General features: G+C 48.5%; 17 protein-coding genes and 2 long non-coding RNA genes across 49 annotated transcripts; 12 read left to right on the forward strand and 7 right to left on the reverse strand.

Moving 5' to 3' along the window:
* Positions 1 to 81036: 81036 nt before the first annotated feature.
* On the reverse strand, positions 81037 to 83863 carry LOC137449802 (uncharacterized). Its single transcript, XR_010989496.1, has 3 exons — positions 83522 to 83863; positions 81987 to 82403; positions 81037 to 81126 (listed from the first exon to the last, which is right to left on the reverse strand). It is a non-coding gene; the product is annotated as an uncharacterized lncRNA (long non-coding RNA).
* Positions 81122 to 252720, forward strand: COL27A1 (collagen type XXVII alpha 1 chain). 3 transcript variants are annotated; one of them, XM_068155646.1, is made up of 63 exons: positions 81122 to 81415; positions 82656 to 82954; positions 92378 to 92448; positions 98474 to 99915; positions 110602 to 110655; positions 118967 to 119020; positions 124921 to 124974; positions 126923 to 126976; positions 132104 to 132148; positions 133042 to 133095; positions 136249 to 136293; positions 138635 to 138688; positions 139923 to 139967; positions 152969 to 153022; positions 157381 to 157425; positions 160688 to 160741; positions 161137 to 161181; positions 168337 to 168390; positions 169090 to 169143; positions 169291 to 169344; positions 171654 to 171707; positions 172016 to 172069; positions 173972 to 174016; positions 174968 to 175021; positions 176331 to 176375; positions 184646 to 184699; positions 187475 to 187528; positions 188302 to 188355; positions 192200 to 192253; positions 201598 to 201651; positions 202560 to 202604; positions 202775 to 202819; positions 203405 to 203458; positions 204263 to 204316; positions 206743 to 206796; positions 208731 to 208784; positions 209726 to 209779; positions 211477 to 211584; positions 226467 to 226520; positions 226642 to 226749; positions 228173 to 228226; positions 228688 to 228741; positions 233407 to 233463; positions 233586 to 233639; positions 234550 to 234603; positions 236059 to 236112; positions 237668 to 237721; positions 237798 to 237905; positions 238299 to 238406; positions 239846 to 239953; positions 242482 to 242535; positions 243664 to 243726; positions 244190 to 244243; positions 245265 to 245300; positions 246142 to 246159; positions 246567 to 246602; positions 246942 to 246968; positions 247575 to 247640; positions 248042 to 248210; positions 248381 to 248490; positions 249240 to 249458; positions 250328 to 250450; positions 250538 to 252720. In XM_068155646.1, the coding sequence occupies exons 2-63, from the start codon at positions 82899 to 82901 to the stop codon at positions 250661 to 250663; spliced, it is 5346 nt and encodes a 1781-aa protein (XP_068011747.1). In that variant the 5' UTR covers positions 81122 to 81415; positions 82656 to 82898; the 3' UTR covers positions 250664 to 252720. The 3 variants fall into 3 exon arrangements, with proteins under 3 accessions (XP_068011747.1, XP_068011746.1, XP_068011748.1); XM_068155645.1 differs by lacking the exon at positions 81122 to 81415 and having other exon boundaries at positions 82327 to 82954; XM_068155647.1 differs by lacking the exon at positions 81122 to 81415 and having other exon boundaries at positions 82327 to 82954; positions 250328 to 250627.
* A 2128-nt stretch (positions 252721 to 254848) lies between these two features.
* On the forward strand, positions 254849 to 257280 carry LOC137449805 (alpha-1-acid glycoprotein-like). The gene is made up of 6 exons (XM_068155649.1): positions 254849 to 254982; positions 255614 to 255756; positions 255986 to 256056; positions 256390 to 256491; positions 256719 to 256819; positions 257032 to 257280. The coding sequence occupies exons 1-6, from the start codon at positions 254872 to 254874 to the stop codon at positions 257092 to 257094; spliced, it is 591 nt and encodes a 196-aa protein (XP_068011750.1). The 5' UTR covers positions 254849 to 254871; the 3' UTR covers positions 257095 to 257280.
* Positions 257281 to 258383: 1103 nt separating this feature from the next.
* Positions 258384 to 263640, forward strand: LOC137449803 (alpha-1-acid glycoprotein-like). The gene is made up of 6 exons (XM_068155648.1): positions 258384 to 258626; positions 259153 to 259295; positions 259944 to 260017; positions 260811 to 260921; positions 261999 to 262096; positions 263487 to 263640. The coding sequence occupies exons 1-6, from the start codon at positions 258477 to 258479 to the stop codon at positions 263586 to 263588; spliced, it is 678 nt and encodes a 225-aa protein (XP_068011749.1). The 5' UTR covers positions 258384 to 258476; the 3' UTR covers positions 263589 to 263640.
* A 1845-nt stretch (positions 263641 to 265485) lies between these two features.
* SLC25A25 (solute carrier family 25 member 25) lies at positions 265486 to 292937 on the reverse strand. 7 transcript variants are annotated; one of them, XM_068155656.1, is made up of 12 exons: positions 292826 to 292930; positions 292571 to 292666; positions 272393 to 272519; positions 272215 to 272302; positions 271796 to 271831; positions 271386 to 271497; positions 270542 to 270700; positions 269621 to 269773; positions 269401 to 269508; positions 268984 to 269151; positions 268425 to 268575; positions 265486 to 267992 (listed from the first exon to the last, which is right to left on the reverse strand). In XM_068155656.1, exons 1-12 carry the CDS (start codon positions 292859 to 292861, stop codon positions 267808 to 267810), a joined length of 1419 nt encoding a protein of 472 aa, XP_068011757.1. In that variant the 5' UTR covers positions 292862 to 292930; the 3' UTR covers positions 265486 to 267807. The 7 variants fall into 7 exon arrangements, with proteins under 7 accessions (XP_068011757.1, XP_068011751.1, XP_068011753.1 ...); XM_068155650.1 differs by having other exon boundaries at positions 292571 to 292937; XM_068155652.1 differs by lacking the exons at positions 292571 to 292666; positions 292826 to 292930 and adding an exon at positions 280799 to 281469.
* A 200-nt stretch (positions 292938 to 293137) lies between these two features.
* On the forward strand, positions 293138 to 297311 carry NAIF1 (nuclear apoptosis inducing factor 1). Its single transcript, XM_068155658.1, has 2 exons — positions 293138 to 294327; positions 295014 to 297311. The coding sequence occupies exons 1-2, from the start codon at positions 293817 to 293819 to the stop codon at positions 295475 to 295477; spliced, it is 975 nt and encodes a 324-aa protein (XP_068011759.1). The 5' UTR covers positions 293138 to 293816; the 3' UTR covers positions 295478 to 297311.
* Positions 297312 to 297399: 88 nt separating this feature from the next.
* LOC137449808 (uncharacterized) lies at positions 297400 to 302981 on the reverse strand. 2 transcript variants are annotated; one of them, XR_010989497.1, is made up of 3 exons: positions 302938 to 302981; positions 301748 to 301863; positions 297400 to 298456 (listed from the first exon to the last, which is right to left on the reverse strand). It is a non-coding gene; the product is annotated as an uncharacterized lncRNA (long non-coding RNA). The 2 variants fall into 2 exon arrangements; XR_010989498.1 differs by lacking the exon at positions 302938 to 302981 and adding an exon at positions 302390 to 302471.
* Positions 302982 to 303186: 205 nt separating this feature from the next.
* On the forward strand, positions 303187 to 343167 carry EEIG1 (estrogen-induced osteoclastogenesis regulator 1). The gene is made up of 12 exons (XM_068155659.1): positions 303187 to 303382; positions 304561 to 305197; positions 325892 to 326012; positions 326332 to 326361; positions 330411 to 330527; positions 331021 to 331067; positions 333703 to 333860; positions 335024 to 335128; positions 335393 to 335582; positions 335762 to 335883; positions 336972 to 337041; positions 337868 to 343167. The coding sequence occupies exons 2-12, from the start codon at positions 305052 to 305054 to the stop codon at positions 337911 to 337913; spliced, it is 1152 nt and encodes a 383-aa protein (XP_068011760.1). The 5' UTR covers positions 303187 to 303382; positions 304561 to 305051; the 3' UTR covers positions 337914 to 343167.
* Positions 343168 to 344344: 1177 nt separating this feature from the next.
* On the forward strand, positions 344345 to 347449 carry DPM2 (dolichyl-phosphate mannosyltransferase subunit 2, regulatory). Its single transcript, XM_068155660.1, has 4 exons — positions 344345 to 344393; positions 344903 to 344992; positions 346074 to 346176; positions 346469 to 347449. The coding sequence occupies exons 1-4, from the start codon at positions 344391 to 344393 to the stop codon at positions 346525 to 346527; spliced, it is 255 nt and encodes an 84-aa protein (XP_068011761.1). The 5' UTR covers positions 344345 to 344390; the 3' UTR covers positions 346528 to 347449.
* A 1401-nt stretch (positions 347450 to 348850) lies between these two features.
* ST6GALNAC4 (ST6 N-acetylgalactosaminide alpha-2,6-sialyltransferase 4) lies at positions 348851 to 351212 on the forward strand. 2 transcript variants are annotated; one of them, XM_068155661.1, is made up of 6 exons: positions 348851 to 348974; positions 349276 to 349352; positions 349781 to 349951; positions 350108 to 350520; positions 350656 to 350763; positions 350848 to 351212. In XM_068155661.1, exons 2-6 carry the CDS (start codon positions 349341 to 349343, stop codon positions 351035 to 351037), a joined length of 894 nt encoding a protein of 297 aa, XP_068011762.1. In that variant the 5' UTR covers positions 348851 to 348974; positions 349276 to 349340; the 3' UTR covers positions 351038 to 351212. The 2 variants fall into 2 exon arrangements, with proteins under 2 accessions (XP_068011762.1, XP_068011763.1); XM_068155662.1 differs by lacking the exon at positions 348851 to 348974 and adding an exon at positions 349085 to 349172.
* Positions 351213 to 352464: 1252 nt separating this feature from the next.
* On the forward strand, positions 352465 to 355890 carry ST6GALNAC6 (ST6 N-acetylgalactosaminide alpha-2,6-sialyltransferase 6). 6 transcript variants are annotated; one of them, XM_068155663.1, is made up of 7 exons: positions 352465 to 352758; positions 353148 to 353288; positions 354246 to 354310; positions 354454 to 354633; positions 354829 to 355226; positions 355431 to 355538; positions 355619 to 355890. In XM_068155663.1, exons 3-7 carry the CDS (start codon positions 354296 to 354298, stop codon positions 355806 to 355808), a joined length of 891 nt encoding a protein of 296 aa, XP_068011764.1. In that variant the 5' UTR covers positions 352465 to 352758; positions 353148 to 353288; positions 354246 to 354295; the 3' UTR covers positions 355809 to 355890. The 6 variants fall into 6 exon arrangements, with proteins under 6 accessions (XP_068011764.1, XP_068011767.1, XP_068011765.1 ...); XM_068155666.1 differs by having other exon boundaries at positions 353153 to 353288; XM_068155664.1 differs by having other exon boundaries at positions 352465 to 352751.
* A 1744-nt stretch (positions 355891 to 357634) lies between these two features.
* Positions 357635 to 362640, forward strand: AK1 (adenylate kinase 1). 3 transcript variants are annotated; one of them, XM_068155671.1, is made up of 7 exons: positions 357635 to 357717; positions 359345 to 359387; positions 360402 to 360437; positions 360970 to 361133; positions 361342 to 361458; positions 361925 to 362116; positions 362423 to 362640. In XM_068155671.1, exons 2-7 carry the CDS (start codon positions 359378 to 359380, stop codon positions 362486 to 362488), a joined length of 585 nt encoding a protein of 194 aa, XP_068011772.1. In that variant the 5' UTR covers positions 357635 to 357717; positions 359345 to 359377; the 3' UTR covers positions 362489 to 362640. The 3 variants fall into 3 exon arrangements, with proteins under 3 accessions (XP_068011772.1, XP_068011773.1, XP_068011771.1); XM_068155672.1 differs by lacking the exon at positions 357635 to 357717 and adding an exon at positions 358794 to 358817; XM_068155670.1 differs by lacking the exon at positions 357635 to 357717 and adding an exon at positions 358938 to 359144.
* Positions 362641 to 365436: 2796 nt separating this feature from the next.
* On the forward strand, positions 365437 to 376605 carry ENG (endoglin). Its single transcript, XM_068155678.1, has 15 exons — positions 365437 to 365538; positions 369636 to 369793; positions 371698 to 371832; positions 372433 to 372595; positions 372782 to 372938; positions 373099 to 373231; positions 373466 to 373640; positions 373730 to 373869; positions 373995 to 374132; positions 374471 to 374515; positions 374625 to 374735; positions 374827 to 375072; positions 375284 to 375347; positions 375443 to 375544; positions 375957 to 376605. The coding sequence occupies exons 1-15, from the start codon at positions 365481 to 365483 to the stop codon at positions 376073 to 376075; spliced, it is 1944 nt and encodes a 647-aa protein (XP_068011779.1). The 5' UTR covers positions 365437 to 365480; the 3' UTR covers positions 376076 to 376605.
* Positions 376456 to 382960, reverse strand: FPGS (folylpolyglutamate synthase). 2 transcript variants are annotated; one of them, XM_068155677.1, is made up of 15 exons: positions 382293 to 382960; positions 380183 to 380311; positions 380021 to 380074; positions 379851 to 379915; positions 379653 to 379767; positions 379473 to 379550; positions 379124 to 379185; positions 378922 to 379024; positions 378762 to 378839; positions 378538 to 378685; positions 378358 to 378456; positions 378033 to 378183; positions 377855 to 377930; positions 377466 to 377532; positions 376456 to 377385 (listed from the first exon to the last, which is right to left on the reverse strand). In XM_068155677.1, the coding sequence occupies exons 1-15, from the start codon at positions 382311 to 382313 to the stop codon at positions 376958 to 376960; spliced, it is 1674 nt and encodes a 557-aa protein (XP_068011778.1). In that variant the 5' UTR covers positions 382314 to 382960; the 3' UTR covers positions 376456 to 376957. The 2 variants fall into 2 exon arrangements, with proteins under 2 accessions (XP_068011778.1, XP_068011777.1); XM_068155676.1 differs by lacking the exon at positions 382293 to 382960 and adding an exon at positions 381457 to 381592.
* Positions 382961 to 388290: 5330 nt separating this feature from the next.
* GARNL3 (GTPase activating Rap/RanGAP domain like 3) lies at positions 388291 to 434469 on the forward strand. Of its 3 annotated transcripts, none has more exons than XM_068155674.1 (29): positions 388291 to 388628; positions 400038 to 400107; positions 401255 to 401329; positions 402307 to 402406; positions 403731 to 403849; positions 404269 to 404333; positions 406598 to 406661; positions 406934 to 406960; positions 407587 to 407662; positions 408389 to 408487; positions 409045 to 409148; positions 409844 to 409952; positions 411207 to 411252; positions 412725 to 412831; positions 413661 to 413782; positions 414627 to 414731; positions 417171 to 417245; positions 418198 to 418309; positions 419000 to 419098; positions 420018 to 420134; positions 420858 to 421030; positions 421740 to 421898; positions 422363 to 422429; positions 423102 to 423209; positions 423630 to 423748; positions 424184 to 424319; positions 425563 to 425772; positions 426800 to 426911; positions 427860 to 434469. In XM_068155674.1, exons 1-29 carry the CDS (start codon positions 388624 to 388626, stop codon positions 428014 to 428016), a joined length of 2937 nt encoding a protein of 978 aa, XP_068011775.1. In that variant the 5' UTR covers positions 388291 to 388623; the 3' UTR covers positions 428017 to 434469. The 3 variants fall into 3 exon arrangements, with proteins under 3 accessions (XP_068011775.1, XP_068011774.1, XP_068011776.1); XM_068155673.1 differs by lacking the exon at positions 388291 to 388628 and adding an exon at positions 395388 to 395462; XM_068155675.1 differs by lacking the exons at positions 388291 to 388628; positions 400038 to 400107; positions 401255 to 401329; ... (1 more) ...; positions 403731 to 403849; positions 404269 to 404333 and adding an exon at positions 405051 to 405287.
* A 73-nt stretch (positions 434470 to 434542) lies between these two features.
* Positions 434543 to 441400, reverse strand: SLC2A8 (solute carrier family 2 member 8). Of its 5 annotated transcripts, none has more exons than XM_068155681.1 (11): positions 441217 to 441262; positions 440842 to 440903; positions 440066 to 440191; positions 439708 to 439914; positions 438973 to 439072; positions 438633 to 438844; positions 437767 to 437910; positions 437129 to 437237; positions 436169 to 436342; positions 435341 to 435486; positions 434543 to 435176 (listed from the first exon to the last, which is right to left on the reverse strand). In XM_068155681.1, exons 3-11 carry the CDS (start codon positions 440066 to 440068, stop codon positions 435039 to 435041), a joined length of 1233 nt encoding a protein of 410 aa, XP_068011782.1. In that variant the 5' UTR covers positions 440069 to 440191; positions 440842 to 440903; positions 441217 to 441262; the 3' UTR covers positions 434543 to 435038. The 5 variants fall into 5 exon arrangements, with proteins under 5 accessions (XP_068011782.1, XP_068011781.1, XP_068011785.1 ...); XM_068155680.1 differs by having other exon boundaries at positions 440066 to 440209; XM_068155684.1 differs by lacking the exon at positions 440066 to 440191 and having other exon boundaries at positions 440842 to 441001; positions 441217 to 441400.
* A 74-nt stretch (positions 441401 to 441474) lies between these two features.
* On the forward strand, positions 441475 to 450408 carry FBXW2 (F-box and WD repeat domain containing 2). 3 transcript variants are annotated; one of them, XM_068155685.1, is made up of 7 exons: positions 441475 to 441790; positions 443328 to 443837; positions 444241 to 444435; positions 445241 to 445374; positions 446362 to 446448; positions 446955 to 447124; positions 448924 to 450408. In XM_068155685.1, exons 2-7 carry the CDS (start codon positions 443348 to 443350, stop codon positions 449210 to 449212), a joined length of 1365 nt encoding a protein of 454 aa, XP_068011786.1. In that variant the 5' UTR covers positions 441475 to 441790; positions 443328 to 443347; the 3' UTR covers positions 449213 to 450408. The 3 variants fall into 3 exon arrangements, with proteins under 3 accessions (XP_068011786.1, XP_068011788.1, XP_068011787.1); XM_068155687.1 differs by having other exon boundaries at positions 443420 to 443837; XM_068155686.1 differs by lacking the exon at positions 441475 to 441790 and adding an exon at positions 441802 to 441883.
* On the reverse strand, positions 450200 to 459654 carry LOC137449823 (uncharacterized). 4 transcript variants are annotated; one of them, XM_068155690.1, is made up of 2 exons: positions 459334 to 459654; positions 450200 to 453067 (listed from the first exon to the last, which is right to left on the reverse strand). In XM_068155690.1, exon 2 carries the CDS (start codon positions 453005 to 453007, stop codon positions 451712 to 451714), a length of 1296 nt encoding a protein of 431 aa, XP_068011791.1. In that variant the 5' UTR covers positions 453008 to 453067; positions 459334 to 459654; the 3' UTR covers positions 450200 to 451711. The 4 variants fall into 4 exon arrangements, with proteins under 4 accessions (XP_068011791.1, XP_068011792.1, XP_068011793.1 ...); XM_068155691.1 differs by lacking the exon at positions 459334 to 459654 and adding an exon at positions 459033 to 459271; XM_068155692.1 differs by lacking the exon at positions 459334 to 459654 and adding an exon at positions 456022 to 456422.
* A 282-nt stretch (positions 459655 to 459936) lies between these two features.
* LOC137449821 (beta-1,4-galactosyltransferase galt-1-like) lies at positions 459937 to 466004 on the reverse strand. 2 transcript variants are annotated; one of them, XM_068155688.1, is made up of 3 exons: positions 465896 to 466004; positions 463788 to 463933; positions 459937 to 462125 (listed from the first exon to the last, which is right to left on the reverse strand). In XM_068155688.1, exon 3 carries the CDS (start codon positions 462072 to 462074, stop codon positions 460716 to 460718), a length of 1359 nt encoding a protein of 452 aa, XP_068011789.1. In that variant the 5' UTR covers positions 462075 to 462125; positions 463788 to 463933; positions 465896 to 466004; the 3' UTR covers positions 459937 to 460715. The 2 variants fall into 2 exon arrangements, with proteins under 2 accessions (XP_068011789.1, XP_068011790.1); XM_068155689.1 differs by lacking the exon at positions 463788 to 463933.
* Between the last annotated feature and the right edge of the window lie 8779 nt (positions 466005 to 474783).

Genomic DNA, 474783 nt, shown 5'->3' on the forward strand with positions numbered 1-474783 from the left:
GCCCCCCGAAGCCCCCCAGCAAGGAGAGGCTGCCTCCTTTATGTCTCTCTAGATGTGCTGTATTTTTGGTGCACATTGTTCATTTAAAAAATGTTTTATTATTTGGAATATTTTTATTATTTTCATGTTTTTATTATTTTTCCTTTCAAAATGAAATTCCCCCCTCCTCAATTTTACAAAACAATGAGGAGGGAGCCGGGATGCGCAGCTGGACACAAAGCAGGCTGTCAGTGGGGTCCATCCCTGCCGGAGCGTGCTCCCCCCCACCCACCGGTGCAGGGCTCCGGAGGGGTCCAGCGGGTTCTGGGGTGTCACCGCCCCCGCAGCACGGCACAACCCCCGCCCTCCGCAGTCACCTCTGTCCATCTCCCCCTTCCCACCTTCCTCATCTCCACAGCCCGTCCCCACGCCACCATTAATCCCGTTCCCCTTTGTGCTACTCATCTCCAGGGCTGTTTCCCACGGACCATTTGTAAGGACAATGAAAGCTAGGGCAGCACACAGGCTGCCACCATCCACGGTCCCGGGAATGTGGACACCAGGAGTGACCTTGGCCAAATCCCCCTCCTTTAGAGGAGGGATGGGCAGCGCAGCGAGGAGGAAGCACAGTGACACACATATCAATAATTTATGGTCCCCAACTGGGTGATCACTGGTTCTCACACGTAGAAGCAAGACGCGGGCGTGTGCCACCAGCCCAGGGCGGTGGGGACAACGCTGCTGGGATCAACACAAAGGCACGTGGCGGCTCGCCGGGGTGTGCCCGAGCAGCTGGGTGGGCCGTATGGAGCCGTATGGGTAGCAGCTGTCCCTACGCATCCCGCTGCGGGATGGTGCGCAGCACTGGGGGCATGGGGGCTCTCGGCTGCCTGTCTCTGGCCATAGGTCAGTGGCAGTGCTAGGAGAGCGTTTGCATCCTCTCTTGTTCCTGCGGGAACCAGTGGATGCTGTCAAGTGTCTCTTTGAGATTAGACAGCCCCACCTTTACCCACCGCACAATCTCGGCTGCGGGTCCTTCTCTAGTGCAGTATTTTGGGGTTGTCTACAGGGGAAATGCTGCCCAGCACAGCTGCCGTGGGCTGATTACTCTGCACTAACTCACTACCCTTCCCCTGTATCCATCCCCTTCTCAGAAATAAATGGGACTTTATTCCTGCATAATAATGTAATTATTATTCCCCAGCAGCTCTGCTGCACCGTTTTCCTCATGGAGACAAACCCTTCTGAGATCTGCTTTTTGTAATCATCATCGACCTGTCACTCCCCACAGGGACTGAGGAATCTCTTGGATCAGGGGGAATACAACCAGCAGAGAGGGAATGGTTTGCTACTCAGGTCTTTCCTCCAGCAATCCACATGAGGTTATTGTCTGTGGAATGGGAAGGAAGGAGCCGAGCAGAGGAATGATTGTTAAAAAAGGAGATGTCTGGAACAAAGAAATTCCATAGTTTTAAATAAAGGCTGCACAGCCTCAGCAGCCAAAGAACGGAACCTGTGCCCATCTCCTGGCTCAGGGCTGCTCCTCCTGAGAGCCCACACAGAACAGGCTGCCAGAGCTGCTCATCTGGTTTCCAAAATACTATATTCTGCTTTTCTGCTTGGGAGGAGCAGTTAAGCCTGCTACAACCTTTCATCTCTTTATCCTCAGGTGTCCCCATGATGTCACGCTGACACAGGAGGGAGGAAGGAACATGCTGGCTGGGTCAGACATCCTTGGGGCATCCCTATCCCAGCAGCACCCATGAAAGACAGGATCAGGTTCAAAGCCAGAGACTCCTGCTGCCCAGCTGATTTGTTTCAGTGCTGACATATCATGAGAAATAAACAGCAACCAGCAAACAGCAACCTGACTGCCTCTGACACCTTGGTGGGACGCACAACCCAGAGCTTTTGTAGTAGTGCCATGTCTTGATGGCAGCACGGGTAGAAACCATGAGGGGTGGATTCCCATGTGGTGGAAATCACCAGCAGGTACCACAGTTGCCAGTCTGCCTTGCAAGGGCTGGGCAAAGCCTATGCCAAAGGCTGCAGAGAGGCTGTGGAAGGTACTGGGTGAAGGGAGTGGAGGAATTTTACTTATGCTGAGGGTGGTGAGACACTGGCCCAAGTTGCACAGAGAGGTGGTAGAAGCCCCATCCCTGGTAACATTCCAGGTCAGGGGAGCTGTGGCTCTGAGCAGCCTGCTCTAGTTGCAGATGTCCCTGCTTATGGCAGGGGCGTTGGACTGGATGACCTTTAAAGATCCCTTCAACCCAAAACATACTGTGAATGTGTGACTCTGGTGCGGTGGCGTGTCCCAGGCCCTGCTCGGGGACCGCTTCAGCAGGACTCACCGCTCCCCCTGTTGATGTCAAATATAGTTGCAAGTGCTCCAGAGCCCTGAGCGCCGGACCCAAACCAATCCCAGCCGGACCCCCAAAAACCAAGTGCCCGAAAAGCCGCTGGTTGCTCGCAAGAGCATCCAGCTGGGATGCCAAGGGCACGGAACAGACTTGCACTGCCACCACGCCACTGACATTTTCATGCTTCCCCTCTTTTTACGGTTTCATTTTGCAGTGAGAAGGTGAGAACTGCACGTCTGAGCAGGGTGGATCCTCAGGGGAGCGAGCAGGACAGACACAGAACCCAGGTTGTGAGCAGGCAGCTGCTTTTTCTTAAGTTTTAAGGATATCAACATCCTCCCCAGAACTGTTCTTATTCCATCAAATCAGCAAGATTTCCTTCCCCAGTGGAAAGTTTCTATCAGATATTTAGCAACCAGCTCTTTCTCTGACCTATTTGCAAGCCCCAAGCCACTCTCTCCACCACCCACTGCTTGAAAGCTTTGATAATTCAATGAGATGTTAATTCTGAGACACACGACACAAAACCCTTTCTTTTTTTTTCCCTTTTTAATTATCATTAATTGCAATGCAGGAGTAACGAAGCCTCACCGCAGATCCCCTTTTCAAACCGCCCAGCAGCATTTTGCTGCACAACTCCCACTAAGTCAATGTGTATTAAGTGGGTTTTGACAGTCCCCTGTGCTCTGGGGCTCTGCAGAGCCCAGAAATTACGGGGCTGCACAAATCTGCCGTGGGGATCAAGGAGCAAAGCTAAATCACAGCCTGGCCAGCGTGTGTAGGTGGTAGCATGTGGCTGCTTCAAAAGCACGCTGCAAAAGGGCACTGTCACTTTTAAGCACGTCAGGATTGTCTTTTAGGGTAAAATGCTGCTCTAAATTCAAAGCATTGTTACTGAGACCCCCAGGTGCTTTATCAGAGCACTCAGCGTGGGAGTCTGAGCTGCACTCCATGCTGGAAACTTTTCCACCTTCATTAAAAAGCCCAGCCCAGAAGGTCTTTGCAGGACTTGCAAAGGAGGATGTGCTGCCTTCTTTTTGCAGAGCCCTGTCAGGCACTGCCCTGGTTTGAGGGAGATCCATATGCCTCCTGGCTGTGCCTCCTCAGTGAATATTTGCATTATTCCACATGCACATTTATAGCTTGTTTAAACCATCAGAGTGGTTGGGAGGCAAAATCCCCAGAAGCACTTCTGCAAACCTGTGCACGAGACACAGGAACTGACTTAAAACACAAGCAGAAGTCATGGCTTTCTTTTCACTGCTGGAGGCAAGTAAACAGCCTGTGTGTTGGGAAGCAAGGAACTTTTAAAATCCTTCTGTTTTCATGACCAGGCCAACATCAGCAACTAGAAGATGTCAGTTAGCATGCAGAGCTCTGTCTCTTCATCTCTTTCTCCATGTATTTTAAGAATACCTCCCCCCTCCCTCCTATGTGGTTGTTCTGAAGCAGCAACCTTGCCTTAGCTAAGTGCCTACATTTTCCTCTGATTTGAATATAAATGAAAGTGAGTGAATTAAAAATGGAGCCTGGAGAGTTGTCTCTGCAGGCGTGTGCCTGCTGGTGGTGGGGCTTGGTGAGCGGAGACCAGGAACCCCACTTTGCTACAAGAGAAAAGCATCTGCAGCATGTCTGGGCCTCCATGAGGTGACAAATTCCTCCTTCTTTGGGGTCTAGTTGCCTCATACACTGAGCTTTTGGAGAACTTACCCTTGTATGTGTCTCCATAAAGACTTTGCTTTACAAGTGCCTTTGTCTGCCTGCTCCTGGCATGAGCCTGGGACAGTCCCATGACCACAGCGCTGAGCATCCCTCCCTCTGGCTCTCTGCAGCCCTCCCCAGGAGGAGCCTCAGACCCAGCTCCTGGGCACAGCTGGGAAAGGACATCCTTTTGCCCTGGCCATGAGCCACCCTGCAGCCTCTGCAGGCCTCACACATCTTTTTTTATTGCATAAAGCAGCTTCAGTGATGAAAGAGCAAGTGTCTGGTGTCTTGCTTGCAACTTCCCAGAGAGCAGCAAAAGTCACATCCCCAGCCAAGAGGGCTGCGAAATGCCACGTGCCACAGCAGCCACTGCTCCTACTGTGAGCATAAACAAACCCAGCCTTAGCTCAGGTCTGTCGTCATCCCAAATAAATGCAGTCTGCAGCCAAACCTCCCTCTCTTGCAGGGTGAACATTGGCAGCAGGGAGCAGGGCACGGTGGTAATATGTGCACCACTAATAGGTCCCACTTCTGCACATACATAAATAGCAGCTTAGCTTTAAGCACATCAAGGTCATACAAATGTAAAGCTAAGCTCCTTTTCCCATCAAATATGTCCTACAAATGCAAAAGACTGAATAAATTGCCAGTGCATATGTTTATAGCTGCTCTCTGAGAGGTTGGATCAAAAGGGCTGACCAGGGAGGGACAGGCCTTAAACTGCTGACCCTGATCACTCAGAAGCTTGTGCCAGGGGAGGTTTAGGCTGGGTATTAGGAAACAATTCTTCACCAAAATGGTTGTCTAGCCCTGGACCAGGCTGCCCAGGGAAGTAGTGGAATCTCCATCCCTGGAGAGATTTAAAAGACATGTAGCTGTGGTGCTGAGGGGCATGGTTTAGCAGTGGACTTGGCAGTGCTGGGTTAACAGTGGGACTCAATGATGTTAAAGGTCTCTTCCAACCTTAATAATTCTGTGATTCTATGGTTGTATTCCACGGGCAATTTTGGCACTTTCAAATGTGTTTTCATCTCCAAATCCTATTGTCCATCCCAGATTTCCTGGAGGAGGCTTTCAGAAGCGTTGACCGAGAAGAATTGCATTGAAGCTGCGCAGACAAGGAGGGTGCCTCAGGTGCAGCTGGAGCACAGCGTTGCAGGCAGCCTCAGGATGTAGCCCAGGAGCTGGCACTTTGTGCATGTGGAATACTGAAATGAAATCAGTCTGAGTGGGAACATGAAAAGTAAATGGAGCAATTTGTTGTAATGAAATGCTTTGGAAAAAAAATTATCCTCTGAAGGTCAAAACGAATGGTTCAGATATTTTTTCTCCATCAATAATTCCCTACGTGATCCCACAAAATGGTCTGATTTCAGCAAAACCATGCTCTCCAGTAACAAGCACTTCCACTGAAACCCTTTCTAGCCTTTCCCACTGCCAAAAGAGCTTTGCCTGCAGCTGAGCCCCCCATGGAGCTGCAAGGAGGGGCAAGCCCCCTGGCGCTGATCCAAGTCTGGGGATGCCAGCCCCAATGCATCTCTCAGAGACCCTGGGAAGCTGGGTAAAGCTGCAGCCATACCCATGGGCACCCACGGGCAGCTACTCCAGGCTCCCACCTGCAGATTTTCCTTCTCACTCCCTTTTTGCACACAACATCTCATGTCTGTGCACACACAGAGAGTCCCTGCTGCACACACCCTCCAATCCTCTTTCCACCCCATGCACACCTTGTTTCACACCCAGAAGTTTTTGCTTGCCTCCATAACAGTCTGAAACAAGCCTCTGGACATTTCCTCTCCAATGCATTCCCCAGCATCCTCTCTCTAGATCTCTCTCTCTCCATTCCCTGGCTCCATGGCTGCTGTGCTTTGAGGCACCTCACTCTGTGGCAGGTGCTTTCTGTTCCCCTTTTTATTTCTGTTTCTGTGAATGCTGGGAATGAAACAGGAACAATCCTGATGCTCAGTAGGAGCTGAGGAGCATCCCTTCAAACAAGATTTAGAAAAGCAGTGTGGGAAGGGCTTCCATACTACACATCCACAAAAGACAGCAGCAAATCCTCTCATCGTTTGGTGGCAGATCGAGGAGGCAAGTCCTTGAGCATGAGACACTGAGCTACTAGGGATTATACAATTCCTTTGAAAAAGGGTTTTTCTTCTAGATCCTTTTAGCAAATCTCTTGCTAGTCCCCACCCTAAAGCACTGGGAACACTTGCAATCTCTCCTGCTTTCTGCCACTGACACACATTTTGCCTTTCACTCCAGGGCTCAGCTTTTTTGTCTTTTTTTTTTTCGTTGTTGAATGTTGCGAGCATGTCAAAGCCTGGGATGTGGGATGGGAGGAAATAAGGGATCAAATTAAACAGATCTTCCCCCCCTTCCCTAATGAGGGGACTGGCCACACAGAGCCAGGTGCTCTCCCCAGAGCCCAAGCTCCCTCCTAAAATGCTCAAGGCTAATTTTGGTGTATTGAGTTTTACCAGGTGTTTGTTTTAAGGGATCCCTAGGAGGCTCTGGCAAGGCTGTGGCTCATCCCAGCTAGCACTGGGGACCAGTGCTGCAGGACCACATGAGGAATGGAGCTGGGGGATGCAGCTGGATCGGACTGGAATGAAGCTCAACTAAGCGCAGCATTTGGGATGAGACGCCATCAGCATTAGGCCGTTTCAGCTGCCAGAGCTTACATTCCCTGCATGATTTAGGAAGGTCTTGGTGTGAACACAGAACAGAAGGTCCTTGATATTCACAAAGGTGCTGGTGAGACATTTAGTGGCCATTTCAGCTCTGACCTTCGATAATCCTTCAGCCAACAAAGCAAGACTTCTCATTGCATTGGGTAGAATGGGAGAAAATGGCCTGAAATCGTGCCAGGGAGATTTAGATTGGACATTAGGGGAAAAATTCTTTATTGAAAGAGAGGCCAGGCATTGGAGCAGGATGCCCAAGGAGGTGGTAGAGTCACTACTCCTGGAGGTGTTCAAGAAACACATGGACATGGCACTTCAGGACATGATTTAATGGTCATGGTGGCCTTAGGTTGAGAGTTGGACTTGATGACCTTAGAGGTCTTCTCCAACCAACACAATTCTACGATTCTGTGGTTTCTGCTTCTCCAACAAGGGCTTGTGGTGAAGCTTTATTGCTACAAGGAGAAGCCACAACCAGGCACCACCACATCCCAAAATCCAACCGTGTCCAGCTGCTCCCAGCTGCCAGGATGCAGGCGAGCGGCTGGATGGAGGGAGCCTGGGAGCAGGCAGCAGGATCGGCTGAGCCGGTGGGAACAGGGCCAGGCACGGCAGCGAGGGCGGGAGCGCAGAGGAAGAGGCCTTCCTATTGTCCAGAACAAAAGACCAGATGTGCGCCCAGGGTAGGGAAAATCCCACCCTCCGAAAGCCAGTTCTGGCGTTTGCACTCGGCAGGGCCTCCAGGCTCTCATTACCAGTACGTTCTGCACCAGCGCAGCTAAAGCCCTGCTGCAACTGATTGCGTTAATTCGGGACAGCTACTCATCCACCCACTTGCAGCAGGTTCTTCTGACCAGTTGTACCCTGGCCAGGCGTGCAGAACCTTGTGCCAAAGGGGCACTTTTGCTTTGCCTCTGACTTTTGTCCTTTCCCCCCCTCTTAAAAGCCACTAAGTAAAATAAAGCCTCATGATGGATGTTTATTATTATTTCTTCCCTTGCTCCTTGCTCCTGAGCTAATGTTCTCCACCAGCTCTGCTTAGAAGCCCAAGCATAAGTGCTAAATCATCCTTTGGGATGTCACTGCAACACTGTGTGTCCATACAGTCATTTTACACTGAGTGCATCCATACAGACCTCTAAACCCAGTGATCTCCAGGTTGACCCCTAGACGTCAAGTGTTGGTTTGTGCCTCAGCTAACACAACTTTCTCAGGAAAGACCTCAGCCTTCACTTCAAGACACCAAGAATGCAACCCCCACCATTTTCCTTTGGGTTTGTTCCATTGGTTGCTTTTTTAAACAATGAAGGTGATTAATTTCCAGTTTGACTTCACCTGGCTCTTGCTTCCAGCCAGCCATTTGTGTTTCCCCCCTCTGCTAGACTACAGAACCTGCAATGCTCACTCTTTCCTCCCCGTGAAGGTATTTCTCCACTGTCATCAAGTCACCTCTCAACCTCTTTTTCTAATAATGCAAACAGATGGAGGTCTTTAAGTTCTCCTCCCCCTAAGGTTTTTTTCCCCAGCCCTTCAATCATTTTTATAGCTATTTTCAACACTCTCCAACACCCTCTCTTAAATGCAGGCACCTGAACGGGATGCAAAATTCCCAAGTCAGTCTCCCCAGTCCCACAAAAAGGTAAAATCTTCTCTCAGCTTCTACTCACCATTTCCCCTTTCACCACCCAAGACTCTCATTCAGCCTTTTGGCTAAGCCATCACACTTTGCCAGGAAGCTTCTATTGAGCTGATACTCCACTACAACCACCCCCCAAGTCCTTACACACAGCCAAACCAGCCCAGAGATCTCCCTTTGCTAAGGCTGGAAGTCCTTCTTCCTTCCTAGGTGTTCCTCACTGAGGTGCTCCAACTCCATACACATTCAGGCCATAATGGCATCATTTGGTCTTTGATAAATGGTGGATACTGGCCTGCAGACTGGGACAAGGAGATTCAGATGTTACTATTTCCCTGTTGTTCTTTGTCTCCCATTCATTGTCATCACTACTCCCAGGTTTTGGCTCTCAAGGGTGGCAGACATCCATCCATGGCTGGGCTCAAGTTTGAAGACCCTTGCAGAGCAGAGGGTTGAGCCAGCTGGCCACACTTGGGTCATATCCAGGTACACACTTGAGTCCTATCCAGGTACCATATGTGCTGACATTATCTTGACTGCATACTGGGCAGCACAGTGACAATTCTGGGGAGCACTGGCACTCAGGGTAGCCCCAGTCTCGTGCCATTTCCCTGGCCAGGTTTGAAAAGAGATCAATACTGGTAAAAGGGAAAGATTTTCATCATGGGCACATGATGAGGGCACTCTTCTGGGCAACATCCAGTATCACACCCAGAGTTTCTGGAAGCTGAAACATCTAAAACTCTTCTCCTCACCCTTCTATTCCTCTCTCAGTTCAGCACTGCAGAGTATACACACACTTTTCCATCTGGGAATGACTGTCCATCAGCATCCTCTGAGCTGCAAGCAGCCTGGTCCCTTGCAAGCACTATTAGGGGATGGTTTAAAGAATTCTAAAGAACATGCAGGAAAAAAATGCTTCTTGCTGGAGAGCTGCTGACAATTCTCTCCTCTTTACCCAGCAGGTGATTTTTCTGTGGCAAACACTTTCCCAAGGCAAAAAGGATGCCTTTTCCACTGGGAAAGTGCTATTTCTCAGCAAGTGAGGTGAGGCTTGGCCTGTGTCCATGCCCCTGATGTGGCTGTGCTGTGGGTGGGCAGAGGAGGCAGGAGGAGATGGCAGCAGCCCACCACTGCATGTCAGTGTTGCTCCACGCAGCACACCCAGCTGTGCAACATCTGCCTCCTGTACTGAAGCAAACCCATTCACAACAAAAACCTTACTGGGGGAATGAGGCTCTGAGGGTGATGGGGCAGCACTTCCTGGACAAAAGGACAGTCCTCTCTGTGTGCCATGACTGGATAGTCCTGCCAGGCTCCTACTGAGGGCTCAAAGGGTAGGATCCTTGACCAGGGTGCATACCAGCAAATGGGTACCCAGGGGACTGTGACCCTGGGCTGCAGGGACACATCTCACCCCTCTCCTGAGCCCCATGCAAAAGGCAGCACCCCCCTAAATCCCACCATAGGGTCTAAGCTGCAAGGTTAAAGTGTCACCTAACATTCCCACCCCCCAGGGGCCAGATTCAGGAGTCAAAGACAGAGTAAGGCAGGACCTGTGAGTCCACTGCTGGGCTCCCCAGTTTACCAGCCTTCCTGCACAGTTCAGCCAATGCCCAAGTCAGAATCAGAGAATCATAGACTGGTTTGAATTGGACCTTAAAGATCATCTTGTTCCAACCACCCTGCCATGGGCAGTGACACCTTCCACTAGACCAGGTTGGGATCACACAGAGCACCCCACTGGGGCTGTGCATGGCTGCCCATGAAAACCCTTCAGCAAGACAGAAGAGAGACAAAATCCCTACATGATGAATAATTACTGCCAGAGTTAATCATGGGGGGCTATTTAAACCTCCACACCAGGCTCATGCAGCCCTTGCTGAATTCAATAGTTACTCAGACTTTTGACTCCCTCCCCTCAAGGTCTTGCTGGAGAAGAAATCTGCAATTTGAAGCCTGGATTTTCAATTGCCTTAGTAACATATTTCCTTGTTGTGTCCAGCAGCTCTAAGAAATACTTATTAAAGGTGTGAGGGAAAAGGTGAGAGGTGGCATGGCTGCCAGATGAAGTATTGTCCTGGGAACCCAACATGATTCCCACATGCAGACTCAGGTCTATGACTAACCCCACGGGTGGCCAGGGAGGACCTGTGGTTCCATGAAAAGGGAAACAAAAGACAACCATTCTGCTCTGATTTAGTGGAATAACAGCACTGGTGGTGCCTCACACCAGGGTAGAAGGGGGGCTGGATTTATATAGTGGAAATTCATCTGTCCAGAAATGAACAAAGCTCTTGTTGACTCTGGAGCCAGAGGGGGGTGTTGAATTCAAAGGCTGCAGATTTGTTGGCTGCATGCCTGAGTCTTACAAACAGCCAGGAGGGCTTGTCCAGGTGTTTCACCAGGCATGAAGTGAGCCAGCTCAATTCAGGAGATGTCCTCACCTTCTGTTCAGCAAATCCAGTGTTGGGCTCTGTAGGGGAAGCCATCCTCTAGGTCAGCAATGTTCTGTGCTTTGGTTTCTGATCTCCAACAAAAAAGAGGAGGAGGCAGGCAAATTTCCAGCCCTTTGAGAAGGTTCTGAGGATTTATTTGAGAAGGTTCTGAAGGATTTATTTGTCAAGACTTTCAGTGGTAGTATTTCCCTAATACCTGTCTCCATGAGATCTCCAGTGCCTGCAGGTGAGATCATCCTCACTGCATCCCTGGAGTGAGCTCCCAGGGGCAGCCTGGGCAGTGCAAGACAGCAGCCACCACACCATGGACATTGTTAAGGGGAAGTGGACATGGATTCAGGGGAATGACCAGAAGCTGTCAGCTATTTAGCTTTGGGCTTTTTCATGTGTAATTTCGTTTTTGCAGTAGAGCTTGCTACATGACATCAATTGTCGCAGAGAAAGCCCAGCAGCTGGCATAGACACTGCTCGAGAGAGAAAATGCCATGGTACCCCATCACAACCTCAGCCACACAGGCTGTCCTAGAAGAGAGTTAATCAGCCATTTTTTTTCCCCTTTGAAACCCAATTGCTACAGCAGTATCCACAAAACACTGCTGTGCCCCAGGGAGATGACAGGCCAAATCCTGGCTCACTTCAGGACTGACCGCAGCAGGGAGCAATCAAGCTGGAGCCGTGAAGGCAGCAGTAAGTCATGACCCTCTTCTGGTGAGCCCAAGAGGCTCTGTGACCTGCTGGGAAGGCGTGGGGGCAGATTACTCACACCGCAAGTATGAGCAAGCAGGGAAGGATGGCCGTGTAGGGCTGTATTGCTGAGCTAGAGTTGAAGGCAGAGATGTGGAGAGCCTGTGGAGATGTTGGGAGAGCCTCTCCAGCCGTTGCAGGGTCCTGTGCGTCACCCAGCACTGGCAGCCAGCCCTGGAGCCTCAGGAGCAGTTGCGTGATGGACAAGACTGCAAACAGTTAAGCCCTGCACAGTCCTGCAAGCCTTCCTCACTGTTGATGAGCTTGACCTGCACAAATCCTGCAAGTACCAGCCTTGCAGTTATGAATGAACTTGCAGACTGCCTTATGGGTGCTAGAGAGCAATCAGAAGCCCCCAGCCTGACAGCTACTGGAGTACTGGAGTGGTTTTGAGGATCAGACCCATGTTTTGGCTGCAGTTTGGCTCACTGTGCTCTTTAAGCTGACGCTGAGCTTTGTACTACATGGATGTTTCTGTGCCGCCAAGAGATTTGCTTGGTGGCTCTAACATCAGCTCAGGAAATAATCCCTCAGCCAGGAAGTTATATAAAGCTCCTTCCCTACGATGCATGACTGCTCTGCTGGCACCATGGAGCCTGTGCAAGGAATAACCATGGTGATGGTGCCCACGGCGTCTCACCCACAAAGAGCAGAAGTGCAGCTCTGATTTAAAGAGGTGCAGGTGCTTGGGAAAAGCACTTAAACAGGCTCATTATTCTCTTGGACAAGGCAAGCATGTCAAAATCAAAACATCAAAAGCTCATGGCCATTCCACAGAAGCAGCAGTTCAGGGACAGAAGGAGAAACACATTGCTCCTATCAAGCCACAACATCCTCCTTCCAAACTTTTGGAATGATTTATCTTGAGGTTTTCCATTTTGAAACAATTTTATATATATCTAATTTTAGAGCACAAAATAAATCAACATGAAACCAAAAATGTTTTCAATTATTAAAATCTGTTTGACCAAGCACAAAATATTATTTTTTTTTCCAGCCTAACTCTCACAGAGAATTTTGGATCTTTCCAAAGTCTCTCCTGGCTGGAAGAAAAGTCCTTGTCAGATCTCAGATACCCAACCAGTCTGTCCACAGAAGACACAGAGGTGTGGGAACACAGCCAACACAGCACTGCGCTGGGATCTTCTGGCCCTGCTACCAAGACTTCACCCTAAGAGGACTGAGATATGATGAAATTCATCCTTGTTATGAGAATCAGCACAGGCCACGTGGCTTATGTTATCCTTCAGAGCTCATGAAGCACTAAGGTCTTGGATGGGTGATGGCACAAGGGTCATCATCAGCTGTTTTCCTGAAAAGGAGGCCCTGGCTCAGGAGTGACTTCCATTGTCATAAAGCATCTTCAGCACTTTGTGCTTGAAGCTAAACCTCCTAAAGTGTGTATTCTCCCTGATGTTTTCACAAATTTCTTCTGTGACTTCAGAAAGTTGTTTGATCTGGACACCCAAGCACATGAAGAGCCAGGCTGGAGGGTAGAGAAGGAGCTGCTGTTTCCTAAGAGCAAGTGGGTGCTGCAAACGTGCTAGGGGGGGTTGGATTAGCCCTCCTTTCCCATTGAAAATTCCCATCAAGAGCAGTCTGCAATGCCAAGAACCTTGGCTTCCCAGCCAGGTGACAAAACTGGATATGTCTAGGCAGTAGAAAGTGCATGGATGATATTCCCAGGATTTGCTCACTATTATTATTTAGTTTGTGCATTCACATAATTCGAGTTTGCAAGGGAAATGTGAGAAAGGATCCCAGCCCAGCAAGGCACACAAAGTACACCAGGAGTACACACAGGTATATGGTTTCAAACCAGCTTAGCTGCCAGCCCAGCAGAGCATATGCACAGCTGAGCCACCAACGAAGGCAGAGAGGCAGCTCATATGTCTGGTGACCCACTTTGGCCATGAGAGCTATGAAAACAAGACAGTATCTGGTAATCTGCTGCTGCTGGATTTGTGCCACACTGAGCAGTGCACAACACCTTCTCCTGCCCCAGCCTTTCTGTGTCTTTTGCCTGTGTCTAAGGCAAGAACTGCAGGGGACTTAGAACACCCTGAATACAAGACTTGTTATGAGTGATTTGATTGCTATTGTGCAAGTGGTTGAGCGACTCAAGCCATCGAGTTGCTGGTGGTTGAGCCATCCCAGAGGGAAGATGGAAAGTGGTGCTTTCTGCTTCACTTTGGCTTTCTGCTTAACACAAGCACAGGGCTCTGCCATTCCCCTGGATCTGAGGGTGCCCAGTGGCCCAGGGGCTCAGAAGTTCGCTGCCCAAAGAACACAGTGTCCTCATCAAACACACAGAGAAGTTCTCCCTTTCTGCAGTAACAGGCTCCTTGCAGCCCCTTGCAGTGCACACGCTCATTAATTCACCCAGACCCATATCTAGCCACGTGTTTCTGAGCAAATCCAACCTCCTCTGTTAGCAGTCAGCACTTCCAGCTCTCCCTTATACATTTTCCTTTGCTACAGGCAGGCTCACATGTTGTTTCCCAGCTCTTCTGGAGCAATCTCCCCATGGTTACCTTCTCCTCCTCCGCTTTCCCCAGCTGCTTCCACCCTGCTGTTCCCATCCCCATCCCCTGCAAAGAGCCTGGCAGGAGACAGGCACAGGGCAAGCAACTCCACAATTCTTTCCTCAGCCTCAGAAGCAGAAACTTTTGTTGTTAAATCTCTTGAAAAAAGTAACTGTATCTTTACAAACACCATAGGAGGAAAAGCAAGATCTAAGCAAAGTCAGGACAAACAGCACAGCAGCAGAGAGGAGCAGAGGGGTCCTGCGCCTAAAGGGCAAGTGAAGGGGCAAAGGCAGGGGAGTACAAAGGGAAATGCTTTGTTAACTCCTCTTGAGGTTATCTGCTCGATTTAAAAGCTAATGCCTGCTCCAGAACGGTACAATGCAGCAGCTTGTAGCCCAGTTCATTACGGAGCTATTCTGTGGAACCAGGGAGACTTCTACTGGGGGCCTCTCTTAGGGCTGCCTTTGACCAGAGCCACCTGCCACCACCAAGCCAAGCTAATGATCTGCCTCTCTGCTACTCCTTTCATGTTTTCTGAAATCACCTGGCTTTATGATCCTGTTCTCTGTTATCTAAGAATAGATCTGGAATTAAGTGGCTGCAGTTTAGGGGAGGAGATTTTTCTCCCTGTGCTTTCCCAAGTCCCTGAGGTTTTTCAGCTAGACTGAGCTGCTCAGCTGAGCATGGCAATAAGTCTCAGCATAGCAACACTGGAGGGAGTGGGGGTTATGGGAACTGAGGTTCTCCAGGGAATAAAAAACCCTAGATGGAGTCTCCTGGAGATGCCCATGGCCTCCTTCTTTGCCAAGGACATGGCTTCACAGCATGTCTCCCACTTAGCTGCACCCAGTGGGCACCCAATATCCTGGGACAAGCTTGAGATGGCATCAGGCAGCTTATTCCTGTAGGGTCCTGTCTCAGATCTCCTTTCTTCCTTCTCTCTCAGACAGCTGTTTACATTTTTGTTTGTGTGAATAATCTCAAATATGAAGGCTTTGCTATGCTTTCATCCCATTAGATAATATTAATTACTGCAGGGAGCCAAGTAGCTTGGAAAAAAAGGAGGGGAAAAAATACTCTGGAAAAGTTGCAGGCCTTGCAAGTATTTAAAGGGCCATCTGCATCTCCTCCAAAACTGTAAAGACAAACGAGAGCAGCAGTAGCACAAATTTATTCAGTAGACATCATGGCAACGTTCTGCTCCTGTCTCAGCCAAGAACAAGTACAAAAATGTAAGGCTTGCTATTCTTCAAACCCTCCTCTCTGTAGGGAATGTAGCAGAGAAGATTTTTAGTTGCATGGCAGGGCTGGACCTGTGTAAGGAATCACTTGGGTTTGGGGGTCAAATACTAACTCTGCTCTCTGCCTCCTCCCTCCACATGTGTCTCACCTTGTGGCTTCCCCTTTGGAGCTGCTGCACATCTTTTCCTAATAGGTTTTCCAAGAGCATTATGGGTTGGCTAGCCATCAGTTTGTAGCCTGACTCTTGCCAACCACAGCTGGTTGCATCTGATGACTGTGGTGCCACCGTGCTTTCTCCATCCGAAAGGTTGTCAAAGCCTGGCCCAGGCTGCCTAACACTGAGGTAAAGTCCCCACCCCTGGAGCAGTTTCAAAGCCATGGAGATGTGGTGCTGAGGGACACGGTTTAGTGGTGATCTGGCAGTGCTGGGTCTGTGGTGGGACTCGATGATCTTAAAGGACTTTTCCAACCTAAACCATTCTGTGATTTTGTGTGACTCAAGCAGAGGAGCAGTATCTGCTGATGGGCAGGGATACAAACAGAAATGCAGGTATCTGGTCCTTACCCACTGACCCACATGTATGGATTCCTCTCTGCACACCCCTCACTGGAGATTCAGGTCCTGGCCCCGAGAGAAACACCTCCTCACTTCACATCTGGAGACAGATATTTGTTAAACATAATAAGGAAAGTCTGAAATCCATTTTAACATGTGCACTGAGACAGGCCGGTTAAGAACAATAATAAATAACAACAGGTTTATTAACAGTCCATCTGTTTTGACCAAACATCTTCTCCAGACAGTCATTCCAGCCTCCTGCCTCTCTGATGTTAGGCAGGGCTACTTATCCCTGGCTCTGGCTTTCTGTTTGGACAGCAGCCAGCAAAGCTTCCAGGTGGATGACGCTGATTTACAGCCCATCTATGCTTCCTGCTGTATTTACACTGGGTTTGGGGGCTTTTGTGTGTGTCTGTGTGTGAATTACTTGCCAGGGAAGTCATCAGCTTTGAAATACAGGAAGGAAACAGCAGCAATTGAAGGAAATGGGAAGTGAAACTCAGTCACAAATCTTGTATATTAATTCCTGTTTCATCCCTCTGCTTCCCCAGCACTTGCCTTGGGAAGCCCTGCCTATTCCTGGCTTTTCAGATATTATATTGCTGTAAATGTCAGACATTTGAAGAACAATGCCATCTATTAGCATGTAAAAGAGTATTATTGTCTGCAAGTTACTAGGTTCAAAGGCGGCACTGTGCCTGGCAAATTACTGTCTGCAGCTCCCAGCAAACATGTCTCCAAGAGATGATAGCACACAGGATGGAGACAGAGGTTCTCACCCAAGCCAAAAGTGCTCAGCAAAAGGAGAAAATTAGGTAGGAAAACTGTACAGATATCTTCAATACACTTTTGCTACCCTTTTAACATGACTATTAAGTTTTCTCTTTGAAAGTAAACTTGATTCCTAGGTCTTTCCTATACTAAAATGAGAAAGTCCTCCAAAACATACCCAAATCATCTGTTGCAAAGAGCATGCTCTGCTTGGTCCCCGGGAAGCAGTCAATTTGAACCATCTGGCCATTGTTTTGAGTGGAATGGTGCTCTCACACCCCAGATGTGCTCTGTCTGGCAGGTGGTAGATCTTTTCCAGCTGCTCCTCCAGCAGGGATGTGTAGCCACTTTCCATACCCAGCCCGTTGCAGGAGTCGAAGCTGGGGTAAGGTGGAGTTTAGGATGGGGTAACACAGAGCTCAGGATGGGGTAACACATAGCTGAGGGTGTTGCTGTAAGCTGCAGAGCACATACAAAGGGGCTTCACCTTTGAACTTGTGTTGAAATGGCATCTTGGCACTCTCTGGTGTGCCACAAATAGTGCTCAACTCCTCCAGTCCTGCTGTCACCCATTCAGCTCAAAGCATTTATTAAAGAAGTGTGAGTCATGCTTTGTCTTGCAGACAGGAGTCTCCATTTCCCTGATTTCCATAGGATTTCAGCTCCATGAGCATCTCAGATCTTGGGCCACCTGACTCTCCCCGTCCCTTCCTGCAGCCCCATTCCTCCCCAGCTCCCATCTGCTTCTTCCCACTCAACTCATTTGACAAAGGCAGTTGTGTTTGTGGGTTTTGTGCCCACACTTTAGACTTGCAATTTGCCTGTAAGATGCATGAATTGAAGGTAAAATCCTTGCTGTGCAAAGCATGATGGTCAGCTCCCAGCATCCTGTGTTGGCAGCTGGATACCTTGGGTGGGAGCAGATGGCCCAGGAGAAATCAGAGGGTTTGCTGCCAACTCTGGCCAAGCAAATAATTGTGGGGAAGGTTACAGGGCCAAGTTCAAAACTATAGGCAATGCTTCTATGCAGTGATATACCCCCAAAAAGTCAGTGGGGCACAGACACTCCCCAGAGCTGAGCTGGCTCCTCACAGCAAAGCAGGTGGACTTGGGAAGAGCACGGTCTCAATCTGGGTGGCAAAGACCATGCCCATGAGCACCTGGATTTGAAAAGAGCAACAGCCTTGGCAGCACCAGCCTCTGATGCCAAGGAACTGAACTGGCTTGGAGACAGGGACTTGGGGGAAGCTAGCACGGAGCAGGTGGTTAGAAGCTACGTTAGCAACGCGGTTAACAAGCGCTGCAGATTAGACCAAACAACAGCTCATCAGCATTCAGTCCAAAGGCCACAGCCTGCCAAGGGGAGAGAATAGAGCAACAACAAGAAGGAGGGGAGGTGAAAAAAAAAAAAGCAGGGATGGGAGTTGGGTTTAATAATATTGTTTCCTAATTATAGCATGGCACAGGGAGCAGATGCAGCCTGCTCTGACGTTTACAATTCAGCAAAGGACTTGCTGAAAACACGGGGAGCATGAGGGATGCAGCAGCAGCTCCTGTGGTGGCAGTGGTGCTGTAGTGCAGGGGGAGCAGGCGCCTGACCTGGGGCTGCTGTCACCCCATGTCAGCTATCACTGCTGCCCAGCACCCTGTAGAGGCTACAAAATGTGACTTGAGGGCTTCATCTCACCTTGACTGGGAGGTCTGCTGGTGAGTTTCCCTGAGCAACTCATATGTAGGGTGGGGGACATTGTAGAGAGACACCTTTGCCCAACAGCTCTGTGTGCTGGGAATGGGAATATCCCTTCACCCACTGCAGATCCACCCTCCCAGCACAACGGGAGCTTGTTGCTTTACTCACTTAATCCTGAAACATCTATGAAGGGAATTAAGTGTCATTATCCCAGGACAAGAAACCCAAATGCCTTACTCCACACACGAGCAGTGTATCAGGGACTGCCAAGCAGATCCTCAAGCCTGCCCCTCACACTGTCCCACGGCAAACTGGGCAAGGATGGGCACGCATGGGGCCAGTCTGGATCTTCGCCAGCACGCAGCGTTGCTTGGAGCCCATTTCTCCGAGCAGGGTGTGCATAGGAAGAAGACTTCAAACTCCTGCAGGAACAAACTTCCCTTCAGCTTGTCTGTAAGCCCCCTGTGCTCACTCCTGCTGCACAGAGAAATCCACAGGATGGGGAACACTAATGCATGTTTTGGAACCCGTCCAAAATAAACGCTGGCTATAATAACCCTCACGGGAAAGCCAAACAGAGGACCCCTTTGTTAGGGACAACTCATCACGTCACGCTTCATTTGGGCCAACAGCACTTCCAGCACGAGGCTTGGGGCACCGTCTGCTTGATGTGGGCAAGGTGGGCTGAGGCCAGAAACCAGAGGAAAAGGGGAATCTCGGGACAGGGAGCTTCGGATGATGCCTCTTGTGTCAATCTGGCTCATAAAGACTCAAAAAAAGCTTGGAAGAAGAGGGACTGGCAGGTATGTTGGGCCCATTGTGGTCTCTGCTGGAGGTAATGGTTCCTAAAGGGGCAGGGAGCGGCGGTGATGCCTTCTGTCCCACTCTCCTTTTGTGCACGTGTATGCAGAAGTTCTGCTTCAGCATCCACCATCTCTGGCTAATTCCTGGTTTGTTCCCTTCAAAAACAGTAGCACAGGAACAACACCATTGGATGAAGCCCCATGGCTCTCTGCTAAGCCTAGCACCAGCTCTGGTCAGTTGTGGAAGTTTCTTTATTGGTATAAATGAGAGGAAATGAGGCAAGCCTGCAAGCCTAGGGGATATGATAGCATATCTTCTTTGGTGGCATCACTGAGCACGGGCTAAGGAGGAGACAACCACCAGCATGTAACAACAGGATGGACCAGAGTCTTTTATCAGTACCTGGTGGGCTAAGGCTGAGATGACCTAAGGTGATCCAGGCACCTGCCTGGGTTAGCTGTATTTCATTGCCTGAAACCTAGGAAATTACCCAGGGGGATTAACCTCTGTGAGAAGTCAGAAATGGCCTTTCTGGAGTAGGTTCACAACAGTTCCTGCTTATGGACTTCTGGGGAATAGTCTCTGAGTTTTGCCCACCATAAGTGCCTACAAGAGGCAATGGTCCTGGAGGCCAGCTGGCCCAGGAGCAAACACCCATACCAGGCATCCCACACATCATTGTGTAGTTGTCTGTTGTGTGTTGGACTTAGATCTGCTGGGGAAGGCCTTGTTGACTTCATATGAAATAGAAGAAGGGGGCATGGAGCACAGAGGGAAAGACTGTGATGGACCTGCAGCTCCAGCTCCTGCAAAGTTCATGGTGCTCCTCACTCAGCAGTCTGAGTGAGGCTTTGGGTGTTATCACAGTGAAAACTCAGAAACATCTCAATCCTGTGGGGAAAAGCAGTGAGAGATTTCTTTTTCTGACAGCTCACTTATGATGTCCAGTCATCTGGCAAAACAAGATTTGATCTGTCTTTCCTCTTATTTATGAGGGCCAAGGGAATGCAAAGCTGCAGAGTTATGTAGCCAGGATCCCATCATTGTTGCTGCTGAGGAGGTTGTGGGGGTCCTGCTTTTTTTTCTTCTGCAGCCTTGGGAGCCAAGAGAGGTTTCTGAGGGAGTTCAGAGCCTTCACATGCTGCTGTCTTCACTAGTGTGCATGAAAATTGTGTTGGCTTCTTGCTGGTGCTTAGATCACTAAATCCTGGTGTTCAGGGCTGAAGCTGTGGCTCAGTGCAATGCTTCCCTTGGTTTAGAGGGAAAAGAAAAGGACTGGGGGGGGGGAGGGATGTTGTTTGCTGCTGATTTCTAGTAGATGTGGCTGCAGAGGTGGCTCTGTCAGGTGGAGCTGACACGTACCAGCCCAGCTGTGGGGAGCTGTAAGACATGCCCACAACTCAGGGATGTGGATGGTGCACATGAGGACTGGGGCTCAGGCCCCAAAACTGCAGCTTCCCAGCAACTGTGAGCAGCAGAGCAGTGCTCAGTGTGCTGCACTCCTCTGAGGAACGAGGAGGTTTGGCTCCTCTGTGCTTGGAAAATGCTCTGCTAGCCTGGAAAGGAAGCAGCAGAGATGTGCCAATAATTAATTACTAATTAGTGGGTAGGTTGTTCACAGATTCCTGCCAGAGGCTAGGCATTGCCTGTAGAGACCATGGAGAGTGCTGCACACTGTGTGGGGTCTGTGTGGTGGGTGCTGCAGAGTCACTGCATCCAAAGCAGCACAAGGTGCAGCAATAGGAAATACCTGGGAGTTAAAAAACAACAGAGAAAAAAGAGAGGTGTTCTGGGAGCTGGAAGGGAGGAGAGATGGTGCTGGGAATGGAGGGAGGGCAGTCTCTTTTGGGAGGGTGAGAGCAGTTGGAAATGGGATCAAAGCCTCTGACATGGGCATCCTGAATCCTCTGGTGAGAATTCGGTTTCCCAAGGGGAGAACTGAACAGCCCCCCAATGGCTGCTGCAACACTGGGAGCAGTGGGGCTCTTCAGGGAGTATTGGCACTGTGTGTGATGTCTAGAGGTGAATTGCTACCAGCTGACCTGAGCTGGTGGCAGCTGCTGGTGGCAGCTGATGTGGTGTTCAGCACCTTCTTTTGAGTAGTAACAGAGTTCCTCTGGCAGCCCTGCCCCAGCCATCACCTCCCTGCCGTGTGGGTGTCTGTGAGATTGCCTGGGGTAAACATGGGGGTACTGAAACTGCTGTGGGGGTGTCCTGACTGGGGTGAAGCTGGGGTGATGTGCACTGGTGCCAATATGGGCCCTCCTTCCAAAAATAAGGGGATAATAAATTGCTCAGGCTAACAGGTCCCAGGTGGGGAAAGGGGAAGTGGTGCAGGCCAGTGGTCAGAGCATCTTCCTGCCTTGGCTGAGGGGTGTGCTATGGGGTAGTAGGGACCTGGCTTTCTCTGTTTCATACTCAAAATGGGTCAGTGGTTTCTGGTGCCACTAAGGGTAGTGATGGCTTCTCTGTCACCATCACCAGTGGTGTCACCTGCACTTCTGCTCTACTAACATGAAAACTTTCCCTCATTTGCCTTATTTGTAAAAACCTTTGCTGTTGAATGAGCTGACAAACATCAGGTGAAATCAAAGCCACACTGAAGGGGAAGAATCAAACTGGAGGCATTCCCAAGCTTCTTTCCCCCCTGCCCCACACGTGCCCCACTGGCCCCTGAGCCACGCTGGCACTCATGGCTGTGAGACTGCTCCATGGTGGAGGCTGAGCAAAGCTTTCCCGTCAGTTATTTTAAACCCCCATGGCTCCTGGCTTGGCTGTTGGTGGAGGAGGACAGAGGGGATGGCAGCAGCTGACATATCTTCTGCTTGACAGAAATCACCTCCCATATGGGCTTTTGACTCTGGTTCAACTTCATCAGCCCTGAAAACATATACCAGTGAAACATGCCCAGCTCCTCCTCTTTCAAGCTGCTTGGTTGTCCTTTGAGTGTAGTGGTTGCTTGGGTCTTGAGGGGTGTCCTCAGTGTCTGAAACATCAACAAGAAGTGTTTCCTCAATGCAGAAAGGGTTAATGCTCTTGGGCTGAGGTAAAGCTGAGCCTGAGGCTGCTCACCTCAACCTAAACCAGGAGATCTTCCTGCTGGGAGCAGAGCAACAAAGTTTTTTCAGTGTCAACCATGAAATTTTTTCAGTGTCAACGTGGGAAAGCGATAAGGGGAGGCCCTCTTCCCATCCAGCCCAGCTAATGATCTGCAGTAATGAGAACTTGGCCTCCATCCGCTCCTGGGGCTGAGAGCGAGGGCAGGAATTAAAGCGGCCGGGCGCAGGGCAGCTCCTGCGGCTGGGTGGTCCTGTCCCAGCAGGGAGTGTGTGCTGGTGGCACTGAGCCTCCTCCCTGCTCCAGCACAAACCTGTGTGAACAGGGAGTGGGGATTTCAGAATGCAGTAGAGGGTCCCAATGGGTGAGCTGAGCTGGAGAGCAGTCCATAGCAGGGTCTGGCAGCAGTGTCACATGCAGCTGGTAAGTTGCTCATGCCACCACTCCCTGATGGTCCCCAGCAGCCATACCTGCTTCATGGGCTTGGTTTTATTCTGTTTGGCACTGTAGAACTTCACTTTGCTGCTTTTCCAGTGAGGCTCTTCAGCTGTGGTGGGTGTAGATCTCAGGAAGCTCCCTGGTACCAGGATAAACCTGTCCCTACAACTTCCTTCCCATAGTGCAACATCAGCTGAGCATTGGGGTGGTGGCTCCTGAAATCGGCCATGCCCCTGGCAGGGCATTACAAGGAACCAATTAAACCTGGGGGGGTTAATTCGTTCCCAGTTCTGGCTGACATCTCAGTGGATAATAACCAAGGGTGTAAAGAGGTCCTGCCCCTTGCCTCCTGCCTGTGTGGGGGAAAGAGCACTGAGCTTGTGTGGTGCCTGGGGCACATCAAAGCCCCATTTATGTGCTCAGTGAGGTCTGGAGAATGAGGCTCCAGTATAACATGTGTGTGATCGAATGTGATGCCTTGTTTGGTTGATTCATGGCTGCAGCTCAGAAAAGAGCCACCTGTGTCCCCCCCTGCTGGGATCTCAGAGCTGTGTACACATGAGAGGAGCTGCTGGGTGGATCCCTGTGTATCTCTTCACAGGCAGCTGCCTGTGTTGTGGTACATCACATGCACCTCTTCAGGCCTTCTGCATGATCAGAGAAGACAGTGCCCAAATCTAGGGACCCAGAAATGCCCCAAGGGGGTCAGACTGGAGTCCCCAGCAGTAACAGCAGGAGGTGCAGCTTAGGGAGATCATTTAAAGGAAATCTCATGTGTACCCATTTTCTCCCTTGGAAAACTGCTGGTGGGTTTCCTAACTTGCAAAGTGTATGTGACATGCATCAGCAGATGAGGCACAGGCAGGTTTGCTCCGTGTGCTGTGCTGTTACCCTGTGCACTGGAGATGGCAGCAGAGCACTCCTGGCTCCCATGCATCTCAGGTGTTTAAATGTGTTGCTTCTCCCGTTGTGTCTGAGGCTACTGATGGCTTTTTAGAGTGTTTGGTGCGCTTGTGATGTGCTGGTTAAAGTGTGGTTAAAATCTGGATTGCCTCTTATGTCTTATCCATTCATCAAATTGTGTTTCCATTGATTTTCCTGGGATTATTGTCCTCCAGGTCTGGCAGAAGATCTCAGTGCTGGGTGCAGCTATTAAATCATCTGTTCTTACCTATCCTACCACACAGGCCATGCAGCTCTGTCCTTTGGGCTCTGTACAGAGCAGGTGTTTGATTAAAGCATGTCCCTCTTTGCCCAGAGGCTCTGATGTTTTGGGGAATGGAAAGCTACCTGGTGACTGCCCTTGTAAGATTTCCTTGGTTAAGTGTCTCAGGCTGAATTGTGACTGTAGCTGAAATGTGCAGCCTTTGTTGGTTTCAATCCTGTGTTAGTTGGTTTGGTTGGTGAGAGCTCACAGCAGATGCTTGAGTAAAAATCTTCTGACTTCCAAGGGTACCTGTGAAGGGTGGTAAGGAAGGAGTCAGGTGTGGCATGTTCTCAGGGGCATACAAGACTTCCCTGAAGGCTGTCCAGCTCAGCGGTGTGACTTCAAGTCTAAACATGTCTGGCATGGTACTGGGAAAAGAGGCCCTGGAAGCCCCTGTAAATCTGAGATGACATATGTGATACAGTGCACGGGTTGCAGTGGGATATAGAATCATATCATAGAATCATAGAATCAATAAGGTTGGAAATGACCTCAAAGATCATCAGTCCAACCTGCCACCTCATGACTACTAAACCATGGCACCAAGCCCAAGACTCAGTGGATGCAGTGTCTATCATTTCACACAGAATCACAGAATCACCAAGGTTGGAAGAGACCTCAAAGATCATCAAGTCCAACCTGTCACCACAGACCTCATGGCTAAACCATGGCACCAAGTGCCACGTCCAATCCCCTCTTCAACACCACCTCCCTGGGCAGCCCATTCCAATGGCTAACAACTCTCTCAATGAAGAACTTTCTCCTCACCTTGAGCCTAAACTTCCCCTGGTGCAGCTTGAGACTGTGTCCTCTTGTCCTGTTGGTGGTTGCCTGGGAGAAGAGACCAACCCCCTTCTGGTTACAGCCTCCCTTCAGGTAGTTGTAGAGAGCAATGAGGTCTCCCCTGTGGAGATATATTTGACTCACTTCTAGGTGCTGCTGTGAATTAAACTGTCTGCCTGTGGAAATTCGCTATCTGTTCAAGAAACACATGGAGATGGCACTGTGTGACATCATTTAATGGCCATAGTGGTTAGACTCGATGTTCTTAGAGGTCTTTTTCACCCAAACTGATTCTATGATTCTAAAAGCCACCTCTGGAGGAGTCTAACCACCCCTGGCAGTATCAATCTCATGCTTTGGTACACTGAGTGAAGAGAGCAACATTTCTACTTGAAAAACAAAGGGAATTTAAAGCAAAAAAAAAAAAAAAGCTCTCTGCCCCTGGCTTGGACAGCAGCACTCTGAGCTGGGTTAGGAACTGGCTGGATGGCCGAACCCAGAGAGTGGTGGTGAATGGTGTCACATCCAGCTGGCGGCCAGTCAGTAGTGGAGTCCCTCAGGGATCAGTGCTGGGCCCCATCCTCTTTAACATCTTTATTGATGATCTGGATGAGGGCATTGAGTCTATCATCAGTAAATTTGCTGACGACACCAAGCTGGGGGCAAGAGTTGATCTGCTAGAGGGTAGAGAGGCTCTGCAGAGAGACCTCGACAGGCTGGGCAGATGGGCAGAGTCCAACGGCATGAGATTGAACACATCCAAGTGCCGGGTTCTGCACATTGGCCACAACAACCCCATGCAGTGCTACAGGCTGGGGTCAGAGTGGCTGGAGAGCAGCCAGGCAGAGAGGGACCTGGGGGTACTGGTTGATGGTAGGATGAACATGAGCCTGCAGTGTGCCCAGGCGGCCAGGAGGGCCAATGGCATCCTGGCCTGCATCAGGAACAGTGTGGCCAGCAGGAGCAGGGAGGTCATTCTGCCCCTGTACACTGCACTGGTTAGGCCACACCTCGAGTACTGTGTCCAGTTCTGGGCCCCTCAGTTTAGGAAGGAGGTTGACTTGCTGGAACGAGTCCAGAGAAGGGCAACGAAGTTGGTGAGGGGCTTGGAACACAAGCCCTATGAGGAGAGACTGAGGGAGCTGGGGCTGCTTAGCCTGGAGAGGAGGAGACTCAGGGGTGACCTTCTTGCTCTCTACAACTACCTGAAGGGGGGTTGTAAACAGGCAGAGGTTGGTCTCTTCTCCCAGGCAGCCAGTACCAGAACAAGAGGACACAGTCTCAGGCTGCGCCAGGGGAAGTTCAGGCTGGAAGTCAGGAGGAAGTTTTACACAGAGAGAGTGATTGCCCATTGGAATGGACTGCCCAGGGAGGTGGTGGAGTCACCATCACTGGAGGTGTTCAGGAGGAGACTTGACAGGGTGCTTGGTGCCATGGGTTAGTTGATTAGGTGCTGTTGGATGATAGGTTGGACACGATGATCTTGAAGGTCTCTTCCAACCTGGTTTATTCTATTCTATTCTAAAAGGCAGTCCAGGAAGGGATGAAACATCTTTGGAACTTGAACTGATAAAAGTGGAAACAAGTGATCTTTTTTGTGGTACAGTTTTTGGTCGGGGTTTGAAAGGATCTAGTGTTTCAGAAGGTTTGCTTGTGGAGGGACAAGAATAACTTACGTTGTTTGGTTCTTGGCTGCAGCAGGGTTTGCTTTGATTTGTGTCATTTTAAAAAAGCAAACTTTTTAATAGTTTTTGGCCTGAGTCTTTATAGGAAATCCAATCCTCTTACACACAGATATTTTGTTAACTGTTTCTATGAAAGCCAGCCCCGAGTGGAAGAAAGTTGTTGTGAGCTGCACAACACCTACGGAGCAGCCCAGCCAGCTTCAGCCAGCCGCCCATGCATCGCTTCGAAGCGCTCCAGGAATCAGAGAATCATGGCATCAGTAAGGTTGGAAAAGACCTCAAAGATCATCAAGTCCAACCTGTCACCCAACACCTCATGACTAAACCATGGTGCCAAGTGCCACGTCCAATCCCCTCTTGAACACCTCCAGGGATGGTGACTCCACTGCCTCCATGGGCAGCACATTCCAATGGCTAACAGCTCTCTCTATGAAGAACTTTCTCCTCACCTCCAGCCTAAATGTCCCCTGGTGCAGCTTGAGACTGTGTCCTCTTGTTCTGGTGCTGGTTGCCTGGGAAAAGAGACCAACCCCCTCCTGGCTACAGCCTCCCTTCAGGTAGTTGTAGACAGCAAGAAGGTCTCCCCTGAGCCTCCTCTTCTCCAGGCTAAACAACCTCAGCTCCCTCAGACTCTTCTCATAAGGTTTGTGCTCGAGGCCTCTCCCCAGCCTCGTTGCCCTTCTCTGGACACATTCAAGAGTCTCAATGTCCTTAAACTGAGGAGCCCAGAACTGGACACAGGACTCAAGGTGTGGTCTAACCAGTGCTGAGTACAGGGGCAGAATGAGTTCCCTGCTCCTGCTGGCCACACTATTCCTGCATCCTGTGGACTTCTTGACCACCTGGGCACACTGCTGACTCATGTTCAGCTGGCTGTCAGTCAGCACCCCCAGGTCCCTTTCTGTTTAGCTGCTCTCCAGCCACTCCGACCCCAGAGTGTAGCACTGCCTGGGGTTGTTGTGGCCAAAGTGCAGCACCTGGCACTTGGACTTGTTGAATGCCATCCTGTTTGACCCTGCCCATCTGTCCATCCGGTCAAGGTCCCTCTGCAGAGCCCATCTACCTTCTAACAGATCAACACCTGCTCCCAACTTGGTGTCATCTGCAAATTTACTGGTGACTGACTCAATCCCCTCATCCAGATCATCAATAAAGAAGAAGGCAACCAAGGAAAATTAGTTGATGTCCCTAGGTCTGGGTGCATGCTGTGGAGCTTTGTGCTTCCAGAGTGGGGAAAAGCATTGAAAACTGCTGCAACGTTTTTGAGCTGCGCCACAAGAGGGCAAGCCTAGGCCACGGATCCTCTGCTCACGCCTGGGAGAAGTTGGTAGGAGCACCAGGAAAGGATGACATGATGGAGAATGTGGCCACCACCTCCCTGGTGCAAGGCAGGACCTGCCAGAGAGAGGGTGCCTGTGGCACTGGGTTTTGTGGGTGTCCACAGGAGTGCAGGCAACAGTGCTAATTGCAGGTGGTTTTCTCAATAGGGAGCAATTTGTTGGCGTTTGTTAAACGCCTGCTGGATGCAGCTCAGTCTTGTGGACCAAGCCAGAGGTGGCTGTCAGTCCTGGAGCTGCTGCGAGTGCTACAGGACTCTGTGCTGTCAATTAATATCTGCCAACGTCCAAAACACAATAGTGGCTGAAATTAAAGGTGTGAAATACATTTCCTAGTAGAACTTACTCAGGTGCTGTTACTTCAGGTCTTAGAGGATGCTTAAGGCTTCTGTGCAGTGGAGGTGTTTTACCCCAGCCCCTTGAAGCTCCAGTCCATATTCAGGAGGCTGTGATATGGGTCTCCAGGCCAGCCTACAGCCCACCTTGCCCAAATAGCACTGCAGCATGGAAAATTAAATTAGATATTTGCAAAAAGCCCTCCCTGAGGGCTGAAGTGAGGTCTGGCAACATGATGGAGCATCCCAGGCTGTTTGCTGTGCAGAGCCAGATGCCAGACAGTGGCATCTGCTGCTTCATGGCACCCTTCTCCTCCTGCACTTTCAGGTCAAGGGGATGCAATATGAATGCAGCAGAATATTGAGCTGAAATGGAGAGTAAAGGAATAATTCCCAGCTTACCAGGTAGCAATGTGAGTGGAAAGGACCCTGTGGAACCAGACAATGGTTTCAAAGTCTTCTGGCATCACTCTGGAAATGGGTGGAGTGGGCTGAAAATGCCTTAAAATTGGTTTTAAATGATCAAGTTTTCAGAAGAGGGGGTTGGTGGAGGGGGAAGGAAAGTGAGTCCACTTGTGGTTGGATGAGCAATCTCTGTCCAACAGCCAAGCTCTTGCTGGGAATGGGATTCCCTACCGGGAGGTGATTGCTGCCCGGCAGCCTCCCGTCACACCGGGCTGAGCCATGCCAGGGCTGCTGCATTCAGGACCTGACTCAGAACCAGGGCTGGTTTAAACAGTAGCAGGAGCTCAGTTAAAACAGAGACACTCTCCATTTAAAAGTACGTAATGGCAGGAAAAACAACCCGTGATGAGTTCAAGGACTGACTCAGGCCAGCAAAGGCCAGTCCTGAAATAGATCTCGAATGGGGCTTGTTGAAAATGCTTCCATCAGAACAGTTTCCTGATGGAGAATTTGGCATTTCTACTCAAAGAAATCTTTCAAGAAAAGCATCTGCTTCTGTGGAAAATTTCATCCTTTTTGGTTGGAAAAATGGAGCATGTGAAAAGTGAAATCTTTCAGTCCAGCAATGCGTTGTGCCAGTTTCAGGCAGGCTCCACCTCTGTGTCGAGCTTCACTTCTCATTCCTGTGGTCCCCTACTTGTCCTTATGGGAGAGAAACTCACCCTAGTTATTAGATCTACCCCTCCCCATCTCCCACTCTTCTTGGTAACTCTCATGCCCACTGCTTAAGCCTCCCCTTCAGTGGGGAGGACTGTAAGGTCAGCTTTTGGAGCAGTATGTGCAGCAGCTCCTCTGAGACACCAAATGTTCTCCACTGTCTCTGTGCCCTGTCCCTTCTGACAGGGGCTTCTGGGAAATCCATCTCCATCCCATGCTGATGTTTCTGACATCCTGGGAGGTGACTGACTGGACAGCCAGGAAAGACAACTCATTCTGCTGGGCTTATTTGTGATTTCATTGAATTATTTTGCAGTTAATGTGGTGGGGTTTTTTTCCCAGGTGTTTCTGTATCCCCTCCCTGCCTCCTTCTTCCTTTCTGCTCTTATCCCTGAGCGCCCAATTCCTGATGCACACCTAACCTAGCAGTTGAAGAAGTTGCCTACCCAGGTCAGTGCAAAAGAGACAGACTTAGCCCTAGAAGCTGTGTTGGTTGAGTCAGGATGTGTTGCCCTGTAAAGCAAGCACTGTTGAACTTTATTGTGCCTTCCTTCAGTAGCAGTGAGAACTTCAGAAAAATACTCAAGAATGCAGGAAACTCTGGGAGGGAGCAGCATTATTGTGTAAGAGACCAGGATGAGACTCAAAATCAGGTGTTAAGGAGGGCTCATAAGAGGCCTCTGCCTTATGAGTAATAACCCTTCCAGTTATAATGCCTGGGATAAACATGGTGGAAGGGAAGGAGAACAATTTGGCATTTCCTTTGTTTCCCAAGCCATCTTCTCCTGGTGTATTGGGCTGGAAAAAAACATAAGGCATTCAGTGTTTTGTTTTCAGTGGTAGTTCTGTTTCTGCATTAAGCTAGGCCCAAGAAGAGGGAGCATGCTTGAAGATGTTAGAGACCCAGAAGACCATCTGGGTATCAAACTGTAAGGTAGTGTAAGACTGTGATGCTGTAAGGTTTGAGCAGGGTAGGGTTGGTTCTCTCTTCTGCTCTGATTCTCCCAGTCTGCACAAAAGACCAAACTCTGTAAAAGAGAGGTACACCTACCTCTGGAGAAGACCTGCAGAAGAGGTGCTGGTGGCTTTGAGCTCTCATTCTGATTTTCATTATCACTTCTGCCTGGTTTTGCCCTCCCAGTCATCCATGTGAGTAGATGATATTAGGGGAGGAGAGGAGAGGAGAGGAGAGGAGAGGAGAGGAGAGGAGAGGAGAGGAGAGGAGAGGAGAGGAGAGGAGAGGAGAGGGGAGGGGAGGGGAGAGGAGAGGAGAGGAGAGGAGAGGAGAGGAGAGAGGAGAGGAGAGGAGAGGAGAGGAGAGGAGAGGAGAGGAGAGGAGAGGAGAGGAGAGGAGAGGAGAGGAGAGGAGAGGAGAGGAGAGGAGAGGAGAGGAGAGGAGAGGAGAGGAGAGGAGAGGAGAGGAGAGGAGAGGAGAGGAGAGGAGAGGAGAGGAGAGGAGAGGAGAGGAGAGGAGAGGAGAGGAGAGGAGAGGAGAGGAGAGGAGAGGAGAGGAGAGGAGAGGAGAGGAGAGGAGAGGAGAGGAGAGGAGAGGAGAGGAGAGGAGAGGAGAGGAGAGGAGAGGAGAGGAGAGGAGAGGAGAGGAGAGGAGAGGAGAGGAGAGGAGAGGAGAGGAGAGGAGAGGAGAGGAGAGGAGAGGAGAGGAGAGGAGAGGAGAGGAGAGGAGAGGAGAGGAGAGGAGAGGAGAGGAGAGGAGAGGAGAGGAGAGGAGAGGAGAGGAGAGGAGAGGAGAGGAGAGGAGAGGAGAGGAGAGGAGAGGAGAGGAGAGGAGAGGAGAGGAGAGTTAACCAAGTTGGAAGAGACCTTTGATACCATCGAGTCCAACCTATCATCCAACACCATCTAACCAACTAAACCATGGCACCAAGCATCCCATGGTGCTAGGATGGTGCCTAATATTACATAATTCTCTGAGTTCCTTGGGCAGAAGGACTTACAGAAATGTTGAAAAGAAAAAATCAGATAGAGGACAGTTGTGTTAAACATGGAATGTCCCAGGTCTGAAACATTCACTGGTTACAGAAATGCTTCTACCAATTTTTTTAACCATTGCCCTCATCACTTTTCCAAGGCTGGCAAAACTACAGGGCACTTGCACAAACAGATCCTTAGAGTCACACTTAAGTGCCCAGACTTGAAAATAGTGGGGGGAAATGTCCCAAATGCTACGTTTTCCTGAGACCACAACAGCAGCAAGATGGTGGAGGCTCTCTGCAGCCAGCCAAGGGAGTGCCTCATGTTTGTGTCCCATCACCCAGAGACCTGTGGTCAGCGCATTGCTGTCATGCCACAGCAACCCCATGCATGCAAAAAAGCTTCACAGAAAGGTGGGTTTGGGCATGTATGTGGTTCTTCAAGGCCTAGACATTGTCCTGAGATGGGCTCACTGCTGATGTGAGTGAGAGCCTGAGCTGAAAACCTGCTTGGACCCTGGGATGAATGTGTTTTCCCCACGTGAACTTTATGAAAGGACTTCTCAGTCCATTTAAGAAAACAAAAAAGTGTTAAGAGCAGAGGCTTGCCCAAAGCTTGGGGTCCTGGTGTGCAGACTGCAGGGAACAGAAAAGCCTCAGTGGAGAGCATTTTCTGAAAAAACAACCCAGGTACAGGCCAGGCTTGTGCCTCTCTGTTTACCAACCCTCCTCTCCCTGTAGGGAAGCAGAGAAGCATATTAAAGAGAAGAAGGGAAAGAGCCCTCTGTCCCAAGAGCTGGCGTGTCCTGTTCTCTGGTATCCTGGGCTATGAAGGCACAAGCAGAGGGCTGCAGGCTGGCAGATGCATTGTTCAACATCAAGGCTCATGTGACAGCTGCTGTGGGAGCCCCAAGGGTAGGGGGAAAGTGATGGAGAGCACTGTGTGCAGCTCCCCTCTGTTCCTATGGGATGCTCCATGGCCGTCTGCAGGAGACAAGGTCTCATGCAAGCCCTGAGGGGCTACCCTTTCCTGCCCACAGTGAGAGCCTGGGTCTATATCACGACAAAGCCATTCAATCAACTCTATTTGTGTGCCAAATTTCCCTGTAGCTCTTGGGAATAGTGTGTTATTAGCAAAAGCAGTTTCTTCAAGTGGCCAAAGCATCCTCTGACACTGAGGAGCAAGAGCCTTCCTCCATTGCCAAGAGTTCTGAGACATAAAACCAAGACAGAAAGCACTGGCTCAACAAACTGGTAATATCTGCACCAGTTCCCCCACCCCATGCTCCAAGCAAGGCAATCCTGAGGTCAGGCTCTGTCATGCTGGGGGCCGCGCTCCCCTTGATAGTCTGCAGCACACAAAGAGCTGAAGAGAAAGGGATTCAGTCCAGTGTATTGGCATTGGTGTGTGGTGCTTGTGTTAAAAGTACTTGCTGTCAGCCCAGCCATCACTTATAATTGCCTTTTATTTTTCCATGTGCCTCCTGGCAACAGCAGCTCTTCCCAGGCTGCTGGTGGGGTGCTGGGTCTGCAAAGACTTCTCTGGGCATGAGAGGTATGTGGAAACAGTGAGAACTGGCTCCGGAAGGGTGAAGTGGCCCCCTCCTGCCTGTCTCTAGGTTTGCCTGAGCGTCCTACCAGAAGCATTTCCCTCTGTAGACTCGCTGTCAAGCACTGGCAAAGGTCATCTCTGTTGTGGCTGGGTGACTTTTGACGTGCTGGGCAAGCCTGCAACCACTTGGTTACGGTGCAATAACCAAGTTAATCTGTAACCACTTGGTGGTTCTGGGGAAGGTGGCCTTATGCATCGCAGCTACACAAAAAGCAGCAAAAGGCATGGAGAATAGCAGCATACAGCATGATGCTGTACAACTTAAGGGATGGAAGAGCCTCTGCAGCTGCAATCTCAATGTTAGAAGTGAGGATCCCTCTGTCTCAGGGTCAGTGAGCAGCACGCGGGGGTGAATTTGCCATCCCGAGGTGGTTTGGCAAGACGGATGCCACTGATTTGCACAGTAGGAGTTGCACCTCCTGGGTCAGCTACATGTTTGCTGTTTTGAGGAGCTCTGCTAACTTTTGGAATACCCTAAGATACAAATCTACAAGTTCTGACCTGCTGTGAAAAAAAACCCCAACCTTTTCCCTTTCTAAAACACTCTATCACCTCTGCTGCTGGAGAACCTAAGCTTGCAAACCCTGGGAAGTCAAACCAAGATTTCCTTGAACTGATCCCCACCAGCATTTGAGATGTCACTGGTGTCTAGCCCATGTACCCTAGACATGACCAGTTCCATCTGATGTTTGCAAACAGAACAATCTAACGACCTAATTTCTGCAGGAGGCCTGTTCTTTATTAACCGTGATGTAAATTCCACCAGCATCCGACTAAGGAACACTGAGCTTTTGAGTTTCTGCTATTTTTAAAGATCCAAATCTCTAGGGCAATTAATCATATGTTTTAAACTCCTGACATACTGAATTCAGTCATGTGTTAGAGCAACAAAACTTCATGTGGGCAGCTTATGATGCAATATTAACTTGTCAGCGAGGAGGACAATTCATGGCTGTCGGCGAGCGGCAGGCATTTGGACAACTGTCCTATAGCTTTGCAAGCATCAGCATATTTTGTTGGCAGAGCCTACAGAGGCAGAGCATAATATACACTTTTGCTCCTATGTATTAACCAAAAAAAAAAACCCCCAAAAAAACCCACAACAAAAAAAAAAAAGCATAATCTTCTGCCAGGAGTTTCCACTTCTTTTCCATAACGAGAGCTGGAGGGTCTGTAAAAGCTGGCCTTGTAAAAAAAAGAGAGAGAGAAATTGCATTGAATGAATTTTTCCTTCACAAAGAAGATGGAAGAAATTTGAGGTGGTTTGGATGCACAAGTCTTCTTGCTGGTGGACAAAAAGCTCAACATGAGCTCTCAATGTGCACTTGCAGCCCACAAAGCCAATCAGATCCTGGGCTGCAGCAGGAGAAGTGTGGCTAGCAGGTCGAGGGAGGTGATCCTCCCCCTCTACTCAGCCCTGGTGAGACCCCACCTGGAGTACTGTGTCCAGTTCTGGAGCCCCTATTACAAGAGGGATGTGGAGGTGCTGGAACGTGTCCAGAGAAGGGCCAGAAGGATGATCAGAGGGCTGGAGCACCTCTCCTATGAGGGCAGACTGAAGGAGCTGGGGCTGTTCAGTCTGCAGAAGAGAAGGCTCCGAGGTGACCTAATTGTGGCCTTCCAGTATCTGAAGGGGGCCTACAGGAAGGCTGGGGAAGGACTTCTCAGGATCTCAGGTAGTGATAGGACTAGGGGGAATGGAATGAAGCTGGAGGTGGGGAGGAGGTTCTTCACCATGAGAGTGGTGAAACCATGGAATGGGTTGTCCAGGGAGGTGATTGAGGCCCCATCCCTGGGGGTGTTTAAGCCCAGGCTGGATGAGGCTCTGGCCAGGCTGATCTAGTGTGGGGTGTCCCTGCCCATGGCAGGGGGGTTGGAACTAGATGATCCTTGTGTTCCTTTCCAACCCTGAATGAAACTATGAAACTATGAAACTATGAATCCACAGTTTATCAGCCTCCAGTAAGGAGGGCTCTGGCTGGCTGGGACTGCGAACAAAGCCATGGTGCCCAGAGTCAAAGTGTACAAGGATGAGGGCATGGGATGGGAGCACTGAGAGCAATGGAGCCCAGAATCAAGGCATACAAAGATGAAGGCATAGGATGAGCCTGGCAACACCACGAGCAATGGAGCCCACAGTCAAGGCATACAAGGATGAGGGCATGAAATGGGAATGGGAGCACTGAGAGCAATGGAGCCCACAGTCAAAGCATAGAAGGATGAGGGCATGGAATGAGCATGGGAGCACTGAAGGCAATGGAGCCCACAGTCAAGGCATACAAGGATGAGGGCATGGGATGGGCATGGGAGCACTGAGAGCAATGGAGCCCAGAATCAAGGCATACAAGGATGAGGGCATGGGATGAGCATGGGAGCACTGAGAGCAATGGAGTCCACAGTCAAGGCATACAAGGATGAGGGCATGGGATGGGCATGGGAGCACTGAGAGCAATGGAGATCACAGTCAAGGCATACAAGGATGAGGGCATGGGATGAGCATGGGAGCACTGAGAGCAATGGAGCCCACAGTCAAGGCATACAAGGATGAGGGCATGGGATGAGCATGGGAGCACTGAGAGCAATGGAGCAAACTGATTTTTCAGAAGCAGCCATGGCCATGGCTATTTGAGATACTGGAGGAAAGAGCTGCAAAAGCTTTGAGGGAGGAGAGGGGTATGCTGCTGCTGCTGCTGCTGCTTGTTGGGGCTCTGGAGGGTCCTTGGGAGTGAAGAGAAGTGGCTTTGCTTTGGTGCAGGAAAATCAAAGGATAAATGCAAAAGGAGGAATTACAGGGGGGAAGGGTAAACAGTAAAAGTAATCTTGATGGTGTTGTTCCAGGCAGATAGACACTGAGGCAAAGCTGCCTGCCAAGGCTGGAGGAAAGGCGACTGCGGTAATCTATGAGCTAATGCATGGACCTGGACAGGGATTTTGGCAGGGTGGAGATGGGGATTTCGGCAGGGTGGGGGAACACGAGAGGCCATGTTCTTGGAGTGGTAAACCCCATGCAGCTATTGTGCTTGGTTCTAGGCCAGAAGCAGGGAGTGAGAGGAAGCAATGGCCGGGTTGTTGGTAGGAGGCTTGGGAAGGTGGTGGTTCACAGCAATCCGAGACATGGTGGGGAGGCTTTCTGGGGCTAGTGGAGAGAAAGATGAAGAATTTTACCTGCAGTAAGGCTGAGTTGAGAACTGTGTGTGTACTAGAGGACCTAGGTGGGAAATCAGTGGCAAGAGAAAGCCTAAAATTGCTTGCTGTTCCACAAGGCAAGAAGATAACAAGGATTAAGTGCTGATGGAGGTGATTATGAACTGTTCTTTCATTCATAAGCAGGTTTTATCTCAGCCTTAATATAGGAGTGAGATGATGAGCTAAGGGAAGTGTGGGGGCAGTGCTGGCCTTTACCCAGAAACATAGACCAGGCTGAAAACACCCATCTTCATGGAGTGCTCTCCTCGTCCATCAGTGGGGGATTTGGTGCACAGGAAGGATCAATGCTGCAGAAGCCCTCTGCCAATGGGTAGTTAGGTTTTCAAAAGAGAGCTGGAAAAGACATCGTAACTGTAGGGATGGGAGGCTGCATGATGCAGATGCACACAGTGCCATGTGCACAGCATGGCTCCACAGCATTTCTCCAGTGTTCCAAAGTACCTTTGTGGCCCAGGAGGAGCCTGTACTCTGCAGGACAGCTTCTGCGTGAGCGGATGAGGTCTGAATGGGACACGTGGGCTGTGTCTATGGCACGTCCTGGCTGCTCCTCCCTGACCACAGATCACACCCTTTTTCCAGCTGAGGGATGCTGGCCTCTTTCTTCCAGTTGGGAGCAGAAAGACTTAAACTACTTAGGTTTAGTCTGGATAAAAGAGGCTTCTATAGCAGCAACTTGTGATGGAAAGCATAAGTTGCATACTATTTGGGGATGGGAACATATGGCCTCCAGTATCTTCCCATCCCTCCCAGAAGACAGTCAAGTTTTGTCTTGTTTGTCTCAGATCAGCAGATTGCTGTAATGTGTTGAAGACAGGCTTATGAAGGACACAAACACAAATTACCCTGATCAAAGCAAACAGAGAGTCTAACAAGAGATCAGCTCAGCTGAGTTGGGAACTGCTCAGTGCCCTCATACTCCAAAAGGAAAAACAAAAGAAAACAGAAAATAGAAATTAGATCAAACAAATAGGCATGCCTCCAAAAAAACAGCAGAAGGGAGAATCATTGTGAATGAGACCAAACAGGCAGCTGTCCTCTGCCTACTGCAGAGGGAAGCTAATGTTTAAGATGCCAGACTGTTTCAGGACATCAGCATGTCTGTCCAAACCTGCATGATTGCAGTTCCAGCCAATGCTCTGCAGGTATTGATGATGGTGTGGGCTCACACTGGAGTTACTTAGATAACTGGCTGGGATAAAAATCACCTTGAAGTACCCAGAACGGTGCCAAAGATGTTTTTGAGCAGCAGTTGGCTCCATTTGAGGACTCCTGGAGAAGAGTGAGTTTACACATCACTGAAAGGACAAACCTAGTACTAGGCTTTAAAAAGTGTATGGGAAGAATCTATGAACTACAGAGCAGAGTAGTTCACCTCTGACCTCTGGAATAAGGCAAGGGCTTGTGGCTGGCTAAGGGCTAACAAGGCTTTGTCCAAAATGAAACCTGTTCAATTAAACAAGTTTGATGCAGTGTTTAGCCTGGAGAAGAGGAGGCTCAGGGGTGATCTCATTGCCCTCTACAACTACCTGAAAGGTGGTTGTAGCCAGGAAGGGGTTGGCCTCTTCTCCCAGGCAACCAGCACCAGAACAAGGGGACACAGTCTCAGGCTGTGCCAGGGGAGGTTTAGACTCGAGGTGAGGAGGAAGTTCTTCACCGAGCGAGTCATTCGTCATTGGAACGGGTTGCCCAGGGAGGTGGTTGAGTCATCGACCCTGGAGGCGTTCAAGGGGAGATTGGACGTGGCACTTGGTGCCATGGTCTAGTCATGGGGTCTGTGGTGTCAGGTTGGACTCGATGATCCTCGAGGTCCTTTCCAACCTAAGCGATACTGTGATACTGTGATATGGAAGGAGGACTTGTGGGTGGGGAGGGACAGAGTAGATGATGTAGGTAAGTTTTGTTTATGGTTTAGTACTTGTTGCTCTTGTAAACAAGCCAGAAAAACATGCTCTAGACTGTGGCAATGGCCATAGCAAGGGTTCATTTTCCCAAATTACCAATCACCCTTGGAGAGTGTCACCAAACTGGAGGGATAAAGAAGCACCCAGACCCCCAAAGGTCAAGAACAGTGCAGTGGTGCCTTGTCTGGGTTTTAGGACCACTTTATATAGGTATTTATGGACTGCATGAGAGTCCCCTGGAAGTTACAGGCAACAGCAGAGTGCAAAGGCTTCAACCATGCTGGAAGATGGGATTCAGCTTGATCTTGAAACAATCTCTTCTAGAGGAGAAGGAAAGCCTGAATGTTTCTCTAAAGAAGAGTGGGTATATGTGGGAACAGTTCACTCCATGACTGCAGGAGGGAAGAACTTGCCACTGCAATCCAGGGAAAAAACAAGAACTTCAGGGAATTACAAACAGTTTACAGCAGTACAGTAAAAAAAGGAGAGGGAATAGGCTAAGCACCGTACTGGGAGGCATACAGCAGAGCACTCTTTCTGTGAAGCCTCCTCCCACTCTACATTCTTGAGCAAGGCCTCCATAAACCAACCCAGCTTTGAACTTGTGCTGAAGGGCAGCAGGGCAAATGAAATCAGTCCTGAGGCAAACAAGGGAAACAACCAGAGGTGCTGGCTTTGCCCTAAGGGCCCCTAAACAACCCAGTGATGGAAGGAGGGGTAAAGAGTAAGCACCACAATCAAAATGGGGAGGAGTTTATTGGAGAACCCTAAATGAATAGGATTTTTCAGCTCTCATGCTGTTGTTGGGTGGGAGGTTTAGGACAGGAGAAAACACCCAGAGTTCACTCTGCTTCTGCTTGCCCTTGTGCTTGACCAGAGAGATGACAGTAGTGTCTTCACCTGTGTTTGTTCTGGTGGACAGCTGGTGATGCTTAGGACTTAACTCCCTACACCTGTTTCTTGGGAGTTTCTCCAGATCCTTCCAGGCTGTGATGAAGTTGCTCTGCCCTGCTCTCCCCAAGAGACAGAGGAACTTGTGGGAGACGTACACCCACCGAGAAACAAGTAAGTCTGGGGGATGTTGGTGGTTGTCATGCAGTATTGACAGTACAGAAACAGATTCCAGTGTGAATGGAATTGAGGGAAGATTATTTCAGTCTTAGCTTCTTTCAGATGTAAACCTAGGTACTGCTTTTACTTTCTGGGAAGGTGAATTTCAGTGCAAAATTTATCAGTTTGAGCTCACTTTGGCCACAACTCCATGCAGTGCTACAGGCTGGGGACAGAGTAGCTGGAGAGCAGCCAGGCAGAGAGGGACCTGGGGGTACTGACAGCAGCTCAACATGAGCCAGCAGTGTGCCTAGGTGGCCAAGAAGGCCAATGGCATCCTGGCCTGCATCAGAAATAGTGTGGCCAGCAAGAGCAGGGAAGTCATTGTGCCCTGTACTCAGCACTGGTTGGGCCACACCTTGAGTACTGTGTCCAGTTTAAGAAGGACATTGAGATACTTGAATGTGTCCAGAGAAGGGCAACAAGGCTGGGGAGAGGCCTGGAGCACAGCCCTATGAGGAGAGGCTGAGGGAGCTGAGATTGTTTTGCCTGGAGAAGAGGAGGCTCAGGGGAGACCTTATCGCTCTCTACAACTACCTGAAAGGAGGTTGTAGACAGGTTGGGATTGGTCTCTTCTCCCAGGCAACCAGCACCAGAACAAGAGGACACAGTCTCAAGCTGTGCCAGGGGAAGCTTAGGCTCAAGGTGAGGAGAAAGTTCTTCACTGAGAGAGCTATAAGCCACTGGAATGCGCTGCCCAGGGAGGTGGTGGAGTCCCTGTCCCTGTAGGTGTTCAAAACAGGATTGGATGTGGCACTGCCATGGTTCATTTGTCATGAGGTGTTAGGTATTAGGTTGGATTTGATGATCTCTGAGGTTTTCTCCAACCTGGTTGATTCTATGATTCACCTTTGCTCAAATCCAGCAAATGGCTATAGGTTGAAATGTCTGTTCTGAAAGGAAAGACATTAGAACCACCTGAAGCTAGGTGGTTCTAAGGCAAGCATCACAGGCAAAAATTCCCTGTTTTGCTTGCGCCTGTGAGGCTTCTCAAATCTACCCTTCTAGACACAGGCACAAGCAAGGGTGAATGTCAAGTGCTGGATTTTCAGAGCAGTAATCCTTCTTTCTCTTGATGTTTTCTTTGTGCACTAGCAGTTTGTTGTCCTGGGAAAGCTGAAATGGATCAGATTGCATTCCTTCTTTCCTCTTTTGTTTTCTGAGGTTTTTCCTAAGCAGGGCTGGATTCAAGTCAGCCCAAGCTATACTCTCAGGCATAATAAGTCAAATAAACCACTTCCCTCATGCACAGGTTAGTCTCCTGTGTCTGCTGTTGCCGCTTAGTGAGGTCTGTTCAGAGCATTTCTAGGGCAGAGTGAGACAAACCTTTGCCCCCAGAAAGCTCTCCTTTTGAGACAGCTCCATGGGTTTTCCAGGGGAATGCTGCTTTTCAATTCTGTCAGCAAGAAAAAGCAGTCTTCCACTAAAAGACAAATCAGTTTATGGTCTCCTCTAGAGCTAACTGTTCTAGAAGAGCCCAGGGTAGGGCACACTGATGCTGTGCAAATCTCCTCACAGGAGAAAATACTACTCTGAATAGAACAGAATAGAATAGACTAGGTTGGAAGAGACCTTCGAGATCATCAAGTCCAACCCATCATCCAACACCATCTAATCAACTAACCCATGGCACCAAGCACCCCATCAAGTCTCCTCCTAAACACCTCCAGGGATGGTGACTCCACCACCTCCCTGGGCAGCACATTCCAATGGGCAATCTCTCTTTCTGTGAAGAATTTCTTCCTAACCTCCAGCCTAAACCTCCCCTGGTGCAGCTTGAGACTGTGTCCTCTTGTTCTGGTGCTGGTTGCCTGGGAGCAGAGACCAACCTCAACCTGCCAAGAACCTCTCTTCAGGCAGTTGTAGACAGCAAGAAGGTCTCCCCTGAGCCTCCTCTTTTCCAGGCTAAGCAACCCCAGCTCCTTCAGCCTCTCCTCACAGGGCTGTGCTCCAAACCCCTCCCCAGCTTTGTTGCCAATCTCTGGACACATTCCAGCAACTCAACTTGCCTAAACTGAGTGGCCCAGAACTGGACACAGGACTCAAGGTGTGGCCTAAACAGGGCTGGGTAGAGGGGGAGAATGAGCTCACTGCTCCTGCTGGCCACACTGTTCCTGATACAGGCCAGGATGCCATTGGCCTTCTTGGCTGCCTGGGCACACTGCTGGCTCATGTTCAGCCTACTGTCAGCCAGTACCCCCAGGTCCCTTTCTGCCTTCATTTTCCTGTCTGTTTAACAACGTGACTAGAGATGCCATCCTGGCACTGTAGAGCATCCTCAGAGCTCTGCTTACAGCCAGCTTTGCAGTGATGTAGGCTCTCATGATGCTCCTGCAAGTTTTCAGTGACGCTGGAGCACCTGGAGCCCTGTGCCTTTATCTGAGACAGAAATGTTAGCCTGTCTGGGTGCAGACTGGCTGCAAAACACAAATGCTGTGCTTCAGGTGGTAAAACACTTTGTGCAAAGGGCAGTGCCACATGTAGCTGCCGAGATGTCTTTTGCACAGTTAGCACATGCTAAGAAAATCTCCCAAAGCCCCCATGAAGCCTGGTTCTACAGAGCCAGGGCTAAGTAAGTGTAGGGGGTTTATATATTTTAACACTGATGAACTATTCCAACCTTTGGCATCTCTTCAAGCAGATGCCAGCTACTTGGGAACAGAGGAGCTTGCTTATTGCTGCTTTCCTCTCTTGTCCTGTGCCTCAAATCCTAGTGCATTGGTGGCACAGGCAGACGTGCCCTGGCTGGTTGCTTAGCAAAGACAGCAATACCTTTTTCAATGTATTTAGCACTACCTACACATCTATTCCCAGCTCCTCCACTGCCCATCCCAAAGTGCACAGACGGAGATCCTGTCACCCTTGCAGTCTGGAGCCTTATTTTTCATCATCAGGTTCACACTGAAGGGAGTGAGTTTGCACCAAGATGCCTGCCTGACTTGTTGCTCCTGGTTTGTAGCCAGAGGGCCTCAAAAAAGCCATCTTGCTGCATGCCAGAGAGCAGACAGAAAACCTCCTGTCAGCCTACTTGTCCCCACAGGAAGGGTTTATCCAGCAAATTCCATACAGCTGCCTGTAAAAAGGCAACTGAAGAAGGTGCCCAGAAGCGTGTGGATTTCTCATGGTTTACACTCTACCTTGCACCAGTTGATGCTGGCTGCACAGCAGACCTTGCTGGTTTGGTCTGAAAGTTTCCCCCCACCTCCTGTCGCTGCCTTAGCAGATGACTGCTCCTTGTGACCATTCAGCTGGCTACCTTAGGTGGGATTATGTGAGCTCCAGTCTGTCCTGATTTTCCCCCTGCTTGTCAGTCTTTTGATGGAAGCCTTCTAGGCTTGAGTAGAAGGAACTCCATCCTGGGGAGATGCCCTTTGTTTATTAAAGCTCAGCTCTGCCAGGATGGCCTTTTGCTTTTCCATGGCTGGCTAATGGTGAGCAGCAGTGTTGTAGCCATGGCAGAAGAGAAGGTGTTTAAAAGTGACAACTGCTGTAAGTTCAAAGCACTCCTTTGCACAGCAGTTCTTTCCTGCTAGATGTCTTTCCCTGGACCTGCCTTTTGAATTTTTGGTCTCTGGTGGATGGTGCTGGAGAATTTCTTGGCTGTAGCATGTGAATCCCACGAAATCCCTTGATCCCCCCTGTCTAGTTTCAGACTTGTTTATGGAACAGAGTCTCTGTAGGTATTAGTGGCTGAATTAGCAATGGAAGAGCAGAAATGTATCAGTGTCAAAGTGGATTTTCAGCAAAACTTGGCACAGGTCAAAAAAATCATGTCCTCATGATTGCTCAGAGGACATTCCAGCCTGGATCACTCTGGAGGCAGAGTGGGACTGAGCTGAGTAGCCCTTAAAAGTGAAAGGTAATGTTTTTAGCAATGGTATATTGGCCAGTTGTCCACATTGACACGGCTGTGAGACCTAGTGGCACAGGCATTCCTTCTGTACCTTGGCTTCTGCCACCCAAGGCAATGGTGGAAGTTTCCTCTAGTCCTGAGCCCTTCCCCTCTTGCGTAGGAGAGGCCAGCATGGAAACACAACCTTGCCTGCCACGTTGATGGCTACCAGAGCTGTTCTCCTTTTATGTAAGCCAGACTTTTCAGCCTCCCTCTGTCTAAGGGAGCAGCATGTGACCATGCAGAGCTAGTGCCTCCTAAGAGAGATGACATGCTTGGGAACAAGTGAGTTTCTGCATCATCTGCCATGGGCAGTTGATTCAGTATTGCTAATTTATCTTGCTGATGGATCCCATGCTTTTCTATCCGGACTGTGGGACAGCTCTGCTTTCAGACCTGCCAATAAAATTACTGGGAGACAAGCTAGTGCAGGGGGAGGGGAAACCTCTTGTGATCTGGTGACAACAAAACCAGAAGTTGTCCTGCTGTTTGAGCATGCCATGAAACAGTGGTGGTCTACAAAATGTCAGTGTATGGCCTGCTGCAGGTGTTGTGATGACTTAGGAGCACTTTTTAGCTGCTTTGGCTGAACCCCTGCTACAGCAGAGAGGTCTGAATTGCTCTCCTGCCAGCACACATGTCAATCTATTCATGTTCTGATGGGACTTAACTAGAGCTCCCTGCTGTTGTGGTTCTGCTCTACCCTGAATCTTGCTGCCACATGTTAATTCCTGAGTCTGCACCACTCCAGAGAGGAGCCCAACAATCCCCTATAGGTTCTTACTTCATTCATCTAACCTCAGCCTGTAACAGAGCATCTTCCACTATAAGCAGCACCAAGACAAAGACAGAATTCCTTGTGGATGCCAGCAAGCCTAGGCCAAGAGTCCATAGCCACCTTCATGCTGAGCAAGTCTCAAGTCAGAGGTGGTCACCTCCCTTCAAACCCTTTCCTCCTCCTCCTTTTCCTCCATTTAAAAGAATGTTGTGACTGCTTTGGATAGAGAGAAGATCCTGCACACCTCACTTCTCCTGGGTGTGAGGTTTTATTCATGCACTTCATTTCAGCCTGATGTATTTGGGGTCTCGAGGTCAGAAGCAGCAGGGCATCACCTCTGAAGGCCCTGTTAGCTTTGTTGGCTATAGTAGGAGGATGCTTTAGGTGGCTCTACCTCTCCCACCCCAGCCTCCTTCTGCACAAAACCTCTTTTCTTCCCAAACTGAAAGAGCTGCCTGATGAGAGCTGTGGGGATTACCTGGTTGTGGGCATGAGCTGGGTGATATTTGGAGCAGGGGCATGTGAGGGCGGTGCTGGGGTGCAGGCTGTTTGCCTGGGAGATGTATTGGGCCTGTGTAACTTTGCAAGGACCTTGCCATGTTACACAGCAGCCTTGTGGCCGAGCAAAAATAAATGAGTGACTTATCCCACTGCCAAGGACCATCAGTGGGAGGTCAGTGTTTGATATTTCCACACCCAAAAAAGCAGCCCCAAGCTAGAATTACAGCACAAAATACCCATTCAGACCTCTCCAGCCTTCTGTTTTCATTGACTTCCATCCCCTGCTTGTACACACAGAGTCCCTTCCTCTCCAAAAGAAAACAGTGCTGCTGATAAGGGACACTTATCTCGGCAAGTCATTAGAGAACAAGCAGGCTTTTGTGTTTGCATCTGATTCCTGTCACAATGTTAACAAACTCCTAGTATGGAAGCTTTATTTCCACTCTAAAGATGGCCCTTAGGCTACTATGTGAGGTGCATTATATGTCTCATAAATACTTCCCACAGATGTTTCTTCCTTCCTTAAAGAGGGGGGAAAAAAAACTTCTTAAGATTTCAGCCTTTCATTTGTGCTGCAAAGGACTTTTAAACAATGATCCTTGGCTATGCTGCTCATGGATATTTACCCTTCCAGTGCTCTCTGCTGGGATGTTGCTGGCCTTTGTTCCTTTCAAAGACTTAACCAGTGCTGGAGTTTTCTCTCCCATCACAGCGGGTTCCCATTAAAAGCTGAATGCTGATCCACAGTTGCAGCAGTTCAAATGTACTCTGTCATTTCCAACTGCAAATGTTGGGGCACAGCACAGCACGTGCCACAGGGAGGTATTGTGGCTCTCCTTGTGATGGGATCTCTGCCCCAGGAAGGCTTCCTCGTTTAACCGGGGTGCTCACACTCAGCTGAACACACTCTCGTGAGCACAAGTCCTCTGAGGAGCAGCTGAGGGAACTGGAGTTGCTCTGCCTGGAGAAGAGGAAGCTGAGTGAGACCTTCACAGCTATCTGAAAGGAGGCTGTAGCTAGGTGGGGGTCAGCCTCTTCTCCCGGGTAACAAGCGATAGGATGAGAGGAAATGCAGAGTTACAGGCTGGGGTCAGAGTGGCTGGAGAGCTGCCAAACAGAAAGAGACCTGGGGTGCTGATTGACAGCAGCTGAACATGAGCCAACAGTGTGCATAAGTGGCCAAGAAGGCCAATGGCATCCTGGCATGCATCAAGAATAGTGTGGCCAGCAGGAGCAGGGAAGTCATTGTGCCCCTGTACTCAGCACTGGTTAGGCCACACCTTGAGTCCTGTGTCCAGTTCTGGGCTCCTCAGCTTAAGAAGGACATTGAGACTCTTGAAGGTGTCCAGAGAAGGGCAATGAGGCTGGGGAGAAGTCTTGGGCACAGCCCTGTGAGGAGAGGCTGAGGGAGCTGGGGCTGCTTAGCCTGGAGAAGAGGAGGCTCAGGGGAAACCTTCTTGCTGTCTACAACTACCTGAAGGGAGGTTGTAGCCAGGAGGGGGCTGGTCTCTTCTCCTAGGCAATCAGCACCAGAACAAGAGGACACAGCCTCAAGCTGTGCCAGGGGAAGTTTAGGCTGGAGGTGAGGAGAAAGTTCTTCACTGAGAAAGCTGTTAGCCATTAGAATGTGCTGCCCATGGAGGTGGTGGAGTCACCGTCCTTGGAGGTGTTCAAGAGGGGATTGGATGCGGCACTTGGTGCCATGGTTTAGTCATGAGGTCTGTGGTGACAGGTTGGAGTTGATGATCTTCCAACCTTGGTGATTCTGTGTGATTCACAACTATCTGAAAGGAGGTTGTGTCTAGGTAGGGGCCAGCCTCTTCTCCCAGGTAACAAGCGATAGGATGAGAGGAAATGGCCTCAAGTTGCACCAGAGGAGGTTTAGATTAGATATTAGGAAAAATGTCTTCACCAAAAGGGTCATCAGGCACTGGAACAGGCTGTCCAGTGAAGTGGTGAAGTCATCATCCCTGGAGGTGTTTGAAAGACATTTGGATGAGGTTCTTAGGGACATGGTCTAACAGTTGTGTTACAGGGAGATATTAGGTTGGGCTCGATGATCTTAAGGTCTTTTCCAAACAGATGGTACTATGTTTCTCCCTAACGCAGAGGAAAGAGTGTTTCCAAGGAAATCCCTCAGCTCCAGCAGCCTTCTGTCAGCCTGTGGGCTTGCTAGAGAGGAAGGTCAGACTGCTCTCCAAGTGCCAAGGAAATAACTTCCTCACTCACCTGGGGAAGTGCATCATGTAAGTGTCACTAAGAACCAAGAAGTCTCAGGAGTGGATGTGGCTTTCTTAGGGACTTGGGTGAGATGACAAACCATGCTCAGAGGCTGCAGCACCTGCCCTTGTGACTTGCAGCAGAGCAGTCTTGCAGGTCTCCCTGGTTACTCTTCCCTAGCCACAGGGTGCAAAAGCAAAGCATGTTCAAGCTGAACAGCAAGTTGGTCGTGAAGCACTGGAGGAGGGAGGGAGACAGCTCTCCCAGCACCCTGTTGAAACAGTTATTCTGTGTCTCCCTCCTGCAGCCAAAATCTGATGCAATCCTGATTTTGATTATTTACACCAAACAAACTGGAGTGGGCTGTGACTTGACAAGAAATGAACTGCTTGGGAAATGTTCTCCTTCTGAGGGGAATCTTTTCAAACCCAGAATATCCCAATTCTTCTGTGCCCCTTTGTGCTCTTGCAGGACCTTCAGGAGATCTGCCTGGTTGCACTGAGTGTTCCCTGATGTGCTCCTGTCTTGGTTCCTTTGTCATGGGAGCTCCAAGGAGTAGAGTTGTGTGGGATGCTTTGTGCCTGGGAATGCTGCCTGCTGAGGAGGAGCAAGGGGATTTTTGAGTACATGAGTACAACTTCCCATGATATTTCATCTTCTGGGTTTTGTTCAGAGATTTTTGATGTTCCTTTGGAAGTAAAGGTCACACAACTCTTCCTCAGTGGAAAACTGGATTTCTGATTAAGTTCAAATGGATCATTCCTTCCCCCCACCTCCTTTGTTTGCCACCTTTTAGTTAAAGCAGCCCAGTTTAAAACAAACTACTCTTAAAAGAAGCCCTGTTGACATATCCAAAACATCTCCCATTTTGCAGCCTTTAAAGAAAGATTTAGTCTGTGGCCCTCTCCAGACACCTGCCCCAATACATGAACCTTGCAGTACCCTCAAGAGTTCAATCATTTGGACAATTTGGGTCACAAGAGAATTCCTAAAGCCATCAGTAAAGTGTCCCTGGTCAAAGGGAATGAAAGGACCAAGTCATTTAGAAGCATAGGCAGCTTGGTAGCTACTTGAGGATCTCCTCCTTGAATTGTGTTTGCTCTAGCAATCTACAAAGGGAGGATCTTGAAGTGCTGAGAGTCCTAGGAGTGTGCACACCTGGCCGCTTAGCTCTGTAAACTGCTGCACATGGAGCGTGGCTGTAAAGGTCTGACAGACTCAGCTGGCTCCCTTTTGGACCAATCGTTTTCCTTGAGATGTGTTTCAAAGCATGAATAACTTTAAACATTTAAGTAGTCTTCAGAGAGATTACTTGCATGTCATGGCATGTAGGCTGTAGCTTGCAGAGCTCTTCATGAGCAGTTACGTCTCTTTTGGCTTTGCACTGGAAAAGGGAAATTGAAAGGGTGGTAAATGACAGAGCTGGGATTATGTCCGGGATGACTCTGTTCTGCTTGCTGCCTGTCCATCTGTCTCTTATCCATCCTGGTGCCTGCACGTTGCCCTTTTCTGTAGCAGCTAATTGGTGCTGCTATTCAGTCCTCAGTGGAATAGTGAATCTGCAAGAAGCCAACTTTTAAAACAGGAATACTATGAAATCTGGATCTCTGTTGTCCTCTGGCAGACTCTTCCTCTGTGTCCCGGTTGTGCTCCAACCCTTTCCTCAGCAAGGGGAGCTCACCCTCCAGCTTCAGGGGGAGACGGGCTTGCTCCGTGGGCCCAGATTCTTGAGGTGCCCTTTGGATCTCAGTGGATGGTGTGCTGAGGGCCAGGGGTGTGCATTTGCAGCTTGCAGAATTCAGCAGAATAGCTTAGTTTGTTTTCCAAACAACCAACCCAAAGTTCTGAGATGCTTTTGAAACTACCTGAAGGGTGGTTGTAGCCAGGAAGGGGTTGGTCTCTTCTCTCTAGCAACCACCACCAGAGGACACAGTCTCGAGCTGCACCAGGGGAAGTTTAGGCTCGAGATGAGGAGAAAGTTCTTCACTGAGAGAGTCGTTTGCCATTGGAAGGTGCTGCCCAGGGAGGTGGTGGAGTCACCATCCCTGGAGGTGTTGAAGAGGGGATTGGATGTGGCACTTGGTGGCATGGTTTAGTCATGAGGTCTGTGGACAGGTTGGACTCGAAGATCTATGAGGTCTCTTCCAACCTTGGTGATTCTGTGATACTGTGAAACAACTCCTTTAACAATTTTGACTCTTCTGGCAGAAGCAGCTTTAACACCCTTGCACAGACTGCTCTGCCTTAGCTGTAAAGGACTCTGTACTATCACAGAAGTGCCAGAATGGACCAAATTCTGCCAACAGCCCAAAGCCAAAGCACAAAACTCCAGAGCCCTAATCTCCCCAGCTTTATATTCACACCCCACCCCCCACTTCTTTGCATCTACTTTTTAAATCTTCAATGAATAGAAGGCTTCATCTTCTTAAAGTCCATCAGGACAACACACATGTGGACTGACTCTACCACAAACTCCTCAGTAACACTCTCCCTGTTTAGGGGAAGTAAATATGCGAATTTCAAAAGTCTTTCTGTGTGGAGAATCTGTTTGGATTTGCACAGGAAGTGGGGAGCAGGCATATAGGTAGCAATATTAATGAAGTTTTTTATAAAGACTTCATTCAAGGCTTTCAAAGAAAATATAACTCTTATGGGACCCACAGTTTATCTGCCAAGTCCAAGAATCTGGTTGGAATTTAAAATATATATTTAAAGGGCTCTGGGAAGTAGAAGGCAGAGCAGCCTAGGAAGGGCACATGGGAAGTTACTGCTGGAAAAGGAGACTGGTCCTTGGGGGGCTGAGTTCTGCAGGAGGGTGCATGAGCCATCAGAGAATCAACCCTTCTCTTGGCTGTAGGAAGGGGAAGGGGGTGACTGGTACAAATCCATTCACCACCTTGAACTCTTGTGCCATGCTAAAGTGGTGAAGTACCTACAGAAGTCCTCCTCTAGCTGATGGGCACATGTGTTCTTGCCAGGTGTTGAGTTCAGTCCCCTTCCTTCCATCTCCCATTTAGGAGCCTGTGTTGGCTCATTTGCTGCCTTAAAACTGCTGTTAAATAGTTTTGGTTCCTAGCCTTCATTTCCTTGAGGGTCCCAAGGTTGCTTGTTGTGGGACTGTGAAAAGAGTGCCTGCACCAGTCGTGCTTTGAAAGGATGTCCAGGCAGGAGGCAACTAGAGGCAGCAGCCTGGCATTTGCAATGCAACTTCACCATCCTTGCAGTTCCTGATGTGTCTAAATCCTTATTCTAGAGAGAAGCGAATCAATGTGAGAAGCCTTTTGCTTATTGTTTGGGTAAAACGGGTCTCCTGCTAGGAGCACAGAGGTGTCCAATCAATCACTTTGCCCAGGATTAAGTGGCATGTTTTAACGATCTGGAAGGATTACAGCTCAAGAGGGTTTGTTCCCTCCCAGCCTTGTTTGGTGGTTGTTGTTTTCCTGGGGAGCATAATCTGTTTTCTGATCTGCACTGGACCATGACTAGAGACCAAGACCTGCTTGCCCATCCTTTGAGGTCAGCCAGAGCCTTTGCTCTGTTCCTTTGCTCAGTTGCCATACAGACATAATACACATGTGCTGCTCGTGTCACCTTTGCAATGTGGAGCCGTGGCTTTCTGGAAGTCTCCCTAGAACTCCTGTTCTGGGCTGTGGGGTTTGACTGACTGGTTTCACTCTAGCAAAGGCAATGCATTTGTTCACTGTTTTGGGCACAGAGCTTGTTAGCTTGGACAAGAAGCAAACAAATGCAGGCCTGTCAAAGACCACTTTTAAACTTGTCTGTTTAACTTGTGCTGCAGCCGGACGTCCGGCAATGCATGGGAGATGTCAGACGCGCCTGTGCCAGCAGGGTGCTCTGCCCAGAAAGCTGTAACAGATGATGTGCAAATGCACTGTTAATGGTGATCCTGCTCCTACCTGGCAATGATCCCCTCTGTGTATTGCCCTTGTGCTTTGGATTCCAAGTGCAGGCAAAGTAGTTTCAAAGTCAAATGGCAAGAGCACAAAGCTGCACATTGACCTTAATCTTGTTTAGGAAAATCAGCAATGCTAATGTGGAGTGAAGGGAGGCTCTGTCTCTGGGTCAAAGACCCTGAGAATGTAGGAGGACTCATAGTGGAGATCTGTCCAACCTTGTGCTGCTGTCCCTAGCCATAACAGCTAGGGAGGAGGATAATGACCAGTACATAGTGATAATTTTTCCCCCCATGTATGTTTTTCCAGTGACTTCAGTCTAGGGGTTGTCTCAGCTGGTGATGGTGCCTTTTGAATTTAACACTCATTGACACATTTTTCCAATTGCTTTCCATGATGTCCTGTACCAGTGGGTTTCACAGCTTGATTTTTGTGCTGTGTTTTACTGTGGGGCTGCTTCCTTCACTGTCAGAATGCCAGAGTTTTGCAGACCTGCATCGATGTCATAGTGCTCTTAGTTTGTATGCTGGGTGCAACATTTTAGGTACAGCCCTATGAGGAGAGGCTGAGGGAGCTGGGGATGCTTAGCCTGGAGAAGAGGAGGATCAGGGGAGACCTTCTTGCTCTCTACAACTACCTGAAGGGAGGTTGTAGCCAGGTGGGGGTTGGTCTCTTCTCCCAGGCAACCAGCACCAGAACAAGAGGACACAGTCTCAAGCTGTGCCAGGGGAAGTTTAAGCTGGATATTAGGAAGAAATTCCTCACAGAAAGAGTTGTTGGCCATTGGAATGTGCTGCCCAGGGAGGTGGTGGAGTCACCATTACTGGAGGTGTTTAAGAGGAGAGTGGATGAGGCACTTGGTGCCATGGTTTAGTTGTTCAGATGGTGCTGGGTGATAGGTTGGACTTGATGATCTCAAAGGTCTTTTCCAACCTGGTTAATTCTATTCTATTCTATTTTGGGGTGTGCTCAATGCAGCCAACATTCAGAGGGTCCTTCCTAGCACACTAAAATAAACCCATCCATGTGGATTTTGGAAGTCTCCAGGGAAGGAGACTCCACAACCCCTCTGAGCAGCCAGAACCCAGGGCTCTGTTACCCTCTCTTTAAAGAAGTTTCTCCTCATGCTGAGGTGAAATCTTCTGTATCCAAGTTTCTATCCATTGTTCCTTGTGTTATTACTGTGCACCACCAAAAAGAGCTTGGCCCCCTCCCCTTGACACCCACCCCTCAGATATTGATCAGATTCCCTCTCAGTCTCTTTTCCTAGACCCTTACACTTTAAGTCAATGCAAGCCCAAATATCATTGTTCACAGAACAAAAATAACCCAAGAAGTTTTTGCTTCAACATCAGAAAGTATTTCCAAAAATGCATAACTTAGAGTAAAATTAGTGATGAGGCTGCTCTCAGGAGCAAGTCTGCAGGGAGCAGTCAGGATTATGTTCTGTTCTAAAGGCTTAAATAAACTTTAAAACTGCCCATCCTGGTGAAGAAGGGGTTGGGGTTTTGCTGGTGACTCTGGTGGCTGGAACACCCCAAAGCGGGTGGATGTCTTGGCATGTGGGACAAACGGAGGCTAACAGTAGCAGCAAACTTGTGACTCGCTCTGTGTAGAAACTGAAAGGTGATTCATCCAGGTTTTTTATTTTAATAGCAAGGCCACCAAGCCAGCTAAAATACAGCTGAGGTGAATGCCATGGAATAAAAGGATCAGCTCAGGACAGCAAAGCTGTGACCGGATGCCAACACCCCGTGGTAGGTACCAAGACTAGAGGCTTGTCCTACCAGCGGTGAGTTTGCCAAGCTCAAAGGAAAGAATGGGCAACTCCTGCTGCTTTGGCAGGGAGGGAACAAAAACAAACCCTAAACACTCCAGCCCTTTGGACTTCCATTGCTTTTGTGTATGTTTTGTTTAAGTTTCCATAGGTCTAAAAACTCACATCCCCCCCACATCCCCAAACCCAACTACTCTTATTATTTGGCTGCAGAGAAAGGAAGCTATTTCAGTAGGAAACAGTTATTTTAAGACCATCTAGAAAAGGCAATGGCTTCTAGCCAAATTAATAACATAATGCAAGTAAAATGTTGCTTTTTGTGTAATGCTTCCAGTGCTAGCACAATAACAAAGCCCAGTGACTTTCTGGAGCTGCTGGTCATTAGTCTGAGTGTAACTGTACTCCCTGCTCAGCTGCTTCACCTCCCTCTTCCTCTCCAGCTCAGGATGTCAGGCTGGAGCAGAGTTATCTTTTCTCTACTGGGTTTAATTCTAGCCAACAGAAAGGCAAGTGGATGCATATTTGAAGGGGTAACTTGAGGCTTTGGACCTGCTGAAGATCAGCAGCTTTCCTCTGGCAAACTGAGAATTACTGAGAGCTTTGCACAGAGAAAGTAATCTCTGATTTCTTAAAACTAAAAAAAAATAATTACTCCCTTCAGTGGGCACATCTGTGCCTCTAACTGCTGATAGTATCTAGGGCGTGTGGCATAAGGGAGCAGCACTCTTACCAAGGACTCTGTGGCTGGCACACGGAGGAGCTCCGACAGCCACACCGGTCCAAAGCTCAACTCGTTTTGGAGGGCTCTCACTTTCATACTGCTCTGCAAGGCAAAAACATATGAGAATTTGAGGCAAGATTTCTCTTGAAGTCCAGAGATTGAACCTGGATCTGCCCAGCTGTTCTGCCTGGGCACAGGCTGGTTTTTTTTGCATCTATCTAAATGAGTTTTGAGCATCAGTTTCCTGGCTCTTTCCTGTGGTTGTCTTCTTAAATATATATAAATGAAGAAGTTGTTTATTGCTGAAGGAAATGCAGTGGGAAGAGCACAATTTTTATTGTTTTTGCTGTCTGGTCTCCACAACAGGGAGAGACTGTGGAAAATACAAACCAATCTTTCTTTCTGGACTAATTGCTCAAAGCCAGGAGCTTGCAGCAAGCTGAGAATCATTTGATGCAAAATGCAGTTTTGTCACCTTCTATTCACACTCACTGCTCCATACACCTCTGTTCCCTTTCCTGTTAGTTCTTCCAGGCTATTGAAACCTGTTAACTCATCCAAAAACTACTGAAAAACACAAAGCTTTCTTTTGACTTAATGAACTTTAGGTATGCAAAGCCTAAACTAACACAGTCTTGCTCCCAACCCATCTGTGGAAACAAACAGAAACAAATTCAAATGCTGGCTTGGAAGCACTTTTGCCTGTTTGTAGAATACTCTGAAATCCTCACAATTTTGTCTTCATCCATACTGCTCCAGAAAAGTGCTCAGTTACAGAGAAAGGTGGTGGTCGATTTGGTTTGTTTTGTTTGGGGAATCTACCTTTTGCCTGGGTTTTCACAGGCTGGCCTTGCAGATGGTGCAGCTGATGCCCTGCTCCCGCTGTGTGAGAGGCCATCGAGATGGATGCCAACCCCCCACCCCACCCCCAGCACCCCTGCTGCTTCATTTAACTAGTTGTACTGGGGGGAATGAAAAAAAAAATGGTTTTCCTCCCTGTCAAAACACTGTCTGATGTATTTGGCCTATATATTCTGCCTTGCTCCAGCGTGTCAAGCCAGCCCTGCTGTCTCTCACCAAATAGGACAGTCACGAGCACAGACTTTGACAGCTTTTGGAAACACTTCTGTAGGCTGAGCTCTCCCATAAGAGAGATGGTGAATGCCCCTGCTTAACCTAGTGGGAGCAGCCATTTAATAATCAGTTTTCTTCTAAATCTATCTGTTAGAGAGTTATTTGTCTCTGTGTCTCTGTGTGTGTGTGTGTGTGTTAAGGTTTTCGGCATTGGTTTTGTAACGGAGGCAGAGAGCTGCATGTAATGGCACATATGGAACAAGGGTGAGGGAGATGGGGATTTTCCAGACAGCCCCTCTAAGTCTTCATCTCAGGTTCATGGCACAGAAGCCACTGAAGGAGGGAAATCTGAATATATAACTCTGTTATGGAACAGAGTTAGTCATTTAGGCACCAGAAGAGATGACAGACAACAGAAATAACTCCCTGTGATTCTGTTCCCTTGCCTCTTCCTGCTGCCTCCTCCCAGCCCGTGTACTAAATCATCTCCAACGAGCACACTGCAAGAACCAAACAGGAGTTTGGGTTTAAAATCTAGGTTTTGTTTGTTTGTTTTTCTCCTCTTCCTAAAGCCTGATCTTCAGCCAGATATTGTGGATCTCACTGGCTTCCAAGATTGGAGGCTGGGAATGGCTTTATGTTTCAGAGTCGGTCTCTAAATGACGCTTCAAGAGACTTTTTTGCTTCTGCTCTATTAGTTTAATGCATTAATTTGGCACAGAGGAGGTGGAGCTCATAATATCCTGTTCTGAGGAAGGAGTGCTGGGTAACACTGTGAGCCACTGTTCCAAGCATGGGCTTATTTACATTAATTAGAAAGTGCACTTGTTAAGTCCTCAATTAATTAGGTAGAGCAGCACCTATTGAAAGCAGATGAAAGAGCTACTGTGTGAGAGGGAGAAGGGAGGGGGAGATGTGAAGGATGAAAAGAGAAAGATAATACCAGTGCTGGAAAGTAAGTGGTGTTAGAGAAGCCAGAAAGATCACAGGTACAGCTCTGTTGGGTTCTAAATTGCAGTCACTGTGCACAAATTGGCTTCAGGTATGGTTGCTGGTGAAGATTTTGTGGGATTATTTGGAGCCAATCTGCAGTTTTAAAGCAAGTCATTGACTAGGACTTAGAGATAGGTTTACTCTGAGGTCCTGTTCTATGCACAGCTTACCACAGTCTAGAGGTCAGTCAGGAATATCTTGACTGACCCATAGCTTCTGTAGTGCACAAAGCACAGCAGAGTAAGTGCAGTGGGTTGTTTCAGAGAGGAAATAGTTGGTTCTGGTTTAAAAGACATTTGAATGTCCACTGCTGTTTCATTTCCCTTTTAATCCTTTTGCTTTTTTTCTTTTCTTTGCATTAATATATGGAGAATTTCAAAGCAGACAAGTGAAAGTCACAGTTTTGAAAGAAAATGTCCATGTTATGAGTTCAGAAAGACATTATTAATGCCAGATGTTTCCAAAGTCATAAATCCATTTCCCAAAACTAAGGGGACTTAAATGATACGTCATGTATGGGGCTGTGGAGAGCTCATGTCTCAGGTTTGCAGAGCACTTACATGGAACAGAGGTTTTGGGGGTTTTTAAGGAGAAGTTGGATTCCTGACACAAGGTTCCAAGAGCTGGGGTTTTAAGCAATGTGCCGAGCACCATGAGACTTCCTGATAAAAGCAGGCAGGGTTGCCAACCTTAAACTTAAACCCATCTCCTCGTCTAGAGGTTCACTTGAACTCCAGCCCAGAACCAGTGGAAGGATTTTGTGAAGCTGGGTTGAGCCTTGGAGCTGACCCTTTTGCCTGGCAGCCCAATGTTTGGTGTGAAAGTTTGTGGTGGTTTCGAACAACGTAGCTAATCACACACACACCAAAAAAAAGCCATTCAGTGGGTGGCTGCAATACCCTCCAAGAAGTTCTGTGCTGACAGATCAATACCTTGGTGCTGTAGATGGAGAATAGTTTTTCTGTGAACCTCTGTGTAATGAGGCTCCTTAAACCTCGCCTGTAACATATAGGCAGGAATGTTTCAGAGGCTTCTGATGAAATGTTATGCTCTAGTGATGACTGTGTAGCAATTTCCAGGGAATTGTAATAACATAATAAGCCAGTCTTTGCAGAGGTTGGAGGGATCTTTCCTCAGCATTTCTGAGGTTCACTGTAATTCCCTGTCTTTTCCATGTAGGAGTGCAAGTGTGGTTCCACTATGGGTAAAGGCAGCGTTCGTGGTGGGCAGCAGGAACACTGTGAGCTGTTGTAAGCCTTTTCCCCAAACCCTGGAATATTCCTAACAAATAAATTTGTGTAATGGCACAGGATTAGGTAATGGCATTCTTTGGAGCCTGACTCTGCTTCATTTTGCTCATGTTCTGCTCTGCACTGTTTCTGAAAGCTTGGTGCAAAGTAGAAGGTTTTGGCAACTGAGCCAGAGAAATGATTACTATGAAAATATGATCATCTGGGGGAGAGGAGTGGGGGTTGTGTGTTAAAAGACAAGGTTAATAGAAATCTTTGAAGCTGTGCTTTCAGTCCCTGAGTGTAAGAGCAACTTGCTGCACTATTCCTGCTGCTGTTCTTTCATTTCCTTCTCAGCTTTGTGAATGTTAAAAGAAAATCTGAACAGTCAGCCCAGAGGAGTCCCTGCTGTCTGTCTGCTTCCGTGCTTGGTCCAGCTGCTTTCACTCTCTTTGCTTTTTATGCTCATGTGCTATTGATGCTTCAGCCCCTACAATACTCTGCTCCCTTTTACTGGCTTTGCTCCATCAGTCTGTCCCTGACGCCTCTTCTTTCTCTTTTCTTTTTCATTCTTCCCCCCCCCCCCCCCCAATACTCAATTTAACCTTAAATAATAATTGTGTCTTTGAATATAATAACTAACTGATGTACAACTCTGTAAATCATCCTGGGAGGTTTTGTATGACAGAGACAGCTTCTGAGCCATAATGACTGAGGTTTGTGAGGCAGCATAGGCATTCAAATACAAACCTTTCATTAATTTTAATGAGGACCAGAAATCTGTGTGTACATCTCCAAAATTGCTTCAAAATAGTTAACTGTTAATGTGTGAACAGTCCTGCTACCCTTTTGGTATCACGGTCTCCTCTGCTCTCCTCTTCTGGAGAGCAATAGCAAATGCCATAATAAGGCTTACTTCCTTTGTGGACCTATCCTATGCTGTGGTCTTTTGCTGGGTTTTGGTGTCCCCACCAAACAGAACAGAGATGCACACAGACACGACTTCTGGCCCAACAGCATTGCTTAGGCTCCAGGCATCAACTTTGCCTCAGGAACTGACCTGAACCTGAAACCCATGCAGCAGGGAAATGATCTTGCCACCAATACAGGTCTGGAGCCTGGTGTGTAAGCAGTAAATACCCCACCTCAGACACTTCTTCCTTGCTGCAGGCCCATCTGCAAAGGTGGAAAAGAAGAAGTGGGCAAAGAGTTCCACAGCAGTCATTTACACACTAAAATCTATTCACTTTAGGTCAGCTGAAGGTATTTGTGAAGCTTTCCTAGCTCTAAATACTTTCTGCTGGAGAAGGAAAAGTTGAAGCAAACCCAGGAAGTGTTCTCCAGCATTTGCACATTGATTTGTTACCTCTCTACATTTCAGAATGTTTCAGAAGCAAACCATGAGGAGTGATTAGAAATGTCGGGGCCATAATTAAGTGTTTGGGGCTTTATGGTACCCGGAGTATTGCCTGTTCTCAGCACCAGGGATGGTTCCAAGAAGAGCTTGACTGTGTTATGGACCTGTTGCTAACCCCTAGAAGTCTTTTCCACTGGCAAACCCACAATTCTGAAGGAGCTTTTCACCTTTGTGTTAATTTGATGTGACTAAGGCTGTCTTCCTTGCACAAATGCTTTTGGAAAGCAGACATCCTTGCAAACCCTGGTGCTGAGTGATAGGATCTCAAAACTGGTTTCCCCAAACTTCTCATTGCACCTTTGGCACCAAAGCAGTGAAGCTTGGAGAGGCTCTGCCAAGTCCTATAGCAACTCAAACCACATACACATGCAATAAGTTTTGTCATGAGAGACAGAGAACTAACTACATTTGAAACCCAGCTTTCAATGGAGATAATCTTTCTAAGTTACCCTTAAAGCAACTCTATTTTTTCTAGCACTGGCTTCATAGAATCATTAAGGTTGGAAAAGACCTCTAAGATCACCAAGTCCAACTGCCAAGCTTGAAGGGAAGCCTGTTTGGTTAACACTGAAGAAATCATAAAAGCAATTAACAAAAACAGATTATAAAAGCAGTTTCTAAATCCCTAATGCTGTTTCTCTGACTTGTCTCTGTTGAGAGATTCAAACAGCAGGCAAATGGCTTGGGGGTTTTAGAGTGGCTGTGTATATTTGGGACCAGCCTGAAGACTTGCCCCTAATGAAGTATCAAAACCAGCCCCCCCAGTTGTATAATTGGTCACAATTACATTCAGCTTGGGCTTCAATTCTCCAATGTCAGATCTGCACGCTGTGCAGGATTTTCAGAGAGGAGATAGCCATTCATTTTCAAAGCTGAAGGGACTGCCATGCCTCCCCCAAATGGTGATAAGCTGATTGAGAGATGGGCTAGGGAGCCATTTCACATCCAGCTTTGCTCAGCTCTCATGTACCAGGCTGGTTGTGTAGATTTGGCTATGGAGTTAGAGAGTGAAGGCTCACAAAGGTCATCTTGTTCTTTCTGCTTATTTTCAGAGGCCAGCGGCAATGTCTGAGGATGTGCTGCTCGAAAGACATTTTGATCAAAAGCTAGAAAATTAGGCCCATTAAAGCACTGATTGAGGCTCAGACTGAAGTGACTGTTGTTGGATGTAGAGGCACAGCATGGCTCTGCCCCTTTCTGCCGTGATAGTCAAAGCAGAGCAAATTAGTTCTCACACTGGCCCTTCTGCAGCAGAAATATCAGAACTGAGACAAATAGCCCCAGGCAATGAGCTGCCAAGTAGTGGAAACAGAAAAATCCATCTTTAGTTGTGCCAAAATGCTGGAGACCTTGAACGATGCTGTTGCAAGAAAGGCAGACATTCAGCACAGCCTTTGTGTAGTCCCATGGCAGGCTGAGGATTGATGTGGCTCATCCTCAACCTGACTTGTCACACAAGTGGTGGTACAGCTGCCTGCTCGACCTTCCTTTGACTTTAGGAAGGGAAGATGAAATTTGGGAAACATCCCTGCAGGGGGGGCTTTGGACAGGCTGTTGTCTCAGTTGGGGTCATGTCTCACGGTGTCACATCCCTTCTGTGGAGTGGAGATTTGCACCTAGGAACGTGTGGGCTGCTTCTCAGAGACATGTCTGTGGGGGGTGAAACAGGAGGACCAGCTAACCAGCTGGCAGGCATGACTGTGGCTTTGGGAAGGAAGGGCAAGTGGAAGGTAAGGAAATGCAGTGGTGCAGCTATGGGAGATGAATGCTCCATGACAGGAGGCTGCTGGCTGGTGCCATGTCCGCTAGTAGCCTTCCACAGTGCAAGGTCTCAGCCCTGTGTCTCCTAGTAGTGCTTTGAACATGAGTGATCTTCAGAAAACCAAAGGAGGGTGTAGTGAGGGGAGGTTGGTCTCTTCTCCCAAGTAACAAGCAATAGGACAAGAGGAAGCAGCCTCCTCAAGTCGCACCAGGGGAGGATTAGGTTGGACATGAGGAACAGTTCCTACCTCGAGAGGGTTGTCAGACCCTGGAACAGGCTGCCCAGAACAGTGATGGTGTCCCCATCCCCGAAGGGATTGAAAAGCAGTGTAGTGGTGCTGAGGGATGTGGTTTAGTGGTGACCTGGCAGTGCTGGGTTAGCAGTTGGACTCGGTGGTCTTACAGGTCTTTTCCCACCAAAACGATTATCGGATTCTTTATTTGCCTCTGCCGGTTGTGGTCAATTACTCACCAAGTCACAAGGGGGCACCCATGGCTAAAGCTTTGCTTGTCCATCAAGACCTGAGCCTGTGCATCCTTCAGGGTCTCCTCTCACTCCCCAGCAGCTGTGTCTGGTTCTTTGGGTGAGGGGGTTGCAGCTGGGAGGAAAGGCAGCTGGGAGTCAGAAACTGAATCTTGCCAAGGTGAGAACATTCCTAGTTCCTTCTCTCAGGGACGAGAGGAGGAATCCTAAGATGCTTGCCTTTGTCTGCTGGGTTAACTAAAGTCTGCTAAAATAAAGAACTGTTAAGGTAGGACCATTAAAATGATCCTTTTAGGCATTTTGCTTTAGATTTGATTTGGTTTTTTTCTCCAGACAATGTTTGAATCCTTTTTAGTTCGTGAGAAGTTCAGCACCATTACCCTAACAAGAGACAGTCCTTTATAATTAAAGACAGGTTCAGATTATTGCAGTTTAAGGATGGAATTAGATTTCTGGGATAAGAGTGAAGCTTTCTAGTGATTTTCTTCTTATGATGTTTATGTAGCAGCCCAGAATTTTATAGGAGTTTTACAGTCATATAAGGACTTTGAAATACCCATAAGTGAGCTGCTGCTTCCTAGTGGGCTGAATCATTGCCTTAATGTTTCTGTTTACTTTCAGAACTGCTGATTAACTCTCAAAACTGCCAAACACCTTTCTCCCCCTGTGTCCCGCAGTACAAACTATGAGGTTCTGCATTTCTAACATGGAAACTTGACTGGTGGTGCTGGGTGGCTTTCCCCACCTTGTGCCCCTTCTCCTCTCTGGACTGTGCTGCTTCCACACCTGCGCTGGCAGGTCCTCCCAGCGGTCTTACACACCCCTGTGTGTCCCCACAACTGCAGCTTTAGGATCTCTGCACACAAAAGATGAATTGTGTTGGTGAGCAATGCCAACAGCACTCATAGCTCTTTCCTCCCCTGCTCCAAGAATGGAAAGAGCTTTTCCCTCTTTGATCAGGAAAAGCCTGAGCAAACAGAGAGGCTCTGCAGCATGCCCCAGGGGTCAGGGAGCAGGAGCACAGAGAGGAGACTTGCAGTGGGGGTTTGGAGTCTCCCCCTTCTCTATCACCCAGGCATAGACAGCTATAGACTGCTGCTCTGCTGCTGGGTGTCTGCACCACAAGGTAAAAGAGACCAGAGCAAGCATTATGTGGGGAAGAAATCCTGGCTCTTGCCAGTGAGAACTTGGCTAGCTGCAGAAGGTGGATGTCTGGAGACTCCCATAACCCCACAACCCTACCTCTCTGCTTTCTTCCTATTGTTCTCACCTGGCACACGAGAAGCCCAGCAAAAGCAGAGATTCCTAATTGCCCTTTTTTGAAAGCAGACCAGTCTAATTTCTGCTGAGTGAGCAGAAGCTCTCATTAATTTGGAACAGGGAGGGAGGAATGTGTAATGGGCAAGGGAGCAGAGATGAACTCCACACTTGTCTCCGCAGTAAATGAACCTGCGGTGGAGCCAAAAGCTCCATCACAATCTCCACAGCAAGGTGCAGTTAATACCTGCAGCTTTATGATGTGCTTGCTGTCCACAGCTCCAGAGCTTCTCCCTCACCTCTCCAGGGCAGCTTTAATTTTGGTGGTGGTGGAATGAATCCTAGGGTTAGGTTTTAGTGCCCTTTTTTGTCGCTGTTGTTTCGGGTGGCAGCGTTCTTTACATATTCTGGCCACTGTGAATAAGATTTTTCTCTGGGCGAACGGGTCAAGGCTAGAACTATCAGCTTCTCTCAGACACTTTCCAAAAGTAAATTGGCAAATTTATGGCAACTCATTATCTTCAGCACATGGCTGAAGCCAGACTTGCATGCATGCAGCCTAATGATGTTTAAACAGGGAATAGTCACTCTGCTATGATACTCTTGAGTGGCCTGAGAAAGTTGCAATGCCTGGGTGCTTCAGCTCAGTGCATTGAAAGGAAAATGTGCTGGGCAGGGCTTGCTCAGCTGCTTCAGTCTTTAGTTATTTCTAAGCTGGCTTCATCCATAAGTATGGAAAGTGAGATAGGATGTGAAATTTGTCTTCCATGACCTGGGGTTAGTGTCCTCTCTGGGCTCTTTCCACCTTTACTTAGAAATTTCAACTGTGGAGTCTTCTGTGCTAGGATCATTCTCTTTGCATTTGTCCAGAATGAGAGCCCCACTTGGGTGCCTGGAGTTCCTACAACATGTCAAATGATAGGAGGGTGCACATGACCAGGTTTCTTTTGGAGCAGTATAGAGGGGATATACCTTGTTGTACGCACACCCATGTCCTAAGGAAAAGAATCTCTTCTGGGCCCCTCAGTTTAAGAAGGACATTGAGACACTTGGACATGTCCGGAGAAGGGCAAGAAGGCTGGGGAGAGGCCTTGAGCATAAGCACTACGAGGAGAGGCTGAGGGAGCTGGGGTTGCTTAGCCTGGAGAAGAGGAGGCACAGAGCAGACCTTATTGCTGTCTACAACTACCTGAAGGGAGGTTGTAGCCAGGAGGGGGTTGGTCTCTTCTCCCAGGCAACCAGCACCAGAACAAGAGGACACAGTCTCAAGCTGCACCAGGGGAAGTTTAGGCTCGAGGTGAGGAGAAAGTTCTTCACAGAGAGAGTTGTTAGCCATTGGAACTGGCTGCCCAGGGAGTCACCATTCCTGAAGGTGTTCAAGAGGGGATTGGACATGGAACTTGGTGCCATGGTTTAGTCATGAGGTCTGTGGTGACAGGTTGGACTTGATGATCTTTGAGGTCTCTTCTAACCTTGGTGATTCTTTGATTCTGATGATGTGTATGATACAAAGAATATTAAATCTGTTGCAGTTCAAAGATGTGAGGGAAAGATGTGTAAACTAAAAAGGAGTCAGCACAAGCATGCAGAGGTGAGGAAGAGGTGTGTGATAAAGCAACCATAATTACTGCAAGACCAGGAAGAATTGTAAGTTCTATTTTGAGCCTCCCGAATCCATGGTGAATGTCTCTCGCTGTCCTGTGTGATCTCCGCACTCCAGTCAAACCTTGCCAGAGCTCATTCTGGGATGCTCTAAGCAGGAAGAAACTTACAAATCCTCAACTGCCAAAGCCTTGTGCTGAGTAAACATCTGTGTGGTGTCAAGCTGAAATGCAGAAAGCTGGTTTGTGCTGCTGGATAGCCACTTCAGAGTGTGCTCTGATGTCCCAGGCCAGTCCCAGAACCAAACAGTGTGAAATGCTGTTAGTTTTACCTTCATGCTGGGTTTGGTGAGGGGGAAGATCAGACAGCCTGAGAGGAGCAGTGTGTCCAGCATGTGAGGCCCCATGGTAGCTCCACAGGCTGGCAACTGAAGGTGCAGAGAATGTGGAAAATTGAGTTTGATTTGCTGCTTTGTGTGAATGTCTCTTTCTCGTTCCAGAGCCTGTGTTTGTCTGGTGGCTAAAGGGAGGGCAGAAGGCCAGGAGGGAGCAGGAATCTTCCAAACTCAGCCAGGGCATTTATTAGGGCAGTTGTCACACCACACCAGTCAAACCAGGGGGAGCACACAGTTATTTTGGGGGTAATTTGTAAGAGGGGAACAGAACATAGCAGCAAGTTGACAACAGTCTTGGAAATGACAATCATCTTCGCTTGTGCCTAAGCACTAAGCTTCTCTGTCTGTTGCATGGAGGACAAAAATGAAGACTCTGAATTCATAAGATTCTTAAAATGTGTTTATCAATCAGGCTTACAACCATAAGGCATAAACAGGTGATGAATAGAAAAGATGGAGAAAGCATTGGGACATCAAATGAATGTTTGGAACGTGTCCAGAGAAGGGCAACAAAGCTGGTGAAGGGTTTGGAGCACTGTCCTATGAGGAGAGGCTGAGGGAGCTGGGGCTGCTTAGCCTGGGAGAAGAGGAGGCTCAGGGGAGACCTTATTGCTGTCTACAACTGCCTGAAGGGAGGTTGTAGCCAGATGGGGGTTGGTCTCTTCTCCCGGGCGGCCAGCACCAGAACAAGAGGACACAGTCTCAGCTGTGCCAGGGGAGGTTCAGGCTGGATGGTAGGAAGAAGCTCTTCACAGAAAGAGAGATTGGCCACTGGAGTGTGCTGCCCAGGGAGGTGGTGGAGTCACCATCACTGGGGGTGTTTAGGAAGAGACTGGATGGGGTGCTTGGTGCAGTGGTGGGTGATAGGTTGGACTCGATGGTCTCAAAGGTCTTTTCCAACCTAGTTAATTCTATTCTATTCTATTCTATTCCTATTCTATTCTTATTCTATTCCTATTTCTATTCCTATTCTATTTCTATTCTAGTCTAGTCTATTCTATTCTATACTATTCTATTCTATACTATACTATTCTATACTATACTGTGCTATGCTATTCTGGGGTGCAGGAAAGCCTTTGCTATATAAAGGAGACTTTCTGGGTGCCAATGGGGAGCGCTTTTGGGAAAAGAAATGTTGAAACAATGGGATTTGCTCTGGGATCACAAGTAGGGTTACAAAAGTGGAAGCACCTTGAAGCAGTCATGTTTCAAAATCGTTGGCATTAGCATGTTAGCCTCCATCTGTGTTTACAAACTGAGATTAAGAGCTTTATTTCCGGTATATTAACGAAAGCTCTCTTTTAAGAGCCTTATAAATAAGACCCAAAAGCCCTTTGTCAAACACAGGTCTGTGTCCAACATGACTTTAGAGTGGGCTGATGCTCTCCTTTCCTCTCCTGGCCTTTTTCCCAGAGTAAAATGGTGGTTTGGTTGTCCAAAGCCCTAGAAGAAATATTTCTTTCTTGTTTTCATTGATATTTAAAAGCAATTTGGGCAGGCATTAATGTCTTCCACCCCCTTAGTTTATTTAAAGCCCATCTAGCTCACATTTCAGTGAAACTGAACAGAAACTCTCCCCTTTGGAACAGGCTCATGACATGTTAACCTCAGGGGTTTCAGATGAGATTTGCTTGTTTGACTTCTCCCCAGATTCTGTGACCTAGTTCTTCTGTGCTCCCTCCCTGATGGAGGAGAGTGAAGGACACTCGAAAGAGAAACCTTTGAAACTTGCCTGATTTTTCAAAGGGTCCTTCCCAGGCTGTTTGCATTGGCTTCTTGTTTCTTACCTTCCCTGGGTCCACACTGGGAGGGGGGGTGGGGAAGAGGGGGGAAGGAAAAACAACACCAAAAAAACCTGCATAAACAGGAAATAATGATATAAGAAAAGAGTTGGTTTCTCATAGTTGAGCTGGCAGGATTTATAGCAAATTCTTGTGGAGAGGGCACTGTAACATCTCTGGTTACTGAGCAACAAGCCCTGAGCTGGTTAGGCACCCTTTTGCTGGTCTCTCCTGGACGCTGCTCACCCAAATCCATCCTCCACTTCGTGCCAGAGGGCAGCCTATTGTGCTCCAGAAACAGAAAAGCATTCAGGAACCTGACTTCAGGAACGATTCCCAAACTTCCCAAGCTTTGTAACTTGAAGCGTTTAAAGCCTTACTGTAAAGCCTCCTTTGAGAAAGGTGCTCAAGCCAGTGGGCACAGGGAGGGTTGGGAAAGTGTACTGAAACTCAGTCTCTGAATCAAAGGCCAGTGTTCAGGGTTGCCTTTATTCTTCAGGATGGGAGCAGGTGGTGTGCTACTGGCTGAGGAGTGGCTCCATGAGCTGCCGCCAGCAGCAAGGCACGAGTGAGGGATGGGCAGGACATGCTCCACTGGCCTGTCCTGGAGGCTCCATGCTGGTACCAGTGATGCTGCCCTGAGCCTCCCAACTGCTCTTTCTGCTGAGAGACAGGAACAGTCATGTTGGTGTCTCTTGGGGAGATACTTAATGCCAGTTTCCAGGTGGCCTAAGGTCATGCTCACAATGTCATGATAAAGATAATAGATTTGGGGCTGGTTCTGTTTGTCTTCTGCTTTGCAGCTTTGTTTTAGCAGTTGTCTTTTCAAATAGTTTTCATTTTTCCTTCTAGAAATGCTAATTTTTACCAACACACTTTGTTTTCTTTGAGTCAGAAAAGGATACTTACAGTCCCAGGGCCCTGGGAAACCTCTACAGTTGCATGCTCCTAAGAGTTAGTAGCAGAGCACTCTTGATCTTAACACCTGCCCTGCAACCACTGCTCCCTGTTTGAGAAGATGCAAGGATGAAGCCAAACCGCTGACCCTTTGCATCAGCATGACCCACTAGCTACCTCCCACAGCACTGCATGCAGCTGCTCTGCTGGCTTGGGCACTTCAGAACACAAAACACTGTCAAGATTCATCTTTCTCTTTTGGGTGGCTGCTCAAACAGAACTCTGGAACAGGCTGCCCAGGGCGGTTGTGGAGTCCCTGGAGACATTCAAAACCCACCTGGATGTGTTCCTTTGGTCTGATATAGGTGATTGTGCTCTGGCAGAGGGTTGGACTGGATGATCTTTTGAGGTCCCTTCCAACCCTTAACATTCTGTGATTCAAAGTGTGTCCAATTCTACCTTGCAGCTGTGAGACAGACTTGCAGCATCCTTGCAGATATGTGGAGATAGCTCTGCCTGTTTCTCACCAGGTTACTTAATCTCTGGTTATCTTGTTTTGCCAGAGTCTCTCTAGCAAACTGGGCAAGACCTCAGCTCTTGGCTTCTTTGGCACATCTGTGTTCAACCAGGTGTTTTACCCCTGACTAGAAATCACAGCAGTTTGGATCTGCCCACCCGAACTCCCTCTTCTTTGCTTTGCTCCTCTGCTTGGTGCCTGAAAATCCTGCTGCCTCGCTCAGACTGTGCAGGGGAAATCTTAGATGCTGGCCAATGCAGGCAGCAAAGACAACCAAAGCTGGCTAAACTGGTTGGTTGTGGTTTGAGTAGTCCATATTCCAGTCCCTCCTGCCAGCAGCACGCTCTCCCTGCACAGCATGCCATATTATTTACATTTCTGCTCAGTGTGCTCTTCTCTGGCACAAAGAACAAAAGCATGCTGGTATGGATGGGTTAGAACACATAGCTTTGGTATTAAAATTGAGACTTTTTTTCCTGCTTGGACTTTTGCATGGGAAATAGCATCCAGTGATTAATCTGCTCCTGGCTTTCTTCTTTTGAAAACGGAGGGATTGGCTCTTAGAGGGCTTCCTGCTTTTTTGGAGGGGCTTTGCAAGGTTGATTCATCTGTGGTGACAGTGGCTGAAGTCACCAGAGTTTCTGTAGTGACCAGATGGAGATAAGAAAGTACTGTGCTAGTGGTAGTTGCTGAAGATGCTGGATGCCAAAATTGCAAACTGTTTTAAAACAGATCAGCCGAGCAAAAGAGTTCTGTGGCTCCACAGTCAGCTTGGACCTGAACGTCCTCTTTGTTTGGCTGAACAAAAACCAGATAAACAAAACATTGAAGGCAATTAGCTTTGTTTGCTTGCCTTTGTCCCCTCTTCTCCCAAATCATTGTAAAATTAGGAATAATGCCAGTGAATTCTCTGGCTATTCAGTGCACTAAAGCTGGTGCACAGGAGATGAGAAATAAGTAAGTATAATACTGCTGGTTTCAATAACTAGCCCATTCAGTCGTAGCTTTTAGCCCATTTAGTTTCTCTGTTCCAGATTTAAGGAGATTTCTTTATTGCTCTTGTAAATGAGAGTTCCAAGCATTGCTGTAGCTGCATATTTAGGTGTTGGTAGCACACTTCTCCTGGGAAGGTCTCTGCTTTGCTCAACACCAGCCAGCTCCTTTCTTTGGAAGTGTTCCTGCGGCCCCTTGGTGGTGTCACCTGTGACCAGCAGGTCGTGGAGGAGATCTGCTGAGCACTGGGACAAAGTTCCTGGCCATACACACCATGAAGTTCACTACAGAAAAGGGTTAATTCTGACCTCCCTATCCCTACAAAAGCTTTTTGTCTGCCCTGTGCACTGGCTGGGGAACAGTTTCCATCAAAGCCTGTCACATGAACACCATAAACCAGGGAGGGTGTGCAAACCCACAGGCTGTTGGGAGGGGACTGGTGCTGCAGTGGTGTAGGTAACATCTGTGACACGAGGCAACGTCCCTAGATGGAAGAGAAATGCAAGCTGATGTGGAGCCTGCCTGAACCTGCTTCCCCTGTAGCCACGACCCTCAAGCACCACCCAGCCCAAGCCTGCAGTGAGTTCATCCAACCTTTGGTCTCTCTTTATGTGGTCTTTAACAGCCCCATGGGAGGGGCGCAAGATGCTGGGTGTGAGAGTGAAAAATGTGCTCCTGTGGTCAGCTATTTACTCCTACGTGTCCCCAAAGCTTCCTTGTGGGTTTTTTGCATGAATACACTTGCTCCATTCTAAATGAGGGCTTTGTGGTGCAGCCTGTTGTTATTTGTGAAGAGTTCTGGGAACCTCTGCACCTCTGTGGTTTGTGACTGCAGTGGAAGGTGACAGGTGAAGCACCTTGGGGCAAATGCAGCCCAGGTTGAACAGCCTTCCCTATCCCCTCAGAAAACATTTTGTCATTTGTGGGGACAAAGCTGGGGACTTCCTGTGCTGATGAAATAGAAATGAAAGGGAACATACGGCTGGGTTATTTCTGACCAGGTCCTTCCTGCTGCCTTTACCTTGTCTCCTTGGTTAATCAGGCTCCTCCTTGCCTTTCCAAGGCTGTCACAAGGTCATGTTCAGAGTCTGAGGGGCTCTGCATGAGCAGTGCAGCAGGACAGGCCATAAATCACTGAGTGCTGTGGGGCTGCTGGGCCCCACTCACATCCTGCTCAGCCAGCGCCACGTGGCAATGCTCTCGGTCCGGGATCCTTCCGGTGGGACTGATGCTCAGCAGCTTCCCTGGGCTCCCTGGGAACACCCCAGCCAACGTTCCACCTTCTCTAACCCTTTTAGCATCCCTTTAGACATACAGTCTTTGATGTGACTGCAGCTGTTGGCGGAGTGGAGTCTGCCTGGAGGGCAACAAGCTGCCCACAAGCACCATTCCTTCAGGATCTGCCAGCACAGCCCCAGAGCAAACAGGGTTGGGCTTGGGCAGACCAAATCCAGGCATTTATTCACTTCCAGGAGCATTGCACCTTTATCTGCAGAGCTTTCCTGCACCTGAATGTTCCTTCCCTTTAACACCTCTCTCAGGGTACTGGGAGAGGATGGGGTGCACATACACAGTCTGGGATGTGCAGTCCATTAATGGTGCAGAACATGGGTATGGATTCTCATAGTAGACAAAGGAGATCTTTCAGGCCTGTTCTGGAAGAAAGACATCTGGAAGGGGGAACTCATGGAACACTATTCTATGAGGGATATAAACCAAACACCCAAACCAGGTCAATACTGCTGGTGGGCTGACAGAAACAACTGCCCCCAGCAGTATGTCCTCCAGGCTGTGACAGGAGGTGAGCACGGTGTGTCTTCATGACCCTATGCATTGAAAGCTGTCCCTAGTTGAGGTGGTTTGATGCCAGTTTCCTATCTTCACTTCATGTGGTTATTTCTGGCCGAGGGAAGGTTAAGCAGCCTTCAGTGGGTGTTTGGTCTGTCAATAACTATAATTAAGCTTTGGTGGTTGTCTTTGAAACTCTGGAATCTATAATTTTCAGCACAGTCCCCTCCTAGTATTGCTGGAGGGAGGGGGTGGTCTTTGGACTGAGAGAAAATAAATATTTAAAACTCCAAGCTATAAACCAAGATGCAGATCTCTGCCGTTTACAAACAGTTTAATGCTGTGTTCTTTGCCTTTTGACAGAGGAGGGAAATGGAAAGCTTGGCATTTCTTCTTATCTATCAGATACTCTGGGGAAAGTTTTACCCAGAAACTAGTTTATTCCTGTTGTTTAATAATGAGATGTCAGGGGGAGGAGGGTGGGAAAAGAAAAGACAAAACCAGCTCAGGATGAAGGAGTGGAGAGTACAGAGAATAGAATAGAATAGAATAGAATAGAATAGAATAGAATAGAATAGAATAGAATAGAATAGAATAGAATAGAATAGAATAGAATAGAATAGACCAGACCAGACCAGACCAGACCAGACCAGACCAGGTTGGAAGAGACCTTCAAGATCATCGCGTCCAACCTATCATCCAACACCACCTAATCAACTAACCCATGGCACCAAGCACCCTGTCAAGTCTCCTCCTGAACATCTCCAGTGATGGCGACTCCACCACCTCCCCGGGCAGCCCATTCCAATGGGCAATCACTCTCTCTCTGTAAAACTTCCTCCTGACCTCCAGCCTGAACTTCCCCTGGCACAGCCTGAGACTGTGTCCTCTTGTTCTGGTGCTGGCTGCCTGGGAGAAGAGACCAACCTCTGCCTGTTTACAACCCCCCTTCAGGTAGTTGTAGAGAGGGGGTTGTAAACAGAGAAACTTTATTTCCTCACAAGGTCCCTTTGACCATGAAGGTAGGACAGGCTTGTTTTGCAATACTTACCAAGTGTTGTCAGGGGAGGCTCTGTGGGTTTGTGGGGACAGATTTGTGAGTTCTCCTTATTTTGCAGCTCACTGTGATCCAAATAGGATAAGTGAGTGATGCTTTGATTGATTTTTATTCTGCCCCCCCCCACCCCAAGTAGGGGCTATAAGTGCAGAGATCACAGGGAATGTGAGCATGCAGCCATCGCTTTCAGAATTACATCTTTATGTATCTGAGGCTTTCTGTGTGTCCAGGCAAAACCCACATGGGTAGATGGGTGGGTGATGAACTAGGGATCACTTTAATAACTGCCAAGTGCTTTTAGGATGCTGTGATGAAAGGCACATTAGAAGCATCAAAGTGGGTTTGGTACTGATGAGTTGTTCATCATGTGTTTGATGGGGATGGCTGATTTGGGTGTTTTCTCTGTGTTATTTGGAGGAAAGCAAAGGTGAGAGCCACATTACCCACATCAATATATAGCTGAAGCAGCCTTAGCCATTTGCCAGTCAGGCTGTCAGGTGCACTAACAGCAGCAGCACAGAGAAAACAGTGTACGTGCTCCGAGCCTGGGGCATAGCCACCGACAAGAATATTAACAAAGTAGTGTTGCTTATTCAGGACTTTGAAGATGTAAAATATTAAAGAGTCTCATTTGTTCCATTCTGCTGATTAGTGCAAGTCTTGCAGTGAGTTTTGGTCTGACTGGTGTGCCAAGTATGGGGTTTGGTGGGAAAAGAGCCACAGTCAGAGCTGTTTGGAGAAGAGCATCTCAAGATACTCTGAGCAATGGAATGAGATTCAAAGTTGTTATTTTTAATCTAAACAAGAAATAGCTTAATGTGAGCCCATACAAAAGAAATGCCAGAGAAAAACAATGTGAGAGAGGAAAAGTGTTCATGCCGGCTGTGTAGGGAGATGACACTGACATAAATTTCATTTACATACGAAGCAAATGTTGAAGCATGGTGAGTCTGCCAGTGGAAAAGTTTGCTGTTGACACACAAATGAGATGTTCCATATGAAGAGGGCTTTGACTGTTTTCTGAGAAATGGGATAGTAAACAGAGGTTCTTCCTCGGGTTTTGGAGCATAGAACTGACCCTGGACTAACCCTCATCAATGACAAAGCTCTCCTTTGATCCCACACACTTTGGGGAAAAGGGAAATGGGAAGCAGGCTTAAAACTATCTTGATTTGGTCTGTAAAATGGCTCCTCTGTAGTGATACCACTGGATGCTGCACGTGAAGATTTACATCCTCAGCCACACTTATGAAATGTTTAAGGGCCAAATTCTCTGTGCTGCTCCACAAACACCAATTTCTGCTGAACTCACAGATCACAGAATCACCAAGGTTGGAAGAGATCTCAAAGATCACCAAGTCCAACCTGTCCACAGACCTCATGACTAAACCATGGCACCAAGTGCCACATCCAGTCCCCTCTTCAACACCTCCAGGGATGGTGACTCCACCACCTCCCTAGGCAGCACATTGTAGTAGCCAATCTCTCTTTCTGTGAAGAACTTTATCCTCACCTCCAGCCTAAACTTCCCCTGGCACAGCTTGAGACTGTGTCCTCTTGTTCTGGTGCTGGTTGCCTGGGAGAAGAGACCAATCCCCTCCTGGCTACAACCTCCCTTCAGGTAGTTGTAGACAGCAAGAAGGTCTGCCCTGAGCCTCCTCTTCTCCAGGCTACACAACCCCAGCTCCCTCAGCCTCTCCTCATAGGGCTTTGTGCTTGAGACCTCTCCCCAGCCTCAGTGCAATTCTGTTGCTGTAAGTGTAAGCAGTGGAAATGCAGCATTTTCACTATATTCACTAACATTTCTTCTTTAGATTTGTGTCTGGTTGGGTTGTTTGGGGTTTTTTTCTGAAAGCATGGAGAGGGTGCTGTTGAGTGTTGGCAGCATTCAAGTGTTTACAAATCTGCTCCCAGGTCTCTAGGTGGTAAACAGGGGATGCCCATCTGCAGTTTGAGGCACTACCAGTTGCTATCCAGAACATGACTGGCAGGCTAAGTCCTCCCACACCATGTTAGGAAGGCTGATATGCTGCCTGCTCTGAAGTAGTTAGTCCAGGAAAGACTTTTTCTGGCAGCTTAGTGACTCTCTCTTCTGTAAAAAGCTGAGGTGTCTTGTATAAAAGGATTTGGAGTTCTTGATTTGAAACAATAACAATAGGACTAAATATTTCATTATGTTGGATTGAACAATGGATACTTTGGGTAGCAAAATCCTAACTAAAATAAAGGCTTTCCTGATGAACGGTGTGGAGAGGCCGATGGCACTGCACACAGAATGCTCTGGTTGGCTGCCGTGGGGCAGCTCTCACGGGAAATTCAAACATTGCAGAGCTGAGTGGGATTCAGTCCAGGTGTGTAGTTCAGGGGATTTGCCTTTGGCAGGGGGAAACTACCTTCAACAGGCATGGTGATGGGATCAGAGTCCCTGGTGCGCTGATTATTGCTTTTGTAAAGGGGTTTATGAATCACACGGAACAGACAAGCCCAAGGGCCTTAATGTGGGTGGAAGGAGAAGGCCAGCAAAGCGGTTTGTGACAGAGGTGAACAGCAAATCTGTTACTGGTAGCTCTTTCCTTTCCAAAGGAGCTGTGCACCAGAAGTGCTGGAGTTAGCTGTGGGTCTATAAGAGCCAAGAGGCTTGGTGAAACCATGTTCTGGAAGCCTGAGAAGTGAGTGTGAGTCTTTCTGTTGGGCCTGACCGACTTTGGCCAGGATCTCCATGCTGGGAAGGCTAGAACAATGCTGATCAAATTGTTTATACTGTATCTAACTTGGTGGAATATTAACTGCTTCCTGCTCAGCAAGTTTGGCCCCAGCTGGGCTGAGCCAAGAGCATCCCAAGAGGGTGTTTAGTAGGAATGGAGATGATCCAGCCCTGACAAAGCTGAGTCTTGTGTCCATCAGATCCAGTCATGAGTCTAGCAGCGTGCAAGAGCTCCTGAGCTTTTGGTCCTTAATGAGAGGTCCCACTGTGAAGTTGCTTTGATGCACTCTGCACAGTACAGCTTGTGCCAAACAGAACAGAAAGGGACCTGGGGGTGCTGATTGTCAACTGAATAAACATGAGCCAGCAGTGTGCCCAGGTGGCCAAGAAGGCCATTGGCATCCTGGCCTGCATCAAGAATAGTGTGGCCAGCAGGAGCAGGGAAGTCATTGTGCCCCTGGACTCTGCACTGGTTAGGCCACATCTTGAGTACTGTGTCCAGTTCTGGGCCCTTCAGTTTGAGAAGGACATTGAGAAGGGCAACAAGGCTGGGGAGAGGCCTCGAGCACAAGCCCTACGAGGAGAGGCTGAAGGAGCTGGGATTGTTTAGCCGGGAGAAGAGGAGACTCAGGGCAGACCTTATTGCTGTCTACAACTACCTGAAGGGAGGTTGTAGCCAGGAGGGGGTTGGTCTCTTCTCCCAGGCAACCAGCACCAGAACAAGAGGACACAGTCTCAAGCTGTGCCAGGGGAAGTTTAGGCTCGAGGTGAGGAGAAAGTTCTTCCCAGAGAGAGTTGTTAGCCATTGGAATGTGCTGCCCAGGGAGGTGGTGGAGTCACCATCCCTGGAGGTGTTGAAGAGGGGATTGGACGTGGCACTTGGTGCCATGGTTTAGCCATGAGGTCTGCGGTAACAGGTTGGACTTGATGATCTTTGAGGTCTCTTCCACCCTTGGTGATTCTGATTTAAATTACAATAGATTATTAAAAAAAAAAATAAAATTAAAAGAATCCAAACAAACAAAACATTAAAAACCCAAACAAACAAGCACCAAAACAAACCCAAATATTTCCCAAGCTCTGAAAACAAACAAGCCAACAACTTCCCCTTCCATGAAACTCTGTTTCAATCACTTCATTTTATTTCCCTCTTCTTTGGGGAGGAGGGGATTTATTTCACCAGGAGGTGTATAAAGATTGACTTGATTTATTTGGGGGGCTTTTATTTTAATTAGAAGAACAGAACTTGGTTTCTTGTTAGTTCTTACCCAAACATGAGCAAATACAGTCTTTCTGCTGTGGCTCCAGCTTGGAGAGCTTTACCAAATACTATTTCTGTTGAAGTGGGGAGAGAGTGCAAGTGTGCAGATATGACGAGGTGTGTTTACTGGAAGGGGGGGAAAAAAAAGGCTAATAGCTTTGAAGCAGACCTGGATACTCTTGGTTAGCACACACTGAGTCTGTCAGAAGAGACATTCTCTGCTGTGTTTCTGCTTTATGTGTTAACAATTCAGGCAAAGTATGAAGAAATCGAGCATTGTTCTGCACTGAGTGGCACAGATTCTGTTTCAGACGGTGCAGATAAAGCCCCAGGAATTGTCTGCAGCACTCCAGAAGATGCATTTGAACTGCATGTTTAATCAGCAGGGTTGGTTTTTCTTCACACAGGGCTTTACAGCCAGATAAAATGGAATGATCTCTAATGAACTGTGCATCTGGATGATGGCAGGTTGTGGTGAATAGAAAAGCTGGTTGGGAAATAGATTTACACTCTCTCCTGCAGCAGAGGCTGCTGCCAGCTGCATAGTAAAGTAATAACAGTTCACTGGCAGCACTCAGTGTCTGGAGGTCTTAAACCTCTTTACACATAAGATGATCTATATCACAAGCTTCTCTCTAGAGATGAGAAAATAATGGCACAAAAGCAATGGTTTAAGTTGCTTCAGGTCACCCTAAAGGTCACTGGAGTAGTGAAAACCAAACCCAAGCTCTGCTGAGATCTGGGTTAGCGTGCGAGCCTTTGCACAGCACCGCCTCCAGGCAGGGAAGAGCAGCTGGTTCAGTCTGAGGCATCCAGGACCAAACAGCTGTAAGAAATGAGGTGATATCTCTCTCCATCTAACCAGCCACAGCACTTGTCTTCAGAACAGCGATGAACGTTTCTGGTTGCAGAAACAGCTGACCACAATTGCTGAAAGAAATGGTGTCAAGAGCAGCAGATCGGAGCTCAGATGAAAATAAGCAGCTCCCTGATATGGCTGGTTTGTATCCCAGAGTTACTCTTGCACTACACAAATCAAATTGCAAGGTTCTTTTTGTGCTGACACATCAGAATTTAGTGGAGTAAAATCTTTTGCTTCACATACACGTGCACACACAAGAGGTGTCTCATCTTTGAAGAAGCTGGTTTAGTGTCATTAGTGAGTCCAGTGCAGGGTGGAGCCCAAGAGATGCTCATCTCAGCTCTCTCCAGTCTCATCCTTCCTACATTTCCACTTCAGTGTCCTCCTGACACAAGGCAGATATGGTTTCCCTTTGACCAGAACACTGCTCCTACAGGTCTGCTCAGCACCAGTACAGTTATCTTTCCCACAGCAGATGGAGCTGACAATGTGCCAAAAGCTCTCAGTTCCAAAACAAAAAAATCCATCTTGTTTTACTTGTTAAAAACTTGTTCTTTTTGTTTTAAACACTGGCCATAAAGAAAAGCTGTTTTGATGTTTTCTGAGCTTTTCTTCCTTTTCCCTCCCCATTGAAACTACTTAGGCTCTGACCCAGGCTTAATTTCTGTCTGCCTTGCACAAAATCTTTGTACTAGGCATTTGCATTGTAACATGCTGTCTCTTGGAGGTGAAAATCTTGCACTTTTTTCTGCCTCCCTTTTGAACTCAGCCTTGAGGCTTGCTGGCTGTGAGCTCCAGCTGCCATAAGCATCACATCCATGCATTTAGTCACATGCAGCTACAGAGCAAGCAGCATTTCTGAGACTTGGTGGTCAATACCTTCAAATGTTTTTTGCTTGCAGCTACTTAACCATTGTCCAACCTGCTCAGAGCAGGTCCAGCTCATTGCTCCTACCTACATCAATTCTGTGTTCATGTGCAGGGTCTAACCCACTGGTGCAGGCACCAGTGCTACTAGGATATCCAGAAAGCCGACAGACCACACTGGAAACAGGCAGTGCTGCCTCAGAACTCAGACTTAAATTTTACACACAGGTTTATGCTTCCTGCTGTAGTAATGTGTTGTTGTAGGAGCAACCACGGGGGCAGTTGTCCCTTAGTATGTAGGAAATGTTTTAGATCACCAGGCAGTTTTGCATAGAGGTGCAATGTCTGTCTTTGCCATGGGAAAAGAGGCTCTCAGGGTGGTTCTGTTTCATGAAGAAAAGATGTGCTATTTCTTTAGAGAAAGATCATGTTACTTGCTCTCACCCAGGATAGCACACCTCCATCTCCTCTAGCTGAACAGGGTCCTTTGGCACACCAGTGGGAAAAGCACTTGTGCTCGCTGATGCGTTACTGCATTTAACTAGCAAACCTCCGGGCTGGAAGAACTGCTGCTCTGTATGCAGCAGCCCACTGGGGATCTTGATGGTGGATTGTTTTTTTAGCTTCCATGATAAAAGGGACAACTGCCCTTGATTTTCTGCTGGGCAGTTGAAAATGTAGCACAAGATCACCATGCTATGCCAAGGACACCAGAACAGCCTGGTTTGCTTCGAGCTTGGAGGTCACACTCAAATCTGCTCAGTATTGACTTTCTTGTGTTTTCCAGTAGCACCAATGACTGAATGGGTCCTAAACCAGGAATTCAATGACTGCAGCTCAGGAGCAGATGGACAGAGAAAATAAATATATCAGCCTTTGTCTGATATCTTAAAGACAATCAAGGTTTAGGAGCCATAAACCTGTCAAAGCATGCTGATGGGTGACGCCATCATGTCTTACCTGTCAGCTCAATACTGCTTGTTTCTAACACCAGCTGAACACTTTACAGCCATCCTGTAAGACTGCAGCTCTCAAAATATCTAAATAGAAGTGTGTGACAGAGTTGTAATCAGCAGACAGCATTTCCTTGGGAAGGGTGGGCCTGGGCTTGTGTCACTGCATTGTGTTTCCTTTCATTCCGACGGCCAAAGGCTCCGTTTAATGATTAACAGCCATTCCTGCCTCTCGGCTGGCTGGGCAGCCCGGTGTGATAGGGTGTAGCTGGAAAGCACAGAAAGATCAGTCCCTGCCAGCCATGGCATCCCCACAGCACTGGTCAAGAGACAAAAGCCTTTAGTGTTCCCAAAAGGAATTTAAAACATTTTACATCAAACGGCTGCAGAAGTTCAAACACGTCACCGCTGGCCTGTGGCACGGGGCAGGAGGCAGTTTGTCAGAAAGGTTGAAGAGAAGGGGAAATAGCACTTTTGGCCACTAGCTTTGGTTACTTACCTGATTTTGGGCTTTCTGTACGTCTCCTGTAAAATTAATACTCTCCATAGCACACTGGGAACAAGAATCATAGAACTGCCTGGCTGGAAAGGACCTTAATGTCGTTGAGTCCAACCATAACCAAACATCTCCCTGAGCACAACTGTTAGGCCATGTCCCCAGGCTCCTTATCCAAATCTCTTTTAAACACCTCCATGAATGGTGTCTTCACCACTTCCCTGGACAGCCTGTTCCAGTGCCCAGTGACCCTTTCAGTGAATAAATTTTTCATAATAACTAATCTAAACCTCCTCTTATCCTGTCACTTGTCACATGGGAGAAGAGGCTGTTTTCCACCTGGCTCTGACCTCCTTTCAGGAAGTTGCAGAGTGAGAGCAGGTCTTCCTTCAGCCTCTCCTTCTCTAGGCTGAACAACCCCAGCTCCACATAGCTGTGTCCTCCCATGATGGCAGGGACTGTCACACCTTCATGGCAGTGGCACTTCCCATAGGGTAGGTTCCATTTCCATATGGATCTAGCAACTCTGTCTTCATTAAGTCTATTGCTCTATCACTCAATGACACCCCCATTCCTGCAAGGAGAATCAGGGAAAAAGGAAAGGCTGCCTGGGGGCTGAAATGAAACCAGATTTACTAAAATAACAACTAAACCTAATATTAATAGAAAGAACACAAAGTTACACTCAGCCCAGGTGGTGGTCATGAGCTGCATGCTCTCAGCAGTGAATGGTGGATGTCAGGTACTGTGGGCCCCACAGCTCCAGTGAAAACATGATGGTCACAGTACAGAGGAGAGCAGAATGATGGGTGAGACCCTCCAGGGATGGTCACCATCAGAAGACACTGTCCCCAGAAAACTTCTTAATTAACAGCGAGCATGATGTTAATGGCATGGAACACTTCTGACGTCCAGTTTGTGAGCTGCCCTGGCTTTCACTTCTCCTGGCTTTAGCACCTGACTGACTCAAAACTGCTACAAAAGACCTTGACCACTATGGAGACCACAAACAAAGCCCAAATGTCTTCTCAGCTTTGTTTTTGCTGCACTGGGTGCTGCAGTCTTCTCAAGCACGCCGCTTTCCTGAAGAGAAAATCAATTCCATGATTCTGTCCCAGCAAAGCCAGGACAAACTCATAGCCAGGTACCAAGTTTAGATACTCCCAATGCAGGCTGGGTGCAGCTCCACAGCCCAGAGGGGAGTGAAAGGCTCTTTATCCCACCTCTGCTTCACATGTTTGTTTGATCCCTCCCACGAGTTTTTCCGGTGCCTTGGGTTTCGGGCTGCCTGTGCCTTCTGCCTGGTCAAGCCACGGTTTAAACCTGAATGGGGCATTTAGCTAAATATATCCACACCTATCCCTGTAATTCCTTGTGAGTTCTGGAGGCAGTGAGGGAGCTGGGATGCTTTTCTGACTTGTGCAAAAGGTAAAAATTATTGAACTGTAATTCAGTGTCCTCCTCCAGGCTGAGCCAAACCGGGAGGGCAAGCTCAGGTTAGTGTCTGGGATCCCTCGGGGCCGTGAAGCTGGGCACTGAGTCATGTAGCCCAGCTGTGAGGTGTGCTTGCCATGGCTCCTAGATGCCTTCATGCTTGGTTTTCCAGGAGGAGCAAAGAGACGCATTCATATTAATAAGAGCCTTGATGCTTAACTGTGCTATGGATCCTGAGGAGAGGTGGGTCCTGATTCTTCTGGAAACTGGCTAAATCTGGACGAATATTTCAACTGCTGTATTTATCCAGGCTGTAATGACATGCTGCTTTTTTGGAGAGGTGCATTTTGTCAAAAGCAACTGTTCTGGCCCCTGCTCCCAACGTTGTGTGGTGTGTGGTGGCATTTCCTTCTCCCCTGTACTTTTCTTATTTTGGCTAATTAAACTAGAACAGTCAATTCCAATTCCTTTTTTTCACCTCCCCCCCTCCTCACCCCCCCTCATTTCACCGCTGTGCTGATTTGCTTCAGTTTATTTAGTGTTTTTAAATGGCTTTTATTGAAATCTGGAAGGGAGGAAAAATAAATCTGCTAAATATATTTCTATTCAGATCATATGTTGTGGCTTTTCTCTTTTTGAAGAATGAGGTCTAATTTTTGAACCTGAATTCACTTGGCACTAGTCTTGGCTTCGGCAGCGTTGGGTTTCCTTTTGTTTAAGCTAATTCCCTTTTTACCCTGCTGCTGAGCTGCATTTATGTCTCCATGCTTAGCAAAGCTTCTATGCATGTGCTTGGTTTGAAAGCGTTCATCTGAGCACACTTAAGTATGTGCAGAGTGTTTGAGGATGGGGCTCTAAGTGTGCTCTTTGGTGGTCCTTGGCACAGTGCTGGGGACCCAAAACATTGCCGGTCCTCGCCAGCTAGTTACCCATACGCATCCCATTTGCTTATGTCTTTGCAAAAGGATGCAGCACATCTTTTTTTCTTTCCATTCTGTCCTTCCCCCTGAGAAGCCAGAGCCTTGTTCTTCCCTGGTAGGGTGGGATTTTTGAGGAGGAGGAAGGTTATTAGATGTTTGGTGTGTTAGGAAGAGAGAAAAGGCAGAGAGGAGCAGAATGCGAGGTGTATTCAACAGCACAGGAATTCCCGCACTCTTCTTTGCAAAGCTGCTTTTTATTGTTATTTGTGAGATTCAAGCTTTATCTTAAACACTTAGGCTTGGCTTGAATACGTTTCTCAGTGAGGAATGTGTGACAAGAAACACAAAAACAACAGCTGGGGAAAAACAGCGAAGAAAAACAGAGATTGTGTGTGATTTCTGACAAACTCTTGTGCCTGCCTTTTGTCCCTGAAGTCCCAGTTCTCAGAGCTGGTCTGGATAGGTCATCTGAGCTCCAGGGCCTTGAGATGGTTTTGTCTGTGCAGACCAGGCTCTTAAAAGCGTCTGGATGTGTAACTTATTTGTATTCCCCTGAAGCTTTTTCTGAGGACAGCAGTCCATTAGTTATCTACCCCAGCCATAACACCGCTTGTTTCTCATTCTTTCGTTGCTGTTCCTTAAAGCTTCGTCTGCTGCAGCAAGCAAGGAAACACAATTCTGATTCTCAACAGCAAAGGTATGAACAAAATCTTATGCCTATAGAAAATGGGAGATGCAAAACCACAGTCCTGGCAAGCAACCACACCTCAAGTATACATACAGAGAAAAGTCCTCAGCATGCATGCTGATAGAGGTCATGTGGCTGGGAGATCAGATTTATGGTGGAAACCTTAATTTTTGGCCGCATTCTGAGGTCAGTTTTCTGCATTGCTGAGTCAGGTCAGAGGATCCTTGAACTTTTTGCTTTCTGCTCCAAGCGTAGCATCATTCCCCTCTAGCTTCAAGGTTAGGTACTTGGTGGTCGATACTAATCCTACTCATGCTTCTGCTTTTGTAAGCTTAATGCTTATATCCACATTCAAGGTGCTCTAGTTCTGCTTGCTTCACCCTGCCTTGGGGAGTGATCATTGAAGCATAGAATCATTTAGGTTGGAAAAGACCCTTAAGATCACATGGCAAGATACAAAATACCTTTATCTTTGTGGAGCAAGATCCTGGGGTGGCTCAGCTTTGATACCCAGACCCAGGTTGGTGCCTCAGCCTTGTGCTGGGTGCTCAGCACTTCTCAGGAGCTGTCCTTTCCCCTGTAGAACTTGCTACAGGGAGCTGCAACCTGCCCTCCACCCTGGAGCAGCAAAGACCAAATGGGTCTTTACCCTCAGGTCTCACCCCCCTCCTCCAGCCTCAATCCCTGCCCCATCCCTCGCCGGTAGGGTGCCCGGGGTGCCCCCCTGTCTGCAGAGCAGCCCTGAACCTGCCCCTCGGAGGCTGGATCTCTGCTCATTAGCTGCTGTTTGCTGAAACCGGATACCTGGAGCACCCCAGCCCGCCGGCAGAGTCCCCTGGCTGCAGCTATTTAAAAGGACAAGGGCAGCCTCACAACTCCCACCTCTTTCACATCCATGTCCCTCCCAGCGCCCGGTCCCAACCTCTCTTCTCTCCTGGATCCTTGCAGCATCCATGACCCACGAGGGGAGCGACGGCCAGAGGGGAACCTGTTCGAGCCAGCCCTGGGGAAGGATTATCTGTTGAACTTTGGGGAACCTCAGGCTTGCCAGGAGAAGAAAGCCTGGGCTCGCTGGTCCCCGGCACAGGAGACACCTTGAGACTGAAGGGGAAGGAGGGAGGAAGGGGCTTGGGGTTTATTGTTTAGGGGTATTGTGGGGTTTGGTGTTTGGTTTTTTTTTTCCTCCTTTTGCTTTTTTATTATTAGTATTTGATAAGTAGAGATTACTATAAGCTGCTGGGACAAATGAACGCAGGGCTGCCAGGAGAAGGTGCCTCTCGTCTGCCTGCAAAGTAAGTGCCCGAGGCAGAGATTCTGTGCCAAGGGTGAGGGAGCAGGGCCAAGGGGTACCCAGGGGTGCAGGGACAAGGTGGGAGGTCTCGCTGTGGTGGGCTGCCCTCACTACCTGAGGGGATCTCATAGAGCTCAGGGGTTTGCTCCGTCTTGCTGTGGTTGAAAGGGATCTGCTGGCCACCGCGGGGTGTGCACAGTGGCTGCGTCCCAGCGCGGTGGGACTGCAAGAGCTGGGAGAGGACAGGGCACAGAGGCACAGGGTTTATCCACATGGCTAAATGGATTTGGGATCTGATTTGCTCTGATGGACCTTGCATAAGAAAAGTCTTGCCCCTTTCCCTGCCCTCCGGGATGCAGCTTCTTCTACCACTTGGTGCCAGGAAGGGGGGCGGGGGGGTGTGGGGGGGGGGGTGTGGAGACGCCCCACATCCAGTCCTCTGTGGAAGCAGGGCAGGGCAAGAAGAGGAGCAGGGACACCGGGAGGCTTTTCTGCGAGCCTGAACCCCCTCCACAGGCCCCCAGCTGCCCCCCACCAAACGCTGAGCCCAAGGGAAAAGCTGTGTCAAGTACCTCATAACGTGGGTCCTTCGCCAGGCTGTGGTGAGGTGGGTCCAAGCCAGTCTGGGCAGAGGGCCCATGGCTCCTGGCAGGTGAGAGCAGAGCAGGAAAGTCCTCCATCAGCAGCCTCCCTCAGACCAGGGGCCTGTGCCTGTCCTCCATGCAAGCTGGAAGGGATCTTCGGTTGCTTCTCAGCAGCTCTTCTGGCCGAAGTAGTTTCTTTTCTTTTTCCCTTTTTTCCCCCCCGTTTAATTATTTATTTACTTTGTATTATTTTTTGTAAGTGCTTCGGTATTACAGAGGAGGGCAGCAGAGAGAGGCAGCAGGGACATCCTTAAATAATTTTCATTTCTCGAAATCTGCCTTTTCCTCTTCTCTCTAAGTCTAGAGGAGAGATCCTTGGGGGGGGTGGTGGGAGGCACATCTGCACTGCAAATAAAAATAATGATTACAACCAACCAACAACCACAAAGTAACAGCTAAGAGGGGGAAAAAAAAGAAATTAAAAAACAACCACACTTTCAATCGAGGATTTTGGAAATCAGAGATCACAGAAATTGTGCTATTAATAAGGAGGAGGGAAGGAAAGGGGGAAAAAAAAGGAGAGGCAAGAAATCCAGCGACCATGGGCCAGCCTGGCTTCCTAGCGTGTACTTTCTGTTCTCTCTCCTTTTTCCCAAGGTAATTGCAGTCTGCCGAGAGGGAGTTAAATGGGATTAAAAGATCTCTGTAAGCAAAAGGACCCAGAAGAGAAGGAGGAAGGAGTGAGCCGTCCGGGCCAGGGGGTGTCTTTGACACGGCTGAGCCCCTTAGAGAGGCAGAGAGCTGAGCTCCTGGGAAGGATGTACCCACAAACCAGCCTGTTCCTCTTTTTCTGATGGATTGCCGCAAAAATTGCCCGAAAGAGACAATGCACTAAACGTGATGGAGCCGGAATCAGAGCCGGTCTCCAGACTCAGAGCTACAGCGGCAGGCAGGGGGTGAGTACAAAGTGCGATTTCTCCCGGCGCTGGGGAAGGGCATCCCGGGCGGGGATGGGGGGTGCCCGGGGAGCCGGGGGATCCCGGGAGGACTGCGGGAGGAGAGAGCCGGCCCGAGAGGGGAGCTCCGCTCGCGGGTGGCTGGCGATGGGGTGGGGGGAAGACATTCCTTCTGCTAGGGGATGATGTGAAAACTCCTGGGCTAACAGAGGAGAATGGGCTGGGAGAGAAGGGAGGCCACGCTGCAGCAGGAGGGTGGGAATGGTGCTGGGTCGTGCAGAAAGGGGATGAGAGCTGGGGTCTCCGAGCCGGGAAGAGCGGGAGGAGCCCCCCGCCCCCTCATTCCCATGCACCCGGGGAAGAAGCTCCCAGCCCGGGAACTGCTCTGGGGGGTGGGCGCCGGTGCTGCACCCACGCGAGATGCGGGAACGAGCGATTCCAGTCCCCCCCACCCCGCACACCTGCACCCTTCCCGTGCAGGGGGGCAGAGTCCCAAATCCCTCCTGGGAGCAGGGGAGAAATGCCACTCCCTGCTCTTGTCCCGCAGGATCGTGGGCACACGAGTACCTGGAGCTGGCCACCGCGGTCCTCAGGCAGTGGAGAGCCATGGGGAGGGCTGGGCTGGGGCAGCGGCTGGCGGGTGCCCGGTGGCATGTTCCTCATGTGCTCAGCGTCCGCACCCGCGCACAAATACCTCTTGCTATCTATCTGTGTTTAGAGACAAAAAATCAGACACCCTGCCCGTCCTCTCTCACACACAGCTGGGATCAGCTTGTACTATTTTCGTTGTTAAATGTGTTGTCGTTGCTGCTGTTATTATTTTCCCGGGGGCTAGCAAAGGGTTAATCCCTCTGGTTGCGTTGTCGGATGTAATGATGATTTACCGACACTCCCTTGGAAAGACTGGGATTCTTCTGCCTGGCAGTTTGAAAAAGTTGTGTACAGGATCCCTCTGCTCCTGCCAGCCTCGGCTGGGCTGTGAGATGGGGTGAAAGGGCGGAAAGCGAGTGACGGGATCTGGGGGCAGGCCCCCTGCACCCTGAGGGTCACGCCGCTCTGGCAGCTGCCCCTTGCGCTCAGAGCCTGGCCGGGGATGAACGTGCAGCTCCTTTGTGGGCTCAGCACACGCTCTGCTCTGTGTCAGCCTGTGAAGCTCTGCACAGAGACCAGAACCGCTCCCGAGGGCTCCAGCCAGCTCCCCTTGAGGAGTTTTGTCTGTGCTTCCATACTCTGAATTCAGTGCTTTAAGGGTTCTGTTATTTTTTTTGCACAGATGTGGCTGTAGCGTGTCTGGAGATGCTGGTAACTGGAGTGCCTCCCAGTTGCACTGTTTTAATGTTGGGTATGGTCTGGAGTGAGCTGCCTGCTTGGGATCGTGTGAGGGTGACTGTCACAAATGGAGAAGCCCAAAAGGGAGCAGGCAGATAAAGACTCCTTTCAAAGATGGAGAGCAGTGAGGTGCCAGGAGGGGCCCGATGCTGGGGAGATACTTGGCATGAGGCACAGCTGTTACACAGAGCATCTACTCGATGCATTCCCATGATGGAGAAGTTGGCCACAATCACGCTGCAAATGAGGACAGGGAGATCCTGCTCGAATCCCAGGGCAAACGGGATGCTGCTTGAAGACAGGGTTAGGAAATGGGGACCCAGGAGAAGGCAGTGTGGCTGCCGGCTCACAGAGGTCTGTGTCTGGTTTGCGTCTCGGTGTCTCAGGCTAGCGCTGTGCAGGGCTGCGCAGGGTTTGAGTGCGGCTGTGCCACGGGAAGTCTGTGGTTGGTCTTTTCTGGTGACTCGGAATATGTGTGCCTTTTGTTCCCAGGATCTGCTCTGGCTTAGCTACCTCGCCAGCGTGCTGCTGCTCCGTCCCCTCCTCAGCAGAGGTCGCTTGCTCCCCTTCACATTATCTCCCGACGGGCTTTCTGCTGCTGGGTTTTAATGTGCTTGGCAGAGCTGAGCGCTGTGCATCTCACCATTCCCACAGCTGGATGTTCCTCTTGAGGCTGTTAGTTTTGGAGAGGGTCCTCTGAGCCCAGGTCTGGCTTGTGCCTGGGCTCACTAGGCCACCCTTGTGCCGCCGTCTTCCTCGGGGTGGGTGTGGGTTGTGCTTCCTGAAGGTACTGGTGCACTACCACGTGGCACTGGAGGTCCTGCTTGTCCCAGCACTCCTGCAGCATCCTCCAGAGGAGGAGCTGCCAGACATGCAGGAGAGACCCGTAGATGGGAGTGGGAGGGCTGGCTCACTAGGGAAGGAGAAGCAGTTGCAGAATGTGTTGAAGCTTTGTCCTGGCTCGAGCAGCCACAGCTTGTAAAACCAGAAGAACACAAAGTTTTACAGGCTCTGCAAGCCTAAAATGCCCCTCTTGATCATTTCCATTGACGCATTTTTAGTGAGCACAGGCTTGCTAAACCACAGAAGAAGGTTTTACATTCAGCTGTGAACTGAGCATGTGTCAAGATCTTAGTGCTTGTGCTGTTCGGTTGTGGTTTGCCACCTTGGCCCCTTCCACCCCCAGTGCACCATGCTGGCCATGAAGGCAGCTTGGTTGATGTTCTGGAGCCTCCTGATGGGTACCTGGTTATTGTTGTAGCTCTGGGTTGTTAGTGCAGTGCTACTCAGGGGCTGCCTGGCCCGTGTGCTGGATGACAAAGTAACACGCAGGTGGTACAGCACCCACCTGGCACCACCAAGGTGGGTCAGCCCCTGAGATGGGCTAAAGAAAGGCATGGCTCCTGTTTCAAGAGGAAAAGACCATTGGATGGAAGGTAGGAAGGTGAACTGAGGAGAAATTTTGGCACAGCTGGACAAATTCAGTAGGCAGGCAAATGATGTGTGAGTGCTGGGTGCATAGCATAAAAAGGAGGCAATTACACAGCCTCTTGGACGTGTGTCCCAGAAGGGGAAAGACAGTGCCACAGCCACAATACAAGTTGAAGTCCACTGTCCAGGTGTCCCATCTACTGCTACCTCGATGTGTCTCTGAGCATGTTCTTTTAATAAAGCTCTGGCTCCATCCCCATCCTGCAGTGGGTTGAGGGGATAAAACCTGCACTGCTTGAAAACAACTTTTATGGAGGTTATGTTATTGACCAAGGGGTGCCCAGGGCTTGAGGTGAAGGGGTTGTAGGAAACCTCTGAAGAGAGACGGGCACAGGGGTTGGTTTTTTTGTCTTTGCCAATTTGTTGGGGGCATAAGTAGAAATGATGGACTCTCACTGAAGTGCCAGTGGAAACAAGGGGGAATTCTGTAAGGGTTCTGCCAAACCTCATTCACAAAATGAAGGGATGCAAAGGCATTTGTTGGAAAGACAAAACAAAAACATGAAGAAGATGACAGATCATGCTTAGCACTTGTGTTTGTTGAGGGTTGAGAGCACAAAGGTAAAGGCCAGTTAGTGAGTGTTGTCACTTCAAACAGCAGCAAAGTCAATACTCCAGACCAAAGAGGAGACCAGGTGATGGGTAGTCAGGAAAGATTCCCTATTGTAGGAGGTTTCTGGGAGGGTATTACAGCAATGTCAGTCAGTCTTGCATCCAGCAGGTGAGGAAGTGGGTTTTCACCAGCAGCAGCTCAGAGGAGCTGGTGAACTGAGAGCCAGCTTTGTGCAATGAAAGCATGAGTTCTAGCTCCCAATTAGGAGGACAAGGACCAGCTATTTGCAGCCCATAAGCCATTTGTCTGCAGATGACAGAACCTTGAATGAACAAGGTGTAAGGTGTCTGCAGGAGAGAGGATTTGCCACAGTGACACTTCATCTGTGGACTGCAGATCGGCATTCTCTCCAGGAGAAATCCTGAGAGGAGCTGTAGTTTCTGAGGGAGCAAACACCAGACCTTTCACATCTAGACCTTGGCTGATATGTAGTCTTTTAAGAGTGGAAAGCTTCTTTACAGTCCTTGAGACCAGCTCCTGTAGCACTGCCAGGAGCTGAGGTCCACCCCCTTTGTGAACAGAGTTCTTCCCATTCATCAGGCCCTAGTGGATTGTTCCTCTCTGCCAAGGGCCTCCTTCAAAGGAAGCAGCAGCTACTTCTGGACCACAGTTGCCAAAGGTCTGAGATAGACCTCTACAGGCACAGCACTGAGGGCATTTTCATCCTGAATGAAGATGAGATTTTGGCAGAAATGGTGCCACAGAAACCATGGGAATTTCTGGGTATGCACACACACTCCAAACTCTGGGGCAAGATGTAGAGGGTTCAGACATTCCTGTACAGGATCACCCCAAGGAGGGTTGAAGTCTGGTCTAGAAAGCTTCTTATCCAAGGGAGTTTCCCCATTTGCGCTGCTGGAGCCTCCAGTAGTAATGATGGAGCCCTTTGCTTTGTACTCTGCTCAGAGTGCTGGGAAAGCTCAGGCAGCCAGCCAGATCCCACTTCATCTTGGCCATTACAGCTGCATGTGCACCGAATTTCTGGTTATCATCTGAAAATCTGTTTTGATCAGCCTGTGCCTAGGAGCAGTGGGTTGGATTCCAGATGGGTTTTGTACTTGATACTGGATGGTATTTAAAGTTAATATTATTTCAGTCATCTCAGAGGTTCTCCCCTTAGCACGCTGGGGTGTGCAGCAGTGCTTGCACACATCAGACAAAGTCACAGAATCTCACAGAATCACCAAGGTTGGAAGAGACCTCAAAGATCATCAAGTCCAACCTGTCCACAGACCTCATGACTAAACCATGGCACCAAGTGCCACGACCAATCCCTTCTTCAACACCTCCAGGGACGGTGACTCCACCACCTCCCTGGGCAGCACATTCCAATGGCGAACAACTCTCTCTGTGAAGAACTTTCTCCTCACCTCGAGCCTAAACTTCCCCTGGTGCAGCTTGAGACTGTGTCCTCTTGTTCTGGTGCTGGTTACCTGGGAGAAGATACCAACCCCCTCCTGGCTACAACCTCCCTTCAGGAAGTTGTAGACAGCAAGAAGGTTTCCCCTGAGCCTTCTCTTCTCCAGGCTAAACAATCCCATCTCCCTCAGCCTCTCCTCATAGGGCTTGTGCTCCAGGCCTCTCCCCAGCCTTGTTGCCCTTCTCTGGACACATTCAAGTGTCTCAATGTCCTTCTTAAACTGAGGGGCTGGAGGTGTGAATCGATAGCTGCTTTATACTGCAGAAAACATCCAGCAAAGGATCATGCAGGGTTGATGCAGGGGTATCTACATAACTGTTATGTTCCCATTCATCTCTCCAGACACCAAGGGTGAGAGAGAAAAAATATCACAGTTTCCATAAGCCATGCAAAGAGACCAGATGTCTGGATGATACTAGCACAAAATAAGATTTCTACCCCAAAAAGCTGGGAGTGGAATCGATGTCACGGTGCAATTTAAAGCCTCAGGATGTAGGTTGTGGGTTTTGGTTCCCGTTGACTATCAAAACTGCTTGGGAGCCTTATAAAATATCACCTCCAGTCATGTGCAAAGGGATCTTAAGCAGCAGAAACATTTTCTGCTTTTAAGATCTGCTGCCTGACCCACAGCTAGAAATGTAAATTTGCCTTTCTTGAAAAGCAATTTTCGGCACCCAGCTGGGTTTATGGTCTTTCAGATAGAGGAAAAAAATGCACCTGAATGGAAGGGGGGGGAGGGGGGAATCGTTTTTCCACACTGCAAAAATGTTTGCAGTTTCAAAAACGTTTCCCCACTGTAAATGAAGGAGAAAACAATGACAAAGTTAGAAAGGAAAATGCTGCTTTGAGCCCTTGTACCATTTTCTTCAGCTTTAATCCATCAAATAAGATGATCTGAAAGGCCTCTTCCAGCCAAAGCAATTCTGTGATTCTAAGATGTCAAAATCATTTGGCCTCTTTTTTATGTTTTTTCCTTTTTTTCTTTTTTTAAGGGCAGGGGCAAACCTTTTAATCTAAAAAAAACCCAACAAACAAACAAACTGAAATTCTTCCAACCACTTCCAGAAGTTGTGGAGAGGTAGCTGATCACAACTGTTTGACAGAGTGCTTCAGCTTTGTTAAGCTTGTGCTTTATTGAGGACAATAGCCTCCCGACTAGAGGCTATTGTCTCACTGTTATCCTTAGTTCAGGGCAGTGCTTTGTTCCACTGCTTGTCAGGTAAGAACCAATATGGTCACCAGAAATTTTCCTCTCCTTTTGCTCTTGAACATGACACCTTGAACATGGCACCTTGAACATGACACCTTGAACGTGACGTTTCTGGGGCTATCACAGCAAGATACTGCACAAGCCACGAGATGAGAACTCTTCAGCCTCCAACTCACAACTTGCCACTCTCAGCACTCTGATCTTTCAGTGCTCAGTAAGAAGACAGCAAGTGAGTCTGGAAGCTGAAAACCCAAGACACCGTTTTGTAATTGTAAGCTAATTGGAAGTTGTGACTTCATCAGGTGTCTGAATTGCTGCCCACCGCCATGTGTAGGGACCTGCTGCCTGTCCTGAAGCCCCAGCAGAAACAGGGCCTAGACCTTCTGGTTGCTTTTTGTAGGAACTCCTCAGGATGCTTATTCTTGGTTGCTACCTGTGTGCATATGGTCCTCACTGAGAAGATGCTAAAATCCCTATAAAGGCTGAGTAGTGCTAATAATCAGTCACTGTGCTCCTCTGTCCCTCTCTGCTGTCCTTTGCCTTACACTTTTGGCACTGGTTAGTCCCCACAGACCAATCACAGGAGTTCACAAAAAGTAGGAAAGCAAAATTAAGTGGTAGCCAGTAGCTTCTCTTTGCTGTAAAGGGGGTTTGTAAGAACTAGAAAAGTTTTAGGGTTCCCATGAATTCACATCATCTGTGGTTAGGGGCACTGCTTCACCCAGTGACTACAGTAGTGGGTGTGCAATAGTGGCGTCCACTTCAATAGAGTCTCTGTGGAAACTGCTGGTTGTGGAAAGGAGCTGAGATAAAGGCAAGGTGGGTTTGATAGCTCTATATAAGGAGAAGAATCTTCCTTTACTATTGCTGCTCGAGCTGCTTATGCAATCCTGTCGCCGTGGAGTTGTAATGGAAAAAGAGCCTGCACTATAAAACCCCACAATAATTACCAGCCCCATCAGTCACAGGTCTGCCATTTGGAAGCCACTTTTGCTTTTTCCATTAAGTTGGTGAATTTTGCCAAAGTGTTTTTCTTCAGTCTTTTGGCACTGGGCCCCCCTCTCAGCTCTTACGGTGTTGGCTGTGCGAGGGGTCCAGGAGCTTGGCTGAGGCCAGCTGGATCCCACGCTGCACATTTGTCTCCTTTATAGCCCCGTCAGTGTCACTGGAATGAAATTACGTGCTGCATTTTCCCCTAAGGCTTCTTCCCCTCACTGTGTTGATCAATGGGGATTTTGGAAGCAAATTTGGCCTGTGAAGTTACCCTCCAGAAAAAAAGATGGACTTCAGATAGGTGTGTTACTTGTGCACACCACAGCGTTTGTGCATTGTGGTACAAACCCGATCCTCACCAGGGAAAAGGTGCCCCTGGTGCTCATGCTCATCTTGCTGTGCTCTCATCAGGCAGGTAAACCCAGCTGATGATACCCAGCAAGGTCTTTGTTCCATGCATGCAAGGAATTGTGTCTGCTTCTTTAAACTCCAGTGTTCTCTGGTGGTGAGTGCAGAGATGCAGGCATTTCCATGAAGTGGATTTTAGCCTCTTTAAAGTCATAAAGAGACTTGTGGCCACAAGGAATCATAATGTTCTCCTTCCCTTTCTACATCCCTTGAATGAAATGGGCCTTGGACTCAGCAGCATCTTCAGCCCAGCACTGTGTTCTGTGGGATGAAATGGGGAGAAAACAACCAAGTGTCCCCAGCTGGAGATCTCTTGAACACAGTGAATGAATCTTGCTTGATTAGCATGTGGCCAGCTACAGGACACGCTGAGAGAATACCCCAATTCCAAGCTATTCCAAACTGTTCTTTCCTCATACATAAACTAAAGCAGCCCCAGAGCTCCTGAAATGTGCAGCCCAGTGTCAGAGTAATGGAAACAGCACAGAGTGATGTGGTTCATCTCACTTGTGTCCTGACCAATGCAGGGCTGCTCCAGTATTTTATCCCTTCAGGTTTAAAATAATAGTGGCTGGATTGCTGCATGGGGTTTTACGTTGAAGGCCAGGTTTTCCCCACTGATGTGTAAATCACTGTGGCTTCATTTTAGCTGTGGGAAAGGGTCTCCTGCACTGGGTGAGGATCTGGCCCAGGATTCTCTCAGAGGATGCTTTCTTGTGCTAAATCTGTGGCTCGATGGCAGGAGAAGAGTGGTCTCTAATCCTATTTGATAAATGATTTCTCTTTGCCAGATCCAAAGAGAGGAGCAAGCTGCACTTTGGCATTGCTTTGCATATCCCAGTGTTTGCACTGGCTTGGCTGAAGTGAAGAACAACCTGTGTGTGGATGTCCCACACTGCATTCTTCTGGCTAAGGGCTTTCTGTAGCTTACTTTTTGTCTCGGTTTCTCCAGCAGCCCTTGCTGATCAAAGCTGCTGAACACCACCTCTAGAAAATGAGGGATTTCAGCCTTCAAACTTTCCACTGTCAGTTTTAAATGAGCTTACCCAAGGACTTTCCTATGTTCGTTGTTTGGCTACAAATCAAGGAAGCTGGTGGGTTAAGGGGGGTGTTCAGCTACCTTCCTGGTAAAAATTTTCCTCTCAGCTGCTGTTTTCAGTGGCGCTTCAAGGCTTGAAGCTGAGCCGACTGAAAGGTTTGTCCGTTTCCCTCTCCATCATGCAAGGGTCTGGAGAGCACTGCACTTGGGAGTCTGCAGCTCTCACACCTTCTAAAATTTCCTGCTCTACCAAGCTAATGAAAAAGTCATTAGTGGCAACAGCATGGGGTGCTGAGTGGTCAGAAGCTGCCCCCATCTTTGCACCTGGGTGTAAAAAGAGGAATAGAGCCACGTAGGGTTTTGTATCTTTAGAATATCTTTATGTAGTAAAGCATCAGGACTCTGAATTTGTTTGCTGAGATCCTGGTGACATGTCACTGCATGTCAGACCTTTTCCTACCCCTATCCTCACAGACATGTTCTCCTGGCATGCCTTTTGACCTTCCAATTTTGAATTATTTCTCCATCCTCTTGTATTTCTGATGTTCTGTCCTAGACAGGGCCAGTGCCAAAGAGTAGAGGTAGTAAAGGAACTGGTACTGATGACCCTGCATCTCAAAACACTCAGCCTGGTCCTTGTTCAAGGCTTGATCAACACCTCCTAAAACCAGTGGGAAAACCTTCCACTGGATTCAGTGGCTTTGGGATGACTTTAAAGCGGCAAAGTGAGATCTCAGTCAGAAGCAAGCGCTGCTCTGCTGAGTGTCCCTTCTTCATTTCCCAGAGACATACAAACACTGCCACTGGCTTTTCTGGACTTGTAATAAAGGAGAAGACCCTTAACAGTGAGGGGGGCAAGGTATTGTTAATGGTGTCATAGAAACTCATCATTTGTCCCTTTTCTTTTCTTCCAACTGTAGGGGATTCTGCTTTCTCTGGACTGTATTATGTTGTACCTGGTTCCTGGGATTCACACAGGGAAATTCTGAAGGTAAATGACACCTTTTTTTTTTTTTTTTTAACTCTCCTGTTTCAAGAAAAGCAGAAGCCAAGTGCTTGAATGTCAGTTTAGGACCATAATTTAGCAATATCTGAGCCTGGTGCACAGAATTAAATGCGTTTATTGCTGATCGCTGCAGAACCGATGGTATAGGTGACGCAGTTAACAGCTGGCAAAAGGACCATTTCTTTACAGGTGATTATGTGCCTCACAGGATTTCCAGAAGTGCTTGTCTGTCTGGTGCAGCTGCTGGGAATGAAGCCCTTTGATGTGTCTAAAATGTCACTGGCATCTACCTGCACTTGCCAGGACTTAACTGCTTTTGGAAAGTGCCCCTCGAGGCTGGGGCATTAAGGAATTAAGCGGCTCTGGCAGACTGGCTTTTCCTTGACTTGAATGCAACCCAGGCGTGCCTCTGCAGGCACATAGGATGTGGTGCACACAGAAATGATATGAGTTCTAAAAGTAAAAGCAAATTTAAGGAAGAAAAATTCTACAGGGGTGGATAGCCAGCTAAATATGAGCCAGCAGTGTGCCCAGGTGGCCAAGAAAGCAAGCAGTATTCTGGCCTGCATCAACAATAGAGTGGCCAGCAGGACCATGTTTAGATTAGATGATGTTGGGTGATAGGTTGGACTTGATGATCTTGAAGGTCTTTTCCAACCTGGTTAATTCTATTCCATTCCATTCCAATACCAGAGCAGGGATCATCCCCTAGTACTGGGCACTGGTGAGGTATCACCTCAAATACTGGATTCAGTTTTGGGCCTCTCACTGCATGGACATTGAGGTGCTGGAGTGTGTCCAAAGAAGAGCACCAAAGCTGGTGAAGCTTCTAGAGCACAAGTCTGGTGAGGAGCAGCTGAGGGAACTGGGATTGTTTAGCTTGGAGAAAAGGAGGCTCAGGAGAGACCACATTGCTCACTCTAACTTCCTGAAAGGAGGTTGTAGTGATGTGTGGATTGGTCTCTTCCCTCAAATAACACACAATAGGCCAAAAGGCAATGGTCTAAGTTGTGCTAAGGGAGATTTAGGTTGGACATGAGGTAAAATTTCTTCCCTAAAAGGGTTGTCAAGCCCTGGAATCAGCTGCCCAGGGTAGTGGTGGAGTCTCCATCCCTGGGGAGATTGAAAAGCCATGTGTGGTGCTGAGTGATACGGTTTAGTGTTGACTTGGCAGTGCTGGGTTAAGAGTTGGATCTGATGATCTTAAAGGCCTCTTCCAACCTAAATGATTCTGTGATATTAGAATGGCTACATCTGGCTCAGTCCCTGTGCAACAGGGAAAGTATTCTGTAGTGATTATGCACCCTCAACCTTTCTTTACACCCCCTTCTCTTGGCATCCTGGGAACAGGACTAGAGACCGGGGGATAATAATGACTGACCTCACAAGAGGAGATAGAAATCTTCAGTCAACAAAATTAAAAGTAAATTCATATTTTATGGTTAGTAGTGGGAGCCAAGCATCTCTGCAACATCTGTTTGTAAAGGAGCCATCTAGTCTTAAAATAGCAACACCTCTTCCACATGGCAGCTTTACAGGGGTATATGTTGGAACTGAAGAGCTTCCTCTGCAATCAGCAGACAACAATAAGTGGACTAGCAGGCTCCAGGGCTCCCCTTTCGGTCTCCAAAACATGAAGGAAAGCTAGAGAGTTGGTCAATGCTCAGCTGTCAGGCAGCCCATGGAGTACTTTTTACAGGAGGGGGGAGAGAAAAGAAAGAAAACACATCCCTGCCATCAGCAATTTTGAAAAATGTCATATTTTCCAAATCCTGCTTTAGTGCAGAAGAGGTGAACATCTGGCTGAATTTCTTAGTCAAGCAGTTTTCAGAGCAAGTTTTATGTCAGCTCATAAAGAGGCAGAACAAATACTGTGTGCTGGCGTCTCCTTTTCTGTTGTTGTTGTTTTTTAGAGGAGATTTTAATATGCTGTTCAGATTCATGTCTATCCATCATTCGACTCCTGTGGCAATTATGGGATGATGACTTGTCTTTTTTTTGTTGGTTGTTACCATCAATCTGAAGGGAAAAAAATCTTTCACTTTGCTCTTTTTGCAGTACCTTAGTGTAGTGGATAACTCCCCTCTGAGATACCTTCTCCATGATAAAGGAGTATGTTTAATCCTGCTTGGTTTCCCCAGGCAGAGACAGGCTGCTCATCTGCAGCAAAACTTTCCAAGGAAGTGAAGGTTGTGAGGAAGCATTGGTGACCCCACCTGGAGTACTGCGTCCAGTTCTGGAGCCCCTATTACAAGAGAGATATGGACATGCTGGAAGGTGTCCAGAGAAGGGCCACAAGGATGAGCAGAGGGCTGGAGCACCTCTCCTGTGAGGAGAGACTGAAAGAGTTGGGGCTGTTCAGTCTGGAGAAGAGAAGGCTTCGAGGTGACCTAATTGTGGCCTTCCAGTATCTGAAGGGGGCCTACAGGAAGGCTGGGGAGGGACTTCTTAGGATCTCAGGTAGTGATAGGACTAGGGGGAATGGAATGAAGCTGGAGGTGGGGAGATTCAGACTGGACATGAGGAAGAAGTTCTTCACCGTGAGAGTGGTGAAACCCTGGAATGGGTTGTCCAGGGAGGTGGTTGAGGCCCTGTCCCTGGAGGTGTTTAAGCCCAGGCTGGATGAGGCTCTGTCCAGCCTGACCTAGTGTGAGGTGTCCCTGCCCATGGCAGGGGGGCTGGAACTGGATGATCCTTGTGGTCCCTTCCAACCCTGACTGATTCTGTGAGTCTATGACTTCAGACTGTGTTATTACTTGGGATTTTCAAAAATGAGATTTACAAAAGCAGTAAGAGTTTGTTCACAGATCTGTGCGAGGGTGAAGTTAAACCAAGGCTGTGGGGTTTTGCAAACACTGCAGTTATTGCTGTAAGGCTTAAAGAGTCTTCCTGCATGCTGGAAAATCAGGGAATGCACAGGATGATTTTTCTGTAAGTGTTACAAGTCTAAAGTATGAAGTTAGTGAGTTTATGATGTGCACTGAGTAAGGGTCTGGAGAGTAACCTTGGGGAATGTAGCTTTCATTCAACTCAGCTTTAGCTGTGGGCATCACATCTCAGGAAGCTGCAAGTTATTTCTCTCTTGCCTCTTGGCTGCTTCTTATAAAACCTTTTGTGTGGGGAGGGAAAGAAAGAGATGGGAAAGGAAGCAATAAAACATTTTATCCCCTCTTTCAGAGATGATCATGTGGTTGTTCAGGAATCTCTGTGCATCTCACTTTATGCACAGAGTCTGCTAGGAAAGATTTTCCCAGTTGCTCGAACGCTGCAAGTAGCTCCAAGGCACCCGGGACCAGGCAGCTCTAAGTGCATGGGGTTTTTTAAATGCTGTGTTTTGATGGAAAAAATCTACAGAGGAAAAACTCTGAAGGGGAAAAAATGCTTTGCTAAACTTGGAGCTACTTAAGGAAGTCAAAATTACCTTGCATTTTATGTTAGTTGATGACATCCCGTCATCCTCGGGGGACGTGCTCCACCAGCCCAGGACAGTCGCCTGGGATGGAGAGGCAGACGGGCTGGGTGCACAGGAGTCCTGTGTGCCTGGACCTGGGGCTGGAAAATCCACGTACATGTCCTGCATGAGGGCTCTTTTAATCAGGTTTTTGCGTAGGCATCTAGAATTTGGCTCTACCTTAGTGGGTTCCGAGGGAAAGGAGTGGCTGGGTTGTGCTTTTTTTTCCTTAAGCACTGTTGGATGCAGTTGCTAATGAGGCAGTTGGATTGGTATTAGAAACAGCAGCAGCATCCTCTGAGCAGAGAAACATCCTTATGTCTTTGCAGAGCAGCCACCAAATGAATAGCTCCTGGAGTGTACAGCGCCTCTGCCTAGTAGAGACACAACACAGTCTGTCTCTGGGAGAAGACTTAAAAATATGTGTAGAAATTGGAAGCTGCAGTCTAGCTCCTAGTTTGTGTGGCAAATTTATTTCCTTAGGGCTATATTGTGATACCTTTGAAGTCTGTGGCAAGGGTCCCACTCTACTTTGCTAAAGCCAGTCCTTGCCCTTTGCTATTCCATGGGCTCTGGAGTTTATCCTTTATGAAGATACTGCTGTGATTCCCTCAGTCAGTGCAGAGAAGGGAAGGCTCCACCTTAGCTACGATGACAGACAGCCCTGTTGGGCAATATGGCAGAAAAACACTGGGATTTCATAGTATGAAACAAGTACCATCATCAAGACTGGCACATGCTGTGCAGTACATTGTCCCCTCTGTGTAGCGTGGGAGCATTTCCATCCCCTTCTACATCTGATGCATCTTCGCCAGGGTAGTCTCTGCTGCCTTAAAGAAAGGGAGATGGGAATAAAGCTGAGCTCAGACAAAGCAAATATTGATTGACTTGTTCTTACATACAAAAATGGCCAGGGTTTTCGCCAAAGTCAAGGAACAGAGGTTTTCTCCTTATTCTCCTCCCTTTCCTGGCCAGCCACATTACAGGCTTCAGACTGGCTTGAGCCTACAACCCTTCTGGCCAACACTGAGGATCTCTTTCAAGTACCAGTACTCCAAATATTGGGTATTGTGCTGAATATTTCAGAGCTGAGGGTGAAAGAGGCAAAATTCCAAGGCCCCTTAGAGAAGGAGCTTGTTTTCCCTTTGGACAGCCTTTGATTTACTTTTCCTTTTAATGTAAGAAAGCTGCAGCCCCATGGTGTTAGGTGGTGAGCAGCCACACTTGGTGCTGCCACATCTCTGGTTGTCAAATTCTTACCTTGCAAGGTCAGAGTCTGGATTGTCCATCCTGGGCTAGCTGCCCCAGGGAGCACTTCAGAGTTTGCTGGTCATTGAGTAGCTGGGGTGCATTTGGGCAGGCAAACAGGAGGGAAATGCAGGTTCCCTGGCTCATTTCAGCAGTGGTAGTGTCATGGTAATTGTTTACAGCCTTGTCTTTATCTGTTTACACCATATAGGTAACATCCTCTAAGAGGCCAAATGTTCAAGCTGGAGTAAGAGAACAAGGGTTTGGGTGCATGCACGCTTTTCTAGGGCTGGACACATTTAGCTTAGCAGCTTTTCTCACGTAGACCTCAGCATCTTCCCCAGTTAAGCTGTTCAGCAGAGATTCTGGCCAGTTGGCTCCAGGTTGTGTTGCTGTTGCCTGCTAATCTGCCTTGGACTCTGGGATGTGTGTGACTCCTGTTAGACCTTGGGGCCAGAAACCAGAGCATTCTGATTGTCCATTGCAGACTTCTGCAGCTGAAGAGAGGTGCTTCTGAACATCAGTCTCACCCATTCAGTCTTGAACAAGGCACCTGGCTCCTAGGTGACAAATGCTGGTGGCAAGTCCTTCCTCTACTGCCCAGTAGCTCTCCACAAACCAAGTCTGGTTCTTTCAACCTATTAAATTAATTGAAGGCTGTCAGATGATCCACTGGGGGAAAAAATTAAGTTAAAAATAAAGAAGAGTTACTTTTGAGAACCTGAAGTGGTTCAGTGAAACCTAGCTGCAAATTTTTTTCACTCTGGGAGACACCTTTGCTTCCCTAAACTCTCTGGAGTCTCAAAGATCAAAAGCTGCTTCTCTACTAATTTGGAAAGAGGCAGATACAAGGGCTTTGCTCCCTTTGAAAGTTCTGTTACTTGCCTTCTGGGGATGTAAAATTTTGCAATCCCAGCTCAGTCTGGTGTTCAAATTCCTTTCCAACTGTGTGGTCAGTACTCAGAATTAAACCCCAGAGAAGTGGGCTCTTGGTGCTCAGTGGGAAATTTCCTTGCATTGAGGTCAGCTCCCTTTGGAACATCTGGAATGGTTTCCTGGTGAGACAGGATAGCTATCCAGATGAACCATGGAGCTGATACATTTTGGCAATTGCTGGTGACCAAGCTGAACATGCATTTGCTCCTCAAGAATGTGCAGAACAGCTATGTGCTCTCCATTCTGATTACTGGAGTGTGTATTTGCATGAGGATAGTTGAGGTTTCCTGCATCCTGTTGCCTTTTTGTACGAACTGGTTTAACCCAGCCCTTGGGTTCCCAGCACCTTGCAATTTCTTTGTGCTTCCCTTTCAGACGTGGACGTTCTTCAAAGACTCAGCCTGTCAGGGAAAAAGCCATCGAGTGGATGGTCCTCATCACGTGCAGTTCCTCAAGGAGTCATTCCTTTCAAATCAGGGGTCATCGTCACTCAGCGAGCACGGATCGAAGCACCGCTCAGCGCCATCCTCCCCGCAGGCTCCCGCACCGACCTGCTCCTGGTGCTGAGCCTCTGCTCCCACCGCATCAACAATGCTTTCCTCTTTGCTGTCAAGAGCAAAAAGAAAAAACTGCAGCTGGGGGTCCAGTTTGTGCCCGGGAAGATCATCGTGTATGTGGGCCACAAGCGCTCTGTATATTTTGATTACAATGTCCACGATGGCCAGTGGCACAATATGGCCATCGATATCCGTGGCCAGACAGTCACTTTATTTACTTCTTGTGGGAAGCGCAGAGTACATGCGGATTTGCATCTTAAAAAGGACGAGGCACTGGATCCACAGGGGTCTTTCCTCTTTGGGAAGATAAACCAGCACTCCGTGCAGTTTGAAGGAGCCATCTGCCAGTTCGATATTTATCCTTCTGCCAAGGCAGCTCATCATTACTGTAAATACCTGAAAAAGCAGTGCAGGCAAGCAGATACCTACCGGCCTAAACTGCCTCCCCTCCTTCCCCTCCTGCCCAGGGATCCCAGTGCCTCCCCGAGTACCCCGCATCATACGGAGCTCCCGCTGAAGGGCCTGAAAAACCTGACCACTGCTGCTCCATCCTTGGAGTTTGGCAGGGTCACTGCACCCCTCAAGACTCGGGGTTCAGGCACAACAGCCATCACATTGGTACCATCCCCGACATCACTGCCAAGACTGACGACTAAAGCCACAAAGGTCACAGTGGCCCCACCTCCCGTTCCATCCAGTGCTAAAACACAGCCACCCGCCCGCTCGCTCCCTCAGGCGACAGTGACGACCCCCAGGGTGTCTCGACCCACTCCCAGCACACGCAGGGAGAAAAGTCCCCTTCCTACTGCCGTAAAGGCCTCACCAACAAGCCACATCCCCACCATGGCCAGCAGGAAGGAATCCAAGCAAGACACCAAAAAGAAGAACAGCCAAAAACCCACCATTGAGCCCTCTGAAGCACTCAGTACTGTAAAGCCAACGAGGAGGATGACTGATAACACAACCAGCAATGTCCACGTTGTCACCCTGAAGCAAACCCCACAGACCCCAAGCAAGGGGCCTGTTCCAAAGAAGCATGTGCCGTCCCCTACCAGGAAAGTGGATCCTAGCAATGTCCTTCTGGTGTACACTAAACCGCCCCTGGGATCTGCCCGTCCTGCCTCAAGGGCCAGGGCACCGGCCTTCAACCTCACAACCCCAGCTGCCACTGATGGCTATCAGATCTTTGACCCACTTGGACCCACTCCATTTCCATTTTTACTGGGATATCCAGGAGTGAAAGGAGAAAGAGGACCTCAGGTAAGTTCAGGCTCTTAATGCTAACTCCTCCTGACCACACAGCTCAGCCAAGTGGTTGGCAAACCATAACCTAGAAGGTTTTTACAAAGACTAGCAGTAGCAGCCAAACACTGTTACAAATCACAGAATCCCAGCATGGGGCTGGAAAGCACCTGTGGAGATCATGTAGTCCAACCCCCCCTGCTCAAACAGGGTCACCCAGAGCAGGTCACCCAGGACCACAACATCCAGGCAGGTTTGGAATCTCTCCAGAGGAGACTCCACAACCTCTGTGGGTGGCATGCTCCAGGACTCCATCACCCTCACAGGAAAGAATTTCTTCCTCCTGTTCAGATGGAACCTCCTGGCTTCCATCTTGTGCTTATTGCCCCTTGTCCTGTCGCTGGCCAGCACTGAGGAGAAACTGATGGTAACAGTTTTAGCATCTATCTCAGTGCAAACCTGAGTGGATGTGATGGTGGATGCCCCTTTAAAGTTTGTGATCAAAGTCGCTGCTTAATGTTAGATTTAAGAGAAGAAAGTATAAAACCAAATCTCACCTTCCTTCCTACAAGGTGCTGGTTAAAATGTTGAGAGCTGGCTTGAGGCTCTGGTTTTTCTCAGGCCCAAGAGGGCAGAACTTGCTGGCCACCTTCCAGTGAAAACCCAGGTGCCTCAAAAACCTGCCACAAATTAACTCTTTCTTAAAACTGGCTCTTCATTTGTCCTGTCCCTGAAATCCACATTTCCAGCAAAGTGCCCTGTTTCAGCAAAAGCAAGCAGAGAGATTTCTCTCCTCTGTTTTTCATGGTATTAAGTTAATTTATTTTTCTTCTTCCTCATAGCGTGCTCCTAAAACGTGCAAAGAGTTTCCTTTATAAATTTAACTACTGCATTCCACACACAATAACCACTCTCAGGGTGTATATCTTGGCCATCCTAAAAGTATACACACATTTGGTAATGCTAAAAGCAGTCAGGCCACAGTCAACATCTGTAGCTTGGGTTTGGGTTTGGGGTTGGGGTGTTTTTTTTTTCTTTCCCTTTTTGAAATGCAAGAATGCAAGCAGGATCCTTAAGCTGGCCAACTCTTAGGAGGATTTGGTGTTCCAACCCTAGCTTTTCGATGTATTGTGTATAGGAGAGAGGGGTTGTACATGTAAAATAAGTTGCTCCCAGACACAGTCTTTGGTTGCCAAGTTCCAGCCTCCAGCAGATTTTTACAGCTGACTTCTTTAAATAGTGGAAGAAGGGTTTACAATGGAAATATTGAGACTGGCTTAGGGAGCACGATCAACAGCCCTTGTGTCTGCAGATGTGTTGCTCATTGCTGCAAGTAACACCTAAAGTGCAATGGTTGTGTTTTGCTAAGTCCTCAATGGGTGCTTACCTTCAAGGTCTGCATTTACTGGCTGTCTCATTTCAAAGCAGTGTGGCAGATGTCTCTCCTTGTAATTTGTGTGGGGAATCACTGAGGAGTGTGTTTTGTTCAAAGGGTCCTATAAGGAAAAACTCCTCTCTTGTGAGGGTGTCAGAGCGTTGGAACAGGCTGCCCAGAGAGGTTGTGGAGTCTCCTTCTCTGGAGGGATTCCAAAGCCATCTAAACATAATTCTGGGTAACCTGCTCTAGGTGACCCTGCTTTAGCAGGAGGTTGGAGTAAATGATCTGCAGAGGTCCCTTCCAACCCCCAGCACACTGGGACTCTGTGACCTCTACGACAAGGGAAGGTGCTGCCCCTGTCAGTGGAATGCAGCACAGGAAACCCTGTGCTCCTGCCTGACTTTCCAGGCACACATCCCTGATGTAGTCTTTCTACTTGGAGACATTTTGCTAAATCTCTGAGTAGACAGAATGAACTTGAGTGATTTTTATCTTTGGGCAATCTTCTGTGTTTCATAGAGAGTCATTTCAGGCATATTTCCAGGAGGAGAAATCCACCAGTTGTGAACTTCACTTAAAACAGCACTCAGCTGTGAGGGGTAAATCTGTGTAGCCTTCTCTGAGCTCAGTGAAATCCTGACCTTTTCCACCTTCTTGCCCTGCTCAAGTGTCATGAGGGTGACCAGGCTCCAACCCTCTCACTTCCCTATGCAATGTAAAGGGCTTATTATTGAACTGGAGTGGAAAATCCTTCTCAGCTTGTGAATCATAGCAAAGAAACAGATTCAGGCTGCGGAGGCCTGAGGGAAGAGATGGCAGGATTTTTCCATCCTGTCTGAGAACAAATGGAGTCCTGAATTGGGGGAATGGAGAACATTTTGAGGCTCTGTCTGGCTTATCCTCTCTGACTGCTGGAAACAGTTGGCACTTTGGGAGGGAAAGGTTATGGCTTGGCTGGAGCTGGCTGCTGTGCGGTGCTCGATAGCTCCTGTGACTCACTCGGAGATCTCTCTACCATACTTTGTTGGATGTCTCTGACGTGGGAAGAGAAAGAGGAGAAAAGACCAGAATGGGGATGACATATTGAGAAATTAATGTAGCACTTCTATGGCCAGGCCAGCATGTTTCAGAGTGAGTGCTGATAAATGCTGTGTGCCTGAGTAATTACCTGGCGCCGTCCTCGCATTGCTGGGCAGACGTTTCTGATGAGGTCAGTACAGCCCTTCCTGCTGGGCTGCGTGATATGGCAGCACGGTGCTTTCCCTGGACAGGGCAGGTTGTGGGCTGGGAACGTCATTCCCAGTCTGGCACATGGATGGAAGGATGAAGTGATTGATTAGTTTTCCCAGTTGCTGTGATCCACAGGCTCTTTGAGAAGACGTTAGACAGAGAAGGTGTATAGGAAACTGCCAGCTCCCTTTTCAGAGAGGACTGGGGACACCTTGGCAGTGGTTTATGGACAGCATCCTGCCTGTCTGGCTTCCACTCTGAGAGAAAAGACCTTCTCTCATCCTGATCATCTCCAAATCAGGATGTGAATGACAGCTATGGTATGAGGCAGTGATGACTCAGGCGCTGTGGTCTCTGGTTCTGGCTTTGTAAATGCTACCAAACTAACCATGGTATAATTTGGTTGTACAGAATGGCCCCCTCCCCACAGCCAAGGGAGGTGTCTACAGGGCTAGAGGAGTGAAAGCAAGGGGCTAAAAAGGTCTGTTCACTTAGCAATAAAAGGCAGTACCCTCTGTGGACTGATCTGTCCAGAAAGACCACCACAGTGCTGCACAACAGGAAATGGAGATGTAGAGTCCCACATGCAACTGATGACAGAGCAGTAATTTTTCAGGAATGTTGGGTTTGCTGGGAGGCTGGAGGAGGGAGGATAATAGGTTCTTAAAAAAGAAACAATTTCTTGGGAACCATTAATAACCACAAGAATTTGAGATCTCTGCTCTAAATTTCTTTTGTGGGGGGAAGAGCAGAAAGAACACCCAAACATCATGATGCTAAGTCAGTAACACAGCCCTGACTCAGCAGCTGGCCAAGGTCCCTCTGAATCATCCCCAAGGCTGCCTGCAGCACCTCTGCTGAGTTTTCATAAAGATGTCCTGTCCCTGTGATGGCTGAGCAGCCTTCACTCAGCTTGCAGTGTGTCCTCAGCACGTGCCAGTGAGTAGCTTGGTCACCCACAGAAAAAATATGTGTATTGAAAACCAGTATTTTGTTGCCAGCTTGTCAAACCTTCTAACCCTTGTAAGGCTGTGATGTGGTAGGTGTTTGAATCCTTCAGTACATGGGGTAACATCTGCTTCTCTATACCAGCAGCAGGTTTGATGGGAGATCTAGGGAGCTGTAGCCCACTCCCATGCCCATCAGCATGGGGATGCCTGCTGGGATGTGCATGTTCTGTGTAATGAGGTAAAGCTGCTCAGACCTGGCAGAGATGGGGTGACCATGGTGTACCTCAAACTGGGCCTTTCTCCTCCTCCCATCTAATAAGGCTTGAATTCTCTAGCTTTTCAGCCCCTACAAAACAGCAACAACAAAAAAACATATTGACCTATTTGACAAAGTGTCTGAGGGCTATTTCTAGAGCAAGAAAACCTGAGTTCATGGAGAGGCTGTGGAAGCATTGAGTAACAAGAGCAGTGAGGAAGGAGGGAGCATGTTTCCAATAGCTCCCCAGCTTCCCAAGTCAGAAGAGTCCCTGGATGGACACACCAGCAGCCTCAGTTCCCATCCATCCAGTGCAGTGCATGCCCAGGAGCCCCAGGTTCAAACCCTGGTGGCAGCAAGCCCAGCCAAAGGTTTGGTGTCACCCTGGCAGGCAGCCTCCTTTCAAAGGCAGATGTGTTTCTGAGTCTAGACTGCTCCAGCTGCCATCTTCCGCACGAGCGGTTTGTCTTGGAGCCCAGCTCCTTCCATAAAGAGCCAGTCCCTGCCAATTCAATCAGTGGGTAGGAGAGAGAGGTGATTGGGAACGCTGATAAAATATGAAGTGCTTTTTTCCAGTCTTCCTTGTACCAGAAAAGGCTACTCCAGCTGACAGCCTATGATAAATTAAGGAACACACAACATGCTTGAGTGTCTCTTAATGAATGAGTCATATTAATACAATAAAAGAAAAGGAAAAGATCACACACTTTGTATAGCACATGGGAAAAGTTTTAAGCTCCCTCACAGAGTTGGATCATGGTTTTTTTTTGTTTTGTTTGGTGTAGTTTTTGCTAATTTAACCAGAGCTATCCCCAAAAGGAAGGCTTTTTTTGCAGGCAAATGACTAAGCACCAGAGAGCTCTATTTGCATGAAACAAAAGTTCGTTTTGAAGAGCAGCAGTTCAAAGTGTGACTGAGATAAATGCGCTGCACAGGATGCAGGGATGTATTGTGTAAATGCATACAGGAACTGTAATAAATATTTCTGGGGGTTAAGTGAGTGACAGAGTATGGGATTCCTCTATTTCTTCACACTCCTTCAGACTTCCTTCCCAGGCCTGAGGTTGCTCAAGAGTCTGAAGTGCCTCATGCAGAGACTATTCCTGAAATGTCTCTATAGAAAAGCTGCTTTCATCAGGCTGGAATACTAATATTTTGTTATGTATTGTGTTGCCACTCCATTAGGAACCCAGTTGTAGACAAGGACTTTTCTGTGATAGGTGTTGCACAAACCCAGAATAAACATCTGCGTCTATTGCGGAAATCGTATTACAAGACTGGCTTTCCACCAGCTTCTCGGCTCCTGCCAGAATTATGAGGGCTTTTTCAACTGGTTGAAACCCAGATGTGTTCCAATTTAATAAGATAAGTCTGCCTTGGAAAAGAAAGTAACCAAAGGACTGGATTTCTTACTTTTCATTTTACCCCCAGATTGCAGATTTGTTTTAGGCAGTGCTTCAAGCCAGGTCCTATTTCCCTCTGCACAGTGCCTGGCAAGGACGGTGAGGTGAAGCAGGGTTGGCATGTCTTTTGGGGCTGAGGTCTTCTGCTCCTGTTCTGTTCTCCTGAGCAGGGGATTTTTAATCCTAGTGCTGTCCCTGCAGTGGCTCAGCCCCTCGGTGCTGGTGCTTTCCAGGTGTACAAGGCCAAGTGGTGGATTTGTGTCAGTGGCCTTGCACGTGAAATATGCCTTGTCTTCTGGGAAGAAAACAAAACCAGGTGCTTCATCTGCAGGAGTAATGTCACTGCTCAGAACCTGATGTCAAATTGAGGAGAAGCTTTTGATGCATTTTCTGAGCTCCCTTTTAAGCTGGCTTTTACCACATGCATTCACATCTGAGAAAGAAGAATGCTCTCTCCTCTCTCTTCAGACCTTGCAGTGTTTTGCACCAGTGCAGGATGCCCACCTCTGGAGGGCAGTCCTTTTTGGGGAGAGAACTCTGCCACTAATGCTGTGCAGGGGTACAGAGCAGGGGAGGCAGAAGTTGTGAGGAGCCTAAATTACAGACCTGCCAGTCTATCAGTGTGGAATCTGAGCTGAACTGTGTCCTGGGTAATCATCATGCTATTTGCTGCCAGGATGCATGCTTGCCTCTGGAGAAACCATTGCAGGAAAGGTTTCCTCTCTGAGCTAGCTGATTTGGGAGTCACTCAAAAGGAAGTCCGTCATTTCCCAAATCACAGCAGCAATTCCTCTGCTGATTACACTTTCCTTCAAGCCCTCTCAGAGCAGGTTCAGCCTTGCTCAGGTTCTGAGATCTGAAGGCACCTAGCTGCCAGCGGCACCGCTGTGGGCAGGGGAGGCAGCGTGAGGAGGGTCACGATGTGGGAGAGGCAGAGGTATAAACTGGCTGATCTTGACAGCAAGAGGAAATGGTGAGATTTCTCTTCTCCTCAGGGTCAGATGTATTTCCCTTTCAGACAACTTAGCTTAATTTTCCATTTGCAATTTGAAGCTCAAAAAGCTAAGAAAAAAAAGGCCCTTTTGCTCCAGAAAGCTTCCCAGCAGCAGCTTAGAATAAATCCCATAATCATTTGGTGGGATCAGTCATTGCTGCTAATGCTACCGTGGGAAACTGAGAAGGGTTAAATTTTTAGGTGGCTGCCATTAGCTGCTTCACAGAGCTCTACAGGCTGGTTAACAATTCATCTGTTTGGCTTGAGAAGAGAGAGAGAGCCTGCTTCTGCCACATTTCTCCTTGATCTCTGATTTTGCTTTGTGTGATAAGAGGGGGTGTGCTCTGCCATAGGTTTGCAGAAGGGAGCAGGCAAGAAGCCAAGGAGACAAGAACCAAAGTGCTTGGAGCAATATCTGACTGCAGGAGGCCATCAGCTTTGCTGATCTCATGGGGCTTCTGTGCAATGAGAGGGCAGGAGCAGAGAAATGATATCTTCCTCCAGCTGCCAGGAGAAGGAAACTTTCCCGTCTCCTTACGGAATTCTCCAGGGATGCTCCAAAGGGGACAATGTAGAGGTCCACACAGGCTCTGTGAGATCAGTTTAACTCTTCCCTGGACCTCTACATTAGAGGTGAAGGTGTCTCTGGTGAGCATAGGGACAGCAAGGACATTGCCTCCTGGCAGATTCACAGCTTGCTGCATGGTGACTTGTTGATAGATGTCTCTTACTCTCCATGTCTCAGAGCCTTACATTGTAAGTGGGACTGCATCCATCATCTGTGAGCAGCTGGGCCCTCATCCAGTCTCATTCTTTTTTGGCTGTCTCTGCGGATGTGCATTTTTCTTTGTGTGTATTTCAGTACTGCTCTCCCCAGGCAAAGCCAGTTGTCTGACATGGGCCTCTCGTTTGGGAGCTTGAGCTGGATGATGCAGAGGCACAGGTACAGGGCAGAGCAGAAATGAGTTAGGAGGAAGCCACAGGAGACTTCCCATCCAGTCAGAACTGTGTGAGAAGCTACGATGTGGGCTTGCAGCGTGCTGTGTTTCACAACCACCTGTGTTCATCCAGCTGCCCCAGTCCTCTGCCCCCCTGGCTGGCTGCTAAGTTATGTATGGTCACACTTTTGGCTCATGCAGTTACCATAGTGGCTGATACCTTTCAGCCACTCATCCCACAGTCTCCTTACTCCTCTTACTCTTCAGAAGTCGGGGGGGGGGGAAGGGTGAGGGAAAAAACAAATTCGACAAGCTGGAAAGGTAGGCCCAGGTGAACCTCATGAGGTTTAACAAGACCAAGTACAGGGTCCTGCACCTGGGCTGGAGCAAGCCTGATTATCAATATAGGCTGATAGAAGTCACCTGATAGAAAGCAGCCCTGCAGAAAAGGACTTGGGAGCTCTGGTGGATGAGAAGTTGGATGTGAGCAGACAGTGTGCACATCAAAAGGAGCCAGCAGATTGAGAGAGGGGATTTTGCTACTTTGCTCTGGTAAGACCTCACCTGGAGTACTGCATCCAGCTCTTTGTGTGTCCTCTCCTGCTAGGACAGGCTGAAGTTGTTCAGCCTGGAGAATAGGAGGGTCTGGGGAGACCTAATAGTGGCCTTCCATAACCCAAAGGGGGCTACCACAAGGCTGGAGAGGGACTGTTTACAAAGGTCTGTAGTGAGAGGAGGGGCAATGGTTTGAAATTAGATTCAGGTTGGATGTAAGGAGGAAGTTCTTTACCATGAGGGTAGTGGAATGCTGGAACAGGTTGCCTGGGGAGGTAGTTGAGGCCCCATCCTTGGAGATATTCAAGGCCAGGCTTGATAGGACTCTGGGCAACCTGACTGATGTAGTGGAAGATTTTCTTGCTCTCTCCTGTGGGGGTTGGACTAGATGAAGTTTGGAGGTCCCTTCCAATCAAAACTATTCTATGATTGGAACTCCTGAACTGTGTACTGCTGGTTTTCTGCTGTTCCAGCTAAATGCCTTTCTTTTAACTCCATAGTCCCACCCCAGTTCAGGTATTAACTCTATTCCCACTCCAGTTCAGGTATTAACTCTCTGTTATGTTAGTTTCAGTTTCTTCTGAGCAGCCCAGATTTTTGGAGAAGGTTTCTGTTCAAGTGGCCAAGTACAATTGCAGCTGCTGTTAGCAGGAAGGTGGAAAAGGTCACCTCAGTTGTGGAAGACAGGGAACACAGTTCTCAGACAGTTGCATCTTCTCTTTTACTACGTGTAGGAGGGTAAATGGGGGTGAGATTTGATGGAGAAGAGTTTAAGAACTCATCTTTGTTAAACTCTAACTGTTGCTGCATCAGTTGCACTGGATCCATGTTGTGGTAGTTATCCTCCCAACTAGGAGGGAAGGGGATTTATTTAAAATAGAAGCTTGGATTCTAGAGCACAATCATACAGGAGACTTAAAAACCCCTCCAATCATGTGTCTATTTGCACAGCTGTATGATTGCATTATGCATGGGGCCCTGAGCTGGCACAATGGCAGGTTAAAATGCTTGTGTAGGTTGCTACAACAAGGGTCAGCTGTATCAATGTAGGTTGTTAATACAAGGAGCAGTAATGCTGTGTTAGCCAGCAATAAGTCACTTGCAAAGGGTCAGATGAAGGCTCTAGAGACTGGAAATTTCCAGGACAGGTAGCAGCAATGAGGGATAAGGTGGTTGAAGTCCACCCCTGTGTGCCTTTGCATGGGAAACTTACTTTTCTGTGCTGTATAAGCTCTTACACTTTCACAACAATCCTTTTCTTGACATCTTTACTACAGATGGAGTTAACTACAGGGGAAAAACCAAAATGTTATGATTAATGTGATGTCCTGAGAAGTCAGTACCACAGAGAGACTTACCCTGAGTTTTGCTGACTCCTTCTCTGATTTATTATTTATTTGAATCAATGTCTTTTATACCTTGAGTACACAGGAACTTGCTGTTTATGTGTAGGAGGGTTGGTAATTTTAGGGGAGTGTTTGTTCGCCAATTATCTGTTTGGTTCAAGCAAGTTTTCTCTGTTCAAAGTCTTACTCTGGGCTTGAGATCTTGAGTACAGATCTCCAGAGACTGGTTTTTGTGACTAAATCACACACTTGATGACTCCTGAAAACTGCCTTGCAGATCATGAACTTTTCACTACTCCTCAGGGTCAGTAACACTCTGAAGAGCCTGAGCAGCTCTGGCTGGCAATCCTTCAGCAGCAGCAGGGTCAGCCTTGCAGCAGGCTCTGCTCAGGGCCATTGTGCATGTGAGGTCCTATAGATACAACCCAGTGAGAGGGAGCAAGGCCATGCTGGGGCCAGAGGGTGGCCATGGGGCTTTGTGCTGCACCCACTCCGTGCATCTTCCCCACACAGCATGGCTCCTGGGACCTGCTCTCCTGCCCACCATGTGGCTAGAGAGCTCAACTTGTCTTCCAATATCCTTCACTCTACTTCTCTGGATCTCTCTCTTCCCCCCTGGATGTGATGAAAACTCTTGCAACAAGCTACTAGAATATAAACCCTCTGGGAAACACTTTAATTAACAGTTATTCTTGTTAGATATGTTTGGCTTGGGGGAGAATAGAAGTTTTGAGGAATTATGAGGAGTTGCAAATGGCTCTCCAGAAATCTGAATTCTCCAGGACATTGTGGGGGGGGGGGGAAATAATAAAAACAAAAAAGAAATTCAAAGGAGTTCAAACCTCATTGCTTAAGTGTATTTTTCTAACCTGTTTCAGATCAGTGCACAGCTGGGTGCCTGATATCTCCACTTTGTTCTCACCCTCTTCCAAGCCCCCCCTGCCACTGCTTTGACATGTATGAGTTGCCCTCTCCTACATTAAAGAGCTGTATTTAGGAACTTCCAATATTGACACCAATTTTATTATGCTTTATAACATGTCACTTTAACATATGAAGTGCTGGGATGGGGTTAGGTTGTAACTCGTGAAGGAACCTGCAGCACCAAGGGCTATACGTCCTCAGCCGATCCATATTACCACACACAGTGTTCCTTCCTCACCGAGGAAAACACCACCCAGCCTCAACACTTCACTTCTGTTATGTGCTGGCATGTAGCAGGAAACTCCAAAGCTGAGAGACAGTTGTGTTACCCCTGTGTTACAGAACAGGTCCAGGAAATGGAAGTGTGAGACAGCTGCGATCATGGGAATGCGATCCACAGCAGAAAGATGTGAATGCTGTGTGTCTGCTCTATGGAAAGACAAGCTTCTGCAGATGTTACTGTGCATGCTGTTTTATTCCTTTATAGCAGTAGTGTAAGCTGAAGGGACATTCTGGCTGTGGTGTTGAGGAGACTTGACAGGGTGCTTGGTTGCATGGTTTAGTTGGTTGGGTGGCGTTGGATGATGGGTTGGACGCGATGATCTTGAAGGTCTCTTCCAACCTGGTTTATTCTATTTCCAAAAGGCTGTATTATGGGTCTCTCTGAAACACTGCCAGGAGCAGCAAACTGTTGCAGAACTGTCACTCATGTTTCTTTTTCTCTTTCTAGGGTCCACCAGGTCTACCAGGCTTACCAGGACCACCTGGCAAGAGAGGTTCTCGAGTAAGCAGTTTCAAAATGTCTATCCATTTGTGCTTGCATCTGCCTGTCCTCCTGTTCCAAGGGCTGTTGTATGGGCCTGTGGCTGACACTAACTGCTTCAGGCCACACTGTTGAAGTCTGGCTTTCCTCCTTTCTCTTATTCCCTGTTAAAGGTTTTCAAGAGGCCACACTTGGTGATTTGTAGCCTCCCTGCACTAACCTTTGGCACCAGCAAAGGCTGGGGGTGAATGTTTCCAAATGGCTGTCAGAAGTGAGCTCTGTCTGTCCCATTTTGTTTCCAGTATCCGTTCCTTCCTACAAACCCAGTGCTGAACGTTAGTTTTGGCTGCTTTTTGTTCAGTCCTTCACTCTCCCCAACTTCCCAAACTGCTTCCTTTGACATCCTTCACTGTCACAATGGCTTCACTGGTGGGGTCCTGGTCTAGGACCAAGGACTCAGCACACAGGGGTGAACTTTCATTTTTCCTCCCAGATTCAGTCTTGTTCTCTGCCTCCATGTCAAGACCTAAATCAGAATGTTTTATCTGTTCTACAAGATCCATTGCAAATTCCTAAATTTCTTCCATCTCACAGTGAATTCTGATGTGGATCTTTGAACACTGAGTGCTATACTGGGGAAACATCTGGTGCCAAGTGGTGCAGCTCAGTGTGAGAAAAGTTTTCTGCTTTGGCCAAGCTACAGGAGCAGACTTCCAAAGCTGGGCAACATGCCTGACCTGGATACAGTTACCTGTTGGCACTGTATTTGTGGTAGCATGGTGCTGTCTCACAAGGTACTGCTGTGAAGGGCATTTCCTGTCCACTGAATCAATGTAGTTTGGGAATCAAAAGATGCAAGTGTCTGAGGAAGGAAGAAGGGCATATTTGGATCTGTGATCCAGGCAGCATCCTGGCCTGGCAGCAGCGGGAGATTTCCTCACACACACTTGGCTAAAACTCAACTCAACGTAATGTCTTTAAAGAACAACTGAAAGGCTAAGAGCTAGAAGGCTGTGCATTCCCTGAGGACACTTGTTACAGTGCTGTGAGATCTTACAGTAACCAGCAAGGATAAACACACCTCCTTTCTACAACAGGAAAAGCCAAAAGGTCTGCAGGACCTCCCATGGTTTCAGCATGGCTATCAACAGACCTGAGCACTGATGTGAACCATGAGGTTAAGGCATTAGATAGCACCAGGCTCATACTTTTTATAGACAGGACAAAGTGTTCCACATGAGATATGTTGTCTAGTGAAACATGAGCAGGACTGGTGTGACAGTCCCGATGTCTCCTGCTTACAAATACCTGAGCTCCAACCACAGCAGCAAACTGCACAGAGTTTGCAGTTCTTACTAAGTCCCAATCAAGGCTGAAAGTTTGTTCTTAGCCCAGTTCACTGCTCACCAGAAGTGTTTGGTGTTACTTCTTGCAATCTTCTTGTGCACAAACTTGACTCTGTGGCTGGAGACTCCAGTTGCATCCCCTCCCTGCTGTGGGAATGGCCCAATCTCAGCTCTTCATCAGAACCCCACTACCCACCCAAAGCTGAGCTTTCCTGAAGAGAAAAGGATTGTGGGAGCTGTGTTAGAACTTTCTGTGTTAGTCCCCAGCTGTAGCATCTCCATCTTACATTTAAGATGAACCTCTGAAAGACAATAAGCAACAGAGGATTGCTGAGTTCAGTCCCTGCTAGAGGTGCTGAGAATCAGCCCAGGAAAGAGTTCCCAGTTAGGAAGTGCTCAGCACAGCTGAGCCTGGCTTGGCTCAGGCCTCTGCAAAGAGGCTGTGCTAATTTTGGGAGGGGGCAAAAAGGTCATTCTCTAAATGTCTGGCCTGGAGCACTGGAAACAGAGCTACTCTGTGTGTAAGTTGTTTTGATTTGCAACGTGTTTCTCCCAGTATTTTTTTCTTGAAGCTCTTTGGGGTTTAAGGATTTCATCGCAAAGAAGAGGAGCTGCCAGGAACTGAGACAGGCTTAGGGGAATTCTTACAACTTTGGCTTTTGTTGTGCAAAGTAAAATAAACGTGCAGCACTGCAGGGGTTATGTGCTACCTCTGCCCAACCTGATCCTCAAACAAAGCAGCTGCAGAGTTCTCGCTCCTGCCCAGCCCATGGAGAACCCATAAGGTGTTCCATGAAGCTCCTGCCCAAGGCTTGAGGTTCTGAGGGAAGGTGGATATTGGATGTAAGTTTGCAGTGCTGGATGCCAGAGGAAAGGAAGGATATTTTCTTGTCACCAATGCAGTTTATGGTCTGAAGCATGAGACACATTTGCTCTCATCATACCTTGCATAATTTCTACATTCTCAATGCTTATACAATTACTTGGCTCAGTGGAAAATCTAGTAGCAGCATTTGACTCACAAACTTCTGTAGCTGAGAAATCCATAACGTTGCTCTCTTGCTGATGCAGTGCAGTATTTCCACTCCTTTGAATTTCATATAATCTCTGGTTTTATTTCCCTTTCTCCCCAAGTATTGATCAGGGTAAAGTAGAAGCTCTGATTAGCTTTAACTTTGCAGGTGAGGTTGCAATCAGTGACAGCCAGTAGGAGAACATGACTGATCACATGATTCCTCCTCCTTGTTTCCAGCAGATAAGACACAGACTTGCCTGTGCAGTCTGAATCTTGCTCCTCCAGGGAGACAATGCCACCTGGTTTGTAATAACAAAGGTTTAGCAAAAGCATGGAAGAGGCTGTGCTCAGGACACATCTCAGCATTCAAGTGCAAGCCGAGGTAGGGTAGCAGAGTGGATAGTGGCAGCCTTCTTGAAAAAGCCAAATTCTTCATTTTAACAAGCATGGAATTAATTTTAAACCCACTGGAGGAGATTCAGGCTCTACTCTGTGACTAGGAAAACAGAGATCTATAACAAATGAAAGCTGCTGTTTCTTCTTTTTCTCATTACATGAGGGATTCCAAAGGGAAGGAGGGAAAGTGTTGCAATTCTGATGACTGGAAATAACCCTGGCTCACAACACTTTCTCAGAAGCCCTGCAAACCTGTATGGATAGTGCTGCATTGGTCATGTGTGCTTCACAGGAGGGTTTTCTCTCTGTACCCACACAGGATTGTTGTAGCTTTACCATTATGTCTGCGATAAAGAATTTGAGGCATAAGCAAGAGCTCTGTCCAGACTGTTCCTCTGGCAATAAATGTGCCATGTGCCTTGGGAAGTGTTTGTGTAAGGTCTGAAGTGCCTCTTGAAGGAGATGGCAGTTTTAGCAACGAAGGATTTCCCCAGCTTTATGTGATGTGAAAGCATACAGTGGGACAGCTTTTCCATGGTTGGGTATGTGAGTGGTGACACGTGGGTACGTGCAGAGCAACCCAAGCAGAGCAGTTCTGTGGGAGTAATGTGTGTTGCACATCATTTCTGCAGATGACCTTTGTGTTTCTTCAAACATCAAGGTTTAGTGGGGAGGCAGCAATGGGGGCTGGGGTTTGCTAGCAGAGCTGTGCTAACAAGCTCTACAAGTAACTGTCAGCAAAGGGATCCCAGTGGAGCAATAACTTTTGAACCATTGTAGCTTATTCCTGCCTCACCCAGGCTCGATTAGCTTCACTCCCATGCTCTCTGCAGGAGAAGCTTTTGCCAACACATCTATGTCGATACCAAATTGTGACTCATTCCACTCCTCACTGGTATAGTCAGACCAGCCAACTACCCACAGTTTAATCAGATCTGCAGAAATGTGCTGTGAACCATGACACTTGGTCCTAAATGCTGCCTTCCAGCCCAGCACTGTGTTAAACCTCAGTTATCTGCTCCCCTCCGATGTGAAGGAGGCAGCAAGCTGACACACGACAGGCAGGAGTTTGTTGTTGGCTTTGCTCCCAGGACAGCAAGACAAGAGCTGTGGTCAAACTTTCCAAAATAGGTAATTTAGAAAGCCACATCTCACTGGAAGTCAATCTCCCTTTCTAACAGGTGGACATACTCGGGTACAAGGGGAGTGTTTTATCCATGCCTATATAACAAGCCAGAGGCAGAACTGGGAATAAAAAGCCTGGCCTGCTGTGACTGCTCCTGTTTTATTTAACCTCTCTGATGCAATACAGGAGAAATCCAAATAGATGGGTCAGGGGAATGTATGTGCACTCCCTGATGCTTTGGGATGCTCTTGGCATCCTCCTGTGAACCTTAGCAGCTTGAAAGTTTGCAAGGTCCCGGTGTAGCACATCCCTGTTACATTTGGTCTGTGGTTGCAAAAAATCTCCCTTTCCTTTAAAATGCAGGGCTTCCCTCCTCAAACAAGCAAGAACTTACTCAGCCATAGAGGTTCCCTGGTATCCTCATTTCATTAGGAAGACTTTCCAATTCCTGAAAAGAAGTGTTTAAAGAAACAGTTTGTTTGGCCTCACTTCAAATATTTAGCTCATTTTTCGGCAAGCCAGAGGTCAGAGTGGGATCTGTAGGTCAGGAGCAGAAAAAGTTGCTCTTACACAGTGAAACCCCAAGACATAATGAGTTTTGAATCAGTTGTCATTCCTCTGACTGAGGCTTTCCAGCATTTTGCAGGAGTTCAGAGGATTCCTCCCCCCCTCCTTGTGAATACTGGAGGGAGCTGTGCACAGTTACACTTTTGTTAATTTCTGAGGGCTGTGAACCATTAGGCATAAAAGCGCTTCTGTGAGCAGAGTCCCATCTCCAGGCACGTCACTGAGATGAACTGGATGGCACCGCACAGCTCTCAAGTAGCATCATTCAAGTAAAGGACATTCCAGGGAGATGACAAACCCTGTCACCTTTGGGAAACCCTGCCTCACTTGGAGAACACATTCAGGGATTGTTCTGCTCTCCGTGCCGCTGAACCTTGGGCTACTGATGTCCCATGGTAACATTTTCCTTGGAATTTCTGGTGCAAGGCTCTGGAAGATTTCAGATGCAAGTTTGCTTGCTGCTGGATTGGAGTGTTTCAGCACTTCCAAGGGAAGCTAGGTGGGGGTTGGTGTCTTCTCGAAGGCAATGAGCACCAGAACAAGAGGACACAGTCTCAAACTGCACCGGGGGAGGTTTAGGCTCAAGGTGAGGAGAAAGTTCTTCCCATAAAGAGTTGTTGGCCATTGGAATGTGCTGCCCAGGGAGGTGGTGGAGTCACCATCCCTGGAGGTTTTCAAAAAGGGATTGGATGTGGCACTTGGTGCCATGGTTTAGTTAGTCATGAGGTGTTGGGTGATAGGTTGGACTTGATGATCTTCGAGGTCTTTTCCAACCTTATTGATTCTATGGTTCTATGGTTCTGTGAAAAACAGGGGGTGAACAGACACAAGTGCAAACTGTAACGTGTGTGTAACGTTCTTCTGTTCAGTGTTTTCATCACAGTCCCATCCTGTGCATATAAAGGAGGAGCAAAATTAATGTATTGACCATAAACACATTTAGGGGAATCCAAATTTCTATATATCAATGGGAAACTGAATTAAATCCAGGATAGCATGAGTAAAATATAGCAATTCACTGTAGAACTACAGAGCAATTAACTCTTGAATTGCTTCTCCTTGGAAAGAGAGCTATTTCTGGGAGTACTGCTTAGGAATGGGTAATTCTGCTGGGCACAGTAGGAGAAAAGGAATGAATGTTGGGCTGAGTTTGATAAAACAAGGGTGGGTAGCTTGGGGCATGATGAGTGCTACTGAGGCTTGGAGCTTGGTGTGTGGAGTCATGTGTGAGGCCTGCCAGCTCAGATTTTGTACTGCTAACAGCTCCTGAGGCAGCTGCTGTCCTGTACCTGTTGCTACTCAGCCAATCTAACTGTACCACACCACATCTTCCTGCTCTGCCAAGAATGTGGGTGTAATCACAGCTTCAGGACTAACCTTGTTGGAACACATCAGGATCAGTTATTTTATACCACTTTTAGGACTCCTGCCAGACTACGCCCTTTGCTCCACATTTATGAGAGCAGTTTGAAACAGCTGGCACAAGCCCTGCCCTTGGTTGCAGCAGTTTCTTGTGTGCCAGACTGGACTTCCCCCTGTCAATTCATTAGCAGAATGTGGCCACTTCTCACTAGGATAAGGCCACGCTGGTCTGTAGGAACTTGATGGGTCTCTGACCTTCCTTTGCCTGGGTTCCATGCTATGAGTACCACTGAATTTGGTGGTAAAGGCTCCAGCTTATGTCAAGAGCCTGTGTTTTTCATAATCAGATACTGGGACTAGATTCTTTCTCCCTTCTTCCCATTTGGTTAAGGCTTTTTATGATTTTATTGCTGTGCTTTGGTTTAGCTCTGGAAGAGCCTGCACCAAATTATGTCAGAGGTGCGATTAGTCTCTTATCTAGGAGTGCTTGATCAGCAGCTGTGCTTCAGTGTTCCAGGTTTGCTCCTGGAAACTATCATCTCTAGTTAGGAGTCACACCAAATCACGCTGTTCTCTCCAGTCTGACACTGGTTTAAGCCTGCCCCAGGCTGTGGTGGAGCATGGATTTCAACTAACTGCATTGAAATGGGCTTTGAGCCAAGCTGGCTGACTCCATCGTTGAGTAACAGCTGAATTTCCTCCGCAAATCTAGCAGTGTCTGGATTTGTGAACCCTGTTCAGCACTACCTAGATTATTGCTTACGTGTGAGAGCTTTTTAAGAACTCATCTTTTATAGAGACTTTACTGTTCTGCTTTCTGTCACTTAATATTAATTTTCATACATATTGGAGACTTGGAAGACCTGAGTTGAAGTTCTTTTGCTACCACAGACTTGCTGGATTACTTTAAGAAGCACATGAAGTCTCTGTCTTGGTGTCCCACTCAATGAGGTGAACAGATGATGCCACAGTTTGCTGGGAAAGATTCATTTATTTAACTCAGTGCTCAGTTACTGTGCTCACAGCAGCTCAAGGAGGGGTTCAGAGGACAATTTGATACTCAAAACAACTTAATTTTCATTAAAGTTGTTTCAGCTTCATTGGAAATTCACAGTCAGGGTAAACTATTGGAGAATTTCAGGCTGAAAATTTGACAGGGGGTTAAAAATGGGACATATGGGTTAAAAATGCCATTTGCAAAGTTCATTCTCAGCCTTTTAATTGAAGAGCCTCTTGCAGTGGAGCGGAGCATGTTGTGAAATAGCAGCACTGAGGAGTAAACAACTGTCTGTGCCACAGGATGCAAGAGCTAAATAAATAAATAAAGGCATTTTTTGCTATTACAGGGCAGTAAAAATAGAACTGCACAGACATCAGTGCCCTGATGTTCTCTCCAAAGAGAGCAAGGACACTGAACTTGGATGGCAGTCACATGTTTAACTGCAGTAATTTTCCTTGGAAATCAGACCCTGAAGACTTTGGCCCCACATGTGCTAAAATGCTCATTGAAAATACTACAGCTTACAGAGAAAGTGTCTGAGTGGCTTTTTATCCCCTTGTCTGCACTCCTCCTAACTGGAGGGTACATTAAAGTGCTCCTCATGGCAGTGTAAAGCTCACACACAGTCTTGGCAGAACAGGAGTCCTTGGAATTGAATCTTCAGGTTGTTTCATCTCCCAGGAACGTGTTCAAGAGGACTTAGAATTGTTATTACTTCTGCTGGAGAGGTTAATAGATCTTCTGTACTGTATACACTCCTGGCATAAACTGTTCTTAGCTGCTTACTCTAGATAATTCCTTAAATAGTGTCCTGGAAATAGTCACTGGAAAATATGCAGGATGCTTTTAAAATGTAATGTAAAAGGAGATTGTGCTCTGTGTGACCTGAGGTGGATGTAAAAGGAGATACTGCTGTATGTGACCTGAGGGTAGACACTCTGTCAGTATCATTGAGTTGGGAGACAGATTCAAATGGCTTAGACACGGACTCACTTCTGCTCCTTCTGTTTTACTTTCCAGCCATCTATTCTCTTTCTGACCTCTGAAGTCAAAAACCTGGTTGCCTTGTAGAGGAAATGAGCTCATCCCAAAGAGCTGAACAAGTTCCCTTTAGTAATTACCTCTGTTCTCTTTCATTTTGGCCAAAGAAATTAACACCCCCGCTCTTCCCCGCCTGCCTCCATCTGCCAGGGCTTCTTGCAGAGCTGTGACTCCCCTAATCCCAAGGTATTTTCTGTCCCTGATTGTGGAATATTTGGTGTGCCCAAATAGATGCATTACCATGACATATTTTGTGGTGACAGACACACGCTCCCTCCCATGAAGGCAGGTGGGATCCAGCAGCCAAGTTTCACAGCTCTGAAGGCACTACCGGGGGTTCACATGGAGCTGTCTCTGCCTCTGCAGGCTGTGGTTGCTCTGCTCTTGGGTCTCGCCACAGCCTGTAGCTTTCTGCAGCTCCCAGGACTAACTCAGATGCCTCCTGACTCCTTTTAATTTCTGTTTGTTGTGTTTTTTAGGGTCCTCCAGGTCCCCATGGAAATCCTGGCTCACCCGGCCCCCCAGGTCTGAAAGTAAGTATTGACTGGCGTGAGGAGCTCTGCTGTCTTGTTTGAGGGGATGCCTTAGAGGGGGAAGTGCAGCTTTTCATCATGCAATATGACAAGTAACAGAAGCCATTTCACCCTTCTGCTTACACACAGACCCTCCAGCAGCACAACCAAAACCTTTTCCTGTGCTTGAGAGAGGCCCCGCTGTGTGCCTCAGCTCTGGGTTGTGTCTCAGTTCTGGGTTCTCCCTAATTTCACAGTCTGCCTAAATAGGATCCTGCTTAAGCTGTGCCTATGCCAGGAAACAAACTGCTAGCTGAGAGAGGGGCAGTGCAATCTGCCCACTCCAGAGCTTCAGCAGGTCTGGATTTCTCTGCTTTCTCGTTCCCCCTCCCTGGGTTTTGCAGCCTGTTAACTCCACCTTAGGGTCCAGACAGTGGCAGCGTGGTCTGGCAGAACCTGGCTTCTTCCTCTGTCTTCCTCCTTCTGAAACTCCCTTGTCTCTCCTTCCCTCCCCAGAGTTTCTGGCAACACTGATCTCCATTAGTCCTCCCAAAATGAACCCACTACTTCCTTCCAGATGTCTTCATCTGCCCCATGAGGTGTCTCAGACCTCCTCCTATGTTTTGTGCTTTTCTCCTGTGCATGCATTCCCCCTGGGGTGCTGCTGCTGAGTGGGAGTCACCCCACCCAGCCAAACCTTCTCCCTTCATGTGGGACTTTAACACAGAGGTGGCTCCAGAGGGGAGCTGACCCAGTGTGCTGCAAAACCCTTCAGAAAGCTCTTTTAATTCCCAGCTTGTTCCTGTGTATAAGGCTTTGTGTTACCCTAAAGATTGTGAAGTTCCTAGGAAATTGGTTTGGATAGTTTTGGTGTGATTGCTTGCAGAAAGAGATTGATATTTTATATCACCTAGCTGGGACTAGGGGGACACAAGAAAATAATCAGATATAATTAGAGGACTGGCACTCTTCTCCTGTGGGGACAGGCTAAGAGACCTGAGGTTGTTCAGCCTGGAGAAGAGAAGGTTCCAGAACATCCAGTACATAAAGTAGCCTATAAGAAAGATAGGGACAGGCTTTTTTTAGAAGGACCTGTTGTGACAGGACAAGGAATGATGTGTTCAAACTAAAAGGCAGGACATTTACACTAGAGACAAGGAAGACGTTATTTACAGTGACATTCATGAGACACTGACCCAGGCTGCCCAGAGAGAAGGTAGATGCCCCATCCCTGGAACCATTCCAGCTCAGCTTGGAGTGGGCTCTGAGCAGTTTGATCTAGTTGGAGATGTCCCTGCTCATGGTAGGGGGGTTGGACTGGATGACCTTGAAAGCTTCCCTCCAACCCAAACCATTCTATGAATAGTGGAGTTTTGAAAGGCAGTACTTAATACTCTTCACTACCCAGGAAGCTGTAGAATGTCTCAGCCAAACATAAAGGTACAAGCAAGAGTTCTTCCTTGTCATGATCTCATCAGTAGGCAGAGATGTTATGAACACTATTGATGCTCTGGGAAAAAGATTCTGGAAACTTGGCAGATGGCCTCTCTGTGATTAAAAATTAAGCACTGGAGACATGCTGGTGAGCAGCAGCTGTTTTAAATTCTGAACTGTAGTTATATGGCTTGAAAAGTGAAGCTGTAAAAGTTCTACATCTCAGTGTTCTGCATTTATTCTCCATCAATGACTTCCAGATCACACTTGTTGAGTTTTATAAGTCAAATCAAAGTTCTTTTATCTAACTTCCAGTCCTGCAAATTCAGCCTGGTCCAATCTGCAGAGTCAAAACAGTGTTTCTGTGCTTTAGGAATTTCTTTTAAATGCTTTTAGCCCAATGCCTTGTCAGAAGTCATCATTTAGCTGTACAGCTGTATTCAGTTGGTGTTTAATAGGTATAAAAACCTCCTGTAAGCATTCTTCCTCCATCTTAATGCATGATCTGGCAGCAGGAAGCCCTCAGTGGACAGACAGCTGTAGCAGTTTGCAGCAGAAATCTGGCATCCTTGGTCTGTGCCAGCATTTCATAGAATCAATAAGGTTGGAAGAGACCTCAAAGATCATCAGGTCCAACCTGTCACCCAACACCTCATGACTAATAAACCATGGCACCAAGTGCCACATCCAAGCCCCTCTTCAGCACCTCCAGGGATGATGACTCCACCACCTCCCTGGGCAGCACATTCCAAAGGCTAACAACTCTCTCTGGGAAGAACTTTCTCCTCACCTCAAGCCTAAACTTCCCCTGGCACAGCTTGAGACTGTGTCCTCTTGTTCTGGTGCTGATTGCCTGGGAGAAGAGACCAACCCCTTCCTGACTACAACCTCCCTTCAGGTAGTTGTAGAAAGCAATAAGGTCTCCCCTGAGCCTCCTCTTCTCCACGCTAAGCAACCCCAGCTCCCTCAGCCTCTCCTTGTAGGGCTTGTGCTCGAGACCTCTCCCCAGCCTCATTGCCCTTCTCTGGACACGTTCAAGAGTCTCAATGTCCTTCTTAAATTGAGGTGCCCAGAACTGTCCTCTGGGATGCTTCAGTGAAAGAAGTTTGCAATGGGATGTGAGAGCTGTAGCTCTGCCCAGACCTGGACATAACTTCACCTCTAGCAGGGAGAGCTGCTAAGCCATGATTACAAGGTCTTGTATCAGAAGCACCTTTTGGAAGGTATCTGTCAGATCTCAGAGTTTTGGCTTCCTTCCTTTCATTTTCCTGGTGTTATACCAGCCTCAGAATATGGACTTCATACACACACACAAAAAGTGGTATTTCACCCCCTTATATTTTTGATGCCATACTCTTCACCAGGCTTCACAAGCCTGCAGCTGCAATCTGCTGTCTCTTGTAGCGCGCACAGCCCATGGCCAAAGTTATGAACTTGTGAATGCTCAGCCTGGGCAACAAGGCCAAGCAGCCCCAACTAGAACCTCTTGCTGAGAGTGCTCAAGTAGCTGCTATGTCTTACCAAGACAGCTGTTAATTCCAGGGGGAAAACAAGCCATCCAAGCAAGGAAACAGCAGTTTCCTAGATAGATACAGCTTGGAAACAACGACTAACACCAAGTGATTGTCACTCAGGAAGGAACCCAGGAGCACAATTTTTATCAGCTGCATTAACAGAGTACTCCTAAGGTCAGGGAATCATATGAGGATGTGACCTAGCTTTGCAGCTGCAGAGATAGGTGTGTTCTGATTGTCTCTTCTGAGCTGTGTTGCATTGGTGAGCACCAGTCTTGTGTTGGACTCCTGCATCTCTGTCCTGCACAGAGTCCACTTGTCCCTGGAGCTGAGAACTTGTAACTCCTGGTGCTTAGGAAGCTGATCTTTTGCACAGAGCTGTGTGTAGCTGGTGAGCCAAATTCCTGCTGATCTGCTTGGGCCTGGTTCCACTGCCTTCAGTGGCATTACACTCACTCGTGCTGCCTGAGAATTGAGCCCATGGTGTTTTTCTCAACCATCTATAATGTGCAGCTGCTTAAAGGGGGCTTCTTGCCACTCTTTGCATTCTGTTTATTGTCCTTGGCAGCTGTAAAATTGCCATTGCATCTAGTTAGCAAAAGCTGATTATAAAAGATAACCTCTTTAATGGTTGCAGACAGATGCTGGGCTGGGTTTGGGTCTGGCTGCGTTGACCTGTAGGCTGCTGGAGGGGCAGGAGGGGATTTTTTGCTAATGACCAGATGTAGCTCCAAGGATGCTGTAATGGAATTTGGGCTTGGGAGGAGGGTTCACTGTCAGATAAGGTGTTTTTCAAAAGTCATTACAAGAGTTGGGTTTGCACTTCTCTTGTGGAGGCTTTTGGCATCAGGGGCTAGTATGGTTTGCATAGATACCTGCTCTGGAAAAATCTATCTTGTTATCATGCTAGGAAAAAGTGAATTTTCCCTTTTCTGAATGATTTCACTCTGAGATAGCTCAGCAGTTTGGCTCACTGATGTTTAAAATACTATTAGTAGGACTGCAAAGCTGAGGTGTTTAAGTGGCACTCCAGACTTCTAGATTCTAGACTCTGGACTTCTAGGTAGGGAAAAAAAACAGAGGAAAAATGTCTTCCTTTACAAGAGGAAGTAGTGTACTCAGGTAGAGAGAAGCTTGTGGGCAAGGTGCAGTGTCTTAGTGATGGACAAGGCTCAGGCTAATTCTCATGTTGTGTGAGAAGACTTGGACAATTAATCCACAATTACAGCCTTCTCATCCAAGCCTCCATTCTCCCTGGCCCTGGTGCCATCTTGCTGATTAATCTTAGGGATGTGTGGTCCTGCTTGTGGCTGAGTACTCCATCTGAGTGCTGAACACTGTGCATCCACATCTGCAGTGTTGAGCACAGAACCATACTGCAAAGCAGCCTGCTAATGTGATCTGGAGCTTCCCAGGGAAAGAAATGTTAGAGGCTTGTATTTCTTTACATGGCTCAAATTCATCACTGAGCACATGGCAAGGTTTAGGCAGAGTTTTGGGTGTCTACCTGCTTCAGTCCATTCATTTTGCAGAGCAGAAATTAATACCCTGTGATCCTGAGGCCTGCTCTAATCTGTTCCAAGCAGTTGTAGCACCCACTCACTGCTCTGAAGCTCACAGAAGTGGGAGAATTGCCCTGATAACAGCTGCATGCAAAGCAAGATTATCTGCATGACTTCATAGGCTGTTTGGAAACCAGACAGCCTTCATTCACAATTTGTACAGATGCATCTGCCTTGAATCAGCAGTGCTCCCTACAGTCCATAGCCAAATAGTCTCACACTCTGAATCTTGCTGCTTGTGGTGGATGGTGGAGAAGAAGTAAGGCAGAAAGTAAGGCAGAAGGTATGTGTTGAATGCAGTTGTAGTAAGGCTGCATGGAAAAGCTGCCCAGCTCACTAAAACAAGACCTTTGTGCTGCTAATGAGAAACACCAGTTTAGAAATACTCTTAGTCCTTTGTAGGGTCTCACCTTCCCTCCAAGCACTTCACCTGAGAGCCATTAATTAACCCTTACAACTACCCTGTGCTTGGCTCCTGGTTTTGAGTCCTGTGTTGCTGATGTGGCAACATAGAAGTTGTGACTGATTCATCATCCCAGGGGTGTTTAACAGCCAGGGCCTGATACTGGGATACCTGTGTCTTAGCTGTGCCAGAAGAGATTTTATACAGACCTGCCCTGCTTTGTGTGCTACTCTCCACCTCTCCCCTATCAAAAGAATCTGGTATGCTTCAGATCTCTCCTAGCTTTTCCTGCCTCTATTTCCCACCCTGTTAGCTGTACACATTACCTTTCTACCTTCTAAATATACAAAGTGGGATTTTCCAAGGACTCTGTTGGAATGAGCTGTTCAAATGCTGCTGAAATTCAGCCTGTGTGATCACAGTCTTAAATTGTGGTTTCTCCCATTACAGATGTTCAAAAGGAAAGCAGAGAATTCTGTCACTTTAAGATAAAGTTGTCTCCTTCCCCTGCCAGCCCAAAAGCCTCACAATTGCTCTGGGTGTTGGTAGCATCTAATTAATGTAACTTTCTCTGCAGTTTCATCTGTTGCCCACAGTTTAAAAAAAGCAACAGCATCCAGCAAGTTGTATAAGAATGGTTTAGTCACAGCAATAAGCCTGCTAATTATTTTGGTAATGGTAGCTGAAGACAAGAAAGAAATCACAGCTGTCTAGTCTAATAAGTTTCCAAAGTCCTGACATTGCCTACTTCCAGTTATCCTGTCTTTAGTCAATTTAATACTGTCAAATACTATTTAAAACTCAATGCTTTAGCAGCAGCAGCAGCAATCACTCACCAAAACCACCCCCAGCCAAACAACCACACTCAGACTCGAGCACATTTGGGGTGCTGGGGCAGGGCAGAGAGAAAACACAGTGTTTTCCTGAGCTGGAGGCTTGGTGGAAGCAGAACACAATCTGTGGGCTGGGTCCTTGGATTATGTCATTAACTGAAGTTTTTCATTTCAGGGTCAGAAAGGTGATCCTGGGCTGTCTCCTGGCAAAGCTCGCAGTGGACAGAAGGTAAGGAGCTGCACAGGGAGCACAAACAGTGCTTTAAGCCCCGTGCATGCACATGGAGGGAGTCCATCCTGCAGCCCCCAGCTTCACAAATACCTGTGCAGGCTTAGGACTGAAAATCAAGACTTAGACCAAGGCTTCAAGAGTAAAGAGAGCTAGCTAAGGTATTGACCACAGTGCACAGAAGAGCCTGCTGCCACAGCTTTTTGTTATCTGAGTGTTCCTCCATTTTATGCACAATCCACAGCCCAAACTTAGCTTCTGCTGCTGCTGGCTCATGGCTACTTAAACCAAGCATTTGATCTAGTGTGCAAGAGAAACAGCCACACCTTGCCAGCTCTGGGCATGCAGCTGTAGAAACAGGCAGTCCCAGTGCAAGCACTGAAAAGCCTGCAGGCAAAGGGAAGGATGTACTTGTTGAGGAGCTGAGCAGCAGTGGCTTGCCTCACGTCACACACGCAGCCCACAGCAGATCACTGCCGTGAGAGCAGCCTTGATGCGCTGCTGGTGGAGAAAGGGAGGCTGCTCAGACCATAGCTCTGCTGCATGATAACCAGAGGCCTTTCCACCAGGGTCTGCTCAGATCAACACCAAGCACACAAGTGGGAAGCATTGCTGGTTTTTTGATTTAGCAATTATTAAGGATCAGAGTTCTGATAATTCTTTGCCGTTTCACAGCTGAGCAATTTTTACTGAGGCAACAAGTCCTCACAGAAGTCTAGATGTGAACAGTAGAGCTATTTAGGCTCCACAACTTCTACCTCAATTAGTTCTTTCAGTGTTGCCTGCACAATACTTCATAACTCATGTCCAGGGCAAGAAGCCTGGTTCTTTTCCTTTCATGATAAGCCTTGCTATAAATGCACAGCTAATAGAAAGCATCAGCCATGAAGAACTTAGGCCCTTCATTTGAAACCAGATGCCTGCATGAAGCACAGCAAGCCACAGAAATGCAAGATGGAGAGCAATTCTAGACAACACTGAGAAGGCTAAGTCTGAATTGCTGCTTTTAACTTAACAGCACATGATGCCTTTTGAAATCTCTGGTGCACTAGACAGGGAATGGCATTGGATGGAAACCATTCACCCGCAGAGTCTGGAACCATTTTCTTGCAAGCATGCTCAGTGTAAGAAAGGGAGAGATCCACATCACTGTTAGCTCATGTTAACAAGTCTTTATTCCTGTTAGCAGTAATAGAAACAAGGGGTTTCCAGCAGGAGTTTGGAGTGGTGCCTAATTTTCAATCTAGATACTCCAAATGCATTTTCAGGAAGCAGGCACAGCACAGCATTAGAGACCTTAAAGGTGGTTTTGATCCTAATCAGACAAGGCCAAAGTATGCTTATATGAAGGGATTGGATGCTAGGGAGGTTACACAGGAAAACACTTCTCTGTTCCTATGATGATTTGGGGTATGCCAGCTGGGATGTGATGCAGTCCCTCTTCAAAAGCACAGGCCACTGGAAAAAAACCCTCCCACACCGGCAGCCTGCAAAAGTTCAACCCATGTGCTGTAGGCAGGTTAAATAATTATCCCATCAATACCATCAGCACTGGAGCCATGGGCTGAACCAGTGTGGTTTGGGTCTGGCAGGAGGTGCCTATTGTTCTTACTGCATCTAAAAGCTAAAATCTCCTTGCCCTGGCTATTTAAATGCCTATCGAAAGGCAAGTGAAGCACGTGACTGAATGAGATCACTGCAGCACACAAAAGCATCCATTCTGCTGGCAAAAAGCAACAGCTGCCCTTAATTAACTGGGTTTATTGTTTATATGAGCCAGTTAATAGAGATGTTGTTTAAATCTACACTTCTCACCCACGCAGTTTTTTGGAGAGTTGCAATTGGAATGAGAAATATTAATAGCTGGGTCCTGCTGTCAGCAAAATCATTGCAGCAACAGTGCACTGGGCACAGGGAAAACTAAGCCAACTTTGCTTGCTTCCTGCAGGGAGATGTGGGCTTACCTGGTTTGACTGGGTTCCCTGGACCACCTGGTAGGAAGGTAAGAATATTCTTTTCTAACAAATTAGATCTGTTCTGAAAGTTTCTTCTCTCAGTCAGGCTAAAAGTCCTAGAACCCAGCACAAAAAAATATATAAAGTGTGGAAGTCTGGTGCCTGATTTGCAGGTGTAGAAAGGTTGTACCAGCAAGACTATGTCAGAGTATGAAATGAAATTCTGGGCCCAGATTTCTGCTCCTTCTTTGTGTTCCATGTCCCACTGCACCCTGACACCGAGTCTTCGTCAGGAAGCTGAAATTAGATCTGATTCAGCCAATGTGTTAACTAAATGGATCTACAGCTGGCATCAGTACTCAAAGGTCAGATTCTGAGCAGGCTTAGCAATTCTGAGGAAACCTTGATTGTCTCTCCTGGTACAGCACATTTCAAACAAAGTATCTCTGTGTGCCCTCTCTGTTTCTCCTGGAGACTGACAACACTAGCCAGGTTTTACTTTGTTTCCTATACTGTTGATGTTTCAACAGTATTAACATCACCAACAGCACAGTTATGCCTAGAGAAAGGTTTGTAGTGATGGAGCACAAGATCCATCCTTGCCTTCACGTAGCAGCAGCATTTGTGTGCTCATAGCCTTGCATTCAAGTCTGCACAGCAGTACCTCAGCAATCCATACAGTGAGCTCATAACCTCCATATATCAAGGCCACTTCAGCTGACCTTCCAATTCCAGCTTATGTTAGTAGGCTGGGTTGGTTTTTTGAAAGCTGGTCCTGTTACAGGGAGCTGTTTGATAGTTGGGCTCAGTGGACATGACTCCTCAGCAGGCCAGTATTGACCTAACTATGCTGAACAGTTACATTTAGCATCTTGTTTCAATCACTTCATCAGTCAATGAGTGGTTGAAGTTATACTGTTCCTCAGACCAATTAGCTCCACACAAACACCTACTCAGGTATGCTTTAAGACTCTGGGGAGAGAAAGAAGGTGTGGAGGAGGCTGAAACAAGCTCTCCTTCTCCATGACTGCTGGTTGTATGCTTTATATTGGAATAAAATTGCCATGCGTAGGGGGCTGGATTTGTCCCAAGACTGGTCATGCTTGGGGTGCTGTGTGGAGCTAGGAGCAATCAAGTGATTAATTACCAACCTTTTGCTGCCACAAACATTTTCTAACAAATAGGGTGCAAAGAATCCCATTTTCCTGGTATAACAGCCCATAAAACAAAACCCTGTGGTTATGATCAGCAAAATACAATGTCAGGAGTGCAAGGGCTTGTAGTGGAAAAAGCAGAGAAGGAATAGGAGATTGAACAAACATTCCTGAGTCCAGCACATGGCCTTCACATCTGATCTCAGCTCCCCTAGGACAGGGCAACAGCAGGGGTATGCTTCTGTTTCTTCAAGTAATGAGCAAGCTGGATGCTGGAATTTTTCCTTTGGTGCAGCTTAAAAACCCCACCTCCCAGTAGCACCGATCCGGCAGTGGGTTTGGCGTAACCTGGCTTTTATTAGCATCCTGCATTAAGAAGAAAAAAAACATGTAGCTGTTGGAGAAATGCTTGGAAAAAAATGTTTTCATTTTTTTATCTGGATTCCCTCCTGGCATTCTCCCAGTGAAAATATGCTGGTGTTTGGCTGAAGGTGAGCAACACATCTTGGCTACCAGAACGCAGCGACGCCTTGGAAAAGGACATCCCTCCCGCTCACTCCATGGAGGGACTGTGAAAGGAGCTCTGAGGGCTTTGATCTGAAAACACCATGTAGAAACTTTCAAATAGGCAAAATATTTCACCAGAGGAAACAAAATGCTTTCCTCACTAAATGAAACAACTGGCTCAGCAGCATGAGCTGGAGCCACAACCAAGCAGCATCTGTTTCTGGATACTGTGGCTCACACCACAGCCCCTGCCTTGTGAATGCAGAGCTTTTGCTCTTTGTAGGCTTGGAGACTGATCCCAGCAACCCAAAGTCATTTTGCCTGCACCAATCTATGAGTATATGAAACTGCCTTTCAAGCAGTAGGTCTCATTCCTGTCCTCTCCATGCAGCAAATGTTGCTTTTGCTACCAGCAGTCCTTGGAGATAGTGGCAGGACTTGACTGTCCCCTCTGCCCTTTATTTTGCTGCCTATGAGGACTTTGGCTTTTGGCAGCAGGCTGCAGACTACAGCTGCCTTGCAGATACATCTCAGCAGAGCACATCATTGCTCCCAGCATCAAGTGCTGCAGAGGAGAAAATGGTTGTAGCAAAATACACAATTGCAGAGGACAGCAACAATGAGAGAGAAACAGCTTTGTTGAAGTCACTCAGAGAGTAAAGACAGAGCTGAGCATTGGTCAGTGCTTCAAAACACAGCCTGCCACAGAGATCTCCTTCCCTGGCTCTTTACTCTTCACATTTCCTATCAAAGTGCAGGATGATCCAGTTTTAGCTAGTGAGCAGGGATTATAAATATCACAGATGAGTAAATCCTTCACTGGAGTGCAATTTCCTTTCTAAATCACAGCCCTTTGTGCTGAGCACCCTGTAATCATCAGGAAGTGTCTGGATAAAAGAGCAAATGGAGTTGTTTTCATACCCTCTGCCCTGTCATTTCAGTGCTATTTGAAGAGGGTTTTAGCAGGTAAATACTTTCACATTGCAGCCAGCTCAAGCACACACAGGCTTTTCTGGTCTCTCCTCACTATAATTAACCTGAGACAGAAACATTGCAGCATACTATGAAGAAACACATATTAAAAGCTTCCTAGAGCTTGTTATATGTGAGGAGGATATTTAATAGGATGCAATAGTAGTGGATTGCCTACATGTTTCACTGAAGTGCCATTCACTTGCTGTTAGAGACAGCAATGCAGCGTTTGGCACAAGCTTCAGCTCACCACATGATTTGAGTGCCTCAAGGGGCTACCATCTAACCACCTGTTCTAGGTGGACATTGCAGGCTTGAATACCTGTCCTGCAGGAACCCAATCAGACCAGAATGACTTGGAGCAGTCAAGTTAGGCAGCTGCTTCTTACCAGTGGAGGGAAAGAGACATCTGTAAATGTTTGTATCCGTGCAAGTAGGTGCTCCACTTGTCTGGAGACAAAGGTAGTTCCTGGTCAAGGCTGGGGCCAGAATAGCTGGGCAGAGGTCCCACTGGCTCCATTCTAAATCCCAGGCCACATCTAGAGATACTGAACCCAGGGCTGTTTTGTTGGCATCTCTCTCTAGAAGACACGGGGGGGTTGGCCAGAACACTCAGGTGGGCTTAGACCTTCACAACATGCCTTCATCTTCAGGCCAGACACACAGCCAGCACAGAGCATCCTCTCTCCTGATGAGCTCCTGTCAAGGAACCAGGGAGAGAGGATAAGCAAGAGAAGATCTCATGGGGCATATTCCTAGAGAGGGGCAGGGAATCCTGTCTGCTGATCGTGCTCCAAGAGCTGCTGAGACCTTTCCAGTTAGGAGCTGCTGGCTGAAAGGCACTAGCAGCATTTGGAGAAAGAACCTTTGAAGTGCTTCAGATAAGGGCCAGGCAGTAGCCAAGTGGTCTTTCAGGTCACCTTCTGAGGAGGTGCAGCTCAGTCTAAAGTGTGGCCATGATACATCAGCAAGGATGGGCAGGAGAGAATTGTTGAAAAGGGAATCAACGTCTTTCCAGGCCAAAATGTCTGAACTAACAATCAAGGAGGAATGCAGAGGGGAGTGGGCAGTAGTCAGGATGGCTGAGAGCATCGCTTACTTCTGCCAGCAAAGGCTTAGGCTGCAGCTCTACAGCAGCCCGTGGGAAGAATAAAAAGGCTGTTATGAGGAGGTGTGGACCTGGGAGGAGAAACAGGCCTGGGTTCATCTGGTGAGTGAAGCAAAAGGCCAAGTTCTTGGCCAGGGCTTGGTTATGACTTCTAGAGCAGGGGATGCTCCTCTGTGGGTTTCACAGCCAGGTGATGTGTGCCAGGAGTCCTGGCTGGGGACAGGGTGAGTAGCAGAGGCTGAGTTACAACAAGCAGTTGTAACCCACCCTGAAAGCATCTTGTGATCTCTGTGGTATTTGTGCAAGGGTTGTTTCTTGGTTTTTTTCCTCTTCCCACTTGTTTCAAGTTACATTTTCTGTCTTTTAAAAAAGTCTTGCTGGTAACCCAGCTAAACAATCATTTCTGTATCTCCTAACCTGCTCTGACTCCACTTGATGGAAGTGAGTTTATTTTAATCACCTGAAGCAAGATAATAAAGAATAGGCTAAATTATCTGAAGTTCCTGCCATTTGCAGAATTTGCTGTGTCTGAAGAGAGCCCAAGCCATGTCCTAGAGAAAGCAAGCTCTGGTACAATACATGCTGCAGTGGAACAGGCTACCTTTGTCCTGTTCCAGCACCTGCTTCTCAAAAATAATCCAAAAATCCAAAGTGAAAAACTGAGGCAGGCTTATGAAAGACCTTTAAGAATGATTTGAAGCCTGCAAAACCTGCCAGCCAACAAACTGGATTAAGATACTCCTCCTAATTCATTCAGCAGAGAGAGAGTAGGTTAAGAGACAGCTTGCTCACCGTTTTAGGTAGCTTCACAATGGAGGACTCTGCATCTTGTCTTTCTTAGGACATGGTTTAATGGCCATGGTGGTGTTAGGTTGAAGGTTGGACTTGATGATCTTAGGGGTCTCTTCAAACCACAATTCTATGATTGTATACCTTGTAATAATTAGATTAAAAAAGAGGGAAGCTGGACAAGTTCAAACTAGAAAAAACCCTGAGGTTTCCCATGACAGTCAATAGCTATTTTGGTGTTTCTTATGGCATTCCAAGCTCTAAAGCAACAGTGAGTGCTCTGAAATGTGACCCATGGAGTTCTCCAACTCGCCCAAAGCCAACATTTCACCATGCAAGCCTGTGGTTTCCTAAGGATTAAGAGTAGCTTTGCTAAATGTGTAGATTACAGAGAGCTCTGAGTGTGGATGTAACTGTTACATTTAGTCATGAACCAAAATCCTTCTTGAGTAACCACTAGGCCAGACCCCAACAGGGTTTGGGTGATGCAGACACAAAGCAGCATGATAAAAGTCCCTGTGATTCTGCAGTGATATCCCATATCTAATAGCCTACTTCAGTCCCACCTGTAAATTCAAACCAGATTATTTCATTAGTGAGGGTTTTTTTCCTTATTATTTGTCTCTTCCATTCTATTTCAACAGGGATATAAAGGCTACCCTGGACCACCAGGTCACCCTGGAGACCAGGTGAGTCTTCCCACTTTCCAGCACTGAACCTTTAAAGGGGGGAGGATTTGCTGACTGTGATGCTGGTTTGGATTCTGTGCAGCCTGCCTGGCGTGGACAGCCAGCTCCTGTCCTGCCAGGGGAGGCTTGGCACACACAGGGATGGGCAGAGAGCTCTCCTGCTGCCGGCAGCCATGCACATACACCAACCAAGCATCAGCAGGTTGGTGGGAGGAGACTGCCCTCCTAATTTTTATTGCTCAGGGATGTTAAGTTTATGTGGTGGAAGAAATACCAGCTTGCCCTACTCCCCCTTTATTTTTCCTTTCACATTAATTTCACCTGGAGTTTACTAACCACATCATACTAAGTACTAACATGCACCTCCCCTCCCAAAGCCCATTCCCCCTCTCCCTTTCTCTCCCTCCCCCTTTTTTATTTGGTTAAGTCTGATGTTTGCAGTTGGGGGATGGGGGGAAGGCAATGAATAGCAGGCCCTGTTAGCAATGATGTTAAAGGATATTATACATAAATCCATTTAGTTCTGAAGAATTTTGGCAGTGGTTCTCCACCAGTAAAACGGTTCCATATGCCAGATATACATGCAGCCTTACACCTTCTCTTAGCCTCCTTGTTTCAAACTATCTGCTGCTTTCACTGCAGATGGGGGGAGAAAGAGAAATTGCACCACTTGCTTAATGCATAGGTCCTGTTGACTTGGCTTCTGTGTGTTTCCCCCTCTCATTAATTTATTCCACTCTCTACCCTTAATGTTGTCTTCTTCTCTACAAATTGCTCCTGGTTAATCCTTTCCATCTCCTTTCCCTCCAGCTCAAAGAATGAAGCAGCTAAAAAGTTTCCCTAAGTGTGACATTCACCTTACCTGCTGTGCTTTTCCTTTTCTCTTTCCAAAGGGCCAACGAGGACCAGATGGAAGCCCAGGTGCCAAAGGTTATCCTGGCAGGCAGGTGCAGTAAATCTCATCGTGCTGTGAACAGACTAGGGATTTGGGTGTGCAGGTAGCTAAATATATGCCCCACTAAATACATGTCCCACTAGAGACAGTGCAGGCCTCTAGAACGTGTCTGAATATTTTCCTTCTTCCCTGTCCAAGGTGTTGTATCAGTGTTACAGGCTTTCAATTCTGGGGGACACTAAGGTTATTGGCAAATATTTCATGCCTGTGATAGATAAAACTTTCATTTCTGCAGCAAAAGCTGATCAATTTTTGCTTCAATATAATGAAAGGAGGAAATTAGGAGAAAAGATTATTAATCAAAAGCATTGCAGAGAAACATAGCTGCAAGCTCTTAGGGACAAACTGCACCTGAAGTTGAGCAGGGACACTAAAAAAAGTGTATTGATGAAAGAAAATACTTACATGAGCTCTCACCAGTACATTTCACCAGCATAATTGTGCATACATATATATAACATTATGCATGGGCCATAAATATGCATAAAAACCATATCTGCAGCTGCCAAAAAAAAAAATAGATGAGGCAAGAAAATCAGGCCTTTGTTTTCATTCTGAAAGAAAATGCACAGAGATAACTTTAGGAATGGAGGAGTGTGCAAATTAAAAAGGATCAAGACTGGACTCTTTGTTGTCTTACTGATGTAAGATGCTGAGTAGTAGGAAGAAAATGAAGAGGGGGAATTTGTAAGACCCTAAATGGAATCTGTTGAGGGGCAGAAGACCTGGCCTCTGTGAAACTTTGAAGTGAAATGAGTTTATCCTGGTTATCTAACCTGGACACATCAATGTTGTATTTCACCATCTTTCCCTTTAAGGGAAAGTATCTCCCTTTCCCTTAAAGGGAGCTAGAGGGAGGTCCAAGACCCCAAGCAGTCTCAGACTTGTTGTGAGTTCATATGCAAGTTCTTACCCAGAAGTGTGGGTTATTGGCCTGAATATGAGCTAGATGTGCAGAACATGCCTTCATCTCCCTCTTTCAGACTACCAAGAATGTGGGATCCACTTTGAATTGAAAATTAAGTGGACACTTTGCTTAGCACACTGGAGAGTGCAGATGGTAGAACTGGATGAGAACTTTGTGACTAAATGTTCCATTCATACTCTGAAGAGCTCTTAGAGATCTGCATGTCAAAGAATCTTCTAGGTGTGAATGTGTGTTGGGTGACTAACACGGAGAGGTCCAGGCTACATTGGACATACAAGGGTAGTGAAAGCTGTTCAGCAATTCTCAACAGAGTCCTGCCCATCAGATAAGCAGAGGGAAATCTTTGCACTCCACATACCAAGAACAAAAGTGCTTTCTGACAATGTGATCTGGGTCAGGAAAGTGACTTCTTTTTCTTTTTATTCTTTCTTTTTTTTTTCTGAAGGCAGCTTTCCCCAGCAGGTCAGGATGCTGTGTGTATCCAGCATCACAGCCTCAGAGCTGTTTACTTCGCTGAGATTCTACTACTTGTTACTCCTGTCAGCTGTGCTGGCTCCACAGCACGATGGGAGAGAGGGCTTGGCTCTGCTTTGATTCGTACATCACAGGCAGCATTCTTAACTTCACCCCAATGGCTGAAACCTTTGGCAACAATGCATGAGTCAGGAAAGAGCACAACCTGCCTTTCAGATCCCAGGCTGAGTGTGCAGTGTTGCCAGCTACAGAAAATACCGACTTAGCCTTTCCTTTATTGTAATCTTCCCTTCCAAAAAAGCTCAACAGCATTTGGAACTAGACAAAATTGACTTGGGAACTTGCTAGGAGACAATGAACATATAAAATTCATTATGCATTTTTGCAGGGTTCTTTTTCACAATACCACAATGCATCAATAAGCACAGAATTAAAAATGGGGAATGTACTTTCAAGTCTTTCCATAGCTGTTGATGCTGGAAAGAGAATAGAGTAGAGTAGAGTAGAATAGAATAGAATAGAATTAACCAGGTTGGAAAAGACCTTTGAGATCATCGAATCCAATCTATCATCCAACACCATCTCATCAACTAAGCCATGGCACCAAGCACCCCATCCAGACTCTTCCTAAACACTTCCAGGGATGGTGACTCCACCATCTCCCTGGGTAGCACATTCCAATGGCCAATCTCTCTTTCTATGAAGAACAACTTCTTAACATCCAGCTTAAACCTCCCCTGGTGCAGCTTGAGACTGTGTCCTCTTGTTCTGGTGCTGGTTGCCTGGGAGAAGAGACCAACCCCCTCCTGGCTACAACCTCCCTTCAGGTAGTTGTAGAGAGCACTAAGGTCTCCCCTGAGTCTCCTCTTCTCCAGGCTAAGCAACCCTCAGCCTCTCCTCACAGGGCTGTGCTCCAAACCCCTCCCCAGCTTTGTTGCCCTTCTCTGGACATGTTCCAGCAACTCAACATCTTTCCTAAACTGAGGAGCCCAGAACTGGACACAGGACTCAAGGTGTGCCCTAACCAGTGCTGAGTACAGGGGCACAATGACCTCCCTGCTCCTGCTGGCCACACTGTTCCTGATACAGGCCAGGATGCCATTGGCCTTCATGGCCACCTGGACACACTGCTGGCTCATGTTCAGCCCACTATCAAGCAGTACCCCCAGGTCTCTTTCTGCCTGGCTACTCTCCAGCCACTCTGACCCCAGCCTGTAGCACTGCATGGGGTTGTTGTGGCCAATATGTAGTATCTGCACTGCCAAGTGGCACTGCAGGCTGTAGAAATTAGACTTTCTCACTGCATAAGGGTCCACTTGTGCTCCCTAAACAAGTATGGAAATACATTTATCATCTGCAATGGTTGCGTTCAGCTAGGCAGGAAAAAGAACTGAGAGCTCTTGGGTACAGAGCATCACTGTCCATCGCATCTGAAGTGTAACACAACCTCCCTGCACCCTGCTGCATTAGCCTTTTTGGCCTTTATGATCAGAAATCTCTACTTCAGCCCCGGGGAAGGCTCACTGTGTGCAGCAGTCTCAGGTTCTGCAGAGACGCAGCTCCCCAACAATGGGAGATTTGTTATTTGTATCATTTTGTCCTTTTTTTTCCCCCTCCTTTGTTGATATGCCTTGGACTCGGCACTGAAACCACACAGGGACAGTGCTGGGGATTTGGCACTGCTTGTTAGCTTGAGTGAAAGCCCTGTCCACATTTGTCTTTGTTTTTTTTCCTCTGCTCTAGGGTTTACCTGGCCCCATAGGGGAAGCTGGTCCAAAAGGCAGTCGGGTAAGTAGCCTTTTATTTGGCTTTTCTCTACTTGTTTTTATCAAAGCCTTCTCTGGGAAATTCATGCCTAATTTTGCAGTGGCTTTAATTTGTTGGATTGAGGGGAGGTGAGCTGTGCACCCTTTGCTTGCTGAAGCACTACCAGACTTTTAAAATTCAATGTGGAATGCACCCAGATCAAAGTTCAGCGACAGCGCTGCTGAGACAAAGTCAGCCCCTTCGGAGCTCACATTGCAGGAGAGGAAAGAACAGCACACAAATTCCTACCAATGACCAAAATCTGAGCTTTCTGCAAGCCCCATCTCCCAAAGGCCTCTTTAGCTCCACATGAGTGTGGTTCAGCAGTCTTCAGCCACGCTGAATATGGGCTCATTTGGGTACAGCCCTGGCTTTGGGAGTGATTTATATTATGCAGAACAGCAAGCCAGCATCTTGAAGCCACGTGCAAATACAAACATTAATATCTCTGTCCTGCCTGGGTTTTCTCACCAAAGTGAATTGCTGGAGGCTCATTCTCACTGCAAAGGATTGTTGTTTTTTACCAGTTAAGGGCTCTTGTTAATCACAGTTTGTTCTTTTCCTGCAATTATAAATTCACAATAGGATTCAGAGCCAATAAAATCCCCCATTTCTCTAACATGTGATACTTTCTCTGTAAACCCAACCAGCTGGCTTTCATCACTAGGAAAACTGCAAGGAACAAACAAATGCTGACCCCGTAGCTAGCTGTATTCCTGAGCTGGGAAGGGAGATGGCACGTCCAGTGTCCCGCAGGAGAGGGAGGAAGATCAGACACAGCACAGGCTTGCTCACCTCGCTTCTGCAAGCGGTGAAGTTTTCCCTGGGGCAACTGTTTGACTGGCCTAACCAGGACCTCTTGGAATTGTCATGTGGTGTATGTGCAGAACATAAGAACTGAAAATGATTTCCCACTTTTTGCACTCCTGAGCACTGAGGACTGAAATATTTATAGCTACCCAAGAAAGCCTTTTCTCAATTCAAAATGCAGCCATTCAGAATTAGGTACCAAGGTGAGATATCTGCACTTTGTGGATTGAGGGAGTCAGGTCTGGACTGTTCTTCACACCCCAGCTCTGTATTTTTCTTCTACAGGAAGTAGTTCAGAAGTTACATGGTTTGTCTTGGGGTTCAGGAGGCAAAAGCAGACAGCATGGTTTTAATGTAGTCACATTTCCAGGCTAGGAATTATCCCTAAAGGAAGGGATGGACTAGTAAAAAAATTCAGTGAGCTTGACAGTAAGAGATTAGTGATGATGGAGAAAGAAAGATGAGAGAAAATCAGTGTTAACACTTGGCTCTTGTAACAGTGAGGTGCCACCGAGGGGGCTCCCTGCTGAAATTCACTTCCTCTTGATTCTGCCTGCTTGGCACGATTTAGCCCTTTGCAGAGGACCAGCACACAAGGTAACTTTGTACTAACCACTGAGCAAAGAGGATTAAACACAAGGCTCCAATTGTTGCAAGGAAAGGAAAATAGAGGATTTTTATGCAGCTTGTCTTATCGGAGTAGGATCTCAAGGATGTAGAGAGATACTGCACACTTGAAAATGTGCTGCCTGATGAGGAGTTTGTGAAACATTGGTGTAAAGGAGGCTTCTTTACAGCTGGGTGTCAGAGGGTCTGTATGTACACATTGAGCCTTGTACACTGGATTCAAAGAGCCTGAAGTGGCACATTTAGCCTCTCCCTGTCTCAGCAAGGTCCTTGATGCTCAGGTTGATAAAAGTTTTGCAAAAGGTTTTGGTGGTGCAACAGAATCTGCAGGTAAAGGCTTCAGGCAGAACCGTTGTGGACTTGCTCCTCCCCCAGTAGCAGGGTGCTGGGCAGCATTGCATGCCAGGAAGAGGTGTTTGCATGAGAAAGGGCTGGCTGTGTGACCACCATGTGATGTTAGAACAAGCAGAAAGGGCTTGATGCAACAGGACATTTTCACACCACAGTGGAGAATGAGTGCCAAAGGCAGGGAAAGAGCCCTTGGAGACATTGAAAGGAGGTATAGGAATCTGGATTGCGTTTGCTAACCTTGAACCAAGCTCCATTTCCCTCAGGTGCACTTAGAGCCAGCCCAGGTAAGGTTTATTCCTGCTGGCCTCTTCCTGCCTGGAGTCCTCATGATCCCTGGTGTGAGGGTATGTGCCCTTGGACTACATCGTGGAAGCCAGCACCATGCAGTCCATGGGCATATACACTTGCCTCAAGGTTTATTTCATCACGACTGCCATGGACCAACGCTGGAGGATGCTCTGCTCTTCAGGAAAGACAGACTGACTGGCTGCTAAAGGAGAAATGTGTTTGACTACTTCTTTCCTCTTTTCTTTAGGGGTATATTGGTCTCCCAGGATTGTTTGGTCTCCCAGGGGCTGATGGAGAACGAGTGAGTATTCCATGAAGAAAACCTTGGTGTATTGTTTGAATACAGTTCTACAGAGCCTGTTGTAACCTTCTGTATTCCTTGTTCCTGAAAAGAGAAAAGGATGCCTAATGTTTAACCATGCCTTCTTTAGCCTGTTTCTACTCTTGCATGAAGACCTGTGTCCCTCTATGATGTTCACATTCAGCTCAGGAAAACCTAAGCTTCAGATGGGATCCTCAGACCTCCCTGTTGAGTAGAGAGGAGTTTTTCTATATCTTCCTTCACTTAAAAACTTGCCTTCCTCCTCCCCCTTACTAGTTCTTCTTAGTGAGACACAGTGGGGTGCAGGATGTGCATGGAAATTCCCTGCTCCCACAGGAATGACATGCCAGCCACAGTGGCCTAGTATTTTGGTTGTCCACACCAGAGATGTCTGGAAAGAGCTTGGCTCTTGGAAGGACCAATGCCTGGGGCTTTCTGACAACGGCTTTCCTTTCATTTGCTTCCAGTTGGGCAGTCAAGACTGGGGTTTGTGGATGGACTGCTGTGACTGCTGTTCCCATGTGTCCTCCCTTCCCCCCATTCCTTTTATTGGGCCTTCTCCAAAGCCACGTGTTCAGAGCTTTGCAGGACCTCCCTTCCTTTTGTTTGCTCTTCTCCTCCATGTTCCCCCACCTGCCTTATCTTTACCCATGCAGGGATCCCTTCTTCCCACCACAAGGAAGGTCACTGTGAGATGAAGACTGTTTGACTCCAGTTTTTTCTCCCTCAAATGCAAGGTCCAGAAACAAGAGAGGCCCCAGGAGCATGTGGGAGTGAGTGTGTGTGTGTGCCTGCCTGGAAGGGGACTACCCTGCACTCCAGAGTCGCTGATTTAATGCTTGTATAACTAAATAAGAAACATAAACACGAGTTCTCCAGCGACTGCCTTGGCGGTGGCCTTCTTTTGGTTCCAGACCAGTAGCTTAATGACTGCTCCTGCTAAGCACAGCTTCAGCCTGTTGCCCTGGGTGTGGATGCTGCCTGCGTGTGTCCTCCTCGGGGAGGGCCATAGTTAGTGGGTGAAGGTTAATTGTCTTCTGCTCTCGCAGCTGACTGCAAGTAGCTGACATTTTGATTCCCGAACAATGCCGTAGTCATTAGCCTGTTTTGCATTCCCCTTTCTCCTCTAGTTTTGTTTTGTATTGTTGGTTGGCTGTTTGCTTTCTCAATCAGACCTATTATGTTTCTTTCTCTCTGTGTGTTTTCCTTGCAGGGGATCCCTGGAGTTCCTGGGAAGAGGGGCAAGATGGGTAGGCCGGTAAAGTTTTTCCTCGTCTATTATGCAGACCTTGTTGAGCGAAACTGGAAACAAAACGTCTGGCTTTTGGCTGGGTCCCTTCATATCCTCTAATGGGAACTAAATGGGGAGGTCAAACAAGCCTTTCCATGTCTCTTTTCTCAAATGGGAAGAATACTGAAGATACAGATATTGTTTTTTTTCCTTTCCTCCACACCCTGTCCATTTCTCAGGCATTTTTGTTCTTTTTCTCACTGTCTCCACACTCCCTTGGCTCCTACTCTTCTCAGATTCTCTCCTCCAATGCCTTCCAATCTATCCTCCAGCTCTTCTCTGAAAGCATGTTTTAATTCTCCACCATGATTGCAGCATTCCAGGTGTCTGTGCCTGCACTGTTCCATCTACTGCTCTGTGCTCCCCTCAGTCCCACCATGTTTCCCACTCTGCTGTGATTCTCTCCAACCCTTGTACCATCCTGATTTGAATAACACAAGTGCACTTTTGTATAGAAACCTTCTTACCCTTGGTGGTGGTACAGAGTTAATGCAGTCACAGGTCAGATGAAGACATGTTTGAGAAATAAGGAGACCAAGTAAATTTGAGAGCTTGGCCAGGAGGAAGAGGTAGGGCTGAAAACAAGGTGGGAACTGTGAGAGTTGCATATAAGAAGAAAGGGGGTTGTGCTGGCCATAGCAAAAAGCAAAATAACAGCAGGTGGGAATAGTTGTGGAAGGAGTTGAGGAAAGAGGTAGAAGGACAGAAAGAGAAACTTTTCCCATATCAGCCTTCTTCCAAGTGATTCTGCCTGCCACCTTCAGCAAAAAGTACCAAGTTTTTGGCTCCAGGAGTCAGAGGAGAGATCAGGTTGAGCACATTTGTGCCCTGGTGTGTCTCATTGCTTTGCACCTTGTCCTTCGTGTCAGCCTGGGTCCCTCTCCTGACATCACTGCACTCACATGCTTCTTGCAACATGTCCACTCACCCACACACGGAAAAATCCAGCGCTCTCCTTGTCACCCTTGCATGCGAATGTCTCCTTTCCAGGAGTCCCACGCCTACTGCTTGCTGCTGTTCTCACAGCCATAGCCATGCAAACATCCCAACAGTGCCACATTCATCCCAGCTGGCTGGTCTTCTCTCCCTGGAATGGAGAGGAGAGAGAGAATGGAGAGGGCAGCAATGGCAATCTGTACCAGACCTCATGGGTTTGTGTGGCACTGCTTGCACCAATACCTTATGTGATGAATAATTGCAGAGACCCAGTGGCTGTAAGGATGACTCATTGACCAGAGTCAAACAAACAAAGCAACAGTCGTTAGGTGCCGGGTTTCTGCTCTCTGCCTTGTTTCTGCTCAGAGCAGGCTGGAGGCTCCAAGCATTCCAGCTGTACTTTGGCTGCAGTTTGTAATCCTCCAGGCAAGAGTTTTGGCCTGGCGGTCACTGTTACAAGCAAGGGGCTCCCCTGAGATCAGCAGGGAATCTCTCATCCGTGGAGGCTTTTCGGCTGGGATCTAGAGAAGGGATTAAGTGGCTGTGCATCAGCACCTTTGTTGTGCTCAGCTCTTTCAGAGGGTTTTGGCTCCGTCCCCGTTTCATGATATCAGGTTTAATAAGAAATCTTGAATGGGCCGATGCTGATGATTTGTACTTCCCAGCGTGAACAAAAAGATTAAGGGACATCCAGAGTGATTCAGGAAGTCGCTGGGAGAATGGAAAGCAGGAACCAGCTGACTTGGTCCTTTCCCAACACTTATCTCCTGGCCTGTGCTGTGTCCCATCTGGTTTCCAGTATGAGTGAGCCTGCTGTGATTTTTCTGGTCTCTCGTATCGCCGGGTTTGCTGGCGTGGCTACCGTCGCTGTTCTGTTTCAGTGTCGTCATTGCAAAGGAGAGCCCTTTGAAGCCATTATTAGCTGCCATCCAAAGCTGGAAAACTCTATGGAGCGCAGAGCAGTTGGTATCAAATATATTTCTTTACTTAGTTTTGTTTGGGATGAGAGTAGGCAACAGATTAAGTGCTCAGCAGAAGGGGAGCAGGGGGAGTTTGCATGTGACTCTGTGGGCCCCCGAGAATGATGTAAGAGGGAATGACTAAAATAGAAGAACTGGACATGAGTCAGATCTTGAAAGCTTTCCAGGGAAGTTAGGTTTTACAGAGCTGTGAGGGACATGGTGAGTCTGCCATGCAAGGACCTGACTCCACCTCCCACTCTGCTCTCCCTGCAGTGCACCAGCAATGCAGGAGGCAAGGGCATTCCTAACATGTGGATCCTGGAGAACTCTTGAGCAAGGAGAGGGTTGGGGGTGGGCTGAGGGAGAGTTATGATTAAAGCACTGTGCACTGTGCTTTAGGGAGACTGAAATAACACCAGGCTGTGTGTCCCCAGATCTGCTGCCTGGTTTAGAGGTAGGCTGGAGGCCTGGAACTGAAGTGGCTGTTTGCTTAAACCTAAAGTCTTGCCAATGCAGTGACTGAAAAGAATGGCTTCTTACGGTGGTTTTATGGATTTTTAGTGTTCAGTTGAGCATCTCTCCAAAAAATATGATAAAACAGTGAATTAAAGAAGGCCCTGTTGCTGTGAGGGCAGCAGGGCTGTGGTCTGTGCTGTGCTGAGGGTAAGGACTGACAGGAGCTGTTGTTATCCTCCATCTTGCCATGCATAGGGAATGTACTGGTCCTAGTTCATCTTTAGAAAGGAGATGTACTGTCACTTGGGGAGATAACCTGCAGGCAGAGAAGATACAGTTAGCCATCATTCAAGAAGCACAAAGCTAGAAGTGATGTGGTCTCCTTATGCTGTGCGAGACGGGTAGCTGAAGTCAGAAATGGCTGCACTGCAGCCCGTATTAAGCTTCAAACAGTGCAATGTTTTCAGCAGTCAAGTCCTGTTAGAGAAAGCTACTTAAAGGCAAACCTTTAGGAAGTATATCCAAAGAGGTTTGGGTGGTTTTGTTGCATTTTCTGTTCATTTTCATTACTGGTGTGTGCTTGTAGCTCTTTCATGTGGAGTATCAATACTGCACCAACTCCACCATCTTACGCCTGATTTTTGCATGCAATATCTATTATTAGTAGTAACGTTTTAAAAGAAATAGAAAGGAAGGAGCAAAGTTTAGTTCCAAGACATACTTGGTGATTCTTGGGTTTGTCTGAGGTCTGTTCACAGTTTAGCCAAACATAACTGAGGTTTCCTTGTATTTTTCTGCAAAGCTGTTGGTGCTGCTGGTTCCATGCCTGGGGCTTAGCAACACTCAAGCTCTCACCGTGTCAGGTACCTCATGAAAGAAAAGCCCTGGCCCAAAGGGTCCATCACTTTGGATTACAAATCAGCACTGGATCAGATCATCCCCAGGGCTCAAAGCTGTAGGCATACAATAGTGTAAGTGAATCATTGATACCACAAGCAGACGTCTGGGCTTCCCAGCCTGTCTGGCTGCGCTCATCGGTACTGCTCTCCCTCTTTGGGCTTCCCGTTGCTGTGAGTGTACCACCAGCTGTTTGGTGCCATGGTGGGGTTCCTACCCATCTGCCAACCTCAAGCCAGGGAGGCAAACACCTCCTGCCAGTGCAGGCTTTGTCATCAGGTTCTGCATAGCATTTGGCAAGCACCAACATGCTGCTGATGTGCTGCTCTGAGGTGACAGCTTGATAGGTGGAGCAGACCACATAAGTAGCAGGCACAGAGGGATGGTGTGCACACGGGATGCAGGGCCAGGAAGGCTGACGCCTCTGCCTGTGAGAACAATTGGAGTCTGCCAAGGCAAGGTGGGGAGATGCTGCATTGCTTGGTGAATGAATAAGAGGAGGAAGAGGATAAGGGACCTGATTTCTCCCTGTGGCATGCAACTTCAGACAAGCCACTCAGCCATTCTTGAGTGTGTGTGAAACACGGATAACACTCAGCTCGCCCTTCAGCTCAGCAGCTGAAACTTAGCCTGCAAATGCTCAGGATTACAGTGCAGATGTCAAGGAGAAGGGGCTGCAAAGTGGTGTGTGGGGGTTAAGTATTAGAGAGCACTGCCTAGGTGAGTTCAGAAGCCTTCCTTCCCTCTGCCTGTCAACCGCAGCATGGAGGTTGTGAGAGCCAGCAGTGATCACTCTAACGTAGGCTCAGTACTTGCTGTGAGCATCAGCGCGGTGGCAAGCTGCCGAAGCTGACATTGCTTCCCACAAGCTGACCACAGACAGGGGCCCCTGTGCCAGCTCTCAGTATGTAACACAGCAGGGCCTTCTTGCCAGGCAGTTTTTCATGTCTGCTGTCTTCTTCTGTGTTGACTTATGAAGTTATGTATCAGCTGCTGCCTCCGGTGATGACCAAGGCTCAATACATTCTTTTTCCTTCCTCTGATAAGTTGTCAGAAGTGCCTGTGATACCCTTGTACTCTCCAGCAGTGTGGGTAGGCTGTGGCATCATGTGAAAAGACATGTGGGAGACACCAGTGACCAAACCCAAGGCTGCCCTTGGGTTGGGAAGGTTTCATTTCACAGCTTCCCCCAGCCTTTTGATATATGGCTAAGATAACTTAGTGGTGAACATAGTAAGCACGTGGGGCTTTGCCAAGTTGCTCAGTCTCAGCTGTTGTCCATGTAAACAATGGGGGACATGTTTTGCCATGTGTCTGGCAAGGCTGGCATAACCACAAATTACTGAGAAAATAAATTTTGCTCTTCTCCCCAGGGACTAAGATGATAAACAGCTGCTCTCTTCTTGCTCCAATCTTTTCTCTGCTTTGGATGCAGCTGAGGTCCCTCCTTGCATTTGGAGTGAAGCAAGCAAGAGTCTCCTGCACCACACAAGTTGAGATTCGAGAGACTGATAACTGCATTTCAAAGCACCTCTTCTTTAACAAGCGATTGCCAAACCCCAGCTGACTCCTCTGAGCTCACTGGGGCTGCAAAGTGGCAGCCCATCTGGCTTTTCTCATCAGTATCATAGCACAGACATACACTCCAAGAGCTCTCACCTACAGAACTGAGGATCATGGCTCAACAAGGGACCATTAAGGGTCTGTCTATGTCTCTCTTGTCACTGAGACCCTGTTACCTGGGGCAAAAAAGAAAAAAGGGGGGGAAAAAAGCAGAAAGAATGGAGCTCTGCTTCTCTGAGAAACATTTTAAAGGAGTATTGTAACTATCTGAAGGGGGCCTACAGGAAGGCTGGGGAAGGACTTCTCAGGATGTCAGGTAGTGATAGGACTAGGGGGAATGGAATGAAGCTGGAGGTGGGGAGATTCAGGCTAGATGTGAGGAGGAGGTTCTTCACCATGAGAGTGGTGAAACCCTGGAATGGGTTGTCCAGGGAGGTGGTCGAGGCCCCGTCCCTGGAGGTGTTTAAGAGCAGGCTGGATGAGGCTCTGTCCAGCCTGATCTAGTGTGGGGTGTCCCTGCCCATGGCAGGGGGGTTGGAACTAGCTGATCCTTGTGGTCCCTTCCAACCCTGAATGATACTATGATAGGTGACAGTGCAGTGTGTGGGTGCACAAGCCATGCTTTTAAACAGTCTGCTTGCACAAAGAGGCAAGCGGAGATCTTGAGAATTAGTAATCAACCAAACTCTCTCACTGAGAGAGTTTTAGCCTGTGAATTGATTTTTCCTCTTAGCCATCTAAGTCAATTCTTTGCTGTAATTTTTTTATTAAGTTAAACTTTTAAAATAGATTTGTTTTGAGCAGGCAGTGATTTATTTGAGTTGGGTTTGGTTGGGTTTTTTTTAATGCTTAAGTTGGAGACTGAAACTGGGCAGCTGGTCTCTCTTCCCCTCTGGGTCTGGTTCACCACTCTGAAATGCAGGCACAAGCCCAGAGCAAATGTTGCCATCTCTTTTTTTGGCCCAAGATGTGTTCCACATGTCTGGAGTTTCCCAAATCTCTGTGGTGAGGTTCTTGCTTGGTTACTTATCACTCTGGTATCAGAGCGTGTTCCTACGTTCCTGATTACATCATCCAAATAACCTGGCAAGGTGGACAACATTGGCACATAGTTCATATTTTACAGAATGAGGAAACCAAAGAGCTTGAAAACACAGAGAAAAGAGTTTGAAAGGTGCCAATGGCCACAATTTCAACTGAAAGAAAAGAGACAGACTCAGGGATGGTTTGTTTCCAAGAACGTCCCTAAGTGATTTGTCTGTCCATTGTCATTCAAAAATACTCATGAAGAACTGAACCAAGTTCTTCTAAACAGGAGATCATCTTTCCTGCTTCAGGAAAATGTTCATTCATAAATCAGATCAAAGCCTCAGAATTATTTTCATTAGAAATATGAGGGAAAACTTCTACCATTTTTGAGTCTGAAAAGATTTTGTGTCACCAAAGCCGCTCGACTTTCTTAAATAGGAGGCTGCTTGCTTTGGAAATCTTGGCCATAAATAATGAGGAGTGGTGGCAGATCCAGTGCTCTTCAGCATTAGGTAACTGGGTCTGTGCAACCTGCACTCTGTTAGGGTCCCACAGACTCGGGAAGAGTCATACACAGGCATTAAAGGGCAAGAGGGTCAAGGGGCTGTCAGATAATTTCAGTGATGTTCAGCTGAAAGGGCTTCAGGGGGTTTTTGCTTGTGTTTGGATGAATGGGCTGCCCAGGAGGGCTGTGCTCCCACAGCTGCAGGGATAGGTGTGTTTAGAAATTCCATGAAATCTTTAGCCAAAGAGGATGTGACAGGGAACTGGGAAGTCTCCTGGGGAAAGAGAGCAAACCTCCCTTTTGGGTGGTAAAGGAGTAGAACTGCAGCAGGACCAACAGTCCTGAGATCATTCTTCCTCACAGGGATGAAAGATGTCACAGTCCCAGGTCTAGACTGAGCAGAATGCAAATGCTGCCACATTGCTGTGTGCATTGAAGCCAGTGCATGTGGGGTTTGCCAGCCTCCCTTTATGGTGGCTCTCAATGCTCTAGGAACCAGCATGGGGTCTGAGCAGCCTGCTTGCCTTCATGCCCACCTGCCAAGGGGCTCATGTCTGCTCTCTCCACCAAGAATGCTCTCAGAGGTGTAAGCTGCCAACATAAGCTACACTTGTTTATTTTATTCTCCTCTTTTTTTTCCAGTGAATGCCTTCTCTCACCTTCAGCCCTGCTTCTCCAACACCACCTTCTTTTAATATTATTTAAATTGTTTGACTTGAAAGCTCCATCCCTGGGGAGACTCTTGGGCAGTGATTCACCTGGCCAGAGCCAACTGGCAAATAGAGTCTTTCGCAGACAAGACAGGAGGGCTGGTTGGTCTGAGCAGCTTCACCTTCAGCCAACAGGAAAATAAAGTCCTATTTTTGGAGAAGGATTCTGTTGGCGTGAAGACCTGCCAGGATTCCTTGGAGCAGCAGCTGCCAGACTGCCTCCCTTACTCCATCAGAGAGAAAGCTTTAAAATGAATCAGATGTTGTGTACATACAACACACCCACCCACATGCACACACCTGAAAAGGCCTCGGGGACGCAAGGGACATGGTACATCCCAGTGGTCTCCACTTCCCTGAGGACAGCTGCTTCAAGGGACAAGCAGTGGTGACATCTGCTTAGACAGAGTAGCCCTTTGCCTGACAACACCAAGACAGGGCCTGCTGCTCTGTTTGTTCTAAGCAGAGGAAGAAAAGAAGGGGAGGGGAGGCGGATGTAATCCCCTGGTGCAGGAGGAGCTGGTTCCAGTGTCTGTCTAGGTCTGGTTGTTCTCAGCAGGAGGCTCCCGGTGTATGAAAGGATGTCCTTTGCAGGGAGTGTGGATGAAAAGGAATTAAGGCACTATTGTAGGATCACAAAGATAGAGATTTAGTTACTGGTTGAGCTCTGAACTTCTTATTCCTGGGATAAATCCATTTGCATCTCTCTGTGTCTCAGTTCCCCCTCTAACAGTGGTTCCTCAGCTCCACTGAATGCAGTGAGGACAAACTGCAACAAGCACTGTGAAGCTCAGCTTGGGGACAGGAGAGCACAGAATCACCCAGCTCTTACTTAGAGCAAAGCATCTGCTTGCATGGTTTTTCTCCAACTCTTCTTCAAGCTTCATCTTGCTTCTTTCATTAAACTTCTTCAGATAACATGGAATCCATTCAGCTGGATTACTATTCCCCACCTCCTCTCTGCATTTCCCAGTTTTGAGATAGAGCCAACAGTTTTGTCATACCTGACCTCAGCCACTGCAAAGGAGCACCCCACCAGCTCTTGGCCAACAGAACTTATTAGTCAAGCATTCTCCTCCTAGCTCTGCTGCTGTTTGCCGTTCCTTCCTGGTCCTGGTCTTTCTCTGCATGTCCATTCCCTCCTGCAGGGTAGGCAGGACACTCAATGGATATTTTTCATAAGGTTCCTTTTTATGTCATCCCAGTTCTTGAGCATAGTTTCCAGGGACCAGTCTTCCTGGATAAAGAGCTGCACCCTGACAAACCACAGATTTGCTGCACCAAAATCCCTTCTGCACCCACTTTGGGAAGGTCAGGAGACTCTGAATGTGCTGTGGCCTTTAATCTCTTTCACAAATCTCCTGTAATGGGCTGCCAGTTGTGACCTGCCTGTGGGCCAGCACCATAAATGAGCTCCCTGCCCCTTGTGTTCTCTCTCTTTTTGGGTTCCTAAGGCTGCTGGAGCAGTGCACAAGAGAGGAGCAGAGGTGCTGGTGCTTACAGGAATGAAATGGATGGGATAACTAAGTCCACTTGTGATTCTTAGGCTGCTTGCTTTGGTTGAATACTGTTAGTTTTGATCCTGAGGAACATCTCTGTCCTTTAGGCTCAGGCAGGAGGAGAGAGGCAGTGAAAAAACAGCTTTTACAAACATGTGAGAGCCAATAAATTAGGACACTGTGGTCACTGGAACTCTTGCTGTGGTTTAAACTGCTATTGCTTACCCCATGGAAAGAAAGTGCTTTCTTTTTATTAGGGGCTTACAAGATTGATTGTTTCCTGCTGTGCACAGGACTGTGTTGGGACGAGTTTCACAACCTGGTTTGGGTCTTTGGAGACTGTGTGGATGTAGAAATATCCTCCTTCAGCCACCAGCCTTGGTCTCACTTAATGTGCTAAAGACTCTTAATACTTGTGTTGCCAAACTCCAGTACTGGTCTAGGATGCTGGGCTTAGTTGAATTGAAGCTGCTCTTTTCATTTGTCTCCTCTTCTGAGTATGTTTTACAGCTCAGGTCAAAAAGTACCAGGGGACCACCCAGCACCCCAGAGATCTGTGAGCCTGGGCTGGGAGGGGTGTTCATGCCAGCAGAGCAGATGGTGTGTTAAGGGCAATCAGGTGTTGTCAAGGACAGGGCTTTGTGCTGAGTGTTGTCTTGGGCCTGGCTATAGGATCAATGATGCCAGCCCATACTAGTCTGGGTTTGCTTCTCTATTTCCTCCCACTTTGACTCTTTTCCATCACCTCTTGAGGACAGGCAGAAACCCTGGCACTGTGGGAAGTGTTACAGTGTGCTGTGAATGGATTTTATTGTTGAATCTCTTGCCTACTGGGTAGCATTGGCCAAATGACCTCAGGTGCTCAGCTCTCTGCCTTCAGGAATAATCAATAATCTGGTTTGGGTTGAGTTTATTTGTTGGTTGGTTTTTGTGGGTCTTTTTCATGTTGGAAGAGACTTAAACCCAATTTAGAAGATGTTTTTAGTCTGGAGCAAGTGGTCCTCTAGCTGATACTATGATTGTACTTTTCAGAGTAGTAAAACCTTCCCATGCTGGCAAGTCCTTAGCTTGACAGAAGACACCTCAGCATCTCTGGGACCAGGCTGTTCCATGGCACCCAGAGGTCACTCCATGCCCAGCTCTGCCCTGTGAGAAAGGAAAGATGCAGCTGGGCAAGTGCTGGAGACTGTGACTGAAGTCCACAGCAGCATAAGTACAGTATCAGTCTGTGTGCACTCCTATTTTCCTTGGCAAGTTGCATGACTGTAAACTGCAAAATATTCCAAGGCAGTCAAATTTTTTTTGCTTGCCTGAGCAATGACTTTTCCCTACACATCTCTATTCTAATCTTATTTATTCAGCATGTAGCAGGGCTATTTTTTTCCCCTTTTTTTTCATTAAAAGAAAATTGTAGGGGGCACACACACACACACCTTCTTGCTATATTTGGTGTCTTTGTCTCTAGATGGCAGAAGGCTGTTTCCAGTGGTTGCTTACCATAGCTCCTTGGCATGTGCTCAGGCTTGAGGGATGTAATACCCAGACAGGAAAAGGCAGACAGCTTTCCCATTCGTGGTGCCCATAAAACAGAAGTACTGAATCCAAGCAAGAAAGCAATAGCTTGTGTCCATTCAGGAGTGCCTACCGAATGCTGTAGGGAATTGGTACAGAAGAGGTGACAAGCTGGCTCCAAAGTCAGTGGCAAAATTTTGCTTCTCTTAAACAAGCCTTCCATTTCTCCCCTTAGATCTGATCAAGTATCTTTCCACCTAGTTTTGTTGACTCAACTTGGTAAACTCTCAGATGTTGAAGGGAGGGGACAGGTGGCTCAGTTGGTAGTGCACAAGACCCTTAATGGGAAGGTTGTCAGTTCAAGCCTGCAGTGGGCAGTGGTGTCCTCCCTACTCTAGTCAGGAGGTCTGTGGTGACAGGTTGGACTCGATGATCTTTGAGGTCCCTTCCAACCTTAGGAGTACTGAATACCCTGGACTGAGACTGATAAGATGACATCTTTCACTGCAGAGCTTTCCAGTGTAGTTTCCTGTTCTGACCACTGCAATCATTTCCATTTTCAGTGTTGCTGGTGGGTTTCCAGATAACGTGCTGCTGTTGCCTCAGGTTTGCTTTTCCAAGGTAACCAGAATTTGTAGTACACAGAGGAGCAGATAGAAACAGAGAGCATCCTTCTGGCTCAGCAAGGACCATCTTCTCCCTGTCCTCTCCATCCCTGTCTCTTAAGCCCTTAATTAGCCCACAACATGGTTGTGTTGTCCTTTGTATCTCACGGTCTGGTGGAGCCACAGAAGGGCTTAAGGCAATTTTACTCCCAGTTGGAGTCAGAAGTGCTGCACTCACTAGGAGTTGAAACTTGTTGGTGTGTCTGGAGCACATCTTCTGGTGTATCCTCATGAGCAATACTGCTACTCTCCAATACTGCTCCACCATAAAAAGAAATGGTAGCAGAGGTGATCTGAGCTTTGCTTTACAAGTTCCCATTCTGAACTGAAGCACAGAGGTAGATGCTCTGGCTAGGAAGCCTTTTATATGTTCTATGTTTCTATATATGTTCTATATTCCTTAGTTTTCTATCCTGATGTCCACAGTCAGAAGTGTGTGAGAATAAAGCAGGATTTTAGCTCTGGCTGAATTAGCCAAGTCCAGGAGTCAGAGCCTGGGGCTTAGGCTCTGCATATGTTCTGTCCATGGGGAGCTCCTCTAGCAGACAAGGATTTCCCCACTGGCTGAGAGTCACAGGGGGTGGATGGTGTGTGGTGTATTTTACTCCACCCCATCTTAAGAGCAATGCAAGAAAACGAAGCGGAGAGTTACAGCACTCTCTTAATGCAACATCACAACCTCCCCAAAGCACCTTCCACTGCAGCCAAAGTTCAGAGTAGCCCTGGAGCTGCTATTTGAGCTTGTCCCTGATAGTTCTTTATAGCCCACCAGTCTATTACTGAATGAAGTTCAAGCTCAGGGAAGCATTGAGTCCAATCCATCTTAAGCTCAACTGCTTCCTCCTTGAAAATATTGGTGTAGTGACTAAGAGGCTTTACTAACCACAGTAGTGGTGTTACCCCTCTGCTGAGCTGCTTCTGAGGGAGATGGAGCATGTCAAGACAGAGAATAGCAAGCTGCTGTATGATTTGTTTGCAATGAGGAACTGAGGGGGCTTAGGGGAGCACGGGGTCTGTCCAGCAGGGCAAGCGAGAGCGTGCCACACCGCCACGTTCTGGCTCAGTACTTCTGCTCCCTTCTCTGTAATTGTTTGAAGTCTTCCAAATTTGTATCAGATATAATGAGATGATGAAGAAGTCTTTTGTGGTGACTTTTTCATGTAGTAAACATGGTCTTTCACAGCTCTGGGGTGTGGACCATAATGAGCTTGGAATCATTTGTTCCTCTGGCAAGCTGAAAGGTCGTGAATGCATTGGAGTGAATTCACTAGGCATCTTTGATCAGCTCCATTAAGCATCTGCATGGGCTCCAACAGACATGACACTGTTCAGCTATCCTATGAGAAGGGGGTACTGTTAAACTGATTGTGTTAGCAGGCAGGATGAAATAATTCAGATTGACAATCCATTTCTGAGGATAGTCATTGCAGTGAGGTTTATGTATTCTTCCAGGACATGAGAGATTTGGGGTTGACTTTTAAGGAAGCATCCCTCACTGGGCTATTACTTCCTGAAAGAGGATAGAAAGCACTGTGTCTTTAAATACAGACTTTGATTTTCCTAATGTGAGAGTATCATTTCACATATAAACTACACAGCACAATCTTCAGGGCTGCATATTCCTTGTTGGACTTACTGCAGTACTTAGGTAAGACAAAAGAAGACTGAAGCACTGATTTCCACCCTTACTCTCTGCTATTCACACTCACATTGTCTTCCTACAGGGCACTGGAAAAGCCTTGTCTGTCATGTGAAGCCCAGGGCTGTCAATCAGTGCTAGGAAAAGGCACAGCTGACTGAGGGCTGGACATAGCCTGCAAGACAAGGTGTGAACCAGCCACATCCAGCAGCCTCAGTGTTGGGTGCTTTTCATGGCATGACCAAGGAAAAAGCCTTCCTGTCTCCTCACTGATTCTTCCTCTCAAGGCTCCCATTAGTAAATGTGCAACTCATGGCTGAGCCTTGTAAACAGTACTTCTGGTTACCCTTCATTGGCCCCAGGAGAGAGTAGTGAATCAGAGCTTTTGGCCTTGTAGAGCTTCTTGCTGAGCAGATGTGCTGGTGGAGCAAGAATGGTTTGGATGAGAACAAGTAGGCTCTTGGACCACACTTCCTTGTGACCTGCTGCCTACCAAAGTGCTGCACCGAGTGCAGGGGGAGCAGTTTTTAAGCTGACTGTCTTTACACCAGAGTCCATCAAGAATTAATATTTGTGTGTTGCCTCCTCTCCTCAGGGTTTTCCTGGTGATTTTGGGGAACGAGGACCTCCAGGCATCGATGGGAACCCAGTAAGTTGATAGCTTTATTCCTTCTTTCTCTGTTGCAGTAGACAGCACACTGTACTGCATCATCAGCAGGCACACTCTCCTGCTTCAGCTAGTTAGAGCTGAAAGAAGCATTTAATTTTGGTGGCAGCTGCTAGCATTTTGGGTTTGTTCCTCCTGGAAAACAAACATATATCCCTGCACTGATCAAGCATGCTGCAAACTCCTGTGTTCGAATAAACATTCTAGGTCATCCTGTTGCTATTTGCTTCCCATCTCCATCTGTCTTGCACTTTAGTCTTGATAGATGTTTCTTCATTCTGAAGATTTGAGCTGAAGAAAAATCAGGAGAGAAGAGGTAGGGATGTTAGCAGGCAGTTGTTGGAGCATGTCATCCATACTACAGGGCATAATGCAAAGTCATTGAGAGCGGCAGGAAACACCTTATTGATTAGTGTGCTCTGAATGAAGCTTCATATGAACCTAGAGGGAGACATGGGCCCACAGACAGAGGGGTGTATTGTCATAAGGCACCACTTGAGTGCACATGAACCTTCAGAGGAGCAGGCCATGTACTCGACTGTGTAGAGGACTGAGGTACAGAGAGAAAGAGACATGTTCCTTCCCTTTCACCACACCTCATTTTGTAATGCAGGTTAGCAAGCTGGTACCTCTTGGTTTGCATCTCACCAGCATGTAGAAATAAGCTTTTAAAGTACTTCAAGCCCAATACCTTTCCTTATCTGAAGTGACTATTAAGTGCAAGAAGTGCCAGATTCCCAACTCCAGTGTCTGGGAGCACTGGGACAGACTCCATAGCCCAGGCTTCTGCTACTCTGCCCCTTGCCTCAGCCTGCCCTGGGACTGCAGTGGGAGAAGTCTCCAGGCTCCTGAGTTCTTGGCCTCTGTCCGGTCTTCATCTGACCCCTGCTGGCTTTCTAAGAATGGGATGTGTCTCCTGGGAATTGGGTCAGGATGGTCACAGAGACCATTTAAGCAGCTGCATGCTGATAAGGTTTATTTTGCTCTGCTCTTGTAGCACTTAATACCAAACAATTGACGATGAGCTGTCTTTTCCACTGCTCACAAAACATGTCCTTGTGGATTGCAAAAGTCCTCAGATGTATTAATTACTCTAAATTACTTTCTGAATTACTTTGGTTCTCCCTCAATTAGCATGTGAGCAGTGCTGATTCATCTTTGAAATTCCTGCTGTCTGGGTTATTCACACATAAACACAGTGCTGCTCTTGGGGTTTGATGGAATGATTTCTGTGAGGTAACCCACTCCACATGTGTCTTCAAGTTCCTATTCATCATATATAGAGCATAAAAGTTATTTTCACAAAGGACTGTAATCAGCAAGCCAAGCTCAGCCACAGCCCAGCCTTTGTGGGAATTCAGCATATGAGTGACAAATGCAGCAAACTGCAAGAATTAGATTCCCAAGGAATACTTCTGCAGGACTTTTCCCATCCTTCAGTCAACTTAAGCCATGGGTCAGAGTGGAATCAGTAGTCCCAAAGTAGAAGACTCTAGATTGTATCGCTGTTTCCAGCCAGCCCACGGGGAAGACCAGGAGTCCTGGAGGTCAGAAAGATATTTTTTTTCTCAACTAACCTGTTTTGCTTTCTTTTAAATTGGCAAGTTGTCTAAGCCCCATTCAGAAGATGTGCTCAGTGTTAGCTGAATGGCAGCTCCCAGAGCGTCGGAAAGGAGCGAGTGGCCCTTCCGTGAATTCAGCCCCAAGGATTGCTCTTCTTTCATCTTATCAAGGGCTTTTCAATATTAATGTGCCTTGGAGATCGTAGAATGAAAACAGACTGTTTCAGCTGACTTAAAGGGAGGTTCACAGGGTCACAAGCGGAGTCACAGACGCAGAAAAATGCCAGAAAGTCTGTTTGTGGAGCACACAAATATGCCGAGTTCGCTAGGTGGAGAATGCAGCTGAATTGTAGGCAGGCTGCCACGGGGCCCGAGCTGCCCCAGCTTCTGTTTGATCCATGGAGCACTTAGGCTGCTGCTGCCCCCTCCATCTCTTGGGGATGGCAGAAGCCGACAGTCTCTGATCTTCTTTCCGCCCCCTCCAGACAGAGCAAAGGCTCTTCCAGCCACAGCAGCGTTTTCCCCTTCTTCCCTCCTACCAGCTTGCTGAGAACTGTTGAGCCATCACATTCCAGATCCCCGCTCCCGGAGCGCTTTAGCCACTCCAATTAGTCTCTTAATCACAGGAATTAGACATGGGAAAGGCCTCTTGATTCATCTCCTTGTCTCTTGTCCCAGTGCCCAGTCCATGCACTGAAGAAAGGAGAATAGAGCCCAGTTTCCCTCACAGGTCAGGGAACAGCCTTTCATTACCGAGAGCCACAAAAGAGCACCTGTAAATCCTCCATTTCCCAAGCCATCCAATGACTCAAATTAACAACTAGTCCTGTCCACATCTCCCAGGGGAGTCTGCCCCCTCCTCTTCCAAGAGGAAATCCTCTTGCCTTAGATGTGAGGCCATGCATTTCCACACTTACTTTGGGAATGCCCACATGACATAACTCGGAACTCTAGACGGTCGCTTCCTGCAGCTGGTGGGACCAAGAGCCAACCATCCCAATCACCCTCAGAGCCTGCAGAGCTTACTGGGAACCCCAGGCCACTGTGCAGCTCCTGTGCTCAGCGTTCCTGAGGGTATTCCCTCCTCTTGCTGAGCCTAGTAACGCCAGGCCTCAACTCACATACAGCTTGAAGCCGACCTTACTACAGTAGCTCTGAGGACACAGAAATCCCACCCATGGGGAACAATTGCTCCACAGATGTCCCAAGTATGCAGGAAAGGATCCGGCCATAAAAAAGCAATTTTAGGCTGGTTGAGATTATGAAACGCTTTTTTGTGTGTGCTTGCCCAACAGTCCTCCACTCCACTTCCCATAAAATAAACACACATAACCCCTTACCCAAGGAGGCTGAGCACGTTTAGTCACGTCGTGTCCCCTTCTCTTTCACTAGGCAAAGCTTCCCATAAAAGGGGAGCTTTATTGCACTGAAGGGGACTACACCAGATGTGCACCATAAACTCAACTGCTCTGTCAAAGGAAGTAGCCAGCATGAGCCAGAGCAGGGGTGGGGTTGGCAGAGCCAAGGGGAAGTTTAGTATTTCCAGTGCACTTGTTTAGAGAGGCCCTGGTGAAGAAGGAGGCATGTAAGAGCAGGTCCTTGCCCTGACGAGCAATCCACTGTCAGTGCAGTAAAGGAGCAGGTGATCCACCAAGGGAGACACAGGGACAGGCTGAGCATCACATGGTTGCCCAAGTAGCTAGGGCCCTAGATGGGTGATTTGTGTGGGTCTGACACAGCTTCTCTGCTGCACTTCTCCTGAAAATGCTACCAGGCACCTGCAGGCACTCCTAGCATGTGCTTGTCTTTGGAAAGCTGGCATGGGGTGGAGTTTGTGGTGGAGCTGGGAATTCAAGCCAGCCCCCCATATAGTGACTCCCTTGAATACTGAGCCTTGACATGCTCTTGAAAAGCCTCTAAGAGGAGCTGGTGCTTTCCAAAATGCCCTGCTTGGGGACAGCCTGTAAGAGATGGCAAATGAGCATGGAGCCCAAGACAAAATCTCTGTCTCTGCAGTCCAGCTCTCTACAACGTGATCAAAAGTGACTCGACCCCTAAGCAAGTGCAGAAAGCTCCCTGCTTCAGAGACAAGGTGCTGAGCCACCTCCAGCAGACAAGCTGCAGCCCCAAGGCTAGAGGCTTTTCCAGGAAATTAAAGAAATGGCTGGATGATGCAGAGTGCAGAGGATGCTGCTGGCTCCCCACCTTAAACCCTCTCTTAGATACTGGAGGAGCAGTCTCGGAGCACCCTGTACCAGGGGTACTACTCCCAGGACCCATGAAACAGCTGCAGAAGCTGGCATACCCTCTCCCTAAATTAACCACTTCAATTTTCATCCAGGTCTTTCTTTTCTCACGAGTTTTGTTGTTCTTCAACCACTTCCCAAAATCTCAAAATCCCAACACTAAGCAGCACCTTTGTGCTGTCCCTGGTCCCTCTCCCTGCCCGTGCCTGCATCTCACCGGGGGCAGGCTCCCACCCGCTCCCCTCCCTGCACAGTGAATTGCTCCTTTTCTCCAGCCTGCTCCCAGGAGGGGAAATAACCCTGCAAGCAAATGCTGAGCAACAAGCAGCCCTGTGTCTGGAGGCTGTACTCTTAAGCACTTCCTGAGATGGAAGCTCTGGATTGTGTTGGCTGGGGAAGGGGCTGTGGGGGGAATGGTTGGGGGAGGGACAGTCTTTACCCTTCCCTCAAGCTCTTGAAACACTGAGAGGCCTTTCAGGCTCTGTTTGTCTACAAAGTGCCCGTAACCATGTCGGTTTGTCTTTCCTTTTAGGGAGAATTGGGAGCCCCAGGTCCTCCTGGAGTCCTTGGACTCATTGTAAGTACAAAAACAAATGGAGATCTGGTTTCTCAGGGTTTAACCCTTTCAGGCTGCGTAACTAGGCACAGATTTTCTTCTTCCTGTGGTAGGGTAGTGACCAGGATGACTTTTTGCATGGGGGAGGTGTGATGTCTTGAGAGAGAGGAGGCTGGCTGGTGGACTAGGAGGTGGAGGAGAGCAACCCCTTTCTAAGCAAGAGGGAACAGATTAAAGGTTTGCTGTTAGTGCCTCTATTCCTAGATAACACACCCTTTTGATAACACTTACCAGGGTGGTTGTCTTCAAAGACACAATATTCATTCCACACCAGGATCAGAAAGTAAGCCCCTGTAAGCAGTGACCCAAGGACACACAGCTCTTGCTCACTGGAGAGACAGTGGGCAGGAACTGTGCCTCTGGGCACACAGGAATTTTACGTGCACTCTCCCCATCCCATCACTAACCCAGGTAATTATGCACACAGTCACATTCCATGTTTCATTACACCCTTCCCCAGCAGGAGATAAATGTCTGTAAGGATGGGTGGTAACTCATCCTCTGGCAGCTGTGCTGGGGGTTAGTGAATACCCAGCTGAATCTGTTATGATTTATTTTAGCATCAGTACTTGTTTCAAGAGATTTCCGTCTGTGCACATAAAGTGGTCACTCCTGTTAGCACAAAGCCTGTGTGATGGGTCTAGAGCACAAGTCCTGTGAGAAGCAGCTGAGGGAACTGGGGTTGTTTAACCTGGAGAAAAGGAGGCTCAGGGGAGACCCCCTCACTCTGTACAGTTCCCTGAAAGGAGGCTCTAGCAAGGTATCAAGCACTGGGACAGGCTTCCCAGGGAAGTGGTGGAGTCCCCATCTCTGGAGGGATTTAAAAGCCTTGCAGACGTGGTGGTGAGGAACATGGTTTAGTGGTGGACTTGACAATATTAGAGTAATGGTTGGACTCAATGATCTTGAAGGTCTTTTCCAAGCTTTATGATTCTTTATGCTTGGGGTAGATGGCCAGAGCCAGGAAGCACAGGTTTTGTCTGGAGCTGATCTGAACTGAGGACAGGCAGCCTGTGGTTGCTAACCTGCCTTTGTGATCATAATGTTTTTGTCCCACACTAGCCACAGCTACCCAAATGGCACCAAATTCTATGTGAGATACAACTAATCTGGTTTGGGGGGGTGGGGTGGGGGGGTGGTTTATCCCTGACTGCTCCCAAGATCTAGCATTGCGTGTCCTGGATCACCATTCAACCTCCTCACCAGATATCTCAAGTCTGTCACCTTCTCTGTCTTGATCCATTATGTTGGTTTCTACTTACTTCCCAAGTACTCATGTTCTACTACCCAAGTTCTCCTTTTGCTGCTAAGCCTGATCTGTAGTCTCCCTTCCCTTCTTTCTGCTGAAGAAATGATCATTCCTGTTGTGAGTTGCTTTCTAGATCTACTTTCAAGGCAGAAAGTTGCTCCTTTGCAATGATGGTTTTTCAGGAATCACTTGCTGCAGCAGCAGCAGTTGGCTGCTGTCTTTCCAAATTAGTCTGGTGATACCTGTCTGGGTAAATAAAAGTTTCAACATGAGGTTCAGGTCCAACTGAGTCAGATCTTGTGTCCCAGGGTAATATACAACTCCTGAATTCAGGATGCTGAAGCATCCCTGGTGGGATTGAGCTGATACTGACCTCCTCCATCCTATTCTAAACATTCCTCCTGCCTTGTCATCTTTGTAGGACATCACCAGCCTCCTGCCCTGGGGTCTGCAGCATGAGGCTCACACTGCAGGGCCTGGAGAAGGTGGCTGGGTGTTTGCTCTGAGCTGGCCTCCTTTCAGTTGCTTGCTTCCTTCCCAGCTACAGCCACCCTGGGGACCAGCCAGGTTCCCAACTGCCTCCACACACCCCACAGGTGTCTGGGCTCCCTGTTTAAGAGAAGCTGAAGAGCAGAATTAAAAGTAGCTGAAGCCTCTTGCTCTCCTAATTAACTGTGTGGGCAAAGCTTTAAGTAAATGCATTTCTACAAGAAGCCTTTATGTGGGGAGGTATGAAAAGCTCATCTGTTCAGGCGGCTGCAGCCCAGTGCTCCCAGTGTGGCTGTGGGCCCAAGACTGCTGACCAGAGAAGTCCTCCTTCAGCAGAGCCTGCCCTGTTTATTTACACATGGCAGGCAAGGCTGGTGCACCCAATCACTGACTCTGTTCATGGGCAGAGAGCAGTCAAAGCCTCTTTAAATGCTGCTTACTGAAGGCTTCTTTTGTGCCTGCACACGAAGCTACTCACAGCAACCCTGAGCTCCAACATCCTCCTGTGCTGCAGCTTCTCCTACAAGTCCCAATACACAATGCCATGCTGACTTCTTGCTGCAGCAGGATGGCCAGGTTGATGGGACACCTCTGTTCTCCTCTCTTCTCCCCATATCACTTCCAGATATCAGAGCTCAGAAGTGACCCAAACTTCTTCACTGTTGCCTTTTCACATTTGAGTCTGTGTCCTTTGGAACACACTCGCAGATTCGCTCTGCAGAACTCAGGAGTACTGTGGTAGGTTCTTTCTGGAACCATGAGTAACTTCACTGAAAAGAAATATACTCCAGGGTTGTCTTGAAGCAGCTCCATATTTTAATTTTTCAAAGAGGGGAAGAGGCAAATTTATCCATAGAAAAGTTAGGAAGAACATACCCAGAATCATTTCTCAGCTCCTACCTTGGCTGTCAACTTCAAGATGGTTCCTGAATTAATTTTCCTCTTCCATTTGCTTTTAATTTTTTTCCCAATTGATTAACTAACAAGAATTCCTTATCAGATTTGTATATATATATATATTTAGTGGATCCAGGCTCCTGTTTGTGAGTCTGAACACACTCCCAGGCACCTTAATGCGTGGTGCAGGAGCAGAATGATCACACTTTCTCCAAGCACCCAGCACACTCTGCCCTGCTGCCATAGCCATGCACAAGAGCTGCAGCACGGTGAGGCTGGGTGACAGCTCACATCTCCAGTGATTAGTGTCAAGGCACTCTAGAGCCTCTGCTTTGTGGCAAGGGAAGCATGCAGATAGGAGCTGCTCTTCTTTCCTCATATGCCTGCAAGGCAAAGCCCCTCTCCTTCTCCTCCTTAGAGACTATCTACATGTTAAAAGTCTTGTGCCTCCTTGCCAGGATGCTGCTTCTGCTGAAGTCAGTGATGCAGTTCCTCAGAAATACTGAGAGACCAGACAAGAGAAGAATTTCTCACCACATCTGTTGGCTTTTCACCTAATGGCTTTGGTACTTCTCTTTCTCTCACTAGGGTGACATGGGCCCTATTGGACCGATGGGCTATCGAGGACCAAAAGGCTTAAAGGTGAGAGAAGAACTGAGCTGTGTGAGCTCGTGTCCCACCTTGGCAGGACTGAAGATTCTTCTGTTCCTCCCTTGGACAGTGTTCACTGTCCTGAGAGAACGGATGGGCAGCAGTAGTGACCCAGGACTGTTAATACAATATCCCACTGGTGGTTGGCAGCAGGTGAAGGTCAATGCAGAACCCCAGGAGCATTCCCCTGCATGCTTCCAGCCAATGAAGGGTGTTCAAAGAGCATGGGATGGAGCTTTGGGATCAGCCTGGCATTTGTCCTTGGGCCTGTGCCAGGTCCATGTTGTTGATCCAAGCCACCAGACCCATCAGCAACATCGATGTCCTAGATCTGAGCAAGACTTCACAGTTGATTCAGTCTCACTCTGAACTTTCTTTTCTTTCAGGGACTGATAGGAAACCCTGGAGAACATGGACTGAAAGGTGATAAGGTGATCTGAATACTCCCTTATTGCACTGTGTTTTAATTTTGCATGTGAAATCCCCTTTCTAGATTCTTTTTCTCATTTAGCACCATGGTACTGCTTCCACTCTGGTTGCTCTTTGCCCCCAGCCTCCCACCCTTCCTCCTTCCTTGACACTCTAGGTTTGATTTTTCATTCTTTTATGATGTCTGCCCCATGCCCTTTTCCATGGAGTATAGACCAGTTGTGCTCACATCCTCTCTGCACCTTCTCTCTCCCACTGATGGTGACAGTGACTGAAAGATTTTCTGATGTTTCACTGGGGCTTTATGCTTTTATATTGGTTACATGTTGGGATGGAGAGGAGGAGGAGGAAGACCTAACAATACTGACAGTGAGTTTGAATTAGTGTGTTTGAGGGAAACATAACAACAAAGGACCACAGCTCACTGGATCAAGCCAACCAGCTGGATTCCCAGGAAAAGCTCTCCTCTGTTAGATACCTCTGCACGTGTTAGGAGAAACTCACCTCAGTTCAGCCTCCTGCTGAGAGGAAATTGCCCTATACCAAACTGTTATAAATCACTTCAGGGAAAGAAAAAAGGAGAAGGGCATTGATTGCAGTTATTTAGTGCTGCTGGCACAAAACCACGCAGCTTGAGCTAAATCAGCATGAAACTGTGTAAATGTCTCAGTGTCATGAGAACCATCCTCCTACAGATACTCAACTGCAGGGTTTATTTAGTCTGAAAGAGTGGGAGTTGCAATCATTTATTGTTGGCTCTGATTGCTCAGGAGGGCAATGGAAAATGACCATTAGCTGGATTTTCCTCCTTCTGTCTGCTGCCTTGTTCTCATTAGGTGTTTGCTTTTAGAGAATGATTTAGCAGCCCAAAGCTGCACAAGGGGGAAGTCATGTCAAGCCAGCTGATTCCACTTTCCTTGTGATACAGCAGCTCTTTGCCAGGGCTGCTGTGTCTGCAGTTTCCTTTGCTCCCCAGTACCACCTTTTCACTTTTGTAAGGAAGGAGGGACAAGGCAGGAGGAGGACATTTTCTTTAGGACAAGTTGGTTTCTTGACTCAACATTAGTTCCTACAGCCCACACATTCTTCTGTTTACTGCTTGGAGTCAATGTTTGAGTATCTTAATTCACAGAATCACGAGGGTTGGAAGAGATCTCAAAGATCATCAAGTCCAACCTGTCACCACAGACACCAAGTGCTATGTACAATCCCCTCCTGAACACCTCCAGGGATGGTGACTCCACCACCTCCCTGGGCAGCACATTCCAACAGCTAACAACTTTCTCAGTGAAGAACTTTCTCCTCACTTTGAGCCTAAACTTCCCCTGGTGCAGCTTGAGACTGTGTCCAATGTACCAATGTTTAAATTATTGTTTAGCAAACTCAACTTTCCTGGACATTAGTCTCCATCACGTTACAGAGACTTCTCTGTTTAGCCCCAGCATTTCTTCAGCCACCACCCTCACAGTAACCAAATAGTTTGAAGCTCTCCCTAGAGTTCTCCTTACAATACTCCCAAATGCAGAATTATCCATCCTCCCCCAGTAATCCTGTGCTTGGTTTTGCAGCTTCTCTCCTGAGGTGCGGGAAATCACAGTTTTACCTCCTCCTCTACCTCTCCCGCTGCATTTTCTTTGGATGGGGCAGACTACCTTCTTGTCTTTCATAGTTTCATAGTTTCATTCAGGGTTGGATGGGACCACAAGGATCATCTAGTTCCAACCCCCCTGCCATGGGCAGGGACACCCCACACTAGATCAGGCTGGACAGAGCCTCATCCAGCCTGCTCTTAAACACCCCCAGGGACGGGGCCTCGACCATCTCCCTGGACAATCCATTCCAGGGTTTCACCACTCTCATGGTGAAGAACCTCCTCCTCACATCCAGCCTGAATCTCCCCACCTCCAGCTTCATTCCATTCCCCCTAGTCCTATCACTACCTGATATCCTGAGAAGTCCAATTTCATTACAGCCCTTCCCTGATCCAAGACTGACAAGCCATCCTTCCTCCTCAAACCTTCTCCATCCCTAGTGAGTTGACTTTAGCTCAAATATCCTGAGTGCAATCAAACATTCAGGTCAGATTAGTGATGAGTCCAGAGTCAGAGAGAACTTCCAAACAGCTTGTCTCTGTCCTTCCCATCAGTTCAACAGCCAAAGGGCTGGGAAATACAAAGTAAAGGCAAACCAGACCTACCTAGCCATTGATGTCCCCAAGTCTCATCTGCTCAGGTGTAGGCACACAGATCTGACATCACTGGGTTTAACCAAAGCATCTGAGTCCAATGTACTTTTTTGCATGAGCATAGTTCATCAACAAAGCTCATCAGCTCTCCTTACATTTGGGGAGGATTTGGCCTGAAATAGCTTTGTGGGTTTTTTCCAGTGATTTAGTTTGCTGATTTGTTGCTCTTACTGTTCATCTGGTTGGCCCAGGTTATAATCCACCCCTTCTCCAACAGATCAAAAGGCTGTTGCATTCGCTTGCTCCCATGTTTCTTCTGTGAATGGCACCTTTAAACCTTGATATTTTCTCTCACTTTGATTTGGACATCATGAGCAAAACCACTCATCCCTTCTTAGAGCTCATTTACATTTGTGTTTTAATTGTTTATTTTCTGGTGCCACTAGGAAATTTAAACAATATCTGGTCTTGCTGCTTGGGCTTGGTTTGGAGCAAGGGTAAAACCCTGACTTCAAAGGACTTGTGGCCTAAATGAAGGAAGGCACATTTAAGTCCTTTATGTTAGGTGAGGACTTCTGAATCACAGGACTGGCTGAGGAGGAGTTTGCTGGAGCTGGGAAATACACTCTGGCCTCTTGGACCCTTTCCTCACCAGTATCATCTTTCCTCTTGTCACCTGCCTTGTTTCAATGAACATGTTTTCTATCTCAGCCTTTATTAACAAGCTCCCCCATAAATCTTTCTTTGTCCCTCTTGGTCCTGCCACATGCTTTTTAATTGAAGCTGATCTTAGAAATATCTGACTTAAGGAAATCCCACATATGGGAAGATAGAGGCAGAATCTCTGTGTTCACTTTGTGCCCAGTTAGGCTTGGGTCACAGGAAGGACCCTGCCTGGAGCAGAGGGATTGATTTGTGTTGGAGGCTCCCTTCTGTAATCCACTTGTGTCACTTCAGTTTCTGCTGATACTGCCATTTTTAGGCTGTGAGGTCATATTTAAGGCTTTCTTTGGTTGCCTACTATTTTTTTTCTGTTGATTAGATTGTGACTTCTTTATAACCCTGCATCATCTGCTTCATACTGCTATGACCAGCAACATGAGCAGCCTGCCTGAATCTTGTATGTATTCCCTGTCTCTGTGGATCAGACAGTTTGCCTCTTGCCATTCTTGAAGCATTTCCAGACCACGGTTGTATACAATCTGCCTCTGCAGAGATCCTTTTTCATTGCGTGGTCACTTCCCAAGTGACAGCGTTTTCCTCTCTGCTGGATTTTGAAGATGCAACTAGAAGGGTGAATTTAGCTAACTAGTGGGGCATGACAGTCCAGCCACTGTGCAGCAAGCTGTCCCACTCACATCAGTGTGGCTCAAGCACACCCATGCCAGTGTTCACCTCTATGATCACATGAGGTCTCCAAGCTCTCTTTGAAGAGCAGATTATTTCAGCCTTCTGAGCCGGTGCTGTTTTCCTGCAGTGCATTCTCCAGGAGCGCTGCAGGCAAAGGGAGGCCTGGCACCATACTGTGCAGAGCTGAGACAGCCCATACAGCAGAAAGCCTTGCTCAGTGCTCTACAAGGTGCTGCTCATTAATCCCAATGCATCACATGGTGGAGGCCAGGCATGAACTCAAATATAGGGCAACCTCCCACTCCTCCTGCAGAAATCACAGCTTTTTGTCTAGCAGCTAGACAGGCAAGTACAGAGCACATCAACGCTCACCAACCTCATCAGCATCCCCCACAAAAGCCTGGTTCCACAGAACTGAAGGATGTTTTTTACAGCTTTGGTTTTCCCACAAAATGTGTCATCCTTCCGTTTCTAATTAAATGTGTTTATGGAGGCAAGGAGAAGGGGCAGAGAGGGTTCTGTCTGCTCTTACAGGGAGAAGCAGAGTTAACTGGGTGCTGGAGCCCTAGAGCAGGCTGCACAGCGAGGTTGTGGAGTCTCCTTTCCTGGAGAGATTGAAAACCCACCTGGACGTGATCCTGGGCAACTTGCTCCGGGTGAACCTGCTTTAGCAGGGTGGGTTGGACCAGACAATCTCCAGAGGTCCCTTCCAACCCCCACCCTGCTGTGATACTGCATAGCCCTGAAATAAAGAGTGGTCTTGAGAAGACCACGTGATGTGATGAACGCAGAGGAAAGGTGGAGGAAGTGGAGGAAATCCTAGCTGCTTGTTCACATGAGGAGGTTTTATGAATTGGGACATCTGTAACTTGTGAAGGATGGAGCTCAGTAAAATACCTCAAGTAGTTTTTCGGTGTTAGCTCCCTTTGTAGTGCTGAGCAGGAAGTCTTGGGAACAAGAGATGTCCAGTCAAGAGCAACATGAGGTTTTTGCACAGTGACCTCATCTGCACACTACAGACAGCAAACACACCTCACACTTGCAAATCTGTCACTTCCCTCACAGCCCCTGCTCTGTGCATGGCGTTAAGAAGCGCCTCAGGGTCTCCAAAGCTGCAGCTCTTTTTATAGGTGAAACATGAAACAGGCAACATCCCCTGGGCAGAGCCTGTTTGCAATTTCAGATCATGCATTCCTCCTCCTCCCCATGAGGAAAGTCCTTGCAGCCCCTTTTTTAAATTATAAACATTCCTGACCTCTTTCCTCTGTATTTTTTTCCCTCACCTTAAGGACACGCACCCTGAATCACAGGTTCAGATTCACGATGCTCAAGGCAGGTGAAAGGAGATGCCCTAGGCCTCACTTTTGGTTTAAGATACTTTGCAGATGGATCCTTCCTGCTGTACTATTGCAATAGCATGTGACCATCTTGAGTGGAGCTCACATGAAGATAAAGATGTTTTGTCTTTCCTGCTTCCTTCTTACCTCTCTAGTGCCTGTTTCTCAGAGTTGTTTGAAAACTGTTTGTCATCTGGTCACTGTCCCACTTTGCTTAAAGGTCAGGAGTAAAGGCTTGTTCCTGCCTTTTGCTATGCTCAAGAAACTCTTTTCTTCTAGCAGCCATTTCTTCCAAAATAGTATTTCAGTGCTCACTTACTCTGTCCAGGTAGAAAACTACTTAATGACAAAGTACCTTTTATTCTGACCCTTCAACAAGGAGTTTTCAGAGCAAACCTCTGAAGACAAGCTGTTTTCCTGCTGTCATCTGGTAAGAGCCAGATTGAGAGTGGGTCTCAGTGGTTTAAGCCTTGGACTACATAAAATGAGTAGGAAATTCAGAAAAGATGAGGGAAATGTGGCAATGCTGGAAATGAACTGGGTCATCCAGAAGGGTTTTTGCCATCTCCATTGTATCTCATACTTGAGGTTCATTTGAACTGAAGCTGCGCAAAGAGCTGATTGCTTCCATTTGCTGACATTGCCAAAAGACAAAAAAAAATGGGGGGGGGGGGGAGAAGGATAGATGGAAAATAGCTTAAATGAAACAAAATATTGGTTGTTTAACTCAAATTAAAATATTCTGGGTTAAAAAAAAAACCCAAATGAATTTAGCTTTGTGTTTTTTAAGAGCAACATTTCAGTTTTGCTCCGTGAAAGATTTGTTGAGAAGATTCTGGTCGAGTGAAATGCTCTGGGAACATTCACCCAAAATACTCAAGCAAATTTAGCATGAATCCATGAAATGTTTCCATCACTGACTCTGCACAGTTCTTAATTATTTTTTCTTCTTATGAAAAAAAAGTTGTCTCCAAAGAGTCTTTCCCAACACAAGCCTTAACCGTCCACAATTTCAATATGGCTTGCATGTTACTGAAGTAGTCAGGATTATTTCAGCTCTCTGATAACAAATGGGTGGGTTCTGCTTGAACAGAAGTAGAATTCCTCTGTCATCTCTTTGTAGGCTTTGGCTCTGGTGCAGCAATCCATATGTCTTCCATGTGGACTATGTTTAAACATATAGCTCTCTGCTCTGGTATGGTTTGTTCCCTTACTAGGAAGCCAAGTTCAGAGTCATGTGCTGCTCATGGGACAGAGTTCCTCTAACAGTTATTTCTGTTGGGTCTTGTCATTGTACCAAGTTTTTATAGTCATTCCTTCTTTGACTTCCCAAGCAGAATTTTCCTTTCTCTGCCCCATCATTGACTTATCCTTTGTTTAAGTAAGTTATTAAATAGATGAGGTTGGAAAGTACGCCAGGAGGTCATCTTGTCTACCAGCCTGCTCACAGCAGGGCTGAGAGGCCATGTAAGAAAGCACACTGTTCCTGATGATCTTGGAGGTCTTTTCCAACCTGGTTCGTTCCATTCCATTCCATTCCATTCCATTCCATTCCATTCCATTCCATTCCATTCCATTCCATTCCATTCCATTCCATTCCATTCCATTCCATTCCATTCCATTCCATTCCATTCTCTACCAAGGGAATCAGAATCTGTTGCAACGGTTGAAAGAGGGGTAAGAAAGATAGCTTAGAAAGTATTGTCAGTGATGTTGTGCTTAAAGATGGGATCCCCATCCCAATGAACATCAGCCTACCTCTCCTAGGAAATCTCAGCCTAAATATTGGCAGTAAGAGGGTACTCAAACATTACTGGCAGTCACTCTTGTTTTCTTATGGAAGAAGACCAATCTTTTGTGCCAGCACTAGGATATGCTCACAGAAACCATGAGTATTGTTTTCTTTTCCTTAGAGCCTCATTGGAGAAGAGGTCCATTCACTGAAAACTAAACTAGCTCTTCTGTTCAGCTGAATTTTAACACTTCACCACCCTCACAGTTGTTGTTATCCAAAAGAATATTGTCTCTCCTCTTGTAGCTCCTGTAGAAACACAATGCTTGGGAGTTCCTATTTTTCTCTCTCCTGCAGTTCCATTTCTCCCTTTAGAATCAATGTTAGGAGGTTCAGGATTGTTTTTACAGTTAATATCTACGTTCTGCCAGCAGTTCAGGTTTGAATGTGAATAGTGCTGGGACTTTTGCTGTACAATACACCATCTTGCATCTACCTGGGCGTTTTGGCCATTGCTGTTGCCTATCTTAACTCTCTGGTGATGTGTACCCAGGGTGATCAGGGAGGAGCAGGTGTTCCAGGAGATATCGGCTTCCAAGGAGACAAGGTAAGTAGTTTTCTTCACTCCATCATCTTTATCCCTTACACAGCATTCTGTGTGGCCACCAGCTTTCTCAGCTCGTCTTAAGCCACAAGGAGTTGGAACTAGGTGTATCCTGTTGTCAGGTCCCCCTGCTTGGGTAGCTCTCACTTTGGGTCCCCTGAGCCTTTCTGAAAGTCATGCCAGTTGATAATCAAAGCATTTCTGCTGGGGGCTCTCCAGAAAGGGAGCCATGTCTTCAGGCAGAAATGGGAAGGGATGGGATTGATGGGGGTGGGGGTGAATGTGTGTGGTCCAGCGGCTGCAGACTTGGAAGTATTGTCTGTTCAGTGCAGCAACTTAAACCCTGACCCAGTGAAGCACTTAACACCGTGTAGAACTTCTAAGCAAATGACTTCTCCCCTGTGACTACAACATGATACTGACTTCAGCTGACTAACACTGTGCTTAGCACTGCTCTGGGGCCGACATGGCTCTGAGCCACAATGAACTGCAACAGCTCATGTGTTCTTCAGGGCTAAATTCAGCCCTGGCTTTAGAAGAAACATCTCACTGACATTAGTACAACTGTCCCAGCTCCTTGTAGGGCTCACTACAGCCTTTAGAATGTGCTCCTCTCTGCTGCAGAGTAGCTGGAGCCTGGGGAATTGGGAAGCATTTTGATGATTTGTTGTGTTTTCTGAAATAAATGTGTCTTTCTCTCAGGGCAGCCAGGGTCTGCCTGGGGTCCCTGGGCCACGAGGGAAACCAGGCCCCTTGGTAAGTGATCACGCATCTTCTGCTTCCTGATCTCCCCTTCCAAAGGTTCAGTGCCCAGCTGGAAAGACAGCCTGGCAGGGATGTGCTGTTCCAAGAGGCAAGCCAGGAGCCAGCTCATTTGCCTCCATGCTTTTTTCATTTCTGCAGGGAAAAGTCGGCGATAAAGGTCCAGTCGGGTTTCCAGGACCACCTGGCCCTGAGGTATGTCCCACCACCTCCTCCTCATATATTTCCTTTCTGCTGTAACTTCTGCAGCATCCTTTCTCCAGCACACCCACATGGCAACTTCTCTCTCCCACCTTGTTTTGCCCCTGCAGCAGCAGATATTCGATGTCTGCAACTTGCCACCCTCTGAGAAGCAGCTCTCTGATAAACACTCATGTGGCACTTGAGGGACTGTTAGAGATGCTTATCTCCTTTCTCTGCGGGAGGTTTTCAGCTTTCTAGCCACGCACAGACAGGCCCACACAGGGTTTTGATTAGGAGGCATATGCATGGAGCTGTTGCTAATTCATACAGAAAGCAAGAGCCAAGCATTGCCTCCCACGTGGGCACCCAGCCTGACAGAGGGAGAGGATGGCTGCCACTGCTACTGCTCACCATGACACCTGATACATTTACCTACCTCAAAGTGGTATGTCCTGGGGTCAGAGCCTCTGCTAACAACAGGCAGATGGGTTTCTTTAGGACAGTGGCACAACAGGGCTGCAGAAATGCCGAGGCAGGAGAGCTTTGCTGTGTTGTAGCATTTACTGTTACATAATGAACTGAGGTACACTTTTGTTCGAACTGGGAGACTAAACAAACTATATCTTGTAATCTCTGCCCACCCTGCATTCAGATTTCCTGGTGTCCAGCCACCATTCCAAGCCTTTGTCTTCCCACTATTCCTGTGAAAATCCTATGTGTAACAGCTTCTTCTGTTCATGTTGAGGAAGGCCGATTCCCAGAGGTTGCCTCTAACCTGGCAAACAGCTTATCACAACCAGCAACTTCTCCCCATAGAATCATAGAATCAATAAGGTTGGAAAAGGCCTCAAAGATCAGCAAGTCCAACCTGTCACCCAACACCTCATGACTACTAAACCATGGCACCAAGTGCCACATCCAATCCCCTCTTGAACACCTCCAGGGATGGTGACTCCATCACCTCCCTGGGCAGCACATTCCAATGGCTAACAACTCTCTCTGGGAAGAACTTTCTCCTCACCTCGAGCCTAAACCTCCCCTGGTGCAGTTTGAGACTGTGTTCTCTTGTTCTGGTGCTGATTGCCTGGGAGAAGAGGCCAACCCCCTCCTGGCTACAACCTCCCTTCAGGCAGTTGTAGACAGCAATAAGCATCCTATCATTTTGCAGACAGAAGATCTCAAACCTCTATAAAAATTAAAGAGAGCTTCCAAAAGATGTGACAAAACCAGTGGAATAGAGCCCTAGACTGTCTCCAAGTCACAGGTCAGGCTCCATGGCCACTGGACTTTGTTCTCACCATATTACTCCCTGACTGTTCTTCACCTGCTTTTGCAGAGCAGAACATTCATTACATGAATCTTGCACCTTAATTCCCACCTCCCCTCCTCTTTTCAGCCTAGGGCTTCACTTCTCTGCTACAATATGATGGTACACGAGGGGTGATGAGATAGGAAGGATTAATCAAGATGGGTTCATGACTCTGCATCTCATTATTTTCTGTTATTGTCTTCCACTTTTTGTCCTGGATGTTGTGGAGGGGCTTTTTTTTTTCCCCTTCCCAGTTTTCCCCCAGAAAATCCTGTTTCATGTAGAAAAATTCTCTTACTGCCCTTACCAAAGAAACTGTCACAGTGGGAGGATCAGCTTCCTTCAACACATCATTACTTTTCTCCTTCATAAGCAACCAGACAACATTTGTAAGATGCTAGAGAACCACTTCCAGCACAATTGCTGATCTGTTTTCCCCTCATCAGTGTTCTGGTATTTAGCTGGGTCTGGAAGAGCTCTGGGTTGAGTGCTGCCACTTAGCAATCGTTCCTCTTTGTTGCTGTTGGAAGTAACCACAGATTCCTTTGTTTCCTCAGCGCAGGGCTGGTGGGAGGAAAGGAGTCTCTGCCTGGCTGAAGGCAGCAGCTAATGAGCATGTCAGCACCTTTGCTAATTCCTTGCCTGCTTCCCCTGTCACTGGGGCGTGCGGCTCCTTTTGCTGAGCACCGCGATGATGTGCTGACTCACAAAGATTAATTAAAACCCAAACTGCCATTTTTAGCCGTGTGATGACAGGGAGGCCCTCATGGCAATAAATCTTCTAAGAAGATGGACCTAAAGGGAGCTGCTGGGAAAGGCTGCTCTTGACTCAAACTGATAGCACTGCTCCCATTGTCCTGTTCCTTTCCCTCTAGGAGCCGCACACAGACACTGCCAGCACGTACAAACGTCTGGGCTCTTGGCCTTTAATTCAAATCCTCACTGAGGCTGTCCTCTGAGACTGGCTGCAAAAGTCCAGCTCTGCACCCTAACTAATTCTTGTTTTCTTCAGGGCTTCCCAGGTGACATTGGCCCACCAGGAGAAAATGGTCCTGAAGGCCTGAAGGTAAGTGGAGCAGAGATCAAAGCTCTGTGTGGGGTGGGAAGCAGCCAGGGAAAACAAAGTAGTGGGATGGAGGGAAAGAAAAAGCCCTGGAGATTCCTAAAGATTGTCCTGGCAAACCTTTCAGCTTGGTCTGTTTGGCTTGAGGTCCCTCCAAGTGCAGGGATTTCTTTTTTTCAGTTATTTTTTTCTGTAACAAAATTGACATTGGATGATGTCCCGTGGCTGTGAAAGAGGCTTTCTCATTTTAATTGCCTTTCTGAGCTTAGCTTTCTATTTTCTGAGTGTCTTTTCCTTTGGCTCTTTCTCAGGGAAAACCAGGAGCACGAGGTTTACCTGGGCCGAGAGGACTGCCTGGGCAAGAGGTGAGTGTCCTCAGACCAAAAGCAGGTTGGATTTAAAGAAATTATGCTGAATTTTGAAGATTAATGCATGCTGAAATGGTGCCTGTGACTCAAAGTCCTCCAGTCCCTCTGAATCTGGAAGCAGATGCTCATATTCAGCAATCAGAGACCAGCAGAAGAGCAGCTTCCCCTAAAGCTGCAACTCTGTGATCTTTGCTTCTAATCACTTCTGGCATCTGCTGACCCTGAACTCTGCATTGGCTTTTCTTTTAAAGTCTGCTCCTCCCCACCCACATGCACCAAGGATAGGTGTCAATGCCCTTTTCCATGTACAGGAATGTCCTGACCCAGCTTTTGCTTTCTGCCCCTTTAAAGTCTCTTTATACAAAGCCCAGAAACTGAGACTGCTGTCCTGCAAGGATCCAGGTGCCTCAGCACCTGGGAGCTCCCAGCTTTCACTGGCCACTTCACATGAAAACTTGAAGCTCCATTCCACTTGCAGTCACTAAGAAGGGACAATTCCATTTGATTTCATTTGTCCTGGAGTACCTGCAAGTATTTCCTAGCAGCAGAGAAGATATGAGTGCCCTCTGCTTGTCCTGCTGTAACTCCAGTGACTTGTGTGGTTTCTTCTCACTTAGACCAGCGTGAGCTGCTTGCCCAGAGCCACGAGACGTTGTGCAGTGAGTGCTTACTGCACACATGGGCAAGAGCTCATTCTGATAGCACTAATAATTCTTAACTTTTCCTGGGAACACTGTTGCTTGTTCTCTAAATGGGATTAGTGCAAATTAGCTCATTTATTTGCACTGAAATTGGGGAAAACAGTAAATTATTCCAGACTATTTACAAAGGAAATCGAAGCCCTGCATTCCAGGTTCAGGCAAGCATGACCAAGCTGCCTTCAATTTACTCTAGTTAGTGAGTGTAAAAAGTCAGACTGAAGACATGGACATGGAGTTCAACAAGGGCTGTGCTGAAGGACTTTGAGCGTGCACCAGACCACATCGCTGTGCCTTTACCGCTGCGGTTACCCAAGGCCAAGGCTGTGGATTATGTCTCCTTTAGAAATGTGGCATGTTGTGGGTGGTTTGTCTGAGCTCATTGAGCTGGGTTCCTGACTTCCAGTCCCATCTTCAGCCCGCCAGCTCGTGCCACTTCATTACCACGGCTGACCACCTCAGCGAGAGCAGCCAGAACTGTGGCTGCCAAGGGCGCTTTTAATTTCTCTCTTGGCAGTTGGTTTTAGACACTTGAGATAATTTTTGTGAAGCTTAATTGAAGGTCTCCTGGAAACCGTAGATCTGATCCTATCATATTAGAAACTGGTGTAGAGCCAAGGGGAAGGACCGAGTCCAATTGCTGTGTGAGATTTTGCGATAGCTCCATCCTGCGGCATGCGTAGTCCCATTTGAAAGCAAAAGGGAAACCTTCATACAGTTGCCAAACGGTTCTGTGGGAAATTTTGCAACACCCTTTTTGTGGGGAAAAAATAAAAAAGAAAGAGAGAAAGAAAGAGAAAAAGAGCAGAGAGCTCAAGCAGTAATATCATAGCCAAATCAAATGAAGCAGAGTCACGTGAGCATGTCGAGGGAACCCTCTGGGCCAAATCCAGCCCGTGGTAGCCCCAATCAACTGTCACTGACTTTGGTCAAATTTTGAATAGATTTTGCTGCAAGATTTAATGATAGATATATTTTTTAAATGATTTTTTTTTCCTGAGATGAGGAAGGGAGATGAGGAACCTGTGAGATGCTGAGCTGCCTGCTCTAAGATTGAGAAGGGCTATGCCGTTAACGTGACAGCTGAGCACACAGCCTTTGTTTAACTGCTGCTCATACTGCAGACCTTTCGTTCTTGATACAAGGTGACTCTGAGTTTTGTCACTACTTCACCTTTTAATTTCATTTCTTTTCACCTCAGGGAGATGAAGGACCCTTAGGACCACCAGGAGTCCCTGGCCCAGAGGTAGGTTTCAGTCCTTTACTCAGTTACTACCAGCTCTGTTGACCTTGCAATGGATTTGTAGTGGAACTGCAGGATCACAGGATGTTAGGTGTTGGAAGGGACCTTCAGAGATCATCGAGTTCAGCCCCCCTGCCAGAGCAGGACCATAGAATCTAGCACAGGTCAGACAGGAATGCATCCAGATGGTCTTGGAAGTCTCCAGAGAAGGAGACTCCACAACCTCTCTGGGGAGACTGTTCCAGTGCTCAGTGACCCTCACAGTAAAGAAGCTCCTCCTCATGCTGAGGTGGAACCCTCTATGTTGTAGTTTATATCCATTACCCCTTGTCCTATCACAGGGTGCAATAGAGAAGAGCCTGGTCCCTCTCTCTTGACACCCAGCCCTCAGATATTTATAAACATTTATTAAACAGACATTAAGCTTCAGACCTCCTAGTTTAGGAAATGATCTGCCTTTCTAAGGAAGTGTCTTGTCCAAGATGTTGAGTGGGACTCTAATTTTATTACTTGCTTAGAGTCCCAGGCCTTGAACTCTCATCTGACATTTAAGTAGTAAAGCACTTTGACTGGAAACCAAACTGGTTTAGTGGCAGATTTGGCAGTGCTGTGTTAACGGTTGGACTCCATGAACTGAAAGGTCTTTTCCAACCTAAACCATTCTGTGATCATGTTCCTGATGTGAGGCTTAAGTAATGGAATCAAGCTGAAGTGTCAGAAATGGGCTGAACCCCGGATACCTGTCTAGGCAAGTTCCCCATGGGAATCTAAACCTGGGGACACTCCAGCACATTCCTTCTGTGTTGCCTTGTCCTCAGTAAGGGCTATCCCACCTCTATTGCCCTGAATTCATGGGGAACACTGTAAGCTGCATCAGATAGGTTCACAAACACACTGCTGTGACCAAGGACAGCTGCAAGCTCTTCATCTTGGTTGTTTTTCCATGTATTTCAGGGTCGATCTGGCCGGAAGGGATTTCCGGGAAGACCTGGTCCAGATGGTCCAAAGGTGAGGAAACAGTTTGTTCATGATCAGGGAAGTTGTGGGTAGAGGAGATGAAAGGAAGAGGAAAATATATTTGCTCAACTCCACAACACTTCAAGCCTAGGGTATTCAGAGAGGACAAGGAGAACTGAGGATTTCTCTTTCTCTCTGAATTTTGGGGTTTCAGCTTCTGCTTGGTTTCTTCAGCACAAAGAATGATGGTGCATTTTTTAGGCCATGTGCTTTATTATAAACAAGTGTGTTCATCCTTTGATACTAACCAACTCATCCCTCCATCAGCTCATCTTATTTTCCATTGCTTCTCCATGTTTTTGTTCTAAAACAATGCACATCATTCCTATCTTCGCTGCCTAATGAGCAGCAGGAGCCAGGGCAGCGTGCTCCACAAACCCACACTCAAAAGGAAAGAGAAAACCCAACAAAAACAACCTCTTCAAACACTGAATAGCAAAAATGTGGCCGGGCAGCACATCTGGAGTCTCTGCCTACTGAGAAAATGCAGCTGCCATCACCCAGAGACAGTACTGGTTAGCAATGAGTGTGGCCTCTGGATGGCCTGTCCAGGGCCACTCCACCAGCCTTCATGTGCTGCCACAGCTGTCCTTATCCCATGTGGGTTTGAAATTCTCCCCCTTCTCTCGCTTTTCTCTTCACCTCATATTTTTCTCATGCTCTGAATTTCTCTCATCCTGCACTGTGATTCCTCTCATGCATGTCCTTTCTCTGGCTTTCATGGATCCCTTCTCCTCTTGTCATTCAGGAGCTACACCTCCCTATGGTGTCCATCCTCTTGCTTTCCCTAGATGCTCCTCAAGTCCCTTGGTTAATCAGAGTCCTCTCCTCCTCTCTTCCTGATGCTGGTATGTTTCTGTCTTCCTCTGTCTGATTTACTTGGCCTTTCAAATTGAAATGTTATGGGTCAGAAACAACTGAACTTCAGGCACATCCCTGATGAGAACTCCTGTCTTCTTAGACACAGGGGTAAAGCAACCAGGATGTGCCACAAGAAAGTGGACAGCTTACATTTGAATATCTGAACTCAGTTTTGTGTAGGCTTTTTTACCACAGCAGGACCAGCTGCTTCTGGGGCATTTTGCTCCAGAGCAGCAAGTGTTTGCTTCATGCTTGCGTCAGCTGTGTTTCTTGCTTCTTTCAAGTCACAGTTGGGTTTGTAAAATGTTGGGTTTTGCTGATTTTCCATGATTCACACACAGCAGCCCAAATCATGGGTGAACAAAGGATCAATCATGTCCTGAGAGTCTGGGTGGGAGCACCAAGTAACCTGTGTGATTTGTCTCTCCTTTTCTTTCAGGGTGAACCAGGAAACAGTGGCCGACCAGGGAAAGTTGGTGAGCAGGTAAACTCTTTGCTTTCCTTGTCTTTTTGATAACCTCACACCTTGAATACTGTGTCCAGTTCTGGGCCTCTCAATTTAAGTAGGACATTGAGACTCTTGAATGTGCCCAGAGAAGGGCAACGAAGCTGGGGAGAAGCCTCAAGCACAAGCCCTACGAGGAGAGGCTGAGGGAGCTGGAATTGTTTTGCCTGGAGAAGAGGAGGCTCAGGGGAGACCTTCTTGCTCTCTACAGGGTAGTTTTAGCCAGGAGGGGGTTGGTCTCTTCTCCCAGGCAATCAGCACCAGAACAAGAGGACACAGACTCAAGCTGTGCCAGGGGAAGCTTAGGCTTGAGGTGAGGAGAAAGTTCTTCCCAGAGAGAGTTGTTAGCCATTGGAATGTGCTGCCCAGGAGGTGGTGGAGTCACCATCCCTGGAGATGGTCAAGAAGGGATTGGATATGTCACTTGGTGCCACGGTTTAGTAGTCAAGAGGTCTTGGGTGGCAGGTTGGACTTGATGATCATTGAGGCCTTTTCCAACCTGATTGATTCTATGACTCTAAGTACATGATCTCCGTGATGATCAGAGTGCAGGCAGAGGGCAGCGGCCAGGGGCTTCTGGCCATCTCAAACCTGGTGGTCCATCTGGGGTGCTTATAGTCTGGCTGAAACTCTTGGTGAACAGCACTGAGAGTGACCATGGTGTCTGTTCTAAACTGAAGGCTTCTCCATAGTCACCATGCTGTGATAAAGTCACAGTGCAGGTGGATGTGCTCCCAGTCCTGGCAGAAGGACAGCACACAGAGCTGGCTGTGCTTCTCAAGGAGGCAAATCTGCCATCAGGAAATGGGCTGAATTGCTGTGTATTGCTCTTATCCCTAAAAGAGCAATTTCCAGGCTTTGCCTATGTAGGTTTTAAGTTGCATCCTCTGCTTTGGGTGCTGTGCTGCTTTGATTCCCACTGAATCTCTTTTGGAGAGCAGAGGAGATAGCAGCTGAAGAAATGAGACCCTGGAGAGGAGAGGCATGGAGCTTCATTTCATTGTGCTGCTGGGGTAGCAGGGGAGGCGCATCATCCCTGTAGGCTTAAGGGAATCACAAGCATCAAGGGAAAAGAAACAATTGTTCCCATGACTCTGTGACTGAAACAAACCAACTTGTCCACCACCAGCCCTGAAATTGCAGCCACAGAACCTCCAACATGTTCTCTGTGTTCCTACATGACCACACCAAGCTGGCTGCAGCATCTGGCCCTGGCAGAGGGTGCAGCTTCATGACACAGCTGCTTTTGCCTGTACTTTCCCTGACCAATGGTCAACAAGTTTGGTTAGATTTTGTTTAGCTTGTCAGCCTCTCTGGCTCTTCTTTCCCCTCTATGCAGCAGGCTGGGGATTGCTTCCTCCATGGGTTTCTGACCAAGCACATCCAAAAACCCAAGGTGGGTACTTTTCAGTACCAACAACCTGATAGGTTTCAGGATATATCAAGAACAGCAATTTCTATTTGGAAATTAGAGCTGTTTCTGTAATGTAGTTAATAATTTACTGCATAAGGAGCAAACAACTGAAGAAGCAAAGCTCTTCCACACCTCTGAGTTCTAGTTGCAGCTTTATTAGATTCTGTGTGATCTATCTCGGGCAACACCTTGCAGTGCTCTGAGCCTGAGGTTCCCCCTCTGTGGAAGGCATGAGACAGCTCTGAGCAGTGCTTAGCACCATGTCTGTTCTCAGATAGCGCCTGTGGATACTGTTACAGTTAAAATGAGTATTTTAGAAGTGCTTTGAGATCCTTTGCAAAACATCATCCTTGAAGGAGAAAGCATCATTAGGTTTATTATTCTTTAACGCCCCTCAGGACTGACCTCGGGTGAAAACTGTAGGCACTGCTCACCAAAAAGAAAACACAGCTGGCCTCTGCTGACACCAAAACCAGCACAGTGGTGTGAAAGCTGCTTGTGTTGTTCTGAGTCAATTAGTCTCTCTCTAGAAATATCACCCCAAAAGAATTTCCATTTCTGTACCAGTAAAGTCATAAGAACAAAAGAAGGTCGCACCAGATTAGTGAGGAACAACCTCCTCTCCCATCACACCTTGGCTGAGCAGCACTGGAGTGCTGGGTTCTCATTCCTCCCTTCACCTGAGCTTCAGCATTTGGTGTTGGAGCTGGGTTGAGTTTTTGCAGATGTCTGGGAGGTTGAGCTACTCAGGTTACTTGGCACTAAAACACACCTTCACCTCATCCCTGTTTTCTCTTGAGGAGCCCTCAATGTTTCCTATTCCATGGGAATAAATAAGAGTGGTCAGACTTTTCAAACTTCCTGTTCTGCCCTCTGAGAGGAAACCCTCAGCATGAGAAAAGATCAGCCATCCATCTCATTTAAGCTCTCTCCCCTTTCTTAAGGATATCTGTTTAGGCAAACCTGGGAGTTTCTGTAAGGTTGCCAGTGGCACTTGAGCTCTCACTGGAAAAAAAGAGACAGGGCAGTCCCTGAAGTGTGGTTTTTCCATTGCAAGGACACTGTCTCAGGAAGTTCATTCATAAGATGCTTCTTGCCTTCATATGCTGGAAGGACTCCAGCTGTTGGGCTCCCCTGTACCCTGGAAATGTGTGGTTTAACCCTTCCTTGCCAGTAGATGGAGGCAGAAGAATATGAAGAAGAATATGGAGCTCTTCCGGAGCTAGGAAGGTAGAGCAAGAGGGTATCTCCAAAAAGTCCATGTTGAAGGTCAGAGAGCCCTGCAGGAGAAGCAACACCCCACAGCAGACAGGACAGCAACCTGGGGAAGCATGCCACAAGGCCATGAACCTCCCTGCTCTGCACCAGAGACTGAAAATATCAGTGAAGAGTTGTGCCAGCTGAGAGAGGCTGCAGCTGGCCTACGTCCATATGGCAGTGAGGTGGTCCTGTCATAGACCTGTTCACCCATGGTGATCTTTGGATCAGCCACACAGCCATTGCACCATGCTGGGAAGGACAGTGGCTCTATGGCTCTTTTGGGGGAATCTCTTCTTCCAGGGAGGGGCATCTGGTCACACTATCAGATATTATTCTGCAATCATTTGTCAAAGGAAACCAGGGCCATCAGTTAGGTCCTTCAAGTATTCTCCTTGCAGTGCTCTTACAAAGGAGGGATGTGCTGTAGTGCCAGTTGGGCAAGTGGGGACTGACATGTGAGGGAGCTGGGATTGTTTAGCCTGGAGAAGAGGAGGCTCAGGGCAGACCTTATTGCTGTCTACAACTACCTGAAGGGAGGTTGTAGCCAGGAAGGGGTTGGCATCTTCTCCCAGGCAATCAGCGCCAGAACAAGAGGACACAGTCTCAAGCTGCACCAGGGGAAATTTAGGCTCAAGGTGAGGAGAAAGTTCTTCCCAGAGAGAGTTGTTAGCCATTGGAATGTGCTGCCCAGGGAGGTGGTTGAGTCACCATCCCTGGAGGTGTTCAAGAGGGGATTGGACGTGGCACTTGGTGCCATGGTTTAGTAGTCATGAGGTGTTGGGTGACAGGTTGGACTTGATGATCTTTGAGATGTTTTCCAACCTTATTGATTCTATGGATTGATTTGACCAAGGTCAAATGAGTCACCAAGAACCAAGCAGGGAATTGCCCCAGGATTTCCCACATCTCAGAGCAGTAACTTTCCCAATGCATTTCCCCATAGCTGCAGACCTCTCCTTCAGGGATTTATTGTCACTGCGGTGCACACAGCCTTTTGATCTGTGTTTTGTCAGCGTGTCTCCGCCTTTCCTTCCTGAGAGGGCAGTGGGACCCCCTCAGAGCCCCAGGGCACAGCTGAGCCTGGTGCACAGAGGGTTAAACCACAAGGCTTTGCTTTGCGGGTCAGAGCGTCCTCCCTTAAACTGCGATATTTACTGTTTTACTTTCCCTTTCTTTCATCTGAATGGGAGGATTGTACATTTACTCCCTCCCGTCCTTTGTCCCTGGTTTGTTTTGTTTTGAGTTCTAGCGAACCAGTAAAACAGAAAGGCCATGATCGGTTCCTGCTGGGAGCGACTGGCGGTGCCGTCCCTGGGAGACCCTGCTCACGCTGGGCTCGCCTTTCGCTTCCTCCTCTCAAATGGGCTATGATTTATGCAAGGCTTCATTGCTGACTTGCTCCCTGTTGATGCAGCCAAGTGGGGGGGGGGGAGGGGGTAATTATGACAGAGCCGGACAATAAATGGGGTAAGCCAGACTAGAGTTAGGAATTACAACCTTCCAGTCCCCCCCTTTCCTTCCCTTCCTTTCCCTCCAAGCCCCCAGCAACTTTTTAACAATCTCCATCCCTTTTCCGCCGTGCCCTCGGCCGGGGACTGCAGCAGAGTGAATCATGAGCGACATGCTGAACTCCCCCTCTAATATAAATGTTTGACATTCTTTGCTGTATACTGAGGGCCTTTATCTGGGCAGGCACCACCGCTGGGACTTCACGTGCATCATTACACACACTGCCTGGAGTCGTGTTCCACGCAGGGCTGCTTCTCAGCCCTGGGAACCTGGGGAAAAATATGCTCTGCCGCAGCCATTTTAGTGTAATGGCCACAATTCACATCTGCTGTGATTTAGTATTTGCCACCAGTGACTTTTTCTGCTTCTTAAAACCTAAATCTTTTGCTGGTTGTGTTCCCTTCAGTGTCTGTCCCGTTCTGGCCGCTGCAGATTATCATTACCCAATCTCTCCTGCTTGTTTCATGCGCTCCCAATAATTTATGGAGATTTTTTTTGCCTAGACATATCTATCTCGATTTGTGTCTGCTTGCAGACACAGCAATCTTAGTTAATGGAGCCCACAGCAGACAGTATTGGCTGCAAACACCGCAGAGCTACTGTGCTGGAATCCTGGCCACATCACAGGGTCCCTGCTCTGCTGTCTCGCTTCAATCCCAACTCCACCATAGTCATACCGTGGGATGCTCCTCTTGCAGGGTATGTGGGGACCAGTGACACCGTCCCTTGAGCAGAAACTTGATGTTCCAGCACAGACAGAATCTTCCCCAGGTTTGGGGTGAAAATCAGGCCAGAAATTTTGGCTGTGCTCCTCCACCACCCTGCTTATACCCTTCACTGTTTGCCTCTACCCAACTCGCATTGCCTGTGATAACAAACTGCTCACCCATGACAGCAAGAGGGTTCTCAGGAGGGCAGGGAGTTTGAGGGCTGCTTTAGGGGCAGTCGGTGCTCTGAGAACTATCTCTAGAACACCACTGAGCTTTCTGGGAAGCAGGATCAGTGTATCTTGCTTCATGACCCAGATTCCTTAGAGACTTTGTAGGGTGGGAGCTGATGCTGCCACGGACAGTGCACCAGAAGGATAGCTTCAAGCCAGGTTTGGATATGCAATGCCTTTCAGTGGCGTTTCTGAAACAGTCTTGTTCTGCACGGTGTCAACATTTGCTGCAAGAGCAAATCTCTGTTCTTCTGCAGGGACTGACCCAAGTAACCCAGAAATATCTTAGAGAGCATTCAAAGGGAAGGAGAATGAGCTTGGCAGTTCTGAGACTGGAAACAAAGGAATAGAATTATTCTTTCTTGCTTTAGTACCTTTTTATTTTTTGCCTAGCAATGCATTTCCTTCTTCCATCTCATTGCATTGCCATTCTCTCCTCTGCCTTGACATTTGCCTTCTTTATGGCCTTCAGCTACTGGAAAACTGCAGTAACTGGACACAGTTTTCAGTTCTGTATCTGCACTTAAAATCATAGAATTGTTTCAGTTGGAGAAGACCTCGAAGATCATCAAGTCCAACCATCAACCTAAGACCACCACAGCCATCAAACCATGTCCCAAAGTGCCATGTCCACATGGTTTCTTTGAACACCTCCAGGGACAGTGACTCCACCACTTCCCTGGGCAGCCTCTTCCAATGCCTGAACACGCTCTCAGTAAAGAAATTTTTGCTAATATCCAATCTAAACCTCCCTTGTGTCCAAAGAAAGGATAATTGATTCAGCAGCCTTCATCAATGCCACCCAGTGGCAACCTTGATAAGCAGATGTTGCAGATTTACCTCCACTCCCTTTGGCTCCTGCCCTGCATGATCTGCTGCTGAGCCCAGTGCTGCTTTGCCTCCCACACAAGTGCTGTCCATGCAGCCTGGCCACAACAGCAAGCCTAAGCACAGGCACTGCTTCACCTTCAGACACAGCAAAGGTCATTTCAGTGCTGATGTCAGAAGGGTTGGTGACATTAAGCCCTTGATGGGATGGCAGAGCTTTCCTGGCAGCGGCTGCCTTCCCACAGCTAATCAGTATTTCCACTATGCACATCTCCTGGGACATGATCTCTGGATGAATTTCTAATGGAAGCCTCTAAATTCAGCTCCAATGTAGCCACTGAGCTCTTTGCCTTCTCTCATAAGATTTTTCCCAACAATTTTCACCTGGATGGCACTCCCATGCCAGGATGTGCAAACCACTGCTCAGAGCAGAATGTGTGTGGCTGCTTCCTGCAAGAGGCAAAGCCAGCTGAGCATCCCCATGAGAGATGCTTTTGTTGAGCCCATCAGCATGCCTCATTGAGGAGCTCCTCTCTCCAGTAGCGTTCAAAGGATGCCATTTAATTGCACCATGTGAGGAATGTTAATGCATGAAGTCTCTTGGTGTTTGGAGTCATCATCAGAAGCTGTTCCCTTCAAAAGTCACAGGGCAGTGACCCACATCGTGTTTTGTGCCTCTAAATGGATCTGCTGAGCCTCGCGTGTATGGGAGTAGCAATGGCACTGGTTATACTGTGCTACAGCTTCATGTTGTGAGTGTGACTTCATGAAGAGAGAGAGGTTTTTGGTGGCAGGAGAAGGTGCACAACCTGTGATGCTTGGATGCTCCCCTGTAGCTGAGTGATATCACTTTACACTGTCCATGCACAGAGGTGAACAGAACCACAGTCATGCACAGACTGCAAACAGCTCTTCCACAAACTTCGGATGTGTCAGGCCAAGTGGGAATGGAAAAGGCAATGGAGCAAGAGTAGAGAGGGGACCTTTGCTTCTTTGCTTGCTGTTCCCCCAGAAAGGAGATAGCAGGATGAAAAGCTCTCCCTTTTGTGAGACCACACTCCAGCAGTTGCCTTGCTAGTGTAGCTTTTTTCCTGTCATGTTTGTCAATGCTGAATGTTTTCTTGAGTGTGTCAGTTAAAAACCTCTTTGATGTTGAAATGAGAAGCTGAGATGCATTAGCATCAAGGAACTTTGCAATTTACTCTGAAGATTTCAAATTATTCTAAAAAAAGAGGAAGAGTAGGGTGATCTCACTGGAGAACCCATCTCCTCTCTTGGATGTGGTCAGTACACCTCCTGGTACCAATCTGCCTAAAATCAAACAAGCTGGGGCCAGGCTTCATTTGTCATCCCCATGCTAGCTGCAGGCAGGTTATGAAGGCTTTCAACAGGAGATGAATCCCTTTAGTTACAGACTCATTGGAGGAGCTAAATATAGATACCTATCTCCCAGGAAACCTTGCTGGCACTAGAGACAAGAGTGTGAGAATCTTGCAGTGAAAGAGAGCACCTACCACGACAGGGAGGATGGTCCCTAGCATCTCTAGAGCCAGCAACCCACTGCCATTGGTAGGGAGGCTGCGGCATTTGATTTCACAGGAATCTTGTCTTGAGATTGCATCTGTTCCCATCTTCCCAATTAAAAGCAGTTCTCTTTGTTTCTTCATTTTCCCAAATGTTGTTAAATGCTGAGGATTCCTGAGCTTAGACTGGGTTGTGTTTTTTCCCAAGATAGTTTCTGAGCAGTGTGATGGATCTGCTGCCCTGCTGACCCCACTGGCTGTGTCCTCTGACCTGTGTTTCCTTCTGGCATCCCAACAGCATGAGCCTTTTCGGGTCAAACTGAGTTTGCACAAGAGTTTGAGGCAGGCCAGGTTAACCCAGAGGAAGTCTGCCCAGCAGAGCAGTGAAGAGATGATGGCAGCTCTCAGATTTAGTGCGACCCGGGAGCTCCTACTATCGATGCTCTTGGGAAGCTGTGCTGATGTTTTGGGAGAAGCCAGGCTGTGGCCTCACAGCCTTGCTCTGAAACGTGCTTCCCTCATCCCTGATCCCTCGTGCTGTGGCTCTTGCAGATCCCGGCACTGCCGTTCCAGCTGGCGCCTAAAGCAGAACCAGCTGCGGAGTGACATTCCCATGGCCAGGAGCAACTCTGTCCATGCTGGTAGCCAGTAGGAATTACTGAGCACTAGAGAAGGGATGCTGTGCTTTTTCAAGCAGCAAGGTGGACCAAAGAAACTGTTTACTTTCTCAGCAAAAACAAAGCTGAAAATTAATTGTGCTTTTCTCTTTTCTCAGGGTCTCATGGGGTTCATTGGACCTTTAGGGGAGCTTGGGATAGTGGGAGAAAAGGTAAGGTTGCTTGCATGAGTTGGTTGCTGTAACTTCTGCAGGGTGGGAGGAATATTGTGAAGATTTAATTTCCCATGTCAGTGCAACACCCAGCTGGGAATGCAATACATCCAAGGTGGCTGAGTTCGTCTTGGCCCAGGCAAAAATCATTCACTTCACTTTTAGGAATTAACGCACACTTGCCTTCCAAGGAGATGCTGTCAAATATTCGCTGGAAATTTAATCTTTATTCATTCATAATCTGCCAGAAAGCTTGTACTGAACAGTCCTGGTTTTTCTGGGAATGAGGGAGCTATCAGCCCTGTGCTCCTGGTCAAGGAAGGAGTCCAAGCTTTTCAGGTTACAGACAGACTTGCGCAGAGATGTGCTCACAAAGCCCAGGCTGAGTTGTCAATGGGGTCACACGAGACTAGGACATAGCCTGCCCTGAACAGGAGATCTCAGCAATTTCCCAGGTACAGAGAAAGGCACAAGAGAGCAGCCACCTGCCTATCTGAGCTGGTCTGAAAATTTCCCTTTTTGTTTGATGAAGACCATCCCATCTGGCTGCCCGGATGGTTGCTCTGGGCATGCTGCTAAGGGCTGGTGCCCTCTTGTGTCCAGTACAGATGTGTGCTGCCTTCAGGAAGAAAAATGGCTTTATTTTCCATAAAAATGTAAATGGACATTAATTTGCTCCCTATTAGAGTGTAAAATTTTATTCAGGGACAGCTTCCAAAGGCAAATCATCTATGTCATTCATTGTGTCTCAGCTGCAGACTGCTGGTTTTCATTGTTGGTTTAATTATGCACAGTCCAGCCATAAAGATAGTAAAGAGCATAAAAAGATGCATTCTACACATCAGTTCTCTCTTGTGTTTTTATTACTTCAAGCCCTGTCCTCTGGGTGATGATGTCAGGACTCTGTGACAGTTATACTGTGCTCACTGCAAATGCATTTTACTGCCTGTCTGCGGCAGCCTTTGGAAATCCCTTTGCACTGGATGGCCTCCGGTGGAGCAGGAGCAGGCACACAAGCACTAAAAGCACTGACATGATGTGGGCTGCGTTTTACAGAAGGAAAACAGAGGAGTAAGGAGTCTGTGATGTGTCCAAATCGGTTGCACAGAAAATTGGTGCCTGTGTGAGCTGTCTCAATGGCAGCTGCAGCCCTGAATTGAATGAGGAATAAGGAGTTTACCATGCAGGAGACGTGGGAAGATCTTTTTCCCCACTCCAGCAAATTCACATCTGGCCCTGTGACTTCCATGCCAATGACCTGAGCACATGAGCTATCCTCATCTTGCAGATGGACTCTGTAACACCATGATGTTACAGTGGTGTTGAGGCAAACCCAGCCTGCCCTTTGAAAATCTGCCCTAGGAGATCCTCTGCACAGCTGTGATTTGTATCAGACAACTTCTCTACCAGGACAAACTTGTGGATGACAGAAATAACTATCATCAAATCAAAACCTCAACCAGGCTTCCAGTTGGCATAGCATCCTGCAGCTTACTATGAGATAAATGAAGTGGGAAATATGCTTTCATTAGGCAGAGCTGAGTCAGCATTCTCTGTCCTGAGAGCTGCAAAACTTAAGGCTGAAGCCAGTAGAATCCAAAGATTATCAAAGAGCACAATGCATTTAATACAGACTTAATAAAATCCATGCATTCAGGAGGGGAGAAACCTTTCCATTGGTTTGGAAGGGTCCAACTGGTGACAACACAAACTCTGGAGTTTGTTTTCACTAAGCTGCTTAGAGCCCAGAAAATATTTCCCTTACGTTTTGGCTGTTGGAAGGTAGGTCAGATTTTGGGCGTCAACTACTTGGCAGCATTTGCTAACTCCTCCTTCCTCATCCCCCCAAGCACACAACTTAACACACCTAACTCCTAGTGCTGCAAGGGAGACTACACAAAGGCATGGTGGGAACTGCCACTGTCTCCAAGAAGGAGTAGTTGATGTCCCATAGCCAGAGCTATGCCTTCAACTTGTCCTTTCATCAGCAGGTTACGATGGTGCTCACCTTGTCTCCTCTTCTTGGATGAGTTATAGGACCTAGGATGTGCTGGGGGAAATGAGACATACTGCTCATGAGTATAAATGAGGCCTTTGGAATAAATAAGTGATTTTGGGGTACATTAAGGTTTTTTAATGCTAAAAGGTGGCTTGCCTTAGAAGCTCTGTAAACACAGGCCACCAGATAGTGGCTGTTTATGCTACAGTCTCAGTATGAGCTGCAGGGTAGGGAGTCCTCCCAGAACACCTACAGCCTTCTGAAAGCACCAGCCAGCTATGCCAGGCAACATGTCTGGGGGCTTCCAACTTGATTCCCTGAGCTCAGCAGGACCTCAGGATCAGACCTTTTAAATTCATGCCCCCAGAAATGCCAGAATGCATGGGGATCACCACACTGCAGAACAGAGAGGGATGTCCTGGGAGATCCAGAGGGGATCTCCTGGCATCCAGTCCTAGCACTGTAAGGAATTGAAGGTGTTCTTGAGTGCATTGTTTGTTTCTTGTTCCTCAGTGGTCTGATGGCAACAGTAAAGTCTCCTCTTTGGGGATATAGAGGTCCTTTAGCTACTCTGATGAGATGGGTACTTGAAAGAAGGTGATGGGTGATGAAAGAGGGTTATTCTGTACTGCAAGCCATTCTGGTAGAAATCTTCTGGCATAAGCTGCAGGGTTTGGATCTTCTAGTTGTCTCATTGCTCTAGATCCCTGTTGCTCCAGCTCAGAGTGCTTGTTAGCAGATGTCCTCACTCTTCCCCATACCTGTATCTCTCCTAGGGTGACCGTGGCTCGGTGGGACCCCCAGGCCCTCCAGGAGTCAAGGGGTCGATGGTAAGGAGTAAGTCTGCATTCTCTTGCTCTTGCTGCTGCCTCTCTCTCTGTCCTAGCAATGGGTGCATCTCCTCCTGGTCTTTTGGGTTACATGACAACAGCTGCAGAATTTATCCTGTCTCTGGGGGAGTGGGAATGGCCATTTGACTGACTGAATATTGAGGTATAACCTCTCCCCAGCACTCATGTTCAGCAATCTGCCCTCAGGAAACACTGGGTTGTGACACATGTTCTGCAGCTCCATCAGCTGAGGACCTGTTGTACGAAGTAGAGATAACTAGGAAATGCAAGCTGTGGCACTGGAAGGATTGCCTGTTTCCAGGCATCCTGGCTACTGAACAGGGAACAGGAACAGGGATCTGTTGGTCACATTCCACCACGTTGCCAGGGGGTAGCTGGAGATGCGAGGTTTCTTGGCCAGCACAGTTGTGGTGTTCTGCTGTGCTATGTGCACTGCAATTTGAGGATGCCCAGCAAGTCTTGTCTTGCTCTGACACTTAACTCCTGTCTACCATAGTGCAAGCTCCAAAGACAAAGTTTTATAGGCCCATTCTTTTCTGGACTGTTCAGGAAAGCTAGATGCTTACGCTCCCAAGCATAGTTGGAGCTGGGATTTTAGCAGTCTGGCCTTCTCCATCTGCCCTAAGCAATTATTACCCTGACAAATAACAGACCTGCCTGACCCTGCAAGCAACCATCACTGCCTTCTTTCATGTCTTCCTGCTTGGATCCTGGGAAGTCACACCAGGCATTTTTGATTCCTTCTCTTTTAGGGGCACCCTGGGACACCGGGAGGAGTGGGTTTTCCTGGGATCCCCGGACCAACAGTAAGTAAAATCTATCACTACCTTGTAATGCCACACACCAAAAATCAGCTTCTCACATCCTGGGCACTCGTAGGCTGAGTCAGGCAACTGAGTCAAGCAACAGTGTCCCAGCTGGTCTGAGTCTGATATGTGCAAGAGATACTGTGGAAAGGAATGGGGCATGGGTGGGGACAACATGGACAGGGATGAAAGGGGGAGGAAGAGAAAAGAAGTGCTGTTATTTTGAACATTTGTAGCCTGTTTCCCTCATGGAGGATCCAACACTCACAATCCAGCCTCAATCTTCCAGCTGAGCACAAGCTCACCAGCACAGGCTCACCAGCACAAGCTGTTATTGCAGGGTCATCTCTTTCTGCTGGGAGTGATCACATCACACCACACAGCGACTCGATGTGTGTGACTACGGCAGGCTCTTCCAGAGCCCCTCACTGGAGTGAGAGGAGCAGCAGAGCAGCTGCCCCCAGATGCATCCTCCATCTGGATGGGCTCATCTGGTACATGTGCAGCTGTGGCTGGAGCGTGCAATTGATGTGGAGTAGATTCTCGTGTGGCCCCAGTTTCCCACAGCCTTTGTTTAGACGGAGCTCCAGCTCTCCCAGCAGCACAAACACCACTACGTGTCCTTTGCTGGAACCAACAGAAAGGCAGCTCCAGGAGGGTACAGGGAATGGATTTTGCTCAGTGTGTGAATTCCCACAGCTTTGTTAATTGGGAGGAAGATCACAGCAGTGAAATTTCTGGGCAGTGCCAAGGGTTTGGCCTCCAGGTTAGCAGCAGCTCTGCCCACTGCAGGGAGCTCAGGGGATGCTCTGGGTCCATCGGCTGCAGCCAGCTGCTGCCTGGAGAGAGATATCACAGTTGCAAGTCAATGGAGGTAAGGGCAAGAAAAGGTCTGAGGTCAGGCAGCACCTCAAGGTGCCCTATCCCTATCTGAAGAGCATCAGTGGCACTGGGCCAGGCCCTTACTACTCTCCTTGAGGAGAATGATGCTGCCCACAGCCCTTAGCCGCTCTGTAGCCCCTCGTGGCAGTACTTGCTGTTGACAGAAGTCTAGGAGGCAGGTGAAGATCTCTGGATGTCTCTTGCTTAGCAGCTTTCTTAGCACACTAGCTGCTGCATGACTTGGGGTAGCTGGAGCATTAGAGAAGAGCCCTGTTTTCTCCATGTCTGTGAGCATGGGGAGGACAGGAGTGTGTCCTGAGTGTCCTGAACAGAGGTGGGCTCTTCACTCACCATGTGCCAAAGGGCTCCCAATCCTGAAGCTTTATCTGGTGCACCACTAACCAGTAGCTTCAGTTAAGGCTGGGGTTTTTCTTACTTCACTGAGGCATGACAACGGCAGCATGAGTTGACACATCAGCTCTCTGCAGAGCTCTTGGAGTTGAGACCATCCCCAGGTCTGAGACTTCCCTCAGTTCCCTGTTCTCCTGCAGGCAAACAGCAAGCCCATCCAAGCAAAATGTTTCCTCCAAGACTGCATTTTAAAAAGTTTTAATTCAATAAGTCAAACTTCCCCACAAAGCCAGTAAATCAAATAATCTCCTAATATCAAATCCCCACTCATTAACTCCAGCTGTTTCTCCACCAAACACTCATTATTTGCCTTTCAAGCCAGGCCTGAGGCATGCCGTTGTTGTTTGTCCTGAACTGTTAAAGTCTTTGAGCTTCAGCAGCTCTTGATGGCTGATTAATTCAACAGAGGGTGACTGGGAGTGGGAAGCAGAAGTAGAGTCAATGGTAGGAAACTCTGCCCTTGATTTCAGTTTACTGAGGCTTGTGAACTCTTTGTCCCTCCTCTTGCTGACCATCCTGGCACATCTTGTGTTAATACACAGCGCACACACAGTGATATTAAAGGTCACTCATCTCCTCCTAAACAGTTCCTTGAAATTCCCAGCATGATATCTAGTACTTTCCTCAACATTTTGCCATCCTGTGCTTGTGTTTTAATAAGCCACTTGGGATAGGCTGAGCCTTCCAGGGGGATATTCCAAATGCCAACAAAGAATTTCATTTCAGCATGAGTTTATCATAAAAATCTCTATAAAACAGGCATCTGACACATCCACTGCTTGCCTGTGCCAGTCGCTACTGACTCACTGGCAAACCCAAGATTTACTGGGATTGCAAATATAGTTACAGGCAACTAACTTTTCCATCTCGAGTGAGAACAGCTAAGCATTTGTATGCTGAACCTGCCAAAAGATACCTCCATTCCAAAAGCAAAATCTTTAGTAGTGGCTGTGGTGCAAGCAGTAGGAAGATCACAGTCCAGTTTAGAATAGAATAGAATAGAATAGAATAGAATAGAATAGAATAGAATAGAATAGAATAGAATAGAATAGAATAGAATAGAATAGAATAGAATAGAAATAGAAAAGAAATAGAATTAGAATAGAATTAACCAGGTTGGAAGAGACCTTTGAGATCACTGAGTCCAACCCATCACCCAACACCATCTAATCAACTAATCCATAGCACCAAGCATCCCATCCAGTCTCTCCTAAACACCTCCAGTGATGGTGACTCCACCACCTCCCTGGGCAGCACATTCCAATGGCCAATCTCTCTTCCTATGAAGAACTTCTTCCTAATACCCAGCTTAAACTTCCCCTGGCACAGCTTGATACTGTGTCCTCTTGTTCTGGTGCTGGCTGCCTGGGAGAAGGTACCAACCCCTACCTGGCTACAACCTACTTTCAGGCAGTTGTAGAGAGAAAGAAGGTCTGCCCTGAGCCTCCTCTTGTCCAGGCTAAGCAACCCCAGCTCCCTCAGCCTCTCCTCACAGGGCTGTGCTCCAGACCCCTCCCCAGCTTTGTTGTCCTTCTCTGGACACTTTCCAGCATCTCAACATCTTTCCTAAACTGAGAGGCCCAGAACTGCACACAGGACTCAAGGAGTGGCCTCACCAGTGCTGAGTACAGGGGCAGAATGACTTCCCTGCTCCTGCTGGCCACACTGTTCTGATCCTTAGCAGAGTTTGCAGGGCTGACACTTGGTAAAAATGATAAATGCATAAATAGCAAAGCTTGAGGTGGAATGTTTGAGAGAGTAAGAATGGAACTTGTCAATCTGAAGTTTTATTTTCTGACAGCAGAATGAACCTAACTTTAACTACAAGTTTTAAAAGCCATAACACAGAAATGAGTCCTGGTAATTAAATATATCCTTTAATTTTTGAATCTGAGAAACATGCAAACAGGGGGAAAAAAAAAGAGCAGGTTTCTTTTCTTCTGCATCTTCTGTATGTACATTAATGCCTCAAGTGTGCACAAACCCATGTAAAAGTAAACCTGAAACCTTTCAGTAAGTGTAAGAGCAGGATCACCCACAGCACCAAGACTCCAAAAGAAATCAGCATCTCTGCCAGCACTAACAGGGCAACAGTTACTTGAAGATAAAAATCAGTATTTGACTGAAAAGGTCACACTTGGATACCTAAGCTGAGGTGTCTGATTTTGTGTCTGGACAACTGAAAAGCAGATCCTGCTTATTGTTATTTTTGTGCAGATACTGAGCAACAGCTGCTTTTAATAGCTTTGCAGGGAATTCTGGATGTTCAGTTCCTCTTCAGCTCACACCACTCAGACAACAAGCTGCAGATATTTAAGCACACAAACCACAGCCAGGATCCTTGGCCTAAATGTTCATAATCCAAAGGCATTCAGCAGGTTTAAAAAAAAAATAGAGCATCTGCAGAGAAGGTCATGTCTTTGGCAGGAGTTGTTTGAACCAACCTGCTGGTCAAGAGCCTGTGTCTGAGGCCCCTGTGGGATCCTCTCGGCATCTGCTGCTTTCTTCTTCCTTCTCCATCTTCAATTTTTTTCCCTTTTTCCCCTTCCAGGGTCCAACAGGAGTCCGTGGTGCACCAGGGATTAGAGGGGTGAAAGGCCGCAGGGTAAGTGCTTTCCACAAGCTTTTATCTCTCTCCTGTCTCGGCCATTGGAAGCCATCTGGTGGGTTGCTTTGGGGGTGTGAAGATGAGCAGCAGTTGGGCAGCACCTCCACAGCCGTGTGTCTGCTGTGTATAAAGGCTGTGGTCACCAGAGCAAGTCTTCCAAGGGCTGCAAATGCAAGTCTCAAGCTGCGCCAGGGGAGGTTTAGACTCGAGGTGAGGAGGAAGTTCTTCACCGAGCGAGTCATTCGGCATTGGAACGGGCTGCCCGGGGAGGTGGTGGAGTCACCGTCCCTGGAGGTGTTCAAGAGGGGATTGGACGTGGGGCTTGGTGCCATGGTCTAGTCATGGGGTCTGTGTTGATAGGTTGGACTCCATGATCCTTGAGGTCATTTCCAACCTTAGTGATACTGTGATACCGTAACAAGTGATGTGTATGGGCAGAAGGGGGTCTCAGCATAGAGTTTATCCTGGAAGTGGTCCAGCACATCTTTCCCAGCTACCTGCAACGTCAAAGCAGTGGTTGTGGACACTTCTGGTGAGGATGGTGAGGGTTTAATCATCTGAAGATGTATCTGGGCTGGGAAAAAGGGTGCAGGTAGAAGACCAATAGAAGTGTCTTTGCTGCCAAGGGGTGGAGAGCAGCTGGGATGTGAAGTGTTGTGATTTAACCAGAGGCAGATAAAGCAGGAAATGTTACACCATGAAGAAGAATCGAGATGAAGAAGGCAGAAATAAAGCTGGCAAGGAGCCAGACAGCCTCCTCATGTCTTCCCTTTCAGTCTCACAGGATTAACATCTTCTGGTAGAGAAAGGTGTGGTTTGCACTGTCAGTAGATAAAATTCTAAGCATGTCCTCTGTCTCCCCATGGGTTTTTCCAGCCCATAACACAAGGTCTTGATTTTAGCTCTACATTTCTAAACAGTACCACACTGTGAAGCATGTGTGAACCCTCACTCTGCCAGAACAGAGCAGACCCCCAGCCTGGTACTGGTTAATGGCACTAACCAGCATCACTGACCGTGCTCCAAGCACATGGTACACTGGATACATGTTTCACTAGCACTCTGTGTCACTTCATGTGTGGTTCTTCCTGCTCCATTGGGGTGACAGCCCACAGCAGAGTGACCTCTAGACCTGCCAAAGCTGCTTGTTTTCCTGCCTGTGACATGCAACCCATGTCCCACTGAGCTCCTCAACCTTTCTTCTTCATTCATTGCAGGAGCATCCCTGCTTTGGGTTGTTTTCCCTTGTCCAGCTTCTTTACAAAGATTTAATAGTGAGTGCACATGGCTTCTGCTGCAGGCCCCAACAACAACATGTTTTGCATTTCTCCCTCCAAGGATCTTATGAGATCTGTTTCCATGCCTGATTTTCAAAGACACAGGCTGAAGTAAACTATACATTTTACCCAGCCCCAGACTCTGCTTCTATTGCAACTCCTGCCTGGGGAATTCAGGACAGCCAAGGATCACATTTGTTTCTCTATAGCAGAGCTAATACTCTCTTCAGGTAGCTGAGACCAGCAAAGGGAAATGGAATAACCAACTAGAAAGCTTTATAACCACAGAGTTATGTACCCTGGGCCTGCTTTAAGCATAAAAGCACAGCTACAACGACACTAGTAACATTCAAGAACAGCAGATGCGTATCAGGGCTCAGCTTTTAACTTGTGGCTGGGGAAAAAACAGCTTCCTTGGCTCTCTTCTCCTCGGCGGGAAGGCCCTTGGATCTTGTTCTCCAGCTCCACTCTCAGAGGGTCCCTTAGGGAGCAAGGTTTCTCTGTGCTACATAGCAGCAATTAACTGAGCTGCCTGGGACATCCATGACCATGACAGATGAGAAGCTGGAGGCATCCTTTCATGGGAGGCTGTGAATGTACAGTGGAAAAACATCTCAAGGTAAAACTACAGCACAGAGCTGAACAGGAAACACCTTGTGAAAGAATGCAGGCTGCCAACTGGAGAGGTGGGTGCTCTCAGGGGATCAGACATTTCTACTACTGCCTTTAATGTGTGCAGTGATGGAGAAGGAGCCCCAGCACTACCTATTCCCAGATGCCAGCCAGGGATGCCAGCCACATCCCCTGGCACCAAGCCTCTCCTTGCAGCAGGCAGCCGTGTGCAGCTGCAGTGTTTGGCTCTCAGCTTGGATGAGATTCACTTGCAGAAATGTTCTTCAGCTTCTTACATCTGCATTGGCCTAAAGTCCTCAATGCACAAGGAAAGTACATCTGACCAGGCTGTTTTCAACTCCACTTGTACTGTCAGGAATCACAGAATCCCAGCATGGTTGGGGTTGGAAGTGGCCTCTGGAGATTGTCTAGTCCCTGCTAATGCAAGTTCACTTAGATCAGGTTGTACAGGGATGCATCCAGCTGGAATTTCTATTATTACACAAGGAAAACCAAGGGCAAAGTTGGATTCAGCTCCTAAGGATGTTGTTGGCTAGCACAGCAGGGAACCTTCCTTTGGGTGTAGCTAGATCCAGAGAGTGGATGCCAAACCCTCAAGAGAACTCCTGCAGGACACCAACTGCTGCCAGCACTGTCCATCCTCAGAACTATGTACTGCATGGCAGAGACATTCAGCTTCATGGCCTTGGGTTGCATTTCCTCTTCAGATGTCGAGTCCAGCAGACTCTGTGCCCCTGGACATTCCTCTGCTGAGGAAACCCAGACATCAAAGGGCATCCCAGCCCTAGAAAACAGAAATGCAGCAGTAGCACTATCCCAGCTGGCTGCAAAGCCCTTCTAAATGTCACCCAGGAGGTGCAGAATGTGGAGGTAGAACAGGAGGCAGCACCCAGAGAATAGGGTGCACCTAAGGTCTTGATCCTGCCCTAAGGACACTGGTATCAGAGAGGGGTAAGCCTCTGTCAGTGGATGCTAAGCATCTGATCTGCTGCTGGTTGCCTTGCACTGATCCTGCCCTCAACACTGACTGCTGGACCATGGAATGGTGGAGATCTGGTGCATTTGAGCTCCACAGTGATACAATCCATACAGAATTTGCCAGCCAGACAGACAGACATTCTTTCTAAGATGCCCAGCAGAGAGGAGGAACTTGGATGCTGCTCTGATATCCTACAGATTTCAGTGAATACAATGTGGGAAAGTTGGTATTGTAAGGACCAGCAGCTCTCCTGCCTGTAGGATTTCTGGTTTGTATATCCCTCTCTCACGTTTTCCTTCCCTTCATGCTCTCAGAAGATATTCCAGGCACAGAGTGTTCTTTGTTTGCCTAGTCTGTCCTGCTATTCCGGCTCTTGGTTTTCTCAGGATAGGGAAATGATCCCCCAATTGTAATTTCAGACATTACCCTCTGTCTGTCCTAGCTTACAAAAGGGATGTAATTCAATTCAGAGTGGAAACATGAAGGCAGCCTCCACCAGATGTTTGTGGATTCCATGAGCTGTGTTTGTGGAGACTTCATTAAAGTAATTCTGCTTTTGAAGGAAACGTAAATGGCAAATGTGGTTTCGATTGTGAAGAACAATGGAGACGTTTTGGGGTCTGCATTTATGTTGTGATAGCTTTTGTAGTGTCAGGGTATAAGTACAACTGTTAGAAAGAAAGGTCTTTTAAAATGGTAACCTTCTTTTTAGTCATTTCAAGGCCACTGTTCCTTCCCAGGTCTTTGTTTAGCCCATCAAACTGATACTGAGTCTTCCACAAAAGTCATTTCCCTTCTCCTCTTTCCCTAAGGACAAGAAACTTGGACCTGTGAGCTCAGGCTGATTTCCCTTCATCTGTGCTTGGTGTAGCTCTTAGACATGTCCTTAATATTCATCTAGTGACAGCTATGCACATGTTTCAGCCTAATTACTTAACCAAATTAAGGTTTGAATTTGGAGTTGGCTGATTCAGCAAGTCCCTCACCCTATCTCACTTAAATATAAAAGCACATTTCTGTAATCAGCTCCTCACAGCAGGAGAATGTGTGGCCTCCAGCATCCTTTGTTGAGGGTAGTGATACCAAAAAGCCCAGATATTGGCTGAGAATCTCCACAAAAGGTTAAACATCAAAGGGAGCCATGCCTTTGGAACTCAGAACACAAATCCTGCTGGGAAGTGACTGAGCTTGCCCCGTTCTCCCAGCCAAGGTGTTTGTCAATGTTCTGTCCTGTCACTGGGTACTGGCTCAGGTGATTCAGAGGAGTTTCTCAACCCCCAAAGCATATTTCTCTTTTCCACCATGCCATTGCTTCAGCAGGCTCTTTCACTAACTCTGGCCCAGGTGAAGCCTGCCAAGAGGAGATAAGAAGTAGAATCATAGCATAGAATCAGTCAGGGTTGGAAGGGACCACAAGGATCATCTAGTTCCAACCCCCCTGCCATGGGCAGGGACACCTCACACTAGATCAGGCTGGCCAGAGCCTCCTCCAGCTTGGTCTTAAACTGTCCCAGCACCCTGCTGCTTTGGGCAGGAGAGGACCACTGTGTCTGCCACCCGGACCCTAGGTACCACAGCACCGCTGGCTGCAGGGATTTGTAAATGTCTGGGGCTTATAAAGTGGAATTATCTAAGCAAACCTGAAAACTGTTGCTACTTCCAGGCCCAGCCAAGAAGTTGTTCATGGAGAAAAAGGAGAGGTCTCTTGTTTTGCTCCCAGGGATCTTCCTAGTCAGCTGGAGATGCTTTAGAATTGTTTAAGGAAATGTTAGCTACAGATCTACAGCCAGCTTCAGACAAGGCATCTGCTTGCTTTTCATTTGGCCAGGCTGTGATAGTGGAATATCAATATTTGGATAAAGGAATAAGGAAGAAGCTTTGGATCTCTGAAAAGGAGCTACTGTCCACTTGTTTGTGCTGCTGCTTCTGCCTTTCAGAAGCTGGTTAGTGCCTCTTCAGCTATGAATATCTGTTTAACCAGGGGGAAATAGAGCACTGTTTTGGGGAAACACCTTGTTGAGTATTCAGTTCTGTTCTGCAGGGAGGTTCTCTGCTCTAGCATCAGGGTGTATCTCTGTCACCTCACATGGTCTAGCAGCAAACCTGCTCTGCAAAGCCTGGAGCTGAATTGCCCTGCACTACTGAGCTGGTGTGCTTCACATCTAGCCAACATCATTGCACTTTGTTTGCTCTGGGATGGCTGATACTGCTGCTCAGTATTCCATGTCTCTGAGGGAAACAAGCTCTTGACCTTGTGTGGCACTGGGACCTGTTTGCTGCCACTGCTGGAGCCTACATTGAAAATAACTCATGGTTACGGGGGGCAGAACATGACTGCAGGTGAGACTTGCAAGGACTTAACACTTCCTTTCTCCTAGATAGCTCTGTGGGGAGCCACAAAGGGGTGACCATGAGAAATATGCCTAGAAAAGATATTGATATCAGAACTTAAAAACAGCTGGGCTCTGCCAGCCACAAGTATCTTGCTGCTGCTGAGATCCAGGAGCTCAGCACAAGCATGGCTTACTGCAGCTGGAGCACTGGAGCCCTTATTTCCTTTGCAGTACCCATATGGCTCCTCTTGCCTGACTACACAGCAGAAGAGGAATATCTTCATCTAGGTAGCAGTGAGTGATGACACTTGGTCTTGTAGCTCATGTGCTGCAGTGGGACTGCCTAGGCATGTCCCTGTGCTGTGACTCCCTGCACAACCTTGGGTGAACTGCTTTGAGATGGACAGGGCAATGCATTTGAGCTGCATATTCCTATCCACCTGGCTTTTGGTGAAACAGGGGAGAAGATTCTCCAGTGTTCCACCAGCCATGAACCTGTATCACTCTGTGCCTTGGCTGCCTCTGTGTGAAGGAGTTGAGAGGTCTCCGTTTAAACTTCCTTTTTTTCCTGTTTACATTGTAAAGCTGCTTGGAGCTTGCACTGTTTGCACAGCCCTGGCCCAGGGGGACCTTTCCTGAGCTGTGTGCTGCCGTGTAAATACTGACACAGAGCAAAGAAAAGCTTCCTTCTCTGTGTCAAGGTCTCCTAGAAATGCTGACACTAGTGGTAAAGCCATGCCTTTCACTGCAGCCTTTAGGATGGGTCCATGCTGCATATGTCCTTAGGAGGACACTCCCCAAGATGCCTTTCTAGAGATCAAGTCTTGTGAGGAGCTGCTGAGGCATCTGAGGTTGTTAGGTCTCCCTTGAGCCTTCTCTTCTCCAGACTTTCTCTCCAAAACTCCCTGAAAAGAGGTTGGAGCAAGGTAGGGATTGGTCTCTTCTCCCAATAAATAAGTGAGAGGACAAGAGGAAACAGCCTCACGTTGCATCAGTGAAGGCTCAAGTTGGACTTCAGGAACAATTACTTTCCTAAAAGCATTGTCAAGCTCTGGAACAGGCTGCCCAGGGAAGTGGTGGAGGGGTTTAAAGGCCACATAGATGTGGTGCTGAGGGACACGGTTCAGCGGTGACACGGCAGTGCTGGGTTAACAATTGGACTCAATGAACCTTTAGGTCCTTTCCAGCCAAGACGATTCTATGCTTCCATGGTTCTATGCTCACCCTGGTCCCTCTGCCTTGCTCTCAGGGTAGCATGCCTGGCTGTTCACTGAACTTTGAAGTGCTGAGGGTCCAAGGGGAGCCCGGGGAGCTGTGCTGAGCCCTGCCTGCAAGGCCAGGATACCAGGTCTGCAGGGGAAAGGCACCATGCTGTGCCTTGCAGCATTTGGCAAGGGATGCACCCTGGAGAGCTGCCAGGCCCTTGCTCACTCGTCTCTAACCAGCGTTGTCAGTAAAAGAGAGTTTTAAAGATTCAACTAATTGACTAAAAGTAGCCTTTCCTGTCAGAGCATATTAGGGGAAGCCTTTATCCTGGGTTTCAGCCCAGGAGGCTGGTGATGATGAAGCTTGCTGCATGCATTTGCAACTACAGGGTCACTTTCTCTTCCTTTAGGTCAGATGCCGATGGGATGTGTCGTGATGGGATTAGGCAGGTGGCTGCTGTGAAGTGAGATTGGCCTGGCAGATTCTGCCATGCTGGTGACAGGGCTCTGCTGGAGGAAACCAGGATACCATAAACAAGTCCTCAGCCAGCTCTGCCAGCTTGGACCAGAGAACCACAGCCTTCACTGCTCTAGCTGCAGGGCTGAGTGAGGGCTGCGGGCATCCAACAGCCTCCACCCAGTTCAGAGCAGCCTGGCACTGGCACAGGGGATGAGCAGGGCAGAACAGGCTACAGAAGATGAGTGTGGAGGAGCTAGACACATTCCACTTTCCTTTCCTGCCACATCTGTTCTGGAAAGCTCTAACCTGGATCATCACTATTGTTTCCATGTCCTACTTGTCTCTGATACCTGCTGTCTGACGTGCTAGGGCTGAGCTACTGAATCCTTCCCCTCTGCACACACATCCTCTTCACAAGCAGTTGACTCCCTCAGCTTGAATAGCAAAGATGTAATCGGTCAAAGTATCTGAGTGGCTGCTCAAAGAGGAGGGTGAGCAGCTGGGTGGCAAGGTGTTTTGCCAGTGTGCCTGTGCCATACACATACTGCCATCTCCCTTCTCCTTGGGCAGTCCAGTACCTATCCCAGAGCAGGTCTGTGTATTTTGCTGGATCGCTGGGTGTCCCAGTCACCCCAGACAGCTCCTTGGATGCCTCCAAGCTTCCAGCTCTGTCTGACTTGGGCTGCCAGTAGTCCTGCTTTTAAATGACCTTCTGGTTTATGTCATTGTGCTTTGAGGTTTACAGGGACATGGACTAATAAAATTTTTTATCCTTGCTGCTCTCTGATCTCAGGGCCCACATCAGCAGGGCGCTTGGCGTCCCAGGGCTGGCGAGAGCTGCCCTCACATCAGTGCAGCAGAGCACCAACCTGCGAAACACCCCATTTGGTTGTGGTGTGCCCATCTGCTGCACAGCCCTTCCCTGTCCATCTGTCCTGGAGAGCAGGCTGAGCACTCTTCAGAGCTGTGTCTTACTGCCCCACAGTGCAGGCGCTTGGCTGCTGGGTCTCTGGCAGGCTCAGCGGCGCAGGGCTTTGCCAAGCACAGTAGAAGCTTTTGCATTATTTTACATTGACAATGTTTGCCTGCTGTAACAATTTGGCTGAGTCTCCCACACATCTTCTGCTGTTACACTGCTGCTCTTTGTGAGTCTCTCTCTCTCTCTCTCTCTGCCTGTCACACTGGAGTTGCTTTTCTAACGCATTGGCTCCCCAGCCCTGTTATTACTTTTGGCACTGGGTTTGCATCCCGACGAAGCGCGCTGGCTCCTGTTTTCTCTCTTTCCGCACTGGCCAGCTCTCAGGATTCCTCTCACCACTACATTCTAGCACTGCTCTGTGTTTTTATTTGTTATTTATATTGCAGTAGCGCCTGAGAGTCCCAACTGTGCTCATAGCCTGATCAGGAACACGACACGTGTTAATAGAGTCTCTCGATAAAGCTTTTTCGGTTCACTCTCTTCTTTTCCCTGCCCGTGGCTCTGTTTACTCTCTGTCGGTGTCTCCCACTGGTTTTGGGGGTTCAAACAGCACAGAGGGCTGTGCTCAGCTCTTCTGAAGTTAGCCTGGGAGCTAGATCCCAGCAATCCTTGCTTCCCAGGGTTCTCCTCACTTAGAGCCCTCTGGAATCACAAGGAGAACTGTTCCATTTGAGCAGGGTGGCTCCTCACCTGAACTCATGAACGTGCCATGAGCATTTGCCATGTCCCATGCACCTCCTGAGCTGCTGGTTCCTGCTGCACGCACACCCAGGAGCAGATGCTGGGCATGGGACCAGACATGCCAAAGCAGGCAGTCAGGGCTGCTCTTCTCCCAGAGTACATCTTGCATATGCATGAGCACCTGCCTGGTCCTTAGCAGCAGCCAGCTCTTTGAATAGCAGGTAACTGGAGCTGGAGGCTTGCGGCTCAGCTGCCAGCAAACAAGCCCTGCTCTTGGGGAGCAGCTTGGGGCCCAAAACAGTTGTGAAGGTACCCTGGAGGAGGTGGGGCTTGGTGTGCCTTTCTGTATTTTGTAGCTTTATTGCCCTAATAGTGGCCATAAGACAGCAGTGTGCTGAGAGTGAAGGGCAGGGGCAGCTGGCAAAGCAGGGCTTCTAGGAAGGAAGAGTTTTGCTAACAGTAGGGCTGGAGCTGCAAGTCTGTGTGTTGCAACACTGTTGTGTAACTGTTACCTGGTTTCTGCTCCTCTCCTCTGGTTTGTGGCTGGCAGTTGGTTTAACAGGAATAAAAGGTATTTTGGTTCTGCATGCTGGTGATGGTGAGAAATGAAGCAACAAAATGCAGAAAGGCTCTTTTGAGTCCTGGGCTCCAAGCTGCTGTGCTCAACCCAACCAGGTATGGGTTGGCTCAGCCAGGACTGATCTCATGAGCTTTGCTGATGGCCAAAGCCAGGGTGGCTGCTGTATTTTCCAGTGAGACATACAACCTGTGTTCTTATGTTTGCCTTCTTCCAGGGTGCCAGAGGGCCTGATGGACCAGTAGGTGAGCCAGGGCCACGAGGTGTCAAGGTGAGTGCCAGGGGATGGCCAGCTTGGTCAAGGCTGCTCTTAGCTGTGTTGTGAAATGCTCTGAGCAGGATCAAGGTCATGTTCTTCTCTAGGATCAGGGGATGTTCAATTGCTCCATGAGGATCAGCCAGCAGGGATGAGTCTTTTGTGCAAGCACAGTAAAATCTGTCCAGTGTGGGCATCAGGGCTGGGTTCTGAGTCCCTGAATACAGAGACAGCCCACAAATATAAAAGGACCTCTGTTAAAATAAGAGAGTCCCTTGCAGGAAAAGGGAGTAGCTTAACTGACAGTGAGTGTGCTTGACTGAGAGGGCTGAATGTAACATGAAAATCAGAGCAATTTAACATGACTGGTGAAATATTTTGCCTGGGGAAAGAGGTAACTGTTCTGATGTACTTCATGTTAATTATATCAGGATAGGGTAAAAATGCAGGGCAACAGAAGCCTGGTACAAAGAGAGCCAGAGGCAAATACCCTACCCAAGCAGACCCTCACCCAGGGTGAGCCTGCTCTGAGATGAGTCCATGGGAGAGTGTCTCTCTTTGGCAGCAGCCTGATGTAAGAATAGTGTGGCAGAGCTGAACCAGTTTCCTACCATTGAACATCACAGACTCCATCCCCTGCATGGTACACATGGCCCTGTGAATGGAATTTGGGTGGAGAATCTCCCTGATTTCATGCCCTGACAGCCTTTGCTCCAAAAGCTTTGGGTCATGCAGCCCATTGCCCATGCTCTCTGCTGGTTGGCGTTTTCCTCAGGGCAGGATGCTGGGCATTTGGCATCTCAAACACTGCAGGGAACTGGAGGGGATATTTGATGCACAAAAATGCAAGAGCAGATGTGCTGAGGCAGAAGAACATCAAGTTTTTGCTCATGCCACCATGTCTTTGTTTTCTTCCTTTGCAGGGTCGACCAGGGGAGCCAGGCAAGCAGGGGCCAAACGGGCTGCAGGTATGTCCTCTGTGAGAGCCGGTGCATGCCACACCTGGCATGGTGTCAGTCCCCCATGGGGGTACCCACAGGGACACAGTGCCCAGGGAACTGCAGCTTCTGCTGGCTCAGGCCTTGCAGGTGTGTCAGCACATTCCCTGCTGCTGATTGCTGTAACTGTGTGTTCACAGGGGAAGATGGGCGAGACTGGGGAGACAGGAGCACGTGGCTTCCCGGTGAGTACATCCCTTGTGCTTCTTCTCATAACCCCACTCAAGTCTGTAAGTTTTGAGTCCTGCTCCAGGAGGAATGAATAGAATAGAATAGAATAGAATAGAATAGAATAGAATAGAATAGAATAGAATAGAATAGAATAGAATAGAATAGAATAGAATAGAATAGAATAGAATAGAATAGAATAGAATAGAATAGAATAGAATAGAATAGAATAGAATAGAATTAACCAGGTTGGAAAATACCTTTGAGATTATCAAGTCCAACCTATCACCCAACACCATCTAATCAACTAAACCATGGCACCAAGTACCTCATCCAGTCTCTTCTTAAACACCTCCAGTGATGGAGACTCCACCACCTCCCTGGGCAGCACATCCCCATGGCCAATCTCTGTTTTTGTGAAGAACTTCTTCTTAACATCCAGCCTAAACCTCCCCTGGCACAGCTTGAGACTGGTGTCTCACTTACAGGGCCCCCTCTCCACTCCTTTTACTGGAGCATTTCATGAGATGCATGTTACTGCTGAGAGGCAGGAAGGATTTCTAGGGAGGTGGAGCTGAACTTGGTATTTTTAATCTTTTCAGGGTATCCAAGGACCTTCTGGACCTCCAGGAGCAAAAGGGCCTCCAGGCGACCCGGCAAGTGTCTTATCACTCTCCCTTCATCTATGCTCCTTACACAGATACTTCATTTCATTGTCTGTCTCTTCCCCACCACTTATTCCCATCCCAGCTTCTCTGTCCTTGCCAGCTCCAGTGTGGTCAGAGATGTGAAAGACTTGGCTAGACTCCTAGGAGGCATGAGGGAAGACAAGGTCAGACCCATGGAAAGCAAAAGAGAGCTGTGGATCAGCCAGGGAGCGTGTAGGATACAGCCTGGGCTGGATTTCAGAAGGGAAGGGAAGGGAGGGAGAAGAAAAGAAGATCAAGGCTGGGTCTGGGAGAGAGTCAGATGTAACAGAAGGGGTTAGACTGGGCTGGTAGGTATAGCAGAAGGGGTACTGGATGGGAGGCTGATAGTGTCAGAACCAAACCCTCAGCTTTGGGGGGAGGCACTGGGAGGTGGCAAGTGAAGACACAGACCTCAAGTAGGACCAACAGCACCACCAAAGCAGAAAGAGAGGTCATCTTCTGCTGTCTGTGTCTTGGGGAATGAGCTGGACTTTGAAGGCAGAGGGTATAACAGGCATTGTCAGGTTGCCAGCTGCAGTTGTTTTAGACAGGAGCCAGAAAGATGAAGACCCTTCAGAGCTGTTTGCCTGGTGAGGTGCCTCAGCACACCCACTGCTGGCCTCTCCATCTCACCAACCTTCTCTTGCACACTGCATAACTCTACTGTGACATGGGAGGAACTGGTGTTTTATCTTACAGACCATGAAAGTGATGGCCCCTCACAAATGAAAACATCTGTAATGAAAAGAGCCTTGTGTCTCTGTTTTTCAGGGTCCACAAGGACCACAGGGGCCACCTGGGCCTTTGGGAGAAATTGGGCATAAGGTAGGTCTGATCTTTGTTCCTATTTGTTTTCCGCTTGCATCACCAGTGGCAGGACTGAGGGAGGAGTACAGGAGCCAGAGGCACATCCTTCCACACCTGGGGACATGAGCACAAAGCATTCCCCTCAAGCCCGAAAATTAACTGCCAAAGAAAACTGGAAATCAGAAATCTGAGCATCATTTCCATCACACACCAAAGACACCCAGCTGGTAGCTGTGCAGACTCATCTTCACAGCAAGAGAAACATCTCAAAGCTGATCACACTGAGAAGCATGTCCCAGGCATGGCTCTAGGACCACAGCAGGGACACCTTACTGCTCCAGGGTGTTGAAACAGACCGACAACCAATTCGGACTGAAAACTGGTCCCTCCCCCACCCTGATGCCATTGTTGATGAGACCCTCTTATGTCAGCCCTCCTGGATTGCCAGGACAGGCCCATCATAAGCCACTCCAGCCAACAGAGAAAACTCAGAGAAACACCTTTGCTGCTGACTGTGCTTTCGGGCTGCCGTTGCCATGAAGCAGTGGCACAAACACACCACAACCAAAGGAGCAGCAGCTGCCAAACTGTGCCCTGATGGAGTGCAGGAGATGCCTCTGTGGTTTCCTCCTGACTCATCTGCAGGCTTGGCTTGATGTCCTTCCCCTTGAAGTGTTGTAGCTTTGGCTGTTTATCCCAGGTGTAACAGTTCTCCTTGGGTAGCTTCTTTCCATGGGTCCTGAGCTGTAATGTGGAAGTGATGTTTCACTGGGCTGTGAAAGCAGCAGCAAAGGTGGCTTTGAATGCAGTCTTCTGCAAAGGGCACAGTGAGTCAGGAAAGTTTCCATTCTCATGGCTGCTAGATGGGATGGAGCGAGCTCTCAGCGTGGTAAACCACACTGGGGAGCTGGAAAACTGCTACCAACCCACTCTGCATGCTGCCAACCAAGAAAGTACAGAGCTTTATTCAACTCTGTGACTCTTCCAGGAGCCTCTCCTTGCATTGGCACCTCTGGGGAAACCAAAGCAGGATTTTTGCTTTCATTGGAGCTTCCATTTTCTCATTGCGTGATTTGACCATTTGTTCATAAACCCAACTCACATCCTGCTCCCCCTCCTCTCCCTGAATCCATTTCAGCAAGCCAGGAGCTGGCTTTATTCCCTGGGCAGCAGAGTGCTCCCTTGACTATGTGCTCTATTTTTCCCTTTATTCCCAGCTGTAAAGAGAAGGGAGATTGTTGTCCGGAAAGCAAATACCATAAGTAAATAAACCACTCAAATCCTTTAAAGACAAGCTTTGCTGTCCCATCTTTGGCCTTGTGGTACAAACTCTCATTCCTTATGCAGAGGTAGCAGAAAATGTACACAGATTAAAGCTCCCAACAGATCTTGGTACTAAAGATAGCAAATGAACCTGACCCCTTCAGCTCAAGGCTGCACATGGCAGCTGGACACTGAGTGAGAACAGTTTGCAAGGTCATTCTCTCATTCTTCTGTCGTTCTATCTTACCTCCCATAGTTTTCCAGCTCATTTTTTTGCTCTTTTTAAGGATGCCAAACCCCTCCACTGGGGTCTGTGCTTGGACAGATAAGCCACATCATCTCATCTGCCAGACAGGGTTTTTCAGCCTGGTGACAGCCCTGTGCTGTGCATTTTTGGTCCGAGCCCAGTTGTTGGCATTAAGATGTTTGTTGGCCCATCACAGCCAGAGAAAGTGAGTGATGGATGTCAGGGTTAATGCAACCAAAGTTTGTGCTGCAGTCTTTGGTGTAACCTTGCTGTTCTTGGCTCCCTTCAGCTGTCCTGGAGCAGGCAGCACCGTTGTGCCCCTCGCTTTCTGGAAGCATGGGGTCAGCAGCTCAGCTCCAAGCTGGGTCATCTGGGTCATCTGCTTCTGCAAAGGCAGGACAGTTCCATGCACCTGCAGACCCTGGGGCTGTGTAATGCTTTACCCTAAGCTAAATGAGACCAGTAGCATGGGCAATGCTCTCACAGCAGTGGCAGCAGTCATGGGGAGCAGGGAGCAAGAGCACAGCTGAGAATTTTTGTTATCCACTGTGCCAGCCAACCTGCTGGAGCCTTTCAAGTCTAGTTCTGGACTTTTTCCCCTCTTCTCCAAATAGTCCTAGTGCTGCTCCTTGGCATGGTTACCAACCTTAGAGAGCAGAGGGTTTGGAAGGAGTTGGAGCAAGGCGCTTGGCAGAGGAGGCTGGGGTCTGCTGGGGGGCTGGGAAGAGGGGAGGTGTGAGCAGAGTCCCCCCAGGAACCAGGCACAGCTGGGCCTCTGATGCTGTGTACCCTGAGCTAGCTCCAGGGAGGTAATTACATTGCAACCAGGGCTCTGCTGTCCCAGGAGAGCTCTGCTAAAGGAATTATGTCTTTGATCTTGCTTTCTACTTGCTTACAATGGGCTTTTTCATTATCATGCTGTACTTTTTCCCAGGGACCGCCTGGCTCAATAGGACAACCTGGCCTTGCAGGTGAACCTGGCATGAAGGTAAGAAAATCCCTTAGTGCAATTTCTCAGTCAGACCAGGGAGATAAGAGCAACTTCTGCTCCTGCTGGACTAGGTAATGTTGCAGGTTCACCCTCCAGCAGCAGAAGCAGACAGCACATTCCACAAAAGATAAACTCTGAGAAACAAACTCAGGTTAACTCCAAGCCCTTGGTTACAAATTCCTGAGCCCCATCTCGAGGGGGAGGCTGTCAGTGCTGGGGAGAAGCATTGTCCCAAGGATCTTGTGCCTCAAGATCTGTGAAGGACCTTGGGAATGAAGCTCTACTGCTTTGCAGATGCAAAATCTGAATGGAGAGTCCTCAAGACCCAGGCAGCTTCTAATTTGAAACAAGAAGAGTCTTAGAAAGGTCCCAAGCTTAAAAATACCCTCAGAGAAGGTCCCACCACAGCTTCCAAGCCTTAGCTCTTTGGGGACTGAACTCCTCTCATGGTTATGAGGGAAAGATGCCCTGCTCCAGGGCCATGAATGCACCTTCTTGTCCACATGGAAAGGCCTATAAAAACCATCTCTTTGTTTGAATAAGGTCCCTGTGCTGAGCAGTTCAGAGGGGGGGGTTATTTTATCCTAACCCCCTTTCCACTTGGTTTGAAGGTTTGCTCCTGCATGCAGAGCTTTTGAGCAGACTCTGTGTGGGAATTAAATGCAATTTCCTCTTCGCTGTCCTTCACTCCCCACCCGCAGCCCCATCCTTTGCCATGTTTTCCTTGGCAAATCTTCTGAAGCTTCGCTGGAGCTACCGTGTCTCTGGCACCCTGATACTGCACAAGTGTTCCAGCTCCTGTGCTCCTGGCTGCCCTCCTCAGCCACAGGATTCAGTGGCTTGCACAAACACCCCCTTAGCAGCTGCCAGTGGCACACGTCCTTGCTGAGGAGTCAGGGAGCAAGACTCCCATGCTGCTCCTTCTCCTGAGCTGGGAGGTGCTGGGACAGGCTGGAGTTGCTCTGGGCAGCCATCACTTGCAGACCTGTTTGCTGCAGGATGAGATGTATGGATGGCTCAAAGCTTTTTCCTCTTATGCCTCTGCATTTCCTGTGTTCTCTTTCTTGCAAAGGTGTTGGCTTGGACCTGTGGGAGGTAGTTGTCCTATGGCCATTGTATTCTCCATGCTAAATTGCAAACTGATAGCCTGTCACCAAGATCCTTCTGTTTGCCAGCTCCAGCACTTTCTGTTCACTCTCATTTTGGTGCCACCAAAGGTTCAGGTTTTTCTCCACCCTGCTCAGTCATGCTGAGGCTCAAAGAACTGCTGGCTCTGGTTGTGCCCCATGCAGCACTGCACTGCACCCAGCATTGCTGCTCTTCTGCCAAAGGGCCATGCCAAGGGAACATCCTCTGTCTCTGCAGCTGCAAGTAGCACAAACCTCTCCTCAACAGCTGTCCTTTGTCAAGTATCATTTAAATAGTGTTCCAATCTTTAAAGGGTGGCTACAAAGAAGATGGAGATTCCCTTCCTACAAGGAGTTAGGTGGGAAACACAAAGAGCAAGATGCAAGTTACTCCTGGGGAGTTTCCAGTTAGACTCAGGAGGAAAAAAAGATCACAGGGACAACCAGCCATTGGAATAAATCTCCCCAGGGAAATGGTGGAGTACTCAGCATTGAACACTTCCAAGATTCAGCTGGACAGGGTGCTGGGCCACCTTAACTAGACCATGCTTTTGCCAAGAAAGTTTGAACCAGATGATCCTTCAGGTCCCTTTCAACCTGGTTGATCATTGCAACAGAGCCTGTAAGGTGTGTGATGACTCTGTGTGAGCAGAGGCATTGGTGATGCCAACCTGGACTATAAGACCCCCTTGCAAACTGAAGTGAAGGTGTTTGTGTGGGAGAAGATGGATGCAGTGGGAAGTGTTCCATGCTCACTTTCTGTTGGTAAACAGCTCATCTCCATGTCTGGTTCCTTCTTCTTAGGGTGACCCTGGCCAGTTGGGAGTCCCTGGAGAGCAAGGCCTCATTGGCCAAAGAGTAAGTACAATCATCTGGCAGATGTTCTGCCCCTAATCAGTTCCCCAAAGGCTCTTTTCCCTGACAGACCCTGATCTGGGCATGCTGTAACCCTTGTGGCCTGAGTGGTGGCAAGACCTTCCTGGCAGAGTCTGTCTTGTGGAGCTGACCAGCCCACATGAGCCTCTCCAAAGCTACAGAGCTGCTGTGACAACCTCATGTATGAGACAGGGAGTGTGGGAACAGACTGGTCCTGTTCACCAGGAGGTTGCAGCCTGCACAGCATTAAGCAGGGAAACACTGGTTGCACTGTGCACCCATGGGAGGGAGCCAGGGACAGGATGAATGCAGGGATTGAAGCTGCCTGTGCCTCTTGTCCCTTCTTGGGACTAAGGTCAGTTGTTGGAGCAGGATGGGAAGTCCCAGGTTAAGTGAACAGAGACTGAGCTCCCTTTGCAGCACAGGGAAGGAGTTCTTCCTGCCAGCTAGCAACAGGATCCATGGAGGAGAAACCATGGCTCAGAATAAAGCAAGAGGCTGAATTCCCACTGCTGCTCCAGGAAAAGCTTGTTCAGCATTAGGATATAAGATAGGACACGTGTCAAAGTGCAGTGTGAGACTCCTGTCCCTGCAGCCACAACTTGCTGTCCTTGACAGGACAAGAGGAAACAATCTCAAATTGCTCCAGGGGAGGGATAGGTTAGACATGAGGAAAAATTTCTTCACCCAAAGAGTTGACAAGCCCTGGAGCAGGCTGCCCAGAGAAGTGGAATCCCCATCCCTGGAGGGATTTAAGAGCCTTGTAGATGGGGTGCCGAGAGACATGGTTTAGTGCTGGCTTAACTGTTGGCCTTGATGATCTGAAAGAGCTCTTCCAGTATACAGTTGTCATTCAGCTGCAGAAAGCATGAGAAGAAAGCAGGTTTAGGCACAGCTTTATGGTGCTTGTTTCTATCTTGCAGGGAGAATCAGGGCTGGAAGGGGACAGTGGACCACCTGGGCCAGATGGTGTCAAGGTAAACCTCACTCATGTGGCACATTTCGGCTCTCATGCACATCCCCATGCACTCAGGCCCCCATGGTTCCCAGGGCAAGGTTGAAGTCAAGGGGTTTATTGAGTCCCCTGTGCAATAAGCCTCTGCCCTGCTCCCTCTAAGGAATTTTTTTCTGCAAGCACACAGAATGCACTACTCCTGTTTCACTCCTCTACCCACGGTTTTGGCATCCAATCAGATCTCCAGAAAGGTCAAGTTCCTCAAAACCCAACAGTTTGTCTGTTTTATTGGAGTTTTACAGATTAAATTTCCAACTAATCAGGAATTCCTGGGCCCTGGCAGGGGGAATCAAGAATTGTCCATCACTCTGCCCTGCACATGGCTGACCAGAACACAATTAGCAAGTGAAGAAATCAGATCCCCTTCTTCTTGGCAAAGCCCCAGGTGCTCACCCAGGGCTTGCACTGCGCTGTGTATCTCACTGCTGTGAGTTTGCTACCTTGCCTTTGGCTCAGGACTCTCATTTCTGTCCCTGCACAGCAGGCCTTTCCAAACAGGCCAGCAGTTCTGTTCCATGGAAAGAAAAGGCAGCCTGTCCCACAACAATGCACTTTATTGCTTCGTTCTAGTTAAGCTATTTGCCATGTGTCTCTGCTCCTGCTTATCTCGGGATGTTAGACCAAAAGACTCTTCCTTAGAGGCTTCTGTATTTTCTGGCCACAGCTAACTGTGCCTAAGAGCTCTCAAACCAAACCAGATCTAGGAATTTTCATGTAAATATGAGGGGAAATATTTTTTACTGTGAGGGTGACAGAGCCCTGGAACCGTCACAGGGTTCCAGCCCAGGGAGGTTGTGGAGTCTCCCTCTCTGGAGATATTCAAAACTCACCTGGATGTTTTCCTGTGTAATTTGGGGTAGGTGATCCTGCTCTGGCAGGGGGATTGGACTTAGGTGACCTTTCAAGGTCCCCTCCAGCCCCTGAGAATTCTGTGACTCTGTGATCTTCTCAACCTGACTGTGTTTCTGGCCAGTAGAAGAGCAGCTGCTCGCTGTGGGAGCATTTCTGTAACCAGATCAGACGTTGCCTCTCCCTAACGCAGAGGCAAGTGGAAAAATGTCTCTGTCAAGGCTGGTTGGGTGCAAAGTTTGCTGTCAGTACAGAATTGGCCTTCTTGATTGGCTCAACAAGATTTTGTGCCATCAGTTATAAGAATGGTGATTTGATATGGTGCCCACTGCCTGGGCTCCAAATCCTTCGCAGGGGCAAGATGAGATGTTTCACAGAGGGTTTATTCAAGCCCTGGGCTGATTCCCATTTGGCAGCAAGACCCGTGCAGCCATTCCAGACAAACCCATCCCATTAAAAATCTTTCAGCATCCCAAGCTCAGGGCTTCTGGGTGACTTTAATATCTTGTCCACCTGTCTCATTCATTTAGGAGGTTCAGACCTTATTACAGGAGAAGCAAAGGGGTTCGGATTACCCTGTGTGATGAGGGACATCCTTGTCCTCTAGCCAGAAGGCTCATTTTTTGCTCACTTTGTTAAATGTCAAGTGTATTATGACTCAACCTCATTCATCCTTTTGCTTGCAGGCTGCTTTCCTCCCAGCCTCCTGAAACATTAATTATGTGGTGGGTTTTTTCCTTGCAAGAGCCAGGTACACTGACCCCTGTGTTGTGTGGGTATGTAAAGCTCCTACCTTCCTCTCTTCCACAGGGAGACAAAGGAGAGCCAGGCCTGGAAGGAGAGAAAGGAGAAAAAGGCAACGAAGGACTGAAGGGAAAAGAAGGGCCCCCAGGATATCCTGGCATCACAGGTGTCCGAGTGAGTCTGCAAACCCAGCTGCTTGCCCCTGTAGCTGCTCTGTGGGTTTCCCAAGGGAATTAGTGCTCCTCTCCCAGGCTGCCCAGGCAGTGGTGTGTGCATCTCAGGTCACTGTTTGCCAGCACAGCTCCTCCACAGGGACACCTGCACTCTGGTTTCCAAACCAGCAGTCACATCTAGCCCCAAAAGGCTCAGCAGGCTGCTGCATGTGCTGTCCAGCTCCCTGCGTTCAGGATGACTGGAACCTTCCCAAGGGCTGCAGCATGGGCCTGGAGGTGCAGTCCCTGCTGCCCAGCTCTGGCACAGGGCACAGAGGGCATGTACTGAGCTCTGGCTGCAGGAGGCAAACCAGCTCCTCTGGAGAGGGGAGCCTTCTGCAGCAGGTGGGCAAAAGAAAGTTTACAGTCTTGTCTGGGAGGCTGGATTGTGTTTACACCCAAGTAAGAAATAAATAGGCTCTTTTTCCTTGGTTTTTTCTTTGGGTTGGTGTTTTTTGGTTTGCTTTTATTGGTTGCTTGCTTGGTTGGTTTTTCCCCCTTTGTTTTTTTTTATATATTTTTTCCTGTGTTTTCCCTCCCCTTTACCCCCCCCCCCTTTTTTCCCCCCTTTTTTCCCCCCCTTTTTTCCCCCCTTTTCCCCCCCTTTTCCCCCCTTTTTTCCCTCCTTTCCCCCCTTTCCCCCCCTTCCCTCCCTTTTCCCCCTCTTTTTTCTCCCCTTTTTCACCTTCCCTCCCCTCCCCCCCCTTTCCCTTCCTTTTTCCCCCCCTTTCCCTTCCTTTTCCCCCCCCTTTCCCTTCCTTTTTCCCCCCCTTTCCCTTCCTTTTCCCCCCCTTTCCCTTCCTTTTTCCCCCCCTTTCCCTTCCTTTTTCCCCCCTTTTCCCTCTTTTTCCCCTTTTTTTCCCTTTTTCTCCTTCTCCCCCCTTTTTTCCTTTTTTTTTCCTTTTTCCCCCTTTTTTTTCCTCCTTTTTTTCCCCTTTTTTTCCATTTTGACAAGGGTAGGAACCACTGCAGACATGAACCCTACTGTAACAGGGCATGCCGTGCTGCAGCACAGCACCTGTGGGCAGACTGAAAGGCAGATGCAGGCAGTGAACTGTGATGGTGGTTAGGGTAGGAATATACCTGAGCTGTGCCCCCTGTGACTGTCATCATAAAGTGTGTTGGGTTTTGTGAAATACTGCAACCAGGAGATGATTTACTCTTGGATACACACTTGAGGTGTGGATCCCTTCTCTGGTCTGCCATAGGCTTTGGGAGACTGTGCCTCTCTGTACTGCATCTGTCGAGTGGGCCACCTCTCAGGGTCTGAGAGGAGGATGTACAGAGGAGCTGAGTTTCCATTGCCACAGTTTGGAAACAGCCAGATTTTCCTTTCTGCTGGTTGATGATTACTTGCTTACCTCTGGTTTCCCCTTCTGAAGTTTTCTCCTTAAAAATAGAAAACAAACAGAAGAAATGAGCAGAAAATTGTTGCTGACTATTCAGTGACTATCACAGGCGTGTCTGCTTCACTTGGAAGTTTGAGCAGCACAGCACCACAGAGAAAAAAAATGTGATTCTGGCTCTGAGGTGAGAGCTGTAAGGCCAGAGGAGTTGGGCAAGGTCTCTTTTGTGGTGCCAGATGGAGGACAGCCCCAGTGGGCTGCCCTGCAAGCCAAGTCAGACCCTTCTGCTTGCAATGTGTTTTATCAGCTTGATGACATGATTTGTCCTTGAGATAGGACAAGAGGAAACTGCCTGAAGTTCACCAGTGAAGGTTTAGGTTGGACATGAGGAACAGTTTCTTCCTGCAAAAAGCTGTCAAGCCCTGGCACAGGCTGCCCAAAGAAGTGGTGGAGTTCCCATCCCTGGAGGGATTAAACAGCCATCTAGCTGTGGTGTTGAGGGACGTGGCTTAGTGGTGACGTGGCAGTGCTGGGTTAACACTTGGACTTGGTGATCTTAAAGGTCTCTTCCAACCAAAACACTTTTGTTGTAATTATTGTTGTGGATCAAAGTTATAGAAAGCATGAACTGACTTTCTGGGAAGCCACAGCCTGGTTAAGTTGGCTGCAGAAAGCATGGGCTTGCAAGGCTCTTTCTGTGAAGCCACACCTGGTTAAGTTGGATGCAGCCAGTGCAGCCAGACTGGCCACACACCCATACCATGAGTCTTGCTGCTCATGCAGCCAAAGAACACTCTGGCTTCCACACCACACCTCTCCAGGTGGCATGTGAGTGGCCCCAGCACATCAGAAGGAATGAGTAGCCCAAGTCTCACTAAGTTTGATGGCAGCTCTGAAATCTCTGCCTGGGATGGGTGGGAGGCAGCAAGGCAAGCAGGTACCTCTGAGAGCTGGGTGGATGCTCTTTGCTGGAGTGTGTTATTTTTCCCTTTGGTGATGTTATGACTGGCTAAAAGGAGGGCAGAGAGAAGGGTGTGAGGGGATGGAAGCAGCAAAGGGGATGGATTTATGTTATTTTTGGGCTGAGGTTGGGATTTGAGTGCTGACTTGACTAGAAGGTGGAAACATTGGCTTAATACTGCAGTGCAGCTCCATAAATGTGCAGAATAGGTCTGTAGACCTGCTCCAAATAAGGCCATCTTCAATCACAGGCCCCTGAACCCACAAGAAGCTCTTTGCAGGACTGGAACTACACCATGGGCAAGGGGAGGTCCCCAGTATCCCAGTTCCCTCCTAGCTGCAGGCTGGCACAGCTGGACAGCTGCCTTCAGGGCTCAGCCCTCCCCAGGCTGCGCTTCTGGCTGGCTCCTGTGTTTACACTGTGTGTGTAAAGAACCAATAAAAATACTAAAGTCATGCAAAAGCCATATAAAGTTCTAGCATATGAAATATAGATTCTCTCAGAATCTGCCCCTGCTCTTTGCCAGCATGGCCCTGGGAACATGATGCCATTTTCTGGTTTATTTTAAAAGGAGCCAGCAGAGCCAAGATTCCTGCCCATAATCACTCCTATTCAGCTTTCTGGGGGTTACTGCCTACTGCTGTATTTCCATCTACTATTTTGGTGTGCTGCTTTGTATATCCTCGTGTCCAAACTCAAGCAGACTCAGGGACCATGCAGGTTCCAGCTAGCTCTGCCTCCCCTGCCAAAAGCCCAGCCCTTACCTAATCAGCTGCTGTTCCTGTACTCACTGAGGTAATTCAAGGATGGAAATCCTCTGGCAGAAGACAAATTGTTTTTCTCTTCTCATTTTTTCACTTGAGATTTGTTTTTTATCCTACTTTTCCATGGAGAAAATGTACAAATATTGGTGGCATCTTCCTTAGATTTTGGTCAAGATACAGTTTACAGCTCAGAGATGCAAACCACAAGAGAGAACTGCAGCCCTTTTCAGCTAAGGATTGGAAACTGGAACATGAAATCAACCCAGCCGCTGCAAGAGGTGGCTCAAAAGCTACCTCAGGCACAGCCCACCACAAACATATGGGATGGACAGTGGGGCTTTAATGCTGCTGGACAAAGATAACCAAAACTCCAGAGGTATTCACCCAAAACAAATGCCAAAGCTGCATGGTGATGAACTCCTGCCCAGGATTTGTAGGGTGGCATGGAACTGCCTGGAGAAGATGTGGAGGCACCTGCATGGTGGGAAGAGACATGCTGGCTGTGGACACGCACATTCCACACTGCTTGCGGTTTCAGTGCATCTGATGTGAGAATGTTGTGCTGTCCAGTGCTCAGTTTAGATGGTTTTCATGAAGATCTCATCTTTAGCTTTGCATCTTCATTTGGTCTCTGCTGGCAGGACACTCAGTAGTCCTTAAATCCACGCTTCACTTCATTCCTGCCTGGATCCACTGATTTCCCAGAGGTGTTTGCTTCTGCTCAAACACATTCAGATATCCAGCTCATCTACAAAGGAACAGTGGAGATGTTGATTCTTCTGTGCTGTCAGTGGGGGAGACACACAACAACCTGGCAAGTTGCCTGTGCCAACAAACTGACCTCTGGGAGTGTAGCTCATCATCTGCTTCTGGAACAGATTCGTATTAGCTCAGGGAAGCTGATGCCCTTCTGCGGTCGTGGACATAGAGACAAGCTTCTCCTATGCTTTGGCCTGGCTTTGTGTTGCACTCTGCATTGGCTCTAGAGGGGACCCACAGGAACAGGTCCTCCACAACCAGCAATGACCTCTGGAAAGTGTTTTTCATCACAAGTCCCTGCAGCTACACCACCTCTTGAAGACTTTTTCCTTAGCACCAAGGGCATGTTTAGTCTTAATCTTCATTTTGCTTATGTCTAAGGGAACATGACACTTCACTACCAGGGAAATGAGGTGTCTGATTGCTCTGAAATTATCTGGTTTTACTACATTTCCAGTCCAGTGCACATAATGGCCTGGGGCAAAGGCCTGGTGCTGGCAGTGTCCCATGTAGCTGCAGAGCAGGTAGACGTTGGGAAGCTTGGCAGGGCACGTACAAGCTCGCACACCACATGGCAATGGGCCAGCACAAAGGATGGAAAGAGATTAACAGTTCTTCAGTCTGTGCAGTCATAGAGCTCCCTGCATGATGGCAAATCATAGAATCAGAGAATGGTTTGGGTGGGAAGGGACCAGGACAGCTGTTGACTCCAGCTCCCCTTCAGTGAGCAGGAACATCTTCAACTAGATCAGGTTGCTCAGAGCCTTGTTCAACCTGATCTTGAATATTTTCAGGGTTGGGTTTTCTGTCACCTCTCTGGGCAGCCTGTTCAACCTGACAGGATGTATTGGAGCATCTTCACAGGTGCTAAAGCTAGAGGAAGCACAAAGGGTCTGTGCTGCCCTTCAGGGTCATGCAGAAGGGAGACATTCATCCAGCAATCGAGCCCTAGAGCAGGGACATATCTGACTTTATTGAGCAAGGTTATGATGCAACATTACCAGCTGAGCACAACCAAACTTCTCTTGGTGCTCAAAGAACATTTTTCAAAGAGCTTTAGCTTGGCTCAGCCATCTCCAGTATTAACATATCTGCAAACTGGTTTTCACTGTGGTTTTAAATCTCAAACCAAAGCAGCAGGGAGGCCCCAGCCAAGTCTCCAGGGGTAGTTTGTACATATTTCAATGCCAGTGGATTTCAGCAAACAAACCTGGCCACTGAGATGGGCCATGAGTCTCACAGCTGTGGCTGGCAGGACTCAAGGCAGCTGGAGCTGAGATACACAAGTATCCTCTATCTTCTGCTCACTTTGTCCAAGTTCACACTGCTCTCTGTTCAATTCCAGTTCCTGCTTAGCAAAGGGATGGGCCAGTTGTCCCTCTGGTCATAAAACAAGAAATCAACGCTCCTGAAACACTAACTCACAGCTAAGTGCAAGATGCATTTGAGCTTTCAAAATTCACATCAGGGATGGGCATCTTTCCTGAGCTGAGCTCTGCCTCGCAGGTCTCCTCTCAGTGGTTTCCATCTTCTAATACAAACTCGTTGCCTTCGCTCGATCTTGACTTTCTTCTGATCTTGGCCATTTGACCTGTGGTTGGCTCGTCTGAGCAGCAAAGAGCTGAAGATCTCTTGCCCTGGAAGAGCACAAAGGACTTCTTGGACATCTCCACTCAGAGAGGCCGGATGGAAATCCTTGTATGAACAGGCGGAGGAGTTAGCCACTTGAAATCCAGTCTTCCTGTATGGGCAAAGCAGGACAAGGATCTGTCTCTGCAGTTTCTGAGGAGGCTGGAAGATACAACAGCCTGTTGAACCCTGGCAAGGCATCCATCAGCAGTGCAAGTGTCATGGTGTAGTCTGCCAAAATAAAAAGGTAATTCATCTGCTGACCTGTAACTGTATGTGGGAGTAATGCCACAGGGCCTCCAATACCCAAAGAAAGTTGTTGGAGAGCAATGTGCACTTGCAAGGGGTCTGGCTGCTAGTCAGTCCTGCTCTTCCCAACAGAGGATGGTATGAGCCAAAGGCTGAAGTCACCAGAGAGCATCCAGCAACCTGGACACAGGCAAGTGGTCCTTTAGAGCAGCCCCCACAAAACTGCTCTTCTCCACTGCTTCTCTGCTCCACCTACAGAAAATACAGCATTGTGGCCCTTCCCTTGGAGGTCAAGCAGTCCTGCAGTCCTGTTTGAGGAGAAGGTCCAAGGCAGTTGGCAGGAAGGAGGTGGTGGGTTTCCAGATGTGCTCTGTAGCTGTGCACTGTGGTTTCTGTAATGTGCTGGTTGTGGTGCAGGGCAGACATCTGAGAGTGAGGTATTCACAGTGCCAGGAAAGCAACTGCAGAGCCTGTAGGTAACGAAGTCCAACATGCTCTGAAAGGAGAAAACCCCTCCTTGTGCAGCAGGACTGGGAGCTGAGCTCTTTTTTTTTCCCTTTCCTTTCCACTTCATTTCTAACCTGAAATCCAATCTGCAGTGTCATTCAGCCACGTCAGGACTCGGGAAGCTCTGAGCCAGAGGCTCCAATGGTACGAATCACCATAAACAATTACATCAGAGAAGGTCTGGCTGCGTGTGCCGGCCCCACTGCGTGATGCAGATGTGCACCAGCAGAGCAACAGAGCTCAAAGGGCTGCTAAATCCTTCTGCTCTGATGCAACAAGGTCCAAAGTCCTTTCATTTGCTCTCCAAGAGGGTAGATTGATGGAGCTGGACTGGGGTGGAGATATGAGAAGGTTTTTTTGAAGGAACTCACAGTGCTGTGAGAAGGACAAAGCCACTACCCAGGCCAGTACAGAGTGCTGGGTGAACTCGTGGCTCTTGGCTCCAGCTGTGGTCTCAGCCACATTGCTCCCCAGAGCGGCAGCGACTCCCTGTGCAGTGTTGGATGGTGCCCTGAGGAGAGCATCCTTCCCATCATGTTCTTGTTTCTCCACCATCTACAGCCTACAGTCCTGAAGAGGAAGGGAGTGCTTTCTGATCAGGATGGACCTTCTGCTCCCAGCTAACAGAGTTGCTTCAGAAACAGCATGCGGTGGTGACAGCTGAGAGGGGGCTGGTTTCTGGGCACTGTAGAGCCAGAGTAGAGCAGGAGTTCATTCTCATCTGACACGCTGCTCTATTACAAAGTTGTCCAAACACCACTCAGAGCAGAATTTGTCCCAGAGTGGCTTTTTGTTCTTTGTTCTTTTCTGTTTCCTGCCACTGAAAACACGATTCAAAGATTTTCTGCAACAAAGCCGCTCGCTCTGCCGCCGCTGAATCCAGCCATTCAGCCCCTGCACATGAGCTCAGCCACAGCTGGCAATGCCACATCACTGACATGGCATTCAGCTCCCTGAAAAACTCCCTGAGCCTGCCCAAGGACAGTCCTGGAGTCACTTCTGGTTTTAATCTCTGCTCTCCATGCAGGAATCTTTGCTTTTTCTGATAGTGTGCTGAGCTGTTGTTTCCTGGAAAAGCTGCTTTTTGTGCCCTGGTCTGTGGGCTGTCTGTGGAGCTCTTGCTTGAAAGAAATGTCTTAAACTCCCTCAGCTGGAGGGCATGGGGTTATCCTCTGACTGAGCTATGGAAGGACTGGAGAGCACTGGGCTCGGTGTGCAGGGGAGGGCTGTGACAGCCCCAGCAGCATGTCAGTGGTAACAAGGAGCTCCTCACACCCTTTGTCTGGGAAATGTGGTGTTAATCCTCATCTTGCCCTCGAATATTAGCAGAAGATGCACAAAGCAGTAAAGTGACTTGCTCAGGGTCATGCAGGAGGTTCAGTCAGTGGCACTCCCTTTGCTGCAGAGACAAATATCTCCTGGGCTTGTGAAGAACCACATCCCAAGCCACAGCTACCCCTCTGTCATTGTGTAACATCCTTGGAGCATCATCACTCATGAGGACAAATACCCAGCAAAGCCACAAGCAGGTAGTTGCCTTGCATCAAAACCCAAAGGCAAACAAGAGTTGCTCAGGAATGTAGCTGAATGTGCTTTGAGTAGGGCAGGAGCGAGGGTCAGGGCAGTGCCTCTCACAGCTGTAGTCCACAGGTCTCTGCTTCCCCTTCTAGAAGCAGGTTGTCATCCCTGGGCTGCTCTGCCTTTAAATGTATTTAGCTTCTCCTTCTTTTGCTTTAATACTCAGTGCATCACTGATGGCTTCAGGTTCAGCCTCATCTGTGGAAGTGCAAATATCCCCTTTTATGGAGAGATTCATGCTAAACTTTGTTACTTGGGAGATTTTATTGCAGGGATTCCCCCCACCCCCTCCTTGTCTGTTATTCTGGTATCTTTGACTCAGCCCACCACATCCATTGAAAGCTTTAGAGTGGACTGGGCTTGCCTGTGGGCCCTGGGAATCCTGATGGGAATCACAGGGCTCTCCCAGTCCTCAGGGAACCACTGCTTGCAGTGATGGAGGTTGCCCCCCTTCAGCCAAGGGGCCGTTGGCCCTCACAGTGCATCAGCCAGCTCTGCCTGCTCTCAGGGCTGCTGGGGAAGGCCGATCCCAGCTGGTCTTCGTTTAGAGTTAATAGGAGTCAAAATGAGCCAGAATTTGAAATAAATCCCATTGACTTGGCACAGTTTCTTTCCTGACTCAGACGAAGGAGATGCACTTTTTGAGCAGTTACTTCAAGATTCTCCTCCTTATTGCAAGAGAGGATTTCATTCCCCTCCTCTTCCACAACCCCAGGGCATCTGTGTCCTTCAAAAGGAAGATATTAACCCTTAGTGTTTGAAGGAGGTTATAAAGAGAACAAGCAGCACTGGGTGTAAGTGGGAGTCACAGTGCCCAAGTGCTCTGTCCATTCCTTTCTTCCAGTTGTCAGCCTCCAGCACTGGATAATAATTCTTTGGAGCATTTTGGTGTCATCATGTATGAGAGCTTCACAGCCTAGTAGGAATGAGGGCTTGTACTTTTCCTTCACTTTCCACCCACCCATCAAGCCTCTTGGTGGCACTTTTGCCTCCTGTGCTTCCATAGAGATGCAGAAATAGAGGCAAAGAGGTTCCCAGAAACAACAAATGAGTGGCAGCTCAGGGCTGTCAGAGCCAACCAGAGCAGCTCAGAGCACACAGCCCTGCTCTGTACATGGTTCTCTTTACTGCCTTGCACTGTGACTGCTTAGGAAAACCAAGTTAAACAGACCTCCTTATCCAAAACCCCAGAAGTGGCCTGTTTTGGAGCAACATCTGCGTGCAGATAAGGATTTTCACTAAAGCAAAGAGTTTGAGATGCAAGATTTGGGGTTGGAGTCCCCATTTTAAGCTGAGGAGCTCGGCTGAAAGGAAAGCCATAGTGACACTGGCTGCAGTCTCTCCAAGGTCTTTGTATAGAATTTCCCCACCTCACAATTTCTCTGCATTCAGCCAGCCAGCTCTACCTGCACTCACCACTTGGGTTTCCACAAGCATGCCAGGAGCCCATTACTTCCCAGTGAAGCCCTCTGAACCCCAGTACAATCAGGCCTTTCTTTTGGAGAACACTTGGGTCTTTCTTTTCCCCATACTCATTCAGGAGCTGCTGCCCTGCCTCCTCCCCTTCCAAACTACTGCGAGGCAGAGTGATTATGAAATGTGTTTCTTATAAATCTGAAGCATTTATGTCTTCAAATGCCCAGCCCAAATAATCCCACTAATTTCCTGAGTGCTTGTGAACTGTCCTGCATGGGGGGAGGCTTTTCTCGATCAAAGCTTATTAAGCAGAAGTTCTCATATGGAGACGTTGCTGAGCAGTAGGAAATGATATGGGGCTTTTTCATTTCCCTTTAAAGGAGCTCGTTGGCTAGGCCCTGAACAACATGGCCATGGTCATCCTATGTTTTGTGCTTCCTACCTTTAGTGTGGCTGTAGCTTTTCTGCCCTTCCTACATCCACTGCCTCAAAGCAGCACCTGGGTTTTTCTCCCCATCACCACTGGCACTTTCTGGTTTTCACTCAGTAGCTGAATTCGAGGTGAGGAGAAAGTTCTTCCTAGAGAGAGTTGTTAGCCATTGGAATGTGCTGCCCAGGGAGGTGGTGGAGTCACCATTCCTGGAGGTGTTCAAGAGAGGACTGGACGTGGCACTTGGTGCCATGGTTTAGTAGTCATGAGGTGTCAGGTGACAGGTTGGACTTGATGATCTTTGAGGTCTTTTCCAACATTATTGATTCTATGATTCCTGCCTTGTTTGTTGGTAGGGAGGAGTGACCTCAGATCTTCACCCACTGACACCCAAAACAAACTTGAGAATATAGGTTGGATATTGGAATTGGACAACCATGTTTTGGTATCTGAAGGAGACCTCCAGGAAGGCTGGGGAAGGACTGTTGCAAAGGGCATGTAGTGATAGGACAAGGGGCAATGGTCTGAAACTGGAGCAGGGGAGATTTAGGTTGGACATCAGGAGGAATTTCTTCACAGTGAGGGTGGAGCAATTTGCCCAGAGATGTGGTTGAGGTCCTGTCCCTGGAGAGGTTCAGCCTCAGATACGATGTGTCCCTGGGCAGCCTGATCTAGTTGGAGGGATCCCTGCTGAGTGCAAGGGGGGTTGGACAAGATGACCTTTGAGGGTCCCTTCCAACCCAATGCAATCTGTGATTATGATGCTGCTCCACAGCAGTCCTGAACAATCCTGAGCCTGCTTGAGACAGGCTTGGGGAAGCTCTCTTCTCAGTGCTGTGCTCTCAGAGAGCTTCCCTCCTGTCAGTCTGCAAGCGAAGCAGGAACATGTCTGTCCTCTGAAGTGCCAAGAGCCACAGTTGCCCTTGAGTCAAACCAGGACAGTGAGTCATGTCTCCCTAACCACTTCCCCAGATCCAGTGCAGAGCATTGCTGGATGTGGGGGAAGTTTGGGTCTGGATTTTAATGCTCTTTGTTGTTTGGCTTCATTTGGGGCATATCTCTCTGCAGTTCATTCAACTTCCTTATTTTGTTTGTCTGGATGATGTTGTTGTTGTAACATAGATTGCAACTGTTGACATCTTGAGAATTTAAAGCTGGGCTGCTCATTTAGCTGCTCCCAAGAAACATTACTGCAAGAGACCTGCCTTTGCTGCCAAGGCCAGAAGCAGCTGAAAGCCTCTTTTTTTCCCCCTGAAAATTAATGAATTTGCATTGGAAAACAACCCATTCAGCTTGTCCCTTAGGGGAATATCCAAGGCCATACTAAACTGAACTAAAAGACTGGGTCCTCACTGAAGCTGGCACTGACATTTTAAACATGCTAGACTTGAGATGATTTGGGCTCTGCTTTCCTTGGATCTTATGGCATGTGACTTTGTAAACCCACCGCTTTCCACTGTCCCTGGTCACAAACATCAACATCTTCTGGGGGTACTGATCCACTTCTCCAGTGAAGAGTGCACTATATAAAGAGAAATCACCATATCAAAATAATCCCACTCACAGAAGGAGCTTGGAAAGAAGATTTGTTTTCCCAGCAAACCAGCAACCCAAAGCACACAACAAAATGTGTACAAACCCAAGAATAAAAGCATCAAGTGTTCAGTGCCTTGGCACACGGAGCCAACTGATTTGATTCCAGCAAAAAGAACTTGGAATTCATTATTCTTATGTATAGGCTTTTGTAGGTTTTCTGCTCCTCATTGCTGTCTCTGCTAAAGAGAGCAGGAACCCTAGGAAGTTCACATTGCAGTGGAAGAGGTGCCAAAAGATTCTAACTTCCTGATGTGCTTGGAGACCCTGGATGAAGTTACAATCTCACTGACTTTTATTTTTATCCTTTATGATGCTTTTTTTCCCCCCCAGTTCTGGCTCTGACTTTTCCACCCCTGGACAGATGAGTCAGAAGAATGGAGGGGGGGGGGGGGAATAAAAAAATGGTCTGACCTTTTTTGAAGGCTACCAAAGTTGTTGCTGGGCAATAGCCTTGTGTAAAGTGTGGTGATTTCTGGGAACTGTGCAAAACCACTGAGTATGTGTCCTGGGAACATCTGGGATTGCATCAAGCAGCATCCATATCTGGAACATCGCAAGCAGGGAGATATGGCATATCTGGGATCCCCAGACAAGTGTTGAGCTGCCTCTAAATTCATCTGGTCAAAATTCCTGCACAGTTGGAGAAAGCAGATCCAGGAAAATCACACATATGGTAGGCTTCCCGCTCACCAGCAGAGCTCTGCTGGCCAAAGTCCTAGAAAGCATGCTGGTGGAGCAGGGAAATAGCCTCTGCTGATAGAGTTTACTCAGATCCAGGAGATGACTTAGGCTGCAAGATCCAAGCCAGGTCTCTGCTGATGGTGTTGCCAGCACGGATTGACCCATTTATTTATACCAGCAAAGCTTTTAACCAGCAGATGAGAGCTAGCACGAGTGAGGGAGGCTCAAAGGAAGATCTCTGTGGTTTACGGCAAGTGACAGCTGATCTCACTATCACTGACAAGAGTTGGAGATGCTGCCAATTTTTTTTTCCTCTCCAGCAATGAAAAAGGAGCCACACCCCAGCTGGAGGACCCAAGAGAGCCTTCTGGAGTAGATGAACAGCCCTGCTCAATGAGGCCAAGGCATCCTGAAAGGAAAAACCGGAGCAGGGAGTTGATGGGAGCCCATATCTGTGTTCGAACTCCACCAACAGGAAAAGACAAGCTGAGGGGACCCAGAGCAAGCTGAGATGCTGTTTGAGCACAGCACAGTCTGAGGATCAAGTTTATTTTGGGGAGCAGGGCTTGAGCTGTCAAAGCTGGGTTTATGTTTTGGGGTTTTTTCCCTCTCTCTGATGACTCTAACCCTCTCTCTGTTCTTAATAATCGTGGGTACAAGCAGGAGATTTTAGGAACAGTGTGGAAATTTTCCTTCTCACATGGGAAGATTTAAGGCCTCAAAAAGCAAACATGTTTCCCAGTGTGGAGTAGAAGCAGTCATTGCTTCTATGGGAGACGTAGCTGGGTGCGGGGAACCAGGCTGTACTTCAAGCCCCACTGAAGCAGCCATGAGATCCTCATTACCTCCTCTCTGAATGGGGTTCATCTGTCCCCCACAACGATAAAAGGGAACATCAGTGCATTGGGGTCTGCATTTCTCACAGTGTAATGATGCACATCCTGGGGATGGAACTGTAACATGGAAGTGATTGCTTCAAGAGCTGTTAGGGCAGAGCAGTTCAGGAGCACATCTGAGCATGCAGAGTGACTCCCCTGGAGAAGCTCAAGGCCTTGGCTATCACTGGGGCGAGGAACAGATTTCACTTGAAGAGGACTTTCTTCCATTTACAAGAAACATCTCTTGCCCATGCTTCCAAAAGATCTTAGTGCACAGTTCAGGGAGACTGATGGGAAAACACTGTGCAACTAATTATAAATCCCAGTTGTGTCTTTATTCCTTCATGTCTTGTTTTGACAGTAAACTTGTGAGGGATTCCTCTATTCACTCTCCAAATTTTCAAGCCACTAAACATCACAGTACTGCTGCAGAACAGGGTCTGCAAATATTATTGCTGCTTTGCTACACAGATCTCAACTCAGAAGTGGGGTTTTGAGGGACCTGGTACCAGAGCTAGCTGCAGAACTGGATGGGGATGGCCATTTCCCAGGCTGATACTTTCATTGGGAAGGATTTCTCTGTACTCCTGTCAAAAGCATAGATCATGTGGGTGACACTGGAGGCTTGGCAACCCACAGCTCATCTTCTGTTGTGGTTGCTCAGCATCGGTGGGAAAATCATTCCAAAAGTGATCTCTGGGAAAGTGGCAGCAAAAAAATAGCAAACAAAACCCCCAAGCAGAAGAGACAACAGACCAGTACTCAGGTACTCCTCAGCAAGGACTCTTCTTTGTGGGGCTCTAATAGTGTTGGCAAGATGGGCTCTGGAAATATCTGATTTAGGTAAAATGGAGCAATTCCCTTTGGGGAAGTGAGGAACTGGCACAATTCTTTAGGGCTATAGCAAGTCTGAATTGCTTCTTTGTGTTAAGAGCAGGCACTTAAGAGGTCCATCTTGCAGATCAGAGTGAAAACCTTCTGATACAGCTAGCCTGATAAGCTGCCTTTGTTCAGAGGAGGCTGCAACATCATGGTGTGAAAATGATCCCTTCTGGTGGGAGAGCAGTGGGAAGGATGTTGTGCTGGTGTGTAGGTGCTGTTGAAAAGTTGGTCAGGACTGCCAAAACACAGGAGGCATTTTCCTCAGTCATACTTTTGCTTCTTTCTGACAAATCAAAATATGTTGTCTGCCTTGCAGCCACTAGGGTCAAATGCTTAGTAAGTGAGGTCCTTGGGCTCCCTAAGGAGAGTGTGCTTGACTTAGATGTCCATCTCAGCTAATGCCTGTGCTGTGTGTGAAAGGAGGCGAGCAGGTTCTGCTCCCTTTGAGGGACTCACATTGGGTGCACAAGGCAGGCCAGTGTTCCTCAGCACTGGTGAGGCTGCACCCTGAGTACTGAGTTCAGTTTTGGGCCTTTCACTACAAGAAGGACGTGGAGGGGTTGGAGGGTTTCCAGAGAAGGGCAACAAAGCTGGTGAAGGGTCTAGAGCAGAAGTCTCCTGAACAATTTGGGTTGTTTAGACTCGGGAAAAGGAGGCTGAGAGGAGACCATCTTGCTCTCTACAACTGCCTGAAAGGAGGTTGGAGCCAGGTGGGGGTTTGTCTCTCCTCCCAAGTAATAAGCAGTAAGACACAAGGAAATGGCCTCCAGTTCTCCTGGTGGAGGTTTAGGTTGGACATTATGAAGAAGATGTTCCCCAGAAGGATTGTTGAGCCCTGGATGAAGCTGCCCAGGGAGGTGATGGAGTTCCCAGATTGAAAAGCCATGTAGATGTGGTGCTGAGGGGCATGGTCTAGTGGTAACAGGCAATGCTGAGTTAACAGTTGGAATCCATGATCTGAAAGGTCTTTTCCAACTTAAACAGCTGCAGTACCTGTGAATGGTGGCCTTACCTTTATGTCTTCCTAGCCTGCTTGTTGGCTTCTTTGGGAAAAGGATATGTGAGGACACTATCAGGGTTGAGTCTACAAGGAGGGGGCCTAGGAGTGGATGGTTGGGATGGGATTTCTTTGCTTTCCCATTCCAACAGCTTTTCTATTCTCTCCTAGGGACCTGAAGGGAAACCAGGAAAACAGGGGGAAAAGGGCAAGCCTGGCCAGAAGGTAGGAACATGTCCTGTTGATAACATCTCCTCCTCTGGATCTCCTTTTCCTTGCTCATCTTCAATGTTTATCTGTAGAAGCAGTTTTGTTCTACACTGATGTCAGTGCTTTTGTTCTACAGGGCAGCAAGGGCTACCAGGGGCAGCTCGGTGAGACAGGATCTCCAGGGAAGGCAGGGCCCAAGGGGAACCAAGGCCCTAAAGGATCCCGAGGTACCCTGGGACCTATGGTGAGAAGAAGAGCTCTGCAAATGGTTGAACACAACACAGATATGTGACTAGCAGTGGTGGGCACAGGCCTGAGTGAAGCAGAGCCTGAGAGAGGCTTCAGGGAGCAGAAGCTGAAATGCTGTTAGGTGGCTTTGGTTGGGCAAAACAGTTCAACGCTTGCTCTGAGCAGCGCACAAGAGACTCTGTTTTGGTGGCTGTGTTGGTGCCCCATGAACTCAGCTCACGTTGCTGCATGACAGTTCTTCCCAACTCCCCAGATGGGCTGAAATATTGGGGATTTTTCATGAGAAGGAAGTGAGCCTGATAAGCCATTTTTTGCTCAGATCTTTCCCTTTGAGACTACGCACTCATGGCAAGAGCTGCTTCCAAGTCAAACTATGTTGTTGTAAGGAACTCTGCCTTGGACTTCTGCCCTGTTTCTACAACCAGTCTTGATCTACTTATCTAAAAGACTTGCAGCAAGAAGAAATATAGCATGGGAGAGGGTTTGAGTTGGGGGCTGAAGGTGAGGCTTTCAGAGAGAATAGTAGTACAGCAGAGAAGGAAGAAAGTTAATTTGCTTTAGGCACATGAGACAGAAGTTTTAGGACAGCAGCAGTAGGTAAAAAGTCCATCCTCAAGCACTGCAGCCTGATAAGGAAACTTCTTGCACCATATTTGGTAGAAGGTAGCGAAAAAGCAGGAGTGATTTATGAACAGGGAATCGTGGTGATGTTTCAGAACAGTAGCAAATGAGTGATGCAGCAAGGGCTCCACTGTTCCATGTTTTCCTGCATGAAAAATTATGGCCTCTCTGTATATTGTCTCTTCCTATTCTTTGGCAAAGCCTCCAAGGATTATTTCACAGGGAAGCAGAGCAGTATCTCAACAGCAGTCTGTTGGATTGACCACAGCTCTGTCTTGTGGGAAGGGCTTTCTTCCACGCTAAATAGAATTGTCAGGATAGTTTGAGTTCACTTTAATCTGATGATCTGATTTAAACCATTCAGTCTGCTAAAGATGCAATAAACAGCTCTTGCAGTGCCCTCATCACCACACAGAAGACTCCTTTCCTGTCCTCAGAACTCACACTGAAAAGGTTTCCTCACAGCAGGTTAGGTTTAGGTCATGCATGAGAATGGTCTCACTGGTGGACCTCCTACCACAAAGCTCATGTGGATATAAAGACACCCAGAAGTTCAGATGAGGTGAGGACACAATTGCTACAGGCTGGCAAAGACACACACTGGACTCCTTGCATCACTCTCCATGTGTGAAAGGCTAAAGCCAAGCAAGAGCATTTCAGATGGCTGCAGCAAAGCTCACCAGTGGCTGCACTCCCACATGGTGCTGAGTTTTGTTTTGCATAGCCAAACTCATCCTCTTCTTGTGAGGTGATACTCACAGCCACTTTCATGGTGCTTTATGTGCTTGCCTCTCCAGGGTGCTCCAGGAAGGATGGGTGCTCAAGGGGATCCTGGCTTAAAGGGTTACCAGGTAAGGATTAATTTTCATCCTTCAGCTTCTGTCTGAATGATCTTAAAGGTCTCTTTGAACCTGGTCTGGTCTATTCTATTCTATTCTATTCTATTCTATTCTATTCTATTCTATTCTATTCTATTCTATTCTATTCTATTCTATTCCATTCCATTCCATTCCATTCCATTCCATTCCATTCCATTCCATTCTCAAATACAACAGAACTGCCACTCCAGGAGTCATAATTGTTCTTAAACTGATTTATTTCAGATCTTGATTTCAGTTTAGTTTTTCTCTGGTGTCTGCCTCTACCACCACTGTTTCTCCAGATGCATTTGGTTCTTCTCTGCCGTGACCCATCTGTCCCTCCAAAACTAAGATGCACAATACAGGCCTTGAGAGATCTGGCAGGAAACCAGAGAGGACATTCAGTCAAACAAGTCTTTTCTGTCCTTTCACATGCTGTCTGCTCTCCACAGGGACATGCAGGACCACCAGGGCCAATTGGACCACCAGGACCAAAGGGGGAAAAGGTAAGTTCACAGAGCGTAGCTGTCTCTTCTTTTATCGGCTGACCTGGCACAGAGATGATTGCCCTGCTGCCATCTGTGCTCTCCTCCCCTACCTGTGGCAGAGGTGCCTCCTCTGCTGCATGACCACCCACATAAGTCCTGCTGCAGCTTTACTTCTGCAAAGCAGCATTGCCACCAACATATGCTCTGCAGGCACCACGTGCCCTTGCGCTGGTGGCTGAGCCAGCCGGCACGTGTTCTGGGGACACATTTTTCCAGCATCCACGGAAATCTTGCTCAATCCCCAAGCCAAAAAGAATCAGACCAGTAGCTTTCTGTCAGAATAAGGCTCTGCACAACAGATCTGATCTTCAGCATCTGTGCTTCAATCAGCTGATAGTGTGTTGTAACTGAGGCAAAACTGATCTCCTCTCCATTACCCTTGCTCCATTTCCCTCGTTGCCTGCCACCCCCTGACCTCACTCATCCCCTCCTCCCCTCGATGAACTCCCCTTGCCACTGCTGCCCTGAGTCATAGCTGTCTTTCCACAGCAGCTTTCCCCTGGTGTTTCCCCGTTTTGCTGAGTCAGCACAGCCATAACCAGTTCAATCTGGAGAAGTGACTCAGGCTGTAATGGTTTCCTGCTGGGGGCTGGCTGCTCCGCTCCCAGGATGGCCCAGCTGGGTTTGGCTGTGCTGCTGGAGCCCCACACGTGCCTTCTGCTGCAGCAGTGATGCTCCCTCCCTCGGTGTGTTGGGAAGGGAAATGATGACAGTTGGAGTGGTCAGTCTTGGGGGTCCCCATGAAAAGGAAAGATGAATTCTTTGCTCCACTCCTCATGGCTAAGAACTTTGGGCTTCCCCCTGCACACACATGTGGTCACACCTCTATGGGTGGGACTGAGATGTTGAGGGCTTGCCTTGCTGTGGCTTTGAATCTTTCAGCTCAGGCCCCTGGGTGTCAGGACACCTGGCTCACTCTGTGCTGTGCCTGGAGACCCTGTGTGCAGCAGCAGATCTCGGTGCTGGTGGCCGGGAGTCAGTGGGGCAGAGGGATCTGGTGTGCTCAACTCAGTTATTCACATGCATTAGACATTTTGCTCTGGGGATGAGCAATGGTCATGCTGCTTTTCCTCTCATTTCCTGCTGCTGAAACACATCCGTGGAGGAGCACCTGGTGATGTTCCTGCTGCTCCTGCCTTGCTGAATTTCCTCTCCATCTCCAGCCTTTCTAACACTGCCTCAACCACATCCCAAGCTACACCTCTTGTCCTTCCAGGCTTGAGCAGCATTCCCCCTCAAGTGTATTCTGCTGAGTGGCCCTGTGGGAAGTGGTAATGTGAGAGCACCAGGACCAAGCACGTTGTCAGCTGAGAGCCTGGCCAGAAATTTCTCACAGTCCCACTGCTGAAACTTCAGCATCCTGGCAGAAAGTTGTGAGTCATGACTACCAAAACCAAGACCAGGCACTGGCTGTGCAGCAGAAGGAGTAAGAGAGATGCAGATGTGTCTCTCTGGATTAAACTGCAGCTGATTTTCTATTTTAAAACACAGAAAGTTGCTATTTTCTTGCAAGCTCCCCTCGTTTCAGTAGCAAATGGTCCCCAAATTATGATTCTGAAGCACTCAGTGTTCCTCCTCACCAACAAAATACTCTTCTGCAAAGGGATGCTAGAAGAGCACTCCCTCAGGGGTGACATGGACCTTGTGTCATCAGAGCATAGTAACACTGATGATATAATGAATCCTACATGCAAGCATCCAAGGTGAAGCCTGACAAACACACCAAGGCACTTAATGTGTCCTGCTAAGAACAGACAGATCTGTTAGTGACCTTTGGCAGAGAGATCTCACTCCTGTCTTCCTGGAAGGTCAGCAGACCTGTTGGCATCTTACTGGGGAGCAGCTCCAGCTGAATGAGCAGAGCACAGCATCACGCATGCTGAGCCTGCAGCACCATTCCCTGTGGCATCCAAGTGCTCCAGAAAAATCTTGCATCTAAGTTTTCTTATCCATTCTTCCTTATCTTCTAAGAGTGTCCTGGACCCAGCCTAAGGCTACACAGATTCCCTCCCTCTGGACACCTGTAGAGTAGAGTAGAGTAGAGTAGAGTAGAGTAGAGTAGAGTAGAGTAGAGTAGAGTAGAGTAGAGTAGAGTAGAGTAGAATAGACCAGGTTGGAAGAGACCTTCAAGATCATCACATCCAACCCATCATCCAACACCATCTAATCAACTAAACCATGGCACCAAGCACCCCATCAAGTCTCCTTCTAAACACCTCCAATGATGGCAACTCCACCACCTCCCCGGGCAGCCTGTAACACGTGTGCAAACATGGAAATGGAAGCTTGAACCCTGAGAAAAGAAGAGGAAACAAAAATGGGGCCATGACTGCTCTGTGAGCTTTGTTGTTGCATGGCAAACTTAGCTGTGCTGGAGGAGGATGGGGGAGGGTGAGGAAGGTCTTCCCTTTTCCCAAGGAGAAAGCCACGTGGTGAGAGGCAGCACCGGGGAATCCAGCTCTCCTGTGCCGTACCAGCCAGACCCTGCTCCGCTTTTAATACCTTGACAGCTTCTCCAAGAGGCCTCGCTCGGAGCAGACGCCTGCACTTGGCAGCTGCTTAAAGCAGTCCAGATGGGATCCTTTTAAAAATTACAAACTGGTGTATCTCACTTTGGGACAGGAGCCAATAACAACAAGCCTTCCCTTCTTCTCCATGCATTTTCCATTTGTATTCCAAGATGTTTACTTTGCTGCCCTTTACTCAACTATTTTCTTCTTTTTTCACTGCAACTTTCTGAAGAATTAGTGCAGAGCTTTCATCTCCCTCTTGGGCAGCTGAGGCATCAGGAAGTCCTCAATCTTGCAGACCTAGAGATGACCAGGCTGCAGGATTTTCTCAGTCAGAGGACAAAGGGCAAGGTGGGAATTAGACTCAAGGGCACAAAGAAATACAGCTCAGCTGTGGGGAGGGAGTCTGTGAGTCTTGGTGCTCTTCAAGGGTCCCCAGAATTACGAGCTTTCCTTGAGTTCATCATGCTCATCTAACCTCCCAGATGGCAAGGTGTTCCCTTGTTTGGAAAGGAGCAAGCAGTGCCAAGACTGGGATATTACTGGGTTATTTTAGTGAGGCTTGAGAAGTGGTGGCTTTGTTTCCCTTCTGGCCCACGTTCTTTTGATACTGGTGAGAAAGCAAACCAGATGCCAGGCATTCTGCTGCTGACTTTAACCAGCAAGCTCAGCAGCACTGTAAACTGTTGGCAGAGCCTTTTAGGCATTACCTTCCTTTCCTTCTGCTTTTCCACCCAAATTTCTCCATCTATATTGCTCAATGTTATATTCTCAAGCCATCCTGGCACAGTCTCTCCCTATATATATTTCTTCTACGATGATAGCTCCTCAGAACTCCAGACAAGCATGCTGGAGTTCCCCACCAGCATATGATCTCTCAAGGACAGTGTGGCCAGAACCTGTGAGCATATATGAAATCCTGGCAACAGTCATCCAACACACATGGCAGCAGAGGAAGAAAATGTCACTGTCATCAAGGACCTAATGGAGAGAGGTGCACAGAGCCCTTTGCTACCTGTTGAAGTTAACTACAAGAGATTTTGCCAAGTCTTGAACCTCATTCTGCCAAGCTGTCAATGCTGATAGTGGTGCTCAGCCTGTGAGAAGTCAATGTGGGTCAGTGTGTGGTGTGTGTCCCTCTAAGCTGTGTCACTGCTCTGATTCCAAGCCATGACCCAGTTCCTGCACACTGGCTCCACTGCCTGAGTTTCTTCACTGAAGGCTGTTTGCTGCTCCAGGTGTGTCATTACCAAATATCATATCCAAGCAAAGCATCCCAAATGCCTTCTCCATCAGGACCTCTGGGACATTGCCCAACCACTCCTACTATCAGCAGCTGCAACTTGAACAGGATCAGAGTAGCCTAGAGAGCAAGTTAAAGACAGTTGTAAATACATCAGGAAGGACTGATCCAGCCACTGAGAATTAGAGAAGTCTGTGGAAAACCTGGCTTTGCATAGCTGTGGAGATTCAGATACTCAAGGCTCTAGGAGCACCTCAAGCTCTCTAAACAGCAGCTTTCACTGGGACAGAACCTTCCAGACCTCCTCTCCCCAGTAGCTGCAACATCAAAGGAGCTCTTACTATGGAGCTGCTCACACAGCAAGTGTGCAAGGGGATGACTCTCTCACCTGACAAGCCCACAATGGTGGCACACATCTAGAGAGTTCATCCAGACCACCCTTGCTCCTATGACAGCCTGGGCAGCACTCAGTGAGGGTGGAGAAACGCTTGACTAAAGAGTTTGTTTTGACTGTCAGCAATAACATGCAGCAGCAGAGAACCATTCCCCATATTGTCATAATTACATGCTTCTTGCTTTGCTTTAAGGATTGCTGCAAATAACCCTTTGCACCTGGTTCCTGAGGGAGGATTGTTAGACCAGGCACAAACAACCAGCAAAGAAACCATAAAAGCAGTGGGAAGAGTCAATGTACTCCAGGTTGTGAAGCAAAACAAACCCAATATTGTTTAGACTCTCTTTGGAGGGAAATTTAGTAAACACCACAGAGGCATTGAGTTAGGAGCCCACAATAGGGGAGGATTGGGTCAGGTCTCTACAGAAGCATCTGCCATATCATCTCTATTAATAGCAGCATATTTTTATTCACAGGGAGAACAAGGTGATGATGGGAAGGTAGAAGGCCCACAGGGACCACCTGGAGACAGAGTAAGATGTTGAATCCCTTCTCCAATCAATCCTGACCTTATTTTTGCTGCTGAATTCATTGGGTTGCTTCCTTACTTGTAGAACATGCCCAAGGCATTGAGGTATTTGTTATCTTCTTGCAGGGCCCTGTTGGTGACAGAGGTGATCGAGGGGAGTCTGGAGACCCTGGTTATCCTGTAAGTCTTGCTCTAAATTCACCATTCAGACATGTCTGTCTTGGGGAAGTGCTTGCAACCTGCATCAGCCCACAGAAGGTCTACTCTGTGCCCATCAGTCACAAGTCGCAGCCCACAGTTGGCCCTCGTCAGCTGCTGCAGGTGGCTGTGTTTCAGACAAGCAGTAATTCAGATAGCTTTGCTACAAATGTGGCTGAAGTCAAATGGAGGCCCTGCAGGTCAGCATCTCACTATGCCCTGCACCTGCCTGAGAACACTACACTAAAAAAACGAGCAAGATCACCCCACCACAGGTATTTGTGATTATCAAGACAGTATCCTGGGAAAGATCTATACCAGAGAAGCTATGTCAGTGCTGGACAAAACTTGACTGATGTGCCCATGGCTGTAGATTCTTTCATGGGAATAACTCTTTTACCCTGGAGGTTTGGAAGCTTCCTAAATCCTATTGGGATTTCTCTCAAAAGCCAGACCAGGGTTATGAACTATTTTGCTCTGCTCCTGAATCCCTCTTTGCAGGAGATGCCACCTGACTGCTGTTGATCTGCAAAGGCTCTGTGGACTAAGTTGTACCTCCATGCAAAAGCAGCTGGTCAGAGTGACAGAAGAGTTTGCATTCACCTTATTTGTAGAACAGCACTCTCCAATTGTCCTCCTACTTCAGTGCTGTCTGTATTTAGGGACATGTCAGAAAGCCACTGCTTAGGTGGTGGTTAGCAGTTCCTCTTGGTTATTTCCTTCCAGTGCATGGCCACAGGAGCATGTGCACCATGCAAACATCCACAGTTCTATATTAGCAGATATTGAAATCTTCTTCTGGCCCACAGAGCATGGTACAACCAGTTTTTGTTTCCCAGTGCCACAAAAGTACCCAAGAACAAATGTGTTCCCTCTCTGGTTTTTATTTCAGGGTCAAGAAGGGCTTGATGGAGAAAGAGGAAAACCTGGACAGCAAGGCTTACCTGTAAGAGATGCTGCTTTATTGTAAGCTAGTGTCAAGTGTATGTGACAAACAGGTGCAAAAAGCAAGGTAGGAAGGGCTGCAGGAGGGAGTGTGTGGTGAGCTGTGAAATGCAGCAGCTCCATAAGCCTGGCCTAAAGAATGGGCATTTGTGAGTCACATGTTGGGACTAATAAGTGGAGCAGGAGGCACTCCCAGAAGCCTGTCTCCAAAACTGACTTTTCTGAGTGATCCAAGAGGGACTAGAGATGGGCAGTGGGAGATGACAACCACAGTGGAAGGGTCTGCTTGGAAATTACACATTTGCCTTGCTGCTGGTGAGAGCTGGTCCAGTGTGAGGCAAGACCATTGTTATTCTGCCTGCACTGTGTTTCCTCTCAAGCCAGTGCACTCATGAAAGATGCCATTAAATCCAAAGTTAAGGGGAGAACTTTTCATTCCCTTGCTATACACAGCAGCACCTAATTTGTGTATGAGATGAATGCAGCTGTGAGTGCAGCAATGCAAATCTTCTATGTCCAATTAATTCCCATTCTTTGTAGAGCTGCTGGGAAGAACAACAGATTCTATTTTGGGGTAAAACCTTAGTGCCCTCTCCCATGGCCTAGAACTGGGCTGCATTCCCCAGTGGATGTAACTTATTCTGAGGGGTAGTAGCCCCTCAGATGTCAGTGTTTCAGATGAGAGCAGGAGCTTTGGATTGTCTTTAGTAAAGGGCCATTAGAAGCATGTAGCTAAGAAGATGAAGGAGAGCTCTACAGGTGTGTCCTGATTTACATTTGTTTGAGATTAGTCCAGAAATTGCCCCTAACACAAACAGCCACAAATCAAAATCCCTGGATGGACAGAAGAAAAGATGGGGACATGTTCTGGAGAAGAGATCAGTAAGAGAGTAGTGAAATATCCTCTCTGCTTTACAGAATAGAATAAACCAGGTTGGAGGAGACCTTCAAGATCATTGTGTCCAACCTATCATCCAACACCACCTAATCAACTCCCTACTCCCCTATAGGTAGCTTTCTAATCTCTGACATCCAGGTGAAGCCAGGGGAAGGGCTGCAGCCTGCAAGAGGGAGGTAGTACCAGCACTAAAGATGCAGTCAGTGGATAAAGTGCTTGTTCTGGACCTTGCTTCTGCAGCACCTTTCTCAAGACAGGCTCCTCCCTGCCCACTGCTAGGAGCTGTTTTCCAGGCACCCTTTGGCATGCCACAAATACAAACACCCAAGTGAGGGGGCAGCATTGCTTCTTCTCCAGTTGACACCCTGCTAAATGCTCTGTGGAGAGAGCTCCTTGCTCCTTTTGCCCCAGGAGGCCTGGCTGAGCACAGGCTGTTCCCCTGAATTGTTTCCATACGGTCAGCGTCGTTAGGGCACAAAAAATGCTGTTCCTTGTGCTTCGTGCAAGATAGTGCCAGAAGAGAATTTCAAGCAGATTTTTCTTGCTTATGTTTTGTAGGGGGATCCTGGACCACCAGGCCAGCCAGGAGCAAAGGGATCCAAAGGTGATGTGGTAGGTTTCAGCAGGGTGGCTTTACAGCGTCCCAAGTTTAAAGATGTCTAATCAAGAGGACTGTCATGGGTTTTGCCAGCATGTGTGATTTGGCCTGTGGTCTGTGCTTTGAAAGACTGGAGAACCTGGTGGAAGGGCTGTAAACATGTGTGTGAGTGTCCAAGCTCAACAGTTTGTTGGCTTTGTGGAGCTGGAGCAGATCAAGACAATTACAGCTCCAGCATGATGGGTGAACCTCGGGCAGGCCGTGGGTTGTGTTTCCTTCCCATACCCCTGCTCGTGGTGCCTCCAGCCACAGCTGGCTTGCCTGTCCCCTAAGGAGGTCTGAGCCAGGCAAGTGTCCCTCTCCTATTTGAACCATAAACTTTTCTGGCTTGAAACCTTCCAAATTTGAAGTCCATATATCCACAGAGTTATTTTTCTTGGAACCCTCCTTCTAACTTCTTGCCTTTATTGAGCAAGAAAGCACAGTGCACACGAGTCCTTCGACAAGGTTCAAGGGTACCTCATACCTACTCCTACCTCCACATTTGGCTATAATGCCAGCATACAAATTGCTCTCACAGAGCAGGCACTTGATTTGTTAAAACATAAGTATGTGGCTTCAATATTCAGCAAATTCCTGCTCCCTTTTGGCAGATGTGAGGAATTTAATCTGACCCTGCTGGGGTAATGCCAGAGGATAGTTTAACCAGCAGTAGGTGTTCTTGGCAAAAAGAGTGCACCAGGCAAGAAGATAAACAAACTCTGCCCATCGATGGACAATCTGCAACTGCCTTTGGGTCTAGGGAAGAGCAGAGAAAGCACCCCTAGGAGTGACTGTTTTGCGTAGCTGTAGCTGGCCTGCCTGGTCCTTTGCAGATGGAGAAACAATGCATAGAAAATGTAGTGCTTCAATTTAAAAGTGCTTTAGTGCATGACCTCAACAAGAGAGCCCTGGTGAAGGTGATGAGGCTGAGTTTTCCATTCATTCTGCAGAAATTAATCCCCTTTTTTGCAGCTAATAAACCTCAGGAGTTTTGGGGTTTGGTTTGGGGGTTTTTTTAATGTCTTTATTCACAAAGCAGCACTGCAGATCATAGACACAAGATATCCCTTGCATTCACATTAACTTCCCAAACCAGAGGGAGCTACCTCACAGAGAAGAGCTCTTCCTGAGCACCCTGCAGAGGGCTTGTCACTGTGCTCTCAATGAACTGACAGAGGGTGGAGGTTTTAAGCATCTTGTCCTAATGTTTGCCAGTGCACCGAGTGCCTCCTTTGAGTTCATTCTGCTTTATTTGTCCTCATCTGCTCTCTATTAAGAAAAATGTAGGTCCTTGCCTCCTAGCTATTCATTCCTGCCCTAGAACCCTCAAGACATACGAAGACTCCCTTGTAATAAAACCGAACAGCAGCTCATTCCCCAGCGCTGCAGCAACTGGCTTTAGAAACCTCCTTCTTGACAAAACTCTTTCCAAGCATTATCCAAAAGCTCACCCTGAAGTCAGGCTGCCAAGTAGAGCTCTGCTAGCTCTGCAGCAATTTTAGATGTCTTCTTGGTCTCCACTTGCAGGGTCAGAAAGGAAAGCAAGGAGCTCGGGGCCACATGGGGAGCAGAGGCTCACCGGTAGGTAAAGGTTCAATGTTCTGCCCCCAGCAAACGCTGCCTGGGAGCTCCCTCACTAACGGCCTTGTGATTTTAGGGCATCCTTGGGCTCCCAGGTCCTCGAGGAGTGGTAGGAAGACAGGGTCAAGAGGGTGCCCCTGGAGTGGACGGAGTGCCTGGGAAGGACGGCATGCCCGGGATGCTGGTGAGTTTGTGAGTGTAACCTTACAGCACTGAGAGCAAAAGCAGCTTAGGAGCTGGAAAACTAAAAGGCAGCCCAGGAGAAGTGGATGTGGTGCAGCTGTAGATACTGCAGTTTGCACGTTCCTAGAGCAGGTCATATGCTTCTCTTCACATCTCACATGCACACTGAGGCAACAGCTGCCTTTGCATGGCCAAGTCTGCAACTAATGTCCTGTTTCTAGCCTGGCAGATACTTGCATGCAGAGACTTTTGTGTGCATCTCTGCAAGGCCGCCCATGCCCAGATGCATAGTGCTGGCTGAGGGCAGTCACACTACACCCCTGTCCTACCCTGAAGCTGTGCAGAGGTGAAAAGAGCATCTTATTTAATAACCTCTTGTGGCTTTCTTTTCTAGGGAGAGCAGGGTGATGATGGAGAAGAAGGTGTGACAGGGATGTCAGGCAAAAGGGGGAACCCTGGCATAGCAGGACTCCCTGGAGCACAGGGACCACCAGGATTCAAGGTGAGTTTCTCACTCCCTCAGATACTACCACGAGCATTCCAATTTGTGAGCCTGCTGTCTCTAGAGCTTGGATTCTCCAAGGACTAACAAAGTCTCAACACCTGCTGCCATCTTTCACTTATTTGGAGGCTCAGTAAATCTTTCTCTCCATCCACCCGCCCGTCCATCCATCTATCCATCCATCCATCCATCCATCCATCCATTTATTTTCATGACACTCAGAGCAGCTGAATGTCCCAGAGACCTTTACTCCTTTGTCAGAGTTCACTGAACTTAGGAGCAGGTACATACACACACACATTACAAACACTTCAGCCTTCTTTCATTAGAAACATGGCCCTGGGGTAGCTGCAAAGGAACTGCTGCAGCCTGTCTGTAGGGTGTCCAGGATGGACAACTCCATGGGAAATATGGGAGTCCTCTAGCTGTGGCCCTGTGAGGCCTCAACTGCTGAAGGGATATTTGTGCTGCTTGGGTTTTAGCAAATGTTTAAAGGTTTGGAACAGCTGGAACCAGTGTGGGCTTGGACACCATTCTGGGTGGAAACAGGGACAAGCTGCTTTAGTGACCTTGGAGTTTTTTCCTGGTGCTTGCCCTGGCCCAGGTTGGCCACAGGATCTAAGCTGGGCCAACAGAGATTCAGCTGTTCGTAGCAAGTCTGTAAATAGGGAGATTCCAACTGGGTTTGGAGAAGCTACCAGGTCTGATTTAAATTATGCCTCCCCTAACACATCACTAACTGTCACTTGCTGCCCTCCAGCTGCCTCGGGTAGAATCACAGGCTGCTACCAGAAAGGAGTGAAAGACCCTTGTGTGGTTATGACACTCAGCTGCTCAAACTTTCTAGGCTCTCACTGCCTTTGCTTCTCTCTCCCAGATCAAGTATCTGGGGCTTGTGCTGCTCCTGCTGCTTGGCACGGGGAAGAGATGGGGAGAAAAATGTGGGGGGTGGGTCTCAGAAGCCACTTGTCCTTACTTGTGGAGTAGGTATTGGGAAAGTGCTGGTATTGCAGCCTCTGTACTGAAGTCCTCCAGCTGAAGTCTTGGCATGTCTTCAACATTGTAGATGGATTAATCATCAATTGCTAGCCTGCTGGGGGGCAGAGATGGTGAGAAACTGCAGGGCAGGACTGACAACAGAGAAGTGCAAACAGAGGATGTTTCACCCCCTTGCTGTCCGTAGCCCTGATGCAGGCAGTACAGCTCTGCTGGAGCTCCTGCTCTGTGTGGAGCTCAGGAGGGGACGTGGCCGTGCCCATCACCAGCCTCATGCTGTGCACCCTGCAACTCTCAGCAGACCTGAGGCATCTCCTGCTGAGGCCACATTCCTTACCCCTATGAGCCACTCTTTCCCAGCTTTCCTTCTATGGCTATTTCAGCTGAGCCTTGTTATATTTAGCTCCTGTCCTTCAGAATTACTTGAATTCTGTTATTTTTAGGGTGAAAGAGGATTGCCTGGACAGACTGGCCAAACAGGGAAGAGAGGATCATCAGGAGGAACAGGCCTCCCAGGGAGCCCTGGCGACCCAGGACCCAAAGGACAGCCGGTTAGTGATGGCCAGAGCTGAGCAGACCTGACTCCAAGCTGTCTTCTGCAGGAGAGGGAGCAGACCCATGGGCTGGAAGGTCAGGTTGAACCTTGGTAGGGTCTATTACAGAGGAACCCACAACTAGCTCTCTCAGGTGTCCACACTTCCCTGTTCTTTCCTGCCCACTTGTGCCCAGAGAGGCCTCAGCCCTGCCTGCGCTCCCCAGGACAGCAGCACTGTTCATATCATCCTGGTGCCCATGCTGTGTGCTGGCACCCAGGCTGCAGAGCCACCTCAAACACCGCTCAGCACTGCCTCTGGGGAGAGCTGTTTTATGAGAGTGGTGAACAGAGCCTGTGGGAAGTGTTGAGCGTAGGAGAACTAAGCACTCCAAGCCATCCAAAAGTGGCTCCACTGGGACATGCAGGAGATGCAAGAGCATGTGTCACCAGTGCAGTTCTGAGGGCAGTGGAGCTGCAAGCTCAGAGCACACTGAGGAAAAGTACCAAGAGGCCTCAGTCAAGGCTCAGTTCCCACAGGCTCCAAATCCTTCCTGCCTCAGTTTATTGTGCTGGTGGGATTGCCCAGATTAGCACTCAGGTGTCACACTTGAAGACTATAGAGAGAATCCTTTAGCTATTTAGATCAGGACCACCATCAGAGGGTTTAGTTAGGCTACAGATGTAAAAGTGACATGGGGAAAAGACATCAGGAGTCATACAACAGAAAGGAGAAGATGAACCCCAACCAGCAGCACACTGACATCATCTTGCCCCACAGCCACAAGTGGCAGGTACTGCTCAGGACTGCCGTTGCCTACTCTGCTGCACAGCTGCAGACCAGGTGCCCTTAGCTGAGATGACTCCATGGCATTTAAACCTCTCTGACTTTTGCCTGAAATTCCTCTAGGAAGAAGGCTTAGTTGGTTCTTCTGACACAGGAAAGACCTTATTTCTCTTTTAGTTGCAGTTTTTCTTTCCAGCATCCATAAATGGGCATCCTTGAAAAGTTTCTTATGCTCCACTGAGTCCAACCAAGCCCTCTCTTGCCAAGCAGTTCCTTACTGTCGTGGCAGGAAGAGGTCTCCAGCAGCGAGGTCTCCAGACTGGCTCTGGAATAGCCTTTTAATAGAGGTGGTGGAAACCCCATAGCTCGAGTCATTTGTAGCTGGGCATTGTAAAACATCCCATAAAGTGCAATGCAGCACTGGGTCACACAGTCCTGCTGAGAGTCCAAACAAGCCTTTTCCATCTCTGCTTTTCCTAAGGCTGCAGATGAATCAGCTGCTGTATGGTTTCTGACCCATGGATTTTTCTGACGTTGAGTCACTTCACGTTTTGACATCTGAGACGCCCAGGAAATATCAAAGGACATCTCAGACCTGCTGAAACCAGGCTGTTTACACAAGCACATGCTACTCAGTGTGGGTTTTTTTATTGTGAGTGCATGCAATGTGCTAGTCTAAGCTTGATGGCCTCTCAAATATTTTGTTGTTATTTTTCTTAAGAAATGGAGCAAAAAAAAAAAATCCCTGCAGGGTTGAACAGGAAAAGAATCCAGGGATAGGCACAGGCTTCCTGGGCCTGAGTGGGAGGCTGTTGGAGGAACGTGCACTCTTTTGTCAACTTGAAGGAGCACAGTTTGAAATTAGCCTTTAGCAGCTGGCCAGTCCAAGAAGAGCTTGTCCTAAAGGCCTTTAAGGCTGTTGGAATTTTTTTTGTGGCAACATAAACTTCCAAGCTCAGAGTAGGTGCTCTCCATCCTGCTTCCAATGACTGCGCTCCAAGCTAGAAGCAGTGCAAGTGCACCTCCCATCTGGGGGGCAGAAAGGCTCAGTCTGGAGAAGAGGAGGCTCAGGGGAGACCTTATTGCTGTTTACAACTACCTGAAGGGAGGTTATAGGCAGGTGGAGGCTGGTCTCTTCTCCCAGGCAACCACCAACAGAACGAGAGGACACAGTCTCAAGCTGTGCTAGGGGAGGTTCAGGCTGGAGGTTAGGAAAAAATTCTTCCCAGAGAGAGAGATTGGCCATTGGAATGTGCTGCCCAGGGAGGTGGTGGAGTCACCATCACTGGAGGTGTTTAAGAAGAGACTGGATGGGGCACTTGGTGCCATGGTTTAGTTGATTAGATGGTGTTGGGTGACAGGTTGGACTCGATGATCTCAAAGGTCTTTTCCAACCTGGTCTGGTCTGGTCTGGTCTATTCTATTCTATTCTATTCTATTCTACTCTACTCTACTCTAATCTACTCCTATTCTATTCTATTCTATTCTATTCTATTCTATTCTATTCTATTCTATTCTATTCTATTCTATGTGATCTACAAGTCTATGAGATTTTCTGGAGCTGCTTCTAGCCTGATGTTTGTATAATTCCTCTTTCCAATTACTTTGATACTTCTTTCTTCTCAGTCCTGCTTGGACTGAAGAATGCTAGTAGCTCTCTTTCTCTCTGAAGCTGCTGAACTCTTGGCACCTCTCTGGGTGTTCAATACCAGCTCACCAATGCTCTTTCTTCTTGTGTTTGTCTTGGCTGTTACTTGCAGGGAGACTTTGGTGAGGCAGGATTTCCAGGGACCATGGGCATGCTTGGGCCAAAGGTAAGAGGCTGCCTTGTGAGCAGTCGGTTTTCTAGTCTCTCTTTCCTGGGGACAGGCAATGCAATATTTGTTGCAGATTTTATTAGCAGCTCTGCAGAAGCTATTGAAATGGCATCATGATTCCAGTTCATGCATCTCCCTTTGCTAAATGAGTGTGTGTTTGCATGTGCTTCATTGGAGCTTATTCCTGCTAAAAGGGGTGGATGATAGAGGAAAAAGGGCTGTCTGTGTACCCTGGAGCTGGTTTCCTCACCTGCACATCTTTCAGATTTCCAGCATCAGTCATCAGTCTGCACCTGAGACATTGATATATGCTCCTAAAGCCTTGATTTGAAAGTTGTCACAGAATCATAGACTGGTTTGGATTAGAAAGGACCTTTAAAGGTCATCCAGTCCAGCCTCCCCCTGAAGTGAACATCTTTAGATGTTTAGAATCATTTTATCAGAATATAATGGGCCACTCACTGCAAGAAGGATATTGAGGTGCTAGATCATGGCCAAAGAATGACCATGAAGCTGAGGAAGGGTCTAGACCAGAAGCCTTGTGAGAAGTGACTGAGGAAACTGGGGTTGTTTAGTTGGGAGAAAAGGTGGCTGAGAGGAGACCTTCTCGACCTCCAAAGTTTCCTGAAAGGAGGTTGGAGCCAGAGGAGATGTCTCTTCTCACATGTAAAAAGCAGTAAGACGAAACAGCCTCAATTTCTAGCAGGGGAGGTTTAGGTTGGGCACGAGGAACAATTTCTTCCCCCAGAGGGTTGTCAAGCCCTGAACCAGGCTGCCCAGGGCAGTGATGGAGTCCCCATCCCTGGTGGGGTTTAAAAGCCTTGTAGATGTGGTGCTGAGGGACATAGTTTAGTGGTGACCTGGCAGTGCTGGGTTAACAGTTGAACTCAGTGATCTTAAAGGTCTCTTCCAACCAAAATGATTCTGTGATTCAATGATTTACCTGGTGAAGGGGAAGCAGTTTGCAAAGGGTTTGCAAAACAGGAGAGGGGACAGCTTATCTAAAATTGGAGCTTCCCATTCCCACACATGATGCAGCACCTCTGGCCTTGCAGCAGAGCTGTAAGCAAGAGCATACACATGGGCTATGTTTAAGGGCATCTGGCATCTCGTTTCTGCTTGCAGGGCCCCCCAGGAGACCTTGGTTTCAAAGGCATTCAGGGACCACGTGGGCCCCCTGGTCTCATGGTGAGTGGTTTTTCAGTTTGTTTGGTTTGGAAGGTGTTTTTTTCCTCCATTCCCTATTTGTGTGAGGCTACAGGGTGCTTGCTCCAAGGAGCACAGTCACCTGCCTGTGGCACCACCTCTGAGTCAGCCAAGCACATCTGTAGGCAACCACGTGTGCACTGTGTGGCCCTCTTCTGCCATGGAGACAGTCATGTTGCTCTGACCACTGCACAGACCACTGCACTTACACTGAAATCTCCCTCTTTCTGGAATTTCTGAGGTTTTACATGCATCCTGACAGCCATGCTGTGGAGGCCCTGTGCCTTTGGATGTGTGTTTTGAAACAGTTTTATTCCAGCTACAGCAAATACCACAATCATGCTGCTGAAAAGCAGCAGAGATCCAATGCCTTTCCTGAGCCTGCCATGGTCAAAGGCACCATCCCTTCCCACATGATGGCTCACTCACAGCTTTGCTTTTCCAGGGCAAAGAAGGAATTATTGGTCCACTTGGCATTCAGGGTCCCACAGGAAGCCCAGTAAGTATCTCTGCCTTTTTGTGCCTCTTTGTGCCTGTACTTTTAGAAGAGCATAAGGTTTGAGATCTGGGATGCTTGAGGCCAGCAGAAGTAGATCCCAAGTCCTGCTGTAACAAGGGAAACTAAATGGTCTTCAAGATGAGCAGCTTGAGAGAAGCAGAGGTTTAGTCTCTGTGGCTGCATTTGTAGCTGCAGGGATAACATCAGCTTAAGAGTAAGGAGTAAGCTAAGTGCAAGTCTTTGGACAGATTGGCTCTGAGCAGAAGAGAAGAATTTCATTGCAGTCTTTCAAAAGCAAGCTGCCAGATTTCCCAAAGAGCTTGGCCTGGAGGAGGGGGAGGGGATGACAAACATGAGGGGGGAAAGGAGGGGGAAATCCCCCAAACTGATAAATGTTTTAAACTGGCAACAGCTGAAGTCTGGGAAGTGCTGGAAACCTGCCTGCCCCAAAATGCCAAAGGTGATGAACACAGCCCAAAGGTCAGGCCAGGGCTTTGTGAAAACAAGAGCAGAAGCTGCTCAGAGTCCAGCACAGAGGCTGCCACTGGCAGAGATGAAAAGCAGTAGGATGAACTTGGACATTGCCAGAATATCCACTAATGGCTTTTTCTTTTTGCCTTGGCTTATATGGCAACCTGAGCTAATCTGTTTAGAGTTACACTTGGGTCCTTGCAAGGGCTTCTGGGTGGCAACACAGAGACTCATAGAATGGTTTGGGTTGGAAGGGATCTTAAAGGCCATTGTAGTTCCAACCCCCTGGTGTGGGCAGGGACACCTTCCTCTAGACCAGGCTGCTCAAAGCCTCATCTTACCTGGCCTCAAACATTTCCAGGGAGGGGACATCCACAACTTCTGTGGGCAGTGTGTTCCAGTGTCTCACAGTGAAGAATTTCTTCCTTATATCTAATGTAAATCTTCCCTCACTCAGTTTAAAGCTGTCACCCCTTGTCCTGTCCCTCCATGCCCATGCCCAAAGGCAGTGCAGCTTGCTGACAGTCACTGACAATGCTTTGTTTCACAGGGGCCCAAGGGAGACAAAGGCAGCCGTGGAGAAATGGTAAGTGCTGGTCCACAGTCCTGGGTGTCTCCTGCCATTGGGAGGGTCCCACTGAGCACCCCAGGGTCATTCTGGGCTCCACTGCACCTGTGTGTGCTCCAGATCAGTGTGGTGGCATCAGGCTCCCACAAGGGAGCCCATGTGTGCACACACCTATGTACCTGCACCTCCAGGCATGCATCTATGCACCCACTTTGCTGTTAACACAGCAAAAGCTGTCATGTTACCATGTTAGCTATGACCATGGCATCTCCAGGAGCAAACCACTGTGAATGGTAGCTCAAAAGGCTTCAGGCTGCCCATGCCAGGGGTACAGGACCTGTTTGAACAGCAGTGTTGCCTGGGTGCAGCCCCCAGAGCTGAGGGAATAGTGCCAGAGCACATTCTCACCTTCTGCTCCTCCTCTGGGCCCCTTCTTATGGAGGCTCTGATGGACTTTTACACCTTCTCATAGTTCCTTGGTGTTCTCCCCATCGAGGGTATGTGATGGAGTATACTGGATAGCAAAAACCCCAGGGCACATTTCTAACAAGCCAGGGTGCTGTCTCTGGCTCTTCTTGCTTACTATCCTCCACCTCCATGGGCACAGAAGAGGACAATGGGCTGGTGACAATCTGAGCCCCAGAGCAGCTGGTGGCAAAGCCACAGCATCCTTTGCCACAGCCCTGGCTGCTGTTGGCAGGCACTGCTGGGGCCCTGATTTCACTGTCCTTCCATCACAGCACCCAGGCTTGTGCAGGCAGCTTGGGAACAGCACCCAGCTGTAGAGGGAGAGTTTGGGCTATCAGCAAACATCTTCTGACACCTTCTTCCTTTTGTGTTGGGTTTTTTTTCCCTGCAGGGTCTGCAAGGTCCAAGGGTAAGTGTTTGAAATCACATTTGCTGACTAATAGCTCATGTTTAAATAAAAGCAGCTGCTTTTAGCAAATGTAAAGCTGCAGGGTGGGTAATTAGGGTGGGGAATTAGGGTGGGTAATTGTGCATACAGGGGGTGTGGTGAGTACCTGGGCTTGTGGCATTCATGATAGTTAAGGAGATAAAGCTCGGAGTGAAGGATGCAGTAATGAATGGACCAGGTACAGATAGATGCCCCCAGGACAAACTGGAGCCACCTCCTATTTCCTGAAGGGTTTGGGAGAGCAGATGCTGTAAGATGTCAAAAATCAGGAAGGGTTTAGCAGGGAACAGATTCCTGTTTGTGACAAGCATGAGCAGCTGAAATCTAAGTGGGAGATCTTTCACTAACTGATGCCACTCTGTCTTTAGGGTCCTCCAGGCCCACGAGGACACCCTGGCCCTCCGGTATGTATCTGTGGAAAGAGTTCAAGGGCATTATTGAAACAAGCTAAAGTTAGTGCTGTGATACTCTCCAGAGGGACTCTTCACTCCTTGGAAGCTACAGCTTAGCCCCATTCCTCGTATGCAAAAATGTGTGTGTGAATGGACCAGTGTTCCTTGTGCTTGAGCCCAAACCATCTCCAAGTATTATATAGAGACAGCATTGTTGCCTCTCTCCCTCATCTGCATTGAGAAGCTCCAGGGAAAGGAGGATTTCCAAAGGACACAACTGAGTATCTTTGCAGTGGTGCCTGCCCATCCTTCTGGCTAATGCCCCTTTTTCTTTCTTGCTTTGGTTTTTAGGGACCACCAGGAATTCCAGCCTCCTTTGTAAGTTGTCATTTTCTGTATGGTTGTTAGTGATGAGAATAAGTCATGCAGAGCCAAGGGGCTGATGGGACACCCAGAAGGAGTTGCTGGCATCCTGAATCATAGAACCACCCAGGTTGGAAAATACCTCAGAGATCATCAGGTCCAACATATTACCTAATACCTAACGCCTCACAAATAGCTAAACCATGGCTTCAAGTGCCACGTCCAAGCCTTTTTTGAACACCTCCAGGGACGGGGACTCCACCACCTCCCTGGGCAGCACATTCCAATGGCCAATTACTCTTTCTGGGAAGAACTTTCTCCTCACCTCCAGCCTAAACGTCTCCTGGCACAGCTTAAGCTTGTGTCCTCTTGTTCTGGTGCTGGTTGAGTGGGAGAAGAGACCAACCCCCACCTGTCTACAACCTCCCTTCAGGTAGTTGTAGAGAGCAATAGGGTCTCCCCTGAGCCTCCTCTGAAGACACAGGCTCAGGTCCAGCAAGAGATGCTGTGCTAGCAGAGCAGTGCTTGAATTGCAGCCCTACACCAAGAAGCATTTGATTGCATCAGGGCACATTCAGCTTCTAACAGTCTCAAGCTCATGTCTTTTTCACCCCACACTAGCAACAAGATGGCTTTGGGGCAGCTTTCCAGACTCTCATTGACTCAAATGTCGCGCTCAAGACAGAGGTAGGAGAGTACTTTGGAACCCGTTGGTCTGTGCTGGGGTTGGAGGCTGGGAATGGTCACAGTGGTGCTTGTTCCTTCTGCATGCTTCAAGCTTGTACAACTTCTGTGTGTTATCTGCTCTGGTTTGTTGCAGTTATTGTGGACTATCTGGGGTTTGTGTGTGCAAAGAGATACTGAAAGGATACAGTTCTGTTAAGTTACTCATTTGTGAGGGTTCAGACCTTATGGCTACCAGAAGTTAAGAGATGTCCCATTCAGGACAGTGCAGGGGCTGTAGCTCACCGGATCCCAGCCAGCAGAGCCTGTCTTTGACCCTCTAAATTTTCCCACAGATAAAGCGGAAACCCTTATGGTTAAAGCACCCCCGAGAAACACCTGACTTTGCCTCCTTTTCTCTCCAGGGTTACCAACATCCAGACCTTCTCATGCTGGACCATGGAGGGGAGATCTTTAAGACTCTACACTACCTCAGCAACCTCATTCAGAGCATCAAAAGACCCCTGGGAACCAAGGAAAACCCTGCACGCATCTGTCGAGACCTCATGAACTGTGAACAGAAGATGAACGATGGTAAGAAGCCTCAAAGTGTGCAAAGGCTGCTTCCTCCACAGGGCTATTTCACACAGCCCAAACTGGTCTCCTTCCTTGGGACCAGTAACGTAGAAAACAAAACTTTCCTTTTCTCCTTCACAGAAAAGGTTAAGTGACTTTGTTAATCCCTAAATCCTCCACTTCTTCAGGTACCTACTGGATTGACCCAAATCTTGGCTGTTCCTCAGACACCATAAAGGTCATCTGTAACTTCACCAGTGGTGGGCAGACCTGTCTCAGCCCCATCACCGTCTCCAAGGTACACACAGCTCCACCCCAGCACAGCATTTCCCATACTGCTATTGCAAAATATTTACCCAAGGGTTTGTTGTCCCCAGACACCGGGTAGTGACCGCTACGACACAGCTGCTTTCTCCTGGAGGCAGACTCAGTGCACCTGAACATTCAGAACTGCTCTTGTGCAGCTACAAAAAACACATCCAAGACTGTTGTTGACTCTGGGTCAAGACAAAGCAGAGTGTTTCCAGAAATGTTTAGTTAACCCAAACAGAGGCCAGTAATGGCACAAACACACTGCTCCCAACTGCTTTGTGTTTGGGGCACATTGTTCTCTGCTACCTGTAAAAGTAAGGTCAGCTTAAAATGTACAAGCCTCCAGTGAAGTTAATGCCACAGGACTTTTCTTGGTACCAAAAGAACCCAGTATTCTGGGTTCACCTGCAGATGAGCTGAACCTGCTGCTTTGCAGAGGTGTGTGCTGCATTCACCACTTACACTACTTTCTTTCTACTCAAGCACCTGGTAGTTTGCTCTGAAGAAAATAATAACTCTGCTGTGCCCCCATGAAAGCTTTCCAGGTTGGCTTGGCACCTGGCCCTTATGCCCATACTCACACCAGATCCTGTTCTGGCCATCCATGCACGGCCACCTCCAGCCTGAGCAGAGCACAGGGACCATCTCTGCTGTCACAGCTTGAACTAACCCTGCTGCTCCCTCCCTCCAGTCCCCCCAACAGCGGTACATCTAACACCTCTGTCACCTTCACAGCTGGATTTTGACGTCGGCAGAGTCCAGATGAACTTCCTGCGGCTCCTGAGCTCGGAGGTGGTGCAGCACATCACCATCCACTGCCTGAACACCTCTGTCTGGAGGGAGGGCTCAGCTGAGAAGCCCTCAGACAAAGCCCTGCGCTTCAAGGCCTGGAACGGGCAGATGTTCGAGGCAGATGGGCAGCTCAGGCCTGAAGTGGCAGCTGATGATTGCAAGGTATTTTGCTGCAAAAGAGGGGAGAGAAGAAGAGAAATGTCAGGCTGAACCCACCCAGGGCACAGGACAAGGCTCAAGTTATACCTGTGCTTCTTATTCTGATTTACCTGCTCACCACTTTCATTTTCTAGTCCAGGGTGCTATAGCAGTTCCCACTATGCAGCTGCATTGCACTGTCTGAAGGGGACCTACAGGAATGCTGAGGAGGGACTGTTTAGAAGAGCCTGTGGTGATAGGACAAGGGGCATTGGTTTGAAACTGGAGCAGGGGAGATTTAGGTTGGACATGGGAGGGAATTCTTTACAATGAGGGTTGTGAAATACTGGAACAAGTTACCCAGGGATAGGGTGGAGGCCCCATCCCTGAAGACATTCAAGATCAAACTTAATGGGGTCCTGAACAACCTGATCTAGTTGGAGATGTCCCTGCTGAGTGCAGGGAGGTTGGACAAGATGACCTTTGAGGGTCCCATCCAACCTGATGCATTCTATGATTCCATGGCCTTCAAACAGAAAGCAAAAGATTCCAAAGTTCAGTGTCAAGTGTGGCAGCAGCTAGAAGGCAGAAAGGAGAATTGCCACCCAAAGGCACTGCCGTGGCTCCTGCCCAATGCCCTGTGGAGTTGGCAGCCCTGTGTCCAGTCTGGGCTCACTGCTTCAGCAGCTTGTCTTGGGTGATACCATTCCAAGCCTGGTTTCCATCAGTCTGACCTGGATAAAGGGTTCCCTAAAATGCCTTCTTAGCCTCACTGCAGCCCTGCTCAGCCCCAAGGCAGCCTCTTGTCTCAGGCAGGGCTCATGAAGCACGTTCCTTCCTAGCAGGATTCACCCTGCTAAACAGCCTCTTCTCTGTCCCTCCTCCCTGCGCAGATCAAGGACGGACGCTGGCATCGGACTCTCTTTTCATTTCGGACACAGGACCCTCAGCAGCTGCCAATTGTCAACATCTACAACCTCCCCCCATCCGAGCCAGGAAAGCAATATCACCTCGAGGTCGGCCCCGTGTGCTTCCTTTGAACAAAGCCATTGAAACCGGGCTCCAAGGCTTTGACCCCGAGTTTGGCCTATGTCTTCTCACAGGCTCTCCCACCTCTCTGCAGCAAGGACAGCTGGGCTGTATCTTCTGGGTCAACTCTTGCTCTAGCCTTTGGCTCCAGGTCTCAGAGAACTACTCTCAGTGATCTACTGAACTCAGCAGACTGTTGAAAGGACTAACAAGGAGGTGGGGGAAGCAGGTATCGGGACGTGAGGAACGCAAAAGGGATCAGGGGACTAACGTTGCAGCGGTTCCACACACAAAGCTTTGCCATGACCAAAGAAATCATTGAGAGAAACCTCAAGCAACGTGCGGGGGGGGGGGGGGGGGGGGGGAGGTTGGTTGGGGTTTTTTTTCTTCCACACACCCCCCCTCCCCTGCTCCCCATTTTGTCTTTACCTGGTTCCTGGGTGACCAAATGTTCTTTCCATGCAAAAGCAATTAAAGGAATAGAGCTTCCCTCTCAGAGCTTGTTGCCTTCTGGATGGCCACGTGCTGCATCAAGTCTCCCAGGTGGAGCTGCAAGTTGGATCTGGCTGCTCTGTGTACCGGAAGCATTTTGATGTGCAATATGAGAAGAAACAAACAAACAAAACAAAAAATATATATATATATATTATATTATTTAAAGCAAAAGATTTTTAAGGAAAAAAAAAAAAAAAAAAGAAAAAAAAATTAAAAAGGGAAGGAGGGGGAAAAAAAAAAACCACAAAACAAAAACCAGGAAGAAACACAACTAAGTTCCTCCTTCCGTGGGTGAGCTTAATCAATGTCCCTTCTCATGTGTAGTGGTGGGGTAGGGGAGAGTCCTGAGGGGAATGGAAGGAGGAGAGGGGAAGAGATTGGTGCTAAAATAGAGAGAGAGAGAGAGAGAGAGGATGGGCTCGGCTGATTTGTTTCTACCTCTCACTGTGAAATCTCTGGTGCTCTTAACAAACGGTATTATTATATATATAGGACTTTATTTAAGGTTGTGAAGGTGCTACAGTGTCTCGCCACAGACCCAAACAAAAGAAACAAAATTAAGGAAAAGAAGAAAAATCAAAGCAACAGCAAAGCCCCCAGGACCATCTCTCTGGGAAGAGAGGAGGTCACGCTCAGCTAAGTCAGAGGAACAGCCACCTTTAAAGGGATCCTTTATTCACCGCCGATGTCGAGGGCGCGCAACAACCCCACCCGCGTCCCGAGCCACCTGCGGGGTGTTTGAAAAGCAACTGCCCGTTGCCGTTGTCGTTGCTAATCAGCACTTCACTGCTTTGGGAGGGGAGTGAGGGATACAGCTCAGCTGGAAGCACTGAGCCTCAGAGAGAGCTATTTTTTCGAGTCAGCTTGCCGTGTAACACTTAGCTGGGGTCGCGCTGGCCACGCGTCCCTGCTGGCGGCTCCCTGGGCTAAGCTCGTATTTAAACCCAGCTCCGCCACCCCCTTCTGCCTGGCCCCTTCCGTCGAGACTGACAGGATGGTCCCTTCTTTCAGACCCCGGCCAGGCTTGGAGGGGTTTGGTTTTGTTAAGTTTTGTAGAAATTTAGTCTCTGTATGTAAATTTGGAGGATTTTTGTTTGTTTGTTTGTTTGTTTGTTTTTTTAAAGAGGGTACTTCTGCTAATCTTGGATTCTATATAAGGAATAATATTGATGTAATCCGAGCTGTACTGTATCAGAAACGCTTCAGTGCCTGTTTGGAGTTTTCATGTCTCATATGGACTATGGATTTTATTTTTTTGAAGAAAACAACAACAACAACACACAAAAAAAGGAAATAATTATCTGTGAGTCTCTCTCTCTTTGTGTAGCCTTTTTATTTTTCCTTTGCTTTTTACTACTGCCTGCTGGTTGGTTCCTAACGACCATCAGCAAAGGTTAACAAGGTCTGTCCCAAATACCTCACCCTCCATCCCTCCATGCAGCCCTGCCTCTGCTCAGTAAATACCTCACCCCCACCCAGGGCAGCACACCCTGGCACACCCCACCCCCCCAAGCCAAAACCTCCATCACCTGCTTGCTGCCTGCCCCTGCACACTCTCCTGGGTTTGTTCCCTTTCTCACCATCAGTTTTGTGTTTCTCAAGGCTGGAGTTACCAATAGTTCTCAATAAAGTTCATTTTTTCCTTTCCTTTTTAACCTTTTTTTTTTCCCCTGCCTATTTTTTTTTTTTGCCTTCCTTTTTCATTTCTTGGTTTTGTTTTGTTTTGTTTTGGGACTTTAAATAAATATTTAAAACTGAGGCAATGAAACAGGCCTGGTATAATTTTTTTTTGCTGCTTCATGGGAAACTAAGAAGGCAAGAGAGAAAATACTCCATTGCTCAAGGATGAGGAGGTTGGTGTGATAGCCCAGAGACACCCCCCCCCCCCCAAGTGACCTGGGAAGCCCAGCTCCCACCCCAAGACCACCCACCCTTTGTTGCCAGTCACAGCGCGACCTGTCCAACCCTCAGCCTGATGCTAACTGCGTGACGAGGCTGAGATCCCAGTGGTGACTCCCCACTGTACATCACCCCACCACTGCCACCAGCCCCTTCCTCATCCATGTCCCCATCCTGAGACAATGCCAGGGAGCAAGAATAAAAACAATTGCAAGTTAAAAATAACAGGGCTGAGCTGCCTTTGTCATTGCTGAAGCCCAAATCACCTCTCACTTGCTTCAAGCTGAAAGATGAAACCAAACCTCTCCTTGCTTAGGAGGTCTCCTGGCCCCAGACTAGCCTCAGCCTCAACCCTCGTGGCTGCCCCTCTCACATATGAGAGACAACAGCAAAGCTCCCATGGGCTTGAGCAAGGAAGGGGGACACAGGAGTGACCTCCACACACCTCATCAGGTCAAGCCACAGGAGCTGCCTTGGCTGGTGCCAGGTTGCACCAGGCAGTGCGGGAAGGGGCTGGGCACTGTTTGCTCACCACACTGCTCCCCTTCCCGGCAGTGCCCTGGGCAGCTGGACCGGCCAAAGGACAGAGCTGGAGGAGACAGAAGGTCAGTGGAGTACCCACCCCTCCCAGCCAGGACTCATTAAACAAGTTCCTGCCAATTCTTTTTGATTACTTAAGATAATCAGCTATGAACACTGTCAGCACCCACAAACCAAAGGCCACTTTAAGACTGCAAAGATGGATTGAGACAAGACACAACAGGGAGCTCAGCTGGAAGGGGCAAAGCCCCCAAATTTCAGGGCTTAAGGATAGCTCAGGCACCAGGGTAGCACAGCGGCATCACTGGGGAGAGGAAGCAGATGGTGGGTGGTGGGTTTTGGTTTTAAATGGTGCAGCTTGTCATGGACTGGTTTGGGTGGGAAGGGACCTCTCATCTAGTCCAAGCCCCCTGCAGTCAGCAGGGACACCTGCAGCTAGAGCAGGTTGCTCAGAGCCCCATACAACCTGACCTGGAATGGTTCCAGCAATGGAGAATCCACCACCTCTCGGGGCAGTCTGGACCAGGATCTCACCATCCTCAGTGTAAAAAACAAACAAACCACAAACTAAAATTAAACACACATATATATATAAAAAATATATTTGTTTAAAAGTCTTAAAATATATTTTTTTAAAAGTCTAAATCTCCCTCTTTTAGCTTCAAACCATCACCCCCTGGACTGTCACAACATGCCCTGCTGTCCCCATCTTTCTTATGGACACCCTCTTTAGTATTGGAAGACCACCAGAAGGCCTCCCCAGAGCCTTCTCTGCTCCAGGCCGAGCAGCTCCAACTCTCTCAGCCCACCCTCACAGCAGAGGGCTTCCAGCCCTTTGATCAGCTTTGTGACCTCCTCTGGACTTGCTCCAACAGGTCCATGTCTCTGCTGTGCCAAGGAATCTTAGCTTGTAAGGACCCCAGTCCTGCTGTGCACAGCAACCTGCAGAGCCCCATCCCAAGCAGCATCCACACCATGCCCATCCCACTCCCCCCCGAAGAAACTCCATGAAGCCCAGCAGCAGCTGCACGAGCTGGCCAGGAGCAAGGACCCAAAGCCCTCACAGACCTGCCAGTGAGCTGCCAACACCCAACTGTCACCGTGGGGATTTATTTGCCCTGTGGAGGAAAGCCACATCCAGGTGCCATTTGGTTCCCTTGAGGCCTCCAAACACACCTGGAGCTGGCTGAGCTCTTTGCCAGGCAGCCACAAAATTAATTGCAATTTCTGAGAACAAAAGGCCATGCTGGTGAAACGTGGGCTGGGTTTGTTTCAGCCTTCCTGCTGGAGAAATCCAAGCTGTTGCAACTTTAATTTCCCCTACCTGCTATTGCTTCATGCCTGAGCAAACAGCCCAGCTGCTGAACAAGCACATCAGGGCTGGGGACATCCAGCTTTGCAGGCAGCTGTATATAAGGGATGGAGCTGAGCTGCACCCTGTCAGAGCAGGAGCCTCTCCTCAGCCGGCCAGGAGATGCTGGCTTCCCTCACCCTCCTCCTGGGGCTGCCACTCGCCCTCACCACCGAGCTCCCCACTTGCACCCCGCTGGTCCCAGTCACCTTCGACAGTGGCACCGTCCCCAGGGTAAGCCCTGCCCTCAGCGAGGGCCCTGTTCTCTCCTTTGCTATCAGCATCCCCAGCTGCTATGGGGCCAGGAAGAGGCTGTGAACCCAGCTGGCAGCTCAGTGCTTGGCTCGCTGCCTGTCCATGCTTATTTTCCTTAAAAACCCAAGCCTGCTCCACAGGAGCACGGGGAAGGGGTGACCCTTACAGCGCGGCACCCGTGGTCTCATGAGCAGGCACCCTCAGGGGGATTCCTGCTTCCGTCTCCCCGTGCAAACCAGGTTGGGCACCACCATCTCCAGTGCTTTGCCACTCCAAGTCCTTCAGAAGGTGGTACTTGGGTCACAAGGCTCCATCCTCAAAACCCTTCACTGTATAAACAGTATTTAGTCCCCTGGGGATGTTTAATGGGAGGAGAGCAATGAGAGCCAGGCACAGGGCAGGAAGGACATGGCTGCAGAAATAAGCTGGCAGCTGGAGCATTGCCTTAGTTGGGAGGGGACGATACCAAGAGCCCCTGACCCAGCCTGGACCCTGCCCAAGGTGGTCACCTACTTGGGATGCTCACAGCAGGCCACATCATCTGCTTTTATTGACATGGTGCCCCAACATGCCCCCCACCAACCCTTCCCCACTCCACTTCCCCCTGTAGCTCCTGGGAGACTGGATCTACATCATCGGTGCCTCCAAATACCCACCTCACCTGGAGGAGCTCAAAGTGATCAAATATGCAGCTTTTTCCCTCTTTCCTGGCAGCCATGAGGACGAGGTCAACGTCATGGAAATCATGAGAGTGTAAGGATGGGGATTCAGCCCCTTCCCCCAGCTCCCCCATCCCCAGAGGCATTTCCATCTGCCGGTACCACCCTCTGGGCTGAGACATCTTCACCAATGTGGGGCTGGAGAGCAGCTATGCCAAATTTATTTAAGCTTTGCGGCCCAGCTTGGGTTCTGAATCCCTTTGGCTTAGTTGGGGCAGCTGTGGGGGGAGCTATTTGCCCTGTCTGACCTCTGTGCCCCACAGGAATGAGACATGTGTGGTGAGGAACAGCAGCAAGATCCAGGTCTTTCGGGAAAACTCCACTCTGATGCACGGTAAGACCCATCCAGGGCACAGCAGGGTGGGGATGGGGACATGACCACAGCTGCACTTTACACTCTCCTGCTTCTGGCCTCAGTATTTGGCAACCTGAGACCCCAGCACTAGGCTCTTTTACACCTAAAACCACATCTGGGTTGCAGGAAAGGTGGAGTTTGCTCTTCTCTATGCAATAGGTGTGTGGCAGCACTGTGGGACCAGGCTGGTCCCCACTGGGATGAGGCTTCTGGAGTAAAGGGGATGAGAAGCCCCCTCCAGCTCTGCCCAAGCTAAACCTTGGCATAGTGTGACACTCATTAATGGGGTCTTGGCCTCCCTGTGTCTTCCAGTCGATGAAAATGTGACTGCTATAGCCAAACTTATCCAAAGTGACAAGGACTTCCTGATCCTGAACCACTTCAATGGCAACTTCCCAGGTCTGAGCCTCTCAGGTGAGTGGATGCTGCCATGGGACACGTCAATGGGCACTATCAGTCTCAGACCTCACAGCAAAATGACTCTTTTCACTGGTATGGAGAGGGGAAAGATGGAGGTGGACAAGCAGTGACCTGTCCACCAACACTACAGGGACCACCAAGGAGAAGCCCACACTCTAAAACTCTAATGCCCAGCCTCCCCACCCCCCCTTTCTCCTTTTACCACCCTGTTTCTCTACCAGCACGAACACCCAATGTGAGCAAGGAGCATCTGGAGGAGTTCAGAGCCCAGCTGCACTGCCTGGGCTTCACTGATGAGGAGATGTTCTTCACTTCTGAAAAGGTCTGAACCCTTCCTCAGAGTGGGAGAGCCTGGGCCAGCTGCTGGCACCAGCTGGGATGGAGGTTGGGGGCAGGGGGAAGATTGGTTCCCCACCATGGCTGCTCCTCTGCACATCCTCTCTCCTCCCCAGTCATACACCCTGGCCATCCCTGGCTCTTCAGATGGTTTGGGGGCAATGGGGCACCAATGGCCACTCTCCCTGTCTCCTGCAGTATGCCTGTCCCCTGCCTGGAGAGAAGACAGATGAAGGTGACACAGAGTCTCAGGCGGGGTAACCAACTTGGGCTGGGTCAGCTACTCCATCCTCCTCCAGCTCCTCCACAGGGATAGCCCTGTCTACAGCCCTGGATGGACTCAGCTCAGCCACAGGACTTTGTGTGGAGGTTTTGTTTCTCTCTCCCGGATGCATCGTCTGCTTTCCCTGTTCTCACCCAGACCCAAAATAAACCTCTGTGTGACAACCTCCTGCTGCATCCAGACCAGGGGGACAGGCAGGGCCCCTCCTGCCTGTCCTGCCCACAATGCTGCATCTCTAAATCCACTGAGAGGCATGAAAAGCCTTGGGCAAAACCCAACCAGGACCAAGTATGGCAGCAGGCATGGAAATGCTTCTTCCTCCCACCAGCTCTGCAGCACCACAGGACCCTCCTGGCCACCCAACCCAGCAGGTTTCCTCCACAGACTAATAGATTGCATTGGTTTGGAAGGGACCCTCAAAGGTCCTCTTGTCCAACCCCCCTGCAGTGAGCAGGGGACACCTCTAACTAGATCAGGCCCAGGGCACAGAGATGGAAGCAGCCACCCATGAGCCTAAACCCCACAGGTGGATGCACAAACACACCAGCCCCTTTGGGTCTCCCCCACTACAGCTCAAACAAGTCAAAGGGGTTTCAGCATCCTAACATCCCACTCTGAATTTTCAAGCAAATCCCACAGAGCTCCATCTGCACCTGGGGTTCAAGTAGGGGTCACAGCAGGGTAGGGTGACACAGGGTAACATCATGCCTTCCACAGGTATCAAACAAGAGAAGGAGGAGAGAGTGGGGAAAACTATCACCCAGAGACAAAGTGAGGGCCTCAGAGGTGCTCTGCTACCAGGGAGGAAAGGGCAAACAAAGAAAAAAAGCCAGAAGAGCAGGTGCTGCCTTACCCAATGGAGATGGGAGAAGGATAGGAAGGTCAAGGGGAGCCACTACAGGACACATGTCCAGCAAGATGGTGACCTCCTGGGGCCCCCTCAGTCCCATTGTTATGGCCTGCTTTGCCAAGGAAGGGTGGTCTTTCTGCCCAGGAAGAAGGTGGTTTTTCAAAGCCCCCCAGACTTCCCCCACGGTGGGAGGGAAGCTGCACCCCAGCCAGCACCAGGGTTGGGAGACTGCACAGTGCCTCATTTGGAGACTAAGAGGCAACTACAACAGCTGCTCTTGGGAACGAAATAGGCAAATTTAGGGCAGATTCTAGGTTTAGGTGCAGCAAGTGCCTCATCTCCATCATCTCCAGCCACACCAAGGCTCCGCAGGCAGGGAAGCGCCAAGCCCGGGGTTGGGTACGCGGCTCTGGGCAGCGTCTCCAAAAGGCGCTGGTTGCGTCACCTGCACGGAGCCGACAGCCCCCAGCACGTCCCCGCCTCGCAGGGCTCAGAAGCAGAAGGCCGAGCATGTCCGTCCGTCTGTCCAGGGCTTTGCTCGCCCCTCACTTCCAGGCGGCCACGGCCGCGGTCAGTGTCCTGCTCACTCTTGGGGTGCTGCTGTCCACGGCCGCCTTCCCCTGCGGAGCCCCGCACCGGGACAACACCACGGCATCGACGGTAGGAGAGCCCCGGGGGGGCTGCCCCACTCCTGCACTGGGGGGAGGGGGGGGGGCTCTGCCAAGCGTCACTGTCCCTTGGGAAAGGGGGAACCCTCCCTCCTCGCCCTGGCACATCTGCTGCGGTGCCCTCCACAGCACACCTGCCGCAAAAGGGAAGCCCTTTGCTTTCCCAAACACCTCGAATTACCACCGTTTTCTGGTGGTCCTTCAGCAAGGTGACCGCTCAGCCGGGGGGTTGGCTGGGTGGGTTTCGGTGCTACTCCCCCGGGCAGCACGGGGCTGTCCTCACCCAGCAGCACCACGCAGGGGCACCCGCAGCCCGCACCAGCACCGGTTCCCTATCCCTTCCTTCAGCTGCTTTACTGTTTTGTTTTGTTTTGTTTTCCCCGGGCATTTGCGCAGGTTTCGGGTTGCTGCTGCGGTCCAAAATAACGGGTTTGCTGTGCGGAGGGTGAAAATGTCTTCCCGAAAGCCCACCCTGCGCACCCCGAAGCTCTCACCACCCTGCCTTTCTCTCCCCACAGCTGCTGGGGACGTGGCTGTACGTGGCCGGGGCTGCCGAGTTCCCTCAGCACGTCCTGGAGATGCTGCTCATCGACCACGGCTACCTCCACGTGGAGCCCCACACCGCGGGGCAGGAGCTGCTCATCACCCAGCACGTCGCAGTGTAAGATGCAGCCCTGGAGTCTCTGCCCCAGCCCATCTCCTCTCAGCTACTGCAGCACCTGCAGACAGGAGCACAGTTTCATACTGGTTTTACCCAAAATGAGCCTCTCTTGCCCCTCTTTCTTCACCCCTCCTTTTATGCATTTCAAGAGCCCCCAGATTTAACCAAGTTTTGCAGGCAGGGTACAGACACCAAGCCCTGAAGGGGTGGAAGCTGCAGGATGCAGGCAAGGAGAAGACATTTCCAGAGATCCCTGTGCTGTGGTCACTGGCTCTGCCAGGTACCAAAAGCTGTTTCCACACCTCCCCTCCCTCCAGGGTCAGACTTTAAGAGGATGAATTTCTCTGTGCCAGTGTAAGCAGTTTGAGGTATTTCAGTATGGAAAACACCTTGCTATCCAGCAACCAGGGCAAAGGCAAGGCTAAGACCACAAGCTGCAGGTGGAAGTCAGAGAAATGCACAGGAGAAATGCCTTCACTCTGACAGTGAGAGCAGTTAACCCTGCAGAGGAGCTGGCACAGCTGTGCTCCTATCCCATGGCCAGGGGCACATGTGCTGTGCAGCGCCAGGGCCAGGTCTGGGGCTTTGCACCCACTGTGGGTGTCTCTTCTGTCATTTCCCAGCTCCCCCCTTTCCTTCTCTCTCCAGGGGTGACCAGTGTCTCACCAACAACTCCACCTACTTTGAAATCTCCACCGGTAACGCCACGCTGGTGAAGCACAGTGAGTAGCACCAAGAGGTGCAGCCGTGGGGGTATCAGCCACTCCATTTTTTGGGCTGGCTGAGGCACACAAAGGGCCATGTCCATGTTTTACACCATCTGATGCATTTTATTCCCAGGTTGCTTTGTCTGTCTGAAGTGTTGATGGACTCTTAAATGGCTCCCCAGGGCTGGGGGGACACCTTGGGGATTTTGAGCACACCATCACACCACACTAAACCCTAGGAGGCAAAGCCATGCCAGGAACAAGGAACAAATCTGCTCCCAGCCTTGTAGGAGACGTTTGCAAAGTGGTTTCACAATGCTTCAGGGAAAGGAAGGGAACATTCACAGCAGGTTTCAGCAGATTAATGAAGCCTCACGTTACAAAGAGTTTCCTCCTCACTGAGGAAATGGGGTGAACTATTTGGGGTAGGAGTTGCAAACCCTCTGAGAGACAGCTGGCACTGACCCAGCCAAGACAGCATTGCCATGAGTAGGGGACAGTTTCTCCCTATTTTTGCAGCCCCCCAAGCTTTGGGGCTGGTCAGATCATCAATCCACACCATACAACACATGGCAACAGGACAGGACCTGGCCAAGCCTGGCTCCTTCACATTTAAGAAATACAATTCAAATAAACCAAGAGCCTGAGAAGTCACCCCAGGCCAGGACATTTCTCCCCACCCACTGCTAAGGACTGGATTCTGGGGATATAACCATTGCTCACCCCCAGGCCGTGGTTTATCACTGCTGCAGCACTGAAAATACTGAATGCTGTGGCTGTTCCTAACCCTGACTCTGTTTTCTCAAAGGCAAGACCCAACAAACTGTGGGGACACTGGTGAACCTCAGCTCTGAAGATGTTTTACTCATCCAGTACCAGCTGCAGAGGGAAAGGACATACTTGGGACTGTATCTCTACGGTATGCAAACTCCATCCTGAAGTATCATAAAGCTATCACAAGGCACCAAAGCACAGACACAAAATTGTCAGCTAAAGCCCCACAGGAACTTGATTTCGCCAGCAGCCAGTCATTTTTCCTGGAACCACCACTCCAGGAGTCACAGAGGATTTACAAATCCCATTAAAACTTCAGTCTCTTGGCAGAGGAGAAAGAGCAAGTTCAAGACAAAACCTCTTACGCCACAGATATTCCGAGAGCAGGAAGCAAACACAGCTCAGCGTTGGCATCGGTGTAGATCTCAGGGCTTTCAAGCCAACCATCAGCTTTCAGTACTTAACCTCCCAGGACAGAGCACGTGGCTCTGTGATACCAGCACAGGCAAGGCTGATCAGATCTACCCACAACCCCATGAAGCAGCATTTTACACCTTGATAAGGTTTCCCACTGCCCTTCCAAGGTGCGATTTCCTAAGAGAGTGTGAAGGCACCTATAGAAAACTGGATCTCAGGTAGTGACAGGACTAGGGGGAATGGAATGAAGCTGGAGGTGGGGAGATTCAGGCTGGAGGTGAGGAGGAAGTTCTTCCCCATGAGAGTGGGGAAGCCCTGGAATGGGTTGTCAAGGGAGGTGGTCGAGGCCCTGTCCCTGGAGGTGTTCAAGAGCAGGCTGGATGAGGCTCTGTCCAGCCTGATCTAGTGTGGGGTGTCCCTGCCCATGGCAGGAGGGTTGGAACTAGATGATCCTTGTGGTCCCTTCCAACCCTGAATGAAACTATGAAACTATGAAACTGCCTCCACACTCAGGGTTGGTCCCTCCCAGCGCCCGAGAGTATCAGATTATCCTACAACCCTTGAGAGCAGACAGGACCAGAGCTTACTGCAGGGAGAGCTTAAAAAAAAAAAGCAGTGCCCAGTGCTGGTTTTGTTCAGGTGTGCTCCCCATGGACGCACGGAACCCCCAGCAGGGACCACATCCACAGCAAGTGTTTAGTGGCAGCCTGGGGAAGTGAGGCAGCGAGGGCAAGGACAGCACAAAGGGCTGCATCGAGGCTACTGCTCCGTATCTAATGCCTGGTAAATGCTTCTCCTATTCCAGCCCGAAACCTGAGCACATCCCACCGGGAAGAGTTTGAGCACCACGCCCGGTGCCTGGGGCTGAGCAAGGAGGAGATCGTCTATGCGCCGTGGAACACGGTAGGTGGCTGGCAGAGCCTCCGTGGCCCCACCTCAGGCAGGGGCTCGCAGATCCCAAGCTGTAGTTCCAGCCACCAAACTGGGGGCTCAGAAAGATTTTCGAGGTGTCCGAAATGATTTAGGGGCTAAATAAACGCAAGTTTGCTTCGAGCGACGGTGGATTTCAGTAACAGCCCCGGGCAGTTGTGTGTCTCCTCAAAGCAAATACTTGCACCTGAGCGTCTCTGGGGGGAAACTTGGTAGCTGTTTGCCTCCCCTGCCGGGGGGGGGGAAACTAAAGCATGGGATTTTTCCCCTGGAATTCCTGATTCTACCTCAAAAGAGAGTCAATGCTAGCCACTCCCACAGACCTTTTCCTTTAGTTTTAACCAGCCCTAGCCCTAACCCCTGTTTTAGGATGGCTTATCCTGCACACAACCCAGATCCCAAGCCAGCTTGATGAGGCTTCCTTTTGCAAAGTGGGGTGTGGGTGGGTGTGAAAAAAAAAAACCTTACCTTTTTCTGCCCTGTCCTGTCCATCCATTCCTGTCCTGGCTGTCTACTCATCCATGGCAGGAGACTGACTTTCCAGTGGTGCCCAAAACCCCACTCTGAGCTGCCAGACTGGATGTAGACCCTGATATGCCTCAAGAGACTTCTAAAACTATAACCCCCCAGGTTCAAGTTTGGAGGAACTGGGAACAGGGGCACAGGTGGAAACCCTCAGGGTGGGGAACAAGCAGGTCAGGTCTCCTCTCTTGCAATGGGCATCACCTGGGAGGCAGGGCACAGCTGGCTCACATCTAAATTGGATGGCAGTACAAATTGCGTTTGGAGAAAGCCAAAATGGATGGAACCAGCCAGAACTGTTTGTCCACACAGGCTCTGGTGTGATCACTGTTAGCAGAGAAGGGTTTTGTGCCCAGCTAAAAGGCAGGACACCACATCTGAGGGGTAAAATGAAACCAATTAAATAAAGGCAGTAAAGATTTTGGGGACCTTTGTCATCAGGTTGAAAGAGGTGGATGTGAACAGACCACCAGAGCAAAGACTCACATACCTCAAGGCATTAGCAGAACTCCTGGGTGCCTGGGCAGCATGAACTTTTTACTTACTTCTCAGGAAGCTTGACTCCCCTTTTCTTCACTCCCTGACCCCCCAGCACACCATGATTTTGCCCCAGAAATCTGGTTTCATCCTTACAGCACAGACATGGAAAATGGCACCATCAACCACTCCACATCCAGGCAAGCAGCATCTGTGACTGGGACAGCATGAGGAAGCCTGTGGCTTCTCTAGGCCCTCTTAGACTTACAGTTAGATGAAAAGGAAAACTCTTTGTCCCCTCAGTAAATTCTCTCCTCCTGGTGCACTGCTGGTTTCACTTATGCTGTTATTGTTCTTTTGGAAGGAGCTGTGTCAAGTGAAAGAGATGGGAAAAGGAAACAGCCCACCCATGGAGCCCACAGATGTGATCACAGCATCACTTCCTCCAGGTACCCACCAGCCCTGAAGCAGAGGCAGCCAACCCCCTGTAAGGCAATAAATGTCTTGTTCAAACTGCAGTCCTGTTGTTGCCAAGATGTTGGAGAGCAGAGGTGCAGGAGAGATTAGAAATGGGGCTTCCAAAAAAAAAATAAATGGAACAACCAGTTCACCCCGTGTGCATTTCAACCAGGAGCTGGGAAGAGTCAAGCTTAAGCAATAAGGGCTGCAAAACAAGGTGACACGTGGAAGTTTTTCAGCGCTGACTCACACCGAGCTCGCAGGAGCTCTGCTAAGGCAGCAGTGCTTAAGTGGAGCCGTGACGGAGGCTAACCAGAAGAGGGCAATCATTAACTATTCTAAATGAGTGCCAAGCATTTGGTGAGTAACGAATATACAGAGAGCTAGAAACTTCTCTTCAAGCCAAGAGGGTGCCTAGCTAGAAACTGCCAGGCCTCCTGACACCAGCTTGACTGTTGCACATAGCCCAGCTGGGGCAGGTGGTCCTGCCCAGACTTGGACCCAGGGCAGGAGCTCCTCAGTAGTGTACATCCACAGCAAGGTTTGCAACAAGGTAGGATGACAATGACAAATCATCTTCCTGCCAGAGAGGGAGGGAGAGCCAGCCCAACCCAGGCTGGATTTTTAATTCTCCAGAGATGAAGGTCACATTTCCTCATTTCCCAAGCAGCTCGGCACCCCAGAGGTGAGAAGGTTCAAGGGCCATGACTGATGTTGCTCTCAATGCCTCCAGTTCACCTTGTGGGGCACCTCACCCAGCCCTCATCACACCCCCAGCCCCAAGGGCAGCAAAGCACTGTCACTGTGTTTGTCACAGCAGGGGGAGTTTAAAAAGAGACTATTCTTGCTGCCATTTCTGGAGAGCAATTCAGTCTCAAGCTCTAACCTAGTAATTAAACACTGAAAATAGCTTTCTTCCTTAAAAAGGCAGAAAAAAAATAGAGAAGCTGAAGGGAACAGAGTGAAGACAAGAGCCCTGCTCCTCCCTCTGTGGCACCAGGGTGCCCTGTCCCTGTATGGCAGCATTTCCTGGGCAGTGTTTCAGTGCTGAGCCTTTGGCCCCATTCCTGTAACAAAAATGAATTTTGAGAGGTTGAGCACAGCCAATTCCCTCCTGGTCTCAGGGCACAGGTACCTGGCCAGTCCTTGCTTCAGACACATCTTCATTACTTTGTGACACAAAACATAATCCCCACCTTGAGAAATGAGACAGCTAAAGGCTAGGAGAGGGGATGCTGCCAGCCGCCTTGAGCACTGCAGTCCAGGGCTCTAACAAGCCTCTCAGCTGACACCACTGGAGAGAAGCAGCTCAGATTACAAGGACCCAGGCTCCATGAGCAGATTTAGAGCTGAATAAAGAGCCTTGAATTGCAGTCAAGAGACATAAGGAACCAACAAACCCAGTCTGGCCCCCACAGCAAATTTTGTTCACCACAACCAGGGGCCACTTGGGCTGCCAGCTGTGGTTTCTGAATGACCTTCAAGGACAGCTCTCCTGGCTGGGTTTTTATTTGTTTTAAGGGGAAAAAAAAGGAGGAAAAAAAAGTACAAAGCCTTTGTTTTGAAAACTCTGTAAGCCAAGTTCCTTTGAGGGCATAATTGGACTGCAGAGCTTCCAGCTTTTCTGGGAAACTCTGAACAGTTATGGATACTGCACAGCTGAGCCAAGTCCAGCAACACTCAGAGGAGTTAACAGCATCTGCACATCCCCAACTCACCACAGCCATCATCAGCCTCCAGCCCAGGTTTGCTGGGTTTGCCTTTAAGAAGGATTCTATTCTCTCAGGTCCTCATAGGAAGAATCCTTCCCAGTCTCAGTATTCTTGGAGAAAACCATCCCAGGAAGAGCTTGGCCACAAAGGGCACCAATAAACCCATCAAGACAAAGATGCAGACACATGGTATCTCTTTGACAGACCTTTATTAGCAGACTGTTCCCTACATGAAGAATCTGAGTTAGATTTGCATTATAACAATTTGTGGTTACAGCTACAAAGATGGTTGTCATTTTGCATTGATTTTTGCATTCTGATATTCATATTCCCATTAGGCCACACTGGTAGGAAGGAGCCACTGCAAAGTTTGTGACAGGTCTCAAGAAGTGGGGGTGGGGGGAAAAAAATCAGATCAGTAATATCCAAATTTGTTAGATTTCCACATGGCTAACTACTGACAGCACTGGGTAGTCAAGGCAGAGCCTTGCCTGGAAGGCTCTCCATGAACTACCAAAATCTATCAGCAAAAAGCAGCTGCTGGGTGCTAGCAAATCCTTTTCTGATTTCTCTCATTTCCAGAGTGCCCATCTGCAAGTGAAGAGCAGTGGGTCAGCAGCAGGGGCTGCCGATTCAGTCTCAAAGCACAACTGCAGCAGCTTATGTCCAAGTGTAAGTTTCCTTCCATCTCACTGGAAACTTGTTTTCTTTAGACCCTGAGATTTCTCCCCTCCCCCTTTACCTAAAGATTCCCCAAGATCCCTCTCAATTAGCCATTGTGACATGCAACATACACAAACCTTCTACTTCCCATCTTCAGCCATCCACCTGAAAGCCTTTCAGCCACACACAGAGGCAATTCCAAACTCAGGTGAGCCTCACAGCGCACCCTTCTCCCCTTCTCACAAGGGTCTGCTTCCTCACCAGCTCCCTGCTCTCCTATGGCTTCTTGCTACAGAATTTCTCTGGGCTGAGGTCCTCCAGCAACAACCCCAGACGTGCAGAAGGCAGCTCAAGCCCCAAAAGGAAGGTACTCCTGCGACTTGAGCGTCCCTCCCCACGACTCAGACGTGTGATGTAAAGAGAACAAATAAGAGAACTTTTTAGAACAGGAGAACTATAAGCACAGCAACAATATTTAAACAAGTCTATAAAAATAGTCTGACATAACTCTGTTCAAATAAATACAAAATAAATATGCTTTAAGCAGTAAAACAGTGGAATGCAACGCTGGTCCGTTTTGCTCAGAATGACAAGTCGGATGAGGATCTCCCAGGCCTCTGAAGCCAGATCCCATCAACTCAAGCAGCCCATAATGCAGTCAGAGAAATTTTAAAGCCATTTCTTTCCCTTAGCTTTATGAACAGCACCCTTTGAAAGAAAAGCAAGCACATCTTCAGGACCAAAAGCTCACCTCTCCCAGTGACTCTCTGCCTAGCACCCCTCCCCACAGCAGACATACCTCCTGGCTCGGGGACTCCCTCCCGCTAATGCAAACTTCAACATCAATCTACAAAGAGCTCTAAAGAGATAGATAGCAGCGTAGGCACGGGGCTTGGAAAAGGTCCACCACCTATCCTCAGCACCAGGCAGAATGGAATTCAGAGGTCCATGCAACACTCACAGGGGCTCTCATGTCATGGTGGGAGCACAACTGCAGAGGAGCTGTGAAATAGTTGTCTTCTGTTCACTAAAGCCACACATCAAGGTGCCAGTTCACTCAAGGCTCTCCTCCCTTTCCAAGCCCCTGCTGAGTATAGGACAAGCCAATCCGGCATGCAAAGGATACAGGCATGCAGGCTCTGGTCTGCTGCTTCTGTTAGTAAGTGCATCTGGTTAGTGGATTTATGAGACACACTTAAACCTATAAAAATAAATAATCCTAATTCTTCATTAGGCTGGCTTAAGTAACCTTCAACCTGTCTGGGTAAACCACTGCCCACCAGCCCTCAAAACCAGTATAGTTCAAAAGTTACATTTCATGTCAAGTCTTGGAAGCAGAACATGAATGTCTCCTACCCAAAGGAATATATGTAAACATAACAACAAGCCTGGTGTGGCAGCAGCTCCTACACAAGGTTTGTACAAATTTCAACAACTGAATGGAAAAAGAAGCTCTTTGAATGGAAAAAGAAGCTCTTTCAGCAAGTCAGAAGGTGCTCATCTGCAGGCAAACAGCTCTGCACACACAACATGCTGAAAGCAGACCTGTTATCCAGACCTTTGCTACTCTGCCATACTGCTGGGAACTGACCTTGGCAGCTCATGCCTTGAGACTCTCCCAAAAGGCCCAACCCAGAGGCCCATGTGATGGTTTAATGTGGAGCTCCGAGTAGCAAGATGGCAAAGGACACCAGATCCTCCCCTCCCCCTTACTGACTCACAAACAATCTGAAGATTTCACAGCTTTGCTTAGTCAGCTTAGTGTCAACACATTCACAGAATGAGAGATGGCTGTACGTCTTGGGATTGCACCCCAAGATTTCAGAGTTCCAGGTCCGCAGCACCTCCTGGTCACCGTGACTCCACGCCCAGAGTCATCTTCAAGTTCTCATAAACCACATAGCTGATGCTGACAGCTGGGATCACCTTCATAAAGTTCGGTGCCAGACCCCGGTAAAGGCCAAATGCTCCTTCTGTCTTCAGGATATGTTTGAACAGTCCCCTCATGGTCACTTCAGGAGCACCTTCCACTGAAGCTGCAAGAGGGAAGAGCCACAATAAATAATGCAGCCTACGGAGTGAAAACACTAAGGTGACGTCTGTCTCACAAAGCAGTTCTGATTCATGTGCTCCCTGTGGATGATGGCAAAGACATGAGCATGACAAAGACATGAGGGACAGCATCTGACTTCTCAGCAAGCCACGGCTGTGCTGTACATCATAGCCATGCTGCACATCACAGCCATTTTCCCAAACTGCTGTGCAGACACCCTTAGCCCAAAACTCCTGAGCAAAACAGAATCTCTGTCCTGGAGGTGCTTGGCTCCAGATACTGAGGGCAGCACAAAGCCCTTTGTCCTCTTGCAGCACAGGCCAATGGAGGCAGCTGTTGCAATGTGTACTCTAGAGGACCTTTACCCTGCTCAGAGACCATGACAGGAGCTCCTGCAGTTCACAGAAGTTCTCACCTTGGGCCTGCATGCGTGTCCTCACAAGAGCCAGTGGGTAACTAGCAAGCTGTCCACAGGTACTGGAGATGGTGCCACAAGCCAGCAGAACGAAGACCCCAGGGTCAGCACTGTTGACAGCATAGCGCTGCAGCCAGGTATTTTTCAGTGTCTGTAAGGAGCAAGGCAGAAGTCAGCAGTGCAGAGGCAATCAAAAGGGTATCACTTTACATAGAAGATCTAGCATGGAGGCCAGAAAGCTCTGTGCAAATTCAGCTAGAAGCAGCAGGCTGCTCAGATCTTTCTGAGCTACTGCTACTGTAACTCCTGGGGAAAAATCCCTTCTGTAATTTCTTGCTGCAGTTTTCTCATTAACAAAGAGAAACAAGGGACTATGCTCAATATCAACTACGAAAGAAGAGTCCTTGTATTGGATTCTCTTTAGGCCATTTTGGGTGCCCCATAAAGCTCAGAAATGAAGCTTTGATAAATCACTCAATCACTGTCAGGCCTGTCAGTTACTACAGGATTTTAAGCTATACCAGCAGCACAGCCCTACAGGAGGTTACAGGCTTCATACCTCATAGACTGCCAGGTCAATACCAGCATATGGAATGATTCCCAGCATGTTGGGGATGTAGCCTTTGTAGAAGGCAGCCATTCCTTCCTTTGAAAGGATGTTTTTGGCACAATCCAGCATGCCTGAATATTGTCCTGTCTTCCTTAGAGCCATCCGTGTTTTCAGAACCTGGAAGACAAACATAAACACCATGAAGACCTATAGGAGAGCCAACAGAAGAAAACCATACAAACAATGTCATTCCCAGGAGCATGATGGGCAGGACTACAGCAAGGGAGTGTCATGCAAGTGGTACTTGATAGCACCTCCAAGAACTCATTCGTTAAGCTACCACAGCACTTGTGTTCCACCCCCAGATTCCCACCTCAGCCCCTTGCCATGACCCTCCTGGGCTGGACCATCAGCCACCTGCCTCACCTCCATTGGGTAGATGCTGCTCTGTGCAATGGCCCCTGCCAGAGACCCAGCCAAGAGCCGCTCGTGGATCCTCAGCATCTCCTGGTCAGTGCCGATGAACCGCTTGATCTGCGGGAGCCAGAGCAGACAAACATTTTGAGGCTCAGTGACTTCTCTCAGCCAGCCTTTTCCCTTCTGGGAACCCTTCTGCAGCGAGACTTGTCTGTGTCTCTTGACTCACCTGCTCATAGGCCATGAACTTGATGGCAGATTCCGGCGCAATCTTCAGGACGTTGATGCCGTTGCCTCGCCACAGCGAGCGCGTGCCGCCCTCGCGGATCATCTGAGTGAAGCCACCGATGATGCACATGTTGTTGCTGCGGGAGGCATGGACCTGGGGGAGAGCAAGCCAGCTTGGAGCAGCTCCAGGCACACTTACGACAGCGCTACGTTCTTCCATAATCCAGGGACAAAAGGGCACTTTTGTTTTTATTTACCCAGAGGCCTGCCAAGGCTTTAATCCCTTCCAGATAACTTTCACAACAGCAAAGCTTCTTTGCTCTTTTGCAAAGTCTAATGTGAACTAATGAATCTAATCAATACCTCCCTTTGAAAGCAGAGGAAAGGCTACATAGGCAACCCCCCCCAACACCTTACCTAGTGATCACCTACCCAGGGCAAGCTGCTCAGCTGGGTCAAGAGCAGGTACAGTGACAGACCAGGTCACAATCAAGTTCTTCTAACTCCTTTCTAACACTGGCAATACTTATACGGAGCACCAGCTCCACTAGCTGAGCACCACAACCACCTCATAACTTGTGGCCTCAGTGTCTCTCACAAGAACACAAGAACTGAACCTGTTTCACCAAACCCCAAGTTTTCCTGTGCTCTAGAGCAGAAAGCTCCCTAGCCATTAAGAGTTTTCACATGTTACCTCCCACAAGATTCTCTGGATTTTTTCCAGTCAATGAAGAATAACTTCTCAAGATGACTTTGACCATTTAAGTAACCCCAAAAACTTTCCAAGATAGCAGTAGAGGAACAATAAGCTGAATCCTGGCCAGAGTGCTGTACTGTGTGGATGAACAGCACCCTCTCCTAGGCATCCAAGCATACCAAAGGAATCTGCCTGTGTTTGTGAACTTGAGCTGCTCCATCATACCTGCATGAGCACTTTCAAGCGGTCCAAGGGAGCTGTGCAGGTTCTGGACACGGCACCTGCACCTCCACCTGCAACCAGATGTCTCCACCACATCCCTGTCTGCCTCTCTTCCACTGTGAACTCATCTGGGACAGTCAAATTCTCTCCTACATCAAAGATCTGCAAAAGTAGAAGGTGTTGAGAGATGTTTCATCAGCTACTGATGTTCTGAAATTTGATTGCTCTGTATCAGTGCTAAGGGCTGAAGTACTGGATATGCTTATTCCAAATCAACAGCTTATTTACAGCCATTAACTCCTGTGCCTGGCCACAGGAACTGCCACTGCTGTAACACATCACAGGGGAAACTTCACATTCAGAGACCTCTGTCCAAGAAGTTGGCAAGTGCTGAACATTTGTCTGCTTTAAAATACTGTGGCTGATAAAAAAAAAAACCAAAGTGACCAACTGCTGGCAGTGGCAGGGTGAAAGAGCTGGCTCTCTCTGGAACCTTCCAAGCTGGCAGCCAGTCTAATCTTGTTTCATGCTATTTTCACACACTGAAATATCTCCAGGAAGGATGGCTGCCTGTCAAATCAGTTTCTAGTCTTAACAGGTCCTGAACCAGCAGGGGCTAGCCACTGGTACAAGCTCTCAGAGGCATGAGCCAAATGAACTTTCGTCTTCATGCAGAAGTGATAGGTGGCGAGATAACAGGAGAGGAAGTGATTTGGCTTCTAGGGCTACAAGACAGCCATTGAACCATGAAGAGAAACACAGGGACTGCTGATAGCAGCTCCTGGGGCTCAGGAGTCTGAGAAGATGAGGAAAGACCAAGACCTGCTGCAGAGGAACCATTCCTTACCGTTGAGTGCTTCCAGTAGAGGATGATTTCAGGAATGTTTTCCACTGGGTGCAGCAGGTGATAGTCTCGCCACTCGTTCCAGTCGATTGTCATTGTCCCATTTTTATCCATGCTAAAAAGATTTGTCAGTAGATGAGCACAGACTCTCACTGGGTGACAAACTCCTCCTCCCCTTCCCTTTGACTATGCAGGTCTACACCAAAAAAAAAAAGCTTTGCAAAGCAACTACCAAAAGACCTCTAAAGAGACACAAGACAAAGCTGGGAAGTCTTCTATTCACCACACACTGCAGAGAGGTAGAAGTGGGCTCCCTTTTTCCTCCCCCCTCTCCCCTTTAACTGCAGTAGTTACATCCTCCTCCTACCAATCTTAGGGACATAACTGACACTGAAGGGAAAAATCATACTTACTAGGTGACAGGACCCCAGAAGTGTCCCGTCCTTATTCTGACACAGAGGCAAACAGACAGAGGGAAGGTAGCAGAGGAAAGAAAGAGGAAAAAACAGCACAAATAAGTGGTTGTTAATGTGTTAGTGCCACATGCATAAAGCACTCAGCATTTCCAAAGAGCAACTGCACAGTCCCTCTCCAAAGCAGCAAGCTCAGGGCAGCAGGACAGTCACAACAGGGATGCAAATCAGCTCAGGTGCAAGCACTACCCCACACCAATAACCCTCCACAATGCAAAACAAGGAGTAACAGGCAAAAAGGGAGGAGCTGAAGTCGCTGGAAAGTGTGCACAGGGTAGGAAGGGGCAGTGGGTTCCCTGTCCCTACATTCCCTTCTAAACCCCTCAAGAGTGAAACAAGAGAACCAGCTGAATCCTCACCTCTTCAGTATCTTCTCAGCCTGCTGTTCAGAGATCTTGACTCCCAGGTCCCGAAGAGACTGCACAATCTCCTGGGCATCAATGCGGCCTGCCAAGGTAAGCCAGAGAGCTCAAGCACGTGAACTACAAAGGCTAATGCATGCAGCAGTCTACTCATGAGCATGAGAAATGTCTTTACCATCATTCTTCTTATCCAAACTCTTGAAGACCAGTCTCAGCTTTTTTTCATGATCTTGGAGATAGTGAACAAATTCCTCAAAATCCAGCTGTCCATCCAAGTCCTTGTCTCCAGCCTTCACAATTTTCTGTTCAGAAGACAACCAAAGCCTGTCAGTTCCTTTGTTCATTCACATAGACCTGCCCCTTCTATCATATTTGAACATCACCTCCCACACAACTTGGCTTTTCTCTAAAAAGTAGCCAACAGACTTCTGACAATTCCTCCTTTGAACAAAGCAGTAGTGTAGAAGTCACCTGACTCCAGGCAACTGTCTCCCAAACTTAGTTACACCAGCTGAAATGCTCCATGCTTTTATCAGGGATATACTGAGAGTATCATGTGTCTAATCTCAGCCCTGTATCTTGATTGACACCTCACAAAGCCCCTGTGGAGGTTCTTAAACTAAGTACGAGGCAACAGATTTGCCTAAGAAGTGAATCACAAAACTTCAGGTAATTAAAAAGCCTGAACAAGAGAAGGAATTTTGTGCCTACTATGATTCTCAGAGAAGTAAGCTCCCTCTGGCAATAACTAACTCCAACCAGAAAAAGCTTGTCCAGCTTTAATGGACACAGATAAAGATAAAAACCCCTATGAACTGGTTTAGACACCCTAGAGCTAGGTGCTTTAATTATACAAGTTTCCATGAGATGCATATAGAACAAGAAAAGGTTCTTAGTGGGACAAAGCCAAAAATCAAGATCAGACTCTGTGCCATCTAGGAGAAGGTAAACGACTCATTAACTCACTCCAGCATGGGGCAAGAGCAGATGGACTGTTCTAAGGGCATGTGGCTACTTGTTGCCAGAAGAGGTGATCTCCAGACTGCAGGAACGTGGCTCAGGGAGTCCCTACTCCCCTTCTTGTTCAGTCACTTGCCTTTGACAGCCTGTAAGTCTTTGTCAACACGACTTAGTGAGCAACACTAAATGAGGTGTGATTCAGTCTGCTGCATCACCTACATTTTTGTTCTAATTCTTGTAACACTTCCATGAACAGCAGGCAGAGTGTTAAGGAAGCTCTGAGCTGGGAGCAAGCACTAGGCTGGCCCTCTGCTCTTCAATATCTAGGCTTCAAAGGTAATAGGCAAATCTCAGCTTATTGTGATACTTTGTCCTGTCACCTTCATAAGCCTTAAGGCTTTGTTTCAATGCCACTTTCAATGACTTCACTGCTAAATACTTCACTATTAAAATCCACTCTCTCTCACCTCACCAAGTCCTGTCACTAACCCTAATGCCATGAGGATTATTCCTAATCATCTCATGAACCTTAAGTAAGAAAGTGTTGTCCCAGCTGCCCTGACCTTTGAAGTATGCCCAGTATTCTCAACCTGCCATTTATCAAGTGACTGTTGTAAAGTTCAGCTATGACCCCACATTCAACTTGCAGGCTAAAGATAGACCAACACTTCTCACATGTCACTGGATTGGCCTCGAACAGCTGAATCAGGGCTTCCCTCTGACTGGCAACCCCCAGCCAGTGGACAGGCAGGAATAATTCAGAAACACTGTAAGTGAGATGTGACTCTGCAACTCCTCCTGTCCTCTCAGCACACCCCTAACAACTGCAGAGATGTGCAGTCAGTGATCAGAGACGGCAGGTAATCACAGCCACCTGGCTCTGCTGGCCTTCCTCCACAACCACAACGCAGAAACACCGCAAGCATGTCAACCAGTACCCTGCAACATGTGTGAAGGGGGCCAGAAAGCCAAGCTCCCAGCATCATCTTCAGAGAGATGAACAAGAATCTGCCAGCAGCTCTTCCCTTTTACCAGCAAATATAAGAAACTCCATAGACAGAACCGTTCACAAACTGCTGTGCTGGCTGCAGACGTTTCTGTGGTCACCTGCAGCTGTCTCTGCAGCATGCTTTGGGACCACACACATCTCTAAGCTCACTGCATCCCCCACTTGTGGTCAGTAATCAGCTGTCTGGGCTCTTGACAGCCTGGTCATGAAAACCATGCTGGTAGCAGCAAGGGCTGTGGTTGATACAGAGCTAGACAGAGTGCTCCACAGATGTAGTGCATCTCCCTTCTGCAGCAAAGGGAAACACTCCTGCACAGCCTGCCTTGCTCAGCCCACCAGCTGCTGCCAAGCCGCCCTGCACGGGGGAGAGCCCCACGCTGGCTGGAGGAGCTGTCAGCAGATTACTCACCTCCCAAGAGCAGCAGGGTAGGAGGAAGAGCGCAAGCAGAAGGAAAGGGAAGAGGATGTGAAACCTATTTGAGAAGCCCAGTTAAAGGAGAGGAATCTATAGTTTGGAAACCTCCTTTTTCTGTTCAGGTTGGCTGGTTCAAACAGTCTTAGAGGCACTGAGATCTCATCAGATTCAAGCCAAAAGAAGCAAGACGAAAAAATATCCACTCCACGCTGCTCTGGCAATCCCTGCCAAGGGCAAGAGAAGCATGCCCGTGCTGTACCCAGCTATACAGCAGAGCCATCATGAACTTCTGCCCTCCAACCAGCCACTCCGGGTGCTGGAGACCAGCCCGCCACAGCTAACGTCCTCCCTCGGGGCCATACCTGCTTCCACTGGCGGTAGGTGGAGAACTCCTGGGAAGGAATGAAGAGGCTGAGTCGGAAGATGGATTTGAGTTCAGCCGGCAGCCCCTTCGACTCAAAGTACTGAAACTCCGTCTGCGACTCCCCGAAAGCTGGCACATACAGACAGAGGCAGAGCATCTCTGAGCTCAGGCTGACCGGCAAGGGAAGCAGGACTGAGCGATTCCCCGGAGCTAATTTCAGTGCGTAGTGGAAAGGAAATGCCAGCAAGCCTCATGACACATGCCTATGAGCAAAGCCGGCTCCGGTGGGATTGGCTCTACAAGCCCTGCCCTTCTACTTAAAAGGGAAGCGGTGGATGCAAAGTCCCACCCAGCGAGCGGATCAGGAGGAAGCATGTGAGCTACTCCCATTGCTCAACCCCAGACTCCCATTATGCCCAGAGCACTTACATCACGCTCACCACAAGTTAACTCTTACTAGGCGTGTCTTTTAACCCAAGAGGCTTTGGCTAAGGTCCGAGACAGCTCACTTGCTGTTCCTAGATCCGATCAGCCCTTTCTGATCCTGTCCTCACCCATCTGGGGATTTACACATGCAGCACAGTGGGGACCAGTCTTCATCATAACCTTTCCCACCAGACAACACAGGAGGATTGTCATTGTCTTCCTCCAGAACACAGTAAGGGCAGGATGCCAGCCACTTGCTGTTTTCATACATGTTTGGGATATCCAGCTTAAGCACAAGCCTGGAAAATTCACTTGTATAAGTTTACTTTGCCATGCCAGAGTTGATGGGCTTTGGTTGCAAGTTCTGCCAAACACACTTGTGCCAGCCAGGACCAGGCAATCCCTGCTCACCAACATTTCTCTCCTCTGCAGCACTCTACAAGTACTAATGCAGGCAGCAGTTAAATCCTGTGGAGAAGCTTTGCTATTGTGCCAAACACCCAGAAAACCACCAAAAATCAAGGGCAGGCTTCAAAACAGACCCAGCTGCTTCCCAGCCTCCCAGCTAAGCAACCACAGCAGTTACATCAGCTTAATAGTTTTCCCTCCTCTTCCAACTACAATTAAACATTGCAGTCAGATATCTGCTAGAATGAGAAGTGGCCTGGGCAGAACAACATTTTCCAGTTTCTACCATTTAGCATTTAACCACTTTGTAAGCAAGTTCCTGAGCTTTCATCAGGAGCTAGCCAGGCTGAAGAGCAAGTGTGGCACACACATCATTTAATCTGGACATAATTACAGGCTTCTGAGCCTGGGGTAACACCTAGGCACTACAGTGAGAGTAAGAAATGCAGCAGGTAACAATGCTGCTGCTCTGTGGAGACCCTGTAGAGTCAACATTAGTTTTAAAATGAAGTTATAGTCTTGATATTTGCCAAAGAGAAACTATCACACGGGGATGATGCAAAAACCCACAGCCAATAACCAAAACACTATAATCCTGCCTGCACTTGAAGTTAGACAGAGTGTTTGCTACACTGGCTTAAGCCAGCCCAGCTACCAGCCTTCCCCAGCACTGCAGACACAGCAATATTTTCCTGTTTGCTCTCTTTATTCAGATTGCTTGGCCAGTGCAAAGTCCAGCAAGCACTCCCCTCCTCGGATGCACAGGGGGCCTTTATGTCTTTACTGTGGCATTTAAAGGAGAGCCAAGGTCTGTAATAAGCTGTGTGTGGAGCTGCATGTCAATCACACAAACTGGGAATATTTAATCTGGGGCTTTATTTCAAGGATTTCTGCTTTTGAAGGCTGAGTGGATCACGACTCGCAGCCCGTCGGTACCCTTGAGAGCCGTGACCTGCGACAGCTTCCTGCGTCCTCCCCCTGGCACCTCACCTACCATGGCACTACTGCCTCGTTACCTAACCAGGCTTAACCTACCCCCTGCTGACGTCTCTCTGCACGAAAACAGGATCTTCTCAGCAACTCCAGATCCTCTTAAAGATCAGCTGCACTACATGCACGCCAGCAGCACACTCCTACCTTCCCACCAAGTCCAGACTCGCTGTAAGCAGCATCCGAATGCTACACAGGCCACAGGCCAAAAGCAAACACTTTCAATAGCCTGACCAAGATGGGCAGCTCTCCTCCCAGCTCCACATAGTAAGTGAACAAATGTAATTCAGGTTTTCCCCACCAAGCCTTAAGATCCTCCATAGTCCTTCCCACGAGTTGCCAAGCATCGCTGTTAAAGCTGCTTGGCAGCTCAGTTGCTATGCCAACATGATGCAGATCTTCCTAATAAACTCTGGAGCTGGCAGCTAGAGACAAAAGGCAAAATCTGCACATTTTAGGGAAAAAAGCCCTACTACCTACGTCAGAGAAAAGGAGAAAGGTAATGAGGCTAAGAAAGCTGATTTTAAGCAGGGTATTAATTACAGGACAGCAAGCTAAGATGGAAAGGCAGATTATGAATGAAGTTTATACCAGCAATTCTGGTTATAATGACAAAAGGAACTTAAATAAGCATTTAGAAGGTTTTAGATTTCACCTAAATCTTGGCAAACTTAGAAGAACTGAACCCCTTCCAGAGCTGCCTGCAACCTTGGCTGCTGGAACACAGTTAGTATGGGATCACTGCCCAAGTCTCGGCACAGAGCTGGCTCCGCTCCGCCAGCCCCTTTGGACAGCATCACACCCACCCCAGGGCTTCAGACATGAGCTGTGGACAGTACATCCCTCATTAGCACAGGCTATTCCTGATCCAAGCAAGGACAGGGCACAGAGCTCCATATAAAGTCAGTGCTGTAATAAAGTCAGTGTCAGTCCTCCCTGGTACTTCCTCCATCTACCAATTTTGCCAGTGAAGCCAGAGTTGGACCTGTATGTCTATGGTTGATGTGAGCCAGCCTAATACCCTCTCCTCTGCTAAAGGGAGCACCAGATCGATCTAGGGAGTCCAGTGGCTCCCACAGAAGGCTCACTTTGCTTGCCCCATCAAGGAAGCTGCATACTATTTATGGGATTTAGGTCTTATTCAAGTGCTGCACAAGGTACCAGTTTGAACACTTTGACATTCCAACACGAGCCTTTTTCCAAGGCATTTGTATCCTTCCAGGCATCTGCTTCATCTCCACTTTACTACATCAATTCCAGAAGGTACCTCCCAAAGAAAGGGAGGATGCAGCCATACAAGGAGCAGGAAAGTATGCTGTTTAATTCTGAATTTAGTTGGTAAAAAAAAAGAAGTCTCTAAAAATACCGAGTGCCAGTGAGCGTCACAGCTACATAACTAACATCCTCCTTCCCAGGCAAGAGAGCTTTCTAGACAAGTACACCATGGGCCAGAGAGACCCACTACAGCCCCCAGTTTTCACTGGCTTCTGCTGACTTGGTACTTTTTTCTTTCTAGAAACTAGCTTATAATTAATTGTACAGCACAGAGAGTCCTCACAACACACAAAATAACAAGTGGAAAGCGTATGAAGAAGGGGAGTTAATTATTTAAGAGACCCCAGCAGAATGGAGAGCCAAGGCCGTACAAGGGGAAGGCTGGAGAAAGGCAAACAACAGGAAAGGCGACCTGCCCGCTGACGACACACAGGTCCAAGCAGGCAGACAACACTGCACGGTATTGGACATAAAGGTAATCAGGAAAGGTCACCCGTTCCAATGACAACCCAGATCCAAAGTCAAAAGTCCAGATGGTGACATCAGGGGCAGATCCTACCTCTCTCCTGTGAAAACACCCAGGGGCCAACACATCATATTTTTAACCTGTCTTTTCTCCCACATTTGCAGAAACAGCCTCAGGTTGAAATCATTACCTCCAGGCAAGGAGCTGAGCGGAAGCACACCAATGACAAGGTCAAGACTGAAGGACCAGGGCTAGGAAACACCTCTGGTCAAGCTTATGGATACTTGTCAACTCCTTACTAGCAGTGGGCAAGATATTTTGTATTATTTTTAATCAAATGGGTAAATTACAGGTGCTTTTAGCAAACCAAGTGACACACCAGGCAGGAGACTTCTCCCAAGGTCACAGACCATCAGTGAACAAAAGCTGTGTGCCCCCCACATTTTCCTTGAGCACCAAATAATGCTGTTTGCTCACAGTGGTTTATAAACTATCCCTAAGGCTGTACCAGGCTTTTTGCAACACTTCTCCTCAGAACACAGATATCTGATCAAGCACAAACAAGTCACGGCAGCTTAACAAGTTACTGTCCATCAGCTGAGCCACGACGGCTGGCTGCAGCATTAGCCAGCCTCAAATGCAAGGTAAAACATATCTGCATAAGCCTCAGCAGAAGAGCTTTATATTGCCTTTTACTTTACAATCAGGGCAAGCTAAAATTACACAGTCACAACCCCCTAGCAGATGGGCAGCTACTTCCTAAGCTGCAATAACTCCATTTTACCACATCTTTATCCTCTAGGTATTTCTCCATTAGCCAATTTTAGGGCTCCTATGAAGCACAGCTTCTCAGGGTCACACAGGAAAGAGGAGATTGGTATCAGCTTTCAAGGCTTCATTTGCAGGTGTGAACAGATGGACTCTCCCTGACTGAGGGGCCATTGTTCCCTGAATGATACCAGAGATTTTCAGCCCTATTCCACCAAGATTTTCATCACAATCTCCTTGAGTTGCCAGCCTGTCCTCCTTCACCCTCTGTCCTCCTCTTCTCAAAATGTGCAGGCTCCTCTCTTTGAAGAGCATGCAGAATACTAACTGCTAACCACAGGGAGGAAGGCAAAAGTCCTTGCACATTTTTCAGTCTGATCCAAGCAGGGAGTGGCTTCTGCTCCCTGGAACACGAAACGCTGCCCTGCCTATTTCCATTCAGATCAGCAGCAGCACGGATATTAATCCCCTCTACAAATTAAACCTGTTCATCCCCCATTTTAGAGAGAAAGCTTACAGCAACAACCATGCCTGATTCCCTCTCAAATAAGCTGGATCCTGCAAGTCATGCACCCCTACCCCTGCTGCAGCCCTTCAGCATTATCCCAAACTCCCACCACTCAAGGGGTTATGCCTGATTCCTTCTCCCCTAATCCCAGGTCACACCCTTGGTTTTAAACCATACACAGTTGGGGCTGACTGCACCAGCCTCAGGAGAGACGGGCAGGATTCCCTCCCCAACAAAACTAAATTAGAACTGCAGTCAGCCAGCACTGTGTTAGGAGCCCGGGCACTAAACTACAGCAGCTTTTGTTCGCCTCCCCCCAGACAAAGCCTGACCGTTTCTGCTCCGCCAATGGTGCGCACCCACCGGCTCCCCGCTCCCCCACCCTCCGGGGAAGTTCCCATCCTCGCACAGATTTCAGACTCTCCCTCACGCCACCCGCTCCCCAGGGACCGGCTTTATTCTCTTCTGGGCTGTGCCGTTCAAATAATACAGCCAGTTACTCATTTGCTCAAAACATGCTGGTATTCCCAGAGCCTTGCCAAATTACCAGGAGACTGACTCCAGAACACTTCAGGATCTATTTGATCCTTTGCTGGTCTCTAGTGCAGGGGTGGGACTCACCACTAACCTGCACGATCATTCCCTGCCCTCTCGGTTACACTTCTTGAAGTTGCCCAGGAACCTTCGAGACCCTGTGTTCCCCCTTGCCCCTGAACAGCATTTTCCCCCCTTCAAACATCAAGTCTGGAAGGTTAGACAGATCACCTCCTCTCCTCACAGTCATCCCCCATGTTCACCCACATTTCCCCTCTAGCAAGCACTCACATTGGACTCTGCTCTTTTCCTGTGCCTCTCCCCTCTCCCCAAATAACGCACACACTCTCCCCCCAGCTACTTGCACACTCCTCCTGCAACACCCCTACTCCCAACAGACCACACACTCCGCTGTCATGTGCGCCAGCCCCTCCTCAGGCCCCTGGATATCCCGTTACCTTTGGAAAATGCTCTGCGGGTCCAACCACCAGTAGGATAGTTGGTCTCCTTTCAGTAGGATCAGTCCCTCTGTCCTGTGGCTTCCCCACCATCTTTGGCCCTTTCTCCCCGGGGCCTGGAAGTGGGGTGGTGTTTCTGGCCTCATCCTCTTTTTCATCTGCAGGACCTTGACATATGGCCCTGGGAAGGAAGCTAGACAGAAAATGCCAAAGGGTCTGCAGCATTGCTGCTCCAGCGAGCATCCCAGGCAAGGAAACCCTGCGTGCTCAGGAGCTGCCCGCTGCCAAGGATGATGTGACTGCACTACCAAGCACCCCCAAGACGGGAATCGGCACGGCAGCCAGCGGGAGGTTCAACCCAGCGACTCCACGGGCTCAGATTCTTTACAGACCGCTCCTGCAGACGCTTCCTGCCTTTTGAAATTGCTGCTACTGCAGTCGTGCCTGGCCTGACAAGCAGCTCATTGTACCAGAGCCTCAGAAATCTGATGGCAACAGACAAAGCACAAAACCCCTGGCACGGAGAAGCCGAGACGCTGAGCTTTGGAGACTGCTTGGACAGGGAAACCAAGACTCTGCGCTTAAGAGGAACGCTAAAGATGAACCTCTCCAAGAGACGCTTCTCAGAGCTGCCAATTAAGCCGCGCGTCCCGGCTCATCCTAACGGCACATCCGCCGAGCGGCGCGGCTCAACACCCAGGCTGCGTCCCCACTGCAGCAGCGCCCAGCCAATCCCCGCTCCCAACACTGCGGTGCTCGGAGCGCGGCAGCGCGCAGCCGGGCGGGAGCGCGCCGAGCAGCAGGCACCCCGCAGAGGAGCGCGCCCGCCACCTCCACTGGGCAGGTACGGGCACGGCGGGCAGCTGGGCAGCGGCCGGAGCGCAGGAGCCATGGCCCTGCGGCAGTTTGGCGGCACAGGGTCCTCCAAAGCATCTACGTACCCTGCTCCTGGGGGCCTCGGCGGCTTCGGGTGCAGCTCTTTGTTGGAGCAGCAGATGGTTCTGCGGAGAGAAGCCGGCTTTTCCCAGCCATGGCTGAATTAACCTCTAACTGCAGCCTCTCTGCCTGCTCTATTATAGTCTCATCCGTCATTACAATAGCCCTTTGGTGCTGCATTGTGTTCCTGCCATTTGGCTTGCAGCGCAGCGACACGCTTGCACAGCATTTATGGCCATTCATCTATGCAACATCGAATACCCTGTGGTTAAACTACTGCTGATTAGTCAAACAGGCTGAAGGAGCCTTTAACAACCAAGTCAGGATAAACCAGAGCAGCACTAAAGTATATATCAATATATACAAACAGAACACAGGACATCCCCTGAGTTTCCACACAAAATGCCACGCTTTCCTCGTAGCTCTGGCTGCAAGGCTGCGGCTATCAGCCTCCCCTGCACCGCCAGCAAGTCAGGCCACCTTGGTGGTACCCATCTGGTAGGTACAACAGCAGGGGCTCATTTTCCATTTCAAAGTACCAACAACTTCCTTTGCAGCCCTAGATTCTCGCCTGCCTTTTGCATCCACAGACAGAGGGCACTGCACGCTTCACTTTCCAGCGAGCAAAGGACCTCTGCTGTCAGTTTTATCTCTGGAGAGTGACAGACCGTAGGAAACTTGTTTTACAGATACTGGCTGTGAAAATACAATCCAAAACCTGGAATGCCTGCAAGCTTTAGGTAGGCAATCTCCAAATGCATTTGAGAGGAAGACTATGCAATGTCACACTTTTGGGGAGCTTGTTCACGTTAAAATTCCTTTTAACCAACCTGAGTAATGGAAAAAGTGAGAAACAAGGACATAAAAGACATCACATTAAATTCTTCTGCAACTACTCTTCAGTTACTTACAAAGAAAAAAATGCTGTTTAATCCTAACGCCTACATACAGTACGTAGCAAAAATGTTTACCTTTAAACTTGACACGCCAAGAAAATAACAAACCAGTAAAAACCTACAGCATTCAGGGGCAGTTAACACTGGGGTGGGGGCAACCTCACAAGAGGACACAGTCTCAAGCTGTGCCAGGGGAGGTTTAGGCTGGATGCTAGGAAGAAATTCTTCATAGAGAGAGTGATTGCCCATTGGAATGTGCTGCCCGGGGAGGTGGTGGAGTCATCATCACTGGAGGTGTTTAGGAGGAGACTTGATGGGGTGCTAGGTGCCATGGGTTAGTTGATTAGATGGTGTTGGATGATGGGTTGGACACGATGATCTCAAAGGTCTCTTCCAATCTGTTTTATTCTGTTCTAATCTCTCTGAGCAATGGCACAGCCCTGTTGTAGTTGGGATGCAGTCAAAGCCCAGGCACAGGCAGAAGAGTGGAATTTTTGTCATGCCTCGATTACCTTGAGCTGCTGCCAATCATCACAACTACAAGCACAGAAGTTAAACTACTTTCTAAAGCAGTGTGATTCTGATCCTTTAAGATGACATTTAAAAGTTTCTAATGCTCTCAAGCCAGAGAGGAACAAAGCTGATTTTCTGAACTGGGCATGGTTCTTCAAAATCAGCTTTTCTTAGCCTAAGGCTGCCGTTTCACAAGAAGCAGTGAGCTGATCTGAAGCTTAATGCCACTAAAAGAGGTCATCTCACACATCTACATCAGCTTACCTTGCTACTGTGCTCCTCTGACAACCTCATGAACCCAGCCAAAAATTACAGGGCTCCCTGATGGGTTAGCCAGCTGAGGCTGCTCATGGGTGAGGTCCAAGAAAGCATGACTGCCTGTAGAAAGGGCTTGAGAGCTACCTGCTGCAGCTGGGCTGCTGCTCACCAGGACATGGCCATTAAATCAGCTGATCTTACCTGACACTAATGCTCACAGTTCTCTGCAAAGCATTAGCTTTAGCGATGTGTGCAGGGCAGGGACCCCATCTTGCTTTGTTCATGCAGGGATTCCACCCTCAAATAATAATAATTTGTGCAAGCAATAACACGCCTGGGGTGCAACTGAAGCAGAAACTCAGCAATGCTTCCATGGCCTTTGCCCTCAGTAAAAAAAAAAACTTCAGGGAAATTCTGCCACCACACTCATCTGCACAGCTCCTTGAGAGCTAATCATATTTAACGACAGAAAAAAAAAAGGCATTTCTTCTACCAAGTGAGGAATTTTATTAGGTCAGAATAATAAACCTAATAATGGCAAGATGATTATAGCTGGAGGCAAGACAACTGCTCAATAGAGAGTTTGTAGGGAGGTACTAGCCTTCCAACACTGCCAGGAAGCCAGTCATTCACACATATGAACAGATAGAACAAAGACCTTGAGACCAGCCTGAACGGTGACACAAAGGAAGAAAATTCATTTTCTCTAGGAATCAGAAGCACCTAGGCTACAGTGCAGCAGCTTTTTCAACCTAGGCTCCTCTAGGAGACAGTCAGCCCTCCAATTCCAGCAGTTTCTATGAACCAAATCCAGGATTTTGAAAGCAGAAAAGCTCCAGGGCTAATCCGAGAGCTGGCTTTGAGCCAGCACACCAGTCACAGGGGACAGAAGGCGCCTGTGGCAGCTGGCCTCAGAGTCCTACACCACTGAAATGGATAGTCATTAGATAGCCAGAGGAGAAGCAGACAATAAAGTCATGTAATCTATCCAAATGGAGACAAAAGAGACAGGAAAGAGCAGGAGAGTTACGTGTTTTGCTTAATTAAAACAATATTTTCCTCAGTACTGCAGGCTGTCAGGGGGAGGTTCTGTTTTGAGGCACAAACCCAAGGTATCCTCTGAAGATATGCATCACGCAGGTCGTCTCTTAGTACTTGCTGAGTCTGCAGCTCCAATTTTCAAACAGACACCTGCCCTTCCCAGCCTGGTAGTACCAGGCAGAAATTCAGACTCAGATCATTTGCTTTAAGATGCCTTCTAGAAGACTTCTGAGTAAATGTGCAGTGTTTTCCAGCAAGAATGTGAGTCTCATCCCCAGACAGCTAGCTAACACGTAAAAAATGCAGGAGGGAGGGCGAAAAGAAAGGCAGGCAGAGAGAAGGGAGCTGTGCTCAGAGCAATGACCCATCTCCTCCTCCAGCACCGAAGAGCTGCCACTGCGGTCATCCTCTCCAGTTCCTTATGTGAGTCCACCTCCTTAGGTGACCCCATACAAATCAGCAGTGACTCATCTCCTTTGGGAGCTCTCCTGGAAGCACCCCAAGGAGTGCTGCCTACATGTGTGCAACCTAGAGATAGCAGCCAGCCCGCCCCAGCCAGGAAGGGCCACCACAACTCGTTCTGTCATTTCTTACCTTTTCAGATGTAACTTCAGAAACTAAAAAGCACACATCAAGTGTTTCCTACTTTAGAAAGCCAAAGCTAGCCCTGCACGATGCTTCCTGCACCATGCCATAAGATCTAAACATCTTGGCCACTGCTGCTTAAATAATTAAGCTAAGTGACATTCAGCTGTGTTAATATTCTAAGGTGACACAGCTTAGTTCAGTGAACACTACACAGAAACCCAGGTCACCTCGTTACAGGAACCCTGGCAGAAGTGATTAGCTATTTTGGGTGATATATTAAGGCAGCTGGGGGCCAGTGCCAAATACAGATACAGCAAGAGCTGACAAGGAGGGTGAAAGATGCAAGCAATTCAGTGGAACTCACTGTTCAGGGCGGTTGCATCATACCAGACAAAGAACTAGGGCCTGACCAAGAAAGAAGACATCCTCAGTTCTCAGAAATTAGAAAGTTAATGTCTCATGGCACTAGAACGTTAACCAGGAAAACAGCCAGTGAGAAACAACAGCCCTCCAGCAGTCCAGGCCCAGGCCTGCTCTCACACCACCCCTCTTCCCCCTGGGCTAAACAATGCAGGTTCACATACCAGACAGCTTTGCCTTTCCAAGCAACTCATGATCTAAAAATGTCAACAATTTCTCTTATAGCAGAATTCTCCACTGCAAGGCACTGCCAGAAGCTCCCCAGCAGCTCGCTATATGCGACTCAAAGAAACTAAGACAGCTCTGCTGCCTTTCCCCACTGACACCAGGTATCTGAGCTGTACTTCTCCACCCGAGACAGAGCCTGGGGCATCATTAACAGGCACTCATGTCCCACATTCAGAGGGACAAATATAGCAATGGGTCATGAACAAGAACAAAGACTCATTTACCATTTGCTACAAGTAGGTCTGAAAGAAAAGACATCCCTCCCCCTTCCACTCCTCCCAGCACCATATCATGTTATAATGTATGCAACAGAGAGCACAGAACTGCAGCATTACTATTTTGCAGGGCTCTCAAACAGGAGACCAACTCCTTATCATGGCTTTGATGTCATTTTATTTGCACTTGTCAGATATTTAAAGGTTCTGCTCAACACTCAGATTCATCACCAGGTTTGTTTCTTTGAAAAGAAAAATTAAAGGAAACAATAAGCATACTGAACTCCTGGGTTTTCTTACCTGTCCTTATCTCAGTAATCTGACTAATGATCCAGTGTGGATGAGGATAAGGAGACATTTTCCACTACTTACTAAGGCATCTAGCCCTGGTCACTCAATAATGCCCCATAAAACACATGTCCAAAAAACCAAAACCCTGCTGTAGATTCTACACAGGTACAATACAGTTCTGGAGCCCCTATTACAAGAGGGATATGGAGGTGCTGGAAGGTGTCCAGAGAAGGGCCAGGAGGAGGAGCAGAGGGCTGGAGCACCTCTCCTATGAGGACAGACTGAAGGAGTTGGGGCTGTTCAGTCTGCAGAAGAGAAGGCTCCGAGGTGACCTAATTGTGGCCTTCCAGTATCTGAAGGGGGCCTACAGGAAGGCTGGGGAAGGACTTCTCAGGATCTCAGGTAGTGATAGGACTAGGGGGAATGGAATGAAGCTGGAGGTGGGGAGATTCAGGCTGGAGGGGAGGAGGAAGTTCTTCCCCATGAGAGTGGTGAAGCCCTGGAATGGGTTGTCCAGGGAGGTGGTTGAGGCCCCATTCCTGGAGGTGTTTAAGCCCAGGCTGGATGAGGCTCTGGCCAGGCTGATCTAGTGTGGGGTGTCCCTGCCCATGGCAGGGAGGTTGGAACTAGACGATCCTTGTGGTCCCTTCCAACCCTGACTGATACTATGATACAATAGGTTGCTTTGGATCAATTGTGTTGTTTCAGTTCACTGAGGCTCTGCAGGCCATCACTTCACTAGAGAGTTCAGAGATGTCCCATCCTGCAGAGAATGTTTACACTGCAAGGCCATACCAGTGCCACAGAGGATGGCTTTCTACAGAATAGGCTCTCACACAACATCAACATTTGAAATTGATATGCTCAAGTCGAAGTTGCATCTTCCCCTCCCAATGGTCAGCCAGCATCCTTCATTCATTATCATTCTGCAAACAGTACAAAGTACTTTGCTTCTGCTTGTCCTTGAAGTTTGTGACATCTGCTAAATACCTGAGAAACACCAGGATTTGCTGCCAGGTGGAACCAAAATGATCCTGGAAGAACATCCATCCCAAGATTGCTTCTCTCAGGAGTCATACACCTGGTCTTGTATATACATGAACACAAAGTAACACTTGCCTAATCCACACTTGTTTGTTTATATGCAAGGTAAACTTATGCAAGAGCAAGTTTCTTTTGTATGCATTTGCATCTAAAATCTCACTCCCAACTCACCCCTTTGAGCACCCAGTGGACATGCACTCCCAGCTGAACACATTAATCACACCAGAGATGAACAGAGACAAAGTTTGAGTAAAGACTTTCACCAGCACAGTGTGATTATTCCCTGGCCCCAGCATCTCTCTCCTTCACCTCCAGTCCCAGACAGAGTGACAGGCACAGGCAGCTAGAGTGCCAGCAGCCTTCCCTGGCATTCGCTGTCACCTCATGCCCTCCCACTCAGCTCAGCTCTCCCTCGAGGAGGCTTTTGGCCAAGGCTATTAATAACCTACACTGCATTGAGAAGTTCCCTTGTGCCAAAGCAAATCCCTCTATTTCTCCTCAAAGTCTTTGCAGCAGCTGTCAAGAACTTATTTGATTGATTACAAAGAGTTCATTTGCATCCTTAGCATGCCTGACTCAGAGGAGGCAGCAGAACACCCAATTCACAGCAACTCATCCACTTACCACAGATTTCAAGGCTTTATCTACAATTAAATCATTGACCTGCAGTTCTGCTCTTGCACAAGGTTTCCCAAGTGCCTGAGAACAGGCCCTTTACCAAACCACACATTTCATAATTTACAAAGAACAACAAGAGGCCTCCACTCCCTACAGACCCAGCAAACACAACCCTTTTGCTTGGTATTGAATGCACATTGCACAGAAGTGCATGAAGTTATGTAAGATGTTATTGAAAACGGTTTCACCTTGCTTTCACCTGTTTCAGGACATCCACATTTGTCCTTTGGCATTAGTCAGGGGATGGGTAGTTGAGAAGCTGTTGGAAAATACCCTTCAGCAGAAGGAAGGGTATCAGGTGGAATTTGAGCCTATAACACTGCTTCATTTGTTCAATACGACCTTGTCTTGCTCAACCCTTCGTGATGAATTACCAAGGCCTGGCTAAAAGTTCCACAAATGCCTCCAGCAGGATTCAAGACCCAAATTATGAAGATGTTGCTTCTAAATGTATGCAGGTTGGGAGAGATTCCAGTCTACATTACAGACCAGTATTAGAGTTTTGGTCTTTTTACCATAAATAGAGTTCTGTAACACAGTAAAAACTGAGGTCCTCCTTTTCCAGATGACTGTGAATGGAAAACAGATGAAAGCATGACACAGAAAAGATTCCCTGCTTCCTCTGTCCTTGCAGTGGCTGAGAATGGCAGTACATTATGCACAGTATAATAGAGAGTATTCAAAAGCCTTAGAGTAAAATAGTTACAGAAATAGTTTGAAAGGAAGAATTAAATCACGTCACAACAGAAGATAAAGTATCGATCACAAGCAAGATTAACCTTTTTATGATTGCAGCTGCTACAATAGAATGTTTCTCAATCCACCCATGGAGCCACTTGCCAAAGAACTAACTGACCAACCATCCCACAACAGCAGGGATACAGAGTTCTGACAGCGAGAAGGGTCCAGAGAGACACTTAAAAAGCAAAACCACTCGGAGAGGCCTGAAGCAAACAGCGCGCTGAAGAGTCTGGCTGAAACAGTGCAGGTATGCTCCTTCAGTACGTGTGAAATGTGAACAACAGGACGTGTCTGGGAGTTTGGACAGGCAGAACTTGGAGATCAAAGAGGAGATAGCAGGCTGAGAAAGCAGATTGAAAGCAGATGTGAAGATGTCAGTAGAATGGGAGCTGATGCAGCTGCACATAGGGAAGCTGATACCGAAGGAGCAATAGGCAGTCACACAGGTGAACTTGGGAGAAGGAAAGTATCACAAAGCCAAGGAGGACATCATTACAGCAGAGACAGACACTTGTAACTGAAAACAGGGTTACATTTGCTGTTTCTTAAAGCTGAGGGAATTAGTCCAGCAGAAGATGCTCAGCACCAACCACAGAAGAGCCAGATGCAGACAAAGTTCACAGCTTCAGGCTGTCTCTAGGCAGCTGGAATTAATGTCACCAGTTCAAACTGTCTGGAACTTCAACAGCAGAGATGAGGTTTTAGAACAGCACTCCAGCCCTGCAGTCAGTCAGGATCAGTGGCAGAACAGGTATACTAGCAAACAGACACTGCCATTGCACATCCTTTCAACAATACACATCTCCAGGTACAACAGAGAAAACACAGTCCCAGTTCAACTGCCCTCTTTTCCATCAAGTACATATTTCCAGTTCCATAAGTCTATACAAATAGTTTCATGAAATAGTTTCTGAATTAAGTCAGGAAGAAGCAGTAACAGGAGGTTGGCTGTTCCAGAGGTAGATGTCATTGAGCAGTAAAAGACAATCCCAGACAATCCCTCTGCATAGCAGAACAAGAAAGCCTTCAAAAAATGCCTCACATGGTTATCTATCTACTGCTCAAGCCAAGTGAAGTATGTGAATTGCTTCACGCTAACCAGCACAAACAAGGGCTTCTTTGGAAGGCTCACAGGTCTAGCACACTGTATTTGTCAAATGGTTTAAAGATAACAGCATGGGTTAAGAAAATGCATCGTTTACATAAGCAAATTCCACCTCAAAGGACATCCAAGTACAAACCCTTCTCTCCAGCACCCCAGAAGGCCACCTCTAAAACAGAAGGCAGCAGTTTCCCAAGAACGCCACAAAAGGTTTTTATCTCAGCAAGAACTCCCAAGCACTGAAGGAGCCAAAATGTTGCTCATTTTGTTTTCAAGTTGCAGCCCAAAACTATTATTGTTGTTACCACAGGGACTTTTAGCCTACTGACGCAAAGCGATTAGCAACTCGCCGCTAAGATTGGCGATAACCTCACATTAAGCAGCCTAATATTTTCTCCATCTGTCTCCCAAATGCTAGATGGTAACTCCCATACCAAGTGTTGCATGGAAGGAACAATAAAACGCACCGTAGCCACCAAGTAATTTACTAATCAGAGGCAATCCATGTGATTTATGCCTAAATTGGCCTCCAAGCACCACGTCCAACAGATCAAAAAGGTTTCCAACGTGAAGCTTCAGCGCTTTTCTTGAGCGTGACTTCACATTAGTTACCCCGAGCGTCAAGGTGCCATTATTAGCTACAGATGGGGCAGAAAAAAGAAAGGCTTATTAATAGAACTGCCTGGGAAACAGGAAGCGTGTTTGATTTCCCTCAAACTGACACAACGCGGAAGTTCCGCGGCCAGCTCTCCGAGGCTGGTTCCCACGTGCTTAACTGGAACCCAAGAATTCTGAGCTCTGCCTCCCCGTCCCTAACGGATGCTCCTTATGCTGCTGAAGGGATGCTTTGCAACACCAACAATGCCAACCCCCTCCATCTCACCAGCCACTTCCTACGCGGCGGAAGAGTCGGCAGAGGAAGAGGGCCGAGGAACAATACTGACAGACAAGGGCTTCAGCAGAAAGACAGGATTGCTAAGCAGCTGGCTCCACACAGTGCTTCCCTCCAACAGAGCAGTTCCAGTCCCTGCAGAATGGTTCCTCTCTGTCGCTCCTGCGGTGTGGCAAGCAAAGAAACTATCTTCTGTGAAGTAGAAATGCACTTTGGTTTACCATGCATCCTCTTAGCCTAGAGAATGTCAGGCTGGCTTGAATAACATGCCTGTGAATGAAAGGGAATGCAAACCAAGAGAAGCATGCAGGTGTAAGCACAGAAAATCCTGGTGGAGAAGACTTTTGCCAGAGGTAAAGGATTTGGCACCCACAGGTGGCAGCCAGTCAGCATTTCACAGGGCAGGCACTGGTGGTTTATGAGGTATAATCAGGTTTCATGACCAAAAGGCTCACGGCAGAGAATCACCATGGCGCTAACATTATTTTTGGAAGCGCAGCTGAAGCACTCACAAGATCCCCACGCTGCCAAAGAATGCTCATGCTTCACAGCAGCAAGGAAGATGCCAGCCAAAACAAGCAAACCAAAAACATCAGAAACTAAGATGTTGAAGATTCAAAGTTAGAAGGGAACTAGCAAGTCTGGAAAGGATAGATAAGTGCAATTAAAGCACTCAAACTGGGGCACCACTCCCAGAACAGGGAGAGAATAAAAACTGTCACTTGAATTAGATGTCTCTGTAGTGACTCAGAAGTTATCATTAAACTCTTCTTCCTTCCTGTAGGAGTGAGGCACTCCAAGATGGTGCATCCCTGACTGCACCCATGTGTTTTATCTACTATCCTGCCAAGAGACTCAGCTTTTTTATGGTCTCAAATATAAAATACAAGAGACTTGGTAAGGACAAACTGTGCACTGAGGACAAGCCTGTTACTCTGACTCACACAGATGTAAATTGCACTAATTGCAGTTAAATAGAGCAACATCATGTTGAACCTTGAAGCCTGGAATCATCAGTGCACAGTATAACACAACGAGCTGTGTGGCTACAAAGGGCACAGCTCCCAATACTGAAGTAGAAAGTCAGCTCACTGCACATTTTATACACAAACTGCACAAACAGAGCAGCCTTCCTGTATTTTATGTGTATTACAAACACTTTTAAATAGCCAAATTTGGCATATAAAAGCCATTTTGGGTGAGAAACTTGAGTAGCAACGTGCTGCCAAATGTGAGGAAAACACAGTGATGCAATGAAAACGGCATGAGAACCTGACTGCACCTATCCCTTCCAAAAACCTTTCACAAACTGAAGTACGTGGGCAAACTTCCTACTCCTTGAATCTGAAAAAAAAGATCGTTTTCCTTATGGTTCTTCCAGTCCAAGCAGTAAGTTTTCAGTCTCAAATATCCACGCTTAATACCGTACATGCCCACAGGAGGTAAGCATGCCGATTGCTCCGGGTTTAGCGTTCGAGTCAGCAGGCTTGCTTTTAGACGAGCACCTAGAGAAGCTCAAACGCTCTCCGCGGTGCAGAGCTGAGCGGCGGCGTCTCCCATCGCACAAACGCCTCTTCCTACCCAGGGCCCTCCCGGCCGCACGTTAGGAAGGAGCCCAGATGCAAGTGTTGGCATGCAGCAACCAGGTGCCTGCTGCTGCCACTGACCTGGCGCGTCTTCTGCCCCGGCCGAAGCAGTTAAAGGATCTTCCGAGCCCCCCTCCCACGCCCGAGAATGGTGGAACCGGTAAGCATGAAGCCAGGCTCCGCAGACAGACTAGGGCTGCGGGGCGGACACAGACAGGGCGCAAGATGCGGAGTGCAGCCAGACGCCCGCTCACCCCCAAGGAAAGCAACGTTCAGAACCCGGCACGGCTTAGCCCCACCAAGCCAAACTCCACCGGGCAGAAACCAACCGCCCGCCTCTCACCAGAAGGTCCAGCTCGGTACGGTGCAGACCGAGGCGGCCCAGGCCCACGGCCAGGTCGTGGATGCAGAGCGCGCCGTCGCGGTTCACGTCGAGCTTCTGGAAGAGGGCGCGGAGGCGCCGGTCCTGCTCGGAGGCCTCGCACAGAGACCGCCCGCAGGAGCCCGCGCTCCCGATCCCGCCGCCGCCCTCCGTTCCCGTGCCGGGTGCCGCTCCGGCGGCTCGCGGGGAGTCGCAGGGACAGAGCACGCCGCTCACCACCGGGGAGGCCAGCGAGCGCCGCGCTCCCGGCATCGTCCCGCCGCTCGCTCCTCACACGCGCCGACGCCGGCAAATGGCGACGCTTCCGCCGCGAGGAACCGACACGGGGCGCTTCCGCCTTCGCGCCACACACGGCGGCCGACCAATGGCAGCGGCCCGCGCGCCGGCATCTGCCAACACGCCCTCAACCACACCCCCGACCTCCTCAACTGGGCGGGTGCTGACGTCAAAGGAACGCCTTCCCCTCCACCAATGGGAAGGAAACTCCGCCAGGGGCGGAAGGGGGCGGTAGAAGTGCCCGGGCCGAGCTCCCGTTGTGGGGAGGTGGGAACAAAGCTACAACATTTCCAATCAGATCGGGAACTGAGAGTCAGTTTGATCTTGATGGACGTGACACGTATCCAGTAGCTTCTGAGGCAGGAAGCGCTTTGTGTTGATGGACGGGAGAAGTGCCCAACGGAACTTGAGCGGGGAAATTCATGGGTGGGCCCTGCCCCTCACAGGCCTCACGCAGGCCCCACGCAGGCCCAGTGGCCCGAGACAGGCAGCGAGGTGGAGCCGTCTCTTGGCCCCATGATGGGCATCGCGGCTGTCCAATGACAGCGTGCTACGGCCGGCGAGAGGTGAGACCTCCGCCTGACGGGCAGGCTGGCTGTCGAATCAGGCTAGGCAAGAAAGGGGGCTGATTCTGGAAGCCATTACGCCAGTGTCGCAGGGTGGAGGCCGTTGAGTGGGGCTTGTTGGGTGGTTGTGGTACGCAATTTGCGTACCGTTGCCGGTTCCAAGGGGGGGAGCGGGGGAGACGGACGCCTCCGGGCCCTGAGGGGCCTCGGGCCCCCCCCGTTGTCCCCAGCCCCGGGGGTGAGCGGGCTTGGGGGGGCCCTGCCGCTCCTCGGTCCTATCCAGCCTCCCCCAAGGTCCTCTGGGCCTGACCAGGCCCCTTTAGCCTGCAAGTGTCCTCCAGTACCCCCTCCTCGGTGCCCCCCCCATGGCCATGGCGTCACCCCCAGCACCCCCAGCCAAGAAGCGGAAGATGAATTTCTCGGAGAGGGAGGTGGAGATCATCGTGGAGGAGCTGGAGCGAGGCAAGCACCTCCTCATCAACCACTTCAACGCAGGCGTGCCCCTAGCTGCCAAGGCCGCTGCCTGGCACGACATCCTGCGCCGCGTCAACGCCGTCGCCACCTGCCACCGCGAGCTGCCCGAGGTCAAGAAGAAATGGTCCGACCTCAAGACCGAGGTGCGACGTAAAGTGGCCCAAGTCCGGGCTGCTATGGAAGGGGGAAGTGAGAGCCAAAATGCCAACGGCAACGGACCGGAGAACGAAGACCCAACAGGCGCTGCAACTGCCCCGGTTATCCTCACCCCCATGCAGCAACGCATCTGCAACCTGCTGGGAGAAGCCACCATCATCAGCTTGCCGAGTGGGGACTGTAGTGCAGGTGACGGTACTGAGATACCCATCACTGCGTCAGCCACCACCGTCACCCTGACCCAGAGTGAGTGCTGCACCTGATGAAGATGCTCTGTGCTCAGTGTGGAAGGCCCTATGGGGGTCCTGACACCCACTTGTGAGGAGGCCCTGAGCCCTGTGCAGGGAAAGCCTCAGCAAAAAGAAACCCCTGCATCTCTGTAATGAAGATGCCATTCCCAGTATGTCCTCCTGCTGGAAGGGAGTGGCTGCAAGATGCACACTTGCTGAAAGGCAGCTTTGGTAGCTGGGCTTGGCCTTAAGAACAAGGGAGGCTGGTGTTCTTTGCACCCTGCAAATTCTTTGGTTCCCTGCCTCTGGGGACAAAAGCAGGGGCAGAAACATCTTGAAGGATAGTGTCCCAGTCTGCCCCGAACTGGGAGCAACTCTTCTGACAAGTGCCATTTTGGGTCTTGTCTTTGCCCTTATGTTGGTCGATTAGTGCCTTTTGGAAAGATTGTTCTGAACTGGAGGCTGAGAAATTATTTTGTCTAGACAGATAAGGCATGTCCTGTTCCTTTGGAATGTACAGCCTAGAAGGAAGCTCAAATGAGGGTGGAGTAGACTTAAAATAGGTAGTTCTGTGGATTGCTGTTCATTGTATGTTATCTCACTGAACAGGCAGTATTCCTGTGATATCCACTGAATAGTCCTGTAGATAAAAATCCACATATCACAACTACTTCTTACCCCTTTTCTGTCCTTTGTTTTCAGTTCCTGCAGAAACAACCTACCACAGTCTGGAGGATGGAGTGGTGGAGTATTGCACAACAGAAGCCCCTACCACAGTCACTGCCGAAGCCCCCCTGGAGATGATGGCACATCAGCATGAAGTGTCTGCAAAACCCCAGGAGCTGAAAAGCCGAATTGCTCTGAACTCAGCCAAGCTCCTGCAGGAGCAGCGAGTGACCAACTTGCACGTGAAGGAGATTGCCCAGCACTTGGAGCAGCAGAATGACTTGCTTCAGATGATCCGTCGTTCACAGGAGGTTCAGGCATGTGCCCAGGAGAGGCAGGCACAAGCCATGGAAGGAACGCAGGCGGCACTGAGTGCCCTCATCCAGGTTCTCCGCCCCATGATTAAGGACTTCCGTCGATTTTTGCAGAGCAATACACCCAGTCCGTCGGTCACCACTGACCCCAGCCAGACAGGGCAGCAGGATGGCATGATCCAGTGAAACAGTGACGGGATGCCTTCCTTGGAAGCAACCTGCCTGTGCTGCCAGTGGACACAAGGAATGAGGGGTGCTAGCTCTTGCCAATGTGAAATGGCTCACCTTGGGGTCTTGCTGAGCCTAACCAGCTTGCTTTCTTTGCTAATCTTATGCTAATCTGCCTTTTCAGACTCATACAGAGCCCTAGCTGGATGTGTAATAAAGCAGGAACTTAACATTTCTTTAGTTCCTCAAACAATAGATGATTTGTTAAAAAAAAAAAGACAGCTATTTTTTTATTTCTATTTGAAAACAAAAAAAAACCTCTCCTAAGTATGAGACCTCTCTCTCAAGATCTGTAGCCTTTAACTGACTCCTGACATGGACAGTCTTGTGATACCACAGTACTCTTGCTGAAAGCATTTACTGGAAACGTGGTACCGGATGTGGTAGAACCTTCCTCCTACACCAAGAGTTATGGATACTGCCTTTGCAGTCTGACATCCAGCCTGTGCAGACCAGTACAAAGCCTACACATGGTTTAAATCCCACCTACACCCCCTGAGGATATCAATGGGATTCAAATAGTGCATTCACCTCGTGGTCTGTCTGTGTGCAGTCATGAAATGTCATTATAAACTTGTCAGATGTGATGAAAATTTGATGTCTTGGTTATCAGATACTGTTCTGGAAATGTTTTGGAAGTAAGGTATCACCTGTCTCAGCACAGCTGATACATGAGAGCCTGGATGAGTTTCACTCAGGTTGGTGTAACAGGGGAAACTCCATCTCCTTCTCCTCTGCAGTCTGTCACCTCCATAATTCATCCAGCCTGCAGAGCTGCTGCCACACAGTAATTCCTAACATCTAGGAGTTTGTCAGCCACCGATTTAATTGAGTGAATTTTGGAGCATTCTTTGCTTCTACTGGTTGGTGATGGTATTTGTCCTGCACTTGTTAGGAGCTGGAAGTGAGTGCAGCTCTTCATTGTTAGTCTGTGAGCTGCCTTTGGGTCTGGGGCTCACCTTGCTACTACCTTAACCATTATACAGTGTACAACAACTGTAGCTGCTCTTCTCTTCTCTGAGATGTTCAGGCTGTGGGCTTGGTCCTCAGTGAGAAAGCTTCATTTCACAGGGTGGTGAATGTGATTCTGACAGACTTGCAGTAGCTTCTTAAAGTTTTAGATTAAAAGCTCCACTTGCACATGCATGGAGGCAAACTTAAAAAAAGAGGAAAAGAAGGGAGCATAACTTTGTTCTTACCATATCTTGCAGTGTGTCACGTTTTAACAGGCTTGTTGCTTGCCAGATACTGCTTTTTAAATGGAACTTTTTCAGAGCCGGTGTTTGCTTGCTGTTAAGTCTCTTATTTAGGGCTGAGATGTGCTGAGTGACAACTGATGAGGGAGTGAATTTGCACAATCAGATTAAGCCTTTAAACAGCCTTTTACGGGGGCATGCTGCTGGGGGACCTCTGGTTGGAGCAGCAGGTGAAGAGGCTACTGCTGCATGTCTCCAGCCTTTACTTATCTCTCATCTGTAAAGCTGACAGGGGGAGAAGGACAACTGCGGTGAGAAGGTTTCAGCCCCTGGAAGAGTCCCAACCCTTCAGCACTGACAACTGAGTCAGGGCAGCATCAGCTGCGTCTCCCCACCCTGTCCAGCATCTCGGCACATGAGTAACACTCGCCTGACTCTTCCTCTTGGACTCTGCGGAATCAAATCAATTGTTCAACTGAAATTTATTTTTAAAGTGAAAACTCTGTCATACATGTTGGTTTACCTCATTTGTGTAATGATCTTTCCCTTACAAATATGAATTTTAATAAAAAGTAAGGTTTTGGTAAAGGGGCCTCTTCAGTTCATTGATAAATTCCAGGGCAAAAGAGAGTTTGTGACAGGTTTGCAACACAGTTCTGTGAAGGGGGCAAAGCAAGCCCTGAGCAGCCACGTGTCACAGGAGCTTGTTCTCCTGTTTGTGAGTGTTGTGGCCTTGTGTTTACATAATGACAGGCTGGTTCAAATAATAACTTTTACAGCCTTCCCTTGGAGCACTAGTTACTTCCTTGGGTACGGCCAATTCCTGTACCAATCTCTTGGCTGCTCAGAAGATGCCAGAGTAGCCTGAAATGATGCATGAAGTGCCAGCCTTTGGCTTGAAAAATTGCAGTGTGCATTCTTGCAGTGACTAAGTACTCAAGCTGCGTTGCTGTATCATAGGAGTCAACATGTTGCCCTTGGAACCACCCGTTTTTCTTGTCTTTTCAGGATAAATATAGAGCTTAGTCAAGGCTGCAGCATTCAGCTGCAAGTTCTGCACACACATTTTTGTCTCATTAAAAAGATGTAGCAACATTTTAAACACAGGGTGAGCACGGGGATGAGGGGCTTGGTTGTTGCTCATGACAAAGTCATCAAGCTTAAGGAGGAAGATGGAGGAAAAAAATGTCCCTTAAAGTCCAGATTAGGAGGAAGAGGTAAACAGGGCATTTAGAGGGTGAACACAGGTTATTCAACAGGGAACAACATGAAGCAGAACAAAAGTTGAGTAACATGTATAGATGATCATCTGTGCTCCTCTCCTGTTCTCTTTTGGACCTAGAAATTAGTATTTAGCATCCAGAGTGAGAAAGAGCCTCACAGAGATGTTCTGCCACAGGGTACCTGGGAGATGAGGGCGACAGGTGGCATACTTTGTACCAGTGGAGAAGACGCTTGGTGAGGGACTCTTCGGTGGGCTAGAAGATAAACTACTCAGCAATCAGCAGCAACGGAGGAGCTGCCTGCAGCATCACTAGCTGCTTCAGCAGCAAACCCTTGCTTTTGATGTATGCATCTCAGGCACGACTTTCCAGGAGGTGGCACTGCTCAACGGGGCAAGGCACAGGCGTCCCGAGCTGCAGCACTGCAGGGCACTGCCAGGATGGGCCCAGAAATGGCTCTCGTGGTCCAGACCTTTTGTGGTCCTGCTTGCTCCCCTCACTGATTAACCTTTTCAGCACTGAAAACAGAGCGAGGAAGAAAATCAGCAGGCAGAGCCCAGCGATGAGGAACACTGGCACCCCTAGAAACACAAATCAACCCCTGGGAACACAAACCAGGTCCTTCTACTTCCCACAAACACACGCAGAGGACACTGAGGTGTTGGGAGCTCACATTGCTCTTTGGGCTGAGTTCATGCAGAGCCCAGCAGACAGGGACAAGATAAAAACCCACGTGATGTTTTTAATTCTAAGCATAAGGACAGGGTTCTGGGTTTTTTAGATCACACATACATATGTCAGGACCCCCCAAGTGCCGTAGCCACATTGCAGCTCGGGGAGCAGGTCCGTGCCAGGGGATAGAATGATTTCACTGCACACTCACCCAAACTACCCTTAGCTCCTCCTGCATGTTTTTAAAGTTTGTCAAGTCTGTTTTGGCAAAGGCTTCTAGGGCTTTTGAGGTTGCCATCTGAGAGGTCACTGTCAGCACAATCGGCACAAGTGTGGTCTGCTAAGTATGGAAATTGAAGCATTTACAAATCGTTGTGTTTCTTGGAAGCATCCAACAAGAAGTTTCACAACAAAGGTCTCAGCTTCCAGGCAGGAACAAAGCCCAAATCACCTGCAAAAAGGGCTCACCAGACCTTGAGTCCCAGCCCCACAAGGTGATTAACTCAAGGCAGAAGCCCAGCCCCAGCAGGGACAGTTTCTGTTACCTCTGCTGCCTGGGATCCCAAATTAGAGGTTGTGTCAAGTGGGAACCACAGACCTACAGCTGTTTCTGCTTCATTCAGGGTAACAGCATCATTTGTGGGGCTGCAGGGAGAAGTACAGAGCCAAGGGGAAAGCCTGTGGCCAGCCAACCTCTTGTCCAGCTGAGTGCTGAAGGTGATTCCTAAGATGGGATACAGACACAGGGTAACACTTCATAAACACAACAGGCCTCCAGGCAAAATGGGTTTCAGACTGCAGGTTTTGAAAGCAGCTCTGGTTCCATGATAGGCTTCCAGGAAAGCAGTGGAGAGTCCCAGCACACATTCCCAGGACATACTGGAGCAGACATGGAAACCAGTAAACAAAAAAAAGCCAGACAGCTGGATTTTCAGGTCTGGCCACATGTTTGGGGAAAGGAATCCACCGACTCCAGATTCCTGCACTCCCTTTTTCTCTGTGGATAACAGGATCATAAACCCACTGGGCTGGAATGTCTTTTGCACATCCAACAGGAACCCCTGCATGGCACAGAAAGAGAAACAGCTCTGGCCTTTATGATGATGAGTTTGGTTAGATATGGAACCAGTGAAAAATACAAGCAGATCAAAGCAGAGCTCACACCCTGTTATTAAATTAGGTTGAGAAGCCACAAGCTCAGAGTAGCTCCACACCTCAGGACAATCCTGTGTAATGGGGAGAAGAGACCACTCCATTCACAGGGTTTCCAGCAGCCTGCATGCTACAGATGGGGCTCATACCACTGCGGTGTCCTGTGCCCCCTACCCCATTTCAGAAGCTCCCTGGCTTGGATTTACCCTCCAGCTCTGGAAAAGGCACCCACAGCTCCCATGCAGCTGCTCAGAGCAGGTACTTTGCAGGTGCTTGGCCACCAGCAGTGTGAAGAACACCTTTATACCATAAAGCATTCTGTGATCATCTTTTCCTTTTGGATAATAAGGCTGAAAGAGGCTGGAAACTCGTTAAGGCTCTTTCAGCCTGAGGGGAGGTGGGTAACCCAGCAGAGCCATTGCTGTGTTTACATTTTTGCAGCAACTGTGTAATTTAGTTTTCAAACTTTAGTCATTTGGCTGCTAGGAGAAATGGATTAGTATGATGATGTTTTCCAGAGGAAGATGCTGATAATGTAGTTTACAGGGCCTGACAATTTGCTCATGTATCTGGAATTCCCCTGGGATAACAGATAGGATTTGATGGCCCACCAAATGCATTACAGAATCTGTCTTGCTTCACCTCTCTGTGTTTTGTCCCTTCTGAGTTTATCTTGCCTTGTTTTTGCCTGCTGCTCTATCTTGGTCCTCGAAGCAGGGAGGGAGGAGGCAAGAAAAGCCATCTCTGTTCCTGCTCACTTGCAGTCTCCAGGCAAGCAGAGTGTAGGGATCCCAGCCCTGGCCAGCGAGACACACCTCCGGCTATAGCAGAGGTGAGGCCCAGACTTAACTGCAGAGCCCAAGCTGATAAATTCTCCCAGACTGATAAGACAATGCCCTGAGCCAGCAAAAGTTGAGGAAGTGGTGTTGGCACTCGGGAGCAGCAATCAGGAAAGGCCTAGGTCAGGGAGAGCATGGGGCAGGACATGGCTGAAGTCCACAGAGCAGAGGTGAAGTTGGTACAGCATGGGTTTGAGAGGAGGAATTAACAGTTTTTGAGGCTGGGGTAAGCAGAATCAATATGCATCAGAGAACTCCATTCCCCCTTAGTGAATGGATTGGATCTAGATCAGAAAATGATACTGAGTCAGTGGGATGGTGGATGGACAGAGGTACCCTATGGCCACAACCCCTCAGTGGTGCCTCCATGGGGCTCAGGCTAGCTCACCCCTCAACCCACCACACATGGTCAGCAGAGGCACATGTTTGGAGGAGCACTATCCCCTTACAATATATGAATTTGTCTAGAAACCATTATGCAGTATAAACACAGAAAAAAATTCCACAGGGTGAATTTCAAACTAACAGATTTCATCTCTAAGTCATGAGACTGCATTTGTTAGGAAAATATACATACCCCTGAGAATCCAGCTATGGTTGCTACACTACACACTGCTCAGCAGCTCACTGGGCATCTTTCCAAATCCATTTATTTTTAACACCAGTCACATTATTCAATTAATTATAAAAACACTGAGGTTTTCAAGAGATGTTTCTGATAGAACTGCAGAGTAAATATGCGTGAGAAGAGCAAGGATTAAGATCTTTGTAAACTCTAGCATTCAAGGTTGTTGCTATAAACAAGAGAAGTCCTCCCAGGAGGTTATTTATCAAAGTGAATCATACCAGATAACACATGGCCTCCTCCCACATCACAAAGAGAGGGATCATTTGTCCCTTACCTAGTGCTGGAAGCAAGATTGCTGTGTCTTTTCAAGAGGGAACAAGTGTGAAGGGCTGGGATGGATCCTTCAGATGCTTCCAGTATTTGAGCATCTCAGCTTGACAAATACTAAATATTTGGCAGACTGAGTTCTTTCCCCATAAATGAGAAACAGAAAGCAAGAAAGCCCCACCCCATCATTAGCAGCATCTCAAGGCCTTGAAAGCACCAGTTATCCACTGATGGAATGATTCAAGCCCTACCTTTACAAGCAGCCTCCATAAACCCCGTTCTGTGGGAAGACTGGTGTCTTCTGTGCTGGTTTCACTGTTCCAGTACAAAATGTTTTCCTAGCCCAAGGTCTGTGTATCTGCTTAACCTGGTAAGCAAGAATCACAAGAATGCATTTGGCTTAATCCAGTTGTTAGCTTTAATCCAAGTATGTTGCCATATACTTTTCCTAGGTGTTTTTTATTATTGTTAAGGCTCACATCGTGGTAGAACTATTTGATAGCTCTGATATTGTCTGCATAGATGGCAAAGATTAAAGGCAAGGAGTCTGGGCAAAGATTAAAGGCAAGGAGTCTGGCAGAGAGCAAGGACTCTTAGGCTTTCATCCAGGCTTTGCCAGACATGCAAATCAGCCCTGGGAAATTTTCCTCCCATATGAGCCTCAACTTCTCTGCCACAGAGAATCTTAGGCACTTCCATGACACTAAAAACTAGGCAAATCACGTTGATGATTGCAAACTCCTTCAGGACAAGGAGAGACATTTTGTTCCGCTTGCCCTTGAAGGGTGGAATCCTGCCTAACCAGGGATCCCAGCCACAGCAGAGGACACAGCAGCAGCAGATAATAACAGGGCGCCATGTTATGAGGAGATGCATTTAACTGGTTGCCGCACCTGACACGCGTCGGGTGAGACTCCAGCTCCTGGCCCAGCCTTGCGATGCCTGCAGGTGTGTGTGGTAACAGGGCCTCCCTCCTGCTCCAGGACAACCAGTCCAAGTGCCGGTGGTCAGCTTGACCCACAGCCCGCTCTGTGGTACCCAGAGGCACAGAGCCAGGCCTGGGTGGCCACACTGCTGCATTCGAGGCAGCACTGCCTGAAGAGCAGTGCGTGACAGACCACTGGGAAGGGATGTCACTGGGAGCTGCTTGGGCAGGGAAGGCACAGGGTCCTACTGTCTACGGGCAGGGCTAAGGAGGACACATGCAGAGCCCAAATCTGTCAAAGATGCCTCTGCCATCATCTCGAGGCAGGGACTCTTTGACTAAAGGCTACAAGGGCTACGGCCTGTCACCCCCTCAGCCAGCCCTGCACACTCCGTGCTGCTCGGCCTGCCGAGGGGGCTGCGGCACATCCCGGGGCGCGGGAAGCCCGAGGGACATCCCCTGCAGCCACTTGACTGACCCTGCAGCCACACCGAGCAGACCTGCCACCACTCTCACCACTGAGCCGACACCGGAGCCACCGTAGAGACCCCTCTTCCCGCCCACCGCCTCAGCCGGGAGGCGGACCTTGCCCAAATGGACAATACCCGCCTCCAATCCCTGCGCTTTCTTGCCCGCCCCCTGCTGGAACAGCCAATCAAAGTCGTGCTGAGGTCGGCCCGCCTCCTTGCTGCTTGCCCAATCGGGCAGCGGCACTCTGGCGCTCCCCTTACCCCTCCCCGGGGAGGAAGATTACGTAGTGTGGGGTTGGTATTCCCAAAGCGCTGTGGTGGTGTTACTTTGCCTTGTGGATGTCTACGTTGTTGGCGTAGCGGCCGTAGTTGGCGTAGCGCTAGCCGCGGCGGCTGTGGCGGGGAGCAACGGTGGCTTTGGCGGCCGTGCGAGGCGAGGGTAAACGGGGCGAGCAGGGCCGGGCAGGGACCTGGCCGGAACCGAGCCGCAGGTCGGTGGAGAAGGCGGGAAACGGGGCTGAGACCTCTCGTGACTGGGGGGCCGGGAAAGGGAGCTGAGACCTGGCCGCAGCTCGATGTGCGATTTGTGGGGCCAGAGCTGGGCTTCGGGCCGGTCACGGCCCCGTACGTGGCCCCTGGTGCTGGGAGAGGGGCTGAGACCCGGCTACAGTTCACTGTGTGATTCGCAGGGCCGGGAGGCAGGCTGAGACCGGGCCACCGTTCCGTGCATGGCTCAGAAAGCGAGCTGAGACCTGAGCACAGCTTAATGCATGGCTCAGGGATGCCAGCGGATGGGCTGCGAGCTCTCTGCAGCCTAGTGCGTGGCTGGCGGGGTCGGGGATGGGCTGAGACCTGTCCGCATCTTAGTGCCCAGTCCGCGATGCTTTTGCGGAGGTGCCCAGCGGGCAGAGCCGGCTGCGTTCGCTGCCGCCCGAGCGGGAGAGGGTCTGCAACCGCGCACCCCTGAGCAGCAGCAACTTTGCCTGCGCTGGTTCGCAGTCATTAGTTCCGAGTATCGGCGAGGATTGTTGACTGCTTGGTGTTGATAACCTCGTCCCTTTTAGATGCTAATCAGCTCTTGCCTCTCTGCCTTTGGTTTTGTGTAAACGTGTAATGAAACGACCGCCTCCAGCCCCAAAACTGCAGGGCACGGCTTGGTGTGGACGTGGTGCTGGGGAGGGCAGCGTACTCTCTGGGCCTGGTTTTTGGATCAGCCAGATGACCTGATTCGGTTGTTATGCTGTGTAATCTGGAGCAGACTGCTTGCTTTTCCTCTGCGCTGTTTTATCCGTTTATAAGATACAGGTGCTAATGCTTAGGGCTGGTAGGAAATACAGAAAGGAAACAGCCTTCTGCATTTCTTGAGATGGCTTTTGCTTTCTCTTGTTAGACTGAGCTTTCTCTGTAAACTGCATCTGAAAATGATGGGTGAAAATAGACAAGATTTTTATTATTTGCTTTGCAAAACAGGAATTATGAGGAGGGTGATAACAGTGAAGCTTGCTCCAGGCAAAAAGGGGGAAGAGGATGTTTGGTGCAGGCTAATTGGGGCCATACCTCTTAAGATTGGTATGAGTCTGGACTAAACATTACCCATCCAAACAGGTTTTAGAGGAGGAGGAGGAGCCCAAGGCTGGCTGGGACTAATTTATTCATTTCCTTCCCAAAGGCTGACCTGAAGACCTGTACCAAGGAGTTGCACAAGAGGAGAGGATAGAAACTGGAAGCTTTATGAATGTGCTGCCTACAGACTTAAGCCTTCTTCAGAGACTCAGAATGACTTCCCACAAGAGATGCTTTCAGGAGGGGTTGTGCTGAAGTCAGAGCACTGCACCCTCAAACAGGGACAGCTCCGGCTGGTCTGGAGCTGAGACTAACTTCTCTCCCTTGCTTTTCTCTTGGAGATGTTGCAGAGATTTAATCTGACCTTTTCCTCCTCACCTGAAGCCTGCCGTGGCAATGATCCCACAGCCAGATCCGACCACCAAAGAGAAGAGAGTTGTGTGTTTGAAGCTGGGCCGTTGTTGTAACTGAACTGGAATTCAATCCCTGCTTGTGCTCCTGGAACGAGTGCCGTTCCTCTGCTTGCGTGTGTGTGTTTTGAGCTGCTCCTCCCTGATCTTGTTTGGAATTCCTGGCCTTTCCACGCTGAATTTGCCCATGGCTTTCCTGATGAAGAAGAAGAAATTCAAGTTTCAGACGAGTTTCACTCTTGAAGAGCTGACTGCTGTCCCCTTTGTGAATGGGGTTCTGTTCTGCAAAATTAGGCTGCTAGATGGAGGAGACTTTGCAAGCTTATCTACCAGGTAAGAAGCTGCTTGCAGACTTGCTTCCTGGCTATGTTTCTTTCCCTGGTTATTCTTCACTTGAGCAGTTTAGCATATGGCCACCACTTGCCTGCCCTTTGATGGGATTTTAATAGTCCTGTTGTAGGGCCCCACTTGCCACATCATTTTGTGGAGCGGGGGAAGAACAGAGCTAGAGAGCTCTGAGCCTGGGTGGTGTTGGCTGATCAGAGCCGGACTGAACGTTTCAGAGATTTTAGGAGGGAGTGGGAGGTCTCTTCCCTGGAGGGGGCTGGGGTTTATGGATGAAATCCTTTTATGTTTGGTTGGGATTATTTTCCCTGCCTTGCCCAAGTTCTCACATTATTTCAGACCCTATGCTATATTCCTTTCATGCTGACATGAAATTGAACTCGGTAGAAAACTTTATCCAGGCAAACCAACCTTTCCCAACTTTGCTTGAGAATGACTGTTCTTGGTAGGAGTGGAAGTAGCTTGCTTTGCATTGCCAGGGAAAGCTGCTGCTTGGAGTCAAAGCTGTCGGTGTTAAAGGCACAGTTTATCTCCTCGAACTGATCCCGTTGCATTTCCACGTTTACAGCTGCAATGTTTGCTTTTCCTGTGTGTTCATTCTGCCGCACATGTTATAAAGTTGTTCATCCATCATGTATTGGCGTTTCTCTGATTCCTTCAGGCAGGTCTGTCCCCATTCCTCTTACTAATTGCTAATAAAAACTTGCTTTGTTTCCAGCTATGCACATAGATTATCACCAGCACTATGCAAAGCAAATTCCTTAACAGCCCGGACTTGCTTGCTTTCTGCCTCAAGATGGGAAGGAAGCCTTCAGTGGCTTTCAAGACTTGTTTTTTTAGCTTTGCTGAGTGACTGATCAGTTTTAAAGATACGGGATTAGTTTGTGCTAGCCTTTAACTGCTTTATCCCAGAGCTAAAGCCTAGTTTGGTCTGGTTTTCCTCTTTGTGGTGCTGCACATTGAGCTTTCTCATTTCAGGGAGGCAGATTTTACTGGGCAAGTGTAAAACATTCCTGTCTTGCAAACAGAAGTGGCAGAGCATTGCTCAAAGCTTGGTTTTTCTTCCAGAGGCATGGTGCAACCTCTGAAGCCTATAGAAGCCGTGGGCGTGGAACACCTCAAAATGGTCTTTGAATTAATTTTTCTTTTGAAGAAATCTATCAAAAGAGCTTTTCCTTACCGTGCTCTCCCCTGAGGCTAGGTCCTTGGGTTTGGTGGAAGCAGCTTATCTAAGGAATTCAAATACTATGTGAACTTGGAGAGAAATTAACCCTTTTGCTTCCTGGAGCGGTAATAAAATGAATGGGAGGGTGTCTCAGAAAATGCCTGTGCTGTGAAATGTCCATCTCCCTCCCTCTCTCTTTCTCCCCCTCTCTCTCTCTCCTTGTCGTCCCTGAAAGCAGCTTCAAGGAGCCTGGCTGGGGTTTGCTGCTGCCAGCCCGTTGGGGTTGTGCTGGGCTGTTTGCTGAGCTGGCAGGGGTTCAGCAGTGCGCTCAGCACGGTGTGCTGCAGATGTGTTCCAGCAGTGCAATCATCTGTAATTTAAACCAAACACACACACTGCTTTCAACCAGCTTGATTGCTCCTAAACGAGCAGAGGGGAAGTTGGCTTTTGGGTTTGCCGCCTTTCCCCTAACCTGTCTGTGCTCTAACTGAAAGCACATGGAGACCTGTTCCTGCTTGAAAAGTTACAAGTCTCAGTGGTTTTGAGTCATTTGACCTTTCCCAAATATTTTCCACTGTTGCAGTTAGAGAAACTTCAGGAGGGATGAATTGCCAAGAACGGTGAGGAGAAGAATTACTGAGTGGAGAGGATCCCAAGATCATGCTCTGTATTCCTCTAGCCATTTCCATGATTCTCTTTGGATCTGGGGAAAGATTAAAGGAAAGCAGATGCTGTGTCCATGTTGTAAGTCTGCATGTTATTTAGGATCTGTGATTGTTCTCTGAACTCAACCACTTCCAAGGATGCTCGTGTTGTAGTGTCCATCAGGTCATCTTGTGTGAGCTGCTTGCATAAAAAAGTCTGGTGTTTGCTCTGCAATCGATCTGGGCTGCTTCTGCAGTCTGTGGCAGTAGGAATTGTGCAGCTATGATCCAGCAGACCAGTAGCTCTTTCTGCCTGTGAGTTTTCAGAGAACTGATAGGAACAAGAACTGATACCAGCAAGGTGTCCCATGTCATTTGGAGTCTGTAAACAAGGTGAAAAGTAAGTAGAGGAACCCTTCATAAGACACACTAAATCAGCTTTCCTTTTTTCTCAAGTGACCGGTGATTTGGAAAGAAGTGTTGTCTGAGAACACAGGAATCCCCAGAGACACGTTTTTCTGTCAGGTTATTTACAGTAGACTTAGTTGACAGCTTGTGCAGGTCTGTGGCGAGCTGTGGGGATGTGATCTATCCAATGAGTTGATAGGTGGAACCACATTAACTTGACCTGTGAGCAGAGTAGAGAGGGAGGGCAGAGCAGATCAGGGCTGTGCTGTTGGCTCCCGTCAGCCTGTCCTGGTCACAAGTCCGTTTCCAAATGGGTTGAAGGTACCAGCTGCAGCCTGGTGCTATGGGTCCAGTGGGGCACAGCCCAAGCTGGGGCTTCCAGGTTGTGAGCTGCTCACACCTCCTCTGCCCAGGCTGGAGGGGAACGTGTCTAAAGGCTTAACACTCTTGGGAGTTCAAGGCACTCTGGGAGGGTTCAGAACCCATCAGCATATTCAGCTTTGGGGATCTGCCCCTCTTGGGTTGTTTGGTTTGGTTTGGTTCGTCCTTGCAGAAGGGTACCCGTTTTCCACACTTGCTGTGCTCAGGACTTGCTTTAAAACATGGGTTTATGTTAGTGACTAAAGTTGCAGCTGCAAATACCCCTTTGCTGGTCCCTTCCCCTCCCTTTGTAAAGTCTCCTTACACTCTGGTGGGGCTTCTGAGGATAAGACTCACCCGTTTCAGTTTACAGTGCTCTGTCTGAAAAGCAGCTATTGTCTGTGAGCTTATCACCCTGCCACTGGATTACAGAAGTTGGTCTTCTGAGAATGCCTCTGAGCCAGGTGTAAGCCAGGCAGGTGCTCTATTTCCCCACGGAGAAGTGCTGATGTATTCCTTGAATAGCATTAATCCAGATCCTGAAATAGCACAACCACCAGCGAATTCGCTTGCCTCCCAAGTAGCTTCAAAAATAGCAGGCAGAGAGCAGCAGGGATGTATTCATGGCAACCGTTTTTGTGAAGCAGATGGGCTGCTGCATTTTGTACCAGTTTGAAGCTTTTTTTGGGGTGTGTGTCTTTGTTCCTAGAGAGATGATACGATAAGCTCATGGAGAGGTTTCAGATCTGTTGATTGTCGCAGGCAGGAGCCTGGGTGCCCAAATGAGTGCCTAAAGCTACAGACTGGTGTAGTGTGTACATGTCCATCTTTGGGTACCATAGAAGAGATTAAATTGATTAATTGTAGCCCTCACCACCCCCCCCTCCACCTCCCCTCCTTACAGTGTCAGTTAATGTTGAGTGATAGCCAGCTGCTCTTTACCTCACTGCTGATTGATTTCTGGCTGTGTGCTGTCAGCGAGCGTTGCTGGTGCATGATGGTGAAGGAAGTGAAAAGCCAGGTGTTATCCACAGACTCCTGACACTTCATCCTACATTGTTGGATGTTAGCTTGCCAAGTTGTTCTGTTACCATGCCAAGCTTCACTCAGGTATTTCTGGATGTGAAGGAAGGGATTGTACTCTGAAAGCCCATGGCTGGCTCTAGGGAAGAGGCTGTTTTGCATGAGTTGAACAGCGACTTTGAGGGCATTTCTCACCTTCCTCATTGCCTTCTGAAGACACCTCAGACTGTATTTCCTTTGGGACTGTGCTTTTTCAAACACATGCAGCATTAGAGCTTGGTTTTCTGATTCTGGGCCTCATGTGCCAGTTTGAGCCAAGGAACACAGTTTCTCTGCTGCAGCCCCGTAGCTCTTTGCACGCAGGCTTGATCTGGGAAGAGCTGACCCTGTTAGGGTGGTCCTGCCTCAAAGTATTTTGGTGCCATAAGCCTGGACTGAGAATGTTCTTAGCCTTGCAATTTATAACTGAGTAAGTGTGAAAGGCCATTTCCTGTACAGCATGCTTTGTTCAGTTCGGTTTTGGTGTAAAGCTGTATCCAGAAAGCCAAAGGAAATGCTGATATTTGGGAGGCACTTCATCCTGATAGCTCCCTGTGGACTGAGGTCAGCTTTTGTTTAAGCGTGGCTTTGTCATCCTTGTGGAGGTACAGACCTGAAGCTACTTGCCTACCTCTCAGTGGAGTACACAACTTTTTCATTTCTGTAGGACATAAAGGAGGAGAAGTGTTGCTCTGCTAACACTGGGCTAGTGTTCTGGATTCAGAAGCTTTGTGAAGGGAGGGACAAGTCATGCCACCTTTGAAATGCAGCTCTCTGAGAGCTAGAAACCAGCTAATTCACTGTCTTTGTGTAATTAGTCCATGTGCCTGATGTTACAGCATGCTTGAGGGAACGACATTCAACAGTTTGGCTCTTCCAGAGTGGAAAATCGTTAACTGTTTGGTTCATCAGAGATTCAGCCCAGTAGAGATCTAAATCTTCAGCACTGTCTGCCGTGAAACAAAGGTTAGGTAACAAAATAGCCTATTCTAGAGTCAGTGTCCCCAAGAGGGAAGAAAAACAGCTATAGTGGAAGTAGAAGCTTGCTGACTGAGTTCTTGGCTGGTGTGGGATTGCCATGATATAGTAGCGAAAGAAACTTTGGTTGTGGCTCTAAACCACTCTCCTAGTTCCATATTTTAGGACAAAGTATGCTCAGCTTTGCCCTCTGCCAGAGCTCTTGGTGTGATCATGTATTTTAAGAGTGCTTTTGTTGCAGACACTTCTGAAGATGTAAACCTTCTCTATGTATAGATACATTTCTAATACATGGATCAGGAGATTGAGTTTTAATGCTCCAGAGCAGCTTCACATGCCAACATGACTCTCCTGGCTGCAGCCTCAGGAGTGGGCTGAGGGTGTTAGCGGAGGAGGCATTTGATTGCAGCCTGCAGAAATGATTCTCAGTAAAACATAACCTAGTTCAAGATAATGTTAAGGCACAGTACCTGCACTGATTGTGTTCTTAAATATAGGGAAACTAGGCCGCAAAGATGAGAAGAAGGGGTTTCATTCCAGCACTGTAGCTAAATGTAGGTGAAAGTTGTGGGAGCAGGTGGTGTGGATGAGGTTTAGCCTCTGACAAGGGGGACGGACAAAGTGCAAAAGCGATAGACTGCTGCAAGGTCCCTGGAACAACCAGTCTTAAGCTGCACATTTGCAGAGTATTTCTGTCACCTTTTCTGGGCTCTGGCTGGTACACCTGCAGGCTCCTCACCACACAGGCTTTAGGGTGGGTTGATTTGCTTCGTGCCAGACTTGCCTCTTCCTGTCACTGGTCACCGCACTGCAGCCTGTCACAAGACAAGCAGAATTGTTAAAACTTTCCTGCCACAGGGGCTGTATCCTGTTGAGTAAAGAACAGTCTCTGTTCATGATGTGCCTCCTGTTCTGACTGCTGTTGCTCAGGCAGGGGCTGCTTTGTTGCCCAGAGAAGCTGTAATCTAAAGCGCTGTAAGCGATACGCTGTGTGTACAGCATCAGTAAATATGTTCGGATACAGCTGGCTTTCAAACTTCCCCAGAGTCACTGATTCTGAACTGGCATTGCTTTGACAACTAACTCGTAGCAGCAGCCTTATCTGTGTGGTTTCAGCAGCCCTTAGCTCAAAAAATTACTCATTGGAAATTAATGTTCTGCTTAGAGACTGGGGCCCTGTGGCCTGCTTGCTTTGCAGGGTGGCAATGCCATCAGCTCTGATGAAGGGCAAGGGGAGGTAGGAAAGGGTGGCTCCCACCCTTTAAGACATGTATTTATTTCTGAAATACAGAGGAAAATCTAAATGGCTTCCAGTCTGTTTATTCTTTGTGCTCTTGAGCTGCCATCAGTATTGACTCTAGCTTTGTAGCTGTATTTCTGAGGAATTCTTGCATGCCTTTGGCAGCCTGTGGCCTCGCTGCAAGGCAGTTGGTATTTTAATAGGCCATAAGTTGCCAATGGCAAGTTGTTCTGGTACCAGTTCCTAGATAAATGAGGTAGGTACAGATTTATTTCTTCTTATTATTTTATTGCAGGAAGCTGCATCTGGTAGTATTTCAGGAAAGAACCTGGTGTCTCCCTCCCTCACTTCAGGGCAAGTCAGTAAGCTCACAAGCCTGGTGGAGCTGGGCGGTGAGCTCATCGCACGGCATCCACCTGTGCTGGGCTCCACAAGGCCTCATCCGTGCGAGGACAGGCGGATGTGGCTCTGTGTGCAGCCTCCCTCTTTCAAACAGGATGTGCTCTGCATCCTCTGTAAGCTGCTGGCTCTGCACTGGGCTCACAGCCTGCTCTGAAATGGGTCAGGAATTATCTTATAGTTGTGGCTCATTAGATAATAAACCAGAAGCCTTTAGGAGTGCCCTGAACCAACGTTTGGATCTGCTTGTTTCTTCTGTAACGGCCTGTGACCTCGTATCAGTAATCCTTGCTGTACAGGTGTTATTTCAGGTGGCTGAATGTGTTGCCCTACCCCAGTACCAGCTGCTTACCCTGCAGGATGAGAGGCTTGTTTTTTGCCTTGCAGTTTATTCATAGTATGCCTTTGTGCCCATGCTGGGAGACACGATGCACACTACCATCGTAATCCTGACTTGGCATCATGAGCTCTCTTGGTACCATACAGTGGGACTCAGCATCTCATTTTAGTGCCTGGATTTGAAGGCACTTCCCACTAGACAAACAGTTGTGCCTGTGTTCACTACATGAACAGCCTCCTTGTTTGGTGTATTTTTAATCTGATGAGCAAGAAAAGGAATTGTTCTGCGGGGTTCAAAATCGCTGATCTTCATGGATCTCATTTCCGCGTGCTTCTCGTGGGTCTCCCGTGGAGCTCAGTTGATAACGCTGAGGAAAAGAGCGAGGAAATGGGACAGGGTTCTGGGCATGAGGAAGAAGATGAAGAGGAAGCACATGGAGAGTATAGCATCAGGAGGAGGCAAGTGTGGAAGAGACAGGATGTTCTAGATAAGCAATAGCAGTACAGTCTCTGTAACGGTCGCTTTCCCTGCGGATGGAAAGTAGCTGAGCTGGCAGGAGGGCAGGATTGTGCCTTTCCTTTGGCTGAATTTGTCATAGTCCATTGGTGAGAGGAGGCCTTGAAGGAGGTCCTGTGTTTCAGTAGGAGTTGCAACTGAGGCTAAAATTAGTTTTACTGCTGTATTCTAAATAAGAAATGAGCCTTGTCTGTTCAGCCTGAAAGCACTGAGGATGCTTACATGGGAGGAAGGAAAAGAGTACATGGATTTACTGTCTTGGAACGGCTAGAAAGCTGCAGCACTAATTAGCAATGCAGCTGAGAGACCTACAGAGACTGTCACCCCTGCATGTAGTTGGTAACTAGCCCAAAATGTGCTCTGAAATAAACAACTAAATCTGGAAAACTTTCTTTGGGGGCTGCAGCTTCCTAGAGTGGTGTTTCTGCCTCGGAGAGGCAAGTCCCTTCCTCTGCCATTCAGTGTACCAAAAGTGGAAAACAAAATTAGGGTCCTGTTTAGTGCCTTTCAGTAATTACCAAGCATTATGCTCCAGTCTGGCTTTGCAGTGGAGAAGCAGATCAAGGAACCTCTAATAGGAAACCACGTGAAAGGCCCTCAGGATCTCAATTTGGGGCAGTCAAACACTTCCATTTTGCTTCCAGAATAAAATTTAGTATTAAATGACTGCGGTAAGATGTTTCACTAATGGGTATTGGGTTAATGATCAACAGACTCCCTCAGCAGCTGCCACATGAGACTGGTCAGCACATGCCTACCTGTGCTCCTGCCTGCTGCTGGAGTTTCTATTCCTCCTGAAAGGAAGTTTGAGAGCACGAGGAGTACAAAATGGGGAGAACAGCGCGAACCCTGCTGAAGGTTCCCAGTTGTCGTGTTCTCTGTACAGTCACTTCTGGTTCCAGTCCTTAAGGGAACTGCTCATCAAAATGAAAATGCAAATGGCCTGGATGGGGGGAAGGAAAGGCTTGTCTGGAAAAGCCTCAAGCTTTGACACTATTTTTCTCCCTGGGCTCGTATCAGACTCTTTCAGGCTTTATCCATGCTTGAAAGAGCAAAGGTGAAGCTGGGTGGGGTATGGTGGTATGCAGTGGATATTTGTTCACAGGTGTATAGGATGAGGAGAGGGTTGCCAGCTTGGCTACATTTTCATTGTGCTTTTTCTGTTTCTGCTGCTAGTTCCTGTTCTTCCCATCATTGCCTAGGATCTGCCTGCATGTCACAGAATATGAGGGAGGAATGTAAGATACTTATAATTCAGCAATTATTCCAGATCTCTTAATGCTCCATAGCCCTGGAACAGAGCAGTAGCATTCACACTTTGACTTTGACTTGCTGCACCAGGTCAACCCCAGCCAGTGAAGGTGTCCTGTTTCCAGGCTAAGCAATCAGGAATCTTCAGAGGTAGTCTTGCCTGTTACAGATTAATTATGCAGTAACCCTTTTGTGGGAAGCTCTTTTCCTGGCTTCTGTCAGCGGCCTTTTATGGTTTATCTCCTACTTCCATCACACCAGGCAATTGCATCTGCATAAATGTTGAATTCCTTTTAAGTGCAGTGCCGCTCATCTTGTGCCTTCAGTAGCCTGCAGTGCTCCTTGCCGCAAGGGAAACTTTGTCTTGTGGAGGAGTGGATTTCCTACAACTGTTTCTTACATTTGCTGCCTTTCTGCTTTGTTGAATCCCCTTTTCCTGCTGCACAGGGAGTAGCTGCTTGTGCTCTCTTTGGCCACCGCGCTCTTTAAGGCCTCTTTCTGACGCAGTTTATAGCGATGGCTTTTCCTGCTTTCTCTGCGAGTGTGTCTCTTCTTCCAAAACAAATCTGCATGTTGTCTTCCCCCCAGAAGTGATGCATACACATCTCCCCATGTCCATTGCTCTCAGTAGGGGAGAATCAAGGGAACGTGTCTGAATACAGTTTGTAGCCTACAGCCACAGGGGAGGTAAAAACTCTGTGATCCTCACAAACCCGCTTCTGGCAGCAGAGCCGTGGGAGCCTCTGCTCCTATCTCCCAGGGACTTAACCAGCACTGGCTGCTCTCACAAAATGCCAAGCTATATTCTGCTTTTAACCAAGATGTAATTTCTGAAGTTACCTTTCTCTGATTAGGACAAGTTGCATCACGAGAATTATTTCTTAGACAAAGGCTTTTGTCTCGCGCTATGGCTCCAGAGGAGCAATAGCAGCCCTGACTGCTCTGCCCCTTTCTCCTCCCCTCTTGTTGGTTCTGGTACTTCAATATGACACTGCCACTGACAGACTCCAGAGTCAGAGCTGCAGGAAAGAGAGAGTTGGGACAGTTGGGGTCTAAAAATCCCAGCCTGTCACCACCAGTATGGTAACCAGTCAGGGATTTATTCAGCAGCCACTTCTAATTTGCAAACCTCTTCTGCTGATTACACTCTTTGCTGATAAACCCCAGCAGTGATAGATAGTGACAGAGAGAACTGAGGTTCAGACAGAACATGTTTGTACCTTGTCCTTGCAACCAGTGACCTGGTTTGTCCTGCTGAAGGGTGCTTTTATAAAGGAACCACCATAAAGCACCTCTATTCATCAGGGGATGAAAAAGCTGCTCTTAGCATGCAAAGGGCTTTCTCCTGCACTATTGTGTTGGTTTTGACTAAATGTATACCATGTAGCAGTGACTCATGGGGGAACACGTCTGGACACGGCAGGGTGTTTACCTCTTGGGTAACTAAGCCTACTTTTAGCAGCAGGGTTGACTTCAGGCAGCTTATTTACTGAAGGGCTCTTCAGTGCACTTGAGCCAAATTGCAGGGATGTTACATCACATGATATTAAAGAAAGTATTCCAGAAATGAACTTGGCCTCTTGTGCAGGTTAATTTGCTCTGTAAAGACTTGGCTGGTACAGCTATATTGTTAAACTCTCCTGGTTGAAGCAGGGTTGATAGTGGCAAAACCATGGCATTTAACTGACAGCAGTATGTCTTAATGGGCCATAAATCTGCCTCAGAGGCAAAGAGCTTTACCTCTGCCTACAAGTGCACATCACTTGGGTTAAGGATGTTGTTCCTAGCCTTGTGTTGGTTCCCTTCAGGGTTTCCATTTTCACCATCCCACCAAAGCCCTGGAGTACTGAGCTGACCCATGTCTTGATTTTTCTGGGAGGCCTACGTGTTTGGGTGGGCTTTTTTTTGTTTCAAAAAGTAGCTTGCTTTTTTCTCTGTAAGAGCATCTTGTTTACAGACCCAGCTTTCTTGGAGTTGCAGCCACGTCTTGTACCCTGTGTGGGTAGGGATATCAGCAGAGTTCTTCTTGCTGCAGTTTATGTCACCGTCTTTCCTTACCAAGAGTTTATATTTAGTCAGCAAAAGGCAAATGTGGAATCCCTCAGGATGCCAGCTAACACTTAGGGGATGAAGAAAGTTTATAATACATCAGCAGTGGATAATCAGTGACTCTTCATCTTACATCTATGGTCTGCCAGAAGGGGAAAGGCTTAGAAAGCCTGTATCATGATGGGATAGAGAGGCATGCACTGACTCTGAAATACAGTGGGTTGATCTACCTTAATCTTGTAAGCATCTGCACAGAACAAACCTTAAAGAGCTTTTCTGCAGCATTTGGAACTTTCTGAAGTTTTAGTTCTTCTGTCTGTTACAACCACAGGGGAAAGGTGAATTGTGATTTGTGCAAAGGGTGAGCAAGCCCTGGGAGAGTCAGGATTTTTATTTATTCTTTTTTCCCCACCTCTTTAACTGTTTAACTTTTGTGTGTTTTACTGTGCTATTGACTTGGTATTTTGCCTGAGCGTCCACTCCCTCCGTGTCCTTCATCCTATTTGGAGGTTTCTCAGCTTGGGTTTGCTCGTCCTCTGTAACTCCAGCTGACTTGGCTGGAGGTGTAGGTAAGAGTTCACAAGCCCTTCTTACTGAAGTTGTCCCCATGCCTGCTTTACACATAGAGAACATTTGATCAAGTGGTCATAGCTGTGGAAAATTGGATCTGAAAGGTATTCATGCCCAGAGTTACACAAGCTCTTCAGTGTTCTGGGTGTGAACTGCACGATGGCCCAATCTTCTGCAGCGTGGATCAACCACGGGAGCAAAAGGAACAACACAGCTGAGACAAGCAGGAGAATGCAGCACCAACATACACTGGCCTGAGTGTAGTAGCTGGTGTCTGAGCTGGGCAAACTCAAGTGAGATCTATCTCAAAGGTCTTTTCCAACCTGGTCTGGTCTTATTCTGTTCTATTCTACAGTGCAGAGTTGTTCTTGTTTCTTCTGTAACTGGAATCCTTGTGAATTTGCTTAAGAGAGGGAAGCACTGATGGTGGGCTTGGCAGCCTGGCACATGGTTTGCTCTTAGCTAATCCAGCTCCAACGTAGTCTATCAGAACAATAGAAGTAGGAGTTGGTGTGGTGACTCAGTGTATGATCAGCGTTCCAACAAGGCAAATGCGTCTTTCAGCGTTCGATGCGCACAGCATTACAGCCTTGTGTTTCTCTGCCTGAGTCATCTATCCAGTTATTCCCTTCTTTACACTTAAGAGTTTGGTGGTGCTTTGCTTGTGATGTTTTTGCTCCTGGAACATGCCCCTGGCCTGTGACCAAGCAGAGCTTCGTGCTCTGTAGATGTGGCAAGAAGTCCTTGGATGTGCGCTGCTTTGGCTTGCTCTGTCTTCAGCACAGTGTGTAACAGTAGATCTATTGCGCAGCATTTACTGTTACAGTCCCCTCTTGTCCTTGTTCTCCTGATGTCTGCCTCTTCTTCTCTGCTTCAAGATGACAAAATGTAAATTAGAAATTCCTCAGGGCAGACTGGCTCTGCTGGGCATGTCCTGGCTGTACAGTGCCATGTACATGTCCCTTGCTGCTCAGCATTTGAGTCTGTTAGAATGATTTCCCCTTGCCTTCTGCCTGCTCCGCCCTTGCTTACCTTTCCCAAACTCATCTGACTTGTTCTATAGCTTAAGTTTTAAAGGGCCATTATTCTGTAACTGTCTTGCTCCATTTGGCACTTTTTTCCTTTATGCAAATTCTGCTGTAGCACTCTCCATAGGCATGCTGCATTTTAGTAACTCCCATTGTTTTTGTGTGGCATTTTTAACATCATGTTGGGAGATGCATCAAGCTTTTCAGATTTGGACACAAAGAATGGCTGGAAATTGTTTCTCTCTGAAATAAACCCCAATCCTAGGTTTTGGAAGCCCTGGGTATACTGGAGGGTGTGGCTGCCCAGTGCAGTGATCTGGAGTACATGAGATGGGCTGCATTGGAAAGCCTTTGCCTGTGGGACATTCTGGGTGAGGTGCTGGATTTCATGTCTGTCACTTATAAAAGACATATGTCTGGGTGCATGTGACTGGAGTCCAGACATAACTGAGTTACTGCCTTTCAAAGAAGCTGTTAATACACAACAAGGAATGCTGATGCTGGAGGGTTTTCTACTGGTGACTGACTGCCATCCCCATTCTCCACTAGGTATTATCTCTCCCTGGCTTGTACTGGTGCACCTTTATCAAGATTGATCACTGCCGTGGAGGGAACTGTAATGTGCAGTTCAAAAGCTGTGCTGCTGCGGAAATAGGCTTCTGCTGGAAACGAGGTTAAAGCCATAAAAAGTCCATTGCCTGCCTGCTAGATACCAGCTTATTCCTAAGGAGGATTTCAAAACCATTGTTTCTGTCCTGTTTTCATTTCATGCTGCCTCACTGTTTTTGCTCCAGTTCTTTTCCTCACTTGCCTTTCACATACTTAGTGCTGTCATCATAGTCCCCTGTCCCCCAGTGAAATGTTCTTGACTGTTCCTTACCTTGGCTTCTCAATTGTGGCTAAATTTTCTCCCATTAGCTTTTTTTCTTTCCTGTCTAGTTGCTGTTAATCATTTTTCCTGTATTTGTGTCTTCTCCATTCAAACAGGGATTATGCAGGCTGTGCTGCTAACTGTGTAAGTGGAATCTGGTTCCCTGAGCTGACTTTCCCCTGCTCTTCCTTCCTCATTAGATCTTCTCCCACCTCCCCAAGTGCTGGCAAACAGCAAGAGTAGGTGGATGTCCATCTCCTGGAGTGAGGCAGAACTGAGCAAGCATGATGAAGCCTTCCAGAAGTACTGGAGCTTGCCATGTGCCCCCTAGAAAATGCTGTGTCGTGTGGATGCTTCATTTCAAAAGCACTGATGCTCAAATGTGGCATTTAGAGAGTCCAGAGGGACCTCTCCTCTGGTGTGAATGGAGAACAAACTTAGCAGGTGTAAGCTGATGCCGAGAGGGAGCTGTGGCTAGGTGTCCTTCTCTGTTAAGGGCCTTTGGAATGGGTTTGCTGGGGGAATCCAGAAGTGAATTTTGCATGTAGGTGGTAGATGTGATGACCCTGCTACTCAGCCCTTGCTTAAAACACTTGCAGTGAAACCTCCAAATAAGACTTGTTTCGCATGACAAAGGCTTCCTTAGTTCTCTTGGTAACACACTCTGCATCATCTGTCTCTGAGCCATTTTTCCATCATAACTGCTAATGTCTACTACACAACAACCAGCACTTGTCAGCTGGAGAATACAGAGTTGTTTGCAGTGGGGGAGACATCCAGCTCTTTGGTTGGCAGTTGTTCTGCTCAGTGATGTAAGCCCAGGCAAAACAGAGTAACTTTATTGTTGAGTGCTTCTTGCAGCAGCCCTTTCTGTTCTGGTCAGGGAAGGCAGAACCCCTCCGTGTAAACAACTAGCTGTAAAGCTGTGCACCTCCAGGTTAAACTGCCGTGGATTTCCATGCATCCTGCATCTGGATGAGGTTCTTTCTGATCCTGCATGGTGTTCCCTGAGGAATATGGTGTGTCACCTCTCATTCCTAGGAAATAATAATAATAAACAACCAGGTTGGAAGAGACCTTCAAGATCATCGTGTCCAACCCATCAACCAATCCAACCCACCCAAACAGCTAACCCATGGCACCAAGCATATGTTTCCACTGAACTTCCCAGCACCTACAGCTGCCTCGTGTTTGCCCCTTTCTACCTGTGCTTGGCCTGCATGAGCCTGACAAGAAAGGAAAAGATGGCAGCTCTGGGCTTTACTGGTGTGATAGATTCCCCAGCTGCTGTTTGCTGTGAGGTCTGCTGATGGTGCATCTTCTTTGCTGCTGATCTCTCTCCTTTTCCTTGCCAGGCATCAGGATGGCAAAGCCTTGGAGCTGCAGTTTTCTTTCATAATAGATGTGCTGCAGTGAAGTGCCCTGTCCTAAGCCCATTATTTGGGGGTGCCTACAGGTTCTGGATCATACATTTAAACCAGCTAATGGCTAAATGCAGGCTTGCTATACATGTGTTCAGCCACCTTTGTATTTTTCTGTGCTTTCTAGGCAGTGATTAGGCTGTGTTTGTAGCAGGCCCTGCTGTGTCTGTAGGATGGTACACATTTTGGCATGCTGCTAGCACAGTGGTGTGAATGCCAGTTACTGACCCAGAAGCTTAGAAAGTCAGTTTCAAAACAGGTTTTTCAGGGACTTTTTCTTTGCCTTTACCAAAGGTCTCTTCCTACAGCTTTGCACTTGATAACCTGGTTAAAATAGTAACTGTCTTCTCTGGAGTATAACACAGGATCATTCCATCTTTGCCAGGCTAGGGGTGTGTCGGTGATCCTGCTCTAGTTCAGCCTTCAAAGTACTGGGGACAAGATGAGGCTGTCTCAACGATGGGTCTCTGCAGCTGAAAGCAGAGCTGTGTAAAGAAATGCTGTAGAACATGCCCTGCAGATACAATCTGCTGGGATAACTTGATTTTCCCTCAGCTCAGCCCACTCTGACTGAGAGGATTGTGCCTGCATCACTGAGGCTGTTACCTTCCGCCCCAAAAGACCCACTGCTGGCATGTGCCAGGCCCCCTTCGAGAGCTGCTTTTCAGTGTCACATTAAATGAATATAAGCTGGGACTTTGTTCCTTGGCCTCTTTAAAATGGTGGTGTCTTTCTTGTGCCTTATCAGATCAGGATGTTGATTCAGTGATGTGCTCCTGCATGCAGTGGTGAACCAGGGAGGAGGGTGCAGAGCACCGTCTGCTGCGAGCAGGCAGGAGGATTAGTTCTGCTTGAAGGGTATGACACAGATCCACATCTGAGAGGGGGGACAGTGAGCATGTGGGTTGGGCATCAGAAATAGGAAAGCCTGCCCTCCTCCTTTGTGTGGATGAGGAGGAGGAAATCTGAATAAGAAGCTCTTTGTATGCGCTTATCTATATGGTGTCTCATTTAGCCTGAGGTTTGCCCACATCTGCTCCCATACATGAAACCTCAGACTGAGACACATTGCTCTACTGAAATGTTTGGCATTAGAAAGATATTTTTTGTTGTCACTGCCCTCCTAGCAAGCCTTTGGCCTTCGGATGTTTCAGACTTTTGACTGTCTTATGTGTGACTGCTGCCATAAAGTGAGAGTGGAACATCTGCTTTCCTAAGCGTTGCAGCGGGGAGGGTGTTTGAAGTGTGATACCCAGTTGGGCACAACTCAGCTTGCAGTCTGTAAATAGAAGGTTTTAATCTCTGTTCTGGTGTTTCATTAGCTAGGTTTTCATGTGGGGGAGAGGCCCAAGATAGCATGGGTTGTATACATGGCCTTTTTCTGAATGTGTTTGCTTTAGCTAACTTGCATTCATGGTGAGCTTTGTGGCTTTCTCCAACAGTGCTGCTGTTCACAGCTGGTGAATGTGGATTTTCTACAATCTGTTTGTTTCATGTTTCTCCACCTGTCCCCAGAGCTGCTGTAAGGCTGTGCCTTGAGACCCAAACCCTTGGTGGCCTCATTGAGCATGCTGCTGCTTCTGTAAAAGTAGGGAAGGCAGTGGGTCACCGCTGTGCATCGTTCCCATTACTGGGATTCAAGCTATCTATGGTGAAAGATCTTCTGATTGCTCTCTTTCTGGTAAATCTTCTCTCAAAGAGTAGGATGGTGGCTAGGGGATGCATTAAAGTGTCCCTTCTGGCCAGTCAAGGAGCTGGAGGTAGATGAGCAGCCTCAGCATTGGAAGAGCCCAAGCAGCTTTGGAACTCTTGCTTTTCACAAAAGCTGCTGCAGGATTGCATTGCCTTATTCAAAGCTCTGTAATTACTCTTCCAGACCTAAATATACCTCCTCAGAATAAGTCTCAAGTCAGAAGAGGGCAAAGCTTAGCTTGGCAGAGATTCAACCTTCTGGGAGGCTTCTTGCAAAATGGCACAGACAGATTTTTTAGGAGAAAACTTCAGAGGACCCGTTGAATTGGCACCTCGTACCAGGCAGCGCTCTGGGCTATTTCTGGCACTCCAACTACAGAGTAAAGCTTAAAATTAGACACTTCTGGGTTTAAGCTGTTAATTTCTGCTTTGCTTTTAGGTGCCTTGTGATTAGGATGGAAGGAAGCACGCCTCTCAGTCCAGCCCTCACCACACTTCTGGTGTGTTTTTGGTTTCTTCTGCGATGGTTCCTAATTGTACAGCAGGGAATATTCTAGGGCAACGTACAAATCTGAGGCCACTTTTTGTCTATTTTAGTGTTCTGTAGTTACCAGCTTGATGGGAGGTGGAGAGACAAAGCCCATCACTTCCCCACATGCCTTCTTCTGGAAATGTGGAACCAATTTCTTAGAGCCTGGCTTGAAACAATAGTGCTGTCACTTGCTTGTCTAATGGTACAGCTCCAGCACTCGCCCTTAAAAGCCACTCTTTAAAGTGGAAGGGAAAAAAAAAAGCCATGAGGAAAGTCATTGTTGAATGACTGTGAAACTTGTGACTGGAAAGCAGCTCTGCATTTTATCTTGTAAACTCCTTTCTGCCCTGTGCAGACTATTCTGAAGACACAAAAATCCCCCAGCTATGCATGCATCTGCAGCTTGGGTCCACGTTTGCAGTGGTGTGAGTAACATTACCCCTCAAATCCTTTCCCTAATCCCTTGTGCTATGTGGTATCTGCAGCAGCTTTGGAAAGCCAGTGTGCATCCTTAACAAGGGAAATTGTATCCTAGGCTGCATCAAGAGGAGTGTGGCCAGCAGGGCAAGAGAGAGGATTCTGACCCTTTACTCTGCTCTACTGAGACCCCCACCTTCAACACTGCATCCAGTTCTGGTGTCCCCATTCTAGGAAGGACACAGAACTGTTCAAATGAGTCCAGAGGAGGGCCACAAAGATGATCCAAGGGCTGGAACACCTCTGGTATGAGGGATAGACCAAGGGAGTTGGGGTTGTTCAGCCTGGAGAAGAGAAGACTCCAGGAGGAGCCTTATAGCTGCCTTACAATACCTGAAGGGATCCTACAGGATGGCTGGAGAGGGACCTTTCATAAGGGAGTCCAGTAATGGGATAAGGGGGATTGGTTTTAAACTGAGGCAGAGTAGGTTTAGACTGGATCTAGGAAGCTTTTCAGTACGAGGGTGGTGAGACTCTGGAATAGGTTACCCAGGGAGGTTGTGAATTCCTCCTCTCTGGGAGTGTTTAAGGCCAGGTTTATGAGGCCTTGAGCAGCTGAATCTAGTTGAGAGGTGTCCCCTGCCCAAGGGATGTTGGAGTACATAATCTGAGGTCCCTTCTGACCTGAGCCATTCTATGATTCAAGGATCAGAATATCTGTTAGCAGAGCTTGTGCTAACAGCAGATTAGCTATGAAGAAGCTCTTTATTCCTAACCTGTACTTCTTGACATGTTTTGAAGTAGTTTTCATTGGACTTAGAGGCATCCAGCAGATGCTTAATCATGGCTGCATTGTACTGTGGGTGAGAGTAAGGAAAGCTGCATGCTAGAGCAGTTCTTGATGATCCTCCTGGCCAAGTGGCTGCAGGGAGCGTGCCATGGGTGCCCAGGAGCTGGAGCTTAGTCACTGAAGTACTTGCCTGTGACAGGAGTTAGAGCTCTGAGCCACATTTGTGAAGGAGGTTTGCAGCAATGTGCTGTTCCTGTCGGATCTGAGGATCCCTTGTAGCTGCTTTCCAGCTGCTCGAAGCTCTGGTGTCCTTAGCAGAAGTTGCAGAAGTTCCTCTTTAAAGAAGACAGATGCTGCTAAAATATTTGGTGTTTTGGGCATCCCATGTGCCCTCCTTGTGTTTCTGAAGCGCATGTGTTTGCAAGCATTTTTCTGTTCTTTTGGATTCCTTTTTTTCTCTGTATCTGAGTTTTCTTTCCTTTAGGTGATTGGAGATACCAACTGTTAAGTCAGGTTTAAGGCACCTCACATCTGCAATCTGCACCTCACATCTGCAATCTGCCTAGTTTGGCTATTTAGTGAGTATTTTATTATGGGTTAAGCATTTTTTAATCCTTCTGGAAGTGTTTCTTCTGCTCTCTGAAAGAGCTGGAGAGTGGCATGATGAGAACCAGATCTCATCTTGAATTAATCCCAGATTCAAAGGTATTTTCAGCCCTTAGACCTCTCACTTTTTCAGTGACTTCAATAGCCTGAGTTCTGTCTGGAAGGAGTTAAAGTTCACTGCCTTGAAGGAAATGCTGCCTTCTGTTTTCCCACATTCTAAACAGGGATGATCAGCCTTTATCTGTATTAGAGGATTACAGGTTTCAGTTATTTGTCAGCTACCCCTTTTGTGCTCTCTCTGTTTGCCTTGACCAGCATATTCAGGCCCCTCAAAACAGCTCTCAGCTTTGCAGGGACCAGGATCCAGTCCCTGATGTCTGCCCTGTTGGGCTGCACACCAGCTTCTGCCCCTCCTTCCAAGGAGAGCCGAGGCAGTAACAAGGCTGACTGATCTCCCCTTTGCCACCAATCTCTCTGGCTTGCACTGTGCCTGGGTCAGATGGTGGGAAGCCTCCCTTTCCCTGCTAAAGCAAACACTTTATCAGGTGCCCTTGCCCCTTTGTCCTGTGCTAAGAGGAGAGATAAGAGCGAGATGCAAACTTGCTGGCTCATAGCTGTCAAAATGCCCTCCCTTCCCTCCCCCCAGCCTCATTACTTTGAGAGCTTAATAGGCTGAGGTCCAGGATCTGAGCCATAAACGGATCAGGCCCTGTAGAGGATCAGTGGGGAAACAGAGCCCCATGAAAGGATCCACACACTTTGTTTCCAGGCTTCTTTGAACCAGCCCCCTTTGAAGGGTGAAATCCAGTTTCTTCTGATAACTCTGCTGAAGCTGTAGCTGAAGCAATTCCTGTGCTCAGGAAGGCTTCTTCTCTTCCTCCTGTGGCTAAAGCTGGAGATTGGGGTAGGCTGGTGAGAGGCTGGGCAAGTAAAACCACCTCCTCCCTGGCTGGGATTTCTTTATGGTCTGACATCCCTGCCATGATCTGAAGCACAATGTTTGCTTGTTATGGTCCTGTCTGCATGCACTCAGGAGCATGTCCACGTGCACTTGTCCTCCTTTGAGCTGGCTGTCCTCACTGGCTTAGTCCCAGCGTAAGAAGCAGGATGGCTGTCTGGGAAGGACAAGCTGTCTGGGACAAACAGCATGTTTGTTGTACAGAGGCTGTACAAAGCAGACACCTCATAGGAAGATAAGCTTGCAAACCTTCAGCCCAGTTCAGTGACGGAGGCTGGCTCCATCCAGGCTGGACGATGTATGAGCTAAACTGGCTGAGCAGGAAATGTCTGAGAGCTTGGGAGAGTTCTGAAGGCAAAAGCTGCTGACGAGATGGTTTGGATTTCCTGTAACCACGGTGGATCTTACCTGTACTGACTGGTGAAAAGCTTGATGCTAACCCAACACCTTTGTGTGGTGCAGTTTTAGGTGCTGTGGACCCAGCTGTGTTGTAGAGGATCTTTGCAGGTCACATTGCAACCCAGCTGTGTTGTAGAGGGTCTTTACAGGTTGTAGAGGATCTTCACAGGCCACATTGCAACCCAGCTGTGTTGTAGAGGATCTTCACAGGTCACATTGCAACCCAGCTGTGTTGTAGAGGATCTTCACAGGCCACATTGCAACCCAGCTGTGTTGTAGAGGGTCTTCACAGGTCACATTGTAGCCCAGCTGTGTTGTAGAGGGTCTTCACAGGCCACATTGCAACCCAGCTGTGTTGTAGAGGATCTTCACAGGTCACATTGTAGCCCAGCTGTGTTGTAGAGGGTCTTCACAGGCCACATTGCAACCCAGCTGTGTTGTAGAGGATCTTTGCAGGTTGTAGGGGATCTTCACGGGTCACATTGCAGCCCAGCTGTGTTGTAGAGGATCTTCACAGGTCACATTGCAACCCAGCTGTGTTGTAGAGGATCTTTACAGGTTGTAGAGGATCTTCACAGGTCACATTGCAACCCAGCTGTGTTGTAGAGGATCTTCACAGGTTGTAGAGGATCTTCAGAGGCCACATTGCAACCCAGCTGTGTTGTAGAGGATCTTCACAGGTCACATTGCAACCCAGCTGTGTTGTAGAGGATCTTTACAGGTTGTAGAGGATCTTCACAGGTCACATTGCAACCCAGCTGTGTTGTAGAGGATCTTCACAGGTTGTAGAGGATCTTCACAGGTCACATTGCAACCCAGCTGTGTGGTAGAGGCTCTTCACAGGTTGTCAAGACGCTTCAGATGCCACATTGCAACCCAGGCGTCATTAAATAATAACTTAAAGAAGGTAATAGTTGGGATTGCTTTAGCTTTGTAGCTTTATTTGAAGAATGTTTTTGTTGTGGTTTTCTTTTACATTCATATAGAGAGGAAGTTCAGGAGAACTGTGTCCGCTGGAGAAAGAAGTTCACCTTTGTGTGCAAGATGAGTGCCAACCCAGCCACAGGACTCCTGGACCCCTGCGTCTGCCGAGTGTCCGTCCGCAAGGTGAGCATCGTCTGCCTTCTGCCTCGGGGAGGACTGCTGTTGGCCACCATGGGCACTGGTGTTGGCCACTAGCTGCTTATTTTTACCAGCAAGAAGAATTGCATGGGGAGTGGTTTGAAGGAAAGATTGTTTAGGGCCAGGATGTGGCTGGAATGGAGCTTCTCTCTCTCCAGCAAGAGTGCTTGATGGAGGGTGGAAGCAACCAGGGGGTTTGTGAAATCCTGAGAGCAGATTTTCCAGGATTGAGTAATGGCTTTCCCCCTGTTTCCCCAGCACACATAATAGCTGCTTTTCCTGTTTGTTTTGTCTCCCATTATAGGAGCTGAAGGGCGGAAAAACCTACTCAAAGGTAAGAGCTGAGAAAGGACAGAGTGGTGATGGACTTGTCTTCTGCTTTCCACCATTAGAAACCAGCGGCTGCTGTGTCAGGCAGCCTGCAGGGAGGGTCATTAGTTCTTAGTTAAAGCCTGAGTTAAGTGATCTTCCCGAAAAATTCAGCTTGCTGGGACAGGATCCAGATTGCACTGGATGTGGATTGGAGAAGGGGGTTGGGAAGATGATCTGCATGTCCTCAAACTTTGGGGAAGTTCTGAGTCAGATGTGAACTCTCTGGCTTCTGGCTGCGTCTCGCTCATAAAGACACAGACTCCAGTTCTTCAGAGCACAGCAACCAGCTGTGGCTGGGGTGGGCACTTCACTGCCTTGGGAGTGCAGGCAGAAACTACAGCAGAAATCTCTGCCCTCCAGCATGCAGGGGACACCAAGGCAAAACCTAAACAGATCAGTTAGGGATGTTAGCTTTGGTTTGTTCCCCACTGTGTTCTTGCCTGTGCTATGGGAGAGACAATAGCCACCCCTTTCTCCACTTTGTTCTGGATCAAGAGACAATGTTGGCTTAGAAGCTGAGCTCTCACAGAGCCTGAAACCATGTTTGTTTGAAAATAAGTCACTGCTGCTAGTTTCTAATAAACAGATGTTCAGGTCATGCATGACCTTGTAAGAATTTCTTCTGATCAGTACCTTTCCTGAGAGTGCAGAGGTGGCTGCCTTTGCAGGGTGAGCTGTGCTCATGCCTGTGCGCTGCTGTGCTGTGTAATAGAGAGCAGTGTGGCTGCTCACACCGTTCCTTTTTTGTTGCTAATTAGGTCATGGTCTCTGGGGCCGGCAGTTTCTTTTTCACTACGTTCAAGCTGAGGGGGAGGTTATGCCTCCATTCTGCAGAGCTGCCTGTCCAGGGAGGGCAGCATAGCTGCAGAAAGAGACACGCCTCTGAGACAAAGTAAATGCACCAGCTGGTTCCTTCCTGCAGTCCATCCTCAGGCTTCCCACAGTACTTGGAAATGCAGAATTAAAGGAAGCCTGAAGGCATGTCTTCGTGGTGGAGTTAACCTGGGCTCTTATTCAGGCTATGTTCTAACCTACTTCCCTTTCACTCAGTCTGCAGTTGTGTTTAGTGACATTCTGAAGGAGACCTACTTGCTCCAGCCCAGAACTGCAGAGCAAAGCTCAAGTACTTGTTACCTCTGGGGCTGGTGTCCTGCCTGGTCTCTTGTGAAGAACACAGGCATGTTCTTCTAGAGTTCAACAGAAGATGACCTGAGCATTTCAGTGGCTCAGCTGAGGAATGTCACACCAGACAGGGTGCATAAGCCTTTCAGTCTTGGCTTGTGGACCAAGCTTGTTCCAGGCAGGTCCTTGTGGCAGAACTGCCTTGGGATTCCTGATGGTTCCAGCAGCTGTCTGTGGTGTGTGTTCACGCAGCTGATTTTTCCCATCCAAAACAATGAGCCTTAAGCTTTTAAAATGGTATTTATCCATCTGCAAACTCCTCCAGCAGATGCAGAGGAGAAGAATGCACCTTGTGAATGGCCTCTTTAGCTGCTCCCCCTCCATCAGGGACTGGGAGTGATGGAACTGTTTGTGCTCAAGACAGAGTTTCCATCGACTCGTGCACCTTTTCGTGTGACGTTAATGTCACCTCCGTGTCAGGGGTTATGGAGAGGAAGCCAGCAGGAGGACTGATAAAGCGGAAACTCTTTCCCCAAGCTGGAAGAAACACCATCAGCTGGCTGGAAAACTGAGGAAACTATTCTGAAAGGTTACATCTGAAAACATCCTTTTGTTAAGGGATCCTTCCTCTATATACTGGGAATTTGCTTCCTGAGAAGAGCTTCTGACCTCAGCACACTGTATGGGTTGCTGCACAGCCCTCCCACACTGTCTTCTGATGTTGATCTTCTTGGAGAAGCTAGTATTGTGGTGGAGGAAGAGAGAGCTTGGCCTGGGCCACTCCTGTGCCATGTTGTTCTTTTGGTGTGGTTGTGCTGTCTCTCTTCCATCCTCCAGTTTTGTCACAGTGATGGATTGCAGCTCCCTCTGTGGCTTTCTCCCGTCCTGTTTATCTCTGAGAGATAAAATTTCACTGTTTTTTCCCTTATCAGTGTAGCCCTTGGCTAAAAGACACAGAAGAACATCTACAGCAAAGGCTGGAGAAACACTTGGTGTTAAGGGAATTCTTAGAGAGGGAGGAGAGAGAAAAATGTTAGGGGTCTTTTTTCTTCCTCTTTTTTTTTTTGCCCCTGAAGAAAGCTTCCTGCTCCATCCCACACTTTTTTTTCCCTTTGCTCTTGTTCCCCTTTGAGAATGGGATAGAGGAAGCAGCTATACTAATCTTACTGCTGTCCTCCCCTGAATCATAGACTCATAGAATGTTAGAGGGTGGAGATCTACTATAACCACCCTGCCAATGCAGGTACACCTAGATTGGGTCACCCAGGATAACAGTGTCCAGGTGGGGTTTGAAAGTCTCCAGAGAAGGGGACTCCACAATCTCCCTGGGCAGCCTGGTCCAGTGCTCCAGCACCCTCAGAGGAAAGAAGTTTCTCCTTAAATTCAAGTGAAGCCACCTGTGTTCTAGTCAGGAGAAGGAGCAAGAGTTGCTGTCACTGGCCATCACTGAAAAGAGCCCAGCCCATCATCATGACCTGCACCCTTTAGACATTGATCACCATGGATCAGATCCCCTCTCAGTCTGTTCTTTTCCAGGCTAAAAAGCCTCAGGTCTCTCAGTCTCTCCTCATAACAGAGACGTTTCAGCCTCCTAATCATCTTTATGGCCCTCTGTTGGACCCTTTGCTGGTCCCCTGAGTCATGTGTCATGTGCAGACTACAGTCTAGATTTTTGATGGGGAGCAGTGGGGGCCAGAGTTCATACGACAGTGACTGGTTTGTTCTGTGACTCACTATCAGCTTCCACAGTTGACAGAGCACCACATTTCTTTATGATCCTTCTGCTCTTTGGGGCTCCCTGTTCAGTTTTATCATCTGGCTGCCAGTACTAGGGCAGGAGAAATGCAGTGCACAGAACAGCTCGGGCTGGGCTGCTGCTTCTCCACCTTCTCTCTGTTGTGCTGGAAGCTGAGCTGTATGTTGAAGTGACGCAAACTCTCCATGCTTGGATGGTTTGGCTAAGCATGGGGTGCAGCACCTCTTCCTGATCAGATTAGATGAGGCATGACTGACTTGCATTGCTGAAGCTCAGTGTAAAAGGAGCTGTAACTTTTCCTTTGAAATGCTGTATTGATATGGCAGGAACTGGAGCAGGAAAACAAAAGTACTCATTATTGTGTTTGTCTTTAGTCTAGAGGCACCTCTTAGAATTCCTGTGATCTTCAGCTTTCTGTTACCTCCCCTATTTGCTTCCTCTTTGTTAGAGAAGGTTTAGAGAGCTCACAACTAAATCTCTCCAAATATTTCTCTTCCTTTCTGCCTGTCAAACACACAACTTCCTAGTTAAATCTTGGCAGTGTTGAGGAAACTTTGCTCCAGGAGTTCCCCAGCCCAGCAGCTGCATCTGTGGGGGTGAGGCACAGGCAGTGCTGCAGGGCTCTGGGCTTCCAGCTTGCTGTGCTGTGAGAGTCTCAGGTTTGTTTTTTGGGACGGTGTCACTTTCCTCTGTAACAATATCCTTTCATCTCCTGGTTCACATGCTCCGCTGCATTCTGGGATGGCCCAACACAAAGAGTGCCTTATTATGTTTGTGTATGTGTGATTCTGTTTTTTCCACATCGTTGACCTAGTGCCTTCCATGTCCTTGGTTATGCAACGGCTGCGGGCTGGTTAACACTGTCCTGGCCTGCAGCACTGCTGTGTGTCCTTCCTCCACGTGGGGCTGGCTTCCTGAAGGCCTCCTAGTGTCCACCTGGCTTGGGATTAGGAAGGTGACCCTGCCCATTCTCAGAAGGTGGTCTTCACAGCCGTGGCATTGTGTCCCAGCTCCGTTTCTGGCCCTGCTCACAGATGTGCTCTCTTCCTTTGCTCTGTGTTACACTGCATATCCCTTTAGTGATTAATTTTTGTTCTCTCTCCCTTTCCCCTCCATTGTTTCCTTGGCTACAGCTGGGCTTTGCTGATCTAAATCTGGCAGAATTTGCAGGCTCTGGATCCACTGTCCGTTGCTGCTTGCTGGAGGGATACGATACTAAGAACACCCGGCAGGACAACTCCATCCTGAAGGTACAGCAGCCAGTACTGGCAGTGGAAATCCTGCTATTGAATTTGGAAAGATCACAGCCAGAGTGCAGTGGCAGGCCTCAGAGAAGGTCCTGTTATGTAAAGAGGCAGGATTTTGCTTTTATGCTTCTAGTCTGACTTGGGAAGCTTCTCGTTGTCAGAGTTGCCCTTTGATTTCTTGGCATCCTTTTGGCCAAGCAATGACCCTTGACAGCATTCTTTATCATCAAAGAAACCATGAATGGGAGGGGGGTAAAAAAAAGTTCTAAGCACTTTGCCAGGGTGGCCAGGCTGGTGTCCTGCTGAGCCATTGTTACTTGGAGTTAGTTACTGATGCCAGTGATTTGAGGCTGGGAGGGAAATGCCTTACTAAATCCCTTTGGAAAGGAGCTAGGTCTTGCTAGATCTTTACACCTAGCCCTTGACCTCCTGGCTGTTGTGAAGTGAGGAGCTCCCTGCAGCATGGCTAACAATGTGCCTTGTCCTCCCTCTCCAGGTCACAATTGGAATGTCCCTGCTCTCCGGGGATCCCTGCTTCAAAACGTGAGTTTCTGGGTGCTTGCTCTGTGCTGGCCAGCCCAGGTCACATGATGCTTTTGCTGTTCTCAGGACTGAAATGGATAGGAAGGGGGAAAAGATGCCCTTGGTATTGGGAGGTACAGGGGAAAGCTTGATACTGGTGGCCTAAATGGTTGAGTCAGCCAGAAGAGCATAGCCAGCCTGGTTGGTTCTCTGCTGTGGTTTTCCCAGCTTGATTGATGGTTGGGGACAGCATTTTCTCTTCTAGTGTCAGAGAAAATACTCCACTAATGTCATCCTTTTGGAAAGCAAAAGATGTTGGTGACAAACTTGCTGTTTTGCATGAAAGGATAGAATTTCTCATACCTCTGGGCTTGGTTTCACTGACCTGTGAGAAGGGAAAGGTCAATGAAGAAAACAATCTTGGAAATGGATACACTCCAAGCACAAATCACACAGGATAAAGATCTTGAAGTGAAACCTCAATGAAAACACTGCAGGGCTAAAACATTTTAATTCTCCTTGTCACATAGGGGCCTGCCTCCACAATTGGTATTAATCATCAGAGAAACTGCAGTCATGTCCTTCAAAGTACATTGTGAAAGGAAAGAATCAGCACAGTTAAGCTATGGAGCAGATTTGCTGCTAACAAACCTACCGCCGGCATCAACCTTCCTGCCGCAGCACAGAGCTGCAAGACTCTGCAGTGCAAAGCAGCCTGCCTTGAGTGTGCTGTGAGCTGTGACTGAACACAGCAGGACTGCTGTGTGCTGATAGAAGTAGTTTGTGTTGGCTCCCAGCAGAGTGGCAGAAGAAAGCTTTACCTTGAGGCCACCTCTTGCAGCAGTGATATTCTGAGCTAAAAGGTCCAATTTTGGGAGCTGGCTTGAAGCGTATAAGTGAGATTGCATTCTTGTTAGGAAATGCTGCGTGATTTTGGGTAGCTTTATTTTTGTGACTGGAATTTGTAGTGCTGCTGCAGCGTTTTCTGAGGGCTTTCAAACCCTAAGTGCAGCGTCATCTCCTTCTGAAACGGTCCTGCTTCAGAAGGAATTGTAATAAAGAAGTTTTGGGTCTCTTAAGCCATGACTTCATAACAGGAACAGATGTTCTAAATCTGGAGTACTAAGATGTCTGGCAATAACATCTCTGACAAAAATACCTGTTGTTCCTGCACTGTGGGAGCAAGTCCCACTGTTAAGAGTGGCTGAAAGTGATACAGAATTGGCTATAAATAGCCTTTGAATTGAAGCAGGGTCAGTCTGAAAGTCCTGGTTTGATTGAAGGAATTTTGCGATCATTCCTGGTATTTTTTTCCCCCCTTTTATGTTGATGATGTGCAAATGGCAGCTTTGCATGGAGAATAGCTCTTTATCAGTAGAGCTTTTGAGAAATGGCCCTCATTAGGGGGTTAGGCAGGAATTAAACTGCGCTGGGAAATCACTTCCGAGCACTGACTTTCTGCAGTGCTCAGATGAACCTTCTCCTCTTGGGTGTTGTAGAGCAGGGCAGAGGAGCCTGAGCCAACAGAGCTGCTCCAACAGCTGCTGCAGGAACAGCTTGTTTGAGCAAGGCTGTAAAGGCCTTATTAACCTGCAAAGCAAAGTCCCCAAAGCACCCAGTGCATGTAAATCACTGATAACATGCTTAGGGAGGGTTTTCCCCTTGTGGAGGCATGCTGTGGGTTTCCTGAAACCTTTACAGCATAGCTCTGTGGCTGCTCATGTAGAATATTCTCAGCTTCCAAAATCCTGCAGAGGTCTTCTCGTGAAGCATCTTCCCTCAGAGCTCCAAGTGCAAGAAAAAAACAGTAATTCTTTTTCTCTCTCACTCCTCACTTAAAAAGCATGGTGTGACCCATTGGCTCCAGTTCAGACTTCAGGCTACAGGAAGGTTAGGGCCCCAACTGGAATATTCACTTTGCCACGCTGCACATGCTGTGGCTTCCACCCAAAAGCACTTCTGGAGGAAGGGAGGAGAGCTGCAGGCACTCGCAGCTCTGCCCTGCAGTCAGCACTTACAAAGGGATGTTGGCAGCACACAGAAGAATCAGAAGAATCATTTTGACAGCTGGAAAACAACTTTAGTCTCAATGAACAGGAGTTTAATCATCAGCTGAAAAAATTGAGAGGTTATGTGATGGTTGTAGAAGTGCTGTCACAAGGGGACAGAGTTACTGAGATGAAAGATTTATTTCTGACCCAAGTCAGAAAGGTGTAGTGAAAGGGCACTGGAATGGAGAGCTGGACAACAGCAAACTGGTTTCTGTTTGTGAAGCCTGGATGTCTGTTAGGGTGAAAGGGCAGCTCTGGATAATCTTCTGGAAGATAGTGCAGGTTCAGAGTCTGTTGTCATGCATAAATGATTGAATGGTTCCTTTTTGCCTTAACTTACCCTCAGAAACTTACTTTTCCTTGTAATGCAGTCCAGATGCAGGATGAGGCAGGGAAGACCAGAGTCCTGCATGTAGAGGGGGAAAAAACCCTCCAACCACCCTGTACCACTACTCACAGAGGGCTGCCAGCTTTCCCCCCCACTATGAAGGGTAGGGGCAGGCAGAGGGACTCTCTTGATAAAGCAGAGTGGGAATTGCCAGTGCAGTGGGGTGATTCCTAGTCCCTGCCTGGCAGTTTGTAACCTCCTTCGCTTCTGATTCCAGGCCTCCATCCACCGCCAAATCCATCACCATACCAGGACAGGACTCTACCCTGCAGCTGACCTGTAAGGGTGAGGGAACCAGCAGCAGCAGCAGCAGCAGTTCAGCCACAATTGGCTCTCTGCGGCAGACCAAGCCAAGAACTACCATTCTCAGCTCGGGTATGAATGCCCACCCTGGAGCCATGCAAGCCTTGGCTCTGCCTGGACACTCTTTTGTTTTTCCTAGCAGTTGGAAGCACAGAAACACTTCAATTTCTTGTCTTTTTCCACACCCATCCTCACCCCTTTGCTCATTAAGAAAACTGAGGAAAAACAAGCCCATCTATTAAGTGCAGCTGAGGAGGAGAAGGAGGAGTCTCTGCCACATGCATATTTCTGTCAGTGGAGATAAAGCACTCTGTTCTTTTTGCTGGGGAGTTAATAATTCATGTATTGCACTTATCTATCCCTGCTTTCTGTTGTGTGCCATGGCACTTAACATTGTTCTCCACTCAGCTCTTCTGTGGCTCAGACTTGTCTTCTAGAAAAGTTCCTCTGAAGGTTTTAGAGGTTGATTTGAAGTCTAATGGCCTTGTTCCATCTGCTGATGCAGAGTTCTTTTGGCTTCTGTATGAGCCCATTTTCAAGGGCACTGCATTTTCCCATAGCTGCCTTTTTTTCCTCCCCTTCCTAGCACATTCTGGGTGTGCAGGCAGATAGATAACACTGCACCGAAATAGCACTCTGGGCTCCTCACCTCACTGACTTAGCACAGTGTGCAAGTGCTGCTCTTGAAAAGCTGCCTAACATGTTACCCTGTGTGCTGTTGGATAAGCTTCCTGTAGGAGAGACAGGCAGGGGCAGTAGCAAAGGAGCAGAGCTTATGCTGAGGTTTCTGCATCAAATTGAGAGGTGGTTTACATGGCATGGGCTGTCCTGTGAGTAGTAGAAGGGGAAAGGCAGCAACAGCAGAAGCACCAAGAGAGGCTGTAATACATTACTGCCAGTAGCCATCTGATGCTTTCTTGGCCATAACTTAATGCTTTTGACTATGGCCAGCCTCAGATACTATGTGTCTTTCTAGATCCTTCAGGCCTCCAGGGATGCTCATAAATGCAGGCACTGGATGCTTGAACTAGTGATAAATTTGACAGAGAAGCTCATTGTTTTCTTCTCTACTCCCCAGCTGTGCTAGCCTGTACAGCAGGGCTCTGCCAGCAGACTTGCCCTTTCATTATCTAGCATCCCAAGATCAGCCTCCAGTCCAAGGTGATCAGTGGGCAATGTGCTGGCTTTGTGCTGGGTTGGTTACAGTTACAGAGTGCTCTGTTGTTCCTTGGCAGGTGTCCCAGAAGAGCCAGATCAGAATCTCTCCAGCCCGGAGGAAGTCTTCCACTCGGGGCACTCACGGAACTCCAGCTATGCCAGCCAGCAGTCCAAGATCTCTGGTAACTATTGATGCACACAGCTCTGCCAGCACTGGCCTCCTCCGTTTGCTTTTCTACAAGCTCTTGGGAGAGTGATGTGCAACCACCTCTCTCACCTCACTCTGTAATACCAACCTCCCATTTAGTATCTGCAGATGAGCTCCTAAGTGTACGTTTAACCCTCTGTATCTGGGAGCAGAAATGCTGGTCTGAGGCTGCCCAGCCTGTGAGCTGTGGTGCCAGGAAGGGGAGAAGGTCTGGTTTGTGATCCCCCTGTGTTTGCAGGTTACAGCACGGAGCACTCCCGCTCCTCCAGCATGTCCGACCTGACGCACCGCCGGAACACCTCCACCAGCAGCAGTGCGTCCGGAGGCCTGAGCATGACTGTGGAGTGTCCCGAGGGGGAGCGGGACCACAAGCTGGAGAAGCCGCCTCGCCCCCCCAGACCAGCCCTTCTGCTGGACAGACCTTCCCGGTAAGGAACTGCAGAGCAGAGCCTCTGCTCTGGCCGGCCGAGCGGCGTCCTTTGTCTTCGTGCAGCAGTAGATTGGGCTGTAGCTGCTGAGGAGGCTATTGCCAAGAGAAGCAGGGCAGTATGTGAAAGTCTGCATCTGGGAAAGATGAGTGAGATTTGCCTCTATTTTCTCTCCTCAGGAGGAAAAAGGATTCAGTGGAGAGTCACCCAACCCGAGTGGATGACACCAGGATCGATGCTGATGATATAGTGGAGAAAATAATGCAGAGTCAGGACTTCACAGATGTCAGCAATACTGAAGGTGGGGGTCCCAAAGGGGAGCTCTTGACTGTTCCTTTAGCAAGGCTGCCAAGCTTTCACAGTCAGATCTGACCTGCCATGGACTCCCTTCCCCTTTTGACAGCAATTTGCTTTCTGTGCTTGCTTAGGTGTTCCTCAGGTAGATAAACAAACCACATGGACTTGAGAGCTGCACATCCCTTAGCAAACAGCACTTGCAGCTGTTCTACCCTCTGCAGCAGAGGTTGGACAGCAGCTCAAATGTACAGGGGGAGAGGGGAAAATACTGATTCCTCAGTGCAGCAGAAATGAGTTACATCAGCTGTCTGTGCTGCTCTGGTGGCCTTCAGCCAGGGTCAGCCCAAGGGTGTTTGTTAAAGTCAGAGAGCACGACTGGAGGGTAAAGATCAAGTCTCTGCACAAAGGTGGGAAGAAAGATGGGTACCACTGTGCTGGTGGTCAGGTCTGAGCAGCTAAGGAGGGGGTTCTCTATTGCAGTCACAGCATCTGTTAAAGAAAACTGAGAATATTCCTGCATTTGGTTTCATTGTCTGATTTAGCCTACAAATCAATTTTTGCTCATCTAATTGAGGGTCTGTGATCAGTTACAAACTTGAGCCAGGTTTGTTATTCATGCTTCTAGAGTGTACTGTTAGTGACTTAGATCACTGCTCATGGCAACACTCTTGTCCTGTGGGGATGTACACCTCAGCATGGGTTAAAACCAGGGGCAATGTAGCCATCTCTCACCAGCTGAGCAGGCTGGGTCTCTTCTCCAGTTAGAGTACAGAAGCAGCATGAAGCCCCACATCTCATCTGGTCAGATGAGTTTAAGCTCGCCAAGAGCTTGCAGCAATGGAATTGCCTTAAAAGAAGCAGCTGGTGGGGCACCACTGAATTAATTTCTCTGCATTTACTCTTCCAAAGCTTAATGGTGTGGCTGACTTCTACCTGAGGCTCTGTTACTGTGGGAACACCAGAAAGCATGCACCTGCCTTGAGAGAAACACACTTGTTCCTGTGCTGAGCATTGTGTGTTGCACCTGGGAGGGGGAGCACCTGGCAGCGCTCAGTGGTACTGGATTTTGATGTCTTCCTTTTCTATCTGCAGACAGTAACCTGAGGTTGTTTGTGAGCAGAGATGGAACAACTACATTGAGTGGTATTCAGCTGGGAAACAGGTAGGCTTCCTGAAAGGCTGGCAGACAGCAGGGCTCTGGGGAGCTTAGTTAGCTCTTTGTGCCCAGGAAGCTTTCACCTTTTGCTACAGGAGCCATTTCTCAACATCATCTGCTAGCTACATGGTGGTGTTATTCCCTCATTCACACCCCTGGGATCCCTTTGGTGACAGGCTACAGCTGCACTGGAATACGAATGCAGCTCTCAGCAGGAGCTCAGAGGGAATAACAGGATCCTAGTTGCTGGATCCAAGAACAGAAGTAAGCAGTGGAAGGACAAAATGGTAGAAGTTGGTTCCCGATTGCTCCGGCACCCGGCTGAAGGCAGAGAGCTTTGCCTCCTGCTGGCCTGCAGCAAAACAGCAGCATTTGGCTTTATTGTCCCCTGCTTCCTCCATCATCCGTGAGGGCTTGTTCTTTCAAGTGAAGTAAAACTACTTCTTGCCACAGTAGCTCCTAGTACAGTGACTTGGCTAGCTGTGTCTGAGCCTTTCTAGCACTTTTTGAGGTTACCAACAACAGACAAGCAATAATAGCGATACAAAGATGTGTCGAGGTGGTGACAAAACGGAGGGCACAGCAAAGCCAGGAACACTGGCTCTTTGCTCAGGATACTCCCCCTTTTCCTCTGTCCTTCAGAAGGATTTGTGTGTCAGACCCAGCTCTAGGTTAGCTTGCCACACAGCTGTCTGGTCTGTGTTAGGAGGGCTGACTTGGTATTTTGTGTGGGGTTAGAGGGAGGTGTTTGTCAGTGGAGAGGACCCAGTAAGGACTTGCTTGCTCTAAGTGACTGAGGAAGATAACCTGTCTTTCTCATCTTCCTCCCCAGGGTCTCATCTGGAGTTTACGAGCCAGTGGTGATTGAAACCCACTAAATGTGAAGAACAGGGTAGAGCTGCTGGAAACAGGCCCCCTACCCAGTCTGCTGCCACATGGATGCCAACCTTTACCTCTCGTCATGCAGCATTCCAGAAGGGATTTCTCCATGCCCCTCCCCATACGTTTGCACTGCAGAACTACTCTGAGACCACTCCAGATCATGCACTTTCCCTGTGTTGGCATTTCCCTTCTCTGCTTCCCAGTTCTTCCAGTGCCTGCCTTCCCCTGTTTCTGCTCAGACACAAGGTGTCCTAGAGGGTGTTGCTCATCTGCATCCCACATTCCACCCATTCACTTGCAACAGGGGACTTCTCAGCTTCTATCTCCCCAAAACATTGGGTTATACCACTGTGAACTCTTCAAACCACTGGGGGAGGGGGAAACCATTCTAACCAAACCGAGAGCTGCTTGTTGGTGGCACGGTGAAATGGCCACTTGCAGGATGCTTTATCCCATTGACTCTGCAAGGGAAGATCACCTTCCAAGGCAACGGTTTAACTGAACAAGGTATGCTATGGTGTGCACTTCACCTTCCTCACCCTCAAATCCCCAAACATCCTCTTCTCATAGGAAATAGCTCCCAAAAGTGTGTTGCAGAAAACTACCCCAGTGCAGATGGGAGCTGACCAATGGTTAAATGCTAGTGCTGTTCTACCACTAACTGCGTTGTGCCCTTCCACTGCTGGGCATGGAAGGGCAGTGTTCATCTATTAGCATTAGCAGGAGCACTTTAGAGGTTCCAGATTTTACCTGGAAGAGGCTTCTACTTGCTGTTCCAGGAGTGTTATCCCTGTTTGCTGGACTGATTCAGCAAATAGTCACTGTTGGAGCTTGGAATACAAAGCCTCTTTATTTTTTTGCTTGGCTGGGTGTTTTTGGCTCAGGAAGGGAACTGCCCTTCTTGGACTGTGAAAGAATCTGGTTAACTGATAGCCCTCCCCTGGGCCAGAGCAGGATGCAGTTGACTGTGGTGGTCTTTCTGTTGTGGTGATGGTTAACAATTGCCTCTCTTGGCCCGGGCCAGTAAGGGGACTGGTGTTGGCTGGCCTTTCTTGCCCTGTCAGCAGGGATCTGTGCCTGAGCTGATTGCTTCTGAGGCTGGGGAGAAGCCACTGTCCCTGCCTTCAAAGGTAGAATGGGTGTTTTCTGGTGCATTAGCCACAGCAGCTGCTCTTACCTGCTCCGTGGTGAGTGAACTCTTCTGACAAGGCTTCAAACTGTTTTCAGGTTGATCTTTCAATTGTTCTTCTTTGGGTTTGGTTTCTGCAGCTGTTTGATGACATTTCAGCTGCCTCTTCTCTGCAGTGTGTGGCAGAGATGTCAGCCCCTTTCAGCTCCCACTTAGAGATTCCCTGGGCAGCTGAGTTTCAAACAAGGATCTAGGCAGAGTCCTGCCATGGGCCGTCAGCAGGCTGTCCTTGCAGCCCTTCCTGTACAGAGACTCTCAGCCAATAAGCTACTTCTGTGGAGTGCCCTTTCCTCTTTTGCCAGTGTACTGTAGTAGCACTCAGCGGCCAAGCACTCGGAGCAGTGGCGTGCCCCTGGGCATGGCTGGGAACATGCCCACGTCTGTGGGCATAGGCACACACTCAGCAAGGAAAGGACTTGTAACTGATCACATTGTTGTTCAAACTCTTAGTTATTGTAAAGCCTTTTTGTTTTTCAAAGGAGAGGGGGCAAACAAAAAAGGATTGCCTGTGGACTCTGTGGCCAGAATGCATGCAGATGAGCTACTGGAAAAGGGAACTGGGCAGACTGAGAAACAAGGAATGAAAGGGCTGTGATTTATGTATTTTATTTCTTGCCCTGCTAACCAGTGATGGCTGCATGGGGAGAGTGCTAGGCAGTGTGGCAAAGCTATACAGCTGCTTCCATTGTTTTGATGGTTTCCCTCTTCGAGTCAAGAGGTTTCTTTCTGTATTTGGACAGACCAGCTGTAGGTCACAGATCATTTTCACTCTTTCCCTTTAAAGGGAGTTAAAGTTGGATTATGGTAAGAAGGGGGTACAGACAACACCTTTCTTTGGCTTAGTGTCAGGGGAAAAAGTATTGGGTCTTTTGAGTTAGTCTAGAACAAAAGCTCTTTCACTCTTGCTGGTGTGTTTTTAATGGTGGTCTCTTCTAAATTCAGTCTGGGTAGGTTTGGCACTCACCAGCAGGCTGGTCAGCATCCTGCCCTGTTCCTGGGATGCTGTGTGTCTGCAGGAAGGGGAGAACTGCTTGCTTTTCTCTCTCCCTGGGGTTCTGCCAGAAAGCCAGGCCTGGCTTGACCCTCTGCTCAGGTCAGGGTGAGCACAGAAGCAGGCTCAGACAGCAGTGTGCATCCCTGCCCTGACTGTGGATGGCCATGCAGACTTGAGGGTCAGGCTATTCCCCAGTACAGAGCGCCTGCGGCTTCCTGGGGGCCAGTGGAGACCCTCAGGAAATTGGGTTCAACCAGGACTTGAAAGGAGCAAAAAATAAGCCAGGAAAGAGGCCAAAACCCAGCTCACTACTTCTGCTTTGCTTCTGTTCCCATGAAAAACAATGACAGTCACTGTCAGAGCTGTTGGGAACTCAAGGCTTACTTCTGGGCCCCTGTTGGCAAGAGTCAGCTGCTTCAAGGCGCTGGCAGCTCAGCATGTCACGAAATCCCTAGTGGGCCAAGGGAGGAATCTCTTCCCAGCAAAGCAAGAGAAGCTCTTGAGCTTTTCAGAAGGCTGGTCTCATCTTCCCGGGCTGGCAGAGGTGTAGCCTGCTCCATCACATAGCTGTGGCCTACCTGGGCGTGTCTCTGGCTTCTCTTCCAGTGGCTTAGCACATCACTGCTTGTGTTTTCAATAACTCTGTCCCATAGGAGATCTCTTCCTTGTCTCCACATTATTGTTGGTTCCACAGATCCTGATCTTTATGTAGCCTTTTAGCTCTCCTACTCCTCATTGTGAAAAAGAAGGTAGCCCTGGCTTTTCAGCCTGGTGCAGCACAGCCAGGGCTGGAGCACCCAGACACAGCAGACCCAGAGGGAGGAAGGAGCTGTCTGCTCCCACTTCAGAATCCCACACAGAGCCCTGCTGCTCATCCATCACGAGTGGTGCCCAGCAGTGCCTGGCCAGTGCTGGGCATGGGAGGTGGTGGTGATGGAGGTGGGGTGGCTTGTCCTGCAGACTGGCTGCCATCTCTCAGGCAGCTGCATCTCACAAGCACTTTTTCCCTCGTGGCATCGCTGCCCTCTCTGTTCCTTGTTGGACTTTGAGCCTTTAAGAAGTGAATCAGTTTCCAGACCCAAACTGCTGGCTACTTTCCTTTGGGGTTTCTTCTTTTCTTTTTATTTTTCCCCCTTCTGTTGTGAAGTTTATTGAGTATTTTTTGTTGCTTTTTTTGGTTATAAACCCAGCAGGCTGGTGTTGTTTTGACTTCATTATTGTTTCATTGATATTTTATTCCTGGGGGGGCTGAGGGGGGACTTTCTTCCCCAGATTGTTCCCCTTCTCAGGGGATTCAGAGGTGGCTTAAACAACTTAAAGGCATTTATTGGCAAGACTCTGTGTCCCCAGCACCTCTGATGTGGGTGAGCAGAGCTGCTCATGCCTGGCTGACCCTGAAGAGCAGAGCTGGCTCTCTGCTCCAGTCTCAGGGCCAGGTGGAACATGTGGGCTCTGCTCTCCCAGTTTCTGGACTTTAACTTGGTGGAAGCCCATTGCAAAGAGTTGGGAAATTCAATGTAACTTTTTTACTAACTTCTTTTTAAACCAATATAAGCTGAGTGTGAATGTCCAAAAGAATAGGCTTAGTTGTGACCTGGTGAAGGAGATGGGTTTCAGTTGGAAATGGTGATGGAAAAAGGGGGAGAAGGACACTGCTCCTCCTCCTTCTTCTTTTGCATGGTTGGCACTTTAAATGGGGACCTTTGTGCTGTCCTGACCCTCGGTGCAACGGGCAGCAGCTGTGTGATCTCTCCCCCTTCGTTGCCACATTACATTGCCCCCTGCAGAAAGTTAGCAAGCCCTTTAAAATGTTTGCTTCAGTTTTTAGAGGATTCCAAACCAGGCTGAGACCTGACAAATACTTGTTTCGTTCTCATCTTAGTAGGAGGGGTTGACTTTTATTTATTTTGTTGTTGCTGTTTCTTTTTAAACTGGTGGCTGTGCAGCTGGACTCTGCACATGCTGTTGTGAACCTCTGGGAAAGCCTCATTCCAGGTACGCTAGAGCACCTAGGTTAAACCCCCCTCCCGGAGAGGGGCCCCTGCTCCCCTTCTCGCTGCCTTACCCAGGAGCTGCAAATTCACCCTCTGCCCCTCCTGCCCCCTGCCACCCCACCTAGTCTCTAGCTGAACAAGTTCTTGCTCTGGTGACTGAGCCCTGTGGACAAGGCTGGTCCCCGGGGGCAAGTTCCTGCAAACACTGCCTGGTCGCAGATGTTTGTCCTTGCAAAGCCACTTCCTCACTCAGTGGGGGGGACAACGAATGCAAGTTCCCCCCACCCCCCCAGCTTCCCTCCTGAGAGCTGTGTCATCCGTCAGCCCTCCCGAGCCATCCCAGCCTGACGCCCTCCACCGCTCCGCGCGGCTTTGCCCCTGCCCTGTCGGGAGGGAGCGGAGGCGGAAAACCTGGGTAACGAAAACCCCGGCACTTGGATGAAGCTGTGAGCGAGGCGGCGTGGCTGAGCCTCCTGCCTTGCCTCAAACACAAAGCAGAAGGTAGAGCCCCGTATTTTTGTGGGGGGAGGGGCGGGGAAGGGAGATGGTGTTCTATTTTCTTGAAAGCCAACGGAGCTTGGTGCCCTGCGGCCGAGGCACGCAGCCGATTTGTATCAGAGTCTATAGAGAGAGAGAAAGAGAGCGCGCTGGTATTTTTGGAAAGGGAATGGGTCTATGCAAACTTCCAAAACTGCTCGAAAGATAAGTTTTGGTTTGGGGTTTGTTTTGTGGTTGGTTTTTTTTTCCACGTTGAAATCTTAGATTAAAAAAAAAATCTTAACTTTTTTTTGTTTTCCTTAAAAGCAGAAGAAAGAGAAAAGCTACTTCCACTGCTCTATTTTGATGATGATGATGATGATTCTTGGAAAGTTTTGGGCTGGAGGGGAAATGACTTATTTTTCACCCTGGTTTGTTTTTTTTATCTTGCTCCTCTAGTTGGGTTGGTTGTTGGTTTCTTTTTCTAAGGGAATGCTGTGCCATCTCTGATTCAACAGATCGTGTTTGTATTTTCTGTATCTGGTTCCTAACGTAGAGAAATAACAAATATATGAGGAAATCAATATAATGTCAAATGTTGTTATGGTTTTTTGGGGCGGGGGGGGAGGGGGAAATAAATCAATAAAGGGTTTTTTTTTGGTACTTCACCCCGATCCTGCTTGCTTTGTGTCTCGTTTTAAGTGTGTGCCACTATCTCTGCTAAGGAAGCAGAAGGGGGAGATGGGGCCTGCAGGGCCCTGGGTTAGGATTTGGCTTTGCCTTCTAGGATTTTCTTGGCAGCTGGGAGCAGAGATCCCCGCCAGCCTTTCTGCAGCCAAGAGAAGGACTGGAGAGGGGAGCTGGCAGCACCGCGCAACCCGCAGCCAGGGGGGAGGGGGATGGCAGGAGGTGCGGGCAACAGCTAGGCTTCCCATAATCTGCCCTCGCTCAAGCTGTGCTTCAACAATGCCCTCCTGCCCCTTGCCGTGCAAGGTCTGCCCTTCCCCTTGGGTGTGTCTGTACACACAGGGCCGGGACCGGAGTGTCTTGTCCATTTGAGCTAGTTTGGAGCTGGCTCCATTCAAGATGAGTCACTTCCACCAGCACTCGCAGACAGCAGGTGGCAGATGAAGCCAGAGCACCTGCTGTGGAAGGAGACCCTCCTCTCACCAGGTGACAGCACCGAAGGCAGAGGAATGCTTTAGCAGAAAGCTTCACTGCTCAGCTTCCCCGGCAGGACAAGCTTGCTTGAAGCTGTGAAAACAGACTGCAGAGCTGGGGATGAGGCAGGGAGCCCACAGTGTTACCTGCCACTCACAACCCTCTGGGACCGGGCAGCCAAGGCTCCTTACCAGAAACAAATCTACAAAGGGCTGTTTCTGGGTATTTGATCCATTTCCCATTCCGCCTCGTCTTCTGCCGGCAGAGCCCCAGCTGTGGAAATCTCTGCCCCAGCTGTGGAAATCTCTACCCCAGGGGGAGGAAAAGCGGGCTCTGGGGCTGCAGCAGCCGCTTTTTCCCTACTTCAGCGGGGGTTAGCGCAGCCCGGCACAGCCCGGGCATCCCCCCTCGTGTTGTGGGCCGGGCTGGAGCTCCGCCGCGGGCGAGCCTAAGCCCAGTGCCCGCTCTAGGCCTACACCTCCCGCCATGCTCCGGGCCAGCTGAGCCCACGCCTCCCACAATGCCTCGGGCCCCAGGTCGTCCTCGCTGATTGGCTGTTTCTGGCTGAGGGGCGGGCGGTGTTGGAACACAACTTGCTGATTGGTGCCTCTCCCGGAAGAGCCGTGCTGGCAGAGAGAGGACGGGGCTGCTGGTCGCCATGGTGAGTGGGGTCGTGTGTGCCCCGCGCCGGGACACTGTGATCCTCAGGCCCGGCTCCGCCATCCTGGGCCCCTCTGGAGGCAGCGGCCTGAAACTTGTCCCTTGCTCGACCCCTTAACATGGAGGGTCGGGCTGGACATGGGCTGAATGGCGGCCAGGAGCCAGCCGCTGTCCGCCCTTGGATGGGAGCTGGGTTCCGGCTGCCTCCTGACTCCTGCTCGGGGTAGTGTCGGTGCTAGCGGGTGTCGGTGCTTGGGTGGACCGGGACAGAGCTGCGGGGATGTGACCCGGCGCGGCCGATGGGAGTTCCGGGAGCGCTCCCAGCAGCAGGGCCCGGCCGTTCTCCCCGTAGCCCTCGCGGTTCTGCAGAGGTTCTCTGTCCTTCGTGGTTCAGACTTTAAGCACTTCGTCACGTAACCCGGGGCTGAACGAATAGCAGGAACCCGTTAAATGCTTCTGCGCAGGTGCCACACCATGTGGATCCTGCTCTGAATCTCTTTCCTTTTGCAGGCCACAGCAACAGACCAGGTGGTTGGATTCGGCTTGGTTGCCTTCAGCCTCGTCCTCTTTGTTTATTACACCCTCTGGATCATCATACTGGTATGGGTCTCCTCTGGCCATTATACTCACAGTCTCTTCATGCTCAGGTGTTTGCCTGGGCTTCGTTCAGGTGCCGGTGTGTCTGTGTACCCTGCCAGCTGCCTGGTTAAGAATCTAAGGGCAGAGCTTCTTGTGTTTGCTTGCCCCTTCTGGGTGTGCCTGCCTTTACCTGTGCAAGACCAAGTGTCAGTCGTGCTGCCTGCCCTTGCTGCTCTTGGACACGGTGACCCAGCCTGGTGTCAGGCTCACTTGAGCTGTCAGCAAGAGCTGAAGCCTGGTTCTTCTGGAAGTGCTGCCATTGATGTTCATATTTGCACTCCTCTAGATCCCTGGTTCTCACCAGAAGGAAACATCACAAAAGGAAATGTAAAAAGGCAGTGCTTTTACCACGTTTGGTGCCTGCTAGGGAGAAGAAGAATTTAGAGAATACAGAGCTTTAAAAAAGTGACTGTGAGCCTGCTGGCTTGCCCATTTCTGGGGACACATCAGCTGGGATCATTAATGGTTTTCCTCCTGGAAGGAAAAGTCTCCATGTGAACTTTCCAAGTATGAGAGACCAGGCCTAATGCCTGAACTGTGGGCAGCTTCCCCTCTAAGCTCTGAGAGTTTTGAATTCCCCTCTTGCAGCTGCTGGCTGCACTGGCCCATAGGCGTTTGTACAGGTCTCTAGTCCTGTAGTGTGCTGTGTGGGAATCCCTACACTGCTCTCTAGTGTCCAGACCCTTCCACTGGCCTCTGCTGAGTGGTGCTGGCGGCATTGCCGTGAAGCAGGGCCGGTGTCCTTCCACAGGGCAGAATCCAGGGAGCTGCTGTGTTCAGCACCATGTGGGCCAGCAGCCGTGCCCAAACGGAGTGCAGGACCCCTGTGCTGGCTGCTGCAGTCACCTCTTCCTGGCTGCTGAATACTGAAGCCTTTGCTGCCACGTCCCTGCAGCTGTGGGCTGAGCCAGGTGCAGATCTGTGCACCCTTTTTTTAGAGCTGCCTTCTCACACCTGATATTTCTGCCCTGCTTTTGACACCATGAGGATGCAGGTGCTGGGGATTTACCCTGCTGCTGACACCCCTCTATGTCTCCTGCAGCCCTTCATCGACAGTGACCATGTCATCCACCAGTACTTCTTGCCCAGGGAGTATGCAGTTATCATCCCTGTGGTAGCTGGGCTGCTGCTGCTTCTATTTATAGGTGAGTGTTAGTTCTGTGGTTCTAATTAGAAGCTTCTAAATTAGGGAGGGAGAAGAAGGTTTGTAGGGGGTTAGCTAATGTGTGACATTCATGATGTGCTCTCTGGCTGCTGCTGCAGCATAGCCTGGCATGGGGGTTGTGTTCCTGTGTAATTTTGGCTGTTTGAGGCTCTGGGCAGCAGATTTGTTTCTTGCTCACCCTGCTTCTCTTTCTGTTTCTCCCTACTATGTGTTTTTAAAGTGCCCATAATTGTGAAGTTTTCTGGCTGAATTTGTTCTCATTCTCGTGGTAGGTGTTTTTATAATGGTTGTGATGTGGAAGAGCAGGAAACCTACCAAGAAATCAGACTGAAGGCCAGCTGGGATGAGAAGGTGCCCACTCTGCAGCATCCTAGCCAGGAAAAGACGTTGCTGGCAGCAGTGGGCAGATGCCTGCTCCGGAGCCCTCAGCGCTGAGCCGGCTGTGTTCTCCCATGTTCCTTCCTGCAGGGATGAAGCCACCTGTAGTTCACAACTCACTGACCAAAGGGAAGCAAAACTGACCTCGGGGGCTCATGACAAGAGGGGCCAGAGCCCCAGCTGTGAGGGGCCTGCTCCCCAACTGGGGTTCCTATACCAGCTGTGCTTCGACCCACGCTGGCTGGAGGACCTGGAACTGAGTCAAGCCCTGAGCCCTGCCCGCTGCTCACCTTCTGGATAATCCTTCCCCTTTGCTCTTGCCCTGTCCAGCAGTTTGTTCCTTCTGTGTTTCTTGTTGGGTTTTTTAATGTTTACATATAGGATGTGGGTTTTTTTTTTTAAATGGAGTCAAGTTTGGGAGGGAAGAAATGAGACTTTGGGCTAGGAAAAGGCAGGCTTGCATTCCCCATTTGCCTGCTGGAAGGGCTAATCGTGGTGCTGTTGGGCTCTTGCATTCCTGAAGAGGGACCTCTGTGAGGCTGGATGTGCAGAGGTAGCAGGGACTGTGCCACCACTGTCCTCTGTGTCCCCTCCTGCAGTCCTACAGCTGAGAGGTGGTGAGATGCCCTGGGTCACAAGGAAGTGTTCAGGGTGTGGTTGCCATCCCAGCTGTCAGGAGCTGGCTGGATTCCTCTACCCAGACAAGGCTTCACATGCCAGCTGTGCTGAGGCTGAGCAGGCTGGCGTAGTGGCACCCTGTCTTTCCCCTATGGGGTTTCTTCTGGCAGCAGCTGCTGCCCTGAGCTACAGTGTCCTGGCAGCTCCCACAGACCACAAGAAGTGTGATTACTCTCAATAAAGGTCCACAAGGTCCAGTCCCTGTCCTTACCCTATGCCAAAGGGGTGATGCTGGCCTGCTGAAGTAATGGTTTCTGCTGTGTGGCCCTGTCAGTGCCCAGTGCCATGCTGGGGAAGCTTGTGCCGAGGGCAGGGATGTGCCAGAGAGAACCTGGCTGGATGTACCTCGTGCTGTGCTGGCCCTGCTGTGCTGAGGGCTGCATTACCCTGCCTGGGTTGTCCCCAGCAAAAGGGCAGTTTTGTGGCTCTCTGACCCTTCCCTCATGTCCTGTGAACTTCCCCTCACAGGCAGCAGGAGATCCTATCATCTTCTGTCTTGCTTTAGGTGATGCTGGTGGTTTGGGGGCATCCTGAATGAGGCTCAGGCAACCTTGAACATCTGCTCTCACAGATGCTGCCTGGCTGTGCCCTTCCTGAAGCCACATACCTCCATCCCCCTCATTTTCCCTTACTGGTCTCTTGCTGCTGCCTCTTCTCCCAGTGAGGAATCTTGTTTCCCTTTCCAAGTCCTTGCTGCTGGATATGGCTCAGCCCACCCCATGAGGGTGGGTTTGAGCTGGGGCAGAGGGAGGCAAAAGGGAGGAAAAGGTACTGAGGTCTCTGAGCAACTCCAGATGTACACCACTAACACAACTGTCCCTGCCAGCTCTTTCCTCCCAGTTGAAGCCTGTGGGGGACAACCTTGGGACCAGTTTTATGGTTACTTCTTATATTTCTTTGTCAGCAGTAAGAGAAAACAAAAGCCCAACTCCTCTTGCTGGGCAAGTGGACAGCAGGCAGCTCGCTCTGGGGGCATTTCTAGTGGGTGCTCTTCGGTTTGGCCCTTCCAGGAGGGGCTGTGAGTGAGGGCTGGCCCCCCCCCCCCCCCCCCCCCCCGCCCCCCGCGCATCAGACAATGAATAGGGTGCCAGGAGGCCTGTCTGCCACCCAATCCTGGATCATTGTGGCCCCAGGCTTGTTACCACCACACCTGAGCTCACCCACATCCAGCATAGCTGGGAGCTAGTGCTGCACCAAGGTGAGAGAGAGGCTCTGGGACACAGGGATGGGTCCTGGGACCCCCATGCTGGAGGGTGCTGAGGGGGCAGAGCAAGAGGTGTGGGGAGAAGTGGGTGCTGGGGTCAGTCCTGGGCACACAGAGTGAGTGCTGCGATCAGTACCAGGACAGTTGGTCCCAGGGCATAAGAGATAGGTGCCAGGGTCAGTACCAGGGCATGTGGGATCGATGCTGGAATCGGTACAGAGAAACATGGGGAGGGTGCCGAGGTTGGTACCAGGTCTCCAGTCCCAGAACACAGGGGCTGGGTGCCGAGACTGGTGCTGGTGCAGCGGAAGCGGGGTCGGTGCTGTGCGCCCATCTCGGAGGTAGAGGCAGGCGCTGCTGCGCTACGGGCGCGGCCTCGGAGGAGCCGGGGCGGGCAGGGGCGGTCCGGATCGGGGTCCCGGCAGTGTCTGCTCGGCTCCGCCCCGTCAGCCCCAACACGGTGCCGCCAGGCCGGGATGCAGGACCCGGCGGCGGCGGCCCTGGGGGCTCCCGGCACAGTGAGTGAGGCCGGTACCGGGCACCGGAGGTGCCGCTCCACGGAGCCGCCCGTTCCGGAGGGGGGAGGGGGAGTTGCACCCGCGGGACCTCGCGGCGGGACGGGGGCAAAGGGACCCGGGACGTGGGGGTGCATGGAGAGGTCCCGGCCCGGGGGGGTTCTGGGGAGGTCTTGGCCCCGGGGTGGGGCCCGGAGCAAGGTATGTGGAGGGACACTGGGCTTTGGGGGACGAGGGAGTCTACCCTCGTGGGTCCCTTGTGTTCCACTCACTGGTGCCACCGCTCAGTCCGCTCTGTGTGCAGGGTGCGAGCCCCCACCCTCCGGGTGACCCCCGGACCCCGCCGGGCGACCCGTTAGCTCCTCGAGGATGAAGACACTGGTGAGTAGCCGCTGGGAGGAAGAGAGAGGGAGCGGGGCCGCAGCGGGCATGGGAGGAGCGGCGAGAGGCTGGGGGAACCGTAGCCAGCATCGGAGGACCGCTTGCCCCGGCAGAGGTGCTGGGGAGAGTGCAGGCGAGCGCCTGCCGGTCCCCGCGGGCATCACGGAACCCTGGGGTCGTTGCTGCCGACTGGAAGTGAGCGAGGCAGCGGCACCCGGCAGTCCCAGCTGCACCCCGGATGGTACGATTCAGCACCTCCCTTTGAGTGCCTGCTTGTGCAACATGGCCCTACAGGGCTACAGGCATCTCACACTGGATCACTGGCGTCTGAGACGAGCCTATTAGCATTCAACATGTGGCCACTAATATCCGAGACGGGGCTGGTGCACACGGCCAGGCCCCGAGTAACCTTCCTGCTCTACTTGCAGGCCCGGCTTTTCCTCTTGCTGGTGTGCGTGGCGGCGGTGGCTCTGTTGTACCTTCTACTCTGTTCCCACACCTGCCTGTGGCCCTGCTGCCAGGCCCCGGGGCAGTGGGACAGCCCCACAGCATCCAGTGTCCTCAGCTTCCAGGGGTACAGGCGTGTCCCCGATGGGAAGGTGTGTGGGATGGGGCAGTGCTGGATCTGGTGGGGCAGCCTGACCCATGCATGCCTCAGCTTCCCCTTTCTTAAGGAAGGGCAGATGGGGCTGCAGTGTTTGCAGCTGCTGCTGGGGAGAACGGGGAGCCGATGGCTGACATATATCTCCCTACAGCCGCTGGAGCGAGCGCTGTGCCACCGCTGTGCCATCGTCTCCAGCTCAGGGCAGATGCTGGGCTCACACCTGGGACAGGCCATTGACAAGCAGGAGTGTGTCCTGCGCATGAACCATGCCCCCACTGCCGGCTACGAGGAGGATGTGGGGGCACGGAGCACTGTCCGGGTGGTGTCCCACACCAGTGTCCCGCTCCTGCTGAGGAACCAGCCCTACTTCTTCCAGCAATCCCAAGAAACCCTCTACATCATCTGGGGGCCAGCAAAGAAAATGAACCGGGAGAAGGCAGGTTCAACCTACCAGGTGCTGCTGAGGGTGGTGGGGATGTACCCCCACCTGCAGATCTACACTCTGACTGAGGAGAAGATGATGTATTGCGACGATGTCTTCCAGAACGAGACAGGGAAGAACAGGTATCCCTGCTTCCCGAGGAGCTCCCACTGGGTCCCCCCACTGTAGTATCTGTCCCCTCCTCGGGCACCCACAGCCTGTCTGGGATGGCAGCAGTACTGTGCCACCCTCTGCAGCACAGCTGTGATGCTTTGCAGGATAAAGTCTGGCTCCTTCCTGAGCACAGGGTGGTTCACCATGATCTTGGCCATGGAGCTGTGTGAGCAGATCTATGTGTTTGGCATGGTCAGTGACAACTACTGCAGGTGCGTCATAGGGTGGCAGGGGTGGGCATCAGGTGGTCCAGTGCCCTCCCCAAGCCCCAAGCTCACCCCATTGCCTTCTGCCAGGGAGAAGAACCACACAAGTGTGCCCTACCACTATTTTGAGAAGGGCCAGCTGGACGAGTGCAAGATGTACCTGATGCACGAGCGAGCCCGCCGCGCTGGGCACCGCTTCATCACTGAGAAAGCCATCTTCTCCCGCTGGGCCAAGAGGAGGCACATCATCTTTGCCCACCCACCCTGGGCAGGCGGGTAGCGTGTGAGCCATGGGGCAGGGAGATCCCAGCAGCAGGGTGGGATCCTGCAGTGACATATCCTGGCTCTGCCAGTGCCATGGTTGAAAGCTTTTTGCTGAGCCCTGGAGCAGGGAGTCTCCATCTCTGCAGTGGTACAGGGCTGGTTCCCCCAGCTTGTGAGTGGCCTGGCACTTACCCTGTCAGTACACAGGGGTCATTAACTGGACCCATAGGACCCCATCAACTCTGAATGCCTGACCAGATGGACTCAGGGTGACCATGAAGGTATTCTGCCCACTCTGCTGGGGTGAATACTTAATGCAGGATAAAACACTCATGCCGCTGGACTCCAGGTGATGTTGAGCTCAGCCCCACCATGGCCACAAGCCAGTGCCTCTTCCAGGAATGGAGCTTCACTGTGGTCCCTGCCCTGAGACCTGGCACAGGGTATGGGGTGCAGGGAGCCCAGGGGCCATGTGTGCCTCAGGAGGTCCGAGTTGCCTTCTCACAAGTGCCCTTGGATTCAGACCAAAGCAAACGTGGCCATTAAAAGCATTTTTAACTTGCTGGTGCCCCGTACTGTGCCCCTTGCTTCTGGGGGACATGGGGACAGGGGACAGCAGCTGGTCCTGCTTCCCTGACAGGCTATAAATAAGAGGGGGAGGTGCCGCGGAGGGCAGAGCTGATTCTGAGTGTGGAGGATGCCGAAAGCTGAGATTATTTGGGAACCAGCCGCTGCAATTCCACAGCATGGGCACTGGCCTGGTGTGAATTTTGTGCTGGGTCAGGGGTGATCCTCAGTCTCACTGGGCTCAGTGCTGCCAGGTCATAGGCAGAACAGCTGCCAGCCCCTGTGTCCCTTGAGAGACAGGGCACAGGCACATGCACAGCCCTGAGCACGGCTGCATGGACCAGCCATAGCAGCTCTGAACCCGTAACAGAGGCCATGTGTTTAGTTGGGACTGTGTCTGGCGGACCAGGGACAAGGCTGAGGAGTGGAGGGGGCCATGTTCACTCTCAGCCAAAGCTGAGGGCTGGTGTCCAGCGAGGAGCAAGTCAGCTGGGACCTGGGCTTGCTGACATGATGGGCAAATGTGAACAGGCAGTTCCATGGAGCTCTTTGCTGGGTGCTCCAACTGACACAGCCTCAGGTAGGGAAGGGTATCACTAGCAATGCTGAGCCGAAATCTCTCTGAAAAGGTGCCAGCAGGTACCTGTCAGTGCTGGACCTCCTTGTCCAATGAAACTTCCCAGAGAGGGGCCCTGGGCTGCCCAGCCAGCTCGAGAGAGGCAGTAGCATCCCAAAAATGTGCTTCTGCACTTGGCAGCGAGTCAGGCACCACGTGCTGCTCCTGGCATTCGTGGGCAGCGCTGCCACCTTCCCCCGTATCTGCCATACCGGTGCCTCAGGGAGTGGGCGACGGACCAGGGCTGGCTCGGGGCGGTCGGCGCTAGGATCCCCGCGGCGCATCCAATCCTAGGCGGGCGGCGCTAGGACCCCCGCGGCTCTCCCGGACCGGGCGCGGGCGGTGCTAGGAGCCCCGTGGCGCAAACCCGTCCGGGAGGCGGCACGGGCAGCGGGATTGGCATCGGCGTTACCGCAACTGACAGCGGAGCGGTCGCTGGACGTGGCGTGGCCCCTCCGGGGCCGTTTAACCGGTGCGGGGAGGCGGAACGGCACCGTGAACAGTGACCCGTGACCGGCCGGAGGAGCGGCCCCCGCCCGCGGCTCCGGTGCACGGTGGATTTTCTTTTTTTGGGGTGGGGGGAAGGACGGACACCGTGCTGATGCGCGGGGAAGGGGCCCGGTCACTCCGCTTGGATGCCGCCACGCTCGGGCCTGCCCGGTTCCGGCAAAGCGGGGCTGCGGGGGAAGGGCAGGGGCTGGGCGAGAGCTGCACCCCGGGGTGGGTGAGGGTTGCACCACGGGAGCAGCGGGGGATGGTTGCATGGCGGGGTCGGGTTGGATTTGTACGTAGGAGTGGAGGAAGCTTGCAGCCCGGGGGAGGGCATTCACTTTCCGGCATGCAGAAGGGTTTGCATCCGGGGCTGGGGGAACGCCGGCAGGTGGGTGGGCGCAGGGAGTGGGGAGCCGTCGGGAGCGGGTCTGGATCAGCCCTTCCCCGCCAGAGCAGCGATGTGAACCACCGGCCCCGCCATGACGGTGCTCGCCGGAGGGGCCCGGCAGCCCCCCGCGGGACGTACAGGGCACAGGAGGAGATGACAGACCCCGCCGCGCCGCCCGCCGCAGATGAGACCCCCCCAGCCCAGGTAAGGCCCGCGGGGTCCCCGCCGTGGGGTCCCCCGTGGCCCGAACACTCTGGAGGGAGCAAAGCCGGATGCGGGGGAGGGAGTCCTGGTTCTGAGCCCGGGGCTACTCCCCGGCCTGTGCGCCGTGAGGCCTCTTCGTTGCAACGCACCAGGCTATTGCTTTGCCTCCCTGGGCAGGCTGATATCTTCCTGGGCATCGACACCGGCCCCCAGAGCCCCCGAGTGCCCCCGAGGGCCCCTGGGATTGACCCCAAGCTGCTGCATCATTTTCCATCCCCGTGCTCCACCCCGGCCCCCACAATTAGTAAAGTGGCTTCATTTTTTTTTTCCATTTAATTGCATTGAGTGGTCCAGGAGCATCCCTGACTCACAAGTGGCAAGGTCTGAAAAATAAATTGGGTCAGTCCATTTCTGAGGCTCCCCCAGGGCTGTGAACCCCCACATGCCTTAGGCTCCAGGGCTGGAGGGGGTCCCTGCCATCTCCATCTGGATTTGAACCCACATGTGAGCTGAGTTGAGGCAGTCTTGGTTCTTCTCCCTCCAGTCCAGGCTGGTTGTTTTAATGGGATTTCACTGCATGAGTGGCAGGTTCACCCTTCCTGACCCCAGGGATCAGAGCAGCTTTGGCCCCACCAGTGGGGATAATCCCTCCTGGGAGCCCAGCCCATCATAGTCATAGGGATCTCCCCAGCCTGAGCTCAGATAGGTTTGGCTCTTGACACAGCAGAGCTCACCCAGCCTCCACCCACAGTGCTTCCCTTCCCTGCACCAGTGCCAGGCGTTTGCCCTCCCCTTGAAAGGGGGATCCAGAGTCCAGCTGGGCACTCACCCTGTGGGGCTCTGCTCCAGCACAGCTGAGCAGCTCATCCCATATTCCCACCAAGCTGACAGTCTAGGGACAAGAGCCCAAGTGTGGTGACAAGGGGACAGCACTGGAGATGATCTCATGCCTTGCAGGTGCTCGCTGGACACTGGCGATCGCTGCACTCTGAGGCCAGCGCAGAGACATGAGTGGCAGCACGGTGAGTGCCAGGGCGTCACCCTGGGGACAGCAGCAGCTCCCTGGGGACACTGGGCATCCTGCTATTGATGTCACAGGAAGAGGGGCTGGATGCTGACACCCAAGGGATGGGGGCAGCAGCTGATGCTCTCCCCCTGCCCGCAGAGCCAGCGTGCCGCCGCCCTGGGGGTCCTCTTTGCCCTGATCATGTTGCTGATCATCTACAGCTCTGGCAGTGGCAGCGAGGTCTTCCCCTACAGCCGCCTGCGGGGCAGAGCCCGCCGGCCCCCTGACCTCAAGAAGTGGGGGGTGAAAAGCGGGTACCTGCCTGTCTGTGGGAACAAGGTATGAGCTGGGCAGCAGGGTCCAGCCTGAATGTGGGTGCAGGATATGGCCCTCTGCTGCCATCCAGCCCAATCATCCCCTGCTGTGGGACAGTGGCTCTGCAGGGCACAGCAGTGCCTTGTCCCAGCTCCATCCCTTCCTGCTGGGTTGTGGTGACACCAAAAGTCACCTCCTCACAGCACTTGTCATCACCAGACGCTGACTGCTCACTGCCACCAGTGTGCCATCATAACCAGTTCCAGCCACCTTCTGGGCACCCGCCTGGGCACAGCCATCGACGGAGCTGAGTGCACCATCCGCATGAACGATGCTCCCACCACTGGCTATGAGGCTGACGTGGGCAACAAGACCAGCATCCGTGTGGTGGCCCACTCCAGCCTCTACCGTGTCCTCAAGAGGCCCCAGGAATTCGTCAACAAGACCCCAGAGACCATCTTCATCTTCTGGGGGCCGCCTGCCAAGATGCAGAAGAGCCTTCTGAAGATCATCCAGCGTGTCAGTGCCTCCTTCCCCAACATGACAGCCTACATTGTCTCCCCTGGCCGCATGAAGCAGTTTGATGACCTGTTTCGGGGGGAGACAGGGAAGGACAGGTACCTCAGAACCACCTTCTCCACTGTGTCCCTCCTTATTTCAGGTCCCCAAGGCAGAGGTGGCTCCTGGGGCTGCTCTATGGGATGGGCTGTAGCACTGGACTGGGGGTCCCTGGAGCAGGTTTGGGACCCTAGAGGGGGGTTTTGTTACCCACATCACCTCATCCCCTTACCTCTACCCATCCCTGTTTCTTCCACCCCCAGAGAGAAGTCACACTCATGGCTCAGCACTGGCTGGTTCACCATGGGGATTGCGGTGGAGCTGTGTGATGCTGTCCACGTCTATGGCATGGTGCCACCCAACTACTGTGGGTAAGGAGACCCCCAAGCTCCCAGCCTGTCCCCCTGGTGCCTTCATGGAGCTCACCTCATGCTTTTCCCTTCCCCTACAGCCGCCGGCCCCCACCCCGCCGCCTCCCCTACCACTACTACGAGCCGAAGGGCCCTGACGAGTGCACAACCTACATCCACAACGAGCGGAGCCGCAAGGGCAACCACCACCGCTTCATCACCGAGAAGCGTGTCTTTGCCAGCTGGGCCAGCCTCTACAACATCACCTTCTCCCACCCTACTTGGTCCTAGGGGTGCCCCCCCTGCAGCTTGGGCAGATCCCTGGAGCTGGGATGGATTGGGGTTCCCTGCATCCCCCTGGGAATGGAGAGAGCCAGGCATCAGAGTGCCGCTGGGTGCCTCCCACAGGACCACCACCGTTGTGCACGTTGGCTCCTTGCACCCGAGATGTGTTGGGTTTTGAGCTGTTTTGGGGGGAAACCAGATGGTGAGTGCAGGGTTTGTGGTGTCCCCTTCCCCTTCCCTTTCCATGGGTGGGAAGCATGGGAGTGAGATCTTGTCTAATTCTGGCTCAGTCATGTTGCAGTCCCTGTGAGTGCATGGGAGGTGTCAGACACCCTTATTGCATCACCTTTGAGGCCACTGCAGAGACTGTTTGCTCAACCTCCTGGGCAGAGGGGTCCCTTCTTAGGGCTCAGCCCTCCTCTGCCACCCCCAGTATCCCAGTCCTGGTCCACAGGCATCCTTCCCTTAGCAGAACCCACAGTTTTTGGTGGGACCCCGCAGGGGTGATAGTGCTCCAGCACCCCAAAACCACCCAGCCCCTCCCAGCAGCACTGCACCCCACACGCACACTGCCAAAACCTTTTCTAACTGAGCAATGGGGGCTGGAGGGACTTCCAGGGGCTTTTTGTTTTTTCCTCCTAGCTTCTGTTCCCAGGGTTTGTATTTGGGTTTCCCAGCTAACCAAGAGAGCTGGGGCTGCTCATTCCCCTAATGAAGGGGCTGCCAGCAGCCTGTGGCTGGGTCCTCATCGTTTATGGACCATTTATAAACTATTTAGAAGTGGGCATGTGGCAGGGAGTGAAGGGGCAGCAGTGCCCCCTGGCACCCTGACACTGAATTTTGTTATTTCTCAGTGTTGACAAAGTGGATTTGGGAAAACCAACTAAATCTGGTGTGTTTGGGTGCTGAGCCCTGCTGAGCCCTCAGTTTACCCTGGACTGTGGCCTGTCCATCTTTGTGGCTGGGGCTTTGGGGGACTCAGTACTGGGGGCAGCCATGGGTCATCCACATTTTGTAATGGTTTGTACAGGAATAAATATTGCTGCAGTCTGTTGCCTTGGGCCGTGGCTCCAAGCTGAGTTTTTGGGGCTGGGCAGTGGATGCCAGTGTTGCCATCAGGAAACTGTGGATCCCCTTGAGCTCTTGGGCCCTTTGGGACCCTCATCCCCCAGTGGTGCTGGCCAGGGCGCATGGGAGGATGTGGGAAGGGTACCAGAGTGTTCAGGTTGAGCACAATGGGGTGACGCCAGCTGTGAACCTGCTCTGGAGTAGATGGCATCTGAGACCTCCCCAACTCATCTCTCCATACATCAAGGGGCCTTGAGACAGGATCCTTGCATCTGCTGAGGAGGAAAGATGGGTAAGGCACTGCACCTCTGGAGCTTTGCCCCTTTCTCCAGTGTAGTCAGGGTGCCAGCCAGGTTGGCAGGGGAAATGGGGACAGGGATGGGGGCATGAGGACAGGGATGGGGAGATGAAGGTGGGAACACAGGGGTATGATGACATGGGAGCGTGGGGATGGAGATGGGGACATGAAGGTGGGGATGAGGACATGGGATTGGGCACAGCTGTTCCCTCTCGGGGGCTGGAGGAGGAGGCGTGGGGAGCCCCGGGATGTCTCGGGGACCCCAAACCCAGCGGGGTGGCGCCTCGCCCCCCGCAGCTTGGAGAAACTGCAGCGCAGCCGCCGGGGCGGGGCGCACCCCTCGACCGTGCAGGGGTTAACCGCCGCCGGGGCCGGCCCGCGGACTCCCGGTGCTCCGCGGGTGGCAGTGCCGCCCACCCCAGCGCTGCCCGTTCCCTGCCCGTCCCCTGCCCGCCGCTCCCGGCATGCAGCGCGGCGCCAGCCATCTCTATATAGCGGTAAAAATAGCCGGGCGGGAGCGCAGGCAGCGGCCCGGCCCCGCGCCCAGAGGTCAGTCCGCGTTCCGCCGGTTCCCGGTGCCGCAGCCCCGCCCGGGACTGGCCTCGCGAGGGGAGGCACTGCGGCACCGGCCTCTGGGGCGCTCGGGGTTGCGGGGGGGGCTGGCAGCACCGGCTGGGAATGGGGGGGAGCTGGAAGGGGCTCGGGGGGCATTGCAGGGGATGCTAAGAGGCTTGTGTGGGGCGCTGGGGGCACTGGCGCTGAGGCATTGCGTGGGTGCTGGAGCCGCTGCCAGGGACACTGCAGGGCTTGCAGGGGTACCGGAGCCATTGCAGGGGTGCTGGGGGGTTTGCAAGGGAGACTGGGGGAATTTCCAGGGGTGCTGGGAGTACAGGTGCTGAGGACCCGCATGGCTGCTGGAACCGCTGCAGGGAACGCTGGAGGGTCCATGGGAAGCTAGGAGGTACTGAAAGGCTTGCAGGGGTGCTGAAGGGATTGCAGCGGTGCTGGAGCAGCCCAGTGCTGGGCCTGGGGTCCAGAGGGTACGGGGACCTGGATGCGGATGGACTGGGATGGGGGCTAGGGGTGGGGAGAGGTGGGCTAGTGGTGGGGTAAGATTGGTGGATGCACCCCAGGGCACATCCTGTGATGGCTTTTGTTGGGATTCCTGGGCCACACTGCACCCCTCCACACAAGCACCTCCCCAGTCTCGGCCCGCCAGGCCCCCTGCTCAGCACCCCCTCCCCATCTCCTCGGGACCAGGCACCTCCACATCACCCTCACCCTGCACCCATGGGCCCAGCACTGCACTGGATCAGGCTCTGAGCCCACAGCAAGGGCCAGGGCTGTCCCCAGCCTGCCACGTCCCATCCAAGATCAGTGGCAGCAGTCCTGGAGCTCAGCACCCCCCACAATTAGGGACCTTGTGGGTCTTGCACCCCCCCATACCCTACAGGGACTATCCCAGACTTCAGCCCCACAGCACAGGTGGGACGTGACTGGGTGTGTGTTTCAGCCCAGCCATACTTAGCCTCTGCCCTTTCCCGGCTGTAACACAACCTCCTCAGTGGCTGCCGCCTTGTCTGGCCACAGGATGCCCCATCCCAGCACCCCGTCCAGCCAGTTTAGGATGACACACTGCAACCAAGCAGGTCAGGCATTGCAGGGATGGGTGTGGGCATGCAAGGTGGCCAAACCCTGTCCTGAAATTATGGGGGTACAGTGGGGTGCTGCAAGCCCCCCCTCTTGGGACACCTCTCAAAACATCAGCCTGAGGAGCTCAGGGGATGCTGCTTCTGTCACTTGGTGTCCTGGTGACACCAGTTAAACCAAGCTGGTTTCTGGATGCGGGGTGGCACCCCAGGCACTGGGATGTGGTAAGGGCAGGAGAGGAAGCTGGTAACGTGACTGCATGTCACGTGCATGGGGAAGCCCTCACCACAGCCAGATGGGGCGGGCAGGTGGCTGCCAGGAGGCAGGTAGGTGATGGCCAGGGCACCAGAGATCCCAAGCTCTGTGTTTTAAGGCCAAGCTGGGGCCCTAAAGATGTGATCCTGTCTTGGTCATGGAGCTGAGCACTGGCATGACAGGAAAGGGAGAGTTGCCTCCCTGGACCCCAGCCTTGGGTACCCATGTGTCCCAGCTGTGCTGAGCTACTCATCCTACTCTCCTCTCACAGCCTGAAGTGCTCCTGTGCCTGGATCACGGCAGCATGTCGACAGGTGAGTACTTCATCCTCCTTGCAGCCATCCCCTTGGTCCTCCTGCATCTGTCCCCCCTGCATCTGTCCCCTCAATCCCCTTTGCATCTATCCCTGCTGCATCAGCTCCCTTTGCATCTGCCCTCCCAGTCCCCCCGCAGAATCCCTCTGTCCGCCTTGCATCCATTTCCCCTGCATCTGTCCCCTCTGTCCTGTTTATCCCTTTCATCCATCCCCTCAGTCCTCTTTGCATCCTTCTCCATCAGCTTTTTATACCTCCCCTCTGCCCCACTCCATACATCACTCCTCTCTGTCCCCCACGTGCCCCATGTCTTCAGTCCTTGCCAGCCCCTTGGCTCTGTCCCCAGCCCTGTGGATCGCTGGGTGCCAGAGGAGTTGAAATTTCAGCCGGCTGTAATCAGGAGATGGCAAAGTGGCCCCAGAGCAGCTCAGTTTTATTTTTAGTGCTGCCTCCTCCCATGGTGTCACACCTGTCATCACCCTGGGACAGATCCTGCAGGTGCTAGGGATCCTGGGTGCTTGAGAGGGGATAGGGCAGTTAGTGCCACCTGCATGTCAGCCACCAGGTTCAGGGACTGATGTTGGGGTTCAGGGACTGCCAGGGGTCACACCAAGCACTCAAAGTGGTTGTGCCAAGCTGAGCCTGCCACAGTCTCCATTAGCTCACCCTGGTGACAAGGTGGCTGCAGGGATGGATGAGGCCAGTCCCCACCTGTAGTGGAGCCATGGACCATGACCATCTCCAGGACACCACACAGCAGTGGGATTCCAGCCCTGCTGCAGAGGCACCAGAGGTTCTATATGCTCAGTCATGTCCAGCCTGGCCATCCCAACCCATCCAGGTGACAAGGACAAGGGGAACATGTGGCTGCTTCCCTCTCCACCTTCTCCCCCCATGGCTCTGTGATCAGTCCCCTGCATCCCCAGGGATGCTAACCCTGGATCTGCCTGCCTTGGGACTCCTCAGTGGGCTTTCTGGCTCCTGATAAGTATTTTTATCTTTTCTCTCCTTCAGAAAAACTCAAGCACCACAAAATCATCTTCGTGGTGGGTAAGTCTGTGTCTGGGTCCTGTGCCTGGTGGGGTCAAGCCCTTTCCCTCTGCACCTCTGAGATGGGGATTGCAGGGGGCAGCTGGTACCCAGGGCTAGGGAGCCAGGGCTGGAGACTAAGACTGTTCCCAGGCACTGCATGGTGGCCATGGTTCTAGTCTGGCTCATTGAGGCCATGATAGGGTGTGCTGGGATCAGGAGACCTCTGGCCAGGCCCAAGGTGGCAGCATCTGAGATGATGTGACAGTGAACACCTGGGCAGTGATGTCCTGGATGCTGTCAGGCAGTAATGTCTGGTGCCGGGGTGGTGATGCTCTGGTGCTAATGGGACGGTGATGCCCTGGGTGCCCCCAAGCACTTGGCATCCCCCCAGCGCACCCTAGCAGCTCTCCTCAGCCATCTGCTCCTGGGCTTAGGGACACTTCTCCATCTCATCATGCTCTGGGGACTCCTGGGAGTCTGTGCTGCAGCTTCCACATACCTCTCTAGCTCCCTGACTTGGGGCACCTGTGGGCCCTCTCATGACTTGCAGGTGGCCCTGGCTCAGGGAAAGGGACCCAGTGTGAGAAGATTGTGCAGAAGTATGGCTACACTCACCTCTCTACGGGGGATCTTCTGCGGGCAGAGGTCAGCTCAGGCTCGGAGCGGGGCAAGAAGCTGCAGGCCATCATGGAGAAGGGCGAGCTGGTACCCCTGGTGAGTGCTCCTGAGTCACTGGTTGCCAGATGGCACAAGATGCAGGCAGGGCTGGCTGTGGGGACTCCACATACCATGGTAACAGTCAGCATTTGCCCTGGGGACTCCTTCATCCCTACCACCCTCAGGGGAAGTTGCAGTAGCAATTAGGGGTGCTGGATGCTGGGCAGCTCTGGCAGTTCTGGCAGCTCTGTCCTCCCCTCCTCAGGACACAGTGCTGGACATGCTGAGGGACGCCATGGTGGCCAAAGCAGACGTGTCCAAGGGCTTCCTCATCGATGGCTATCCCCGCGAGGTGAAGCAGGGAGAAGAGTTTGAGAAGAAGGTGAGGGCTCATGCCATGCTGTGCCATGCTGTGCCATGTCACCCACTGTCCAGGTAGTGGGTCTCCATGGTGGCAGCAGCAACTCAGCCTCCCAATCCCAGCAAAGATCCCATGCCCAAAGGGTCTAAACTGGGCACTGTCCCAGCCAACAGGTCCCCCTGCCTTGGGGACAGCCTGTGCCCAGGGCACAGTGGGAGAGATATCTCTCCAGAGTGACCCTGGGCAAAGAGAGGCTGATCACAGTGCTGGCTTGATAGTGATGTCAGAGAGACAGGGGTTGGCCATGGTGTCCCTCTGCCTTTCACCACATGGGTCTGAGGTGTCCCAGTGGCCCTCAAACTCATGCAGAGGGAGGCAGAAGGCATGGGGACATCTGTGACCCCTATGCTCACCAGCCCCATATCCCCAAACAAACCAGACTTATGTCTGCTTGGCATGGTGACAGCTGTGTCCCTTCTGCCCATAGATCGCCCCTCCCACACTGCTGCTCTATGTGGATGCGGGGAAGGAGACAATGGTGAAACGCTTGCTGAAGCGAGGTGAGACCAGTGGGCGGGTGGATGACAACGAGGAGACCATCAAGAAGCGTTTAGAGACCTACTACAAGGCCACTGAGCCTGTCATTGCCTTCTACAAGAGCAGAGGCATCGTCCGCCAGGTGAGTGGGGATGTGACCAATGCCAGCACTGCCAGCCCCACGGCCTGGGGTGCACATGGCCCTAGGGAAAGGGAACTGATGGATGAGAGTGATGAGGGAAGGGGAAAAGATTCAATCCTGACTCATTTGGGGTGGGCTTGGCCCCTCTGGTTCCCTACATGGAAACGCCCTCCAAGGATGGCCCTATACCTCTTTGCCCTAAATCAAACGTGATCTCTCCGCTCGTGGCCAAAATCCTTCCCTGGAAGAACTTAGGTCACACCGTGCCCTCGGATGAGCCCCCCCAGCTAACCCCTCCCCACCCAGCTCAACGCCGAGGCCTCCGTGGATGAGGTTTTCCAGCAGGTCTGCACCCACCTCGACAGCCTGTAGCCGAATCCCCGGCCCCGGTCCCCCCCGCGCTCCGGCAGAGACAGCGGAAGAGGCTTTATCCTGTTTTCGTGGACGGAGCCGTGCGGAGGAAATTTCAAGGACATTGTGTTTGGCTCTTTCCCGTCTCTCCCCAGTAAAGTTCACTTTAATGAGCCCAGACTTTATCTTTTTCTTCTGTCACAGGAAATGAGTTTTTCTTTCCAGAGATTTTTTGTTTTTTCTCCCCCCCTCTGTCCCTCCCCCCCCAGCCCCTCTGGAGCTGATTAAGGGCAGGAAGTGGGTGTTTATCCCACCGGGCAGCGGGATGCTGCGCTCCGAGGAAGGGAGGGAGCGTCCCAGCCTCTTGCCCTGGCTTCCCAATCCACGGCCTGCAAGGAGCCTGCGGCCGCATCCTGCAGCTGGTCCCACTCACCCCGGTCCTGTCCTGCTTGCTGAGCCCCCTTGTGCTCTGGGTGTGTGTCCCTGGAGGCGCAGGCAGCATCTGAGCCATATCCTGCGCGTGCGTCTTGGCTGGATTTGGGCCCAGCCGTGCCAGGATGGGGATTTCTGCCGGCTCATAGAATCAGAGAACGATTTGGGTGGGAAGGAGCCTTTCAAACGTCATCTAGCCCAGCCCCCCTGCAGTCAGCAGGGACCTCTGCAACTAGAGCAGGTTGCTTGGATCCCCATCCAACTTGACCTGGTTCCACAACCTCTCTGGACAACTTGGGCCAGGGGCTCACCACCCTCAGTGTAAAAAATTTCTTTTGTCTGTCAGATGTTCTTGGGGACTGCAGCGAGGTGTTTCAGGGTGGCATAATACCCTGGAGTAGGGTCCTCTCTGCCCTGCTGTGCCTGGGCACCCGCTGCTATCAGTGCTACCTCACAGCCCAGTGTGCATCCCCATCCCCAGAGGCTGAGGGGTGCACTGGGAGCACTAGGCTGGGTGTCCATGGGTGGGGACAGGGTGGGTGTCTTCAAAGAAGGTGTACTGCAGGTCCCCAGAGGACAGGCACTTGGGGGTGTTGCGGTGAGAGATGGGATCTGTGGTCTCTCCGGCACATGCAGAGCTGCCCAGGCATGATGCCACAGCAGAGGGACTGTGGTGGGACTCAGGGTTGAGATTTACGCAGCCACAGTGAGGATGGCTGAGCAGTGTGACCCTGGCAGCGCCCCCCACCCCTTGCTTTAGGTCTACTGGGAGCCAGGCACGGAGCCAAAGGGCTGGGGGGGCGGAGGAGGTGGCAGCGCAGAGGGCAGCCAAGGCCACGGGGCTGGAGCAAAGGAAGGAAATGAATGGGAAAAACAAAAATCCCCAAGAAGAAAACCCAAACCCGCCAGGCTCCGACGTCAGCCTCATGCCTGGGGGGTGAAGGAGCCACCAGCAGGGGCTGAGGCACTGTGGGGAGGCAGCGGGGCAGGAAGGATGCAGCCATCCGGCCAGGGCTGGGGTGTTGCCAACACAGTTGAGACGAGGCTGAGGCCAGCAGGCAATTGCCTTGTGCCAGTGGGGATGAGGGGACAGAGGAGACAGGCTGTTTGGGACATTACAGCCTGAAGCTGTGCAGTGGAGAGCCAGGTGACCTATCTCCCTTGTGCTTCCATCCTCTTTGGGTGTGTGGTGAACGTGCCATAGTTTCCCCAGGAGGTGAGCAGGGCAAAGGGGCTGAGAGAGGGGATGCTACACTGCCCAGCAGGCCTCAGCACCCTGCCCTCATCCCCAGCATGGACCCTGGGTGCTTGGTTTAGATGCTTTTCTTCTGGATGGAAAGCCCAAGGATGCTCCATCAGCTGTGAGAAGGGCAAGATGCTGTGCTGAAGCTGAACGGGCTGCATGGGCTACACGTGGGGCCACTCTGCAGCCTCCTGTCTGTCACACTGCAGCCACTGCCATCCCTGGGTCCATCGCTGAGGACCTCTTGCTCCTCACATTATCACCGCGGGGAAGGAGATGCTGGAGGGCCACCGGTGCATGTGCCCGGTCCTGGTCCCCACCCCTGCCCCCACCCCTGGGTAAGCATCTGTCCCCGCGGTCCCCAGGAGATGGCAGTGCTCTGTCATGGGAGATGTCTCTTGCTCACCCAGGGTCACAGACATCTCTGGAGACATCCTGGCTGGTGGGGACAGGTCTTGTTGGCTTCCCTGACAGGTCTCCGTGGTGTCCCCCTGCCCATGGCCATAATTCAAGATAGAGACCACTACCAGAGATCTGCACCCACTGCCAGCCCCACTGACCACTGTGGGAAGGCTGTCACCTCAGACAGCAGCTGCTGGCACAAGTGGGATGAATGGGCAGGGATGCAGAAGTGGCTCTCTGTGTGCTGCCAGCCACTCTCTAGCTCCCATCCTGGCAATGCTCAACTATGACCCTCTTCACCCTAATAGTCCTGTCCTGGGGGACCTCCCACCCCCAAAACCAGCTTCCAAGTGGGGATGTCAAGGCAGACCCTGTCTGTGGCAGGCCAAAGGTACTGGCAATGCAGGCAGCAGTGCTAAGGGGGCCTCCCTTTGTCGCATGGCCCCAGAGTGGGCATCCAGAGCCATGGGGCAGTCCCTGGCCTAGGACATGGTGATTTTGCTGGGGTGCTGGCTAGGGACAATGTGGGCTGAATGTCGGGGTGTCATGGGGCCACAGGCCCCCCCAACTTCTGTGTCCCATCCTTCGCTCCTCAGTGCCAGCTCGTTGGGGGTCCCTGGTGGCATTGACCCCGGGTGCCAGTGCCAGGTGCTGGAGGCGCTCCCAGCGCACCCTCCGGAGGAGTTGCCCCTCACCGCGCAGAGGGGAAACTGAGGCAGGACGCATCCCGGGGGGATCCCCTACTTCCCCCCTTCCCTCCCCGCCCCCGTTGCCGGCAGCCCCCCCTCGCCGCCGGCCCGGCCCCAGCGCCGCCAGCGGTATTTCCTCCCGGCCCGGGGCCGCGCCGCCCGCGGACCCTCCTCCGAAGGGAGTCGGTTTCCTGCCGCCGCCGCCCGGCACTCGGCGCTGGCTCCCGAGGAGCGGCCGCAGCCGGACATGGGCCCCCGCGCCGCACCGCTTCTGCCGCTGCTGCTGGCTCTGCTCGGCCGCCCGGGTGAGTGGGGCTGAGGGGGCACCGGGGACGGGGAGCACGACACGCCGCGGTGAGACACCGGGACGGGACCCCGGGGCGGCAGCGACGGCGGGACCCACCCGTGACTGCATTCCGGAGTGGCTTGAACGAGGGGGGTGCCTGAGTCTCCGGCGCGCCTCGGGAGGGCACCTCTGGACGGGATCCTCGGCTCGGCAGCGACGGCAGCAGCCACCCGTGACTCTGTCACGCCGATTCGAGTCCCTGGAGGGGTGCTGGGTCCTCAGACGAAGAGGTCCCGGTTGTGCCGGCGCGGGAGGTGTCACCCCCAGTAGAGAAGGTTTTGGGGTGGGAAGGGACGCACAGCACATCCCTGCTGCTCGCCAGGACCCCCAAATCCAGGCTGCGTCACTGGGACTCCAGAAGCATCTAAGGCACCAGTTGATGTACCCTGGTCGAGACAATGGCACCCAGCGTGGCAGGGGGGCTTCTGTGTCCCTCCGGTGCTATGGGGTGTGTGGGATGAACCAGGGACCAGGGGTATAGAATGGGAAAAACCGTGTAAAACTCCTCATGGGTCATGGGGACAGAGATTGGGGCTCATCCAGCGCCGGAGCAGTCAGGTTGGGAAGCATTAAAGCCACACCAAGGCTCCTGTGAAGCCACAGAGGGAATTTCAAGGAGGGTTGTGCCTGGGGACACCCTTGCTGTTTGGAGCTGGGGCACCTTGGGATGCGACCCACCAGTGGGGAACGGGAACTGGGAAGGCAGCTGCAGGCCAGGGCCAGCAGTACTGTATATCCTGGTTGGGTCAGTCTCTGCTGGCCACCACAGAGGCCAATGCTGGTGGGTGCTGCTGGGATGTCCCCAGTGCCAGATTTGGCACCCATTTGCTGCCTACTGTCACCCCTGGTCAGTGCCTGGTAGCTGTGCCAGGCAGTCCCTGTCTGGTGAGGCTGTGCCATATGAGTCACATCCCCTGTAGCTGTTCCATACAGTCCCCATCCTACAGAGATATACAGTAAGGTCTGTGTGCTGGGTAGCTGTCCCTGTCTGATAGCTGTGCCATAAGGTCCATGTCCTCCTTAGCTGTGCCATACAGTCCCCATCTTACACCTGTGCCACAAGGTCCATGTATTCCTTAGCTGTGCCATAGTCTCCATCTTACATCTGTGCCACAAAGTCTACGACCTCCTTAGCTGTGCCATACAGTCCCTTACAGCTGTGCCATAAGGTCCATTTCCTCCTTAGCTGTGCCATATGGTCTTTGTCTTACAGCTGTGCCATATGGGCCATGTCCCCTATAGCTGTGCCATACGGTCCCCATCCTATGGCTGTGCAATGTGGTCTCCATCGTATGTATATGTGCAATAATGTCTGTATCCTCTGTAACTGTGTGGTAGTCTCCATTCTATAGCTGTGCCATATGATCTGCCTCCTCTGTAGTTGTGCCAGAGAGGCCCTGTCCTCCCTATCTGTGATGTATTGTCTCTATACCACCTAGTGGTGCCATCTGGTCCCCGTCCTACACAGCTGTGGGATGTCATCTCTGCCCTGTAGCTGTACCATACAGTCTGTGTCCTTTGTAATTGCCCTGTACAGTCCCTGCACTAACATGGCTGTGCCAGACAGTCCCTGCACTAACATGGCTGTGCTGTATGGGCTGAGTCCTATGTAACTGTGTCATATGGTCCTCATCCTGAGTAGCTGTGGTACATGGTCCCTGTCCTGTTTAGCTGTGCTATATAGTCCCCATCCTACGTAGCTATTGCGTATCCTGACTGTCCTGCGTAGCTATGTAGTGCAGTTCTTGTCCTAACTGTGCCATGCGGTCCCTAGCCTGTGTAGCTGTGCCATACAGTCCCTGTCCTATGTAGCTGAGCTATACAGTCCCTGTTGGATGTGACTGTGCCTGTGTGGTCCTTGTCCTGTGTAACTGCCATGTAGACCATATCTTGTTCATCTGTGCCATACCATCCAAAACTATGCAGCAGTGCCATATGGACCCCTTCCTGAGTAACTGTACTGTATGGTCCCTGTCCTGCGTAGATGTGCTATATGTCCGGGTCCTGAGCAGCTGTGCTATAATGATCCCTGTCCTGCCTACCTGTGGCACACATACCATGTCTTATCCAGCTGCTGCCTCTCCCTTTCAGGGACCCATGGGCCTGGGGGTGCCTACAGTGGGCACAGTGCCAGGGGCTGGAGGTACCCATGGTAGATGCAGTGCCAGGGGGCCTCACAGGCACAGCAGCAGGGGACTTTATGCCTCCACTTCAGCAGCAGCTCCTGATGCTGCTTCACACGGGGCAAGCATGGTGCTGGGTCATCCTGTCCTGTCCCTGCTTTGTGCCTGGCTGACTTAGAGGGGCAGGGATGACATCGCCTGCGTCAGCTCCAAAGCACTGTCATAGCCCCCGATGCCACCTCCACATGGTTCAACAGCCAGTGCTGGCGCGGAGGGTGGCAGTATGAGGTCCATCCCAGGCTGAGACTGGCTGGCTTGTTGCACAAGTCCTGAGGTGGCCCAGCCGGATGCTGGGATGCTGGAGTGGCTCTGCCCATCCCATGGGGCATCCTGCACTGCCGGAGCCACCCCAGCCCTGCATCCCCAAGCTTGGCACCCCTGGGCGTCACTCTCTGTCTGGGACCTTTGATCTGCTCCCAGAAACCTAAGACCTAGAGGGGAGCCACAGTGGGACCGTCCCTGCTCCCTTGTCTCTGCCACACCAGAACAAGGCACAGGGCAGGCGGCTGGAAAAACATAAAGTGGATTTTCTTTCTTTCTTCCTTTTAATTTTTTTTTCCCTTTCCTGGAGTACAAAAATAACAGTGCCCTTATCTGATCGCCCCGGCGGCCCAGCTGAGCCCCCTTATCTGATCCTGACATAATACTGGAGCCTGCTGCTGCCTTCCCCAGGGACAGACGGTGCCTGACTGGCACTGCTGCCCTTCGTCCCCACTACTGGCATCCCTGCCCTGCGCCAGGAGTCAGCTCAGCCATAGCCCCCTGACCCTGCCTGACCTCCCCACGGGATGCTGTCGGAGGTGTGATGAGCTGCCCATCCTCTGCCCAGCAATGCTGGGGCCACGTGGCTGTGCCCGCTGCTGTCGGGTCATGAGTGGAGGGGAAGAGGGCCGTAGTCTGTGGCGCCCAGATAAGCAGCTGTTTATCTTCCTCCCGAGTGCTGCCGGCCATGTGGCTGCTGTGCTGAGGGGAGGAAGCGTCAGACAATAGGTGGGTCCATGGCAGCCTCACTGGGGGGGTCTGCACTATGCCCCTGGTGTCACAGCTACACCATCTCAGCAGTAAGACATGGGCCAGGGATGCTGTGATAGACTTGACAGCTGGAGTCACCAGGGGTGGGATGGGAAGAGATGGAATGGGAAGGGATGGAGCTCAATGGCCACCTCCAAAGCAAACACAGCGCCCCAGGCACCATTTCCCCGTGGGAAGCCCCCATCCATGGTCATGGGGCTCCGTCCTGCTCAGCTCCCTGCAGGACCAGGGGGTGCAGACAGGTCCCCAGGACGCCTCTCAGCCCAGGATCCAGTCTGAGCACAGCCTGACCACAGCAGAGTTGCCTAGGGCAGGGGAAACGTCGGAGGCAAACAGGGATTTACAGATGCAGGCCTTCAAACGGCTGTTTGCACTCAGGATTTCCCTTGGCTTGCTCGCGTGCCGCGCGGGGGGTTTGGGATGGGGCAAAGCTCACGCCTCGGCGCCTGCGGAGGATGAGCTTTACAGCCATTTCCATACCTGTGCTTCCCGCTTTCCTGCGGCATGGGGGATGCGGGGGGGCTTCCGCCACCGCCCCAGCCTTCAGGGCAGCCAGGCGCGAGTTTTGGCAGGCGGCGGTGCCGAGCCAGGACAGTGGATTTTTCCAGGCCGGATCCGAGGGTCATTAACGTGATCACGGCGGGGAACATCAGCGGCAGACGAGCCCCGAACAGACACGTAGCAGACTGTCCCGCGGGCGCTGTGCCGGCAACGGGGCCGTGGTGACGCCGGGGATGTGGGGGCAGCACCAGGGCTGGTGTTGCGATGCAGCCCCCGCCAGCGTGTTGTGTCACCCCACGTCCGTGCTACGGGAGCTGATGGTCTCTTGTTTTCCGCCCAGACCCCGGGAGAGCTGAGGGTTGTGACCTGCAGCCAGTGACTGCGGAGCCGCCCATTACCCTGTCCTATGCCACCAGCACGGTGCCACGGGGCTGTGTCAGCAGCAGCTCTTTGAGCACCGACCATGAAGTGCACATCCTCAACATCGAGTGGTCCAAGGTGAGAGAGTGGGGTGTCACCTCAGCACTTACCATGCCATCAGTGTCACTCCAGCACTGTCCCAGCTGAGCTATTGAAACTGTTTCAGGTTAACCTCTACCACGGTTGTATTCTAGTCCCAACACAACCATGGGTGACTCTGGCTTTAATCTTTAGAGACAACTTTTCTAAGAGCCCATGCTGTGGGGGCTGTCCTTGTGCTGGGTGTCCCAGGAACTGCTGTTTCCCTGGAGAGGTGGCCTGGTCGTAGTTCAGGAGCAGGACACAGCCATGGGCACCTGATGGAGACCTCCCTCCCAGGGAGGGAGAGATAGGAGGGATGGAGGGACAGGGGAAGGATGGAGGGAGGAATGGAGGGCACATCACTTGAAGGCTGCCAAGCAAGTAGAGATCTGACCATCAGTGTTGACACAGCCTACCAAGGGGTGATAACCACTTTGTGGGTGCTCTAGGCAGCTTTTGGGTGAAGATGAGGCTGGGGCTTCATCTCCAGCTGGTGCTGGTACTGGTTGACACTGTGGGTGGGTTTGCACCAGCACATGACTTTGCACGGCGGCCTCAGCAAACCCAGCACGCGATTTTGGCCCAGCCCCGGGCCACCCGGCGCCACACTCCCTCTCTGCCACCTCACAGCTCTTCCAGTTCTGCTTTTCAGGGGGAGGCAGGACCTGGGCAGGAGCCACTGGGGAGGGTGCATTTGGCAAAGGCCCCTAAGCCCCAGACTGGTGTGACCTGGTCCTGGCACCTCGGTGCATGAATAAGCGCCAGGGCTGGGGGTGCCCCGAGGCTGTCACCGGCGGCGGCAGGGGACACGCGCTGACGTCACGGCCGCGGCACCCAGCCCTGCGGCGCTCAGGGGGAGCCGGGCAGGGACACGGCTCCACTTATAGAAGAATTACTGGAAGCTGCTTTCTATAAGCAGATCCCCACGATGCGAAAAAAAATAACCTGAAAGGCGTCGTCGGGGCAGCGTGGAGGCTCCTGCCGCTCACACAGCCGAACAATGGAGCCTCGCAAAACACGAGGCAGGAAAACCAGCCGCCAGCTCCTCCCCGGCTGCCAGGGCCACCCAAGCACCCCAGCCACCCGCATTCGCCTTGGGGCCACTGCCAGGCCGGGGTGCCCACGGCCCCTGCCCACCAGTCTTGTGCTCTCTACTTGTGGCTGCCTCCATCTGCCTGGTCCCCGGCTGGCTCTCCCTGCCCGCTGCCTGCCTCAGCACTTTAAGAGCAGTGATTCAGGCAGCAGTTGCCAAACTTAGAGCCTGGTGTTTCGGCTTCCCCATCCAGATTTCCGGCTGGAGGCCACCAGGCAGCGCTGGCCACAGGGAGTGGTGTGTGCTACCACTGTGCCCCTGGCATTCTTGCACAGTGATATGGCCAGTCCCAAGCCTGGAGCAGCTGTGTTGTGCTGGGATAGGACTGGGAAACCCATGGGTGGATGTCCCAGTGCCCAGCATGGGGATTCCCTGTTCCAGTGTGGGAATGCTACTGTGCCTGTTGTGGGGATATGCAGTCCACAATGGGATAACACTCTGGGGTCCAGTGCAGAGTTTACCCAGTTTCAGACAAAAGGATGCCTTGTCCCCAAGGAGTGGGTACCTAGACCCCAGTATGGCAGTGGCCTGGACCCCAGAGTGTAGATACCATTGTCGCTGAGGTGGGAATGTCCTGGTCTCTTGCTTGGAGGAGCCAGGGGTTGTTTGCCCTGCAGTGCGGATACACATCCCCCAGCCTGCCCTTAAACCCAGCTGTGGCTGCTTCCTGCATGGCTCATGCTGGGGGCCAGCCCAAGGGCTCTCGCACCTGCCTCCAGGCAGGTGGGGTGGCCGCGGGGCAGCCAAGTATGTGACAGCATTTGGGGCTCAGGGTCACGGTGGTGACATTCTCCCCTTCTCCCCCCAGGACTCTATTTTCCCGCTGAAGGTGCTTGTCACGCCACCAGCTGGTGGCTGCACCCGCTCACCAGTGCTCGTCCTCCTGTGTGCCCGATGCTCAGCCACTGTCACCTCCCTGTGCCCGAATCTGATCATCCACACCGTGAGTGCCACAGCCCCACACCAAGAACCCAGGGACCCCAGGGAGCAGTAGGGCTGGGACCATCCCCCAAAACATTTGCAGAGCCATCTCTAGAGAAGACTGGTCTCCCTCTCCCTGGAGGCGATGCCGGTGGTGCCCTGGGGAGGAGGGGACATTCTTGGCCACTCCTGCTGGCACTGACATGGGGCTGGCTGGGCAGGGAATGACGCACAGGTCTGGAAAAAGCTCCCGTTTCCTCTGGCCGTCGGGAGGAAGGTCAGGGATGGGGTTTGGCTCCAGTGAGCTGAGCCGGGGCCGGGCGTTTGTTAGCAAAATAAACCTCCTGCTTTGTTTGTGGCTAATAATAAAGTGGGCTGAGCTCCCCGCGTGCCGCTGGCCGCCCACACTGCTCCCAGCCTGTGGCCCCAAAACCTCCCATTCATCTGGGGTGACCTCCAGCCACAATGGAGCTGGGGCTCCAGGGTTGCCCTCCTGGCTTTTCTTTACACCAACACCTTCCATGCCAGGGAAAGGCTTTCTACACTTTTCCCACACCAGCCCATGCCAGGAAGGGATGCATCTCATCCCCTACCCTGGCTCAGGCTGCTGCTTGCCCCACAGGATGCCCACCTTGACCAGGGGATGACCACAGCATTGGACCCTGAGCTGCCTGTGGCCACCAGTGAGGGGCAGCTGCTGGCCTGGGCTCGAGACACCTACAGGGGCATCACATCCTACAGTGAGCTGCGGGACCCCCGCTGGGTCGAGCTCCATCTGGGAGAAGGTTTGTGGGGCCAGGGCCTGGTACTGGTGGGCTGGAGTGGGTAACTATGTTCTTCCTGTTTTCAGAATGTGACAACCCACCAAGGTGGGCATGGTCCTGGGAGAGATGCTATGGGGACAGATGCCCCTGGTCCCCAGCATCTCCCCACCCACTGAATACAATCTGATGACCCTCCCACCTCTGCAGATGCCAGCAGTCCCCTGGATTGCATTCCCCAGGAGCACTTCAATGCCACACTGCATCTTGAGGCTGAGGTCTTCTTCTATGAGACGAAGGGTTGCTCACTTGGGGATGCCCAGAGCACCAGGGCTGCCCATATCATCCGGATGCAGCCAGAGCCCAGGTACTGTACAATGATGGTGGGACAGGTGGTGGGACTTGCTTGAAGATGCTCAGTAAGGGGTTGGGATGCCTCATATGCAGAGCCCCTCCACCCCAAGGTGGGTACATGACCAGCTGGTGTGGGATGCTGATGCTGAGGGAGGAATCTCATGGTTTTGCAGCTTCCTCATCAGAGAGGTGAACCTGTCCCTGAGCTGTCCTGAGAGAGAGATGAGCAACCAGATCCTCATCCTGCAGAGCCAGGCCAACCCCACCTGGTCCCTCTCTGTCAACAACTGCCACATTCAATTCTCGGTATGGCTGAGCAGGGCGTATGTGCATGTGTGTCCCCTCTCCAAGGGGGATCCCAGGTGCCCAAGAGATGCCAGTGTTGCGGGGAGCAAGGCATCTGTGGACATTGGGCACGGGCAGGTGGCAGTCTCCTCACTGAAAGCCCTCCCAAGGCAGACTAACCTAGAAGCTGTCCCTACCTTGAGCATCTCCAGTTGTCTTCATCCCCCTTTCCAGCACTGTCTCCCTTCCCTGTAGGTCTCTGGGAAGTACAGGATCACACACATGTCCTCGATGCTGCTCCCTGGGTCACTCCTGCCTGACACAGAGCATGGCCTTATTGCCAAAGCCTTGGAGATGAACTGCAGTACCATCGCCTCCTACTCCACCATCCCTGCCAGCACCCGCATCAGCCTGCAGATCCTGGACCATGGTGAGGAACCCAGGGCTGGGCAGGATGGAAGGGGTGAGGAGAGTCCCACCACTCCCACTCATCCCCTTCTCCATCTTCTCATACCACAGAGACAGTCAAGATGCCTGTGACACCCACCCTTACACCCCCCACCACCAACTCAATACCTAGCACACTGCTGCTCATGCTCCAGCCCTGGAAGTGCACAGATGAAACTATGGAGATTGTCATTGATAGGTCCCATCTGCAGGTGAGGGATGGTCAGGATGCTTGCCAGCATTGCCCAGGGGGGCCACATCTTGCTCCAGTTGCTCAGGGTGGGTGGCATGGGGCTGTTCCTAGCCAGTGGCTGAGAACTGAATACTTTTCTCCCAGCCCATCAAGGACTTGGTGAACATCACGCTGAGGGACATCAGCTGCCAGGCAGAGAAGAATGCTACTCACTTCATGCTGAGAACCCCCCTCAGCCACTGTGGCACCTCACTGGAGGACAGGGGCCATGCCAACAACGAGGTGAGGTGGGAGATGGTCAGGGCACTGTGACCACAGCCCCACTGAAGCCCCAGGGGGCTCCAGTCATGCCCAGTGAGCCTTCATCACTGAGACTGCCTTGCTTTTGCATGGCTGGAAATGTCCTGCTGCAGCCCAAGGCTGAGCCCTGATGCTGCACTTGGGTGCTGGAGAGATGGGAGATGGGTTCCCATCCCATCCCATCCCATCCCATCCCATCCCATCCCATCCCATCCCATCCCATCCCATGGTGGGACCTCCCCCATCCCATCCCAGTGGGAGCAACACACTCTGACAACAGGGACTATTAAAATGACTCAACCTTCCTCACCTTCTTGCAGCTTATCCTCAACCTGGCCCAGGGGGCAGCGCCGCGGAGCATGCGGGTAAGAGCTGGGTTTCCCAGCGGGCCCAGGGGTGCAAAAGGGTGCCAATGCCACTGCTGGCTGGGTGCTGGGCACCGGGTGGTGGCCTCAGCACTGTTCCTGCCGGCAGGTGGCCTTCAAGTGCAAGATCCCACGGGAGCTCTTCCTGCGCCTCTTCCCTACGGACGACTTCGAGAGGCCACAGACTGAGCTGGAGGTCAATAAGGAGTCCTTTGTACAGGTACTGCTGCTAGCTTGGTGCCCGGGCTGGGGGACTTCAGTCGTCCTGGGCTGGTGACCCTAACAATGTTTGTTCCTCCCTGCTGTGGCAGGCATCTATGCGGTGGGAGGACCACCCAGCTGACCTGCAGCTGAAGGAGTGCTGGCTGGTAGTGCCAGGGCGGGAGCCGGTGCTGCTGGTGCAGGGCGGGGAGGCACGCAGTGCAGGGGTGGCTGTGCTGGAGGGGCCCCCCAGCAGCCACGGCAGGAAGATCTGGCGCTTCTGCTTCACTTATGCCGTCCCCGAGGATGGGCGTGTCCCCTTCTCTGCCACCCTCAAGTGCAAGGCTGGCTTGCAGGTCTGTATGAGTAGCCCCCAACCCTGTGATGCCACCACTGTGCTGGCCCCTACCATAGGCAGTGGCAGCCTGGTGGGTTTGTCCTGCTGCCAGGTGGTAAAGCCTGGCCAGGAGCATCATCCCTGGTCCCCAGACAGCCTGGGGGCTCCCAGCCCTGTCCTGCTCCTGGGGTGCAGGTCTTCCCCCTCTCACCCAGCATCCACCTCCACAGAACAACACCATCTTTGAGAAGGTCCTGGAGGTGACAGTGAAGGACAGCTGGCGGCCACCCAACAGTAAGTTTGAGACAGGGGAGTGGGCTAGGTCAGGAATGGGGGTGGGAAGGGGCTATCTCCAACATAGTGGTGCTGATGGCCTCATCCTGCTGCAGACCGTGGGCTGGGGCTGGCCGCTGTTCTGGGTATCACCTTTGGCGCCTTCCTCATCGGGGCACTCCTCACTGCTGGGCTCTGGTACATCTACTCCCACACTCGTGAGTACCCACTGCTGCTGGGAACCTCCATGGTGGGATGGTGTGGGCTACATGCATGTCCCTTGCTGGGCTGCCAGTATCCTCCCCTGGTTCAAAATCGAGCTGCTGTGTTGCTGTCATCTGTACAGCTCTCCTGGCAATGCCACTGGCAAATAACTCCTTTGGAGTGGTCACAGCTTCCCAAGGTCCCCCTGCTGTCTTGAGGTCCCTCCTGCCACCTGCTTTCTGGAGCCACCATGGTGCCCTGTGCCTATCTCCCTCCCAGGGGCTCAGGAGTTGGCTGGGGAGCAATGTGGGAGGGTTTGTGGGGGGGGCTGGAAGGTCCTGTGGGGATGAGCCACGGCCATCACTGGCCACCCTGAGTCTGGTTTCCCTTTGGTGTTTCTCCCCCTGGCACTATGTCGTGAGTCAGGTCCCATCTCCAAACTGCAGCCGGTTTCCAGCACGGCACCGGCCTCGGAGAGCAGCAGCACCAACCACAGCATCGGCAGCACCCAGAGCACCCCCTGCTCCACCAGCAGCATGGCCTGACCACCCTGGCCCCACCCCGAGCCCACCCAGCCCCCAACTGCTGGACTTGGGGACCCAGCCTGACCCAATTAAGCTGTCTTTTTGCCCCAAGTCTCAGGCCAAGCCCGGAGGGGGCCTCCGTTACTCATTCAGTGAATGCTTTGGCCCTCCAAGGGCAGCCCATACCAGGGGTGGAGGCACCCTGCGACCCCACTGGGGAACCTTGCTGCTGGGTGCACCAGGAAGGTGGAGAGAGCAGCTATTGCTAAAGCCCCCCTCAAGGCTCCCCATCAAATGGGGAGGGGGGGGGCACAAATGTAGGTGCCCCCAGGACATGTCCCAGTACTGGGGATGACCTCTGTAACTCTCCTGCATCCCTCCAGGAAGGCAGCGAGCACCACTGGGAGCAGCAAGAAGTTTATTGGGGGGGTGGGAGGTGCAGGGCTGCTGCCCCTACTGCGGGGCAATGGGCAGACCCCACCCCCCACCCCAATTCCCCATCCAAGTTACAAACTCTTATTAATAATAATAAAAATCTCTCCTATGTTAAATTAGTCGTGTCCTGATGCTGAGCCTCACCGTGGCTTGAGGCTCCCACCTACCACCCCCCCAAAACCACCCACCCACACCGGGCACCAGGACCCCGACACAGCCTGGGGCAGCACCCCACAGCCCAGGAGCTACACAGTCAGTCTCACCAAGGTGGGCTGGGGGCTGGGAATGTTCCCCCCATGGCCAGTATTACCATGGGGGGGCACAGGCAAAAGGCACTAGGGTGAAAAAGGCCAAGCTGGGATGGGCTTGGGGATCCTGTATGTCCCCCATGGCCGCCCCCGAACATCGTCAGGGACAAAAACAGTGCTTCAAGTAAAAAGAGGTGCAAAAGGAGTCATCCACCCCCAGCTACTGAGAGAGTGCAGGGTCAAGCAGCCGGAGGACCCCCCCCACCAAGTGCAGGCTGCCAGTGACCAGGACATGAACAGCAGCTGCCTTCTGCAGCAGCACAGCTCCGCTGCTGGCAGCAGGGTGGGTGTGAGCCCCCATGGCAGGGGGTGCTGCCAGGTAGGGATCCCGGCCTTGGGCCACCCACCGCAGCGCCTGGGCCAGGCAGGGGAAGACGAGAGCTGGGGAATTGAGGGGTGGTGGGGCTGGGGTGACCAGGAGCAGGGTCCCTCGAGCAGGGGCCGGCTGCAGCAGCCCCCCTGCCTGCAGGGAAGTTGAAAACCAGGGGTCTGATGTCCCCTTCTCCTCCAGCAACCGGGTCCAGGTCCTCTGGTTCTCCAGGCAGCGAGTCAGGGCACTTTCCAGTGTCACATTGAAGTTTTGCTGGTCTGAGAAGGATAGAGATGGGGCTCAGAGATGAGAGGAGGTAGGGAGAGGTTAGGGATGATCCCAGTTCTCCAGCACTCACCTGCATTGTTGGCCACTGACACCTCAGTGAAGTTGGGGCAGAAGACAGCATAGTCAAAGTGGCAGGGCTGTGGGGAGAGGGAGGGTTGGTGCTGTGGAAGCCCTCAGAACCCACCCGTGGAATTTCCACTGTGACCAATCCCACACCAGTGGGGTTACAAGGGTCCAGGGAGGGGGTGATCCAAGTCTCCTCTGCACCTGTGGCTGCAAGACCCTTGGAGAGGGGTCACTGAGGTGGGATAGAACTAGGGACAGCAGTGTGGACAGAACGTGCAAGCCATCAGCTCCACCTCATGACTCCTCACACCCACAGCAAAGCAGGTCTCCACACAGGCAGAGAACCCAGGCATCTGAGCACACTGACACCCAATGTACTCCCCAAAACCTCACCACCAGCAGCTTGAGCAATGCCGCTGTGTCCCGGTCCCCCGTGGCATTGAAGAGCAGCACACGCACCTCGGAGCCACTGTGGGGAGAAAGGGCAGGTGGCCCATGCCCCACAAGGACTCCCAGCACCACCACTGCCACTGTGCTCCCCCACCATGTGCCCGTTTGTGTCCTTGCTTACTCATGGGGCTTGCCCTGGTTGAGGGCGGCTTGGCGGAACCAGCGGACGCAGGCCTGGATGCTGCTGGTGGTGTGGGCTCCGTCCAGGTACCATGTCACGGGGCCATGGGGCAGTACTTGGGTCCGGCCCAGCCACACCGTTTCCCGCAGGCCTGAGTGGGGCACAGGGCATGGCTGGAACCCTCTCTCCAGCACCAGGACCCCCACAAGGCAGGCAGCCAGGCTGTGCCCTCCAGCACAAGCAGCACTGGCCAGGGGCCCCATGTGATCCCCACCAAAGCCCTGTGACATAGTAGAGGGGTGGTCCCAGCGTGGCTATACTGCACCTTGGACCATGGCATCAGTGGGCTGAAAAGTGGGTGCCAGCGGCACTGGTCTTCCCACCAGCTCAGTGCCTGGTGCCACCTCCATCAGCTCCCCGAGACCTGGGTGTGGACAGGCACTCTGCTGAGACCCTCAGGGCCACAGTGGGATCCCCCACACCCATCCCTGTCCCCCTGCCTTACCCTGGTAGCCGCGGCGCTGCAGCCACATCCGCGCCAGCTGCAAGGCCAGAGCAGCATTGGAGCGCTGGTGGGCACCTGCCAGCCCCAGCTCCAATGGCTGATGGTCCTTCTCAAAGGCATCCAGCTCGGGGCAGAGGTAGAGAGGACACTGCAGAAAGAGGTGGCTGAGTGCCCCCCCTCACCACAGAGTACCCCACATCCAGCCCCCCTGCCACTCAACTCACCTTCAGCTCCTGGGCTCGATCCCTCAGCACCTCCAATGGCCGCTCGGGCTGTGCCACTGTGAACGCTGGTACACCGGGCTGCAAAGTACAGGGGTGCTCAGGACCACGGGGAGCACACCCTGAACACACAAAAGCCAGGGCAAGGACCAGCTTTCCCCACCTTAAAAATGCCCCCCTTCTGCCAGGCGATCTTCTCCATGGTGTCCCCGAGGATGCTGGTGTGGTCGATGCCCAGGGAAGAGACTCCGCACACCACCGGCGCTCTAGGGACATAGCATGCCAGTGTCCCTGCTGTCCCCCTGCTGCAAGGACACCAGGCCCTGGTAGACCCAGAGGATGGATTTGTCTCCACCAGCTCCTACCTGATGATGTTAGTGCAGTCGTAGGCACCACCAATGCCAACCTCCACCACTGCCAGGTCCACCTGGGGACATGGGGACACCAGATCCATCACAGGACCACCAGCCATGTGTCTCCATGGATTCAAGGATGTGGGTGGCACCAAGTCCCTGCCACCACCTCTCCAAACACATGACTGAACGTGCATCCCATGGACAGAAACCATCCACTTGGCACAGGTTACAGCCATGACAGACTGACCTTTGCACGTTCAGCTCCAAAAGAGGGCTGGACCACATGTTCCACACCCTGTTTGATGTCCCCACCAATCTGAACACTCATCACAAACTGGAGGTCACCACCACCACCTACCTTCTCCTGCAGGAAGACATGGAAGGCCATGATGGTGAGGAAGCGGAAATACGGTGGCATGCTGGGATGTGCTGGATCCTGACGGGCAGAGCAAATGTAAGGGGATGGCATGAGGGTGTCCACAACCAGCAGTGGCACGCATGGCCCCAGGAGGGGTCCCACAAGCCCCAGGGGCCCCACCTTGGTCTCCTCTAGGCGGTTGTAGACAAGCCAGAAGTACTTGCTGAAGAGCTCCTGGCTGATGGGCTGCCCATTGATGCGGATCCGTTCACGCACCTGCACCAGGTGAGGGGAGCTGGAGGGGCAGGTAGAGCCATGAGGCATGGTCAGGCATAGTGCCACCGCCCCCCCCAAACACTCCTGGCTCCCCCTGCCCACCTGAAAAAGCCTGTCTTCAGCCCATAGTTGCGAAGGATGCACTCGGTGAAGGCGCATGCCGAGCCCTGGGGAGATGGCAGCATTAAATCGTCCCCAAACCCTCCTGGTACCACCTGCCTGAGATGCCAGAGGCCCCCCAAAACCCTCCTGGCACCACCTGCCTGCCTCACCTTGCCCTTCGTCCCCGAGACGTGGATGATGTTCAGTTGATCCAGGTCCTCAACCTGCCGGGGGTCAACCACTCCATGAGACCCCTGTGGCAGCCAGTGCTGAGTGCAGCAGCGCTGCTACTAGGATGGAGGGGAATGGGGATGGGGACATCTTCCCCTCACCTTCAGCCCACTCCTCTCCAGAAACTCCTTCACGGCTTCCAGCTGTGTCTGGGGGTCACCGCGCTCCCGCTTCACCTGCTCCAGGAAGTTGGCATTGGTCTGAAGGGTGTTGAGGGTCCGGATGGCATCCTGGAAAGACCCCCGCCAAGGAGTGGTCAGCATGGTGCCCACCACCATGGCCTCAAGAGCTGTGCCCACTGCCCTGGTGGCCAGTTGGCCTCATGCCCAATGCATTCTGACCCCCCAAACAGACTCGGTCCTCTCAGCAGTGCCTGCCTCCACTCATGCTGGCAGCACCTCCGCCATGGCACAGCAGGGATGTGCTGGCAGCACCAGAGCCCATCTCAGGGGCACCACAGGGACAGACTAATCCACAGGAGCAGCCCAGTCTCCCTCACTGGCCCTTGGCCTCATGGGGCAGGCATGGGGCATCACAGCACCCAGCCCTGCTCCAGCAGGATAAGGCTGCGCAAGCAGGCAGTGCTCCAGTGCCTGCACCCCACCCCGCTGGGATTTAATCTGGATCAGAAACGAAGTGACAGCTGCACGTGCCTGGAGCACATGCGACAGCCTGGGTGTGCTGCCACAGCCCCTGCCAGAGGGCACAGTGTCACCGAACTCAGGCTGCAGTCCTGGCAGCAGCACTGACATGTGCAGAACCGGGGACCTGGCACGGGCCAGTGCCATATCCCCAAGAGTGGGGACACCCGACCTCAGCAGACAGACCCCATCCCAGCAGACAGTGGCGTGGGCACCGGTGGGACTTCTAGCTCCGGTGAGCGCAGGGCAGGGGCTGGACAGCTCCCGTCTCTCAGGGTCTATCTGCACGGGGTCTGCTATCGTCCCCACGACGCCTGGAAGACACGTGGGCTCGGGACACCCCAGCCTCTGCCCGGGATGCGCCACAGTTGTCGGATCGGCTTCTGCTGCAGGCCGTGGTCACCCCGGGGCAGCCACCGGGGAACAGAGGCTTGCGGCATGACGGTCGGACATGGGAAAGAAAGGAGCTACGGAGACAGCGACTGGCACGGCCCGGGGCTGTGGGAGAGGGGCCACCCCGCATAGTACCGGAGCCTCTGTGCCATCCCGGCCCCGTAACCCGACACCGAAGTTCTGGGGATGATCGGTGCTGGGGAGCCCCGGGGTCCAGCGCGCAGCCCAGCGGGGTGCAGCCAGGTGGCCCACCGCCGCGGCCCGGCCCTCCCCCCGTGCGCACCCTCCTCCCCCCCGCTGCAGCGCTCGGTGCCAGGTCGCGCTCCGTGCGCTGCCGTTACCTGATAGTCCATGGCGAGGGCGCGCGCAGGGCGCGTGCTGAACCGGCGCCCGGCAACGGCCCGAAGCGCCCCGCGAAACGCGCGCAGACCCCACGTTACCATCCCGCCGCGCCGCGCGCCTCCCGCCGGGAGCTCGCGCGTCTGCCGCCGGAGGCGGGACCGTCCCGCCCCGCCCCCCGGCCTGCCGCCATCTTTGGGACGGGCAGCGCGTCTCCACATCGGAGGGGGCGACATATTGGCAAGGGGCGGTGAGGGAGAGGGGCGGCCGGGTAGAGACCTTTAGTCCGCCTGCCCAGCCGCCTCCGGGGCGCAGCACTCGGCCCACGCTGGCTGGAGGTTCCTCAGGGCTCATCTCTGCGGCCCCGGCCTGACACGGGGACTGCGCTGGGTTCCCTCCCGGACCCGGACCCCGCATCGCCCTCAGCCGGTGCCACGGCAGCAGCCGGGCTGCCCCCAACGGCCTCCTCTGCCCCCACGGCCTCCCTCCTGTGCTCATGCTTCTGGTGCCGCTGTGTTCATGCAGAACCGCAGTGACTCTCCCTCCCGTTAACGACGCAGAGGCAGGCAGAGCCACAAACACCCCGGAGGGAAGTTAACAATGAACCCAAACCTGCCGTCGGGAATGCCGGAGGTGCCGTTTTACAGCACTCCAGCTGCTTTGTCCGTTGCAATGACACAAGGTTAAATCCGGCTGTTTGGAAACAGGATGGTGTTTATTCACCAGCAAAAATCATCTGGAGTATGGATTGCAACCAGCTCTATTTTTAACAAAGAAATCAAGTGTCCTCAACCTCAACCTGATGCTGTTTCGGAGCCCCATACGAAGAGAGATTTACCTTGTAGAGGTCCTGCGTCATCCTTTCTGTCCCAAGAACGACTCCACACTGCTTCCTCTCTCAAGACCTCATGCTACTGGTGTAGCTTTTGTTGTTAACTCAGTTAACGGGCAACCTATCAAATGCCAAAGGTTATCACTCACTGCGTGATTCACATATTAGTTCTTGGAAAGGTTTGGAATCTGTGGGGCTCACTGAGATGTCCCATGGCAGCTGACAGCCGTGGAAGGTGTTCAGCGAGTGGCTCCACTGTGGCAGGCTGCGAAGGAGCGCTTGCTCTGAATGGGTCAACCCCACAAGCTCTGGCTGGCACTGATGGCTGTGAAGGGGCACTGGCTCTGTATGGGTTGGCTTCACAGGTTTTAGCGCTGCAGGCTGGGAAGGAGCATTTGCTCTGTATGAGTTAGCCCTGCAAGCTCTGGCAGGTGTGCACACCATCACAGTGCATCAGGCTGTTGGCTGCACCCAGGGAAAGCAGTGGTCTTCTGCTCAAAACTTCTTTCAAAGTCTTCTGTTCTGTGGTCAAGACACACAAAGACCTCCAGGGCAGAGGAGTGAAAACAGGAGGATTTAAAGAATCACCCCAGCACTGCCACACCATTGTAAAATCCCTGCAGGCAGCGGATGGCAGGTCTCACCCCACTCACAGCTCCCTTCCCCACCCAACTCCTGATGCAGCTGGCACTGTGGGGAAGGCAGCAGGCTTGGGTGTGTCCAACCAGACTCCTAATTGCGGTTTGCAGAGAAGAAAGCGCAGCTGCTGCATACTGTTGCATGGTGTAGGTACTGAGATGTCTTTCTTTGAGGTCCCTCTCTGGTGGCATCCAGCTTTAGATGACCCTGCTGCTGTTCCATTCTATTAGTTATTTTTATGAGGAGACCTACAGTAAAGAGACTTTAATACACCTCCCCAGGCACACAGCTGGTGCCAGCTGAGCTGCCACATGATGAGACAGAAGAGCTCTGTTAAAGCCAGCAGGCATTTCACCTTGAAGAAAGACTCATCTCAGATGGAAAGACCTCACTGGAGAAGCCCTTGCTCAAAACACCTTGTCAAAGAAACTCAGTCTGGTTGGTGTGGCTGGGTGCCTGCCCCCAGCACCTGCACGGTAGGATCAGGCACTCCAGCATGGACTATTGTGAGTAGACAGCATGTTTTTGAGGTCTGAGGGCATGGTGTCCAACCAGAAGAAGTCGTGGTCCAGTGCCTCGTTGCCTTAGAGACAACCCCCAAGCACAGGCTACAACAGATTCCTACATGTAGTATTCTGTTCCTTCAGACTTGGAGCAGACAGCATCCTGTCTGCTCAAAACCGAGGACATGACTCTGCCCTCCCAAAGGAGGTCTTGCAAGGCCAAATTTACCCTCTTCTCTGTATGAGTAAGGTGAGAGCTGTGCTTACACCAAGCAGCAAGGAAAGCTCAGTGTCCCACTGTACACTTGGCTCCCAGGAGACAAATAACATTTGCAGGAGCTTCCCCAGCCTCCCTGCCAGCAGCTGGCACTCTTCAGTGCCATGAATGTGCAGCAGCCAATGCACAAGGCAGGGAAGAGGCTTAGGGGTGCCCAGTCCCAGTCTCAGACCCTGCCCACACCACTGCTTCACACCTCTCCCATGCTCCACATCTTGCCCACACTCCTGCCCTCACTTCTGGTGTGATGGATCTGCAGAGCTGGCTCATAAGGGCAAGCTGGTGCTGCTCTGTGATCCCCTGCATGAAGGGGCTGTGGGTCCACATCTCTACCATGATGCAGCCTGTGCTCCAGAGGTCAATGGGGGGACCATAGTTCTGATCCCCTGTGAGATGCTGTGTTAGTCACCCAGGGGAAAAAGAAGGGCAGTGAAGTTTATCTGGAGCAACGGGAGGGGCAGAGAAGTGGGCAGACCCCATCAGGTCCTACTAAGCAGCAGCTCTGGTGCCCAATACCACAGCATCACCACCTGGTTGGGGTAGTGGTTCATCTGGCTGTTCCTAGCCTGGCTGAAAGGTCAAGCCAGCCCAAAGTCTGCCAGCTTCAGGACCCCATCCTGTGTCATCAGGATATTTGCAGGTTTCAGGTTTCAATGCAGGTGTGTACAAGGACACACGTCGAAAGGTTAGGCTGTATTGGGTTTGGCTGAGATGGAGTTAGTTCTCCCTGTAGCATCTTTCATGTGCTGTGTTTTGCAGTGGTAGCCTTTGCTTTCACTTTTTGCCCCATTAAACTGCTTCTATCTTGACCCATGGGCCTCTTGTTATATTTTTCCCTCTCCCCTGTCCATCTATAAAGGGGAGTGATAGATCAGCTTTGGTGGGCATCTGGCCCCCAGCCAGGGCCAAACCACCACATAGGCCATTAAGGTACTGTGGTAGTTTCAGGCTATGCCTTTCCCTGTGTGACTGGTGCCAGCAAAGCTTTCAGATGTGGAGGACAAGGAAAGATTTCCCTCCAGCCTGTGCTAAGACACCCACAAAGCCACAGAGAACAGGCTGACCTCAGGGCACAGTACAGATCTGGACCATTACCTTGTTTCTGTGGATGTAGTGAAGTCTATTCAATAACAGCTGCATGACCTTCTTAATCTGCCAGTGTGAACTTGATGTGAGCATTTCTGAGGAGGCCAGCCAGGTCATGCTCACAGAAGTCAAGCACAAGGCAGATACTGCTCTTGCAGTGGCTGTATGGAGAGGCTCCAGGAGAAGCAAGGAGGGACTGTCAGTGAAGGACTCTGAACCCTACCACAGCTCCTCCCCAGTTCCAGCCAACCTGTTGCTCAGTGTTCCCTAAAAAGCTTGGGACACAAAAACACAGCCTGCAGGCCTCAAAAGCCTTTGTAAAAACACACAACTTGTAACAGGGGAATGGGAGATGAGCATTGGAGCAGTGGTGTCAGGCAGGTAAGGAAAAGGCATGGAAATTTTGGAAAGCTTCATTTTGTATTAGTCTGTGCACATAATAGCTGTAGGGTTCATGCCCTGCAAGCTGTGGCTGGTAAGTGCACACACCGCTAGCTGCCAGCCCAGCACCATCGCTGATTGCATCAGCGATAGAGGAGGCACCTGCAGAGATAGCCCCAGGAAAAACACAGGGAGAACTTGTCCACTGGAACATTAGAATGTGAGGTTTGCTGCAGCCTCAAAGAGCAGTTATAAAAACGGATTGATCGGGATCAAAGTGATTTAAAACTCCACTGGCAATTTAAAGTCAGTAAGAGGAAACCTCAAATGAAGCAATCGATTCCACCCTTGTTCCTAGAGCAGACAGGAAAACATTATTTACAAGAAGGGCTGATTTTAATCAGATGTAACCAGCAAAACCTGCTGATCAGCAACTCCAACCAGAGAAAGAGGGCTAAGCCCCACAGAAACACACCACTCTCTTCTGCCAGCCAGGAGGGTTCTGCTAGGTGAGGTCCTGGCTGTGCGTTTACAAGGTAAAAAGGGAGAAGCTTCAAGTTTGAGAAGAGCAAATGCAACATTTCTGCTTTACTGGAACTTGAGGTCAAGGTAGATTTGCATGAAAACTTGAATTCAAACCACACACAAAACTCACACACGTACAAGAATATTTACCTTGGGTATCCCAGACGCGCCATCACAACTGGTTTGATCAAACAAAGAGCTAAAAATTAACTTGATGATGTTTCTACTCCTACCTGTTCAGACAGTAATCTTTATACAGCAGAGTACTGGAGTAACTTCCAGTTCCTGGTCTTAGGCCAGAGATTTCTACCAGTTTGTGACTGGACATTTAAAAACAAACATTATCATGGGATTCCTGCTGCTTTCATTTTTTGTTTAACTGAAATTCACTTGTTTAACATCTTTCAGGGAAGAAATTGTTCCTCATGTCCAACCTGATGCAACTTCAGGCCATTTCTTCTTGTCCTATTGCTTGTAACTAGGCAGAAGAGATCAACTCCCAGCTGGCTACAACCCCCTTTTCAAGATGTTTCCCCTCACCCAACTTTTCTCTAGGCTAAACAACCCCAGTTCCCTGAGCCACTCCTCCTACCACTTGTGCTCTAGACCCTTCACCAACTTTGTTTCCTTTTTTTGGACACACTCTGGCACCTCAATGTCTTTTGTGGAGTGAGGGCCCCAAAACTGAACCCAGTATTCAAGGTGCAGCCTCATCAGTGCCAAGTACTGAGGGACAATCACTTCTGTAGTCCTGCAGGGCTATACTATTGCTGATCCTTCCTGAGAATCTTTCATTTGAGGACACAGTACAACAAATAACTTCTCCAAACACCCAGAAAGCAATGTCTGGGTGCACTAATTCCCCAGTCTGCTGAGAGTTTGGCATCTAAGCTTCACAGTTTGATTTCCTCCTTTTCTTAGCTTTAAGAGGCAAAGTGGCACAGTTAAGAGTCTAGAGCTGCTGCTGTTCAGGAGCTGCTTGGTCTGTGAAGAGGGATTACAAGTCCAGCAATATGTAGGTTTTCACAGCCTCGAGCCATTTGGAAAGCAATGGGAGAATTTTTAATGCCTTTCATCTAAGCAAAACACTTTTGTTTGTGCATTCCAAGGGCTGTGTAAATATTTACAGAGTGAGAACACAATCATGGCAAGGACTGCTGTGGTGAACAGGAAAGTGATCACTGAGTGCCAGAGTGTATCAGTTACCACTGGATCCTTCAGCCAGCATGTGGAGCCGCTCACTCAGCCGTGTTTGTCTCAGAGGGTCAAACAAAGAGCTTTGATTCCTACTGCACTTCAGTAAACTCCCTGAATGCATATGTACTGAGGATCCAGATACATACAACCATAAAACCCCAAATCAAGTGGTACTGTGCTGAGAGCTCTCCCTTACCTTGTCCTGTTCCATATCCACACAGCATGAGGAAAGGGCCTAATTTTTGAGAACTGGCGAGAATAAGGGGCTCTGGAGTCCACCCTGGAAAAGGTAGCAGATGAGCATGGAGATCATGGAAGGACATCATAAGGGGTTTCTCCTAGTTCTCCAGGAAATCCCTCACTCCCTTCATCACCTCACCAGGGGTTGCCCCACCATATTCGTGGCCAAGTCACGCTCTAGAGCCGAAGTAAAATCAAATCAAGACTTGGGAAATGCAGGTTAACATAGCTCATGTTTCAATCTACGGCTGTCCCATCTCTGAGTGCCAGGACGCCCCTGCCTGACAAGCCCCCTTTGGCTGCCGCTTCCCTGGCCTCCTAGGCTCCCGGGGTCCCACATGTCAGCGTTCCCCCTCACCTCTGGGGCCGCCCTCTTTCCCACACCCCGGGCCCGCTGTCCCCACGGCCCGCGCAGGTCGGACCCGAAGGCGCCCCCGCAGTAAGCCGAGAAGCTGCAGCGCCCGCAGGTCCCAGGCGGCAGCCGCCAGCAGCAGCGACAGCACCGGGGCCAGCGCCGCCGATGCGGGGCCATGGCGGCCACTCGCTCTGGCACGGCCCGCACTACAGCTCCCGGTGTGCCCCGCACCTCCCCAGCCTCCTGCTCCGTTTATGCTTCTGCACCGAGTGCAGCAGCCCAAGTTCTTGCTCCGTAGCGAGTGCTGGCATGTAACTTCCACACCAGCCTGGGTTTGCAGTCAGACCTCCAGACCGCTCAGAAAGCTGTGGTCGGCTCCAGTCTCTCGGAGCTCCAGGCACTGGTGGGACTCAGCTGATGGGGAACTGACCCCGGCCAGGGCAATGCCAGCAGCAGGCCCGCTCCCGAACCGCCGAACAGACAACGCTGCGCCCTCTCCGCCGCCGGCGCCTTGGACCCGCGGGCTCTAGGACCCGGCGAGCGGCGCGGGCCGGGGCTCGCGGCCTGCGCCCTGTTCTGCTGTCAGCGGCCCCGGTGCAGCCGAGGGGGCGAGGGCGGGAGAGTCGCGGCGCAGCCCCGGCCGCCTGGTCCGCGTCAGCAGGGAAGCGCCCGAGCCGACGGGAGCGTGGGGGCGCCGCGGCGGGAGGCGTCTCGATGCCCTTCTCAGGTGCGCCGGGCAGCTTCACCGCCAGCTGCTGCTGGTGCCCGGCGCCTCTGAGAGCCCTCTGGTAACTACCCGGCTCGGGAGCGTCCGAGAGAAGCGGGCGCTCGGCCGGCGGTGTGGCCGCTCGGAACCACCGCGGCTCCGGGCGCGCGGGCGGCGGGCGGGCCGCGGGCGCGGTGGTGCCGGACGGCCCCTCGGTTGGGCTGCCTGAGGGGGCAGTGAGGCCGCTTGGTGCCGAAGCCGCCGGCCTGGGAGGGGCGGATGAGGGGTATGTTCTTCTCATCCTTTCGCAGTGGCCTGCCCGACCTGATGGTGACCCTGAACCATGAGAAAAAAAAACGCCTTCAGAGATCGGTCTTAAATAAACCAACAAACAGAAAGTCTCTGAAGAACTCCGAAGTCACCTCCGAATGAGGTCCGGGTCAACCTCCCACCCTTGATAAGGCCACATTTTCTTTCGTTGACGTCTCTGTTCTCTATGTGTTCATTGCACTTCTGTCTCTGTACGGATAGGCTTGGGCAGGTATTCGCAGCGGCATTAAGGTCTTGTCCATGGGAAAAGAAAGTCTTGTCCTTTGACTGAAGAACTCAAACCTGTCCTAAGGACTGTGGTTTAATGGTGCCACTGGGAATGGAGAGTTTTTAAGCAAGGTGCTCTGTTGCTTTCTTAAACCCAGTGTTTTTTCTTGCCATGGTCCAGTGCTTTGCTGAGGCATTTTTGTTACTAGGAGTAATTGTTTTTATTGAAGTGGCTGGCTCAACCAGTTACCTGTAAAAATAGCTAGAGTTCAGTCAGTCCTGTGGAGTTTCCAGGGCATTTAGGAAGATAATTAGCTCTAGCTGTGTAATACACTTTGGGTTTTTTTTCCTCCCAGAAGAAACAAGGTTTGACGGTGGTTTATTTTCTCCATAAGCTACATATTTTGTGCATTAGTCTCCTTAAAAATACTTGCTGATGTTTAATCCCTATGTTGGAGTTGCTTGTGGTTGTTGTTGGGTTTTCCCTAGCAGATGACATTCAGGCTTGGACTTTATTTGCTTTGGATCTTATTTGGATTTTTACCCCTCTTTACATCAGCTGTGTCGTTGCAGGAACTTTCCCCTCATTTCTAGAAAGCCAAAACTGTCATTTCTATACCAAATTCTCTACTGCACACTGAGATTTTGTCTGTTTAGTGTCAAATGTGCTGGCAACGCTTCAGAGAACGTTGTTGCGTGCTTCTAGTTCTACTTCTAAGAAAAACTTTTGTTGTAGTATTTTGCCTGTGCACAAACTGTGATGATTACCTTGTCCTCAGTATTCACACAAAGCTGTCTAGATGGGTCTCGAATTCCATCACTTTTCACCTGGTGGGCAACTCACCTTGCAAGCTGAGCCACTGTTTTAGTTGAATGGTGTGAAGGGAAGTCATTCTGGTGTGGCATCTTGACTTGAGGGCAACGTTCCACAGTAAATCTGACCTATCTGCTTGTCTGTTTTGGGTCTGACCAGTTTCTGCTACTTGCAGGCATGCTGGGTTAGTTGTACTTTCCACAGAAAACTCTCTGCAGATGGCTGAAATTATGTTATACCTTTACAATCCATTACGTGATCAATGCACAGCAGGGTAGTCAGAAGCAGCTGAGGGTCTGCTCTAAGTTCCTTCTTTTCCTAGTATTGTAGGTTTTTCTGGCAATCACTTTCACTAAGCATAAACTCTTTTCCTACTTCCTCTGCGCCGATCGTTGTAATTTTTATGGTCTGTCCATTCGTAAGGCAAATACATAGATATGTGTGTCTAGTTTAAGAGCTTACCTGAAATACTTTGTCTCTTGTTCTATAGACTGTATAGCAGGCTGTACTTTAGCCTTGTGAAAGCCTTCGAGATGATGAGTGTGCTACACTGAGTGTAGACTCTCAAAGTTGCCCAGGCAGTGGCCAGCTCATGCCACTTAAGGTCTGCATAGGTCCATTGAACACGTAGTGTGCAGGGCAGAGTTTGAAAGTAATGGCAAAGAAAGTTTGGCTGTGCACTAGAAATGTTTATGCCTGGACAAAACCAATGAGATGATAGAAAATGTGATCTTAGAGTCATCTTTCTCTAGTCCTGTATGTGTCCAGGGTTTTCTTTTGCAAAGATTTAAAACCCCCCCACACTTCAGACTTGTATTGTGGTGGCTTGGTCTGCTATTGAGAACTTTCCTTTTAGGCTTGTCTGTTGTTTCTTTTTAAAGCTATCTAGTGGAAAAGATGAGTGGTTTTGATTTCATTTAATAAAAGGAAATTGAACATACCTTCTCCTTTTGGATCACTGTATGCTGTGTAAGTACTTTGTCTGGTGTACTTCTGAAGGGCGTGAGAGATACATCACCAGTGGAGAGTTACAAAATGGTTTTGCTGTAAAGGGAATGTTCATCCTTATAACATGTCGGTAAAACTGAGTTTGTGGTCTTTTGGGGAAAGTTGAGGAGATAAAATGGATTGATAGAGTTATTTTGAAATCTTAATTGTAGTGTTACCTGTCAAGCTTGAAATAGACCAGCTGTATGCCTGTCTGAGAGTCTGCAATCCTTTCCAAGGTAGATTCCATGTCTGCCGGGTGCTGAGGATCTCATCTGTCCTCAAGTTTGTTGGAAAGTAAGCTTGTTTTGGAATACCTTGACAAGAGCAATGATGAAAAGCCTTTGTTTTGAGAGAAGGCTGTCCCCATTAGAAATCTCTGATAGTGCAGATACCTCAAATCTGGTGAACTGAGCTCTTCATCAGCCTTTACATAATCCATACAAAATAGACCCATGCTCTTATGGAGGTGGAACCAGATTAAGGGAGATTTAAGTCTGAAAGGAAGCAGAAGTTTGTTTTGATGAACCCTCAGTTTTAGTACCATTCTGTATCTTCTAGTGAATAAGTTCTTTTTCTTAATACTCCCATAATGCTATTTCTCAGACTTTGTTCTTTATAATTTATAGGCTGTGGACTTCTTTGTTGGTCCCTTTCTTTAAATATTCTCTCTGTGTTTCTTAATACATGAGCTCGTGAAATCCTTTTTTATGTATTTTGGCTTTTGTTTCTTACTCTGTGGGGAAGTATGGGACTTGACATAGAATCATCAGTAATTACAAGTAAATCTAAGGCAGTTCTGCTGTTTGTGTCTCTGCCAGCCTCTTACTGCAGAGACATTCTGCATCCTGCAACAAGATACTAGAAACATCCATCATTGCTAAAAGCTGCCAACAGGAATCCCAAATTTTAGCTTGACAGCATCCAAGCCAATGCATTTGCAGCATACTTCTTTTTTCTACACTCTGTTTTCCTGATTTGCTGCTGCCTTTCTCATTTTTATCTTTGTCTTCTTGTTGTCTGAAAAAAAATCAACAACACAAAGGAAATTCTGACAGCATGTTGCAAGAGAGGCAACCCTTTATGTTGTGGGCTTTATGGTGTTCAAGATTTATTGCAGTGCTGACATTCTAGCATACTACCTAAATGCTTTTGATTTTTTTCCCCCAAACATTGAAACCCACCCTCAAACTTCAAATCTCAGTTGCTGTGGCTCTTTTTCATGCAGAGGCTAGGTGCTTGGATTCCAACTCTGGCTGGGATTCTAGCATGCTGTTAGACTTCGGTACATCATAAGACAGGCCCAGAATTTTTTCAGGCTTTCCATTTCAGTAGGGACACTTTGAAAGAAGTTAACTGAGAAAAAGCTGTTGTTGCAGTTGCTGACATCTGTGCAGATGCAGGGTGTGTGTCTTTGCTGGTTGTGGTTTGAAAGTTGGTATTCTTCAGACTGACAGAGGGGCACCACAGAGCAAATACTTAGGTGTGAGTGAGTGCACGTATTAACTCGGGTCCTACCTAGTGCGCAGAAGGCAAGAGGAATGGGGTAAATGACAACTGCATTGAAGTGGAAGTGAAATACTTTAAAGTGGGAGGTTCTTTCTGTTTCAGTATTTCCATGGAAGCAGGTTCTTCTGAAGGAACAAGAGAGAGGAAACCTCATCTTTCACAATCCTGCAAAGCAATCCATATACTTAGAAAGAAGGGAAGTAGTGGTTGAGCGCAAAGTCCTGAATGGGGGTTATTGTTGGAATATCCCTCAATAAAGGTTTTTCTTTCTTTAATATAGAAGTTCCTTTTAAGTTACTTCACTGAGTATTCATGCTTCTGTTCCTTAGGGTAATTTCTTGGTATGTAAGCAGCCAGCTTTGAGTTTACAATGTTAGTAGTTGAAATGTGCTTTCACAAGGCACATAGTTGGATTTCTGTTTGGACATATAAATTGTGATGAGATGAGCTCTATACAGGTAGTCTACAGACAAAGAAGATAATACTTTATGATTTTGCCAGGCTAAGATAAATTATTTCCTTTGATTTCCAAAACTGGAAGATCTTTTCCATGCATGGGAGGCGATCCTTCAGAACCACAAACAGCATTCAGTAACAGTAAATGAGAACAAAGCATTGTTTGCAGTAATTAACCAGTTATCTTCTGGGATTTTCTTTCCTGCTTTAGATATAATTTTTAAAAACAAGTGTGTAGTTGCCAAGGTGCAGATTCCTGTCTCCTGTCAGCTTTGAGGGTTTGTCAGGAGACAGGCTGAGAGGATTGGCCCATGTCCATACATTTAACACTGAGTAAAAGCACAACAAAAACATGAGTCAAGGAATATTACTCCAAAAATTGTTAAATGTTTCTATTTAAATGTGATGGCATTGTTTCCAACTGGAAGAATGACAAAATGCTACAGTCAGCTGTCTGAGGAAAAAGGCAGTGTGCAGGAGAAAGCACTCCAAGAATGCCCTACTGTGTTTTAGCACCAGGGGCCATCAGCTGCATGTGGACAGAGATAAACTTCTCTACCATAAGAGCCAGTTTTTGGTGAGGGGCTGGGTATCTGGGTTCTATTTTTTGATGTGGATCTGAGGTGCTGTCTGCCAAATAGAGCAGCTGTGGGACATGTATCTTGTAGGTGGTACTACAGGAGAATGTGAGGTTCATAATTGTATTGTGCTAGGCTCCAAATGTGTTTTATCACCTTATTCACGCTTCTGCTGTGCTCAAATCACTCAAACTCACGATCCAACTGTATCCTGTTAATTCCCTGTTTAACCAGAGAATCTATTCTTTGCGTTTTTTAAAGACTTCCCCCCACCCTTCTTTTTAATCTCAACTTATCAAGCAGCTGATAGGGTGACTCATCAAACACAATGGCAGAATTGACAGCAAAGGGCGATACTGTGACATAAAAGGAAGAGAAGTAAGTGCTGGAGGGTGTAGACTCACTTAGGCAGAATTGCTGCCAGAGGCTCCATTGTGGAGCTATCCCCAGGTATCAATATGGTAGAAGATTCACTTATATAAGACCCAAATGGGTCTTAACTCTAATAAGCTTTAGCATTCTGTATTGCCCAAATTGGTTAAGGGAAAGTTAATGTTTGACAGAATTGCTCAGTAGTACATCACCAGCTTGAGTCCAGCCTGGATCAGCATTAATTAAAAGTTGCTCTTTGGTGGCTTCTACTGCATAATAGGTATCCTTTGCCCTCTTGTGTCACTTTTCATTTTCTAGTGGCTGACAGAATAAGTAGAGAGACTCAGAATGATCCAAATTCTGGAAACTGAAATTTCTTTGAACACTAGGGAAGTTTTTAATTAAATTCAAACCTCAAAGCAGAGCTTTAGTATATTCCCTGAAGTTACTATCTTGTAATGACTGTTGTAAAGGAAGATAAGAGTATAGCCACAATTACATCATGTAGTAACTCATTACAGCTTTAATCACAACAGTTGATTGCGACATTGGTTTCAGCTTCTACTGAGACCTTCTAAAGTCCTCACACAGTCAAAATACTGTCAGTCACTTTGCCATGCTTTGAGTCCCAGTGCAGGGGTTCCAACCCCACTCCAGGGTTTATGTCACATGCCAAGCACAGACTGTATGTCCTGAAAAGGTAGAGACCAATAGCCTGTGTCTGTGTAAAGGGAAAAGCACAGGGAAGAGTTTCATCCACTGGAAAGCACTGCTGTTTTGTGCGTTACACTTGTGAAGTTGTGTAGAGACTCAGTTGTGGTGAAGTGGCTGGTGCTGGCTTGTGAGGCAAAGATTCTACCTCTGTGCTGACTGTTGAAGTCACACTGAACAGAGCTGCCTTTCCTTCCCCAGTAGGGTTTCAGCGTGATGGTCAGTTGTGATTGAATCACTGGCGCCCAGTGATAAGACAGGGGGCAGTGGGCACAAACCAGGACACAGGAGGTTCCACCTAAACATAAGGAAAAACTTACTTCCTGTGAAGATGCCAGAATACTGGAACAGGCTGCCCAGCGAAGCTGTGTAGTCTCCTCTGGAGAGATTCCAAATCCTCGGTATAATCCTGGGCAACCTGCTTTGGGTGAGCCTGCTTTAAGCAGGGGGTTGGACTACATCTCCAGAGGTTCCTTCCAACCCCCATGATGCTGGGATTCTGTAACCATGGCAAGGACTATCAGTCTGTGAGATGACTGTGCCGCTAAAGATTCTGAACTGTAGGTGCACAGGTTGACATTTACTATATGTGCCTTTACTGATGCAGCAGAGCCCACCGGTGGATGGCAAGCTGGTGAGGGGTTTTGCTCCTACTGGATAGACCCATAGAATTGTTTCAGTTGGAAAATACCTATAAGATCATCAAGTCCAACCATTATCTAACTGGCAAGTCTGGTGCTAAACCACGTCTCTCAGCACCACATCTCTGTGTCTTTTCAGGACACCCCCCAGGGATGGGGATTCAACCCATCTAATCCTTGAGAACCCTTTCAGTGGCTGAGTTTCTTGTAATGTCCAACCTCAACCTCCCCTGGTGCAACTTGAGGCCATTTCCTCTCGTTCCATCACTTGTTACAGGGGAGAAAGGACCACCCTCGCTGCTTTCAGCCCCCTGCTCCGAGATAACGACTCCTCAAGAGCCGGCTGCCCTCCTGCCCGCCCTTACCGAGGCGGCGTTGGCGGAGATCCGCTGCCGGCGGCGGCGGACGGGCCGCCCGCTCGCCGACGGAACTACAGCTCCCGGCGGGCCCTGGCGGCGGCCGGCGCGGCGCCTGAGTGGCTCGCGGGCCGGGCGGCCGTGCGCCGGGGCAGCGGGATGTGTACGCGGAGCTCCCGCCGCCTCTCCCGCGCGGGACGGAGCCGCCAGAGCCACGCTGGAGGGGCGAGGCCTCCGGCCGTCCGGCTGCATGGAGCTGAGCAGCGCAGAGGTGGCTTCCACCCGGTTCCTCGGCCTCACTCAGCGGTACCGGAGCTGGGGAGGCGGGGGGCCGAGCTCGGGCGGGGCGCGGCGCGATGCGGGCCCGCCGTGTGGATGGCGGAGAGGCGGTTGCTGCGCTTTCCCCGGCCGGGGGGCTGGAGGGGCGGCGCGGCCGGAGGCAGCGGTGCGGAGGGGCGGCCGGCCTGCCTTCGGGCAGGGGGGCTGCTCGGCAGTCCTGGGGCTGCTCGGCAGTCCCGGCGCTGCTGCCGCCTCGCTCCGGGGCTGCCGCAGGTGCGCGAGCGCAGCCCGGCGAGCGTTTCCAGAGCCGCTCTCGCAGCCCGCTCGGTGTTCGGCTCGCTCGGGCAGGTACCGCGGGGCTGGAATTGCGATTACCGAGCGCCTGTAGCCGCGCCTGCTACCGCAGTGAAAGCGGATTAATGGTAGAAGTACAGCTCCGGGCGGCGTGCGGGCTGTGTGGGATCACACAGGTGCAATCTGCAAACTCACCCTCTTCGGCCGCTGCCCCCTGCCCCAAGTAAGGTGCTTTCCAGCGCCTGGGGACGAAAAGCATCCTACAGATACGGGCCTGAGTTAGATGAGCAAATATGTTTAAAGTTGCTTTATTCGACTTGCAGGACTGACGAAGTTTATAGGAGCTCCTGCCGAAACAGGAGGGAGCTGGGCTGCTCCCCTCATCCTCATGACTGCGCCTTTGTACCTCAGAACCTGTGATCCCAAACTGAGGGGAGGGTGAGGTGGGGTGGGCTGTATCCTAGGTGCCCTGCAGATGTGCAGAGGCTGGATTTTCTCATGTGAGCAAGGGCTCATCTGTTCTAAAGCACTTTGCAGTGTAAGAAAATTTTGAATTATGAAGCCAGACTGATCTGAGCCTTGTAAACTCACACAAGTATTTCTGTGCTCGTCCTTAATAGGATGAAACCTGCTTTTAAATGGACATAACTGGAGCAACAGTGTCCTTTCTGATGTAGATCAGATTGGGACCGAGGAAGGATATAAACTAATGAAGAAATGAATAAGAAAACCTAATATTAATATATATATATGCATGTATGCATATAAATATAAATTAGTTGATGTGATAGGTCAGAAAGTTGATGAGTACAAATCCTGGTGGTAACCAACCAAGAATGGAGAGCCAAAGAGGCTGGAATTCCTTGGGGAATACAAGCACTTATGCAAGCAGTGTGATAGTGTGAATCTTACCTCTGCACAGATTGAGGTTATGATGATTAACTTTCAGGAGGTTGTCTGTGCAGCGTTTATGTTGGTGTGAGATTCTGCTTTATGTGCTTGATGCAAAGCAGATGACAATTATTAGATGGAATGGAATGAAGCTGGAGGTGGGGAGATTCAAGCTGGATGTGAGGAGGAGGTTCTTCCCCATGAGAGTGGTGAAGCCCTGGAATGGGTTGTCCAGGGAGGTGGTCGAGGCCCCGTCCCTGGAGGTGTTTAAGCCCAGGCTGGCTGAGGCTCTGGCCAGCCTGATCTAGTGTGGGGTGTCCCTGCCTATGGCAGGGGGGTTGGAACTAGATGATCCTTGTGGCCCCTTCCAACCCTGACTGATACTATGATATATGCAGTTGAAGCATGGTATGAAGTAGTTAGGTTGAGAAGAAGCAGAGATTAGCAGTCTGGTATGATTCTGGTTGTTGAAAGGACTGCTAGGCTGTTTGGAAGTTGGGTATGGTTTGTGGTGAGACACTGTATTTCCTTAAATTACTGGAATGTAGTTTGTGGAGAGGACAGGAGCATAAACTTTTCAGGCACACCAAGTGTTCTGTATGCTTTTTCTGTGGTTTCCATCTATATTATGTAGTTTCTGCAAATAGAGTATTTCTCCTATTAAACTCTCTTGTTCCTGGTGTTCTCCTCCATAATTTGATGAATACACCTTGTCTCGCTGCATCTGTGAGTCTTGGTACCCTTAGCAGGGATAGATCTTGGATCTTTGGGCTGGAATGGAGTTTTGTGGGTACACCTTACAAAGCATGTATGGATATTAGCTCGCTCTTTTTCACCTGTGTCTGTGCCTGTGGTATTGCATTAACTCTTCTCAAGACCCAATGAGCAGTGGTGGGGAGCATCTGCCAGTTTCCTTGCAAAATATGACAGTGCTATCTCCTTGTTATTTTATGTGTGCTGCTGTTGGCTGCTGTCTGTGTGCTTATCACTGTGCCCATCATGCAATGACAGCCCCTGGTTGCTGTCACTTTGTGGCCAGCAAAGCTGGTATAATGTGAAATAAACATTTGAGTGTGTTTGGAGTGCCTCCCAGGAGCACCTATTTTATGGCTTCTCATTATGGAAGCGCTAAAAAAGAAATACATGCTGTGATAGAGCAAAAGGGGTTTTTCTGTTTCAGAACCTGGCCTAGAGGATATATTCATGTGATAGAGCATACAGTTCTGTAGACATCACACCAATTTGTGGATCAGGTGTTTTCCTTCAACAGCCTCTTTCTCTTGGACATCAGTGAGTCTTTATGGGGAGCCTTTCTTTGGGCTAACTGACCTCAAAAACTTTGCTAGAAGCAGTGTTGAGTACACCTGGCAGAGCATGCAGGACAAGCATCTTCTCCATGCTGTCAGAAAAAAAGATTGACATGCTAGAACCCAAACTTAACTCTGCCCTTCACTGTCTTGTTTTGTTGTGACTCTGGTAGGGAAGTGGCACTGTAGCAGTCATTGTTGGCATGTATCTTGGTGATCTTACACTGCTCTGATCTTAATTTAAGATTATCTCCTCTGATCTTAATTCTGCCACCATGCTTTGGATATCACTTTCCAGGCTCTTTGCCTGGGCTGACAGGCATATACCATAATATACATTTTGCCTTTTTTTGTATTTGTACATTAGTGGATTTCATGTCATGTTCTCCTTTAAGTCAACAACTTGTATTTTCTTGCACCAGTGCATTCATTTGTTGTATACCTGCATCCATGTCTTAGTTAGGCAGTGTTTGGGTTTGAACACTGGTTTCATATTTGTAAAGCTTTTGGTTAGCTCCCAACTTCGTTATCTCTGCAGCATTAATATGCTCAGATCTCAGCATATTTTTCCTGCTAGAGTCTTGACTTTCACTCAGGTGAATAGCACCAAATTAAGGTATAAAACTTAACTTTGTGTGTGTACAGATAGTTCTAAAATGCCTTCCTAACTCCCTGGGTTTATCTTCAAGGTAATTCACGAGATGACATTTTTCTCTGGTTTCATGCATTTTAAGGTTAGCTTTGTGGCAAGGCACAAAGTACTTCACTTTGTAAACCTCAGCTTGCTTTTCCTTTTGCTTTGTGTAGCTACCTCATGACTGATAAAAGTCTCTCAAACTGATCCAGGCAGAGATGGTTCCATTCAGATCAGAGTGTGCCAGATGCTCCTTCTAGTTTGTATTGTGTCTGGAGTTGTCCTGATGTCAGACACACAAAACAGTGACTTGGCTTTCCCCAGACTTGAAAAGATTTCTTGTGCTGGTGACTGTGGTTGGGTTTATTTAGTTAGTTAGTTATTTTTACCCACTCCTTGAATTGTCATCTTACAGACACTTCTTCATTTGATCAAAGGCTGAATTTCAGAGCTCAGTCACAGCAGAAAAACCTCTCCTGTCTGCTGTTCCCATAAGACTCTATCAACAGGACTGACGATGACAAGTGTTCATTGATCGGAATTGCTTTGACAGTGGTTTCTAGGGCAACTAACACACCTAGCCACAGAAATGAATTTAGTAGAACTAAAGCAGCACTCAAAGAAAACGCTGGTGCTGCCAGGATTGCCTGATTTCTCTGTAAAAGTGGGGAAAAAAAAAATTAGAAGGCACACAATGCCTTAAAATATATTGGAAATGGGGCATTCTGTTCCCTCTGTGAAACATCTGCCAGATTTCTTGTCTGCAGCAAAATGCAGGGAAGCTAAAAATTTCATTCAATGCATCATTAGTTTTTAAACTGTTGCTGAGTTTTCTGTTTCTCTCTGAGATGTGTGAACAGACAAAGGGTTGCATTCAGCCTGTACAAAACTCGGTGTGGGGACTCTTTTGTTTTATCTGGAAGAACAGGATTACTTTTGCTTGTTTGACAGTTTTGTCTTTGTTAGGGTTGGTGGAGGGAAACCTGTGACATACTCTTCTTGTGCTTTTGAATTGAAGTTATTGTTTAGTTTCTCTTTGTGTGTAGACTTAAAAAAGACTCTGAAAAACCAGCAAGGTGCTCATCGTGAGCTTAGTGGGCATAGTGCACTTGTCCTAGTCAAGGTGTCAACTTTACTGAAGGTTTTGCTTCCCTTAGATTACAGACAGATTTGAAACGTGGTCATGAGCTCCCACCTGCTTTGGAACTCTGATCACATTGTGACTAAATATTTAATTTAATCGTGGCTTTTGCTTCCAGTCAGGACACAGACATTTCTTTTCCTTTGGGAGTAATATGAAAGCCAGACTGCAATGGCTGCTAGAGAGCGTGCACGTTGTGAGGAGGATTGCCTGCAGTAATGAGTTTGTGCACTGCAAATTCAGCAGGAATGATGTGTGTTAATGGCAGGGTGTAGTGTTGCAGGAGATCTGAGGCTAGCTGACTTGTGTGCACTGATTAAGTGTTTCTATTCCAGCTCTGTCTCTGAAGATCTGGGTTGCAGACGTGGAGAGTTTAGCAGAAAGCATTACGGATCTGTGGAGCTTGTAAGTTTGCATAGCCTGGCCTTTGATTTTAGCAGCTTATAACGCAGAGCTCATTCTCAGGTTAAAAAGATGGGATCTATTTTGGAAAATGGGCTTTCTAAGCTGGATTTGAAAGTTGTAGGGTAAGAAAAAAAGGCCTCAGAATAGATATTTTAGACCTGTGCTAGGAAATCTTTTTACTACCTTATTTACTAATATTTTGTCATAACGAGACAGGAAGTGTTATATAAATACTGTGATTTCCCCCCAGATGGAAATGGAGCAAGGGATGATACACCATTGCATTACTCCTGTTCAGATCCCATTTCAGGAGTTTGCTATGATATGTGACAATCTCACTTCTAACAGTTCTGAGGGGAGTAACAGGCAGCATCATTGGCAGCATTCTCCTCCTCTTGTCGGGATCTGAGGCAGTGTTGCTGCACACCTCGGAGTTGTGTTATTCTGTGTTTTACTGACTTCTCAAAAGAGCTTTTTTCAACAATGAGAGTTTCAGTGTTCTGGGAATCCCTGGGTTCCCTTATAAACAGAGCAGACTGTCTATGAAAGAGTTGAAATCTTTATCTGGAAACAAGCCCTGTTTTCTGATGTTAATGCTGGAAGCAGACCAGATTATCTGCTGTACCTTATGTTGTGCAGTATCATCGCTGAGCATTGTGTTTGGAGATTCTTACTGCTCTCCATCTCCTGAAAACATCAATAAATAAAATACAGTAAAAGCCTGCTAGGCCTGGTAATGCTGCCAACAAGCAGAGTTTTAGGCTTAGCAAGGCTGAAAGGACAAGAATCATCATGTCTTTAAGACCTGTTGTTTTGGAAGGAGCAAGCTTCCAAAATCAGTTTCTGGAAAGCAGCTAAGTCCCTCTGTAGGCATGCTGTGTGTTGGTGCAGTCAAACTCTGAGACAGGAGAATTTTTGGTTAGTACTGGAATCTACTAAAAGGGTGAATATCTCTCCTGCTCATGCTCCTTAGAATCACAATTGGGTCATTCTAAATACGTAGTCAAATTAGTGATAGCTGTGCCTCGTCCCTTCCTTCTCGGTGGGTAGCCATGTGATCCCTAGGAGAAGAAACCCCACAGTAAGCTTTGATTGCTGATCATGTGGCTATTTTTGGATCTAGAATCTGTTTTAAACTCTCTTACAGCTCATATCTAGTGATGCTGATGGAGCCATTCAAAGAGCTGGGCGGTTCCGTGTGGAAAATGGCTCCTCTGGTGAGGTAAGTGGCTAAAGATACTCACAGCTGACAAAAGAGTTCTGCTTCAGTTATACTTCACCACTGAAGGATGCAGCCAAAGAAGCTTCCTTACTAAGGAAGAGGTCTTGAAAAATGCCAAATAATTGGAGAAACAGAATCAACACAGAAGAACTTCAAGGAAATGTTCTGGTCTAGTGAGGAGTCCTCGAGGATTATTTTGGGTACAACTGAGAAAAAAAAACCTGGAGATGGAGTTCTGTTCATTAATATATTGATTTTTAAGTTTTAAACCCACTGATTTTCAAATTCCACATTGAAAAATTTATTTTCAGTGGAATACTAAGGTACTAACCCTGACAATGGTACAGGAGGAAAAGACTGTAGTTACTTAGGAAGGAAAGAGATAAAACAAGAGGAGAGGGAGAAATTTTAATTGCAGCTGCACAACAACTGGCATCAGAGTAATTCTTTGCTTAGGGCAGCGAGGTATGTGAAGGGCCTGGAGCACTTGACCCACAAGGAACATCTCAGGGAGATGGGATTGTTCAGTCTGGAGAAGAGGAGGCTGAGGGGAGACCTCATCACTCTTTACAGCTACCTGAAGGGAGGTTGGAGCGAGGAGGGGGCAGCCTCTGCTCCTTGATGCCTGGTGACAGGACTAGAGGAAATGGTTTCAGGCTGCGCCAGGAGAGATTTAGTCTGGATATTAGGAAATATTTCTTCACAGAGAAGGTTATCAAACGTTGGAATGGTCTGCCCATGGTAGTGGTGGAGTTACCATCCCTAAGGGTGTTTAATCGGCCTGCGCGCTGGGCACTTAGGGCCGTGGTTTAGTGTTGACCCTTCACTGCTGGGTAGAGTGTTGGACTAGATGCTGTTTGAGGTCTCTTCCAAGCAGATAAATTCTGTGATTCTGTGGCTAGTCTTTTGCCTGTGTTGTGTTGTCCATTTTTTTTTCACTCAGTGTTTGATCTAACAGCCTCCCAATTCTTTTTCAGAACACAGACTACACTCCAGGTACTTGGCACAGAACAGACGTGCATTTGGAAAACCCAGAGTATCACACAAGATGGTACTACAAATATTTTTTAGGGAAAGGTAATTATCTTTTTTGCAAGCTGATTGATGTTTTGATCAATGAAAATGCAATGAAGCTCTGAATTTCTGTCATTTAAATATGGAGAAAAGTAGAGGATTAATTCAGTATTAATAAATGTTCTGTCCTGTACAGAACACAAGGTCTTCTTTCATATACTTCTAACCTGAAGACAAAGGATAGGTTTCTGTAACAGAACCCCTGCTACCAAAAGGGGATGTTTTGAAACCATCCTTGGCAGAGGTTGGTCTCTTCTCACAGGCAACCAGTACCAGAACAAGAGGACACAGTCTCAGGCTGTGCCAGGGGAAGTTTAGGCTGGAGGTTAGAAGGAAGTTTTACACAGAGAGAGTGATTGCCCATTGGAATGGGCTGCCCGAGGAGGTGGTGGGGTCACCATCACTGGAAGTGTTCAGGAGGAGACTTGATGGGGTGCTTGGTTGCATGGTTTGGTTGGTTAGGTGGTGTTGGATGATAGGTTGGACATGATGATCTTGAAGGTCTCGTCTGGTCTGGTCTGGTCTCGTCTTCTTCTCTCTCCTTCTTCTCTCTCCTTCTTCTCTCTCCTTCTTCTCTCTCCTTCTTCTCTCTCCTTCTTCTCTCTCCTTCTTCTCTCTCCTTCTTCTCTCTCCTTCTTCTCTCTCCTTCTTCTCTCTCCTTCTTCTCTCTCCTTCTTCTCTCTCCTTCTTCTCTCTCCTTCTTCTCTCTCCTTCTTCTCTCTCCTTCTTCTCTCTCCTTCTTCTCTCTCCTTCTTCTCTCTCCTTCTTCTCTCTCCTTCTTCTCTCTCCTTCTTCTCTCTCCTTCTTCTCTCTCCTTCTTCTCTCTCCTTCTTCTCTCTCCTTCTTCTCTCTCCTTCTTCTCTCTCCTTCTTCTCTCTCCTTCTTCTCTCTCCTTCTTCTCTCTCCTTCTTCTCTCTCCTTCTTCTCTCTCCTTCTTCTCTCTCCTTCTTCTCTCTCCTTCTTCTCTCTCCTTCTTCTCTCTCCTTCTTCTCTCTCCTTCTTCTCTCTCCTTCTTCTCTCTCCTTCTCCTCTCTCCTTCTTCTCTCTCCTTCTTCTCTCTCCTTCTTCTCTCTCCTTCTTCTCTCTCCTTCTTCTCTCTCCTTCTTCTCTCTCCTTCTTCTCTCTCCTTCTTCTCTCTCCTTCTTCTCTGGCTGTACCTGTCTCTTGTTTGTTGGTGGTGATTTTTAACACATCTGTGTACAAATCCATAGTTACTGATGTAGAGGACTTTTGTCTTTATACATGCATATATTTACACATACGTGTGTGCATGAGTGTGCCTGTATGGTCTTTATAGTGGATAATGCTTTTTCTTTTTCCCTGATAGTTCACCAGAATTACATAGGTACAGATGCAGAGAAGAACCCTTTCTTTCTCTCTGTTGTGCTGTCTGACCAAAATAATCAGCGGGTTCCTCAGTACCATTCAATACTTTGGAGGAAAACAGTAAGAAACAGCTACTTAACTACTGCTCTGACTAAATTGGTTTTTTGCTTGTTTTGGATATTTTTATCTCATATTTGCTTTCTTCACAATTTCAGTCTGGGGGGGGGTGTGTGTTGGAACTACATGATCCTTAAGGTCCCTTCCAACCCTGACAATTCTATGATTCTATTTTTACCCCAGTAGATTAAACTACCTTTGTAGATAGCACTATACTAAACCTTCTGAAGTAACCTTGTACTAAACCTTCTGACAGATATCTGTGATAGCCTCTTGCTTGCAACTTTGTGTCATTTATAGAAATGTTGGCTCAATTCTTGATTTAACTATTTTATTGATATTCCTATTTGAATTTACAGGGGGAGGGGGGGAAGAAAGTCAGTATGTCCTGTAATATTGCCTAGCTTTTTCTTCCTTTGTAGGGTACCCAGAAAATATGTCTCCCTTACAGTCCCACAAAAACTTTGTCAGTGAAATCTATATTAAGGTATGTATTTACAATGATGGTATCAGTTAAGGCACTTGCCTGTGTTTCTGTTGCTGTAGTTGAGAGCTTGTGTTGTGTGGTTTTCATGACAGGTTTGGGAAAGCAGTGAAAACGTGTATAAATCTTAATCGTTGAAAGCAGCAAAAAAGTGTGTCCTGGAGTAGACAAAGTGACACCTTAAAATGGAGACAAATTCCTAGCACTTTTTCTTCAGCAGAGGGACCATTTCCAAGTTAATTGGGAAGCAGGTGCTAAGTGCAACTGCAGTGGTTGAGAAGCAACGTGTTTTTACATTAGATAGACGATAAACAGACCTTAGGAACACCAGATCTTGACTAGAGGAAACAAACGGGAAAGACGCCAAGAATTATTTCTTAAGTTGATTGTCTCCATGTAAGTCTCACTGTGGGTGTGTTGCACACACTGTTGGTGAAGCCAAGAAAATGCCTTCCCCCAGCCAGAGTCCCTATGGGCATGCTCATCATATGAAGATGAAGTGAGCAAGCCCAAGTCCATTTCAATTTATTTCAACACTGTAATAGCTGAAATGTCAGAGCACCTGTTGACAAAGTGTCCATTCACATTTAACCTGCAGTGTCTAAGATCTAAGTGTGGTGTGTTTTCTCAAATCCCTCATATGAAAATGTCTTCATCTTCTCTAAGGATTTTTCCTCCTCTAGAAACCCATAAAAAGTGCCTTCATTTACTGACAGGTAGTGTGGGCAGTCTGCAGGTCTTCAAAACCTTTGATTTGTAGAGAGTACGAGCAGATGGGAGCAGGGCATGAGTTGTGATGTGAAGTCAGTGCCATCAGAGCTGGATTTGCCTGCAACTGCACAAGATCTCTGAGAGGTCCCACATCACTGAATTTGCCAGAGAGGCTAACAGGCCATTGAGCCTCACTTCTTAATTCTGATTTCCTGGGCTGTGTCTCTTGCTTGGAGTGTCAAGATGGTGAGTTGAAAACACTTTAGATCTTTTTCATCTTCTTCATCGAGATGAGCTAAATCCTCTCTTCTGACTCCTACAGCACTGGCTTGAATACTGCTCTTCCTAATTGTCAGTACTGCTTGCTGTCCTGCACCTGATCTTCCATTTCTTCCCACCAATCACTGAAATACCTCTTCCTAACATCCCTTTCTAACCCAGCCTCTCCCTCCACTCTCACCCCCCATATATATATTTTTGGTCAGGCATCCCAGAGTGGAGAAGCTTTGTCTTCTGTTAGCTAGGGTGATAACTCTTCTAACACCCTTGTGTGTTTCATCCTGTGATGCTCCAGTGTTTTGTTTCAGACCTTATTCCCCAATTCTCCTAGTGTCTGTGCTACCTGCAAGCAGCTGCATATCATCTCCTTTTGCCCACATGGGCTTGGACTGAAATCTCTTCCCAGATTATTGTTTTGCTGTTGTGGTCCATGAGTTTTCCTCAGGCCTAACTGAAATTCCTTTGGCTGGCTGTTCATAGCCAGTGTGAATCTAGGTACAGACAATCTCAAAGAATTCTGTTTGGGTTAATAAGTCTGGGTTTTTTTCTAAATGAATTGGAACATTTGAGTCTGTTTCAAAAGAAACTAAAGCAAACCCTGTCTGCATTGTGATCTATTATGAGCAATGATGGAAAGTTGCATCAGATTTGACCTCCCTCTTAGTTCCCTGCGCCCCAGACAGACTGCATTTGGCACACTGTGACATGCTGTGCAGTTCTCTAAATTAATGCTGGGGAGACACAAGCTAGGAAAGACACACTGTAAATTAGATACTCCTGTTTGTTGAGACAGCTGATCTTGCTTCTTATTTAAGTACTCTTTACTGTTCTGTGCCTGGTTCTTTGACATGTTTGATGTTGAACTGTTCCTTTTTCATGTGTCTTGCCTTGAAGTTTTTAGAACTGAGGGAGAAGAAAAGCTAACAAAATAGAACAGGCTACTGAGTCCTCCTAAAATGTTTGTGATGATAATGCATAAAGCCAAAGTGAAGGATGATGGAATAGATCTCTGTGCTTTATAAGCAAATGCAGTAAATTTAAATGTGATGTCCATGCAGAGTCTCACTAATTTCTGTTTTTAAAATCCAAAAGAAGTTTAGAAAGTCTTGGAGGTCAGTTTTATGGGAAAGAAAGGGCTATTCCACAAAACATTTGTTTTGAATGGAGGCTTTTTGAGCAATTCCTTTTGTAACCAGTTCTAATTGCACCCAGCTAGTGGTTTAATGTTGAAATGCACAATTCCCCTTCTGTGAAGCAGTATTTCATTTGTGTTTCAGTGCTATGAGTCTTGACAAATTTGAGAAGGGCCCAAGGGAAATTTTTCATCCTGAGATACAAAAGGTAGGAGGTGACTTCTTTTTGCTGTTTGATTGTTTTTCTCCATTATTTTCTAGTTAAATAGGCCATTAATTATCAATGCTACTGGTTTGTTTCTTTCAGTAGCAGGATTATAATCATAGCAACTTAATGATGAGTAGAATTATATGTAAAGCAAAATGCCTTTATCAGTTGAACTGGCCAATTCAAAACAAAACTTAAATACACACAGCTATTACAGTTTTGTTGTTGTTATCTTTAATACCAGTGTGCTAAAGATACTGTTTTGTTTACAGGATTTATTGGTTCTTGAAGAGCAAGAGGTAAATGTAAACTTACCACTTCTAGCACACAGATCTGTACAACAAACACAGCTTTGTATGTGAAATAGTTGCACTGACAGCTTAGAAGTCAGTGGCTCATTGCAGTAAAAATGCAGTGTTTCTTTGCACTGTCATAGTATGGCTTAGGTTGGAAAGGACCTTAGAGGTCGTCTACTCCAACTTCCTTGCTTTGGGCAGGGATGTTACTCAACTAGAGTTGGTTGCTCAAGGTCTTACCTAACCTGGCCTTGAGTGAAGGGGCATCCATAACCTCCCTGGGCAACCTATTCCTGAGTCTCACCACCTTCATAGCAAAGAACTTCCTAAGTTCTAGTCTAAACCTACTATCCCTCAGCTTAAAACCAATAGATAATACATGACATAAAAAGTAGTTCTAAGCACCAACTTAATACATCACCACTGTAGTATATCACAAAGTCCATAATCTATGATCAAAGGTTAAACTAGGAGGTATCTGCTGATTCAGCATGTAATGGAGTTAGTACAAAATGTATGTTCCCATGTGTAGGATGTTTAGAGAGGTACATTATAAAAGTCTTTAGAGAAAACATTTTGGGTCGCTTGTTTTGATAGTACATCATACAATACTTGGTTTTGTTTCTCAGGGATCCGTGAATTTTAAATTTGGAGTCCTTTATGCTAAGGATGGGCAGCTTACAGATGATGAAATGTTCAGCAATGGTGAGGTTTTTCCACCTTAATCTTGAACGTTTTCTTTATTTGAATTAAAAAAAAGTAGGGCAGTGCCTTCCAGTGGAAGTCAGGAGGGCAGTGATGGGTGTGTAAACAGTAGTTCTGTTAGGTTTTCATGTTGTATGGGGTGAAAAATTGTAGTGTAGAGTCTACTTCTAGAAAAGATGCATGTAGGAAACTTAAAATGTGGAAGAAATTGAGATTTCTTTTCTAGTAATAGGCTGTGCAACATAAGATTGAGAAAAGGGAAGCAGCTGAAGGAAGCAACTCCCATTACCTGCAAAAGTTCTTTCACTCTTGCGTTTTCACATGCTCTCCTATGCACCTGAACAGTGCCTTGGAGTTAGCTAAAGAGTTCACTCTTTATCTGGAGTTAGAGGTGACTGTTCAGTGTCATGTGGCTGAGATGTTTCTGTAAGGACAAAAGGCTTGGATCACATGAGGAGAAACTAATGTGCTTGGTGCCATGGTTTAGTTGATTAGATAGTGTTGGGTGATAGGTTGGACTCAATGATCTCAAAGGTCTCTTCCAACCTGGTCTGGTCTGGTCTGGTCTAGTCTGGTCTATTCTATTCTATTTCAGCTGGAACTTTGATCCTTGTGCCTTAGGAGCAGGACCTGCTCCTGGGTTTTTTGGGTTTTTAAATATTTTTTATAGCTATTCTACTACTGCATGTGCATTTCTGTTCTAATGCTTTTCCCTTCCACATGTAGAAACTGGAAGTGAAAGCTTTCAGAGATTTTTGCATCTCTTGGGTGACACAATTACTTTGAAAGGCTGGACAGGCTACAGAGGAGGACTGGACACTAAAAGTAAGAACTCATCTGGAGCAAAAGAATGAATGGGCAGCAGTATAAATGTTTTTTTTTGCTTGTTGCATGTGCATATGGTATATATTGTAGAAATAATACAATCCCCCAAGAGATTTCCTCGTGTGTGTGCTGAATGCTCTGCTTCACCCAGAAGAAGTCAGGTTAGCTCAGGTTAATGTGGAATACATTTGGAAGAAAAGTATTTATCTGAGTTGTGTTTTCAAGATAAACTGTTTCATTTTATATTGGAATGGGGTGAAAACTAACCCAGTGTGTTGCTTGTTTCATTGTAGTTAGGGCCTCACGGCTTGAAGAGCCGTGTGTGATTTCAGGAGGCTAGGTGAAAGGATGTGATAGGTTTTAAGTCTCTGAATAGGCAGAATAGGTTGCAAGCTTGGGTTTGGACCCATGTCAGTCATGCAACCAGGGACAGTTTCTAAAATGGATCAGAAAAAAGGATGTTTAAAGAAGGTTTGGTGGAAGGATCTAAAATATCTCTTGATCTTTAGAGAAGTTGAAGGACGTATTCCTGCTGAGAATGTTATCTTCCCTTGCAGATGATACAACAGGAACCAGTTCCATCTATACAGTTTTTCAAGGTCATGAAATTATGTTCCATGTTTCAACCATGTTACCATATTCTAGAGAGAACAAGCAGCAGGTACATGATTCTCTCCTTTTCCTCCCTTTGCCCCCCTTTTCCTCCCTTTGCCCCCCTTTTCCTCCCTTTGCCCCCCTTTTCCTCCCTTTGCCCCCCTTTTCCCTCCCCTTTCCTTCCCTTTTCCCTCCCCTTTCCCTCCCTTTCCCCCCCCCTTTCCTCCCCTTTCCCCCCTTTTTCCTCCCTTTCATTACAACCCCCAAAACTTTAAAACAAAATACAGAATTTCTTCCTGTTAATACTTTAGAAATGTATTTCTTGAGACTTGGGCAATATTTTTTTCATCAATATTAAACCTAACAGTGAAAATTCGATGATGTTTGTTAGAAGATAATGCATCACACCATCTTTATTAAGGTCCAAAGCAACCCACTTGTGAAGACGGTCAAAATTGACTGACTGAGTATTCTGTTCTTCAGATGACTTGTAGAGCTACACTGCTGCATTTATCATTACCTAAAAGAGTTGAGGGAGGCTGGAAATCAGACTTGGGTGTGAGTTGGCAGAATACTCACATACGTAACACACGGCTCAGACTCTAAGCAATTCGCGCAGCTTGAAAGAAACTCCCCCGTTGACTTTCTTTAGGTCTGATAATTTATTTATGTCTTTTAAGTCATTGTGCCTGTCTTTTTCTTTCTTTTTTTTTCCCCTTTTCTTTTCTCCTTTTCTTTTTTCTTTTCTTTTTTTTTTTCCAGGTAGAAAGGAAGCGACACATTGGGAATGACATTGTCACTATCGTGTTTCAGGAGGGCGAAGAGTCTTCTCCAGCATTCAAGCCATCCATGATTCGCTCTCATTTTACACGTATCTTTTTCCCTACATTTTCTAGTCAGATTTGATTTGATTTGATTTCTTCCTTTCTTTATTTTAAAGTACAGTAATACTTCTAATTCTACCCTAAATCCTTCCTGCATGCTGCTTGTAGAAGGGAAAACTACGTTAGGGAGACGCTTGGCATTCTCGCGCTTCTTACCTTCGCCTGCTCGATGAGGAGTCTCTAAGTCTGCTTCATAAATCAATTCTTATGTTGAACCACTTAGAAAATAAGTTCAAAAGCAAGAATGTGATTGTTGTTTTTTTGTTGAGTTCCATTTTTATCAAAGGCTTTTGGATCTCTTCACAACTTTCATCCATTTTCATAAAACATGAATTCATAGCAAAGGTTCTGTTAGTGATGTGAATGAACTTGGCATTAACTACTGGATGGAGCCTTTTGGTGGTTAGGTGCTGTTTATTTTAGGTATTTATGTGGTTTAGATCAGTGTTATTCAAATCTTCCAGACTGTAAACCACATTCTCCCTATTTTTGCCAGCCTGTGCTTTCCAAACTTTCTGATTGAAAACATTTTGAGACAATATGATTCCAAAAAGCAGCTGCCAAATGCTTAGGATTGTTGTGGGGTCACACTGGTGATCCATAGACTTCAGTCTGGCATCTCTTAAGCTAGATGGATTGGAATGAAGGAAAATGGATGGAAAGAAGAAAACTCTTTATTTCTGTCCACTCTCTGTTGCCATGTCTTTGAAAAACTAATCTCCAAGCTACTGACCTCTAAATCTGGTTCTCAGGCTGACTAACTATTGTTAGGACTTCCTTGCCAGATTCATCCATAGCTAATCTTAGTGTTTAGATTTAAGCTTTCTATATTAACCTCTTTTACTCTGAATGAAAGAGGTTCCTAGAACAAAAAGAATTCCACTATTTAAGAAAAAATACATCTTTAGATATCAGAGGAACCTAACTGTTGTTAGCAAGAGAAGTTTACCAAGTCAATGCACTTCTTCAGTGTCAACTTTAGTGAACATGGAGTAATTCTTCCCTCGTTGCTGTTAGGGGGATTTGTTATGATGGAATTAGTACACCACACTTTTACTTACTTTTTTTTGGACAAACCTTTGATTAAAATGTGTATAGGCCAGAATATTTTATGTATTTTATATTGCTTAATATACTTCACCTTTATTAAATCTCCAATATGCTGCAGGGGGGAAAAAAAGTGTATTCAAATTCACGTGAGCTTCATTAGTACTGGATTAACTTCCTTAACTGTGTGACAGATATTTTTGCCTTAGTGAGATATAATAAGCAGAATGATAGTTACAGGTAGGTGCTGATTGTCACCAATAACTTCACACGGAATTTCTGATGGTTTAGAGATAACAGGAAAACATTTTATAGTATCCATCTGTCTGTATGCCAGGAAGCCAAATGAGCTTAGGAAACTGAAAAGCAATATGGACCTGGATATAGGTGGTTGTAAACTGGCTATGAATAAGTTTCATGTTTCTTACTGTCAGAAGATGACATTCTGGAGCAGGCATAAGCTAAGGGGGCAAAACAAAACTGCTTTTCAGATTAAATATAGTAAAATGATGGTAGGTTTGCCTGGAACATTCTGACCTGACAAGATCAATGACATTGTGAGCTACATGTGTAATAGAAGTTAATTAGATGTGATGAAATGAAAGCCGTGGATCCTTGCCGGTCTGGACTTGGTTGTAGCTAAGCAACTGGTTCATTTTCAGGGATCTTAATAGAGTGCTTATGCTGTTGGAGATCGTGTATATAAAACCTAGCAGAATTTTGCTGGGAAATAATGTGTTCTTCCTCTGTTCTTCAGCTTTAGGCCCCCCACACTTGGGGATGTGTGCTGTCCAAGTGTGAGTCTGTCAGGTCTTACCAGAATCTGAAAAGCAGGCATTTCTGCAGCCTCATGCCTAGGCTTTAATGAAAAAAGGGATTTTAACCAAATAATTAATCAAGACAAACTATTGTCTTGAGGTTAGTGGTGAGATGCCAGAAATAGCTGTCAGTCTTGAAAAAGCAGAGTGGCAGTAGGATGTCATTGTCTCAGTCCATGAGATTCACCTTGGGCTTGAAACAAATAAAGAGAAAAAGAGACAGTGCATAACTGTAAGTGTGTGCTGCAGTTCTGAGTATAGGACACAGACTTGCCACTGTTATTTCTCCTTTACAAAGTGCTAGTAGAAAGAAACTTAAAGAACACTTGAAGAAGCTATGGCTTGCTGAGTATGTTGTACACATAGGTTTTGTACTTGCTATTTATTCTTGATGTGCCAGCCCTCTCATGGATCAAAAGAACTCATCAGGTCCAGCTGTCATGGAAGTCATTCTGACTATTTCTTTCTCAGTGAAGATAAATTTGCTATTCCTGAGACAGATTCAGCTGTAGTGAACCATTGTTATTCAGAAGGGCTCAAACATTTCATGCGTGTGGTGAATGCATAGGTAAGGTGGAAAGCTGTAAGGAGTTTGTAGGTGAAGAACTGCCTCTGTACAGCTCCTTTGAAAAGGACTCCATTTTGCCAGTGCCACTAAAAGTGTTGTTCTAGGAGTAGAACTGCAATATTCTGTTGTAATTGTTGGTGTCTTAGTGTTAGCTTAAGGGAACCAGAGTTCTGCTGTCTTGTATAATTTAATTCCAAGTGAATATGCTTTTGTTAGACCCCTGTGAGTCCTTAGCTAAGATACCCAGAGAACCTTACCCAGTTCTTGCTTCTGTTTTGATAGGCTTTGACTGTGACGTTCAATATAAAGATTTTTTCTTTCAATAGGCTGAAAATATTTTCAGAAGAAAGTGTTCCTCTGTTTGGGCCTCCCCTTCCATCCCCACCTGTGTTTACAAATCACCAGGAATTCAGGGATTTTGTCTTAGTGAAATGTAAGTCAGTTTCTCTTTGGCTGGAAACGCTTTTAAGTGCTTTTATGAACTGAAATTCACAAGGCTTAAAACATCAACATATTTTCTTGTGTATGCTGCTGTTTTCTATAGAATGTTTTTTTTTCCCCAACTCTGCAGCATAGGTGGGATGTCACTTCTATCAGACTTCCAGTCAGATTAGCAAAGCCCTGAATTCCCATGCAGTTATGCTTCTCAGGGTGCAGAACATAAACTGACTTTCGTGTTTGCTCAGCGTGCAGCACAGTTAGCTATGCATTTCCTTAAAAGACCTGGAGATGTGGAAGAATTTCTAATGCTGTTCAATATTTAGTAACAGAAGGTGTAAGGTTAACAGCTCTGAAAACAAAAGCTTTTCAGAATGCATGCTGCATAGGTGCCCTTCAGCACCTTGAAGAGCTTGTTAAGTCTGTAATGATTCCGTTCCAATCTTCTTTGACCCTTACTTGCCCTTCTAAATCATCGAGAAAGAGATCTCTGAGAACTGATTGTGTTGATTACAATTAGGTGCTTACCTGACAGCAACTTGACTAATAACTCATTTTGCATATTTAAATTGGTTTAGTACTTAAATTGATTAGCAGTTTATCTTTAATTTTTCATTACTTTAGGAGGTTATTGGGATGCCTTGTAGAAGTCTCCTATTACCGTTTTCTTTCTTGTAACCTTAAGGATTTGTTATTCACTGAAAACCATGCAAGGAGGAGACAACTCTTAATTGCTAAGGGGGGGAAAAAAAAGGCAAACTGGAGTCAGTGGAAGCTGTCAAAGCTCATGTAGGTAATGTATCTTCTTTTCCACAATATTTTAGTAATAAATGGGGAAAAAGCCACCTTGGAAACCCCAACTTTCGCTCAGAAACGTCAGCGCACCCTGGACATGCTGATCCGCTCTTTGTACCAAGACCTGATGCCTGATCTCCACAGAGTAAATGTAAGTGAGAAGTCCCTTCATCCCTCATGTGTGCCTTTCTTTTCTCTCTAGTAGAGTTGATGTTTTCTTCCTTCAAAAGACTAATCCTAATGAGCATAGAATTATATAAGCTGGGATAAATAGCAGTTGTCAGATAATTTGTTCTAGAGTTCTGTGAAAACTGACTGCCAGTCCTGTCAGGCCTTCATGGATTTGTTTAAACTAGGTGTGAAGAGAAGCATGAGTTAGTCATGAGGTGTTGGGTGATAGGTTGGACTTGATGATCTCTGAGGTCTTTTCCAACCTTATTGATTCTATGATTCTATGTCCTACTTTGTGTAAGCTTACATGCAGCACAGAAGCAGTAAATTTAGGCTCCACAAATACAGGCATTAGCCTCATCAGCATAAAACCTGCACTCTTCCATTTTGTGTAAATTTGAATCATTTTCCCCCTTGGATAACAATGAAATAACTTCATTTTGGGTGAAGAAGACTTAACTAACTAAAAAGAAATTCAGTACTTCTGAAATTCTCAGGGTGCTATTTTTTCCCCTTGTTCATTTCTCATAGCTTAATAGATCTGCTTAAACGTGGGGGGTTTGTCCATATATTCACGTTTGTGGTCCTTTTATAATTGTTTTAGAACATGACAGTGATAAACTCTTGACAAGTTGTAAAGTAAAGCACTTGAGGATTGGAAGAGTTGGAAGTCCTCTTCTCTGAGAAGCTGTGTGGTTAGGTTCATCACTACAGGAGAAGATCCAAAAAAAACCCCAGAAAATTCAAATAATATAACACCAACTTATCTCAGATTAAAAGATTCTCAGAACTTCTGGTTCAGTTTAAAATGTTTTCTGTTTTAGAACATGCTCAATAGAAGGTCCTTCAGTGACGTGTTACCAGAGTCCCCAAAGTCAACACGGAAAAAGGAAGAAGCTCGGCAGGCAGAGTTTGTGCGGCTTGGTCAGGTAGGATCCATGTAGGAGGAGGTGTGCACCTCTCTGTACAAAAGGCTGTGTCACCTCTGTGGTTAGAATTTGGTGAGCTTGCAGAGTTGTGTCAGGATGACCACAGTTGTCTGTGCTCAGAAGTGGTTTTGTAGCATTGCATTAGTTTAAGCCACGTTAAGGTAAAATACGAATAGCAATATTCTCTGACACCTGAGGCACGCAGCACAACGACAGATCTTTAGAAAACACTTAAGCTAAAGGCAGAATCACATTAGGATCAAACCTAAAAGATCTTTCCTTACTTTGTGCAGCAGATGCTTTCTGCCTCCAAGCAGAAGAGTGCTCTGTCTCTTGCTGTGCTTTGGAGCAACCTAATCTTTCACTGATTTCCTCTGTGTTTTATTAAGATTGTACTTCTCAGAAGTTATTTACCATGCTTTAGCCAGGAAGAAGTTTCCACAGTCTTTCTGCTAAAGGAGAGTTTGCCACACATCTCTGAATATACCAAATTCTGACTCCAGTCTTCTGTGGGCTTGCTGACATTTTGATTCAGTGAGGATTAAACATCCTGGTGATTTAAATGCTTTGGTTGAATCTAACAGTTCATTGCAGCAGCAGCAGCAAAAAAAAAAGCATCTTACTCACATCAGTCCCTTCCTGCTTGTCTCTTCTTGATCCTGGACTGGTGACATGGTTCTGCTGCTTATCTTTTTTTTTTTCTGAGCTGATTTAACTTAGCAGGAAACCAAAACAGAAAAAAATATTAAACTTAACAGAGCAGGAAACCAAAACAGAAAAAAAGAATTAAACAAAGAAAAAACCCACACCACCACCCAAACCCAAGCTTCCTCCCTTCCCTCCCACTTTTTATCTGAGTAAGATAAAGAGTGGAAGAGTCTGAGACATTCCAGATTCAGTTAAAAGTAGAGAATGGAGCCCAGTGGATGAGAGCTGGTGCAAAAGAATCTCAGGACTGCTATGGCAGAGCTGAAAATTCTACTCCCCTGTGCTTCACCCTTCCATTCCCCAAATGCCTTGAAATAGCTAGTCACCATAGTCACCCTAGGCAGGTGCTTAAAAAAAGAGTGAATGTTTGTGGTCTTCAGACAGGAGTAACCAAGTTCACTAATTACAGAAGTTAAAGAAAAACATGGTTGTTGAAAGTATAGAAACCTATACTCTTGACCCCCTCCACCTCTCCCAAGTTAAACAGTGGTAAGATACTTGAGTAATAAATCTCATCAAGACCTATTTCTTCCATCCCAGCATGGGCTTCATCAAAGGGAAACCTCATTTGTGGGTTAATAATTCATAGATACCTGTTTGTGGTTTGGTTTTGGTTTTTTTCCCTGAGTATTCTTTTCACATTTAAGTCTTTCCTTTCCCTAAAAAAAAGCCAACCTTTCTTCTAAGTTGCAAACTCTGGGTATGAACACTTTCTGAGATGCATTCTGAGCAGCTCTTACTTGTTCTTGCCAGCCTCTATGAGTGTGTCTCTCTCTCAGTTGTAGTCAGTTGAGTTTTCAGGTGGTAAACAAAACTCACTGATGACTGGCTCAGCACTACATTTAAACCATTTATTCATTGTCAAGGTGATCTCTACTGACGGATGGGATGAAAAAGAAAATGTTAATGTAGTGAAGCGTTTTGTGCATCTCTAAGCTGACAGCCGTGCTTAATGCAAATGTGCAAATGGTGCATGCAGCTGATGACTGCCAGTTCACAGACCATGCATGATGGCAGGAAGACTTCAGGGCAGTAAAACTGGTTTAGGTAATTTCTAAACTTTGGGTTTAATGCTGTGACAATTCTGCTTGTCATCACTTTATGGGAATGGTGCTGTAAAGGTTAGCAGTGAAGGTATATGGGATACCTTAAACAGAGTTACTGTGTGTCTTACAGAGACTGTGTTTATAAAGCATCTCTCTGGAGTTCTTTACCCTTACAGAATCAGCTCACTTCTGGTTGAAGAATTTGTGGTCTTGTGGCTGTGTATGCTTGGCACCCCTGGCAATGTATATATATTGTTTGACTTATGTGTTACTAATTTTTGCAAGGGAAAGGCCAGCTTGTGTAACTGACAGAGGGATCCTCTCTAGCTAGCTTGTAGAATGAATGGTCTAGGCAACTAGCTTGTATGATTTGAGGTGGAGGTGTTTCTCTGTTACTATGTTTGATACTGGTTTTGTGATTTTGAGCTTCCATTTGAAAAACAAAGGGGAAAAAAGACCCCAGCCAGCATATATTTTGGCTGAGATATCTCTAACAGCCCTCCAGTGATTCACTGAGGCTTTGTTCAGGATAGACAGAATTCCATGTCTTTCTTAATTACTTTAAAAGTGATAGGAATTCCAAACTAGAGCCACTTGGTAGTCCTAAATTGTCCTTTCTTTATAGTCTTGAGCTTGGGTATTGCTGACAGCAACTCATTTTAAATAAAACATCTGTTTGTATTAGGCATTGAAACTGAAAACCACTGTGAAAGGGGATGCCACAGCTAACTTGGCAACCACGAGCTATTGTAAAAAGGAGGTGAGTGACCCCATCTGTCTGAGGAGAGTTATGAAAGAATGAAGCACTGTTGAGTATGGCATGGCATGGCATTATCAGTTCTGCATACTGTTTGTTTACTTTTGTAATTAAATGCTGTAGCAGCGAAGAGGAAATGTGTAGGGTCAAAGTGATTCTGCAGCCAGTATCAAATTAATAAAGGGGGAACCTGGAGGCAGAAGCAGTTCTCCAGTGAAAGCAAGTGTGGGTGGTTTTATATCTGAGAATATTGGATGAAAATGCTATTTCCTATATGCAGTCATCTTTTAATTTAATTTCTGCATCAGATTTAAAGCAACATTTACTGGTGTTTTCATCTCCTGTAGTGCCAGCTTTTGTTTAAGGGCATTAGGGAGTGAAAGATGCAAACCACCTTCTGCTGCATGCATTTTATATACAGAAGCTTCAGAAATGCTTCTAGAATTTCAGAGACTTCAGCTAATATTTAAATTGGGGGAGGAAGGCCAGACTCTGGGAGGTTAGTACAGAGAACACATGATGAAAGAATGATTTGTCAAAAGGCAGATTGAATTGTGTCGTGAATAAGTGACTGGCCATCACAAACTGAGCCATAAAATACAAGCAAATTTCATGTGCATGGCTGGAAGTCTACAGGATTTTTCTATGTAAAATACACATTGAGTATTTCCACTGAGTACCAGCTGCATGTTGCTTCATAAATGTATCTCACACTTCCTAATCACCATACTCAATTAATAGGGAGGGTGTGCCTGTTGCAAAAAAAAAACAACAATGGAAAAATAAAGAAATGAACTAAACTTTGAGATTTCAAAGTTTAAAGAGGTATTGTTTGGAAATGTATCCTGCCAAAAGCATTTACATGTTATTACTTGCCATTATCCATCACATTCTGTGTCTGTATGATCTGTATTTCTTAGTGTACTTAATATGTATTCCTTATGTTGCTTCATAGCCTTGGGAATCTCAATCTTTCTGCAGTAATTTTCCTCATGAGGTTGTCTGTGCAGATTCCTGGGGCCAGTCCTTGCTGGTTTCTACAGATGTTGGCATCTTGTTAATAGATGGTTAGTAAATGATCCAGTGTTTTTGTGTCAATTGTTATGTATCTGATGTTCATAAGCTCTGTTCAGGTGTGGGTAGATCTTCACCTACAGGGACAGTCACCAGCCCAAGTGAATTTTGTTTTACATTGGTGTAACCTAGTTGCAAGAATTCTCTCTGCACCAGAATAGAGCCATGAAGGGCAGCCAATGTCAGTGCACAGTTCTGAATGATCTGTCATTTCAGATGGTGTTTTCATGACCATCTGAAGAGACTCAAAGTTTAAATGGTTTTGTCTGGATTTCTAAGCATGAAGCCAAAGGCTCATGTTGACAGTGAAAGTATGCTTCTTCCATAGCAATGATATTGTTAGCTTGACCCTTTGTCTCCTGTGTGCCACATAAGGCCGGCAGGACCGAGGGAATGAAGTTAGCTCTCAGTTGTAACGCTCAAACTCTCCAAAGCAAGGTCCCTTGTAGGCTTCAGTTGCATAATCTGATCCATGGCAATGATAAAACTCTCCCATGAGGAAGTGTTAGCTGTGATGCTGTGGAATGGGTAGCATCTTTGTGCAGGGCTTTTTCATTTTCAAAAGAAAAGAAAGGAAAAAGAAAAGCAGCTTTTCTTACAAGAAGAAAATAGGTCAAAACCAGTGACTGGTAAATTTTAGCAGGATTTTGAATAAATCCATGTGGTTTGGGTTTGTTTTTCAGATGGTCAACCAGCAGTGCAAGTATTTGATAAAACTCTCCAAATAAAGCAGATGCATGTGTTGGAAACTCTGAATCTATTGATTGCCCGAACAGACAGAGGTAGGAGGGGTCTCTGTTCTTTGATCCTCACAGAATGTGGCTCATGGGCCCCTCAGTTTAGGAAAGATGTTGAGTTGCTGGAATGTGTCCAAAGAAGGGCAACAAGGCTGGGGAGGAGTTTGGAGCACAAACCCTGTGAGGAGAGGCTGAGGTAACTGGGGTTGCTAAGCCTGGAGAAGAGGAGGCTCAGAAAGACCTTGTTGCTGTCTACAACTACCTGAAGGGAGGTTGTAGCCAGGAGGGGGTTGGTCTGTTCTCCTGGGTGGCCAGCACCAGAACAAGAGGACAGAGTCTCAAGCTGCAGCAGGGGAGGTTTAGGCTGGATGTTAGGAAGAAGTTCTTCCCAGCAAGAGTGACTTGCCATTGGAATGTGCTGCCTAGGGAGGTGGTGGAGTCACCTTCACTGGAGGTGTTTAGGAAGAGACTGAATGGGGTGCTTGGTGCCATGGTTTAGTTGATTAGATGGTGTTGGATGATAGGTTGGACTCAGTGATCTCAAGGGTCTTTTCCAACCTGGTTAATTCTATTCTAGTCTAGTCTAGTCTAGTCTAGTCTATTCTATTCTTGGTGTGGTGAGGCACTGGTGTCTGTCAGTGGCAAGTATATGAGCTGCTTCATTTAGAGTAAGGGAGCACGTAGAGAACTGCTGCTGTGTTCTAAAAGGTTGAGGTGGGAGGTTCATATTTGCTGCAGCACCACCTGATGAGAAACTCAGCTACTGAACTGGAGGGGTTGCTAGCTAGACTTGTAACCCCTGGAGAGTTGAGAAGTGCTCCTGTGTGACGTTGTGGCTCATCCCCAGAGGAGCAGTGTGCTTTGTTTATCTTTGCTCTGTTTGTTGGGTCCTTGGAACTTTCTACTTTCAAACTACTGCCATCTTTTTTTTAAACTTGTTTAACTGTCTCTTTTCCTCCTTTAGGGAAAGACTCTCGTGTCCTTGTCTTCAGGCTCAGTGTTGTCCAAAAAGATATAGAAACAAAGCAAATTATAAGAAGCAAATATGACTGCAGAGAAAATAAACTGGAGAGAACAAAAGGTGATTTTATTATCCTGTATTAGAAACATCCACTCTTGTATGATGCCTGTCAAAGCCAGGGGCTTATTGGCTCTCTTGAGGCAGTTGTAAGTGTTTGCCTTTAGTTTGTTTGCCTTTAGTTTTTTCTCTGGATAGTCAATTCAAACTTTGTTAAGCTTATGTGTGAAACTAAGCCTGGTATAGTCCAGCAAGACATTTTCAAGATGTTTTAGAACTTCATAAAAATACCATGTTGCTTGGCAATTGCTGCTGCTGAAGAGCTCCAGAGGAAAACACATGTTGCTTCCAGGGTTGAGGGGTATGAAAAGAATTATGCAGGGATGTTAGAGTGAAATAAAAGTATTTTTAAGTGGAGGAACACTGGCAATTCTCTGTCAAATAGCAGTGTTTAAATTAGTTTGGGTGCTGACAGTTTTCTTGGGACATACAGATATTTCCTGGTCTTGAGAAGCATGGTGCTTTGGGAAGCTGGAACCTGCAGAACAGCAAAAATCCACGTAGTTAGCCTTTAGTTGCACAAGGAGTAAGGGCCAAAGTAGCTTTCAGGAGAGTCACAGCCTTTTGTCTTTTCCCAGAAGCTGATGTTATCCTCTTGGGAGGTTTGTAATTCTGTATTGCTAAGTCATGCACCGAAACTCTGTTGTGCTCATCATCCTGTAAATACAGAACAAAAAAAGCAGGCCCTACCCTGAGCACTTACCATCTAAGGCATTATTTCCTCAGGCTGCCATCTGTATGCCATTAATACTCACCATGGCAGTGAACTGAGGATTGTTGTGGCCATTCGGAACAAGCTACTTCTTGTCACAAAGAAATACAACCCATGCACCAGTTCAGCCAGCAGCTCTCTGCTGTCCTCATCTGAATCTCCAGTGGAGGAGTTCCAGTACATCCGGGTACGAGCAATCTAATCACTCATCACCTTCAACTGGACAGTGTACAGCTGGTGGGGTTGAGGGGAAAACAAAGAACATGCATTTTTGTCTTGAACTGCCAGGGAAATAAGTGAGAAGCCATGTGCTGGAGTTCCATCATATTTATGCCAAAGAAACCTTCCAGGTTCTGCTTGTTCTTTATCCAGAGGAGGGCTGGAGCACCTCTCCTACTAGGACCGGCTGAGGGAGCTGGGGTTGTTCAGCCTGGAGAAGAGGAGGCTCCGGGGAGACCTAATAGTGACCTTTCAGTGCCTGAAAGGGGCCTACAGGAAGGGTGGAGAGAAATTGTTTACAAAGGCCTGTGGACATAGGACAAGGGGCAAGGGCTTCAAACTAGAAAAGAGCAGGTTTAGTTTGATGTTAGGAGCAGGCTCTTTACTATGGGGGTGGTGGAACACTGGAACAGGTTGCCCAGGGAGGTGGTTGGGGCCCCATTCCCAGAGATATTTAAAGTGAAGCTTGCCAGGGCTTTGGGCAGCCTGATGTAGTTGACCCCCCCTGCTGACTGCAGAGGGGGTTGGATTAGAGGACTTTCAGAGATCCCTTCCATCCCAGGCTATTCTATGATTTATGTTTCTGTGCTTAGAGGATGTCTCTTTGAATTCATGGAGCACGTGCAAGCATCCACAGGAGCCTGAAAAAGAGAACAATTCTGTTATTTACATTCTAGGAAATATGCCTCTCTGACCCTCCAGTGGTGATGACACTGGTGGATGGACCTACTGGAGACAGTGACAACATGATCTGTGTAGCATATCGGCACCAGTTTGATCTAGTTAATGAGAGTACTGGGGAGTCCTACAGGTTGCATCATGTTGAAGCAAACAGGGTAAGTTTTCGTCATTCAAACTAATTTCTTCCAGAACCACACTGACCATAATTTCATAGAACAATTTCTCTGTCCATCCTGTGCTGACCTCATGGGAGTGTAACTTAAAGAGATCCTCGTGTCTCTTACTCTTCACTTTTATAAGCACTGCTTTAGGACATGCTGAGGTATTTGTTTCTTTTGGGATGTGTGCTAATAATCACTCCCAGGAGAGGCAGTATAAAGTATGACATGTTAGGAGAGAGCCTGTTTTTCAGGCTCTGGAATATTGCTATCAGCATAAATTCATTTTCCTCCCTTCTTAGTCAATAGTTTGGTGGAGTTTTTTGCCCTTTTTTTCCCCCACTTGTAAATCTGTTGTTGTGCACTTCCCTGACTGACTGTATGGCTTATTAGTCAAAACCTGGTTATAATAACCTCAGTATCCTCTGACTGTTCATTGCCCTTTCCCATTATCATTGCAGGTTAACTTTGTTGCAGCTATTGATGTCTATGAAGATGGTGAAGCTGGTCTTCTGTTGTGTTACAACTGTAAGTATTTAGGGAAGGCTGAGAAGGGGAATACCTTAATTTGCATACAGAATTCTTTTTTTGCATTGGAGTCTGGATCTGTATTGTGAAGTAAATGTCAGTGTTTCATGGAATGTTTTTAAATACCCATTCTTTAGAATGTATCTGCATTGCCAGTAGGGAGCTGTGTAAGCCAGCACTCATGTCTGACTCCTAGAAAGCTTCATTTCAAAATCATTGGATTTACATCAGCTAAGAAGTAGGTTCACAGGTTATATGATTAGGAAAATCCTGGTGTCTGTAATATCCTATATGTTTAACAGTCTTGAACATAAACTCTGCTAACCTATGGATGCTTGAAGGGCATTGGGGTACAGTTCTGCAGACACTGCTTTCAGGATTTATCTTGCCGACTGCTCTCTGTCCATAGACAAGATAAGGGACTGATAACTCTTGAAACTAAGTAGTACTTACTTCGTGAAATATGAGAACTTAGTAAAATGTAGGTCTTTTCATCTCTCAAATGCTGTTTGCAGAGCAAGCACATTTCTCTTACATGTTTAGATATGAAGAGACTCCTGCATAAATGTTGGATTATGTGCATAATGGCCTCACTTGTGCAAAGCCTGCCCATGAAGCTGGTGTTTGTCACAGGCAGTATAAGGGGATGGGTGCTTTTCTCTTTTGTTACAGATGTTTGCCAATACAGAAAGGTTTATCCTTTCAATGGAGGCTCTCCACTGATCCAGCCATCAGCTTATGACTTCCAGTTCAGCTGGAATCAAGTTCCTTATGCTGTTGGTAAGGAAACCTCTCTTTTTATAGTAGATGGCTGTGTTCTTTCTGTACCATTTAGGCTTGCATTTGCCTCTTAGTGGGATTACACTGTCTGCTAGAGGTAAGCATGTCACATTCATGCTGCCACTTTAACAAAGTTTCTGCATATGATAATTTACAATTAGTGCCAAGCTCTTCCTTTGCTGAACTTTTTTCTCTTACTCTTTTTTTTATTGTTCTTCCTTTTCCATTCAGTCTACATTCTGCCAGGCATGACAGTGAAGTTTTCTGTAGGCTTGATGTAGCTCAGTGTGCATCAATACGTTAGGCAAGTCTTTTCATGGGACAGAGAGATGCCAAAAGAGGTCAGATACTCAAGAACATACCCAGGAAACATTTACAGTAACCATTTTCCCCTGCCAAATGATTTTTGTTTCATTGCAGTCTGTGCTTTCCCTTACATCCTTGCCTTCACTACGGATTCCATTGAGATCCGGTTAGTGGTGAATGGAAACCTGGTCCACACAGCAGTTGTGCCTGAGCTTCAACTTGTAGCATCAAGGGTAAGACACATGAAAATCAGGTTTGAATGTTTCTGTGACATGTTGGGATCCAATTCATGTAAAAAGTTGCCACAGCTAACAACCAAACAAACCAACCCTGAAACACATGCCGCTTGATCCGTGGTAAGCGTTTATCTATGTGCTTTTAATATATATCAAGTACAAAGAGAATCAGAATTGATCTCACTGTTCTTTATTGCTCAAAGTAATGCAGATCTGAGATATTTGACTGTTCATGGGGCAAATACTATCCTCAACATCACAGATGTTCCCTCCACTCACAGTGGTATAACTTTTCCACAACCAACTCTAGTTGCCTGAGCAGCAATACAGCAATAGTGGCAACAGAGCAGAGTGGGCAAACATTTGAGCTATTACTCAGAAGATGGTTCAGCAAGCCTGGGTGTACTAATGATGAACAATTTGTCATTTCAGTCAGATATTTATTTTAAAGCTGCTGCTGCTGTAAGTGGATCATCTGAGGGCAGCTCTAAGGAAATGAGTTCAAGGAGTCCTCCTCAAACACCGGCAGCTCATGAAATGCCAGAATCTCCTCTTTCTTCTCTGGAAGGTAATGTGGTTTCCAGGCAGCTTGAATTAACAATCTCTGATCATTCCAACAACTATCACATCTCAGTGCAGCTGATCTTTAGTGAGATAAAATTGATCAGGCAGAAGATTTCAAGTAAGATAGAGATATTCTGATTATCCACAGATGTGAAGCACTTGGCTGAGCTTCTGCCCCTTGGTATCTCTTCTAAACCCATGACAGCACTGTTCTGGAGGAATTAAGCTTCAGTAGCTTGATGAGTCTTTGGCAATATGGCCAAGACTAATGGAAAAATAGGTATAAAATATCTCTAAACTACCACTGGTTGGTTAAAGCTCTTTTGCAAACCAAATGTAAGTAGAAATTCTGGCCTCAAAAGAGTTTGCACAGTCAATTTAGCATAATGTGGTCTGTGAACAAGCAGTCAGTGGGGGAACAATAACAGAGAAACAAGGGAACATTAACTAGATAATCCAAGATGTATGTATATCTTCCTCATTTAAATCTGCTGCTGCACTGCTGGCAGAAGGGGAAAGGAGAATGGAATCATAATTTCAGTTTTTAAAAGGCAGTGCTATTTGGTGGCAAGTTGTTGGGTTTTTTCCCTAGGAATTAGGAAAACATGTTCTATTTTATATAATCCAAATCCAGGCTCAAATGAACATCCAACATAGTGAAATACATGGGGAGTGTTGCACAGTGTGGAGAGTCATGGTGTACTAGTCAGAATACCAGTCTCAGGGCATGTAAATTTACTTCCCTTTTCCACTGCTGATTCATCACATCACTAAGAGTCAGCCTTTTCCTCTCTGTTTTGGGTTTGTATGGCAAGTGGTTGTGTGGTTTTTAGTTACCAGCTGGGGCTAAACCATGACACTCTCAAAGTCAGATTGCAAATCTGCACACTGTGGTTGTATTTCTTGCTCATCTTAACCTTTTTATACTGAAAGATCTCTGGGGCAAGAGATATCTTTGTTATTTGAGTCAAAAAGCACCCAGCATGGTGAGTATAACTTTTCACAGAATCACAGAATGTCAGGGGTTGGAAGTGACCTCTAGAGATCATCCAATCTAACCCCCCCTACCAGGACCAGGATCACCTAGTGGAGGTCACACAGGAACAGCTCCAGGCAGGTTTTGAATGTCTCCAGAGAAGGAGGCTCCACAGCCGCTCTGAACTTTTCTGTGTGACTTTTCATTTGGAAGTTTTAAGAACCAATCCTGTTGTTAAAATGTGACATGTTTTTTTCCTTCTGTCTTCCAGGTGAAATTCCATGCAAAAACCTGTACAAAATTCCTCTCAGTAATCTGGTTGGGCGAAGCATTGAGCGACCTCTGAAGTCACCTTTGGCGCCCAAGGTCATCACTACTACGACACCCACTGGCGTTGCCCCTCTGCCAGTCACTCACTCACTCTCCTTGTCTCGAATGGAAATTAAAGAAATTGCAAGCAGAACTCGTAAAGAATTGCTGGGTAAACTCTCCTTGTTCTTCAGTGTACACATCATAATTTCACAGTTTCATTCAGGGTTGGAAGGGACCACAAGGATCAGCTAGTTCCAACCCCCCTGCCATGGGCAGGGACACCCTACACTAGATCAGGCTGGCCAGAGCCTCATCCAGCCTGGGCTTAAACACCCCCAGGGACGGGGCCTCGACCACCTCCCTGGACAACCCATTCCAGGGTTTCACCACTCTCATGGTGAAGAACCTCCTCCTCACATCTAGCCTGAATCTGCCCACCTCCAGCTTCATTCCATTCCCCCTAGTCCTATCACTACCTGAGATCCTGAGAAGTCCTTCCCCAGCCTTCCTGTAGGCCCCCTTCAGATACTGGAAGGCCACAATTAGGTCACCTCGGAGCCTTCTCTTCTGCAGACTGAACAGCCCCAACTCCTTCAGTCTGTCCTCATAGGAGAGGTGCTCCAGCCCCCTGATCATCCTTGTAGCCCTTCTCTGGACACATTCCAGCACCTCCACATCCCTCTTGTAATAGGGGCTCCAGAACTGGAGGCAGTACTGCAGGTGGGGTCTCACCAGGGCTGAGTAGAGGGGGAGGATCACCTCCCTCGACCTGCTAGCCACACTTCTCCTGATGCAGCCCAGGATCTGATTGGCTTTGCGGGCTGCAAGTGCACATTGAGAGCTCATGTTGAGCTTCTTGTCCACCAGCACCCTCAAGTCTCTCTCCTCAGGGCTACTTTCCAGCCAGTCACTGCCCACATCCATAGCCAAGTATAGAATTTCTGAGCTTTGGACCATCAAATGTGTGACATGCAGCCAGCATTCATTATTAAGGAGTGAAACCGAACAAATGGAGCTGTGAGAAAGCATTTGCAGAGAGCCTAGCCAGGGGCTGATCACATACAAAGTGACCATGTTCTCAGCCAGGTAGAAACTAGTTAGTCAATAGTGAAAAGCAGTGGAAGCTACTTTGATGTTTTCATGAGTGCTTTGTTTTCTGTTGAGAGTATAAGGTCTTTTTTCCTTCCTTTATTGAGGCCTCTTGGATGAGCCTGTACCCAAGACAGAAAGCGCACAGAAGCAAAAAAAGGCTCCTCGAAGACAGTCAGACCCCAAGCAGGGAGCAGTAAGATCAACCAGTAGTGACAGGTAAATACACATGTGTTAAAAAAGGAACTGCAAGACTGTAAATGTTTTCAGAGTTGGTCATTCCTGCCTAGCTCAGTTGGGGTGAGGCTGACTGAGACCTTTGTGTACCAATGTGAATTTCATGCTAAGGTGTTTGTTAGCGTATCAGAATACTCATAAGTACAGGAATGATCATAATTTTTGCTAGAGACATGTTAATGAGCAAAAAAAAGACTAAATGGGATTTTGTAAGGTCCTGCTGCAGCTGAGCCTGTCATCTTCTTGATGGTGAGGGTGATGGAGCACTGGAACAGGCTGCCCTGAGAGGTTGTGGTGTCTCCTTTACTGAAGACTTTCAAAACCTCCCTGGATTGTTTCCTGTGTGACCTGCCCTAGGTGATCCTTCTTTGGCAGTGGGGTTGGACTGGATGATCTCCAGAGGTCTCTTTCAACCCCTAACGTTCCAGTTCTGTGATTAGGATTTGGACTACTAGATCTGCACTCTGCAGGCTCACTTGCTGTTCCCTTTGTATGCTCTTGTGTGGCCCTTTCCAGAACAAATGTGGCAGAGAAGCTCCAGCGTTGTCTGCTTGGCTCTGCTTGCCTGCCCTGACTGCCAAGTCTCGTTTTCTCTGTTTTCATAACCTATGTTTGTGTGGAGCAGTGGCAGGGTTCAGCCAAGATACAGATGACTGAGATTACCAACACAAACAATCTGCTGCAATGTCAAACCACTGCCTGCAACCACTGTTTGGATATGGTCTTGCTAGGGGGCTTCATTAGCATTGACTTGTGATGATTTTCAGTAGAGTAAACCAGAGAGAAACTCCGTTTTAATGGTCTGTCTCTCTCTTTAGCACAGCTTGGTTGAACCTAGAAGTAGCCATTGATCCTACTGGCCTTTAGCCATTGATCCTACTTGCCCTGACCTGCGTACTTTTTTGGTAACATCTCTCTTTCTCTTTGCAGGATAATCTCAAGCTCCTTTGAAAGCTTTTCTGAAGGACGTCATCTTTCCACTAGTTCAGATCCCGATACTTTGGCAAACAGGGAGGAGAGCTCACCACCCAGCTGTCCATTTCAGCCCATTTCTTTATATGATGAAGACTTCATTGACTTGAAGTGAAGACAGTCTTAAAACCTTTCTTCTTTACTTCACATTTTCTTACAACTCTGTGAGCTCTATGGGAATGTCACAAACACTGCTTCTAGTGGTAAAATGTGGCTGGAAGTATTGGTGATTAATCTTTATAGAACCCATGTTGTTCTGGCTAGCTCAGCCTGATTTGGTGATGCTTGTATCTTTGAGATAGGTTATGTTTTCTTTTCTCAGTCAATGAACCATTACTTTTTGTGGCATTCTAACAGTAGGTAATCAAAGAGAGGTTTAGGTTGAAAGTGGAGGAAATAAAAAGTATTACTTATTCTGAGCTTCTTATAATTTGAAGTACCTGAACGACACTCAGCTGGTTGCTGTTCTTACCATCATGAGTTGTTTCACAACAAGTGTATGCCATGGGGGAAGAGGAATTTTATAACACAAACTACTCCTTTTGGTTTTTCAGTCAAGCAGAACAAAACAAAAGGCTTGCAAGCACGGTTTTTCCAAACAGTGCAGTCTGTCCTTGAAATGACGCAGCTGTGGTGTGGTCACTGAAGAATCAAGGCTGTGCTATAAAAATCAGGTAAGATCTGAAGATGCTGCTTTCTTTGCTCTGACCTATCCATGCACCTCTTTTTTTAAGAGACACTTTCAAACCATTTTGGTGTTAAGAATCCCTGAGCAGAGAGACTTTTTATAGAAAACACTAACTTTCAAAATGTTCCTTCAGAATTGAAAGTTAAATAACAAAAGGCAACAAAAAAGGCAAACAAACCAAACAAAATCCCCAACCCACCACAACAACAAACCCTGTTTTTCTCTGTTTACTGGAAAACTGTTGTTGCAGTGCACCTACAGATCCTCACATGACAGGCTGCAGAGCCAACCCCTGGTTTTTCTTTCTGCCTGCACAAAGATTCCTGTGCAGGCATCAGCATTAGCTCTTGGCTGCACTTGCACCAACAGTGTCAGTCGTTGTTCCAGCTCATCATACTTTGCTGACTGGATCCAGGCTGAAATTCCACTGCTAAGAAGCTAGTTTTCTGTGATGGAATAGTCATCTTGGACCTTTTGTTACATTAAAGGACAGGGTTTCATGTTTACAGCTTGATTTTTAATGTGGTTGTTTTTTAACCCTTTCCTCTATGCCAAAAAGCAGATTTTTAACAGTGTTTCGAAAGGGTTTTGTTTGGTTTGGGTTGTTGGTGGGGTTTGTTTTTTTTCAGTGTGATGCTTCCAGGCTTTTTATATATGAAGATCTGAGCTTTATTGGCAATTAATTTGTTGTTCTATATGTAGAAATCCTTCTGTATCCTTGATTTTATTTTGTAATGTCATCCATGTGTCATGACTCCACTTTCTGTCCAGGCATGACCATCTGGAGATGTGTGCCTTTAGCCTCGGTCTGTCTGAATGTAAAACTGGTTTTTGCAAAGTACTTTTTGCCCAATTTATTGTATATAATGGCTTCAGTTGCTCCACCTAAGAAAATATGCAAGGCCTTATCTGAAAGGATCATTTCTGACTCTCAACCGGAGTGGCTGATCGAGGGAAGAAGCAATATTTTCAACAGTAATTAACCTAGGAGCAGGATCAGTATAAACTAGTGGCTACTGTTATCTTAGTACTTTTGCACCCATAGGTGTGTGGGGTGAACCTTACTAAGCCTCTAAAAGGAAGTGCCAGCTCAAAGTCTTTGTAATTCTTCTTGAGCATGTTACTTCTAGAGGTGGTGTGAATTAAGTCCTGTCCTCTTTCTCGGGGCAGCTAAGGTTTGAAGCTCTCGAAGGGATCACGTGGTGCTTATTCATTTGGAAGCTGCAAACACGTTTGTGGACGTACTGAATCCACTTTGGGATGTGCTGCTCACACTTAGATGGTTTTAGAAAGCAAAAGCACCATCATCTTCTGTACACAGATGTCTTGGGGGTGTTCATTTTGGTGGCGTGTGTGTGTGTTTCGAAAGAATGGGTGGCAAAACTGGGGCTTTAGTTAAAACAATTTTAACTGGAAACTCTGCCTTGCACTGTTAGGATATCAGATTTTAAATACACTGCAGATGTTTTGACATGATTCAACATGACTAAACCATAGTTCCAGTGAAGCAATGTAGGGAGATTTAAAAAACTTACTTTGAAGGATGTGAACAAATGTATTTTGGTATCCTGAAAGGACAAGCTTTAGAGATGGAGCACTAGAGACAAGAAGAATGAGGACAGCTTGACAGAAAGCCTGACTGCCAGCTGTGCTGTGCTGCCAGCTGTGCTGGTAGTCAGGACGTGTATAGATGTTAACATTTGTGTCATAACTGAGACAGCAAGAGGGGCCATAAAGCAAGAGATCCTTGCTTTGACCAGAAGCACAGCAGTGGCTGGAAAGCAGGAGAGTGTGAGTGTGTGAGAACCTTTGAAGGTCTGCCTGTAATCACAGCAGTGATGACATCTAGCAAATACTAACAAACAGCTAAAGGACTGTAAGGAGGACAAATTAAGTTTGGTTGCTTAAGCTAGACGAAACCAGATCAGATGAGCTTCGTGGTACCTATCAGCAACAGGACGTTGGTATAGTTTAGAGAGAGAAGCTGAGCAACTGCCTCTCCCCACCTTCTCCCAGCTGAATTTTTTGCTATAGCTCCACTTAATGTGTGAGGTGCAAGCAGTTAAGTAGGTCACAGTGGGGACTACCAGACCTAACACTTACTGTCATAGGAGAGGAAGGATCTGAACCCTGGAAACAAATGTCCTGTCTTCATTCCTAATGTAAGTGCCTTAACAAGGCTGCCACTCCTCGAGTTCTTGCTTCTGTGGTTAATCAATGTGTCTTGTAGGGGTGTAAAGATGATATTGGACCTAACAAAACAAGTTGGAAGCGATCAGGCAGCACTAGTGTGATTTATATGACCCCTAGAGATGGTAGCTGAGGCTTCACAGTCATGTATGTATAGTTTACTACCTACTTACTGTACAAGAGCAGCCCAGAGTATAGGTAGAAGGCAGAGAGCATTGTAATAGTGTTGCAGTTTTGTTTGACACAAGCCACAAGAACCAAATTCTGTGAAGGTCTTGATCCCATTTATTGTACCAAAAGACAATCACACATTAAAGTGAAAATGCTGGCACAACAGGACAAATACCCAGTGTACAAAGATACAGTTTCTGTGGGCTCTGAACAGCCATGAGTTATATGCCTCTTAGTGCAACTAGTTGGCATCCTCTGAACTAGCTTCTAGCCATGGTTTCTCTCTAGATCCACACCATTCAGACTGCTAATTAAAATCAAAACAAAAGCCAACTGGTGATACTGATACATGAACTCTTCTGCATCACTTGTAAAGGGCAAGGTTTTTATATAGCTATGCAACCTCTCCTACTTTAGACCAGTGTCAGGTGGCAGAGCTTGTTGGAAGGCTACTGGGATGGACAGTTTACTGTTGTTCACTCCAGCCTTAGAGCCATGTTGTTCCCCTTCTGCTTTTCCAGCATATGCTTGCATCTCCTCATTATAACTTAGAAAGTAGTCTTGGGCTCACGTTGTAGCCAGGGTCACCCTAAGCACAACCCTTCTTTCTTTCACATCTAATTATAAAGCTGCCTTTAGCCTGCATTCTTGGTGTTGGCTGACCATGGGTGAGAGAAAAGCTAATCTTTGAATCTACAGCTGTGTAAGGTGGGTGTTGTTCTAAGAGAAGAATGCTGCAGGTGGATGGAAAAAAATTTTTCTGTGAAGGCAGAATTGTACCAGGTTGAACATTTGCTCTCAAGATAGGGTCAGCTGAAGGCTCATTCTGGACTCAGAAGCTTCTGCAAGAAATGTTTTCTGTCCCATGTGCTGGATTTGTTGGAGGTGGTAGGGCTCTTAACCCCTTCTGGTTTATGGTAGTCACCACTTCAGCACTGTGCCTTCGTCTGGCTAAACTACAGGAATGTGATTTACTTTGGTGCAAGCATTAGGCCGTACAGGCAGTTCATTTGGAGCATACTTCTGCTCCTCACCTCTGCATGGAATCCCAGAACAGTTGAGGTTGGAAGAGACCACTGCAGAGCTAGTCCAGTGCCCACACCCCTGCACCTCCACTCCTAGGAGCAGCAGTGTCAGGTAGCTCAGTGCCATCTTGCATTTGGAGTTTGTTCAAAAGGAGAAGGTAACTTTCCGAGTTACTCCTCATCTTTGTCCTGCATTTGCATTACAGGATGTGCATGAACCATCACCACAGCTTTCAAGTGTGACTAGGACTCAAGAGCCCTGAGGCACACAAGCTGTTAATTCTCTCACATAATACACAGCTCTTAAGGCTGAGGCTTATATGAGCCCCTTCTAGGGTCCACAGTTTCAGCTTCAGGAACTGCTGCAGCCCGACAGTTGTTTGTGTCCAGCTTTCTTCTGGTGACAGTGCTGTACACATACATTTATAAAGTGTTTGAAAGGAACAAAACACTTCCTTCTGAGGAGGGATAATCACCCACATGCAATTTGAGAGGGCTGGGTGCTATTTGTGGTAGTGAGAGCTCTGGACTGTAGATTGTATGGAGGTGTGGATCACTTCATCTTTCTGGTTTAGAAGGAACAAGTAGGGGCTGTTCTGATGACATATTCTGATGACAGTCCTCTCCTGGATTGGGGTTTTTTTTGTTGGTTTGTTTGTTTTAGTTGTTTTAATTTCCTGGGGACTGAGGGTTAGTTTTGTTTGGTGGTGTTGGTTGGTTTCTGCAATGTGTAGCATACAGGATGCAAGTAGCACCCTGAATGCAGTGAGTTTCCTGTCTGCCTTCATGTGATTTATTCTGTACATGTGCCAGCATTTGGAATGATTGGTAGAGCCATATTAAGATTTTTAAAATAACTTTATTTATTTTAGTATTAAGTCAGTCAACTAAAGAAGTATTTAAACAGTTCTCAGTAGGACAAGGTATAGGTGGCACCCAGATGAACTGTAACACTATTACGCACACCGAGATGTCCAAGGTCGCTGCCATTTACCTTCTGCTGTTCTGTGGAGACTTGACCAAGCCAAGGGTTCAACTTCATGCATGTTTCCCTAAAGGTGTGGGTCTGTAACTTGTCCTTGCAGCTGCAGCAGCTCAGAGCCATTGGCTTAGTCTGCAGGAGAGGTAGCTCATCCCTGGGGGGTTGGGTTTTCAATATATACACACAGGTATGAGTACACATAGGTGTGTGTATTTGTAGCTTCTGCTACATGTTTTAAGGGATTAGAAGTCACATACAGGAATTTAAAGTAATGTGATCTTACCAGGGGCTTGTGGAAATCCCACCTGCAATTAACAAGGTATTTCAGGATTATTTTTGTTGCTTTCTGTGTATGAAAAATGTCATTGCCAAGTTTGCTGCCATGGCTCACACGCACAGTGCTTGCCCGTTCTGTCCAGGCAGTGTTTTCCCAGATAGGCTTAGCCTGATTTTGTGGAGGAACAAATGATTCCCCGAGAACCTGCTATGAACAACACAGGAAAGCTCAAATGACAGTGTGCAGCAAACATCTGCATTGCATGCAGGTTAGAAAGTATTTCTACCCATTCTAGCTGAACACAGTTTCACCAGCTGTATACTGCCTAGCTGCTTCACCCTGTTGCTGACTTGCAACTGACCGACTCCTGTTTGCTACTGGAAATCATTTGAAGAGGAAGATGTAAGAGGTTATTATTTTCTGGGTATTTATTTATAGCTCTAAGGTATTTATCTGGTCACATGGAAAATGTTACGTCTCTAAAGGTTTATGCAAAAAGTGTTCTCAACCTGGCCTGTCAGGTTTAACCAAGTCTTTGAATGTTAGCAGACTGCTTTGTAATTTAATAACTGCATATTGTTAAGACTGTTGCTACGTTTGTGATCAACAACTCTTTATCTACCACTTGTCTTAACTGCTGATGTATTACATTGTTTTTAATGTCATGTGATGGTATGTATGGTTTGTGTTTTAGATGTGACATCCAAATAGAAACAGTCCTATTGCAGCTGGAACTATTCTAAGTGCCATTTATCACCTTTGTGAAGGAGGAATGGATGATTTATTCCTTCATACCTAATAAACCATACATTTGACCTCGCTTCTTTTACACATGCAGAGCTAATGGCTTTTCCAAATTGGTTCAGCAGACAAGAAATGACAAGACAAAGAGGCAGTACAGAACTGCAAACAGCTCTGGATTACTGTTTCCATTTGAGTTCCCTAGAGATGTTGTTTCAGAGATGCTATTCATTGAAGTGCTGTATCATAACTGTGAGGCTGGTGTTTGTGTCTGAAGCATTGCCCATCTTTGGTAAGAACTATAATCCAGCATTGGTTTGTGTTTCCAGGCATCTTTTGGACTCCATATCTGCTCCAGTCTAAGATCTTTTACCCCTTAACACTACAAAATAGTTTTTCTCCTTTTCTGCCTAAGAGTATGTGCTTGCTGACTCCAAGACCTTGTAATTCCTTTTGGAAAAGCATTGCTAAAATACATTCTCCTATGACCTGCACCCCTTCTTGTGATTTAAATGCATTCCTAGCCAGTGTGACACTCACACCCATGGCAGCCACTCATTCATCTCCAGTTGGGACCAAGCCTTATTCCACAGACAGGCATTCCAGAAATAGCAGCAGCAAGACCAAGATAAAATGAACATTAGCCAGGCTCCATCATTCATGTCTTCAGTGTAACCATACCATGAGGGAAAGGGAAAAGTAGAGCAAGGAAAATGTAATTACATACAAAATTAAATCTTAATTTATATCTTGGAAGAAAAGATACATTGAACATTCTTCCTTGGCCATTGTCAGTCTGCACCAGGTAAAAAGAACACGGGAATCAAAAAGATTATGCTCAAGACGACTTGTACAAGGGACATTTACCACAGGGAGCATGCAGAAGTATGTGCAGATTCCCCCCAGGTATCTTTAAAACAACTAGTGTTCAGATTTTAAGCAATTCATTAAAATGATTTGGCAGCAAGTTTAGTAACAGACCTCCACCAAGTGATGCAGTCAGTTTCAACCACAGCACCGTCAATTCATGATAGGAAGGTTTCCCCATCAGTATAAAAAGGCTTTAGGATCTTCTGAAGTAGGCTTCAATTTGTTCCAGGGTCTGTCCTTTTGTTTCAGGAACATAAAGGGCTGTAAAAGTTACATTGAGGCAGCAGAAGGCAGAGAAGAGCCAGAACGTTCCATACGATGTTAAGAAAGCCTGAGAGAGGGGAAGCAACAAAACCCTTGGGTTACTGCAGCTCACTGCTGTACAACCACAGCTCTGTGGTGCCAGGGAAGACCCTGGCTCAAGGCTCTCAGGAGCATCTTTAATATAAACTTCCCTCTGACAAGAAATTTCAGCCTGTAGCTGATGACACTTACTAGGAGGTCCTGAAACTCTTTGGTGACCAAGAAGGCCATGATCCAGTTGGTCAGCACACAGGCAGCGCTCGAAATGCCTCGAGCTTTAAGGGGGAAGATCTCTGATATCACCAGCCATGGAATAGGGCCCCAGCCAAGGGCAAAGCCTGCAATCAGAAACAGCAGAGACTAAATCCAAGTTAAGTACATGTTAAAGAAACAGCAGAGACTAAATCCAAGTTAGGTACATATTAAAGGGAAGACTGAATGATGCCCAAGTTAGTCAAGTGAAGAGGCTACAATTTTCACTCTAAACTCTTGGATGATTCCAGTAATGAAGTTCCTTTACCAGAAGCGTTTAAGTTATTTTTGGGGCAGCATGGAACACCACTAGTGCCTTCTACATCAAATTAATTACAAGAACATTCTTAACAAGCAGAACTTCTTGCCACAAAGTCTCTGAAGTGGTCAGCTTAGAAAGAGTTTTCACCTGTTGCTGCCTTGCACTGTCACAGAGTTTGGTGTGGCTAAGATGCCAAAAGCCTTTTTTTACCCAGCAGTTTAACCTCAGCAATTACTACAAATATACTGTATATATTACTGCATGTACTATATATGCAATTCTGGTAGCACAAGGAGGTATTAATTAATGTTCCAGGGAATGGGTGTAACTAAGCTGTCAGCTCTGCCAGCAGGGCTGTGAATGCTCAGCCCAGCTTTGCATTGTGCACTGGAAAGGTTCAAAGACATAACTCATTTCCATTCATCAATGGTGTGACAAAAAGGAACACATCTATCAGAAAGATGAGAGTTTTGTGCAATGGCCACTTAAAAGCCTGTTCCACTTACCAGCAACGAAGAGCCCTAAGCTCACCACTGCAAGCCAGGACATGCTGCTTTCTGTTCCTGGGGATGCTGAATTTAGAGTGAACCACACATCAGGGTTTGAGGAGTTGTTTTGATTTGGAAGGACCACTTTAAAGTAAAGCCCAAACAATGCAGTACTGAGAGCCATGATTATCCCTGAAAAGGAAACAATAACCAAGCTGTCACTAGTTGCCACTTGGGTGCCACTTCTGAGACAGAACATAGTTGCTTTAAACATGCAAGACATGCTGGCCCTCACAGAAGTGTTTCTCAAAAGATCCTGTTCTTGGAAATAACCACTGGCCTTGACAGGAGTGGAAGGTGCTACACAAGCATTCTAAACACTGGTCTTGACAGCAGTCATTACTATTGAGGGTACAGCACAACTCTGTCAAACAGAATTAGTTTTATTTAGCACACTTACTTGTCAAGTTATAATTGTTAACTCCAGTCTCATCTAACTAGACACCATAATGTGCCATTGAAGGTTGGACTTGATCTCAGAGCTCTTTTCCAACCCTATTGATTCTATAATTCTATGAAAGTAGCAGCAGCCACAGAGAAGTGACTTTGAAATAGTCATTTGTTGACAGCTTGGGTATGAGAATGTATCATGACACTGAATCTTACTAAGCAGCACAGTGCTCACAGCAGTAAGAACTGCCTCAGTGACATGGCTATTTCGCAGTAAAAACTGGCTGGTAAGAAGACACAGAGGTAGTTTCAAGGGGTTCCACTCACACTGTATATGTAACATCATAGTTTCTTCTTAGGAGACTACAGTTACACCAAAGCACAAAGCAAACCACTGAAAAATGCATAAATTGCAATACTTAATTCCCCCACCAGTTAAGACTACTATGTAGTAGGATGATGCTACAGTGGTGTGGTACTGTATAGAGTAATTCCTCTCTCTGAACAGATTTCAGTAACAAGTTTTACCAGATATGTAAAGCAGCACTTTTCGTCCCGTTTTATCTATGATAAGTGCAGCCACAGCAGTGAAACACACTTGTATGGACCCCACAACAACAGAAGCCATTCTGCTGTCCTGAAATAAAGTAAGAGGTAGGGAGAGTTTGCTCTTGCAGGCTGATAAGAGCATCACTTATCAAGCATTTGTTTCTTGAATCTGAAAGAAGCCAGACTATGCTGCAGGTGGGGGAGACAGCAGGGGTGGGGGAAGGGGGAAAGAAACATCACCCATTTTAACACACCATCCTGGTCTCTTAATAAACTTCAACACAAGCCACAACTTCTTCCTAGAGTTTTGCTTTCTCTGAACCATTGCATGTGTTAACTCTAGTAACAGAGATTTACATAGGAAGATGCCTATAATAGGAATTTCTGTCAGTATCAAAGCTTCAGACCAGCAAACCACAACATACTTCTGCCCAGAACATTCAGGTATGCCACAGTAATCAAGAAGGTATCCAGAATCACAACCCAAAAGGTCTGTTACTTGTGGCACAGGCAGGACCATTACCCAGTCAGTTTGTTACATTTTTCAGACTTCCTGTGGCACTGACCAAACTGAAAGTACAGCAGCTTTGTCAGGTTAGAAACACACCCCAAGTTACCTTGAAGTTTGCATCCTCAAAGATAGTTTCTGCATAAAACATAACGGCATTAATGCCTGTTACTTGCTGGAAGAACATCAGAGCCACACCAATAAGAAGTGGCCTGTAGATTGAAGGGTTCTTAAATTCAGAGAGTTTCAGTTCCTGTTAGAAAGATTAAGTGATGCTTTGGTGAAAAAAAAATTCATCTTTTAAACCAAGGAACAAAACCACCACCAACACAACCCCCCCCTCAGAACATTCTAATCTGTTCGAACTCAGGAAGTTCCCCACCTCCCCTTCAGCAAAACCAAGCTCCTCAGCTTCAAAAATGTTTATATTTGGGGTAGCTGAGCAGTCCCCAAAAGCGTTTTTCCACTTTTCCCAGGTTCTACACAGAAACTGTCAGCACTTTGTGGGAAAAAAAGTTAACATGGATGACTTCAGGGTTTGCAGAAACCAAACTGCAATGATCAGACCTGCCTATTTAAGCACATTTCTCCCTCATCTCACAAGAGGCTAAGGGCTGCTTTTAGAGAAGGAAGAGGAAGTGCATTCATGCAAGGCAAACGGAATTGGTGCAAGAGATGCTGAACAATCCTACAAAACTGCTAACCAAAGCAAAAAAACAGATAGCTGTCATCTACTTAAGAGCCTGACTGCTACCCATGTACATTAATGGCAGCCAATGCAACAGCAGCAGCTGAAAGGTAGAGAAAGACAATGGAAAGAATCTCCCCTGCTCCTTGATGTAATTTGTAAGAGGGAGCAGGTCTGGACCAGCACTTGTAAGAAAGGCTCTTAACTAATCTTTGGTAAAAGCCTTTTAATTACACTGCAAGGTTATCAGCTGTTACTTCCATATAAAAAGTTAAGATTCCCATCACCTCTTCCTGAGCACCAGCTTCAATCTGCTCACATTCCCACTCGTGGTCTGCCTGCGGTCCGCGCAGGAAGCGCAAAGCGGCCGTGGCTTTGGAGCGCTCGTTGCGGCTCAGCAGGAACCTGGGCGTCTCGGGCATGAAGGACATCAACAGCAGCATCATGCAGGGCAGCACAGAACCCAACACTGCCAGCCAGTGCCATCTCAAGGCTATTCCTGGGTAACAGAAGGGAAAGAGCAGGAGTGTGAACATGGATCAGCTGTACAAATTCCCATCTAGTTGCAGTTCTCCAGTGCAGTGCTCTCATTCCATGCACTGTAACCTAAAGCCCCAACCCCAGTACCTGCAACATAGGCTCCCAGTATGCCAGTCACCACCATCAGCTGAACACAAGAGCCAAGCATACCACGGACTTTAGGATGAGATATTTCAGATATATACACCTGAAACACATGGAGAAAACATCTAATAATTACTTCTACCCAATTTTGGATCAAGGACTTGATAAGGAATTAATTTCTGCATTTCCTAGTAACGGCCCTCCTTAGAAAAAGCCTCAGTAAAATGTAGTGAATAGAGAGTTACCATCTCAGAGATGGGTACTGGTGATAGGAAACCCTGGAAAAAGCCAGACCTAAGCCAGAAGAACATTGACACTGCATCAGTATCCCAGAGGGGAATAAGCTGGCATTAGTAAGAGCTGCTTTTGTTCATCATCACAACATCACACAAAGCACTCTGGATCTTGGAACGGGCTTTGCACAAACACAGAGCTCAAGCCACATACAGAACTGCTGCAACTGTTTAGATTTGTAATTCAATGAAAAGAGTGCAAATTATTTCATTCTCCATGAGGTTCCAAACAGAACACAGACTCTATGGGCAGCAGCATACCCCAGCTACAGGACTAAAAGTAAGCAGAAGATGATTATGTAAAAAGAAATCTGCTTTGGCTACAGTTACTCAGTTATTTCACCCAAGCCACCCACAATATTGCTGCAGAGAAAGAAACAAAAAGCCAGTACACAAAACCCCCAGCCCACATGCCCACCCGCCCCCAGAAAAACATCTTACTTACTGGAACAACGAGTGAAGTGATGCCACTGGCCAAGCCTGACAGCATTCGTCCAAAATAGAGCATCCAAACATTCTGAGCAGAGATAATAACCAGATACCCAAAAACATAAGGTACGGAGCACAGCATCAGGCTCAGCTTCCTCCCAACTCTATCCACGAGATAGCCTCCCAGTATTCCTCCAGCAGCAGCTCCTAATGTTACCACTGACTTAGAAATGAAACAAGTAAGAAAAAACATCACTATGCACATACAAAAAGAAATAACAGACAGCAATTTCTTCTCTAATATTGAAAAGCAAATAGCAGCTCCTAAACACATGTGCAGGAGTCTGCAGGCATTTTCAGAATCAAAATATTACCATGAGGAAAAAATCTCTTTGCTGCGAGTGTGACAGAGTCCTGGAGCAGGCTGCTCAGGAGAGGTTGTGGAGTCTCCTTCTCTGGAGAGATTCCAAATCCACCTGGGCATTGTGATCCTGGGCAATCTGCTTTGAGTGACCCTACTTTAGAAGGGAGATTGGACTAGATGATGCCCAGAGGTCCCTTCCAACCCTCACCACGCTGGGATTCTGTGACTTCTTAAGCACAACATAACCAAAAAGCTCTACTTGCCACAGCTGAACAGCAAGTCTTTTTCATATTACATACAAAGCTCTCTCAATGAAGAAAAAAACTCCAGCAGCAGTTTCTCAAACAGCTGTGGCACACAAACTGTCTCAAAGCCCTGAGGAATTCTTTATTTTGACCAGCTTGAAGTCCAGCCTGTATTCAAAACCCAAACATTCCCTGTGTTGATGGACTGCCCCAATTTACTAAATAGTTTTATTTTCTGTGGTCCCTTAACAGATTCAATTGAGTCCTAAGAACGGTTAGGAGACAATTTATCAGCAAAAGTAAGTTCAAATAAGAGGAGCATTTATTAGATATGCTCACAAAGTTATCATTACAGCACTGTTATTCTGGGAAAAGCTGAATCAATCACTAGATTTAGGAAGAAAACTGTATTTCATTATTCAGATCTGCATTTATCCTCATTCTTAAAAGGAGCAAATCCTCATCAGATATCAGCAGCATCTTCCCGACTTGTGATTTCACATGAAATCCCGCAGTGGTGATGCATCATGCAGCGACTTACCCCAAACCACGAGGCTTGATTGCTGTCCAATCTTAATTTAGGATCGTTGATTTTCCTCAGCTCTGGAATAACAGGTGAGCTATAGCCCAGCACGAAGCCAAAGCTAAGCGGTCCCAAGACAGCAGCGAACGTGGCCAGGTACAACTTCTTGTTCTGCACTCTGAGGCAGAAGAGGCCGACAAGGATCACGCCGCCCCCACCTCCCGCTTCCAGCCCCTCACAAGGGCCGGTAATGCTCGGGCGGGGCTGGCAGAGGGCTCGGCCCAGAGCTCGCCACGGCCGCCCCCAGCTACGGGCCGCGGCCGAGCCACAGGGTACTCAGCGCCGTCCCTGAGCCCGCCGGGGCGGCGGGTCGCGGCGCCCGCGGTCACCCACCTCGGGTAGGAGTCCGACGCAGGGTAACCCAGCAAGGGGCGAGACTCCTCTGCAGCCATGCCCCGCCTGCGGGGAGCGCCTCGGCGCCGCTCCTCTACGGGCAGCCGCCAACGAGCCTCCGCCCGGGCTGTGAGGGCAGCGCCGCGGACCCCCACCCGCAGCGCCTGCCGCAGCGCCCCGAGGTGCCGATCCCGACGGAAACGGGGCGCGCGTGACGGCGTGGGGTGATGACGTCGCGGGGGTGCGCCGGAAGCTGCCTGACTCCGGCGAGCAGCGGGTCTCGGGAAGCGCTTTCCCTACCTCTGGGAGCCGGCCGCTTCACCCGGCGCAGGGGCCGCGGCCTGGGGCTCGCTCCGACCCTCCCGCGCCAGGCGTGGCTGAGGCGCCCGAGTCCCGTCCGAGGGCCGCCGCCTGCCGCGGGTGGCCGCAGGCTGTGGTGTGGGCCGCGGAAGTGCTGGGAGCCCCGTCCTGCCGTGGGAGCCATGGCCGCAGGGAAGCCCCAGCCCGTGCCGGGCTCCGGGAGGCCGTGGCGGCTGCCTGCCGAAGGACTCTTCGCGCCTGGCCGCTACCTGAGGTGAGCGCCGCGGCCCACGGGACTCGGGTGGCAGTTGTCGGCAGCAGCGGCGCTGAAAGTCTCCGGTTCTCGCCGTGCGGTTTGCGTGCGGAGGTATATGGGAGCGGGCGGGGGCAGGGGATGGGGCTGGCAGGACAGCACCTAGGAAAGACCCCGGTGTGCCTAGCTCCGAGCACGAGTTCCGGGGGCTGACAGCAGCCCTTGGTTTCAATATTAGCTTCCTGTATTGATTACAGCAAGTACCTTAGCGCTCACCTGTGTTTTGTTCGTAAGGAGCCTGTTAGAAATCTATGTCTGTTTTAAAGAGAACACATGCCTGTTAGAACAGAAAATACATTCTCTGCCATAGGTGCTGAGGGAAGCTGGTAAGTGCTCTCAGCAGTAGAAGTTACTGTATGAACTTGTGGCTGGATAGGAGCAGCTGCTTCTATGCATTTCACACCCAGTACCTTCTTGTGTTTTTATTAACAACTGCATGCCATGTGCAGCCTTCCACAGTGAAGGCTGCACTTTCCTGTACTGCTGTGCCATGTTAAGTGGTGTACTCTGAGATCTTATTCCATGAAGGTAAAATGGCTGTATAGAAATAAACATCTAATTGACTCACACCCAGATTCCTCAATTCTTTGAGTTTGGTAGCTTCTATGAATTAAATTCAGCCAGTTGTCTAATGAATTGAATTAGATCTTCCAGGGAAAATAAGCAATAATGGCTTTTGAACTGTTTGCCTGCAGTTTTATCTTGTTAATCACTTGTCCAAGATGATTGTAGCAACTCGAGATGCCACAGGATACCTACAGGTCAGGTAGTTCAGGGACCTTCAGTTTCCCAGTTAACCATTTTCATTGGAAATAAAGTGAAAAAAAAAATAGAGGTTGGGGAGAAACCCCTAAGAATTTAAAAGAATAATAAAAATATTAAGGATGTTTAGGTCAAAGCAGTGCAAGCATGTCAAAGCTGACACCAGACCAGCACAAGCTACAGTCTTTACGTGAGCCAAATAGAACAGTGGCTAACATCACAGTTCTTCAGGCATCTCTCTGTATCGTCTTTAAACAACCAACAGTTGCCTGCTTTCTGTTTCAAGCAGTTCAAGACAAAGGTTTTGAGTCAGTTCTGCCAGTAACTAGCTTATCACTCTGCTTATATGCTTTGGTTCCTTCCCTTTGTCAGTACAATCCATGTGTCAGCCCTAAGAGAGTGCTTATTTGCTACAATAAGTTTAAAACTTAAACTAACCCTGACCTTGTTGGACTCAGAAGGTGGAAGTGTTAACCTAGGACAGGATGTTAACATTCACAATGAATGCTGACATTCACTACCTCCATCCAGTCCACTTCTAAGTCTGATGCAGGACAACTGCTCGTTCAAAGTGCATGCAAGTGCTTAGTCCTAACCTGATGGATATTTAGGATGTGTTTGGTCACCTCAGCCTGTGTTAACATTGCCCTTTGGGATACTGATGTGCCAGTAATAAAGATGTGATGCTTCCTTTGTTTTCTGAACGGAACTAATACAGTATTTTGATGTATCACAGGTAAATTTTTCCATAACCTTATGGAGAAAAAGGACTTTGAAGCATGGCTTGATAACATTTCTATTACATTTCTTTCTCTGACGGACTTGCAGAAAAATGAAACTCTGGATCACCTGATTAGCTTGAGTGGAGCAGTCCAGCTCAGGCACCTCTCCAATAATCTAGAGATTCTCCTCAAGAGGGACTTCCTCAAACTTCTTCCATTGGAACTTAGTTTTTATCTGTTAAAATGGCTTGATCCTCAGACCTTACTCACGTGTTGCCTCGTCTCTAAGCAGTGGAATAAGGTTATAAGTGCCTGTACAGAGGTGTGGCAGACTGCATGTAAGAATTTGGGTTGGCAAATAGATGACTCTGTTCAGGATCCTCTGCATTGGAAGAAGGTTTACCTAAAGGCTATTTTAAGGATGAAGCAACTGAAGGACCATGAAGCCTTTGAGACATCCTCTTTAATTGGACACAGTGCCAGAGTATATGCACTTTATTATAAAGATGGACTTCTGTGTACAGGTAGGAAGGACAGAGAACTTGGTCTTTGAATTCTTTTGTTTTCTCCCCCTCTGCTTCTCCCTCCATCTATATGGTTAATGACAAATTGCTTTTCCTCCACCAGGCAGATTATTTTCATAGTGTTAACACAGTTTAACATGAGTCAAACTTTGGGGAGCAAAAGGAAACTGGCAGGTTTTGGGGCCACGAACTGTGAGCAGGCCACTGGCCACAGTTCTGTGCAACCAGCTGTAGGTGGCCCTGCTTGAGTAAGGGGGTTGGAAGAGCTGAACTTCTCATCCAACCACAGCCAATCTGTGGTTCCATGACAATACTGTACTTAAGACAAACAGGGAAGGCAAGTAGAGGATTGGAAATACTATTTACTCTCTGTTTCCAATTGCCCTGTTCTTTTATATTCCAGGATCAGATGACTTGTCTGCAAAACTGTGGGATGTAAGCACAGGTCAGTGCATATATGGGATCCAGACACACACTTGTGCTGCAGTGAAGTTTGATGAACAAAAGCTTGTGACAGGATCTTTTGATAACACAGTAGCCTGTTGGGAATGGAGCTCTGGGGCAAAGACACAACATTTTAGAGGACATACTGGTGCAGGTATGTTGAACTTTTCCACTTGCCATTTCACCACTCCACTAACATACATCACCATCAGACACATTAGACTTTAAATTAGCTCTTTGCTTTCTTCTTTAGGCTCTCTCTACCAAGTCACCTTGTGAGGCAGGGGGTGTGGAGAAAGAGGGGGAAGTGGCAAGAAGAGATTTAGCTCTGTCTGCCCTTGAATGCCAAAATTAGCCATGTAGCCTTTGCACTTGCATGGAACTAATGCTAAATGCTGTGGTTATTCATTACTTTTGAGTCTACCAAAAAATTGCAAATCCTAGGTAGCATGGCAACAGCAGTTCTTTATATCCCCAGACTGAAGATGGGCTTACAGCAAAGGCCACAGGAGGATTTGGGGATCTGTATTTGCATTTCCCTCATAATTAACTTCTCTGTCCTCTACTGCAAAATAGCCTTAACTCAGCTGTAGATCTCTTCTCTTATGACTAATGAGTTCTGTCAAATGTACTAATCCTGCTGGAATGGACTTTCTATTAATTCTTTTCCTTTTAAAAGAGGAACTAGCTGAAGTTATGCTTTGCCATAATCCAGCCATGAAGGAGCCACTGATGTACATGCTCTTAGTTTGGAAAGGAAAAACCAGTAAATTTGCAGTGTTAGCTTAGGTACCCAGTGCAATAATTCACTTAGTTCAAGAACACTACTAAAAGCCATGGTAGCACATGAGGTTAGAGGCTACTAAATTCTTCTAGGGGTTACTAGTTAGTGTCTGGCTTACAGGAAAACATGTGCATAGAGCCTGCTCTTCCTTATTTAATCCCTTCTCTGCTTGTAGTTTTTAGTGTGGATTACAATGATGAACTTGATATTCTGGTCAGTGGCTCTGCAGACTTCACTGTGAAAGTATGGGCCTTATCAACAGGAACGTGCCTGAACACCCTTACTGGACACACAGAATGGGTCACCAAGGTGGGACTATCAGCTTTGAATTAAGCTTGCAAAACAACTGCAGTAAATTTGCAGCCTCTCTTCCAAACTTCTGTTTTCTAACCCTAAGACTGCACCTAGGTGTAGCATCTGAGGAGCAGCAGGAAACAATGCAAAATAGCATTTCAGCAGAGGAAAAAAAGGCTTACAAGAGGCTGTAGCTAAACCTGTCAGACCACTGATGGTATTTCGAATTCAAAGCAGCTGCAATAATATTAGGAATCAGTTTTTGATCCAAAGACTGGAAAAAAAAAGGGTTCTGAAAGAAAGCAACTTTAAATATCATGTAGCAAAACTAAATGATCTTCAGAACCAAAATCTGAGAAGGCAAAATGTTCTGAACTCAAGAAACAGAATTTTTCTTGTATTTCAGAACTTGGAAGGTGTTGGGAGTGACTCTAGAGGTGAAGTACAGATGTTTGCTTATTAATACACTAAGTTGTCATGAGAAGGAAAAAGAGAAGTGCAAACTGTAGTTTCCCACCTCTGCTGTGAGGATAGGCTGAGGGAACTGGGGATGTTCAGCCTAGAGAAGACTTTGGGGGGATCTTAGAGCTGCCTTCCAATACCTGAAGGGATCCTACAGGAAGGCTGGAGAGGGACTTCTCATAAAGGTATCTAGCAACAGGACAAGGGGGAATGGTTTTAAGATGAGGGAGAGTAGGTTTAGACTGGATCTTAGGAAGAAGTTCTTCAGTACAAGGGTGATGTGACTCTGGAATAGGTTGCCCAGGGAGGTTGTGGATGTCTCCTCCCTAGGGGTGTTCAAGGCTAGGTTGAATGAAGCCTTGGTGGGGAGGTTGGAGTAGATGATCTCTAAAGTCTTCCAACCTAGGCCATTCTGAGATTTGTGTTGCCATCACACAGGAATACAGTATGTAGGTTGTCACTGAAGTGACAAATACAAATGAAAGTTTGGTTGTTTAACAGCATCAACAGCACATAAATGATTTCATCCTTCAATTCCAGGTAGTTTTGCAGAAGTGCAAAGTCAAATCTCTAATGCATAGTCCTGGGGATTACATCCTTCTGAGTGCAGACAAGTATGAAATCAAGGTATGTACCTAGAATTTCCTTCAGCTTTAGATTTAAGTGATAGCTCCACATGGATGGTAATGCACAAAAACAAGTGCTTTCAGTGCATGCCTAATGTGCCAACCTGACAGTGAAGCACTTAACTGCAAGTACTCACTGCTGGAACATTTGGGTTGGAGAGTGCTGTAAATAGTTTATGGCTATGGAAGGGCTTCAGAACTTCCCAACTGCTCCATTTCTGCCCAGTTGGATGATTGGTGTGTTTATTTATTTATTTGGGCTATTTTTTAAACACCTAATTTCACTGGGATTGTTTTAAGGCTGGAAACACCCCATGCATACTGCAGCAGTACCGTGAGATACTGTCACTACAGAACTGATGTTCCTAGCTGAAGAAGAGAAACACACCTGAAAAACACATACATACCTGTAGCTGATGCTTAAAGGCAGACTGTGAGGCTTGCTCTGTTTGTGTAATGGTTTATAATGTGCATGTTTTATGGTCTTAAACTGTGTTTGAATTGCAGATTTGGCCTATTGGAAGGGAAATAAACTGCAAGTGCTTAAAAACGTTGTCTGTGTCTGAAGATCGCAGCATCTCCCTACAGCCCAGGCTGCACTTTGATGGGAAATACATTGTCTGCAGTTCAGCACTAGGACTATACCAGTGGGACTTTGCCAGCTATGACATTCTCAGGTACATCTTTCAATTTAAGAAGTAGTCTTCTTCAAATCATAGAATGGCTTAGGTTGGAAGGGACCTCAGAGATCATCTATTCTGACCTCTCTGCCATGGGCAGGGACATCTCTCAACTCGGCTGCTCAGGGCCTCATCCAACCTGGCCTTGAATACCCCCAGGGAAGAGGCATCCACAGCCTCCTGGGCAGGCTATTCCAGAGTCTCACTGCCTTTGTACTGAAGAATTTCTTCCTAAGATCCAGTCTAAACCTCTCCCTCAACTTAAAACCATTCCCCTTTGTCCTGTGACTAGACACCCTCTCCAGTCTTCCTGTAGGATCCCTTCGGGGTACTGGAAGGCAACTCTAAGGTCCCCCTTGAGTAATGAGTAGAGCATATGAGTTTTAACAGCTTACTTTAAATGTAGGCCAAGAGAATCTTGATACAACTTCTGTAAACATCTTGCTTTACACACCTTGCCAGGTTTGATTCATCATCTGTTATTGCAAACCATTTGATTGCTGGTTTGGTTTCTGGCCACCGGTTAGCCCTCTTTCATGTATTCATTCCATGAGCTGAGGAGTTTCAGTAGAGACTGAAACCAGACTGCAGTGCTGTAGCTGTGGATGTGAAACTGTGGTAACTAGAAGCTGATGTGGCCATGGAGACTGCTTTACAGAGAAGCAGGCAGCCATTCCTGGGGGTCCTTTGGGACAAGAAATTGTAAAGACTTTTCTCCTTTATAGCACTACTGATCTGTTATTTTCCACAACACTGCGGACTGGAAGTAAAATCAGACTGCAGTGAGCATGGCATCCATTTCCATGCAGAGAACAAGGCTGTAGCTGCCAGAAACAGTGGCAAAGATTGTGACTTAGGAAAAAAGCTGCCTGCTAGCAGACTCCTAATTGAAATGCACACACATTTGTAGAGTATCTACCACAGGAAGATTTACTCCAGGAGAAGCGCTTCTTATCAGCGAGGATAACTGAGTCATTTAACCTCTTAGGCTACCCTCCCATCCTTCAGAATTCTTTTGTACAAGATTTTTTAACTAACAATTCTTAAAATACAATTTTAATACTTTGTCTAAAATCAGTTCTATGACATAGGTTTTAATTGCTGAGAACAGATTTTCTCCTCCAAGTTTTGTGCCTCAGGTCTGTGCTTTATCTAACGCTATGTTCAGTCAGTCGTGGAGAACTTAACTATCTCCAGTTTCTGTTCCAAGTTTTATTTATTAAGGCAAAAAAGATTCTAAAAGTGTAGGGCAGCTAACAAATACTTTTATTTCTCCCCAGGCTATAAATGCTTAGCTTACACTAAGCACCAGTAACACAGCTTTCTGTTAAGGACCACTCTTGAGTGACTTCTCTTAACTTCTCACCACAGGAAAACATTTCTGGGCTTCATTTCCAGTGTCTAGAAAAATGGGTCAGAAGAGTAATAGGAGATTTTTACCTCTTGAAAGTTGAGGCACCAAATCCCTATGGAAATGTACTGTAAACCACAGCTCCATTTGCTCTTTGGTATCTGAAAACAAGACTTTCTTTTCCTGCTTCCTTGTGCTGTACAGAGCCCCTTTCAAACCTTAACCTTCAGGAGACTCTGTCCTGACTGCACAAGGCCGAAACTGAAACTCCAGGCCTGACTGCAGCTGCGTTCAGTTGCTTGAGAAATTTGCATCCAGTTCTTTCCTGTCAGAGTGATGAGTTTGGACATTAATTTCCTGTAGTCAGAAGGCATTTGGTTTAAGTAATGCAGGTTTATTACTCTTGTTGTAACAGCATTTATAACAACATTGTCTTGTCTTCCAGGGTTATTAAACCTCCTGACTTCTCAAACGTGTCCTTGCTGGGCTTTGGAGAGATATTTGCTCTGCTGTTTGATAACAGATACCTGTATATAATGGACTTGAGGACAGAAAAACTGATAAGCCGCTGGCCTCTACCGGAGTACAGAAAGTCCAAGAGAGGTTCAAGCTTTTTGGCTGGCGAAATGTCTTGGTTAAATGGACTAAATGGCCACAACGATATGGGCTTGGTTTTTGCCACCAGTATGCCAGACCATAGCATCCATTTGGTGTTATGGAAAGAACATGGCTGAGCAGCTCACATATGCAGAATCTTCAGGAATCTATGGACTATCAGCAGCGTGTCCATACAAATGAGACTTTGCATGAACCAAAGTTGCACACCTAATGGTATCATCATGCAATGCACAATCATTTACTTTTCTTTGGGCATTTGGGAATGGGTTGGTTTGGACATAATGCAATACAGCATGCTAACAGTATTCACCACAAACTTCTGTCTGTACTCTTTAAGCATACCTATCTGGGCTCTGAAGCATAGCTTGTAACGTTTAAACCATTCAAATTCACCATCAAGTCTGAAATGAAGAAGTAGTGCTTGACCTGACTTCTGACCTATTTTTGTTGTTGAAACAGAAGGTGAAGTATGCTAGACCCATAGGCTTTTGTACATGTAACAGCAACTACTGGTTACAGTGCGTGGCTGCCTCACTCCAGGGAGATGGCAAAACTTTTCTCTCTCCAGTACAATTCCCTTCAAAATGTTTTATTCCTTATGATAACTTCAAGTACATTGACATAAATAAAAGCATCAAATGACTCCTTGAACTAGGATCAGATGCTAACAATACCAATTTATCTTTGGGAACATACCAATGTGAACTCTCTCCTCAGTGAGACCAAACCAACTTTGTGTTGGCAAGCTCCATCAGATGACATTAAGAGAACGTGGCAGTATTCATGGTATTTGCTGGTGGGAACTCAGAATGGCTCAATCCTTGTTCTATTGTCCATATTCCTTGGAGTTGGTGTGAGGATGTAACTTTCTCAACAGGTAGGTATGAATGGGAAGCTGATGTTCAAGCTCCACAGCAAGAGTCACTCATTCTCTTACATTAAATGACGTCTAGCAGCCATTCACTTTTTCCAGAAGTTGCAGTTACTGGAGTCATGCACTTGAAGTAGTTGCTACACCTAGATTGGGAAAGCAGGGGCAAGTAACAGAATGCCACTATCTCTGGGAAAAAAACACAAATAAATTGAAAGTCTGAGGAAAAGCATAGCAGTATAAAAAGGTCTTTTACTTTGATCATCATAGGAGACCTGATGTACACAGGAACTAAGTATGGAGTAGCAAATACCTAGCCACATATATTCTGTGGTATCTGACATGTACTTAAAAGCTGTATCTATGACATCACATGCTTTAGAAATGCTTTAGGTTGGTTTCCTTCCTCCCTTACAATAAAATCTCCCCTTAATGTCTTTTTATTTTTTCTCCACAACTTGGAAACTCCTTTCATGAAGACTGGTTCACCTCCTTCAAAAGATGCAACTGCCCAGGCACTACTAGGGTTAAGAGGAATTTTTTCCCCCCATTATCCAAGGAGGCCTAATTTCCTATTTAGTACTGAACAAAGGCCACAGTTCCCAAACGTATGCAGTACAAATTACACCAAAGGGCTCAAGGCAGGGGGAAGCTTTCCTGTGCAGTGAGTGTGGTAGGAACTGCTTGAAGTCACAATGGAGCAAGATCTCTTGACTACAAGGCTAGAGTCTGAAGTACTTACATTTTCCACCTTCAGCCACACAAACTTACTCTGAAAATGTTTGCAGCCAAGGATTTTATCAGTTGAAAGCCAGCTTCACAGCTCTCAATGCAAACCACACTGACTGGAGCACAAATGATAATCCTCAGAGCCTGTGCTGTCTCACTGCAAGAATTAAGCATTGTTACCTTTAAGCACTGTAGTTCTATTTTTTATACATAGATGAAGACTATATAGAGCCTTTGAGCATTACTTCAATCAGTTGAGAACTACTGATTACTTTTAATTGAAATCAAACTCATTTTACATTTCCCAGCTGCAGTGATCCTTGCTCATGAAAATGACTCGTGGATCTGCTACCACTTCCCATTTCCCTTAAGACATTCCAGTTTCTGGTGCATTTTCTGACCCTGCCTCTGTCACTATGAGTTACAATGGTAATGCCAACGCAGCTCTTCATCTGGGAGATGCTGTCCCAAGCCATCTTTCATCAGGAACCATAAAGCACAGCTGGATTTATTCTTTAATCCACCAAGTACTTCAGCGATACAAATAAGCAAAAATCAATTCGCTCTTTCTTCAGGTAGTACACAGGTTCATTGCACTAGCAACATCTCTCCCTGTTTATGAAGCTGGGAAAAGAAAAGGAGAGCTGCCAAAGGGTACATTAAGTTTCTAGTTTCTGCATGGTTACTCTCTAGGCCTTGAATAATGCCCTTTCACACTCAGAGACATGTAGAAAAGCTATCTTCTCACTATGCCTCAGCCTTCACATCTTACAAAGGTGCAGCAGAGACTTGACCTGAGGAACTCTATTCTTGACTATCACTTGATCACTGTGGGCTCTTACAAAGGTCCCATGTCTCAGTTCTCAAATCCAATACATTCACCTTCCTAGAGTACATAGAAAGAGTCTGAAATCTCTGCAAGACGTAAACTTAAAGCGGATGAGATTTTAATATGACCTTTAAGTGTTGCCCTCCGACTGCACCATACACTGGTTCCACTTTCCCTCCCTTGAGCTTACAGCACAGTTTGGTGCAGCACCTTGTTCACATTTGTGATTAATGATGAGTTGTATTTCCACAGTGTTGTGTCCCTGATGAGGGATTCCCTGGGAAGGCTTGCTTGAAGGGGCACCCGACAGTGATAAATGAGGGCAAAATCCATAGGCACATTCACACTCTTGCCATAAGCACGTAGGACAGAGTGGACTGAGGTCTGAATCACTTTTTTTGGATCCACTATGATTTTCCTGGGATTGCTTATATGTTTCCTGTCGGGCTCTCTGTGAACATGCTGCAGTATGTTAACACCTGGCACAGCATTCCAGGATGAAATGTTGAACACAGGAGTAGTTACAGTCTTGGGAAAGATGTGATTCTCAAAGAGGAAAACGCCAACCCCTGGGTTTTGCTGCTGAAGGCTGTGCATCATTGTTTTCCAGTCTGGGTGCTTAAGGGGAAGAATTATCTCATCAGCATCATTAAGAATCACAAACTTGCTCCTCTGCATGTTACGATACACACAGTCATTCAGAGCTGTGATTTGTCCATAGTAGCCAATGTCTTTGGGATCCATGGAATAATGCCAGCTACGAGACACCTTGAGATGTGAGTCTATTGGCCAGGGAATTATCTCTACAATTCCTTCTTCTATATAAAACTTCAAGACTTTCTCCATCAGGTGGCTGCAGTTGTTCTTATAGATCATCACCTTCTGAACCCCAAAAATCTTGTACATTTCCATACTCTGTATGAACTGCAAGACATTGTTGTAGTTTCCAAACATGGCAGAGATGCAGAGGGTGAAGTCCACAGGAAAGGGCTCAGCCTTCCGGTTTTTAATTTCAAACCTTGGCAGCTGATCAATATCCCCATGTGGAAACTGATGAATGGATACATGTGTGGGATCACAGCTTTCAGGTTCCAAACAATTTATATCTGTTGCACCATAAGGGAAATCAAACCTGTCTGAGTGAACATCAATATCTGCTTTGGATACGTAGATCTTTCCATCAGGCTCACAGCAGAACCAGCAGTACAGTTCTTTCACATCCTCGTGGTGAACAATCCCAATCACACGAGTGAGCTTCCTTTCTCTGTTATCGAAGTAAGGAGATATAATAAGAGTTCTGTTACCTTTTAATGGTGTTATGGTGCTGTTGGCAATTTTCCCTCTACACCTGCTGCTTTCTTGAATTACTTTTGGCAGATGAGACAGTCTCTGTAACCTAAGATAAGAAAGTGTGACCATCGAAGTCAGAGTGATGAGGCCCACAGCAGCTGCAAAGTATGACTTCTTCCCACCACATAACATTCTGAACGTATGTAAGTGCAGATGCAAAGTTCTTTGTCCTTGCACTTTCTACTGCCACATCTGCAGAAAAGAAAATAGGTAGCATGAGACAATATTCAGTCATGGCCAGCACTCAAGAGTTTCACAAACAAGATGGGGGACAAACCTCTGTCACTGTCCAATGAGTTAGTCAAGACACCCATCCCACTCTGCTTTATGAAAGACCAACCACAGAACACACCTGCAATGGGATGGGTGAGACTCGATGTGACACTATGCCTCTATATGCTGGATATGCACAACACGTTCTGTGCATTTAGAGTTCTGTGAGAGAACATGGTAAGAGGTCTATGCACAGGAGAACAAGGAGCCATAGAATGGTTTGATTTGGAAGTGACTTTAAAGATCATCTAATTCCAATCCCTATACCATGGGCAGGGACCAGGTTGCTTAAGACCTCATCCAACCTGGTCCTGAACGCCTCAACGGAGGCAGTATCCATGACCTCCCTGGACAAGCTGTTCCAGTATCTCACCACCCTCACTGTAAAGAATTTCTTCCTAACCTCCAGTCTAAATCTTTCCTTTCCCAGCCTAAAGCCATTCACTTTCATCCTGTCACTGCAAGTCCCTCCCCTGCTCTCCTGTAGCCCCTTTCAGCCTCCCTAGAGCCTTCTCTTCCTCAGGCTGAACAGCCCCAATGCTCACAGCCTGTCCCTGCCCCAGGAAAGGTGCTCCAGCCCTCTGATCATCTTTGTGGCAGTTTTTGTTACTTTCCATAATTAAAATTTTAGGACACCTAAATAAATAATAAGGCAGTAGTTTTAAAAACAAAACAAATGTCTGAGTGGTTCCCCCCCCCATTGTATAAACTTAAATTACACATTAAAAATCCCCTTTCTCAACCAGACTTCTCAGAGACAAGAGGAAAATGCACAATTCAAGGTCATTAAAAACATGGCAGTTGAGGACTACAAACAGTGGTCTAGATAAAACCTCTAGTGCATAAATTCCCTAAGCTGCTGCTCACCACAGAGGAGACAACACATACACAGAAGGTTCAATTCACACAACTCACCTGGAGACAGGTGAAATCTATGCAGGTATAAAGCATTCTCAGCTACCATTCTCTACCCTACTTAGCTCTGTAGAAGGCAGAGCTTGCAAGGAAGATCACCTTGCTAGAGATACTTGCAAGGAAGATCACCTTGCTAGAGATACTTGCAAGGAAGATCACCTTGCTAGAGATACTTGCAAGGAAGATCACCTTGCTAGAGATACTTGCAAGGAAGATCACCTTGCTAGAGATACTTGCTAGGAATCTGAGCTTCCTCACACTGGCTCAGCTCCTGACATAGTTTGAGGGTCATGTCTTGAAGTCTTGCTGCTGCTAGACAGCAAAGCATCCCTGAGCACGGGGATGGACAAAGTCTTCAGCAGCACTCATGAGCTACAGGTGTTAATTCCTGACAGGGAGCTCATAGCCCTCTCCAGCAGCAATTCCTGCAAGTGCAGCTCACCTTCAAGTTTCCTCTACATCATCATCTTTTGGTATCCAGGTATGATCCACAAACAATAAAGATGACAGCAAGTCTCTTCAAAGGCCTGCTTGTACCACAGAGATTCTTGGCAGAAGAGTGACTCAGCTTAATCAAATTCATGTTAGATCAGAGAACTGCACTGGTAGAATATCCCTGACTGGGTAAAATGCCAGGATAGAATAAACTGATTCTATTGCACCAGCTGAAGAAAACATTTCTAGTAGGCATGTCACTGCTGCATAAAGCCAGTTGCTGAGAAAAGAAACAAAACCCACACCATGGAAAGATCCACATTTCTAGGTATGTATTTTATAGCTCCAACAGGCAGCAATGTGCAGCAGATATGGGCAGGTCCTTGTATTGCTTGTCCTTTTGTCTACTGCTCAAAGCTCTTAATGGAATCACAGAAGCACTTAGCAATCTAAGTCACTTCAGGAAGAATACGCATGCTGGAGATCTCTTTCTATTATAAAATAATAATAATTAAACCTAGTATTACATACTTCTTTTTGCATCTCACACATTGTGCAAAGCTATTTTGAGAGCCTTTATCTCAATCCTGACTTGTGAGGCAACAAAAATCAAGCATTTTCAAAGTGGGAAAGATCCAAAACTAGAAAGAAGCTAAATCCATATTTTGATACTCAGCAGTTTCATAACTTCAGGTGCCAAAATTCAAGGGCAATTTTACTGCTTGGCTTGGAAATTCCCCCCAGGTCTGCTTTTCTGCTTCAGCATGGTACTTGCCAACGAGTAAAATCCAGCTTCTGCACCCCAGCTGAGTTTATGCAAAACATTACTGCCCGTGCTTTCAAAATAACACTCAGTATTTTCACAATGGCTCCTTCCTGAAAAAGCAAAGGCAGGAGAACTATGGTCACAACATATTCCTTTAAAGGCTCCATTTGCCAAGGCTGATGAGATTTCTGATAGCCTTTCCTAGCTACCAGGAAATTGCTTTACAGACCAGAAAAGCCATAGGACACCACTGTATCACCCCAGGCACAAACAGCAGCAGCCAGCACCAACTCTTTTGTCTCTGCAGTCCCCCATAAAAGGCCTTACAATTCAGAGCAGCACTACAAACGGCAAGAGCCTGCTGCTGCTGCCCTACAACTTTCTGCTGGCAACTGGTGGCTGAGAACAGCTTACATTTTCCAAGTCTCAACATCCTGAAGTCAGACAAATTGTTCCCCTTGGGCATTCTTATTTCTAGGCTGTTGTGCATTTTGGTGTTCTCACCACAATGAGCAGGTCACATTTAACACTTTTTCCTCAACCTCATCTCTTGATGGCTTAAAATACTGTTCAGTCTTACAGTTTTTACTGAAGAAATATCAAAACATGTCAGCATTAAAGAATAATTAATTTATTGCCGTGCAATACAATTAATTTATTACCAATAATTGGTTACGCTTCATTTATTATTACTAATTTGTTAATAATTGATTATTTATTAATTATTAATAGCGAACACTGCATAGGGAAAAAGTACCTTTCGCAGCAGACAGCTTGGCAGAAGTTCTGTTCAGTCCTCCATCTATTTTCTCCTAAGGTATCATCTCCAAATTATTTAACCAGGCAAAAACTTCAGTGCCTTTTAAGATTAACTGCAAGAAATGCTCAATACAGAACAATACTGTGGGAGAAAAAAACCCACTTGTGCCATACCTAAGACACTGGCTGGCACTTTTTATTCCAGATGGGGTTGGTGTTCCTTAATATCTGTAAGAGCAGCCACACCTACCAGAAAAACGAGTTTTGCTTCTCTTGAGCAAACCACAGTCGCCTCCCCAGAAGTTAGGGTGAATTACAAACTTAAGCGTGTGGTTGTTGAGGCAAAACCAACATTGGATTGTTATTATTTCTTTAAGGCTGCTTAAATTTCCTTCTGGAAATGAATCCATGCATGTTGATACATCCACAGTTCACAGAAACTTAAAAGACAACTACAAAAACATTCCCTGTCTGCATTTGGGGGGGGGCAATGGTTTTTCAGTGCCACACTATAGGCCTGATTAAAATGGGTAGATACAGGATTCTGAGCAGGCACATCCTCATCTGAAACAACAGCCACTTCTAGAAGCAAAAACAAAGCAAAACACGGAACTCAAGAGACACCAGGACCCAGTATCTTAAAGAAAGTTGTAATTATTTGAGGAATTTCATTTATTCTTTTCCCCAACATCCTCTGAAATTAACAGCACGGATATGTAGACAGAAAAATACAGAGAGCCCGGTGAATTAGGAGCATTACTTTTATATAGCCTCACTACAGAGAGCACTTGGCCGACTTTAACCTCAAAAATACGCTTCCAGCACATTTAAGAGAGTTCATTTTGTAACAGCAACAATAATTAATTCTGGGTTTGTGCCTTTTAATTCCAATTACTGTTCAAGTAGAACATAAGACAAATTACGCAGATTTCCTTTCATACTAAATTTAGTTAATGGTATCAAGGGCTACTTTGCATCAGTTTGGTTCTGTGGGTTTTTTTTCCCCTTTAAACAAGACAGGCTGTTCTAATACCATCCCATGATAAACACTCTTGTAGTGACCTGTTGCTTCTCCACAGTTGGCCCAGTTTCATTTAACCTTTAGCACAGACAACCAGAGACCTCTGTTCCTTTGTACATGACAGGGATGGAAATTTTCTCATCGTTGTTGGAAAGGTTCTTTCTCAACACACACTAGGGTTAGATTTTTTTGCAGATGCCTCACGCTGCACAGACACATCTGAGCTTGTCATCAGAGAAAGATGAAGACATCTACCCAGTCTTTCAGCCAAGTGCAGTTACACAACGTGTTTTCTTCCGCAGCAGAGTCATAATAAAGAGTTCCTGTCTCAGAATGTCATGGTTTGGTTTGGTTTGGTCTGGACAGGACCTTTAAAGCTCATGTAGTTCCACTCTGCTGTGTGCAGGGACCCCTTTCACTCGATCAGCTTCCTCAAATGAGTCACATTTCTACATATTTCTTTTCACAGAACCACAGAATTAACCAGGCTGGAAAAGACCTTTGAGATCATCCAGTCCAACCTACCCCCCAACACCTTCTAACCAACTAAACCACGGCACTAAATGTCACACCCAGTCTTTCTTTTTAACACTTCCAGGGACAGTGACTCCATCACCTTCCTGGGCAGCCCATTCCAGCGGCAAATCACTCTTTTTGCGGAGAATTTCTTCCTAACATCCAGCCTAAACGTCACCTGGTGCAGCTTGAGCCCGTGCCCTCTCGTTCTGTCACTGGTTGCCTGGGAGAAGAGACCAACCCCCACCTGGCTATAGGCCTTCTAAGATCTACTCTACATATGACAAGGATGTACTTACAAACTTGCATATACTCTTCCCCCCCACCCCCAACCAAGGAATTGCTCATGCTCTCTTTTGTCATACTGTACCACTACACTCATTTCAGGTTTATTAAACACCCACGACAGAATCTCCAATAGCTTGTCTTAGAACTTTTTGAAATAGAAAATTACAATCACCTTCCAGCTGGAAGGTTGGTTTTACCTTTGCTTTACAACTTCTGTTTTCAGACCTTCTATTGAATCATCTTGCTTTAACCCCCCCCTCCCCCCCAATTAACACAATTGCCCTTGGTAAAAGGTGGCACAATGTGCTAATTTAGTCAGAGAATTTAGTTAGAGCTGTTCCTCAGTCACTGTTAACCTCCCCCACACGTTCTCGGCATTGTGGCCTTACTTTGTAGTGTTTTCTTTGCATTGAGGTAAGTTAAGTCCTTCTGTGCCGCTAATTTCAGTGTATTTGCAGTAACATCGAGTTTAATTTTGGGTAACTCCCAAGTTATTAGTTTCCTTCACAATCCAGGGTGAGGATAGGTAGCAAGTGACAAGAGGCGACTGCGAAGTATGAGTCCTTAACTTGCAGTATTAGAATCAGTAGTAGAGCCTAATCCTTGGTTTATCCAGGGCTTAGCCAAAAAGCCACCACCACAAATCGGCTTGTTCTTTGAAGAAGTTCTCCTCTACCCTGTTTTTTTTTGCCCAACGAGGTTTTGCGACCTTGGCAAAGAGATTAAGCAGGCCAAAACTGCATGCCGAGATTTAAAAGAATGTTACTTTCGCCTTTTGTCTTGCATTTGTTTTAGCTGGGATTGACTTGGGTTTTTCTTCACGGCAGCTCATAAGGCTGCTGTGGTTTGGATCTGTGACAAAAACACTATTCCAAACAGAGAGAAGTTTTAGCTGTTGCTGAACAGCGATTAGACAGTGCCAAAGTCTTCTCAGCTTCCCACGTTGGTTCCCCTCCCCGGAGGCGCAGACTGTCAGAAGCAGCTTGCAGGGGGCACAGCTCAGACTACTGAACGAAACTCACTCAAAGCCTCTTCCACACCACATGGCACCATGCTCAGCACTGAAAGCTGGGGGAAGGAGGAGGAAGGAAGGGGCAGACGTGTAGTATCGTGGCACTTGAATTCTCAAGTCACCGTTACACGTGCTGCAGGCTTACCTTCCTGGAAATGGCCAAAAAACCTACCTGCTGATGGCAAGCAGCGACGAATAAATGCCTTGCTTTGCTTGTCCGCGGAGCTTTGCTTTGCGTCATAAACTGTGTTTACCAACCCACGAGTTCTCACTTTTGCCCTTGGCCATCCCACTGCGGGGTGGGGAGGGCGGGAGGAGCTGTGTGGGGCTCAGCTACCACCCGAGGCTAAACCCACAGCGCACGCCGAAGCCGCTCTCCAGGGCACCGATGCGTTGAGTCTGAAATTGCACTGCAGGCACGGAGCGCGTTCAGGCGGAGACTCAACAAGCCAGGTTGCGCAACTTCAACTTACCGTTTACGCGGTTAGCGCGAGTACTGAAACATCATGAACGCAACAGCTGCCCACCATCTAAGGTGCTATTTCTCGAGTGGTAATAAACTCCCGAGCCTGTCCAGCCTCTCCTGCGAGTGATGCACGATCCCCAGCAGCAGCTGCGGCCCGACACTCTCCTTGCTCCCAGCAGTCTGACCGGACGAACCTGCGGGCAACAGCTTCCCCTCTACCCTGCTCCTCTGGCCCCCGGGGAGGGCAGCGGAGCAGGGACGCTCCCGCCGCCGGAGCCCCGCGCAGGCAGCAGCTGTTAGTCGGCGTTCCCGGACCCCTCCCACCCCTTTCCCGACTCCCTGTGTGTCACCCCAACCAGCATGTCGGGAACGCTTGGTCCCGGCGCTTGCCGCTGGAGGGGCCGCACCCTGCGCTGCTCCGGGCGGGGCCGTTCGCCCACGCACCGCTCGCCAGGGGCTGGAGTCTCAATGCACCGGCCCGGCCCCCGGGGGTTGCTGCACGCCGGTACCGGCTGCCCCACGAAGCTTTGCGCTTGTGTAAAATGGAGTAACGCGAGCAAGGAGCTGCGTTTTCTGAATGTGAAGAAATCATTGAGAAAGTCCGAGGAAATTCGGTAATTACGTCATGATAAAGGCCAGTCGTTTACGCTGGTACTTTGACTTTATTTAGAGGTGGCAGCTGCTGGTCGAATCATAGAATCATGAAATAAACATAGAACCGTTATCACAGAATCAATCATTCAGACTGGAAAAGACTTCTAAGATCATCAAGTGCAATCAGCGACCTACCACCACCATGGCCACTAAACCCTGTCCCGAAATGCCATGTCAGTTATTCCTGCAAAATACAACATTGGCATTTGCACCGCTTCTGTGGTGGGAGTTTTCTAGTGGTGGGGACAATAAATAACAGACTTTTGCTGCTGTGAGTAATAAATTAACCGTGCAGTGAATTTGTTGGCATCAATGACCTATCGCAACACCTTTAAATTTCAGTACTGCAAATAAGAAATTGTGGCATACCCAGCAGAGGTAACTTTCAGAGCCAGAGATGACTAATTTGTCTCCAAAGGGATGTATCCCAGATAAGAAATACGGCACACCAGTGTACTGCATATAACAATGTTATGAGGCACTCTTTAACCATGTGCAAACATCTCCAGCAAACAGTGGGCTGTGGCCTCAACCACCCTCTTTCAAGCAATCATTTTTATTTGATTGAAAATCATTTCCCTCGATGCCTTTATTAGTTTACAAATCCACTGCATTTACCTTTGTATCGTACAAAAGGGATGTCCTCCTACATTTCTGTAAGGTGTAAACTCAATGCGGATGAGACTTTAACATGATCTCTAAGTGACATCCTCTGCTTCACTACCATACACTGGCTTATCCACTTTCCCTCCCTTCAGCTTGCAGCACGGTTTGGTGCAGCACCTTGTTCACATTTGTGATCAATGATGAGTTGTATTTCCACAGTGTTGTGTCCCTGATGAGGGATTCCCTGGGAAGGCTTGCTTGAAGGGGCATCCGACAGTGATAAATGAGGGCAAAATCCCTAGGGACTTTCACACTCTTGCCATAAGCACGTAGGACAGAGTGGACTGAGGTCTGAATCACTTTTTTTGGATCCACTATGATTTTCCTGGGATTGAATTTTTTTTTAATGATGGGCTCTCTGTGAACATGCTGCAGTATGTTAACACCTGGCACAGCATTCCAGGATGAAATGTTGAACACAGGAGTAGTTACAGTCTTGGGAAAGATGTGATTCTCAAAGAGGAAAACGCCAACCCCTGGATTTTGCTGCTGAAGGCTGTGCATCATTGTTTTCCAGTCTGGGTGCTTAAGGGGAAGAATTATCTCATCAGCATCATTAAGAATCACAAACTTGCTCCTCTGCATGTTACGATACACACAGTCATTCAGAGCTGTGATTTGTCCATAGTAGCCAATGTCTTTGGAGTCCATGGAATAACGCCAGCCATGAGACACCTTGAGATGTGAGTCTATTGGCCAGGGAATTATCTCTACAATTCCCTCTTCTATATAAAACTTCAAGACTTTCTCCATCAGGTGGCTGCAGTTGTTCTTATAGATCATCACCTTCTGTACCCCGAGAATCTTGTACATTTCCATACTCTGTATGAACTGCAAGACACTGTTGTAGTTTCCAAACATGGCAGAGATGCAGAGGGTGAAGTCCACAGGAAAGGGCTCAGCCTTCCGGTTTTTAATTTCAAACCTTGGCAGCTGATCAATATCCCCATGTGGAAACTGATGAATGGATACATGTGTGGGATCACAGCTTTCAGGTTCCAAACAATTTATATCTGTTGCACCGTAAGGGAAACCAAACCTGTCTGAGTGAACATCAATACTTGCTTTGGATACATAGATCTTTCCATCAGGCTGACAGCAGAACCAGCAGTACAGTTCTTTCACATCCTCGTGGTGAACAATCCCAATCACACGAGTGAGTTTCTTTTCTCTGTCATCAAAGTACGGGGTTATAATAAGAGTTCTGTTACCTTTTAATGGTGTTATTGCATTCTGAGCAGGTTTTCCCTTACAAAGCTCAATCACTGGACTGGCTGTTGTTGTAGCTGCTTGGGGGAAGTTTTTCCTTGCTATGTTATTCTGTAGCTGAAGATCTTTCACATAGGAGAAGAAAACACTTGAAAAAATAAGAATACATGCAAGAAAAGCCCCAATTTGCTTTTTTCCACAGTGTAGCATTGCCAGCATTTCTCAATGTGCAACTGAGCAGACCATTACACTCAGTCTTCTTTTCACTTCCTTTAAAACAAAGCAGACACACAACAAAGCACACCTTCAGTGATTTGTATTGAACTGCATTCCCCTAAACACAATAGTTACTGTCTGGGTACTTCACACTTTAGAATGAAGACCTGGCTTTGCATACAGGATGGAATAAAATGGAGACATTCTCTTAAATCTCCTCATTCTGAGCTGTATTGTATTTCACAGGTAGGCTCTATGCGACAGTTTCAGCCGGTTTGGTGTGCAGTAACGGCAATACAGTGCAATTTGAATCACTTCAAAGGTGAAGAAATTTTATGCTAGTGAAAAGTCCCAATCTTTCCCTTTTGGTATTCTGAGATGCTTGCAAAACTAGAGAGGTATCTCTTCTTTTTCCTAAAAAACTCTGCTGTGAACACAAATTCAAACAGCATTCTTTTGTAGTGGGCAGGACTAATCCTGTCATAGTCTCTCAGTGTCTTGATTCCCAAGTCCCAAGCAAAAATATTTTCAGGACCTCAGAGGACTCTGTGGTATTCAACTTTATCTAGGAAAAGAGGTGTGAAAAAGATGACCTCTTCAGTTCTCCAGGTGGCTGGTGATTACCTGAAATGTAAATTGCTTTTGCCACTAAAGATGTCTGGTGTCAGACCACAGTTCTATGTCAGCAGCTGATTTCAGCTGGATTTTGTGTGGATATTATGAACCTCCCCTGGGACCACACACACAAAACTTTTTTAACCTTGCCAAGATGTTGCCAAATCAGACTGCAAAGTGAAGATTTTCAGTATGGAGTCACAGCTCAGTACTTACATAGGCTTAAACCATCAAGCAAATCAAAGGCAAGTTAAATGCAAACCTAACCTTGCAGCCGTGAGGACATGATACAATGTGAGACATCATGACAACACATCAGAACAATTAATCATTGCCTGTACTGTTCTTTCCTCTGATATACACTCAATCTCAGCTGATTAACTGCTTTCTAATTATACACAAAATTGTCACTTCAGTTACAGCTCCATTCTGACTTCAGAGTGGCAGGCTTGAAGAATGTAATGAAAGCACCACTGCCTGCCGTCATTTGCAAATCCAGGATGTTGCTCAAAAGCTCTTTTTCATTTATTGGCCTAAAAACATGTAGGAAGTTATTTTAGATGATGTTTAATGACTCATTCTATACAGTTCACATCTTGTATTGCTGTCTGTACAGGCACACAAGCTGTGGACCCTCCCCTTTCGCCAGTTTGTGCGCAGAATAGTTTGTAACACGCTCACAAAGTTACTCATTTCTGCAGAAGATGTCTCCTCACCTGCTTTCAATATTTCTAATGTTGCCTCCTCAGTTAACTCTGCATTTTGTCATTAGCTTGCCAGTAGGTAAGCAGGGCCTTGCAAGTGCCATTTGCACTGCAAATGGGACACTATATAGAAAAGCAGGGCTGCACTGTCAGTTAGCAGCTTGCACCTATGTCCTTGCAACACTTACTGTTGTTCCTATGCTTGGATTGGAAACCATTTACAATTACTAACGTACTGTCTGTCAAAAAAACTAAGAGAAAGGTTATTTTAGGGTCAAGTGTCTTTTCTTTTCCAAATGAGCATTAATGGGAAGAGGGACTGAAAAATGCTTACAGAAAATTTCAGGGGTAAAAAACACAGAAGAAAAAGAAGCCAACAATATGGAAGAGCAGTCACCTTGAGTTCTAGTTCTTGGTTTTAATTCACCATTGCTTTTTTTTTTTCCCCCTTCTTCTCCTTCTTCTTCTTTTTCCCTCCTCTCTTCTCACCCTCACCACTTTGGAGGTGGAGCTTAGCAGTCAGCGGAAGGAGTCACCAGAATTCTTCACAGAGACAGAAGCAGGTTTGAAGATTGAGATGTAACAAGGATAAAGTACAGGAGCTTGTAAAAGGCTTGTAGGTTATTGGTCCAGTCTTCTCACCCAAGGGAACAGCAAAGTGATTGAGTAAAGGTAGAGGAAAATCAGAGGATCATATCAGAGGATCGTAATACAAACTTTTCTGTGGAGGATGATTTGCTGCATAAGAGATGCGAGGAATTTACTAAAGGGTGAGATGCAACCAAGCAATAATAACATTCCTCATCATTCACGTCTCTCCTGTGCATTTGCAGAAACACAAGCTTCAGAGTTGGGGTTTGTTTTGATAGGAAGTGCAAAAGTCATTACAGTATTCTGGTGAAATATGTTTCCTGTTCAATTAGCCTTGAGAAACGTACATGAAAAATGCATTTTTAAGGTCTAAGAAACACTATCAAACTCTCTTCCTGCAATACAGGCCTAATGCTGAAATCCACTCATGGCAAGCACTCTCATTTACCTCCTCTTTGTTCTGGAACACCACTACTCCTAGCTGCTGTAAAAACAGTTCCACTGCAGTACACCCTCTGCACAGAAGTCTCCATCTTAGTTGTACATGCACATAACAAAGAGCAGGAAGCTCACTGAAATGTAACCTTGCATCTCACATCTCATAGGTGAAACGCTCCGCTGTCTGGTTTTAGCTACACGCAAGCAAACTTCCCCTATTCTCTTCACAAGTTTTGGGTGCATGTATCACCCAATTTAGGCAATGCAAATTCATCCTAGCAGCTCATTTTTGGACCAAGAACAAGTAGTTTTAGCAGACCAAAAGCATTATTATCCACTTGATCTGGAAAAGAATAAGCCAGCATTTTGATTAGAAACCAGAGGCCTTTTAGGGCATGAATGGTGCCTGTGAGTAAAGCTTTACACAGACAGGGACACTAAAGAGAAAAGCAAGTCCCTTTTACATGAAGAAGCCTACAAAAACTAGAGAGACAGAAAGATATCTGCACAGTCTAAGTAAACCACTGTTTTCTCCTGAAGCAGTTTAGTTTCTGGGAACTTCCAGTGGTTGCTAACCTTTATCCGTTTCCGTCTTTCACCTTGACCTGCTCAACGGGCGATGAGTCGATACATGAACTTTCCAGTAAAGGGATGGCATCAGTTCCTCAATATAAAATATGATTTGGGGTTCAGGTTTGTTGCCTCTATTTTGGAATCCACAAGCTGCAGCCGTTAGCTGATGTCCACTGAACTAGGTGACTTAAAATGCTGTTTCTCTAGGTGAGATGGGACGGTTTAAAAAATGCAGCGTCTCACCTACTGTTAGAGCAACACTTTCTGACCAGAAATAGCCAGTGTTGTTCTGAAAAAGGATTACACAGCTGCAGTTAAAAGATATTGATTGCACTTAGTACTGCTTTGTGCTGCCCTCTGTTCAAATGAATATCTGCTGCCAAAGCCTCACTGCATTTAAGATGATATTCCAGTGTTGAGCATAGGACCACGCACTTTCACCATGGCTGATAAGTGGCCTCTGTTACAGAAGAAAATGTTTAGTGTTCTCTGAAACTGAAAAATGTCTCTCCTCTTTAAAAGAGGAGTCTTTCAAATATGATAGCAACTCTGGAACTTCTCTGCCTGTCTAGGTTAATACCACTTGCAGTACAGAGAAGAAACCAGAACACAACATTTTGCTGCAAAGTATCTTAGAACGACAAAGAGAAAGAAACTTATTCAGACACAACAGGAAGAGCCTTGCTTTTAACAGCTGTTGTAGCAAAGCTTTATAGAACGCACCGCCACCCATTTTGCCTGGAATAGTTAGACAACACCTCAGCATCTCTCAGTTTTTATGTAAAAAAACAGAGTAATTTGGAGTCCATGTTTGTTACATGCAGTTTTGGTACGTCACCAGAACGTGTAAAATTCACAGCTTCCAGGATGGAAGAGCAATCAAGCAATAGTCTATTTACTCACAGTTTCAAGCCTTTTTGTCTAGCACTTCATCGCTTCCAGTGCTCCAGTCCTGCCTTCTGCTCCCACTGAGACAAGAGAGATCTTGCAACCTTGCTGGCTCCCCAGCATCTGCTTCCTCTACACTTGTGCTGGTACTTTGGACAGCCTATGGGAAGTCCTGTGACTTGCCTGCTTCCTGTACACCACACCAGTGTGTGTTCTCTTCCATCATTGTTTTTTTCTCACGTGAACAACTTTGACTTAATGGAATGGTGCCTTCTTCAGTTGATGCTTGTACTGTTATCAGCCTCTCAAAAGTCATAGTTCTTAATGGGGAGAATGATAGAGCACACTTTCCCTCAATTTATGGTGTCTGTGTGTATGTTCTTGGAAATTTATCTAGATCACGATTTAAATACTTCCCATTTGAGCAGCTGTAACCTAATGTATTTCCAACCGTCTAATCTTAAATAGCTTCTTGTGTTTTTCCAGAGGACCTTTTGAGTAAACTTGGTTCTCTCTTATCTCTTTCATGTTATAATGACACAAAAATCAACACAGTAGTTGTGTGCACAGCTGTGAGACCAGACCATAAAATTTAGTATTAAAGAGATCAATCTTGAATCTACCACTTCAGGTGTATGAACAGGGTGGATGTAACTTGACCCAACGCTTGGCTGGGTGGTGGAACTGCATTAGTGGCTAACACAAACACTGACTGAAGCAGGAGGAATTAACTAGGTGGAGAGACGTGAAAAACAATGAGAATGACTTGGTTTTGGGGGAGCAAACTGGATTTTCCTGCTCTAGTAGCTATTTGGAGATAAAACCTTTCATTTTCTCTGAATAGAAGTGTGCCACTTGCAATTGTCCTTTTAAATAACTCTTGTTTCTGTGGAAAGAGACACATCTTCAGCTGTCTTAGAGGGGAAAAGGGAAATTGCAGAGGTGGCTTGGTTACAGCGGAAGTATTTGGAAGGGGAAATTCAAATTGTAACTATTCAGCAATGGCAATTTGTGGCTAAGGAGCAATCTGGCATGGAGGGCAGGAAGAGCTAACTGCTGAATAGGTTAAGCTGACTGGGAGCAGGAGCACCAGAATTAGAATGGCTTTATGTAAGGGAGAAAACTCTCCTTTGCTGCTAGGCTGAGAAATGCCACACTCTGTCATGTTACAGCTGATGGTGTGCATGTGCAGCTGTGGGGAAACACATAAACAAATGAATAAATCAAGAGAAGAAGCCATTTTCACCTGCCTCAGAAGTTCTTCAGTATTGCCTTTCAGTAAAACAATAAGAAAGAACTGCCCACCACTGTTCCTGCCTGAAGTGTGGCTGCTTGTGTTACATGGTTGTGCCACTCAGGTAACGAATTTCCATGCGAAGGCAATGTTATGAAACCTTGATACAAGTAAAACAAGACAACAACACCTAAGCTAGCCTCAGGAACTTATCAGTAAGTTTAATACAGAGCAAACCAGTTTATTCCACTACTAATATCCATTTCCCTTTATCAGCTGTTGACTTTGCTCAGTTCAATATCAGAAATTCTGGCCTTCTTGATCACCACACTTGGTCACCTTTGAATTCTAAATTCATTTTATTTAATCAAGTCCTTACTGGAGTTATTTTCAAAAGGACTCAGAACTTTTTGCTTGCCTTTCACTTCAGAATTCATCTGAGGAGCAAGGGAGGGGAGGAAGTAACAAACACAGAAGCCTTACTGACTTGCTTCTCACTTCTCCTTAATGTGCCTTGTACTGACGTGTGCTGGAACACAGAAAAGGGACTGCTCTTGTGCTAGCTGCAGGTATTGTTATGAAAGTGACCTGCTGTGTCTTGCCTGGCTTCTGAGAAAGAAGCCTGTAGAGTGGCTGCAGTATGCACTGCTCCATACTCCATAGGGCTGAGGCTGTCATCCCAGAGATGTGCAGGTGTTAAACACGCAGACTGGAGCAGGACAGTTTGAAATGGTTGGCCTGTGTAAGCCTGTGCCTGTCAGTTGATAGAACAAAATTCCTAATTCCTGGAAAAAGTGTTGGATGTAAAGTGCTCTGTTAGCACTGTAGTAAAATCTTCCCTGTGTTCAGCTTGTGGTTACTACTCGGCAGCATAAAAGCAAGATCTGTCACTAAGAAACCAACCTGATCTGTGAATTTCTTGTTTACAGGAAGCAAAGTTTTCAAAACCACAATAATTGATAACAACCAAATAATTTTCTGTTAGTTTTTGGTAAATTTCCAGATTAGAAGAGCTATAGGTAAGATTTTAAATTGTTATTATTAAGTAAAGGTTTAGAGTGAATAACACTACAGCTATCTAATACCAGCTATCTCCCTATGAGGAGAGGCTGAGGGAGCTGGGGGTGCTTAGCCTGGAGAAGAGGAGGCTCAGGGGAGACCTTATTGCTGTCTACAACTACCTGAAGGGAGGTTGTAGCCAGGTGGGGGCTGGTCTCTTCTCCCAGGAAACCAGCACCAGAACAAGAGGACACAGTCTCAAGCTGCACCAGGTGATGTTTAGGCTGGATGTTAGGAAGTTCTTCACAGAAAGAGTGATTTGCCATTGGAATGTGCTGCCCAGGGAGGTGGTGGAGTCACCATCACTGGAGGTGTTTAAGAAGAGACCTGATGGGGTGCTTGGTGCCATGGTTTAGTTGATTAGATAGTGTTGGATGATAGGTTGGACTTGATCTCAAAGGTCTCTTCCAACCTGATCTATTCTTCTTCTCTTCTCTTCTCTTCTCTTCTCTTCTCTTCTCTTCTCTTCTCTTCTCTTCTCTTCTCTTCTCTTCTCTTCTCTTCTCTTCTCTTCTCTTCTCTTCCCTTCTCTTCTCTTCTCTTCCCTTCCCTTCCCTTCCCTTCCCTTCTTCCCTTCCCTTCCCTTCCCTTCTTCCCTTCCCTTCCCTTCCCTTCCCTTCCCTTCCCTTCCCTTCCCTTCCCTTCCCTTCCCTTCCCTTCCCTTCCCTTCCCTTCCCTTCCCTTCCCTTCCCTTCCCTTCCCTTCCCTTCCCTTCCCTTCCCTTCCCTTCCCTTCCCTTCCCTTCCCTTCCCTTCCCTTCCCTTCCCTTCCCTTCCCTTCCCTTCCCTTCCCTTCCCTTCCCTTCATGATAATCTTCAGCAGACTAACCTCAAGAGGAGAGACCTGCCCTAAAAGCACCACAGCCTTCTTAGTAGATTCAGGCTGTTAAGCACTGGAGCAGCAAGGGCTGTAGTGTACACTCAGTCACTTCCAGAAAGCTTTCAGGCAAACACTGCAGCCACTGGACTGGAAAGCTTAAAATCTCAATAAGCCTCTTGGTTTTAGTGTGAGAACGAGAAAAGTCTACACTCAGAGAGTTTTAGCTGTCTGTCTGTGGCTTCTCTGTGCACAGGAAAGATGGCTATGAAGCAGAATTTTCTCAGTTAAATTCTGCCTGCCACCTGTGTTTTCCTGAGGATGAAATTTTAATGCTTTCCCTACGCTAATAATTTGCATTGCCATAATCCAAAAGGAAATTAGATACTTGGCACTCTCTTACCCACTCTGTTGTGGTTTATACCACCTTGCATTTCTTCTGTGTTTTAATTAAGTGTGCTGTAAGTTCTTCAGGTAATAATGACAATAGAATTTAGACCAGCTAGTCGCACATTGTTCTTTGATGGCTGCAGCCAGCAGCTCGAACTAGAGAGGAAGCCTTGATAGAAACAAAAGGGCAATTAATTTATAACTGTATCTTTAGAAACCTATCAAAATGAATGAAGTAACACAGCTAGGCAGCAGCTTTGGTCTCATCTTTTCTCTGGTGTTCCTTTTGCCTCTTGTTTAAACAATAACGTGTGATTTGTCTCGCCAAACTTACTTTGTTTGAGATGGTTAAGCAGCCTCTTATCACCATTCTGTCATTGTTTTCCTGTACAAAACAATAGCTCACTCTTTCCTCATCCTGTCTCCCCATACATCTGTTCTCACAACAATCTGTTCTCCTCCTCTGCCCCTGAGCAGTTTTAGAAATGTTTAGTATTTTTGCTAGGGGGAAGCCCACATTTCTGCTTCCCTGCTCTTCATTTCATGTTTGGTAGTTGTTTTGTTGTTGTTGGTGGTGGTGGGTGGTTGTGTTCTTTTTTTCCTTCAGAAAAGGCATGAACTGAGCTTAGAATTCCAAGCAGCGGTGGATGCTTCCATTTTCCACACAGACAATCACAGAAGGTGTCAGAGAGCAGCAAGGGCTGGTGGTGCTGCAAGTGACCTGCAGCTGGGAGCTGAGTGAAGAAGACAACTGATGGGGCTGGGGCCTCAGCAGCCAAAGCCCAGCCCCTTGGTAGCCGAGTGAAGTGGGCAGGGCTGGCCATGTTCAGGACCACAGCCAGGGGCAGCCCCTCTCTAGACCACTCGGCAAGTCCATGGGGTGAGAGGTCTGAGGTCAGGTCAGGTCCAGTAGCTGCTGAGCAGGTCCACGGGGACACAGCAGGACCAAAGCCAAGACAGTCTGCTGGTCAGGGGCTGGGTCTATGGGGTCCAAGCCTCTCATGGCTTAGCTCAGGTGGGGGCTGAGAACCAGTCACTTAAAAAACAAACAAGCAAACAAACAAACCAACAAAAACCCCCAGCCCCAAATCACCAATGCCATGAAAGACCAAAAATTTGATAGAAAAAAAGTCGTTCACCTTTAAGACTTCACATTTACTTTCATAGAGCTGCACCACACCGCCAGAGCTGCATCACTTTGCCCTGGGCACTGTGGGTTTTTCAAAGAGTTTGTGCTCATGCCTGGAGCCAGCTTCTCCATTTCTAAAGAACTGTGTCTCCTCATAGATGGAAGTGACTTCAAGCTTCTATACTTATCTTTGACTCCTAGTTTCTTCAGTGAAATCTCCATTCCAGGAGGACCCTTCTCCTGGCTTCTCTCATGATGTCAGGAGATTACTAAACTGAAGCAAGAGTGGAAGTCAGCATGAGGCATATCTCTTGCTCTGATCCTTGATGGATCTAGTCAGAGCCATCCATGTCTGACCCTTGTGCAAATAACTGGCAAAAGGACCCAGGCTACTGTCAGTTGGACTTTGCACCAAAATGTTCCTCGTTGCTGGTATGGCTTTCTTTGGTAGCTACATCAATTGTTAATTAACTAGAGAAAGGGGAATGTTTGAACAAAAAGTTCACCCAGCATTTCTGTTTGTTCTGCTCAGCAGCAGGTAAGAGAGACACAATGAAGTTAAGAGGCAGGTAAGGGAGAAGTCTAAAAGGTTAATTTAGAGACACAAAGGAATCACTTGGCCTATTTACCTTGAAGCACAGGCAAGGAAATTAGTTTGTGAGAAATATTTATGAAATAACTGGAGGAGAAGACCTGGAAAAACCCACCACAACAACCCTCCCTTGGGGTCTTTTCTTCTCTCATCCCCCCTTTTCTCAGTTCAAAAATTCAGTTTTAAACTGAGACATAATAATCTCCTGATGATCTCTTTGGGCCAGATGGAGCCCTCTGCCCCTCATGGAACATGCAAAGGCTGGCAGCTGGGTGTAAGCCCAAGTATGAATTGTGTTCACTGTCTGTGCCCCACATCACTTCTCCTTTTCCATAAATATATACAGGAAACAAACCAAAGCCAAGCCCCAAACAATTGCTTAAGCAGGCCACTATGTTAGAGGTTAAAATAACTGCAACCAGCAGCTTAAAGTCCTGACACAAACTGCAAAATATACAACACACTGCAAATTGACCTTAACCTGTGGTGTGATAAGACTGGGGTCGGAGTGGCTGGAGAGCTCCCAAACAGAGAGGGACCTGGGTATGCTGATTGACAGCCACCTGAATATGAGCCAGCAGTGTGCCCAGGTGGCCAGGAGGGCCAATAGCATCCTGGCCTGCATTAGGAATAGTGTGGCCAGCAGGAGCAGGGAGGTCATTGTGCCCTGTACTCTGCTTTGGTTAGGCCACACCTTGAGTACTGTGTCCAGTTCTGGGCCCCTCAGTTTAAGAAGGACATCGAAACACTTGAAGGTGTCCAGAGAAGGGCAACAAGGCTGGTGAGAGGCCTTGAGCACAGCCCTGTGAGGAGAGGCTGAGGGAGCTGGGATTGTTTAGCCTGGAGAAGAGGAGGCTCAGGGGTGACCTCATTGCCCTCTACAACTACCTGAAGGGTGGTTGTAGCCAGGAAGGGGTTGGTCTCTTCTCCCGGGCAACCAGCACCAGAACAAGAGGACACAGTCTCAAGCTGTGCCAGGGGAGGTTTAGACTCGAGGTGAGGAGGAAGTTCTTCACCGAGCGAGTCATTCATCATTGGAACGGGTTGCCCAGGGAGGTGGTGGAGTCATCGACCCTGGAGGCGTTCAAGAGGGGATTGGACGTGGCACTTGGTGCCATGGTCTAGTCATGAGGTCTGTGGTGACAGGCTGGACTCGACGATCTTTGAGGTCTCTTCCAACCTTGGTGATACTGTGATACTGTGTGATACTGTACCTTCTTGCCTCATTTCACCTGGCTGCTTCTGGTTTGGTTTTGTCAGGTAGTTTTTTGATGGAACGCCTGAACCACCTTCGAGTGCTGCTGTCCATTACCTAAAACTTCTGCTGCCATCAGAAAACTTTACAGAATGCTTGACCCCAGGATGCTTTTGAGATTAGGACACAATTTCATTAATAATTTATGGAACAAAGGTAAATTGTGAAAAAAACACCCTCTTTGTTCTCTTGCAAAGCTTCAGCTGGGCACCAGGAAACAGGAAAGAGGAGAATTATTTTGCAGTTTGAATGGTGCCTAGTGGCAGGTACAGGCTTTCTTGCTGCTTCTTGGAAGGCAGCTGAGCCCAGACACTAACGAAGAGGAGCTGTCTGACAGCACCAGGCTTGCTTTTCACCCAGGACTTGCTGAACTTTCTCTCTGAAGAACCAGAGCAAGATTTCTGTGATCTTCCACCTGTAGTTATCACCAGCTGGAAACTTATCGGGTTGGTGCCGAGGATTTAGTAAGTCAAGGACTTCGGGCCCCTCAATTTAAGAAGGACACTGGGACTCTTGAACGTGTCCAGAGAAGGGCAATGAGGCTGGGGAGAAGCCTCAAGCATAAGCCCTACGAGGAGAGGCTGAGGGAGCTGGGGTTGTTTAGCCTGGAGAAGAGGAGGCTCAGGGGAGACCTTATTGCTGTCTATAACTACCTGAAGGGAGGTTGTAGCCAGGAGGGGGTTGGTCTCTTCTCCCAGGCAAGCAGCATCAGAACAAGAGGACACAGTCTCAAGCTGCACTAGGGGAGGTTTAGGCTCAAGGTGAGGAGAAAGTTCTTCACTGAGAGAGTTGTTAGCCATTGGGATGTGCTGCCCAGGGAGGTGGTGGAGTCACCATCCCTGGAGGTGTTGAAGAAGGGATTGGATGTGGCACTTGGTGCCATGGTTTAGTAGTCATGAGGTCTAGGGTGACAGGTTGGACTTGATGATCTTTGAGGTCTCTTCCAACCTTATTGATTCTATGATTCTGTGACTGTGTAACCACTTTAATAAAAGACCCTTCTCCAACAGTAAAACTCAATCTGTGCAGCACAACACTCACATGGTAAGGAACAGAAACAGAGAAAAGCAAATCAATTTTTGATCCTCATCTCTATAAGAAAACAAAACGAGTCAGGAATAAAACCCACAAAACCAACCCAAACCCACCATCTGCTCTTCATTGTGAGGATTAAACAGAAACAAAACCATCTAGGGAGCCAGCCACCATCAGATATCTAGATAAGAGTAAAAATTAAATAAGCCTTAAGACATGATAACATCACAATAAAACCACAAGTGCTTAATAGAAAATTCACACAAGCCCAAACCTCCTCTTCTGTAACTACTGAAACGACATTTGAAACACAGGATTCGAGACCAAAAAACATCAGTTTGCAAACACTTTCACCTTGACTGCCTGTACCTCACAGAGCTAAAGGGTTACAGCGAAGGTAGAACTCTCCTAAAACAATTCCTCACTGAGGCAGAAGCTCAGCAGCTGTACCGGGCTGCAGGGGAAACTGCAGGACAGCAGCATGCTGGTTTTCAACCATCATTAGGACGATCCCAGTTTTACAAAGTGATCTGAAGTATCAACTGACAACCCTGGCTAAATACCTAGGTCATACCTTAACTCACCCAGGGTCGTACAAACCCCACCTTAGCACCAATCTGTTTTTGTTTCCTACCTTTTACGATATCACAGCGAGATGTGTTGTCCTTAATCCGAAATCAATCTCCTGACTGAAACAAACGTGCTCCTGCCACACAGCAGCAAGGGGTCAGGGTGTGGTACAGCAGTTGGTAGCTCTAGCATTGAAAGATCTCCCTCCTCAGAGCAGAGAGAGCAGCAAGGGAGGGAAAGATTGATCTCAGAAGATGTCTACGGAATTGGAGAGCCAAATGTGCTCCACAGATGCTTCCCCTCATGATTAATCAGCACATTCCTTGCTGGGGAGTTGCTAGATCTCCACTTAACGTTTCCCATTTTGCTGCTAATTGAATGTAATTATCCCATTGGAGTCAGTCTTTTGCATCTCTGGAGATGGAGCATGCCCTGAAGAGCTTACATGAGCACTGAATGAGGCTAGCTACTAAGAGCAGTTCCAAGGGCAGCCTCAGGTCAAGCTACATTACACTGAGAACAGTCTCTGCTACTTGTAGGGCTTCTATTAACGCTAGCAAGTTCCTGTCTCTAATCTTGGGGGAAGACAACGGTATTGTTCCTCTGATACAGATTTAGAACAGCTCTATGAATCTGCTCAACCTATTTTGTTAGAGGTGAGCAACCACTGTCCTCTTCTAGCTGGAGACTGCTCCAGAAATGCAATTGCCAAAAGAGAAGCTTAATTGCATGTTGCCTTTAACTGTGTGAGGTCTTTGCCATCTCATGTTGGTTCTTTAAAAAGTAATTTCAAGTATGAACCATAATGTGAACATCCTTGTAA

The sequence above is a fragment of the Melanerpes formicivorus genome, unplaced genomic scaffold (assembly GCF_026170545.1).
Source record: "Melanerpes formicivorus ecotype bairdi unplaced genomic scaffold, bMelFor1.0.p_v2 SCAF_33, whole genome shotgun sequence".
NCBI lineage: Eukaryota > Metazoa > Chordata > Aves > Piciformes > Picidae > Melanerpes > Melanerpes formicivorus.

Excerpts from the sequence above, each read along its gene's own strand:
- COL27A1 (XM_068155646.1), top strand. The coding sequence starts at position 82,899 with ATGGAGCCGGAATCAGAGCCGGTCTCCAGACTCAGAGCTACAGCGGCA. Across the intron at positions 238,407-239,845 it reads AGGGACCACCAGGATTCAAG|GGTGAAAGAGGATTGCCTGG; the intron begins GTGAGTTTCTCA and ends TGTTATTTTTAG. Across the intron at positions 250,451-250,537 it reads GAAAGCAATATCACCTCGAG|GCTCTCCCACCTCTCTGCAG; the intron begins GTCGGCCCCGTG and ends GTCTTCTCACAG.
- LOC137449805 (XM_068155649.1), top strand. The coding sequence starts at position 254,872 with ATGCTGGCTTCCCTCACCCTCCTCCTGGGGCTGCCACTCGCCCTCACC. Across the intron at positions 254,983-255,613 it reads ACAGTGGCACCGTCCCCAGG|CTCCTGGGAGACTGGATCTA; the intron begins GTAAGCCCTGCC and ends TTCCCCCTGTAG. Across the intron at positions 256,492-256,718 it reads CCCAGGTCTGAGCCTCTCAG|CACGAACACCCAATGTGAGC; the intron begins GTGAGTGGATGC and ends TTTCTCTACCAG.
- LOC137449803 (XM_068155648.1), top strand. The coding sequence starts at position 258,477 with ATGTCCGTCCGTCTGTCCAGGGCTTTGCTCGCCCCTCACTTCCAGGCG. Across the intron at positions 260,922-261,998 it reads CTTGGGACTGTATCTCTACG|CCCGAAACCTGAGCACATCC; the intron begins GTATGCAAACTC and ends CTCCTATTCCAG. Across the intron at positions 262,097-263,486 it reads TCTATGCGCCGTGGAACACG|GAGCTGTGTCAAGTGAAAGA; the intron begins GTAGGTGGCTGG and ends TTCTTTTGGAAG.
- SLC25A25 (XM_068155650.1), bottom strand. The coding sequence starts at position 292,861 with ATGCCGGGAGCGCGGCGCTCGCTGGCCTCCCCGGTGGTGAGCGGCGTG. Across the intron at positions 271,832-272,214 it reads GCTGAGAAGATACTGAAGAG|AATAAGGACGGGACACTTCT; the intron begins GTGAGGATTCAG and ends CCTCTGTGTCAG. Across the intron at positions 268,576-268,983 it reads TTGACCTGGCAGTCTATGAG|ACACTGAAAAATACCTGGCT; the intron begins GTATGAAGCCTG and ends TGCTCCTTACAG.
- NAIF1 (XM_068155658.1), top strand. The coding sequence starts at position 293,817 with ATGGCCATGGCGTCACCCCCAGCACCCCCAGCCAAGAAGCGGAAGATG. Across the intron at positions 294,328-295,013 it reads CACCGTCACCCTGACCCAGA|TTCCTGCAGAAACAACCTAC; the intron begins GTGAGTGCTGCA and ends CTTTGTTTTCAG.
- EEIG1 (XM_068155659.1), top strand. The coding sequence starts at position 305,052 with ATGGCTTTCCTGATGAAGAAGAAGAAATTCAAGTTTCAGACGAGTTTC. Across the intron at positions 330,528-331,020 it reads AGGACAACTCCATCCTGAAG|GTCACAATTGGAATGTCCCT; the intron begins GTACAGCAGCCA and ends CTCCCTCTCCAG. Across the intron at positions 333,861-335,023 it reads AACTACCATTCTCAGCTCGG|GTGTCCCAGAAGAGCCAGAT; the intron begins GTATGAATGCCC and ends GTTCCTTGGCAG.
- DPM2 (XM_068155660.1), top strand. Across the intron at positions 344,993-346,073 it reads CCCTCTGGATCATCATACTG|CCCTTCATCGACAGTGACCA; the intron begins GTATGGGTCTCC and ends TGTCTCCTGCAG. Across the intron at positions 346,177-346,468 it reads GCTGCTGCTTCTATTTATAG|GTGTTTTTATAATGGTTGTG; the intron begins GTGAGTGTTAGT and ends TTCTCGTGGTAG.
- ST6GALNAC4 (XM_068155661.1), top strand. Across the intron at positions 349,952-350,107 it reads GGCGTGTCCCCGATGGGAAG|CCGCTGGAGCGAGCGCTGTG; the intron begins GTGTGTGGGATG and ends ATCTCCCTACAG. Across the intron at positions 350,521-350,655 it reads AACGAGACAGGGAAGAACAG|GATAAAGTCTGGCTCCTTCC; the intron begins GTATCCCTGCTT and ends GATGCTTTGCAG.
- ST6GALNAC6 (XM_068155663.1), top strand. Across the intron at positions 355,227-355,430 it reads GGGGAGACAGGGAAGGACAG|AGAGAAGTCACACTCATGGC; the intron begins GTACCTCAGAAC and ends TTCCACCCCCAG. Across the intron at positions 355,539-355,618 it reads GTGCCACCCAACTACTGTGG|CCGCCGGCCCCCACCCCGCC; the intron begins GTAAGGAGACCC and ends CTTCCCCTACAG.
- AK1 (XM_068155670.1), top strand. The coding sequence starts at position 358,953 with ATGCTGCTTCTGTCACTTGGTGTCCTGGTGACACCAGTTAAACCAAGC. Across the intron at positions 361,459-361,924 it reads GAGAAGAGTTTGAGAAGAAG|ATCGCCCCTCCCACACTGCT; the intron begins GTGAGGGCTCAT and ends TTCTGCCCATAG. Across the intron at positions 362,117-362,422 it reads GCAGAGGCATCGTCCGCCAG|CTCAACGCCGAGGCCTCCGT; the intron begins GTGAGTGGGGAT and ends CTCCCCACCCAG.
- ENG (XM_068155678.1), top strand. The coding sequence starts at position 365,481 with ATGGGCCCCCGCGCCGCACCGCTTCTGCCGCTGCTGCTGGCTCTGCTC. Across the intron at positions 371,833-372,432 it reads CGAATCTGATCATCCACACC|GATGCCCACCTTGACCAGGG; the intron begins GTGAGTGCCACA and ends CTTGCCCCACAG. Across the intron at positions 374,133-374,470 it reads GGGGCCATGCCAACAACGAG|CTTATCCTCAACCTGGCCCA; the intron begins GTGAGGTGGGAG and ends ACCTTCTTGCAG.
- FPGS (XM_068155676.1), bottom strand. The coding sequence starts at position 381,558 with ATGGTAACGTGGGGTCTGCGCGCGTTTCGCGGGGCGCTTCGGGCCGTT. Across the intron at positions 380,312-381,456 it reads CCCTCGCCATGGACTATCAG|GATGCCATCCGGACCCTCAA; the intron begins GTAACGGCAGCG and ends GGGTCTTTCCAG. Across the intron at positions 377,533-377,854 it reads CATTGCTCAAGCTGCTGGTG|CCCTGCCACTTTGACTATGC; the intron begins GTGAGGTTTTGG and ends CTCTCCCCACAG.
- GARNL3 (XM_068155673.1), top strand. The coding sequence starts at position 395,407 with ATGGAGCTGAGCAGCGCAGAGGTGGCTTCCACCCGGTTCCTCGGCCTC. Across the intron at positions 419,099-420,017 it reads GATTGCCCGAACAGACAGAG|GGAAAGACTCTCGTGTCCTT; the intron begins GTAGGAGGGGTC and ends TTCCTCCTTTAG. Across the intron at positions 421,031-421,739 it reads AGGAGTTCCAGTACATCCGG|GAAATATGCCTCTCTGACCC; the intron begins GTACGAGCAATC and ends TTTACATTCTAG.
- SLC2A8 (XM_068155684.1), bottom strand. The coding sequence starts at position 441,275 with ATGGCTGCAGAGGAGTCTCGCCCCTTGCTGGGTTACCCTGCGTCGGAC. Across the intron at positions 439,915-440,841 it reads ATCAAGCCTCGTGGTTTGGG|TCAGTGGTAACATTAGGAGC; the intron begins GTAAGTCGCTGC and ends TTCATTTCTAAG. Across the intron at positions 436,343-437,128 it reads AGTGCTGCTTTACATATCTG|GGATAATCATGGCTCTCAGT; the intron begins GTAAAACTTGTT and ends TTTCCTTTTCAG.
- FBXW2 (XM_068155685.1), top strand. The coding sequence starts at position 443,348 with ATGGAGAAAAAGGACTTTGAAGCATGGCTTGATAACATTTCTATTACA. Across the intron at positions 446,449-446,954 it reads CAGACAAGTATGAAATCAAG|ATTTGGCCTATTGGAAGGGA; the intron begins GTATGTACCTAG and ends TTTGAATTGCAG. Across the intron at positions 447,125-448,923 it reads GCCAGCTATGACATTCTCAG|GGTTATTAAACCTCCTGACT; the intron begins GTACATCTTTCA and ends CTTGTCTTCCAG.
- LOC137449823 (XM_068155690.1), bottom strand. The coding sequence starts at position 453,007 with ATGTTATGTGGTGGGAAGAAGTCATACTTTGCAGCTGCTGTGGGCCTC.
- LOC137449821 (XM_068155689.1), bottom strand. The coding sequence starts at position 462,074 with ATGCTGGCAATGCTACACTGTGGAAAAAAGCAAATTGGGGCTTTTCTT.